Raw genomic sequence first — 574,548 nt, 5'->3', positions numbered from 1 at the left:
GGTGAGACAGGTCAGCGCCCACAAGGGACCAATAGCCGGTTGCCTCGGGCTCCTCCTGGCTGTGTTGTCTGTGCTTTTTGTAGTCTCCAGCCACTCCCTGAAGCTGCTGTGGGCTACTGGCCATGGACCTGCCCAGGTGTGGGGCTGGCCAGGCAGGGTGGCCAAGGTGTCGGTCCAGGGACGAATACCCAGGCTGAAGCAGTGAGAATCGGAGCCCGGCCAAGGCGGTTCAGTCCTGTGTGTGCCCCTCACGAGCACGGGCAAGTGGCCAGCCCTCTCTGAGCCACCTCCAAAGAATGGAGACAGTGGTGCCTACTGCCCCACAGGCCTGCCAGGACAGTCCTAGGATCCAGTCCACAGACCCAGTTGCGGAGAAGGCACCTGCCATCATGTGCATGTGCCTTTCAAGAGGGTGCGCTCATGTGACTGGCAAGTTGGCGTTGGCTGTTGGTGGGGAGTTCAGAGGGGGCTGAGGGCCAGAGGGCTCAGTTTTCTCTCTGGGTGGTCTGGCTGTGTGGCCTGAGCTCCAAAGGCCATTGTACCACCTTGTATGACCCTAGCGTCAGAGGTCAGATGGCATCTGTTATAGACTGAATGGTGCCTCCTCCCGAGCACCTCAGAGCATGAGACTGTCTTTGGAGATGGCATCTTTAGAGACGTGGCTGAGCTGAGATCGTTAGGGTGGCCCTAGTGTAATGTGACTGGTGTCCTCTAGAAGGGGACACAGGTGTACACCGAGGGACAACCATGTGGGGACACGGGGAGAAGATGCCTCTACACGCGGAGGCGTCTTGATCTTCTGGCCTCTGTAACTCTCCATACTTGTCTGAGCCACCCGGTCCAGCAGTGTCTCTTCAGACGCACTCTATCCATCAGGGTGATGACAAAGGCCTGTCCAGGTTGAAGTAGGGGACACAGAGGACCCTGCCTTCCTGACGGGGAAGGTTCTGGAGGAATGTGTGGCATGGGGGGTATCGTTCATGGGAAGAAGATCTGCCCCATGGCAGCCCCCCAGCAAGTCTGAGAGGGAGTGAGCTCCCGAGAGGGGTTCAGGCAGGTGGCGCAAAGGGGTGGGCACAGGGTGGTGTCAGGGGAAGGCCAGCAGCCCAGACACAATACGAGGGGCGGCATGAGGCCAGAGTGGGAGCCCCGAGCCCGCTGGGCCAGGCCAAGGCACCCACCGAGCATGTCCTGCTGTGGTGATAGTCAACACGTGGACTTGGGCCTTGGGACCGTAGCTGGGGACATTTCAGAGCACAATTCCAAGCCTTCTAAATGAGATATGTACATCCTGGGAGAGCCAAGAGGCCACCCACCCTCTTGGAGCTGGAAGATGGCTCCCAAGTCACTGTGCACTGGGGTCCCCGGGGGGCCACTCTCAGAGCACCCCAACAGTGAAGGGGGGGACACTGCTCTCCTGGCTCCAACTTGTTCTCTGGCACTGGGGTTCCCCACAAAGCCCCTCTGGGCACCAGCACAGACAACTGTGGTCCTCATCACAGACAGCACTCGTGGGAGGCCCTGCTGGAAAGATGGGCAAGGGCTCTGGGCTTGAGTCCCCAGAGCAGAGCGAGGCTCCAACATGGGACAGGAGGTGGGTGTCCAGAGGCCAGTGGGAGCCGAGGGTCCCTGACTCCAAGTGGGTGAGTGGTATGGCCTGAGTTAGATCTCAATAAAGTGGCTAAGTCTACGGCCATACCACCCTGAACGCGGAGATCTCGTCAATAAAGTGGCTAATATATAACAGCGCACACCTTCATAGGCTTCTTAACGGTATTTGTTATTTCCCATTTATTTAATGTGGGAAATATTTAAATATTTAAAATGGTGCCTGGCACATGCTATATGCTCAATAAATGTTTGCTATTAAAAAATAATAAATCTCTTTTATGCCCCTACAGCTCTGCCTCCCCCAGGAAGCCTGCTGGGCTTGCAGAGAGATGGCCTCTTCCCTGCCTCCCCGTCCATGGCCACTACCCCTCTCATTTCTTCAGACATGGGTACCTTAGTCTGTGGTCTCAGCGGTGGCCTCTGGGGGAGGCCCCTTCCCATCTCACCCCTGACGCCCCCTGCCAGGGGAGGCCACGGATTTCTGACCTGGAGGACAGGCTGACAAATCCATGGGTGAACATTTGCAGATATCATTAAACTAGCAGAATGGCTAATAATTTAGGTGATATTAAAACTATCCAGCTTTGTCTGAATAAATTACAAGAATAAAATGAGATTTATTAAGGGCAAAGCCAGAGCAATCCAACAAAAGAGAAAGAATCAGAAAAAGAGAAAAGAAATTTGAAATGGTGGAAACACAGGAAAGGGGGTAGTCTCTGATGAGAAAATGTGCATTAATCATGGTAATGAGCCTCCAGGCCCACCAGGACCGTGCAGAGCACCCTACGGGCTTCGGCTGGGTCGCCCTGCCTGGGCACGCCGGCCTTGGGCTTCAAGCCCCAAGAGAGACCAGAGGCTCCACCCGAGAAGTAGGCCCTGTGGAGCGTATTCGCCGGCAGCATCCTCACATGTGTCAAGTACCTACTATGTGCCGGGCACAGGGCTGGAGCACTTCATCTTCCATCGTTGAGCGCGCATTATGGGCAGCATGCCTTGGAGGCAGCCTCTCTACAGAAGCTGCGAATGCTTCTGTGCCCCAGGTGTGTTCACTCCTAACTTCTGGATGAGTGGCCAGGCTCACAGAAACTTGGCCACTTGCCCAAGGTCACACAGCCAGGAAGTGGAAGAACCAAGGCTTAGGCCCAGAGTGGCTGAATTTTGGAGCCTGTAATTGTGACTGTTGGTTGGTTGTGTTGAGTGCATGCTGTGCATGGGGATGGAGGGTGCTGGGGAGAGCAGGGCCCCCACCCCAGGGTGGAGGGTGCTGGGGAGAGCAGCGCCCCCACCCTGGGGTGGATGGCACTGGGGGGGTGCTGGGGACAATGGCCACCAGAAGTTCCCACCCCCCCATCCTCCCAGGAATCATTATCTCTGGAAGAGAAGTCTTAGAAAAGATGGAGTCGCATGTCATCCCTAAACCTGTCACTGTGGCCAGGAGAGTGGATGCTTCAGGTGGTCAGGTTGGTCACCTGCTAGGGAGGGGTTGAGCGTGTGGCTGATGGCCCCACCCAGACTCCCTAGCCCTAGGGAGGGCTGGAGCCCCAAGGACTCAGCTCACCATGGTCAGGGTGGCAGGTGGGAGACGCTTGGGCTGAAACAGGGGAACAGAGCAATGAATGACTTCCAGGGACACATAGAAGGTCGGTTTGGTGGACTTGGTAGGCTTGGCAGGTGTGGGAAGAGGGTGGGATCTGGGAATGATTTCTAGGATTCTGGCTTGATCAGCTAATTAAGGGTGCTATCTACTGATGTGAGGAGACCAAATACAAGGGGGAGATTTCAGGCATGTTGAACTTGAGGTACCTGCAGGACATCTGGGGGGCTGGCATTCAAAGAGGGGTCTGGGGCAGAGAGCCACGTGGGCACCATCATGGGGGGGAGGGGTGGCACTGGAGCCAGGTCCAGTGGGGCGGGTCCTAGTGTGCAGGGAGGATGTCCTCAGGGGCCTGGTATCTGTAGGTCAGGTCCATGGGGGGTGGAAAGGAGGTGGGATGGGGCAGGAGGAAAAGTGGAGGTGGTAATGCTAATGTCCCAGAGACGAGAAAAGAGTTTCCAGGTGGAGAAGGTGGTCGACCAGCTGTCTCATTGCCACAGCAGCATCCACACCTGGGCTGGGGCCCTGTGCCCACTCACATCTTCGTGTTGGGACACCTTGGAGGGGCTTGTAAAGAAGCAGAGGATCATGGGCCCAGGGCAGGGTCAGCAGGCAGGCTCGGGGGCCCCAGGCTGGAGGCTGGTGGATGGTGTAGCCCGTTTATGGAGGACCTGATCCCGACACAGACAGCCCTGGGGTTCCTCATGAAGCCCGCGAGGTGGGCTGTCTCCAGGCTTGGGCTGTCCTGGGTAGCCCCCCAGGGCTCACTTGCGAGGCCAGCCTGGACACCCCGAGGAGGCAGGTGGGAGACCCCTTGCACACTCCTGTCTTCCTGAGGACCTGGCCCCACAAGGAGTGCTGCCAGCCAGAGAGGCTCTGGGAGGAAGGGCTGAGCCAGCAGTTTCATCCATGTTGTGCACTTGAGGCTGAGAAAGGTCAGCTTAGGGCCGGGAAGACGCCGGGTCTCAGCTAACGTCAGGTCTAATGCTCTGGTTGGCTCTTCCCCACACACCTAGTGCTGAAGATGGAGCCCGCGAGGCTGATGCTGGCGAAGAGGGAAGGGCGAGGCCCCACAGCACCCCGGAACTTGACATGCCCCAAGGGTGGGGATCTGTGTGGGGACAGGCCGGTCCCCCGAGCCACCTTGGGCCCAGCTAACCGGGGTCTGGGGCGAAGGCTCCTTGGGAGTGGGACTGGTCGCCGCGGCCTCAGAGTGCCACTAATGACGACCACACCTCAGAGCCACCTCACGCAGCCGTCTCAGGGGTGCCGTGCCAATTAACACTGAGCCAAGCGCATGGCCAGCTTCAGAGTCGTCAGGAACCCAATTAGGGGTGTCTTAGAACCAGTCAGGCAGCTCTGCCGGTTGTCCAAGCCGTGGGGGCTGGGCTGCACTGGGGCAGCTGCTACATACTGACCGGCTGTGATGGGGCTTTGCCAGGCAGGGGTGGATGTGGGTACAGCCAGTGCACCCGGGGGGCCTTGGTAGGGGACCGGCTGGTCTGCTGGGTGTCGGCATGAGTGTCCTTTCTGCCAGGAGCGGGGGAGGGGGTGATGGGCTGGGCTGCTTGGAGGTCCACCAGGAGCCAGTCCCAAAGGTTACATTTCCACCAGACATGGCCCTGAGGGGCTGTCTGGTCTACCCTGTAGTTTACAGGGGGAGACAGAGGTCCTCAAAGTGGGGGGAGGTGGAGAGGTAGGCCTGGTCTCTCTCTGTCATTTCAGCCAAGTAACCATGCAGCTCGGGCCCCTTTATGACAGAGCCCTCCACCCCTCCTAGCCAACTTGCTCTCCCATGTCCATGCTTTACCTGCAAACAAGAGACACCTGGCTTGAATTGACTGAAGCAAGAAAGGAATATACCGGAAGGCAGGGTTCTGGGGTCTTAAAGGAAGGCTCTGTCAGCACGCAGTCTCCTGTAGAGCAACCTCTTGGCCCAGCCTGGCCTGGCGGGCGGGAGGGAACACGGCCCGGCCCCATAGTGCCCAGAGCCTTACCCCCATGCCACCTGCCCCCAGACAGGGTCTGCTAACATGCCTCTCGCTGGCTTTCCCCTGGGAAGGACCAGATTACTCCAGCTTAGGTGCTCGCCCTGAGCCAGTGGACACTGGCCCGTGGTTAGGGGCTAACTCATGTCCCCTCCTAAATTCACATGTCACAGGCCTACTGCCCAGTACCTCACTGTGACCATATGTGGAGATAGCGCCCTTAATGTTGAAATAAGATTGTCTAGTGCAACTGGTGGGGTGACCCAAGCCTTCATTCTGGATGCCAGTAGCCCTTCTGCCCTGTCCTAACCCCTGGAGGGAGGTTTGTAGGAGGGCATCTTCCATTAGAACTGCACTATTGGAGATTATTCGTTCATTTATTGAACATTCTCAGAGTCTGTGCTGTGTACTCGGAATTATATACCTAGCAGGGACCGTCAGACGAGCAAGGAAAACCAATGAAGGAACCAAGGAAAACAAGGAAACCAATGAAGATAGTTCTGGACAGTGGGACATGCTCTGAAGATGACGCAAAAGAGAGCCATGATAGGAGGTGACTTTGATTAGGATGGTCAGGGCAGCTTCCTCTATGGCCAAATGCACATCTGCAGGAAGAGCATTCCAGGCAGAAGAAACAGCCAGTGCAAAGGGCCTGGGGTGGAAACAGATTTGGTGTAGGTCCCAGAGGTGGCCTGTGTGGTCACTGGAGCATGGCAAACACAGGGCAGGCAGGTGGAAAAAGGAAGTCAGACAAAGTCATTAGTGCCTTGTCCATAGGCAAGGGCAGGGAGCGACGTGAAAAGCCGCTGGGGGTTTGAGCTGGGGAGTGATGCACTCTGTGTTATGAAAGATCGAGCTGACATCTCTCTGGAGAGTGGAAAGTAGGAAGAGGGGTGGAGGGAGGGAGGGAAGGAGATCAGGAGAGGCCATCAGAGTGACCGGGGGGATCCAGGGTGCTGGCCACTAGCTGGAGGGCAGGGAGTCGGGGGCTGCTTTCGAGCTGGCGCCTATTGGGGGTTGCTTCTGGGGCCTGAGCTGCAGGGAAGCTGGTGCCCTTGCCCAAATGGAGAGAACATCCGGCTGCTTCAGGCACATTCAGTTTGAGCAGATCTAAGGTGCGGAAAGTTGAATCTGAGGCTGTGGCGTTCGGGAGGCAGCAGTGCCGAGCGGAGCTGAGCGGAGCAGTAACACAGCGCAGCCTGTGACCTGGGACAGGTTGGGGTTGCCGCTGCCCTGCAGCCTGCAGGGGTCAGAGCGCCCCGATAAAGCAGGGGTGCTGTCCCTGGGCTGCAGATGTCTTGGACAGGGCGGGAGGAAAGCACAGAACATGGAAAGTGAGTGTGATCTGAAGCCAGGTGCGATGTAGGCACCTCTGTGTCCTGAGCAGGTGGTCAGGGCAGGGCTGCCATGGGGAAACCCCCATCTCCCCATCCTGGGGGCTGGTGCAGGCAGGGCCTGAGGGTGTCCATGCTTCCCCAGGGCAGGGAGGAGGCCCTTCTTGGGGCAGAGGGTCAGCTACTGCCCTTGCAACAGTTAGGAGCAGCTGGGAAGTACAAGGAGGTGGCAAATACCTGTGATCCCACCGCCCAGACTAAACAGCTGGGGACACTGACAGCACTCCCCAAACCCCCACACACAGGGTTCACCATGGAACACATATGCTAATATCCACACGGCCCACAGAGCTTCGTGTAAATGGGTTTCCCAGGCCTGCCACTGGGCAGGAGCCTTTCTGCTATGTGTCCATGGGCCCACGGGCTTGTCCAGGGTCCACACACAAGTCACGACGGATGCAGCTGCGGCGGGCTGCTTGGTGCTCCTCCCGGACGAGTGTGCAGAGTTTTTGAGTGCAGAGTGGGGCCGCCAGGTCCCAGGGGACATGGGTGTACGACCGTACAGCAGACTGTGGAGTGGTCTCCCAGAATGAGGGCACTCCCGCCAACCCCTGGCCCCCGAGCCGGCCTGATTGTGCATCTGGTGGTTGTGAAGAGGCATCTCACTGAGGCTTTAATTTGCATCTCCCCATCCTGAGCTGAGCTCTGTAGAACCACTGGGACGGCCGACCAGGCACCTCCCCGGGGATGGTCCCCCCTCCCCCGGTTTTCTTTATTGATTTGGAGGAGTCCTTCGTACATGCTGGGCATGAATCCTCCGTTGCTGATGTGTGTTGCAAATATCTGTTCTGTATCCGCGGCTGTCTTATTGCCTTGTTTATGGTGTGCTTTGTCATACAGACTTTTCTAATTTTGCTCTCGTTGGATTTATCGATCTTTCCCTGCATGACTTGTGCGTTTTGTGTTTGTTTAAGAAACCTTGTCCCGCTCGGAGGTCGTAAACAGGTTTGCCTGCACATTAAATTCTCTGCCCACCTGGGACAAATTCTGTAACGGCATGAGGTAGGGATCTCATTTAGTATCTCCCAGCTAGTTAGCCAATTTCCCCAGATCCAGTTATTACATAATCCATCTTTCCCTTCCTGATAGTGTGGCCGCCTCCTCCCGGTCCCGGGTGCGCCTCTCGGTGCAGCCTTCCTTCTGGGTCTCGGTCTGCTTGGCACCTCGTCCTGATAAATGGGGTGATCAGAATTTCTGGCAACCCCAGGAGAGAAGCCCGGGAAGCTAGAAGCAGAGAGAGGTGAGGAAGCCACAGGGGCTGTAGGTGGCCGTGATGGTGGGATGAAGCTGCCAGGGGGTGAGACCAGGGGGAGATGCGTGTGTAGGATGCTAAATAGCATTAAATGGAAAAAGGAGACTGACTTTTGGAAGGGACGGTCAGCATTGTCTGTGTTCTTGGATACAAGCTTCCTTGGGCCCCCAAAAAGCTGTGATGAGTCTTGTTTGCACACAAAGTGGTGGGGCCTGGGCCCACTTGAGTGAGCAGGGTGAGGGGTCCCTCAGGAGCTGGGACCCCCGATGGGCACCCCACCCCACCCCATGCAGGACAGCTGCCCCTACTGCTGGGGAAGGGACACTGGAAGGCCCCTGGCAAGGCCCCCTCCTCACTCAGCACCCTGGCCTCCCACCGCAGGGGCCCAGGGTGCTGGCCCAGCCCTAGCTCCTACTAGGACAGGAGCCCTGAGCCCTGGGATGGGGGTGTCAGCCCTGGGGTTGCAGAAAGAGAACACTGAAGTCAGGGTGGCTTAAAATATAGAAATTTATTTTCTCACATCCTGGAGTTTGGAGGCTAGAGGCATGAGATCCAGGCATGGGATGGGCTGGTTTCTCCTGAGGCCTCTCTCCATGTGTGTAGACGCCATCATCTCTCCATGTCTTCATGTCCTCCTCTTATAGGAGGACCCCAGTCCCATTGGATGGGCATCCACCCTCGTGACCTGTTTTGCCTTAGTCGCCTCTGCATGGTGCTAGGGGCCAGGACTGCAATGTGTGACTTTGGGGAAGACACAGTTCAGCCATAAAGGGGGGAGCACGGGGAGGGACAGTGTGAGGGGCGGAGTGTGTGGGCGGTGGGATCTGGAGCAGAGAGGACCTGGCCCCTGTTACCTGCTCTGAACCCTGGTGGGGGCACTGGGGCTGGCAGATGCATGTGCAGGTGTGGCACACTGTGTGGGGTGTGACGGGGGTGTCAGCAGCTGTCTACTGGGGCTTTGGGCACTGCCCCGGGGGTCCCTCCTGCTAGAGGGGTGGGAGCTGGCCTGCCATCCCCAGGCTGGAGAGTGGAGCAGAAAGAACAGAGAGAGCCCTGGAGGCCACGCCAGGATGCCTTGGGGGCCTTTGAGCACCAGGGACCGCACCCAAGGGCCATCAGCGCAACGATCCAGCGGCAGGTGGCTACTCACACACACACACACACACACACACACACACACACACACACACACACACACACTTAAGAACTTAGACCCAAGTTTGTAAAGAGAAGGGAGGGGGCCCAGATGGCAAGCATGTGGCCTCAAGGCTGCCCTTCGGCAGAGTCACATAGAGTCATAAATCGTCTTCAGCTTGGGGATGGAGGCGGCCCTGTACAATGTCTGTCTTATTACTTCTCCCAGGTCTTCAAGTTTGGCCTAGAGCTTGGGCTCAAGTCACCAACAAGGACCAGTCAGCTCCAAGCCAGGAAAGGAATGGTCTAGCACTTGGTGCCCAGGAAGGCGAGGGGTCCCTGGGGTCCCATCTCCCCCCCTGCTCTCTCCTGGGCCTGTAAGGGGATCTGGAACCTCAGCTTTGGCCTGGGGCTGGGGGCGGGGAAGGCAGAGGGTTAAAGGGATCCCAGAACAGCTTGGTGGGTCAAACCTAGGATGGGGAGAAGCAACCAGCAGCCCCTCCCCAAGGGCCGGGAGGGCACAGAGCCCAGAAGGGACCCTGCGTGGTCTGCACCGAGGTTCTCACCGGCCTCTGGGGGCTCCTCAAGCTCCGTGTGGGCCTGGCGCCGCCCTCCCAACCTCTGTGGAGATTAGAGTGAGAAGCCAGCATGCTGAGCCCCTGGGCATTAGGCGTCTCCTTCTGACCTTGAGGGGATTTGAAGTAGGCACCTGGATAGGGGGAGGCTGGAGAGTTCACCAGAGATCCCAAACGGTGGCCCAGACATGCCTCTTGTTTGAAAAGCACAATATTTTTTTAAAAATTGGGATCAGCTGCCAAGATTAAAAATGGAGATTCCTAGCTTTTTTTAGGAAATAGAAGGGGTGAGGTCGGTGAAGCGTCTGTCTTCAGCTCAGGTCATGATGGGGGTCCTGGGATCCAGCCACGCATCATGCAGCAGGCTCCCTGCTCAGCGGGGAGTCTGCTTCTTCCTCTTCCTCTGCTCCTCCCCCTGCTCTCTCTCTCTCTCTCTCTCTCAAATGAATAAATGGAATTTTTTTTAAAAAGGAAACAAAGAAACCCAAGCCCCAGGGATCCGGGCTCCTGCTCAGGTTCTGCTCAGACTCTACAGCTGTTTGCCTGAGAAGAGCCCTCGGAGCACCCCCCCCCCCCCCCCCCCCCCCCCCCCCCCCCCCCCCCCGCCCCGCCGACATCCCCCCTCCAGCCTGAGCCTGCCCCTTGCTTCCTGCACCCGGGGCCCTGCTGCAGGCGGTCCCCAGCCTCATATCTGGTCCCCTTCCCTGAGAGGCTGTCTCTGGATAGCCTGGATCCTACTTTCCATGCCTCTCTTCTCTGCTCCAGCCCTTTCCTAGGCTTGCCTGCCCTCCGGGAAGTCGGGAAGTCGGGAAGTTGAGGGGCTGTGTCCCTGCACGGCTGGCTGGAGGAGACGCTGGAGACCCCACCAGATTCAACGGAGGCAGCAGAGACACCCCTGTCTGAAGGAGGAGTGCTCATCCTGAAGACCATGTGGGACCAGAAACACTGCCAGAGCACCTCCTTCCTGTGACCTGCCAGGTGTCTGAGCTCTGGTGCCCACTGTTAGAGACCCTTTGTCCTGTTCTCGATCCTTGGGGCTCACTGTGTGCCAGGTCCTGGGATTCAGACCTCACTGTCATGACCTTGACCTCAAAAGGCTTTTTTAAAGACCGTAGAATTCACCCTTAAGTGTCCAGTCCTATGAGTTCAACAAACGCAGCCATGTCGTGTGGACCATTTGCAAAGCACCGAAGAGTCGCCTCTGCCTCCTGGGGCTCTCCTTTCTCCTGAGCTCCAGTCCCTCTAATCACCCTTCTGTTCCTGGATTAATAGTTTTGGTTTTTCTAGGATGTCATATAAGTGGAATCATATACGATGTAGCCTTTGGAGTCTGTAGGATTTTAGGCAGATTTATATTTCATATAAATGGAGTCATATACTGTGTGGCTTCTGTGTGCTGCTTCTTGCACTCAGCATCATGCTGTCAAGGGCATGTTGGAGTAGCTGCATGAGCTTGATCCCTTTGCACCACTGAATAGAATTCATTTCATCCCCTCATTGCCTGACAGTTGGGTTATCTCCACACTTTTAACTAGTGAATATGCTGCTATGGATGTTTGCACACAAGTTTTTGTTCCAAGAATGAATTTCAGTTCCTTTATTCCCCTAGGAGTGGACTTGCTGGATTGTGTGGTGAGTCTACGTTGGACATTCTGGAACTGCCACAATGTTTTCTGCAGCGGCTGCACCATTTTTTATCCCCATCAGCATGTACAAAGGGTCCAGTTCTCAACATCCTTGCCAACACTTGTCACTTTCTTCCTTCTTCTTCGTTTATTATAGCCAAATTAGTGGATGTGACAGGGTATTTCATTGCAGTTTTGATTTGCATTTTCCTAATGACGAATGATGTCGAGCATCTTGTCGTGTCTTGTCGGCCATCTGCATGTCCTCTGGTGAAATGAATGTTTAATCAGATCATTTGTTTCTTTAAAAAATCAGGTTGTTTGTCTTTTTGTTCTTGAGTTATAAGAGTTCTTTATATGTTATGGATACTAGACCCTTACTAGATACACGTTTTGCAAATATTTTCTTCCATTCTGTGGGTTGTCCTTTCACTTTTTTGGTGGTGTCCTTTGACGCAAAAAAGTTTTAAAGTGTGATGAAATCCAGTGTATCTCTTTTTCCTTGGGCTCAGGGAGTGATCCTGGAGTTCTGGGATTGAGTGTCACATTGGGCTCCCTGTGAGGAGCCTGCTTCTCCTTCTGCCTATGTCTCTGCCTTCTCTCTGTGTCTCCCATGAATAAATTAATATAAATCTTAAAAAAAAAACTTGCCTGTGCTTTCTTCTAAGAGTTTTATAGTTTTAGCTATTATATTTAGGTTTTAAAATTTTATTTTGAATTAATTTTCTTATATGATGTGAGGTAGGGGTTCAGCTTCATTTTTGTGTGTTGTCCTCACACTTTGTTTTTTTTTTTTTTAATTTTTATTTATTTTATGATAGTCACACAGAGAGAGAGAGAGGCAGAGACACAGGCAGAGGGAGAAGCAGGCTCCATGCACCAGGAGCCCGATGTGGGATTCGATCCCGGGTCTCCAGGATCGCGCCCTGGGCCAAAGGCAGGTGCCAAACCGCTGCGCCACCCAGGGATCCCTCCTCACACTTTGTTAAAGAGAATATTTATCTCCCATGAATAGTCCTGGCTTGCTTCTTGGAAATCAGTTGGCCATAGACATATGGATGTTTTTCTGGACTCTCGCTGATCATTACGTCTCTCTTTATATCAGTGCCATGCTGTTTGATGACTATAGCTTTGTAGTAAGTTTTGAAACTAAAAAATGTGAGTTGAGTCCTTCACTTTTGCTCCTTTTAAAGATTATTTTGGCTATTTAGGGTCCCTTCACAATTCCATATAAACCTAAGGATTCACTGGTCCATTTCTGCAAAAAAGATAGTTGGAATTTTGTTAGGAATTGTGTTGAATCTGCAGCTCAATTTGGAGATTATTATCATCTTAATATTAGTGAGTACTCCAATCCATGAACATGGGATGTATTTCCATCTAGTTAGGTCTTCTTTTATTCCTTTCAGTAATGTTGTAGATTTCACTGTATCTGTTTGTACCACGTTGGTTAAATTTATTCTTATGTATTTTATTCTTTTTTTTTCCTTTGAAGGTTTTATTTATTTATTCATGAGAGATACAGAGAGGCAGAGACACAGGCAGAGAGAGAAGCAGGATCCCTGTGGGGAGCTCAATGCGGGACTTGATCCCAGGACCCCAGAATCATTCCCTGAGCTGAAGGCAGACGCCACCCAGGCACCTTATGTATTTTATTTTTGATTCTTTATTCAGAGTTGTTTTCTTAATTTACTTTTTGGATTGCTCATGGTTAGCTGATTTTTGCGTGTTGATTCTGTATCCTGCAACCTTGCTGAATTTGTTTATTGGATTTTATATGCTTTTTGAGTGTATGGATTCTTTAGGATTTTCTATATATAAGATCATGTCATTTGTGAATAGAGATAGTTTTACTTAGCTTCTTTGAATCTTGAGATTCACTCATGATGTTGGGTGTATTGATAGTTCCTTTTTGTTGCTGAGCAGCATTCCACTGAATGGGTACGTCACTTGTTTTCCATTCATCTGTTAGTGGACCTTGGATTGCTTCCCATTTAGGTTATTGCAAATAACGCTGCTATAGAGATCACTACACAAGTCTTTGTATGGACGTATGCTCGTATTCCTCTTGGGTAAATACCTAGAATAGGAACGTCTGGGTCATGTGGCAGTGTATATTCAACTTCCAACTTTTAAGAAACACTTTTTAACAAATTGTTTTCTGAAGTGGTTATAAAATTTTGTATTCCCAGCAGAAGTGTATAAAGGTTCTGGTTGCTCTAAATCTTCACCAATGCTTGATATGGTCAGTCTTTTAAATTTTAGCCATTTGAATAAGTGCTTAGAGATATCTCATTGTGGTTTTAATTTGTATTTCCCTAATAACCATTGACCTTAAGCACCTTTTTAGATCCTTATTTGCCATTCGTATACCTTCTTTTTTGAAGTATATGTTCCTATCTTTTGTCCATTTTTAAATTGAGTTGCTTGTTTTCTCACTGTTGCATATTGAGCATTCTTTATATGAATGTATATGAATCCTTTATCAGCTGTGTGGTTTGGGAATATTTTCTCCCTGTTTGTGAGTTATCCTTTTCTTCTCTTTACAGTGACTTTTACGGAGAGGGAGGTTTTTTAATTTTCATGGTGTCCAGCTTATTAATTTTTATCTTATGGATTATGCTTTTGATGTCATAGCTAAACAGTTCTTATCTAGGCAAAGACAAAGATTTTCTCCTATGTTCTCTGCTACAACTTTTATAATTCTAGATTCTACATTTAGATCTATGAACCAGTTTGAATTAAATTTTGTATATAGAACAAGGTATGGATCAAAGTTCAGTTTTCTTACATATGGATATCCAAATGTTCCAACACCATTTGATGAAGAGACCATCTTTTCTCCACTAAATTGCCTTTGCATCTTGTCAAAAAATTGCTGTCCACTTATACGTGCATTTATTTCTGGACTATATTCTGTCCCATTGATCTATTTGTCCATATTGACACAATACCATACTGTCTTGATTCTTACAGTTTTATATCTGTTGAAATCAGATACCGTTAGTGCTCCACCTCTGTTATTTTTCAACCATTTTGGCTTTTCTAGGTCTGTTGCAGCCCACATGAATTTTGCAAATGATTGTCAATTTCCAAAAACAAAACAAAACAAAATAAAACCTGGCACAGGCTTGCACTGATCTGCAATAATTGGCAGTTGATTCTTTTCTCTCCGGCAGACTGACTTTTCCAGGAGCTTTTCCTGCTTTTCCCTGATGTGATCCCTCCACCACCATGTCTACTCTCTGGTCCTATTCACTATTCCTATTCACTAAATTCAGGTTGTTAGTGGGGATGTCTAATGCTACAAGCTCCCACCTACCCGTCCATCTATCTACCCTCATCCTTCCACCTCCTGCCCATCTTCCCATCTACCCACCCATCCATCCACCCATCCATCCGCTCCTGACCACAAACCATACTGGACACTGAGGTACAGAGTGATTCCCGGGACCTACATTTCCCTGTCTTTAATTGAGACGTTTGAATGACTTGCTCTCCTAGGGCCCTTTGCACTCTGGTTCTTTTTGGCTTTTTTGCAAGGACAACCAAAACCTCAGGCTGACAGGGTTACATTATTTTCAGAAGGACAAGGAACTGGGCCAAGTCAGAGATACGGTCTTATGCCCATTGATTCTGGGACAGACATAGATTGCTACTTGCCCCTAGTTGAGCCAAGATCCCAGGAACTGAGATCCCCTATCACAGGGCAAGTACAGTGAACATTCCAGAGATGGCTTCTATTGGCTATAGGCAGCATTAACTGGGCACCCAGAGGGTGTCTCTTACTGTTCATGTGGTGGGAGCCTCCTACTGACCTCTGTAGTGACAGGACCCTGAGGAACCAGTGACCAGCACAGAGGAATGCAGGACCAGCAGGGCCACTCAGGTCCTGGGGGCAGGGCAGGGGCCTCAGGAAGCCTCAAGCTATGTTTTCCCTGGGCAGGGCACAGGCCTACGGTATGCGAAGCCTCTGAAGCCCTGCTCTGGACACTGCTTCTGGAGCTCTGCGTGTACCTCCTGCCTCACCTGTGCATACCTAGGGCTGTTTGCAGTCCACACCTGTGTCCCCAGCCGGGCTGAGCGCAGTGTGTGGATGGGCAGGGCTGACATCCCAGGGGGTGGCCTCCACGTTGGAGGGTAAGCAGGGGCAGAAGGGTATGTGGAGGCAGCAAACCCCCTTCTCATCCACCCTGGCTCCACCACCACCAGGATTCCTGGGGTTTGCCCTGACCTCCCGAGCAGCCTGGGCAAAGTGGCAGCACCGTACAGTTTGGAGTTAATAACAGACGTTTTTATCTGTTCACAGTTTTCTTGTTGCTCTGTGGCCTCTGCCCATTGAATCTGGGCCCCAGCTGCCTCGCGGGGGAGGCAGACACAGCTAGAACAAAGAAATCAATTGACTTTCTGGATGAATTTTTAAAAACTCACAGCAGAGGCAATATTCTGAAAGCGCAGAGGATTTCTTTTGCAAGAGTAGGGCTTTTTGAGAAAGAAAGGGTTTTTGAGTGAGAACACAGACTTTATTGGGATAAGCCACAGAGTGGGGAAAACCAGTGAGGGACCTTTTCCTGCCCAGAGGCAATCACTGGACTGGGGGGAGGCAGGGAAGGAGCTTCCAAGCCCTTCATCTGGTCCCTGCCCTGGCGAAGCTGCATGGGGGCAGCTGATGGGGAATCCACGAATGTTTGAGGGCTACCAACACATGAGACCCCTGCTGGCGCCAAGCATTCAAGGGGCAGCCTGCACCTGACGCCATCATGGTGACCCCCAGGGGAGGAGCCTCCAACCATGGCTCCTAAAAGGAGGCTTTACCATTGCTGTTGTAATTATTTTTGGTTTACAGAGCAAGTGGTTTGTGCACTAGTTATCTACGGCTGTGTAACAAATCAGCCCACAGTTCAGTGAAGTAAAGGAGCATGTATTACCTCACGTAATTTCCGGGGCGAGTGATTTGGGTGTAGCTTAGCTGGGAGGTTCCGGCTCAGGGTCCCTCAGGAGGCTACATCATCTGAAGGCTCGCCTGGGGCAGAGGACCACCCACACCCCGCCCCATCCTCCAAGGTGGCCCAGGTGTCAACACCCACTACTGTTGACTGGCCCTTGGCTGCTGCCAGGCTGGCTCTCCCAGGATGAGTGGCCCATGGGAGCAAGGAGGAAGCCCCCCATTTCTTGTGGCCTAGCTGGAAGGTCACAGCAAGGCCAGCCCACTCAGATTCGGGAGAGGCTGTACAAGGCCATAAATACCGGCAGGGAGGGTCATGGAGGTGGTCTTAGACGGTAGCTCCCAGAGTGAATGATATGCTTCCAGGATCTCAGAGCACTTTGCAGTTTTCAAAGAACTACCATATACAGCAGAGTTCTGCACACATTCACTCATCAACCCCTAAGAGGTTTCCGTTTTACCTGTGAAGGGGCTGAGGTGAGGGCTTTGGGAGTCACGGTGGTCACTGTTATGCCCTGAGCTGGGCCTCCAAGGTTGGTGGGACCCAGAAAGGCATCCTGGAGGAGAGGTCCAGCTCCTGCCCCAAGGGGTAAAGCAAGAGCCAAGAATGAAAGGGGTCAGTTCTGGGTCAGCCAGGAGCAGAGCTTGCAGACGACTTGAAAATGCAGCAAAGCCCATTACAGAGGGTCTGGGAAGCCTGGCCGAGACATCTGCCCACTGATGCCATGTTCCCACGTGTCCCCTCCTCTGCATACCAGCACCCAGCCCAAGACTCAGGCCCCAGGGTGTCTGTGCAATTCGGGGCTATGCCTGGTTGGGGAGTAGGCGACAGAGGCGGGCTGTGTCTACCTACCTCTTGTGCTGCTGTATGGCCAGCCTCTGTGGGGGAGAGAGGCTGGCCTGGTGGAAGCCTAGGTCCTGAGAGCCAGGTGGAGGCCAAGCTGAGAAGCCCCCTGGGGTGGTAGGCCCAGTGTCCAAGCTGGACCTAGCAGCCAGACCTCTTGCTGCCCCCGCCCAGTGCATCAGTATCAAGTCTTGTTGTCCTCCCTCTTGGAGAAGCCCACATCCTACTGCTGAACTTCCTTCTCAGGGGCAGGAGGGGAGTTTCCAAGCTCCCCCTTGGCTGGATTAGGGTAGCATTAACTGGACAGACTGGGAGCATATACCCCTCCTTGAACCACCTGGCTAATAAGTTCATCATTACAACATAAGTAGGAGCTCCCTCCTGAGAGCTCTTGCTGGTTTGGGCTAAATTAATCCAAAAAGAGAGTCATCTGATGCTGAGGTCCATCTCTTTGGGCAGCCCTGACAGGGGACAAAAGATGGAGGAAGGGAGGGCAGGCAGGCTCTGAGCATCCTCTTTGAAAACTAGAGCCTTCAGTCCTCAGTGAAGACAGAAGTCTCTCTGCTGTGGGCAAGAGGCAGAGGCAATCCCGGCCTGGCCTCCTCCCAGAGCCGCTCAGGCCAGGGCTGGAGGGGAGGGGTGGGGAAGGAAGCGGGCGGGGATGGGGGGGAGCTGTGAGCACAGCCTGCCCTGCTCCCCAGTGCCCCCATGTTCTGATTGCCCATTGCTGTGTAACAAAGTGCCCCAGACTCTGTGGCTGGAGAAACGACAATCATGCTTTTGGCTCCGAATGAGCCACGTGGGCAGGGCCGTGCAGGAGCCTGAAGGCATCGGATGGGGCGGCGTGACCGGGTTGTACTCAAGCTGGTGCCCCCGGCAGGCCTCTCCAGGAGGGCAGGTGTACCCACAGACAGCGGCGATTGTACGGGCCGTCGTGACCCAGCCTGGGAAGTCAGGGCATCCTGTGGCCGAGCTAGGTCTCGGACACCCTGAGACGCGGGCTGACAGAGACACCACGTCTCTCAGGGGAGTGGGTTGGCTCCGGAAGGGCTGGTGGGACGAGAACACAGTGTTGCGGCCATTCTAGGACCTCAGTGTGCACCTGCGCGGTCCCCAGGCTCTGCAGCAGAGACGTCCCAGAGTCACTCGCTCCGAGCTCCCCCAGGAGGCCGCCCTGCCCGACTGAAACCACAATGCCTCTGCAGGCAAACGGGGCCAACAAACCCCGAGTTAGCTTTCCAGGTGCTGCAGGTCCAGCGGCGGCGATCAGACTCTGCTGAGGCTGCCAGCAGGTGGACTCAGAGGAGCTGAGCCTGTGAGCAGGCGAGGGGGGCATGGCCTGTGGTCCCCCGGATTCGTTCTCCTCCCTCGGAGGCTGAAGAGTGTTTCTGACAGTAAAAAACCTCCCTCGGTGTTGGGATCCCCCTCTCTGTAACAGACTCCCCCCTCTGTCCTGCACCTCTTCCAGGACTGTCCTCGGGAGGCCCAGCCTGGGTGACCAGTAACCACGTCGTCGTCGTTACTCTCAGCTCAGGGTCACTGAATATGTTGCTGTGAGCGGGTGAGCTGGATCCCATGGCAAAGGGTGTCCCTGAACTGGCCCTGGGTCTTCCCAAAACATTGGGGTCTTCCAGGGCCACCCTGCCGGGGAGGAGGCTCCAGGCTCAGAGCGGGAGGTGAGCCCCTAACCTGTGCTTCTGGGTCGAGCAGGGCCTCGGCCACAGTGGCCTCACCTCTTGCCCAGCACCAGGGCCCAAGAGGCCACAGGTAGGGCCCTCCTTGACCATCCAGGGGACACGGAGCCTGGGCACAGCCCGGATGGCAGGTCCGCACATGTGCCAGGCACCTGGATCTGGTGGCCGTGACCTGGCTTGAGTAAGATGATGACAACACACCCTGCAAGCTCCCCGGAGTGGGTTGGAGGGGGCCCCAGGCCTCCTTTGGGGATGACAGGGACCCCCATGTCCCTCGGCCCAGCGCAGGCCCCGCCAAGTCTCCAAGTTAACAAGTTCAGGCCTGGTGATTAAGTAGATTCACAAAGTTGATGAAAAAAAAATTCCCGATATAAATAAATATTCCTGGAGACATTCCACCCCCTGCAGGCATGAACTTTGAATAATTGCAGAGAATTATGCTGAGGACTAATCAAAACTTTTTTTTCTTTTGCTAATTACCTCTGGGCTTCATCAGCGTCAGAATCTAATCAACTCCAGACATCTTAATCGACCCTCGGGAAACGCTAGGGCTGGGGAGGGCTTGGTGTCACACTGAAGCAGGTCCGGGGCTGGCGTGGGGGGGCGCGGGGGTCCTGGGGTCACAGCCGTCCTGGTCTGGCGGGGGCACCGAGCCCACGGAGGGCGGCCCTGCCTCTGCTCAGAATGAAGGAAGCCTTCCTTCCTCACCGTCCCCTTCTGCGGAGTTTGTCCGCTTAGACGGAGGGGGGTGGGGGCGGGCACTGGGGTGGCCCCCGGTCTCAGGCTGACTCCGGGAGAGGCCCCGGCCGTCGGGATCCTGGGCCAGGGAGTCTCAGCGGTGTCTCCAGGTGGAAGGAGCTTTGCTCCCGCTCTGAAGGAGCTCATTTGCATCTGATGAAATATTCCTCTGCGGAGCAGAGCTCGCTCTGGAGCCTGGGATCCGAGGCCCTCGGAGAGCTGCGGGCTTGATCGCGGTTCTTTCCTGGGTCCTGGGTGTAGGAGGCGCTCCTGGAGCCCCTCTGGGCCAGACGCCCACCCCTCCGCCTCCCTTGCTGGCTGGTGGGGCTACCATCCCCCCCCCTCCTGTCCTGACCCAGAAAGCCTCTGACCAATTTAAGAGAAAAAACTCACCAGTGTGGAAATCCGCTTTTGAGAAACCCAAGCCTCCACCCCAAATCCCTCAGCCCCCTCCTTCTGCTTCCTGCCCCCCACCCCGCAAAGCTCCTAGGAGAGGCCGAGGAGGCCTGCTGTGGCCTCTGGGCAGGACAAATGGGCCCTTCCCCGTTCTTTGCACCCAGCAACCTGCGGATACCACGGAGCCACAGGCTGTCTATCATGAGCACCCCTGGGAACCCCCCCAAGTCCCCAAAGGAGCCTAAGTTTGAGGTCCCACAGGCTGGCTGGCAAGTTGGGGTGCTGTCGGGGGTCCACATACGTCCAGGCTGGCTGAAGTGGGGTGTCAAGGACACATCTTCTCTCCCTGGGATCCCAGATGGACATAACCCCTGAGAGGCCGGTTGTTCTCCCCATCTGCAGGTGGAGTCCTCCTGCACCCGCTTCTCCAGCACAGCCAGCGCTGGGACCCTGACCCCAGATCTTTCTCCTGCTGCAGAGTGAGGCCATGCCTGGTTCTCAGAGCCCGAAAGCTGCTGCAAGTTGTTCTCCACCATTTCGCTGCTCTGGTCAAAGTGACATGAAGGCCAGTTGGGGATTGCTCCCAGATTTTCCTGGAAGAGGTTGGATCACCTTTAATTTCAGAGGCAGAGGGAGGTGGGAGGCATAGGGGTTTGCAGGGAAGGGGCACTCCCCAGGTTCAGTCCTTGTGGCTAGGGGTGGGGGCAGGGAGACGTGGGAGACAATACTGAGTACGGGGGCCCACGGGGGTGGGGAGCCCCAGGTGGGAGCACAGTGGTACATGGAGGAGTCCTGGGGAGGTAGGGGGACAGGAGTCCTGACAAGGCAAAGGTCCCAGGGAGGTAGAGTCCTGGTAGAGGAGAATTCTTGGTGACTTTGGTGATGGAGACCCCAAAATACAGTGATCCTAGGGAGGCAGGGCATGGGTTTCCGAGGGGATAGGGGTGAAAAATCTTGGGATGTGGGGCTCCCACGTACATGTGTGGCCCCAAGAGGACAAAGGGAAGGAGTCCCAGGAAGGGGGCTCTCGGGAGTCTCTCTGTCTCATTTCCTCTCATCTGTTTCTCTGACTTCTTGCGTCTCTCTCGGTGCTTATCTGGCTCTCTAGCTGCCCCTTCCTGTCTTCTGCCTCCCTCCGCCTGCTGCCCACGGGGCTGGATGCTGAGCAGGGCAGCCCAGGGCCCTGTGGGCAGAGGATGGGTTGCAGGGAGCTCTTGGGACTTCAGGGGCTGTGGGGGCCCCAGCCACCTGCCCTCCTGTTGCTGGCTCACCAGGTGCTGCCCACAGTGGCCTTCAGGGAGGGAGGGGATGTTGTAGCCACAGCCGCCTGTCTCCCGAGGTCATGGGCGGGTGAGGAGAGGCCCGGAGCCCTGAGCCCTGAGCCCTGGCCACCCTGGCCCTTCCTGCCACCTCTGTGAGCTCAGCTCCACTCTGGACGCTTCTTTCCTGGCCAGAGACAGGGCAGGTAGCCGCTGCTGCTGGGGTTGCAAGGGCCTCGGGTCCTCTTTCCGTCTCTCTAGAGGTCAGGGCACAGTGGGGAGCCCTGTCAGAGCCCCCTAGTTGACTCGGTGCCTGAAGCTCCGAGGTCGGCGGTGGGCACATGGGGCCCCCCTGCTCTGGGCTGGGCACTCCACACACACCACCCCTTCCCTTTCCAGGTGGGGAGTTTCTGGGGTCACACAGCTGCCAAGAGGCAGCCCGGGGACCAAACCAGCCTGGCCCACAGCCCCTGCCCCCTGTGGGGTGGGGTGTTCCTGCCTCACGTGGATGCTAGCTTCCTGTGTGACTTCAGGCCCTTCTGGCCCGACACGATCTGTCCCGCTGGGCAGTCCCCTCTGCCAGGGCCATCCGAGGCAGCCCTGCCCCCGGGCGGAGAGCCCGTCCCCCCTCATGGACCCCACCCGGCCGGCCCCTTGGGTGGCAGCAGGAGCATCCATCACCGCTCCATGATAGATTCTCCGTCCCTTCTTCTGCCGCGGCTCTTGCTATTTTGGTTGCAGAATAATGTTTATCACTTCACACAACAGTGGTACCCTCTTGCCTCCTCCCTCTGTGCTTACCCTGCTCCTCCTCCTCCCTCTGTCCTTACCCTGCTCCTGCCTCCTCCCTCTGTCCTTACCCCACTCCTGCCTCCTCCCTCTATCTGTCCTTACCCTGCTCCTCCTCCTCCCTCTGTCTGTCCTTACCCTGCTCCTCCTCCTCCCTGTCTGTCCTTACCCCACTCCTGCCTCCTCCCTCTGTCTGTCCTTACCCTGCTCCTCCTCCTCCCTCTGTCTGTCCTTACTCCACTCCTCCTCCTCCCTCTGTGCTTACCCTGCTCCTCCTCCTCCCTCTGTCTGTCCTTACCCTGCTCCTCCTCCTCCCTCTGTCCTTACCCTGCTCCTCCTCCTCCCTCTGTCCTTACCCTGCTCCTGCCTCCTCCCTCTGTGCTTACCCTGCTCCTGCCTCCTCCATCTGTTTACCCTGCTCCTGCCTCCTCTCTCTGTGCTGTGTACCCCCAGCAGAAGGCAGGAGATTTTCTCAGGCCACTTGCAAGATTTTAATTTTCTGTTCCCCTTCTTCTCTCTTCCCCCTTATTACATTTTGGGCTCTTTCTGGGCTTCTGGAATGAGCATTCATTTTCCTGGTGATATTTTTTTAATAAAACCCATCATTTATGATTTTTTTTCCCCACTGACTGTCAGCCTTCTCATTTTATTTCTTATCAGCGTAGCTTCCCGCCTGCCTTGTCACCCACACGGACTGGGGTGTGCACCTGGGCTAGGGGCTAATTGCCCCAGAGCTGCACAGCGCCCCGTCCCTCCCCGGCCCCTCCGCCCCCAGGCCCAGGCTCCTCAGCATCACCCTTCTCTCCTTCAGGTGAGTGTCACCTGCCTGCCTTCTCAATTCCACTTCCTGGAGGGGCTGAGATCACAGATGAGGCGGGCTGCCCTGTGGAGGCTGCCGGGATCCTCGAGAACCCTCAGGATGGTCAGGGACTGCACAGAGACCCCATCCACCCTACAGACATTGTCCAGTAGAGCAGAAGCTGCTGGCCCAGCACACCCTACCAGCGGTAACCGAGGAGGGTCTCTTCATTTCTGAGACTCAGTTGCCCCGTCTTTATTTTTATTTTTTATTTTTTAAAGATTTTATTTATTTATTCATAGAGACAGAGGCATAGGGAGAAGCAAGCATCATGCAGAGAGCCTGATGTGGGACTCGATCCAGGGTCTCCAGGATCATGCCCTGGGCTGCAGGCGGTGCTAAACCGCTGCGCCACTGGGGCTGCCCAGTTGCCCTGTCTTTAAATAGAGGCAAACATAGGGTTGTAGATTATTCATTCATTCAACAGACACCAGTTGAGGATCTACTGTGTGCTGAGATGAGCTACATGTGTGTCCTAGAGTAGGAGCCAGGCCAGATGTCAAGATGTCACCTCCCTGGATACCAGAGGCTACCCTCCACCCCATGCACTCACAGAGTAGAGCCCTGGGCTTCCCTCTGGTTTTGCTGTGTGGCTTGGGCAAGTCATTGACCCTCTCTGGGCCTTCCCACATTTCCTTCTCTAGGCTTCCTCCATCGAGGGCCAGACATGATCCCTTCCTCACTGGTCCCCAGGGGGTCCCATTTCAGGCAGCTGCAGCCTCTCCCCAGCTGGCTGCCTGCCAATCACCCGGAGAACTCAGAACCCTCTTGAGGTGTCCATGACCAGCTAGGCTCTCGAGCCTGTCTGTGTTCATGGCAGGGAGAGGTGACACGTCTCTTCCATGCTGGCCCCTGCTCCCTGGCAATCCCTGGAGAGAGGACCCAGCTGGGTCCCCTGGTGGATGGGCTCCAAAGCCCAGGACCACTGTCCTGAATTCTGAGATTGGCCTGAGGGATGAGAGATGGGCTCTGCCTCACAGCTCAGCTCCTTGCAAACCAGTGGGAGAAGAGGTTATCATGAATATGCATGCGCTCACATGAATATTCACAGTGATAATGATGCACCTCCTCTCTATCCCCTTGACCTTGGGCACCTCTGTTGCTTTCCCGGACTTCTCACACCCTCTTCTCTCCACTGACTCCTGCCTGCAAGCAGCTTTACCTCCATTCGCAGGGATTGCCTGGCCTCCTTGAGGCACCATTGGTCCAAGGTGACCCCCAGGTGGAAAGGATCCCTGGCCTGTTGCTCAGGAGGGCCAGACTCCCTCCTGCATTCTGGCCCTACTACCTGGGCCTCAGTTTTTCTTCTGACCTCCAGGGCCTTCTGGCCCGGAGAGGGTTCAGCCAGGCTCATGGCCCCAGGAATAAGCAAGCCTTCTCTGTTCTGAATGCTCTATTGTGCTGAGACAAAGCTGGAGGCTCAGGTTCCCTGAGGATGCACCAGGCCAGGCTTGAGTTACCTGTAACCTGAGAGGCCTGGGGTCAGGTGTCCCTGCTGCCCTGCACACCTGAAGCCAGGCCGTGCTCAGCTGGCTGTCCCTTGGGACAAGAAAGAATGGGGTAGGGAGAGGTGGGGGGATGGGAGGTGGGGGGTGGGGGTGGGCCAAGGGCACTCCTCAGGAGCCTGCAAGTGCGGCAGGTGCAGCAGGAGGAATGCTTGGATCTGGGGAGCTTGGGGGAGATGGGGTCAGGGTGAGCTGGGATCTTCTCTGGGGCCGGGACTGCTTGGAGGGAACCAGGCTCTACTGCTCACCCATGACCTTAGCCAGGTGACTCAGCTCTGTGTCTCTCAGCTACACTCGCTGGTTTCAAGGCTGAGCCACCCCTGCCCTGAGCAAGGGAGTGCCACTCCCCAGGCACTTGGCCATTGATCCAGGGAGGACCCAGCTTCGAGACCGGGCAGACCACTCCCTTTGGCTGGCTGTCCCCTCAGTCCCCCAGGCCATGCCCCCCAAGTGCTCAAGAGCAAGCCCACACCCCTGTGGTTCTCCTCTGCCCGGGCTGAACCCCTTTTCCCTGTGGCTCCTTCTTTGCTTCTCTGCCTCTCACTGGGCAGTCAGCAGTGGGCACGTGGGGTCCCCCACCTTTCTGGGGGTGCAGTCCTGTCTCCCAGTGAGTGGATCTTCCTCTGGGGCCAGGGGCAGTTCTGGGCCTGTAGGCCTTGTCTAAAGGGAGCTCTGGCAGGAGCCAAGAGGTTGGCTGGAAATGTCCAGGAGGGTGAACACTGTCCTACCCAGCACTTTCTGGAAAGTTCTCAGAACTGGGGCTCCCTTGGCATGATCATCCGGCTGAGTGCTGACTTTGTCCCGGGAGCTTCCCTGATTCTCTGCCTGTGGTGGCTCCACGAGCAGCGGCTTCTGTGCTGGGCCTGGGTCCTTGCACATGAACAAGTTAAAGGCCCCAGGGGACCTGAACCCTCATTCTTACACTTCCCAGGTGCACGCTCTGATCTCTGACCCCACCGCAGTGTGCAAGTGGAGACTTGGCATGCAAGTGGAGGCTCAGAACATTTCCATGCTTGTCCAAGGTCACACAGTGGGCAGGCGGGGACCAGGCCAGCCTCACTGCCGTCTGCGCTTTGTGCCACCTTCCCGGGTGGAGGGCAGCTGGACGTCCCTTGCCTCTGGGTCTTGCTCAGGCTGACCCTGCATGAGCTCTGTAGCTGAGGCCCAGCCTATTCCACGCTGTTTGCCTAAATTTGTCAACCTTGTCTTCCCACGGGACCCGCACGGCCACCGCCGACATCTGTGGGGACACGGCAGAGGAATGCCTAATGAGGACTCGGCGTGGCCCCACCACGGAGCACAGCCTGGGACAGATGGTCTATCATTACCCATTTTTATTAATTACTGGCTCCGCGTGCCTCAACTGGCTCCCGAGCCCCAGGCTCGTCGGCCACGCTGGCCCTAGCTATTCTGGAAGAAGAAACGGCCCTTCATTTAGCTCAATGTGCGTTTCGTCCTGGCTTCCTTTGAGACCAGACGTTTCTGGCTCAGAGTGGTCCCTAGGGTACCAGGCCAGCAAAGGAGAGGCGAGCGTGCAGCTGCCACCTGCCAGACCAAGCCAGAGGGGACCCCGCGCAAGGACAGGCACAGAGGGATGCTGGGCGCCCCAGCCCCAGGTGTGGGCAGGCAGTGAAGCGTTGGGGCGCCTGGAAGCCCCTCCTGACACCCCCTCCCTGTTGGCCTCTGGGGATGGGAGTGTCTTCCTTCTCTGTCTGCCATGGGGCCACTGAGCTGTGGCAAACTTGTGCTCCTGGGCATTTGCTAGGGTCGAGGTCCGCAGCCTCCCTCACACTGGGAGAACCTGGTCTGCTCTGGCTCGGTGCTCCGGTGCCTAATTTGGCTTTTGGCAAGTCCCTCTGCCTGCGGCCTCTGTGAGGAGTCATCGCATCTTGCTGGACCCTCAGGAGAAGGGATTAGAAAGTGCATCCACAGGTTGGAGACAGGGACCACCCTTCCTCAGGAGGAACCTAGTGGCCACTGGTGCTGGGGAGGACCAGGACCCCCAAGGCCACGTCAGGGCCAGAGGCCTAGGGCTTGCTGGGCCTCCTGAGAGCCTGTGTCTCCCTGCCAGCGAGGACACCGAGTTCCCTCCAGCTCCGTGTATGGCCTGTTAGGCCGGGAGATAATGGGACATGAAGCACAAGATTTCTAGTCAATAAAAGGGCGCCTTGGAGGCTTTTTATATCTTGCGTGTGTCACACTGGGTAGGCGTTTTATCTGCTGCCCACTTGATGGTCTGTCATAAAGCTGGGTCCTTGCCCTGCTGGAGTCCGCCACTGCCTGTCCATCCCAGGCTTTTGCCTGCAGAGCCCGAGGAGCCAAGACATCCAAGAGATGAGCTCCAGGAGCAATGCTGGTGGCCACATGACCAGAAGAGTGGGGGTGACCTTTGCAGAGATGCAGGGGAGGCCACGAGGGTGGGGTGGGGGGCCCATGGGACATGCCTTCAGAGGCCTCCAAGGTGGATGCACCACAGGCTGGCTGAGATAGGCTGAGGGCCAGGAGGAGCTGGGGTCTATGGGGCAAGACGGAATGTTCAACCCTTCACAAGGCAGAGCCTGGTGGGACATGGTAGGTGCATAAACCCAGCAGCCTCCAGCGTGTAGCAGTGGTAAGCTCCCTGACACTGGAGGAAATCAAGGATGCCCTGATGCCCCCTGAATGGGGAGGCTTGAGTGGGAGAACTAGAAAGACCAGCATCACAATGATGGTATGTTTACCAGAATTAATTACTGGGGGGGAGGTAAAAATGTCCTGGAAGGCGACAGTGGAGGAGACGGACTTTGGGGTCCTGGGATGGACCCCTTAATAGTCTAACCCACCTCTCATACTAATTAGTACTTTACTTGAGGCCCAGGGGTTGGACAGCACTGTCAGCCAGGCTATGGGCTTGGGTCCAGGGCAGGAAGTGATCTCCCTAGAGTGGTTCCAGGTGGAATCAGAGGCTTGCAGCTGTAGCTCAAGCTTCAGAGCCTACAGGAGCCTGCCTGCCCCGAGACCTGGAGGTGGCCCCCAGCCCAGCCCAGGCGGAGGGGGCTGGCTGTGAATGGGGGCCACTGCCTGGACTCTTGTTCTTATGCCTCTAACCTGCAGATCAGGCCAGGGGAGGGGCTCAGCCAGGGAGGAGGGAGGCTCTGGCCTCCTTCCCAGGAGGAAACTCGATCGCTTGCTCACTGTAGCAGAGGCCTGGCCTGACCAGGATTTCCTGCTTGTGCCTTTCTTCCCCATCACATGGGGGGTCCAAGTAAGTGGCCTTTCCACGCTGGGCTGGGGGGAAGGGGGCATTCCAGGAAAGGACAGCTGACCTAGGAGCAGGACGTGGGGCCATCTGCTCCTGAGTGGTAGGAGGTTGGCTCCTCCTCTGCAAAAGACCCCTGCTCTCAGTACCCACCTGCCCACCTCTGCCCTGGGCTCCCAGCCCATTCTTGCCCAGATTGGGGCTGCGGAGTGGGAACTGAGGAGCCCCTCCCTGCAAGACACACCCTGACCCCACGATCACAGCCCAGGTGACTGGCCATGCATGGGCACCTGGCCCAGCCCAGGACACCTAAGCTTGTCCTGAGGACAAAGGGGTGGGACGAGCCAGCCGAGGGTCCGCTAGGAGGACACACTAGATGGAGGCATCAGCGGGAGCAAAGGGTGGAGGTACAGGAGGATTGTATCTACATGAGGACGCTCCCCATGGACCGAGCCCTTCTGGGGACTTGGGCTGCATCTGAGGGTCGTGAGGGATTTGGGGCAGGCTTGCTCTGGCTGAGGGATTTGGGGCAGGCTTGCTCTGGCTGCAGCAGGAGGGAGGGCCCATCAGCACCCAGGAGTGCAGGCCCAGAGTCTCTCCCCTGGGTCCAGGCAGGTGATATCCTGGGCCTCTACTCGTTTCCCGTGGTTCTCTAGAACCTGCCTCAAGCACGGCTGGATCTATGTGTCTTGTGTCTCCAGGCTGCACAGGGCCAGCACACAGATTCATAGACCCCTCTTAGGAGCTGCTGTTGTTTTGGGTGGTGACCAGTCTCTGGAGGAGGGACCACAGGTTAGGGGCCGGAATGGTATTCCAGGGGGTGTGGCGGGGCACAGCTCTGTAGGCTAAAGTATCAGATGCATCCTAAACATTGAAGGGAGTTTGAGTTTTGTCTCTGGATCAGGCAAGTGTGAGGATGAGGGAGACGTTCAGGGGTGAGGTGGACAGAACTGAGAGGCCAGTTCATTATCCAGGTCAAGCAGGGGTGCTGGAGGAGAGGGGAACCTGCAGGGGGCAGGGGAGCCCACCTTGTAGGCTCAGACCTGAGAAGGGGAGGGGGGGAGCCCAGGCTCTGCTGAGAGGGGGAGCCCAATGGCACTGCCTGGCCCCAGGATAGTGGGAGGCCCTGCTCTAGGGAGGGTGGAGGAAGGCCCAGGGGGGCACCCCAAGGTCAGGGGCAGGGCTTTTCCCTGTAACTTGACTCTTAGAGCTTTTGCCCCGGTCAACTGTCGCCTCCTCCTGGAGGCCACCCCAGGTTTCTGGGACAGAATTAATCTCCTGACATTCAGAGCACCTGCTATGGGAGGGAATATGAATGCCCAGGCTGTGTGACCCTGGGCAAAGGGCTTGACATCTCTGGGCTTCCTTTATGAAATGGGATTAACAGGTTGAGCTTCAGGGCTGCTGAACTGACCCAGATGGGGACTTTAAGGTTGAATTGTGTCCCATCCCAAAAGATATCCTGGAGCACTAATCCCCAGTGTCTCTGAGGGTGGCCTGATTTGGAAACAGGGTGTTTGTAGCCAATCGAGTGAAGATGGGGTTGTGAGGGTGGGCCCTCATCAATATGACCCGTGTCCTTAAAGGGGAAGGGGCACAATTTGGCTACGGAGACAGGCATGCACAGAGAGGGGGCAATGTGGGGGCCCAGAGGAGAGGCCATGGGGCTGCAGTGGAAGCGCCCACAGGCCACAGCACGTGAGGCACTGCCTGCCGTCACTGGGAGTGCGGACACTGAGGAGCCCCCGTGAGAGCTTAGGGAAAGGACACCACCTGCTGCAGGCCACATGTGGCCTCTGGTAGCTGCCTCCACCCCGGAGTCCCTGGAAGGCCCAGGGCACACTCGCAGGGCCAGAAGGTGGAGGACCCTCTACCTATTCCCTATCACCCCTGACATCTGTGATGGATGGATGGAAGGAAATCCTGGTGGTTGAAACTATTTTTAAGAAATAAAGTACCCCTCGGTCCACTTAAAAGCTTGTAGCTGCCAGTTCTATGACTTTCTGATGAAGGCCCATGTCAGTGGGATGAATTGCAGAGGGTGGAGGGTGGGTGATGGGGCCTGGAGCCAGGCCCTCCACACTGCAGGAGGGGCTTGAGGCCCTTTGCGACAGAGGGGAGGTGGCCTTTCCAGCCCACCCAGCCCACCCCAGCCCACCTCTGCAGCTCCTGGACACCAGGGGCCAGGCCCTGTCCATCCGCCCATCCATCTGTCCCTCCTGCTGCCATCTATCTGCGAATGTTGGCTGGTCATTGATGGTGGCCCTGTGCTAGGCCCCAGGGGCCTGTGAGAGCCGCAGACCTGACTGCTCTCCTTGTGGCCTCAGTGTGCCACAACACCCTGCCCATGTGATGAGCATTCCCGATAGCAAAGATGGACAATTCAGAGAAATAATGAGTGGGGTGGGGAGGGGAGAGAGCGAGAGCTGAAAGTGCCCATCTTTCTGGCAAGTCGTCCCCTATGCACGTATATACTTTTTTTTTTTTTTTTTACAAAATCGGAATTAGACTTGCTATATGATTTATGATCTGCTGCGTTCTCCCCCCTACCACTACGTCACGTGGCTTATCCCAGATACAAGATGCTGACAAGAGGAGGGTGTTCCTTCCACCTCTGGCTTCCAAGGAGGTGACATCACCTCTAGTTCCCTCTGATCATAGTGCAGCCCTGAGGCAGGTGGGCAAGGCAGGTGTAAACAGAGGTGTAGCTCCTTTCATGGGCTCCCCCAGGTGAGCAGGTGCAGAGGCCAGGGGAAAAATGTGGGTGTGCAAAGGCTTACAAAAGTCTCTCTTTGGGATCCCTGGGTGGCTCGGCAGTTTAGCACCTGCCTTCGGCCCAGGGCGTGATCCTGGAGTCCCGGGATCAAGTCCCACGTCGGGGTCCCTGCATGGAGCCTGCCTCTCCCTCCGCCTGTGTCTCTGCCTCTCTCTCTCTCTCTCCCTCTGTCTCTCATTAATAAATAAATAAATAAATAAATAAATAAATAAATAAATAAATAAAATCTTTAAAAAAAAAGTCTCTCTTTGCCTCTCCTCAGACCAAGAAACAATATGGTGGGAGGTGGATAAGCAGGCCGTGATGCCTCCAGAGGACACAGGACCACGCAGCCAAGCAAAATGGCAAATGGACACACAGCCTTATGCCCAAAGCTCAGATGCAGAGAAGACCCTCTGGCTGATCCTGTAGTTATGAATTCTAGAACAGAGTAATCCAGCCTATTGGAGCATGTGAGAAATTTTAGAGGTGATGAATGGGGTTGGGCTGCAGAGAAGCACATGTTACTGAGAACGTTGGACTCCCCCCATCCCCTCTCCGAAGCTTGTACTTCTCATCATGTGTAAATGTCACTCAAAATAATTTAAAATTCCATGACAAATATTGAACTCCAGTTCATACCATGCAGGCTGCCTATTTAGGGGTCAGGTGTCCTGATGTCTGCTAGTCACCTGGAAAGTGATTGATTTATTAAGGGAGGGAGAGAAACAGGGTAAAGCAAGTGTGCAGCCTAGGTGGTGGATGTTTGGGTGTTCACCATGACATTATTTCAAGTTTTCTTTATACTGGACACATTTCAGCACTAGATGCAAAGAGCAAATAAGAAGAGCCCGGGCACCATGGATAAGCTGCTGGGACCTGACCACAGTGCACTGACTGTGGGGCTGTGGGCAAGCTTCTCAGCCTCCTTGTACCTCAGTGTCCTCACTGTAAAGCAGGCAGGATGATGGTTAACTGGCATTAACTGGTGTTAATTGAAAGAATTAACACACAGGAGGTACTGGCATACAGTAGGTGCTTAGTAGGTGTGCACTTTGTTGGTAGTATTCCTGAGCCCTTCCTTGAATTATCAGAGCTGCCGCACGTGCTGTAGCTGCTCAGGGAGGCAAAGGCACAAGCTGGGCTTTGCATAGGGTTCAAGAGCAAAGGACCTTAAGAAGCCAAAGTAACTTTGAAAAAGAAAAAGCCAGGGGATTCATGTCCTGGTAATCAGGACAGAGTGGTACTGGATGGATGGAGTGGCAGAAGGATAGACATATATGCCAGTGGATTCAGACTGAGGGTGTAGGGCAAACTCCATTTATTTATGATCACTTTCTTTTCACCAAAGACGCCAACACCATTCCGTGGGGGAGAAAAGTTTTCAGCAGATGGTGCTGGGACAACTGGACATCCATATGCAGAAGAGTGAAACTGGGCCCCTACCTCACACCATATAAAAAAAATTAATTCAGTGGATCAAAGACCCAAACATAAGAGCTAAAGCCATAAAACTCTTAGAAGAAAACATAGGAGTAAATCTCAGTCTTAGGAAAAGTCTTTTTGGATGTGACACCGAAAGCAAAAGCAACAAGAGAAAAAATTGGTCTCCATCAAAATTAAAAACTTTTGTCTGCAAACAATTCCACCCAGAAAGTGAAAAAACAACTTGTATGACGAGAGACAATATTTGCAAATTATATGTCTAATGAGGGATTTGTGTCTAGAGTATATAAAGAACTCGTATAAGTCAACAATAAGAAGATGAATAACCCAATTTCTAAAATGGGCAAAGGACCTGAATAGGCATTTCTCCAAAGAAGCCCATGAAAAGTGCTCAGCATTATTAGCCATTGAGGAACTTGAAATCAAAACCAGGGAGAGACACCACTTGCCACCCACCAGGACAACTAGAACTGAAAAGGCAGACAACAGCAAGTGTTGGTGGGGACGCAGAGGAACGGAAACTCTCATACGGCACTGGTGGGAATGTGCAATGTTGCCCCAGCTTTGGGAAACAGTTTGGGAGCTCTGCAAGGTGCAAAGCAAAGAGATGCCGTGTGACCCAATGAGGGCACTCGTAGGTGTGTTTCCAAGAGAAATGAAAATGTAAGCTCACACAAAAACCTGTTTATTCAAAATGTCACAAAAGCAGAGACAACCCCAATGTGTGTTCACGGACAAATGGGCCACGTGGTACATCCATGCAATGGGATATTATTAGGCTGCTACAAGGTGCGAAATCGCAGTATGTACCACGACATGTATGAATCATGAAAACTATAGCATTAAGTGAAATAAGCCAGTCACAAAAAGCCACAGATTGCATGATTCCATTGATGTGAAATATCTGGAGTCGCCAAGTCTGCAGAGACAGGAAGTACATTAGTGGTTGCCTAGGGATGGGGAATGGGGAGTCACTGTTCATGGGTATCAGGGTTCCTTTTGGGATGAGATGTTCTTTTTTTTTTTAAGATTTTATTTATTTATTCATGAGAGACACACACAGAGAGGCAGAGACATAGGCAGAGGGAGAAGCAGGCTCCGTGCAGGGAGCCCAGTGCAGGACTTGATCCCAGGACCCCAGGATCACAACCTGAGCTGAAGGCAGATACTCAACCACTGAGCCACCCAGGCACCCCACGGGGTGAGGTGTTCTAAAGCCAGATGGTAGTGATGGTTTTACCACTCTGTCATATACTAAACCCCCTGAATTGTACACTCTACACAGGTAAACTGTAAGGTGTTAGGACAAAAGAACCTGGCCTGCCGCTCCAGGGTCTCCTTTATCAAGTCTTGACCACTTCCTAATGCTTGGTCTTATCTGCAAAATGGGGCAGGAAGATGTGCCTGCCTTTGTGACAGTGGGGACCCGATGAGGTGACAGGCAGGAAATCATTCCTCATTTTAAAGTTTCATTTAAAGTTTCATCTTCAAATCTCATTTTGTATTTACATTTATTACAGAAGGAAATGTATGCACACTGTGCGAAATTCAAATGGGTACACCCTGAAAAGCCAGTCCCGTTTTTCTGGGGTGATGGGAATGTTGAATATCTCGGTAGGGGTGGTGATTGCACAGATGTGTACATTTGCCAAGACTCGTAAAACCCGACCCATAAGAACTGTGAATTTCACTGTCAACAAGTAATACATTAAAAAATATTTTATTATTATTTTTTAATTTATTCATTTAAGAGAGAGAGAGAGAGAGTGAGCACAAGAAGAGGGAGGGGCAGAGGGAGAGGAAGACTCCCTGCTGAGCAGGGAGCCCAACACCAGGCTCCATCCCAGGACCCTGAGATTATAACCCGAGCTGAAGGCAGATGCTTTACCATCTGAGCCACCCAGGTGCCCCCTAAAATATTTTAAAGTAAACCCCTTCTGTCTTTCTTCTCCACCTTCCCTACAGGAGGTATGCTTATTGTTTCTTGCTCAGTTTGGTCTTTGCACACACCAGCAAAGAAAATATTTTATCTCTTTTGTACACAAATGTAAAAAAAAAAAAAAGGTACTTTGTACACTGATCTGTCCCTTCTTTCTTCCCCCTAAAAACATACCGGGAGGTGGCATCAGGCAGCGGGGCCTCCAAGGGCTGCGCACTCATCTGTATGGATGTGCTGTGATGCAGCTAAGTGCTTCCACCGTCAGCGGGCGTTTGGGATCTTTCCGATCCGCTGCTATTACAAAGAGTGCTTCGGTGAATAACCTTGTGCACAAAATTATATCATTTTTCACAATTGTTAGCAGTATCTGGAGGACAGATTCCTGGAAGTAAGTGCTGGGCCAGAGGGTATGTGTATTTGGAATTTTGACATTGCTTCAGAGGTTCCAAGAGTGTCTGTTTCCCCACACTGTTGCAACAGGGTGAGTTATTTAAACTAATTTTTGCTCTGGCCATGTGATGAGTGAAAAATCTCTCAGAGTAGTTTTAATTTGCATTTCTGCCACTTAGTGTGAGACTGGGCCTTTTTTTTTCTTGTATGTTTGAGCATTCTTTTAATTTCCTTTTCTGTTCATAACCTCTGACCAGTTTTTCCCCTCTGGGGTGTTTTTCTTATTGATTTGTTTTTTTTTTTCTTTTTCTTATTGATTTGTAAGAGCTCTTTATATATGGGGACATTGGCTCTTTGCTTGGGATATGAGTGGGACATCTTGTTTCTTTTATAAGTTCTATGGATGTTTGTTGTTACTGTGAAACTCTGGGCACAGGAAGAGATTGTCACTATTTTTCTCTGAGTATCATTTCTCAGGATAGGTGTGGGGAGAATTCTTGTCCATATGAATCCCAAACATTTGTGTCTCTGCCCCGCTTTCACACTCACGGTTGGGTAACTGATTGGCCACCTGGGTCATTTGCTTCCAGCCAGGCCATCCAGAGGACAGAAGATCCAATCGCCGGGGTGCACAGACCGTGGCAAGTCCTCTTTTATTCTGAAAACATGCTTGGTCACCCTCTCTGTGCTGGTCCAGTGTGTGGCACAGGGACTCATAGGTGAGTCCGGCTGTCCTGCTCCCTGAGCTAGCAGCTCACAGTCTGGTGGAAGATCCAGCACAGCGACTGCTTGGCAGGGGAACCCCTGGGGCGGCCAGGGGCATAGGCACCAATGGAGGCCCTAAGAACTGGGGGAGGTGGCAGCCCCAGAGCTCCAGGGGCCTCCTTGCTCAGCTTGCCTCTCCCCAAAGGGCACAGAGGTGGGTCCTCAGAGGGTAGTTGGTTGGTTTTTAACAAAAGCAAGAATCTTGTTGACCCAGTTCCCCCTGAGTCCTGGTCTCCCTGGCAAATGGGAGTGGTTAACCATATTCACTTGTAGGGTGGCTTAGGGGCCAATTGAATTGAAGCAAGCAGCAAGCACATGCTTGGCACACGGGGGTGAATTTTACATTTCATACGGGTGTGCCAGCTTGTGTGAGGGTGGGGGGTTTGGTTTGGGGGACACGGAGCAGGATGCCCTTGCTCCGGGCTGCAGCAGCAGCAGCAGCAGCAGCAGCAGCAGCAGCAGCAGCAGAAGCCGGGGTGCTCCCAATCCAGCTGTCCTCCTAGCTCTGGGATGGGGGTGGGGGCACTGGCAGAGTGAGATTAAGGCTGTGCATAGATGTGTGGTGTGTGGGTGTGCTGTGTGTGTCTACAACAGAGGCCGTGGGGGGGGGGGGGGCTTCCAGGAGCAGAGGAGTGTCTGAGAGAGAAGACAGACGCCAAGGGAGGGCGGGCTCCAGCTTTATTTAGCCCAAAGAGATGCCACTCTCTCAGATCTCCTCCCCTGGGTCTGCCCTGGAGTCCCCCATTTCCAGCTCAAGGGGTCTCTGGCCTTTGGATAGGGGTGGGGGGCAGCAGCCCAACTCTGCCTTCTCAGACAAGAGAGGGCATCTTTCAATATCTCAGGGAGCTGGAGAGGGAGTCAGGGGGTGAAGCAGGAGAGCTTCCCTCCAGTAGGAGGGCAGCTCCTGGGGAATGGGGTCAGGGACATTCAAGGCCCTACGTCCTGGGGAGAGAGGTCCTGGGAAAGGGGCTACAAGGGGGCAATGCACCCCCATTAGGGACCTAGGCGAGAGAGACCCCAAGGGCAGCCCCCGCCCCCACCTCCCGTTCCCAGGAGGTCTGGGTGCCCTGTGCATGGACTCAAGGACAGCCCCAGAGAGCGGTTCCGTCCTTGACCGTCATTCTCTGGTCCAAGAGTCCAGGGGAAAGGTGGTGGTAACTCGACCACCATCCCCCTTTGGGGTATCGGTCCTTGGGTCGCCATCAGGAATATCGAATTTGGTGGAGGCCCCGGGGGTGGGGCGGGAGGGGCGTGGAGGTGGAGTTCATGGGCCGCGGAGAGGCCGCGGGACCGGACCCCGGACCGAGCCCCGTGCCCATCCCCCGCCGGCACATCCTTCGGCCCCGCTGCTGGGAGCCTCACGCGCCACTCGCCCCCGGCCGCGGGCCTCCCCGGGGAGGGAAGGGCACCCGGGGAAACCCCCTCGCCCTCCAGCAGCCCCCTCCCCTTGGCTGCGCGCGCTCTCCCGGGCGTGCAGTCGGGCCCGGCCGCCCCCGCCTCCCTTCGCGGGCCAGGACAGGACCGCGAGCCCGGGCGCGGCGCAGGGGGCGGGGTCCGGGGTGGTCCCCGCGCCCGCCGGGACCCACTCCGCAGCCCCAACGCGGCGGCCCGGGAACCGCGCGCAGGCCGTGCCGGGCGGGGGCGCTCTTGAGCCTGGTTTGGGATTTTTACCCACCGCGCCAGCCGCAAGCTGGGGCAGGGGCAGGGGCAGGGGCGGAGGCAGGGGCGGGGGCGGGGGGCGGGGGCACCGCCGGCGGCCGCTGGGTGAGGCTCAGGGTCTGGGGGCTGCGGATGTAGAACCCGGTTTAGAGGCCAGCCGAGTGACCAGGTCCCCGGGTATTCCGGAGGCGAATGGAGGGGAAGGGGGATCGGTGGGGCGGGCGGGCGGGGGGGGGAGGTCCGCCAAACCAAAGCTTCCGGGAATCCGGAGCGGCTGTCCCGCGCGCCCGCCCTCTCCGCCGCCGAAGGGGCGGGCGTGGGGGAGGGCGGCGACCGCGGGGGGACAGGTTCCCGACGGCCCGACCACCCTCCCGCCCGCCGCCCACGTGCCCGGCCCTCCTCGTCCCCGGGTACGCGCCCCTGCGGGCTGTGCATTTGCACTCGCGGACGCGCGCGCCCACACGGGGTCTGACTTCAGGTCAACTTCCACGCGGCTCCCGGGTGTGTGCGCACGGCCGTGTCCGCACGCGCGTGCACACCGCCGCCCCCGGTGCCCACCTCCCTTCGCCTCGCAAAGTCTCCACTTCTAGACCTGAGGGGCGTCTGCTCCCAACGGCGGCCTGGGCCGGGGCCGGGGCCGGGGCCGGGGGCGGGGGCGCGCGGGCGGGCCGGGAGAGGGGGCGCGCGGCCTCCGGGCTCCACTCGCCGCCCCCACGGCGCGGACCCACGCCCCCTCCCGAGGCCCCTTCTCACACCCGCGGCCCGCCGACCGGCCGGAGCCACACCGCCGCCCGCGCTCCGGCCGCCCCCGCCCGCCCGCGTCCCCCGCCCCTCCTCCCGCCCTCCCCGCTCCGGCTCCTACAGGAAACCTTCGATCACGCTCAGAAAGAATGTGCTACAATCTCGGCGCTGCCGCGGCCGCCGACACCGCGCCCGAGCCCGAGCCCGAGCCCGAGCGGGAGCCGGAGCCGGAGCCCGAGCCCCAGCCCGAGCCGGAGCCCCAGCCCCAGCCCCAGCCCGAGCCGCCGCTGCCCCGCCGGCCCCGGGCTCGCAGCGCGCGGTCCCCGCCGCCGCCCCGCGCTCGCCCCGCGCTTGACGCAGTGAGCGCCGCAGCCCGGCTCCCGTCGGCTCCGCTCCGCTCCCGGTCGCAGGCCGAGCCCAGCCCGGCGGGCTCCGGGAGGGGAGGGCAGGGCGCGAGGGGGAGGAGATCTGTCTGGAGCCAGCGAGCCCGGCGGAGGAAGAGGAGGAGGAAGGAGGGGAAGCCGCCGCCGCCGCCGCCGCCGCTCCGGGGATCTGGGCGCGCGCGCTCCGCCCGCGGGTGACGGTGGCGCCAGCCCCCGGCCCTCACCGGGCCCAGGTAGGAGGGGGACGGCGGGGGAGGGGGCCGCCGGGGCTGCAGGGCGGGGGGCCGCTGTGCCGCAGCAGGGGGCTGGCGGGTCCCCGCCCCTGGGGGAGGCGGGGAAGATGCTCTGGGGCGGCGGTGGGGGCGGGCGCGGGGTCCCCGCTGGCGCTTGCGGCCCGAGCCGCCCCAGCCCCCGCGCCCTGTCCTGGGCGTCCGCGCGGGGCCGAGTCCCCCCGCCCGCGTGGCTTCGCTTGCGGCGCGTTGGGTCCGCGGTTTCGGGGAATCCCCCGCACACGCCCCGGGTTCCGAGGCGGGCGCACCCGAAGTTAGCGGTCGCCGAGCGCCGGCCGGACAAACTTCCCTCCCCGACGCCGCGGCCCGAAGGCCCGGCACTCCGGACCCCTCGGGCAAGGAGGCGCCTCGGGGACCCCGAAACTTTCCTGAGCGCCGTGAGAGCGGAGGGTGGCTGGACAGGGAGGGGAGACGCGGTGGTCTTGCCTGCGAGGGCATGGTGGTAGCCGCGGCGCCGGGAGTTGGCCCCGGGACTGCCCCCCAACCTGGAACCCCATCTCTTAGCAGGGCGGGCATGGAGTGGACTAGAGGCATCTCGCTTTCGGGCAGCCAGGATGGGGAAGCAGCGCTGCGCCCCGCGCCCCCGGAGCCCTTGGAGGGGGTCTTGTAGGACACCCCCCTACTCCCTTCGCGGGGCTCTGCCCGCAGCTCCTGAGCCCGCGGGAAGGACCCGGTTCCTGGCTATTAATAGGCGCCCGTGACCCGAACCTTTCCAGGCCCGAGAAGCTGCGAAGCTGGGCTTGGCTGCGGGATGGGGCGGGACCCCAGGCCCAGCACTGGCTCCCTTCCTGGCTCTCATCGTTCCTATCCTGCCGCTCTTCCCTCCAACCCCCCCTCCCCACTCTCCCAGTCTTTCCATCCCGGCCTGGGGGCGTCGCCCCCCCCCAACTTTTTCTCTTCCTCAACTGCACAGTGTTGCCTGTGGCCGCCCCGTCAGTCGGGGACCTGGGCCAGATTGGAGCACAGTCCCCAACAGAGTCCTCCTGGGCTGGATGGGTGTGGGGTTCCTGGGGCCAGACTGCCAGGGATGAGCGGGGATTTCCTCCCCTCAGCGCCTTTCTCCCAACCTACACAGCGACGCACTATACCTTCGTGCCTCCACCCCCCCTCCCCCGCAGGCCTGTCACTGCCCCATCTCGGGGGCAGTGGGGAGTGGGGTGGTCACAACGGGCAGCCTCGGGGAGGCGTGGAGGGCAGAAGGGACTCCGGAAGCTCCGGAAAGGATTTTGGGGTGTAGCTGCAACTGCATGTGCAGGGAGAAGGTGATGTCCTAGTAGCCTCCCTTCTAGCGGCGCCTTCGCACACCCCGAAGGCCCAGGAGGATTCCACTTCCGCCCCCCACCCCATCCCAACACTCAGATCTGAGCTGGAGTGGACTTGGGGGGCGGGGAATAGGGAACGCTGCTTCCCATCTGCCCATCTGCAACGCTCGGCTCCCGAGCAGCTTGGGGGTCCTCTGTCCCCCAGGGCTGGCCGCCGGCCCCGCCCCCTCCGTTAATTCGGGGACCCCAACGCCTTCCAGGGCCCGCGCGCGCCGTGCTCAGCAGTCTCAGAGCTTTGGTGAGCGAGGTGTCGCATCCTTTCCCCCATCCAGGTCTGGGGGTGGGGTAGGGGGCGTGGATCGCAGTCCTGGGTCCCTGACAGATGTCCTCGCGGCGGCGCCGGCGTCTCTGTAACAGATTTAATGACTTACACGCAGACCGCCGATCGGCGCGGCCACGGGGGAGGGGCGACCCAGCCGAGACTCAGGGGAGGAGGTCGCAGCCTGAGGGTCGGCGCAGCTCTTCTGGGGGTGGGGGGCGCAGTGGCGAGGACCCTGACGTTGGCTGTTGGGCCCCGCCCCCAATCTTCTGTGCCCCTAACTGTGGGCTTCACTCTCTGCCCGCCTGCCCCGTGGATCCTCGGATTGCTGGGGACCTTCCCGCGAGGACCTCTACCCTGCTCCGCACCCCCCCCCCCCATTGACCTCTGAGTCCCTCAGCGGAGCCCCGACCCTGGGCAGACACATGCTTGCCTCAGGGTCGGCCAGTGTGGGTCCAGTGTGGATCAAGGCGTGCTGAGGCCTCTGGCCTCTGCTTGCACACTGCAGAAATGGGCTCATAGTCCTGGCTACACGGGGGTATTGAGAAGGTTGTGATGTAACTCTGGGCAGGCACCTGGCACAGTCCCCGGCACACTGGAGATGTGCATCAAAAGCCTAACCTACCCGATCCTTCCAGAGCTGGAACTCCTTGGCCAGCATGGGTCTGGGGGAACCAGTCAGAGAGGAAGGGGGTGGGTCCCCACTAGCAGGGGAGGAAGGGCTGGGAAGGGCTTCCCAGGGGTCTCCCATCACTGCTGTGCGGTTTCAGTGCAGAATGAGGCCAGAGGCTGGAAGATTGCTTTCTGGGACCTACTAAGAGTGACCGGTTTTGCCCCCTTTCCAAGCTGCAGCTGGAAGGCCTCGTGAACAGCAGGGAGGAATGGGGAGACTTGACACCAGCCTCTCTGTCCCCTGTGCCCAGGCCTGGCATATGTGAGGCTTGCAGTACCTATTTGGTAGTACACAGGGGCCTGCCCTTGGGCTGCACCTGCTGAGACAGGGGTGTGGGTAGGGGGCAGCCCAAGGAGAAAGGCTACATACAGCTCAGATGCCCTAAATGGCCCAACAGCCTCCTTGCCGAGCCTCAGCCCTGACTCTGGAGCCATATGTGTCTGGGCCATACTGCCCCCCCACCCAAGCTCTTGAAATAGCCATGGGGGCACACTGGCTCTTGTCCTAGTACCCCCTTTAGGGCTCTGCATCCACCCTCAACGGAGCTAGGGCAGGCAGGCAGGAGGTGCCACAAAGCACCAAATCCTTAAATTCTGGCCTGGCAGGGGGAGGGCAGCTCTGAACCCACTCCCCCCTTCCTGGTCAGCCTTCTGTGCCCAGGCAGGGCTGGGGTGGGGGGTGCTTGCCAGTCCATATAGGACTTGTGCTGTGGACGTTCATTCACATTCCCTCTCCGGTCCCCACACACTATAGGATTTATCTTGATTTGCTGCCTTTGAATTGAGTCAACTCTTTTGTATGCTCGGTGAATTGCCCAGCTGCTGGCGGGGAGCGGAGAGCGTGCCGGGGGTACTGAGGCCGGGAATCTTAGGCGGGCGGGGGACAGGAAGCCGGGAGGGGGTGTGGGCAGCGGCAGGGAACCGAGTGAGCGGCCGGAGCTGGGAGCCTGGCTGGCCGAGGGGCATGCCCAGGCCTGCTGGCTGGAGAGAAGACTCCGGAGGGGTCGGGAGGCTCCGTCCTGGGGGTCGAGGCTGCCCCTCGGCCTCTGGTTTGGATGGGCTGTGCAGTGTGGGGCGAACGTCAGGGCCTCTCCTGACTCAGTTTCCTCTCCTGTAATATGCGGGAAGAGGGGCTTCCACACGCAGGTTGTGAGGGTCCAACTAAACGGGAAGAGTGTGCGAGAACCCCCGATGTCATCCCAGAGGTGGGGGTGAGTGACGGAAGGAAGGGGAGCCAGGGCTGGGGAGAGAGGGGCGGCCCTACCTGTCCTCTGTCCCCCCTCGTTCGGTCCTTGCCCCCGGGTCGTCCTCTCCGACGAGGGCCGGACCGACGGGCCCACCCAGGGCCCAGAACGCCCTGGCTTGGCCTCAGGTGGTGGGGGTCGTGCGTGGCTCAGGCCCGCCTAGCCGGCTCGCGCTCCCCCTCCCGGAGCGCACCCCCCCGCCCCCCCCCCTTGGATGCGGGAGGAAAGGCTGGAGCCGACGGCCAGGACACTAGCCCTCCTGCGCTCTCTAGCCCCCCCCCGCCCTGCCCCCTTCCCCCGCACCCCTTCTCCCCCCCGCCCCGCGGCCGGGAGGGAGGGAGAGGAGCGCGGCGGGCGCGGGCTCGGAGCCGGACTCGCGCGGGGAGCGGGCGGGCGGGCGCGGGCGGGGCGGGGGGAGGCGCGGGGCGGGGCGGCGCGCGGATCGATGGGCGAAGCTGGGGAGGCATCTCAATCCCCCGAGCGAAGTTAGAGCCAGGAGGACCGCGGCGGCGGCGGCGGCGGGCGCAGCCCGGGAGCGCGGCTCGGCGGCAGGTAAGCGCGGCGCCCGGGAGCCCGAGGCCGAGCGCGGCTGGCGCCCAGCCTGGGGACGCGGGACCCGGGGGGCCTCGCGCGCTCCCCCTGCGCCCCCGGCCCCGTGCGCCCCGGGGCGCGGCGGGCAAAGTTGGAGGAACTTGGCGCCGGCGCGCGGCTCAGCGGGCGGAGCAGGGGTCCGGGCCGGGGTCCTGCAGCCCCCGGGTCGCTGCTGCCCGTCGCAGCACCGCTCGCTCGCGTGGCCCTGCTCCTTCCCCAGTCGTCTGTCCCCTCGGCAGCCCCCTGCGCCAGGTCGTGCGTCCCGGAGCTGCGGCCGACTCTCCGCGGCCTTGGGTCGGCGACCCCCGGCGGTGTCCGCGGCACGGCCCCCGCCCCGTCTGCCCTCCCGGCGTCGCGCATCCCCACTCGTACCGGGACGCTCCGGCGACACTCGGGGGAGGGGCCGCATTCCGCGGTAGCTGGCGGGGAGTTGAAGCCCTGGCGTGGGGGTGGGGGCCTTTGCTCGGAACTTGGTGGCTATCTCAACCCCTCCCCCGATCTTGGACCGCTCTCCTCCTCACGGCTTTTTGGGGAGTGCTGCTGAGCCTCCTTGCCCCGATCTGCCTCAAAAGACAGGAGCCCGCTTTCCATCCTTTAAAATTCTCACCATTTGCTTGCAGCCAGGGTGGGGTCCCCTGCAGGTGTTCCCCCCTCCGACGCAGACCGACAGCCTCTGGCATCAAAATCAGACTCTTCCAAGCATCAGCTGCGTGACCTTGGGGCAGGTAACCTCCCTGAGCCTCACTTTTCACATCTGTAAAATGGGGGCGTGACAATAATGTCTACTTTATGGGGGAAACACCACCGGGAAGGCTTAGCCCTGGGAGGGCTCCTCGAGGCCTTTCCTGTGAGTTTAGGAGACCAAGCCAGGTTTGCACCCCAGCAAAACCTCGGGTGTGAGCTGCTTCTCTTTGGGCAGCTCATGGAGCCCTTGCTTGGATGCAGCTGTAACTGCCTTTTATTTGCTTTTTGGGGCTCGGGGCCGTGCAGAAAGCATTCCCCGGGTCTCAGATCCCATGAGCCTTGGGAACAGGAGCTTTTGGAGTGTGCAGAGCTCAGGGAGTTATAACAGGCAAACCTCTCCACAAGGAGACCCTCAGCCTCTGCCCAGCCCCAAGAGGGAATGACGAAATGGGGCTATGTTGTTTTAAGCCTAATCAGCCCCCTGACCTCCTCTGCCCTGGGGCCTTACAGTTTTCAGCTTTTAACTTTTAGTTTTGGGGGGACAGAATCATAGCCACAGGCCAGGTTTGTGTCCCACTTTGTCAGAAGAGGAGATATACCCAGAGCTAGAAGGACAGACTCCGGATGATGGGGGCTTGTCAGACGGGAATGCCCACCTTTACTCTGGGTTGAGGGGTTTGGAAACAGGCCAAGGTCCCAGTTAGGACTTTGGTCCCTCAGATTCCTGGGCACGTGTGTGTGTGTGTGTGTGTGTGTGTGTGTGTGTGTGTGTCTGTCTGTCTGAACACCTTCCAGTGGGCAGACGACTTCCAAATCAGAAAGGTTGGGAGCCATGCCCTCCCCGCATCAGCTGGACCCTCTCCTAGGAACAGCTGTGCAGCCCTCCTGGAGTGGTAATAGGCCTGTTGCCCTTGTCGAATTGAATTGCCGAGAGCAAGCAGTTCCTGACCCTGGGAAAAGCCAGGATAGGCACCTCATCCTGAGGCCTGACCAACAGGGGTGGGGGTGGGGGTAGGGAATGTGGTGGGTGCCTGTACCTGTGACCAGAGGAAGGGAGGAAGATCAGTGTCTCTTTCCTCATTACCCCCCACAGAACTCTCTCTGGGAAACTCAGAAATTCTGCGAAATGCCTTTGGAAACAGGTGCCCCACACCTGGTCTGGGGAGAGGCTGCTGCTCCCTCACATCCCTCCCTACCCCTTCCCCCTCAAGAAACAGGTGGTCAGGGTCCCCAGAAGAGCCTAGGGCGAGAGCTTGGACCTAGCAGCCCTTCTCTGGATTCCTAGAGTCTTCTGGGATTTGAATCTTCAGACCCTATATGTCTCCTCGTCAGCATCACCTGCTTCAGGGGAGAAACATGAGTGAGGCCAAAATTGTGGCAGTGACTCAGATCAATGGAGTAAAATGGGAGCATCTGCCTGGGTCCCGTATCTGTGTGTCTGTGGCACACACATGTGTGCACACATGCACACACCTTTCTAGATTTCAGAGGGATTTTCTAAACACTGAGAAAGCCTTCCTCCTCAGATCTCCCTGGGCCATCGCTTCCCCCTTAGGGGCCCAATGCCGGGTAGCGGAGGACCCTATTCCCGAGGATGCCGTAGCAGCAGAGAAATTTATGAGCAGAGGTGCATGGATGTGGGGTGTTTGTCTATCTTTGCAGGAAACAGGCAGACCCTGTAGATTCCCCGGGTGGGTGGCGGATAATACATATGGAGGGCAGATGCAGGATGAAAAATGCTCGTGAGTGACAGGCAGGAGATAGATCTCCAGGGCCAGGTGATGGGACCATAAATTTCCGGGCGTGAACCTGGAGCGGCTGGTGGCGTTGCCACGGACATTGGATACATTTGTCATTTCTGCGGTCCCCGCATGCCCCCCACAGCGCCCTTCCCTTTCTGTTTGTCGTGGGTTCCTATTTCTTCCAGCAGAGGCTCGGGTGTTGACTGGCCTTGGGTGCCGCCCGTGCAGGGGACTGGAGGCCCTGATGGGGAAGGGCTTTGGCTGTTATCCATCCCAGCACCTGCTGTATATCTGGGGAGATTGAGGGTGGGCTGTAGTCTGAGGTCACACAGTGAGTGGGGGTGGAGGGGGGTTACAGGGCTTCTGTACCTGTGTGGTGGTTCCAGGCTTACCAGGCAGGCAGGCAGGCAGGCACAGCCTCCACTGCTAGGGACACCTAATCCCTGCGCACCCCCCACCCCTGTGCACCCCATGCCAGTCTGTGGCCCTGGAGGGGAGCAGGAAGTGGGGTGGAGCTATGGACACTCAGCTGTCCTGCCTGTCCCTCACCCTCCACCCCACCGGTCCAGGTCTGGCTGGCTGAGACCTGGCTTTGCCAAGCTCTCCTGGGGGAGGGGGCTGGTAAGAGGGACCATCCTGGGACCCAGTGGCCTTATGGGGGCAGGAACCAAGACTCCTGTCCATTCAAGCTGGAAGAGTCCCTGAAGGTTTATTCGGCAAACATATTGAGGACCTACTGTGTGCTCTACCTGGAGCCTTGAGACAAGACCGTGACAAGGCTGTGGCATTGGCGGAATTGGAGTCTGGGGTGGGGGGACACAGATAATAAATGGGACCATACAGATATATACATACAGGCCCATCTTCCAGAAGGGTCTAGCATCAGCTCAAGGTCACACAGCAACAAGGTGATGGTGGAGCATGACTAGAATCCTCCTGGGAGGGAGCCAGGACCCGGTGCTCGCTTCCTCCAGGCTGGCCTCAGGCTTGGAGACAAAGCAAGAACTGAGGCCCAGGGCAGCAGGGGCCTAGTAGGGTTGACAGCTTTTTCAGGGTCAAAAATGAGCACAGCTTGGCTCCCTGCTCTGGGGGACAAGAAGCAGTGGGGAGACTGAGTCACAGAGGCTGGCCCAGCATCTGAGCACTGGGGCCAAGGCCACAGGAAGGCCTTTCATGGGCAGCCCCCACTCCACCCCGCTGCCCCTGGGGCTGTTCGCGTGGTGCTATGTCTGACTCAGTCCCCTCCGGACGCCTCCCTTCCTGTCCGACAATGAGCCTTAGTTCCTCAGGGTTTCCCTCCTCCATAAGCTGGTGGCCAGCTCCTCCTGGGAGGTGGGGGGGACTGCTCTGCCCCAGGCTTGGGGGCTCCCCAGGATGGGTTGTGGCAGCCCCTAGAGGGCGGGCAGCATTTGGATGACCCAGAAGGACAGGGCAGGTGTCTAGGCTCAGAGGCCTCCCGGGGAGCGGTGAGTGGTGCTGGGAGCTGGGCCTCACCCACTGGGCAGAGACCCTGCAAACCCGCTCGAGGCCCCTCCCTCCACTGGCTCTGGGGATGGGCTCCCCATCCGTAATGCCTCCGCATCCCCAAACAAGGCTGAGCAGTAGAGAGAGACCACTCTGAGCACCCATGTGAAGGGTGAAGGAGGTGAGGGGCAGAGCCTGGGACCGGCCATCAGAGTGGACCCGTGGCATTCCACAGTGCTCTGAACCCTTCTGTTTAACAGATGGGGAGACCGAGGGCCAGACAGAGCAGCAGGCCGGCGTCAGCATCGCCTGCACCATGCCTCCTGCTCCACCTTGGGGAGAGCAGAGGGTCTTTCCACAGCTTGCCTGCCTCACAGACGGGGCCACCGAGGCCCTGCCCACAGCTCTATACACAGTAGACTGGCCTGTGGGCCGCATACCCACCCCCCTTAGGATCCCCCCAGATGCTAACCTCTCTGCTGTCTGTCCCTCCGGTGGCTTCTTCTGTAAAATGGCATTTGGGAAGCCCTGGGCCTTGAGAGCTATCCATGGCACTGCAGTTGGGCACAGTGTGACAGGAGGCCCAGGCCGGCCCCAGGCACGTGCAAGGAGGCCAGCCAGGTCCTGTGGGAGCCCTCCCGGGAGGCGGGAGCCCTAGAAGACTAGTGGCAGCCCAGAGGCTCCCTCCTGCTTACCGACAGATTCTGGCTTTATTTCCAACAGGATCCAACTGAGGCACCTCTTTGTCATTAGCTCCCTTTGGTTTAGAAAACACCAAGATAGAAAGGGCCACGTGGTGCTCCACGCTCAAGCCTGAGGACAGCTCAGTGGCTCTGGGGGTAGAGCCTCGTCTAGGCGGGGGGTTCCTGGGACCCTGACGGCACACGGTCTGCGCTGTGGGGAGAAGGCTGTGCTCCACGGCCTGGGGGCAGCAGGCAGGCCATGCTATACCTGTCTTGTGCTGTGAAGACAGAGCCCCAAGGAGCGACTGGGCAGGTGTTGGCCCAGCACCCTGGACACCCAGCTCTCTGCTCCTCCCTGAAGGCCACGTCTACCATCCCATTCCTCCACAACCGACCTGGAAGCCTGAAGGGCCGTGGACCCCCTGGATATGTCTCCTGAGCCTGCTCTGGGTTTCTGTTTATCCCTCCTGTGTGTGTGAGGGGGTATCCCTGCCTCTTATAGCCCTATGGAAGCTTCTGGAAGGGTCTGGCTGCAGATCAGCGGGTGGCTAAGCCTTGGTGCTTTCATCTGTCCAATGAAGCCTAAAGCACAACTGTGTCCTCGGATGTGGTGGCTGGGCATGGAGTTGGGGGCTGGGGTGCCATGGGCCCTGGTCAGGAGGCCTGGGTTATGGGTGTATTTCTTTCCCTCCCTGAGTCTCATGTCTCTCTGTAGTGGGAGGGAAGACTAGGGTAGGTGGCCTGCTGTGGTTGAGTCTGAATGGACACAAGTTCTGTAGAAGACAGAGCTGCTGCTCGTGGTGTCACCAGGGCTTCCATTTTGTCGAGTGAGGCTCAGCTCTGCAATCCTGGCTTCCCTCGGGATGCCCCACTTGGCCCTTGTGTCCCTCTCTCCACTGCCATGCAGAGGTGGGATGGAGGGTGCTGGGGAAATGCCAGCAAATGCCAAAGCCCTGGGTATCAGTGAGCCTGGTGCGTTGGAGGAAGTGTGGCCGACCACCAGGAGCAAGAGGCCAGTAGGACAGGTCACGGTGCCCAGTCTGGAAGGGTGGCAGAGGTCTTGGGAAGAGCTGGGTCTCATTCTTTTTGCCTTGGGGAGCTTTCTGGGGAGTCTGAGCAGTAAGCCACGAGGATGGCTTGTATGTGTAAAGGATCCCTCTGTCTGGGGGCAAAGGCAGGACTCTTAGGGCTATGAGTGGGAATGAGCCACGCAGCTGGGAGCCTCTGCCGATATCTGGGGGAGCTGGGGTAGCCCAAATCAGGCTGATGATGCTGGCGGTGGAGCAACACAGGGGCAGGATGCTTCTGTTTTGACATTGCCTAAAAAATCAGAGCTGAGTTCCTATAGAGAAAAATATTCTGTAAAGCGAACTGTTGTTCTCCCATTTATATCCGTTATGAAATGAGGCACGCGTTGTGCAGAGAACAGGATCGTATAAAGCAACTCCTGTGGCCCCTTTGACATCCATTAGCATTTCAGAGATGTCTTTCTGGGGGAGATGAACCCCCCCCTCCCCGACATGGATGAGTATGAAGTCCAGATCAGTATGTGGTGCCGGGTGGAGGTGGTGCCCCGGGAATCTTCTTGGCAGCCAGGGCGAGCTTCCTTTTGGAGACGCGCTCCTCAGATCTGAGTTTGCGAGTGATGGTGTGTGTGTGTGTGTGTGTGTGTGTGTGTGTGTTGGGGCGTGCGCTCTGTGTGCACGTGTGCACGCACTCATACACGTTTGTGCATCCACACCCTCCTGGGAGAGCTTCCCTCTCCCCCTCCCCCTCCTGGAGACAGGAGTATGCAGGGGCCGTGGCCCAACGAAGGGCACCTTCCCATCTGAGTCCCCAGTCTGACGGCTGAGATTCTGTGAAATGAATTTGTTGTCTGCTTTTTTTGTTTTTTTCTGCAAATTCAGTAGAGCAGACTGAGGGTATAACATGAAGGGTGCATGTGGGGCTCCTGGGGCTCCCAAAGACCCCCACCCCCTTGGACTGCCCGTGCCCCTGGGCCTGGGCGAGGAGGGCAGGCCAGACACAGGCCTCGGAGGCGTCTGCCGTCTGACAGACGCAGGCTTATTTTGGTGTCCTCATTATGCTGTCCCCACAGAGCAAGAACATGCTAGGACTGAAAGAATGTGATTCGCCAGAGACAGCTTTTTAGAAAAACAACTCACCAGAAACCCAGTGTTGCCACCGGCCTTAATCCACACGAGTCAGGGCTGAAGCGGGCAGCTGTGCCTGGATCGCAAAGACACCCACGCTCCAACAGGCACAAATGCACACACAGACACTCACTGCCACAGGGTCACATTCACACACAGCCTCGCGCTGGGACACACCCATGCGGCCTCTCCCACACGCCCCTGTGCACACGCTTGTGTGCATGCGCCTTGCATGCTCCCGTCTTTCACTCGGGCACAGGTGTGCCCAGGCACTCTAAAGTGACATGTAGACCTCACGCCCAAACACCTGGACGACCCTGCAGGTATCAGCACATGCTTGGATGTTCCTGAGGACACGTCCTGCCATATGGACTTGTGCAGTGGAATGTGCTGCTTGTGTGTGCCCCGGGAGGGCTCTCACAGGACACGTGCCCAGGTGTGGACACGCTGTGTATACCGACACGCAGGGATGTGCTTCTCTCTGGTGGGATTGGGAGAAGGGCTCCTGTGGGTGGGAGCTTCTCTCCGGCTTGGGTGGGGGCTCAATTGTGGGTTCACCTTCACTGTGCCAGGTGTTGCACAGAGCCTGGGACCAAGGCTCACATATCATACCGTGCCCTTGTGGGGTCCTTGGGATGCCAAGGGGAGGAGGGCCTCTCGGGCTGAGAGGTGGTAGGTATACAGGCAGGGGGCCTGGCTGTCCTGGCGGGGAGCATAGCATCCACAGAGGGCCCCAGGGCCTCTTGTGTTTACCGTGGTAGAAGGTGGTGGGTTGGGGATGGGGTGGGGGTGGGGGAAAGCCCCGATCCTCGGGGGCACCTGTCACCCTGGTCACACAGCCACAGGGTGGCAGGATCCAATTCAGGCCATTTCCAGCTCCCACCCTCCTCTGAAATGTCTGGAAATTCTGAATTCAGGAAGAAAACCCCCTTTGGGGGATAGGAGATGGGGGGTGTGGGTACTTGGTGGATAGGATGAAGATGGGCAGTGCTTCAAAATCAGAGCCTTAGGGCTGCTCCAGCTGTGTTCTTCCAAAAGAGGGGGCAGGCTGGGAGGGGCAGGGACCCAACCCCAGGTGCTCTGCCCCAGCTGTCTGGCTTCCTCAGCTCCCCGCCTGGCACCGCTCAGCACCTATGGCCTCTGTCCCACCCGCTGGCCCCAACCTCCACCTCAGAGGAGCTCTCGGAACCACAGGACCTCAAGTCCCCTGGGCTGGGAGGATTCCCATGCCATGCTGTCTTGTATCCTGGGGGGCTGCCCCAGCACCCCTGGGGTCCTAACACAGTCAGGGAGGGAGGTGCTGTGTGCCCATTCCATAGATGAACATATCAAGGCACAAGCAGATGACTTGGTCCAGGCTCACCAGAGCCCAGATCTGCCCATCACAGACACCCCTACAAGCCAGCCCTCTGCCCATTTTACAGATGGGTGAGGGGGGAGAATGACTCACTGGCCACGGACAACCCGGAGCTGGCTCTGGCCTCCGATGTAGAGGAACTGGGGCCTGCCCTGGTCCAGGGGCCAAGGGCCAAGGGAGGGGCTTGTGGGGCCCAGGCCGCTCCATCTCTATTCCTGCTTCCCTGGGGTTCTTTGTCTGACAGGGTCAGCAGGAGTCAGGGAGCGAGGTAGCCATGGAGTGGAGCTGTGGCCAAGGTCATAGGGAAATGACCCATAGGTCGTGTTTGGAGTGAAATCTTAATGACAGGGTGGCAGAGGCTGATGGCCTTGGGGGCTTGTATGTTATTCTGGTGGTCACGAAGGCAGTGGCAAGCAGAGGCCATGAGGCGTGCATGCAAAGTGCACTGGCACGCGTATCCTTCCTTCTTCGGCAGCTTGATTCCGAGGGAGCGAGCGTTCACACACCGTGACATTGCAGCGTGCCTGCCTGTGACATCGGCACGCACCTGCCGGAGGGTGCTCTTCCGTGGTTCCCATGTACTGATGGTGTCACACGACATGGCGACAAGCTAGTCTGAGAGCGTGCCCATCCCCCCAGAGGTCCCCGTCTGGCCCCCAGCACTGATCTGTGGCTCTCTGTCGAGATGCAGCTTTTCTGGACGTTTCCCATCAGTAGCATCCTACAGCATGTGGTCTTTTGCACGTGGCTCCTTTCACTCAGCATGTTTTCCAGGTTTGCGCATCCCATAGCACGATAGTACCTTGTAGGCTTTCGTTGCTTAATAGGATTCCATTTTTCTATATACCGAGTTTTATTTATCTGTGCACCTATTACGGGCATTTGGATGGGGTGCAGTTTGGGGCTCGTATGGATAACACTGCTTTCTTTGACGGAGAGTCTTTTGTAGATGGGTGTTTTTATTTCTTGGGTGGATCCCTGCATTAGAACTGCCCCGTCGTATGGTAAGTTTATATTTAAATTGTTAACAAACCACCAACTGATTTTCCAAAGTGGCTGGACCACCTTCCATTCCCACAGTGGGGTACGCGAGGCTCCGGGGGGCTGCTCGGCACTCCTGAGACACTCGCCCTAGTCTTGCCGTTGTAGAGACTCAGGTGGAGCGTGTCCAGCTATGCTTTCAGGTCCTGTCTCGTCTCCCTAATGATCAATAAAGTTGAACGTTTTTTTCATGCCCTCTTTAGGCATTCATATTACTTTTCGGATAAAATTTCTCTTGAAATGTTTTCCCCATCCTAATGGGTTTATGTGTCTTATTGAGTTTCAAAACTGTTCAAAATTATTGAGAGGATTCTTTATACATTTGGGATACAAGCCCTTTGTTGGGAATACGACTTGCGAATACCTTATTCCCAGTCTGTAGCTCATCTTTCAGTATTTTAAATGTGGCTTTTAGGGCACAGAAGTTTTTATTTATAGTAGAGTCTGGTTTTGTCTGTTTTTTTCCTTTATTGTGTTTCTTCTATATTTTTGGTGTTTAAGAATTCTTTGCTTAATCCAAGGTCACAAAGCTTTTCCTCTATTTTTTTTTTCTACGAGTTTTAGTCTTAGTTCTTGCGTTTGTGAATGCTTAGTTCTTTATTTTTAAGTGAATATTTGGGCACAGTGTGTAAAGATCTAAGTTTAGTTTTTGGAGTCCGGACCTAACTGTCCTTCTACAATTTTTTTGAGAACTTACCTTCTCTGCCTGAAGTTTTCTGGGGACCATACGGGTAAGGGTTTGTTTGTGGGCTGTCACTTCTACTCCACTGATGGACATGTCTGTTCTTATACCTGAACCCTACTATCTTGTTGAAATTTATAACATGTGAGTGTAAGTCTTCCAAATTTGTTTTTCTTGAAAATTTGTTTTGGCTATTCTAAGCCCTTTGCATGTCTCTCTCTCTCTCTCTCTTTTTTTTTTTTTTTGAGAGAGAGAGAACATGTGTGCACTGGTGCATGCGTGAGCGGGAGCAGGGAGGGAAGGGGCAGAGGGAGAGAAATTCTTAAGCAGACTGCCCAGTGGGGAGCCCAGCACGGAGCTCCATCTCAAGACCTTGAGATCACGACCTGAGCTGTAACCAAGAGTTGGATGCTTGGAACCGACTGTGCCATCCAGGTGCCTCAGCTGGTGAATTTCCTAGACAATTTAGAAATTTAGAAAAATTTAGAAAAAAAAAAAGCCTGCTGGGATTTTGATGGACTTGTATTTAATTTATAGATCATTGTGGGACTATTAAGTATTCCAATCCATGAACATGGAATGTCTCCATGAATTTAGATCTTTATTTTCTCTTAGCAATTTTTCATTTTCTGGTGCAAGTCTTGCTAATTAAATTTCTATTGTTAAATTCATTTGTAAATATCTTTTGATGCTATTGTGAATGGAATAATTTTCTTAATTTCATTTTCAGATTGTTTGTTGCTAGTACTTAGGAATAAAATTGAGTTTGGTATATTGATCTTTTATCTGATGATCTTGCTAAATTTAATTATTAACTAGTTCCAGAAGACTTTTTGTGGACTCCTTAGATTTTCTACATACAGGATCATGTCATCTGCAAATAGAGTTTTACATCTTCCCTTTCAAACTAGATTCCTTTCATTGTGTTTTTGTTGTTGTTGTTGTTGTTGTTGTTGTTGTTTTGTCTTTCTACACTTAGTGAAGCCTCCAGAATAATGCTGAAAGGTTGAAAGGCAGAGGAGCTTTGTTGCTGGCCCTACAGGGAAAGCGTTCAGTCTTTTAATGTCAAGTATGATGTTAGCCATGGTTTTCATAGATGGTCTTTTGGTTTGAGGAGGTCCCCTGGGCTCCTGGTTTGTTATGCATTTTTATCATGATTGGGTGTTGGGTTTGGTCAGATGGTTTGGTTTTATTCTGCATCTACGACATGATCCTGTGGCTCTTGTCTTTTTGTCTATTACTGTGGTATACGACTAGTTGATTTTCAGATGCCAACCCCGAACCCAGCCTTGCATTCCTGGGATAAGTGCCACCTATATAATCCTCTTTATGTGTTGCTGGATTTGGTTTCCTAGTAGTTTGTGGAGGATTTTTGTACCTGTGTTCCTCAGGGATGTTGATCTTTTATTTTCTTATGATGTTTTTGACTGGTTTTGCTATCAGGGGAAAAAATACTGATCTCATAGAATGAGTATGGGAGATATTCTCCTTTTTCTTTTCTGAAAGAGTTTGTGAAGTTTCTGTATTATTTCTTTAAATATTTGACAGAATTTACCACTAAAGCCATCTGGGCCTGAGCTTTTCTCTGTGGGGTATTTTAAATTCTTCATTTAAAATATGGCATAAATCTATTCAGATTTTCTTGCAACAGTTTTGATAATTTGTATCTTTCTAGGAATATGTATACTTCATCTAAATTGTCTAATTCATTGGCATCAAGTTGTTCATAGTATTTCCTTATATTCCTTTTAATTTCTGTAGGATTGGTAATGATGTTTCCTCTTTAATAACTGATTTTGGTAACTTGTGTCTTCTTTTTTTCTTGGTCAGTCTAGCTAAAGGTTTGTCATTTTTATGGATCTTCTAAAATAACCGAATTTTAGTTTCATTGATTTCATTGATTTCGTCTATTTTCTTCTGTTTTTTATTCCTTCAATCTCCGCTCTGATCTTTATTATTTTATTTGTTTAATTTGTTTTGGGTCCAGTTTGCTTTTCTAATTTCTTAAGGTTAGGACTCAGGTTATTGAGATTTTTCTTCTTTTCCAATATACATTGAAAGCTATGAATTTCAAATGAAGCCTTACTTTTAACTGCATCTCATGGATTGATATATTCTGGTTTATTTTCATTTAATTAAAGATATTTTCTTATTTCCTTTGTGATTTCTTTGGACTCGGGGATTATTTAAAATTCTGTTGTTTACTTTCCAAATATTTGAGGGATTTCTCACAATTTATTTCCTTTGTTGATTTCTTTTCAATTCCATAGTGATTGGAGACTATACTTTCTACAATTTTATTCATTTTAAATTTATTCAGGTTCATCTTATAACCTGGCACATGTCTGCCCCAGAGAATATATCATGAGTGTTTGAAAGGAATATGTGTTCTGCTGGATGGAATTATTCTATAAATGTCAGTTTGGTCAAGTTGGTGATAGTGTTGTTCTTCTACATCTTTACATGATTTTTGTCTAGTTCTGTCAGTTATTGAGAATGGAGTATTGAAATCTCCAACTATTGTTGAATTGCCTGTTTCTTTTAATTCTGTTGATTTTTGCTTACTGTATTTTGAGGCTCTTTTGTTGCTGGCATATTCACATTTAATGGTTATGCCCTCCTGAGATATGGACCTGTTTATCATCATGAATGTCACTTTTTGCCTTTGGTAATCTTTCTTTTCTTTTCTTTTGATAGAAAGGGTAGGGAGGGCAGAGAGAGAGAGAGATAGATAGAGAGAATCTTAAGCAGACTCCAATCCCAGTATACATCCCGACACAGGGCTCGATCTAACAACCCTGAGATCATGACCTGAGCTGAAATCAAGATTTGGATGCTTGATCAACTGAGCCACCCAGGTGCCCCAGGCTTTGGTAATGATTCTTAAAGTTTATTTTGTCTGATATTAAGGTTCCCACTCCAGCTCTGTCATGGTTACTGTTTGCATATATTTTCCCATCCTTTTGCTTTCAATATGGTTGAACCTAAAGCATAACACTTTTAGATAATCTGTATTTGGATCTTGTTGTTTTAACCCAGTCCAACAATCTCTGACTCTTGATTGGGCTGTTTCATCCATACACATTTAAAGTATTTTGTATTTGATGTAGTTACATTTTTCATACTGATTTTCTACATATTTCTTCTTTTCCCCCTTCTCTGTCTCCTTTGCTGCCTTCTTTTTGTGTTAAATATTTTTAGTGTACTATATTAATTCCTCTGTTAATTTTTTTATATTATATTGCTTTAAGTTATTTTCTTAGTGGCTGCCCTGGGGATTACAATATGCATCTTAACTCATTGCAAATGATTTCAGTTTAACACTAATTTAGTTATGATGAAACATGGAAACTGTTCCAATACAGTCCCATTGTCTCTTTGTCCTTATGCTATTATCATATATATTCCATTAATATATGCTAAGAGCCCAACAACATACTGTTATGATTATTGCTTACTGTAATCATGTTTTTATTTTTATATTTTATTTCTTAATTTTAAAAAAGATTTATTTTAGAGAGAGAGAGAGAGAGAGAGAAGAGCTAGAGGAGAGGGAGAATTTCAAGCAGACTCCATGCTGAGTGTGAAGCCCAACACAGGGCTCGATCCCAGGAGCCTAAGATCACCACCTGAGCCAAAATCAAGAGTCAGAAGCTGAGCCAACTGAGCCACCCAGGTGCCACTAATCTTGTATTTTTAAAAGAAGTTAAGGAAAGGAAAAAAATACCTTTATGTACTCTTTTTTTTTTTTAATTTTGTTTAAGTAATTTCTATGTCCAATGTGAGACTTGAGCTCACAACCCCAAGATCAAGAGCCACATGCTCTTCCAACTGAACCAGCCAGGCACCCCTTATAGACTCTTATGTCTGCCCATGCATTTACTGTTTCTGGTGGTCTTCCTTTCTCTCTGTGGATTTGAATTACATCAGGCATTATTTTGTTTTAGCCTACAGACTTCCTTTGTTATTTCTTGTGAAGCAGGTCTGCCAGCACCACCTTCCCTCAGTCTTTGTCTATCCATATCTTTAGTTTCCCTTCCTGTTTCTTTCACGGGATGTGGAGTTCTTGACTGACATTTCTTCTTTCGGCACTTGGAAAATGCTGTTCCACTGCTTTCTCCCCTCCATAACTTCAAATGAGAAGTCAGCCATCAATCATACTGTCTTCACCCTGCACAGGATGGACCACTTTCCCCCATTTTCTCTTTCTCTTTCAGCTGTTTGATGAACCATCTAAATGTGGAGGTTTTGTTTTCATCCTCCTTGAGGTTGATCTTGTATTTGTTAGGTTAATGTTTTTCATCAAATTTGGGAAGTTTTCAGCCATTATTTCTTCAGATATTTTTCCTGCCTCTCTCTCTCTCCTCTTCTGGGATTTCTACCACATGGATGTTGGTATCCCTGGTGTCCTACATGTATACAAGGCTTGGTTTGTTTTTCTTCCCTATTTTTTCTCTCTGTCTTTAGATCGAGTAATTCCATTTGATCTGCTTCAGATTCACTGTCATTCTTCTACCATCTCTCACAAAGTTCCCACTTCAGCTATCATACTATGGAATTCCAGAAGTTCCATTGTTTGAATCATCTCTCTCTTCGAGGTTCTCTATTTTTGAGTCATTGTCATCATACTTTCTTTCCTTAAACACAATTCTAAGAGGTCTTTTTTAAAAACAGATTTATGATCACTGCCTTGAAGTCTTTATCTGCTATGTACAACATCTTGTGATATTCATGGGCAATTTGTATTGACTTTTTAAATTCTGAATAGGAGTTACCCTTTCCTATTTCTCTGCATGTCTTGCAATTTGGGGTTGAAAATGGACATTGTGGATAATATTTTATAGCAGCTCTAGGTTCTGATCTCCCCCTTCCCTGACTCAAAAGTTGGTATTTTGCTGGGTTTTCTTTCAAAATGTTGAAATCTATTTTCCATTAATGTTTCTGTTTTGTCCCCCTCTCCTTTTTAAATCCCTGCTTTTATATTTAATTCTGGCTTCCTGAGGATCGTCTCTGTGTCTGCTTAGCTTAGTGGTCAGTCAATGATTGGTCAGAGGTGTGCACAAACACCCGCCACCTATCAGGATTCCACTATGTGCTGATGAATCTGCATGTGGGTTTAAGAGCACATTTAAGAACCAAGCAGTTTTCAAGCCTGCCTGATATTTACTTTCTACAAGAACCTCTTGTGCCTCCTCTGTGTGTGTCTGTAGGCTCTCAGCAAGCCAAGGAAATGTGAATTTCTTGGACTGTCTCTGCTCTCTCCTCTGCATGTGTGCTGCCCATCGGCTGGGTGCACTTGGAGAGCTTATAGAGCATTGCTACGACTGTCACATTTCATGTCTTTCTCTGTCAGATTTCCAGCTAATCCACTGGTCTATTGCTGCCCGAGCCAGGATCACAGCCTCTGCCTGGTAGAGTCTCTGGCTTTTCCCATTCACTCGCACTGAGATTGCCACTTATTACGGACACCACTGCTGCTGACCGTGAGTTTGTGTCTTCTGCTCTGAATCAAATCAGCCTCTGGCAGTGAAGCTTCTAGTTTTCATGGCCTGCCCTGCCCTATGCCACCCTGTTATGATGATGCACCAGCTGAGCTGGGAGTGGGGAGATGGGAGCAGTTTCAGGCAAGAACACCATCTTTACTCTGTCTTATTCAAAGTTCAGTAGTTTTTCATGCGTAAATGCCTTTGGTCGGTTTCTTAGATGTTGAAAATGTTATTTTAAATCATTTTGACTAGTTTTATGGTTTTGGTGACCTTTTTACTATAGCATGCCACAAGTCCTACCCCATGGTATTATCTTCTGAAAACAAAACTCTAGAAAACTGAGCATATACAGCTCCATAAATTATCACAAAATGAAATCTAAGGACCATCTAGGTCAAGAAATGAGACATTGCCTGTATCTCACAAGCCCCTCAGCTACCTTTGTTATTACCACTCCTCTTTCCTCTTCAAAGGGAAACACTTTCCTGATTTTTAATTCTACAAATTAGTTTTTCCTGTTTCTATGCTTTTTATGAATGGAACCACACCATATGTGTTCTTTTGAAGCTGGCTCCTTTTGTTCAACAAAATATATATGAGGTCCCTAAATGTTGGTGCTTTAGACATAATTCATGTTCAGTGTTCTATAGTATCCCACCCATTTTTTTTTTTTACCATTTATGGACATTTGGGTTGTTTCCAGTCTTCAGTACTTGTGGATAGGACTGTTGTATACATTCTTGTACTTGTCTTTTGTGGAACAGATACCTAGCGGTGGTGTTTTAGGTTTGTTCCTATGTTGGATTTTAGTAGTTGCTGCCAAACAGTTTTCAAAAGTGTGCCTCACCTTTTAGTGGCAGTTCAGCACTGGTTGTCCCACATCCTTGCCAACACTTGATATTTGTCTGTCCTTTTAATTTTAGCCCTACTGGTGAGCACCTTTTCATAAGTAGATTAGCCAACTGAATATTCTCTTTTATAATGTATCTGTTCAAAACCTTTACCCATTTTTTTCCTAAGAGGTCTTGATCTTATATGTTTATAGAAAGTCTTAATATATCTCTAAACACTTCTACTCTTGATTGTGTAGATTGTAAATATCTTCTCCTATTCTGTGTCTTGGCTTTTTTACTTTTCTGGCTATATCTTTAAAAGAGAAGATCTTGATTTTATTGGAGTCCAAGTCATCCTTCATGATTAGTGCTTTTTTGTTGGCTTATAACAAAATGTTTTCTCATCTCAGGTTCTTGAAGATGCTTTTCTGTGCCATCTTCTAAAAGCTCTATTGTTTTACATTTGATAGACTTGTGGTCCAACTGGCATTAATTTTTTACCTATGGTGTGAGGTAGGGATCAAGTTTCGGTTCTTTCCATATATTAATCCAGTTGATCTTACATCTTTTATTAAAAATGCCATCAATTTTTTATGGCATTATTTATTTAAACCTAATCTTGTTTTATTTTTAGGTTAGTGTGCAGTCAGATCCCACGTGCTCTTTACCCAGTTCCCCACAGTGATACCATCTTGCAAAAGTGTCATGCAGTGTGACAACTAGGATAAGGACAGGGAGACAGTCCAGACCCAGCATTTCCATTGGCAGAAGTTCCCTTTTGTTGCCCTTTATGGCCACACTCATCTCCTTCCCCTCAGCCCTATCTCTGAGCCTCATAACCACTACCTTGTTCTCCATTTCTGAAATTCTGTCTTTTCAAATATGTTATATGTGGAATCATACCATATATAAATTGGGGATTGGATCTTTTTTCAGCACAATTCCCTGGAAATTTATCCAGCTGTTGTTTTTATCAGTAGTCCATTCCTTTTCTGATTGAGTAATAATATATTTTTTTTTACCTTAGCCTCTCTACATGGCACACTGTATATAGTATGTATGCATGTGAGTGATTTCAGGGCTCCACAGCATCCGATTCCAGTCATATAATGCATCGGGGGGCGAGAGTACAGATGGACAAGTGTAGGGGGGCCACGTAGGGAAAAACACAGATTCCCAGCTCAGTCCCTACAGCTATGGTTGCTAAGGAACCATGCATATATTTCTGGGTGTCTGGTGCAATTGATATAGCCAGTTGTGCCTCTTGCCCTGGGATCTGCTGTGGTCTAGTCTCTGCAGGCCCTAGTCCCACCTTTGCTGGTGGTGGAACCCAGTGTGCCATAGACCCTTGAGGAGCCATGGGATTAGTGGCCAGGGAAAAATGTACCTTGTTCCTCTATTTTAGTCATTTTGTTGGATCCCCTAGCCATATCGTCCATTTGCCAGTTTTCCTGGTGGGGCCCAATCCAAAGCCTCTGTTCATATGCCTGTTACAGGGAGAGAGTCTGAGGCTCCTAACCAGGTTCATGTGGTCATGAAGGAGGGTCAACAGGGGCTGCAGGCTTTGATGGTGCCTTCATGCCTTTAGTGTCTCCAAGAGATCTAGAGTTGGCGGGGGGAGGGGGGGGAAGAGCTCTTCCTAAGCAAACAGGGATCGGAGTCATATCCAGTAATGGAACAGGTACTCCCAGAGCTCTTTAAGTACCTGGCATACTGGGAAAGTCATGGGTCAGGATTTGGGGACCTGGGTTCTAGCCCTGGCCCAGAACTGGCACATTGTATGCTTGCTGCATTCTTCATATACCCATAAATGGCCAGGTGGATGGGTGAGGTGGTGAGTGTGTAGATGGGTGGATAAAATGGATGATGAGTGGGTGGATGGACAGATGGATGGTAGAAGGGTGAATGGGTGGATGGATGAATAGATACGTGAATGACTGAAAGCTGGATGCTCAGATGATGTTGGCAAAGATGGTGGACAGATGTGCCTACAGGGATTGGAATGTGTCAGTGTAGATAGAGACTTGGAAGAAATGGGAGCAAGAAGACCCAGCTCAAGAGATTAATGTTATCAAATGGCAGATAGAGACACTAAGACCCAGAGAAGTGGCTTGCCCAAGCTTGTGGAGCCTAGTTGGAGATCTGAGGCTCAAACCCCTCTCTGCTAGAGGACAAATTCACATTTCCTTCCTCCAGTCACCCCCAAAGAGGCAGGATGGAGACCAGGGGCCAGGTCACCTCATTTGGAAGCTGACAGTGGTCCTGGCAGACAGGTTACATCCAGTCCTCCCAGGCCAATGCAGAGGAGCAAGGTTCTGGGGTCCAGGGTCTCATCCATGGCTGCCGCTAACTGCTCTGTACCTCAGGTGAGCTACTCCTAGAAGCAAACATTTATTCAGCCCTTGCCCTGTGCCTGGCTCTGTGGGTAAGACTCCATGGTCCCCAACACCAGAGGATTTATAGCTCCCTTCCTCGGGTTTCTCCTCTGTAAAGGGAGAAGTTTGGGATTCATACATCTGCAGGTTGCACTGGGCTGGGATTCCCAGCTCCCCAGGCCTTGTCCACCCTGGCTCTGTGTCCATAAGTTGGCTGCTGGTGCAGGTTTTCCATGGGCCTTGGTGGGCAGTGAGAGCTGAGAGTGTTATGGGAATCCATGTGGACAACAGCCTCCCCGGGTGGCTTCTTGGTCCCGCACCCAGGCTGCATCTGAAGGCTGGGCCAGGGAGCCCGGCAAATGTTTAACTTTGAAAAATGGACCTTCACAGCTCATTAGGCCTCAGGGGCGCGGCCCGGCGCCTCGGGCGGCTGGGGAAGAGGGAGATGCCACGGCATGAAATCACTGAAGTATTTAAAGGCCAATTCTGCATTCCTGACCAGTAACGTCCGCTTGCTGAGCCCAGAAACACTGGGCCTCAGGATGGGCTGGTGCATGGGTGCCGAGGGCAGCCAGGACGGCCGGGTGGCTGGTGGGGATGGTGCTGGCACCAGTGGCTCCTGTCGTCCCCCACTGCATGGGTGACCCAGTCCCAGGTCAGACCCTCCTGGTGTCTCCCATTTCCCGGCTCTGTGACCTTGGATAAGCCTTGGCTGATGCTAGGCCTCAGTTTCCCCACCTGCACTGGAAGATAGGGTAGAAGTGGAAGCTGCCCGTGAGGGGCAGGCAGAGGTACTGTAGCCTCCTGAGGGCGTGGGAGCCTTTCTCATGGAGGCAGAGGGGCTCCCCTTCCCCCATGCTGCAGTCGTCTGATTCCCAGAGCCTGTCACTGGGGCCTGGAGAGCTCTGTCCAGCCCACTCGGCTAAGACTGGGCTCTCAGAAGCCCCTGATAGCACCATCTGTGGCTGCTGTGCTGATCCGGGCTGAGGTCCTTCCCTCTGCCTCACGTCCACTCACTGTCCATCCTGGAGTGGTGCTTCCCTCTCCTCAGGTGGGCCGGAGGGCCCAGTGGCATGGAGGCAGGGGAGGGGATGGCACTGGGGAGGGTTGTGGGTTGGGGTGTGTCTGAGTGCAGCTGAGGAGGAGGCAGCCCAGAAACACTGGAGCCGATCAGCGGTGGCCACGGCCATCATGGTCCAGATGGGGGAGGTTGCATTGCATGAGCTTCTCCTCATTGTGTGCTGGATGCAGAGCACATGCCAGCCTGCAGCTAGCTGGAGGGCAGGGCTCCACGGGCAGAGGAGTTTTCCGGACTCTTGAGACCCTCCTCCCCCACCTCCACCCCTCACCCTCCCCAGCTCTGGAACTTTCTGAGGGCTCAGCGACCTTGCACCAGTTAACTCCTTTGTCTGAGCTTCTGTCTCTTTAATTGGACATGAGAGAAGCTTCTTGAATCCCTATTCTGGAGTAGTGGGATTGAAGGAGAGTAAAAGTAGGCATCCTTCCTTCTCAGGCTCTGGAGGGGACGGCGGTCAAGCCTGTGTGTGTGAGTGTGTGTGTGTGTGTGTGTGTGTGCGCGCGCACAGCCCATGCGCACCCATGTGGACATCTCAGCAGTGGCCCTGGCTCCATAGGAGTGCAGATAGGTGTGCCCACATGCACCCCCCCACCCGTCCCCATGGCAACCCCAGGCGCAGAGCAGGTGTCTGGGAGACCCGAATCAGTGCTGACAGGTGGGGCCCACGTGACAAGCTCCCCAGAGGCAGCCGAGCCAATCAGGGCCCCTGGGCTGAGGCTTCAGGAAGAAGTGAAGGGGCTTCCCGATTCCCAGCCAGGAGCCCTGTTGGCAGTTTTGTCCCGCTTTGGGGAAAGGGAAACTGAGGCCAGCTTTGGCGGTGAGGACCTGGCTGGCCCAGGCAGTCGTGGGCACCCCCCTTCCCCTCTGGAGGGAGCGGGATCGCCCACACCCACCTCCGGCTCCCACCCTTGGAACTCCCTCATCTTAAGGCCGAGTTCTGCCTCTGCCAAGCGGCTTCCCTGCTTCCTTTGCCATTTGGCTAATTGTCCAAGACCTTTGCTGCAGGAGCAAGGCGGCGGGCTCCACTCCTCCCCTTCTGCCCTGAAGTCATCGGCTCAGCTGGCAGGGTTCCCATGGCAACAGTGGTGCCGTCACAAAGGGCCTGGAGGATGGAGGGGGGTGGGCCAGGCTTGTGGAGGGGATTCCTGGCTTCTTCGTCACCCATAGGCATGAGCTCTGCCCCTGGAAGTGGGTCCCAAGCTTTGTCCTGCTGCCTGGAGGTGGGAAACCACCCCCCCCACCCCCCTTCCTCCTGCACAGGTGCACCTGCCTGCCTGGAGGCAGGGACTCTTGCAGGAATGATGCCTCGTCACCGCCCCTGGCCATCCCAGCTGCTCTTGGCAAGCTTAGACCGGCTTTGAGGGCAGCTGGCCACACACCTGACCCACTGGGGTCCCTTGATGCCACGCTGGTGGCTGACCCTGCAGGGCTGGAGGCGTTGGAAACTGCTCTTGAGTTTCTTGGGTTCATTGGACCTGGCCTAAGAATCATTCCTGGAAAAAAACAAACCCTTTCTGCCAGACTCTTGTCTCCCTGACCCCAGCCATCAACGAGCCAGGGTGTGGCTGCTACCCGAGGCGTGACCACGCAGTGCTTCGGCCGCCTGCTCCCCATGGGAAAGTACAGCACTGTAGAAGCCCTTGTGGGTCTGTGTCCCTTCCTTCTCAATCTGTGCCATGACACGTTATAGATCCTCGTTGTCATGAAGGCCATCAGAGTCCTGTACACCCACTTGGTCTGCACAGGGAGGGACTGGCCCCCTGACTTTAGAACCCACTGCCCAGCCAGGCCAGGCCTGTGATGAGTCTGCTCTTGCTCAGTGGATCCAGATTCTTCTGCTGACTCCAGTGCCCAAAACCTTTGCTGCCTCCAGGCCTGTGAACCCTGGGAGGCTCTGGTCCAAAGGGAGGGGGACCCACCGGCTCTGTCCAGACCCCTCCCAAAGCCAGCCCACATCCTCTCCCCTGGGTCATGGACTGAGGTGTAGGGGCAGGAGCAAGCTCATTGACTGGGGCCTAGGCCAGACCTTGACTGGGGGCAGAGGAGCACATGCAGCCCCCTGTCCATGGCCCCTGCTTTTAAATCCTGGCTGCTGTTGGCTTAGCTGATCCCCACTCATTCATCCACAAATATTCCCTCAGCAAAACTTGTGGCCTACTTCATGCCAGGCCTGCAGGTTGCATGACAAAATCCATGCTCTCATGAGGTGTACATCTGTTGAGCACCTACTGTGTACAAAGCCCTGTGCTAGTGTGGACCCTCAGACACAGTCACGGAGGAGAGGGGTGTGGTTCCTGCCCTTACGGAGTTGATAGTCAGTGGGTGTGACATGAGTGAGCAAAGAAATGCTGGAGTGACCAGGCTCTGCAAAGTGGCCTGGGCAGGAGATCTACTGGCATCCATCGGGTTCCTCCTTTAGGTGAGGTAGCCTGGAAAGGCTTCTTGGAGGAGGTGGCATTGAGGTGACTGGTCTAGACCGGTCTCTGAGGCCAAGCCCCCTGCCAGTCAGTTTGAGATCCTGGAGAAGCCACTTCTCTCCGTGACCTGGACTTGCTGGCAGTGTGGGGAGAATGTGCTTTAAGCTAGGGAGAAGGGATGGGTGGCCCTCTTCCTGGGGCAGAGAGGAGAGATGCTGAGTCAGGCTCCAGAGGGGGTGGGGGCAGGGTCTGAGGCCCACATTGCCACCCCTGGAACACAGGTGAGGTTGCAGACAATCCTAGGATGGCTGCTGCTCGTGGCCCCTCCTCCCCTGCTGGGGGCTGTCGGGGCTGTTAGGGGAGCATGCAGGACAGAGACCAGCCCCAGCCTCTCCAAGCTCCCACTACCCTTCCACAAGCTGGAACAAAGGATGGAGATGAGCCTGGGGGTGTGGGGTGTGTGGGGTTTGAGTGCCTGTCCTGGCTGCCTTCCCCCTGGCCTTGGGGTCTACGGGGCTGTTTTCTCATCTATCAGAAGGGTTCACAGTATGAGGACAGTTGGCTCTGGAACACATGTGTGAAAATCAGTATCTGCTGAATTTTTTTTTTTTTTTTTTTTTTTTAGATTTTATTTATTCATTCATGAGAGACACAGAGGGAAAGGCAGAGACACAGGCAGAGGGAGAAGCAGGCTCCCTGCAGGGAGCCTGATGGGAGACTCCATCCCAGGATGCCAAGATCCTGCCCTGAGCCCAAGGTGGACACTCAACCACTGAGCCAGCCAGGTGTCCTAGTATCTGCCAAATTTGAAATATTTCCCATGTGACTTCAGGCCTTTCAGGGGTGTCCTCCAGCCATACCCATTCTTCTGGGAATATGTAAGACATGTGCCACCTTCAGCATACTCACTTGTGGATCTGGGAACAGCGGCGCCAGGGGCAACCCATGGGCCTCCCCTGCCAGGCACCACATCCCATGGGGAGGCAGCCTGCCTAACACGGGCTGGTGAGCAGGGTGAGAAGTGGGGAGCACAGCAAATTATTCCCCGCACCTCAGTTCTGCCCCCTATAGAATGAGTCTAAAGACAGGCCTCCCCTCCTAGGTCAGGGTGGTGGTAAGTGAGAAATAAGGCGTGGGGGGTAGTCAGGGCCTCCTAAGCAGTCATCACCCTCAGTGCTAGCCTGGAGGTCAGCTTGGAGGTGGAGGGAAGAGAGGCACCCAGGCTGGGTGGACGTGGGTTGGGGTCTAGGCTTCCTGCAAGCACCTGCTCCGGGCTTTCCTTGAGGTTTTGTATCCATCTCCGTACCTCCTTCTGTTGTGCCTGCAATGCAATATCTCACCAAAGTTTTAGCCAATTAGAGTCTGAGGGGACCTCAACCTCATTTCAGCAAACAAGCAAATTCCAAACCTCATTTTCCTGTTTCTAATAAGCACGTATCAAATTTACGGTGCTTACATCCCCCTCGTGAGGCGAATGCCTTCTGGGGATTCCCGCCTCTGTTTGCCGCAATTTCTCTTCCCTGCTTGCCCCCCGGGCTCCCTCTGGCTTTGCTCCGCAGATCTGCGTGCACGTTGGTTGTCAGTCCTCGGGAGGAAGGCTGGAGCCTGGGGCGAGGGTCCGGTGGCCATCCTGAGCTGCAGTGGCTGGTCAGCATAAACACAGACTTTTTATTGGCCAGCATTTAAATATATATAATAGTCTATTATTTTTTTTTTTATTTTGAAAACTGTCTCTGTATTTCTTCCCCGAAGGGGGTATGGAGATGCTGCTAGGTGCAGAAAGAAGCCGTGGGTCTGCCACAGTGTGGAGCACATTGCCACTTTAGAGAATTTCCTTCTGGTCTTTTTTTCTTTTGAGACGAATGTTTGTTATGGAGTTGGTGTCCATCACCCCTTAAAAAAAAAAAAACAGGGACGCCTGGGGGGCTCAGTGGTTGAGTGTCTGCCTCTGGCTCAGGGTGTGATCCCGGGGTCCTGGGATCGAGTCCTGCATTGGGCTCCCCACAGGGAGCCTGCTTCTCCCTCTGCCTGTGTCTCTGCCTCTCTCTGTGTGTCTCTCATAAGTAAATAAATAAAATCTTTAAAAAACAAAACAAAACAAAAAACCCCCAAATGTGTAAGAAATTGAAACGTAGGCTACATACAGAAAAGTTGCCAAACTGCAGGTTACCACCGAGCCGAGCGCATTTCCCACAAGGTCTAACCGGCACCCAAGTCCAGAGCGGAACAGCTGGCGCCCCCTCCTCATGCCTCTCGGGGCCAGCGCCCTCCCGGGCTTCACAGCGTTGTTCTGTCCATGTCTGCACACCTGCGTACACAGAGCCGTGTGTTACATGGTCTGTCTGGCTTCTCGTGCTGAGCGGTTTGCTGGTGAGGCTCCCTCTCCCGGTGGTTGGATGTGGCGTGCTGCGTCTTCACCACTGTGTAGTATTCCTGGGCACAGAGACCCCCCCTCTGGGAAGAAGCAGCTTTTCTCCTGCTGCTGCTGCTGGACACCTGGGCAGCAGGTGACTGGTGACTTTGGGCTGCCCTGAATGGTGCTGCTACAAGAACCTCCCTGACCGTGTGAGAGGAGTCGATATGTGTTTGGATCTCTGTCTGGGAACACACTTGTCAGATCCGATTGTTTACTGATCCTGAGCGACTTCCAAGTTGCAAAATATTCATCAGCATTACCAAAATGACGGTGCAGTATTCGGTAAGGGTGTGCAACAATAGATGTAGTCATTCTCCTGCTATTGAGCACGTCGACTGCTTCCCCCTCCACTTTTTTTTTTTTTCTTTTCTACATTAAGTGACTATGGAAATCTTTGGCTAGACATTTTTCCCCCCTCTTTGGGGTTATTTTCTTACAATCGTTTCTTAGGAGGAAGCCTATTGGCTCAAGGGCATGGGCTTGGCTTTCCTCCCACGGCCCGGTTGATTGTTTTTACAATTGTGAGATGTAACTCACAGTAAGTACAGGAGAATACAGAAACACTATATATGAGGAATAGATGGGATCATCATTGAGTGGATGCCGTGTGACCACGGTCAGCCCCCCGGAGCCCCCGCCCCCAGAGCTCCTCCCTGATCACAGCCCTGTTTATTCCCGAGCAAGGCAGCCAGCATCCCCAGACGATTTATGCTGGGTCGGCATGTTTTTGACATTTATATACATAGAACCATTGCAAACATCGTATTTTCTACGACGATAGTCGACAGTATTTGGGGAGGATTTATCCAGCATCAGGAGGTGGGGCTCCTTCATCTTCGTTGCCGTAGAGTGTTCTGCTCCACACCTGGATCGGGGCCGTTCCCTGGTTGGGGCTGTGATGAACCTCTCCGGGTCTCTTCTGCTGCGCGTGTGCCTGCGTGGAAGGTTTACACCCGGGGAAGGGATCACCACTGTCGGGGTGTGCGGCTTCCTACCACCCAGTGCGGCGGTGAAACGTTGTGCCCCAGTGCAGAGGACGAGAGTCACACCTTCGCTAACACAAGGTGTCGCCAGGCTTTCGAAGCTTCTCCACCTTCATGAATGTGGTTTGGTTTTTTTTGGCTGTTTGGATGTCCTCATTTGTGAAAATGCCATTTCAAGACCTCCCCCCATTTTGTTTTTGGGGTGTCTGTATTTTCTTCATTAATTTGTAGGCATTCATAGATTCCGAGTGAGATAGCTTTCTCTCCAAGTAGAAGGAAGATATCCACCTTGTAACATTTGTGGCTTGTGGTTTTATTCTTTGTAGAGTATATTTTTAAGAGCAGAAACTCTTCATTTGTATGTTGTAGTATTTATCAGTACATTCTGTGTGGGTAAATAGGAAGAAGTCCTTGCCTGCCTCCAGGTCATCAATAAATGTTTCTGTGTCTTCTGAAATATATAGTTCTTCTTTTCCTTTTAGGTCTGTGATCAACCTGGGATTGAGTTTGTGTGTGGTGTGAGGTTGGGGTTCAAGTTCACTTTTCTCCCACACACAATTTAATTTATTGGCATCTCCTCCTTTCCATACTCTGCCTCCTTTGTCATATCAAGGGCTAATTCCTAGGTCATTTTCTGAGTTTTCTGCTTTGATCCTTGGGTTCATTTGTCCAATCTTGTACCAAGATCACACTATCTCAATCACTGCAGCTGCATAATAAATTATAATTATCTGATAGAGTGAAACCCCGACTCAACAGAGTTATTTACGGCTATAACTCCAAGAATCAGCTTGTGAAGTTCCATGCAAAGAAAAAAATCTTCTGGGATTTTGATTGCAATTGCAGTGAATCTATAGATCAATTTGCAGTGTTGACTTTTTAATAAATGTTTATTTTCTACTTACTGCAGATGTATACAAATCCAGTCCATGTTTGTGTATGGATTTTATCTCCAGCGCTCTAAGCAAGCTCTCTTATCCATTACTGTATTTATACATTCTTTGGGATTTTTTTTATGTACACAATTATAGCACCTGTGAATAGCTACAGTGTTGTTTCTTTGTTTTGTTTCTAAACTGTATCATTTTAATTTCTTTTTCCTGTCTTACTATAATGGACAAGACCACTAGTAGCCTGTTGAACAGAAGTGTTGGTAGCAGTGTTGGTCGCAGGCATCCTTGTGGTGGTCTTGATCCCGAAGGAAAAGTTCTAGTTTTCCATTTGGCAAGTTGTCTGCTGCAAGCTGTGCTCATTTTAAAAGCTTCCGATCTGTTTTGCCAGGTGACTCCAAAAGATTTGTTTCACCATAACCTTACCAGCACTGGGTATTATCTTTAGAGATTTTTTTTTTTTTGGGAGGGGGTGGATATTGCGTTTAGATCATTATTTCTTTGATGAGCCTAAATGGTATCTCACTGTATCTTTTTTAAATGTGGATTTTCCTGATTATGCAAGAGGTAGAACATTGTCCCACATACTCATCAACCACCTGTGTTTTGTCCTATGTGTCTGTTCCTCTCTCCATTTGTTGATACATTGTTGGTGTCTCCCTAACGAATTTGAATGAGTCCTTTACATAATGAAGATAGGTGTCATTTCCCTGTCACATTTGCTACAAATGAGTTCCCCTGTATATTATATATCTTTTAATTTTTGTTATTTTTTTTTATGTTCCTCTTCCTTATTTTTATATGGTCAAATCGGCCTCTTTTCTTTTACAATTTATTCTATTCCTCCCGAGCTTGGAAAGCTTGTCTCCCTCCTGAGGACTGATAAGTATTGAATTCTGTTTTCATCTAGCTTTTTTTATGGCTTAATATTTCATATTTAACTGTTTACTCCATCTGGAATTTGTGAGGCTGTGGGGTGTGAAGCTAGGAGTTAATTGCTCCTCACAGCTTACCAGGGGAAGGGGCCTCATTTGCACTTCCAAGTCTCAGGGCTCCGGCTTCCCCACATCTAGGCTGAGTGGGAAGAGATTAAAGGGAGGAGGGAAGTAGCATTGTGTGCAGCCAGCACTGGGACTGTGGAGCTGTAATTACCATCGGACGGTCCTGTTAGCTGCCTCTGCCTGACTTTAAGTCCAACACAGAGCTGTTAGCCCAGCTGAGGAATATCCTAGGGCAAATCTCTTAATGTAATTGGGACTCAGTTTCCTCATCTGCAAAGTAGGAGTCAGACTGGGAGTATATGTGTCAGGGTGCATCCTGCACAAAGCAAGAGTTCGGGCAGACCCGGCACGGATCCTGGCTCATCTGTGTGACCTTGGGCAAGTGACGTCACTTCTAACTCTGAGTCTCAGTTTCTCCATCTGGAAACCAAGAATGATAACACTGTAGTTCCTCCCTGGTGGGGCTTTGGGAACATGTGCATGGTCCTTAGTCCTCCAGCAGCCAGGCCCTGCACGGTTATTGTCTTTGCTGGTGTGATCATTATTCAGAAGAAGGTGGCGAGGAGGTTTCCCGTGTGGTCTCTGGCTAGGACCCTGGCCTGGCCGTGATGGCATGTAGGGCCCCCTCTTCTCCCAGCTCTGAGGGCGTGGGGGGCATGCAGCTGTGGGGGGATGGGCACATGGAGCCCAGGCCCTCGCTTCCTGACCAAGACAGAAGGACTGGCATTGGCCTGCAGACCTCAGTCGCACTCACACACCGTGCCCGCCATACACACTGTGTCACGCATACACATAGCCACATGCACGTATCACAGACACACTCAGATATACAAACGCCTACACAGAAACACACAACTAGACGCACCACCGCAGTCACGTATAGACTCAAGGATCAGGAACACATACACTCTCATGCACAGTCAGCACCGAGGAGCAGAGACTGCACACACGGGCACATGCACATACACACATGCATGTGCACACACACACATGTGCGCGTGTGCACACACACACTAATACACAGCACTGAGGAGCAGAGACACTACGCCCAGCACATGTAAGCACACACACACGTGTGCACATGTGCATATGCACGTACACATATGCGTGCACACACACACACACACTCATCTGACTGGCAGAGCTGCGTGCCAGGCCACATGGTTTTCAGCTCTCCCGCCTGCCCCCACCATGCCTGAGCCTCGTCCCTGCAGACCAGGGCCCCTCCCCAGGCAGCACCCCCAGCCTGTCTGAGTTGCTTCCACACCTGCTGCACTGCACGGTCATGGCCAGGCTCCTAGTCTCTGGAGCATCAGTGTTTGAGGTGCTCCTGCTGGCCCCCACCCCCCTGGCCCCTCCTCACCTCTGGGCAGTCACTTTGACAGGGGTGGGAACCTGGGGCAGAGCAAGGACACAGAGCCTGTGGGGAGAGGCCTGTGAGCCTTATCCACCCCGAGGGTAGTGAAAGCCTATCTAGCTCCCTCCAAGTGGGTCAGCACACGCTTGGTGGTGTCACCCAGGCCTGGGACCCACATGGGACCTACTCCATGTGCCTGACCTACCACCCAGAGCCTTGCAAGGGCAGGCAGAGGAGGGGTCCATTAGCTTCCATCAAGACCCTTGGCACATAGCTAACCCTGACCACCCCCGCAACCCCCACCCTCAGTGGGAAGAGGGGGGAGGCAGAGATTGGGAGGAGTGGAGCAAGGTCACTGGGGGGGGGGGGCAGAAGTAAGCTCAGAACCTGATGTGGGGCACCCATGTCCCCCGACTGTCCCGGGAAGGCAGCTGGGAAGGGGTCTGCTTGGGATTCTGAGCAAGATCCCGGTAGACCTGGGGGCACCCTTTGGCCTGCCTGCCTAGCCTTCGCCGCTTGCTCCGTGGTTCTCCCCTGAGTTGGGGGACTCTCCCCCCTCCCTGCCCCCTGCCCCAATTCTACCTCCATGGGTCCACTGAGACCTGCTGGAGTTCCTGGCCCCAGTACGAGCAGCCCTGCCTAGCTCATCAGGTTGTTTGGGAGGTAACATTGGATTTGAATCACCAATGGTAAGGATCCAGCCGTGGGTAGATCTGGGAGGAAGCCTAAACAAGAGGATACCTGTGCAAAGGTCCTGAGTTGGCCACACGATGCGGGAGGAGGAGGGATGTGTTGGAGAATGGAAAGGCAGAGGAGTGGTCAAAGGACAGAGCCTGGAGGAGTGAATGGTACAGCCTGAGGTTGGCAGGTGGTGTGGGGGCCCCCAGCAGAGCCCCAGAGCACCCAGCAGCACTCCCATTTCCCAGGTGGGGTCCTGGCTCCTTAGTCAAGAGGCCAGGCCAGGTAGTCAGGAAAGTCACCCTGAGGTCAGGAGTCCTCCTGCTCCCTGGGGTCTCCCCTACCCAGGCTTGGTGGGTAGTGGGTGACGGATGGGATGGAGACTCAGGATGCCCCGCGGGTGGGGCAGGCACAGCTGTGGGGAGGCCGAGCTGCTGGCATCAGCAGGAGCCCCTCCTCCTTACCTCGCTAAACAATCATTGCACAAAATATGCAAATGGTATAATTACTGTTATTTGTTTTGCTGATATAAGTGTTTGAAATGCAAATGTCAAGTTTGGGCGCATTCACTTTCCCCACCCTCACCCTGACGTTTGCAAGTCTACGTTGAGCCCTGGAAGGAGGAGGAGGATTTGGGGCACCCCTCCCATCTCCTCCTCTAGGGCCACTGCTTCCCCACAGCTGCTGCCTCTGCAGCCTGAGGGGCACCCGGAATGGTGTGGGGGCCGGGCCCCCTCCCCAGCCATGCATGGGGACACCTGACAAGGGAGACCTCACATCCTCCTCCCCTCCTCGCTGTGTGATCTGGGGCCAGGTATACTTGGCCTCTGGGAACCTCAGTTTACCTGTCTGTGTAATGGGATCTACCAGCCTCAGGCTGTGGCATGTCTGATCCCAGAGGCAATTCTATCCATGGGTTTGGGCCTCAGTTTCCTATCTGTAAAAATCCTGCATGGGTGTACTCCCATCCATCACATGGGGACTTAGGGTTCCTGGATGATTTTTGGGGTCCTAGTGCACGCCCAGATGTCATAGACAAGAGGTGTGTCTGCATTTTCCAGGGTGAGTCTTCACCTTCGACCCTTCCAGCATAGGTGGTCTCTGAGGTTTTGGGTCTCCCTGGCCTGTGGGTTCAGACAAGCCTGGGCTGTGACCCAGGGGAATGCTCACCATCATCCCCATTCTACAGAAGGGAAACTGAGGCACGGCCTGCTGGGGCTTGTCGAAGTCTCACCCATGAGCGTGTTGCTCAGAGGCCAGCTCTGTCTGCTGCCTGGTTCCTTCCTGGCTGCTCCCTGCGCTACGAGACCAGAGCAGGCCAGCTCCTCCTTTCTGGCCTTGTGCATGCTGTTCCCCTGGAACTTCTGATCCTCCTGCACCTCACAGCTCCCCAGGGCAGAGAGGCCTTGTGTGTCAGATCACCAGCTTCACCCGAACCCCGCCTGCCACAGAGCCTGCACTGTGGATGAGGAGCTTGAACCCATGCATTTCCAGCATTGCAGGTGCCATCTCAAAGCTCTCAAGCCAACTCGGTTCCAGTAAGAGCTCAGCCCCAGAGAGGAGAGGCTTCCTGCCAGGCCCTGCAGGTCAACAGGAGCTGGGGGCTTGTGTGGGGGATGGCACCAGAGAGCTGCTCTGGGTTGGGCCGATAAGGGCAAGAGAGGTGTGATCCAGAGGCAGGTGAGTTGGAGCGGCCCACGGGCTACATGCCAGCCTGGCAGTCCCCTCTGGGGTCAGCCCCTCCGGGCCGTGTGCTGGCGGCTGCAGGGCAGCACGCAGAGTGCTGGATTCAAGCTCAGGTCCGACCAGAGCAGGCGTGTGAGGAGAGTGGAGAGTGTGTATGCATGCATATGTGTGCATGCACGTGTACACATGTGTGAGCATGCACGTGTGGTCAGTGGGTCTGCGGATGGTGCTCACGGACAGTGGAAGCACCAGGCCGGACACCGAGCCCTCAGTTCCTAGAACACAGCCCACCAGCAGGCCCAGAGGGACCTCAGTGCTCCCCTGGTTTCTGCTCACACACACGGTGGCCTGGGCTCACGTCCCACCTTTGGACAGCTTTGCTGTGAAGTCTGAGAGTGGCTGGAAACCCGAGTCCTGGCCCTGCCTGTGGCCAACTGAGACTGCAGCCACACCCTGTGGTTCTGGGGTGGTTTCCTCGTGTATGATTTGGGATTCTTTGTAAAGCTGCATATTCCTGTTCCTCTGGGGCTTCGCTAGGTGAGGCTTGGATCCTTGTAGCAGCTGGGGAGGCAGTTTTCAGGGCTCCCAGGACCCCGGCGAGGAGAGCAGGCACTGGCCGGGTGGGCAGCTGGGAGAGGGCACTCCAGGCGGGTGAGCAGTGTGGGCAAAGGCCCAGGGGCGGGAGGGAAGAGGCGTCCTGATGCCTGGGCTGCGTCTCAGCCTGGAAGCCTCCTCCAGGGTCGGTGGCGGGTGCAGAGATTCTGAGCGCTCTCTTTTTTTTCCAATTACCTTTTCTAAGGCAGGTTTGGCCTTATTAGCATATTCAAATGCAGCCCATTATTATTTCAATTAGCTGTTAGGTAATTAGCTCTAATTGATGAGCATTCCCCCCACCTCCCCACATATTTTTTGGTTATTTACATCCGCCTCTAAGCCACAATTTCAGGTAATTACGTGCCACTCACACAGCCATTAGCGTGTGTGCGCACACGCGTGCGCATGCCCGCACACACACACACACACACACTCTCCCTCACATGGCGGGTTCATTCTCACCTTTTAATTCCCTCTCCCCACTCAGGAGCCTGGGGGGTTCTGGGGGGGCATGTGTGCAGCTGGAGCAAGGGGACCCCGCTGGCTCCTGCCCAGGTCCTCCCAAGGGTACCGCTTGGCCTGCAGGGCCACCAGAGCCCCCTTGTCCTGAAGATGCCACCTCCTCTGGGCAGCTCTCCTCCCCCCTCCCAGTGGTGGCATCATGGCACCAGGCGTCTGAACATTGTGTCTTTGCTGTGTGGCCTGGGAAGCAGATACCCTTCTCTGCCTCCACTTCCCTGTCTGTGAAATGGGGACCAGTGGGTGGGAGTGAGGGAGAGTAAGGTGGTGCATCCAGGTCCTCGGCAGGCATCCTGCTCGTGGCTGCTGGAATGGCTCCAGGGACGGAAGGGAGGAGTGAGTGATCCAACCTATGGGCTGGTGGGGGACCCAATTGTGGGCTGGCGTGCAGGCTGCAGAGCGGGCTTCCTGGCTGATGCCCTCTGGCGTCGGTGGTCTGGTCTGGAATCCTCACCCTCTGCTCCCCAGCAAAGATGCTCTTGGGGTGGAGGTGGCGGCCTGCAGGGAGAGACCTTGCCTTTGCTTAGCCCACCTCAATGGGGGGGGGGGTCAAGGGAAGCAGAGCCAATCCCCCCCAACACCTGGGTCACAGCAGGGGCGGGAGGTGAGCTGGCACCGTCTGTCCTGCTGAAATCACTGACATGTGCGTCCTTGTGTGTCAGGGAGCGCAGCCTCCCCACTGTGCTTGTGGAGGTTAGCTCTTGAGCAGCGGTGCACGCAGGATGGATGTCCCCCTGGCTCTGGCACGTGGGATCTCCCCAAAGCCATGATGGCTACAGGCCCATTCCCTTCTTACCAGCTTCTCCTTCTGTCCCGATGCAGTGGCAGCTGCCTGGGTGACCGTGTGTCCTCCATTCCGTCTGGACCTGTATTATTCCTCTGGGCCCTGGAATGTGGAGAAGATGTGCATGACCCCTGCAGGCAGGAATCCAGCAGCCAGTGCTTCTCTGACGTACCAGCTCACTGGCAGGCCCTGACCCAAAGGTAAGGGGTGCTCTGGCCATCGGATGCTGTCAGCATGAGGGGAGAGCCAGTCCTGACAACCGTGACACAGGTGTGCTGGGGTCACCTCACAGGCCTGGAAGGAGAGGGGGGCTGCGGAACGGCTCCCCATCCCCTAATCCCCCACATGTCCCTGTGGGGAGGGACTGCCTGTCTGATGCGGTATGTGGGCTGAGGAATGGGTTGCTGCGGTGTGTAACCAGAGGGGTCAGGGGATTGGGGCTCAGGGCCAATCCGCCAACCTCCCCTGATGAGTAGGGGTTCTGAGTGGGTTTCATCTTCCACCACCTTACAGAGGTAGGTGCTTGCACTGTGTGTTGTATACCATGTGTACCACGTAAGTTACGTTAAATGGACTTACGCTATACGTTTGAAAAACAGGGTCTAATATGAAAAAGAATGATCCAGAATACTGAATAGAGTACGTCGGTGGGGAAAGGGTCTCGAGGCAGCCGTCGTGGCCCAGCCGTGCTGTGCCTGCTGGCGTGGTATTTTCCGCAGTACTGTTGGGAGTCCCAGATCCTCTCCTCCCCCCATGCCTTGGAATCTGCCAGGCCACAGGTCCTTCACGCAGGTCTGGGACTGACTTTCAGTTTGCAAACCTGTCTCCAGTACAGGTGCATAACTGTGGAGGTGGCTTGTGTGGTGAAGCACGGTTGTCCTATGGCGCGCGACCAGCAGGAGGTGCTGTCAATGACGCAGCGCATTGAAATGGGGGTGGGCGGTGGGGCGGGGGTTAGGGTTTGCATTTTTGCAATACATTGGTTGCCTGCTGCGTTCAGGCATCATGACTGTGATGCCGAGGCTCTTCCAATTCTGACCGTGAGAGGAGGATGCATCTGGGAATCACGGGGCTGTCCTTCATTACATGGAGGAGCGGAGACTACTTCTAGAACTTCCAAAGGCATCCTGCTGGGGGTCAGATGGCTCCCCAGGCTTCTCCGTGGCTTTAGCGGGAGGCGTCCAGGAGGAGACCATGAAGGGCTGTCCCGAGGATGGAGGAGAGCCCACCACAAGATGGGCAGGGTGTTCCAGGCAGAGATCCAGCCGGGGAGGGAGATCTGAGATGGGACAAGCTCTGTGCGTGTGAGGTTCAGAGGGACACCCGTGTGGCTGGAACTTGTGGGCGTGGAGGGGTGGGGCAGGCGGGGTTGGAGGGCTGAGTGGGGCCAGGTCACAGGGCCGGTTACTGTTGCTGTTCCTCCAGGTGTCCATGGGGTGCCTGCCATTTGCCAGACCCTGGACAGTGTGGTGCTAGAGACTCTCATCTCTCTAGGAGCACCAAGTCTAGAAAGGGGAGAGTGTGAGGATGCCTGGCTCATTCTGTACGATGGCCCTGTCCCTTCAGCTGACATCAAGAAAGTCTGGGGTGAGGCGCTAGTTCTGACCCATCACTACCAGTCATACCATGGGACAGTGAACAGCACCTGCCCCTCTGTAGGTCTCAGTTTCCCTGTCTGAAACATGAGTGAGGGTGTCCCCAAGGACAGTCCTGAAGAATGTCCCCTGAGGCTAAGAGTCACTGAGAGGGCAGGGTGGATGGTCTGGGGTCAGGACTGGCTCTGACTGTGGCGGTACCCAGAGACCCACACAGCAGTGTGGTGGGCCACCACCGGCCGACAGGACCCCTCAGAGGCCCAGGGCTGCAGCAGAGCACCGGTGGCCAGGGCTGGGCTGGGCGGACTTGGTGGTGCTGACCCCGGGTCATGGGCTCGGGAGTGAGGGTGCAGGATGGCACCGGCCAGCCAGAACAAGGGCTTTGGCTGAGACTCCTGGCAACAGCCCCTCTGTGTGTTTGCCTAGGACACTGTCTCGGAGGGGACAGGTCCACCTGTCCTTGGGGTGATGTTGGTGTCAGGCAGACCCCATTCTGCTGATTTTTGGTGTAGTGCTGCAGGTCACGTAGCACCTCTGATCTGTTTCTTATCTGTAAAGTGGAGGTAGTAATCTCTCCCAGAAGGCAGGCAGTCAGTGGGACGTGCACGTTGCTTGGCGTACAGTAGGCACCAAGGAATGGTGGTGGTGTTTCCCCCCTCTGAGCAGGAGACGGCAGTCTCTGGCCTGTCATCTCAGAGAAGCACTAGTTCTTTCCCTCCTGGAGGCACCCGTCCTCCGTAGCCCAGGCTCAGGCTTACCGTCACCTCGTCACCCCAGACCCAAACGTCTCCATCCCCGCCCTCCCTTCCTCCCTCCCTCGGGGCTGCGTGTTCCGCCCATCAGCCTGCGGAGCCTGGCAGGTGGCAGACACTGAATGAGTGTTTGCTGAATGGATGGATGGATGTTTCCCGGCCTGGCCCACCTAGGTGGCAGGTGGCAGAGCAGATGGCCCGAGGCTCCTGCAGGGTCTGGCAGAGGAGTGTGGACACCACAGCAGCTCTCCAGGAACGTGGGTGCTGGGCGCAGTGTTTCCGAGATCCCCTACAGACAGAATGTTTTGTCATGTGGTGACTTGAACTTTCTCGGTTCTATTCCTGCCTGCCTCCTCCTCTGTTTCCTGGTCCTGAGGCCTCGTCCCTGGAAGTTGCTTTTGCTGAAGCAGTGACTAAGAGGCCAGAAGGAACCTTCTGTGTGTTCTGATGACCCCAGGTGACCTGCTGGCCCTGGCCCAGCCCTTGGCCAGCCCCGTGTTCAGCACCAGGGCCAGAGCCACAGCCTGGCCCTTCCTGGGCCTGTGGGTGCAGAGGGAGGCCTGCTGGGGAGACGGGGGTCTGGGGGTCTGGGCAGAGCTGGAGTCCAGCCTCCTCTGTAAGACTCCCACCCCCACTCAGGTCTGTTTTCTTCTCTGGGAAGTGGGGGGTGAAGCTTCCCCAGCAGGGCTGACATGGCTTATGGGGCACTGGCCCAAGGCCACCCACCTTCCCCTCCTGCACGTCCCGCCCCTCCCCCAGCCTTCCAGCAGACACCCCACCCCTCCCCCACCTCTCCAAGAGCAGAGTTATTTATCTGCCGGATGGTGACAGGCGGCAGTGACTGGAGTTAGAGCTGCTGTCCAGAGATCAGCTGGCGGCTGCAGAGCAAACAGCCCGAGCTAATTAGCAAAAGGTCACTCCAGCTGCTGGAGCCCCCCGCTTTTGAAGTCAGGCCTCACGAGGCGGGCTGGAAGGAACCCGGGACTTTGAGTTAGTGGCTTGGTTACCAGGACAGCTTCAAACCCCTGCCCACAGCTCATTGCCTGACTGCCCAACCCACGCGTCCAAGGCTTTGCCTAGAGACTCCTGGCGCCCGGGATCCAGCCATCCGCCCCGGCCCCAGGCCGGACGGATGACTGGAGACACTCAGCCCCCAGCCTTAACCTTGCCGGCCTCCCCCATGGTGCCCGGGGGGGCAGACTGTCCCCCATACAACAGCAGAAGTATGGGGCTGGGCAGGAGCCACCCACGTGCCCCCATGTTCCCTCTGACTGTTCTTACCGTTTTTCTTTAAGTAAATTCACTTTTAAAAAACTTAAATAAATACATTTATTTAAAAGGGAAGCTTTATAGCACTACTACAAATGGAAAACAAGCCTCCTTTGCCATAAATAGAATTCATAATCATAAAAATAAATTCAGTGGAAACAAAACAACGTTATTAAATTCTGGTTGGATGCCGTAGCCCAGGGGAGGCTCGGAGCCCAAGGCCTGCTGTTGCTTTATTAAAACGAGAGAACAGTGAGTGTGCAGAGGTGTTCAACACTTAGCAGCCCCAATCTGAGACTTTCTTTTTGATGTAGTCAGAAGCACTGAAAAGAATTAAAGTGAAGGTAACTTTCTAATAGGAGTCTTCAGCATTATTTTATGCTGCATCAGCTAGGGATTCAGTTTGGCTCCATGAGACAGAGACGGAGTGTCCTGTGATTGGGCCCCACTAGGGGGTTCATTTCTTTCATGTAAATAGGGTGGCAGTGGTGCACAGCCCAAGGAAGTTGTCAACCATCTGAACTCCATGTAGACTGCGTCCCTGACATGCTTAGCATCTGTCCTCATGGTCTCGAGATGGCAGCGGCACCTCCAGCCGTTGTATCTGCATCCCGGTCAGGAAAAGTGGTGGTGACGAAGAGAAAGGAATATGCTGGCTAAGTCAGCTCCTTGTTATCAGGAAGATCACAGTGGGCACTTGAGCCTGTGTTCTTGCCCGCTATGGTCCACTGCTGCCTCATGGATGGTTCTCATTAACAGGATGGTTCACCTGTTTGCTGCATGTTTACTTGGTGTCCACTGTTTTCCAGGCCATAGAGCCTGGCCGTGAGGTCACAGGCTGGCATCTGTGGGAAGAGTCACCACCCATCCCAGGACACCCTCCTGGGCCTCCTTCCTGCCCCCCACACCTAGTTCCTGCTGCTCACAGTGGGTCCAGCTCAGGGTGGACCCTGCCTTGGCTCCACTTCCCCTCTCCGAAGACCGAGGCTACCCTCACCACCTGTGTATGTAGGGGAGAGGCGGGAGGGAGCCAGGGTCAAGCTGCCTACCTCTGGGCTGCCCTGGAATGGGGGTAGCCCCTCCCTCCCCATCCTGCGTCCCTGAAGCCCCTCCTTGGCATTTTTGTCTCTCCAGTGGGCAAGCAGGCTGTAGGCCTGCATTTCTACTGCCCTTAATTTGTCTTCTCGTTTCCCCATGGACTGCATATCCCACGGCTCCTGGCCCTAATTAGCAGGAGGAGGGGGCCTCCTGCCCCACTCGGTCCCTCCTGGCCACTGGCTTCGCCTTCCAGCCTTCACTGCTTCTGACCTCCTCTCGTCATGGACCTTACTCCTGCCTCTGACCCCTGATCCCTCTGCTGGCCACCGCGGACGCCGGGTTTGAATCTGGGTTCCATTGCTAAGCAGCTGTGCAGTCCGGGGCATGGCACTTCGCCTCTCTGTGTTTGTGCAATGGGGACAACAGCAGCTACTCGGGGGGTATCTCTGGTCATTGAATAAGAGGCACCCCACCTGGAGCTCTCCATCCTCCCCTCTCCTCCCTCTGGCTTCATCCCTGCACGTGTGTCCCCATGACCTGGGGGCCAACTGCCTTCCACACGCCCAACCCCAGTGACTCACTGCCTGGCTCCCCAGCCCCACCCTGAGAACCCTGAATCCAGCAGTGGAAGTGGGTCAGGGGGCATGTGGGGAGGGGGAGGGTGGGCAAGGAGGCCGGGTGACTGCTGTTGAAGCAATAGGAGAGGGGGAGTGGCTTGGAGCAGGCCTGGGAGGAACGGAGCAGACAGGGCTGTTTTTCATGGTAATGATGTGATGTGGAGGGACGTGGCCCAGAGCCCTGGAGAGTCGTCTCTGCCAGGACAGGCGGGAGGAGGGTGCAGTGGGGTGGGGGGAGGACTCATTTCCTGGGCACCTACTCTGCACGAGAGGCCTGCCCTGGTCCACAGGGACCTATAGTACTTCTAGTACTGGACCTCCTGGTACAGGGACCCTGAGTGACCACCCCAGGGTCTGCAGGTGGAGAGAGGTCACAAGTCTTGCCCAAGGGGGTCCGGGTAACCCATGCCCATCTTGCGGAAGTGTCCCTGCTCTCTGATGGAGGGGGTGGTACGTGGAGCCGCCTGCAGGGACTCCGTCTGGCTCGGCCCAAGCTGCTCCAGGCTTGCTCTCTCCCTGGACACATGGACGTCCCCAGCCCGACCACTTGGCCCTGAAATGCCTTGTGCACATCGGCAGGTGGCTCTTGCAGGCTTGCCAGCTGATGCCCTGAGACTCTTGGGGAGGGCAGGTGAGGCAGAGCCTGTGCTGCAGTCCTACTGTGCGCTCCTCACAGAGGGGGTGTCCGGGGAGCTGGGGCGCCCCCCACAAGGCCTGGCTGGGGACATGGCTTACGTAGGTGCTGACCATCCTAGACGGGACCACGAGGGCATGCAGAGCTCAAAGGAGGAGCCAACAGGCTTCCTGCAGGTGCAGAGAGGACCATCCCCTGGTCCTTGGTTGGGGACCCAGAAGACCAGGGACATGGCCACACTCTTGACAGCAGGGCCCTGGCCATGTTTTCATTCCTCCTCCTGAGCATTTCAGCCTTTCTGAGCCTGGGTGTGAGCGCTTCTGACAGTGGGGTGCCCCAGAGGCCGGTGGGGGTTGGCCTCCCCCATTTTCGCCTCCAGGAGCATCCAGAGCTGCCCCAGAGCCTTCCAGGGTCCTGAGCACCTGCACGGCGTCAGCGTGCTGAATGCTGCCCATCCCTCCTCCCCACACTGCAGGGGCTGTGCTCCCCACCAGCAGGGCCGGCTCTAGGTCTGGCAGCCCTGACCCCCTCAAGTGCCTCCTTTCATACCCAGGGTCCAGTTCGGACAAATACATGTGGGAAGATGCCCATCGTGCAGTGATGGCTCCCTTCCCAAGCCCTGCCAGCCCTCGCTCTGTCCGCTGTCCATCCTCGGCATGTGGCACCTGGCCCCCTGCCCTCAGGCTGTGTTAGCGCTTTTGGAGCCCTCCGCAGCTGGGCTCTGTGTGTGGTTGGCACCAGCACCACGGACACCCACCTGCTACACATGAGAAAGCATCGTGATCCTAGCCCGTGTGTAAGACGAGGGCCACAGCCCTGATGGCTCCCAGTTATTTCAGAGGGTACCCACAGACGCAAGGGTCAGGGTTACAGACCACACCTTCCTTGAAACAGCCCCTTCTCTGCCCCTGGCATCCGCACTCCTCCTCTGGACACTCCTTCTCTTAGGTGTCCCCAACATTCCCACCCCCTTCTCACTCTGCATCCATTCCCCTGCGCTAGGGTTAGCTACATCCCCACGCAGGCAGGCCTTGGGGACACAGACCCCCAAACCTGGCATGGCTCTGACCACACTGGCCCATCGTGCCCCCACCCTTGCTTTTGCCAAACTGCCTCTCCACTGCTCCTGACTCCCATTGAGGGCAGAGCCAGCCTGCCTGCTGCCCCACTGATGTACGTGGCCTTCCTGTCACCGCTGTGCGGGAATGCACCAGCTCCGCTGGTCTGGCCTCCTGTGTGCCTCTCTCTCTGTCTCTCACTCTCACTGGGGACAGATGCACAGACATCAGAAGTGCCTGTAGCTCAGTGAAGTTCTTGTGACCTGGACACACCCATGTCCCCAGCACCCAAACTGGCCATCAGGGCATCACCAGCCTCCCTGGAGGCCCCCTTGTACCTCCTTCCCAGTTGCGACCCCCACGGACAACCAATGACCACATGGTGTTGCCCATTTTGGAACATGGAGTGAACGGTCTGTGCACGTTGGCGGCGTCCATCCATGTTGCCGCGTCAGTAGAGTTTGTGCGTCTTTCCTGCTGTGTGATGGTTTTCCATTGTGGCTGCACCGCTGGCTGTTACGTGTTGATTGTTGATGGGCATGTGGATGACGTCCAGTGAGGCCATCTCGGGTGCTGCTGTGAACACTAGATTTCCCATGCACGTTCGCATGTGCTTCGTCAGGTTCCTCTGTGTCTCTGGCTCCACCACGTTCCTCCTTTTCCCCTCACTGTGGGGTACAGACCACTGCCACCCCTTCCGCAGGCTGTGGAGGCTTCCTCCCAATTCCCCATATACCTGCAACAGTCCCTTCTCCATCAACAGCCAGAGTGATCATACCTCCTCTGTACTAAACCTTCAGTGGCTCCCTATTGCCCTTGAGATGAGATCCTGTCTTCAGCGGAGACTCTGCAGTGGGATCAAGGCTCCCAGCAGCCCTGTGGGTCTTCTCACCAACCCCTCCAGGTCCCAGCTCTCCCGGTCTCTCTGGTCCCTCACATGCCCTGTCTCCTCTGCTATTCATCAGGTGCTTTTGTATGGTTGTTCTCTCTTCGTTCAAGCCTCTGCAGAAACATTACCTCCCTGGGGCAGTTCTCCTGGACCCACTAGACCAGGCTGAGTCCCCGACTGACCCACGGCCACATCACACTCTTATAGGTTGAAATTCAGTCTTCCCCTCCAGACGGGGCTTCCCCTCGCAGCCCACCAGCCCTGCATCTGGCATGGGACAGGGACCTGCTCACCGTGTGTGGCTAGGCAGGACAAAGCTGCAGTCCCCCTAGTGTAGGTGTGTGATCAGGAGCTGGAGGGGCACGCTCAGAGTCGCCCAGTGGGTCAGCAGAACAAGGGGCCACTGACACGGAGCCCGTGAGGACCTGGCTCTTCCCAGAGCAGTTGGCACATCTGCAGAGTCGTCTAGAGAACCAAGGACACAGCAGGGCCCAGAGGATGCAGCTCAGATGCGCAGCGACAGGCACTGTGGTCGGTGTGGCTCCTGCAGCCTGGCCCCATAGGCCCAGGGCACCCCCACCCCTGCCCCGGCCCCTCCCTGCATGCCCTGGGCACCCCCTTCCCTGCCCAGCACGCTTTCCCCTGTCACCCCGTCTGGGGCGGACACCTCTCCTTTTCAACCCCACGCCACACCTGCTCTCATCAGCAGGAGGAAGGCTGCCCCCTCAAACCCTGGCCCAGCCTGGACAGAGCCTCCACCCATCACCTCTGCTGGGAAGCAGGCAGTGGGACCAAGGGGGCTGAATTCTCCAATGTGATCTGTGGGCTTCCTCCTCTTGCCTTTCATCCCCCCAGAGGCCTTGCAGATTTCGTGTAGCCCTTGGTCCATGCCACGGGGAGGCCTGTCCAGCCCCCAGAAGGGGCAGTGGGCCCAGACCCCAGCCTGCTTTGGCCCCCTGGCAGGCATGCTGAGAGCTCCCTGGGCACCCAGCACTCAGGTTTGTGGCAAGAGGGAGCAGGAAGCTGTCTTCAGCCGCTCAGCCCTCCCTGGGGTGGGGCACCTGGTAGACCAGACGGCCCTTAGCCCCAGCCCTGTGTGCAAGGATTGTGTCAGCATGGGGCTGGGGCCCCGAGGTCCTCAGGGCCCCTCCCTGCTCCAGTTCCTCATGGGGACCACCCATCCCCTCCTGGGGCTGGATCCCCTCCTCCCCTGAGCCTCCCTCCCTGTCTCTGTACTTGGGTCTCTCCTTCACAGAATCGCTGGTATCGTTACTTTGATTATATAACGTGGACATTGTCTCGTTATGGGAATCAGCCGCCGCTAAATCCCGAGTTAGCTGAGCTGCACCTCCTCGGGCCCAGGAGCTGCCTCCGGCCTCTCTCCTGGCCCCCAATCCCAACCTGACCACGCATTCGAGCCTATTTTCTCGCCAACAGAGCGAGGACCAGCGTATGATCATCTGCTCCTTCGTGTCGCTGTGTCATGTGTGATAGTGTTTAGTTAAACGTCCATCGGCACCTGTAACATCAGACGTTTGATGGCAGGTGGCTGGCGCTATTGTAACTGACTCCCCGCCCTGCGGGGCCGCTGCTGGCTTCCCACGAGGAAGTGGAGACACAGATTTAGTGACTTGCCCAAGGCCGCCACTGGGCAGGTGGCAACTCTGTCTGCAAGCCCAAGCTCTCAGCCGCTCTGCTCCAGCGCCCCGGTGGGTAGTGGAGAGGCAGGCAGAAGGGAAGCAGCCACAGGGGCAGCTGCTCAGCCTCCTCCTGCCCCTCACCCCAGTCACAGTGCCACCCCCAGGGTCCTTGGGACGGGGTACAGGCAGCCCTCTGGAGAGTGGGCAAGAGAACAGGCCCTCGTCCAGGTTGTGCTGCAACCCTGCTGTGTGACCCGGGGACACTCCCTTTCCTTCTCTGGGCCTGAGTGCAAGCCCTTATAAGGCAGAGGCCAAAGTTGGGGAGTTCTCTTGATGTGGTTCCTCAGGCACCTTGCTGTGTAGGCAACCTGTCTGTCCCCGCTTGCCCTGGCACATAGGTGCTTGAAACACTGTCCACCAGATGAAGATGCTAGAGCATCATGGCCACGGGTCAGCTTGCCCATTTGCAGGAAGCCCAGTTTGGTCCATCAGACCTTTCCTCGGTGCATGGCCAAAGCCAGGTGGGGCTCAGGGTGGAGGAGGGCACTCTGAGGGAGGGACTCTGTGCTCAGTGGCCGTGACAAGAACAGCCTTTGGCCCCTCCGCCCCGGGCATCAGGCATCAGCTGAGCTGGTCCTCAGGGCCACAGAAAACAAAGCACGAACCAGAACCAGGGTTCCAACAAGCTCAGAGGGCGTGTGGCACAAACGCAGACCCCTGGGCCCTACCCTTAGCCTATTGAATCAGGAGTGGAGGTGGGTCCTGGAGGTCTCTGGTTTGTAGAAGCTCACAACAATAGTGTTTCTGACAGTTTTCCTGGTTTGAGGACCCCCTGCCGGGGGCAGTGCCCTCTCTGACATCCCGCCTCTCCTTGCATACTGCTGGCGACGGCAAGCTCAGTTGTACACAGCAGCCCCTTCCCTCCCAAAACATTTAAAAATGTATTATAAAATATTCAAGATACCTCAAATATTTAAGGAATCTCTAATAAATATTTCACTAAATATGAAATATTTAATACAGCTAAAGGTATGAAGAATAATACCATGAATACCTGAATGCTGTCCCCTCCAGCTTAACATTAATCCCCATACGCTGCCTGTGACACAGGGGAGCCCCGGGAGGGCACGAGAAGGCCCGCGTCCAAGTGTCCACTGGCCCCCGAAGCTCCTGCGTGCCCCCATCAGCCTGGCTCCCCCTCACTTTCTTTCTAAACTTGTCATCATGGTAAAATACATACCACGTGAGATTCACCGCCCTCCCATGATTAAGTGTGTGATTCAGGAGCACCGGGCGCACCGTGTCTCCAGGCCGCTCCGGCGGGCCCCCCCCCCCCCCCGTCCCTGTTGGGCAGTAAGGTCTTTGCTGAAGTTTGCAATGGTGCTTCTCACCCTTTCTTTTATGCTTTGCCCTCATGTGCACAGATATTTGCAAAGACACCGTCTGGCGTGGTTTAGAGCTTTCCACCCGCGGCAGGTGCAGCGGCGGGTACTTTGGACGGCTCGCACCAGGAGAGGCATCATGCCAAGTGCACGGCTCGCGGCTCGCCCCCTCTCACTGCCCTGTAGTGCTCTGCTGTGCATGGCTGCGCCACGCTCCAATCCCTTCTCTTGGTGGACGCCTCGGGTCCAGTGCGTGTCCTTGGACACTTCTCACTGCTGCGCCAGGACACACCAGGCCCAGCCACTTGGCTCACGGGCTCCGTGCACCTCTCCCTTTGCATAATGCCACCTAGGTGATTCCCTGCAAGCCCGCATTGCTCACACTGTCATGAGCAGGCTCAAAGAACTCTCTGGGAAGGTGAAAGGTCCACCGGCAGGGCCTGGAGGAGCCTGCTCGGCAGCTGGGGGTGCGCTGAGGCCCCACCTCCAGGCCAGACACCCCCACCCGCCTTTCCTCAGACCACCTGGCTTTGCATCCGTGCTCCACCAGCTCACTAGCTCACCTTCAGGTGTGCCTGCCTGGGCCTGGTGGCCACAGGACATTAGCCTATGCACAGGGGCTCCAGGGCCAAGCTGCTGAGGTTTGAATCCTACCCCACGATTCAGCAGTTGTGCAAACTCAGCCAAGTTCATTGACAACTCTGTGCCTCTCCTGTAAAATGCATAACAACAGTACTTCATGGGATTTAACTTCATGGGATTAATCCAAGTACTAAAGAAGTTAAGAGAAGAAAAGCACCTAGTATGTGCTGTAAGAGTGTGGGCTCTGGTTATCTTAAAGTCTGGAGCCAGACCCTCTGAACACAGGCTGGGCGGTGCTGCACAGAGCCAGATTATCACTTCCTCTATTCTTTTTTTAAAATTTTATTTATTTATTCATGAGAGAGAGAGACAGAGAGAGAGAGGTTGGCAGAGACAGAAGCAGGCTCCATGCAGGGAGCCCGATGTGGGACTCAATCCCGGGACCCCAGGATCATGCCCTGGGCTGAAGGCGGCACTAAACTGCTGAGCCACCCGGGCTGCCCTCACCTCCTCTATTCTACCTGCTGTATCTCTGTTAAGTCAGCCAGAGTTCCCTTCTCAGGGGACCCCATTGACTGGCTCAACTGGCTCTTGCCTCATTCTTTTCCTTGTGGGTGACATAGCACCATGGTTCTCTGCTGACCCCTTCCTGGCATGGTTTTCACCCTGTGTAGTTCGTTGAGGTGGATGTGACCCATTAGCTAGCTGGAGGGAATGTCGGCTCCTGGTCCTGGCCTCCAGCAGCACCTGTCTCCTGCGGGCTCTCAGAGTTCATCCAGGCTGCTGCTCACGCTGGTGAGGACAGAGCCTGTAGACCACCCCAGACAGCCCGTGGGTGCCCCGGCCCTTGGGCGTGTTCTGCATCTCCCTCCATGCCCGCTGTCACTCTGCCACCCAGGCGCTGCCCTGTCTTGTGCACCCCTGATAACTGGCTCTAGTCCCTGCAGGAGGCCCTGGCCCCACGAATGTCAGACTCCTCCAGGAGCCCTTGGGGGTGAGGGAGTGAGGGGCAGTTGCCCCCTAACCTCCCAGCACCCCCCGGGCAGCCCAGGGAATGGGGTGGTGACCACTGGGGTCGAGGTGCTCTGTCCCAGAGGGAGGCTGCCTTGCCTGGAGTCCCACCCACAGCTGACCCTGGGCTGGCACTGGGGGGCCTGGAGGTAAGGGGTCCCGGCGTCTAGGCGGCGGGGAGATGGAGCCAGGAGGGATGCAGCTCCCTCTATGCACAGCAGCGAGGCGGGTGGCCGGTGCATTCCCAGGCGACAGACGGACAGAGGGACAGCCGACAGACGGAGGCCCAGAGTGAGGCAGGCAGGCGGAGTGGGGGAGGAGGCCGTGTGAACCACAGCAGGACCGCTCCCTCTGTAATGTGTGGGGCGATGAAGGATAGACTCGCGGAGGGGAGCGCGTCCTCACACCCCACTTGGGTGGTTTCCAGCGTTGTCAATTATGCTGAGAATTGAATGTCCTCCAGCTGCTCCGGCGGTCGGACTCCTGCCCGCCGTGAAACAATAATTAGACACTCGTGTGTGCGGTGTGGGTGTGTGCATGCGAAGCGCGGTGTGGGGAGGCGGCAGGTCCACGGCCATGGGGTCACACTCTGGGGACGCACACGCAGTCACACACGGCCACACCCTCTGCGGGTCTCAGGCTGTACACCCTGGCTTCCCAGCCCCCCACCCCGGGGGGGGCACCCAGCCGGTGGTCTCGCCAGAGGGTGCCCAGCCCCCTGCCCATAATGCTTCCCCGCTTCCAGGTTTTACTCACCTTGGCCCTTTGAAGCCTCCACGAGAGGCTCTATTTATAACAGCCGGCATATGGACCACGCCGGATTTCTTGCTCAGACATATGCTGGGAGGCTCGGGGCAGCTAGACGCAGCTCCAGCCCCCCGCCCCCAGTCACACACACAGGGAAAGCCTGCCCAGAGCTGTCTCTCGGCCCCTCCAGCACCCCTGGATCTCAGGGACGTGGTGTGGGTAGAAGGGGCCCCAGCACTCAAGGGGATCTGGAGTCCTTTCTAGCCCAGAGAGGGTCCCTCAACGCCTCCTCTCCCACCCCCTGAAGAATACAGACCAGTGTGCGGGTGGCGACCCCTGGGTACTGACAATAGTGCCGAAGAGAAGAGCCTGTGTCCCCACCAAGAGGAGGCACCGGCAGCCAGGGCAGGGTCAGCTGGACCACAGGCCCGGCCACACCTGTGAATGGCCAGGATGCCCCCTCCTCAGGGGACATGGGACCAGTCCACGTCCCCTTGTGGGTCTTGGCTGCCTGGGCTCCTGCAGGGACTTTCTTCTGCTTCCACATTCAGCTTGCTGACCCTATCCCTTCCCTGATGCCATCTGGCGGGGGCTCCGCTGGGTCCTCCCCATCCTTCGCTGTCAGGAGGGAGCCCCTTTGCAGTATCCATCTGGGGCCCCGAAAACCAGGGGGAGGCAGGGCCAGACTCAGATCCCTCCACTTCCCAGCCCCCCGGCCCCATCTTGGGCAACAGGCTGTGGTTGGCTCCATGGCCCCATCCCTGAGCCCTGGCCACCACACAGCACCCCCACCTCCCAGCCCCCAGAGTGTCTCGGTGACTAACAGCAGAGCAGCCCCTTTCAGATCAATTCTGTTCCTGGTCTTGCAGCTATAATTAATGTCTGCTGTGTCATTAGATTGATTTTTTATGGACTCTGAGAGCTGGCGGGGAGAGCAGAGGGGCATCTCCCCGGGAAAAGACGCCAACCCAGCTCTCAGGCTCCCCAGGACTGGCTGCACCTCCCAGACTTCGCTTCCACTCTTCTCCACCCCTCCGTCCCCAAATCCTGGGGATAGCCAGAGGCTCACATGGCCCTGTGGGGCCCAGCATGGTGCCAAAGGGACACATGTCTCCTGCCCAGGCCCTCGGTGAGCCCACGGGGTCTGCTGATTGTTCCCATTTCCCAGAGAGAAGTCTAAGTGACTTGGTGGCGGATGGTTCACACCCCACGAGCCCTGCCTCTGGGAACTCCTGCCACATGGGGTCCTGGCTGGTCATTCACAGACCCCACTGCTTTTACTGTCGTGATGGCCCTGTGAGCGGTGTCTGTGGCTCCATTTGTCAGCAAAGTCAACCGAGCCTCAGAAGTTAAGGCAGCTGCACAAACCGCTGACCTGGAGTGCAACAAGTCCCGAGTCACATGCGGGTCAGAGCCTGTGTGTCCAGGACAGCGGGTGTGGACTGGCCTTCCCTGACCCCCACGCCACAGGCACCCCCTTTCTGGACTGGCAGTCTCACGATCTTGGCACCCCTGGAGTCTGAGGGCAAGGAGTTCCCTGTGACAGACAGGGAAGGCAAGGCGCGGGGATGCAGGGCTCACCCCTTCGTGGTCCTGCTCACGTAACAGACCACCCGAGCCTCATAGCTTCATGGAGCGGGCATCCAGGGTGGGCTCAGCTGGGCGGCTCGCCTTCTCGTTGCAGCCAGGCACTCTCTCTAGCAAACCCCCAGATCCTCCCACACGCCTCTGGCTTCTCCAGCACGTAGTGTCCAGAAAGTGGTTTTTGTCGGTGGTGGCTACGTGCAAGAGATGGAAACGGAGCTGCCCAGGTGGCCGAGGACTGTGCCCAGGACAGACAGGGCTTCTCTTTGGCCAGCGCTTGCTAGCCAGCGTGGTGTTAGGGCCACCCAGATTTGAGGGATGCAGAGACAGACACACATCCCGTGCAGGGGGAAGTCAGGGTTCCCACACAGAGAGCAGAAGGTGAAACTGTGCCATCCTTTAGGGACGTCCTTCCTGCCACGGCCACCACCCCGAGCCCCTCATGTCTGCAGGAATTTGGCTTTTCTCCTCAGAGTGGACATTCTGAGAGGGTCCAGGCCTTTGCCCATTTTGTGTTCCTCATGCCCCCGGCACCTGATGTGATGTCCACCTGACCACATGTGAGTGACTAGGAACGGGACCCTAGGGGACCCTGCAGGGGTCTCACAATCCTAACCTCATCCGAGGGGGCTGGGGCCTCCCAGAGGCCAACTGTAATCCACCAAACAAGATGCCTACCAGGCTGGCGTAAGCTTTCCCAGCAGATTTCTCTGCCATTTACTCTGCCTTGAGCCAACTCTGAATCATGAAAATCTAGAAGCACGAAAGACAGATCAGGGGTGACATTCACTTGATAAAGTGGCTCATGGTATTTGTCCATGCGGCTTCCGGGAGCATGTTCACCGTGGAGGGGCCCTGAGCTCTCAGACCCGGGAGTCTCGCCTGAGTTGGCAGCTGCTGCCGTCAGCAGGAAATCACCCAGAGGGGAAAGTGAGAATGGCCCAAACCCCAGACTGCAAACACGATTCCGAAATGAGACCCCACACGACAGTTCTCACCTGTGAGTAGATCAAAAATCCTTGGTGAGACACAGGCAGATCTGATTCCACAGAATATTAGAGATATAATCTGCCCCTATTATGTAGGATTTATCAAAAGAATTCAGAGATGGCTTAATATTGGGGAAATCTGTTAATATAATACACAGCATCAACTGGTTGGCCACAGTGCCATGTGGATAAATGACAAGAGGCATCTGATAAAATCTAGGGTTAGTTTCCAATCTTAAAGTAACAAACAGAACTAGGGATAACTTCTCATCATGGTAAAGAAATAGGGTCTCAGCTCCACAGCCAGGATCATGCTAAATGATGAAATTTTTCATGATTCCTGTTCAAAAACTTTTATTAAAAAAAAGCAACAGTGCCCTTTATCATTGTCCAGAAATTCTGGACATAGCAATAAGACATGAAACGGAATTAAACAGGATGTCTATAGGAAAGAATTGTAGTCATTTGCTGGCAATCTGATTTGAGACCTAAGGAAATCGAAAGAACAACTGAAGGGGACCATTTGCGACCTCGGCAAAGGTACTGGGCTGGATATAAAACACACGCGCACAAATCAATTATTCTCATCTGTGCTAGCAACAACAGCTAGTCGGAAAACATAATGAAATAAATGGTCCCCACTCGCAGTGGCAACAACAGAAAAACCCCACGGGATTCCCAGGAATACATTTACAAGAAAAATTTCAGATCATTATGAAGAACTCTGTGGAGTTTCCTGGGAGACCAGAGAAAGCGGGCATCGTGGGACAGGCCGTGCCAGGATATTACAATCCCGAAGGTTCTTCCAAAATTAATTTGTAGGCTCCATGCAGGCCCTTCCGTGCCTCAGCAGCGCATTTTGAAGAGCTGAATCAAATCGTTGTAGAAGTTCACCTGGAGGAATATGCAAACGGAGCAAAGGTTCTGGAAAAGGAGGAGGGATGTCTTTGGTCCTCAATACAGGAGCTAGTTACAGAGTTACGGGGATGCAAACGGGACTGTCTAGGTGTCACGTGAGGGGTGAGGGGCCTTCGATGCAACAGAGCTGTCCCCTCACAGGCTCAACCCCCATTCACGCCCTGCTCTGGACCTGAGAAGGCCACAGAAGATGCAGTCCTTGGAGCCAGGCACCTCCAGCCTAGGGACAGATGGGGAGGGTCAGACAGGCAGCTCTGCAGCACAGCTGTGGACTTGCAGGGGCAGACCCCAGCCCCACTCAGGAGTCCAAATAGAGAGCATCTGGTGGGGCAGCTTGGAGAAAATGCAAGAGAAGCAGGTTGACCATCACATTAACAGGAAAGGTGGGGGTGGTGAGAGGCAGGCAAGGACTGTGGGAGACACCGACTGTCTTGAGGGCACTGGGGAGCCACGTGGGGTTGCAGGGGGAGGACAGGCTTGACCAGGCTTGCCCTGTGGGAAGCACACTCCGGTCAGGGTGAGGGATGGTGCGTCACAAATCAACCGAGGGAATGGATTATTCACTATATGGTGTCAGGACAATTTGTTGCCTGTTGGTGGGGGGGAATCGATTTTACTCCTTCTTTATACCAGCGAAATACCTTCCAGGTGGGTTGAAAGTTAAATGTAAAATTCAAACCATAAAGATGTAAACAGACAGAGGTGATATCTGCTTTTAGGATGGCTCGGGGTTCCTCAAGCTACCCAGCACTGGACACCGTGTGTGTGTGTGTGTGTGTGTGTGTGTATTTTGACTTGATGACACACAAATTAAAAATGAGAGTCTGTGGCCCAGGCCGGCCCCTGGTGCTGGCTTCCCTTCCAGAAGCCTCTTTCTTGGGATGCCGGCTTGAGGCCCAGTAGGGATAAGGGCTGCAAGGAAAGGGGGTCTTGTTCTCAGAGCTCACGTGGAGCCCCAGGGCCATCAGCGGCCTCCTGACAGGTGCCCAGGAGGAGGGGGTGCCTTCCAGAGAGACAGGGCCTCTCAGGCTCTGGCAGTACCGACCATGGCAGTGGGAGTAACAGATCCCCTAGGAGGTCTAGAAGCCCTGGGGAATGCCAGGGGGGCAGGGTTCATCATGACCCCTGGTATAGCTCCAGTAACAGGGGAGAGAGCCCCATTTCTGATGCGGAGACACCTTGGTTGCTGTGGGGCGGTGCTGGCTGTTCTGCACCTAACCTTGGACTCTCGCCAGCCCCCCTCGCCAGAGCAGCCGATTCCCCCACCAGCCCAGGAACCGCTGAGACACAGCCGGCGGCACGGTCAGCCCAGGTACCCAGGACGGGTCCTGGCTCCATCCCAGCCCACGGGGCATCACTGACACCTCTTCGACTGGACTTTGCTTCGTACCTGGTTTCCCTCATTAGCGTAACATTTGAGGACTAACTGCTCAACCTCTACTCGAAAACCATGCCCAGAATCTTTGGTACGATTCATAGTGGCCAGGAGTAAAAAATCCTAGCAATGGGGACTCGAGGCAGGCCTGACGGGCATGGTCACCACATCTGGGTGCCTGGCCCCAGCTGGCGGGGTGTGGGGAGAGGGAGCTGTGTGCCCCAAGGCCCTTCCAGCCTTCTGCGTGGAGGTCCTGCCCTCCACCGGAGCTGGGAGCCAGGACGGGATCCCCAGGCTCAGAATGGGCTCCTGGAGCTCAGGACTCTCTGTCTAGGTTCCACTGGTGAGAGCACAACCGGCAAATCTCCACGTTGAGTCTCCGTCCGGCCATCCCTCAACACAACTGGAGAGATTCGGGTCAGCCTAAAGATAGAACTTCCTCGCTGCCAGGGTTATGAGGGTGTGATGGGGAACGGTGCCAGGTGTCCTTTGGACACCCAGACCCTTGCCTGGAGTCGGTGACATGCTTCCCGACGGCAGGGGGGTGGACCGGCATTCCTGGAGAGGGTCACGCGTCGTCATCCGGCCTCCCTGGAGGCCAGCCAGCCACCTTCTCCCGGTCCCTGCCAGCGCCGGAGCAGGAAACCATCGCAAAGTGATTTCTCCCTCCAACAGTGCTGTACATCATGTTTTTTAATTTAAAAAGATGCCCAGTGGAAGCATAACAGACCATTAAATGTTTGGATCCCTAATTAACTCCAGAGCAGCCGGAGCTGCGGGGCCTGCGGGAGGAGGGAGGGAGCAAGCCCGGCATCGTTACAGGGGTGGGGGGGCAGGACTCCGGCCCCCAGCCCTGCTCGTGGTGTCTGCTGCCCTGGGCACCCGAGCCCACCTTCCTGGGCCAGGTGGGAGCTGGAGCTTGTGCACACACAGCCCTGGGCCGCAGCTCAGGTTCCAGCTCCAGGGTTTCCTCTGGAGACTGAGGGGTGAGGCCGGATTCTGCATTTTTGACAAGCAGTGTGGTGGACGTGGATGCTATGTTCCCCTGCCTTACTCTGGGGAAACCTTGGCTTGCTGGCTGTCCAGGCTTCTGGAGCCTGTTTCTCTACCTGTCTTACTGGGGGGGATACCCCCCTGGACGTCGGGGAAGGGGCTCCCATGCCAGAGACACTCGCTGCATATGGGGTCCTGGAGGAAATGTGAGGGTACCGCCGTTTTGCACACTCGCCGCTCATCCCACGCTCGCTAGGTGGACTGAGGCCCCTGAGGCCTGGGCTCCTGTGGACCACCCAGGGGCACCTGGCGGGTGGGTTGGGTGGGCGCTCCACACTCTTCCCAGGCCCTATCCCTTCCCCAGCAGCCTCTGCATCCTGGCGGGGTGGAGGGCACAGTGTGGGTGACAGACTCTCTACCTTATGCCTCCCAGAGGACTAGGCCCAGGCCAGCTGAGGTCGGGGGCTTGCCAGACCGACCCTGTAGCCAAGTCCTGAGACTCCAGCCCTGCTGAGTCAGCACGGCTGGACCGCCGACTGTGGCAGCTCGTGCCAGCCTCCGAGGATAAATAGGGAACAGGAACAGAGAGGCAGGTTCAAGGTGGGCGATGAGCCCGGGGACAGCACTCACGGGGCCCTGGTGGGGCGGCACCAGGGCAAGTGGCTCACTGAAGTAGAAAACCCCACAAGGCCTGTCTAGCTGGCCTGCTCGGTCCACCCACATGGCCTTGAATGGTGCATTCCCTCTTCCATCCATCTGAGGCCAGGGGGCTGCTGGAGAAGGGAATGTAGTCATAGAGCATCCCTGTACCAGGCAACACGCTGGAAGCTTCAAATGATACGGTCATGTAATCCTCGCCATAGGGCTGCCAGGGAGCTGCCCGGGGGATCTCCGTTGGCCAGAGGATGGAGCAGGCCCAGAGAGGTTAAGTGACTCATCCAAGGTCACACAGCCAGAGTGTGGCAGAGCCAACATTCGTGTCCTGGCATTAGGGTGGGCAGGCCTGGCCCCACATGGGCTCGGCTGGCCCTAGGCCGCGCCGTCCGCCTTGTGGTCACACCTCCCAGCCGTGCCTGTCGCGACCCTGAAGGCTCTGCCGCAGAGCCAAGCTGCAGCCGCAGACAAACATTAGCAGTAAACATGATCTATCGGCCAAACATTGGGGCGGTAAAAAGTTACCGATCTATCACTTTCCACCCATCTCCCCCCCCCCCCCCCATGCGCCTGGCCCTCGGCCCGTTTCCCTCTGGACGCGCAGAGTCTGGCCTTCAGCAGAATCCCTGGCTGGGCGCTGGCCGCCCGTCTGGGTGCAGTGACGAGCAGAGGGACGGTATTTTTAGGCAGATGCCTCCCGTCCGGCATGGCTGTGGTGATTATGCAAATCCGGCCATAAGAAGTTTAAGAGCCTGGAACCACCATATTTCTTTATTTCATTAGTGGCAGCACAGCTGCAGGGTTGAGGTGACGGAACAGACGTGGTGCCAGCCTCACGGGCACCGAGCCGTCGTCCCCTGGGCGGCAGAGGGGCTCCCCACCGTGGGCAGCGTGCGTGAGCGCACTCGTGGGGGCGTCAGGAGGGTCGGGCGGGCGTGCGGTCAACAGACCCCACACGGGGCACACGAGGCCCTGGACACCTCTGTGCAGAAGAACCCTTGGAGGCACCCGGCCCAGACCCGGCCCAGCCCTTTGCTTAACGTTACAGGGAGGGAAACTGAGTCCGGGAGCAGTCCAGGCTCGGGCAGGTCCTCCCTGCTGCTGCCGATTCTCTGCACAACCCCAGGACTGAGAAGAAGGAGGGGTCCCTCCCGCAGCCCAGTTCCACCATCGCAACTGGAGCCCTCAGGAGCGGGGAGCCCAGGCTCCTGTCCTGTCCTGTCCTGCCACCACGCCCCTCCACGCCGGTCCCGGGGCTCCCGCCACGGCATCGCCTATCACTGCCCACTTCCTGGACGCCCCACACTCCCCGGACTAGGGCTGTTCCCGGATCACACGTGCCTTCTGCCTCCGCCTTCTCTGCCTGTGGTGCTCCTCCGGATGCTCATGCTCCTCAACCCCTCTTCACTGCCTAACAAATTCCTTCAAATGGCACCTCCTAGTGGAAGCCTTCCCTGATTGCCCTCAATTTTGCCACACCTTCCTGGCACCACGCAGGCCTCTGTCTCGTTCCCGCCGGTCTGTGCGTGCCTCAGGGACACCCGATGTCTGGTGTAAAAAACAAGGCAGGTGTTGGACCAGATGTGTGTGTGACAACCCCATGCTTGTGTCTAAGTATTTTCTGCCACCTGGGGTGGGTGTGCTGGGGCCCCCCTCTGAGCTGTTGACAGCCGCCCCCCCAATCCAGGCAGGATGCTGCTTTAGGAGCCAGATTTCTTTCCTTCCTAGGGTCCTCTTCGTGCTCGTTCTCTCCCACCTCCCTATAATAAGGTGCTTTTGAATGGCCACCTGATGCGTCGCCACCTGGGATGGGCCCCCTGGCCGCAGCCTGCCCACTGGCTCCCGTGTGAATGCACCTGCTGGGCAGGCTTACCCCTCCCATGGCTTGCCAGACAGGGCTCTTCACCAGAAGTCGCCGTGGGGTCCCCCAGTGTTCCCTCTCCAGAGCAGCTCAGCACCTAGCCCATTTTCAGTAGAATCCGGCCTCCCCATCTCTGCTCGAGGTTCCATCTGTGCCCCCAGATCTGCACACCCAGGGACCAAGGAGTGCTGGCCACCCCGGCCGGCTGTATCCACCCCCAGACCCTTGCCTGGGGACCCACTGTGAGCACCTACCCCTCCCCGCAGGCCGGGATAGGGCTAGATGCCACCGCGGCAGCCAGGTGGACCCTCGACAGGGAGCTGTGGGGTCGGTGGCTGAGTGACCTCAGGCCAGCTGACCTCAGTGACCCCTGTCAGACCCCCACAGACACACATGAATACGCATGTGGGGGCACGTGAGGGCAAACACAGGATATGTGTGGGGCGCTCAGCTTGCTGTTCTGCAAAGTGAGGACGTCAAACAGACCTGTGTTCCTAGTCCTGCTGGATGTGTCACAATCCGCAGGTCAGAGGAGGCCAGGGCTGGAGTGTCCACGGGGACGTGTGGCTGCGTGGGCAGTGTGTATCCTTGCAGCTCTCTCTCACCGGCCTGAAGAAAGCCAAGGGGGTGGTGATCTGGGAAAGGAGCAAGCGCCTTGGGGGCGGGGGGTGGTGGTGGCGGGAGGCAGGTTTTATTCCCATTTCAGAGCTGAAGTGTCCCAGGCTCCCTTCTCTGTTGAACTGCGGGGAGCCACTTGGGGCCGGAGACGTCCAGCAGCTGGCAGGACGCAGGGCCCCTGCTCTGGAGCCTGTGTCCCGGCGAGGGGAGACCAGCAGTGAATAGGGAAGTAAATAAGCAAGTCCCAGGCAGGGGTGCTGTTTGGATCAGGGGGGAGGGTGGCACTGTGGGGTGAGCTGTAGGGTCAGAAGCCAGAGCGCCGTGGGGAGGGAACGGGGCACAGTGGCCCTGCAGCTAGAGGGACGGGGGTGGTGTGGGCGGGTGGATGGGGCCCCATCAGGCAAGGCCTGGCAGGTCCTGGGGGAGCCTGGGTTTTCCTCCACTTGTTGAAGAACGGATGTCATCCAGGGTCGTGGGCGGGGATGCTGGACTGGCAGGATCCCTTGACAGTGCTCCACGGCCCCTGTGGCTGTGCAGGGGAGAGAGGATGCTGGGCAGCAGGAGACGAGGCGGGAGCCATGGGCATCAGCCCAACAAGAGGTGGTGTGGCTTGGACCAGTGTGGCTGCAGTAGCAGGGGCCCCAACAAGATTCCAGAAACCCTGTGAGGTGCAGTGGACACTTTTGCTTCTGGGCTGGGCATCAGGAGCAAGGGAGTGGGGGGAAAGCAGAGCACGTTCGAGGGCGGCGCATCGATTTTGGGTTTGAGGAATGTGGTGCAGGTGGGCTCGAGCTCTGAGGGAGGCATCTGTGCGTCAGGGGGCTGGACACACTGGGGGGCTTGAGACCCCCCACACCCCACTGGGAAAGTGAGCAGAGAAGTGCAGGCTGAGGTCAGAGCCTAGTGCCCGGGACTGTGGAGGGAACTGACGGGAGAGGCAGCAGCTTGGACCAGGAGTGGGAGGAGCTCCAGGAAGGGGCTGCTGGTTACCTGGGCCAGGTATGCTGTGGGGCCAGGAGAAATAACACACACTATGCCCCTCGAGCTGGCAAGACAGGTTGCCGGTGACTGCTCGGAGGGCGCAGGGTGGTGCTGTGCTGGAGCGGCTGGAGCTGGAAAACTGCTGGCAGCCCTTTCAAGAAAATCAGCCACAATGGGGGGAAGGAGATAGGGCAGTGGCTGGAGGGTATTCTGGCCGAGCGGTTCCTGTGGAAGGTTCTAGAACTATGCTGTCCAGTAGGACAGCCACTAGGCACAGTCCTAATGCCCAGTAGCCACACGGGGCCAGGGCTCATCCTGTTGGACAGCCCTGCAAGCTGGCAGGGATGGTGTGGATGGAGAGACACTGATGCTGTGGGAGGAGGAGCTGGTGAAAGGATCCCAGGCCTGTAGGGGAGCGGGCAGCAGGTACGGGTGGGATGAGGGGCAGGTGAGGGTGGAGGCTGCTGGGACACAGGCCTGTGTACCCCACTGGCCCAGCGCACATTCTGCAGGTGTCCTGGGTACAGTTGTGTAATGAGTGACCAGGTGCAGAGGACAGGTGTGTGTATGTGGAGAAATTAGCGGTAAAGGGGGCAGGGGCTGGTGTTGGAGCCACTTATAGATGACTAATCGATGAACAAGTTGGGGGGGCGGTCCTGGGGATGGCGTGTGATCCAAGCAGAACCCTTCTAGGGGACTCGGCCACTTCCCCGGGCAGGTGTTTCTTAAGACCCGTTGGACGGCATCCTGTCCCCCATACCCTGGGGTGTTAGCTCCTATGCTCAGGGAGCCTCCTGGAAGGTTGAGGCACCTGCTGGTGCTGACACCCAGCCGCCCCCCCCAACAGGAGGAGGATGGAGCCACTCACAGTGTGACCTTGGACAAAGCCTCAGTTTCTCATCTATAGAGTGCGTTGTGGAAGGAGAACCCTGGGGTCCCTCTGACGCCAGGTCCTGGGAGCTATCAAAGGGGCAGCGGGGACCAGCCAGCAGGGTCACACCCGACTCCTAGCATATCCCTCCACCTGAGGCCAGGTGAGGTGAGAGAAGACTCCCATCCCCCATAGGCCTGGCTCCCCCGCAGCCCAGAAGTGAGAGCAAGACACCCGCCAGGCCAGAGGGAGCAGCGGGGTGGAGACATGCCCCGTCCTCAGGGCCAGGGTCCAGCGCTGCCCCGCTCAGTACACACAGGCCACTCTGGTGGAGTCGAGACCTGTCCCTAGAACCACGTGCCACTCACAGGTGCCACATTCCCGGACCATCACACTGGGATGGGCGGTGCCCGCGGGAGCAGTGGTGAGGGCTGGGCTGGCGGGTCTCACAGATGCTGGCACACCACGTGTGCATGCTTCGACAGAGCCGTGTTCACTAGAGGTACATGTGTCCACATGCACTAACATGGTTCCCAACACGTGTCGATACATATTCACCCTCGCACATGCAGACCTGTGTGTGCACCCAGGACAGAGCCCAGCACACGTGTGCAAGCCCACACGCCCACAAACCCGCATGTACTTGCAGCTCTCTGGAGCCCCCAGGTCAGCCCAGCAGCGGCACAGCCGCCACCACGGTGCCGAGTGGCCCTGGGAGGGGGGCAGGGAGAGGCTGGTAGCCAGGGGGCCCCTATCCCTCCTCCGCAGGCGCCTGCCTGTGATAAGGCTTCTTCAGGCCCTGTAATCCTCCTTAACTTGACTTTGGGTTATTTTGAGCAAGAGATTAAAGGTGATTACAATCAGCATTGCTGAGGCGCCACACTTCCTAGACAGGCCTGCTCCACGCACCTGCTTCCGGAGGCAGGAGCCAGACTGACCCACACTTCCCTCACCTGCCACCCTTTGCCTTAGAGGCACTTGCTCGTTGGGGGGAACGGGTCCCCTGGTGGAGGCGCCGGCCGTGCGGGCACGTGGTGCAGGCGGGCAGGTGTGGCATGACGGTGATGCGCTCTGTGCTCCCCACAGGACAGTGGATGGGCAGTCAGAAGCCAGGCCGTGCAGGGACCCCAGCATCCCCCGAACAGGCTTCCTCCCTTGGGCGGGGAGGCGACCCAGACCTGCCCCATCCTACCCTTGGAGCCACTTGCGAGTGGGCCCAGAGAGACCCAGTGCTTTGCGGGGCATCGCACAGCATCGGGGCCCACCCCGTCTGATCTCTATCTGTCCCCTCTCTGCAAATCAGAAATAGACTCTTCCCCAGGAGCCAGATCAAAATGGTGCTCTATGAAGTTTCCAAAGGGGAAGAAAATCCATTTCACATCATTATATTTTGTTCCCTAATTTAAGCTGCCTCAGTACAGACTAGTTGCGAACGTCAATATCCGTGAAATACACTCAGCTGGCTGCCGGCCAGGCCACAGAGCAGTTGCAGAGGCCGCTATAAATCCAAATATTAACAAGGAAACACACGCCGGTTCGTCTGTCCTGCGGGAGATCTACGAGGGGCAGAGGGTGGGTCCCGCAGACTGGAGGTCCTCCTGCAGCTGGGGCAGGCATCCTCGGGGAGCTGCGTCCAGCCACATCTCCCTGCCCACGGCGCTCCCTGGCTGGACACGGGCGGGGGAGAGGGCCCAGCCTGGGGATGCCCAGGGGCCAGCGGGGCTGGGGGCGCCAGCACCTCACATCGTGTACTTGGGAGCTGGCTGGCAGGGCTGGGAGGGCTCGGTCCTCGCCTGAGCCTGGGCAGGGGTTTGGGGGGTGCCTGGAGGATTCCTGGCAGAGGTGCTCCTTCCTTCCAGGCCTTTCTGCCAAGATCTAGGCACTGGAGGGGTGGTGACAGCCTCCAGTCCTCAGGGACCATCCAGCTGGCTAATTTGGGGACATGAGGACCAGAGAGGAGTGATGTGCCCCTGGTGAGAGGGCTCAGGCCCAGAACCTAGCCGTCCTCGGTGCCCAGCTGCCTCCCTGCACCTCCCTGCAGAGGAGCCTGAGGCGACCGGACCTGAGGGCTCTGGAAGGATTTGCATCCTGCCAGCTGAGGACCCTTGAGCCGGGGCTCAAAGCACCCTCTGCAGGCGGCCGTGAGTGCTCCCGGGAGAGGATGTCCTCTCTTCCATCACCTGAGGGGCCCTGAGCCAGGCACACGGTTCTTGGTTCCCGGAGCCACCATCACTTTGAGCTGGGCCAAGCGGTGAGGTTTTGTCCACTCCGAGAGGAACGGAGGTAGGGCCCAGGGAGGGCTTAGGACTGGGGCTTCTCTCCACTGTCCTTCCTCAAGCACAACCCCTACTGAGCACCTCAGTCACCCTGCTTCATCCCAGCATCCCACGGGCTCCCCGAATGCGCCTCCTTGTTTGACCGGGAAGCTCGGCTGGGCCTGGCGCGGGGCCACAGCATCTCCTGACTGCTTTCCTTTTCTGTCTTGCCACAGGACCACGGAGCTGGAGGCGCAAGGTGAAGCTTTCGGGACGCTCAGGCCGATGGGGGAGGAAGCCAGGGCCTCGACAGGACGCGGGCAGATGATCAGGGGCGTCTGGCAGTGAGGGAGGCGGCCCGCTCCCAGCACCCGCGCCACGCCACCATGCGGTCTGGGACAGGACGCCCCTGAGAGCGCACGCACCCTCCCCTCCCACCCCTCGGTCCCTCTGGGGGCTGCCGCCCAGCCTCCCACCCAGTCCCCCTGGGCAGGCAAAGCGGGGTCTCCCGCGAAGGCGGTCCCCATGGCCGGGTGCCGGTGGGGCGTGCTGTGGGTGTGCATGGCGGCGGCCACCCTGCTGCACGCGGGCGGGCTGGCCCACGGCGACTGCTGGCTGATTGAGGGCGACAAGGGCTTCGTGTGGCTGGCCATCTGCAGCCAGAACCAGCCGCCGTATGAGGCCATCCCGCAGCAGATCAACAACACCATTGTGGACCTGCGGCTCAACGAGAACCGCATCCGCAGCGTGCAGTACGCCTCACTGAGCCGCTTCGGCAACCTCACGTACCTCAACCTCACCAAGAACGAGATCGCCTACATCGAGGACGGAGCCTTCTCGGGTCAGTTCAACCTGCAGGTGCTACAGCTGGGTTACAACCGGCTGCGCAACCTGACGGAGGGCGTGCTGCGTGGGCTGAGCAAGCTGGAGTACCTGTACCTGCAGGCCAACCTCATCGAGGTGGTCACGCCCAGCGCCTTCTGGGAGTGCCCCAACATCATCAACATCGACCTGTCCATGAACCGCATCCAGCGGCTGCACAGCGCCACCTTCGCCGGCCTGGCCAAGCTGTCCGTGTGCGAGCTCTACAGCAACCCGTTCTACTGCTCGTGCGAGCTCCTGGGCTTCCTGCGCTGGCTGGCGGCCTTCACCAACGCCACGCAGACCTATGACCGCATGCAGTGCGAGTCGCCGCCGCTCTACTCCGGCTACTTCCTCCTGGGCCAGGGCCGCCACGGCCAGCGCAGCATCCTCAGCAAGCTGCAGTCCGTGTGCACCGACGGATCCTACGTGGCCGAGCCGCACCCGGTGCCTGGACGTCTGCCCCCTGGCCGCTCGCCACCCCCGCCGCCACCGCCACCACCGCCAGAGCCCAGTGAGGCCCCGTGTGCCGATGACGAATGCTTCTCCGGCGACGGCACCACGCCGCTGGTGGCACTGCCCACACTGGCCCCCCAGGCCGAGGCGCGGCCACTCATGAAGGTGAAGCAGCTGACCCAGAACTCCGCCACCATCATGGTGCAGCTGCCCAGCCCGTTCACCCGCATGTACACTCTGGAGCACTTCAACAACAGCCGCTCATCCACCGTGTCCAGGCTGACCAAGCCGCAGGAGGAGATCCGCCTCACCAACCTGTACACGCTCACCAACTACACCTACTGTGTGGTGTCCACCAGCTCCGGGCTGCACCACAACCACACCTGCCTTACCATCGGCCTGCCCAAGCCGCCCAGCCCGCCGGGCCCCGTGCCTAGCCCGTCCACGGCCACCCACTACATCATGACCATCCTGGGGTGTCTCTTCGGCATGGTGCTGGTGCTCGGTGCCGTCTACTACTGCCTGCGCCGGCGGAGGCGCCAGGAGGAGAAGCACAAGAAGGCGGCTGCGGCCGGCAGCCTGAAGAAAACCATCATCGAGCTCAAGTACGGGCCCGAGATGGAGGCACCCGGCCTGGCCCCACTGTCCCAGGGCCCGCTGCTGGGCCCCGAGGCGGTGACCCGCATCCCATACTTGCCAGCGACCGCCAGCGAGGTGGAGCAGTACAAGCTGGTGGAGAGTGGCGAGACGCCCAAGGCCAGCAAGGGCAACTACATGGAGGTACGCACGGGTGACCAGGCGGAGCGCAGGGACTGCGAGCTGGGCCGGCCCGGCCCCGACAGCCAGAGCTCGGTGGCCGAAATCTCCACCATCGCCAAGGAGGTGGACAAGGTCAACCAGATCATCAACAACTGCATCGATGCGCTCAAGTCTGAGGCCACCTCCTTCCAGGGCGGCAAGTCCGGGGCCGTGTCCGCGGCCGAGCCGCAGCTGGTGCTGCTGTCGGAGCCGCTGGCCGGCAAGCACGGCTTCCTGTCCCCGGTCTACAAGGACGCCTTCGGCCACGGCCTGCAGCGGCACCATAGCGTGGAGGCGGCCACCGGCCCACCGCGCGCCAGCACCTCGTCCAGCGGCTCCGTGCGCAGCCCGCGAGCCTTCCGCGCCGAGGCCACCGGCACGCACAAGGCCGCCGCCACTGAGGCCAAGTACATCGAGAAGAGCTCACCCGCGACCGACGCCATCCTCACTGTGACGCCCGCGGCCGCTGTGCTGCGGGCTGAGGCCGAGAAGGGCCGCCACTACGGCGAGCACCGGCACTCGTACCCCGGCTCCCACCCCGCCGAGCCGCCCGCGCCCCCCGCCCCCCCGCCCCATGATAGCCTGGGTGGCCGCAAGGCCTCCATCCTGGAGCCGCTGACCCGGCCGCGCCCCCGTGACCTGGCCTACTCACAGCTGTCCCCGCAGTACCACAACCTGAGCTACTCTTCCAGCCCCGAGTACACCTGCAGGGCCTCCCAGAGCATCTGGGAGCGCTTCAGACTGAGCCGCCGGCGGCACAAGGACGACGAGGAGTTCATGGCGGCCGGCCACGCCCTGCGCAAGAAGGTTCAGTTCGCCAAAGACGAGGACCTACACGACATCCTGGACTACTGGAAGGGCGTGTCGGCGCAGCACAAGTCCTGAGCCCGCGGCCGGCGCCCGCCCCGCACCTTCCCCGGAACTCGTGACGCCCACGGGACCAAAAAGGACACAAGACCCACTGCAGCTATTCGTAACCCAGAGACTCCCACGCAATGCCACACACACACACACACACACACACGTGCACACATGCACAGAGACGCACGCACACGTGCATACACATGTGCCCACATACACATGTGTGCACCCGTGCAGACGCACAGACATGCGCACATGCACATACACGTGCACACACAGACACAAACACGCTTATAGACATGCGTGTGCACACAGACATGCACACAGCCAGTGTGGAAGCCTGGGACCCGCAGAGAGAGTGGGGAGGGGGCGACGCTGCCAGTCACAACACAAGATGAGCTGCGGCCTCCACACACACACTGGGTGCGCGCACGCACACACACACACACACACACACACACACACACACCAGGGACTTGAGAAAACTGTGTTTGGGGTTGGGGGTGGGGGAGGGGACTTTTTTTTCATTATCTTTCCTCTATGATTCTTCTCTGCCTTCTTTATCTTCCTCTCTGTCTTTATTTTCTTCCTTTTTTAAAAGAAAAAAAATAATAAAAGTAAAGTTCTCTTAAAGACATAAAATACCAGATGTGGGAGGTGTGGCCACGTGGCCGCCGGGCTCCCCTCCACGATTGCCTCGTCCTGGTTTGCTGTGGATTTTCTCCTCAGTCCATCATTTTGCTGCCAGCTCCGGAGGCCACCAGAGGGGCAGAGCGAATGCAGGCAGTCCGGTGGCCCCCGGGACCTGCCTGGAGCCCTGCAGGGCGTGAGGGGCATGGGGAGGGCTGTGGCTGGAAGGGGCGTGGGCTGGGAGCATGTGCTCCATCCCCGTCCCCGCTGTACACTGTCGTCGTCTCATTGTACAGAAAAATATTTCTATATTTGCAATGTTTGCTGTAAAACGAGAAAGAGACTATGTCTACTAAAAAAAAAAAAAATCTGCAAAGGGAAAAACCCAAATGCTTGTACTGGGTTTTTACTATGGGATTTAGAGAAAGATTTGGGGTGCTTTTATATGCTGTTTAGTGGTAGTTTTATTGATTTTGGCCTTGGGTCGGGGCTGGGGTTACAAGTAGGGTCACCACTGAGCCCTCCTCCCAGGAGAATAGGAGTGACCCCTGGAGACCACGAGCAGGGCCGTGATGGGAGGGGGACCTGAGATTCCGCATCGGGCTGGAGCACGTGTGGAGGCTGTGCAGACGGGGCAGGAGGGAGCTAGGGCCATGTGTCTGAGGTGCGTGTGCCCAGGCTGGAAGCCGCGTGGGCGTGAGTGGACAGCCAGAGGTGACCGGTGACCGGGGTGGCTTTGCAGGTGAGTGGGAGCGAGCGGAAGAGGGTGGGAGGGTGAGTCAGCGTCGGGGTGAGCCAGCCTCTGAGCCCCATAGCTGGACCCATGGACTGCTGCACACGCACCCCACCCTCCCTGGTGTGAGTGGGCGAGCGAGTCAAGTGCATGTATGAGCCCCATCAGACTATTCACGTGCCAAAGAAAAGTCCCTCTCCATGGCTGGCGCCAGTGCTGCTTGCCACCGAGGCCACGGGCTCCCTCCTGCCTGACCCTCAGGAGCTAGAGCAGGGCCCTCGTGCCCAGCCCCAGCCCTGGGTCCCACAGAGCCACCTTCTCGCAGGGGGGAGAGAGGGGAGGCTCCCTCTCCCAGCCCTGGGGCTGCCCTACCCCCATCTCCCCACCACCACTGGCCTGGCGACCCAGGCCTTCCCTGCTCCTTCTTAAGGCCCCTGCCCCACCCTCTCTGCCAAGCGCAAACCCAGACTAAACTAACAAAGACCCAAGAAGGCATGAAGGGGTGATGCTGGAACTAGACCCCAGAGGCAATGGGGGCCCCGGGAGACATCGGGGCAGGGAGCAGAGATAGAAGCAGGTTTTCAGGGTCCGGCAGGTCAGCAGGAAAGGACGCAGGGCTGGGAACAGCCATGAGACCAGCAGCCTCTGCTTGTATACCTCCAGTGATAGGGAGGTCACCCCTCTCTAAATAGCTGTTTCTAGGTCCCTCCCTGAGATGGAGGGGAAACCAGTGGCTTCCCACAGGGCCTGGCTCCGATTCCCCTGCCTCAGGGGCCATATAGCACTCTGGACAGGGCCAGTCTGCCTCCCACCTGGTCCTGACCTCTGTGCTCAACGACCCCATTAGTGTTCTGCAAACGAGGCTCACGTGGGTGGGCCCTGAGTGGCCCTGCTCCAACTGGGCCCCTCCAAAGTGGGTTATCTCTGGGGACTCTGTAGGCCTCCTCCTTACTGCCTGCCCCCATAGGCCCCAGGCTGCCCCAGCCCTGGGTAGCTCCTCACTCTCTGCCAGGAGTCCTGGGAGGACAGCCCAGGGAAGCCTGGTGACTGGAGTGTGGGACCAGGGTAGTGGGGGCAGGAATGGACAAAGAGTGGGGAGATCCACAGAGGGGCCTGCCTGGCCCAAGATCACGGAGTAACGTGGGACAGTCCTGGCCGGGGGACAGAGTGGAGCCAGGCCTCAGCCAGCTGCTCGCTGTCACTGAGAAGATAAAATTGGCTATTTATAGGGAATTAGAAAACAACTGGCACAAAATGGAGGTGCGTGCCCTGGGCAGGTAGGGCAGCTGGCCAGACAGGCCAGGTGTGAGAGGGACACGTCACCACCAAGAGCACTGCCACTGAGCAGGAGCCCAAGGGGAGGGGGCAGCCAAGAAGCCCATTCCAGAAGCTCAGACCTCCCCAGGAACACCCAGGGCCAGACAGAGGTGGCCATATGTCCACTGCCAGGCCGATGCCAGGCCGATCCCCAGATGCATGTGTCACCATGCCCTTGTTTGAAAGAGGTCATAGTGGAGTCGACAAGATTAGACAGCATGAGAGGAGACACCTAATGTGTGCAGAGCTCAGTGCCAAGCACTGTTGGAGCCCAGAGAGAGATCCAACCGTGCCCCCGGCCTTGAGGAGCTCATGGCCATCAAGGCACCCAACGCAGAGGCAGGTAACCCAACTCAGGGTGGCGCGAGACCCAGGAAGCCCAATGAAGCATGGGAACCCCTGCATGGGAAGAACCTGGAAGGCTTCCTGAAAGGGGTAAGAGAACCACAGTGAGGAAAGGGTGGAGGCTACCAAATCAAGAGAGCTCAGCGTCCTCGTGGGCTCAGGACTGAGCTCTGAGTGCAGAATAAAGACCTGCAAGCTGAGCTCTGCCCTGTGTCTGGGATCAGGGCTTGGTGTCCCCGAGGCAGCCTCAAAGGGCAGCGCTTGGTTGGTCGGGTGATGGAGTTCAGAGGCCAAAACCGGAGGCTCAAGCCCAGGTTCTTTTTTTTTTTTTTTTTTTTTTTTAAGATTTTATTTATTCATTCATGAGAGACACAGAGAGCAAGAGAGGCAGAGACACAGGCAGAGGGAGAAGCAGGGTCCATGCAGGGAGCCCGTCGCAGGACTCAATTCCTGGACTCCAGGATCATGACCTGAGCCAAAGGGAGGCGCTTAACCGCCGAGCCACCCAGGTGTCTCACAAACCCAGGTTCTGCCTCTCATGACCGTGTGACCACACCAAGTCATCTGTGCATCTAGCAGGAATGCTGACACCTGCCCCTCCTCTACCATGCTGGGTCCCTGCAAAGGGCAAATGGCACATGGGGCCCTACTAGTCGCATACCAGTTCTCCCCAGGCACAACAGCGCCGCATTGCAAAGCAGCATTATTGCATCATACACCTGGGTGGTTGGCTAGGTGGTTCTGCTGACCGCGGTCAGCTCACCTGTGGACCTGGGGGTGGCTGGTGGGGACAGGGTGGCAAATGACATGGACACGGCAGGGAGAGCTGAAGAATTAGCTTCATCTGAGAACAGTGGCCAAGTGTGTGGCCAGGCACCATTGTTCTCCCTCACCAGGGCAGACCTCAGAGCAGAGACAGCAGCATGTCCAAGGCAGGTATTCCTGAGGTTCCATTCATTCTTTCGTTCAACATACAATTACAGGGCGCCTACTGTGTACGACGTGCTAGATATGGCAATGAGACCTGTCCCCTCCTTTGAGAGTGAATCAGTCACAGTCCTAACAGGAAAGAGGTGACACTCCACAATAGAATAAATCAGGGGGTGTCTACGAAGGGACAATTTCTGGGGAGAGGGTGGAGGGGACCTGCACAAGATACCAGTAGCCACTATGGAAGCACAGGGTGGCCCATGGGGATGAAGGAGAAGCCAAGGGATGAAGACTTGTGCAGAGACCCGCCAGGGACCTGGGGAGGGGCCTCCAGTGGAGGACCACCAGCCTGAGGTGACACCGTGGGAGGGAACACGGGCATGTGTCCACCTCACCTTTCTCTCTCCTGTGCGGCTCCCCCTTGGCCAAGTGGCCAGGAAACCAGGATGAAGAGAGCCCAGGGATGGAGTCCATGCAGGTCTGCCATGGAGGGAGCAGGGAAGGATGCAGGGGAAGGAGGGGGTGAATGAGAGAGGTGACCACTGACCTGCCAGCCCAGCAGCAGTGACGAGGTGCCAGGGAGGACAGAGGAGACTGTCACTGCTCTCACGGTTGAGGGAGACTTCTCAGGGAAGCCAAGACTTCAAAGGACAAACAGGAGGTAGGCTCCGGACCTCATGCGTCCCTGAGGGACAGGAAGGTGCCGCTGGGGCTCAGCAGCTGGGGCTGGGGCCGCTGGGACCAGGCAGGTTGGCTGAGCCAGGATGGGATGGCATAAAGCAATGAGAGTCAGGCTGTGGGCAGTGGGGGGCCATTGATGGCATTTTCTAGAATAACAACCTCTACTGATTTTTTTTCTTATCTCAAAAGTAATCCTTTTATTACATAAACTTTAGAAAACAACCATAAAGAAGCAAAGAACAATCACCATCTCGCCACCCCAAGATAAGCCACGGGTCACGGTTTGGTATGTGTCTTTCTAGTTCCTCTTCTCTACAAATGCAGCAGGCCCGGGGTTTGCACACCATCACCAATTGTGCTGAGAAGCATTCCCTTGCTTTCTGTAAAGCGTGCCTCCCTCTGGAGCCTCTGTCCTCCTCGAGAGTGTAAAGGGCGTGGCTCAGAGAGATGGGAGCCATGCCAGGATGTTTGCAGGGTCTAGTAGAGACGATGATATGTGCAGGAGAGAGGGATTGCCGATCGTGGTTCAGTAAGAAGGAATGAGGCTTATTGCTTAATGGGGTGGATGGTCTTCACTAGCACCATGGACAGTTCACCCATCTGCCAGGGGTGAATATGGGGTGGGGGCTTGAGGGAGGTCTCCTTTGCTCACACCACACATCCATAGCACCTCTCCTCACTCCACTGCATGGCCTTCTTGTTTTACTTTTTGGGAGTTTTGTGGGGGTTTTTTTTGTATTTCAATTTTTCAATATGAAACGATTATAGGGCGATCGGAAGTAGTACATCGTCTCCCAGCTCCCCCACTCCCCAGTGCTAATCTCTAACTGTAGTACAGCATCAAAACCAGGAAGGTGTTTTGTCCATGGGTACGATTATGTCCACCAGGCTACAGATCCGGTTCTGTATTAATTCAGCATTAACCAGCTTTCTCATGCACTCATGTGCGTGTGTGGTCTGCAAATTTCTCCCGTTGTATATGGATTTGTGTAATCACCACCACGGTCAAGATACAGAACTACTCCTATAGTTCTCTCCCACAGGTGGCCTCCAACTCCATCCCTGTCCCCTGGCACCACTAATCTGTTCATTTCTGTCATTTTTAGAATGTTATATAAATGGGATCATACACTATGTAACCGTTGGATATTGGTTCTTTCACTGAGCATAAGGCCTTTGAGATCCATCCGGTTCACGCATGTATTTGGTATGTTCCTTCTTATTGCTGAGTAGTATTCCATTGTATAGATGATATGCAAAGTTTGTTTGACCGTTCACCTACTGGAGGATACTTGGGTTGTTTCCAATTTGGGGCTATTACAAATAAAGCTGCTATGAAAATCTGTGTATGGGTTTTGGTGTGAACTGAAATTTTCATTTCTCTGGGATAAATGTTCAGGAGTGCAATTGCCTGGCTGACTGGGAAGTGCCTGGTTCCCGTGAGGAACTGGTCACCTGTTTTCCAGAGTGGCTGTGTCACTTTATGCTTTCATTTCGATTCCCGAGATATAATTTCTCCACACCCTCGCCAACAGTTGGTATTATTGTTATTTTAAAATTTTTTATTTTGGTTGTTCTAATAATAGATAGTAACATCTCATTGTGGTTTTATTATTTTTAAAAATATATATTTTTTTATTTATTTGAGAGAGAGCGCACAGGAGAGCATAAATGGGAGTGGGGGCAGGGGCAAAGGGAGAGGGATAAGCAGACTCCTCGCTAAACAGGGAGCCCAATATGGGGCTCGATCCCAGGACCCCGGGATCACTACCCTGGGATCACGACCCGAGTAGGAGGCAGATGCTTAACCAACTGAGCCACACAGGCACCCCTCATTGTGGTTTTAATTCACATGTCCCTGATGTCATGTTGTTGAACATCTTCTTATGTGTTTAGTTGCCATTAGTATCTCTTCCTTGAAGAAATACTTCCTGATCTTTGACCCATCTTATGAATTTTCTGTTTGTTTTCACTGCTGAGTTTTGAGAGTTCTTTGTACTTTCTTGAAGATTTCTGTCAAATATGTGGTTTGCAACTATTTTTTTTCCCATCTGTAACTTGTCTTTTCCTCCTCTTCACAGGGTCACCCATCACACAAAAGTTTTAAATTTTTTGAAATTATTTATTGATTCTTAAAAATTTTTATGCTTTTGGTGTCCTACTTAAGAACTCTTGCCTGAATATGTTCTCTGGGTCCTGAATATGTTCTCTGTTTTTTTTTTAGAGTATTCATAGTTTTATTTTTTTTACTGTAAACCCATAGCCTATTTTCAACTAACATTTATATAAGATATGAAGTTTAAGCCAAAGTTCCTTTGGTGGGTTTGTTTGTTTGTTTTTTGTTTTTTGTTTTTTTTGCCTATGAATGTCCAATTGCTATCATGCTATTTGTTGAAAAGACTATCACGCCTCCATCAAATGGCTTTTGCTCCTTCCTAAAAATTCAACAGGTGTACTGTGTGGGTCTCTTTCTGGGTTCTCCATTCTGTGTTTATCCCTCTACCAGCATCACCCTGTCTCAACTGCTGCAGCTATATAGTAAACATAACACTGAATATAGTGACTCTTCTCACTTCATTCTTTTTCAAAACTGTTTTAGCTATTCTAGTACCTTTGCTTTTCCACATAAATTTTAGAATAAGCTTGTTTATCTCTATAAAAACTCTTACTTGGATTTTAACAGAAATTGTGAAAAACCTATAGATAAATTCAGGGAGAACAGCCATCATTCTTATGTTGATTCTTCCAATTCATAAACATGGTATGCTGTTCCAGTTCTTTGAATATCTTACTATTTTCGATCACTATTTTGTAATTTTCAGCATACAGATTTTGCACTTGTTTTGTTAGATTTATACCTATTTTTTCTTTTTAGAAATTATGAATGTTGCTGTTTTAAATTTCAGTTTCCACATGTTTGTTGCTAGTATTTAGTAACATGATTGATTTTTGTGTTGATCTTGTTCACTGCAACCTTGCCGACCTCACTTTTAGGAATGTCTCTTTATGAGTCTGATTTTTTTTCCTCTGAACTCTACATTATATGGCAGTAATATATCCAATCCATGCATTTTAAGTTAAGAGTTGCATTCATTATCTTTTATCATTCTTTTACTTTCAACTTATCTATATAGTTACATTTGAAGTGGACCTGGAGGCAGCATATAGCTGGGTAGCAGGTGTGTGTGTGTGTGTGTGGGTGTGTGTGTGTTAATCCACTCTTTCAATCTCAGTCTTTTAATTAATGTATTTAGACCATTTACATTTAAAGTAACTATTGATGTGTTAAGGTTAAGGCTGACATTTTAATATTTGTCTTCTGTTTGTTCCTTCTGTTTCTTGTTTTTCTGTTCCTGTTTCTTGCCTACCTATGGGTTACTTTAACCTTTATAATTTTTTTTCAATATGTAGTATTTTTAATATATTTCACTACATAGGTTTTTAATGCTGTATTATAAATATATCTATGTAACTTGACACAATCTACTGGTATCAAAATTTTTTTAAAAGATTTTATTTATTTATTCATGAGAAATACAGAATGAGAGAGAGAGAGAGAGAGAGAGGCAGAGACACAGGCAGAGGGAGAAGCAGGCTCCATGCAGGGAGACCAACACAGGGAGCCAAGGAAAATGAAGATACAGAGGAACATGTTCCAAATTAAAGTACAAGATAATACTTACAGAAAAGACCATAATGAAGTGGAGATTAGTGATTTAACTGCTAAGAAGTTCAAAATGATGGTCATAAAGATGCTCACCAAGATTAGGAGAAGAAAGGGGGATCCCTGGGTGGCTCAGTGGTTTAGCACCTGCCTTTGGCCCAGGGCGTGGTCCTGGAGTCCCGGGATCGAGTCCCACGTCGGGCTCCCTGCATGGAGCCTGCTTCTCCCTCTGCCTGTGTCTCTGCCTCTCTCTCTCTCTATCTCTCTCTCTCTATCATGAATAAATAAATAAAATCTTTAAAAAAAAAGATTAGGAGAAGAATGGATGAACAAAGTCATAACTTCAATGAAGGGATAGAAAATATAAGAAAATACCAAATAGAAGACATAGAACCCTGGAGTCCAAGAACTGAAATGAAAAATATAGTAAAGGGACCCAATAGCAGATGAGGCGAAGTGGAGGAAACTATCAGAAAACTCAAGGACAGAGCAGTGGAACTCACCAGATCAGAACAGATTGAAGAACAGATTGAACAACATTCCCATTAGGGGGCTTGCAGAAGGAAAAGAGAGAGAGAAAGGGGCAGAAAAGATATTTGAAGAAATAATGACTGAAAATGTCTCTAAGTTGGGTAAGGAAACAGACATCCAGACAGAAGAAGCTGAAAAAGTTTGAAATAAGATGAGCCCAAAGAGACCCACACTAAGATTATAATCAAAGTGTCAAAAGTTTTTTTTTTTTTTAAAGAGAGAATCTTAAAATCAGCAAGAAAAAACAACTTCTATGTACAAGGGAGCCCTTGTAAAACATTCACCAGATTTTTCAGCAGGAACTTTGCAGGCCAGAAGGCAGTGGCATCATATATTCAAGGTACTGAAAGAAAAAATGCTTCTAACCAAGAATATGCTATTCAGCAAAGTTGTTATTCAGAATTGAAGGAGGGATAGGCAAGCAAAAGCTAAAAGAATTAATCACTACTAGACCAGTCTTACAAGAAATGTTAAAGGAATTTTTTAAAGCTGAAACAAAGGGGTGCTAATTACTAACAGAAAAACATGTGAAAGCATAAGTTTCAAAATTCAGAATTAATGTGATGTTGCAAAGGTGGTGGGTTAATCACATATAAAGCTGGTATGAAGGTGAAAAGACAAAAGTTGTAAAGGATTAGCTACAATAATTTATTAAGAACACAAGATAGAAAGATGTAAATTGTGATATCAAAGACATAAAATGTGTGGGGGGGGGGAGCAAAAATGTAGAGCTTTAGAATGCATTCAAACTTACACTATTATCAATTTAAAACAATTATAAGCATAAATTGTTTTACATACGTCTCATGGTATATCACAGCAAAAATCTATAGTAGATAAACAAAAAGAAAATGGTCTCTAAGCCTATTACAACAGGAAACAATCAAATCACAAAGAAAAAGAACAAGAGAAGAACAAAGGAACTATAAAACAGCCAGAAAGCAATGAACCAAATGACAATAAGTACCACCTATCAATACTTACTTTAAGTGTAAATTGATTAAATTCTCCACTAAAAAGACCTGAGTACCTGAATGGATAAAAAACAAAGAGAAGACCCCCCCCCCAAGAACCATCTATACACTGCCTACAGGAGACTCATTTCAGATCTAAGGACACCCAGAGACTGAAAGTGAAGGGATAGAAAAAGATATTCCATATAAATGGAAACTGAAAGAAAGCTGGGGTATCTATACACAAAATAGACTTTAAAACAATGACTGTAATAAAAGCCAAAGAAGGGCACTATGTGATGATAAAGGGGTCAATCCAATAGGAGAATATAACATTTGTAAATATTCATTCACCCAACATAGGAGGAGCACATAAATATATAAAATAAATACTAAAAGACCTAAAGAGAGAAATAGACCTCTACCCAATAATAGTAGGGGACTTTGAATACGCTTACATCAAAGGATAGATCATTCAGACAGAAAGTCAATAAGGAAACATTGACTGGGAAATGTTGGCTAACATGTTAGACCAGACGGACTTGATAGGTATATATGGAACATTCTATGCAAAAACTATAGAACACACATTCTTTTCAAGTACACGTGGAACATTTTCCAAGACAGATCACATGTCGGCCAAGAAAAAGTCAATAAATTTAAAAAAATTTTTAAATCATTTCAAGAATCTTCTGACCAGGGGCACCTGGGTGGCTCAGTAGTTGACTGTCTGCTTTTGGCTCAGGGCGTAATCCTAGGGTACTGGGATCCAGTCCACATCAGACTCCCTGCAGGGAGCCTGCTTCTCCCTCTGCCTATGTCTCTGCCTCTGTCTCTCATGAATAAATAAAATCTTAAAAATAAAAAGAATCTTCTGACCATAAGGGAATGAAACTAGAAATTACAAGAAAACTGGAAAAATTGCAAATATGTAGAGATTAAACAACATGCTACTGAACAACTAATGAGTCAAAGAAGAAACCAAAAAGACACCAAAGAAGACACTGAAAAATTCCTTGGTTGAATGAAAATGGAAACACAATATACCAGAAGTTACAGAATGCAACAAAAGCAGCTCTAAGAAGGACGTTCCAGGGATCCCTGGGTGGCGCAGCGGTTTGGCGCCTGCCTTTGGCCCAGGGCGTGATCCTGGAGACCCGGGATCGAATCCCACGTCGGGCTCCCGGGGCATGGAGCCTGCTTCTCCCTCTGCCTGTGTATCTGCCTCTCTCTCTCTCTCTCTCTGTGTGACTATCATAAATAAAAAATTAAAAAATTTTAAAAAAGAAGGACGTCCCAGTGCTAAGTGCCTACCTCAAGAAACAAGGAAAAAAATTAAACAGCCAAACTCCACATCTCAAGGAACTAGAAAAAAGAACAAATAAAGCCCAAAGTAAGTAGAAGGAAGGAAATAATAAAGACCAGAGGGGGAAGAAATGAAATAGAAACTGAAAAGACAATGGAAAAGATCGATGTAACTAACAGCTAGTTTTTTTGAAAAGATAAAACTGACAAACCCTTAGCTAGACTCACCAAGAAAAAAAGAGAAGCCTCAAATAAATAAAATCAGAAATGAAATAAGATGTTATAACCAATAAGAAATACAAAGAGATGCCTGGGTGGTTCAGTGGTTGAGCATCTACCTTTGGCTCAGGGCGTGATCCCAGGGTCCCAGGATAGAGTCCCACATTGGGCTCCCTGCAAGGAGTCTGTTTCTCCCTCTGCCTGTGTCTGTCTGTCTCTCTGTCTCTCATGAATAAATAAAATATTTTAAAAAAATACAAAATGTCATAAGAGACTGCTATGGAAAATTATATGCCAACAAATTGGACAAACTAGAAGGAATGGGTAAGTTCCTAGAAACATATAGCCTATCAAGACTGGGTCATGAGGAAATACAAAATCTGAACAGACTGAGATTGTAAGGAGTAAGGAGATTGAATTTGTAATAAAATCTTCCTATTGGAAAACAAAAGTCCAAGACCATATGGCTTCACTGGTAAATTCTACCAAACATTTTTTTTTAATTAATACAAATCCTTCTCACATTCTTCAAAAAAAAATATATATATATATAGGGAGAACACTCCTGAACTCACTGGATGAGGGCAGCATTATTTTGATCAAAACCAGAGAAGGATGCCACAAGAAAAGACAATTACAAGCCAATATCCCTGGTGAACATAGATGCAAAAATCCTCAAAAAATATTGGCAAACTGAATTTGATACATTTAAAGGCTCATATACTATGAGCAAGGGGGATTTATTCCAGGGGTGCAAGGATGGTTCAACCTCCACAAATAAAGCAATGTGATACACCACATTAACAGAAAGAAAGAGAAAAATATTTTTATTATCTCAATATATACAGAAAAAGCATTTGACAAAATTCAACATTAATTTATGATTAAAAAAAAAAAACTCTCAACAAACCAGGTACAGAGGGAACACACCTTGACATAATAAAGTCTATATAGGACAAGTCCACAGCTAACATCACACTTACTGGTTAAAAGTTGAGAGCTTTTCCTCTAAGAATAGAACAATACAAAGATGTCCACTCTCATCACTTTCATTCAACACAGTATTGGAAGTCCTAGGGAGAAGCAATTAGGCAAGACAGAAATATGTCCAAATCAGAAAGGAAGAAGTAAAAGTGTCACTATTTATTTTTAAAATTTTGCTTACTTATGAGGGGAGGGAGCAGAGGGAAAGGGAAAAGTAGACTCTGTGCTGAGCCCAACATGGGACTCAATCTCAGGACCCTACGATCATGACCTGTACCAAAACCAAGAGTCAGACACTTAATCAACTGAGCCACCCATGTGCCCCAAAAGTGTCACTATTTGCAGATGACATGGTATTGTGTATGGAAAATCCTGAAGATACCACCCAAAACAGAATTAATTAATTCAGTAAAGTCATGGCATACAAAATAAAAGTACAAAAATTGGTTGCATTTCTATATACTAGTAATAAACTATTAGACAAGTTAAGAGGGACACCTGGGTGGCTCAGTGGTTGAGCATCTGCCTTTGGCTCAGGTTGTGTTCCTAGGGTCCTGGGATCAGGTCCTGCATCAGGCTCATTACAGGGAACCTGCTTCTCCCTCTGCCCATGTCTCTGCCTCTCTCTCTCTTTATGTGTTCTCATAAAATAAATAAATAAATAAATAAATAAATAAATAAATAAATAAATAAATCCTTTAAAAAATTAAGAAAATAATTCCATTTACAATTGCACCAAAAAGGAATAACATACCTAGGAATAAATTTAATCAAGTTGATAAAAGACCTGTACAATGAAAATTATGACACTGAGGGAAGACATTGAACAAGACACAAGTAAATGGAAAGATATCCCATGCTCACAGATTGGAAGAATCAATATTGTTGAAATATCCATACTACCCAAAGCAATCTACAGATTCAATGCAATCCCTATAAAAATTTCGCAGAATTCCATTTTTTTTCACAGAAATAGAACAAACATTCTTAAAATTTATATGGAACCACAAAAGATCCCAAATAGCCAAATAAATCAATACTCAGAAAGAACAAACCCAGAAGCATCATGGCCTCTGATTTCAAACTCTATTGTAAAATTAGAGGAATCAAAACAATATGGTGTTTGCATAAAATCAGACACATAGATCAATGAAGCAGAATAGAAAACCCAGAAATAAACCCATGCATACATGGTCAATTCATTTACCATAAAGAAACCAAGAATACACGATGGGAACAGGACAGTCAATTCAATAAATGGTGCTGGGAAAACAGGACAGCCTCGTGCAAAGGAACGAAACTGGACTACTATCTCACACCACACACAAAAATTAACTCAAAATGGGTTAAAGACTTAAATGTATGACCTGAAACCATAAAACTCTTAGAAAAAAACACAGGCAGTAAACTTCTTGACTTAGTCTTGGTGATGATTTTGGATTTAATGTCAAAAGCGAAGGCAACAAAAGCAAAAATAAACCAATGGGGGACTGCATCCAACTGGAAAGCTTCTGCACCAGGACATCATCAAGAAAAAGAAAAGGCAGCCTGTGGAATGGGAGAAGATATTTACAATTCATATCTCTGAGAGGGGGCTAATATGCAAAATATATAAAAAACGTACACAACTCAGTAGCAACACAAAACAATCTGATTTAAAAATGGGGAGAGGGCAGCCCAGGTGGCTCAGCAGTTTAGTGCCACAGTCAGCCCAGGGTGTGGCCCTGGAGACCCGGGATCAAGTCCCACATCGGGCCCCCTGCATGGAGCCTGCTTCTCCCTCTGCCTGTGTCTCTGCCTCTCTCTCTCTCTGTGTGTATTCTCATGAATAAATAAATAAAATCTTTTTTTAAAAATGAGGAGAGGATCAAAATAGGCATTTTTCAAAGAAGACATCCAGATGGCCAACAGGTACGTGAAAAGATGCTCAACATCACTCATCATCAGGGAAGTGCAAATCAAAATCACCATCAATACCAACTCACACCTGTAAAAACGGCTATTATCAGAAAGACAAGAGGTAACGAGTGTTGGCGAGGATGGGCAGAAATGGAGCCCTGTGCAACGTTGGTGAGAATGCAAACTGGCACAGCCACTCTAAAACAGAATGGAGGTGCCTTACAAAATTAAAAATAGAATTACCATATGATCCAGCAATTCCACTCCTGGTATTTATCCTAAGAAAGACACTAACTTGAAAAGATGTCTGCACGCCCATGTTCACTGTGGCATTATTCACCACGGACAAGATACGAAGCAGCCTGGTGTCCACAGATGGAAGAGCAGATTTTAAAAATGTGGCATCTATACACACTGAAATATTAGCCATGACAAAAAGAAGTCTTGTCATTGGCAACGACATAGATGGGACTTGAGGGCATTATGCTAAGTGAAGTAAGGTCAGAGAAAGACAAATACTGTGTGATCTCACTTCTGTGTGGAATCAAGAACTAAACCAAACCAAGCTCACAGATATGGAGAACAGGTTGTCGGGAGCGAGCAAAGTGGGTGGAGGGAGTCCTGGGGATGGAATGTGCACATGGGATGTGTGGTGACTGTAATTAACATATTGTGTTGCATGTTTGAAAGTTGCTGGGACAGTTGATCTTTAAAGTCCTCATCACAAGAAAAAAATGTAACCTTGTGCTGCAATGGATGTTAATGAGACTCCTGGTGGTGATCATTTCACAATATATACAAATACTGAACCACCATGTTCCACACCTGGAACTAGTAAAATGCTACATCTCAATTAAAAAAAAAAAAAGAAAAATGTTTTCAGTCCACATTCTTTCATCTTTTCTTCTGGGACTCTGCTGGCACTCATGTTAGGTTTTTTATTGTTGCTCATGGATTCCTAATGATCTATTCATTTATTTCCAGTCTGTTTTCTCTCTGTTGCTCACATTGGGTTATTTCTGTAATAGGTCTTCAAGTTTACAGGTTCTTTTTTCTGTTGTCTCCAGTATCCAGTTTGTCCAATAAATCTTTAGTTTGGGTTCTTAAATTTTTCAGTTCTATAATTTCCATTTGATTTTTTAAATATCTTCTATTTATCAGCTAAGATTTTATTTTATTTTTTTAAAAGATTTTATTTTATTTATTCATAGAAACAGAGAGAGAGAGAGAGAGGCAGAGACACAGGCAGAGGGAGAAGCAGGCTCCATGCAGGGGGCCCGACGTGGGACTCAATCCCGGGTCTCCAGGATCACGCCCTGGGCTGCAGGCGGCGCTAAACCGCTGTGCCACCGGGGCTGCCCAAGATTTTCTTTTTCATACATTTCAAGAGTGTTTGTAATTGTTGAAACATTTTTTTTTTTAAAGATTTTTAAATTTTATTCACGAGACACACACACACACACACACAGAGGCAGAGACATAGGCAGAGGGAAAAGCAGGCTCCCTGCAGGGAACCTGATGTGGGACTCGATCCCAGGACCCCGGCATCATGCCCTGAGCCAAAAGCAGACGCTCAACGCTTCAACTGCTGGGCCCTTTGTTGAAACATTCTTTACGATTGCTGCTTTAAAATAGTTGTCAGGTAATTCCAACGTCGTAGTCACGTTGGTGTTGTTATTTGTTGGTTGTCTTTTCTCATCCAAGCTGTGATTGTTCTGATTCTGGGGATGATGAGTGGTTTTATTGTGTGCATCATTGTTGTTCTTTAAAAGTTTCTCTCTCTCTCTCTCTCTAGCATACAGAGTAGTGATATTCAGAATTCTTAATGCCTAGAATAAATATGGAACCAGCCAATAGAAAATAAAAAAAAGTCAGCCTAGATGCAGACTATAAACAACCAAGATGTCCCTGAAAGGTCATATAGCCTAATGAGCAACAGTGGAAATACATCTTCCTTCAGATATTTTCTTCCTCTGAAAATAACTATAATTAGAAGTATAGAAGGGTCATTTCTCCTGTTTGCTTTATTCTTTGCCATAGGTACATTGCTCAGATGTCCAGTGGGTGTCAGCTCCGTTTACAGTCAAGAGTGATGCTGTGATGAGCTCACGGCAGTCTTTCACGCCTAGACAGGGTTTGCCGATTTAGGTGGAGGGAGGGTGAGCCGGAAGGGCATTTTGTTGGGAGACACCAAAAAATGGTTTGTAAGTCTTTGATCTTGGACCAGTGTCTCCAAAAGTTATCCTCCACCTTCCCAAGTGCCCACATCTGAGAGATGAGAGGGATGATGGACCAGCAGTGTGACGGCTCCTCGGGGGCCCCTGTGTGCCATGTGTGCTCGGCAGAGAGCCCCCACTGTCCACTGTCCCTGGCGTCCCTGCGTCCAAGGTTTGTGTGGCTCTTTGTCCCCTGGGACTAAATTTCTGAACCAGAAAGTCACCCGGTGGCTTTCCTTCTTCAACAACCCAGTGGGTGAATCTTCGGATCATTAGCCCTAGGTTTGTGCCGTGTGTCACATCTCTCCTCTCCCGGGCATCTGGAAGGGAGCGCCATCTGTGAACCGTCCGCAAGGGACCTAAGAAAGCAGCCCTTGAAGTCACCTTCTGTAGGATTGAGTCCTTTCCTGCACGTTTGCTAGAAAAAGGCTGTCGGAGCATCTGTCCTGCCTCCTGGCAAGGGAGGGGGCCCTGGTGACCCCATGTCAGCTGGCCTTGGTGCCCACGAGCTGTCCTGTGGTGGTGGGGTGTGATCTCAAAGCACCCAGGGCCTGAGGGCGGTCCTGCAGGAGGGTGGCCGGTGGGCGGCAGCGTGGGACAGCAGATGGGTGAGAGAGCCCGCAGCCCTGGGCAAGGCACCGCAGCATCTGGAGTTGGCCTCGCTCTCAGCCACATGCACAGGTGTCAGCTTCTCACGGCAGATCCCTCCCGCCCATCGCCGCCTCTCCCAGATGCCAGTGGGTTGCAATTCCCGGTGCACCTTCAAGAGCAGGGTCACCGGGATGAGCTCGGGTCCCCACTGGTGCAGTGGCCCCAGCCCACCCCTGGAGCCCATCATTCTGCCTTCCCCGCAGCCTCCTCCATGCTCCCCCTGTGGGTAACCCTGCAGGGTGCGCTTCCAGCTTACTCATCTACGTAGGCAGTGGACATGGCACTGCGGAGAGATGGCCCGGGGTCGCCTGAGCGTCAGATACATTTCTCCCTGTTTTCTCCACGTATAACAGCCTTACGGTCCCACGGCCTTGACGGCCAGTGGCTCCCACCAGTATGCGCTGTGCCTGCTTCTGTGTCACTGAAAGGAGTCCCAGGTGAACAGGCAGTGGCCACAGTTTTAATGTCAGTGGGACTCTTGTGTCCCCGGGGAGGGGAAGAGCCTGGCCTGGATCTCCTGGCCTCCAGAGCTGATGGCAGTGGGCGCAGGAAGCAAGAATTCCCCACGTGGGGCAGGACCACCCCTGCCGGCTCCACCCTGGCTCTCAGACCCACATCCTCTGCTTACTGGAAATCCAGCAGCAGGGAGTGGACACCAAGTGTAGTTACCACGTGCTGAGGGAGCATCACTGTCCTCTCTGGCTGTCCCCTCTGCTCCATTGTCACAGAGTTCCCCACCTCTCTCTTGGGCTGGCCGCTCAGGATGGTGTGGCACGTGCCGTAAAGCAGATCCCTTGGCCCAGAGTGATGTTTGGGGCTCCCGTGTCAGGGAATCAGACACTCCGCCTCCTTTGATTTGGTGAATCTGGTGACTTGGCGAATCACAGAGGCCCAAGGCCAACCCGGACCTGGAATGTGGACAGATCCCCATCAGACAAGTCCAAGGTGGGTGCCTGACATAGTCAACCTGCCGCTGACTGGTGGGGGGGGGGCATCGCCTCAAGAGATGGAGGCATAAGGGCAGCCCAGGTGGCTCAGCGGTTTAGCACCACCTTCAGCCCAGGGCGTGATCCTGGAGACCCGGGATCGAGTCGCACATCGGGCTCCCTGCAGTGAGCCTGCTTCTCCCTCTGCCTGTGTCTCTGCCTCTCTCTCTGTCTCTCATGAATAAATAAGTAAAATCTTCAAAAAAAAGAGAGAGAGAGAGAGAGATGGGGGCACAGCAGTGGTCCGGGTGTTCACCAGGGCCACAAGGAAGAAGCAGCACCTCCAGATCCCAGTGAGCATGGCCCCTGGTGGGATTCCTGCCATGGTCCAGGGGGCGGGGTATGGGTGCCCTCCTCCCTTCCAGGACTTGCACCCACCCTGTGGCCTCTGCTGCTTGAGAACACCACCATCTGGCCTGATACAGGGGAGCCAGTTCCATAATTCCACCGCGTACGCCGGACCCTGGCCAGGACAGCTGCTGCTTCTCCGGGGGGCACCCTCCTCCAGCCCTCCGTGCGGACTGGCCACTGCTTCGTTCCCAGGCTGCAGACAGTATGTCCACCACGGCACGTCCCCGTCTAGAAAACCACACCCCACATCCACTGATATACCGATTCCGGCGGCTCCTCGAGTGGACCATTAGTTTCTCTAGGCCTCCAGGAGACAGGCCTGCTCCCGAGGTCCCTGCCTGGGCGGTAAAGCAGTAAAGCCCGACACCTGCCAGCAGGCTGCATCTGCAAATACTCTTTATTTTATTTTGTTTATTTATTTGTGAGAGACATGGGGAGAGAGAGAGAGAGAGAGAGAGAGAGAGAGGCAGAGGGAGAAGCAGGCTCCATACAGGGAGCCCAACGTGGGACTCGATCCCGGGACTCCAGGATCAGGCCCTAGGCAGAAGGCGGCGCTAAACCGCTGAGCCACCCGGGCTGCCCTGCAAATGCTCTTCTTCTCTGACTTCATATTCCTTGCCGCCAGCCCAGCATCCTCCAGACCCCCCCCAGGCAGATCCTGCGGCTCCTTTGCTGTGGGGGGTCCCTCCCTCACGGTGACAGAGCCAGCACGGCTCCAGACAGGCCAGGCCCGGCCCGGGAAGCAGGGTGAGTTCTGGGGTGGGCGTGTGGCCGGGGCAGAGCTGGGGGCTTCACTTGAGACAGACAAGGGGTTGCTCCCCTGGCAGCAAGAGGTCGCCTCTGTTGGCCCGGAGGGGCCCAGGGGATCTGAGGGTGCAAGGTCCTCAAGTCCATCCACCCAAGGGCCCCCCCCAGGCCTCCGGGTCTGGCACCCTCCTGGCCGGAGCCCTGACTCCTGAGGAGGAGGCCGGAGAGGGCTGCAGACGAAGTCCTCTGCCCACTGCTCACACAGCCGGCCCCCCGCTCCGCCCACAGGCCTCGTGAGTCTGCCAGCTGTGCTTCTCCGACACCAGAGGTGCTGCCCAGCCTGGCCACCTGTCCCCCTGCACCCCAACCCCCCACCGCATTCACATGCTCCACCTGGGCCCGGGAGCAGCTCCTCCTGGTCACCTGCCAGGGCTAAATTCAGCGTCCCGTCCGTAGAGTCAGCGGGGCCACCTGTCCCCCTGAACGTGTTCGTCCAGGTTCTCTGGAAGCAGAGCCTGCAGCAGGAACTCCCGGCAGCATCCAGGGAGCTCCCCGGGCAGGTGGAGGACAGCAGGAGAGCAAGTGCAGCGAGGGCGCGGTTGTCCCCGGGGCCAGCTTCGGCTGCGGCTGCGGAGCTGTGTCAGGGAGCCGTCCCGCCCGGCGGCAAGGGCGCAGGGAGTCTGAGCCTGAATGTGTCGGGAGCCGGCTCCTCCAGGGGGTACCTGGAGAGAGAGCCCCCCCAGCAGCCCCCGTGCCCGGGGCGCCGCTCCAGAGGTGGGTGGGGGCTGTGGGGCAGCCGGGCCCCAGGGATCTGGGCGGCCCCCACCCGCCCCGCCGGCCCACCCACACACCAGAACGCTGCACCAGCGTCCGTGCCCCGGGTTTGCCTTTTGGAAGTTTTGAATGCTTTTGTAGCAAAATAGAGCAATGGTTTTTCTTTCTAGATTCCACTATGAATATTCCCAACAACCCGAGGCAGAAACAACCCAGGTGACCATCCTGTGAATTTACCGTAACACAAAGCTCTGCCCTGCTGCGAAGGGGGGACAGCTTGCTGGCCCCCAGGATACCAGGAGGGCGCCCCTGCCCCACCCCGTCCCCAGCGGCCACCAGAGCCACACGGGAGCCCCAGCACAGGACCCCCTCAGACCCCGTGCGCCGGCCGCTCCCGCCCCAGCCCGGCCCGGATAGAACACAACACGACATTTTCTTTGAGATTTTAATCACTTTTACGCTGAATATCCGATACTCTGGAACGTATGTTGGCCTGGCAGGTGACGTCGGGGTCCTGGAAGATGCCTCCCGAGCCCTGGACCAGGTGTTCAGCAGCGTCCCTGAGCCACCTGCCCCGCATCCAGGGCTCAGAACACCGCCCGCCACCGAGGACTGAGGCTGGGCCCCGCGGTCGCTGCCCACCGGCCCGGCCGCCCCGTCCACACCCGCGCCGCCTTGCTTACTTGAGCTGGCAACGCGTTCAGCATCGCCTGGGTAAGCCCCCTCCATCACTCTTTCATATTTTCCGTTTTTCTTGGCTGCTCTCATGTCTATTCTTCCAGACGAACGTTAGAATCACTGCCTCGCGCTCCAGAAATCTTGCTGGGCTTTTGTGTGAACTGCTTTACGCGCACAGAGTAGCTTGGAGGAAAATCCGGTCTTTATAGCGCGAGGCCTCCCGATGTGGTGACATCACAGCCTCTCCTCCTGCTCCAAGCCGCGGTCTCTGCCCTGGTGTCAAGGACACGTGTGTGTGCCCGCGCTTCCTGTGTCCTCCTGCTTCCTGGGAGCCCCTAGTCCCAGGGGAAGAGGCATTCCCCGTGGCTACGGTCCCCACCGGCCCCAGGGATTGCCTCTCGCCTCAGACAAGACCTGCCCGTCCCTCGGGAGCTTGCTTGTATAGCTTCCAGGAAGGAAAGGGCTTCCTTTTCTCTGGGGCTACCCCCTCCCCAGAAAGAGGTTGAGTCTGGGGTCCGTCTGAGAAACACAATGGCAAATGAACGTGGTTACTAGCACTTTCTACCCGTTGGGCACTGTTCCCTCCAAATCACACAAGAACAGGCTCGGACGACCCTCACAATTACCCGATGTGCTAGATGGGGGTGATGCTCACGGCACGTAGCATCTGCTTGAACCCCCACCCCCACCCCCTGCTGCTTATTTCAAGATTGTTCACCGTAGACACGCCTGGGTGGCTCAGTGGTTGGGCACCTGCCTTCAGCTCAGGATGTGATCCCAGGTCCTGGGATCGAGTCCCACATTGGGCATCCTGTGTAGAGCCTGCTTCTCCCTCTGCCTATGTCTCTGTCTCTCATGAATAAATGAATAAAATGTTTTTTTAAGAAAACTGTTCACCGTAAGCTCAAGACGTATAGTCTGAGAAGCTGCTTTACAGTCTTTATCTGACAATCAGAGTGGTTGGGTGGTCTTGGGATGGGCATCCACCAGCTGTTGCCTCTCCTGCATATTGGCTAGATTTTCCTGTTTCTTTTCTGAGTCGGAGAATTCTGGATCACGTCCTGCACATCTTGGGTGTCATACTGCGAGACTCTAAGCCCTGTTTAATACCCCAGAGAACGTTGCTTTAGCAGGTGGCCACCCCGGGTATGTCCCGACCTCAAGTTCTGGCTCCTTCCATCAGCGGTGGTTCCAATATTCACTGTTTCCAAAGTCTTTCCCCTACTGGTTGACTGGGTCTATCTGGCATGTGGGCCACTGTGGGGTTGGGCTGGGATGTGGGTGGTGGTTCAGTTCCTGGGCTCTCAGACATGCTTCTGCGGGAATATGTGGAGCAGCTCGGGCCTGAGCCAGGACTTCCGTTGCTTATGCACAGAATCAGGACAATGCCCCAGAAGCCATCGCCTCAATGATTTATAGAGCCACCTTTGCCACATATTTTGTCTCCACGGGTGCATCTCTGCTCAGCTCACGGCCCTGTCCTGTCATCCAGGACGGTATCCGTCCCATCCTGGTACTTCACCAGCGTCCACCCCATGTCCTGTTAACAGGAAGGTCAGGTCCCCCCACCCAGTTCTTCAGGACTGCTTTGGCTGTTCTGGACTCTTCGGCTTTTTATGCAAGTTCTACAGTCAGTTTTTCAAGTCCCTGAAAATCTCGCCTGCGCTTCTGATGAGTCACCGCCATATAGTGTTGCTGAGGCTTGAGGACATTTATGTTTCTCTGTTCTGGCCGTTTTTATTATGGACGGATGCTCCTTTTTCTTCTAAATGCTTTTCTTTCACCTGTTGAGATGATTAAAGATTTTCATCCTTTCTTCTGTTACCGTGGAGAAGTGCATAGTAAAGCACTCTGTCATGGTAAAGCGCTCTATCAGCCCGGGGATGAAGCAAATGGGGTGATAACGTGTTATATAGATGTTTCATGCTAGTAAGATGGTTTGCAAAAAAACATTTTCAGGATTTTGCATATGTATTTATTGAAGACTGCCACTATGTATCCTTTCTCTTGCCGTCGTCATCGAGTTGGGCATAAAGATTTTCTAATCCTCACAGAAATAGCTCGGGAATGTTCTCTTTTCCGGAAGACTCTGAATAAGATTGGAATCACCTGTGCCTTGAATAAGCCTTGCTAGAACTTGCCCGGCCTAGTTTTCCTATTATGGGAAGATTTCTAAAACACCGATGAAGTTTTTGCTGCTGTTATCGTACCACTCGGGTTGCAGCTTTGTATTTTCCTGGGAACCTGTGTATTTCATGTATATGTTCAAATTTATAGCAAAAAGATGTTGGTGATACTCCTTCATTGACTTTCAAATCTGTCCTGTCATCTGCAGCCGCGTCCACTTTTCCAATCCTAATACTTTTATTTGTTTCCTATTAGAAAATTGATCGGTGTTACTAGAGGTGCCAGCTCTTAGACTTCTCAAAAATCCAGCTTTATTTTTGCCCCCCTCCCCCCTATATACCTTCACTGTCCAGTTCATCCATTTCTGGTTTTATCTTTCTGTTTTTCCCTCTGTGTTCTTTGGATTCACTGTGTTGTTCTTATTCTAACTTTTTAAGTTAGGTTACTCATAGCTTCTGGTTTTGATTTTTCTCCTAACATATGCATTCGTGATTATAAATCGCCCTCCAACTACCCAATGGTATTTCATTATCTTTTTTTTTTGTATTTTCATTATTATTTGGTCTTCAGTATTTTTTTTTAAAGATTTTTATTTATTTAGAGAGAACGTGAGCAAGGGGAGGGGCAGAGGGAGGGAACTTCATGCAGATTCCTTCCTGAGCTTGACTCCACGACCCCGAGATCACGCTCTGAGTGGAAATCAAGAGTCAGACACCCACCTGACTGTGCCACCCAAACGGCCCTAGTATTTTTTAAATTTCCTTGGTGAGACATTTTACTCATGAGTAATTACAAGTATGTGTTTAGGGGCACCTGGGTGGCTCAGTGGTTGAGCGTCTGCCTTCAGCTCAGGTTGTGATCCTGAGGTCCTGGGATCAAGTCCCACATCAAGCTCCCCGCAGGGAGTCTGCTTCTCCCCCTGCCCATGTTTCTGCCTTTCTCTCTGTGTCTCTCATGAATAAATAAATAAAATCTTTTAAAAAATCAAAGAAGTATGTGTTTAAATGTCCAGATTAAGATTTTGGGGTTGTAGGGTGTCTTTCATGGTTATTAATCCCAAATCTGTTTGTCTGCTCTTCAGAGAGCGCTTTCTCCATGCCGCAGGTCCTTCTGTCTGTTGAGAGCTGATTCATGGCAAACACGCAGTCACGCTCATAAGGTGCCCTGTGCGTGCAAGAAGAAAGCGCCTTCTCTGGGTATTGCCCGCAGAGCGCTATAAATATCTCCCAGGTCAGATTTGTTACTTCTGTTGCTCAAATCTTTGTCATCCTCCCCGAGGTTTACCTGCCGGTTCTGTTACTGAGGGAGTGTACGTGCATGGCGCAGCGGGCTGGGGCTGGTGCCACCTGTTTCCTGCAGTTCTGTGCCTTGTTTTCTCTACAGTTTCAAGTTACCCGTGCTCAAAGGCACACACAAGGTCAGGATTATTATATATTGTATTAAATTGAAACCGTATCATGCAATCGTGACTCTTCTTGTTCCTGCCAAAGCTTTCTGAACTTTGATGAGAATATTCGTTACCTTCCCTTTATTTCCAGCCTCCCTCCGTAGTAAAGTTTCAGGTGGGTCTCTCCTGAGCATCCTTGACCAGAGTATGTGCAGCTGAGTCACATGTCTTCTGATTGGAAGACTACACTGATTGTGGATATTCTTTTTATTTTATTTTATTTTATTTTATTTTATTTTATTTTATTTTATTTTATTTATTTATTCATGAGACACACAGAGAGAGGCAGAGACACAGGCCAAGGCAGAAGCAGGCTCCATGTGGGGAGCCCGACGTGGGACTCGATCCTGGGACCCCAGGATCACACCCTGAGCCAAAGGCTCAACTACTGAGCCACCAAGGCATCCCATTGTCGTGGATATTCTGATGGACTTCTTCCATTTTATTTCATTTAATGCTTTGTCCTTGTCACTTTTCCACAGATTCTATCTTTTCATTGTCTGGTTGAGAGGTTTTCCCCCTCTCCCTCCTCTCCTTCCTCTCCGTCCCTCCCTCCCTCCTTCCTTCCTCCCCTCTATTGGCTTGTCCATCAAACATGTATCCTTTCTGTGGTTATTCTTAGAAACGCACACGGATTTAACAGAACATAAAATTAACCAGTGTTGTCCCCCTCCCCAAACACCATATTTGGGAACTTGGTGATGCTTCAATGGGCACTTCGGCCCCGCTGGCCCACGCGGCCTTGCTGTGGCTGAGTCCAGTCAGTGCTTTGGGGGGTCTTCCAACCCCATGAAGTCAGCGTAGCCACCATGGCTTGTGCGGCTGCATCTGTGCAGCTCACGCTGAGGTGGCTCCATCCTAGTTGATCCCGGCATCTGTCCATTCACCATGTTCCGTAGCTGCCGGTCCTCCAGCATCCCAGACCTCTTGGAGTCATGCTGCTTCTTCACTTTTGAACGACGGTTTTGTTGGGAATTTAATTCCACAGTTTTCGGCAACAGTTACATTCCCCCTGAACTTGGAGAGCAGTTTCCTTTAGCTTCTCCGCATCCCTTCTCAGCTCTTAGAAGTCTGTTCCCCAGAGCATGTGGGTGGCCTGGCCCGCCTCTGGCGACACCTTCCCTGTGTCCTGCGGTCTCCCCAGGACTAGGGTCTGGACCGATTCCTGTTGGTCCTGCATCATCATTTGGAAACAGGGTCTATCCTCAGCTCTGGGAAACTCTCAGCCACGACCCCTTCCAGAGGTTTCTAAATCCATATCAGGACAGACCAGCATTCCCCACTCGCACCGCACCCCCTGCGTGCCCGGCCCCCCGCTCTGCTCCAGGGCTCCTTCTTCAGGCTGCTTTCCCCTCCACCACTTTCTCATCCCTGCCGCCCCCAGCCGTGTTTATCTGCGGTGCACTCTTTCTAAGGATTTAAAATTTTGCTCACGTGCATATTTGTCCTATTTTGTTCCTTTCTTACTCAGTTTTTATATCCTCTCACCCTTTTGCGTTCACTTCCTTATTTTGCGTCTTTAAACATGTTTGTTTTACCCCCTGCTTTTGCTAAGTCCAATATCCAGAGTCTTTACCGACTTAGTTCGGTTCGTTATCTGGGGAGGTCGTTTGCACGTTGCCTTCCTTTCTTGTAGGTTTTGTGATTTAAGAAAACATTTCCTGCGTATGTGTGTTTTACATAAATCTATAAATAAATATGTTTGACCTTGACCCTGGGAATTCTCTGAGGTCTGGGATGAGAAATGTGTGTTTGCTTCGGGCAGACACCTGGGGCAGTACAGTTCGCTTCGAATGATAATTCCTGCCTAGGCATTCTCTGGATCGTGCAGAGTGTAAAATTCAGTTTCCAAACCCGTATCAGGACTAATCAGAGCCACACATTCCCCAGGGAGTTTTAAAAAAGCCAAACTTGGGGCACGTGGGTGGCTCAGTGGTTGAGTGTCTGCCTTCAGCTCAGGGTGTGATCCCAGGGTCCTGGGATCAAATCCTGCATCAGGTTCCCCTCAGGGAGCCTGCTTCTCCCTCTGCCTATGTCTCTGTCTCTGTCTCTCTCTCTCTCTGTGTCTCTCATGAACAAATAAATACAATCTTAAAAAAAAAAAAAAAAAACTTTCCGTAGGACTAGAGCTGAGACAATTTCCTCGCCAAGGGTGGAAATATTCTCTACTTCACTGTCTATGAGAGTATGGCCTGTCCTGAGTCCCGGGATGAAGCTGGGGGGGGTCTCTGACCCCACTCACTTGTGTCCCCAGGCCGGGCACAGAAGAATGGTACAGCTGCCTTTGCCCTGGGGCCCCTGCAGCTTCAGCACCTGCCCTAACACCCCGACTCAGCTTCCTCTCTTCATTCACACTTGCCTGCTCCCAGGCAGGATCTACCTGAGACGGCTCTGTGGGGAGCAACCCCAGGACCTCAGGTCCTCCACTTCTCAAACCTTGGCTCACATCAGAATCTCCTGGAGCACTTGTGACACCAGATTGCTGGGTCCCCCCAGCAGTTTCTGATTCCAGCCATCGGGGTGTCGCCCAAGGTTTGCAGGTGGCACCAAGCGGTGCAGGGGTCATGCGGGGCGCACGTCCACCCTGGTACCTGGAGCACTGCAGGACGGCGCTCCCTCACGCACACCGGGGTTGCCACACTGTGGGTTTCAATGAAGCGGCCTCGCTGCCTCCGACGTGGTGCTCCCGGGGAGCAGCGCGAGAACCACGGGGGGCGGGGGGGGGGGGGTGCTTCCCTGAGACGCATGCCCTGCTCGCCATCAGCGTCGATGTGGCTTCAGGAGCCTTAGAGTTTACACACCTGACAACGTGGCTTTTACCTAAGTTCTATCTTCATTTCTTCCTGTTTTCCTTTCAGGTGTGTTTGATGTCTAAATTCTTGGCTTTTATTATTTCTCATTAAATAATGGGAATGTTTGATGCTGTTTTCCTTCTGGCGGTCTCGCTGAATCTCCTGCTTAAATACCAACCATTCCCTCCGTTCTGACAGAGTTAAGTGTTTGATTTCCTCCTTGACTGGACTTGTTTAGGAGAATATTTTACAAGCTTTGTCATAAAATGCTTATTAATTACAAGTCACGCTGCATTGCAGTTGGAGGGTGTGGTATCATAAATATTGATTTTTTTTTAGTTGTGTTTCAATATAGTATCAATCTTTCTAAAGGTTGTGTGGGACCTAAAAGGCGTGTTCTCGTTTGAATGAAAAACAATTTGGAACGTATTTGTGTCTTAAGTAAATCCTGTTAACAATGTGCTCAGATTTCCTCTAACTTTTCTTATGTTTGCCTCCTTGAGCTTGATGCCTGGAAATTTCCAGACCTTGGTGAAGGCGAGGGCAGGTGAAGGGGCCTGGCGGTGCTGGTGGTGGTGGAGGGGGTTCAGAGAGGAAGCCATGGGGCGTGGGGGGATGGTGGAGGTGTGTGAGGCTGCTGCCCATGGAGCCTCTCCAGCTGCACTCCGACCACATTCACAGCCTCCCTGGCTGGCCTTCCCCCACCCCCACCCACCCCACCCCTCTGCTGCTGGACCCCCCCACCCCTCCAGGCCTGTCTATGCTCTCTGAGCCCCGGGGCACCCTCCCAGTCCTCCCACCTCTCTGCATGCTTCCTGCCCACTCTGCTTAAACTCTGTGTGGTCTCTCCAATGGGATCCAGATCAGAACTCAAGAAATGAGGCCAAATGAACCTAAAGTGCAGGATGGAGAATGGATAACGGACAAAGGGCAGGGCCACACCGGGTAGAAAAGAACAGCAACAGGAAAATCAGCGAAACCAAAACCCAGTTCTTTCATTTTATTGAAAAGATCAATGAAATGAATGCATCTTTAGCCTGCAGAGGTGGGGAAATCATCCAAGACCAAGATCACCAGCCTGAGGCCCGGGTCCAGGACTGTTTCTCACAAGCCTGCGCTCACGCATCCTGCCACCGGAGGCCCAGGGCCGTGGTCCCACGTCCAGCGAGGAGCAAGCCTCCAGGTCCAGCGGCCTCCCTGGCACGTCCCACCACGGCGGCGCCCAGCACGCACGGCACCTGCAGGAGCAGAGGAGTGGCCGCACTTGGCTCGCGAGGCCAGCCTGACAGACGCCAACATCAGGTAAAAAAGCCACAAGAAGTGGACGTTTCATGCCTCATTTACACAGGCCCAAAACACTTCTTAAAGAGTAGCAAATTGAACCCAGAAATGCCTAGAACGGATGGTACGTCGTGAGCAGTAGGGTTATTCCAGGAATGAAAGGTTGGTTCAACATTAACACAACAACAAAGGGGGCTGAGGGCGGAGGCAGTGTGAGGCCAGGGGTGGGGGTCCTGTCCTGGGCGCCTCGATCCCTGACAGTCTCAGCTCCATGCGTCTACCCGGTTCTCGGAGCGAGCGTGGGAGAAAGGCCCCCTCTGGCCTCCCGCCCGCAGAGGGCAGAGCTGCTGTGCAATCCCGCCAGGCCCCCCAGGAGCAGCCAGTAGCCGAGCCCACCCGGCCTGGAGGCGGGACGTGGGGAGGGGCGTGCTGCCCCCCAGGCCAGAGTGGCCACGAGAGTGGCCAGGACAGCTGCACGGCGTCAGCCTCCTTTCTTGCCGGGAAAACACAAATTATAGCTGCAGTGAGATACCACCCGTGAGCGTGGCTGGAAAGGTGAGCAGGTGCCGCACGTCACTGGGGATGTGGAGCCACCAGGACGCTTGCTGTCCGTGGAGTGCAGGTGGCTGCACCCTGTGGGCGCTGCTCGGCGGCATCCCCCGTACCTTGACTTGGCCGTTCTGCTGCTGGCGTGCGCCCTCGGAAATGCCCCATCCGCTCTCCCAACGGCACGGGCCAGAGGTCTACACGGCGTCCTCACCTCGGAGCCCGGCACCGGAAACAACCCCACCTCCTGCCACCGAGGCATGGAGGAGCCGCCGCCCACCCACACCGCGGGGCCGTCTGTGGTAATGACGGAGGGCGACGGGACCCAGGCGCACCGCGGGGTCGCCGCAGAGCCCACGCGCCACAAAGGGAGCCCCGGCAGCGCTCTGGTTTCTGGGGCGTGGCGGAGCTGTGTCTACGTGACACGGTGTCTAGCAGGTGTGCGGTGGCATTAGGTCTAAAAGCACTATGTACGTATTTTAATTAAAAAATCCTTTCTGCTAGAAAATGTGAACCATCGTCTGAGCCGTCAGTGAGTCAGTCACTGGCCACCGGCCACTGTGACAAATGCGTGAGTAATGAAGTCGTTGGAAACGCTGTGAGAGTCACCGAGTGTGACTCAGAGACACCAAGGGAACAGGTGCCGTTGGGAAAGCGGTGCCGGCAGGCGGGCTCAGCGCAGGGTCGCCGCACACCCTCCGTCTGAAAACCACAACATCGGCACAGTCCCGGGTCGGGGGAGCCTGGCCGGGATCTCCCTGCTGTCACCAGGTGAGGGACGTGTTAACCGCCGCGTGTCCGCGGGTGGAGTCACCACAGCGCACACCGTGAGCTCCCGCGACCATGGCACATCCTGACGAAGCCAGAGGAAACAGAAGAGCCATGGATGGCCTCTTGCGGGAAGACGTGAGCACTCATTTAGAAGGGGACCAGGGAGGACGTCCCGGGGGCTCAGCGGCTGAGCATCTGCCTTCGGCTCAGAGCATGATCCCAGGATCCAGGATCGAGTCCTGCATCGGGCTCCCTGCGAGGAGCCCGCTTCTCCCTCTGCCTGTGTCTCTGACTCTCTCACGAATAAGTAAATCTTTTTAAAAAAGGAGATGAGGGAATGTTCTGGAATGTTCTGCACGTTGTTGGGGGTTTGGGTTACACATGTGTCATTTGTCACCGAAGGTTTTTACATCTCATTTGTTCCTTTTACGTCAAAGGAAAACCAACCTCAGCATAGGGTGCAGCTGATCTTACAGATGCTGAAGCATCGATGCCGGTGACTCCCTCCGAGATGCGTTAAGAAGATGGATGGATGGATGGACAGTACGTGACAAAGCAGATGTGCCGAAACATTGATTCAACGGGATGAGTGTGTGTGTTTCCTGTACAATTCTTTCATCTCTGCTAAATGTTTTCCTGTAATAAGAAGCTTGGGGGAAGGAAAGCGCTCGCAGCATCGTGGTTGGATGTGTCATGGGCATGACGCTGAGTGGAAGGAGCCAGGCTCCGAGAAACACGCACTGTCTGGTTTTGTTTATATAAAGTTCGGAAGTGGGCCTGCTTCTCGGGGGGAGAGGCGCCCTGAGGCAGGTGTCAGGGTCAGAGGATGCCTCGGAGGATGTTTCATGCTGGGTGCTGAGGGCCTGGAAAATCCAGCAAGTTGCACCTTATGCTTCGTGCATGTTTATTCATATTTTTATGCTTTAGTAAAAATTTACATTAGGAAAACGCTTAGGAAAACGGGGATGGACCCAGAGGTCCTCACCCCAGAGAAAGCTTCCACCTGTCAGCTGCCCATACCCCATCTCCCTCAGGCCCTACAAATGTTGTCTTTAAAATATAACAACAGGGCAGCCCGGGTGGCTCAGCGGTTTAGTGCTGCCTTCAGCCCTGGGCCTGATCCTGGAGACCCGGGATCGAGTCCCACGTCGGGCTCCCCGCATGGAGCCTGCTTCTCCCTCTGCCTGTGTCTCTGCCTCTCTCTCTCTGTGTCTCTCATGAATAAATAAATAAAATACAACCAACAAGTTATTGCAATAAACCAGAAGCCCCTGCCCCCACACCCGACATCTTGTGGCCACTGTTGTCACAGTGCAGGTCGCCCGGTAATTAAGACGGCTCTGCTGGGGCACCTCTACGGCCGGGGGAGGAGCGAGCCCCAGGCGCACCTGCCTGTTCACGGGAACCTGATTTATGATGGTGTGGGCGGAGGAGGACCGCTCGGGGAAGAGGAGGCCCCGTAACAAATGCTGCCGAGACAATTAGTTATTCGTGTGGAAAAAATGAAATTGGATTTCTGTCTCACACCATAAATAAAAGTCACTTGTAGGAGACAGTGTGGGGCTCGTGCTCGTGGTCTCCCCGGGGTCGGGGCGGGCCGAGCGCAGAAGGAGAGACACATACATTGAACTGCAAGAGCATCAAGAACTTTATCGGAAAATAAGATAAAGAGAAGAACGAGTCAAAGTGGGAGGAGCCATTTCCACGAATAAACCGGTGAGGGGTCAGTTTGGAGCGTGTTCAGAAACGGCTGGGTGAAGGCCGCAGCCCGTCGGCACGGCGAGTCGGCGGGAAGGCGCATGTCCCGGGGTGCGAGGGGGCCCATGAGCCGCCCTCCCGGGCTGCCGCGTGGGGGGCGGCGTGGCTGGCGGGGCGCGGAAGGCGCGCGGGGGAATAGCGGGGCGGCCTTCTGCTCCTCGTTAGACCCTGAGGGAACGCGTGGTCCCGAGCGCAAGGAGACACGCTCTGGGGCATCCCGGGCACGGGAACTGACAGGTGAACGGACACACGTGTGCTTGGAGCGTCTGCACCAGGGAGTTCGGCCCAGACGTGGACCACAGGGCACGGAGGGTCCGGGCAGACCTTAGCGACGCCACCTGGGTGGGCCACACGCCGTGAGCGCTGTTTCGAGGTGCGTGACCCCAGAGGAGCATGGTGGGACCCGGCTAGGGGCCCTGGGGAGCTGGGGGCGGAGGTGGTGGATGCTGACCCGGAGGCGCTCCAGCTCCATGCGGCGGCATTGGGAGGGTCCCACTGTGCCCGCGGCACACACCAGATGACCCCACGGTCATATTACATGAATGAATTAATGAGATCCAGAAATGGAAGGTTTCCCGTGCCCGCGTGTCACAGACCCGTCTGGGCCCGACCGACAGCGATGATCGATGCCGCCCTCCGCTAACCAGGCGCACTGGCCACGACATCCACGCCGGCTCTACTTAGGCGGCCTTCAGCGCTTTCCAGCAGAGCTTGCCCATCCGTGAGCTCCGGCCGTCGCTGCGCCCTCAGCCCGCTGGACCATGCCTTTGGGGTAGAGCCTGGGGTGGGTGCGCCGTCTGGATGCCCACATGCCCGGGCTCTTCGCCCCTTCACTGCCAACTGCACCTGCTCCGAATACAGGACCGCAGCTCCCATTCGTCTGCATCTGGCCGCGCTGTCATTTGGCGTCCGGTCTTGAAGTGCAGAGACGTGCCACGTGCTTGTTTCCTCTGTCGAGAGTCTACCTTCTGGCTTGGACACCCCAGAGACTCCTCTGAAGCTCCCCCGCGGGTTCCTCCAGCTGGAAGCAGTGCCAGGGCTCCCTCCACCTGCCCGCTTCTCCCTCGGGAGACCCTGCCCAGCGCGCCTTCCCTGGCCACCCATCCCTAGGGTTGGTCCTGGGTCATGTGTCATAGGTTATAAACGCGGCTCTGGGAGCCCCATACTGGACCCAGGTCGGTCAGAGGCTATGCTGGGGTGGAGGGGGGCAGCCCGTCACATGCAGGGACCTGTGTGTGACCTCGTATCCCCTCTTGAACCGGGGCTGGGGATAAAGACACAGGTGATGGGCACCATTGCAGAGAAGCGAGCTCCGTCCTGTGTCTCCGCCACCCTGCAGGGCTGTGTGCTTGGATGGTTGTTGCCGCCCCGGATGAGCTGTCATGTAAGCCCGCTCCCCTCCGAGCGGGATCTTTGTCTCCAGGGGAGAGGCGTCTCACTGCTCTCTGCGTGGCGTCTAATATTGCATTTCTGACAAATCTATTAAGCATATTTCCCTAAATATTTAAGCACTTGCACAATTAATGAATCCCAACTAGAAAAATTAACCAATAAAATTTCCCAGATATTTAGATATTGATTATAAACTTTAATCAAATGCTTCTAAATGTTTAATTAAGATCACAAGCTAAATATGTCAGATTTGCTTAAATTGCTTTAAGCACCTTTACAACCAGGTACAACCTACATGTTATGGGCCAAGTGTTTGTGTCTCCCCCAAATTCTCGTGCTGAGGGCCTGACCCCCAACGTGACTGGAGAAGGACCTCCAGGAGGTGGGGCCTGACCCCATGACCCTGGTCCCAGAGATCCCGCGTGTCTGTCGCTGAGGCAGCCCCGTCCATGCTGGCTGGTGGAGCAGCCCCAAAAGATGGAGACGTAGGTACCCAATCGTGTGCTTCTGTCAGAGGCATGTTGTCCTGTCTGCAGGGTGACCCCCAGTGAGAGAAAAGCCTTACGTTTCTCACTCTGAACCCTGCTGCCCGCGGTGCCTCTGCTCTGCTGCTCTCATGCTGCCTAGAGCTGTCTTTCCATGGTTGCTGGGACTTTCCAGAAACACGGGGAAGACATAGGGCTCCCCATCAGCCTCGCCTGCAGGATCTGGGTTCTTCTTGAGCCCACTTCTTTCCCGTGTCCATCCCATGAAGCACCACCAGAAGCTGTTTTGTCCACATCAAGGGCCACTGTCTGCTGCCCGGGGACCAGAAACGCCTCTTCATCCGTCTTTAGTAAGCAGCATCCCCAGGAGGGAGGGGACCCTCTTCCTCCTCAGGGTGGCCGTGTGTCCTGGGCTTTGCAGACTGACGCCCCCAGTCATCCACTCAGGTGTGGCCTGTGTGTGTCTTGTGCTGAGGTCCACCTGGTGGATCCGGTGGACCAGGTGGCACCCGGTGCGGTGAGCCTGTCCTGCTGGCACATGCCCAACACCCCTGCAAACACCCGGCCTCCAGGGACACGAGGGTCAGCGTCCTGGGGCAAGCACCAAGGAGTAGAGCACCTGCTGCTCCAGGGCCTCAGGCGGTGGCACCCGTGACTCCCTGCCTGATGGCAGCGTTGCTAAGCCTGCGGTGTTTGGCACCGGTGTGAAAACACAGCTCCTCCGCTAATGGTTGTTCTGTCGACGGCAGGTTCTACCTTCTTCTCAGTGCCCCACGCCTGGCTGCCCCTCGAGGGCATGGTTGGCGTCGCAGCCTCAGTTTCTTCTCTGCCACATGGGATGACGCCTTGGGTGGGTAAACCAGGAGCCGGTCACTTGGCTGCACCTGCCCCAAACGTCTTTGCCCTCTGAGCCCCAGGCTCCTGCAGGAGATGCGAGTCACCGTGGGGCCGGGAAGCCTCAGCAGCATTCTTGGGCATCGCTGAGAAATAATCACGACGAGAGGGGAACCACAATGTCTCGACCAAAGAGACCCGATAAACACAACACCCCGTGGTGCTCTGCAGCCGTCGGGGTGACCGGGGGCCTCTGCCAAGGAGGGGGATGGCACAGGGCAGCATGTGCGTCGTTGTCGTGCGGGGGCGAGGAGGTGGTTGTACGCACGCGCACAAAGGTGCACAGAAGCATCACATGTGCAAGTGTGCACACACATGCCACATGCGGGTGCACCCATGCACACGCACGCTCAAGGGGAAAGGTCCGCAGACACGCCACCCAGAGGGCACAGCCACTATTTCTGGGTGGCGGAGCAAGAAGTATGTTCTTTTCTTGAGACTTTGCTACATTTTCCAAATTGTAAAACATTTGGAAAATGGTATGAAGAAGACAAAACGAAAACAAAACAACAAAACAAAACAAACAAACAAAAAAGAAGACAAAACATTCCCCAGATGTGTTTGTTTCTTGAGCAGGAGACACTGGCACTGCCTCCTGCCAGGGTTCTGGGTGCGAGGGTCATGTTCCCAGAGCCTGGCTCCGGCGCGGTGGCTGTCGGGCCCCGGGCTTCCTGGATGCGGCCGCAGGAAGGGTGCAGGGCTGGCGTCTCTGGCCACTTGGCCCCCTCCCCCCCCACCCCCTCCCCCACCGACCAGCTCCGAAGGGGTTAAGATGCGCCACCAATGCAAATCAGGTTTAATTAATCCTTTTCATCAGTTGCAAATATACCTTCTGAACCCTATTAAAAACATGAATATGCAAATGCAGACCTTTTTAAATTCTCATTTTCAAGGACTTGGTGTTGGGGTTTGATTAGTGAATTCCGTTAACAGCCTGTAAACCTGGTGCAAAATTTAATTTCCATTTTAAGTTAAAAAAAAAAAGAAAAAAGTCATGAAGGCTGTTGGTAATTGAGCTAATTATGGTGTTATACTAACGAGACCACACAGGGAACCCTGGCAGATAGAAGGGGCAGTGGCCGGGCAGGCACAGAGGCTCCCGGTGCCCTCTGGGCCATCCCCTTTGGCCGTAAGTCCATTTTCTGGATGTGGAGGCTGAGGCTCACGGTGGGGAGGAAGCTGGAAGTCCTGCAGGCTGGGGCAGAGACAGTGTCAGGGGGGCCACTTGGTGTCCAGGCCACCGCGCGGCGGCTGGGCTCTGGGGGAGGAGTGTCCTGGAGGGAGTGGACCTACCTTGAATCCCCGCCAGGCACCCTGGGCCCCTGTGCATGGGGGACATGGCTCATGGCTTCCTGGCTCTGCTGAGTCCCTACGGACTCCCAGGTGACCTGCTGGGGCAGCCACTTGTCTTATTAATTAAATACACAGACAATTTGACAGCCCCTGTCACAAGGACAGTGAGTGTGGAGTGACCTGTGGTGGACAAGACAAGGTCCTGTCCCAACGGAGGCAGGCGGTGTGCACAAGAGAAGACGCCGGCTTTCCCAGATGCCGTGGACAGCCAAGTGAATGTCTCGCTATTTACATTGATGACACATTGAAGTGACATTTTGGAGTCGTTGGTTTAAATATAATATATTAAACTCAATCTCGCTTGTTTCTTCTTACTTTTTAAATGTGGCTCCTGGACAATTTCAAAGCACATGCGTGTGGTTTTTGTGTTATTTCTGCTGGCCTGTTCTGTGGGTTCCCGAGAAGGCAGTAGCCTGATGTAAAATGTGTGTGCTGTGGGTTCTATAACATACATGCTACCGTTCTGTTGTCCGTAAAATACGCAGGAAGAAGATGCCACCAGGAGCCCTAACGCAGGTCCGGGAGATGCATCCGTCAGCTCGGCCGCTGTAACAAATATCTCGTGGGGGGTGGGGCTTAAACAGGGTGTCTCTCACATCCTGCAGCCTGCAGGTCTAAGGTCCAGGTGTGTGCGGGGCTGGGTCCTCCATGGCATGTAGACGCCAAGTTCTCCCCGTGTCCTCGCATGGTCATCCCCCGTGTGTGTCTCCTCCTCCTGGGACTTGAACCTGTGGATTTGGGGAACACAAAAGGTGTTCACGGAGGTGGGTCAGGTGAGACGTGGGGACAGCAAGGGCGATCAGACTGGCGGGTCCGAGGCACCCGAGGAGTCTGAGTCTCAGAAACAGTCACCAAGTAGAGACCCCCCCAAAAAAACTGCCATGAATTCTTGGAAAGGTACATTTGGGAGATCTGGAGCCAAACATAAGGTGGGGACCAGAACCACAAGAAGACGGTTTACAGGCAGGACGTGCATGTTACTCTGCACCCGGGACTTAGTGTCGCTTCTGGTTTGATTTGTTTTGGCTTATGTTTGTGTTTGAAAACAATGACCAAAATGGTTCAGAACTATGACAGTTCTGAGGAATGCTGTCAGTTTTACTTTAAGATGAGACTCTGGTGTTTCTGTCCATTATCGTTTTCAGTAAAACCTCAAGTGTGTTAGGAACAACCACAACACAGCCCCGGTGAAATCCATCAGTAGATGCTTTCATGGAAAATCTCCAAGACGATTAGGTGAGAACGACAAGGCTGCAGAATAATCCACCGTGATTGTGCAAACCACACACGCCACCCAAATCCGAACCGTGTACTTCTGTGTCTGTGTGTCCACGTGTCTGTGTGGGAGTCCATCCATGATGGAAGGTGGGGGGACGGGCCATAGGGGGGCTTTTCTTTACGTTGAAAATACGTTCAGCAAGACGGGTTGCGGCTCGGGCCAGATGGCGCCTGCACGCGGGCCCGCTCGCCCTCAGCGGCCCTCGTGCTGTGTGACTTCGGGCGATGCCCTGTCCCTCTCTGGCCTGGAGCAGGAATTCCTGCGGTTTGGCAGCCACCTGTCCTCACCCAGAGCACATGCATGTACACAGCACACACGGCACACGTACACATGTGCACATAGCCATGTGGGTGCACACACACGCCCAAGCACTCACGCACACGCGCATGGCACAGAGCGCCGCGCGTACGCACGCCTGGACCTTGCTTGGCTCTGGTGTCTTGGCGACAGTCAACCGCGAGGGAAACGGGCCAGGTCAGATGCAGGGGCGGGAGTCTTGCAGAACTTGGCCCAGGAGGGGGCGGGGCATGTGGCCCGAGGCAAGTACCTGCGCCTTCCGGACCCCGCCTCCTCCGGGACAAGACCCCCGGTCACTTTGGGATGGGGAGGAACTCAGGGGCACCCGGAGCCCCCAGCAGCCCAGGTAAAGGCAGATTCCGACTGGGTCTGGCGGCCGCAGGGGGCAAGCGGTGGGTGGAGACACTGAACAGCCCTGCGGCAGCCTGCGGCGGGTGCGGAGGGTGGGGTCCCGGGGAGGCCCCAGCAGGCGGCGCTGTCCTCCCTGGAGCCTCGGGGAAGCTGGAAGGAGCCCGGTCGCACTCAAATCCTGTTACATCCTGGCAATTAGAGTTTATCGCTGTGGCACTAATCCCTTAAAATTAGTCATTAGCGGCTTAAGAACCATTTAGTGTCGGGTGCCCACTAATGAGCCCGCGGCAGCGGGGATGTGCCAGAACCAGAACTCTCGTGTCCGTGCGGCTGGGACCTGGGTGGGACCCCACGGGGTGCGGGTGGCCCCAAGGGTCCTGCTCCACGTCCAGCGCAGGTGCCGAGTCATCCCGGGGGTGGGGGTGTCGTGGGAACTGCCTCACCTGCACCTGCCTGCTTCTTCCTGGAAAGCTCTGAGCACAGCCACGTCCACCGCCCGCTGGCGGCGTCGGGGCTGGGGGGGCGCTGGAAGGGGCCGTGGGGACCCTCTCTGCGGAGGGAGGAGGCTGGGCGCTGTGGCAGGGGTGAGGGCCGTGTCTGGGCATCTGGACCCGAGGGGGGGCCTTGGCTGGATTTTAGCTGCCGGGCGCCCACCCCATCCTCCTACAGGAGCAGGGACAGCAGGTGCCCCGGCTCTGCCAATCAGAGACCCAGCCAGGCCCCCTAACTCCAGATGTGATGAAAGCCTCAGGACCGGGCTAGGAGCCATTCTGGATGGATGTGGTAGTGGAATCCTGCAGCCGGGGGGCCCCACGGTGTGTGTCGGGCGCAGGTAGGCAGTGGCCACGGGGTCATATGACCACCGGTTGGAGTAGGGGCTGTGGCAAGATGCAGCCCAATTCCTCAGGGCTGACTCAGATCCTTCCAGAACATTCCTCTTTTGCCCAGATTGGAGTTGTAACCAACAACATCTCCTGGTGAGCACCCCGCTGGGGGCCCCTGCACCCTGGTGCCCATGATCCAGGACACCCCTGGCCTTCCCGCCTGCCTCTCTAGGTCCTACCTGCCCTGGAGGGTGGCTGCCTGCATGCAGGGATGGTGCTGGTGAGTGGACACCACCCGCCCACAAGGGCCTCAGCCCCCACCCCACCCACGCTGCCCTGGTTTCTGATGGCGCAGGACAAGAGGTCAGGGACCCAGAACAGAGCCCGGCACACAACGGCTGCTCGCGATGATCTGAGCGGGTGAATCCACCCTGATGTCTGTCCACAGCCCAACTGGCTGGGGAGGTCTTTGCTGCAAAAGGCTGGACGTCCAGGAGCTTCCTCCCAATTCTTCGAGGAGCTGCTCTGTGGGGCTCCACCAGCCTCCAGGATAGGGAGCGGCGTTTTAAACTTAGTGCTGTCCGTGAGACAGGACCTGGGGGGGGGGGACCTGGAGCTCCCCTCGGGCTGTGGAAAGCCCTTGCGCTGGGCCAGCGTCCCTCTTCTCACTGGCTTGTGGCTCTGGAAGCCATGTCACCACACCAAGCCCGCTTTCTCATCTGCAAAGTGGGAACAGCACTTATGCCCTCCCTGGCCATACTGTGATCGAAGGAGCTAGGGGGCTCTGGTTTCTAGCACAGAGCCTGGTGGACCTGTGGCTGACCCAAGGGCCTGGCTGGTCCGTGTCTCTGTCTGAGGTACACGTCTGTAGTCCAAGCTCCAGAGCTGAATGGCCACAACCTGAGTGCACAGCGAGTCTCCTTCAGCTTTGCTGGGTGTGGGTGCCCAAGGGATGCAGGGGCCAGGGGGCTAGGGTTGGGGTTCAGGGTGCGTGCCTAGAGGTGACTGATACACAAGGCACTCTCCCCTGGGCACCAGGGAGCTGGTGTCCTGGCTCCCACCCCCACTGCCAACAGCCTTGGGACCCACCACTTGGCAGAGCCGGCTTGGTGAGGCTGCGCCCCGTTGGCTGCTCCTCCAGCCTCTGCTGGGCTCAGATAGCGGGCTCACTGCACGATGTGATCACCGCGGGCGTGGTGAGGCTGCCGGGCCATGGGCTGGCACCACCGATGCAGACGCACGGGGTGACTGACGTCAGGACTCATTTTCTCCATGACTGGGGACAGGCCTGCAGTGCTGAGCTGTGCATGTCAATGAGGTGGCGCTCCGGCTTCCAACGCCAGGGACTCCATCTTCTGTCCTGCCAGCCTCTTGTGCTGGGGGGCTGGACCACCACCCCAGGCCCCCCGAGCCCCCTCTCAGGCCCAAGCTACAAGCACAGAGGCCAGAGGTCCTCCAGCACTTGCAATGTGGGTCCTTCCCATGCAGGCAGCCCCTGTGCCCGTGCCCCCAACCTGGTGTGCAAGAACCTCAGCCCTGGGTGCCCCGGTATGTACACGCTGCCAGTCCCGACAGTACCAAATGTAGGAGCTCGTGACTGTGGACACACCGGCCTCTCCTGCAGGGGCCTGCGATTTTGGGAGAACCCCACTCCCACGAAAGGCCCAGCCAGCCCTTGATGCCAGCACCTATGCAGGAGGCTTGGAGCTGTCTTGCTGGCTACAGAGTGCAAGTCATCGGTCCATTTGGCAGGGAAGTGACCTGAGTCTGGAGTTGGGGAGGTGCCTTGGCCACTCTGTTCCACCTGAGCACCTGCTCCCTTTCCTCTGCTGGCAATGGCTCCTGGGCTGCCATCCACTGTCCCCTGGTGTCCAGGGGCTGCCCTGGGGCCAAACTGAGGGTCAGCAGAGTGAGCCCGTCAGCTCAGAACACACAGGGAGCCGGGTAGGGTGGCCAAGGAGTAAAATTTATTTCTTGAGGAGCAGGGACTTCGGAGAGCAGTCCCCTGAGACAGTCGGGTTTGAGCGGCATGGGGGTGGAGGTGCACATTGTGGAGGGTACTGGAAGCAGGCCCTGACAGCACAGCCCCCAAGGCCTTGGCCGGCCCGGAGTGGCAGCAGGTCCTGGGGGAGGGGAAGGGCAGCAGGTCCTGGGGGAGGGGAAGGGCGGAGCAAGTGGTTCCTGAACAGCTCTGTCCCTGCTGGCAACAGGTGCTCTCACAGGCATCCTGGGTGCAGGGTGCAGGTCGCAGGTCACCGGGGAGGAGGGGGGCAGCATATGGTCTGAGGAGGCTGGGTTGTGTGTGTGGGGTAGCCGGCCCTGGGGCTGGCCCCTGCCGGGTGCCCACTGCCACCATGGAGGCAGAGGCGATGGCCGCCGCTGGGGCGCACAGCTGCGGCTAGGCCACGGTCTGCCGGCTGAAGAGGTCGAGCGTGAGGGCGCTGAGGAAGGCTGGGATGCTGTCCTGGTGCAGCAGGTGCAGCTCGATGAGCTCCTGTATCGTGCGTGAGAATGCCGTCTCCAGCAGCTGCATCTTGGTGCCCGAGGTTCCTGTGGCCTGCAGGGTGGGCGGGAGACAGGGAGAATGGCAGTGAGCATGATGGTGGCCTAGGGGCTCGCCCCTCCCCTCCCCCGGGCCCCCAGTGGCAGGACAGGTAACAGTGGAGACCCTGTTGGAGGAACACTGGGCCAAGGTGCCCCCATGCCCAGCAAGGCCAGGTGTCTCCCTGGGTGCTAGCCCTTCCCAGTGGGCAGGGGTCCCACCCACATTTCTTAAATCTAGAGGACAGGACGTGGGGTGTGCACTCAGTCCTCAGCTCCTCCCGGTTGGCCTGTCCAGCCCTCCTCATCCTCAGACCTTGGCAGCCACAAGGACAGCGGCCCACATGCTTCCCACCCGTGCTGCGAGGTCGCGAGGTACTCTGGGGCAGGGTCCAACACCCCCTCCTGTGGCACAGGGAACAGCAAGGGGCCGGAGTCGTCCCAGGGAGCTGACCTACGCCCAGGCGGATGGCCGCACCAGAACCTCATGCCCGCTGCGCAGTCCTGCACAGACACATCCTGGGGGAGGCACAGAGCCATTTCCAGAGTTCACATCCCACGTCTTCCCCATCACATGGCATTGGCCACAGTTGGAAGGGGTTCCCATTAAAGGCACTGCTGGGAAGCTAACCCCACTGAATAGGGCTCAGTTTCCTGGTCTGTGCAGAGAGGAAGCAAGAGTCCGAAGTTCTCTGGCCTGCAGGTTCTGGGACCCCGGGAGGGGCCAAGCACAGTAAGGGCTGCAGGAAATGGCTGTGGGGTGCTGGGGGGCCAGGCAGTCCTGTAGTACCCAAGGGGGAGGTGTGGTCCCGGCTTCAGGCACTGGGGAGGATGACAAGTCTATCCCACAGTGACTGGCACCAGCCTCCAAATGCCTCAGCTCCAAGCACAGTGTGACACAGGGCAGAGCTCCCCAAAACCAGCTGGCCATTCCCCTGGTTCACATGGCAGGTCTGGGCAGAGCCGAGCCTGGGCCACAGGGACCACAGGGGTCACAGGAGCGACAGGGGCCAGGACCCCAGGCCGGGTACTCCCGGGAGGGGGTTGGAGGACAGCCAGAGGTTCTGGGCTAGGGGCATGGATGGAGGCCGGAAGGTGCCTGAGCACTTAGTGGGGGGCTCACGGTGCTCCCTCCTGCCCCCGAAGATGTGAGAGGGTGCCTGGGAGACCCCAGAGGCCGGGGGAGGCTGCCCGACCCTGGATGGCACCCTGCCTACCCGGACGTGGGCCTCACCTGCCAGTGAGCTCAAGGCAGGAAAGCCTGGAATCCATGCTAGTTGGCCTGCCCCCTCCAGCAGTCTAGGACGAGGCCCTGTAAGTGCCCCCTGCGGCAGCAGGGCATGGGAAGGTGCTCAGGGCTCTTGGCTGTGGGGATATGGGGTGAGCTGCGGGTACAGGCCACAGAAGACGGAGGTGTTTGCCAGACAGGCTGTGGCCCCTGCAACCCTGGTCAGCAAGGTGGGCAGCACTGGTGGGGCAGCTTCATGCCAGGAGCTGAGTGGGGTCCCTGAGGGTTGGCATCCCCAAAAGAACAATTTCCCTCTCACTCTGCATATGCAACCTGGTCAGCTCAGGGTGGGGAGGGCTGGGGATGCAGGCTGGAGGGGACATGCCTACAGGGACGTCCCTAGTGGCACACGCACACTCCTGATGGCGAGAAGAGCCCTCCTTCCTGGACAGCTCTCACCAGACCCACCTGTTCCCAGGTGCTGGCTTAGGGGGTGTCTGTTGAACCAAGATTTCTTGCAACAAGGACCAGAAAGCTGAGAACCACTGTCCAGGGGGCTGGGACGTGTCCTGTGCACCTGGCACTGTGGCCCCAGGGCCAGGCAGGAGGTGGCACGCTGCTTTGGGCCACAGAAGCCCCACAGAACACTCACTCTCGGCACACACCGCTGATGGCAGGTCCATTTCCACAACCCTCGCATCTCCTACAATCTGGCGACAACAGGACGAACGCCCCAGTTACAATGTGGGCAAATGATCTGAAAGAGTGTTTCTCCAGAGGAGACACTTAAATGAGCACGTGAAACCACACACAGCATCATCGGTGTTTAGGGATGGGCAAGTGGAAGTCACAGGAGACGCTTCTTCACACCCACAAGGACGGCCGGTGTCCAAGACAGGTGGCAGCAAGTGCCGGCGAGGGTGCAGAGCAGCAAGCAGGACCCACGCTCAGCTGCTGGGAATGGAAGTGGCGCACCTGCTGGAGAGAACGTTCTGGAGGTTCTCTGAGAAGTTAAACATAAGACCTGGTAGTTGCACTCCTGGGTGTAGACCCCAGAGGAATGAGAGCCTCGGTCCACACAGACCCCCAGATGCAAGTGTCCCCATTTCTATAGCAAAAAAGTGGGAACACGGTCACCGGAGGAGCGGGTAAATGAACTGTGGGGTGCCCACCGATGGAATACCGCTCACCCACTAAAAGAACGAGGCTCTGACACCTGTTACACCACAGATGACCCTTGAACATGTGCTAACCAGACTCGGGACACCACACGTACACGCAGTCACTTATTCGGAGCGTGCAGAATGGTAAGTGTCCAGGATGGAAAGTGGGTCCGTGGCTGTAGGGCCTGCGCTGGTGGCAGGGTGCCAGGGTCCTTTGTGCGGTGATGAAAAGTTCTAGTATTAGGTCATGGTGGTAGTGGCACAGCTCGGAATACACCAGATACACGGAAGAGAACTCCCTGGATGAACTGTGCAGTGTGGGAATTACATCCCACGGAGTGTGCCCACTGAAATGAACCCCCTCTGCCCGCAGCCCAGTGGCTGCCACCTCTTTCCTGGAGCTGTAGGAGGCTGCCTGGCAGCACTCAGGCCTGGGTCCTGGCAGCCTGCTCTGTCCTCACACAGGGCTCACCCCTGCACACAGTGGGCCTCAGGCCCAGCCCAGCCTGGCGGGCGTAGACCACACATCTGCCTGCAGGTACCCCTCGCGCAGCTCCCTACCCGGACAGGAGGCCCTATGTGCCTGTGAAGGGGAGGTGGGCTCCCTCGGAGGCCCCAGGAAGAAAGTAGTTCACCCCACAAGCCCTCTAAGTGGCCTTTAGAGCTCGCAGTGTCCACGTCTGACTGGCTCCCGTCTGGTGTGCTGCACAGACATTCCTCTGCTGCCTCCCTAGGGTGCCCACCCCTCCCTGGGCAGCCGACCTTGTTCCCTTGCCCGTTCCTACATTCAGCCTTGTCATAGTTCAACACAAACCATTTTTAAACAAAAGGAAGAGAAACCACTCTGACCTTTTACCAAGAAAATCCTCTCATTTCTGCCTTCTGCTCAATTCTGAATTTCTTCCCCTAAATGTCAGAGGGGCTGATTCTCCTGCAGCTATGGGGGGGGGGGGGGGGGAGGGAGCAGACTCAGGGCACAGGCTGGGGGTGGGGTGGTAGTGAGGGAGGCCATGGCGCTCTCCCAGCTCAGCGGCTGAGGGGCCACTAACCTCTAAACTAGGGACCTTTCACGCTGCACTGTGGTCCTGGCTGGGACCCCTGCCCATCTGGGAGGTGGTCTTCAGCCAGCTTGGACTTCAGAACCGTGTTGTCTGCATGCCTCCCAGACCCCTGGGGGCTGTGGGATCCTCACCACACTGTATGCATCAGACGCCCCTCCCCTCACACGTTCCCACATCAAAGCCACTTCTCCAGGCACAACTTAACACCAGCCAGCATGAGGCCCATCTGGGACAGCTCGGTCCACACATCCAGCATTCAGAAGGCATCTACTCTGTGCTGGGCCCTGTGTAGTTCCAGGAGGACAAGGCCACAGGGACATTGCTGTGCCCTAGGGCTGTGGGCAAGCTGGAAGGAGGCATGACCAGGGCCACTCTTTCATCTTAACCCAAATCAAGGAAAAGCCGAGGATTCGTGACCCTCCAGCCTCCGCTGGCTGCTGTGCCTGCCCATTCCATCGGAAGGGCCGTGTCCTCACACGGGGGCCGTGTCCTCACTCAGAGGCAGTGTAGCTGCCAGAATGTGCCCCTGGATTACACTGTGCTGATCAATCTCTGCTAGGCTCCACCGTGTTCAAATACCACCCAGTCCCCAGGTACCTTGTAAATCACTCTAATTAGGGGCTGTTCACTTAAAATTAGAGAGCAATTTTTTAAAAAGCAAATTGCCCAGTAAGACGTGTTGGCTGTGGCTGGAAATATTTATGGGCTGATGGCTGTGACTCTGCCTTCTCTGCCCCCAGCGTCTGGGAGTGACAGGCTGTGGTGTGGCTGGCAGGCACCCTGTGGCGAGTGAGGCACTGTGCCATAAGACCTGCGCTGCCCACTGGTTGGCCATCAGGTGCTCTAGCGGCCCAAACCTCAGTCTGGCCTCGCCCCAGGGCCGCCTCCTCCCTCTAGACGGCAGAACTGGGCCTGCCTTGAACGGTTCGGCCCGGACCCAGATGACCAGGTCCATCTGCCGCAGTGCGTGTCTGTGGAGAAGGGCTAGTGCAGGGGAGCTCTGCGGCTGTGGGTCGGCATGAGATGAAGTGTGCGGTGCCTACAGGATGCCTGCTCCAAAGGGGCTTATTAATGTAGTCTAGCCATCCCTCCAGCCTGGCCTCCCAGCTGGCAGGTGCATCCTGTGAGATGCTCCCAAGAGCAGAGATAAGAACTCCCGGTTGGTAGTCCCCTCCTGAGCCCAACTGCAGGGGGTGGTGAGGCTTGCAGGAAGGGCACAAGGGGATGCCCTTCCAGGGCAATATCACCTTTTGCAGAGGGCACCGAAGACAATCCCATAAATGGAGAAAGAAGAGGAACCCAGAGATGAACCCATGGCAAGGTGTGGATCCTCAAATCTGATCTGAACAGACGAGACTTTAATAGCAAAATGACATTATAAGACAGAGTGCGAATGCTACTCTCTCAAGACACGGGGAGCTGAGTATCGTTTCTATGAGACCGTGGCATTGCGGCTTGTCAGGACAAGGCCCCACCGCCTCCTGTGGAAGTGGCTGATGCCAGCTGGAGGGAAATGCAAGATGACCTGGAGCATCCTGGGATCTGAAAACAGGGTGGTACAGGTCCCAGTGTCTTGGGATCCCTGGCTCAATGTGTGAGAGACACGTGAGATCACGTGACATGCTTCTGTGATCCATGGGTCGAGTGAGACGAAACACACCATGACGGCTGGCAGGGTGCTCAGGGCAGAACCGTGGGGGACAGGAACACTGGGTGCCCTGCTGGAGACGAGGGGGGGCCTGCCAGGCATTGACGCTCTACCTCAAGAGACCAGAGGAAGAAAGGAAGGGTCGACATGGAGGGGGATAAATGAAAGTGAAAACAGGAGAGTTACTGAAATGAGATGCTGGTCCTTTGAAAAGCAGCAAAAAAATAAAAATAAAAAATAAAAAAAAATCAACAGAGATAGGAAGAGAAAAGACAGAAATTGTCAATATCAGAAATAAGATCCTGGAGCTATTACGAGAATAGTAAGAAAACACTACAAAAAACCATTCATGCCCATAAATTTGACAGCTGGGAACAGAGGAATCCTTCGAAGACCATGGGGCACCAAAGCTCAGTCAAGATGAAGTAGATAACCTGGTAGTCCTATAGCTATTAAAGAAATCGAATTTGTAATTTAAAAAGCTCCTCAAAAAGAAATCTCTGGTCCCAGATGGTTTCACTGGAGAATTTTATCAGATGTTTAAACAAGAATTAACACCCATTTTACTCAATCTCTTCCAGAAAACAGAGCAGACGAGTATTTCCTTGCACAGAAGTATATTCACTCAATACCAAAACCAACAAAGATGCCCACATGCACAGCAGAAAAGTCCAAACAGGTAGTTCCCATGAACTTGGGTGCAAAAACCCTCAACAAATTTCAGCTAATTTAATCCAGCAATGTATAAGATAGATAGCTACACCAAGACCAAGTACAACTCATTTCTATGTAGGGCTAGTGCATGTTTGACAGGCTGGAGAGGGGGCCACGGAAAAGCCTCTGAGAGAATTCACGTCCATTCCTGATTAAAACCCCCAGCAGACTGGGAGCGGCACCTGCAGCCACCTCACGGAACGGACAGCGTGGTCTGGGTTCTGGGGATGGCACAGTTATGCCAGTGATGCAACAGAGCTCCTCGAAGGAGCCACACAAACAGCCCCAATCGATCTTTCAATACAAGTGCAACAGCTGACCCACGGAAGGAGGGTGGTGGCCTCTTCCACAGACGGTTCTGGGGCAGCTGGACATCTCCAGGTAAAAATAACAAAGAATTTTGACTTAAACCTCACACCTCATATAAAATTTAACTCAGAATCTATCATGGACTTAAATGTAAGACATTTAAAAAAAAACTTAAAACACACTGAAGGAACATTTCAGGATCTAAGAGCAGGCAAGGAATTCTCAGACTTGACACCAAAGCACAATTCATAAAATAGAACAAAATGGACAAACTGGACAGACCTCATGAAAACTGCCAGTTTGCTTCAGACAGACCCTGAGAACAGGAGAGGACAAGACCGCCTGGGAGATGTTCGTGAGTTGCACAAGTGACCCAGGGCTGGCGTTCACGTGTCCTGGCCCTTCCTGCGAGGTCAGTACACAGGTGTGATTTGCTCATGGCTGTCCCGACACTGGAACAGGGCCCAGGAACACCAGGCTCAGTGAGGGGCCAATGAGGTTGAGCCAGGCCACCTCTTCTGCATAGCACCGGCCACAGATGTAACAGCTCATTTATCTCAGCGACTCTCTGATACCATCTCTGTTCTATTCCCAGGACATGCGGGCAAGAGGTGGCTGTAGTCAGGACAGCAGCCCCATGTGGCCCTGGGGCTTCACCTCGCCCACGCATGCTCAGATGCCCAGAGGCCGGCCCTCCGCTCCCTACTGGCTCCCCAGCTCCAGGTGGGAAGCTGGTGGCTATAAGGCCGGGGGGAGGCAGGCTGATTGGTGGCTGTCTTCCATGGCATGAAGACTCAGGTTCAGATCTGTGGGCAGCAGGTACCTAATTGGACACAGCTCGAGGCAACCCTGCTTGCTGTGAAGCCCAGCTGTTCCCATCTCAGCCTTGTCCTCGGCGCTGCCCCCGGGCCTTCGTGTAGGAGGGAGAGGTGGGAAGAGATGGGAGCTGGGGACGGCTGTGCAGTGTCGTTAGTGGGGGCAGAGCAGATCGGGCTAGTTCAGGCAGATCCAAACTGCAGCCGAGTCCTGGCCAGGGTGGCAAGGGGGTGGCTCTGTGGGGACAACATAGGGCAGTCCTCACAGGCAAGTGTGCAATGATGCCTGTGGTGTGCCAGGCACTGAGATTTGCTCAGAACTCTCGCCCACACCCCCTTCCCGCCACCACTCAGGTGTACCCTAGGCCCTCAGGGGTAAACAGTGCCCCCACACTCAGATGCTACCTGCCTGAGGCCTCTCCACTGACCCCTCCACTGGGGCAGCCTCCTCCCACAGGTCTGACATCCGGGCCCCACAGCTGGCTAGACCTAGCTTCTGACCTCGGCTTGACACAAGGAAACTGCAATCCTGGGTGCTCTGGCAAACCTTGAGTCCTGTGTGTACACCAGGCTGAGGACACAAAGAGGTCCCTGGCTCAAGGGAATGCATGCAGTGGTGACCAGCTGTAGCCCAGTCTACAGGGGACAGGGGCTGCACCCCCGGCATGGGGGAAGGGTCTTCCACCATGAGAGTGGGGCCTTCTCCCTCTGGGGGACGAGACCTGTGCACCAGGGCTGCACACACACACCTGCTCTCAGAGCCGCTGAGGGTGATTCTCTATGGGATCAGGCTGTGAGGATACCAGAGCACTCCTGGCTTCAGGGGAGGATCTGGCTTCTGAAGCTGAGGATCTGCGGTGCACTCACACGTGACATGGGGTGAGTGGCATAGCCACGCTCGTCAGGAAAGCACCTTAAATGTCCGTGCTGGAGAAAGCCCCATGAGCTTGCACCGTGGTCACTCGTGCTCGTTCTTGTTCACTCTCACACACAGAAAAAAGGTGACTGCAAACAATGGACCCTAACAGTGGTCAGCTCAGAGAACAGAGATGAAACGTGGTTCCTATGGTTTTCTGCACTTCCCAGATTTTTCTGTGACTGCACATTATATCTGTAATCAGAAAAAAATTCCCATCTGAATCTCATCTAGGGGAGCTGCAGACTTCTGAGAACAGGTGAATAAGCTATCCTGGCCACAGACCTGTGCACACGTGTAGACCTCGCCTGCTGACCGAGGCCCATGCAACACCCATCTGTGGTGGGGACGCCCTGTTTCTGGTACTGGGGCCCATGGCATACCAGCCACCGTGCCTGTCACTACCTGTTGGTCTGTAGGGCTAACGTCAGCTCGGCTCCCCCTCCTAGCACCACCCCACCTGGGCACACTCCAAGGTGCCCTGGGCCGTGGGGACACACCCAGCGTGGCAGTGGGTTGTGGTGGGTTGTGGCCCACCTGTGCTCTGCATGGGGCGATGGGGTTCTTCCTCCACTGGCCACTAGAATGGGTTTCCAGCCCACACCCGGCTGTTCCTACTGCCTAGAAGATGCTGTCCCAGCCCCTGACCTCGAGTCTGCCAGCTGGTCCAGGCCACCACCATCCTCTGTGTTCAGTCTCTCTCCCCGTCCACAGTGAGTGCCTCCTTACCCACTGCTGCCCCCCAAGGACGCCCCTGAACGCCCTGCATGTCCATGGGTCCAGTGTACTGTGTCCCGCAGGGAGGGCGGGCAGGTGGCGGGTGGGATGAGGCCATCCTTCTTGGGGCTGCTGACGTGGAGCAGGCCCGGGCAGATGCTGCTGTGCGAGCCAATAGGCAGAGGAATGCGGTGGCAAGTGGGTCAGGGTGAGGTGGGCAGAATGCTGAGAAGGCGGTCCTGGCATGAAGTTCCAGAGAACTAGCTGGCAAAGAGCATGTCCAGCACGGGGCGGGGGTGGGGGGATAGCTCACCCAATTATCCCTGCTTAATTGTGCTGAGAAAACGTCTAAATGCTGCCTGTTCTAATTATACTGGCGTTGCTGGAATCACTGTCCCGGCGAGGGCGACCTCTCCCAATCGTGATTTGCAGGGAGGGCGAGGCCAGGCACCCCAACAGTTGCAGATCGATCTCAAGCCCACAGTTATTATTATTACTCTATTTATATAGCTCTGCAGCTTTCCTATGGCGCTCTAGTTTACGCAGCTGTTCCCGCAGCCTCACGAGGGAGGAGCAGGAGGGCGCACGTGGCTGACGAGGACCCAGGGTCACTTCCAGCAGGCCTCATCCACCACAGGTGGGTGCCAGGAGCCCACAGGTCATGGGCGCAGGACCAAGCTCCACCTAGCTTCTCCCCTCCTGGCCCAGGCCTCCTTCCAGGCCCTGTGGACAGAGTGGGCCCGGGGGTGGGGCAGAGGCCACTGCCAGGGCGGTAATGTGCAGGGGGCAGGGGGTGTCCTGGGAGAGACTGGGTCGGCCGGCCCTCCTCCACCAGATGGGCCGGATCACATGTCCCATGGCAGCCCTCAAGTGCAATGATGCAGACGGTACAAGAACCTGTAGGAAGCCGCCCATCTGCCCCATTCAGACAGGCTGGGCCATGCGGAGGAATCTGGTGTGGAGCTCACCGTGTAAGAGGATCGTCTGAAGAATGACTGAGCCAGAAACTGCTGTGTGACTGTGGTACTTCACCTCATGGCTCTGAACTGACTTCTCTCAGCATAATGGGGCCCGTGGTGTCTGTGTTCCCACCTCGGGCAGTGACATGCTCACATTACAACAGTCTGATGAAGAAAGCTGCCACATCATGAGCCATCCAAGTGAAAGGGAACTGAAGGCACCCTCTGGTCAATGGCTTGCGAGGAACTGAGCTTCACCTGTACCCACAAGAGTGAGCTTGGGAGCTGGTCCCTCCCCAAGAGACTTTACATGGCCGCAGTCTGAAGGAGGGCCCAGCTGAGCGCAGCCCAACCTCTGACCTTTGAGAGCCACCTGCCACCAGGCATGAGGTGACTGCTTACTCTGTGACAGATTGCCAACACAGGAGGACAGAAAAAAAATCTCTGAAAAATAGTGGGCCCAAACACCTGAAATGTGATGAAAACTATAAACCGGCAGGTCCAAGAAGTCTAATGAGCCCCGAGCACAAGAGGGACACGTAGGAAACAACACCAAAGTACATCATAATCTAACTGCTCAAAACTGATAAATCTTGAAAGCATCCAGAGGAAACTAGACACATGACCACAAAGTACGCCTCTGTGGATGGTAGGGATGGGGGGACCGTGGAGGCTGTGTGCTGGCCCAGCAACACCTGTGAGGTACAGAAAGAACAACAAAATCCAAACCAGTGAACCTGGAATTCCACCCAGTGAAAATGTCATTCAGAATGTGAAAACTGTCTTGGGCACAAGAAGTGGCAGGATGACGAAGCTGGGAATACAGGCTAACGTGGAAAGGAGGGAGAGGGCCTTGTGCCTTCAGCGAATAACGCCATCACTCAAATCTCTGAAGGGTGATTGAGTGCTTGCACAATTATAACTGTGTTGTGAGGCTCGTCTACATGCATAGCTTGTGCTTCACAGGGAGGACTCGGCAGGACGCCAAGAGCCAGGACAGTGGGGTGTACGCAGACAGGACAGGAATGATGGGGCTCTCACGCCCCATGTCCCATGAAGGCTGAGATAAGACACACACGGTAAATCCTGCAGCAACCACAAAATAACACAAAGAATTATAGCTAATCAGTCAATGAAAGAGATACACAAATTTGTACAACATGTTCAGCTAATCCAGAAGAAGGTAGAGAGAGAGATGCACAAAGGACAAGACACAGAGAAGAAACCGTGGGCTGACAGGCTCGAATCTGTGTAGATGTGAGTGGTCCAAAGGCCCCAGTGGACAGGCAGGACTGCAGACTGCACACAGATGCAAGATTCAGCCACATGTGGCTCGTCAGGAACACGGCAAACACGAGGACACGAGTGGTTCAACAGTGAAAGGATGAGATCTGCCATACACACAGAAGCCAGAAACCGGAGCGGCTGTGTGGACATTAGACGGTAGATTTCAGAGCAAAGAGGATCAGGAGAGATAAAGGTCATTTTGAAATGATAAAGGGACTAATTTATACATGGAATGAGAAATGAGAGAAATACAAGAAGGAACAGACAAATCCAGAATTACAGTCGGAGACGTCAACACCTGTCATTCTTTAAATGATAGAAAAGATAGAAAATCAGCAAGATTTTGATAGATGCAAGATACAAGATTTGATAGTATTATCAAAGAATCTGACGTAACTGACGTTTAAAGCACACACTCCAGCAGGATACACATGATTTTTCAAGTACTGGACCTTAAAACAAATTTCAGTGACTTTAAAAAGGATTCATATCATGCAAAGTGTGATGACATCAATGAAATTAAGTCAGAAACGAATAGCAGAAAGGTATCTGGAAATTTTCACAATATTTAGGAAATTAGTAATCTACTTCTAAGAAACCTCAGAGAAAAAAACCAAAGGGGAAATGAAATCACTAAGCATCTGAACTGAATGAAAATGAAAATTCTTGTGGAATGACCAAAGCAGACTTGGGGAAAATTTTTAGCATTGAATGTCTACATGAGAAAAGAAGAATGTGCTCCACTCAACAACTCCAGCTTCCACCTTAAGAAACTAAAATATAGGGCGGCCCCGGTGGCGCAGGGCGTGATCCTGGAGACCCTGGATCGAGTCCCACATCAGGCTCTCTGTATGGTGCCTGCTTCTCCCTCTGCCTATGTCTCTGCCTCTCTCTCTCTCTCTGTCTCTATGAATAAATAAATAAAATCTTAAAAAAAAAAAGCTAAAATATAAAGGGCAAATTAGCCCAAACAGGAGCAGAAGTCAGGAAACAAAGATCAAAGCAGAAATCCATGATACAGAAAGCAGAAAAACAACAGAAAAAAATACAACCCAAAGTGGTGTGAGAAGATTCACGAAGCTGACACACTCTGGCCACGCTAATTAAGAATAAAAGGGAGAAGACACTTGGTGGTGTCATAGAACAGAGGAGTTACAGCTGGGTCCCACAGATATCGAAGAGACGACAGGAAACATGGTGAGCAGCCGCACACTGATAGGTCTGAGGACTCAGCTGACACGGATCAATTCTCCACAAGACACAAATACCAAAGCTCACCACAAAGGAGATGGATAATCTGAACAGTCCTGCATCTTCTTTTTTTTTTTTTTTAAGATTTTATTTATTTATTCATTCATGAGAGACACAGGGAGAGATAGGCAGAGACACAGGCAGAAGGAGAAGCAGGCTCCATGCAGGGAGCCTGATGCGGGACTCGATCCCGGGTCTCGAGGATCACGCCCTGGGCTGAAGGCGGCGCTAAACCGCTGAGCCACCCAGGCTTCCCAGTCCTGCATCTTCTATGGAAAACATTCTTGAAGAACTCTCCAAGGCTGGAGGTATCCTGGTGAATCCTATGAAACACTCAAGGAAGAAATATCAATTCAACATAAACTCAAAGAAAACAGAAGAGGATGGATGCTTTCCAACACCCGCTGTGCACCTGGCATCACGATGATACCAAAGTCAGACAGTGGCGTTACAAGGAAAAAGCCAAACTACAGACCAGTAATCCTCAGGAATACAGATGTAAAAATCCCAAACAAACAGTAAGTAATGTGTGTCCAATAACAGACACAGAGGATGACCCATCATGACCAAGTGGGGTCTTGACCCCAGAAACACAAGGCTGGTTTTCCATTAGAAAAGCAATCACAGTAATTCCTTGTATTAACAAAGTGAAGAAGAAAAGACAAATGATTCTCTCAATAGATGCAAAAAAGCAAGGACCAAAGCCACCATGCATTCCTCAAAACAATTCCCAGCAAACCGAGGATTGGAAGAGAGCTTCCTCAGCCTGACAGATGGCGTCCGGGGATAACCCATAGCTCACACCATACTCTATGGCCCGAGATCGAACGCTTGCCCCTCTGACTGCAAACAAGGATGTTCACTCTCCCCACTTCTGCTCAGCATCATTCTGGAAGCTCTAGCCAGTGACATAAAGTGAGAGAAAGGAACAAAACCATCCAGTTTGGACAGGTAGCAGTGCAACTGTCTTTACTCACAGACAACATCGTGGTCTGTGTCGAAAATCCAATCCAATGTATTAAAAAGCTACTAGAGCTAATATGTGAGGTTAGCAAGGTTGCAAAATAAAAGATTGATACACAAAAACAGACTGCTTTTACATACTAGTGACAAGTTCTTTACAATAGTGTCAAAATATGAAATACTTAGGATAAATATAACAAACCTAAAAGTGCAGAGAGAAATTGTTCTCGACCTCGTGTTGTTAGGATTTCTAGTCTCCCCTGAATGATTGAGGAGCTCAGTGTGATCCTGAAGGGAACCCTATCTGACCTGTATTGTACACGCTTATCAGAGAAGCCTAAAATCAATACGGAAATGCGCAGAATCAAGAATACCCCAAAAAACTCTAAAGATCAAAGCTCGAGGAGGACACTAACCTGATCTGAGAGAAGTCGTGGTGGGGGCGTGGTCCTGGCACACAGATCTCCACCTGCATGCCTCCCAGCATACCCAGTGTGCAACGTTCTGCTGTGGAAGCCACCCTCCCCTCTCCCAGAAGGACAATTGTGTGCCCACCCTGCAAGCCTGGCCCTCCTCTGCGTGCCCGTGACATTTGGGAGAAACTGCCACGGGGTCTCCACAGCAGGTGGCACAGCATCTGTTTCCATCAGCAGCAGGGGCATGGTAAATCTACAGTAACCCAGTAGCTGAGGGCTCTGCAGCAGTAAGGGGCCTCCACTCATGGTCTTGTGCCGCTGACAGAGCAACCTGTGCAGGCCGGGGGGCTTCTTTCCTGCTGGGCCTGAGCTGCCTCCCTCTGCCATCGCCACTGGACACCAACTCCAGGTCCCACAGTTGGCCAGGGGCACAAAGAGGGCGAACCCTGGGCCTGACTGTAGGGAGAGGATGGTCCCAAGGTCAGCAAAGCCAGATAAGGGGGAGCCATTTGGCTGGGGGAGTCTGGCGTGTGTGCAGGACGGTCTGCATCGTGCATGTCAACACTGGCCCAAGCTGCAGGCTCTGGCCTCCACTGGCTAGACTGGACTGCTCTTGTAAGCCCTTGCATCCCAGGTGGCCATGGGCGTGACTGCTGGCCACTGGCACTGTCACGGTGCTGCGCACCAGGCATGTCTTGCTCTGGGTTAAAAATATCTCTGTGACTTCCAGAAAGTTCCATCTTCACAGTCACGCTGACGTGAAGAGCAGCCAGATGAGCTCTTAGCTGGGCTTCGTGGCTCCTCTGGCTGGCGTGTGGCAGACACAGGCCCTGATGGGTGGAAGCTGCTACGGCCACCCCCGCCAGCAAACCGGATGGAAGTGGTTTGCAGCCTGGCAGTTGTGGGAACAGGAATCCGCTGTTTGTCCGTGTAGCCCCTGAGCAGCTCTGCCAGGCCCTAGCCCTCCTGTGGTTGTGAGTGTCTGAGATGAAAGCAGTCTCCATCCTGATGGCTGGAGGCCATTTTTCTCCTGAGCTTCCAGGCCAACTGCTTTGACAGCAGACTGATTTCTGTCTGGGTGGGGAGAGCACATGGGGTGGCTCAGCCCAGGGCGGGCCTCACACGGCCCCTGGCCCCCCAACCTCCCAGCCCCCAGCAAGGTGCCCCTCCCCCGAGGGGGTCCAGAGAAGAGAGGCTGGCAGGAGATTTGGAGGGGCTGGGTGACTGGAAGGCAGGCAGATCCCATCAGGCCTCCTTCCTGCTTAAGGAGGGACCAATGCTTATGGGCAGGGTCCCGCTGAGGGAGGGGACCCCACCTCTCCCATGTGTGCCTGAGTGGGGGTTCTCTGTCCCTGCTGGGGACTGCAGATACTCCTGGCTGAGGCCTCGGGTGCCCCATGGTGCCCAGCCTTCACATTCCTGCCACCGTCCTATGCCGACTACCCCCCTCACCCCTTTGGCATTGGTATCATCTGCAAATTGCCTTGTTTTTCATCTTTGGCAAGGCTGAAAATCTGATCATGAAAGGAGATTTTCTTTTTTCTTTTTTAATTAGTACTTGGTAATATCACCAAGCTGTGAGTTTATGGCTTTGTAGATCTTGTGTTTTTGACACTAATTACTCACAAAGGCTTTTTAAGCTGCATTTCAACTCTGCAACTGCCATGGCGGTAATTAAGCAAAAGAGGAAGAGGCAACAGATTCCACATGTCACACCCAGCCCTTCAGACCTGTGGTCCGGAGCGTCCATGGCCCCTGCAGAAACCTGGCCCTTCCTGAGGTGATCTGTCTTCAGGCCTCCAGCCCCTGGCAATCCTGGCAAGGTACCTGGGCTCTGCTCCATACTCAGGGCCATGTTCCAGATTCCCAGTCGTGAGAAAGGACCTGGAAGCACATGAGTTCAGGGATCCCATATGGGAAGGGTGCCTGTTCCATAGCCGATTGTCTCCTGGAGCCTCCTGGGAGGGCCTGGCCCCAATGAGGACACATTGCCCAGCTCCTTGGTCTTCCTTTCCCATGACCCTGAAGCCACTCACTCTTCAGTGCTTGTAGAGCACCTATTACGTGCCCCCTGCCCTTCTCTGCCCAGGGCTTCTGCTCACCTCCTATCTCCTGCCAAGGTGCTGGGATAGGAGGCTGTGCACACCCCCACCCTGCCTCTGGCTCAGTGGAAAAGCCCACCTGGGAGAGGCTTGAACCTCTCAAGTGAAGGTGAGGCCCCCCAGCAAGCCTGCTAGTAAGTATGTGGCAGGGGCTCAAAAATCACACAGTGCCCAGGCATCCCATCCTCATGCTCCAGAGCAGTACACTGAGCCCCCCAGGAACCTCCTGGCAGGCAGGGCGGCTGGAAAAGCAGGAGCTAGTCACCTTGTGCCAGGACCTGCTGCCGCGGACTGGTGCCTCCCTCTTTCCTCTGTAATCCCTGTAGAACCCACAGCTTCTGGGATGATGATAAATCAACTGAACAGAGCAGCAACCTTCCCTGTTCCTAAGACCAGGGCAGAGCCTGCCCTGTGTGGCAGGGCTGCACCTGGGAAAGGCTCCTGGGTGGGCTCGCTGAGCAGACAGACTTTATGGGTCTGCCCAGCTGATTGCGCTGGGCCCTCCTTAAATACAATTGGTTAGTCACACTTCACTGTTCTTTATTGCAATCCTATTTTTTTTTTTTTTTTTGCAATCCTATTTTGAGATACAATTAAAACATCTCATTGCCGAAGTGCATGGTCCTACCAGGTTTTTCCCCCTCTTTCGAAGGAGTCAAAAACAAAGATGGGGGTAGTGATTCAGGCACCATTCTTGTTCCCAGGATGGCGGGTCTGGTCAGGACTGGTACCCGAGGAGACCCTGCTTTCAGAAGATGCTGCCCCAATGGCATATTGTGCAGGTTGTGAGGCTGCATCCCCCAGACCAGGCCGGGGCCATGTCTCAGGGATGTAAGAACCTCCCCTTCGCTCCGCACTTTTGCCTATTAATGCCATTGCCATCCCGCTGTCACTGCAGAGGGACACTTTGGGTTTGGTTTCTGCAAACACACACACCCGATGGGAAACTGGGTCTGAGACATCAGTGAGCCGAAGCCACCACTAGAATATTCATGCAAATCACCACAGCTCACTTTGGTCGAAAGGAAAACTAAAAAAAGAGCTAGCAATTTTGGATGCACCTGGGCTGGTGTCCCTGTGCCTGGCCCATGCTGGCCGCACTCAGGTCATATCCTGTTATGAGGCTGCGTGTCTCCTGCTGTGGGCCATGTTGTCACAAACTCTGGGAGGCGGTGCTTGTATACACTTCTGCAGGACCCCTGTGACCTACAGGGTGACCCTGTGACAAGACAGGCCTGAGCCTGCAATCAGCCTGCCAGCTGGCGGGATGCTGGGAGGAATCCAGCAAGAGGCGCATGGGCGCACAACAGGCAGACCGTGAGAGGAGCCTGCTCTCACGGGGCAGGGGGGTGGTGTGAGGGGCTCATGGAGCCCGTGGAGTGCTGGGGACCACAGGGGCAGGTGGGAGCTAAGCTTGGAGCTGTCACATGTGGGACCTTCTCATTAGGTTAGGGGCCGCAGTCTGGCTGGGGGGCAACCCGTCTCCCAACATTTCCCTTTGGCCTGATGCAAGAGGGGCTGGGGTGACATGGGAGCCCAGGGCTACCCCCAAGATGACCTGATGTGACTTAGCATGTGCTAGGCACTGTGCAGAGTCCTCATGACTCACCCCATCTTGCTTTCCAGGCTTTGGAGAGGGCATGCACTGGAGGTGAGAGGCTCTGCTAGAACCACCTCCCTGGGCTGTGCCTCCCACCCCACTTTGAAAAGGGGCAGGGCAGTCACCCTGCATGCTACCGTCAGGATGCATGGCCAGTGAACTGAGAGTGGGCAGGGCGTCACAGTCACTGTCACCTCCATTGAGAGTCTGTGTGCAGGACAGGGGAGTGGGTCACAGTGATACTCAGGGCTCGCCTTGTTCATACTGGGCTCAGGCTGCTGCCACCGTTACAGGTGCTGCACAGGTGGGTTGCAGGGGCTGACCAAAATTGGGGTGGGGGGCCTTGGACAGGGGTCTCCTGCTTTCCACCATCCCTCCTTGGAGACTCGCTGGCTGCTGGGCAGTGTGCTGGGTGAGGGTTGGGAGGCTCACTGCTTAGTCCCAGCCCATGGGAGGCAGGGACTTGCAATCCAGAGTGAAACATGATCCAGCACAGCTGTGCCCAGAATACTGATGCAGGGGAGGCCATGGCTCTGACCTTGGCCAATTAGGGAGCCCTCCTGGCTCCTCCACTGCCTGAGGCTGAGAAGTCAGCAACCCAGGAACAATGGTGAGAACCCAACTGACTGGCCCCTCTTCCTCTGGTTCATAGAAGGGAGCACACTGACTAGCACAACAGCTTCTCCGTCCCTGCATGAGTGCCAGCCAGCAAGTGAGCCGGGTGGGGTGGGGGGTTCGAATGCCTCGGGCCAGGTGCACAAAGCCCTGCTGGCCACCCACCCTGGCTCTCTCCACAGGGCCTGCGGAGAGTGCGGTTGGTGCTGGGCAATGGCTCTGACCACAGAGTCATGCACACATGCTCAGCCCTGCCGTGAAAGGGCAGGCAGGGGCCTCTCCCTGTGGCTCAACTCTGGGGGACCTATTCTAAGGCATCACCACCTAGAACTGTTGGAGGAGCTAAGTGGCAGCTGTGCCATGACAGACCAGGGAAAGGGCGGGGAACGGCTGGTCTTCAGGCTCTCTCCTGCCACAGGGGCCCCATCTGCCCTCCAGGGAGCACATCCAGGGCGAGAGGTGATTTGCCCTCACTGGGCAGTGTCTTATCACCAGGGTGGAGACTACCCAGGGAGTGCCAAGACCCAAGGACACCCAGCAAACAAATCATTCGCACCAAGGTGTTCCCAAACCAAAGGGTAATAGGGGACCAACAGAGCATCCAGCCCAGAAAGAGGACAGAAGTGGCCACCAGGATAGTGGGGTCATTGGAACCAAGGTCTCTCCCTTCCCCACCCCTCCCCTCCAGATAAAGAGCCAGCTGAGTGCACAGGGTCCTGGGCTCCCTCACTGCCTGTCCAGCCCTGGGGAAGGAGATGCTGTGTGTGCACCTGCATTATTCAACACCTGAGCAGGCCAGCCCCTCACTCTGCAGCCAAGTGCAAGGCACGCATGCTGCTTCCTGCTCCCAGACAATAAAAGCCAAAGGGAGGAAGTCCTTTTCTTTGCAAAAAATGCTCGGACTGATGCAATTTGCGTGTGCAAAATGTGTGACGTGCATTTTCCAGCTCATCAGCACCTTAGCCTGCACGAAGCTGCTATTTGCTTTCAGACTCGTTTCACGAGGCTTGAGTTATATTATGGGATTTTCTTCATCCTGCAATAGGAGATTTCATGTCCTGCTGATAACTCTGCATTTTCATTGACCACATTCATTGCAAAAAGAAATTTCAAAACATATTCTGCAGCCATTTGCTCTTTGGCCCTAAGAATGGAATACAAGTAATCTGCTCACATCCGGCAGGTATCTTCCGGTGATTTAATTTCAGAAATGACTTTCTAAAGGGCTCAAAAAATCCTGCCTGTTCTGGGAAAGGGAAATAGCTCTTCTCTTCTTCCACTGAGCAAGCACCCAATTTTTCTCAGGACACACCCAAATATGCTAGAGCTGTGGGACCATGGGAGCCATGGGGCAGCAAACCAGGTGTGCAGGGATGGGGCACAGCCCAGGAGGGACTGGGGAGCCCAGTGCCCCTGCCAACAGAGGGACAGTGTCCCAGTGGCTGTCATCCAGCAGCCCCACGCCCAAGGCAGGAAGGCATTGCTTTATAGCCACTTCCCAAGGGAGACCTTGTTCCATGGTTTTTTTTTTTTTTTTTAAAGATTTTATTTATTTATTCATGATAGTCACACACAGAGAGAGAGAGAGAGGCAGAGACACAGGCAGAGGGAGAAGCAGGCTCCATGCAGGGAGCCCGATGTGGGATTCGATCCTGGGTCTCCAGGATCGCGCCCTGGGCCAAAGGCAGGCGCCAAACCGCTGCGCCACCCAGGGATCCCTGTTCCATGGGTTTTGATCCAGAATGTTGTTTATAAATGTGAGGAAATGTTTTAAAATTTACCTAACATAAAAATTGGGAGTTTCCAGCTACTCTGTACCCTGGAAACTTACCCTGCCTGATGCTCCTCAGAGGCTGGGGCTGGTTACTGTCATGACTATGCTTTCATGGAGACATCTCTTATAGGCAGGCCATCAGGGTGGGGAGATGAAGGGAGGTATCACAGATGTTCGAGCCTGAGACTCTGGCCTGGCCTTGACAGGGGCTGTGCACCCTGGGGACCAGAGCAGAGCACAGAGGCCGGGCCCAGCCTGGAACATGGTCAGGTCAGGGAAGGAGGAAGATTTCACTAAATTCTGGGTCCAGCAAGGACAAGGCCAGGGCTTGCAGTGACCTTATGCCCACAGTATCCTGGGTGGTATGTCGCCGCAGCAGAAACCCAAGCCACCCATGGGGCACTGGCCTAGGTCTCCATGGGACACACTTCATCAGTAATACAAAATAATGTTTACTGTTTACAGCCAGGTACTCTAGAAAAACATGAAGCTACAAGCCACTTATCCATCACCGTCCCTGGGAACTATACCGCAAAAGCAGTGATACTGCTGTGTGTGCCAAGCATGAATGCACACAGTGTACATATGTGCAGCATATCCACAGCCACACCTATATTACACACTGGTGCCAATGCGATGCAATGCTGCATTTCCCCAGTAGTGCTGGGTGTTGCTCACATACAGAAGTCACTGAAAGTGCGACCACACACGTGAGGATGTTCCTCTGTGGGACTCATCTGCACTTTTTCCTGTTCCTCATTGAGATGTAGTCACAGTTGTGCAGAGTTGTCCTGAGAGCCCTGCAGAAGCTGGATGTCCTCCCCTGCTACATTATCAGCACAATGTATGTCCAGGCAGCCAAGGAAGGTCATGGAGGCTCCGGGCTGCCAGGTGGGGGGTCTGGGACCTCATGGGGTCCACACCCCTCTTTGCCCCTCGATGCTGCACTGACAAGAGCCAGACAGCCACCAGGGCAGTGCTGTGAAGACTTGGGTGGGTTTGCACAACACCAAGAACACTGCTGACCTGGGCCAGATGGCAGGCAGGCATAAACTCGATGTGTGTGTGGGGGGGTCCTGCATCCTGCCAGGCAAGCACCCTGAGAGGTCCTGATGGGGAAAGGGAGATGGGCCCTGACTTGGGACGATATGGCTTTGGGGGCCTGGTTTGTGTGAACAGCATAAGCCTGTGCCACGCTGGCCACTGAGGCTGCTGTCCGTGGACACAGAGTGTGAGAGTGGTGCTTATAAAAACAAAGGCTCATGCGGGGCTGGGCCTTCAAGGCAAACAATGACCCTCCAAGCAGAAACAGCCATGCTTTGATTTGGAAAACACTGGTTAATTTTCCAGCAGAGTGTGTGACCTTAAGGGGATCTAATTTCCTGAACAACCTAGCAAGGCACTGGTTCTCTCACACTCCCGCTCGCCTTTACCTGAATGCTGCCCACGCAGTGGCTGGGCTGATGTGTCCCTGGAGTCTCATATCTAGTCCCAAATGCATTGGGCAGGCCTCCCTCCCAGGGAGAGCCGCTCCTGGATGAGAGCCCTCAGGATTTCCAAGCTACTGTCCTTGGTGCTGGGTGTTAGGGTGGGGGGTCGCCACCAGGGGAGAGCTCAGGCCTCAGGCCACTCAGAGGAGGCTGCTCTGGAAGCCTGTGTCCTGAGTGAAACATAGTGGCAGGCATAGGCTGGCCCAAGGCAGACCCTGCTGGCAGCGGGGTCATGGGCTGTCCACTTCTGCTGGGGCTAAGGGGCCTAAGGGACACAGGGGGAGGACCACCTGTCACAAGCATCCTGGTCAACATCGGGCACCAGCTCTGGGACATCTATGGACAGTGACTGCCCCCTCCCACCCTGCCTTTCCGGGAGGAGGACAGGCCCCTGGCAGCTCTGGTAAACTGTCCCCTGAATCCCAGGCTTCTCGGGCTGGCAGGACCAGAGGCAGGCCAGCACTGGATGGCCTCTATAGGCACCCAATGCACAGAAGGGTGCAGCCTGTAGGTGGGGAGCATGTGGGCTGGTGCCTACCTAGTTGGTGTCAGACACCCGGCATGTGCAAGTGCCCACCAGGTGCCACTGTCGCCACTGCCACACCAAATAACTTGTGTGAGGGGAATATGCTCAAAGTGCTCCAGGATAAGATCACTAATTTGAAAGCTTGAAGGAAAAGAATGATTTCCTGGCAAGTCACAAATTAGCAAAGGCAGCTAGCTGGACCAGCGAGCAGAGCCCTGCATGAAGAAAGGTGCCTTGATGCCACCCTGTACTCACAGGTATCCCCAGTGCTTTCAGCCCATCTACACCCTAGGAAATGGAGGGAACCTACCCATTTTATAAGGCCTGAATGCCTCCTGGCAACAGACAGGGTCAGGTCAAGTGGGTGCAGCTGGGCCCCGTGTAGGGGTGCTGCATGGGGATCCGGGTGGGATGTGGCCGAGGCATGGCTGGGATGGGACCTGGAGAGGCATTCCTGAAACCTCTGGGCAGTGGGTGGGCACCCCTAGTCCTGCAGCGAGACCTTATGTCCACTGGCCTGGGAGGGTCCACCAGGGCCAACTAAGATACCCTGAGGTGCCACAGTCCTAGGTGCCCCCAGCCCGGGACCTCCAGTAGAGAAGGGCTGAGGGCCACAGACTGGGCTCCAGGGGTAGATGTGGGGGCAGCTTAGCGGGCCACCCTAGCCAGCTGGGAGCCGACATTTGAGAGCAGTCCAGGTGACACTATGTGATTTAAAAGTTAATTAAACTGAGTGGTACAAAGTCTAACAGCCCCAGGTGTTTATTTCCAAAGAGCATTTGGAAGGAAAAGGGGAAATCTAATAAAAAGCTTTGTGAGGTATTGCATTAGAAAGTAATCATGTCGCTAAATCACCCTCGTCTGCAGCGGGCCTCCTGACAACTGGGCCCTGTCCTTGTCATCCCCCACGTGACCCTTCCCAGCCCAGGTGGCCAGGCCCTGAGCTATAGGGTGGTGGCTGCCAGGCCTGCCCCAGCAGTGCCCTCCAAAGGTGGCTGTATGTGTGAGCTCGCTCACCTGTGCATGCATTCTTTCATTCACCCACACACTCACCTGTGCACACATTCACCCACTCGCTCATCTGTGCACAAATTCATTCACCTACTTGCTCATCTCTGCATATATTCACTCATTCACCCACTCGCTCACCTATGCACACACTCATTCACCCACTCACTCACCTATGCACACATTCACCCACTTGCTCACCTGTGTACTCACCCATTTACTCATCTCTGTACGCATTTACTCATTCACCCACTCACTCTTCATTCACCAACTTGATTACCTGTGCACACACTCATTCACCCACTCGCTCATCTCTGCATTCACTCATTCACTCACTCACTTATCCATGCATGCATTCACTCATTTGCTCACTTGCTCACTGGTTCCTCTGTGCATGCACCTGTTCACACACTCATTTGCTCACTCTCACATCTGTGTCCTGAGTACCGGCCAGATCACAGCAGGAGGTGGAAGGGAACATGAGACCCTACTGTGGCAGCCCAGGGCAGGATCTGTCAATGATGTACAAGAAAGCCCATTCCTGGGGAAGCTGCATTTGGGCTGAGACTCCAAGGATGTGCAGGGTCAGAGGGGTAAGTAGGTGGGGGGATTCCAGGCTCACAGGGGCCCTGTGATACAAGGGACCTCACGTGCTGTTGGGTCCTGCTGATGGTGGTGACCCTGTGTAGGCATCACCATCTCACAGGGCCATTGTCATGTTGTCACTGGGCTGAAACATGCCTCCCTGGACATACGGTCTGTCCACAGACAGTACAGAAACAACAGGAAGACTAGACTTCCTGAAGTCCAGCCTGGGGCTAAGTGCAGGTGCCATTTGGGGTACTGGCCAGTTGTGGGAAGCCCCAGGATTCTAGGGAAGGAGAGCAAGATGCAATATATGGCCGGAATTCATCCAACAAATGCTGAAGCATCCCATTCCAGGCACCCTTGGTGCAGGTCCTTCTCTGGTCTACAGAATCACCCTCCTTCTCAAGCTGGGCACAGGAGGGGTCCCTCCCCTGTGGTCCCTGGGCACCCCATCCTGGCTGCCCTCCCATCTATGGCATGGCTGAGCAGGTGGGGAAAGCACCTAGTTTGGCCTCCTCTGCTGGAGCTGGCCCAAAGTCCCTGTTTCCACAATTTGTTAGGGAAAAGAACATCTTTCCCCCCTGGCTCCTGTTTGCTCTGCGGAAACCTGGTCCACAATTAATAGTGTTTACACGAAGCACCAAGAACATTCACCCACTCCCTCCACATCGCTCAGCAGTGGGCTACCTCATAGCACCTCTGTGCTTACTCAACTCCCATGTCCTCTGGGTCCCAACACTTCTGAGCCCCCCCCCCCCCGCCCCGAAGGATGGGTAGTGCCAACCATGACCCTTGTGTCAGGCTCTGAACCCACTGGGCCAGGACTGCTCAGGATCAGAGTGCCACCCACCACCTTACTTGTGGTGGCATCTGCTGGTATATGGAGGCCCCATCGTCTACCATCCCTTCAGCCCTCCACTTGGGCAAGTGGCTCCTGCCCTTTTCTCAACAGAAACCAAAAGAACAGAGACACAAGCCTATGGCATTCCAGACAGACTCCTACCTGATGGGATGTGGGGTGGCACTACAGGAACACCATGGACTCCTTCAGGTCTGGGTGTACAATAGGATCTGGAAACTCTCAGTATTGGACAGCCCCCACCCAGGAAGGAGGCCGACCACCTCTTCCTGCAGCCCAGCCCGTGCTGGAGACTCCCAGAACAGGTGCAGAGAGGGCCCTCTACCAGAAGACAGTCAGCACCCACCAGGAAGGAAACTACTCTGCTAAAAGCATCACTGACCCACGCTCAGAGAGGGCCCACTGTACCCTTGATGGTTGGGGACTCAGAAGCAGATGTGAACAGTGGGGCCTTGGCTGGGCCCACTGAGGGCTGCCTCCTCCCCTTCGGGGCCTCTCACCACATTGTGCTTGAGACCCGAGCTCTGGGAAGATGAGGGTCTCAGGAGAGATGGGGGCAGGAGCATGGGCTCCCTGACTCCGAGGACCCCTTCTGTCCACTGGTCCCCGCAGCACTGGTTTCTCCAGTATCGCTCCCTAGGGTAACTCATCCATAAGCCGTCTTCTTTCCCACGTGACACATGGGAGGTACGAAAGTTAACTTACAAGTTTCCCAGCTGAGTGCTCCAGCTCCTCCTGACACTCCCTCTTGGTGGGGGGCAGCCCAGCATGGGTGGGTCCCACACCCTCAGTGTCCTGGCAGTGCCTTGCGAGGAAGCCAAGCTGATGTTGTTCCCCATTGCCCCCTAATCACCGGGCAGATCTCTGTCCTGTGCAAACATGGGCTCCCCTTAGGGGTTTTGTGTGCTGATTTTTTAAAGCAAAGAACAGGCCATGCTTCTGGGTGCCACCCTGAGTCTCTGCTTCACGGTGGGCAGGGAAACATACAGGCTCAGCTGTTACTGCTGGCCCAAGACCCTGCAGGGAAAGAGAGAGGAACCAGAAGTCCCAGCTGGCCAGGAAGAAGGTGAGGGAAGCCCCAGAGAGGATGCATTGATGGGCTGACGGCCATGCCAGAGGCCAGGCCTTACCCTGGAGCCAGGCTGGGATTGTCCCATGACACTGGAGGCCTGGTTGGAGTTGCCACCAGAGGTGCCACCCTGCCACCCCTCCACGGGCTCTCAGACGCCCAGCTGCACCTCCCCTGCACTGAGCCCAGAAACATGGTTGGTGTTGGGGACCCACAGTTTTGGGGTTCGAGGAAGGCCCTAGGTTCGGGCTCCCAGTCCACCAACACAGACCCGCAGAGGCAGCACCTCCTTTTGCTCGGCACCTGCCCAGGGCCAGGGCGTGTCAGAGGGCCTGCTGGGGCTGGATGCCCTACACACGTTAATTATGGTAAACAACAATGTTTTGAAAAATGTATGTTTCTATGTGATTGCTTTTTTTAATTGGTTGGTTTAACATCTGAAATTTGATTTAATTTCAACTTGATTTTCCTCACCATGGGGTCAGGCTTAGAGCTGGGGAAGTCATTACTGGAGGGCCTGTCTTTATCAGCGGGGATTCCGGAGAACGTACACCCGTTCTCTGGGCACCGCAGTCAGTGTGCTGGCACCAATGGGGGCAGGAGGAGGGATCTGCCCCCACAGTTTTCCCCTCCTCCATAGCCTGGGCTCCTGGGACAGTGGGAGGCTGGGCAGCTACAGCCCCAGGCCAGACCCACACACCCTTCCCACCTGCTCTCGAGCTGACCAGGGATGCTGGCTTCAAGAGGACTGGGGTTCAGCCACTGGCTGGCCTGAAGCAGCTCTGGACAGGCGCAGGTGCTGACCACCTCATAGACAGCCTGTCCTGTGCAAGAGCAGCCTGCCAGCCCAGGGGTCTGGGAGGCTGGGGTGGCTGTGGTGGTCTAGGGCAGGAATGGAAGGTGAAGTGTGCAGCTGGCCTGGTGCTGAGGGTGACGCATTCCCTGTGGCAGGCAGCCTGGCCCCAGACCCTCTAGGGCCAGTGACCCCTCTCTGAGCCTATGTCCCTTCCTAACACAACAGAGACAGTGTCCACCTCAGAGCCCGCTGGGAGCTCAGAATGAGGCATGCATCCAAAGAGCCTAGGAGCACTGCTGGTCAGGTATGTGTGTTCAGTGGTGGCTCCATCACTCCACTGGCACTACCCCAAGGCCACCAGAGGGCAACCTTTAGCTCCACTGCCCTTGACACAGCCCAACACCATGGACAGAAATGCCATGCCCTACATTCTCCAGCCACCTGTTCCCAACACATGTTCCATGCTTCCCTGTCTCAAGTCTTTCTGTGTGCTGGGTCCTCTGCCTATGTAACCTGCTCCTAGCAAGGCCCTTCTCATCCTTCAAGGGTCACCTCACAATCTGCTGGTCCTGTGAAACCTCCCAGGGCCTTTAGATGGAATGAGCCATCTCCTCATCCATTCATTCTTTATCCACCCACCCACCCACCCACCCACGTACCATCTGTCCATCCACTCACCCACCCATCCACCATCCATCCACCTACCATCTGTCCATCCATCCATCCATCCATCCACCCATCCACCCACCATCTGTCCATCCAACAATCCACCCATCTGTCCATCCATCCATTTACCCACCATCTGTCTACCCACTCACCATCCATCCACTCATTTGTCCATCCACCCATCTACCCACCATCTATTCATCTGTCCATCCACTTACCCATTCATCCATCATCCATCCATCCATCCATCCATCCATCATTTGTCCATCCATCCATCCACCATCTGATCATCCATCCATCTACTCATCCACCCACCCACCACCCACCCATCTTTTTTTTTCCACCCATCTTTTGATCCACCATTTGTCCATCCATCCATCCATCCATCCATCTATCCATCCATCCATCCACACACCATCTGTTCATCCATCTACTCACCTACTCATCAGTCCACCATTTGTCCGTCCGTCCATCCATCCATCCATCCATGCACCCATCTGTCCATCTACTCACTCACTGTCTGCCCATACATCCATCCACTCACCCATTCATCCACCATCCGTCCGTCCGTCCATCCATCCATCCATCCATCCATCCATCTACCCATGATCTGCTGGCTGTTCATCCATCCACTAATCTACTGCCATCTGTCCATCTACTCACCCATCCACCTATCGTCTGGCCATCTGTTCATTTACCCACCTGCCTGCCCATCCATCTACCCACTCACCTATTGACCTATCTACCCAACTTATTGTCTATTACCGGGCAAGCACCATTCTAGATGCTAAAGATACAACTGGAAATAAATTAAACAAAGTTACTGTTCTTGCAGAGCTTATGCATTCTAAATAAAAATACAATGTCAAAAAAGAAAGTGGGGGGCCTAGACAGAGACAGTGGTTGCTCTTCCAGACAGGATGGTCATATAAGGTCTGTTCACAAGGTGACCTTTGAGCAGAGCCCTGAATGAGGCAAGAGAATGAGCCACATGGCTCTGAGGGACCTCAGGAAGTAGGAGAGGCAGATGCAAGGGTTCTGAGGCAGCACACATATGGTGCATCCAGGGGGAACCTAGTGGCCAGCAGCCCTTGATGGTAGTGGGGGAAGATATTGAGAAGAGCTAGGGCTGGAGGGGCAGGCACACAGAGGTGCCCCTTCTTCCTCCCTAGGTTTGCTCCTGCCCTACTGGGCCAGCGCTGAGACTGAGGGCAGGCTCAGCCACACTCACTGTGCCTCCAGAGGAGCGGCATGCACAGCACGCATGTAGTGGAAGGTGGGCTCAGAAACCAAATGATAAAGACATGTGATGGTGGGGCTGCCTCTCTGCGGTCCCCAGCAGCCCAGAGCAGAATCTGACTGACCAGTGGCTCTCCCACTGAGCTCCAGCTGCTGCCTGGCCAGTGCTCTTCCCAAGGGCTTTGCCTATACTTGGCTCCTACGTGGACCCCGCCCTCCATCTCTGACCTCTGTGTCCCCCACTGGTGAGATGCACAGGTGAGATGTGCAGTGGCTGGGCTTTGTGCAGCAGGGGAAACACTCTCAGATGATCCAAATGGGCCTATTAACGGCTCTTGAGACTTGGGGGCACCAGAAAGGCTGTCTTTGGTGGTGCCACATGCCCACCGCTCACCAAACCCATGTCTCCCTGGTCCCCACTCCATGCCCACTATGGAAGCTGGCCTGGACACTCTACAGATTCCTGCCTGGGCCCCTGGCCCCAATGGCACCTGGCCGCTGGCTCCCACTGTGGCTCTGGCACCCAGAGGCTGCCCTCTTCCCTGCCCAGTGGGCCCTGAGTTGCTGTAAATGGTGCATCTTGCAGAGGCCAGCTCTAGTAGCATGTGTCCCATCCCATCACTAAGGACTCAGGCTAGCCCCTGCTCCTCTCACTGGTTTTGTTTCCTGGAGGCCATCTGGTTGCCTGTCTGGTTCTCAGCCATGTAGCCACTGCCCAGTGGGCCTGGCAAAGACACACAGCTGCCTAAGTGTCTGTAGCCTCTGGCCCTGTGTTCCCCTGGAGCCTTTGAGCCTGATGGAAAAGAGGAGCTCCCCTAACCTCCAGAGGCCTTGTGGGGACACCCCTCACACTACACTCTCTTGGTGATGAACCGTCCACAGAACACCCAAGTGGACAGCAGGGTCACCCGTTTGCCCATGCGCATCTGGCCCCCATCCTCATTTCAGGCCCACCCCTAAGGCTCCTGGTTCCCCGTTGTGCTTGCCTCTGAGGCCGGCCTCCTGCCTTCCATCTTAGCTGGCCCAGCCCATCCTGATGGCACTCACCACCCTCTGCCCAGCTTGGGTGCTGCCTGGCTGCCCCCTGCCCTCAGCAGCCCCGTCAGCCTGCCTCCCTGACCCTGCCACCCCCATCGCCCTGCGCTGTCCACTTGATCTCCTTGGAGCTGAGGCACTGCCTGGGAGCCAATCGTCCAGTGGCCTCACATATGCTCCCCACAGCCCATCTCGACATAGGACTGTGATGCCCCTGCTATGGCAGGCGCTCAAAATGTTTAAGGGAGTAAGTCATCACTAAGGAAAGGGGAAGGGTTCCCATGGCTCAGAAAACCCAACACGCACCTGCTAACGTCCTTACGTCCCTCGGCCCCATCCTGAGCCAGTCCAGCAAGAACTCACTACCCCTATAGCTGCTGTTTGGGAGCAGAGCTCAGAGAAGGAAGAGCCCAGCTCAGCACCTGTGAGCTGTGCCCATAGCCACTACCCAGAGCCAGCAAGCCCTGCCCATGCGAATGGCACACATGCCATGGTAGCCACAGAGTGCACACAACCAGAATGTCCAACAACAGATGATGGATAAAGAAGACGTGGTCACACTTGCTGCCATGTCACTCATCCATAAAAAAGCACGGTGCTCATACTTGTGACATGCAGACCAACCCTGACAACATGGCGTGAGTGAGAGAAGCCAGACACACAGGAGCACATGTTGTGGGCTTCCACCGACATAAAATGTCCAGAAGAAGCAGAGAGGTTGGTGGGCGCCGGGGGGGCTGGGGGAAGGGGATAGGGAGGGTCACGAATGGACACTCCCCATGGGCAATGGCTGCACACCACTGCAAATACTCTAACGACAGTCCCCGGGTCGTAGACTTTAAGAAAGTCTTGTAAGTAAAGTTTTATTGGCACACAACTGTGGTCAATTACACATTCATCCACAGCTGCCTTACCTGAAACCAGCACAGCCTTACCAGTCACGACAGAGACCCTGTGGCCCCCAAAGCCCCAAATATCCACTAGCTGGTCCTTCACCAGCTAGTGGATATTTTGTCAACCCCCACCTACCTCACTCTCCAAGGGAAGAGCCCTTCCTTCCCTGAGATGCCTCCTACAGGAAGACCCCTAAGGCGGGTGAACGTTCCTTAAATCCCCAATGTAAACAGACTCCGAGCCCCAGCACAGCAATCAGTTTGGGAAGATGGGGCATGTCAGGTGTGCATCAGGGTATACCCTGTCATGAGACCTCAGGCTGGCTCAAGAACCTCCCCATACCCCTAGGTTCCAGTTCCCAGGAGAACTGCCAGCTGTCACTAAGCACACATGGTTGGGACGGGCAAAGAAGAGTAAATGTGCCACAGAAACAGCTCAGAAGCACTTTAGGTGGACCCTGAGCAGGAGGGACACAGCCTTTGCACCCTGGCACCAGCAGCCTCACCATGACTACAAGGAGCACCCTGGCAGGCAGTTTGCATGCACTTGTGGCATATTCTCTGTTCCCCCATAAGGCATGTTCACCTACCGTCTACAGAAGGGGTGCAGGGCAGGGAGGCAGGATAGGGTGTCTAGGGCCATATAAGAACTCCATGGAAGACAGAAGCCAGACCTTCCAGGATCTTCTCTCCTGCAGGTGACAGCAGGCCTGCTTCTCTTCCACCACTCCAGTGCCGAGGCTGAGGCTCCATGCAGTAAACTGAGGCAGTTGCCTGGATTGGAGGCAGGACTGGGACTTGGGGCATCTCCCCACCTCTCTGTGCCACCTGGGTTAACATGACATGGGCCACCATGGCCAACTTCCTGGGGAGACCTGCCCTGTGTTGCCATGTCCCAGAGGCCACACCAGAGGGACAAGGTGGGTGAGTGAGGGGCCAAGGGCATAAGATGTCACTCATGTGAGATGGAGCCCCAGGTTGGCATCAGAATGTTCCAGACCAGCATGGGCCAGGGCCACAGAACAAGCGACTGGGGTGCCTGGTGGCCAAAGCTGTCAGGGGACATGCCCATGGTCGGGGGACAGAGCCTTCTAAGCACCTGTCAGCAAAGAGTGGTGACAGGGAGGGCTGGCCTTGGGCACCAGATGTGACAGTGAGAAGGGGAGAGGCCCCCACGGCGAGACAGCTTGCTCCAGGCCACCGTGGGGCCTCCAAGTGGCAGGTGCCCCACTCTGTGGCTGGGCCGTGGAAGTCTCAGGACACCCTGGCCCCATGCCCTCTCTGTTCTCATGAAAAACTGCTCTCATACTGATTGGTGTGGTGTGGGCAAGGAGGGGCCTGGCAGGAAGCCACATCTCCTAACTGCTCAGCGAGGAGTGGAGACCTTCCCTGAGCCAGGCATTCGGTGTTCACATCAGTGAGGAAGCCGGTCCTTCACGAGGAAGCCGGTCCCCCTGGCAACCAGAGACTGTTCACACAGGCTCCCTGAGGATGGCCCTCCACAAACTTTGATGTGAACTAATTAAGTTTGCACAGTTAATCAGAACTGGCGGCCTCGGAGACTTGGCTTCCACAAACGCAGAGACGGAGACACTCCATAGGGAGACGGGGCCATGGCTCAATACCACGTCAGTCCTCCTGCCTGCATGGCCCTTCAGACACAGAGGCCCAGGCACACGCGCAACATATGCTCTCATGGCTCCTTGAGCTGGACACTGGCTTCTAACGACCCATGAGTGCCCCGGGACCGGGGATCCAGGTAAACAGCACAATAGTGCCTCCTTCAGGGACCCCTGTGGTGGGGTCAGGAGCACCCACCTGGTCTCAGGGGACTTGCTCAGTCACCTACACCAAAGCAGGATCCTGGTGTATGGCCTCCACCCTATGACTCCCAGGTACCCAGTGCGCCTCCAGAAGGGGCCCTGAAGGTGGTTCTTCCTGCCATCCCAGCTGAACCTTGTCCCCGGCACCACGGTAGAGAACAGAAGTAAAGGATGGTCGTGGGAAAGAGTCCCTCTTTGAGGGCCAAGGGACAGGTTTTGAGCACAGGCCAGCTGTCCGCTCCAGATGTGAACTGGTGCAGAGGAGCCCCAGTCACTGAGTGAAGATGGATTTCCATGTATGTAGAAAGGCGATGCCCAGATAAGAATCTCATGATTAGGACACCATCTTTTGTAATAAGGAGCGACCCTTGCTGGAAGAACTCCTCTGGGTCTACATCCTTGGTGTGCTGTCCTGTTCTGCAGCTCTGCATCTCTGCTTGAAGACGCAGGGGTGGGCCGAAGTGTCTTTCCTGGTTCTCCTAAGTCAGGGTCACAACCACTTTGTGGCCCGAGGGGGTGGGCAGTGCCAGAACTGGAATCAAAGCCCACCCCTTGCAGGCCTGAATTAGCCAGAACCTTCCAGATCTGCATGGTTCCTCGCTCAGGCTCCCTTCCCTCCCTCATGCTTGGCAGCTCTGAAGGCAGTCTGGGCTTTCCTGGCCTCTGACCCTGTGCCATGACCTCCCACATTTGTCCTTCAACAGCCAAAGCCGAAGGTAACTTGTTGGCAAGGCCTCCCTGTGTCACTGGCACCTCCCAGGCGACTGCTCCATATGATACACTCAGGACCCATCTCCACCCTGGTGCACCCCTGTGCTTGCACAAATAGCCTGCAGAAGTGCTGACGGCCATGCTGGTGGAGCAGACAGCTGAACCAGCATTCTGTGCAGGGATCGCGCGGAGGAGAGAGGAGTTGGGGTTTGCCGTACAGATGGCTCGCGGTGCCTGTGATGAAGGAGTAGCTCGCATGGCAGTGTGTTGGGGACGCCTCATGTGCACACGGGACTCCGGGGTGACAAGGCCTGGACCAAAAGGTCTTGAAAACAGTGACTGGCAACAGTGGCCTGACATCTATCTCATGTGGCAATGAGGGCCTCAGGGAAAAAAAACATGTCAAACTGGTTTGGCGGTGGCTGCTATGGGCTGATATGTACCCTCCCAGATTCACATGCTAAAACCTAACCCCAGTGCAGAGGTGCCAGGAGGCCATGAAGTGGGTCAGTGCCCCTCCAGAGACCCCGGCGGAGCCTCCTCACCCCTCCTATCATCAAGGGCCCTTCCCCAGCCTCAGTGGTTTCTGCATGCCACCACCTAGCTATGCAGACAAGGGACCTCAGGGTGTCCTCTGCCTTCTAGCAGCAGTGATTTCCCTCTGCTAGCTGCAGCCCTGCCCTCAGGCTTGGGGGCACAGCTGGTGCCTCTCCCTGACAGTCTGCAAGTCCCAGCCTTGCTCTGGAGGCCAGGAGCCCTGGCAGGACTGGCACGTGCTGGTGCCAGGCAGCCGGAGACCAGGCAGCAGGGGTGTGTGGTTGATGGAGACCTTGCTCTGCGTGCTGCTCCAACGTCCCTTCCTAGTCCACCCTTCGTCACTGGGGCTTAAACACCATACTGAAAAAGGTGACCAAACGTAACTCTGTCCTGACCTGGGCTGCGTCCTTTACCTCCTGGCAGCAGAGGGGGGCTCAGTGAAGGAATCCCAGTAAGTCAGTCACCAGGGTAGGAACCTGCATGGCCCATGCCTGCGGCTGCTGTGCTGGACTCTTGCTCATTGACTGCCATGTCCTGCAGACGCATACTGGGCACCATCAGGCCACCCCTTTGCGGGTCGCAGAAGCCAAGGGTGAGTGGCTGACTTGGGAGGTGAAGCGGCCACCTGGCTGACTGGCCAACAGGTAGCTGGCTTGAGGGCTGGCAGCAAATTATTAGAGTGGCACCCTACACACCCTGGCAGTGCCCATGTGCAGCCCACTGTGGGTTAACTGTCAGAGGCCCTGCTGATCTTCCACCAGCAGAGTGATACCAGTGGGCCCGGATACCACACTGCCATGCAGGACAAGCACCCTCCTGTCCCGTGCACGGTCAGCCCAAGCAGGCATGGCCGTGCCACCTCACTCCTGATCATGATGCATGTGTGCCCACGGTTCCATAGCACAGACCTCCGAAATCCAGGGTCCTGGAGTTCCAGCCACCAGAGCCTCGGCCTTGCCTGGACACATGTCCTGGGATACTGCTGGGAAGGCCAGGGAATGCACGGCCACATGGCTGAGGGCTTGGTATCACCATGGGCAGCACTCACTGCCCTGGGTGTCCATCCCCTGAAATCCCAGCCATGAGGAGCTGCACGTGAGCACTGTTAGCTTACGACCAGGTTTCCACGCTGTTGGGTTCTGTGGCAGTTGCTCCTCGCTGCTGGGAAGGGCAGCTGCACCTGAGGTCCGGGTAGCACACCCCACCCCCATTCCTGGAGGGCTATCTTCCCCCCTCTTCCAACCTGAACGGCCCTAGTCAGGCTCCATGCCCTACCATGGGATGGGGGAGCCCTGGGGTGCCTGCATCCAGCTGCACACTCGGGGTCCCCACCCTGAGGAGCTCATGTTCCTGGTGTCCCTGCAAGGCCCACTCCAATGTCCCATCTCCCCAGAGCTCCAGGGCACCTTGTGTGGGATCCCATGAAGGCTGGAATTTGGAGGGAGGCACATGCAGACCCAGAAGATCACCAGCTGTTCACCTGCCCCTGCCTCCTGCCAGACTGACAGCTGCTGAGTCCCTAGCACCAGGTGTGAAGGCTGGGAGCATGAGATACGTGGGGACTTGCCCGGGTAGAGGAAGCACGCTGGCAGGAACAGATGGTACAGGCGACGCTCACCTGGAAAGGCGTCAGGTGCTGGAGAAGTGCTGTGAGCCAGTGGGGATGTGGTGGGGGGATGGGGGGAGAGGCAAGGGCATGTGGCAGGCCCTGAAGGGCAGAACCCGACAGACATGAGTGGAGAGTCTATGTGTCGCTTAGGTGTCTGCTTTCCAGGGAATGCTGGTAGCTGTGAAGGGGGAGGTCGTGGGTTGGCCAGTCTGGACTGTTGGAGGTGACCATGAGGTGGGAGTGCCAGTGTGTGGAGAGACTGGGGCGGACAGGGAAGCCACTCCTGTGGAGACACGGGGGCGGCCACACCTGCAACCTGCAAAGTCACAAGGAGAAGGCAGTGTTCTATCTCCAACACGTGTCCTCCAAGTGCTCCCCGCAAGGCCCCAAACAGTGCATTTTTCCACTCTAGGCTGCCCCGGGAGTGACTTGCTCATGGCAGAGAAGGGTGGCTGTGTTCATTCAGGGTCTGATGGCAGAGAAGGGTGGCTGTGTTCATTCAGGGTCTGATGTGCCTCTGTGCCATTTGACACTGGTGGCCATGGCACTGGGTACATTCCATAGGGTTCCGCTGACGTGATAGACAGACTGCGCAGAGGCAGGATGTCACAACACCCCTAGGGACAGGTGGTGCCCGGCAGGCTCTGCTCTCCTCTCCTCTGCATGTGCTGACCAGTCTCTCCTCCCAGAACAAGGCTTATGCTCATCTCTGGCGTCCTCCTGGGGGCAGGGTCCTCCCTTTCTCCTCTGTCTCCAGTAAGTCAAGCAGGAACAGCAGACAGACAGTGGCAGCGATGACAACCAGTGCCAGGCCTTATGTGTGCCCAGGTGTGGCCCAGGTTGGAGGGCGCTGTGATGAAGTGGTGAATGAACAAAACGTCAAAGCCTATGGTGAATCCCGCCAGCCACAGGTGGGGACTGTGTCCCAGGAAAGAAAGCCATCATCTATCCTGGCGGGAATGGCCCTGGCCTCCAATCCACAATTCTGCTCATCCCCAGGTCAGAGGTCAGGAGAGGAAGGACCCCACCCAGTCACCTCACGGATATAGAGGCCCAAAGGGATATGGAGCCAGGATGAGTGCCTTGGGTAGGGGGACTGTGCCAATCCTGGCTCAGTGCCTTCTGCTTCCCTGCTCCTCCTTTGTGGCTTTAAGGACTAAGGAGAAACAGCATGCAGGGAACAGAAGTCGCAGCCCAACACGGGCCAGGGCACCCCTTGGGCTCTCTGGGGCCGGGGGCCTCCTGCAGCAGAGAGAGCCAACCACAACTGCAGTCACTCAGAAGCGGGAAGCTGCGACTCCAGAGGGGTCAGCAGGGTGTCCAAACACCTTAGGAAGCCCGTCAGGAGTACATGTGGGGGGGAGAATAGGGAGGCACCTGTGGCAGATGCTCGAAGTTCAGGGATGGATGAGGTCTGGGGGGCACACGGGACTGAGTTTGGGGCCAGTTCACTCCTCTCTGAACACCCATAGGTGGGGGCACATAAGGGGCAGTGGGGACGGAGCTGGGACCTGGAAGGGCTCCCATGTCACTCCAGCCATTAGTGGGTGGAGGACAGCAGCTGGCATTGACCGTACCCATGGGAGGCACTCTCAGTGTGGGGGTTCAGGTGACTGCCCTGTCACATAGCAAGGGCCCCTGTGTCCAGTGGGCCAGGATGCAGTGTTGGGGGGCTGACCTGACTGGGGAGGGCAGGCTCTGAGGGAGAGAAGCTCCCCAACCACATGGCCAGGGCACATCTCTGGGGGTAGGGAGTGGGAGACAGAGGAGGCAGGAGGGCCAGCCCTTTGATCCTGATGACCCAACAGTGTCCACATAGCGTGGGGGCCATATGTGGTTCCCTTAAAACTAAGAGGGGTATTGAACTGCTTCACAAATCAACATCACCCAGGGATGGTGGCACTTATCGACTGCCTGGTGGGCTTGGGCATCGAGCTGGGAGGGAAGATATCTCAGGACACCACCTGCTACCTGCTCCGGCAGAGGGGGAGGCCCAGGCAAGACGAGGCGCAGAGCACTCCGGACCCTGCAGCCCCTAGGAACATGTAACCTGTACCAGGGCTGCTGCATGGCTCCAGGCACCTGCACCCAGCGGGCTCCAGCAGGGCCACCCCAAGGGAGACCACACCCCGTTCTCCTTGGCTACATGCTGTGCTCTTGTGTCTGCGCATGTGCAGGAAGCTGTGGGGCAGGCATGGCTGCAGTCAGCAGCGAGCCCGGGGATGAGTGGTGTGGCCTTTATGCTGACCTGGATGCTCAGGCTACTGTAAACCAGCACTGCAGTGCCCTCCCCAGAGGTAGAGCCCCCTCGGTTAGCCGCTCTCCTCCCCAAGTGCTCTGGGGGACACCGTGTGCCGGCCCAATACTTTGTCCTCACCCATCACCATGGCACCATGCCCTGCTGCCCCTCTTCACCTCTTTGACCCCGCCTGCTGTCACACACTGGGTACTGAACCCAGGAGCAAACACCAAAATCTGCAGACGCTCACAGCAGTTGATGGTATGGAACCTGCAAACTGCTTCAGAATAATTAAGGGAGGGACTTAGTTGGGCACAAGGGGATTCTCAATGTTGTTTTACCTTCTTAAAGATATTTAAAATTGTCCCCAGCAAAAAGTGAAAACAGCAACATAGGAAACCAAAGGCCACTACTCCCCTTACCCGTCAATCACACAGGGGACCAGGGGATGACATGCTGATGCTCCCAGGAGGTGAGGCCCTTGGCTCATAGCCCTGGCCTCACACACAGGGACCCTCATGGCACCTGCGCAGGGGAAGAAAGCACATGTGAGGGGAGTCTGGCCCCACGGCGTCCTGCTCTGGGGCTTTAGCACACCCGGGCCCATGTTGCTTCTGGGAAGGGAAGGAGACCTGTGGCCTGTGCCTAGGGATCCATGTGGAAACAGACCACCTCTGCTGTACAGTTTCAGGGATTACTGGAGTCCCCAGAGCCCATCCTGCTGTGGGCTACGTGCTCTTATTGAAACATAACTGGGGACTTCTACTGGGACACCGGGACTAGACTTGCCTTCATGCTGGAGGCATGGCAACACACACAAAATACACACAGTGACTGTTCGTGGATGCCGGGTAAGCGGCCCAGCAGTGTCTGAGAAAGGAAACCTGTGAGGGGAGCCCCCAAGGCTCAAGGAAGTGCAGGGCCCCTCACTGGGTGGGTGGCGGCTCAGCAGAGCTAAGGGGGTCTGGGCTCAGAGCGGAGGGGCCGGGCCCGCGCGGGATGAAGTCCATGGAGCAGCAGGCTCCAGGTGCACAGGGGACCCCACCGGCCAGAGACAAGGTTCTAGCAGGCGCCCAGGCATTCACCAGAGACTCCGGGATGGTGAGGTCTCAGCAGCAGAGTCCAACCAGCCCGAGAATAAAGCAAACTAGACGAGCCCTGACCAAGCCTAAAAACAAGGCTCTGAAGAACCAGCTGACTTAGTTGGCCACAGGAAATGGCCAACGTTGCTCAAAGGAAGACACTCAACAATGTCATCTTCAGGACTCTCATCGGGGTGGGAAGTTCTGAAGCACACACAAAAGGCAACCGTGTCCTCAACCAACAGAAACACCAGCCAACAGAACAGGTCCAGAGATGGAGGAATGGGCACCCGAGGACCCGAACACTGCAGTGATGAGGATGCGCAAGGATTTACAGGAAAACGTGAACACACTGAAGGAGTCGGTGCCTATGCTGTCCTGCAGTTGCCGTATGGGACCACAGAGATGGCAACAGTGACGGGTCCCTTCCAAGATGGGGCTTCCCCATGGCGAGCTGGTGGAGCTTCCTGCCCAGGACTGTGCACACCCGCAGGGCAGACCCTGAGCCAGTGGGCCCAGCTGCGGTGCTCTCAGGTTCTGGGCCCTCAGATGCCCTGACGTAACAGGGGCCTGTGGCTCTAAGGTGCTACCTCAGGAGTGATCTGTTACAGACCAACAGCTCACTAAAATGAGGAGTACAGGAAGGTATAAAGAGCAGGAGCCAGGGGCTCACCTGGCTGTGAGCGCAGACTGCACATTCCACTTGCCACCCCTCCCACTCAAACCCCTGCTCACCCTGTACTCCCAAATGTCGGCTTAAGGTCTCAGCCTCCTGTCTTAAAAATTCTTGAATGAGTACCTGCCGCTCAGAATAAAAGGCCAATACTCTGCCCTAGCTGTCAGGGTGCTGTGTGCTCCAGGCCCTGCTCCTCACCAGCCTCTCCTTAGACCACAGTCCTCCAAAATCCCTGGTGTCTAGCCCCACAGCCTTGTTTCAGTTCTGAGGAAACCTGGGCCTCCTTGACCACTGGGCCTTTGCATAAGTTGCTGGAATTGAGACCATCTCTTCCCTGTGCACTGTGCTGCCTCACACTGTCAGAGCCTACTGATTGCTAGGAGATGGCCCATTTCCTTGGGGAGAAGTTGTTGTCCCAATAAGTCATGAGGCTTTCTTGTAACCAAGAATGCAGTACTGACTGTACGCTAAGCCAGCCAGCTCTTTACTCATGTTTGTGAATTTTCTTCCCGATGTTGGGAAGTCTTTCCTTATCCTGAGCTGAAGGCTGTGTCCTGGCATCCCTGCCCCCATCTGATCCTCCCTCCAGATCCCCCAAACAAGCCAGCCGCCCCCACCCCCAGGAGAACCCAGCAAACACCAGAAAGCTGGCTCTGGCTTGGGTGCCATCCAGATAAGTACAGGTCTGGATTCTCCCCCCAGGCCCCAGGGGGCAGGTGTGTCTGGGCAGAGAGGGTCCGGGGCCACAGTGCCCTCCACGCAATTGCATGGACACTGTGGGTCACCCTGATTCCCGCGTCTGCTCAGCTGAAGAAATGAGAGAGGTTTTGAAGTTAGTATGTATTCAAACCAACCCCATTTGAAATCCCCATTTGAAAAAAGGCAAATTCAAATTAAAGTGTCTATCTAGACTTCATTGTTACAGCAGGAGATTGGAATGCTCTGTGAGTAGGCTTCTTCCGACAGGAGCCTGTGCGTGGTCTCAACTGCCTGTCAGGGGAGGAAGTGAAGGAGAAACAGTGCAGCTTCCCCTCCCTCCCTCAGGCCTCCCACGTGGGAGCCCTGCTAGTTCTCCACTTCCTGGCAGGGCTACACAGATGCCTGGCTTGCCCTCCATCCTCCCTGAGCCAGGCCTTAAGCCGGAGACCACAGTCCACACAGAGCAGGGGTGAGGCCAGGAGGGAGGACAGGTTCCCCCAGTGACCTTGGTGGCCCGAGGAGTGGTGGGGGACCACTGTGGCTCCATGCAGGGCAGTCTGGTGTGGCCTTAGGTTACTGGTACTCCTTCCCGGGTGGCCACATTCTGAGTGCCAGGGCTCTGTCCCAGCCCGCAGAAGCCCCCACCCCAGAGTGGCCAGCAGCTCACTGGCTGGCAGCCTGGTGGCCGGCGTACACACACCACACCTCAGCCTTTGCAACGTAAAGGGCAGCTCCTGGGCCTGGCACCTCAGCTGGCAAGGCTCCCCCACCAGGAGGCAGAGACAGAAGGCCAGACACACCCAGCGAAGTCCAAGTGCCCATGAGGACCTTTTTCTCCTCTGCTTTAAAAATCAGAGAAAACAGAGCAAACCCCTTTCTTTCCCTATTACTCAGCTCAGAAAAGGACTCCAACTCTGAGTTCTAGGATCTGACTTGAAAGTCACTACCCGTCCCGGGACCCCTGCCTCCTCATGCATCTATGAGGGGTAAGACCAGGCAAAGTCCTAGCACCCCAGAGTCTTGAGCGTTTTGTAAGTTGACGTGGAGTCACAGTGGCAGGAAGGGTGTAGAGGTCTTGACTCTCGGACCGGGCTGGGTGCTTCCTGGATAGTTAGGCCCGGAGGCCATGCTGGAGGAGAGTCCACCTGCACCTGTGCTGTACGCCAGCAGCCAGCCATGCACTGTGGTCAATCACCTGCTCTACAAGGTCAACCTTGGGGAGACTATCAACGGGACAGGACTAAGTGGCTTGGCCACCAAGAGGCAGGGCTGGCTGGCCTGATCCTCCATCGATCTCCATGGGCAGCCAGGGAACCAAGGGACACAGCATCCCTTGGCCATCCAGACTTAGCAGCAGCTACTTGGGAGGGCAGGAGCGTCTGCCCATCTGCCTGGCAGGGGCGGATCTCAGACTTCACTAGACTTCAGCCATTGTGCTTTCAAGCCTGAACCCCATGCTTGGGTGCCACGGTTCTGCCAGCACTCCAGCCCACAGGGAGGCCCGCACATTGCTTCAGGGGATGTGCCTTGGGTCCTCCCTCACACCTGCCTGCGTGTCACATCACTCACAATGGAGCTTATTTCAATCCCAACGCACATCAGAGAAAGACCTGGTCAAGTCAAGGGGCACCGCAGGGGCAGGCTGGCAGGGCAGGGAGTTAGGGGTGGGTGTGGGAGGGCAGGTGTGGAGCATGGGTGGTGACAGGACAGCAGCCAGAGCAGGACATTCTTGTGTTCAGGTGAGAGCACCGGTGACGCTGGTGCCTGCAAGCCTATCCCTCACCCAGCTCTCTCCTATTTCAGGGCACCTCTGCCTCAGGATCAGAGACCCCTGCACAGGAAGACAACAGAGTGAATAGCAGCTTGCCTTAGCCAGAAGCCACACGGGGTGGCAGGCCCCCTCCTCCCACCACCGAAACACCATCAAACTGTCAGCCCCACCATAAGGGTTTGGAACACATGGCAGGGTAGGGGTTCATAGCAGGACAGAGGCAAGGAGGGATCTTCCTATGCAGCCTCAGAGAGACATGGGCCCAGTTTCCAACCAGCCCGGTTTCTCCTAACACGAGGCCCCAGTGTGTGCACAAAGCCCCCTGCCAAGGAGTGGGTCCTAGGATGGGATCCTGTTCAGGGTGCCACGGGCAGTGTGCCTACCTGTCCAATGTCTGGACCTGGCCCTTGGCCCTCAGTCACCATCTAAGGGCCTCTACTCTTGGTTTACCCCCAAGCACTCACCCTCTGTCCCGACTGCTGAGTGGAGAGGAAAGGCACTTCTCATGGGCCTGGGAGCTCATACCCACAGCTGCGAGTGCCAGGCAGGCCAGGTATGCTCAGACGAGAAAACCCCCAGGAATCCACACCATTGGCATCCCAGGATCCGTGAGGGGGTATATTCTCGGTCACACCTCATAAGTAGAACGGTCCCCAGGGCACGGGGCAGCTCCTGCTCCCGAAGCCCCTCTTCTTCCTCCTCCAGCCAAGAGCTGTTGCTGTGGCAACCAGAAGGCCCGCCAACCCTGTGCCAGCAAGATGATGCCAAGTGGACATCACCCCATGGCGTAAGCTTCTCTCCTCACCCTGGCCTTGTTTAAACCCTTTCTCTTGCTCGGCCCAACCACCCACCTCTGGAGGAAGCAGTTCTAGCTCTCTCCAACCTGGCCTCTGACCTCTGTCCCACCATTGCTGACCCACAGCAACTGCTCCCACGTGAGACCACCTCTGTGGTGGGCAGCCCTGCCCTCTGTGCGACAGTGTCCACAGTGTGCACAGTGATGTCTGTGCCCATCAGATACGGGTCCCCAGGGACTGGTGCTCACAGGGCCCAATGAGGAAGGTGTACATGAGGGCAGCAGAAGGAGCCTGTGCTCTGTGGGTGATGGCCAGTTGGCAGACCCTCCCCACTTATTTACAAGGCTGCCCTATAAGCAGGCAAGGTGGCAGGCATAGGCAGCAAAGCAGAAAGCTCCCTTCAGTCGGTGGCATGGCCTGTGTCAACAAGCCCCAGTCGGCTGCCAGGTCTGCAGGGGTCACGCCATGCAAGGGGCATGGGGATAGAATGGCCACAAGGGCAGGGGTGGGGGCTGACGGCAGCCAGGGGTGCAGGGCAAGCCAGGGGGACCCAGTGAGTTTGGCCTGAACCTCTCTCCGCTGAAGAACTGATGAGCTGGGGCAGGACCCTGTTCTGCTCATCCCCGGGGCCCAACAAGTCGGCATCTGCTGGAAGATGACCCGAGGGGCAGGACCTGGGTCTGTGGGGGGGTGCGGGGAGGCTGACTGGGCCAGGCCCCTCCTGTATGCAGGCCAGTACGTCCCCAGCAGGCAGGTTCCAGGGGAAGTACCAGGAGGGGTCCTGCCCCATACGCTCACCGAGGGAGAGAGCTCCAGGTGTCATGACTATGTGTCAGGAACATGGTACAAGAGTCCTCTGAAATACCCTTGGGCCACTCTTCCCTGGGAAAGGAAGGGAGCTGCTTGCAGGTACCCACCACACCTCAGCCCTCGGCCCCTCCCTGCTTTCCCATGCTCTGATTTCTCATGAGAGAGCACCCCTTGTGAGGCCCTGGGAGATGCACTGGCCCTTGTGTGCACATGCTTGCGTGGGACTGTGTGTGGTGGCATGAGATCTTGGGGCCAGGCACCAGGTACCACACCGCCCACAGTGCCAGGTTCCTCCATACATACAGTCCAAGTCCCCTGTCGTGATGACACAGGAGGCTGACTTGGTCATTGGGTACACACAGAGGGAGGTGGGCTCACAGAGGCAAAGGCACATGAATGTCCCACACAGCTCGGGGAGGCACGGTGACAGTCACACTCAGTGCCTCTGACCCCAAGCCCCGCACCTTTCCACAACATCCCTGCAGCCCCAGGAGTCACCTCCATCTAGCAGATGCTCACCCACCGCTGGCTCTGGGCCCACACCAGATACTAAGGGGGGTGATTGATGGCCAGTTCCCCCAGGACAGATGCACCCCGTAGGAGCAGATGTACCTCCCAGGATGACCTACAGCAAAATGTGAGCCTGGGCCATCATGGACAGGCTTGCTGGCCTGCACACACCCTGCCACCTGACCTCAGTCTCTGCTGCTCCAGGGACCCTTCTGAGCCTGCTTCCTTTTCCAGGTGCGCGGGTGGTGTGGCTGTCAGTAGAGACGCTCATCAGGGTCAGGCTGGGAGGCACATCCTAGAGGAGCCCAGACAGGTCCTGCTTCTCAGGGAGGGCATGCCTGAGCAGGACTGTGAAGGCTGGTTGATCTGGACACATGAAAGGGAAGGAGCGAGCCTCATCCCTGAGCGCTGGTCAGTGCCAGACAGGGGCAAAGTGACCCTCGGAAAGCACCGGGGCAAGGCTTGGGGAGGGGCTCGGCACCAACGTGCCTGTAAGCCCCAATGGCAGAGCCCAGAAGGGAGTGGTGGCCCCACATGAGTCAGACTTCTCCCGGGGCCACCTGAATCCACACAAGCAATTATGGGGTTTACAGGTGCTGCTCACCCCCCTCAAGGAGCACCATGAAACAGAGAGCACCTGATGGTCCCCGGAGCCCTCACTACAGTAAGAGGAGTAACTCTAGAACTTTCTGAGAACACGTGAGAGTCAGGTAGGTGACTGCACAGGGTATGCTCACAGGCTTTCAGTTTATACACACCCCTCTGCCCTGCTCCACATAGCAGCCCCCACCAGTGGATGCTATCATGTGCCCCTGTACATACCGAGACCCAGGTCCAACAGGTGAGACCCAAGCATGGCTCCGCTGCACCCGAGCCGCTCTGTGATGCTAGAAGCTGGTCCTGCCTTGCCAGCTGGCCCCAGTGGGATTCCCAGGGCTGGGTAAGGAGGATACCCATGGCGTCCTGCAGCAACCCTGTCCACAGCTGTGTCCCAAGGGGCGCTGACAAGAGACATAGCCACCATCCTTACCATCCTCGTCCCCTTTGTACAACAGGGGCCTCGCCCCGCTGGTTTTCAGGAGGGGGAGCAGGAGAACTCATAAACCACAGCCAGGAAACTAGGGCTCTGGGCAGTCCTGGAAACTCACACGCACCTGCACTGCCACCAGCACATGGGAGACCCAGTTCTCCCCAAGGGCGGGGGTGGGGGGACGTGAGGGTGGTTAGGTCCCTGCTGGGCCAGGCCCAGCCAGAGTTCCTCCCGTCCTCTTCTTCAGAGTGGCGGCCCCCAGAGCACACAGCTCCCACCCACGCGGCCAGGCTGCTGGGCGCCATGTCTTTTCCTTGTGCAGAGAGCGTGGGGCGAGCCCAAACCCTCAATTATGCTGGCGCACATCTGCAGAGCCCGCTCAACTGGAACAGTGCTCAGCTATTTCTAACTCTGCCTTCGGCCCCCTTCCTGCCTGAAAAATCATCTTTGGGAAAATAAAATAAACCAAAAAGGCCAAGAGGGTACAGTTCACCATGATCCCCTTCAGCCTGATTTCACTGCCACTGTGTGAGTCTGCCATCAGCCGCCAGGTGGCAGGGCCCCAGTGCGGTGTGGGGGCCGGCAGTCATCCCATCTCTCAAGCAGGTCTCTGTCCTGTGGCATCTCCTATTTAGGACAGCTAGCCCGCAGGGGAGCCTCCCTTGCTGCCCCAATGAAGGCTTGACTCACTGGCTCTCCTGACCCCAGGGTGAATTCAGACCAAGTTCGCCACTGAGTCCTACAAGGTACAGTGACCCAGCCAAGGGTGGGAGGGCTCTAGGATAGCTCATGTCCCCTCTCAGGTGCCTGGGCTGGGCCAGGGGGTGCCTCTGCCTGAGTCCCCAGAAGAATATCTGCAGAGGGTTGGTCTGCTTTCTATTTCACTTCTTGCACTTTCTCCCCATCTGTCCTCATCAAGCACTCTGCACATGCCAGGCCCTGAGCAGGTAGATGGAGAGCAGACAGGGTGGGACGGTGCCTCCTGTCACTAACCAATAAGCAGGCTAAGGGGACAGGTGACTCACCAGCAGTCACCAGCAGTCCCTAGTTAGAGATGTCCTGATAGGTCTGGCAGCTCCAGACGTGCCTGCTTTGGGGCTCCCGATGGCCTGGCAGGACTTATCCCAGGAGCAGCTCAGAGGCTGGGTGCTGGCTGTGTCTGGGAAGCCTCTGGCTGAGCAGGTGAACTGAATGCATGCACACCTCCAGAAAGTCAGCAGAGACTGCCATGCTTCAGGGCCAGCTGCTCCCCATAGCCCAGCACTTTCTGTGGGTGGAGGCGCAGAGGCAGCAAGGGGCTCCGCAGCACACAAGCACCAACCACCTCTTCAGGGCCCTGCCCAGGAAGGGCAGCTGATGCTGTTGGAGTGGCAATGGAAGGTTCTGACTGCAACTTGGGAGGGTGGGGTGTGCCTGTGGATGGACCCATCACCAGACCCCTCCCATTGGGTTGCCTATGAGCTCTGACGAAGGGCCCATGCAGATGTGCACAGTCCCTAAGCAGGTGCCTGAGTGTGTGCAAGCAGCGGGTTGGGGAGGCTTCCATGGGCGAGTGAAGGAGCCGAGGGGTGGCCCTGGGGGTGAGGGCAGGGGGACTGGGGCTGGCAGGTCCTTACTGCCGTGTCAGGGAGCCCAGGAGGCAGGTTTGTGTCCCCTGGAGGGATGGGGACCATAGCTTGGCAGGGCATGGTAGGCTTCACCTGCAGACCTGAGGGGAAGCCCCTTAGGGAGACCCACAAAGGGGTACAGTGTTGGGTGTGGGGTGGAGGTGGCAGGAACAGAGCCCATGCCGGGATGCTGGGGACATACAGCCTTGCCCTGAAGGAAGAGACACAAGCTGAGGGTGGCAAGGGTGGCCCCTAGCTGGCATCAGATCCCCATCTCTTTGCTCTACCCCACACAGCTTCCAGTCCTTTCTCAAGAGGTAGGATAAGAAGGGCAAAAATCTCACCCACCTGTTCATGCCCACGGGGGACCAGGCACCAAGGGGGTGATGAGACTACAGACAACAGAGCCACCAGTGTCCTCGGCAAAGCTAGGTTCCAAGGCAGGCTGGCTGGTTCGTGTGTACTGGGACCAAGGGACAGGGAAGCAGGCAGCCATCTGTCCAGAGCCATGCCTGCTGGTCAGCAAGGCACTGGGTGGGCTCCCGACTGGCAGGCACCCATGGGAGGCACCAGGAGAGAAGATCCTGTCCCACGTGCCCTGCTAGGGGGGCACAGGCACACTCCTAAGCTGGGGACAGGGTGCATGTCCCTGGGGATTCCTGGCTCCTGGGCAGGGGCCTGAGGGAGGTGGGCTGTCTGGGTACCCAGACATATGGTAGTTCCTGTCCCTGAAAAAAACTCATGTAAAGGAATAAAAGTCCCATACATAACAACCAAGCAACAGAAAACAACATGTGTCCTGAGAGATGTTCACTGAAAATGGGTCCCGCTTGTGAGGAACATGGAAAGCCTTACTGGAGGAGGTGTCTATGAGCAGATCTGGGCCTTGTTGCTGGGGTGTGACAATCTGCAGGTGGACGAGCAGGGGCAGGGCCCAAGTGCCAGTGTGCAGGGTGAGGCAACCCATAGGCAAAGGCAGAGATGGGGATCCTGTGGGGGCCCTGATGAGCAGCTTCTGTCTACTAATGGTTCACTGCTCCAAAATGAAATTCTGACAAACCCTGAAATCTGGGGGCCTCAGGGATGCTGCTGGAGCCCCTGGGTCAGGTGCTCCGGTGGCATCAGGATCCTGGGCTCCCTTAGGCCTGACACTCAACTCAAATGACAAGACCAAAGCTCAGAGTAGCCTCCAGCTGGGGAAGGGCAGTGTGAGGCTCCGAGTTGAGCACCCTGGCTGAGGGATGCCTTGCCTGTCTATGCGGTACCTCTGCTTTTCTAGACAGCTCTCTGCACGGCCTCCGAGGACAAGTGAGCACTATGCTTTGCATTTTACAATCATGGAGGTCCCTCCATGCTTCCTATGACAACCTGACCACAGAGCCTACCCCATTCAGCGGCACGCATCCAAAAGGTGGTGGGGCCGCAAGCACATTTGTCTCCTGACACTGCGCACAAACCATCCCCCCCCCCCCCGCCCGACACACACACCTAGGCAGGGGGTGGAGGCCCAGCCATGACGGCAAGGGCCAGGGTGCCTGCTGGATGGAGTGGAAGGCTGAGCCATTAGCCCTCCCATCATCCTTTGTGGCTGTGTTGCTCCTAGCATATCTGTCCCTCATGCCTAGAGCCAGGCCCATAGCTGGGAAGCAGAGGGTCACAAGACACGCAGTTGAAGGAGAAGCTGGGGTGTGGGGTACACACCACAGGGCAAGGGTGGGGAGACAAAGCAGGGTACCAGTCCAGGACCCCACAGGGGACTCTCCAGACGGGAAGGTGTACCAATATCCAGGAATGGTGCTGGGGTGAGCTGAGGACATTGAGCATAGGGGAGAGCTGAAGGTAAGGGGGAAGAACAGAGCCCTGGGGGTTGGGGGGGATGGCAGAGGGTCTGGGGAGGGAGGATGGCAGAGGGCCCAGTGCGGGGGACAGCAGAAGGTTGGAGGGGACAGCAGAGGCTCTGGTGAAGAGATGGCAGAGAGTTGGGGGGGAAGGGAGAGAGTTGGGGAGGACGGGAGAGAGCGAGGGGGGCAGCAGAGGGTCTGGGGGTCTGATGGTGCCTTCGGCCTGTCTCCACTCTGCGGTGGCTGTCCAGAGTAAACACGGTATGTAGGAATTGTATGTCTTCGTTAATTAAAGTTTTTTTTTTTTTTTTTTTTTTTTTTAATATGTGGTATCTCTACAAGGTATGGAATAGTGACCAGCAATCCTGAGTTCTCCCAAAGCCCAGGCAATCACACAGGAGTGCAGAAGTACATTTCTGACATTTTTTTTTTGTTGTTCATTTCTGACAGTTTATGTAGAGACTTTACAGGTTTTAATGTTTCACTTCTACGAGGTTTAAAGAGTTTCAAGACACACATGTAAAAATGGACACACATGATCCAAGAAGGCTGGAAGTTGGGAGGAAATGCTGGGAGACACTGGGGGGCAGATGCCAGGCTGAGGTGCCACTCTGAACTCAGGAGGGAAGGAGGATGGGAGGGAGGTGGGGGCCCAGTGCAGGCCTCCTTGCTCCCTGCGGCCTGGCGCATCCAGGCTTGGCCAGTGTTCCATGAGCAAGTGGCCAGGCGGTCACAGGTTCGCCTGAAGTTTACAATGAAATGAGGCAGAAAACATTTTGTGTCCTATTGTATTCTATTTGATGCATATGCAGACCACACGGGCTAAAGCCTTTTTATAGAAAAAGAAAAGTGGTTGCTTTGTTTTTACACATGTGGGCAGCAACAGGTGGTTACCCCACTCCACACCATGGCAACAAGAAGTGGTGGCCTGTCTGCCCACCCCGGCCACCCGCAGCCGTGCCACCACACCCTTCCTGAAGCAGCGGAGTGCCACACCGGGCCACGGCGCCGTCTTCATGAGAGGTCAGACTAGTGGGGCAGTGGCGGGGCCAGCCCTCTTCACGCAGATTCTGGCTCAGGCTGCCAGTCTCCTCTAGGCCTCCCAGCAGACACAGTCAACCCCCAGCCTGGCCACTGGGACCCACTGGACCCACCCCCTCACAGGCAGGTACTTCATTTCCAGTGACCGTCCTAGCCCTGAAACCTGGAGGGCACCCTGGCCTCGACACTGGTACAACTCCACAGGCCACATGCTGCCTCCAACTCCAGGGGGCCTCCTCCATGAAAGCCCCCATCCTGCCTGGCACCACGCAGTGGCAGCATCTCCAGAGGGAGTCTGAAGCCAACCCTGGCCGTGATTCCCGCACTCCTGTGTGCCTGGGGTCCCGGCCCCAGCCTCGCCGGCAAGCCTTACTACCCTCTCCACAGAGGAGCAGCGCTCCTCTCCCGTCTTTCTGCTGCACGGCACACTGAGGCTGCCTCACAGGCCCAACACAGACCCTCACCCCGTTACTTCAGCCGTCCCCTGGGCACGGCTGCTGCTGGATGCCCCAGGGCTTCACTGCCCTGTGCCCTGCAGCAATGGGGCTGAAGTAGCAACAGGGGGATGGCAGACACCCAGAGGCAGCCAGATCAAGGCTGAGTGCTTCTTGCAAGAGGCCGCCAGGCTGTGGGCAAAGCTGGGGTGGCTGAGGGCCACCCAGCGGGCCACACATACCTGAGGTGGGGCTGCTCCCGCACCCACACCATCGTCCACCAGCGCGAAGGGAGGTGCGGTGTGTCTCAGCAAAGGGTGGTGCGGTGTGTCTCAGTAGGTCCTACCTTGAAGATGAGGCAGTCGGCCTTGTGTTCCGCATACATGGACGTCAGCCGGTACTGGTTCTCTGTGGTGATGTCGATCTGGTAGCCCGTGAGTGCATAGCAGACTTTCCGGAACTCCTGGATCTTCGTTTGAAAGACCTCCTTGAGCCGCTGGTTCTTAAGCTCGGCGCTCTCCACCTGCTTCCTCAGCTCTGATGGGGGAGAAGGGAGAGAGTGAGCCCCATAGAGGGATGGGACTCGGGGTGGCAGCAAGGCCCAGGGTCAGAATCACTGGCAGAAGGCTGAGGAGGAGACAGGTTCCTACCCGGGATGGACATGCCCCTGTGTCAGCAAGCCCTGATGTATGCACGTGGGCAAAAAAGAGAACAGGCCAAGGAACAGCTTGCATGTCTGTGGACGAAGTGATTCATTTAATAAAAACAGTAACTCCACGGAGAGCAGGGACCCAGCAAACCAGACCTCTTCCTAGCCCTGAGTCTTGGATTTGATCCTCGGCCTGGTCCTTTTCTGAAGGACAACAAGGGGCAACATGGAAGCTGGCCCAGGTCTGGGCAGGGGGTACGGGGATCAGGTCTGCATGCACCAACCAACTGCCCAAGCTGCAGCCAGGTTCTCGCTGGTGGTTGGATGCCCACCCGCATGGGCCAGCAGCACCAAGTGGGCCAAAGGCCTGGAGAGGAAATGCTGTAGAGATTGCTGATCCTGTTCCCCGGGGGTTCCCCGCCACCCAGAGACAAGGCCCCTAGTTAAAGATAGGCCTCTGGGTACTGCTCTGGCAGGACCGTTCAGGGCAGAGGCCCCTCTGGCCTGCCCATCACTACCATCTCGGTTTATGGCTTATAGGAGAAACCCGCTGTGCCAAGTGCAAAGCCATTGGGAGGCTTCACAGCAATTACCACAGATCCTTTACCCAAGGTGACTTCCTAGTAATTAAACCTCGGTCATCCCCCCATTAATTAGCGAGGCTGGCTCTGCTCAAGCACAAGTGCAGCTTCTGAAGCCAGGAGCTTCTTGGTGGTCCCATCTGGAGCTGATGATGGGGAGCCCTCCAGGGCCTGCGGATGGCCTGGGCAGCACAGGATCCCCGGTGGCCGAGGGCATGGTGAGAAAACCCCAGGCCTCAGAGCGGGTTGACCCAGCTTGGAGCCCTGCCCACCGCGACAGGGGCAGGAGCTCCTCGTCCTCAGGCTGAAGTGCAGGCCCTGTGGCACATCCTGGGCTGGTAACCAGGACAGGCCCAGGCCAGCAACCACCAGGTTCCTAGCAGGGCTTAGAGCAGGCAGGGTCATGTCGGCTAGCTTAAGATGAGCAGATGCAGTCAGGGTGACTTCCTGGAGGAGGTGAAGGGGACAGGGAGCCTGCCTTCCAGGGAAACCCACTGGAGACCTTCCGCCAGCTCTGCCCTTTCTGACCTACGGCCTTGAGCCCATCACCCTCCAGCTCCTGGGGGTCTCAGGCACATAGCAGCATCCAGAGGCGTCACAAGGATCAAGCTGGATCCTGTGGGGCCACAGCGAAGTGCTGTGTGGGTTCAAGGCCATATCACCAATGGTGGGGGCTCTACTAGCTGCGCATCAACACACTCCACAGCTGCCACAGGGCTACACAGAGGGCGCAGGTTCTGTGCATACAAGGGCTATGGGACTGACTATGTGGCTGAGGGCAGCTGGCACAGGGAGGACAGCCCCACAGCCCCTCATAGGCATCTGAATACGGATCCTAGGTCTTGTCTGCACTGCCTGCATCTCTGCGGGCAGCCTGGGGCCGGCCGCGTTCTCGCGCTTGGTGCCAGAGCAGAGCTCCTTCTGGCCTCTCTGCCAGCACGTCCATCCTCCTGGCCACCTGCCCTGCCCTCACCTGCCCCTTATCCATCACACAGTCTGATGGTCCTGGCTGGGCCCTGGCGGACGTTGTTATTCTGGAGCAGAGAGCCTCTCCATCAGAACACAGGCACAGAGCCCTTGATGAATCGAGTCATCAGACTATGAAATCAAAGGGGTAATTGGCGGCTCTGACCCTATGCTCCTCCCTGTGTCTCTCAGCCAGCCCACTGAGGATGGATCCGCCAGCAGGAGGAAAACCCGTTCCAGGAGGCAAAATTCACTGACCAAGGATCTGAGGTGATATTTCACCCCTGTCAGAGACTGCACTGCCTTTAATGGATCTCAGATGTCCACTGGGAAAAATTAAATTTTGGTAATAATGCAGCTCGACCTTGGAGAAGGTAACAGCCCCTTTGCCCACAGATATCAAAATGCTGCCCTTTCCACAGTCCGTAGACTCTGACAAGTAGACGGGGCTCAGGTAATGAGGAAGTGAGCCCAGACACCTGCCATCCTCCAGAAGGGGAAAGTTCTATGTACCTGCTGTGAGCTTGGTGCCAGGACCCCACACCAGGTGCCACATATACCTTACCCAGCATAGTATAGTCTGAGCAGCACCACAAGGCAAGTCTTACATCACCCTTCAGTGGGCAGGAGCAGGGGATCTTGGGTGGGGGCAGCTTCTTCAAGGCCACATGGCCCATCATGGGTATCAAGAGAGCTCTGACCTCAGGCTGTCTGGTGAAGTAGGGCAAGAGGCTACAGCTTTCAGGTGAAGTCACCTTAACACAGCGTGTTCAGGAGGGACAGCATGAGTCCTGGTTGTGATTCAGGGCATCACAAAGTCGGTGCTCTGACCTCCCCCTTATTCCACCATTCAATTGCTTATATAAACGTGAATGAATAATTCACATGATGGTTTGGATTAAATAAATAAAAGATGTGCCTTTTGCCTTGGAAATGCCACTGCTCTGATGCAGCCTCTTCTCAGAGTGAGCTGAAGCTTCCTCTGGGCAGGGTTGGGTGGCCTGTGCATGTGGCGCTCACAAGATGCTCCCTTGGGCCCCACTGACCAAGGGCCAGAGACCCCCTTGGGTCTTTGGTGACTACAATCCTGCATGTACCTGCAGGTACCCCATCAGTTGCCCCCAAGGCCGGGCCTGCTGGTGGGGACCACACGTGGGCAGGACCAGCAGAGCAGACAAGTGGCCTCATTGGGTCTGGGGAGAGATCCCAGACTGCTCACCCCAGACCTCACTTGCTGTGTGCCAGCATCCCAGGCATCACCAGACACTTGGGATGAAGACCTCGTGCCCAGCCTCCTCCACCTCAGGCCCACACTCTGGTGGAGGATACATCCAGCCCTGATTCAACCGCAGCCTTCTCCTGTTCCCCAGTGCCCTCAACCCTGTCCTCCAGCTGCACACACCAGGGGAATATGCCCTCCCACCACTGTCTTTCCTCTCTGGGCCGCCCTTGCTCCTCCTCTCCTCGGCAGCCCCTTGCAAAGCTTTGTAGGAGTCCTTGGTGAGGGACAAGGAAGGCCGATGAACAAGTGGGCACCCAAGACAGAACATGGTCACCCAGAGCCCAGACGTGGAGGGTGGGCAGGGATGCTGGGGGCCAGGGATGGATGCCAAGGTCAAGGGGCCAGGCCACCTGCTCTCTTACATGGTGTGCAGCCCCAGTCAGGCCCGTTGGTGGCCTCTAGCCATGTCCACAGGGGCCACTGGATGGCTCTGACCTCCATCCCCTCCTAATCTATACCCAATACCAGGCTCCTCCCAGAGTCACAGAAGGCAGCCGAGAAAGCCTGTGGGTACAGATCAAAAATAAAACACTTTCCATCTCTCCCTTATATAAAGGCTTGAAGAAGAGTGCGTGTTACCCCTGAGAGCAGAGATGTCAGGATAAAGGAGTGGGCACAGAGCTCTGGAGAGCCAGTTCAGTCTGAAATTCAGGGGTTTGATCCTAGAGGGATGGGGAGAGCAGGTGAGAAGCAGACAGGTGGAAGGCTGGACTCTCCCTACAGAAAGCCTCTCCAGGGTCTCAGCTTGCGGCCGCATGGCCAGCAGAACCTGACTGGGTCTCTACTAAAAGTGCATGCAATCCTGTGCTTCAATTCCCTTCTTATCAGTTTGCTGGGTAGAGTGCAGGGCACTGGGTGGGCAGGGCTGTGCCCCACGGGACTGCTGACCCAGGCTCGGGATGGAGGCTGGGCCCCCAGACCTCGCAGACAACTGGTGCATAGCCCTTTGCTTGAAGCAAACGTCCCTCATGTGCCGGGGCCTGAGTGTGCCAGCGAGGTGGCTGGGTCTGACCCTGCACTGTTGCCCAATCCAAGCTGGCCAGCCCAGCCTTGAGACTATTCTGTGGGACAGACACACCTCCACCCCAGCACCTTTCAAGGCAACGGCTCCCTGTTAATGTGCTTCCCTGACCCGCATCTCAGAGGATTCTCACAGCAGAACAGGTGCTGTCTGCTGGTCAGCATCCTGGCCACTCCAGTGGGAAGTCAGCCCCTTCACAGCAGAAGCAGCTGGTGGGGGAAGGGTGGAGCCCCACATGGGGCAAAGCGGGAACTTTGATGTGAGGTTGCTAGGGTCCCAGGCCTTTCACCTTGGTTATTAGCAAGCTCAGCCTGGCCATGGTGGCCCAGTCAGGCCCTCTGTTCCTTGGATTCCAGTCCTGTGTGAGATGGCCCAAGTCCTCTGGACAGAATTCTGAGCTCTGAAGCTCCGTGGTGAGAATTAAAACCCTCTTTGAGGCGCTTGGGTGGCTCAGTGGGTTAAGTGTCCAACTCTTGATTTGGGCTCAGGTCATGATCTCAGGGTTGCAGTCTTGAGCCTGCGTTGGGCTCCATGCTATCCACAGAGTCTACTCAAGATTTTCCCTCTTTCTGCCTCTTCCCCCACCTCATGCATGCTCTCTCTCTAAAATAGTAAGGAACATCTAAAAAAAAAACCCATGAAACCCTCTCCTGTGGCTATTGGGCCTTTGCCTAGTGGCCAGCCCCAGTCTTTCCAGTTGCACCTGACTGGCTTTATTTCATGCCCCAAAGCACTACTCTCCTCCTCACCTCAGGGCCTTTGCACACCCCTGGGGCAGCTCCTCCTGTTTCCTAGCTGACTTCCACACATCTCAGCTTCAAAACCACAGCTCTGGAGTAGATCTAGTCTCCTGCCATGTCTTCAGTGTACACGACAGCATCCACTGTAACACGACAGAGCATTTTAAAAAGCTCCTTTGTGTCACAGTTATCACACCAGCAGACTCTTAAGCTCAGCATAGGTGAGGACTAAGTCTTTTTGTCGCATGGCGTCCCTAGTGCACCTCAAGAAGCCTAGAGCACAGGAAATGCCATTCCTCCATAAATCCTAAATCATAACACCTAGAAAGTCAGTGTGAACAAAAGTAATCCCATGTACGGGGCTTCCCTGCGGACGCAGTGGATGGAACACATGCGCCTGCCCTTGTACGAACATGTTCACCTGAGCTCCCTGCTGCCACAACTGTGGGATGGAGGGGAGGCAGCAGCAAACCAGAGGGGTAGGCACAGTCTCAGAAGACGAGAAGCAGATGCAGAGAGGGACACGGCTCGGCAGACCTGGGGGCATGGGGAGACCAGCTGGAACTGGGGCTGAGGGACCGTCCAGAGGCGCATGTCTTTTTCCTGGCCCCTCAAGGGGTGACTGGGCCTCAGCACTGCTGCAGCAAATGCTGGCACCCGGCCCCACAATGCCTGTGCTGGATGCCCCAGGGCTTCACTGCCCTGCGCCCTGCAGCAATGGGGCTGAGGTAGCAACAGGGGGATGGCAGACGCCCAGAGGCGGCCAGATCAAGGCCCGTGGCCAGGCTCACACCCAGGGGAAGGGCTGGAGGGCCCCCTGGCCCACATCAGCACCCAACTTCCTGAGAAGCTAAGGGGTGGGGTGTTAACTAGCACCCATGCCTGTGGTGCACATGCACCTGCACAGGGAGGCGGAAGCAGGGAAAGAAGATCCTACTCCACATGCCTTAGGAGTGTGCCTGTGCACCCTTAGCAGGGCTCAGCAGGAATAAGTCACAGTGTGCTGGTGGACATAGTGGGGTCTGAAGCAGCCTTTCTTCCCCGCCCTGGGCTCAAGCTCCCCTGTGTCCAGCACACCAGCCCCAGGGGGGATGCCCTGTGGCCCCCTGCCTACTGCACACCCACAAGAAGCTCCTGAGAGGCTGGCTCAGCACAACAGCCTGGAGGGGAGGAGGCGTCCAGAGCAGCAGCAACAGTGGGCAACCCCTGGAGGTGATGCCATCACAGATGCACAGGGAAGTGTTCGAAGAGAAAGCTAAAGTCAAGAAGGGGCTCCCCAGTGGGGCCAGGTTCCAAACAACCCAAGATGGGGGATAGCAGAGAAGAGATAACAGCAGAGTTTCTGGGAGCCTGGAATCCAGCTCAGCAATTTGACAGCTCTTCAATTTGAATAGAAGGGGGAAGGGAAATAACTGAGGAGACCCCCCCCCCCTTCCCCGGAGGAGATCCCGGAGGGAAGGACTGTCTCCAGGCTGGGCAGGCATAGCAGGACTGCACGTGGAGCACTGCAGGGAGAAGATGAGCACTCAATAATCCCCTGCCCTGCGAATGGCCCTGTGACCCTCCCTCCCTTGGACAGAGGCCTGGGGGAAGGCAGAGGAGAGGAGGGCGCACAGGGCAGGGGAGCCAGGCACCTGGGCTCAGGTCGCTGTTGGCTGAGCCGTCAAAGGTAGGCAGCCCTGCTCCTGCAGTAGTATTTTGTTTAGGAGCTGGAAGTGGCTTTAGAAATTTTCCTTCAGGGACTCAGGACAGAGCCATTTTTCTTGCTGAAAAGTGAATAAAAAACACTTAGCCAATGCTAAGAATTTCAGGCTTAACCAACAACAAACAGCATTAATATCTCCCCATTAGAAACAGCAGCCCTCGGAGCCCAGGCTGCATCAGGCAGCTGTTTCTAATGCTGGTGCATGCCAGGGCTGCTCCAAGGGCACTGTGGGAAAGGTAGCGGGGGAGGCCAAGACCAGCCTGAGTGGAAGGAGGTGGTAGGGTGAGGCCCAGGGGCAGTGTAGTGTGTCCTCCACTTTTCTGAGAGGCTGGACAGCTGGCTTCCAGCTCTGCTCCAGGCCATGAGGCTGGTACATGTGCCCTGGACCTTGGACCCAGTGCCCTCATCCCTGGGTGTCCCCGGCACCACACCTCTACAGCCTGGAGGGGTCTATGGGGCAGAGATGGCAGCTGGCACGCCCTTGGGCATCACACAGGTGCATGGCAGTGGACAGCAAAGGCAGGGCTGCCAATCACCCACCTCCCAAAGCTCACTGACCTCGGATCCACAGCCTACTCTCTCAGCATGTCCCTGTGGAGGCCGAATGGCGGCCCTGGCTCCCAGGTGGGGAGGATGAAGCCCAGAAAAGGGGTAGGACCACTGTGCAGTGCTGGCCCCCACTGACCGGGACTGGTCTGTCTCTGGGATGATGCTCCCTGCTGGCTGCCCCTGGCCAACTTAAATGGCCAGGGGCCTGGGCAAGGCCCTGTGGAGCATGAGGGGCAGGGAAAACAGTGTGTAGCAGCCCCTTTGGCCCCCATAAGACACCAGCAGCGAGGCCAGACATTCCAGAGCCAGGCCACCTGGCTCCCAGGTTTTGAGTCCTCCCAAGGTCTGGGAGGCATATCCGGCTCCAGTCTTGGCAGTGGATGTGAGGATGGGTGAGAGGCAAGGGCAGTGTCATCCTCTGCTATGAACAGACTCTGGGTCTGGGGGTCAAGCTACTGAGTTTGGTTTCTGCTTCCATGGATTCAAGAAGCTGGTGGCAGAGCTGAGGGAGATGCCTACTCGGTGTCCAGAGACAAACACATGGTGGGGACAGCGGTCCCACAGGTGGGAATCAAGCTGTGGGATGGCACCGGGAGGCCACACAGGAACAGCTATTTGATGTGGACGCACAGGGTTTGGAAAAACTAGGGTGTAACATATGTCTTTACATATCTGAAGGGCACACAGGATGCAAGCAAACATGTTCTGGGTAGGTCCCTGCAGCTGAACAAAGACCAGGGAGGGGACACCAGGGTGACGCCAAGGGCCCTGGTGCTGAGCCCACGCCTGACCTCAGATGGACAAGTGCCCTGCACCCATGCATGTTGAGATGTTAGCGGCCTGAGGGTGGTGCTGCAGGTGCCCTATCCATGCTCCTCACCACACAAGACCAGCTTGGGGGCTGAGGAACCTGGCTAGACCTGAGGTGTCCCTGTGGGAAGTGCCCCCAGGCCTCCCCAGCAGGTGCACAGGGCGGTGCAGGCTCAGCTCCGGCCCAAAGCTGGGCCACACTTCCGGGGCTAAATTATTCATGTCTTGTGACTTCTAACTATTTGTTTTACATTTTAAAATATTTCAATAATTAAGCATCAGATATTGATGCGATTTTATTAGTGACTGTGGGAGCCAACACTACAGGGCTGTGACCGTGGGTCTGGGTCTGGGTCCTGGCTGACCATATGGAATAGGGAGGAAACACGTCTGCTGGCTGGACCGCTGTCCCAGGCAGGCCTTCTGTGGGTGCCAAGCTTTGGGGATGTGTGCAGAACAGGGCCGCCACTCTGACGCGGTATAGCATCCCAACAGGCTCCTTCTCAAGGCTGCCTTCCCATCCCAAATCCAAATTGCAGGAGAGGGGCCTGGGAGCCTGGCAGGCATGAGGGGCATGCAGGCAGTGTGGAGATGCCAGCCAGGGGGCTCCAGGTGCCCACTCTGACTCCCTGCACAGCACTCAGGGAGGTCTTTCCACAGAAGGACAAGGCAGACAGCACTGTTCCCAGCTGTGGGCTCCAGCGACCAGTGGATGGGCCCCTTCCACCCACTACACGCAGCCTTTAGCCTTCCTAAGGAATGAATGGTTTGCTTAAGCTGCCTTGTAGCCAGAGGGCCCCTGGGACAAGGTCTCTCCATTATGAGCCCATGTTCCCCTGCTGGGCCGGAAATTGCACGTTTTACACAAGAGAGAAGACATTCGCCCTGGAATTATATGCAGATGAGCAGTGTGTGTGCCTACTGCCGGCTGCCTGGCAGACGCCCGCCCTGGGTAAGCTTGGTGCCAGCTTTCAAACAGGGGCATCTCTGTGTGATTAACGGCTCACTTCACAAGCAGCTTGTCACCTTGCACAAAAATGATCTGAAAAGACACCAGCAATTACAGCCCACCAGATTATGGGGTGGGAGAGTCCCGGGGTGACAGGCGGGAGCTCATGTGATATCATATTCCCGGGAAGGCTCCCTCCCCCACCACTGAGAACAGAGAGCAGTCGAAGCCCCAGAGGATGCCCACCCCCCTCACCAGGAGCCTGGCTCCCCACCCTGCTGCCTCTTTTGGGAATGGAGGACCAGCTGAGCCTTGGTGGAAGGCCATGGCCGGCCCCTTGTCTGGGCAGCTGACAGATGTGGGGTCAGACCCAGAGAAGGTCAGTGCCTTGTTCACTGTCACTCAGCCAGGGTGTGGAGAAGCCAGATGTTCATGCCAACACTTTAGGGTGGGATGGGTCCCCCAAAGGCCACCAGGCAGCACCAGCACTGCTGTGAGGTGCCACCTTGGGTGCAAAGTCTGCCTCAGTTGCTTAAGCCTTCCAGCCAGGCCACCAGCATGCCCCCCCCCCCCCCCCCCCCCCAGGATCCCAGTGTCCCAGTATCCCTGCTTAAACTCACAATCCTCTGACTTTATTTCACTTGTTTGATTGTTTAGGGTACATTTCTTCCAACTCAAGCACACACCCCATAAAGGCAGGGTCCTGGGCTCCAGAAGGACCAGCTGGCCTGCATGCTGAGGTCTGTGAAATGTGCACCCTCTGGAGACTTATTGCCCTCCACGTGCACTGGCTTATCTTAAGCTTTGTGAATACCCAAGAAGCATCACCCTATCTCCCTTTAATGGGCAGGGAACCAGGGATCAGTTAGAAACAAACTGCCTGAGGCATGTACTCACATACTCGCATGTGCACACAGGCATATGTGCACACACACATGCTCGCACATGCACACACTCATGCATGCACATACATGTACTCACACACACCTGCCAGAGGCAGAAACCATCCAGAGAAGAAAAATACACAACAGCTACATCACATCACAACCCCCCCGAGATGCAAACCAGAGAACACCATTGCTGAACAAAAGTTTCCGGCAACTTCTTGCCACATGCGTCCCAGTAGGTGGCCTGCTGGGCTCAAGGGGCAGTAGCAGCCTAGGCCACCAGGTGGGACGGCCTGCGGGTGAAGGCAGCAAGATGCCAGCAGCCGCAGCAGGCTCGCTCCCACTCCATTCTGCACATTGTGTGCCTAATTTCCAACAGTGGGCTCACAGAAGCCAAGTCCCTGGAAGGCGAGCTTCCTCTCGGAAGAGGGAAGAGCCTCTCAGAGCTCATCTTTTATTGACGGAGTCATTTTCAAGTCAATCTGTCTGCTTTGGGCAAGACAAGACTTTAAATCTTTCTTTCTCTCCCTGCTTTTGAGATGTGGCAGTCTATTAAAACCTGCTAATGTATGCGGCCAGGCTGACAAGGGAAGAGGATCGAGCACTGGCTCAGCAGCTGGAGCCACCCAGAGACACAAGGGTCTATCTGCAGGAGGAAAGGCTAGGGGAGGCAGAGGGCAGGTAGGGGGCATCGAGTTAGCTCTCTGGGGACACAAGAGGGTGAGGATACAGGCTGCCCTCAGGGCCAGGCTCCCTGGAAGGTGGGGTGTGGGGTGAGGAGCATGCCAGAGGCACAAATGCACATTCCTAAGAGGGAAGGAGTGCTCTGGGGCGGCAAGCACCTCACTGTCAGGGGGAGAAGCAGCAGGTGGAGAAGCAGCCAGGACTATAGTCCAGTCCATCTCAACTCTGCTAGGCACAGCAGGGGCAGGGTTCTCCCTGACAACAGGTGCCTCATAGAGCACCTTCCCACTGTCAGAACCCAGAATGAAGTGCTCGCCCTTTCCTGGGTCCAGCCACGGGAGCCTGGAGGTGTAAGGGACTGGCCACAGCAACCGCAAGTGCTTGGGAGTGCAGGGAACTGGTCACAGCTGCCACAGGTACCTGGGGGTACAGGGGACTGGCCAGAGTAGCTGCAGGTGCTTGGGGGTACAGGGGACTAGCCACAGCCGCCACAGGTACCTGGGGATGCAGGGGACTGGCCACAGCAGCCACATGTGCTTGGGGGTACAGGGGACTGATCACAGTGGCTGCAGGTGCTTAGATGTACAGGTGACCACCACAGCAGCCTGAGTACAACCTTCCTGTACCACAACAGCAGCAGTAGGATGTGAGCTCTCACAGTCAGTGGCCTCAGGGACAGGGACTTCAGAAAGGCTGGTGAGTTATTTACTCAGTTAACAAATATGTGTGAAAAATGAACTGTGCCTGGTATCATTCTAGGCTTAGGACACATGGTGTGGACAACATAAAAGCCCCAGGTCTAAGAGAGTTGTTTCCATAGAGGGCACAGATAAAAATATATACAAGAAGGGCAGGGTGGTCTCCAGAGGTAGTAGACACTATGGAAAACCAGAAAGCAGGGTTGAAAAGGGGCTGCAGTGTGGTGGCTGGTCACAGTATACCTCCGGGAAGCAGGGAACAAGTTGAGCACAAGGCAGGCAGGAGACAGCCAGTGGTAGGAGGCACCTTGGACCTTTTAAAAAAAGTGACATTTTGCTCTACATCAGATACTAAAACATACCTTAAAGTTACAATTATTAAAAAAAAAATACAGTAGAGGTAAATGAAATAAACAAAAAACACAAATATAGATCCTGTTATGTATCAGAACCTCACAATGACAGAGGCATGTCATAAACCTGTGGAGCAAGGAGTGATTATGTGATAAATGGGAGTTGGGCAACTGCTCAGTGATTTGGGAGGAGGTTGATTTAGACCCTGACCCTCACTCGATACACCAAGATAAGTTCCAAGTAGATCTTTAAATGTGAAAAATAAGCAAAAAAAATTCCCAGAAGAAAACAGAATTATTTATCAAATCACAAAAGGACTTTCTAAGCTTAAAAGCAATGGAATTAATAGAAGAGATTCCAAAAACAGTTAAAACTTTCAATATAAAATAATCAAATAAGAAACTAGAAGCTTCTACACAAATTGAGTAAGAAGACAATCAAGCAGCATGGATTTGGGGAGACCACTGTGGAAGGAGCAGATAAGACATTCTTCCTTGTTAGTGAGCAAAGGAATGCGCATTAAAACGAGGTACCATTTTTATCTAACATTTTAAAAAATTGTGCAGTAAAACTGACATTTTTTGGTGTACAGATCTGCAAGGCCGCCATATCCAATATTCAGGACAGCTCTGTCACCCAACAACTATCTGCCACATCTGCGACGCCTGCAACCTCGCCTGTTTCTTGCCCTCTGGGGTGTCCCACTTCAGGAAGCCTGCAGTGCAGAGCCCATGGAGTGGTTCCTTCCCCAGCCCCAAATCCCTGAGGCCCCTCCACACACCCAGCTGGTCAACAGGTGGTCACTCTGACGCGGAACAGAGTTCCACCAGCAGACATACCACTTGTTCTCCACTCACCCGTTAAAGGACATTGGGGCTGTTAATGGTTTTTGGTGACTATGTGTGACGCTGCTAGAAACACTTGCGAGTTCCAGTTCCAGGAAAGATGAAGGTGCTCAGGCTGGAGGGAGTGTCCAGAGAGGCTGCAGGGGGCTGAGGACGGCACCAGAGTGCCAGTGGCACCAACCCCAGTACCCTCAGTGCAGAAGTCCCCGCGCCAGCCTGGGGCAGGGGGTGTCTTCTCATCCAGAGTGCGGTGCATCTCCCCCTCTGGTTGGAGCTCCTCTGACTTCTTGCCTCAATGCTCTGTAGTGCTCAGCGTTAAGGATCCTTTACAGTTTGCTGGACTCACACTTGGGAATTTCATTTGCTCAGAGTGATAGAAATGGCATTCTATTTCTGATTTCAGTGTCATGCATCTGCTGCTTGTATGTAACATACAACATACGTGCTTATTACACACATATACATCTCATATCGCATAAAGTGTGTTCAGCAAGGCTGCAGGACACAAGATCAACGGGACCACAGAAAATCCATGCTGAACTCATTCACCAGTTTTCATGTTTGTTTTTGCGTGTGGGGATTTTATACACAGCAGTCACCTGCAGGGGACTCTGCTGCCCCCTCCCTCCCTGTCCCTGTGCCTACTCTTCCCTGGTTGCCCAGACTGGGGCTTCTGGCCACGTCCACTCAGGGGGCCAGACCACCTCTGCCTTATTTCTGGTGCTGGGGAAGCAGGGCCTGTGGCCACTGGATCTGGTGTTTGGTGGGGGAGTGCTTGTGGACACTGTCAGGTTGATGCAGCCCCTCTCTATTTACTTTGCTCAGTTTTCCTGAGTGTTGAATTTCATCCATTGGTTGGATCACACTGATGCGGTGGGTGACATCAACTGACATTTGAGTCCTGGAATAAATACAGCCCGGGTGGCTCAGCGGTTTAGCCCCGCCTTCAGCCCAGGGTGTGGTCCTGGAGACCGGGTATCCAGTCCCATGTCAGGCTCCTACATGGAGCCTGCTTCTCCCTCTGCCTGTGTCTCTGCCTCTCTCTGTGTCTCTCATGAATAAATAAAATCTTTTCTTTAAAAAAGAATAAATACAAAAATAAGTTCCTATAGGTCTTGTTTTCTGTCTTGTCACTGGTTTTCAAATTAGGGTCATAACTGCTTCATAAAAGAAGTTAAAAAGTGCTCCGTCTTCACTTTTCTTGAAGAGATTGTACAGAATTGGTGTTAATTGTTCTCTGCTTGGCGAAGTTTACGAGTGAAAGCTCCCAGGCCTGCAGATTTCTTTTTTGGGAGCTTCCTGAACTGGACTGTTGGGGCTCCCTGCTTCAAAGTGGGTGAGCTTTACAGTCCGCAGTCTGAGTTTACCAAAGTTGGTTGCTGCTGTTTCTTCGGATCCCAGTGCCTCTGCCACCCATGGGGGGCGAGAGGCATGGAAGCCTGGGCTGGATGCAGTGAGCACTGGTTGCAGACAGAGGGAGAGAAGTCCTCTGTGTGCTAGCCCAAGAAGGAGATGGGAGGAAAACTTTTCCTACTCTTATCCCCTTGTCGTCTGGGTCCTTGGCAATGAATCCCGTAGCCGCACCCCACGGCACTGGCCTTCACACTGATGCAGTTGTGAGGAGTGCACAGCAGAGGAGGGAAAGCAGAGCCCTGGGTTTCTGGCCAGGGGATTCAGAGAACCAGGAAATGAGGGGGATCCGGAGAGAGGACCTCAGGGCATGCCTGGCACCCACACAAAGCACCACACAAAGCTGAGCAAGTGTGGAAGCACAGCTCTCAGAGGGCATGGGGACTGCCCACTTGATCCACCTGTGTGGACCACCTGCTGAAACCAACTGACTGGGATTAACATTCCCCACAGGACCTGCAGAAAACATCCAGAATTAAGCAGCATCTGAAGAACCAAGAAAATACTAACCTGCTGGGAAACACATGGCCAAGAAGTGCCACCCCAGGATGCCAGAGATGGTAAAATCCAAGCAAGACTCTACAGATGCCCAATGCGGACTTTGCATGTCATCATCCACTCAGAAAAAGTATCTACCACTGCAACTGGCTGGAGAGAGCATGCCAGTGTATAGGTCCCCTGTCCCCAGACACTGATGCTCTCTTGTCCCTTGATTTTAACTTACAAACACCACTATCTGCGATCTGAGTTTCTGACGCTCTCTCACACTGAGGACAGGTTATCTGAATAACTGCAGATGGCTCATCAGAAGTGTGGAGGCCAGAGGTAGAGAGGCAATGTTGATTGACAGAGCCCCCGACCCAGAATTAGCAAGACTGAGAGCAAGACAGGGGTTACATGGAGGGAACCCCAGGAACCTGGCACCAGCACATTTACTCTGAAAGAAATGCCCCAGGAATGGACAGCAGGGGGGAATCTCGGAATTTCAGGAATGAAGAGAAAGCAACAGGAATTCTAAATGTCTAGGTCAAAATTCTGAACCGTTTTTTCCCTTTTATGCTCTTTAAAATATGTGTGACAGCGCAAAGCAAAAATTCTAACATTTCAGGGCAGAAGCGCTCTCAGTGTTTGTGGAGGAAATGACCCATGACCGCTACTACCCTGGAGGAAGGTGGGTGGGGAAGCTTGTCACGGGAAGATCTTGACATTTCAAGAGGTAAAATAGCAGGTACAAGTGCACTGTGAGAAGTGAAGTGTATGTATTGTAATCCCTAGAGAAGTTACTTTAAAAAAGTATTCAAAGAGATACAATGAATTTAAAAAACCCTGAGATATATCAAAATGGGACACTAAAAAATGTTCAAATAATCTGTAAATAGGTAGAAACGGGGAACCAGGAATAAAACGCAGAGAGGGCAAGCAAAACTAATCATAAATGGCAGGCTTAACTCCAAATGCATTAAAACATTACATTAAATATAAATGGTCTAAACATACTGATTAAAAGAGAGAATAAACCTCCCTATCAGGTGCACACAGAACATTTACTAAGATAGCTCAGGTACTGGCCATCAGACAAATCTTGAATTAAAAAACAAATTATATAAAGTGTGTTCCCTAAATTTAATGGAATTAAATCAGTAACAGAAAGCCATCTGGAAAATCCCCAGACATTTTGAAATTAAAAACACACTTTTAAATAACATGTGAATCACAGAGGAAATTTAATTTAATTCAATTTAATTTCCTCTTAAAGGAAATTTGAAAAAATTTTGAACTAAACAAAAATGAAACTACAACATACTTAAATTTGTGGATGCAGCTAAAGTAGTACTCAGATGGAAACTTATAGCATTAAATGTTCATTTTAAAAAACAAAACAAAACAAAAGATCTCAAATAAGCAATCTCACTTTCCAGCTTAAGAAACCAAACAAAGGGGATCCCTGGGTGGCGCAGCGGTTTGGCGCCTGCCTTTGGCCCAGGGCGCGATCCTGGAGACCCGGGATCGAATCCCACATCAGGCTCCCGGTGCATGGAGCCTGCTTCTCCCTCTGCCTGTGTCTCTGCCTCTCTCTCTCTCTCTCTGTGACTATCATAAATAAATGAAAATTAAAAAAAAAAAAAAAGAAACCAAACAAAGGGCAAGACAAAGCTAGAACAAGCAGAACAAAGGAAGTAACAAGGCGATGAGCAAAAACCAATAAAATTGAAAACAGAGGAACCATACTCAAAAATCAATGAAACCAAAAGGTAGGTCTTTGAAAGACTAATTAATGGATAAATCTCTATTAAAGCTGACAAAGAAAAAAAAATTACCAAAATTGGGAAGGAAAGAGAGGGTAATTGCTACAAACTTAATAGAGATCATAACATTAGTAAAAGAGGGGCGCCTGGGTGGCTCATTTGGTCAAGTGTCTGCCCTTGGCTCAGGTCATGATCTCAGGGTCCTGGAACTGAGCCCCACGTGTGTGTGTGTGTGTGTGGGGGGGGGGTCTTGCTCAGCAGAGAGTCTGCTTCTCCCTTTGCCCATCCTCCCCTCTCCCTCTGCTCATGTTTTCTCTCCCACTTTCTCTCTTAAATAAAAAAAATCTTAAAAAAATAATAAAAATAAAATTAGTGAAAGAATAGTACAAATAATTCCTGTGATAAATTTTACAACTTAGACATAAAGGACCAATTCCTACAAAAACTCACAAACTACCACAATTCACCGGAGAAAAACCAGATAATGTGACATTCCTATGGTCTTAGTCCACAGAGGCTACTGTTAGAGAACGCCAAAGACTGGGTGGCTTATCAGCATGAGCTAGTTGAGATGAAGGTGCCAGCAGATGCGGGGGTCTGGTGAGGGTCCAGTTACTGGCTCACGACAGTGTCTTCTCACTGTATCCTTACATGGTGGAAGAGGTGAGGGAGTGCTCTGGGTCTCTTCTGATGGCAGTGGTCCTATCCACGGGGGCCCCACATGTATGACCTTGTCACCTCCCCAAAACCCATCTCCTAACACCATTGCACTGGGGATGAGGGTCTCAATATATAAATTGTGTGTGTTGGGGGGAACACTACACATAAAATGGAAGAATATACCATAGCCTAGGGGAATTTATTCCAGGAATACAAGGCTGGTTTGAAATCAAAGCAATCAAATTGCTTTCATAAGCAATCCTCCATGCTGACAGTCTAAGGAATTAAGTACATATCTCATCCAGAGAAGGATGTATGAAATTCAATATCCAACATGGTAAGCACTCTCAGCATATGTAGAGGGGACTTCTTCAACTTGACAAAAGGCATCTACACATAGCTTGCAGCTCCGGCAGTGGGGACAGACTGAATGCCCCCCAGAGAGGAGGAACAAGCCTGGCATGCCATCACTCACCAGCATTCAGCACTGCGCTGAAGTGCCAGCCAGGGAGGATGGCAAGAACACGAGGCACCCAAGTTTTACAGGAAAATATAAAACAGCCCCTACTCACAAATGCCACAACTGCAAAGAACAAAATGAACAAAATTAAAACAAGACCCTCCTGAAATCGATAGGTGAGTTTTGTGAGGTTACACAAGACCAACCATACTTTTAAAAAAAGCAAGATCAAGGGCAGCCCCGGTGGCTCAGCGGTTTACCGCCGCCTTGGGTCCAGGGCCTGATCCTGGAGACCCGGGATCGAGTCCCACGTCAGGCTCCCTGCACGGAGCCTGCTTCTCCCTCTGCCTGTGTCTGTGCCTTCTCTCTCTCATAAATAAAAAAAATCCTAAAAAAAAAAAAAAAAGATCAATCAGAAACAGTAATCACTCACTCACACACACACACACACACACACACACCCCTCCAAGAATTAAAAAAACAAGGAAACACTTTAACACTTAAACACTTTTCTAACAAAGCACGTCATGGGTGTCTTCTGTGCAGGGAATAAGGAACCAACTGCTGATGAAAGAAACCCAAGGAAGCCTGAGTCAGGGGAGACCCATCGTGTTCTGGGTAGAAACACTCACCACCTACAGGTACCGTTCACCCCAAACTGATCTGCAGATGTAATAGAATGCCCATAAAAGTGTTGGCAGGATTTCTATAGATAAAGACAAGCTGAATGAGATATTTATATGGAAGGGCAATGGGACGGGAACTGGCAAGGTGCTCATGAAGAGGAGGTGCAAGTTTCAGGATTTATGGCACGGATGATGTGTGACAGCAATGAAGGAACAGATGAGTAGGGCAGAGAGACGGAAGACAGGGTGCAGGAGGTTGTCCACATAACTCAGCCGGCAGGTGTGACCCCAGGCGAGGGTCACTCCATGGAGACACAATATGCTTTTCCCAGCTAACCCTGGAACATCAGATGTTCACATGGACCCCCCTCGAAAATCACCTCAACTTAAACCTCACATCATATGCAAAACTCAACTCTAAACTGGTCCCAGATTTAACTGTGTCAATAGAAAACTCTTGGTAGGAAACATGAGAAAAAGTGTCTTGACCTTGGGTCAGCAGGGTGCTCCAGTCATATGCCCGTGAAAGGAAAATACACCATCCAAGCGCAAATGAAAAATGTTTGTTCGGAGAAGGACACTGCTAGGAAATGAAACCCCCTGAACTCAATACAAAGAAAACAATCCAATAAAGGGAGAAACTGGAACAGAGACCTACCCCAGAGGATGCAGGGACAGCCAGGATGCCGCAGGCACTCTTCTTCTAACAGTGGGGAAGTGTCAGGTAGGGCAGGAGACACTGCACTGCACACACAGGAGAATCACCCCTGTAGCAGTGGTGCCTGAGGGGACACACGGCCAGGGGCCACATGCCGACACTGTGGGACAGTGGCCAGTTTTTAGGAAACCCAGGGACCCAGCAGTTCCTGCCAGGAACGTGCCCCAAGAGAATGGGCTAATGCTCCCACAGGCCCCTGCGTGGTGGTTTCCTGTCTCCAGCAGTTCAGTATCCACAGTATCCAGGGTATCTGGGTGCATCTGACCCCGTTCTGTAAGCTCAGGTTCGATGTCTGCTATTTAAAGGCCTCTGTGGTGTTTTTCAGATCCATCCTGAGTATGTGCTACTCAGGCACTGGCCAGCAGCTTCAGACCCAGGCCCTCCCTCTCTTCTTGCCTGCCACCAGGCCTGGTGGGTGAAGGCTGTTCTGCAGGGTGGGTGGGTCAGGAAAGCTCCCAGTGCCCACCTTGGGGGACAATGGGAGAGCTCATTTGGGGTGGGGGGTCAGAGGTGGCTGGAGAGACCCCATGTTGCTCCCTGGATTCTCTGAGCATGTTGGGTCTTCTTTCTCTACCCAGATTGCTCCTTGCCAGCATCATGCAAGGCAGCGCTTGCTGCGGCCCCACACAGGGTTGGGCCCACGTGGTGTGGGCAGGGGGCAGCTCAGGTGACCCCCACCTGGAACACTGGCCCTTCTCCCCTCCTACTTGGCCCACAAAGCTCAGCTGAGGCCCTCTGCCCTGGCCTGGGGAAGCTGCCCAGCTGCCACAGTCTGCGCTTCCCTCGGCCCTCTGCACCAAGAATCTCCTCTGAGCCCCCTGATTCCCCGGTTCTTCTCTCCCTCTGTCCTAAGGGCAGGGACAGGCCCTGCTGACACCTGTAGGTCCAGCAGGCACCCAGCATTGCCAGCTAATGGGAGGTGTGCCCCAGCCTGGGGAGCCACGGCGAGCCCACCCTGTCCCCTCTGTGCTGGCACCATACCTTCACATATGTATGAGCCAGTGGACGTGTGGGGTGGCTGGCTACCTTGCCCGAGGGCACGGGCGTGGCAGAAATTCAGACAGCCTGTGCCTCCTGGAGCCACCCACTGCTCCCAGTACCTACATAGTCCATCTTTGGCCCACGACCCGTGGCCTTCCCACACCCTGCCAGCTGAGCCAGCACTGGCTGAAGCAGGGAGGAGGCTCTTTACGATTCCACAGAGAGGATGTAGTGGCTAAGGGAAAAAGAAAGCTGCTTTTTGTGCTCCAGTCCACTCCCCCAGGCAGAGCGGGTGGGTTCCAAGGAGGAGCGCTAGACACCCCCTACCCTGCCCCACCCAGGGACACATTGGGATCGGCTGCACCCACACAGCCAGGCAGTGATAAACTCCATCACTTTGACTGTGGTGCTGTCAAGATTTAGTTATCTCAATATTAACGAATCACCTAATTAAGCTGTAATTAATAATCTCCCTGGCCCAGCCCGGGTTGGCAGGGGGCCTCGCAAGGAGCCAAGAGTCGGGGTGGGGGATTTATGGTTCCGCCCACCCAAGGGGCTGGGCCCTTGCTGTGGGGCCTTCAGCAATTCTTTTGTCAAAGATGCACAAGAACCTCAGCGCAGCTCTCCCCTCAGAAGCCCAAGAGCAGCTGGCGAGGGTGGGTGGCTGCTCCCCTTCCCTGTCCTGGCTAGCCGGAGGGGACCTCCTCTTCCTGTTCTGCAAAGCAGCTCTCCTTAGGAGGCCCAGCCCCCGCTGCCTGCCATGGGGTACCTGATCTACCTGTGAGCTGTGTGCAGCAGACGAGGACCCGTCTGGACCGTCAGCACCCTCTCTGTCACCTGCAAAGGAACTGGCCACATTCCTACAAGGTCTGTCGGCCTGTGCCAACCCTGGGGTACCTGAGGGCGGGGTGCCCCTGTCTGTCTTCTGCTTCATCTCTGGCCTTCCGTTGGAGGCCAGACCAGGGCAAGCTTGGCTGCTCACTCAGAGGTGGCAGGGCAGGCTGGCCTACAAGACCCGGGGGCATTTGTTGGTGGCTGGAAGGCCCTTGGGGCCTCACTCTCTGGGGCATGTCTTTGGGGTACCCAGACACTCTGGTCAGGGGCCCACAAGTGCTGAGGCTTCTGCAACGGGTGAGGGGTGAGAGGTCACAGGTCACAGCCCAGCAGCCTAGCCCCATGCTGCTGCAGCCACGTGCACCAGAGATGACTCAGGAGGCCCGGGGAGGGCATGTGTGCTGACAGCCCTGAGCCTTGCAGGCATAAAGAAATGACCTTGGCCTCTGGAGAGGCCAGCATCTGATCCCCATGCTCCATCTGTGTGCCCATCATCCATTCAGCAATGCTGTTGCCAGCTGTCTACCTGGGCACTTAAGTGCCATCCATGAGGCACCTGGCTATTCTAACATGCCCCCTTAGGGCTGAGGCTACTGACTGGGGCTGGGATCCCACGACGACACTTGCCACATGGCCTCACCTGTTTCTTTTGCAAACACAAGACAAACATCTGGTGAGAGGCCGTGAGCAACCACACGTTGCAAACCCAGTGGAGGTTCTCATCTCCCACTGAGCTTCCTGGACCTCCTCCTGCTCTGGCAACGGTATGGTCACCTCGTGCCCTGAGGAGGGATGTGGTGACCCCCTGCTTCCCACGCACACTCCCAGTCAGCTAGCCAGCCACTGGGTCCAGCACAGGACCTCTTGGCACTGGGCAGCCCCCCACCCCAGGTCCATGAGCTTCCCAAGTGAGGCTCTGGCCTCCATCTCCGAGGACCAGCCCCAGTGCCTCGGTGGAGCTGGCACTCACTCATCTTCACAAGCCTGACTTGCACACATTTGGGTTTTGTTTTTTTGCCAACTCTACATGCACAGGACTTAGAGAATCCAGTGGCAGAGACAAGGGTGTCTCCTATTCCCTTGGGGCATCGACTCCACCAACAGGCTGGTTACTTCAGTACGAAGCCAGCTTGTGGAGGAACCACAACAGTGTCGGGGCTCCTGGGTCAGACAGCTTAGTCAGCACCTACTGCCCTCTGCCTTCTCCCAGGATGTGATGCCGGGAGACCCCACACTGTCCTGACTGCAGCCACTCGGGCCAGACCAGGCAGGACACCAGGATTTTCTCCCCCACACGTTCTACTTCCCTTGCTTTCCTCTTTTCCCAGTGGCTTTGCTTTCTGGGTACTCATGACCAATATGGCAAAGCTCCCTGCAGGGTGCCCACGTTGGAGTACCCTGACCGTTCAGTGAGAGTCATAAGCTGCAAGTCAGGCACACAGGTGAGGAAAGCTCTGGTCTACACCATCTCTCAAGACACTGGACACTACATTCTGCAACCTCATCTATCTGAAGCAGTTCCAGAACCTTCTGACCAGTCTCAACCTGCTCTGGCTGCTCCCGGACAGACTGTCCTGGGTCCTCCTTATCCTCCGGAGCTGGCGCTTGGGCTCCCGCATACACATCTTCCTCCCTGGTTCCTGCCCTCGTTCATAGGAGCATATCCTCCACTGGCTTTGTGAGAGAAGAGATATGGAGGCAGGATTTTCTGGATGTTACACATCAGAAACGGAACAGAACTCCTCCCTCAGATGAGCCTGGGTGTGGGGCTCGCAGTGAGCGGCCATCAGGTCCTTCAGGCCCCAGGAGCCTGGCCCTTGGCAGTGGCTTTCTCGCTCCCCAGCTGTGGCTGAGAACAGTGTAGCCTATTTTCTCCCTCTCCGGGAGCTACAGGTCCCCTTTTCCCTGCGTTCGGAAGTCTCAGGATGACACGTCCCAGCATGCCCTCCCCCACCAGCCACGAGTGCTCTGGGCCCCCACCGTCTCCTGAAGCCACCAGACCAACCACAGATGCCCCACACCCCTCCTGCCTTCATTTGGCCTTCTGCTCTCCTGCTCACATATAGCCTCCCAATGTTCTAAGTTTTCTGTTGAGAGCTTCACTTTACTTTTGGTGTTTTTAACTTCCAAAAGGTCATGTGTTTCCTCTTTGAAGCATTTTTTAAAGTAACACATCCTCCTTTGTCTCTGAAGACATTCGTGTACAATCCCTCAAAGGTTTCTGCCAACTTGTGCTGTTGTCGCCCTTGGGGCCTGATAGTCCTGGGGCTCTGCTTCAAGGTGGAGAGGGCTCTCTGGGTCCCACTGGGGACATGCCTGGCAGTCTGGGAGGCCTCCTGTGTCAGATTCCTTGACGGGACAACACCCAGAGGGTGTTGTGGTGGGTGAGGGGAGGGAAGGGTGGGCTGGGGGTGTGGGCAGGTCTTAGGCATCCCTGGCTACTGCCTCTGTGTTGGTTCCAGTGTTTCTGTCCGGGGACCCCCTGTGGGCCTGACATGGAGCCCAACATCCTGGGTCCCTAACAAGTTCCTGGGGAGGCACTGCTAGCATGGGGCCTGCTCTTTGGGACTCAGGCTCTAAGAGAATGACCTTGGTTTTGTTCCCTCTTTCCATCGTTGATGGGGAAGAGGCCTCTGCCTCCTGCATGGTGCTAGGTGGAAGATCCGGGAGTCAAGACCTCTTACTATACCCTCCGCAGGGCCCTCACCCTCCCACCCCCGGGGTTTAGGGGGCTCCTGGCTCCACCGATGCCCATCCTCCAGCCACCCACCCACCACCTTTCCCGATTCCCAGTTTGCTGCAGGAGCCTCCGTTGGTTTATGTCTCCCTTAAAAATGAAGAAACAAAACCCTCCAACCTCCTATAGTGTGCCCGCTGGCCTCAGGCGCTTTGAGAAAGACTTACCCCAGGTCAGGCCGAAGGGAAAAGCAAACAGGACAGGGAGGGGGCTGCATCTAAGATCCCCTACATGTGGAGGACAAGTTCCAGGCAGGACTTGGCATAGCGAAGGGAGACGAGGTGGCTAGCACCCTGTCCCCCCATGGGAATAAGAGGACCCACGTGAAAAGGACGTCGGGAGGGTCTTCACTCAGAAGAGCAACTCAGGAATGCAGGAGGGAAATGTCAAGGAAACAGCCACCTTGCCCTCCAACTCGGATGGCCCAGTGACCTTGCCAGAACTAGGCCAGGAAGGGACAGGCAGGAGCACCTCTCCAGAGCACCCCACCCCCACCGCCCCAGCTTGGCTTCTTCACGGCCCTCCCCCTGCACAGTGACCCCGGGCAAGCTGGCCCAGCCTGCCCAGACACTCCCACCTTTGCTGGGGCCACTTTTCCCTGGGCTGGCAGGGCAGTTCCAGCACAGGGCTGGTGGGAACAGCAGTGCTCAGGGACTGTTACCCTGGTTTACAGGGCTGCAGGGTATGGGGGAAGCCTGTATTGGAAAAGGCAGCTTCCCCATCTGCACTCACCCTATGCCGCAGCTGGCCTCTGCGCGCAGGCTCTGGGTTCTGTGAAAGGTACTTAGACCTGTGAAAGATGGTCCCCATTTCCACGGACTGCTGGATCGCTTCATGATTAATGGGACCCGTATAAACCGAAAAATGGCATTAATCTGTGTGAGGGGGGCTGGAAAGAGTTCAGCTACTCGCTTCCGTGCTGCTGGAGTCACTTCCTGCCATGACCTGTAGCCCACAGGGTGCTCAGTCCCGGGCCCTCCTGGGGGCCCCTGCCCATGAGATGGCAGACAGATGCAGGGGTGAGGGGCCTACCTGCCACCTCCTTGGATGAAGGCAGACCTGCAGCAGCCTCCAGGTTGGCAGGGATCGGGCCGCCACGCTCCAGGGCGCGCACAAGCTCCCGTAGCTGCTCGCACTCCTCCTGCAGCCGGGCCTGGTCTTCGCGGAGCCGCTGCTTTGCCACGCTGGCCGGGTTCATGCTCATGTGCAGCACTTTGGTTCTGCTCTGGTCGTAGTTGCCCTGCAGGACCACAGGGCAGGTCAGCAGGGCCTGGACCGAAGCTGTGAGGCTTTTGTGACGGACGAGGGTGCCTTAACACCTGAGCATGAGGCCAGGGACTGTTGCCCCCTCCCCAGGTCTCTGTGCCCTGATCAATAAGGAGATGGTGCCATCACTCTCCTCAAGGAGTGGTAAGGAATGGCTGGGGGAGAAAACCTGGAAAAACCCACTAGAAGGCCCTTCAGAATGCTGCAGGTGCTTGGGACACACGAGTCCCTCTGTCATCTTACACAACAATTGTAGAAGTAAACCATGTGGGACATCTTCAAAGCACTATACTTTCAAACACTACTGTCCAATATTCTCATGGCTGGGGGCCCTTGCTCCCAACGCTCTGCTGCTCAAGGTCCACAGATTTAAGATACAACACAAAACTTAGAGAAAGATTGTTTAGAGAGTTCAGAGTCCCCCCAGGGCAATGCCCCATGTCCCCATAAGGACCACTGCAAGGGCCCTGGCTGCCAATGACTTACCAATGTGGACACTGACCTTGCTCACCTAGTGAACCTACCTGCAAATGCAACCACTTGTATCTATTTTAAACTAAACACATGTTCACGTGGATGCCCACCTCCATACCTGGTTATTGGTCTAGCATCCACATGCAGCAGGTAAGTACAGGCCCTTGTGCCTCTGGTTTCAGCTCTCGACCTCCTGCTACTGAGGTCAGCCCCAGTCCCACTTTGAGGCATTGTTCCAAGCATGTGAAGGTGATTCTCTCACACTAGGGAGTCCACCGTAGGCCCTGACCTGGTTGGTGAATGATGTTGAAATTATGTACACTATCAATGTTCACCGTGCACTGTTAGATGCAGTGGGTTTTGACAAAGGTACAGTCATGTGTCCTGGCCCTGGCTCCATTCTCACCACCTCCATAGTTTTGGTTTTTCCAGAATATCATTAGCTGGAGTCTTCTCAAATGGGCTTCTTTCACTTAGCACTATCCACTAAAGGCTCCAACATATCCAACACATGGCTCGCTAGCTCATTTCTTTTTAGTGCTAACATTCCCTCATACAGACGCACCAGTTTGTGAATCTGTTTACTTCTGAGGGACACCTTGGCTGCTTCCAGTTTGGGCAATTATGGATAAAACTGGGGAAAAGGCCCGTCTGTCCCAGGGAAACAAGGTCAGCTCTGCAGTGCTGCCAGAGACCAAGTGAGGCCCAACATCTATGCCGTGCTCAGCAGGTGTGTGGGGAATGAACCAAAATGTCAGACTGACCCGGGGCCCTGACAAGTCATGTAGCCTGTGGCAGGCGAGCACGGAGGCGGGACCACCTGGCAGATGCCACGATGCAGCAGTGATGACCAGTAAATGGTGTGGGGTCAACGGGATGCCCAGATCACCAAGACCTCACACACACACACACACACACACACACACACACACCCATGCCTAAAGGATGGCAAATTTATAAGCAAAGGTAAAACCACAAACAGTGTTAGAAGAAAATATAAGAGAACTTCTTGGGGCAGACAGAAGTTCCTGAAGCAGGTTCCAAGGTGTTGGCCAAATGTGAACACATCAGCACGCTGGACTCAGAGAAAATAAGACCTTCCATTCGTGGAGAGTGAAAAGGCACCTGGCAGAGGGGGACATTTAAAATATGAAACCTGACATGGGACTCATGCCCTGAATACATAAAGAACTCACACAAACAAACAAGACAAAATCAGGATAATTCAATTTTTAAAATGGGCAAAAAATGTGAACACTTCATAGAAGTGTCTAAAAAGCCAACAAAGCAGGAAACAAAGCTCAAATTAATCGTCAGAGGGATGCCAATATAAACAGCAGTGAGATACTCGTGTTCTTCCCGAAACGCCCTGCCAACACCCAACAGATAGAAGACACCGGGCATCAAGGGTAGAGCGTGGCCAGAGCTCGTACTGCTGAGAGCAGGAACTGGCATGGCTGCCCTGAGAAACCCACTCGGCAGTGTGTCTTCTTGGGGAGAGTGTGTGCATCCTATGGCCAGTGACCTGGAGTCTTATACAAACGTCCACCGGGAATCAGCACTGTCCATGGCCCACAGCACACCCCACAGTTCAGGCCCATCGAACACTGTGTGTGGTCCCCACGTGGAAGACCACACGTCCATGGGAATGCACATCTGCAGGCACAAAACACATGACAAGTTTGACACAATGGAGCACACGCTGTAGTAGCACATCCCACAGAAGCAGGCCACACTGCTCTTTGCCTCGGAGGTCACGGGGTCCACTTAGGGCTGGGGCCAAACGAGGACTCTGAGGTGTTCGTGATGCTGTTCCCTGCTCTGGATGCTGGTTACTAGCATGGCCCGTTAAGGAAAACTCACTTCTGGTGTCCTGCCCTCTGGCTGTGATGGAAAGGTGCACCTGGACATAGGACTCTCCAGACACTCACAGGGAAGTAATACTCAATTCTACTGAGATTCATTCATGCTCAGGAGAGAGGACAGGTACCCGTGCACACCCAAGAACACATACGCATGTATGTGCAGACAGGTGTGCACTCATATGAACACACATGTGTGCACTAGATACATGTAAAACCCACGTCTGCGTACACGAATGCAGACACGTGTATACACACATGCTCACAGTACACAGGCACACCCAGTGCATTGCATACACATATACACACATGTACACACATGTATGTCGACGGACACACATACACACACGTACACACACAGATGGGCACATAATGTACAGACTTAGATACACACGTATGAAGGTCAGAGAACCCCAAGGGGAAGGGGGGCTGGAGACCCTTGCCCTGGTGTTGCTGGGCCTCCCTCACCTGTGGGGTCTGACTGAGACCTCAATGACCCCGTGCCAGTCTCAGGGGGTGGGGTCCTACCTCTTGTCCCTCGTGTTCTCAGATCTGCTGAGAGCAGCCCCAGTTTGTGGACAAGCATGGAGGCTGTCTGAACAACTTGCTCCTCCTCAAGCAAGTAGAGGCAGGGTAGGAGCAGGTCAGAGCTCCTCACTCCCCCCAACCCCACCCCCCACCCCCCTGCTCAGGAAGCTTTCCTGACACCCTGTGCCCTGCATGGAGAAGATGGCTACTGAGGACTCAGGCATCAGGAGACGTCCCACCTGGAAGACACTGCTGCCTCTGTGATTGGGAGGCATGTTTGCGGGGTCATAGCAAGGACCACACATCTCTGGCTGTCACTCTGTGGCCTCCCTGACAAGGATGGGGCCACCACAGGGCAAGGGAGAGAGTGGGCCGTCTCAAAGGCCTCAGGGTCTGCCAGTGCAGAGAACAGCCACTATGTTGAGGAAGGCCCAGGATCCACTGGGGCAGGCCTGGGGTCTCCCTCCCGCCAGGTGCCTTGGGAGGCCAGTGTCCCCTGCGCAGACGAGCAGGAGGCTCCTGGCCTGAGACTCCAGCCCATCTCTGTAAGGGGGAACCCCAGGCCAGTGGAACAACCACAGCCTATCTTCCTTTCCACTCGATAGGCAGTGATGTGCCCTCTTCTCTCCAACAATCCCATCTCCCACTGCCTTTGTGACTCCTGCCCACATGTTTCTCTTCTCACTTCCAGGGAGAATGGATTGGGGGGGGGGGCAGCCCTTACTCAGGTCATCCCACTCCCTCAGGAAGGAGGCTGGCTGTGGATACATTAAGTGTGACAGGACCAGCATGGGAGCTTGGGCTGCCAGGTGAGATCCTGCCGTGTTACTGAAGCATACCACAGCCTGGGGAGGGGCCAGCTGCCAGCTCAGAACCCTTGAGTGTGTCTTGAAAGGGGAGGAAAAAGGGGATGGGGGAAGGAGCAGTAGGAAAGTAAAATACCTTCCAGGTAATGGGCACAGGGGAAGGTGGCCCACAAGGGGACAGGGGAGAGAGCAGGGAGCAGAGATGCCGGCTTCAGCCAGAGCTGCAGGTCAGCAGCCATGACCCCGCTGGCCCCTGTCCTCTGGCGTCACCTCGAAGAGAGGGCAGGAGCAAGAGAGACAGAAAGAAGAGAGAGAAAGGAAGAGAGAGACAGAGAAGCCACCTGCAGTCAGTGGAAGGCGGGGGTGGCTGCCCTGAGGAGCCTGCTGGGGAAGGCTCGGGGCTCCTTACTGGTTTCTGAGGACCCTGTAAAAACCTCAAGGGATAAAGAGACATCCTATAGCTCCAGCTGAATCACAGACTCTGGGGCTGGATTACTCCCTCCAATTTTAACAGTCTAAGAAAGATAACCGAGTGTGTGAAATCCATCTGCCCCATGCAGCCGGGCAGAGGCCCGGTGGCAGCAGACAGGCTGGCAGCTTGCTTCGTGGGCCTCTGTGGGCTGGGGGCAAGGGGCACACATGGAGGGAGTGCAAGGGCCAGGGAGCAGATGCGGCAGGATTCACGGTCACATGCCTCCACCCACCAGCCTGCTTCGCATCTGTGCTGGGCACCCAGGAATGAGCTGTGAGCCACACCATAACACAGACCCGACTCTCACCACTCACGTGTCCCCAAATGCCACTCTTCCTTCAACCATTCAAAAATATAAGCACAAAGACAGGTCAGGCCTGGGCCCCCTGCTTCCCTTGGCCAGAGCAGACACTCTCCTGGGCCCCAGACAGGATGCTATCACCGACACACTGGGGGGCCACGCAGGGAGGCAGGTGCAGGGTGAGTCAGGAGACCTGTGCCTGGACAGCAAGGATCCTGTCATGGAGATGCCAAATCCACATGGGCAGGATGGAGAACCGCTGTTCCCTCCTAGGATCACAGGTTAACGAGTGGCCTGTTTTCTAGGGGGAGGTCTTCCCCTTGATGGGAACTGAAGGTACAGAAAATGTGTGCAAGGGGGTTTCAGGGGCCCAGCAGGGCTTAGCCAGATGAGAGCAGATAGGGAGGAACCCAAGCGGGGAAATTCTTACAGGCTGGATGAGGGTTTGATGAGTCTGATAAATGACTGCGATCCACAGGGTCAACTTGAGCAGTCTAGGGGTAGCGAGGCCTCCACCCCTGGTGTTTACCATGAGGATGGCTCTGTGGGGTGGGTGCCCAAGCCCATTAGGCTATAGCAAGTTATCTCCCCAGTTTGGGGATGAGCTACAAAAGCTCCTGCTCCACACAAGTCTGACCACAGAGAGCAGGATCATTACCTGCCCTGGACGGTGATCACTGGCCAGCCACTGTGTCCTAGCTGGGATGACCTCTGACCTGGCCCTCCCTGAGAAGCCCGGAAAGGCTGACTGAAGAGCGCAGTGACTAAGGCCATTGCCATGTGGGAACACAGATTCCCCCGTGGCCTGGACTTCACCTCAAGTGGGGCATCTGTGTCACAGGGAGGGCACCCGCAGGTACCTGCGGCCAGCGCCAGGGTGAATTTTGCTGCTGGCCATACCACTCACCACAGTCTTGAGGTGCCTCACCTGGGAAATATGGGTAACGCACCCCTCACAAACGTCGAGGACCGACAGAGTGACATATGTTGAAGTCCCCTGTAGACTTAAGTTCTGTGCTGACGTGAACTATTTCTTCAGTGTGGGGGGCAGTGGCTGAAGCACATAAACACTGGGCAAAGGAGAGAGTAGGTCTCTGGGGCATCTCAGGAGAGAGGCCACCTGTGAGCTGATGTGGGGGCTGCAGCTGGACTCCCAGGGCGTAGGTGGGACTGGCCTCTGCCCATTCCCTCCATCCTGTGTGGAGCTGTGAAGACCTGGTGGGACAGATTGGGCCACATCCCTGACTCTGCTAGAGAATGACAGCCCAGGGAGCTGGGAGGCCTTGCTGAGAGGGCCTGGGGCATGGATGGGGGCTACTGCCCACACCCCCAGGTTTGTCCCTGCACTGTGACGGGTCTACAGAGGCTGGGGACGGCCCAGCACAGCCAGCCATCCACTGTCCAGCCTGCCCCCAGTACTGCTTGGCTGGGGAGGGGGGCAGGCAGCATGGAGCCTGCCAGCCCTGGGTCTTAGGGAACAAGCACCCCAACCAGGCAGAAATCAGGCTGTGAGGATGTCACGTGCCCTGTGAGTGCAGCCTGTGGCAAATCAATCCTGGGCATCTGAGCCCACCTGGCTTCTTTCCTCTTCATGGTCAAACTGACAAGCGAGCCTGAAGGCATAGTCTGCTGGCGCCATTCTGACTATGCTCTGTTTCTGCCTGAGGATTAGCATCCAACGCTGGTGCTCCATTTCTGGGACCAATGCGAGGACATGACAGAAACGCACCCACGGGCATAACCGGCTCCTTCTTCCCACAGTTGGGGGCAGGTTGCTCCTCGGGAGGTGTTCCCAAGTGTGAAGATCCACTGTGGGCCTGGTCCCCTCTCCAGACAAGCAGCTGCAGCAGGAAGGTTCTGGATTGTGTCTGGGGCCCATTGCTCCCTGAATCCTCCCTGTGCAGCCCCCTCAGCCTGTAGGTGTGCACATCCAGCCTGCCGTCTTCTGACATACCAGAGACTGCATGCAGACACCGACAGAGCCTCCCTGGCTCTTCCAGCCTCCTGGTGGGTCCACCTGGTGATAGCTGGAGATAGTGTCCAGAGAAGAGTAGCACAGACTCACTCAGATGCCACAAGAACAAGGTGGCTGCTGTTTTAAGCCGCTAAGCTTTGGGGGTGTTTGTAACAAAGCAACAGGGAACTGATGCTGCCTCTAGAGGAGGCTACGAGGGGAACAAGATGGGCAGCCTGGCCCCCATCAGGTGGGTGGCAGTCTCCTCGGAAGGCCCCGGGGCCATGTCTCTGGGATTCTGCCAAGGGGTTACGTTCCCACCTGGTCACCACAGTGACAGTGGGAGGACCCACAGCCAGTTGGGGCAAAGGCAGGTGCCAGCCCTAGGCGGGTAGCCCCAGGCCCTCCCACTGTTGTGGGGGTCAGGACCCACATCCTAGCACAAGGGACAAGGTGCTGCCCCACGCAGAAGCCCTAGGTAAAGGTGCAGGCCCTGCTCTGCCCGACTTGTGATCATGCTCCATCCCTTACAAAACCCTCATTTTGGGGAAAGAGGTAGACAGCGGGTCAGGGGACAGAGGCCTGGGGCCCTGAGGCCTGAGGCAGGCGAGGCTCCTTCCCTTGGGCCAACTGGTCCCAGGAGAGGACTGGTGGGTCACTGTTATGTTTTCTGGAGATGGTTACTGTGTGGGCCAGCAATCCTTTTCTGCAAATGGGCAGAAAGCAAATACTTAGGTTTGTGGGCCACCCAGCCTCTGTTGCCACCATTGAACGGGGTCAAATACAGATATACGTAAACAGATGGGCATCACTAGGTTTGCCAAAACCAGCAGCCAGCTGAACCTAGCTCTGGTTTGCTGACCTTGGGTGGGAAGAATCTGAGGGGGAAAGTAGGAGGAGGAGAAGGAAGAGGAGGAGGAGGAGGAAGGTCCTCCCATGGGGATGAGCTGTGTGATGTGTGGCAGGCGGCACCAAGGCCAGTCTGGAAGCCAGCTTCCAGGGTGCCAGGTGCCAGGATGGAGGAGAAGTAGCCTAAGCCCCTTCCTGTCCCCAGCCCACTGAGCCAAGCCGAAGCACACGGAAAACAATGGTGAGCAGACAGCGCTGGCAGGGATGGAAGTTGGAAATAAGCATCCACGGACTGGAGGACAGCATGTGACAATGACCGTGCCCCAGCTGGAGTACACGTGCCCTTCGTCTCCATCACCCCAATCCCAGCTGCTTCTAACATTCACATGGCATTGCAAGGGACTCTGAATAATCCTGAAAAGCCAGCAGTCCTGCAGAGGAGGATGGCAGGAAGACCCACCCACTCATACTACAAGGTGCTGGCGACCAAGGCAGAGTGGTCCTGGTCCTTGGACAGATGGTGAAGTCACCCAAGGAGACCCTTGCGTTGTGTCTACAGCCAAAGATTTTCTGCCAGGTGCCAAGACCACTCAGTAGGGAAGAGTCCTTTGGTATGCAGGGCTGGCATCATTGGACATCCACAGCAGAAGTGTGCAGCTGGACCCCTATCTCACACCATATGTAAAAATGGACTCAACCATGTAAGAGTATGAGCTAAAACTACAAGTCTCAGAAGAAAATGTGAGTGCAGGCCTCCAAGACACTGGATTCGGCCACACATTCTTGGATAGGATGCTAAAAACAAAGAAAAAAAGAAAATGTATAAAGCAAATGTCATCACAGTGAAAACCTTTGTGCTTCAAAGGATACCATCAAGAAGAGGGAAAGACAACAGGAGAATGGGAGAAAACATCTGTGAGTTGCACATCTAGTATACACTAGTACCCAGAACGGTGACTCGATAGTGACAAGACCCAGATAACAGATTCAAAGATAGGCAGGGATCTGGCTACACACTCCACCAAGGAAGAGACAAAAACTAGTAAGTCTGATAAGATGCCCAAAGCTGATGTCCTCACTCATCAGGGAAATGGAAACCAAAGTCCCCACCAGGTAACGAATGTTGGCATGGGCGGAGAGGACGAAGAGCCCCCGTGGACGGCTGGTGTGGACATAAAATGGTGCAGCCACCATGGTAAAGGCCTCCACCTCCATGAGAAATAAAATCTGTGCCCACGAAGAAACGTTCACAGCAGCATTATTCCTAACAGAGCAAAGGCGGAAAAAACTCAGACATCCATTGGCTGGTAAGTGAGTGAACAAATGTGAGGAGTCCACACAGTGGCACCCACAACAACACACATGGTCCCTGGACACATGACGCTCAGTAAGAGAAGCCCCCCACAGAGGAACACATACAACAGGAACCCCCAGACAGATGGCATGTTGACCGGTGGCTGCCACAGGGCAGGAGACAGAGGAGTGGCAGTGGAGGGCCTGGGACGGGTTTCTGAGCTGCTGAAAGTGGTATGCTATCAGTGAGTACAGCAAAACCACCAAATTGCTCTTCATTTTGAACAGCTTAAGTATGTAGTTTGTAAATTGTATTCCCATAAAGCTGTTTCAAAAAAGAAGAAAGGAAAGCGCTGGGATGGAGAGCTGGAACCCAGAAGGGAGAGCAGGTCTGGGCTGGGTAAGGGAACGTGTGCTGGGTGCGGTGCAGGCCCCATGGTGTGCCTGTTTCCTGTTGAGCCTGCCAGGAGGCCGCCCAACTTCCACGCCAGCCTGCAGCCAGCCGGAGGAGTGGGGGGAGCACCCCTCTCTGGCCGGGCATCCCTCAGCTGTCCAGCCAAGTCCGGACTCTGATGGCAGCAACCACAGGCTATCCATCCCCAGGGCCTCAGGATGCACCCCTGCCTGGCTGCCAGGCCGCAACACCTCAGCCTCCAGGGCACCTCCATGCCTCCGTGGCTGGTCAGACACCCTTGAGTGATGCTCCCAGACCTCATGTTCTCATACCAGTTCCTGTGTACAGCCCCCCCCCCGCCCAAGAGCTATGCTCTCAGGGCTCCTGCAGTCTCCACAGCTGCCTGGACGTGCTACCCCGAGACCCTACACACTGCCAGGCCCCCATCCTGAGGGCATAGCTTGCTTTCTGGTTCTGCTGACTGCCCTCCCTAAAGAGATATCCAGCAGGAGCCAGGCCACTCTGCTCAGGCCTGTTTCATCTGGGTCTTTGGCACACATCTGCTTGGGGTACCTGGCACATGCAGAACAGGGCTGAGACCGCATGGTGGGGCACAGGGCAGCCTGGGTCCTAGCAGAATTTTAGGAGTTGCTTCTTAGCCGCACTCCCCTGCTGCTCAACTGGCCAGGTGCTGGAGCATTCACAGTGAGACCTGGTCAGTCAGGAGGAAGCTGGGATGGGGGTGCACAGGCTGAGTACCTGAGATAAAGTGTCAATGCCTTGAGGCCTAGGCTTGCTGTAAGTGCCTACTACTTGGAACCTTCCACACTGGGCTCAGAAAGCCAAAGGCTGGAAGAGGTGAGGGGAAATGAAGCTGGCTGGTACAGGTGGGATCCCCCACTGGGAGTCTGTGTGGAATTGGGGAGCACAGAGACCAGGTGGCCAGGTGCTGTCTTCCCAGGGGCCAGAGTGGACTGGCTCCCATGGCAGCCACCCATAGGCCCAGCCAAACTAGACACGGGTACCGTGGTCATCGTAGGATATTATGCAGCCCCCATCCTTCTCTGCATCCCCCCACACCCTAACAGAGCACCCACTGGGCAGGTAGAGGCAGACCCACGTGTCAGGACCATGTGGCTGGGCAGCGTGCCCATAGGGCTCTGCCTGCTACACCGCCCCCTCTTGGTACAAGGAGGTCATCCTTCTGCTTCTATGTGGGCAGTGTGGTTTGTTGGACACCAGGGAGGCCCGGAGTGAGTTCCACAGATGCTCCCAGCAGGCGGGGGCCCCCTGAGGAAGGACAAGGCTTCATTGCGTCCCCCAGACCAGTGAAGGGAAGCCGGTGCCTCACCCACAGTGCCTGCTCCATAAGGACCCACTGAGAGGAGTCAGTGACCCCGCAGTGCCAAGAGCTGCTCCTGAGCTCCCTCCCCTCTTAGGGCTGCATGTATAGCATAACACGCCACGCCTTGTGTAACCACTTTGTTGCTGGCCTCTTGCCCAGGGGTGAGGGCAGGCTCCTGGGCGTGGCAGAGGAGTGCCTGTTGAATGGTCTTAATCACTAATATCTAAGCCAGGAGCTGTCCCCATGAGCAGGAACACCGTGCCATCGGGGGCTGGCACGTCTGATGTGCAGACAGAGCGGACAACTCTGCTGAAACCTGCTGCGAGGTGGTGGCTGAGGAATAAAGGGTTAATGGCTGTAATCTACTAACAATTTGTCGCCTTGTTTGATTCACAGCTGAGACACTGGCGGTACTGACAAGAATCTCAAAAGGAAAAGTTTTGGGCTTCCTTAGACGTGATGCTGCAATTCCTAACCACACGTGCCTGTGTCACTCACAGCGGGAGCTGGTGCTTCTGCTGAAGAATGACCTAGTCGAGGCAAAAGATCAGGGCCAGGCATGGGGTGGCCAGAGCCACGGTGGGCATCTGCCCCCCATTTCTCGGAAGACCAGCAGTGCGTCAGATGAGGCTGGGCCACAGTGTGTGCCCCACTCGCCCCCCAGAGCCTGGAGACTCACGCCTCGGCTCCACAGCATGGATTCTCTTCTTTTGCCCTGACTCCATGCCAGCTTGGAAGAATGGCCGCTTCCCTCTGCGTCCAGGCCCACTGCACCAGCGTCCTAATCCCACAGGGAGGGGGGTGGCAGGCAGCAGCTGTGGCCCATCTACCCTCAACCTGAGCTAGCCCTTTCCCATCTGCAGAAGAAAGAGGGGCAGGAGCCGCCATCCCTGAGGACTTTCTGGGCCAAGTGCTCACAAGCCTGCACAGGGAGCAAAACCCTGGAGCCGCTGCACGTGCTGCGGATGGCCAGGCGAGGAACCGGCTGCCCCTCGGCCCATGGCCGAGAGGAAGGGAGCCTGTCACCCGGGCCTGACGTGCATACCGAGAGGCCCTGCTGGAAGAAGTGGAGATGCAGGGAGAATTAAACAGCACAAATAGGTGCTGGTCCTCATGCATATTTATAAATCATTTGGCCTCAAAGCTCAATCAATATCTCTCCCAACTGAAGGAAGCACAGCTTGGGTAGGAGAGTGGAGGGCCGCAGGGGTACCCGCTGGGTCCCAGGTCAGGGCCAGGGCCAGACTTCCTAGATGGGGAACACAGCTCCCTTCCCTGGCTTCCCTGTCTTCTGCTGTTTGCTGAGCCTCAGCCTGTAGGATGTGTTCTGAGCAGGCCCAGGGCTGGTGCTCCCTTTGCTCAGGAGCTATGTGACCTTGGGCAGGTCCTTCAGGTGCTGGTCTTTCGTCCCTCTGCCTCATGGGCAGTGGGAGCAAGCCAGGTTCTCAATGAGTGCTTAGTGAGCTCCCAGGGATGCTCCCTGGCTCTGAGGCCTTGGGCAGGCCTTGTCCTCCAGAGTAGGACCTCATGGGATGCTGTACTAGCCACAGGTGAACAGTGTGGGAGCAGTAGCTGGGCTCACACAGAGCAGCACAGTCTGCCTGCCCCTGGCCCAACACGGCCAAGGCCTGGTCCCCATCTCCATTCCCCTTGTCCCCCAGGACAGAAGCTAGGCACTCAGCATTCCCTGTGGCCAAGGCTCCCTTGGAAAGCAAACACATGTATGTGACCTGCCACCTCTCAGCAGGCTGTCCTGATTGATGACAGGTGTTTGTGTGCACACTGTGTCCAGTGCCATGTGGCCAGCTCTGAAGGGACAACCCACTGCAGCCATGGAAGGGCCTGGGCCACCGGTCTAAGGCCTTGTGGCTCCAGGAACACAGCAGAGGGAAGACAAAGCCTGGGGGAATAGGACCTGCCCGGGCCAGCGCACACCAGAAAGGCCCTTCTCACACCACTCTCTAGGCGACCACAATGCCCGCCTCCAACCCAGTGCCAAGAGAATGCAATAGGACAGGTTTATCCATCTACAAGCAAGTGACAAAGGTGAATAAGGCAGGCTATGGATGTGGCTGGCCAGGGGAAGACCATGAGGGACAGTGGGGCTCAGAGGGAACCCTTGTCCAGCCAGACTGGATGCTGGTCTTCCTTGGATGTCACACCCAGAGGGAGGTCACCGTGCTAAATCTCGTGCCAGCCCCAGCTCAGAGACCACCCCATGGTGCTGGTCTGGAGCTCTGGCAGGGGGGTGTGAAGTTTCCAAGAAGTGGCAGGCAGGACTGGCAAGGAGGGCTCTGGTGGCCTTGGGCACTGGAGCAAGCTGCTACCTGAGGCTCCTAGCATCCGGGAGGTGGGCCAAGACTGGGGTGGCTCCAGGGTTGCTCCAGGGGGAAGGGTAACATTGAGGGCATCACCACCGGCACATGAACACTTCCTTCCTCCTAGAGATGAGTGGCCAGATGAGGGGCCGAGTCACAGTGCCCAGTAGGGGTGTCCATCCCTCCCTCGTGCCCACACAACCAACAGCTTGGTCACAGGATTTAGAGGAAAGATGCTGCCATCCCAGGATGCAGGGATGGAGCTCCCGCAGCCCTGACCACAGAGGCCTGGCCTGGCTTGTTGGCTGGCCTCTCCTCTGGGTTCTAGGAGAAGCCCCAGGAGGTGGCACTTCCCTGTACTGGATCTGAGACGAAACCAAGTCATGCTCTCTCTGAGCCTCAGTTTGCTGGTCTACCAAATGGGGATGCTACTACTGCTCACTGACCCAAGTGTGCAGGGAGACATGTAAGCAGTCTTAAACCAAACCAGTTTTGCTGAGTACACAATTAGAGTCCACCAGGACTGCCGGCGTGAAAACCAGAGTCAATTCTGACAGGTATCACTCATGTTTGCCAGATGCAGCCCAGACCACCACTTCTCCAGAAGAGCCCTTGGGCTGTCAAAATGCCACGTGTCCAAGGGCCCAAAGCCTTCCCAGAGCCATTGGCAAACTGGGCAGGGGCAGAGGAGCAGTGGCACAGGACAGGGTCTCCCTGGTGGCCATCAGCACTGGCCTCATCCACTTTCCCTGTAAGGAGGCTCAGATGCCACAAGAATGTCAGAGCTGGAGGTCACATACTGGAATCCCTTCACACTTGGGACACCCATCTTGTACTACACATCCACACACTGTAGAGTGCTATGGGGTGTCCTCATGTTCTAGAGGGACTGCCCTTGTGGCCCTGCTCTTGTGCCTTCCCTGCCACGGTTGTTTGTGTAGAAACAAATGCTGACAAAACCGCTCCCCTTCTGAATTTGGGTTTCTACCATGGGTACCCGCGACTCCTGTCAACTCAACAAAAGATGGAGAGGTTTAGTGGCTGGACCTTGGGAGGGGAGAGAAGAGAGTGCTGGTGAGTTCTGCACAAATATGACAGGGTCCCCACCAGACAGACCTGTGTCTGAGCTGGGCACCAGGCAGCAGACCTTCGTGTCCCGCTGGCCTGAAGCTCTGCCAGCTACCAGGCAAACGCCCTGGACATTCCGAGGCTGTGCTGTGTGGAGCTGAGGACTACAACTCAGGTCAGGAGGGGGAACAGGGCCAGGAGAATGCAGACGGCAGAGGCCAGTCAGTGTGTCAACCCGTCTGTCTGCCATCCTCACCCTGCCACACAGGCCTCTGTGGCCTGCATGCTGTCCCTGACTTGAGGCTCTATTCAGCAAACAGAGGACAGTAAGCATGGCAATTACAGCACATGGCATCACCCTGACTTCCAGAGTCCTCCCAAGGGGGACTGGTCCTGAGAGGTTCGTGAGCAGTCTACAGGGAGGTAGGAAAGACACAGTCTGTGTCAGGAGGGCTGGATGACGGCCATGCAGGCCCCCAGCCCGGTGCCCTCTGCCAGCACCCTTCTCCAGACCCTGGGCCCCTGCAGTCAGCTGCTGCCAAAAGGGGGCTGCCCTACAGGCCCCCCTCTTTGGGGGTAGTGGCATTGGCAAAATTCTGGGTGGAGAGCAGCAGATGTGGGTGAGTGGTCACTGACTATGATGGACCCTAGCTCAGCTGCCCAGTAGACAAGCCCACCTCATGCTCTGGTCCACAGGCTGGGCCCTCCCAAAGCTTCATCACATGAGGGCAGGGACATCGAAGAGGCCACGAGATGCCAGCCAGCCACCACCTGGGCACCCAGGCCTGTTTCCTGGGAGGACAGGGATGGACAGGCTTCCTTCTGTAGGCGCTCGTCCTGCAGGTCCAAAGGCTGCTGTTTCAGACACCCGTCCCCTTGCCATTCCACAACAATGTCACTGTGTAGGCGAGCCAGGTTCCCACGTAGCTGGGCTGACGAACAGAAGCTCTTGAAGTCAGGCAGTGCTGGCTGCCCCGATCTTCCTATCACAGACAGCAAGCAGCAGCCACAGCTAAAATCCTGCCGCCTGAGCTGGTAAGAGCAGCAGAGGCAGGACAAGCGGGCAGGAGGCACGCTGGGCCTCTGAGGGCAAAGCAGCCCCAGCGCTCGCTGCCCTGGGCACTAAGCAGAGATGTCAGGCGTTCTGCTTCTCTGCTCAAGGGCCCTGAATCACACGTATTGGGAAATGCTAAACAAAGGCATTTGGGTTTTTTTCATTGTGGTAAAACATGCATAAAATAAAATTAGCCATCTTAACCATTCCTGTGTCCAGTTGAGGGCACCAAGTGCATTCCTGCTGCTGGGCTGCCGTCCCCCGATCTGGCTCCAGAACGTTCCGTCCCAGTAACACACTAACCCCACCTACTCCCCCAGCCCTGGCCCCACCATCTACTCTCTGTGTCTGTGGATCTGAGACCTCGTATGCGTGGGGTCCCCATGTGGGTCCTTCTGCATCTGGTTTGGTGTCTACAAGGCCCACCCGTGTTGGAGCAGGTGCCAGAACTCCCTTTCTTTCTCACACTGAGTGATGCCCCGCTGTATGGACAGACCGCATGCTGTTGGCACTCACCCGTGATGGACCCCACTATGCTGCTGTGAACACGGGGTGTACGTGTCTGTTAGAGTCCCAGGAGCAGGACCGTGGGATCATGTGGTTAAACAAAGCAGCTTTTTAAAATCAGCTACAGCATCTGTTGTGGGGCATCAACAAGTCCCCTCATGGGGTAGCTCTTCTAGAATTCAGCACGTTGTCTGTAAGCCACCTCCACAAGACTCCCTTCCTAGAAGAGGAATTATGTAACTTCTTTGTTGGGCTGCTGAGAGGCTCAACTTCAACATGCCTCCAATGCCATGCCATTTGTGGTCTGTTTCATCCTGGCATCGTGTTATTAGCAGCCAGGAATTCTTTGTACGGTCCTGGGATCTTATCTAAAGGAAACATATGTGATGGCACCTGGGTAGCTTGGTCGGTTGAGTGTCTGCCTTAGGCTCAGGTCATGATCTCAGGGTCCTGGGATAGGGTCCCATGTCAGGCTCCCTGCTCAGTGGGGAGCCTGCTTTTCCTCTCCTCCCTGCTCCTGCTCTCCCTCACTATCTCTGTCACTACCTCCATTTTCCTCTCTCAAATAAATAAATAAATATTTTTAAAAAATAAAAAAGGGAATAAATGTGACTACAGAAAATAGTCAAGGTGATCCTCATGAACCAAAGAAGTTAAATTCTCCAAGCAACCTTGGAGAATTCTTCAAACTCTTCCAGAACCTTCCGTGGAGAGTCCCAAGTACCCTGGGTCACTGGCATTCTTCCCTTAACTATTTCAGAACTTTCTGTGGAGAGTCCCAAAAATCCTGGAGGGCTGATGTTCCTTGTCCTCTGTGCCACAGGAGGAAACCACAAGCATGTGGTCCTGCCAGGTCCTTGAGTGGCTATTCCCCAAGTCCCTCCCAATGGTCTGCTCCCTTTTCTGCATGTCACCATCTGAATGCTTTCCTCAGGTATACACATGAGGAAAGTGTCTCCTCATGTCAGTGTCTCCCCTGGCTGCCTCAGCCTCTACTGTCCCCCACGTTAGAGCAGCTGAGCAAGGTGGGCAGGCTCACAGAGGGGCTGCCACCCCACACCCAGCAACCAGGCTGGCCAAATGACCTCCGCTCAGCCCACAGAGTCCACCCTTCCTTATGGCCAAGGTGGTTGTACTAGGAAGGTATGGGGCCTGGCCACACGTTCAGAAGGAATGAGAAGGAATAGGAAACACCAGCCCGATTCCAGCAGAGCCCCTGAGTCACAGGGAGGCCAGCCAGCGGATGGGGCTGACGAGGTGGAGGACCAAGTGGAGACACAGCAAGGAAACTAGCAAGGGGCTGGAACAGGCCGTATCTGAAGCCCCTTTGCACTGGGATTTCTGATAACTGCAACCCCAAACACCCTCACTCATAAAACGGGATTCTTGAAAGCATAACCCACTGGGCTGCCATCCTCCTCCCAAGCAGCCACATCTTCTATCACCACAAATGTTCCCAAAGAAAGCCTGTGGGGCAGGACACCTGAGTGGCTCAGCAGTTGGGCACCTGCCTTTGGCCCAGGGCGTGATCCTGGATTCCCGGTTCGAGTCCTACATCGGGCTCCTTGCATGGAGCCTGCTTCTCCCTCTGCCTGTCTCTCCCCGCCAACCCCCCCCTTCTCTCTGTGTCTCTCATGAATAAATAAATAAAATCTTAAAAAAACAAAACAAAAAGAAAGCCTGTGAGGCCAGAGATGCCCCAACACAGCAGGGGAGAGCCACGCACTCCCTGCTCCGCAGATAAGACCCTTGCTCCCTAAGTGCAGGTGCAAGCTGGCTGTGAACAGGCAAGAATGACAGCCGCCAAAGGAGAAAGGGTTTCTGTCACCAGGAGACACCCCCAAAGGCCCTCTCTGCAGTACTTCTCTCTCTGGTGGAGCAGAGGGAGGGCAGACACGCATATGGAAAGCCCCTGTGCCACCCCCTCCCCCTGCCTCTGGAGCACCTGACTCCTGCCAGAGGGTGGGGCAGGCTGGCCCCAGGGCCCACAGTGCACCTTCCCTCCGTGGCAGGTGCCCAATCTCCCACCACAGGGACAGTGAGGGGTTTTTCTGAAGGTGGCCCCATTCCTGTGGGCTGGCCAGAAGGTGCTGTAAATAAGGGAGGAGGAGAGTCTGCACAGGGCTCCACAGGGGCAGAGGCACTGAGGGTCCTCCTCCCAGCCACCTGGCCTGGCTCCAGGGCACAGGGGATGGCCTACCACCCAGGCCAACACCCAGCATGCCTATGCGAAGGACAGGGGCACGATCCCTACAGGGGCAGGAGCAGGAGAGCAGGCTCACCCATGGCACCAACCTCAGAGCCCCCATCTGGTGGGGGCCCAGACCTCCACCAGCATCGAAGGAACAGGAACAAGTTGGGACACAAACCCAGGGTGCTGGCAGGATCGAACTGGGTACTGGCCTCATGGGGAAGAAGGTGACAGCCTATTAAAAGGGCCTGTGGTGGCCACCACCCACCGGGATGGAACTCTGGTGTGTGGGGTGGGGCCAGGTGTCCTGCTAGTCCTGGGACACTCACAAAGGACAGGAAGCTCAGGTCCTGCTTCTGGCTGTCCCACCTCTCTGGTCTTGGATATACCTGTATCCGGCATCAGGGCAACAGGTGTCTCCTGGCTCTGCCCCCGGGGCTCGGGGCTGCACGTGGCTGAGCAGGGCTCGGGACCCCTGGGCAGTGCTGAGACAAGGGTTCTACCTCCATCTGCCTACCTCACACTGCGGCTGCGAGACTCCAGGCCCACTCCAGGAAAAATTCAACTTGCCTACAGATGACACACATTATGTTTCATCACCCCCAACCTCTAGGCTTGTAGAGGGCTGGGTACCTGGCATGCTGGTCTACAAGCGTGGTGAGGAATGGGTGGAGGGGAAGAGAGGTCAGCATGCGGTTTGAGTGGTGAGGCTCCTGGGGCCACAGACGGCACTTATGCCCCTGCTCCCAGTCCAGCCAGCCCGGCACCGCAAGAGTCACAAGGTGGAAAGGCCCCGAGGAGTGGCTCCAGGGGCCCTTGGGGACACCGTGAAGCCCTGTGTGCACCCAGGGTGGGGTGGGGGTGTCTGAGGCCCTGCGGAGACGTCTGCTGGCACCGGCTCATGGGATGAGAAGGGGCTTATTATTCAAGACACATCATTCTCCTCATAAAAAAATCAAAAGAAATCAGTGCCTGTGGAAATGTCTCCACACAAGTGCACATCAGCAAGCTGGCTTTTTTTAGTCCTCGGCGTTAATAAACATGAGCAGCCAGGCGCCACATTGGGGAAAAGAGGCTTGGGCTCTTTCCTGAAGCGTCTTGTTTTACACGTCCGTCCAGGAGCGCGGGCCCAGGGCACATGCCTGCTTGCTCCCTCAGAGTGTGAAGGGGCACACGCAGCCGCCAGGAGGCAGGTCACAAACCTCCCAAGCAGAGCCCAGAGTCCGCATGTGCATACGCACCACAGTGACACTGAAGGACAGACCCCTAACCTGGAGAGAAATTTGACAAGAATGTACAAGATGACCACATATGTGTAAGGCATTCGAGTGGAGCAGAGAGAGGACCCCACAGATGCAGGCACAGCAGCTCCTGATGGCTCGCCTCTAGAGGTTTTCCCCATCTTCCATGAAACCTGCCAATTTCTACACTGGTTGGAAAAGCTAGATAAATTCGTTCCAGAGAGCACACATAGACAGGAGGTGCCAGGAAAATCCTACTGGAGAAGCTGGAAAAGTCACGGCGGTGGGAGGCCAGGACACATCAGCACAGGAAACCACCCAGACACAGCAACACGTGGGCATCATGGGCAGACAGGGAGGCGGCTCACACCAGTGAGGACAGGCTTTGCTGTAAGTGTCCAGGGGCTACCGGTGGGAGCCCATTAGGGAACAGGCTGATGACAAGCTTCATACCTTGTAAAACACCAGACCAAATCCAAATGTATCAGCCACAGATTTACATGTAAGAAACAAAACCAACCAGCACAGAGGAACTCCTGTACAATCTGAGCCAAAGAAATATGGATAAAGGCACCTATGTAAGAATGCAAAAAAGGCCTCAAGCAAAGTCAAAAGACAGACAATCTCCAGTGGAAAATATATTCACAACTTCAAACAAAAACACAACTCCTTGATATACAATCTCCAAGAAATCAACAGGACCAATAACCCATTTGAAAAAAAGGCCAAGGACATGAATGCATATGAACATACAAGGCCCCTTATATTCTCCTCACCCACGTGGAGAATAAAGGACAGACTCCCAGGTTGCGGGCGACGCCGTCCCACGCTGGGGGCAGCAGTTACAGACTGACCGCCATGAGGCTCCATCTGACAGCATCCACCAAAATAAGCGCAGGTACCCTTTGAGCCCATCATCTCCCTTCCAGAAGTGTATCCTACACACACTTGCACACACAGGACACACGCCAGAGCCATGTTTCTGGGCATAAAAGGGGAAGCCAATGACTGCGCGGCCATCAACAGGCAACCAGTTCATTAAGGTACGGCATATCACAGGGACGCAGCACGTGGCCATAAGAAAACCAATGCGATGTCCCAGATGTTACATGATAAAACAAGGTGCAGAATGACTCGAAAACAGATCATCTTTTCAGTTAAAAGGCGGGGGGGAGCCACTAAGAATTTGTTAGAAAACCATCAGTCAAAGAAGTTACTATAGGAGAGGAACCCCATCAAATGCTGTAGGTACCAATCCTCCCAACCACGGCAGGGCTCAGGGGCCAAGCCACTCACCCCTAGCTTCCTCCAGAGCCCACCCACGCTGCCTGCTGCTGCACCTGCCCGAGTGTGCCGCACTTGTTTATGCCCTGAGAGTGTGGGTTGGGAGCCAGGCCCGAGGTTGGCGTGTGCAGGTGACCCAGGCAAGGCCGCGGCCCACAGAACTTGTGGTCCAGACCACTGACCCACAAACAAGTCGTGGATGTGGCATGAAGGCACTGCCTGAGCTGGCCCTGAGGGATGAACAGGGATGGTGGGCAGAGGTGGGGGTCTCCAGATAGCAAGTCATAGGAACGGGGGTTTAGGCCATGGCCAGGGGTGCTGAGGGGAAAGCCAGCTGAGTGGTGGTGGGGCCCTGTGTTCATCACATGGGACCCCAAGCTGTCAGGGCAGGAACGGGAGCCAGTGGGGCAGAAAGCCTGGACCTCTGCTGGGGGGATAGAGGTGGCAGCATGTGAGGATCCTGGGACTCAGGGGACCTGAGACAGGTCACCAGCTTCTGTGACCTCAGGCTCCCTCATTGGCTTGGGGGGAAGGATGACCCCCTCTCCTCAGTGACTGTGAGGCCCTCGGTGTGTACAGTTGATGAGGAGTCTAACTGGGTGTTAGGGGAAGGGATAAGGTGTGTTTCTAGGGCAGCAGAGACCAATGCCCACCTGCCTCGGATCAGCTGTGGCCATTCCTGGCCATTGTTAGTCTACACCCTGCATTCCAGTCACCCTCTCTGGGGCTCACCCTACACCCAGGCATCTCCAGCATATGGCCTGTGGGGTCTGGCCCCTCCAGGAAGCAACGCCCAGATAGCACTGCTAAAATGTGACTGCCAGTCAGGGGCATGACATGCCTGAGGGCGTGGTCAGTAGCCAGAGGGCCTACATGGGGACAGTCAGGGGCAAGAGGGTCCTGAGAAGCAGAGGTCAGGCCTGCCCTGGGCTATGGGCTCCCTGGCAGGTGAGGGCAGATCGGAGCAGGTGGGGGTAGGGAGGCAGAGGAGGTCTGTCCCCAGGGCCCAGGCCAGGCCAGGGGAACCTGCAGGTCAGTGGGGAGAGGGCAGTGTGGTGTGAAGACTGCAGGTCCCTCCCCGCTGCCCATACTCAGGAAGAGGGAAGGAGGTAGAGGCCGAGAGGGTCTGAGTAGACAGTGCTACTTGCCTGCTGACGCAAGGACGTCTCCACGGGCACTGTGAGCTTTCAGCTCACAGGCAACCCAGCAATTTTCTACCCACTCCATTTCCAAAAAAGATACTTATCGTAAATGTCACTGGGCTGCAGTCTGGTCCCTTTTCTGAGCGGCACTGCCGGCTGGCTCTGGGCAGCCCCCCACAGCCCGGGAAGCAGGCGCGCAGGAGGGCTGGGGGTGAGTGGGCCCTCCACCCACTGCTGACAGTCACCTGCCTGAATGAGCAGCGTGATCATGCACCACCGAGGGGCAGTGGGACGTGGGCTCAACTCCCAGAGATGAATTCTACTTGATTACATGCATGCTGAAGCATTTACAGAGAAGGGTGCAGATGTTTGCAATTTGCTTTAAAATGCATCAAAAAAACGTAAAAGCACTGATGGATGGCAGAGGGGTGGGCATCGTAGGGCCCCCCCAGTACAACGCTCATGCCAGGATGTGGGTGGTGGGCGAGTGGGTCTTCACTGTGGAATTCGTCTGGCTTTGCTGTACGTGTGAGAATGCTCACAAAGTGCTGGGGCAAGTCCAGTGGACCTGAGAGGGCACCAGAGCGCAAGCCAGCGGCCAGGCTATGCTCTGCATGCTCAAGTGTCCAGCCCAGGCCGGGGCTGCCATGCATCCGATCCCCTCTTGACTGCACCTCCGGAGCTTCGTGTGGCCCACTTGCTGTCACAGTCTCCAAATGTGGCCCATCAGAAACACAAATGTGGAAAAGCATGTTTGTTGTCATCAAGGTAAAGCACAGGACAGTGGTGTCACTACTGATAGTACTGGCTAGTGTGTGAGGCACCCGGCTAAGAGCTGTCACCACAGTTGCTAAAATGGCCTGACACTAGGGCCACAGGCATGAAGGCCACAGCAACCAGCCACGCTAGTGCCACCCACCAGGAAGAGGGACAAATCAGAGGTCAGGGCAAATGAGACAAGTCCTGCTGCCACTCGGCAATCATTCTTTTGGCTCTGGAAAACTGAGGCCAGTGGAGAGGTGTGAAGGGCAGAGGTGGGGTGGGGTGGGCGGGATCTAAGGCAGGAAGGAGCATGGGGCTCCAGCAGGGAGGGCCAGGCCATGGGTGCAGGCCTGGGTCCAGGGAGCACACCTTTTGCCACACAGCCACCAGCCTCTGGCTCCTGCAGCTACATGGGGAGCACAGAGCTCCCCCTGCCTCTGGGCCCAGACATCCCCGCAATTTGTTCTCCCAGTGCTGGAAAACTCTGAATGTGTCCAACCCCTTCTGCCTCTACAAAAGATGTCTGTGAACTACCACTCATGTGCTGGCTAACTGTGGGCCTCAGTTTCCCCATCTCTAAAGAGAGGCATGCAGGAGACCGCAGCAGCCCCCCTCCTGAGCTGGGGCACCGGGGGCCAGCCCCCCTCCCTACCTGGCAGGCCTACACCCCACCCCGTTGAGGCACCCAGAGAGTGTGGAGCAGCAGGCACACACCGGGCTCGGGGCGGTAACTGGAGCTGTTTCCTCACCAACCAGCTGTGAACTAATTACAAGAAGTTCTAACTAGTGGCGCTCCCTCTCCAAGCATATGTTCCCAATTAAGTCAAACTGCAGCTGATTTTAATCAATCTTCCTTGAAGCGGCCCAACTTGAAGCTTCTCCTCAGAGGGAAGAGGGGAGAGAGGAGGATGTCTGCACAGGAATGCCCTGGAAGCACCGTGCTGGCACCAAGGCCCTGCCTGGCCGGCTGCGGCTGGATGGTGCTCCTCAGCTCAGCCCAGAGGAAGAGTGGGGCTCACCGGGCAGCAGGAGGGCATCACGTGTGCTCCTGTTGCTCCCTAGGCCCTGGCACAGCGGTGAAGAGGGGAGGTCTTTGCCCTCACAATGGAGAAGTCAGGAGGTGTCAAGAGATGGATGAGAGCCAAGTGTGCGCAGACGTGGCATTTCCACTCCCCAGGTGCCCCCCCACATGGGTGTTGTTATCCTTAAGTTAGAAAGGACCCACCGGGGAGTCAGACAGCAAAGCTCAACACACCTAAGGGACCAGACAGGGTTCCAGCTGAAGACCCCACACTGCCTTCCTGTTTCCATGCCTCCAAGCCACCTTCAGACCCATCTCGCTGCTGCCTGGACCTCAGCCAGACACAAGTTCTTCCTGTCCATGCTGTGTAACTGTCACGACCACTTATCTTGACCTGACTTGCCCCCTTCATTCCTGTCTGCCCTTGGGGGTCAGGGTTCCAGGGCAGAGCCCTTGCATTCCTGTGTCCTTAGCAGGGCCTGGCTCACAGGCGCTTTTCATGAGCTGGATGAGTGGATGGCGTTTGGGTCAGAAAGAACTGTTGCTGCCACAGCAAATGTCCAAACACCTTGGAACAGTCTGCTCAGCCCTGGGGTGCCACCCTCTGCTTGCCCACAGCACCACATAACAGGCCCGGGTTGGAGGGGAGCTGAGGCTGGGCACCTGGGAATGGCTGTTGGGCTATCAGCAACGCAGCCCCACGACCATGAGGACAATAGGCACAGCTCAGGAAACAGGAAACTGGACTCAAAGCCCAGCTCTGCCCCTCTTGCTGCGTGCTCTCAGCCAAACAACTGCCCCTCCCTGAGTGGACATTTCCTCATCAGGGAAACAGAGTAGCAGGACCTCCCGGAGAGGTCTGCAGAGCACAGCGACAACAGCGGCCAAGGCCGGTGCTAAACAGGACCTCTACGATGAACAGTCAGGAAGTGGGGATCTCTGGCACCCCAGCATCGCACCGACCCTTCTGAGACAAGCCCCACTCTAGGTGCAGAGAAGGCCCTCTTGGATTTGGGTGGGAAGCAAGAACATGGGGAGATGCTGTCATGGACCCCCCCTCAAGGCCAGGGATGGCACTGCTGCAGGATCAGCAAACGTCCCCAGGTCTGGCTGTAGGACACTCACTGGAGCAGAGGAGGCCATGGTGTGGCTAGCTAGAAGCCTCCACTGCCCACTCCTCTGTGCTTCAGCCCTACTACTCCCACCCCAAGACTGCAGCCAAGACTCAGGAGTATGATCATCATGCATACACCTCAGCCCCTAGCATGATGGACCCCTGGGCCCACACGCCCCACCCCCCTCAGCTGGGCTGTGGCACTCTGACCAGCTCTCCACCCCTCCCTCAGGTAAGGACATGGGCAACCACCTCGCCCATGGGCAGGAGCCCAGCCCCTTGGCCATGAGCAGCTCCAGAACTTGCTGCAAGGCCTCTGCCCCACCCGAGGGGCAGCATGGAACTCAAAGTATCTCCACACAGGAACACTTGAGATGGGAAGAGCACCAGACGTCATATCTCCCAGGATGCTGGTGGTCAACATCCATTAGCAACAGTGCTCACCCGCACCTCACCTAAGTGACCCCTCTAAGAGCCACAGCAGGCTCCCTGGGAAAGGCCTGGAGGCCCAGAGGCAGGAAGAAAGGCAATGAAATATTTTAGCAGGACTCCCTGCACCCCAATCATCCACAGGGGGCCTGGGCAGCCATCAGCTCCAATGGCAGGCTGTGCCCTACTGAACACGAAGGAGACACCCGCCAACCCTGCTTTGACAGGGCCCCACTGATGGGCCGCGGGGGTCGATCTGCCAACAGCTCAGCTTTCCCTTCTGAGGACTGCGGCCCAATTAAACCAGTACAGGTCCTAGAGCTGAACACTGCCAGCCGCAGCTCACGGCACCTCACTTCATCAGAGTTGTCACTTCTCCCGTCTCCAAGAATCCATAATAAAAAAGAGATTTGATTTGCCTCTAATAGGTGTCAAGATAAAATCAATGGCCTGTCCAAAATCTGGGTAATCACAAACCTGCAGGTTTCTTGCCATGGAACAATTTAGACAGGAGGATAAAAATGAAAAACAAAGTAAAAGTAAAACAGTGTGAGTAGCAGTATGACTTCATGACTGCAGGCAGGTGGGGATGGGCCTGGAGACAAACCAAAACCAAGCAGAGAAGATCTGGTGAGGCTGCTCACCTACACCACTCATGGGCTATGGCCGGTGCAGGGACAGGGGAGACAAACTGACAGAACATGGGACTAGGGCCTTGGGCTGGTGATGTGCAGCCCAAAGGCAGGACATGCTCCCTACTGGGTAAAGATGGGACATCTGTAGGTGCAGAGAGAAGCCAGGAGGATAGGATGCGCCTGCAAGAAGAATGCAGAGTTCTGGGAGAAGCCTCCACCAATGGCCACCTGTGAGCACGTACCTGTAGGGTGAACCGTTCAAGCTGCATTTCCAGCGTCTTCTTGTCTTCTTCCAGACGACTGCGCTCCCCTTCCAGCTCCTCGATCTTCAACCTGCAGGAAGAGCCAGACCATCAGGACATACACCACAGATTACCCATCCATTTCAACAGGGAGGGCTTGGCAGGGGGTCTTCAATGGCCACAACTCGAGGCGGGCAGGGGAAACACTAGCCAGAGGCAGGACGGGGGGAGCCAGCACATGTCCTGTGCCTGTTGGTCCCAGGAGGTGTGACCACATGTTGTAGAGGACACAGAAGCACAGCCCAAAGAAATGTGGGCTGGGGAGGGAAGCAGGCTCTGGGGGACCCTGCAGAGTCCCTCCTCCCTCACAGGCCCAGAGGTCATGCAAAGGCCAGTAGCTGACACAAGCGTGGGGCAGGCTTCAGCTTGCTGTAAGAAAGGGCCTATTTTTGTCTTCATTTCATTAATTTTTTGAAAGGCACTATACTCACGTGATTTAAAAACTAAAAAGGTGTCCAGGAAGCTGTGCTGGGCACGCACACAGGCTGAGGAGCAGGGCCTTTCTCACCAGCAGCCAGAATGGAAAACTCACATCTCATAGATTATTCAGGAAGGGCTGGGCTCAGGAGCATGAGATCATTATCTCTAGACTAGGCCTAGCAAATCACATAAGATCTAAAAGGACCAAACTCTTTCTAAGAAACCTAATTGCATCTCTGAAAAGGCTCAAGAAGATTTATATGAATACAAAAATATTCAGAATCCAACAAGCCAAAATTCAGTGTCTGCCAACTAATCAAGGCCTAGCAGAGGCATTAAAAGAAGTAGGAAAATATGACCCATAATGAGGAGAATACTCAATCAATTGAAACCTACCAAGAACAGCAGACAGTAAGCAGCATCCAAGGACATTAAAGCAGTTACTGAAAGTGTTGGGCCATGGAGCTATGATCCACTGTTAGGCAGCTCAGCACAGGGAAGTAGAGTGTGAGACACCCCCATTCCTGGAGAGGAAGCCCCAGCACCTAAGGTGACATTGGTCACCATTGGACGGGCTAATGATGGAGTGGACTCTGTAGGAGAAAAATTTACACACCTGAAGACTACAGGAAAAAAAAAAATCCAACACACAAAACCATCCAAAATAAAAGAGAGAAGAGAAGGAATATTTAAGACTGAAAGATCGTCCCTGAGCTGTGGGTGACTTCACGGAGCATAACGTCCACATGAGCAGAGCACCCGAAGGAAAGGACAGGTGGGGACAGGAAGACAAAACACCATAGGAAAGTGCCAAATTTGATGAAAAGTATACACAGACCCAAGAAGCTTGACCCCAAGCACAAGATCCATAAAGACAAACAGCCACAGTGCTAGTGAGAAAGAGAAATCTTTGAAATACTGAAATAAAAAAAATACCAAGGTAGAATTCTATTCCCAGTGAAAATATTCACAAACAAAAGCAAAATAAAGGTGTTCTCAGGCAAACGAAACCTACAAGAACTCATCCCCAGCAGATCTGCTTCATGAAGAAGGTCAAGGGAAGCCCTTCCAGCAGCAGGACAGGGATACCACATGGAGACTTGGATCCACGCAAAGGAGTGAGGAGTAGTGGAGAGCATGGCTACGTGGGCAAACAGACAGTTTTCAATTTCATCTACATCTTCTAGGGATACTTAAATTACTAGCTTCTTTTTTTTTTTTTTTAAGATTTATTTATTTATTTATTCAGAGAGAGCGAGAGAGAGGCAGAGACACAGGCAGAGGGAGAAGCAGGCTCCATGAAGCCACGAAGCCCGACGTGGGACTCGATCCCGGGTCTCCAGGGTCACACCCCAGGCTGCACTAAACTGCTGCACCACCGGGGCTGCCCAAATTACTAGCTTCTATTTGCAGTTGACATACAGTTGACAAACACTATCACACGAGTTTCTTGTGTACAACACCATGATTCCATAGATGTCACGAAATGCTCACCATGGTGTATTGTCACCACGTGTCACCACACAAAGTTACTACAGTGTCGCAGGCTCCACTCCCTGTGCTATATGTTAACCCCTGAGACCTACCTGTTTTATAAGGGCTGCTCTGTACCTCTTAACCCCTCCACCCTGCCTTCTGGTAGCCAGCACTTTGTTCTCTCATCTGTCTGTGTCTGTTTTGTTTCATTTGTTCACTCATTTTGTCTTTAAGACTCCATATTAGTAAAAGGATAAAGTATTTTTCTTTTTCTGACTTAGTTAACTGAGCATAATAGCCTCTAGGTCCATCCATGTTGTCATAAATGGTAAGATCTCATTTTTTATGGCTAAATAATATTCCATAGTGCATATGTGTGTGTGTGTGTATCTACAGATAGATAGATAGATACACACTGCATCTTCTAGACAAGATACAAAAGCAAATTACTATTTTTTTTGAAGAGACTGAATGTTTCAACAGAACTAACACAAGTGTACTGGGGTAGACCCAGGTAGAGGTATAAGTAAAATGTGTGACACACACAGCAGAAGCTTGAGGGGAAAATCAGATACACGGTGATGAGGCTGCATATGTGGGACGGTATAGCATCTCTTGGAGGAAGATTGAGATAAGTGAAAGATGTATACCATAACCCCCAAAACAACTCCTAAAATAACAAAGAGTGACAACTAATAAGTGAAGAAAGGAAACGAAATGATGAAACACACTCAGTGAATTAGAAGCCAGAAAAACAGGAGAATAGGGAATGCAGAGGAAGAGATGGGACGAGGAGAAGAGAGTGAGACCCAGTTGTACCAGCCGCCACATGACACGGCCTACACACCCGCCTGAACACAGGCTATCAAAGTGGATAGAACAGAGACCCCCAACTATGCACTTACAAAACAGCTCTCTTGATATAAAGAGGCAAACCTACCTCAGACACTAACACGGGGAAGACCAACAGAGAAAGCTGGAGACATTGTTATTATCAAAGTGAATTTCAGAGCTAAGAATGGCATCCACAAGGCAAATTCATGATGACAAAGAAGGTCAACTATCCTCAACACTTATTTGCTAACGATAGAGCTTCAACAGAGATGCAGCAAAACCTGAAATGTGAGTTAGAAATGTTGAGTTTAAGCAACAAAGTCCACAATTACAGCCAGAGATTTCAATAGCACTGTCTCCATAACTCATAGGACAAGGAGCAAAAAACCTAGAAGGATAAAGTAGACATGAACAACATGATCAGGCATCTTGACTCCAGTGTCCTGTGGGAACACTGACCACAACAGCAGAGGGCACAGTCTTCCATAGGCATATGCACATATTTACCAACACAGACAGAGACTGGTCCATAAAGGAGGCTCAACATGTTGAAAAGGATTTTAGAGTTCAAAATACCTTCTGTGACCCTAAGGGAATGAGTTAGAAATTAGTAACTGGAAATCCTAATTTACAGTAGCGTCCAAGAACATAGAGCTTGTGGAGATCGGTCTGGAAAAGCCACCAGAGGCCTGCCCTCTGAAAATTACATGCGGGTCCACTGAGAGAAAGGGAATTAATGTCAGCCCAAACACATGGAGATACACGTGGTCGTGACTGCAAGGCTCGCCTGCTGAGATTTCACCTCTCCCCACACTGTTTGAAAGAATCCAAGCCATCCAGTCAAATCCCACACACTTCACTGTGCATACAGATTTTAAAAGTCATGTGGAAATGTAATGGGCCCAGAATGCTTAAAACAACATTGGGGAAAAAGTTGGAGAGCTAACTACCTAGTCTCTAGGGCTGTCATAAAGCCTTAGTGACCAAAACAGCCCTGGCCTGTAGTCACACTGAGGAAACACAACAGCACCCAGAAATAAACACCTATACAGGGACAGCATAGCATGTTCTGATTAATATTCCAAGGCAATTCAGTGTAGAAAGGAAATCTTTTTTTTTTTTTTTAAGATTTATTTATTTGAGTGAGAGAGAGAGAGAGAGAGAGCGAGCTTGCACATGAGTGGTCAGAGGGGCAGGGGAAGAGTGAGAAGCAGACTTTCCGCTGAGCACAGAGCCAGTTGCAGAGTTCAATTCCAGGACCCTGGGATCATGACCTGGGCCAAAAATCAAGAGTCAGACCTTAATCAACTGACTCACCCCCCCATGTGCCTAGAAAACATGTCTTTTTATTTATTTATTTTTATTTTTATTTTTTTTAAATTTTAATTTATTTATGATAGTCACACACACACACAGAGAGAGAGAGAGAGAGAGGCAGAGACATAGGCAGAGGGAGAAGCAGGCTCCATGCACCAGGAGCCCGATGTGGGATTCGATCCCGGGTCTCCAGGATCGCGCCCTGGGCCAAAGGCAGGCGCTAAACCGCTGCACCACCCAGGGATCCCGAAAGGATGTCTTTTTAACAAATGGTGCTGGAACAGCTGAGTATTCATAAAAAAAAAACAAAAACAACAACAACAAAAAAAACTTCAAATTCTGTTATGTGTAGAATATAAAAAAATAGCTCAAAATAGAAATATAAACCTCCATGTAAGTTGGAAAATTATAAAACTGACAAAGAATGTAGAGGAAAACCTGTGAATCCGGGATAGGCAAAAGTTTCACAGCTACAATATCCAAATACTAACAAATAAAAGAAAAAACATTGATACAGATTTCTCTTTAAAAGCCTCACAAAGGCAGTGAAATAAGCCACAGAACAGGAGATGCCTGCAAAGCAAGTATCTGACAGAGGACCTGCACCCAGAATCGATAAAGAAAGCTCCAGACTTAGCAAGGAGCAAACCATCAAATAAAAACTGGACGCAAGCTGGAACACTTTGCCAAACAAGATACTAGATGATGACAAGCAGAGACGCTCAACGAACGTCATCACTCGTTAAGGAAACAAAGTCCAAACCACAAGCAGACGTCACCACACACCAATTATGATTACAATGTAAAGGCTGTGGGGATGCTGGGAGGTGCAGCCACTTTGCAGAGAGCCGGATTCCAAAATAACTGAAACATACAACTACCAGCCATTCCCCAAGTCAGTGGTTACTGGAGGGAAAACAAAGTACATCTCTACACAAGGACTTTATCTGTAGCATAAAGCAGCTTTGTCTATGACAGCCTAACGCTGGGGAAAGCGAACGCCAGTCACCAAGTGTGCACAGAGACAAACAGCAGTGTGTCTACACCAGGAAACAGGACCCGGCAATACAAAGGAGTACACAGTGATCTCTCAAAACAGTAGGCCAGACACAGAAGAGTGGACACTGCAGGAGTCCATTCCTCTCCAACTTTATCAAATGCCAACCAATCTACTTGAGTGAAGCAGGTCAGAGGCTGCCTGAGGTGTGGAAGCAAGGGAGGGTTCCAGTCACTCGGGAGAGAATGTCGGGGGTAAGGGACAGGTCTGCCACCTGGAGCGTGCTGACCGTTGGGACACTGGCATGTGTGCGCACACATCTGTGAGAACATCAAACTGTATACTCTGAATTACATGCAACTTGTCACAGCTCAGTTACACCTCAATAAAGCTGTAAAAACACCTGCCAAGGTCCACTGGCTCATAGCTCGGTGAGTGCTGCCACAACCCCCCCCCCCCCCCCCCCCCCCCGTGGTGGGCCAGACATGCACCATCCTCGCACATGGGACTTGGGCCCTGTGGTCAGGCTCCAGTGTCCATGCCTTTCCTGCTGGGTCAGGGCTTCTAGAGGGATGGACATGGAGGCGTCCCCAGGAGTGTGGGGCAGGTCCAGCACCTGAGGCTGCCTCAGGGAAGACACCTTCTGTGGGAAAGACTCCCACATCTTGGGAGCAGGCTGAGTGAGAAGGCCTGCTGGGCCCCTGTTAAAATAGGATGTTATAGATTCTGAAGGTTGGTGAGCAAATGTTCTCGAGGGCTAAATTCAAATAAGCACAGGCATGCGGCTGCAGGCATTATCAATAAAATGGCTTGCTGTAATCCATGCCACTGTCAAGAGAACAAATCCACATAAATAACAGTCGTTCACGCATCTGAAAACAGAGCACCTTCCTTCCCCAGTTGCCCTCTTCAGGGAAACTTGTTCCCTTGTGGAGGGAGAATGAACCCGTGTGAGTTCAAAGGCTCACAAGGCTGCTCTGCCTTCAAGCAGTTCAAAGAAAGCATCTGTGGTGTGAGTTCTTGAAACTGAGTGATTCCAAGCTTTTTAGACACAGAGGGTGCTATACAAACCAGATGACATCCCGGATCACCTCCTGAGAAGACTATGCCAGTCAAAGCAGGTGTGTGCATGCAGGAATCAGCTAGAAGGCAGGTGCTGGCTGTTTTCACTACACTACAAGCAATGGTGATGGAGGCGGGTGCCAATAGTGAGACCCCAGGATGGCCTGGAGGGGGGACCACTAACAGTGCTGGAGGATAGTCAGAAAAGCATATGGACCATAATGCACTTGTCCAGGCTGAGCACCTGCTGATCCCATACCATGTGCACTGCCTGCTGCCTCCTCCTCCACTATAGGCCCTGACCACTGGCTCATGGACTCACTGGACTATGCTGCTACTCCATCACCACTGACTTCTCTGTCCCGTGCATCAGACGTCTGCCCGCATTTCCAGCACAGAACAAAGTGCTGGGCTCACACAGGCAAAGATGACCATGTCTGTACATGACCAATGCAGGAATCCTGCAGTATAGGCCAGAGCAGAGAGGCTGATGGCCCAGCTTTGGGGTCTTTCATACCAGAAGGGGATGTCCTACTGTGTACTGAATGTCTCCCCAAACCCTTACACTGAAGCCCTAACTGCCGTGTAATGGAGTGTGGAGGTAACCAGAGTTCAACGAGATCATGAGCATGGGACCCTGTGATGGGGTAAGTGTCCTGGTAAGGGAGATGCCCGAGAGCTTATACACACTGTCTCCTGCCGTAAGGACTTGGTAGGACAGCACAGTCTGCAGCCAGGAAGAGTCCTCACCAGAAACAGCCTCGTGGCACCCTGGCCTCAAGCTTACAGCCTCCAAGGGAGAGAAAATAAACGTCCATTGCTCAAGCCACCTGGGCTGTGGCAACTGCTATGGCAGCCCGAGCATGGAAGCAGTTCCTGAGGAGTAAAGGCCACTGTTACCCCCTGTGGGCCCCTGCCCATGTGGACGCGGCTTCAGAGCTGGTGATAGGCACAGGCTGCAGCCAAGAATCTGGGCACTCAGGATGACTCTGGTGAGGACTCCTGTGGAAACAAAGAGCATGTTCTGGAAAGTGGAGAAAAGGTGAGCCTCACCACAGAGTGTGGGGAGTTTGGCTGAACCTTGTTTTTCTGTCCTGTGGAAGGCAGCACTGGCACGCGGCTGTTCTATTGAGGGGATTTCTATGCAGAGTTTGGAAAGAATGGCTTGCAATAAGTGTGAATGAGGGATGTGCGTCCAGAAGGAAACATCAGGGGATCCCTGGGTGGCTCAGCGGCTTAGCGCCTGCCTTTGTCCCAGGGCGCGATCCTGGAGTACCGGGATTGAGTCCCACATCGGGCTCCCGGCATGGAGCCTGCTTCTCCCTCCTCCTGTGTCTCTGCCTCTCTCTCTCTCTCTCTCTATGTCTGTCATAAATAAATAAATAAATCTTAAAAAAAAAAAAAGAAGGAAACATCAGTGTTAGGAACCTCAGGTCTCGTGTGATGAGGAGGCCTCACCTCTGTGGTTTTCCTCCCAAGAGCCCAGAACCTAGGTCTCCTCATGAGGCACGTCAGACAAGCCCAGCCCAGGGATGGCCAAGGCCACCTGGCCAGTGCTGTCAAGGCTACAAGAAACAGAGAGACCAGGACACTGCCCAGAGCAGAGGAGGCAGGGGCAACCAAAACCAAGGTGGGGCCTGGACTGGACATCGGCAGGCAGATGAAGTGTGCAAAGAAGGGGCACCGAGAGCAGACAGCACATGCCCATGCAAGCATATCCAGCAGCGGGAAATGTCCAAGAGAAGGGGACAAATGGGCGCTCTCTGTACTGTTTCTGCAAGCCTCCTGTGAATCAAAATCGAATCCAAAATGAACAGCTAGCAGGAAAGAAGGTTATGGTATCACCCTACACAAGATACTTAACATTTCTTATTTCCTTCATCCACAAAATTGGGATAGTAATAGTCCCTACTGTTTTTTTACAGCTTGTTTTAAGAATTAAATGTGCCAGTGCTTGTTACGTACTAAGTGCTCACGCAAGAAAGAAAATGAAAGAAGGATGGCAGGAGGAAGGCAACAAGTGGAAGGGGCTATGTCGACATCGGGTGCAGGCGAGTCAGGGCAGGTTACCATCCAGAAAGGGGCCACACAGACATAGACGTGCGGGCACACCCCAGAGACCCACAGGAAAGCGAATCGAGTGTGTACTTTGGTTCCCAAGCACGTAAAAGCCAGGTTTACCATCCACTGCGGTCTGAGTCTGCAGTAGCATCAGGTTCTATGGAAGTGCGCTTGCCTTAATGAAACTAACAGTGCTCACCATCTGAGCTGCAGTAGTCATGATCGCTTATGGCCAATTATAGTAAAAGTAATAATCACAAAGTCTGAACTCTTGCAAGAATTACCAAAATGTGACACAGGCATGAAGCAAACACAGACTGCTGGAAATGTGCCTGTAGAGGGGTTAACTCACCAGGACACAATAATCCTAAGTATACTTGCTGCTAAAAGCAGAATGTCAAAATATGCAACACAACAATGGGTGGAGTTGGAGGGAGGTAAAGGAGTGAGAGTGCAACTGGAGCCTTCACACTTCCTCTCAGCAGCAAGCAGACACTGCAAGCAGAAAGGGCCACCCAGGGACACCTGGGTGGCTCAGCGGTTGAGCATCTGCCTTTGGCTCAGGGTGTGATCCTGGAGTCCTGGGATGTAGTCCCACATTGGGCTCCCTGCATGGAGCCTGCATCTCCCTCTGCCTGTGTCTCTGCCTCTCTCTGTGTGTATCTCTCATGAATAAATAAATAAAATCTAAAAAAAAAAAAAAAAGGAAGGAAGGAAGGAAGGAAGGAAGGAAGGAAGGAAGGAAGGAAGGAAGGGTGGGCCACCCAAAACGTCCACCAGGCAGGCCTAATGGAAATGGGTACAACGCAGTACCCCATGATGACAGAGTCCTTCTCAAGGACAGGTAAACATTCTCCAAGATAGATCATATTCCTGTGGCATTTAACAAACCTAAACACATTTTTAAAAATTGAAATTATACAAACTATATTCAGAGACTATAATGGGTTAAACCAGGTGTCAGTAACAGACAGGTAGCAGGAAAATCTCCAAACACCTGAAAATCTAACATTGCACATCTAAATAACACATTGTTTAGAGAAACAACTGATGAGATTATAAAGTAGCATTACCTGAATGAAACGAGAACATGACATACAAAACTGTGTGATGTAGCTAAAGCAATGCTTGGGGAAAAATTTGTAGCTGTGAATGTTTATAATTAGAAAACAAGATTTCGAATCAATAGTCTAAGGCTCCACCTTAAGAAACTAGAAAGAAAAGGAAAAAAATATATCCAGAGCTAGCAGAAGGAAGGATATATAAAGAGCAGGAATCAGTGAAACTCAAAACAGAAAAATGAAAAAAACCAAACACTAGTTCTGTGAAGAGGCCAATTAAACTGTGAACCACCACAAGACTGGCAAAAAAAAAAAAAAAAAAAAAAGAAGAAGAAAAAGAAAAGAAAAAACAGGACAGGAGCGAGAGGCTTCACTGCAGATCCTACAGATAAACAAGAAAGGCGCTGTGTGCACTACTGCACACACACAACCTTGACAATTTACGTAGATGCACCGATTCTACAATCTACCCAAATTCTCCCCAGATAAAGTACATAGCCTGTGAATTTCTAGGGCTAGTAAAGACATCACACTGTCAAAAACCTCACACAACAGAAATATCCAAGCTTAGATGGTTTACTAGGTGCAAATGTTTAAAGAAGTGATGCCAATTTGACACCATCTCTTCCAGAAAACAAAGAAGGGGATGCTTCCCAACTCATTTCAGGGGGTCAGCATTATGCTATACAAAACAGACAAGAACAGTACCAGAGAGCTACAGGCCAGCATCCCTCACGAATATGGACACAAACTCATCAACAAGACATTAGCGAGCTTGAATCCAGCAATATGTAAAAAGGGTAGTACATTACAACAAAGGAGGGCTCATCTCAGGGTGTCAGATTGGTTCAATATTGAAAAATAAATCAATATCATCCTTCATACCAACCATCTAAAGAAGGAACACCACATGATAATATCAATCAATTCAAGGAAAAAGAAAGGACCTGAAAAAATTTAGTATCCCTTCATGATAAATCAAGAATAGAAGAGAACTTCTTCATCCTGATAAGACACTTAACAAAAACCCTATGGTTCATATCATTGCCAGTGGCTTATGACTGAATACTCCCCCAGCCCCAAGACCAAGAATAAGGCAAAGGTGTCTGCCTTTATCACCCCATTGTCAATATTGTACTGAAGTCCCAAACAGCACAAAGCAAAGACCACAGGCATACCAGTGAAGATGTAAAACTGACCAAATTTATAGACAACAGAATATCTATGTTAGAAAGTCCCAAGGAATTGAACAAAAGAACCCTCATAGAACTGATAAGAAAATGAAATAAGGTGCAGGACACGAAGTGAGTAACTGAAAAAAAAAAAAAAAATCAATCATGTCTGAATAAAAGCAACACACAATACTAAACCAAAATAAAGCAAAATTTAGAACTGACATAAAAAGACATACTTAGGTCCAAATCTACTAAAAACTGTAAAGATAGGATGTTACTTCTAATTTTTTTTTGGAAATAAAAAGGACTGCCAGACAAGACTGTGGGTGACTATACAGATTGGATAAGCTAGACTAATTCCTAGCAATTCACAAACTACCAAAATGACACAAGAAGAAACAGAAATCTGAGAGGACCAGTAACTAACAAGGAAATAGAAGCAGCGATAGAACAGCAGCAAAGAAAAGTGCAGGATCAGATGGCTTCACAGTAAATTCTACCAACATTCATAAGTGAATTAACACCAATCCTTCTCAAATTCTTCCAAAAAGTTAAAGAAGAGGTCCCCCTTCCAAATTCACTCTATAAGACCAGCATTATGGTGGTACTGTAGCCAGAGAAAGACACTGAGAGAAAACTACAAGCCAATAACCCTTGTTGAATAGGGTAAGAATCCTCAATGAGACACTAGCAGACAAAATCCAGCACCATATTGGAAAGATCATACACCATGACCAAGTGGGATTTGTACTAGGAATGCAAGATTGTCTCAACATATGAACATCAATCAATGAAATATACCACTTTGGTGGATGAAGAAAAACCCCAGATGCAGGGAAGGCATCTGACAATCATCAATACTCAGCCAGCTAAGACCAGACAGGAATCTCAACATGGCAAAGGGCACTTTTCAAAAAACCCACAGCTATTACCAATCTCAAGGGTACAAGATTGAAACGTTTTTCCTTAAGATCAGAACTAAGATGAGGATCCCTGCTCTTACCACTTCCATTCGATATACTACTGGAAATTCTAGCCATAGCAGTTAGGAAATAAAAAGAAATATAAGGTTTCCATATTAGAAAGGAAGAAAGAAAATTATATTTGCAACTGCCACAATCTAGAAACCCTAAAAAATCTGCAAAACAAGCACATATTCATTAGAGTTAATAAATGAATTCAGGAAGCTGCAAGCTTCAGTATGTAAAACTCAGTTTTATTTCTGTCTACTAGTAATGAACAATCTGAAAAGGAAATTAAGAAAACAATTTCACTTACAACAACATCAGAAAGAACAAAACACTTAGTAATTAATTTTACTCAGGGACATAAAGGGGCATGTACTGAAAATTGCTAAACATTGCTAAAAGAAATGAAAGAAGAGGTACCTGGCTGGCTCAGCCAGAAGAGCATGTGACTCTGATCTTGGGGTTGTAAGTTCGAGCCCCACACTGTGGTAGAAATTACTTAAAAATAAAATTTTACAAAAAAATAAAAGAAAATCAAAATAAATGGAAGGCATCCCATGTTCACGGATAGGAAGACTTTAATGTGGTTAAGATGTAGGAAGAGTTCAAATAATCCTGAAAAAGAAGAATGAAGCTGGAATATTCATACTTCTTGATCTCAAAACTTAGAAAGCAATAGTCATCAGAAAGGGAGTGGGTTGCCTCCCTCTTTTTGTAACTCCCGGATATGCTCCCCAACTGACCATATGGACCCATAGGTATGGACATCTCTACGCCCCTACTCAGCAGGAAGAAGTTACGGAGGATAAGACCTTCCATCTTCAACAACCTTAAAGATTTAAGGGTCAAAACTGCTTAGGGGGGAAAAGATGGGGAACCTCTTAGAGGGCTAGCTGAGGACAAAGCAGAAACTGATATTCCACAAACAATCCCCATCCAGGGTGGGATAATGTGTGACATTCCTCAGGAAGTTTCCATTGTCTTAAGGTTAATGCCTTGCTAGAGGGAAAAACAACCTTTACCTTGACATTGGCAAGGCAAAACCAATCTCAGAAGGTTACATATTATGGGATTCCATTCATCAGACATTCCTGACAAAAATAGACAAGGCATCCATGGTTGCCAAGGAGTCCACCATGTGGAGGTGGGTGGTTACAACAAGAGGGCACAAGGGGGATTTTGAGGTGATGAAATTACTTTGTACTCCAACTAGGGGGCAATTAAAATTCATAGAATGGCACCCCTCATGAAATAAGGCAATTTTACTATATAATAATTTTTAAAGTAAAATATTAAAAAACCTCCCAGTAACGTTTTGTACCTTATCTGTACCTTACTGTGATGGTGAATGTACGTGTGCACATCTATCAAATGTTCTACACCACTGGGCGTGTGGGGGGGTAATTTTATTGCTCACCTTCTTTAGAATTGAAGGTACATGCTAATAATAAAAGTAGACTGGCTTTTATTTAGTTTCATTATTGTTTAAACCTTTTCCAAAAAGAAAGCAAAGTCTTAGTCCCATGCTTGGGTAGACAACTGTATGACCCTGCCCCTGGTATTCCACCAGTCGTAACACGGTATTTTTTATTTTACTTTTTTAAAAGATTTTATTTATTTATTTATTCATGAGAGACAGACAGAGAGAGAGAGGCAGGGACAGAGGCAGAGGGAGAAGCAGGCTCCCTACAGGGAACCCAATGCGGGACTGGATCCCAGGACCCGGGGATCAAGACCCGAGCCAAAGGCAGATGCTGAACCACTGAGCCACCCAGGTGTCTAACACTGTATTTTTTAAAGGGATGCTTTCTACTGTAGGTGAACTATCCTCAGTAGAACACTAGTTTCTAAATCCCTCTTTGCAGGGGCCTAGGTGGCTGTCAGGCATCTACCTTCAGCTCAGGTCATGATCCTGGAGTCCTGGGACTGAGCCTCACATCTGGCTCCCTGCTCATCAGAGAGGCTGCTTTTCCCTCTCCTTCTCCCTCTGCCCCCACCCCCCTCCACCTTCTCTCTCTTTCTCTTTCTCAAATAAATAAAAACTTTTTAATAAAATAAAATAAATCCCTCTTTGGACTGTTTGTTTGTAGAATTCTGTAGACTAGTGCAGAGAAGGCACAGGTATAGAGCCTGGCCCATGGAAAGTACTGAATCAAGGCTAGCTGCTTTGACGACAACGATTACCACCACTATTAGAGCAAGGAGCTGTCATCACTTTCAAAAGCACGATGCATCAGAATCCTAGACACAGCCAGATTTCCATGGTCTAAATATTGCCAGGCTTTTGAGACCCATCACGGACAACAGTTAATGCAGAGTGTTCATTGTAGTTTGTTCTGAATGGCTGAAAACTTGAAACAACTCAAGCTCCAAAAGTAGATTAATTAACTATATTTTGGAATAGACTATCCATTAACATTTACAAAGAGCTTGCAAAAATATAGGAAAGTGTTAGGTTATAAAGTGGAGAAACAGGGTTTGAATGATGTGCTTCACTGTTTATAAAACATACACAAATGGAAAAAACACCAAGATTCCAGTGAGAGATTGTGGCTTCTATACATACATGTAAGTGCAATTTCTCTGAAAATCTCACTAACACAAGAGTAAAAGCTTTCCTTACTCTTTTTCCTGTACTTTGTACTCCCAAGAGGACAAAGAAAATAAAAGAAGGGACAACATCAAAAGACCATTAGAAGCTGGACAGCAGATGGAAGAGTAGTAAATAACTCAAAAATCTAAATCCTAGAGCGGCAATGGAAAAGCCAAGAAATTTCCACAGTCTCAGGAATGGGTAACCAGCAGTCACTTCTGGAAATGGTGAAGGTAGGGCTCAAACTGGAAGATTGTTTGGAGGTGTGGTGGGTTTTTTTTGTTTGTTTCGTTTTTTCTTTTTCTTTTCTTTTTCTTTTTTTTACTTTTCAGGAAATAATTACAGGAACTTGCAAAAAAAGTACAAGGAGGACCACCTGTTCTTCACCTCATCTGCAACAACCTGAAACAAGTATAGTTCAGTATCAAACCCAAGAAGGCTGAGATGGTGTGGCCTCCAGAGTTCCCTACTCGCTAGCCTGCATAAGATCCCAGCATACATGCAGATCTACGTAACCACCAAGGACAAGATGCAGAACTGGATCAACACAGAAGGCTGCTCATGCCATCCTCTATCCTCTTCGAGACACACACACCCCTTTCCCAAACCCTGACAACCTCCTCTTTTTTCCAGAAGAGATCGAATAAAATTGATGCAAATTACTCTTTTAAGTGTTTAGAATTTTCCAGGGATACACGTGGGCCAGGAAATAACTTTTTGGGAAGCATTTTAGTTATGAACTCAATTTGTTAATGCTTGTAAGACTATGCAGATAATATATTTCATGTTGGTTGAGTTTCATGAGTCTGTGGTTTTTAAGGAACTGGTCCGTTGCTCTTAAGGTAATGATCCCAAGGGATCATCACATCTTCCTGCTATACTGGTCCTCACCCTATAGCCCTTTTTGTCCACAGCTACTTTCTTTGCTCTCATGTATATTTTATCTGATATTAGTTAATGCAGCCACATTTGAAAAAATGAACATGTGAGTGATACCCCATCTTTCACCTTTCCCCTGTCAACCCACATAGGTGGCTGTGGCTGCTCGGAGCCTCTTGTTGCCAGAATAGGATAGGCCCTGTGTTTTTATCCACCTGTCAGTCTCTATCTTTGAACTGGTGCATTTAGATCATTTCCATTAAAAGTATTACTGATTTGCTAATGCTTAAAGCCGCCATCATATTATTTGTTTCCTGATTATGCCTCTGTTTCTTATGTTTTGCCTTCCAATGGGCTCCCTGGACCGTTTTAAGACTCTTTTGTATTTTACTGACAGTGGTTTTGAGTGCAGCACACTGTACAGCTGTCCTTGGGGTTACCTCAGACACTCAAACATACATCTGCCCCCCAGTCAGCAGTGTGACTGTATGCCGTGTTGAGGAGCAGAGGCAGGGCTCCCCCCACCTCTGCACCCTGGCCTGTCATCCCCCACACAAAGCGCCACCACTGCATAAGGTCATGGGCCTCCAACCCCCAAGGGGGGGGGTTAGCAAACGTGTGGAGGTCAGCAAACATGCCACTGCCCTCCTCCCATGTGGGAAATCCTGAGCTTTCCTCTGCTAACCTGACCTATCCAGGATGCTCCCCTGGCCACTCAGCAAGGGCAGGTCTCTTACTTGCACTCTGAGAAAGGCTTGGTTTCCCACCCGCCCCTGGAGCACACTTTCCCTGGCAAGACAGTCTGCTTCTCGCAGGGCAGGAACGATGCTATGCACTTCACCAGCCCCAGAGGACAGGTCCACGGTGCTCTAAGCAGCATCCACACACACACAGGACAGCTGTGCAGCTTCTTTCAAGGCCCTGTCTCTAATTTTCACATTAATTAGCATGTATCATGTATGAATCTCTGTGTTTTATATGATATGGGGTTTGCCCAGCTTCTTCTTCTTTTTTTTTTTTTTTTTAAAGATTTTATTTATTCATGAGAGACAGAGAAAGAGAGACAGAGAGAGGGTGGGGGCAGGCAGAGACACAGGCAGAGGGAGAAGCAGGCTCCATGCAGAGAGCCTGATGCATGCTCCATGCAGAGACACGATCCCAGGACTCCAGGATCATGCACTCAACCGCTGGGCCACCCAGGGATCCCTCACCCAGCTTCTTAAATCTGTTATGTTTATGCCCTACACCAAATCTGAGGAACTATCATTATTTCTTCAGATGTTTTTCCAGCTCGTCTTTCTGTGGCCTCTGGGGCTCCCATCAATGTATATTTATCTCCGGGGCCGGATCCCAGTAGCTCTGCTCCCATTTGTCAGCCATCAGCCTGTTTTCTGTCCTTCTGACTGGTGCCGTCTGTCCGTCCATCCACCTCTGCCCCATTGCTGAGGCTGCTCTAGGAACTTTGCATTTTGGTCAATGGATTTTCGAGGTCTACAGACATTTCTGTTGGGCTTTTGTCTGTTTTCAACACATTTCTCCTTCTGTGTTGAGGTTTACCATTTCTTCGCTTGTTTAAAGAAGATTCTTGTCTGCTGCAGCATTTTTATGACTGCTGCTCTATGATCCTTGTCAGATAATTCTACCACCGACGTCATTGCTCTGCTGCTGTCTGCTGATTGTCTCCTCTTGTTCAAGCTGATAGCCTGGCTCTGGGTACGACTTGAGACTTTCTACCATATCCTGCAACCGAGTGAATCTGCTCTAGGCAGTAGCCCCTGTGTAGCGGCAGTGCCAGGTCCAGGAGGCAGGTGCAAGTCCCACCACCTGTGGGCCCCGTTCACGCCATGCGGGCAGGGGGGTAGCCTGCACACAGTGGGCTGTAAGCTGGGCTCCCCATTGGGTCCCACAGACACCAGGGCCAGGAAAACAAGGGCCACTTCGCTGCTCCAGGTTGGAGCACGGGCTTCCTGGCAAGCCTGTGGAGCCTGCGGCAGTGGGAGAAGGTAAGCAGGCTGCTGCCATCTAGCCTCAGCTCTTAGATGCCAAGGAGGTGGGGAAATCTGGGTGCTGGTGGCTTCTGCTCAGCGGGGCACAGAAGGCCGGCTTCCTTTGCCCTACTGACACCCCTGGCACTGCTGCTCTAGGGACTGGAGGGGAAGGTGGGTTACTGCTGGCCCAGCTGACATGGCCTGTGGGGCCTGAGTGCTCCTGCTGGTCATCATGGGGCAGGTGTTGTCAGGAGAGTTTTCTCTGGAGCGTCCTGGGTATGTCTGCAGCTGGCAGCCTAGGCAGCTCCTCAGCCAGGGACTCAGGGGGTTCATCACCACGTCGCTCAAGTCCCAGAGTCTCACGTGGGCCACCTCTTCTCCTATTCCAGGTCTTCCCTGCTTGTGTGCCACGACAGGTTTTGAGTTATACAGTGAGGACATAGGTGGAAGGGGCTGACTGACCAGAATGGGACTTGGAGATCCTTGGAAAAGCCATCATCTCTGTGACCTCCTTGGTGTCCTCCATCACCTTTTTCTCTCCCCATCTTAGAGGAATATCAGAGGTTTATTTTCTTCATAGAGAAAACAGCAGTTCTCCAGGCCGAGGAATACCAAAGTGCAAAGTCACCGCGGTGACCAGGGGACCATGGGAAGGTTTCCATAGTGATGCTGAGCTTGCCATTCTGTTCCCTCAGTTCCCAGGCAATGGCAGCACTTCCACTTCACAGACAGGATCTTCCCCAAAGACACACCACTTGTGAGGTCCTGGGAGGTGGCCCAGCAGAGCCCTCCAGGCCACCACACTCCTGAGGACAGCATCTAGCACGAAAGACCAAGGTCTGGTTTATACCCGCCACGCTGTCCATGAAGGGCGGACAGGTGCAAGCATGGTTTACTCATAAAGCTACAACGAGTCCTACATATAGAAAGATATTCAAAGGACAACCACCATACAACAAGAAATTTTAAGAAACATCACAGCAGAAATACAATAAGACTAATAAATCTAAGAAAATTTATAGAAAATAGAAAAAAAAGATGAAAAATATGATCAAAAATGTTTTTAAAACAGAGCACTAATTCAGAAAGTTTAATACCCAAGTGATACTAGTCTCAAAGAGGTACTAGAGAAATGGAAGTGAGGAATGGAATGGGCCGCTGAGCGCCCCATGTAGCTCATGAACACAGGGCCACGGCAGAGTGGGTCTCTGGGTGCCAGGAGAAGACTCAGGCCTTAAGAGAGACAGACACAGGCACATGCCTCATCCACAGCCCACCGCACAAGTCAGCGCAGGGTGGAGAGAAGCAGATGACACCGCGGGCTGGCACATGGCCTCCGGGCGAGGCCACCATCTTCAGACCGTGGAGCAGGGGGTTGACGGAGGGGCCCACATGTGGTCGTCAGGACATCGCTCACAGAGGTGCCCATGGCTCAGTGCTGACCACAGGCTTCCCTATCTAACCTCCCAACAGAGCTGCCCCATCGGCAGGGAGCATGAGGCCACAGAGATGCCTGCAGGCTCCCTGCTTGACTCTGACAAACCCGGTGCTGGAGGACAAGCTCATGGCCTGTGAGCACCAGGGCTGGAGGGCTGCCTCCTCCTGGCCACACCACCTCCCCAGCAGGACCACTCACTGAGGCCCACAGCCCCAGGTCTGAAAGGAGTTGGCATCAGCAGGTCTGAAATGCAGGGAAGCTGGTTTTGCCTTCAAGGCCTGAGTTGTGGGTGGGGACTGGGCTGCCAGGGCCTCTCCAGCGCTGCCCTCATCTCTGAGATCAGCCACTGGCCCTGGGAGCTCAGGGGGCAGGCTCTATGTCTTTCTGATCGTGGACTTGCAGGTGCACAGAACACAGGATATTCTACAAGGACTATCTATATAAGATTTTTTTTAAAAAACTGAGTAAGAGCCTAGTACTTTGCCTTCTGAAAATGGTGTGAGTGGAACCACAGGGCACAGGGCCTGTCATCCTCTGAGGGGGGCTGAGGTCTCGGGTGGCAGAGAGGGTCTAGGGCTAAGCCAGGAGTGGTGGGAGGGCCCAGCAGGTGCGGCAGAGTTGGGCGTGAATCCACAAATGACTCAGATCTGCTAGAGCTGCCATGTGACACCAGAAAGGAACCAGGATTTATTTCAGCTGAAAGGGCCTCGCAGCCTCCACTTAAATCTCTTGAGGAGAGTCCCCTCATTTGCTCGTTAAAGAGCAATGTTCCGTGTGTGTGTTTGTGTGACATGTGCAGTTAACACATCACCAGCCCCTCATGTCCTTGACCACACACCGAATGCACATGCACTTCACATGTAACACACCCATCTGCCTGTGCCCATCCCCGTCCCCTAGGGCCAGCAGCCCATGAGCAACCCATTCGGCCTCCTCTGCATCTAGGCAACAAGAAATTACAAAGATAGTGGGGAGGGGCACTAGGGCTCCCCCACTCTCTTATGCGAGGAGTTGGAGCAAAGGGGCCAGGGCATCCTCCTGGGGTGGGGGGTTGCTGCCTGTCGGCATCCCCACCCCCAGCTGAAGGGCCACTTTGAATGGCTCCTTGCAGCTTCCCAGAAAAGCAAAGTATGGCATGTGACATAGGGAAAACTGAGGCATGGCACCACTTTGGAACATTTACTATAAAGGGGATGCCAAGAGGAGCAGAGGCACCAGGTGCATGGGGTGAATGGCGGGGTGCTCCATGGGATCTGCCCACAACCCAGTGCTGAGGGGCTGGCAGGGGCTCACAGACCTTGTTTCCCAGCTACTGGTCCAGGGAAAGGGCAGGGGTCAGGGGCTCCCTATGGCTGTGCTTGGTGGACCCCAGAGCCTGCCCAGCAGGTGCCCTCACCACAGGGCCAAGGGGGAAGTGCACGAAGTCCTGTGCTGTCAAATGTGGCTCCAGCTCCCCGTCCAGCGGCCAGAAACTCAGAGGGCAATGTGCACGTGTCCTGGCAAGCAGTCCACACAATTGCCGACCCAATTTCTATTAATTGGCCACAAAGGCTTGTCTCCCACAGTTGCTTTCACCAAACAAGACGGTGGGGACAGGCAGCTTTGATCTTGATGTACAGCATATCATTGATAAAGCCTTTTATTTAGATTTTAAAAATAAATAAAAATGAATCTACCAGAGGTGTGCCAGACTACACAAATGAGAGCACAGCCGGCCCTGCTCTGTTGACAGCAGACAAGGTCCTGGAAGTCCCACTCATATCTCTAGGGGGTCCTGCTAACCACTGCACCTGGAGGCTCAAGTCCATAAGAGAAGGGTCCCAACTACCTGCCATATGGCCAGAGAGGCGCTAAGGCAGAGCCTGGAGGCCGCCTCTCATCTGCATTCCCACACTTGGCACGAGACTCCCAGGGCAGCACTCAAGGCCCCTCAGGATCATATCCAGCATGCCGCCCCTGGAAGCCACCTATCTGTGTCCCGGGAGCCCCTGTGCCACTCCTCCTCACCTACTTACCATCAGGACCCAAATAAACCCCACCTGCTCTCCAGGGCCCTGAGCCCACCCTCAGATTCCAACTGCACTCATCGCTGGGCTGGGGCTGCTCCTAGAGGTCAGGTGTTGGAGAGTGTTTTCCGCATCTCTTCACGGGGACGTTACCATAGCAGATCCTCAGCTGACTCTTGGCTGGGAGACAGCTGTCCCCTTGCCAAGCCCCTCTTCCAGACCCCAACTCAGGACAGCCCAGGAAGCTTTTACACGACAGATATGATTGCTTCTGTGCCCTGAAATCTTTGCCAGCTCCTGGGAATAAGGCCACATCCTTACCAGGCCCTCATCTGGCCTGGCCTGGTCCCCATGCCCTGCTGGTCTCTGTCCAGTATGGAGTCCTTCCTTCCACACCACGTCCTCACATACTGCCGCCTCCCTACTCCCCTGGGGTCCCCGCCCCTGCCTGGCCCACCCACAGAGCTCATCACACCGCAGACCCCATGGACACCTGTTCTCATAGCACCTCTGCCATGCTTCCTGCAGCCCGATGCTGCAGACCGGATTTTATGTAACATCCTCCCAATCCCTGTTAAACTGTAAAATTCAGGAAGAGAGAAGATGTACCCTTGCTCACCACTGCTTGGTCCTCATGCTCAGCCTAAAGGACGCCCATCCCACATGCTCCTTTCTGAACAAGTCAGAGAATAACAAATTGGCGACTTTGGAATTGGGGAGCAGGAGGCATCTCTAGTGACAGCTATCTATGAGGCTGAGGTCCTGACATGAAAGAAGTGCTGAAAACAATGGAAGAAACCTGGAATCCAGAGGACGCCATCACTGGCACCCACACACTTCCCATGGAGACATCCATGGCCCACATGCAGTCTCGCATCCAGTTCTTACAACCTGCAAAGGAGGGCTGTCTGCCCAGTCAGAGGAGGACACTGGCCCAAGGAGGGGCACAGGGCCTGGCCAGCTCACACCCCAGCCCCAGGCAACGTCACCAAGCAGCAGGGTCCTTGCCCACATCTCCCCGGCCACCAAAAGCACCTGAGGATGGGAACCCGTGCACCCTGGGCCTGTCCCGTGGAGGCACTCAGAGCACCCCAGAACCAAGGCTGCTTGGCCTGCACTCGCTTTGCACCCAGAACTTCTGGGGAGATGGCATCTACTTGCCCATCAGCCACTTTCCAGTAACAGACTGAAACAGCAGGGCCAGCTCAGTGACCCAAGGGGAGCTCTGCCTCAGTCTCCCTGAAAACCTCCTCCTTTAGAACTTGCTACCTCTCCCGGACCAGGGAGTGAAGAGGAGCCCAGCTGAGCTACTCCTCACCAGGCATGGTGCTGTGTCAGGATGGGGTCAGGAGGCATCAGGAAAACCTCTGGGGGAAACAGGAGGTGCTCTGAGCTGGTTCGATACATAGGCTGAGGGTGGCCCAGCAGGCACATGGGAAGCACCCTGTGAGCAGCTCCCTTCTGAGATAGGGCTGTCTGTGCCTAGCTCCAGACAAGCCCTTGCTCACAGGCCCTGTTGCCATGGCACAGACAGCAGGACCCTGCCTGGCCCTCAGCTCTGGGGGAAGAGCCAAGTCTGTGCAGAGGATTCTGTGATTCAGAAAGGCAGGCCCAGAGGCCAGAGGTGCTGACATACCTGAGCGAGCTCACCTCCTCCCTGGACAGTGGGAAGCTCTGCTCGGCGGTGCTGGATTGAGACTGTAGCATCTTCACCTCCATCTCCAGCTAGAAGAGAGCATAGGCAGGTCAGCAGGAGATGCTGCTGCAGCCCCTTATCCCAACAGGCCCTAAGTACCCAAGATCCTGCAACTGACTTCTGTGGGGAGAGGGTGGTGCTGGGGGCAGAGCCGTCATCTCCTGGGCTACCCCGTGTCCTGAGGACCCAGGCAGCTGCACCTCACAGCCTGCCAGCTACGCAGAAGCAACCTCTCTCTCTGTGTCCACCTCCAGGACAACAAGACATTCTGGAGCATGCTAACGGGAAACATCAAAATCTGGGGAAAGGAGGTTACAGAAACTGGAAAGAACACAGTCTGAGTTTACCAAAGCTTTGATCTGTTTTAATAGTCATGGTATTTTATTTATTTGCTGCTTCAAATTCCCTTGCAGAATGACAGACGATGGATAGATTGCTTGGAAGGGAATAGGGACTTCATGGTAACTGGGGGGGTGCTGGTTGGGGCCAGAGAAGGAGCAGGGAGGGGGGTTCCTGCCTGTTGGTCCAGGTGCAGGCACAGGGCAGTGCAAGGGCCTTCACGAAAGCGAGCCTGCATACAGCCCCCAGAACTTCCACTCCCAGAGTCCAGGGCTATTCCGGACGGCACCGTCTGCCAGATGTGGTTCTGTCCTTTTGATCTGACTGTGGTCAGTCTGGTAGCTGTACGCCCGGTTCTTGGATCAGAACACTCAGTAACCAATTACACAACAAGAGAGGAGAGCAGGGGCGTGGTGGACTGGGGACACAGACCCCAGAATTGACTCCCAGTCGCACTCAGACTGCCCGACATGCACCGAGGCTGGTCTACTGTGGCACAGACATGGGTTTTGAGGCTCCTTTATGGGACTCTTGCGCTCGGCTGTTTTTCTGGCCATCTCAGCCCATGGGGTGCTCTGAATGCCCCCGATCTCTCAGCATTCAGCTTGTCTGTGAATGAATGGGAGACTGGGAGAGGGGGCAGGTGGGCCTTCATCTCTCAAAGGGCTTTCGCGGAAGGCGCAGTCCTGTGGGTGGCGGGCACAGCACCAGGACCATGGACCTGCAGTTTTTGCCACTCTGAGAGCTCGCTGCATTGTGTTTCTCACACAAGAGCTGTCCTTAGGGCAGACATCCTCTATGGCCTCTGATAAGTCGTTACTTGTTAGAAATGACCTCAGTCAGCTACAGGAACCAGCACAGGTGTGAGCTGACAGGTGTGTCAAGCTCCAGAGCCCCACAGAAGTCCCTGAATGGAACAACGACTGTGACAGTCTGGTGAGCGCTTAGGGGGAGCTGGCAGGGTGGGAGCGCAAGGCAGACACAAGTCTCTCCCACCACACAGCTCCTACACGGCCACTCCCCACAGTGGCCCGTCCTGATGCCCCAAAGGGAGGCCACTCGGTCTTCCCACCCGACTCCACAAAGGCTCAAGGGACAGGTGATTTCAGGCACGCCCACCCACAGGCACAGGCTAGGAATGACAGGGCCAGTCCAGGTCTGCAGACCCACCTCACCACCCTCCAGGCCCCTTAACTGGGGTGGCTGAGAGCTCCCAGGACATGGATGATGCCGCTGTCCTGAACTGGAAACAAACAGTGTCTCCGGGAAGGGTGTCAGCCATCAGCATGGTCCAGGGGTGAGGGAATAGTGTCTCCATGTCTCCTGAGGCAGCTTATTTAGGAATTCTTGGGCCCGAGGCATCCAGCCTATGAGGCCCGAGGCGTCCAGCCTGTGAGGCCTCAATACTAATCATCGAGGTCCCAAGTGGGCCCCTTGTGCAAGTGGGCTCCCCCATCCTGCTGGTCATGGAGAGCAAGCACGAGCTGGAGTGGCCTTGGCAATGTCTCCAGAGGAAGAGAGTGAGTTAGTCTCCACACACTCAGCTGCTCCACGCATGCCTGCCAGTGCCCACTGGCATGAGGTCCCCTGCACAGAACAGGCATTACACGATCACATAGTGGCACCATGACGTGATGACATGGACCAAGGCCTGCCCACGCTCACGGTGAAGCGGCATCCACTGTGTCTGGGGCCTCTCCTGCCCCTCCCACATGCACACCTCCCTGAACTGGCCAGGCTCACCGCTCCTTTCGTATGCCACCCAGACATGCACGCAGGAGGTGGGTCCTATGCCCTCTTCACGGCCATGGCCAAACAGGCCAGTGGACACACTGGCCTCACTAGAACAGGATGACTCTCCTGGAAGGACACAGAACCAGCTGAGTCCTGTCTGGGAAGATCCCCCTCAGTCTTTTCTCGGTGGGAGGGCTGAGCAGAAGAGGTGCTGAGCAGAGGAGGGAGACACACCTCACGGCTGCAAGTGTCCATGCAGCAGACAAAGCTGGTCTGCAGAGCTGCAAGGCAGGACATTTCCCAGGGATGCCACAGTCCTGGCCCCTCGTTGTGGGAGCTGTAAACCTTATGCAGCCTTAGGACCTGAGGTTCTGATGTGGCACACAACACGTATACTCCCCAGAAACCTGCACAAAGCACCCTAGTCATCTAGGCACTACCCACAGCCCACTGGAGCCGTTAGGCTGTGGGGTTCCAGAATCAGCTTGTGCTCCCACCAGCAAATATGAATAGGTTCTTCCGTTTATTTCTCTGTTAGAAAAACGGTGACAGCCTGCACACAGTTTTGTACTCTCATTTTCTCCCTTCATCTATTTTGGAGAGATTTCCCAACCAGCACAAGAAGAGCCTCCCTGGTTCACATGTGTGGCTCCGTGAACTCCACCCCATCAATGTCCCACCTCTTGCTGACCCATCGCTCATGGGCGAAGGTTTCTGCAGCTTCCCATCTGATCCCATGAGGTCAATGCTGGGGCAAGGCGGCTCTGGGGTGTGCTGGTCCCCCCACGTGTAAGCAGCTCCCCACAGCGAGTATCCTCCTGTGACCGACCTCCCTTCCCCAGATGGACCCGGATGTCCCTGTATGAGTATCCTGAAGCATGATGGCCCTCACAGATGTATGATTCCACATTGTCACTCACCACATTCTACCCCTGCTTCTGACTTCCTTTTCCATCCACTGTTCCATCCACAACGTCAGGGCGCTTTCTCTCTCCCACCCCATCACTCCCCTCAAACACCCCAACAAAATTGCTTTAGAGAACACTGGGACTGTATCAATGCCCACTCTGGGGAGTCAGTGTGTGAGGACACAGCTGCCTGTCCTATTCACGGGGGTGCTGTCAGCCTCACACACACACCCCAACAGGCAGCAGGCCTGGGGCTTCTTCCTGTCTGTGCCCGCTGTTGTACATGGGAGGCATTTTCTTGTATTGTCTAACTTGTGTCTCCACGTGCAGGCCTGAAAATCCCTGGGCATTCATTTTGTTCCCCACCCTTGCCCGCTGTTCCAGCTGCTGCAGCAGCTCTCAGCAGGCGGTCTCGGTTCATGATCATGTCAGCCGGAGAGATTGGTGGCCTCCCTCCTTCCCAGCCTGGGGGCTGCACCTCCACACCAGGAACCCAGGACGTCCTGAACCTGTTTTGTGGCTCCTGGGAGCTGAAGCTCTAACTTACAGCATGTCAGTTTGGGGCTGAAATAAATATACTTTATTATGTTGAGAAATTATCCATGTGTTCATATTTCATAAAGACTGAACACGGATTTCTGTAAAATGCCTTTTCAGCAAATATGGAGCACATACCCAAAAATCAAGCCAGCAGTCCAATGTGGGGGAAACCGTGGGGCGCGTCCCAGGTGCTTGGGGTGGCATCCGCAGCCTGAATCCCGTGCATGCACGACACCCACACCGCACAGTTGTCACTCACCTCCCAAAAGTCTCCCCCTCAGAGCCTCCAGTCAGCATGTGTGGGGCACACACCTGATGCTCTCACAGAATCTCCCTCAAAACTGCCTCAATCTGATACAATTTCTTTTCTTTGGGGAAGGACAGGAGCAGCCATTTTGCAACAAATGTATAACTGGTCTCTTTAACATTTCTATCACTTCCAGAGTCAATAGGTTTCACATTCCTAGAAAGTATTCATTTTATTCAGATTTGTTTTTTTCTCTTAAGATTTTATTTATTCATGAGAGACACAGAGAGACTGAGGCAGAGGAAGAAGCAGGCTTCCCATGGGGAGCCTGATGTGAGACTCGATCCCAGGACCCTGGGATCATGCCTTGAGCCAAAGGCAGACACTTAACCACTGAGCCACCCAGGAGTCCCTACTCAGATTTGTATTTAAGTCGATCTGTGATATAACTTACATCTATTCTTTTTAGATTTACTTCCAAGTTTTCTTCCTTTGCCATTGAGGTATAGCTCACACATGATCCAGTGCAGAAGCCCTGGGCTGGCTCCGGACCATGCACATCCACACCTGTGGGGCACCACGAGTAGGACCTGAGGGCTGAGCACCAGGGGGGCTCCCACATTCCTCCCTGCCGGAAACTCTGATGATTCTCAGTTCTTGTGTGGAGGAGGGCACATCTACTTATTTTTCACTGGGACTGTGAGTGATTCATACATTTTACTGGCTTTATTTTGGGGCACAGGCACTTGGATTTATTTATTATTTCCACTATTTTTCACTTTTTTATTAACTTCTGCTTTGATCTTTGCAGATTCCTAGTTTTTGCTTTACTAGGGCTTATTTTGTTTTCCTTTCCTGAGTTCTTGAGTGGGGTCTAATCTATCTCTATTCACAGTTTCCTGCTCAATAATATAAATATTTAATCTGTAAATTTTCTTCTCAACTCTGTTCTGCCTCCCAAAGGCTCTGAGACATGTTTTCTAGATTCCGTGCATTTCCAGATGCCCTTTCCTCTTGGACCCAAGAAATGCTAAAGATGGAGGTTAGGGTTTTCTTTTTCTGTTTTGTTTCGTTCATAACCTGGAATTCATCACATTGTGATCAGGTGTGCATGTCTCCATCAGTTCTACCTGTTTGAGCTTATGAAGATTTTCTGTATTGTCAACATATGGTGAATTCTGGTAAACATCTCCTATGAGCACTTTACAAAAAGAGTATCCTTTAGTTTTGGGGTTGAGGGTTTCATGTAAAACAGACTGTATTTCTTCCATCACTGATTCTTGGCCCACTTGAAATATCACGGGTCACGAAGTAAAACAAATTCTCCTCATGGTGGCATCCTTGATGATTCCCCCAAATCTCTCCCCATTTCTGCTCTTTCTGAACATTGATGATATATGTGTGCCCTGTTCATCTTGTTTACTTTTTTGTGTGAAATTCTCTTGATCTTTATAAGAGTCTGTATCTTTTTGTTGTAGTGGTTACTTTCATAACTCTTTACTTGATACAATATCTGCACTTTTCTGCTTTCGACAGTTCCTGTTCACCTCCTACAACGGATGTATGTGAGAGTCGGACATATCTCACCTCTTGCTGTCCACTGCCCACAGTTAAATGTGTGCTTGCTACACAATGTTAACTTACGTTGTTTTAACCTTCAGCTACCGTGGCTGAACACTGCTGCTGCCATGTCTGCTCCTGTCTTCTCCCTTCCTGAGAACTTCCACAGAACAGGTCAACTCCACGTTTGCAGAATCCATGGCACCCACCTGGTCCTGCTTCCTGAGCTCCATGCTGGTTGCTCAGCTCCAGCCACTGCTCCCTGTAGACATGCACCTCAGCCCTCAGGGCCACCAGCTCCAGCTCAGCCTCTGTTCCGGCTCCACGGATATCCCCAGATTTGCAGCAAAACTCTCTTAATTTTCATCTGCTCAAGGTCAGGTTGTTAATTTTTTCTGTGAAAATTTTTTGTTATCTGCTTTTCTCCAAAACTTCTGGGTTTTACAAAATTGTGTGATGTTGCCTTTATAACTCATCAGTGAAGGTGACTTTCATTCAATGTAGCTTTGTGCAAAAGTCCAGACTGCAGAAAGGATGAGCTGCCTTCTCTTCTTCCCAATCTGACCAGGTGGCTCTGAGTCCTGTGTACCTACCCAACCTCTCTCTGCATGAAGGGGAAGCCACAAGCTCCCTGTACATCCAAGAGCCACTCAGACCTGTCTGAACTGACTGGCCTCTGCCTCCCTGCCTGTGGCCACCACGCCTACCCCACTGCAGGGCAAACAGGGGTGCCCCTTGAACCCCAGCAGAGTCAGTCACAGAGCACTGTTCTTTCTCAGTAGCTTCACTTCTGGGCACCATCTTGCGCGCCTCCAGTACTGCCACTGCTGAGGGCCAGCTCCCTCCGGTGTAAGGGGCCAGGGATTCAGCTGTAGTTCTGTTGGGCCCAAATTTAGGTTTGCCTTGTTTGGCTTTTATTCTTTTTGGTACGTTTGGACAATTTCCAGGAAAGAAGGAAAAAATGCTGACTTATTCCACAGAGTTCAAAGCAAAACAGGCCCTTTTAACTTGTAAGCTTGACTCATAACTAACAGGCTTTCTACTTGACTCCCTCCTATACTGCTAGTGCCTGGTAGGTACCCTGACCCTCCAACAACTATAGCCCACTCATGCCAAGGCCCTCGGGGTGCCTGCACTCTCCAGCTCCCCAAACTGGGGTGGTAGCCAGCACACAGGACACAAGATGCCTGTCTGCAGGTCAGATCCCTAGCCACCGTTCAGATCCATCTCTAAGGCCACCTTCTTCACCAAACCAGAAATGCCAGCCCCCGTGCACTGTTTGTGTGACTTTGTTTCCCACTGGCCCAGGTAGATACACTCCATTCACCTCTTAAGCCCAGGCAGGGCACAAAAAGGGTGGTCCAGGCCCGCAGGCAAGGGCACCAGAGCAAATGGATGACCCACACAAGCCCATACCTGGCGCTTCCCTTGCACCAGGCTATGTGCCAGGCAGCCTTGGCACATATAAGTGTATAAGCCAGTGTATAAGCCAGGCCTCTGCCAGGACTTCTCTGGGCAGGTGAGTAGAGCCAGGGTAAATATGCAAGGAAACACGCCATCCAGGAAGGAAAAAGACCTGGAGATTGTTCACCTACCAGACACCTCATTTCAGAAACTACTTCAACAGGTCAATATTTAAAAGGAGGGAAACCAGTCAGGCTTTGATAGGGCCCACTGGAGGAGGGGCTTCGGGGAACAGCTGGGCATGGGGTTCAGGGCTGTCTGCAGCCATGGCCTATTTTCCAGGGCCCCTCACCACACTGCCCAGGAGCCTCTGTGCTCATTCACACACACGCTGAACTCAATTTCCGCATCTGTAAAGTGAGGTCTGAGCAGGAAGGGAGAAAACTGAGAGGCAAATGCTCATTGTAGGGCCTGACACACACCAGAGTGGAAGCACCCTCCCTGCAGAGCCCCTCAGTCACCCCCTCTGGAGGGTGCACAGGCTGGCCCATGGCCCCTCCCTCCTCCACCCTCAGGCCTGGGCCCTGCTTGCCCCAGGGCGGGGGAGGGGGGTGTGCACAAGAGCTCAGGTTGCCTTTTAAGCCAGGCAAAGCCACACTGCTATGACCTGGCACTGGAAGAAGTGAAAATTGGAAATGCATTAATATTGCAGTCTGCAACTACCTATTTCATACTTGACTGAGAAAAATCTGTATTTGGAGGTGGTTTTAAAAAAAAGAACATGGGACTAATTGGATTGCATCTTCTGAGAGACTTGCTAAATGACAAAACCACGAGGGCCATTCTGTGAGCCATTCTAAAACCACTTCCAGCCCACAAGTAGGGCTCGGAAGGGAGGCACCCTCACAGGGGCCGTGTGTAGTTGTAGCACGTGGCCCAAGGCAGAGCTCGCAACTAGGACCAAGATCACGGGCCACATATACCCCGGACGAGATCCTGGGCCTGCCACCGCCCCTGGGAACCACTCCGCAAAGCTCCCTGCTTCATCTCTACACGTATCTCCCAGAGAGAGGCTGTTCTGCCTTTCCAGCCTCTGAAGTTAATACACAAATTTATATTCCTTTCTTGGGCTTGCTCTCCAAATTAACAGGCATAATTACCAGCAATGCCTGCTCTAAACGAATCTAACGCCTAGGGAGCCCGGCTGCTGGCAGACTGTGGTCACACACTGGACAGTGGGCATCCCTGGGGATGCCCTGACCCCTGAAGCCAGACATGACGGCCCTGTCCATCGCTCCCTCTGAGGCTGCTGCTTTTTGTTCTGTAGGCTAGCAAGCCAAGGCCAAAGAGGTAAATGTTCCTCCAAAGCCATGTGCCAGCTGACACTCTGCTGCCATTTTTAGGCCTGAACATGGAGCCAAACACACATGGGGCCCGGGAAGCAGACCTGCCAAGTGTCAGAAGCCAATGGCTTCGGACCTGGTCGAAGGTCCGGCCATCCCCATAACATGAAATGCCCAAGCCTCTGACTTTTCCACTTTGAAAGAGAAGTGGTAGCATCTGCATCACAGGCTGCATGACCAGGTCAGGGACTACAGAGCCCACCCACACACCAGATGCTGGGGACACTCCCAGCCTTCCGAGAAAGGGCTGCCAAGTGGGAAGATGGCTTCACTCTACCATCTTGCCTGTGTTTCACGATCTTCACTTCATACAGCGTACAGGCATTGCTAATTCAAATAGTCAGAAAACACTAAAAATATCCATTTACTGGCTTAGAGCCCAGGCTAGCATCCACCCAAGAGCAGGCCACCAGTCGAGCCTTTGCTTTTGATAGCCAACCATGGCTAGTTGCCCACATGGCGGCTCATGTCCTGACTGCAGGTCTTTACCAATCCCTCTGGCTTTCTGCCCCAGGAACCGTACGTTCCAGAGAAGCGGCATCCACTGAGCCCAGCACTGGCCTCCAGGCCCCCATGAGTGCCAGGAGCACTAAATGGCGTTCGCCAAATTGCTGAATAAACGTAGGTATCACCACTGCCCTGCTCTGGGGTTTTGGCTCCGTTCATGCGGGGCAGGCCCTAACCCCAAACCGCAGAGAGGGGCCTGCTCCAGGGGCCACCAGCAGAGTCCTGCACTCTGGCAGCCACATGCAGACAGCAGAGAATGGTGGGAGACAAGCCACTGCCGTGTCAGGGTGCCTTTGCAAGGGCCAACAGAGCTCGAGGTCTAATTCTAGAAACCTGGAAACCAGGCCCTCACGTCAGCATGGATCAAGCACAGGAACTGGGGTAACACCTCTGGGAGAACAGAAGGCTGGAAGGTATGAGGCAGGCCCAACGGTCATCCCAGCTTGCCATCTTAGGTGAGTCCAGAACATAGCCCAGCTCAGGCTGAGAAGGCAGAGTCAGGAGTGTGGGGAGGCCTTGGTGGCCAGAACTTATGGTGAAGGGGGTATGCAGGGCCTACCACAAGTGCACAGCAGAACCTGACTGGCATATGCAGGACAGGAAAGACCCCCAGACCAAACAGTGAAGAATGAGAAGAGCCAGGAGGGAAAAGCACCAGCTCTGTCAAGCTGGACTCCAAAGCCCCAGCTCTTGGGGCACCAGGCAGAGCACCCAGGCAGGCTAAGGCCCAGAGCTGGGGATAATTAGCCCTGGGTCCGCCCAGAATGTCATAAAATGCCACCCGACCAGATTAGATTATGTCTAAGGAGTTTCACCAGATCCCTGAACGAACCTCAGGGATCTTCACAGGAATACACACATCTGCGTCCCCCCAACACAGATGTGCACAGAATGACTGAAAACAGTCAATATCACTAAATTCCATACTTCACATATTAAGTATAGACATGAGGAGAAACGGAAGACCAATATAAACTTTGTAGCAACATAAACAGCAACACCTGAAATAAAAAGATACAGGTCGTCCTGCTGGAAGATGAGGTCAGGGAGCTTGGAGACACAGCCACAGGAATGATTCACAGTGAAAAAAGAATTTTCAGAAATGAGAAGAGCACACATGGGTGGGGGACAAGTCGCAGTACCCCAACTGTGGGTGAGCGGACACTCACCAGAGGAGGAGGACAGCAAGTCCCCAGAGGTAAGAAACACAGAATCCCCATAGAAGAGTGCAACAAGGTACATCATCATAAAAGAGCCCTCTCTAGAAAGCATCATCAGAGAACACAGACAAGATACAGAGAAGCCTGATGGAGATGACAGGCTTTTGATGGACACAGAGTAAGTCAGAAGTCAGAAGACAATCCCCTTCAAGTCCTCAAAGAAAAAAGCATGGCCTTGAGAGTGAAGGTGAGTAAAACCATCACACGTTTAGCTAGCCTGGTGAAAGGAAAGAAAGAAGGGTCCACATGCTGATGCAAAGGGAGAGCAGAGTCACTGTGGCTGACCTTAAGAAGTCAGAAGGACGGCAAGAGGATCCTGGAACATCTGTCCACCTACAGGCCACCTAGACGATTCAGACAAACTCAAGAAGAAATGTAAGAGCTAAGCAGACCTGTGACAAGTCAGGAGGCTCCGTCAGCAAGAAGATCTCCCACCAAAGGAATGTTCAGGATCAGAGGGCTTCACCAGTGAACACTCATCAGTCATGTAAAAGAACTAACAGAGAATTCCCAAATTCTTCCAAGAAGTTAAAGAGGAGGGAACGTTTCTTAGCTTATTCGACAAGACCAGCATCACCCTGAAACCACAGCCAGAGAGAGCATCACGTGAAAAGAAAACTAAGACCAAGAACCCTTAACAGGAACACAAAACCTCAACAAGGTAGTAGCTGGCCACACTGGAGGCATCTGAAAGGGTCATACGCCAGGAATTCAAGAGTGGCTTGACATAAAAAAATCAATTAATGCAAAGCACCACAGTAACAGAATGAGGGGGAAAAAAACACACGATCATCTCAACTGAGTCAGAAAAAGCACTTGGCAAAAGTCCAACACCCATTCATGATAAAAATGTTCAACAAACCAGGAGTCAAAGGGAATCTCTCCGACCTGATAGAGGGCATTCTCTGACACCCACAGAGAACATCATGCTCTGCGGTAAGGGACTGAGAGCTTCCCCCTCAGATCAAGAAGGAAACACAGATGTCTACTTTCTCCCCTGCCACTGGACATGGAACGGAGTTCCAGTAGCAGCAGTCATGCAAGAGCAAGAAACAAAAGCCATCATATTGGAAAGGAAGAAATAAAGCATCTCTGCTCACAGATGACATGATCTCATAAATGGAAAAATCTACAGAATTCACAAAAGTATTGGAGTTAAAAAGAATTTGGCAAAGTGGCAGGAAACAAGATCAACACACAAACACTGGTGGCATGTCTGCATATTAGCAGTAACAATCAACAAACAATCCAATTCCATTCTCAAGAGCATCAGAGACAGTAAGAAACTCATGAGTAAGCATAACCAAGGAGGAAATACATACACATTGACAACTATAAACATTGCTAAAACAGATGAAAGTAAACCTCAATAAATGGAGATATTCCATGTTCATAGGCTGAATGGAAGACCTACCACTGTTAAGATGGCAATCTTCCTCATAGTGATCTGCAGATTCAATGCAATTCCTATTAAAATCCTCAGTCTTTTTTGCAGAAATGGGAAAGCTGATCCTAAAATTCATATGAAATTACAAAAGACCCCAATAGCAAGATAATTCTGAAAAAGAAGAAAGTTGGAGGACTCGCATTTACTATTTTCAAAACTTACACAAAGTGACAGTAACCAAAACAGTGTGGTGCTGACAAAGGATAGATGAACAGATCAAGGGACCCAAACTGAAATCCAGAAATAAATCCAAGCATCTATGGTCAAGTGATTATCAATAAATGTGCCGGGACCACTAGATGTCCACGGGCAGAAGTAGTAAGGGAGATCCCTACCTCACATCATCTTCAAAAATCAACTCAAAATTATTAAAACCTAAGTGTCAGAGCTAAAACTATAAAACTCTTAGAAGGAAACACAGGAGTAAATCTTTATGACCTCAGATGTAGCAAGTTTCAGATACTGATAGGACACCAAGAATACCAATGACAAAATGGATAAAAGCCAAAACCTTGTGCACACCAAAGGACATCCTCGAGAGACTGAGAAGACACTCAGCAAATTAGCTATCTGATGAAGATCCAGTATCTATAATTTATGAAGAACCCCTACAGAAGTCCTATAACTCAACAATAAAGAGACAGAAAACCCAATTTAAAAATGGGTGAAGGATCCAGAAGGACATTTTTCCAAAGAAACCATGTAAGTGGCCAGCAAGCACATGAGGAAACACTCCATCCACATCACCAGCACTTAGGGAAATGCTTACCAAAACTACAACATGTACCTTATACCCACCAGGAAAATAACATGCGCTCCTGTCCCCTCTCATTCTGACGTTGGTAATCTGTGTTTTCTTTCCCTTTCGTCTGAGGAGTCTGGCTGGAGAGTCCGCAGAGTGCAACCTCGTGTACAGAACTCACCCCTGAGTGAGACCCAGAGAGTGGGAGACAGATGAACACTTGCAGGGGGAGCTTTCTAGGGGTCTATGCCTTGAACAGAAGCAGATGAGAGCAGGGGCAGGAGACGAGGCTCCTTGGCGGAGCTGCCCAAGCGTCAGGCATAGACTGGCAGCAGGGTCAGTGTGGACCAGTCTCTGACCTGCCTGTCTCCTCTGGTGACAATCAAGTCCCTCCTTCCTTGCAAGGAGGCCTGGCCTGCCAAACTCACTCACAGCTCCAAAGCATAATGAAACTTTAATGCTAATGGTTCTGGAGGCTGGCTCACTACCACAGCATAACCTTTAAATAGAGATTGTGTATTTCAGTTTAATTTGGGAGGATACACAGTTCGATCCCAAGGGCCTTACCCAATTCCATGAATCCATAACCAGCAGGAGGAGCAGAGGAATGTGCCTCAACCTCAAAACAATCCTAATGAACTCAGTGCTGCTGAGCGCCAGAGGGAGGATGCTCAAGCCTCTAGTCTGTTTGATCACATGCTCTGGGGATGCACGAGGGTCTGCCTGGGCCAAGGACCACAGGTGGTACTGATGGAGTCAGGGTGCACTGCATCCTAGGATTCAGGCTGCTGCCTTCTCCCCAGAGCCCAATCAGGGCAGGCAACTCAAGTGTCCTAGAGGAGACAACGCTGAGGTCAGAATGGGAATCCTGGTTAAAGGCTGCCTTTCTGGGTCAGCTCTGGACCCATCATGCATCCAAGAAGGTCCCTGTAGTGGCTGTTGCTTCCTGGGGAGGATGAGAGGGGCTGAAACACACTATCCTCATCACGTTTCACTTCTGGAGGGGCACACCCAACGCAACAGGCCAGACAGGCCACAGGGAGCCAGTGGTGGCTCTCCCAAGCATCTCCTAGTGAATATAGCTGGGACATGCCTGCCAGCACCTCAGAGAAAGAAGCCCAGCTACAGAGCTTGTGCAAGCAGAATTTTTACCCTACAGAGACATTCCCTACGTTGTTGGTAAGAAAGAGGACTCTAGTGACTCCCCAGCCTGCCCACCCAGTGAACAGGCTGAGACAGTGCTCCAGAGACGCTGGCAGGGCAGCCCAGCAGTAGGTGACAGGTACATGGTAAACAGAAGACAGAAAGGCCCAAGACACAGACTTGGAGAAATCCAGTATTTCAGCTGAAAAAACAAACAAACAAACAAATAAACAAACAAACCAGAAACAAAGCCCAAAGCTGCCCAGATCTGGAGGCAGTCTGGGCAGCTCACATTTATTCTGGGTATCAACAGGAACACTCAGCATCCCAGTCATGGTTTCTGCTGCCTCAGACCCAGCTCCACAGAGTGGGAAGCCCATCCCCAGGAACTCATGGAAGGAGACATGTCTGTGCCCTGGTGTGACCCGCTTCCAGCGGGGTCCAAAGGGTTGGCTGAGGCAGTGAGGCTCCCTCCTCCAGAACAACAGTTGTTGACATGGGGTGATATTGCCAGAAATTCCAAAAATATCCCACAAGAACTGAAAAAGCCTCTCCAGACAAGTGGATGTAGCAGAAACGTGTCCACAGTTCTAAGGGCTCTGGACCCTCTATGTTTTTACAGATGACATCAAGGAGGCTACAGAGAGGAAAAACCCTCACAACAGAACACCTGAGGTCAGCTCTGTCAAGTGGAGCTTATCCATGGGTCCCAGGACACCCACGTGTCTACACTTCCCAGTTAGGAAGGCACAAGACAAGTCCGACTCCAGAGGAATAGCACAGTCAGGGCCACTGTGCAAGCTTTCCCATAGGCTATGCCCGGGGGCCCTTCCATGGCAAAGGAAGCAGCAGTGAGACCCTGGCTGGCAGAGAGCCCAGGACAGTGAGCCCCCGCAAAAGACCGTGGGAGCCAAGGCCAGGACCATGTGTCACCCAGCTCCCCCTGAACATACTTACAAGGTGTGGCCAACATGTGCGAGAGAAATTGCAGCAGTTGGCGAAGATGTGGCAGATTTAATAATACAGTAGGGAGCAAACTCACTTAATGCGGACACAATAAGAACTGGTAGTTGAGAAGGAGCCAAGCTAGAGAGGGTCAGTGCAGAGGTGCGAGACATTTGAACAATACAAAAACACCGGGCAGCCCGGGTGGCTCAGTGGTTTAGTGAAGCCGGCAGCCCAGGGTGTGATCCTGAGACCCGGGATAGAGTCCCACATCAGGCTCTCTGCATGGAGCCTGCTTCTCCCTCTGCCTCTCTCTCTCTGTGTGTCTCTCATGAATAAATAAATTTTTTTAAAAATACAAAAACAGCATACTTAGAACCAAGGTGAGCCCGAAAAGGTCTGTTGTGGAGGATTCCTCCCCAACTGGAAGGAGACCCATGGTTTTTAAAGATAATTTAGCCAATTTCTATCTGTGGCTATAACAGATTCTCACCGGGCCTTGGCTTTGTGGGCTGGGGTGTGCAGGGGGCTCTTTTTCCTCATCTGGAGTGCCTGCCTTCTCTCAGCCCCTTTACCCCAAGAGGCACCCCAGCAGGCTTGTGGTGAATGTGGTGATGCCAGCTAGGGCAAAGAGCAATGTGCAAGTAATGGAAATGATCAAACACCCAGGCACAGACCTAACAGGAAGCGTGCAAGACTTACTGGAACAGAGGACCAAACTCCAGTGAAGTCTGTGAAGACTGAGAGGCCAGAGACATACCAGATGTCACGAACAGGAAGCTAGGGCTGCAGAGAGCCTACAAGCACAGGGCAACAGGATTCTTCCATGAGAGTTGACAAGCTAACTCCAAGCTTTGCCCAGGACAGAAAACACGGGGATATCTAAGAAAACACTGAGAAGGTCAGGCCTTGTCAGATACGCAACATGCTAAGGCTCTGGGGCTCTGCTTCAGACAGGAACAAAGTGAAGTGTTCCTCCCACATCAGGGGAGTTCTTCTTTTGTGTGAGGATCCAATTAGGAGCAAGAAATTACACCATTAGACGTTCATTTCCTAGGCTAAGAATCATCTTCTCAGAATAGAGTCTCTAAGATGCAGATGGATCCTTGTAAGGTAATAAATCACTAATCTCTTGTTAGGTCTTTGCAAACCCAGCAAAACCAACAAGACCAGCCCCCACACTGGGAGAGAGGACCAGAGACGCAAGCTGCTTCCCTATGTCCACATCTGGTCACTCAGCAAGTACTTTAAACCAGGGTCCGGGGCCCAGTCCCATGGGACTGTGCTATCTGCACAGGACCACTGGCATGAGCAGGCCCCACAGTACCCATCAGCCTGCCACCTGCCCAACTCACCACACCTCTCCCTTCATCTGGGCCATGGCGACAGCACCGGCACCCAGAGTCTGCAATGAGGACTTGGTGACATGGTCTGGGTACAGCACATGGGAGCACTCAGCACTCAGTAGCTGTGGCACTATCTGAAGCAAGTTCATAGTAAGGACAAGGGCTATGGTGATGACCACATGCCCACAAGTGAATGTGGAGCGGGAAGGCAACATGTCATTACGAAGGGACAGCAAGTGGGAAGGAGAGGCAGAGGACGTTTAGCTTGATTCTGAGGGAGAACTCAGCCACGCGAGATGGAAACACATTCCTAGGGGCAGAAACAGCACGGAGGCAACACGCAAGGGTGAAGGAAGCCGTGTACAGAGAATGGCAGGGCCTTGTGAACACATGCATGAGGAAAGGCATGGCGAGGCGGAACGACTGCCTGGAAGTGGCTCAGGAGACACTCGTTGAATCCGGCCGATTTACCATGGGGGTGCCAGGCACTAAAACTGTCCAGCTCAAGGTGCATGACCCCTTCCCCCCTTAGGAGCTACATCCTAAGATGTGGGACCATCTCTGCCAGGGCCCCACCTGGACACCCTAAGGAGGAGGGGACCCAGGGCTGAACTCAGGGCATGGACAAGCCTGTGCAGTATGCACCATCCCAGGGCAGCCGGCAAGAGATAGCAGCTAGAAGCCAGCTCCACATCCCTCAGTCACCCCGACCTCTCCAGCCCTGAGGCACCTGCTGGGGACTCTGCTCTCAGGGAAGCCCTGTGCACCCCAGGGCAGCTCAATGCTAACTTCTAAATACACCTCATTGGGATGCCTCAGTGGCTCAGCAGTTAAGAGTCGGCTTCAGCTCAGGTTGTGACCCCGGGGTCCTGGGATCGAGTCCTGAATCAAGCTCCCTGCAGGGAGCCTGCTTCTCCCATTGCCTATGTCTCTGCCTCTCTCTGTGTCTCTCATGAATAGATAAAATCTTTAAAAATAAATAAATAAACAGCATCCCAGGCACCCATCCTCAGAAGCCAGCACTCAACAGTGGATAGGACGGCTGAGAACAGTGTGCGGTGACCAGGACTGTGGGGCCATGGCGTTGGGACACAGGTGGGAGTCCTAACAGAGCCACCCCGGGGGCATGCACAGCTCTGGGCATCAGACACCCCTCAGTGCACTGTCCCCATCTGTGAAGTAGAGACAGTGACAATGCTGCCTGCGCTAACATGGGTTAGTGCAGTCTGGAACACAAAAGATACTTCCATAGTCAGGAATCCTGAAGGCCCAGGTAGAGGTGTGAGCTGGCAGCAAAGCCACTGGAACTGGAAGCCACTAGAAGCCGTGCCTCTGCATCCTGATGAGTAAAAGGCAGGGGGCGGGGTGGGTGACAACGGCCATCTTGCAGGGCTCTGAGAGCTGACGTTTGCAGAACTCTTGGAATAGTGCCCAGCTCGCTGTCAGGTGGGTGAGTGTGCATTAATAAACTACTATCACCACCAGTATTTGGGGCACTCAAGAATGAGCCTAGTCTGCAGATGCCCACCCAGAATCAATCCCACTCCCCAATCACACTCTTCAAGTGCTCACTCCGTGCCAGGCACTAGCCACCTGAAGATGACCAGGATGTCGCTTTGATGTGGAGGAGCCAGCACTGCTCCTAAGCCAGCAGACTGCTCTCCTGCAGCAAAGGTCTGTCTCTCCCACTGGCTACCCTGAGGACATAGGATGGCCAGGCATATGGCCAGCAGTGGGCACAAAAGTGCAGAAGCAGCGACCCCCAGGAAATGCTGGGAGCGAGTGGATGCGGCAGAGGGGCCGGCCTGGGGAAGGTAAGCAGGACCAGGTCCTGGGACACCCACAGACTGCACAGATCATCCAGATCAGCCTTAGAGCCGAGCCAGCCAAGTGCGGCAGGTGAAGCCCAGGTAAGGCTGGGGACACAGCCGCCCACAGGGCCACGTTTGCCCACCTCTCCTGCACTTCAGAGGCAGCTCCTGGGGCTCAGTCTCTGAGGTACCCTGGCCCCGGCCTGCCACCTGCAGCCCCGAACATCTCACTGAATCATGCGGGGTTCCAGAGTCAGACACTGCTCTTGGGGAGTAAACAGGCTGGCCAAAATCTGAGGCTGCCGCCAGCCTTGGAGACCCAACTCCCCTGGCCATTGCAGTGACATTCCCCATAAGCCTTCCTGACTCCCCAACCACAGATGAAGTTCCTCCGTCAAAGCAGGGGGTCTTCCATCCTGGGCTTGGTCCTGTGGCAGGATGGATGCAGGACGTGAAATGAGTCACTATCAGTCACAGAACCAGGAGGTTCTTGTAATAATTTTCCGGAAGGCAGCTGGCAATGCTGGCAGACTGCGATAAGGCCAGGTTCTTGGGCAGGAGGCACGTACAGATGCTGGCTGCCAGCACTGAACAATGAGAGCTCACACAACTCCTCCTGACAATTTCCTGACCCTCGATGCTGGTTTCACAATGACAGAGGCATCAGCAAGCTGCATGCAGGTGTGCGTGGCCCCTCGTAGAGCTTAAAGTCGGCTCTCACTGGCATCTCTTGTCATCTGCGTGTCAGCCCCTCGGAGCTGCAGCTAGTGAGGTTGACACTCGAGGATGAAAGCCCCAGGTTGGGAGAGGCCACATGTAGGCTGAAGGCTGCAGGTTTGAGGATGCTTCTCTCCCTAGGACAGTGGGCCTGCCCTGCTGGGTGCTGCCACCCCACAGATACCCTGTAGAGCGCCTGTCATGGCCAGCGTGGGGCAGCTCACACATGGACGGAGCTTCTCCCTTTCTGAATGACCGGCCACAGGCCCAGAGGCTGGCAGCGCAAGCCCACAGGAGCTGTTAGCAGACAGTCTCAAGGCGGACAACTGCTTCATCAGCCAGTCGGGAGGGGTGTCATTCCCCTTAAATCGGAAAATAAATCTTCACTTCTTGCTCCCTGGAGTACATAAAATATTAGAGGGATTTTTATAGTTATAATAAAAAAACTCATTTCTCCAGCCACTGCTGGCCGTATCTAATTAGGGTGAGGGATGTTAATGATACAACTATGGCCCAGGACATTTTTCCTTGTGATATTAATTGCATTTAAAGGGAAAAGCCTGAATTGTGCCATGCTTCCTAATTAGCATGAGTTTGCTAATTAATAACAGAAAGGCAAACCATCTTTGTCTTATCATCTGCAATTAGCTACAGATATTTAAATTCTCTTTTTTCTCCCCTTTCCTAAAGAGTGAATCAATTTAGGGCTCAGAAACAACAGGCTGGGCAAGGTGGCACAGGAATCAGGCCGTCCCCAACCTACCTGGACAGAGGATGGGGAGGCGCCCTCCTGCAACCAGAGGTGCCCCCTGCTGCACCTTTTGCCATGACTGCCCTTAAACAGGGTGAGGGTCACAGAGCCAGACCCAGGGTGGCTTCGGTTCCCATGTCAGAGAGAGCTCTTGCCACCATCCCCACCTTCAACCTCTTACTCCCACGTCAACGAGGGCTTACAGCAGGGACTGGGACGCCCTCCTAACCCTCATCTCCTCAGGCTGAAGAAGGTAATGCCCGCAGAGGATGGAAGAAGAGAGGCTCGTGAGCCTCTGAGTGAGCGCCTGCTTCACTCCGCCTCGAGCCATGTGTTCTCCCACTAAGCGGGAAGGAGAGAGAGGAGAAACAAATGGGAACAAGCTCAACATGTGACAATCAGAAGGCAGAGATTAAACCTGTGTGAGGTGACAGCTACAGCCTGGATCCAAGGAAGCAAGGCAACCACAATGTCCCGCTTGTGTGCACCAGAGAGCCTGCAACTCTGCGCATAGCTGGGAAGAGCCAGGTCCTCACTCGCCTGCCAGGCTCTGCACGGCTGGTGCCATGGGGACATTTCAGCCAAAGCTCCCCAAGGAGCATCTTCCCCAAAGGCCTCACAGTGCCTGAGGTATGGCCCCTGCACAGAGGTGGGGGCGCCAGGTCTGCACTGGCTGACATCAGCACCACCTGGGGAGAAGAGGGCCCTCCCACTTACCAGAGTTCTAGTTTAATTAGTCTAGAGGTGGAACCAGTATTCAGGATATTAAGGCTCAAGGGAGCTTTACACAATGGAAAGAAAGTATGGGCTGAAAACAAGGCGAGAAAGCCACCCTCCAGCCCCATGTCCCTTGGGCATCCCCACAATGAGATGCAGCAGCCCCAGTGGCCCCATGGCAGAAGCCTGGGAAAGGCAGGACCCGGGCCGAGATGCCAGCTCTGATAGGTGGTTGTCTCAGCCTCCATGCCGAGGGCTGGGCCTGTGCTCAGCACAACTGCATCCTCCTTCTCCCCACCCGTGTGTGCACGGCAGGACACACAGCCCTCAGCCACATGTCTGTTCAGGTCAAAGATGAGGGAGCGATGCATGTGGACCCGCATATCAGGGTCTCCCCCAGGGTTCTTCATATGGATATGTCTGACTTCAAGGAGCATCCCAACCCCACACCCAAGGTCTAGAAACCAGGCAGGCTGAGCTGCACCCCAGGCATGTCGCACCCCACACCACCCCCCCGCAGTCCCATTAGTCACGCACATACACATGAGCTGGGCCACACTATTGACAAAGCTCCCCACTCCAGGCTCACTGGAGGCAGTTGTCCCCCACTCCCATCAGGCCCCACCTGGGTCCCAAGCTCTGTTCCCCGCCAGATAAGGGTGAAGGATCTACACAGAAGCACAGCGGTTCCCTTCAGATTAGTCCACAATGAATGCATGCTGCAGAGAACTCACTCAGGAACAAGATGTGCCCACAGGGCCCCCCGCAGCAGAAACATTGGCGGGCTGCTGTACATTTTGAAGATCCTGTGTGTGACAACAGGACTGTGCTGTGGGGCCTCTTCCCCAGGTCCTAGGTGCCCCTCCTGGGTTGCATGTCCAGGTGCTGGAGAGCCTGACAGGTCTTGATCCACAAGGTCTACCTTCTTGGTTACGTTCACTGGCTCCGGAAGATGTATACATACCCAGGAGCTTCGAGGGTCTTGATGTAGGAACTCACACCCCCAGGCCTGGGCACCCAACAGCGAGCGGCAGCTCAGACCCCTACGTTTTTCTCTTGCCTTGCCGTCCCCAATCCTCCCATCCCACCTGCAACTCCCCCACCCACTGCCCAGGCCATCCCGCCATCCTTAACCTCTGGACTCATGCTCTACCTAACCCATGTCTATCTTTGGCTCGTCCTACCAATGCCCACCACATAACCCTGCAACCCTCCCTCACCTCTGTGGGTCAGGGGCTCTGAGCACAGCTGGCCTCAGGCTCCCAGGTATTGGCACCTGGGCTTCATCCCATCCGAGCCTCAGGCCCCTGCCTCACGAGTGGGCCGGTTTGGGATCTCCTCAGTACTGGCCTCCACTACGGTCACAGCAGCAGTAAGACATAACAAGACAGCCTGAGGCTGAAAGGATGGCTGCAGGATGATGAAACAAATCCAGGGACATGGCACGCCAACCTGTGGGCCACTCCTATTTTGCAGGTGAAGGCCAGATGATCTGCTCAAAGCTGGGGGCAGACAAACAATGACAGTGCACAAGGAACCCTGAGCTGTGATGTCAGCCTCTGAGCCCACCCCCAACCCCAAGTGGCTGGCATGTGGCCTGGGGCAGAGCAGCTCCACAACACACGCAAACCCTGTGGCCCTCCTATGACCCTGACGGTTAGGTCCACACAGAGACTAAACCACACTGTCTATCCCCCAGATGGTGGTAAGGAAGCCTCTCGACGCTGGGTGCCCAGGCCAGGGTCAGCAGTGCCTGCCTATGCCTGCACCTATCCCCGTGGGCAGCGCACCTGGGGTGGGGGGTGGGGGGTAAGCAGAGGCAATCCAAGAGGGCGGCACATGGAGAGGAAACCTATCAAAGGGCAGCAGAGGGGGATCCCTGGGTGGCTCAGCGGTTTGGCGCCTGCCTTTGCCTCAGGGCGTGATCCTGGAGACCCCACATCGGGCTCCCTGCATGGAGCCTGCTTCTCCCTCTGCCTGTGTCTCTGCCTCTCTCTCTGTGTCTGTCATGAATAAATAAATAAAATCCTTTAAAAAAAAAAAAAAAAAGGCAGCAGAGCACATCTGGTGCTCAGTAGGGAAACGTGGGCTGCAGAGTCAGGTGGGTGTCTCAGTCTGCACACCGTGAGGTGGGGCCACCACAGGCCAAGAGCCCAGGGATGACCTCATGAGGACATGGCCAGGGTGGTTCAGTAGGGACTGCCGGGCCGAAGGCTCTTTGCTGCTCACATCTGCTCTATGCTGGGCAGGTCATGATGTGGGGCAAAATGCACTGGGGCACCCACATCAGAGTAATCCAGGGGCAGTCCCCAACTCCCAAGCCCCATTCCCTTCTCATCCCCCCTGTGTTTCTGATGAAGGGAAGCGCTGGGAATGTTACAGACCTGCAGGCTTGTGCCTACATGACAAGGACATGATTCCCTCCCTGCCCAGGGTCCAGGGCACCTACCCCCTGGGTTCCCTGTGGCCATGAGACCACCACCAAGTCACTCACCATGTCCGCTCTCTGCTTCTGGCCCCCCAGCTCCTCCAGGGCCTGTGACAGCTGAGCCTTTGAGATAAGAGAGAGAGCAGGGTCAGTGGGCCTCCTGCTGTCCCTCTCCATGCCCTCCCTGCCTGCTGAGCCCAGGGGCCTCAGGGACTGAGAGGCAGCCCTGCATACCCACTGTTAGGAGCAGGTGATGGGAAGAGCACTGGCAAACACAGTGCCAAATCCACTTCTGAATCTGTTCGGCCACCTCATTGGCCCCCCAGTGAGTGCCAGCAGCCATCTCTGCGCAGAAGCACCAGAGGCAATGTTGCCCAGGTGGTAGCCACAGGGTCTGTGCCACCACAAGAGATGGCCCGACCTTGAGTGGAACCAAACCAGCTCATAGACTGGAAACCCTGTCTTTCCTGGAGCAATAGGCGATGGACATGCAGCTGTCATGCACCACCTCCACTTGCAGTGCACCCTGTGGGGTCCCCGCACCTGGCATTTAGGGGTGTGTGGGGAGGAGGCTAGAAGGTGGCCACCTATGAGACCAGTGGTGCTGGATCCTCAGGCTGCAGGAGGCCAGCACCTTGTCTTGACAATGTCTGCGTGCATCCATCAACCCTCCCAGTGTACCTGCTTCCTACATGCCAACCCTGCCAATGAGGCCAGGGCTCCTGCTAAAAGCTCATCAATACTTTGCAAGCTCACCTGAGCAGTACTGCCAGGAGCAGAACTGAAAATAGGGTGAGCACAGGAAGGACAGGACAATGCAATGCACTAAAATCCCAGCTACAAAACCAAGCCAAGATCCCAAAACCAAACACCACCCCTTAGGACCCAGGGCTAAACTTCATTCATGTCCAGTCCTGTGAGCCAGTGAGGTGGCTCCTTACCGCCCACCTGCCTCAGCCTCACCTCAGGCACAGAGGGATGGGCACAGCCATCAGGTGGGCTGGAAGAGGGCTGGAGGGGGGCAGGTGCGCACATAGGGGCAGGGAGAGGTGGCATGGATGCAGGCAGGAAGCTGACGGGGGCTGTGAGTGGGCACATGGGAGGCTGGCGAGCACACCGACTTCCCAGGCACTGCAGAGACCACCTCTCATGGACAGAACATGATGTTCAGAGGAAGGCAGAGAGGAAGCAAAAGGAACATCCATGCCTTGGTGGTCTATTTGTAAACTCATGGCCCCCCGAGAGAGACCATTCACACACTCCATGGACAAAATGAGATCCACTGTGCGGAGCCAGGAAGCAGCCCAGACAGGAGCTCTTCTAGGCTGGTAGTTTGCAGGTGGCTAGTCAGGGAGAGGGGAGCCGATACATGCCACCCACCAGGAGGAAGGACCCGGGCAGGGTGGACCCTTGCCCCTCATGCCCCATGTGGGTCAGCAATGGGGCTCATGCTGGGGACAAAGTCCTGCCCTCTCCCAGGGCACCTCGCCCACCTAATTGGTGCTGGCAGTCGACAGAGAACACCTATGGAGTAGTAATGAGAAACAACGTGAAAGAAAAGTTGGCACAAGACAGAAGCCTCACAGAGGATGAAGCACCTATTCCAAGAAGCACACGGAGAGGCTGTCAACTCTGCTAGAAACCCGCTGTGTACCATTCTGCATCCATTCAGCTGGCAGAAACAAAGAACTGGCATTCCTAGGGGTCAAGAAGGGTGGTGGGGATAAAGACTAGTAAACCACTATGGAAAATGATTGGGGTTTTGCCTCAAGTCTAACACTCATCACCTCCCACTCAGTGATCCCGCCTCACGAATGTGCTGACAGGAAACCACAAAATATGTGCTTAGCAGCGGCTCTGCACAAAACCACTCCTAGCTGTACTATGGTGGGAAGCGTCTGAAAGTGCCCAGAGTGTGTCTGTATGCAATGGCACCAGCAGTCTCCACAACACAGCCCTGGGGCACAGACCCCCTGCGAAGTTGGCCAGGAATGGAGGTAAGTGCAGGGCTGAGTCTACCCGTGGGCACGCCAGGTGTGGGCCATGCCTCTGCACGCAGACTCGGCAAGCTAGCCACAGAAACCAAACCATGACCCCTGGGGCAGTCTGGGTGGCAGAGAGGACCCCGCGGCCAGGGGCTCAGGCCAGGACACTGCAGATTGGGCATAGACGCTTCACCACGGTATCCACAAGGACACAGGTGAGCAGAGGTGCAGAGACTGTGATGAACAGGTAGAGGCTAATCCCAGAGGCTCGGTGCCCCACTCAACATCCCAGTCACTGTGTGAGCGAGATGCATGTAGTGTGCCTCTCAAATCTTTGCACAGTGCGGGGCTCGGAAATGACACAACAGTGACGGATACCTGTTAGGGCTACGTAGACCCTGGGAACCAGAGTAACTGGCAAAAACCTAACTTGGAGGAAAGTCAACACTGTTGGGAACCAAGCGTTCGTTTGCATCTCCCTGAGGGAGTCTTGCCTTAGGGCAGCCGTCAGGAGAACACATCCCGAGTAGTGAGGCTGTGGGGCTCGGCCACCCTCCCTCTAGTCAGGCCCAGGAGCCCACGCTGTGTGAGGGGACCCCTCATACTCAGACAGATGCTGACCAACTAACGTGTCCCACAGAGGTGATGGGCCAGTGATGGGCACCCTCACCCTAAGCTGCTGAACCAGGAAGAAGGGAGGCTTCCAGAGACACATGGGCTGTCTCCATCCAGAGGATGGGGTTACAGAGAAGTGTGCCCACAGGTAGGGAGGGATTGCTGGGTCAGACAGCATGTGCATCACACTCCGAAAGAAGGGGACCTGGAGGGGATCCCTAGGTGGCTCAGCGGTTTAGCACCTGTCTTTGGCCCAGGGCGTGATCCTGGAGTCCTGGGATCGAGTCCCACATCGGGCTCCCTGCATGGAGCCTGCTTCTCCCTTTGCCTGTGTCTCTCTCTCTCTCTCTTTCTCCTCTGTGTCTCTCATGAATAAATAAATAAAATCTAAAAAAAGGGGGGGGGGCGGACCTGAACACATGTCCCCTACAACCTGGAGGACTATTTTGGGGTTGGGGTGAGAGGGACAGGGAGAGGGTCCATTCTGCTAAATGAAAAAAGAAGTTTCTAAGAATAGGAAGCTCAACATCACCAAACACCATCCCACAACCTGTCACATGTCCCCCATGGGAAGCCCTGTGTGTCCAGAATCTCAAGGAGCCTCATGACCAGGGGATGGGACAGGTATAGGCAGGCAGCACAGAGCCTCTTGCTGGGTAAGCCGACTCTCCTCAAAGCTAGGCCCATGGGTGGCAAGGGGTGTGCGCCCTCTGGCTCACATGCACAGGAGGGCTGGCACCACTGAGGGAGCTGAGGACAGGGCAGCAGAGACACACCCTCCAACCCCGTATAGGACTGGAGACTGATCACACTCATCCAGACTCCACCAGCCTTGAATGGCTGCATCTACACAGTCTGAAACACAGAGGTCAAAGGGGACCAGGGGAGGAGACATGAGGAGCAAGCAGGGACCGTGGCCCTCATGCTGACAAGGGAGGGGAGGCTCCCATCACACAGCAGCTAGACTGCCCGCACGGACAACGGGCAGGTGCACAAACAGGAGTAGGAGAGCAGGGCAGAGGGCAGCTCCCCATCATGTGGAGAGCATAGCTAGCACTCCGGGTCACACCCAGCCATACCAGGACTGAACGGGCACCAGCAGTGGTCCCGGAGGTTCTCCCAGTCGAGCAGGAAACAGATGATATCCCTGGAGGGGCACTGGTCAGAAAGACAATGTCCAGGGCCCCCAAGTGCTTCCCCCAGTGCTGGGCACCTCGTCAACTGCCCCAACCCCCAGAGCATCCAGCTGGCGTCCAGGCTGAGTCAAGGCAGCCCACACAGACAAAGAGGCCCATGTGGCATGCCGGCCTCATCAGCCCAACCCCAAAGGTGGCCCAGACACCACGTCCCCCTGTACCTCCCAGCCCACACCTGACACTAGACAGCTAAAGCCCCACCAGCTCTAACAAGCTTGTCTGTCTAGAATACTGGGAAGCAGACATGACGCCTGCCAAATCCTGATGGAGAGGCAGATCCTGCAGAGCCCTGGCCTTTCTGCAGAGGTCAGGCACTTGCCACCCAATGGGTCAGAGTCCATCCACTGGGCCTTAACTCGTCACTCCTTCCTGTGGTACTGTCCCTCCAAGTGTCACCCCACCCACACAGGCATGTCCAGGGCAGCTGGGGAACAGCTGGGAGCAGGGAGCAGCACCCAGCCAAAGCGGTAGGTGGGCATGGGTCTGCCTTCGCAGTGTCCTGTGTCTGCACATGAAGTCACTCATCTGTAAGAGCAGCTGCTGGCTGGGCTGCTGTCTGTCCGGTACATCCCACCTTGCCCTGCAGTGCTTTACTCCTGCCTTTCTCTTCAGATTTCTGCTATGGCCAGGCTGCCGCCTGAGCAATAGAGTGCCATCAGCCACCCACACTCTTCCTCGGCCACAGGTGATCTGGCACAGGTTGCATCATCTGCAGCATCAGATCCACTCACAGGATGCAGCTCAGGACTCCGCCAGAGATTCTGAGGCCTCAAGGAAAGCCAGGCTAACACCCAGGAGAAGAGGAGGACCTTGCACCTGAGCCCTCGGACAGGCACATAGGTCTGGGCACCGGGTGGAAGTGGTCACCTCCCAGGGTTTGGGATGGGGTCCGAGCAGGCCCCAAAGACTGCAACTTCAGGCTCCCAGGAAGGGCGGTTTCCTCCTGCAGCCAGCATTCATGCCAGGTAGAGGCCTACAGGAACCCACGTGTGTCCAGGACCAGGACTGCGATGTCACTCCTGTAACCCTGTGGGACGTCCCCCCTGGTGTGCCGCACGCAAGTCTCCCCACCGGAAAAGGAGGAAAGGATGTATGTGACCCATGTGCTGGTGCTCGTCCTGCACATCAGGGGGTCTGGAGGTAATGGGGGATTGCTCAGGCTCTAGGCTTATGAGGGGCTCAGGAGGAAGCCGGGGGGTCCAGGGAATGACAGGCTGGCTGGAAATTCTCCAACCCCTGGGCCAGTCACAGCAACCAGGATGGAGCATCTCCTGAGGGGAAGAGACACCTACGACAGCCTCAGGAGGCCTCGGCCCCAGCTGACCTCGGGGTAGCAAGTCAGTGGAGGTGGCTGGGAGCGCAGATGCATGGAGGCAGCACAGGAAGAGGAGAACCGGCCCCTCCTCAGGGCATGGGACGCAGGGCCCAGGCGCCCCAGAGAAGGCAGCACACCCAGGGCCTGTATCAGGAAGACGAAGCATGCAGAGAAGTTGGGGAGACCACAGAGCCACGTCAGGCCCGGCAACTCACACAGCCCTTCCTGGTCGAAGGACATGTCCTCCAGACAGGCCCCCAGGTGACCACTGCACTCAGACACATGTCCCAGGCCCACGCGCCACTTGTGACAGGTGGAGGCTGCACTCAGATCTCATGTGGCTATTTTTATCTAGAGGTGAGAAGCTGCTCCTGAAGATGTAGCACCCTGCCAGCACAGGAGCCCAGGCACCACAGACAGGCAGTCCCTGCAGGCCAGGACAGGCTGCCAAAAAGCTATCTGGCTGGGCCGAGGAGGATGCAAGGGCACCAAGCATAGTCCCCACATGCCTTATAGAGAGGAGTGGAGAGGTAAGAGCCCAGGGAGGCCAGGGCACGCCCAAAGTCACAGGACACATGGAGAGAACAAGACTGAAACCTCGGGCCTCCTGCCTTTCTGTTCTACTTCATTCATCACTTTGTGACCAAGCAGAAGGAAAAAGGAGACACTATCCAGTTATCAGGGGCCCTACCAGGTGGCAGCACCCAGACCCACTCATGGTGTTTGTCTGGCAGAGGTTCCGAGGGGCAGAACAAAGCTCTCCCAGCGTGGATGACAGCCACCAGACAAATCTGCTGATGTACAAGCTGGCGGGCTGCTCAGGGGTCAGGTGGAGGCCCAGAGCCTGGGTTCTGACAGGTGACCCTGGCTGCAGTGTAGCCTGTCAGATGGAGGCATCTGTACAATGAAGGCCACTGCTATGACCCAAGCAGTCCAGGCCTCTCCCACACCCAGAACATGCCCAGCCCCGTGAGATGCTCAGTGGTGGAGCCCCAGACCCAGGGTATGGCTGGGTCCCTCCATGCCAGGAGCTCACACTGGGGCAGGGATCTCAGAGTGCGGGTAGGGACCCAAGCTTCCATGCTGATACCTGGGAACTCGCCACAGGTACCACATTCCAGTCCCAAAGTCACTGCATCCCTGCACCCAGATAGGAAATAAAGGACTGGCCTGGGATGTCAGCAAGGTGGTGGGATAGGAGTCTCTGCTGTAACCCTGCAGAGCGTGGGTTGAGACAACTATACACGGGTGAGGATGGAAAAGATAACAGAACCTAAGAGTTGCTGTGAAAAGATAAACAAAATTGATAAGCCTTTTGCTGAACTCAGTAAAAAAATACATCTGACATAAAATCAGAAACGAAAGAGAAGACATTGCAACAGCACAGACACACGAAGGTGCATAAGAAACTACTAGTGACCGAAATCAATGAACCGAATCACCTGAAAGAAATGGACAAAGTCCCAGAAACACATGAACTCTTGAGAATAAACCCTGAAAAAACAGGAGATCTAAACAGACAAGTAACAAGTAAGGAGGCTGAACTGGTAATAAAAATCTCCCAACAAAGAAAGGCCCAGGACCAGTCAGCTTCATCAGTAAATTCTACCAAACATTTACAGAATTACTACCAATTCTTCTCAAACTCCTCCAAGAAAATCAGAGAGGAAGATTACTTCCAAACTCATCTTACGAGGCCAACATTAGCCTGATGCCAAAGCCAGACAAGGACGCTACAAGAAAGGCCAATATCCCACTAAACACGACACCGAAATCTTCAACAAAGTACTAAAAAACCACATTCCACAGCACATTCGGAGGGTCATACATTTAGGCACCCAGGTGGCTCTATCAGTTGAACGTCCAACTCTTGATTTTGGCTCAGGTCATGATCTCAGAGTCATGAGATCGAACCCCACATCAGTCTCCATGCTTAGCACAGACTCTACTTGGGATTGTCTCTCTCTCTCCCCTTCTGCCTTTCTCATCCACATATGCATGCTTACTATCTCGATAAATAAATCTTTAAATAAAAAAAATTTTTTTAAAGAGGGTCACATACCACTACCAAGTGGATTTAGCCCTGGGATGCAAAGATGGTTTGACATGCGCAAATCAAGCAACGGGATGCTCCACGTTAACGGAATGTAGGATAAAAATCATATGATCATCTTGATAGCACACAAACAGTGCTTAATAAAACTCAACATGCTTTCAGGATAAAAATTAACTGGTACTAAAGGAACGTCTTCAGGATAATGAATGTCCTGCCACACAGGACAAGCCCACAGCTCACATCATGCTCCACCGTGAGAAGCTGGGAGCCTTTTCCCTGCCCTCTCTCTATTCCTACTCAACATGGTACTGGAAGTCCTGGCCAGAACAGCCAGACAAGAAAAAGAAATAAGAGGCATCCAAATCTGTAGGGAACAAGTAAAACTGTCCCTGCAGATGACATGATCCTACATACAGGAAATACGACTGCACCAGAAAACTGTTAGAACTAACCAATGAATTCAGTTTTAGGATACGGAATTGACATGCAAAAGTCGGGCAGCCCTGGTGGTGCAGAGGTTTAGTGCCGCCTGCAGGCCGGGTTGTGATCCTGGAGACCCGGGATCGAGTCCCACATCAGGCTCCCTGCATGAGGCCTGCTTCTCCCTCTGCCTGTGTCTCTGCCTCTCTCTCTCTCTCTCTCTCTCTCTCTCTGTGTGTCTCTCATGAATAAATAAAAAATAAAATCTTAAAAAAAAAACTTAAAAAAAATGACATGCAAAAGTCACTAACAATGAACAATCAAAAAAGAGAATAATTCTAATTAAAAAAAAAAGTTAGAAATAAATCCAAGCAAGGAGGTGAAAGACCTGTAGATGGAAAATGTAAGACACTGCTGTAAGAAACATGAAAAGACACACAAAAAAAGACATTCCGTGCTCATGGATTGGAAGATATAATACTGTTAAAATGTCTGTATTACCCAAAGCAAACTACAGATTCAATGCAGCCCCTACCAAAATTCCAAAGGCATTTTTCACAGAAACAAAAAATTAATCCTAAAAAGTGTACAGAACCACAAAAGACTCAGAGTAGCTAAAGAAATCTTGAGTAAGGAGAACAAAGCTGCAGGCATCACACTTCCTGACTTCAAACTATCACAAAGCTGTAGTAATCAAACAGCATAATACTGGCAGGACAACAGACACACAGACCAAGGGGACAGAATATGGAGCCCAGAAGTAAACCCACACACGTGTCCAACAAATACTTGACAAAGGTGCCAAGGATTCACACTGGGGAAACGATAGACTCTTCAAGAACAGTGTTGAAACACCCACATGGAAAACAATAGTTGCAGATCCTAATTTTACACCACATACACAAAATCAACTCAAAATAAAGACCTGAAACCATAAAAGTCCTAGAAGAAAAAAGAAAAGCTCGCTGATGTTCATCTTAGTGATGATTTTTTTTTTTTTTGACACCAAAAGTACAGGCAACAAAAGTGAAAATAAACCAGTGGGCCTGCATCCAACTAAAAAGCTTGTGCCCAACACAAGAAACCATCCACACAAGGGGTAAGGAGAGAGAATATGGAATGGGAGAAAATATTTGCACTCTATCTATCATCTATCTAGTAAAGGTTTAATATCCAATACATGAAAGGAGCTAGGGCAGCCCCAGTGGCGCAGCGGTTTAGTGCCGCCTGCAGCCTAGGGCGTGATCCTGGAGACGTGGGATCGAGTCCCACGTCGGGCTCCTGCATGGAGCCTGTTTCTCACTCTGCCTGTGTCTCTGCCTCTCTCTCTCTCTCTCTCTCTCTCTCTGAATAAATAAATAAATATTAAAAAAAAAAAAAAAGAAAGGAGCTCATGCAACTCAATAGCAAAAAAAAAAAAAAAAAAAAACCCACTCAATTAAAAGTGGGCAAAAGATCTACTTAGAAATTTTCCCCAAGAAAACAGATGGCCAACAGGCACATAAGGAGGTGCTTGTGGCATTGCTCATCAGGGCCACAGGGAGATCTCACTTCATATTTGTTAGGGTGGGTATTCTCAACTAGACAACGGACCGTGAGAGCGCTGGTGAAGGATGCGCCGGGCACCACTAGTGGGAATGCAAACTGGCACAGCCACCACGGGAAACAGCATGGAGCTTCCTCAAAAAATTAAAAATAGAAGTATGATCCATATAATCCAGTACTCCCACTTCTGGGAATATGTCAAAAGGAAATAAAATCACTCCTTCAAAGAAGTGCCTGCAGCCCCGGGTTCGTCACAGGACTATTCACAACAGCCAAGATGGGGAAGCAACCAAAACGCCTGCCAGTGGACGATGGACAGAGGAAACGTGCTCTGAGTACACAATGGAAGATTATTGAGCTTTAAAAAAGAATTAGCCTCTGTCATTTGTGACAAGACAAATGAACCTGGAGGACATTATGCTAAGTGAAAAATACTTAAGACAGACAGACATAGAAAGAAAATGATTACGAAACTGCACTTACATGCAGGATCTGAAATTGCTGAACTCACAGAAACAGAGAGCAGAAACATGGTTGCCAGAGGCCGGGGTAGGAGGGACAGGTAGGTGTACGCATGCTACACAAGAATGCACCCCTGGTCGTACAGTGAATGAGACCTGGAGACTCATACACAGCACGATGACAGGATCATAGCTAATTAGACTGTATCCTCAGTACAGCAGGGGTGCTGGCTCTGCAAGCCTAGTGACTGCCTTTCTCAGAGTGACAATGAGGCCCAAGCCCAGAGGCCATTGCTCCACTGAGGTGTCTACACAGAGCCTGCCACCAGCTTTGAGCCCCAACCTCCTGTCTCTGTCCTGAGCAGGGGAGCCAGAGCCTCCACCAATATCTGTCTCCCGTGGGTCTGCCCGCCTGCAGGCTCCAAAAGTGCTCCCTGCAGAGACTTCCCTGAGCCCAGCTCATCTCACTTACCCCTTCTTGTCCCCCTGTCTGTTACACACTGCCCATCTTTTAACACTGTCCCAAGGTTTTTCACTGTCTTATGTGTGCTTGTCCACAGGATAGTCACCCAGAGTTCTTTGTGAAAGGAAAGTGAGAAGTACTTTCCTAAGAAAAGAGGATCTCAGACCTGCTGAACTACCCAGGGCTCCTCCAGAGGCCAAATTATGCCCCTCCTGAGCAGGAGGGTGGGAACACTGTCATCGGGCCCTCACAGAAGTAACACAAGGACGGGGAGATGGAAGCAATGGGACAGCCATTCTCCTGACACTGGAAATTGGAAATCTGCTGCCGCAATCTGAAATTGGGATTTTCCACATACCTTCATGAAGCCAGCAGCACCATAATCTGTTTTAATTAAATAAATTAGAAAAACAAATCAGGCTGATATGTGGAATCAAGGTGGCACGAGCTGCATATTTATAGCTCTGTTGACAGAGGAAGGTTCATGACATATGCTACCAACTTATGCAGATGCTTTATTAAGTGGAATAAATAAAATCCATGCAAAACAGCACAAACTTCACCAGAGACGGGCTACTGGGATTCTCCCAATCTCAACACTTCCAGTTTGTTTCCCTGAAACGTGTCTGCCAGACTCAAAACGTGCTCCACATCAGAACTACCTGATTAAGCTAAAGGAGTGAAATGCAGTGGCTCAGAAGGAGCAGGGGAGGTTGTCAAACTCCCAGAATCCCTGTCCCTCCCCGTTAGTGAACAGTTAGGTGCACTGGAGCAGCTCTCTCCCTGCTCCCGTCCATCCACCAACCTGGCCCAGGGGCCCCACACTGTCGTGGTGGCTTCACACTAGCAGCAGCATGCTGGGAGTCCCAGGAAGAGTGGCGCTAGATGACAGTAGGACACCTATAGCCAGCACCCAAATCCAGGCCCCCCACCTGTTCTGTCAGTAGTTTTACTGGCACACGGCAATGCCCACCATTCACAAGTGGCCCAAAGCTGCTTTCCAGTGGCCATAATCACAGAGCTGAGCATGTGGCCGCACAGCCCACAGAGTGTATAGTGTGGCCCTTTGTGGGCTGGGCCAATCTGCTGACCCAAGTGAGAAGACACAGAAGCTCAGGGTGTGGGATGGGGCAGAGAAGGAGGTCATGGCAGAGAGAGGCAAGAGGGAGGGAAAAGACAAGGTAGGCCTGAAGGCAGAACACAAAACAAGGAAGGCAACACAAGGAAGCAGAAGTAGGGGGAGGGGGAGAGGCAGAAAGACATGCACACCCCACACCCATTAGACCTACCCTGAGTTCCATCACGGTAATGTTCTCTCCTTCTGTCCCCCCGGACTCTGCCTTTCTAGACAGGCAATCCATCAGGCGGGTTGGGGAGCTGGGGAGAGTTAATCCGCCTCCATAATCAGACCCTGAGGGCTGTGGGGGTGTTCTCCCTGCATGCACCTCGTGGCTCTCCACAGCTCCTTAAGGCACTTGAACAAAATAGGAGACTTTGGGGGCTCACCAGCAAGCACTCAGCACACAGCTGCTCTTCCAGGGCCTGCATGCATCCCCAGAGCAGTGCATGCCTCATCACAGTGACAGATGTCTTGTCCGGGAGGCACTAAGGAACCTTCACAACCAGGTTCTACGAAGTGATAGAACTTTTTCCTGTGCATCAATGTGTGGTGCTCAGCTAATAAACTTCTGACAGGCCCCTCGGAGCAATGTTTAAAGCTCTCGAGTTCCTAATACACAAAACATTACTGTTTAATAAGAACAGGAAAACCCACCCCGTGCCCTGGGGAGCAGCACCCCGTGGCCAGCATGTAGCCTCTGTGACCTGAGGGTGGAGTTCAAGCTGGGGTGCCTGCACCTGCTCCCTGGACCAATGAGCTGCCCCTGCCCAAGCCTGACGGGCCAGCTCCACTCACTGAGCCACAGGTCTCTCCCAGAGCTGCCTGCCTGCCCATTGAGTATCAGGAGGCAGGCAGGTAGAGCTGAGGCCACAACCCAGGGCCTTGGCAGGGAGGGGCTCGGGCCTTCTGTCTGGAATGCAACCCCACAGCTGAGAGAAAGGGTAAAATGGGCTTCAGAGACCCCAGCTTCACAGATGCCCTTATGTAAAAAGTCTGGATCCCTGGAGGCCCATCCCCTAGAAAGGGCAGGCTGCAGATGGGGGGTGGGTATGGCTGGGCCCCCCGGGCTGCCGCAGAGCCCAGTGCTCTGTGAGTCTGTATGAATACAGTGAACCCACTGCACCCTCAGATGCCTGCCTGCCCTACTGCGGGGCTCTTGGCTCTGCCAGGAGCATGCTGGGGCCAAATGCAAGTTAGGCCCATGTCTGGGGTTTGGTGCTCCACCTAAAAGGAGCTCTACCACTACCTCCTGGACATGCATGCGGCTCCCAGATCTAGGAGACCCCCAACTCACAGCCTGTGGCCCCCACGTGGGCCCAGCAGGGTGAAACCTTATCCTTCTCTCCCAGCTCCACTAGCTCCTGAGGAACCTGTACACCAAAAACCCTATTTGAAAGAAAAAAAACAGGGACGCCTGGGTGGCTCAATGGTTAAGCGACTGCCTTCAGCTCAGGGTGTGATCCTTGGGTCCTGGGATGGAGTCCCACATTGGGTTCCCTGCATAGTGTCTGCTTCTCCCTCTGCCTGTGTCTCTCTGCCTCTCTCTCTGTGTGTTTCTCATGAATAAATAGATCTTAAAAAAAAAAAAAAAAAAAAAAAAAAGGAAAAAGGAAAAAAAAAAACAAAAACCAAGAAACTCGTTTGTTGACTCAGGGAAGAGTTGGGGGAGGACCATGTCTCCAGCCTGAGCCTGGTCCCCCACCCAGCGTGAACAGAGCACATGGGAATGCCTACAGAGGCTGGGGGGCATGCCCACCCTCAGGGTGGCGGGGGGGGGGCAGGGAGGGGACATGACAGGACACTCACCTGTCAAGAGACTCAGGCCCATCACAGGAGGGGACAGTGGAGGGGCAGAGCTGTTCAGCTCCAGCTGCCACAGCGCCCACTCCCCCTACTGCTGGCATCACTGGGTGGGCTGGATCCTGGTGCTGCTGCTCTGGGCACAGCTACCCTCACATCCACTTCACCTGGGAGCTCGCCTCAACTCTTTCCTGAACCTGAGACCCACCCCTGACCCCCTCTGAATCCCTTCCTTTCATTGCTATAGACTCAGTTCCTAAAGCTGGGGCCACCTTCTCCCTGGCTCAGACCTTCTCGTGGATGGCAAGTAGCTCCAGGGGCGCCCACCAGCAGTGACCTCACGTCAGGGACACCAGGTGGCCCCAGTGCCACAGGAGAGGCTGCGTGGTACTGAGAAAGAGAGAAAGTCTTGACAGAAAGTCGGCCCTTCGCTTTAGGGGCTACACACTCTCCAACATGCCTACAGAGCCACCCTAGAGCCCACATGAGAATGGCCACTTGTGGGGCAGCTAATGACTTCATGGGGCCCACAAAGGGAGACTGGTTTCCACACTGTTGACGGGGCCACTGGCTATAATGCATGGGAACCAGGTGAGTATTTCATGCATCTCCACTTTTTATACCCTTCTACATCATACTGCCATCAAAATACCTATTACCCTCCATGGACCACAGAAAATGCTACTTGCTATGTTTGTGCCTCTTGGTGCACTTCTGTGACATCACTGAGTGATCAGAAGAAACCCCTTAGGATTATCCCCGTTCTGGCTGCTGAAGGACCAGACTAGACTATAAGACATGGGATAGCATGACCAATGTGGCCTCTGTGAGGATGAAGGATGTCCCTGAAGGTGGACCAGGCAGGGCTCCCCATTTATTTCCTCACACCACACCTGCATCCTGATCCCGTGGCCAGCCCTGAGGGCAGAGGTGCCTAAGCTCCAGTAGCAGCTAGCACAGAACTGAGCTCGCCAGGCACCAGTCCTCTGGCAGAAGGAGCTCTGTGGATCTTGCACGTGGCAGGCATCGCCATGCCACCTCACCCAGGGCCCCTCATCCTCGCCGCATCCTGCATGGCCCCAACGACATGTGCTAGAGAGCTAGCATCAGCCTTCCGGGAAGGACACCCTTCCCCCAGCACAGGTTCCAAGAAAGGGCTGGAGGGAGGCCAGAGGGGGGTCTCAGTTACGAGAGGAGAAGGAACAGAGGCCAAGGAGACCCCCCCCCATCCCCACCCAAGGCCTGTACACAGAGCAGGACCCATGGCTTCATCTGCTGCCACCTGGTGGGGGCCAGAGGTTCACAGCTCTTGATGGGGTGGACCCAGGCCTCTGAGCAGGAAGGGACAGGGTCCAGATCTGACCTCCACAGTGCACTGACCTACATGCTGCCTCCACTTGTTGCAGGTTGGGGGGAATGGGCTGCTGATCACTAACACCTGAGGTCAGTAAGCTTCTCTTCACCTGCTCCCTGATGTTCCAGAAAGGCTAGGGGACAGTGACCAGTAGGCCTGACCTAGGAATGCCTGGATGTCAGTCTCCCTATGCTTGGTCCTTCCTGCAGATAGCAGCATGGGCTCAGGTGGGTTCTTGTAAAGCTAAGAGAGCCTGTTGTGTAGGACAGGGTGTGAAGGGCATGTGGGGATGAACTGGACTGCCAGGATGGCTTTCCTGGAGGACCAGGGCCTCTGCTCCAGCAGGCAGGATGGCAAGCAGGGCCAGCACCCAGGGCTCTAAAGCTGTGTCTCAGGATTAGCGCCCAGCCTAAGATGGGATTCCAGGGAGCAGGAGCTCTGGGCTGGACCGGGTGTGTGGGGGGGGTGTCTCCATCCCAATCTGGGTCAGTCTGACCTGGGAGGAGGGCAGACAAGCAGCAAGAGACTGACCTGTTCCTGGAAGGGCCGATCTGTGCCCCCATGCAGGAGGAAAGAGGACAGTGACCAGGACAAAAAGGAAAAGACAGTTGTGTTGGTGAAGCTAGCTGAGCCTGGCTATCTTCCACCTGTGAGCACTCGCCCAGGACTCCAGAGGGGTGAACACGAAGGCTGGGGTGATTCCCCACTACATTGCTGACCACAGAAAGGGAAACAAGGGAGTTGGGAACTTTCTCTCCTGAGCAAGCAGGCAGGACTCCGGGAGGTGAAGACAGGAAGAGAATGGGAGCCACTGGCAAAGAGGTGAAACAAAGCCAGTGCCCATCTGTCTGCTGGAAGCGTCTGCATTTCGTGTTGCCTAAAACCCTTCACGAGGAGGGTTGAGCCTGTGCTGGGAGCCTCAGGGCTAAGGGCCAAATGTGCAGGACCAGGAGGCAAGACAGGGTAGCCATGCTAGTCAACAACAGCCCCTCATTACCCTGACATAAAAAAACCCCACACCGATGGCACTGGAGGTGCTAAACTATCAGCCTTGCAATTAACTGATTAGGGCACACAGGGCCTGCACAGACAGGAGGGATCTCCCAATGTAAAAAATGCTGGGGATGACTGAAGGTGTCAGGGAGTCCTCCCTGCAAAACTCTCTTCATTAATGTTTCATGTGGAGTCAAATGTGTTGTAATAAAATGGCTATTAATGCACTTATATTTATGATGACTCACTAGTACAGCTGGGGCTGACATTCCCCATGCAGCTGAATGTCTGCATTTTAACAACAGTACCACCAGCAGCCCCTCTGTGGGCCCTCCTCTCCCGGGGCAATGGGTCAGAGCTCAGAGCCAACACACAGAAGACAGGTGGATGGATGGCCCTCGCCCGCCTGCACACTCACCTCTATCTCTGAGCTGTGGGCGTGTACTTTCTGCACCATGTCCTCGGCCTCACGCATGCGACGAGTCAGCTGGGGTGAGTACTCGGCCGAGGTCAGCTCACTGTCATAGGAACCCAGGATGGCACGCATTCCGTCCCGTTCCTGTGGGCACAGAGGGCAGGTCATCAGGACAGAGTGGCCTCACATGGCCCCTCAAAGAGCTCAGTATCATTTGGACTCACAATGGCTTGACAGAGCCCAGCTAGGCCACAACAGGGCCCCCATAGCAGCTCTGAACCAGTAGCCTGAGCACAACCAGGATCCAGCATGGTCCTACGACTGCCTGGGTGGCCTTGAGCCACAGGGTTTGTGGAGACCTACAGTGGCCAGAGATCCCTCCCTGTGCCTGCTGACTCCCCCAGCTATGCAGGAGCTCTCTGCCCCATGCCAGGCAATGGGTTTGAATATCCTACCTCCTATGACTTCTGACCTGGCCTCTGAGCCAGGAACATTCTGGGTGATGTTCCACGCAGCAGGAGAGAGGAGAGATCCATCCTCCTCTCAGAGGCGTCCAGATCAGAGTGAGAAGCCAAGCAAGACCCGTCCAGACTCTGAACCACCCCAAACCCCCTACTAAACAGTTCTGGCCTGGGCGAGCTCCCTGTCTGTCTCCCCACAGAGCTCATGGGATGCCTGGGCCCACACCCCCAGAGCACAGAGACACTTGCCCTGCTCAGCACCCTTTCTCCATTTCTTGGGCAATGTGGGTGCTGTGCAAAGATGCACCCAGGTTTTGTGGAAGACGTCAGGACTAAACCACAGAGAAGCTACTGCTCAGTAGTGCTCTGCTAGAAATGCCTATTAAGGCTGAGCATGAGCCAGAGTCAGGGGCCCTGGGAGAGGTGGACAGCTTCTCCTGCCCAGAACTGGAAGATCCCATCCTCAGAGTTTGTGGAGGGAGACAACCCTCTGGAGGCCAGCCAGGAAAGGCTGCAGAGACCCGAGGTGTCCCTGGGTCCAGCAGACTCTGGAGGGGCTGTACAAAGGGTAGCCATGCCAGGAAAGGAGCTGCTGTCTCTCCAGTGGGTCGCTCACCACCCTTCCTCACTCCCTGACTGTGGGCCTGGATTCTTCCCCAGCCTAAACAGATCCCCAGCCTGAGCTGGGAGCTGGCACCTACCCTCCTGCCATCGCCTGGGAAGCCTACACAGAGACAATCAAGTAATCGTGCAGGAAGCCCAGGCACTCTAAGCACATTCTTCATACCCTCATGCTTGAAAACATCTTGGGGTGTTTGTGGGATGTCAGCTCAGTCTGAGATCTGCTGAGATCTGGTGGGGCCTGAGAGTCTTTTTCACAAACGTGAGTCCAGAGAGATTGGTGCTGGTGTGTTGGACACAGAGCTCCACGCCTCTGCTTAGGGCAGCACAGGCCCAAAAGAAAGGGCAGGTTTTACAAGGGCCAGGTTGATCTCAACTCTGCCCCAGGCTAGCTGGGCATCCGAGGCCAGAGCATTCATCCCCATCCTCAATTCCCAGATTAGTGGGGTAATCTGCTAGTCTCAAAGGATGGATGTGAAGATCAATGCCGTCACGGATGCTGCATACACGCACTGCCCAATAAGCAAGGCCCAACGATCTTACCCATGTCAGCAAACAGATCTCCACAGGTTCACAGGTGCATCCTGCACCAGCCCTGACACGGCCTCACTACCTCTCGGCCCCTGACTCTCCAGAGCAGGGCGTCCAGACACGCCATAGGGACGGCCCATAGCGCACAGGCTCAAAGGCACATTTATGGACCCGAAATGGCCTCCAGCTTAGTGTTCTCTCGGTGGGAGAGGCCCTCCTTCTCAGGTGAGACAGGAGGAAGGTGCAGGGCTCATGGGCCTCAGACCCGGTCATCACTCTGGTGTGGACTCCACAATTAGAGGCTGACAAGAAATTCAATAAGTGAGAAATTAAAGTTACAAATCCACCTGAAACTGGTCACACATCCGTGGGAAATCTGTTTCCACAGGAAGGTTTATCGAGTGTCCTTATTTTATTGGAATCCTCTATCTTCATATTGACTTTTACGGTTCGAGCTGGTTACCAGAGTTGTGGCTACCAGAGTGCCGGCGCCCCGGAGGGCTGGGGGCATCTTCCTTGCATAAACAAGCTGCAATTGTCCCCTTCAACTGACCCATAAATCCCCACAACGCTGCCTTTCAGTGCAAGGCCCCTCCATCACATCTCCCAGCGCGCCGAGGCAGGTGAAGAGAAGTACACAAACTAGCAAGTTTGTTGTTCTACCTGTTAAAGAAATTGTTTTGTCATTACCAGTAAAAGACCAAGAAATGTGCCGGTTTGATTTGATAATGAGTTTTTAATGACCAATTCTGCTTGTGGTAAAGTTTGCTTCATTTCCACTTGAGCAAATGTCGGCAATTAATCCCTGAACAAACAGGCACTTGGTCTGTGCAGAAGCCTCTGAGTCGCACCCAAAGCACAAACAAGAGGCTGCTTCCCACCAAGCGCCTCTCCTTGGGCCTGGAGCAGTCCTGTGTGAAAGCCAGCACAACTGCTCATCACAGAACTCGGGGCAGCTCCACACGGATGCAGGCAGGATCACCCACACAGAGGTGAAGCAGGCACTGCAGGCATAGTGGCAGTGGAGGCCCCGACCCCTGAGGTGTCGCCACCCAGGGGAGCCACCAATCCCACCAATCGACAGCAGTGCCTGAGACTCTGCTCTGTTCTCATCAGCCCCAGTCGTCTGAGAATGAGCACGCTGGCCCCAGCCACCTCACATCTGGGGGTCACACTCACTGGCCCGCCTGCCCCCAGGCCTCAAAGAGCCGGACTGCTGGGAGACTGTGCCCCTCCACCCTGTAGATGGAGCCTCTCAGTGAGGACTGACAGGCCAGTGCCTGACTCCAGGACAGACAGCTCATGACCCTGCCCACCTCTTTGACCAGTGCTGAGCTGTCCAGGTAGGTATGTACCAGGGATAGGAGGGGTCCTCTGGAATACGCCCCCCAGAGGGCCCAGAACCTGAGGAGGGCAGAGATGAGGGGTTCTGGACAAATCAATGCTTCTTTCTGTGGGAACGATGGGATGGAGCACCTGAGCAATGCTCAGTGGTGGTGGGGAGCCAATCCTGACACTGGGAAAGAATGACCATCAAGTCCAGGCCACGGTCTTCTGGGAAGGAAGTGGAAGCACAGAGGTGCTGAACTGCTCATCAAAGCTGCACAGAGAGGATGGGCACTGGCCCAATTCAGGGAGCTGGCAGGTGCTGGGAGCCCCGGCAAGAGCACCCTGGCAGGACGGAGTCAGAGGGAGACAAAGGGTGGAACACAAAGTCTGAGCAAGGACCCTCCCCATCTAATCCATCAGCAGATGCTGTCAGGTCATCCACAGGAAGCATGTCCTTGCCCTACCTCCCCACATGGTGCATGACCTGGGACCCACGGGGATCAATGCAAGAAGCCCTGCCCTCGACGATGGCAAAGGCCACCTGCCTCCCACCTGTCCCCCACCTGTCCCTCAAGATTTCTCAGCCATACTGACCCCTGGGTCACACAGGACATGTCCAGTCCAGGCTGTCGGCTACACGGCTACCCAGCACAGCTCTCACCACACTCTGCTCACTGCTGGCATCTCTCTTTCCTTCTGCTCGAGCCCCAGGAGGGAGGAGCCTTACGCCCTGCCTGTCCCTCATGCCAGCACTGCTCCAGGTTTGCAGGGTTCCATGATGGCAGGAATGTTTTCATATGTCAGCCTATGAGCTCCCAAAAGACTGTGGCTTACAGCAGGGAAGGGAGACTTCTGCACACGTGGTCTGAGGTCAGCCTGTCTGCAGGCAAAGGAAAAGGCTCCCATGAGTCTGGGCCAATGAACAGAGCCATGGGCAGGAGAACAAAGGCCTAGAACCACGGGGAAGGTGAGAGAACCCAAGACAAGCGACAGATTCAGCCAGAGACATGGAAAGGGGAGGGCTTCTGAGAGCATGTGTATGTGCGTGCATGTGTATGAGCTGCATACACACATGCAATAAATCTTCACCAGATCAAGCCCTTAATACGCCCTTGTACTCGAAAGGTGACAGGCTGAGAGCAGGAACATCTCTAGAGGCTTCTGATCCTAACAGGCCCTAATGCCCCCAGCAGAAGGCTCCCTGCTGCTGGGAGGGGTCTCTCAGGGAGCTTCGGGCAACATAGCCAGGGGCCTCCAGCTACTGGACAATGACAAGCACTGGGGAGGTTCACCTCTGGGGTCACACAAACCTGGGATCAAATCCTAACTTCACCACTAGCCAGCTGTGAAACCCTGGGCAAGTGACTTAATCTCTCTCAACTCACCCTTTTTGTGCAAAAACAGAGGCATGACAACCCACAGGGGGTCTAAAAGATGAGCCAAGATCATTAAGGAACATAACGCAGAAGGGCTGGGGTAACGATCACATCTAGTCACGAGGGACATGGAAGGAGGGGGCCAGGGCCAGCCCACAGCACCAACGAGCTCTGCCTGTCCTGGGCTCGCTGGCCCAATGGAAGGGGGCAGTGCCCTGGGCTGTTCTGTTTCTCTTCTTTCTGACACCAGACTGTCTCCATTACAACTCACCAGTGCAGAGCTGGAAAAGATGCTCACAGAGGTGTGGCCTGGCTTATCCACTCCTCAACCCTGTGCTGGGCAGGTCCAGAGCTGAGGAAGGTGGCTCAGAGAGCCTGGAGGGGTAGGGTTCCCAGCCAGCAGCCCACAGTCCCCATGTTCCCACCATGAGAGAAGGGGCCAGGCCAAGGGACCCAGGATGAAATGGCCCATGTGGGCGAGGTTCCCTCTCCATTGGGTGTGGATCCCAGCACCCCCTCTTAGCGGCTGGAAGATGAACCCAGGTGAGCACTGAGCCCCTCATGGTGGACCAGGGAGCAGTTCTGAGCTCATGAGCAAGTCCTCCTCCTACCTGCCAAGAGCTGCCCAGGCACCAGGGGTCTGGGGGTCTCCCACAGGAAGGGGGCCAACCCGAGGGGCTGTGGGCACAGAGGTCTCTGTGGTGACATCAGCCCCACCTAAAAACAGCAGGAGTTGGGGAGATGACCACCTCTAAGGGTACAGAGACCAAAGAAAAGGAACAGCCTGACCACCTGACATGCTCTGGAAAGCCAAGAGCATTTGACAAAAATGAAATTTACTCTCTTGTGCTTATATTTATTGGTGTGGAAGCAATTTTAGAATGGTGCAGGAAAGCAGGAGAGAGAGAAGCCTCGGCCCCTGTGCGGGCAGCCTGGAACAGAACAACCAGTGCTGGGCCAGCCTGGACACAGGCTCTGCCCCAGCACCCAGTGGGCTGCATCTCAGCTGCCACCCACGCCCCATGGCCCAAAGTGGCCCCCACCAGAAGCACTCTTCTCCACAGGGCCAGGCTGACAGGTCTGGCTGTGAAAAGGATGTCTACCCTCCTCTCTGCCCTCCAGGCTCCTCCCTTACCCTCCTCTGCCCCCCAGGCTCCTCCCATAGCCTCCCCTGTGAGTTTACCAATTCGGCCACCATCTCAAGGACAGCTCTGCCAGGTTCCACTTCCCCTCATTCATCCTGGGCCAGTCCCGGGGACTCAAGACTCAGGCCCCCAGGCACACCGCCCCCCTGCAGCCCATCATGCCCAGGAACACTAGCATCCAGCCCCCAAGAGCTGGGTCAGGCTGTGGCCTTCTGTAATCTCCCTGATGGGTATTCTGAGCATCAGATATCAGGAAAAAGAGGCTGCAGAAAGGAGGGAGGACACGGGTAAAGGTGCATGCTAAGTCCAAAAACCTGGTGAGCCCCAAGCAACAGGCACAGTTCGTAGCACCTGGACTGGCACGCAAGGGCTCTCTATTCTGTTTCCTCCCCTCCAGCCTGAACCCTTTCTGCTCTGATGCTGGGAGGCACACCCTACCGACCAACCGACCAACCGTAAGCCCCCACATCACAGACAAAGCACTCAACAGGAGACCTGAACAGAGTGCAAACCCTGGGGGACCAGTATTCCCTGGGGCACCTCTCTTTGGGCCTTCTCTGTTGTGTGCTGGGGGTTGTCAGCAAACCAGCCAGCAGCTGCAGGCATGACAAAGCCTGGCTCACAGGGTTCCAGACTCTGCCTCCTCAGGTGCTGCCAAGCCCCGGCAGGGACAGAGGCCAAAGGTGACATGCCACTTTCCCACCTGACAAGACCACCCTGACTAGTGCCTGGATGAGCCATGCACTCCCCAGTTCCCAAAGAACAGGGGCGCCCTACTCTGTGGGCTCTGCCACACAAAAGTGCATGGCACATGATCCAAACACATGCCGTCCCTCACATGTGCGCTCTTATATCAACAGACTCTAAACCTCCTGGGCTCCTCCTGAGTCCACAGAGAGTGGCCAGCCCTGGAGCCAGAGCCAGAGCCTCCCTGGGGTGGAATGGAATCAGCCCTTCATGCAGGGGAGAAGGAAAAACATGGTCCCTGAACAGAGTGGAAGATCAGAGCAGAGAACCAGGACTAAAAAGATCGGTATCCACAGCAGACAATCTTTAGAACGAAACAGACCATACACGCTCACACATCAGCAATGACTTCAGGCTGACGATGACACAACAGCCCAAACCGCAGGTGCATGGGGCGGGAGCATGGGGCATGGGGCAGGAGCATGGGGAGGGAGCAAGCAGAGACCCTGGCTGCAAAAGAAGAACCTCACTCCAGGCATCAAGTAAGTTCCAAAGAGAAAGTTCTAAGGATCATAAGGTCATAGTAAATAAATAAATAAATAAAAATCCCCAGAATACAAATAAAAACAGACCTGCAAACACAATAATTAGGAGAATTAAACCAACAGTACTCAGGTAATATAATAAAAAGCAAAAGAAGTATGCATGGTATGTTTAAAACAATAAAGAAAAGGACTTAAATTATCAGTGAGAAACAATACATCAAAGAAACCAGCAAATTTTAAACAAAAAACAAGACTAAATGAAGCTTAACAAGGTAAAAGAACAATCTAAAAATTTAAATCAGTAAAAATGGCCTTCAGGTGTGGCTGAAGGCAAACTCCATACTCCATGCTTGGGAAGAGAAATGTTAAGAAGAAACTGGAAAGGAGAACAAAGGACAAAGAGAAAACAGGAGCCAGCAGGACAGCTGAGGGCAGAACAGGGACAATGAGGGTTTCTATCAGAATGAGAGAGAAAGAACAGAAAGCACAGGAAGGCAACGATCAAGGACACAGTAGCTAAGAAACTTCCAGAAGTGATTAAAATCACCCACCCTCAGGTGCCAAACGCCACAGGCCTCCCAGAGCATGTGGAGGGTGGGTGGGAGGCCCCCCCCCCCCACAGGCTGGCAGAGGAAGGGCGGCAACAGTGAGTGGGGGGTGGGGGTGGGGGTGGGAGGTGGAGAAGCGCTCACCAGTAATGACTCCCTGATTGGAGGGCACACAGGACATATTCCAGGACAAAGGTAGGGGATCCCAGAAGCAAGACTGAGAAACAAGAAAGGAAAACCAGCTATGAACTCACACCGTGTCCTAACCTAGGCAACATGACTGTGAGAAATCACAAGACACCTAACTCACCGGGCGGGACAAGGTGGACAAATGCAGCTCCTGGCCCACCAACAAGGAATACATGGTGACAGACACTAGATACTTAAATAGCTATGAGACACTAAAGGCTGTGGAGTGGGTGAGGAAGGAGATGCACGCGCACACCACACACCCACACACACCTGTGCACACATACCCTCTGGAAGCTCAACCAAACCCCTGGCTACTGCCAGGTGGGTGAGCAGGACAGGTAGAGTGTGCTTCTCACTGTGCACCTGTTCATAACTTCTCCACTTTGGGATGGGGAGGTACCACCCACCAAAGTATTCGTCTACTAAAAAAAATACAATTTAAAAATAATAGAAATTCAGAAAAAAAGAAGTAATATAAAATATAATAAAGGCTTTTAAGGAAGGCCTGGGGCCTTAAATTGTTCCAGAAGGGATAAAGATATCATTAAGCACCTACTACATTAAATATGCACAGGAACCTCTAAAAGAGGAGAAATAGAAAAAAATATAAAAGAGAGGAAAATGATGCAAGAAAAAAGAAAATGGCAGGAAGTCTGTAATTTTTGTGGCTATATTAGAAACCCTGAAAAATAAAAAGTAATGAGCCACCCAATCAATGCAAAAATAAGAAAAATAAAGCAACCCAAGCACAGTGTGTAAGGATGAAAACAACAGAGGAGTGAAAGAGCCAGAGGAAATAAAGACAGAGCAATGTGGTAAGAGAAATGTTCTAAACTGAAATGCAGAGAAATTAGGAGAAAAGCAGAGTATCTCAGAATGAAGGGCAGCTATGAAAGGGATTGGAGCTGTACCATGACCCCAGGGGCAGAGCAAACTTTGCTATCAGGGGAGATTTTTCCAAACCCCAGGTCCAGGGAGCTCAGAGAACCTCATGCAAGATCAATACCAAAGAATCTATACCCTGGCATCTCCTGTTCAAATATCTGGAAACCAAACAGAGAAATCCCACAGAAGCATGGGAGAGGCAAGAGGAAACAAAATGTCTAAGTACTGAGAGGACAACTGCCAGCCTGGAACTCTGTGTTCAGTGAAACCACCCTTCACAAGTGAAGGGGAAATAGAGACATCCTCAGACAAAAACAGCACGTGGGATCTCTGGGAGGAGACCTGCCCACCAGATATATTACAAGACCTTCTCCAGAGAGAAGCAATTGGTAGCAGTCAGAAGTTGGATCTACATAAAGAAAGCATGAGCTTCAGAGAAGGGCCCAGCGCAATCTCTCTTCCTCAGTGTGCACTAATGGAACTGATAATGCTCGCAGGAACGGGGCAGCCATGCCTCAGGAAGGAAGTGCAACAACTGGTAGTGCTGACCTGTGAAAGTGGACTCAGACTAGTGCACAACTGCAAACTCTAGGGTGATCGTGATGATGCATTACTTAAGAAGTATTAATTCATGAGTTAACAGAAAAAAGAAAGAAGTGGAGTCCTATAAAATGCTCAGTTAAAACCAAATAAAGCAGATCAATAGGGAAGAGTAAAAAAGAGCCAAAGTACAAGTGCCCACACAAAAAAATGCTAACAAACATTCACAGCTGCCAAACAGACTAGATCGGTATCATTGTGAATGATCTAAACATGCCAAGTGAAAGATACTGTCAACATGGATTTAAAAAAAATCCAATTATATGTCTTTTTATAGACAATACCAAAACACTTTACAAACACCACACTGCTTTACAAATACCAACACACACAGACTACAAGTTAAGAGGTAGAGAAAGATACATTGTGCTATCCTCAATCAAAAGACAGTGAGGCCAATGGGGGTAGCTTTATTAATCTTAGGCAAAGCAGACCTCAGGAAAAGAAACACCTATCAGAGATTAGAGAGGTATGACATGATGATAAAGGGGTCAATATTCCCAAAAAGACATACCAATCCTAAACACGTATACACTTCACAAGCGAGGGTCAAAATACAGGAGGCAGAAGTGATAAAGCTGCAAGAAGAAACAGACCTATCTCCTAGTATAGCTGGAGACTTCCACACCCTCTATCAGTAATTGACAGATCCAGCAGGCAGAAAATCAGTAAGGATATAGTTGCACCAAATAGCACCATCAATCAACTGGATCTAATTGACATTGATAAAATACTTCATCCGCCAACAGCAGGACACACATTCTTCTCCAGCTCTCATGGAACATTCACCAAGTCAGACCACATTCTGAGTCATAAAACACACCTGAACATACTTAAAAGGACACCTATCATATCGAGTAAGCTTTCAGAGCACTCTGGAATTAAAATGGAAGTCAATAACAGAAAGATAGCTGGAAAATCTCAAACTATTTAGAGATTAAACAACACTTCTAAATAACACGGGGGTCACAGAAGTCTTAAGAGAAATAAAAGAGTATTTTTAACTAAATGAAATGAAACATAACTTAACACAATGTGCAGCAAGACCTGGAAGGAACATGTAGCAATGAATGAATATTTTAGGAAAGAAATCTAAAATCAATCATCTAAGCTCCCATCTTAGAAAACTAAAGAAAGAAGAGCAATGTAAGCCTAAAGCAAACAAAAGAAAAAAAGTAATAAAAATTAGAACAGAAGCCAATGAAATTGGAAACAGGAAATCACCTGAGAAAAAAACAACAAAACCGAAAGCTGGTTCAAAAAAGGATCAAGGACATTGATGAACATCTAGCAAGCTGACCAAGACTAAACAATGAAGACACAAATCGCTAATATCATATGTGAGAGAAGGGTCATCACTACCAATCCCTGGGACAAGGAAAAATTGTGAAATATTATGAACAGATCCATACCCAGAAATATGATAACTTATATGAAATGGACCAATTCCTCAAAAGGCACAAACTATCACAATTTGCAAGAAGAGAAAGAGAAAATCTGTTGCCTCGTATCTATTGCAGGAAGTTGAATTAAACGTAACCTTCCTAAAAATAAGGTACCAGACTCAGATGCTTTCATCACTGGGGAATTACACCAAATATTTAAGCAAAAACTCATACCAATTCCCTGAAATCTCTTGCAGAAAACAGAAGCAGTTATATATACATGTTTGCACATGATACTGTAATGGTACACACATAATATGTATTTGTCAAAACCCACAGACTCACACAGGAGAAGACCTTAAAGCGTGGACATTAATTAGTGATAATGTGCCTATACCAGTGTACTTATCATGGCAGACATGCTCATTGACAATGTAGGATGTTAGTGTTAGGTGAAACTGTGGGCTGAGGAGAAATAAAACAGGGGCTGTGCTCTGTACCATCTTCTCCATTTTTCTGTAAACCTGAAACTGTTCCAAAAGCAAAATATAATCATTAAAATATAATTCTAGAAATAGTAGAATATTTCTATCCCTTCTCAAAACAAAAAACAAAAAAACACGCTAAGAGCTAGAGAGGAGACAGTAGACAAGGGACTGGCCCCAGGAAGGAGGCGGCTTGCTCCTGAGCTCACTCAGTGCAAGTCAAAAGACAGCACGAGTACAGCCTCAATGGACACAGGAGCAAGGCAACCGAGGATTCCATACTCAGCAAAAATATTCTTCAAAAGTAAAAGTGTAAGGAATACATTTTCACACTGGGAAAAACTGGATTAATTCCTTAGCATCAGATCCACACCAAAGGGCATTCTTCAAGCAGAGGAAAAATGATCCCAGGTGGATGCTTAAAGATGCAGGTAGTAATGAAGAAGAATAAAAAGGGTGACAATTAAGTATAAATATAAATGAACATACAAAAACAACAGTAACAAACTGAACAGCCACATACAAAACAACAGCACATGACCACTTTTTTTTTTTTTTGACCACTTTCTTATAGCATAAACAAAACTACACTCAAAATGGATGAAAGATCTAAATGCAAGACCTGAAACCACTAAAATCCTGGAAGAGAACACAGGTAGTAACTTCTTTGACATCAGCCATAGCAACTTCTTACTAGAAAAGTCTCCTCAGGGAAGGGAAACAAAAGCAAAAATAAACTACTGGGACTGCATAAAAATAAAAAGCTTCGGCACAGCCAAGGAAACAGTCAATAAACTAAAAGGCAACTTATGGAACGGGAGAAGAAATTTTCAAATCTCAAATCAGCTAAAGAGTTAATATCCAAAATATAAAGAACTTAATCAAACTCAACATCCAAAACACAAATAATCCAGTTGAAAAGGGGGCAGAAGACACAAACAGACATTTTTCCAAAGACAACCAGATGGCCAATATACAAATGGAAAGATGCTTCAACATCACTCATCATCAGGGAAATGCAATCAAAACCATGATGAGATACCACCTCACACCTGTCAGATGGCTAAAATGAACAACTCAGGAAACAAAAGGTGTTGGTGAGGATGTGAAGAAAGGGGAAACCTCTTATACTATTGGTGGGAATGCAAACTGGTGCAGGCACTCTGGAAACAGTATGGAGGGTCCTCAAACAGTTAAAAATAGAACTACCCTATGATCTAGAAATTGCACTAGATATTTACCAAAAAAAACCCCAAAAACACTAATTAGAAAAGATACAGGCACCTCTATGTTTATTGCAGCATTATGTACAATAGCCAAACTACGGAAGCAGCCCAAGTGTCCAGTTATTGATAAATGGATAAAGAAGATGTGGTACACACAAACACACACACACACACACACAATGGAATATTACTTAGCCATGGGAAGAATGAAATCTTGCCAGTGCAATGACATGCATGGAGCTAGAGAGTATAATGCTAGGTGAAATAAGTCAGAGAAAGACAAATATATGATTTCACTCACATGTGGAATCTAAAAAATGAAGAAGCAAAGGAAAAAAAGCAGACTCTTAACTACAGAGAACAAGCACAGTGATGGTCACCAGAGGCAGGGGAGTGGGGGCTGGGGAAATAGGTGATGGGGGTTAAGGAGTGCACTTGTGATGAGCACCAGGGGTTGTCTGGAAGTAATAAATCACTCTGAAACTAATATAACACTACTATAACTACACTGGAATTAAAATTCTTTTAAAAAGTAACAATGATACCTTTTCAACTACAAAAGTGTGTGTGTATAAAGAACTCAACAATAACAGTCTATAAATGGAGCAAAAGGTCAACACAGACTGTGTTTTAAAGTCCCTTGAGGGACACCGGGGTGGCTCAGTGGTTGAGTGTCAGACGCCTTTGGCTCAGGTCAGGTCATGATCCTAGCATCCTGGGATGGAGTCTTGCATAGGGTTCCCCACAGTGAGCCTGCTTTTCCCTCTGCTTGTGTCTCTGCCTCTTTCTTTGTGTCTCTCATGAATAAATAAATAAAACCTTTTAAAAATTTAAAAATTAAAAATTAAAAAATAATAAAGTCCCTTGAATCATCTAAAGAGAGAAATATTTATTTTTATGAGACTTTGATAAAGAGTCTATGCTATAATCACCCTAACAGATACTAAAAAAAAAAAAATGCACTAATGCATACATAACTACAAGATAATGAGGGGGAAATGGTTTAGTCTACAACAAAGTACTAAAGACAAGTAAAAAAGAACACAAGCAAAAGGCAAGCAGTGCAATGATTAATCGAAAAGCAAATTTATTGGTGCACCTGAGTGGCTTGGTCAGTTGACTGACTCTTGATTTTGGCTCAGGTCATGATCTCAGGGTTGGGAGATGGATCCCTGTGTCAGGCTCTGCATTCAGCAGGGCACTTACTTGGGATTCTCTCTCTTTCCCTGTGCCCCTCCCTACTTCCCACTCCCCCACATGCCCTTTCTCTCTAAAATAAATAAATCTTTTAAAAATTTATCATTAATTACAACTAAATTCAATATTTCAACTAAAAAAGACTTTCGGATGGAATAAAAATACAAAATCTCTCTCTAACCTGTGTAGGAGGGCCATCACAATAAAATAATGAAGAAGATTTCAAAATAAAACTTGAGAAACTAAAAGGCACAAAGGCTATATAAAAAGGAAGCTGATACATCTGTATTAAGATCACACAAAGGAGATTCAAGGATCAAAAGAAACTATGAAACCTATTTCATAATAATAAAGGGCTAAATGGACCAGAAAGATAATTATTTTCAGTCTATATGGGCCTAATAAAGATATGCTACCATAACTGACAAAATTAAAAGGAGAAATAGGCAAACTAACAGCAAAGCTGGGAAATTCCAACACTGGTCTCTCACGATTGGAGAAAATGGGAGAAACATCACTGAGGACATGGAAAACCTGGACAGTATGATTAACAACTGATATATAGATATTTATAAGATACCACATCCAACAATACAGAACATAGGTGATTTTGAAGTGTTCGCGGGGCACTTACAAACACCAACTCCCTATGGGGCCATACAGCACATCCCCGATTATGGACTTTGAACACAACAAAACTAAGCTATAAATAAATAATTCAGTGATCACAAAATGTTGGAAATTAAAGTTATTTCTAAATAACCTGGTGGTCAAAATAAAAATCACAACTGACATTGATAAATATTTTGAATTGAATGGTAAGAAAAATAGAATGTATCAGAACTACAGTATCCATCTATGTTTATAGCCTGACAGGCATAGAAGGAAAAAAAGCAATCATCAAATAGCTCAAAATTTAGAACAAATAAAAAGGAAAAGGAAAAAGGTATAAAAATAAAAATTAATGAAACAATACATATGGTACAGAATCAAGAATGCTAGAAGTCGGTTCATTCAAGTGACTAATAAGATCGATAAACTCTTCATGAGACAGCTCAAGAGACAGAACACACACATAACCAAACAACCAGATTGAAAAAGAAGACACAATTGCAAATCATGAAGATAAATGACCATCCATAAAGAAAATCAGAATGACTTTGAAGCTATTAAAAGAAATCAAAGCCTCAATCTAAAATCTTCCCAACATGAAAACCCTGCAGGCCCAGATATCTTCAATGGTGAAATCTACCCAACCCTTAAGGAAGAAATACCCCAATCTCATACAAGCTATTACAGAAAAGAAAAAAAAGAATCCCTGACTCATTTTATAAAACCAATATCAAAACCTGATAAGGACATTAGAAGAAATGAAAATTAGTTGTCAAAATCTCTTATAAACACAGAGGCAAAAATCCTTATCCAACTTATTAACAAACCAAACTAGGCATTACTTGGGAAGGAAAACCATACATAGGTCTGCTTATTCCTGAAATCAAAGTTTGGTTTAACATTTGAAAATCAATTAATTTGATTTTCCACATTAACAGAGTAAAGAAAAACCATATGATTATCTTAGTATATGCAGAAAAAGCATTTGACTAATATTCAACATCTATTCGTGGTGAAGACAATAAACAAAACCCTCTTAGAAAATGAGGACTGGAAGACTTCATCATGGTCTGCAACAGGGAAGTGTGAACATTTTCCTTTTGACACACCAGCTACCAAAGCACTTCTGTTCAGAACAGTGCTCCCCTGCTAGGCTAGCATGACCCTGGTGAGCACAGGGTTCCTGGGCCAGCCCATGCAGGCATGTGTGTGGCCAAGCTTCCACAACAGGCAGAGGAATGCTCATAAAAGCAGCAGAAACTTAAGTTTGTGGTTGGTGAGATGCTTCCAAACATACCAGTGTTGTCATGGTCAGCCAGCTGGAAGAGCTGGCCCCATGGTACCATGACCTGTTGTCACTGTCTGAACACAGAGGAGCAGTCAGGCCCTGGGCTCCACTCCTAGCAGTTCTGTGGGGGCCTTAAGGCCTCCCATGTCCATGGTCACGGCAGCGCCATCCTGGGGCTGACCAACAGGCAAACACCTGACCACACCCCATTCCTGCCTGTGTCCTATGGCCTCCTCTGCTGCCTTCATTCCTCACAGCCTCCTGAGCAGCTGATCTTACTGATAGCAAGGCTATGCTGACCAGGCACTCCTTCCTCTAGGTTGGCAGATGCAGAGCAGGAGCCAGACTCGGTGGGGGTGGGGGTGCAGGGTCCTGCCCTGGGCATCATCAGGTATCCCTTCAACAGCAGCAGGAGGCCAGGGGCCAGCCCCCAGCACAGAGAACAGCCCTCCCCAGCCCATTCTTGGCCAGTGCCTGTGGGCAGGCAGGGAAAAGAAACCTGCTGCTCGTGTCCTCACCAGCCAGCTGTGTTCTTGAAATTTCAACCTCCCGATAAAAAGCTCTACAACACCTCTTGTGGGAAGGAGCAGGAATCAATTGAGATTTCCCAAAGCAATTTTACTGAGATTTCACACTCTATATTACAAATTCCATTTCATTTCTGGTAGGTGTAGGATGCATCCTCAGCATCCGCCCTGAATCGGCAGTAAGCTCTCTGATAGCAGTGCAGCACACTCGTACGGGCAATCCACACAGCGAGCCATGTGTCCACAACACACATGTGGGGACCACACAGGGAGAGCAAGAGCTGCTGGGGCCTGGCTGTGGGTCAAGCACCATTTACTGGATAGGAGACAGATGAGCAAGAGCCGAGTGACGGAGGGGGCCAGGCTGCCGACTGGGGTCCTGGCCAACTTGCCATAGTCAGAGGAGCCCATTCCCTCTCTAAGCCTGTTCCCCCAACTTCAAAGCAGAAGCTGAATCAGATGGGTCCAGCTTTCTTCACTGAATGGTAATGACACAGGCAGCCGAGCTCAGGTATACTTACCATGTGCGAGGGGCCCAGCAAGGCAAACTCCACACCACAGTTCACTGGGCCTTTCCTTCACTTTGGGGTACCCAGCGCCCGGGACAGTGCCCAGAACCTAACAGACGTTCAGTAAACAACCACTAAGTGGAGCACAAATGAACTAAACATTCAATTGATCCATCTTCAGAACAACCACGGGAGGCAGGTGCACACTGTCTCAGAGGAGGAAAACAGGCTTACTGAGTTCCGTAAGTTGCTCAGGGTCCTCAGATGCTTGTTATTGAGCAGAGATCTGAACCCAGGTCTGCAGGAAGCAGGAGCCAGAGGCTCAGTCATTGTGCTGACAGTGGTGTGGACACCAGCATGGAGACACACATTATTAACCAAGGCTCCAGGCCAGCTCCTAGCCCAAGTTCCTGTGATTGCAGAGCACAATATCATGGGCAACAGTGACCCCAAAGTCTTCACTACTCACTAAAGCACCCAAACCCCAAGTCTCCAAGACACAGGATAGGACCCAAGAGTCCCTCCTCAAATTAACAGGTCAGGCACTGGATGGGCTACGTCCTTCTACCCAGGCCCTCGCCAGGGAGCTAATCAGAGAGCTCTGCCAGACCCTCCTTCCAAGCACTGCTCTGCTCACTGAACAAAAATCCAGATGACAAGGGCTCCAAGCACGATAACCAACCAACTGGAAAGCGTCCCCACCAAGGCCAAGGAAAGCCTTGGTGCTTCGCGTCCTCAATTGAAAGTTCATGTCCAGTGGTATGGGTGCCCAACTGGGGTCAGGCCAGCTCCACAGGAAGCCCTGCTCTCCCACACCTCAGCCCAGGAGGGAGCTGGAAAATGAACGTCAAAAAAAGCAAAAAGGGGATGCGGTTGAGCACCTGCCTTCAGCTCAGGGCATGATCCTTGAGTCCCAGGATTGAGTCCCACGTCGGGCTCCCTGCATGGAGCCTGCTTCTCCCCCTGCCTGTGTCTCTGCCTCTCTCTCTCTCTATGTCTCCCATGAATAAATAAGTAAAATCTTTAATAAAAAAAAAAAAAAAGCAAAAAGGATACAGAAGGAGAAAAGGGGGAGGGGGAGATAGGCAGGGCTAGGGCGTCTGCGGGGGACCTCCCAGGTAGGAGCCCATGGCGCCAGACAGGAGAAGGAGCAGCACAGATAGTGAGGCATGTAAAGGTACCTCTCCAGAAGGACAGAGAATGGGCATCGGCTCAGAGGGCTTTCCAAGTCTGACCTGCTACCCTGTATCACCATTTGCATGTGTGGGTGCGCTCCCACACCTGAGCCCTCGGGGATCACAGGTCCACTGCTGTCTCAGCTCAGCCCTGTGGCCTCACATACATTAGGGTCTTAGCATATGCTTGCTGACACCCCCGCAGGGCCCAGGAACCAGGGAGCTCACACCTAGATCTACCACTTTCACTCACTCATTCAATATTTATCACCTGCTACCAACCACTGGGACTCCGGGACAGAATAGACACGAAGGCATGCCACCACATCTACATGAGACTCCACATGGCACCAGCGCAGGAGTAAGCAAGTGACTGTGTCAGAGCCTCAGCTCTGTCAACCACGAAAGATAAGATTTCTTCTCACAGGGTAATGTTTAGGACTAAATTAGATTATTTAGGTAAAACCCATACTATCAATTTTTAAATTTCAGCTCTTGTTGATTATTACTACTACCCTACTTTCTTGGAATGTCCTCCCCTATTAAACAGCAGAACACAAACCTGGTTATTCCCACTGGATGGGGGCCCTCTTCGGGTGGGGGGGGGCCCTCAACATACTCTGTGGCCCACCCTTCGGCCATCATCATGACTTCCTATTGAGGTCAGGACTCTTCCAGCCTCCCTGACCACTCAGCTTCATAGGGGAGGTGAGACAGTCTTTGTCTCTCACTGCTGAATTTTCAACACCTAATACTTAGCAAGGAAAAGATGTTACAAATACATCTGCTGAACTACTAGCAGTACTTAGCAGAACGGTTCTATGGGCTCCTGGTCCCCAGCACATAACCCTCTGGCTGGGCCCCCTGCCTCAGTGTCCCTGCAGCAGCTCTATGAGTGCTGCTCATAGGCTGGGAGAACCAGGAAGCCACTCCCCCCAGCCTGGAGTCTTCAGGCCCCTCCTAGCCTCTGGGGGAAGTAGGGAACGGCATCTTCTCTGGCTATGTCCCTTCTGGCTGTGCCACAGTTCCAGGCTCCCTTCCAGTGTCCCCAGGGGACCCTGCCAGCACTCGGGATGCAGGGAGCAGGCACCCTGGCACCTGACTTTCTAAGTCACACATGTTGGCTTCTTGCCTTCGGCCTCAAGCAGAGCCGGGACAAGGGGCTCCAAGTCCACACTGAGAACCCCCTGTTCCGCACTCACTGCCAGTCGTAGGCCCACCCTTCCAGTGGCCAAACAAGCACAAAGCAGTGCTGTTTCCTGAGGGATGGCTGTGCCGAGGTCCCTGTGCACGACTGTCCTCGGCACCTGCCTCTCCCCCTACAAGTCCACTGAACAGTGAACACGGCAGCAGGGCTAGAGGATCTGGACAAAGTCGCTCCCATCCCAAATTGGTGGAGACTTGAAGAACAGATGTGTCACAGAACAGAGAAGCCCTGCAAGGGGGAGGAAAGTGGACTCCCACTTCCCTCAGTGAGGAAAGCAGGGGCGCCCTGTGGGACTGCAGACACAGGCACAGGGGAGTCACCATGCTGGTGTCAGAAGGAGAAGGGAGGCAGAGGCTGTCTGCCTTGTATGTAAAACAGGCTCAGGCACCGCTGTAGCCCCCAGACCTCCTTGCCTGCTCTCCTCTTGCTGGAGAAAGCAGTGGGACAGGTAGGAGGGTTCCCTGTATGGCCACATCACAGGCAACCTCCCAGGTGCTTGCAGGATCGTGCAGGGCTCCATAACCTCCATAACCTATGTCCTGCAGCATTCAGCTCAGGCTCCTCCAGCAGCAGAGGCCACACAGTTCAAACAGCTATCAATGGTCAACGGCACTGACATTTAAAGGGGCAAGCTGACTCTCTTCAGAGGGCAACTACTGTGCAAATCTGACTTCAAAAACCCTTAATTTGCTTAACCTTGCCTGCTTCTCAGCTGCCCTTCCTTTGCAGAGGGACTGGACTCAGCTCTCCCACTTCCTGGCAAGCTACTGAATCCCCAGAAACCTCCTCCCTCCTCTGGAAAACAGTGTAGTCTGAGATAGGAGTAAACTGAATGCTGAGTCTTGGGCAAGTGCCACATCAATCCATTAAGATCCATTTCTCATCCAAAGTGGTATGAACTGGAATGCTGAGGATACCCAGGGCAAACAGGGCACACCTGCTGGAGGGTACATGTACTGAGGCAGCCTCACTGATCGAGTGTCAGCACAGTGCTCCTACCCTGTAACCAGGAATTCCAGGCTCTGACACGCATCTTAAGAAAGGTGGCAGAGATAGGGATGGCCAAGAGCTGCATCCAAGAATGCTCTGCCCACTCACAAAACTAATGAAAAGTTTTTTTAAGATCTAAATTTCCAATAAAGAGTTTAATTCTGATACAAACATATAAAGGAGCATTATACAGCTACTGAGAGTTTTATTTTCAAAAACTGCTTAATGACCCAAGCATTTATCACAATAAATGTTAAGTGACAAACACAGGACATAAACAGATCGTGTCTGTCCTGTTCATGTACATTCTTATAATACCTGGAATAGCTACAGGAACACAGTTGATCCCACAGCACCTGGCACTATGGTCCTCAGCCAGTGATGGATGGATGGATGGATGGATGGATGGATGGATGGATGGATGGATGGACGGATGGATGGACGAATGGATGGATAGACAGACAGATGCATGGATAGATACATGAATAGATGAGTAGATAGATGGATGGGTGGGTAGATGGATGGATGAACAGATGGACAGATGGATGGATGAATGGATAGATGGGTGGGTGGGTGATTAGATAGATGGGTGGGTGCGTGGGTGGATAGATGGATGGATGGATGGCCAGAAGGATGGACGGATGGATGGACGAACGGGTGGATGGATGATGGATGGGTTGGTAAACAAACATATGGATGGAAGGATGGATGGATAAGGGGAAAAGGAGGAATGAAGGAAGAAATGAAGGAAACATACAATTTCACTGCCACTCTGGGTAAAGGAATTAAAGTCTTTTAAAATGACTTCTTTATACTTTTTAGCAGTCCCCAGATGCTCTACAATGTATAATATTATAATCAAGGAAAGAAAGAGGTGCTCTAGGTTTTAAAGGGGTTGGGGGTTCCAAGACACTTCCAGACACATCAGCCTAAAGCCCAGGAAGCTAAGATGGCACTTCTTTGATGGCACTTCACTCTCAACAATGACTATGGCGATTCCACAGGAGTCAGAGCCCTGGGAGGGGAAAGGCCACAGGAAAGCAACAACCCATGCCAGCATCCAAGAGTGGAAATGCCCAGAGGCAAAGTAGGAGAGAAGGAAACACAGTCTCTTGTAGGAGCTGGAGGGGAGGTCAGCTGGGTCCAACCAACTCCAAACCAATGGCTGTGCTGCCATGTTTCACCATCCACCTGTGGAGGACACTGGCATTCTCTCTACTTTGGGCTATTACACATAAAGCTGTAGGAGCAGTCCTGTACATAAGTTTTATTTCTTCAGGATAAATGCCCAGGGTACAATTGCTGGGCTATCTGGTCACCGCAGTTCAGCTTTTAACAAATGGAAACATTATAAGCCAGAGTGCTGTACCAGTTTACATTCCCACCAGGACGGGTAAGAGATGCAGTTTCTCTGCATCCTTGCTAGCACTTGGTGTTATCACCATTTTTTATTTTAACCATTCTGAGGTATGCAGTGTTCTCTCACTGTGGTTTTACTTGCATTTCCCTGCTGGCTAATGATGCTAAGCATCTTTTCCTGCATTCATCTGCCATCTGTACGTGCCGGTTTTCTAATTAGATTTTCTCTGCTGTTGAGTGTTCGGGGTTCTTTATACATTCCGGCTAACAGTCTTTGTCAGACACGCAGTGTGCAAACGTGCTCTCTCTCTCTGTACCTATCTTTGCAGTTCAGACAAGGGTATCTCACAGGGCACAGTACTCAGTTGTTACAAAGTCCAATTTATCATTTTTCCTTTTACAGATCATGTTTTTGGTATCAAGTGTAAGAATTCTTTGCCTAGGCCCTGAAGATTCTCTCTCTTTTTTTTTAAATGAAACTTTTGTACTTTTATGTTCTGCATTTAATTTTGTGGTTATATTTTGTATAAAGTGTGAGGTTTTCTTTTTTGCTTATGGGCCCCTGAATGCTCCAGTGTGACCTGCTGAAAGGCCATCTTTCTTTCACCAAACTGCTTCTGCGTCTTCCTCAAATATCAGATGACGCAAAGCAAACTGAAGAAAGGAAATAATAAAGATGAGAGCAGAAATAAACAAAAAAGACAGAAAACAATAAGGAAATCAGCTGAGCTAAAAGTTGGCTCTTTGAAAAGATCAATATAATCAATAAACCTTTAGCTAGGCTGAGCCAGGAAAAAACAGAAAAGATTCAGACAACTGAAGCCAGAAACAACAGAGGCAGTGCCACTGACCTTATGGAAATAAAAGGAATTATAAAGGAATCCTATCAACAACTAGATGCCAAAACTCAAACCACCTCGTGAAATGGACAAACTACCAAAACTGACTCAAGAAGAAATAAAAAACCTGAACAGACCTGTCATACATAAAGAGATGAACCAGCTACCAGAACCTCCCTGTTATCCCTAGGACAACCATCAGCCCTGCCTCTGCTCTCATGGGATGCCTAAGACATGAATGTGAGCACAAGCTCCTGCTCAGATCCCACTGGTCCCTCTGTCCCACCACTGAGCTCAGCCGTTATGTATTCATTTATGTTACTGCACTTCCAGCTACGGTCTAACACGTCTGGCCTCATTGGTGCTTGGGCCCCCATAGGAAGTGGACTTTCCTCGAGGCCTCTGGCACTTCTGGGCTGTTGACTTCTCCAGCTCCAACTGTGGGATAAGTGGAAAAAGCAAACCTCAGGAAACTCACCACATGTTTCCTGGGTCCTGCAGTCCCTAGTTACCACCTTTCTGTGTCTTTCATGTTTGTTGTACACATAATGTAATGTCCAGGGTTGTTGTACTCAGCCAAAGGAGAAGAAAATACGCCTACCCCACCCTCCTAGAAATAGAAGTATTAGCTGCTCTTTAAAAGTGTTCAGCAAGCCTAAGTGCTGGGCACTGCAGCTGAGGCTGCCCTCAGAAGCTCGCCATAGTAACCTGACAGGTGTCTAGCCCTGTTCCAGGTTCGTAGGTGACATTCCAAACATGTAAATTAAACCAGATGAGGAAGGGCTTTGAATGCACCTAATTCAGTGACAGGGCACTAAACTCTCTCTGCCCGAGGAAGCTAGAACTCTATTAAGATGGTATTACTTCCAAATTGGCCAAGGGGGAGGAGACAGTGGGAGAAGAAAGTCACTCTGGTGCCTGCTCTCCCCTGACCAACCTGCCAGCAGAGCTCTCATGTCCACTCAGTTCTGTTCCAGTGAGGCAAAAGTGAGTCTGCCTCTCTACACTGACAAAGGTCAGGGAGAATGATCCCCTGTAAACACTGCCACCTTGCCATTACGAAGAAAGAGAAACACACACACACACAAACACACACACTCCCAACACCTAAGATCCATCCATAAGTGCAAACCCAAGGCCTCAGGACCACTGCAGTCCAAGCACACCCCATGATGGCATCAACATTCCTCATTTACCCAAACACAGGTCCCACCACACACACTACGCTGTAAGAGCCAGAGGACACAGCAACCAGCTTAGCCCAGGGGTTAACCCCTGGGTGGAAAGCCTTCTCAACAAGGTAGCCAACCTACCAGCAAGGATAGCCCTGCAATTGGAAAGTTTACTCCCCACTTTCTACATCCTCTTTCTTTATAAAATTGCTTATGCAAAGAGATTACCATGCATAATGCATTCAATTATGCGGCGTAAGATGCGGCTTTAATGGAGAAAATTCAAGTCAGCCTCATAGACACTTCAGGAAATATTTAAAAAAAAAAAAAAAAAAAAAAAAAAAAAAGACCATGCCACTGACTTTCAAATGTGTTTGAATCCGCACACCTCTCACTACCCACAGGGACACAATATAAATATATAAACGAGTGCTCATCTCATTTCCCACTGTTTTCCTGCACGATGAGGTGCCTGGAGCTGACACCTTCCTCATTCAGGGTGGCGGGCCTGCATTAGCATGTAAATAGCTGGCAGATACAAGGAAATGAAAGCAAGGAAGAGCTCTTTAATTAACTTTAATCCTCTGAAAAGCCAAGCAGCAACCTGCTCTGACAGGAGGCCCTGGCTGGCCTGGGGAGCCCTGCCAGGCCAGCACTGGGTGTCTAGAAGGACTAGCCTGTGTAAGTGACACTTGGCTCTGTGGCCCACAAAATGCCATACCACAACCGTCCCCTGGAATTCGGGTTGCTCCACGGAGCATAGCTGCAAAGACGCAGGGTTCTGGGCACTGAGCTCTGCTCCCACCACAGCTCATGGGCACAGTCTGCAGGGAGGTCCCAAGGTAAGGAATTAAGCCCTGTGCCAGGCCTCTTGCCAGGCCCCAGGGAGCTCCAGGGCCAGGACATCTGGCCTCACCCACACAGAAACAGTGCCGAGTCCACAACTGTGGAAGCACAGAGTCAACAGGCCTTGGAGGACCTGCCACTGGACAGCTCCACACACCTCATTCTCTAGGCAACAGGGAGGGGACGGTAGTTTTGGGACTGTGAATTGTAAGGCCCATTGAGAGCATGGCTAGCCCAACCACAGCACAATTGGGGAGCTGGATTTAAACATGCAGACTCACACTGAGGGGTGGGGGAGGTAATGCCACCATGATAGGACTTCAGGTTTGGCCACAGGGCACCAGAGAGAAGCCATATGCCTTGAAATGGTTCCTTAAAATGCAAGCACCAGGTCCCAAAAGAGACTGGTATACAAGCTGGATTTAACTCACAAGGATTTATAAATACAGTTGAGCAGCCTGGAGATGAGGGCCAACATGGGCAATCTGTCCCTGCCCCAGCCACCACCAGCCTTACTATCTTGCAGCCTACGTGGTGCCCACTTTTCCTGCTCAGCTTCACCAGGCTCCATCAGGAAGAAAGGGTGGTGTATGCATGAAAGCCACCTGCTTGAGTGACAAGCACACCAGGGCGGGAGGCTGACAAGCATCTCCCCCGCATGTCAAAGGCACACAAGTTACTCCCATGTCCCCAGGACAGATGAGGAGGGAAGGGAAGAGAAGGAGCAGCACCATGTTAGGTCCATGTCCCAAACCCCTGCATCCCACAGAGGAAGCAGAAGCTCAGGTGGGAGGTTAGCCACACAAAACCTGAGCCTAGACCTCTGAGCCTACCCTGTGGCACTGTGACCTCCATGGGAGGGCCACCAGGAGCTAGTGATGACAGGAAAGGTCACCAACCCCCTGACCTAAGCACCTTGCAGTCTGTACTGCTCTCCACACCTGGAACTTGGTCCCCTTATGGGGGGCCTGGCATCTATGCCAGAGGCCAACGCATTGGGGTGGCAGGAACCATTGGAAGAGCTTGGCGCTCCACCTGCAGTGCAGCGAGCCAGCTCTCCCAGTTACTCTCCCTGGTTACTTCATGCGAAAGGGAAAAGTCCCTTCAAAAGACAGATTCACAGCCCCTCCAGCCACCAAGCCCTCCCCTTATATATGCTTCTCATTACTGCCCAGCACTTCGCATTTATACGGTGCCATTCCTCCCAGGGGCTTACAGGTGCCTAAATGAGGCTGGCTTATACAGAAATAAATCACACTTCGGTAACTAGCAATATTTCTTTAAGCAGAGGTTAATAAAAATCACTGGGAAAGGCTAACCAATAGATCTAATTTATTCAGAGACTTTTATAAAGCTGGGGATAAAGCCCTTTGTTAAAGCTTAATGGAGAGCCCCAAGGAAGCCCCAGAAAGGAGGATGTCCCTGACTGGGATTTGCAGGCCCCAGCACAAGGGAAAAGGCTAAGTGAATCCCTCAACGGGATTCAAAGAACGAGAACAAAGTGGGAGCCAAGGTGTTGCCCCAAGGGCTCAGTCCTTGGCCAGAAAATAGGAGACTGAACTCTGGGAAATGAACTAGAGGTGGTAAAAGGGAGGAGGGCGGGGGTGGGGGTGACTGGTTGGCGGGCACTGAGGGGGGCACTTGACGGGATGAGCACTGGGTGTTATTCTAAATTGAACACCAATAAATAAATTTATTAAAAAAAAAAAAATAGAAGACTGCTCCAGGGAGTTGCATACAGCTCCCTGGGCCAGTCCATGCTGACAAGCACTCTGGGGGGCACATGATGCACACAATAGGAATAAAGTCCACAATACTTCTCCTGGGGGACCCAAAGGAGGCCAAAACACTCCCTAGGAGAGCACTCCCTAAAGCATGCAGCCCACCCAGCTCACACTGGGTAGGTGGTCCTGCATGGCAGAGGGAAGCTGCAGGGCCAGCTGGCAGTGGGCAGGCTCAGTGCTAGACCTGTTAACCTCTGGCAGGCAGCTCCCACCTGGCTACTGCACAACTCTCAGCCAGAGAACCACATATCTGAATACCCCCAGGGAACGTGGATGTGGGTGGTCCACCGGTGGGCATGGTTGTGTTGCAATTTCCCCTCACCCACCTGCCAACGCCTTCAGAGTGGGGTCCACTCCCGTTTGAGGACGGCCCTCTGCAATGACATGTATTCACCAGCTGATCAGAACCAGAAGATTCCTGGGCCAGAAAGCTGGTGTTCTACTGCGCAGAGAGCTGGATGGCCTCTCCCAGCCCCGATCTGGATTCTGCAAGCCCAGGACCAGCGGGCTTGCCAGGAAGCCCCGAGAATGATCCTAGTCTCTTTCCTCAGGGCACCTGGCACACCTTCTACCCTCTGCTAGGGCCCCGCTCCTTGGCTGGATGCTTGAGGGGGACAAGGAAAGAAACATTTAAACACAGTAAAATGTACTCAAAACTTCTAGTCTAGAGAAAATAAGAACTTTAGAAGGGGCAAATTCAGGAACTGTCCAAGTGCTCTCACATTTTTCCAGAAAGCAGGCCTTGTACCTATATAAGCTGCGTGAACACCTTCCAGGGCTAACGTACCCTTATAAGGACTGTCGCACAGCAGACAGAACACCAACTCCTGCTTATACACTGGCCTCACACTAGACTCGGGCTTCCTCTGAAGCGTACTTACAGCACTGGGTCAGGCAAGGGGCAGACCACTGGCCCTCAGCCCAGGAGCCAACACTGAACCCCAGACCAAAGAAGAGTGAGAGGCTTATGGAGCCCACCGTGGCTCCCTCTCCAAGTCCATATTGGCCTAGTTTCACCTGAATTCCCTGGGGATGAAGCTATTACTGGGCACATCCCCTGATCACTCGTGTGAACATTACCCTCACACACACCCATCCTGCACATAGAGAGGACACACAGAGACTCAGTAAAGGACTGGACAGCCAGTGAGAAGGTCCGCAATCCACTGCACACCCCTCCAGGGCACCCACCAAGCTTCTCCTTACTGAGCACCACCCTCCTGGGCAGATGGCCAGCAGCCTGCACTCCCCCTCCCCAAGCCCTAGGCATGCAGGCAAACCTGACTGCCACTGCCTCCCTGTTCTCCAGACATCATGCAAAGGAAATGATCTATGGTGAAAGCAAGCAAGCAGACTTGTGTAAAGGGACCGAGAGACACTTCTGTCCTGGCCCACAGCCACAGCATGACACCCAATCACCACATAGAGATGCTACAAACCCAGAGATGTGGCATACCACAGGCCTGATGCCAGGGTGGTGCTAGGCGTGCTGTGGTCTGGAAAAACTCCCTCCCTCCCTCCTTGGAGGTTATGAGGGGCAGTGTAGATCTTTACAGGCAAAGTTAACCAAAAGATTATTGACTCTGAACCACTCTCCCTGCATTTGACTGTTTTCCATTTGATGATGGATGATATTTAATACCTTCCAGTCTGAGTACACTCTGGGTCTGTAAATACAGATCCCACTTTATTGCTCCTTAATAACTATTACGAAGGCTAAAGCCTGTCCTCATCTTCAGGGCCTGATGTTCCATGCAGATCTCCTGGGAAAGGTAGCCAACTACATCCAACAACTGGCTTTCTAGAATGAAAACACACACACACGCACATGCATCCGTATGCACCCATGCACACACAGTGTACACAGGCAGAAATGCACACTCACATAGGCACTACATGGATGCTCACATACATACAAAAGTCACACAGCCATATGCATGTGCACAGTAACATGCATGCTTGTATGCACACATGTATGTATGCATACTCACACACACACTCTCTGATGCCCCACTCCCTGACATGAGGAGGCAGAGACAGACGGGAAGGAGGTCAGGTCAGAGTCAGGCACACCTGAGCCAGACACAGGCAGAGCTGCCTCCTACCTTTTCCCCTGGGTGCACTCAACTTCCCCAGCCATAGAACCCTTACCCATAAAATGGGATTCTGCAAATCCTAGCTCACAGAATCTTAAAAACAACCATATTTGGGGATCCCTGGGTGGCTCAGTGGTTTAGCACCTGCCTTGGGCCCAGGGTGTGATCCTGGAGTCCCTGAATCGAGTCCCACATTGGGCTCCCTGCATGGAGCCTGCTTCTCCCTCTGCCTGTGTCTCTGCCTCTCTCTCTCTCTCTCTCTCTCTTTCATGAATAAATAAATAAAATATTTAAAACAAAACAAAAAACAACCATGTTCATGAAAATAAGTTAGTTTGATGGATGTTAGCAGTCACTACCATTCATAAATGCTGACTTGTTCAGGTGCCCTACCAGGAGTCTGACATATGTTCACTACAACACAGGTCCTATGCACAAGTGTACATAAGCCCAGGGCCCAGCACAGATGAGCCGCCACCAGCAGCGCTACCATATCGCACATTTGGAAGCAGCAGTCTCAGTTCTGAAACCATTGATAAACCATGAGTGGCTGACCTGAGGGATGCTGAATGACAGCAACACCGCCCCAGGCGGAGAACCACTACACCAGGCACTACACCCTGGGCACAGCCATGCCTGCTACTACACCTCCGCCCACCCAGCCTCTGCTCTGCTCCAGGGGAGGAGTTGTGTGCATTACAGCATTTGTGTGTTTCTCAACCACTGAGCACGAGTATCACTGTGCCACCATTTGTGGGATTCCTTTATCGCTAACGTGTCACCTAGGAAGGTTTCAAGTGATTCTGCGTAGCAGGGAGATTTTTAGGAACACACGTGTTACATCAGAACAGAAGTGACTATAATTGTGTGCTGAACTATGTACTACACTTATGAGAGTCCTGGCTCACGATCACAAACACTTGCTCAGTGCTTGGATAGGTCCTGCCTGGTGCTAGGGTAGGGTACATATACATCCCCATCCAGGAGAGGAAGTGAGGGTTCAGAGGCAGGGTATCCTAAGGCAGAAGCACCAGCCACAAAGTGACAGTTTAGTTCCATCTTGGGTTTTCAGACCCTCCATCCCAGGCTCTTCCCCTAGAATGAAGAAATCAAAACAGAACGGCCAGCCCCCAGCCCAGGTGTTGACTCACTTCCTGACACAGCCAGGGATGCGACCTCTGGGCACCCACCCACCCCAGGCAGCCAATGGCCAAGGTCGCACACAGACCCAGAGGGGCTCAGAGAGAGGAGGAAGAGAAAGGAGTGGCCCAGCTGGCCATCAGGGCTTCCTCCTTCAGGAGGAGGACGGTGACTCCACACCCTCAGTGAGGAAGTCTTAGTGCAGCGTCAGGGACACAGGCAAATGCCTCTCCTTCGGGACAAATGGCTGCTGCAAGTCCCACCCGCCCCACTGAACACCCAGAAGGCTGCTACAGTTTTTGATTTTGCTACAGCTTGTGGTAAATTCATTCAGTAAGCTAGGAACTACCCCCACGGTATCAAGGAATGCTGAGTACCTGGCTTCCTTGGGGCTCCTGGAGGCAGCCTGCAGTGGGAAGGGGGCCACTGGAGCTGAGGGTGGGCAAGGCCCAGCTCCCAGAGAGCACGGGGTCCCTCTCACAAAGTGAGGGCATGGGGAGCCCCCAGACAGAAGGCGTGGGTCCTACCCCACACTAGGACACTGGGTCCCCACCCTGGAGTGAGGGACTGAGGACTTCCTCTCAGATGGAAGAACACTAGGTCCCTCCCCTAAAGGGTGTGGGCCACCCCCCCAGATGGAGGGCACATGGTCCCTCCCACACACAGAGAGTATAAGGACCCCCAGATGAAGGGTGTGGGGACCCTTCCTGAGATGGAAGGCACATGGTCCCTCACACTGAGTATGAGGACCCCCAGAAGGAGGCACAGAGACTCCTCCCCAGAGTGAGGGCATGGGGTCCCTCCTGTACCTGAGGGCACAAGCACCTTCCAGGACTCCCTCTCTGGGCAGTGACAGGGAGGACAAGTCAGGGGGAAAAGGCCAGGAACAGGGAGCTGCCTAGGGGCAAAGGCCAGGAACAGGGAGCTGCCTAGGAGCAGCCAGATGGGGGGGACCCAGCCTCAGTAGGCCTAGTGCCAAGCAGCCTCAGGCCAAGCGTAGCAGGGTTCCGGGTGCAGCCAGCAGAGGTCAAGGGCATCTGGGTGCCCCTGAACCCCCTCACAGGAGTGGCCTGAGGGCAGGTCCAGCAGCAGCAGGACCTGAGAGGCACCTGGCAAGGAGCCATGCTCTAAGCCATCACCAATGTCTACCTGCAGTTTCGTCTCCACCCAGGGGACAGGTTGTTCGGAGATGGAGATCTCTTCAAAACCGAGTTAAAAGGAGAGCAGGTCTTCACATGAGAGGGGATTCTAAAGTATGAGCAAGGACACAGGAGTCCTCCCACATCGGCCAGTAGCACTCCCAGCCCCTCTTGCCACCAGGGCTCGGTGGGCAGACCCAGGCCCCCCGCACCCCCCATACCCCACTCAGCCTTGGTCTCCCAGCACCAGTTAGGCCTGAGCTTAGAGACAGCAGCCCATGTCCCAGTGAGGACGCTCAGGTTTCTCCACCAGGAGCCATGCTGGGCTGCAGGTGTCTCAGGCTCTAGAGGCCTGGGGTAGCAGGAAGCCTCGGCCTAGCTGCTGGTGAGGAGAGGGAGGCACTCACCCCAGGACCTCAGGAAGCAAGAGAGAAAATACTTTAATGCCGTTACTTTAGAAACTCAATATTCACACAAAAATGCCACACAAGCAAAATATACAATGTACAAATGAAGACAGCACCGGCCCCCTGATCCCTGTCCCATGGGATTGCTCAGAGCCTGAACAAGTGGACAGGCATGTCAATGTGGCCAGCTAGAGTGCACAGGGCTCAAAAGCATTGCGGAAGAAACCCTCCAGTGGGAGGGTCCAGAAGAACCTGGGAGCTGAGGTTTCATCTGCTGCATAAAGGCATCTAAGAAATCAAGCCAAGGCTGGTGAACACAGCATCCCTGCCCCGCCAGCACCGGGCACTTGCCTGAGTAGGCGGCCAGACTCAGAGGAGGAAGCATCAAAATGAGGATACAAAGAGATGGACAGCATGCAGGGGACATCTGAGAGGAAGCTGTCTGTGTCCCCTTAGAGAACAGTGTAAGCGATGGCAGCAACCAGGCGGCCACCAGGCCTGTCTGATGGCCAAGGCCTGGCTCCTCCACCATGGTTGGGTACCCTTCAGGCAGGATGACCCCATGTTCACCTCCATGCAGGGAGCCTGCAACCCAGGGTGTGCACAAGACAATCCAGAGAGATACTACACATACTAATTTTTATCAATTTTATTTTTAAAAACTTTCTAAGTAATTATACACAGATTCAATTACTTAACACTTCATCATTAACCATAGATCACATACATGCTTTTCAAGTGGATATGCACAGGTAGGCCTGCACATAGCAAACCTCTTGCACATGTGCAGTCAATAAGTCAAGAAAACAGTGAAGCAGAGCCCTAGGTGGCCCCAGGAGGGCCCCAAGATGATTGCGCTAGAGGGAGGCAATGGACAGGACAGAGAGCAGCCTGCAGGTGTGCTCCAGAGAACAGGTGGGGGAACCAGGCTGAAACCAAGGCACCCAGCTCTGCTGTACCACACAGGCCACTCCCAGGACTGGGAGGAAGAAGGTACATGTCCAAGCCCTGCACTCCTGGGGCAAAGCCCTGTCCCTGCCCTGGGCATCAACTCCCTTTAACAATCATCCCCCCTCTGCCACTGGGAGCTGCCATCCTTTTAACCTTCACTGTTGGGGGGAAAAGACATCATTTTCCAAGTTGCTAGTTTTAAGTCACAGCATCCAATACAGACATGTATGTATCCAAGATCTTGCTGCAAGCACTTTTGATGGCCCCAAACACCCATCTGGTGGCAGGCAGGAAGGGGTAGCATCAGGAATGCCTGTCTCAGGAGCCCGATGGCAGAGGCAGAGAGCGCTTGTACACATAGGGCACAGCACAAGTGCCCAAATGGAGGCGGGAGGGGGCCACTCGTAGGCAAAGGCAGTGAGTAGAGACAGGAGACAGGGAGCAGAGGTGGGATGCTTCCTCTCACCTATCACGGGCTCTGAGCAAGTCACCCTCTCTGGAGCAATGAACATTTAACAGATATTTCCTGAGTGCCTACTATACATGAAGAGCCTCCTACAGCTAAATGCTGATGAACCAAACAGAAAAGGCCCATCTCTCTCAGGAGAGACAAAGAGGACAAGTGAGCCAAGCAGCTGGGGAAGCTAAGAGCCAGAGAACCAGGGAGAAGCACCAGCAAAGGCCCCGAGGCCTGCAGAAGTGGAAAGTCCAGGAAGCACAAAGGATGGGAGGCAAGATGTCCACCTGCCCCATCCCACAAAGCACATTCCAGGTGGGGCACAAGGAGGATGTACCAGGAGGAGAAGGTGCAGGGCCCAGGCAGCTAGGGAGCCAGTGATCAGGGACCAATGGTCCTGTGCAATGGGCATAAATTAGATCCTAAAAGACCGACTCGTGCCCTCCCAAGGGGCAGGAGTTACCAGCGATGTCCTTTTTAGACTGTTCAGATTTAATCTGTTATCATGAAATGGTGCCACAGGCAATCAGCCCTAGCCAAAGGAAAGCAAAGGGCTTCTGATCAAACATATGTCATGGAGACTGACACGAAGGAACTAGCTACATGGGCCTGGTGGCCAGGCTGCCCTGGGACTGTGAGCACCTCCCACCCTGCCTCCCCAAACTCATAGTTCTTGGTGAAGGCACTACCAGGCCACACAGCCCACACCCACCCAGGCTCACCCCTAAGGCAGAGGGTTCTGAAGCCCAGGATACCAGCACGGGCTGGGACTTCAGGGTTGCAGTCTCTCCTAAGGATGTGTGGAAGGTGGGGAGGAAGGTAGGTGAGCTTCTCTGAATCCAAATCCTAGGGCTGAGAGGGGAAGGTCCCTTGGGGGTTGGAGCCCCTATAGCAGGGCCTTGAGGCCTTGGGTGCCAGGCTGGCGCTGTTCCCACAAGTGAGAAGAAGGCTCAGCTGTCCTCTCCTCTCGACCCCTCCAGTCAATCCTTTCCAGCCCACCCACAGCAGTGGCTGGGGGAAGTTACATGTGCCACCCCTCCACATCCTCCCAAACTCTATCTTAATAAACATCTTCAAATTGGAGAGGAAACAGGCATTTTGTTTTAATTTCATTACATTTCCTAAAGTTGCTTTTCTCTCTAGGATGGTTTCTTCTGCCTCAACCTGGTTCCAGCTGCCCCCTTGGTAGGTGACTCAGTGACAGTGATGACAAGACGGGCCTTCTAACAACTGTACAAATGGCGTGCTCCCATAATAAAACAGGTGCACTATTTTACCTCGATGGATGTAAGAGAAATATCAGCCTAAAAAGGTAACCTGAAAGGACAATATATTAACACCTCAAAATTAAATTTTAAAGCAAAGAGGATCTCACCTCTCTGTGGGAAGAGGAAGGCTGCCATGCTAAGCAAAACAAATGTTAAAATAGAAACCACGGGCTGGGTGACATGCACTGCCCAACTCCAGGTATTTTTTTTTTTTTTTTTTTTTTTTGAGGATCAGGCAAAAGTTAAAGAAGGAGAGGAGAGGGGAGGGGAGGGGAGGGGAGGAGAGGGGAGGGGAGGAGAGGGGAGGGGAGGGGAGGAGAGGGGGGAGGGGAGGGGGGGAGGGGAGGAGGGGGGAGGGGAGGAGGGGGGGAGGGGAGGGGAGGGGAGGAGGGGGGAGGGGAGGGGAGGGGAGGAGGGGGGAGGGGAGGAGGGGGGAGGGGAGGGGAGGGGAGGGGAGGGGAGGGGAGGGGAGGGGAGGGGAGGAAGGTCGAAATCTGAACCTGAATTTAAAGGGTGTGAATCACCACCCAGGCCCTCTCCATGGCAGTGGGGGGCTGAGACCCCCGACTCACAAAAGAGCCACCAATTCCATTCTGCAGACTGCTGCTGAGTTCTGAGATCATTGGGGCAGCAGAGCCAACCTCCTGCCATTCCCCAGTTAGTGGGTGTGAGGCTCCATGACAAAGGCAGGGAGGAAGTACAGCACAGATCCTGCCCCTCAAGAGCTACCAGCCTCAGCAGGACAGCAGGTGCAGGTGTGGGGATAGCAGGACAGGGACTCAATGGGCAAACAGATAAACAAACAAACTCAGTAGGAGGGTGCGCCTCTGGGAGGTGGAGGGGATGCAGGGGGGACAGCACTACACTCACTAGAGGAGAGCAGCGTGTGACAAGGACCAGGACCGGATGTGTACAGTGGGGGGGCCTGAGACATCTGCAGAGACCTAATCAGCAATGCCAAGGACCAGCCATCTGTCTGGGCACTGTGCATAAAAACAGGTGTCACCACGGTGCACAATGCCTCTGCACAATGTCTCTGCGGCACAACCCCGGGCCTGGTCAACCAGGTCCCATTACACTAGCTCTGAAATGGACTGGACTTGCTGCTATTCAACAATGTCCACTGACCCACAGCCCAGGGACCATTTGGGAGCTGAACAGACAGGCAGGATCTTAGGTCCTTCCCAGGGCCACTTGCTCAAACTCTGTATTTTTCACAAGATCCAACCTGATCTGGAGGCACACAGAGGAACTCCACCCTAAAGGACCGAATTGTGCCCTCCCAAGGGGCAGTGCAGAGTCACTGGGATGACTTAACCTCTCTGGTCCACAGTGCCCTCATCTCTAACACGGAGGAGGTGGGAGTGATGAGGGGCATACCCAGCACACTGCCTGGCTACACTATGTGTCTAATGTCACCCCCCGTGTTGTCAGCACTCCTCTCAGCCCACCCAGGAGCCAACCACAGCCCTGTAAAATCCACCTACACCAAAGATCCAGAGCTCCCGCAGACCTAGTGAGAGCTCCTGAAGTCTTGCCTGGGGAGGACAGGCTGGGCATCAGGACAGAGAGAAGGGGGACAGCAGAGAAGGCCAGGGTACAGCCCCACCTGGTCACCATTCAGCTCCTCAGCCTCCTCATCTCGTCACAGAGACAGGGGCTTGGCAAGGCCCCCAAAACCATGTACCAGGTCAGTAGACCCAGGACATCAGTAAGGGCACATGTGTGGATGGGAAACCCTAACGATGCAGGTCCCAGAGTAGGACAGCATGGACATGCTGTGGCTTAGTGACCCTTACTACTCAGAAATGACCATGACTCCAACAGCAGCTTCGGTCCAATGATAACAGCTGGAACTGCGTCCTCCCCACCATCACCGACAGAAGGCTGAAAACAGATGGTACCTAACAGCACCAACCAGCTGCACAAACCAGGTGCGTCCCTGCCTATCTCTAAGGCCCCCCGGACCGTTTCAGACTTACACACATGTCAAGAGAAAATGTGCTCTGCATCCCCACACGGAGCACAGATCACTGTGCAGAATGAAGCTTGTGTGGGGGCTGGCTTCGGGCGGAGGGTGAGGACAGGTGCAGAGTGAGCACACCCAAGAGCACTCACTCTGAGACAGACACAAGCCAGGCACTTCCATGGCATGCTGGTTCTCAGGAGACAGAGCAGGGGCTGGGCGCTCTCAGCCTTACCTTCTATGCTACCAAAGCCCAGGAATTTTCAGCATTAAAAAGGAAGGTGTACAAGAGAAATCCTTTTAATAAGATTAGGAAACTTGTGGGCTCTGAAGGACAAAGGATGAAGATGAAGACATGGATCAAAAGCAGCTGCCATTAAAGTTCTTTTGGGAGAGAAACAGACATAATCTGCTTTTCACTGAGGTAAGAGGTCATGCTGTCCAGCTGTCAGCAATCCACCTGAGCTCAGGCGTGGGACAGCTGCTATTGCAAAGGGACCCTGCAGTGACAGCCAGTGGAGTACAATCAGAGTCTGCTTTCTGCCCTGGGCTCCTCCCCATCCAGGGCTCCTCTCCACCCAAGGCTCCTCCCCTCACACTATGCTCCTCCCCCACACTGTATTCCTCTCTACCCAGGGCTCCTCCCCTCACACTATACTCCTCCTCCCACTGCACTCCTCCCCACCATGTTCCTCTCCCTACTATTTTCCCCCCATTGTGCTCCTCCTTCATACTGTGCTCCCCTCCACTGCACTCCTCCCTGCCTAGGACTTCTCCCCCCACTGCTCTCTCTCACATACACTGTGCTCCTCCCACACTGAGATCCCCCCGCCACCCCCCACACTGAGCTCCTTCCCACCCAGGGATCCTCCCACACTGAGCTTCCCCCCCTCCCCCCCACACACACGGAGCTCCTCCCTGCCCAGGGCTCCTCCCTCAACTGTGCTCCTCCCCCACTGTGCTTCTCCCTGCTCAGGGGTCCTCCTCTCAGGACCCTAGTCCCCTTTGGTGTCACCTCAGTTAACCCACACAGTTGCCCATGAAAAGCAGACAAGTGCCCTGGGCTTATACGCATCCAATTACAAGCTCAGAGGTAAAATGGCCCAAGACCTGTTCAAGGAGGGGGGCCGGGAGGCAGAGGTCACCAGCAAGGAGCCAGACCCACCCACACAGCTCCAGTCTCAAGGTCATTCCCTCCTGCACCTTCAGGAACATGGCAACACTCCCACCTCATAGGACTTTGACACAGCTTTCTGGAGGAAGCACTGGTGTTAAAAGCATTTAAAGCAAAACATACTCTTTGTGATCCAGATATTGAAGTTGAAATTATGCATCAACACAAAAACCTGCACACAAGTATGTACAGCCACTTCCTTCAAAACTGCCAAGACCTGGAAGCATCAAGATGCCCCTCGTTAAGGGAGCATGCAGGTAAACTGTTATGTCCAGTGCTAAAGAGAAATGAGCCATCAAGCCATGACAGACATGGCGGAACCCTGAAAACATACTGCTGCTAAAAGAAGCTAGTCCAGAAAGGCTGCACACCTGATGACCCCAACTGTAGGACATTCTGGAAAAGGCACAACTACGGAGATGGGGAAAGGTCAGTGGCTACCCGGGCTTCAGGAGGATAGAAGGGTGGGCATGTAGGGCACAGTGGTTTTAGGGCAGGGACAGCATTCTGTGAGGTGACACCACAGGGGTGCATACATGACATCTTACATTTGTAAAATCACAGAATGCACAACACTGAGAGCCAGCCCTAACATGAGCCACAGACTTTAGTTAGAAATAATGGAACAGCAATGGTTCTTGGATCGTACCAAATGTACCTAACTGATGCAGGGTGTGAACAGCATAAGAGCCTGTTTTGAGGCAGGAGAAGAAGCACAAGGCAAGTCTATACTTTCCCCTTAATTTTTTTTATAAACATAAAACAGCTTTAAAAAAACAGCTTTAAAAAAACAGCTTTAAAAAAAGTCTATTAATTCATTCTTATTAACATAAATTTATTTATTTTTATTAACATAAAAATGTTAATATGTCATATACTGTATCATTTTATTTACATAATATCATTGAAATATCAAAATTAGCAGAGATGGAAAACAGAATATAGGAGATAGTGGAGTGGCTGTGCTTGCTTTTGTGGCACCATGCAGAAGGTCTCTGTGGCAGTGGTGGTTCCCTGAATCTACACATGTGCTAATGTGACACAGAACCCACCTCCCCACCCCCAAACATACACAGACACACACAAACACATATGCGTCAAATGCCTGATACTGCACTATAAGCATGGGAGAGGTTTCCAGGGCAGAAGCTGGGGGAAAGACACACAGAACCTGGTCCCACTGGCTTCACAACTTCCTACAGATCTATAGTTATTCAACAAATGAAAACAAAAACCCAAACCCACTGACCAGGCTCCAGCACAGGAGGTTCACCCAGGGCTCCTTCCCTAGTGGCCTCCAGAGCTCAGCAAAGTCACCACAGCAGTGGTCCCAGGCTCTCACTAATCTGCTCTGGCCCCTAGAGGGAGATACCCTTGGGTTTGGAGCACGGACCCAGTAGTTGTTCGGCCCCAGAAGTGCCCAGCACAGAGCCCAGCATGCAGGACTCACTCCGCCAGGATCTATGGGACAAGACAGCAAAGGAACAGGTGAGTAGGTATGGGTTCTTTCCATTCCTTCCCAGCATTCCATCTGCCTGCACTGTGACTCTGAGCATGGGACACTTTGCTTGAAGGTCAGCTTTTACAAATCCACAGAGACTATGAGAAAATACTTGGAACAGAACAGTAATAAAAATAACCCACATCAAAATTGATGGGGTAGGCATTTTTTGTAAAAATTCTTAGAAAACAATAAATAGGGGTGCCCAGGTGGCTCAGTTGCTGGAATATGCAGCCCTTGATCTCTGGGTCATGAGTTAAAGCCCCATATTAGGCACAGAGATCACTTAAAAATTTTAAAAAACACACACAAATAAGGGATTGCATTAATTCAATAAACAGTACCTACAAGAAACAAACAGCACATGTCATCCTCAGTGGCAAATTACCGAAGCTTCCTGACCTGCGTGAGAGAAGGACACTGCCAGCATCACTTCCGAGTGACAAGTCGACTGATGGTCCCGGAAAGAAGACAGGAAAGAAAAAAAGGAAAGGCATGAGGGCCAGAAAGGAAGAGGTCAGCTGTGTTATTCACAGAGGCCGGGCTCCCGTCTGCTGGAGCTGCTTTCCAAGAAGTGAGTTTAGCAAGACTACCGTGTGCAGGGGCAGCAGCCAAAACCTGACTGCATTTCCACACACCAGTAACATACATGGGATACAAGTCCTCAGAGATGCCATTAAAGCTGCACTGAAAACAGAAAATACTTGGGAAAATGTCTAATAACATGCATCTAACATGGGATGTTCTCCTTCAGAAGATAATGTGTGATGTCACATCTTCCCAAACTGATTTACAAATTCATTGTAATCCTTATCATGTTCCAGCAGTTTTTCATGTAAATGGACAGATCCTGAAATGTAGGAGGATACGCAAAAGACCAAAATTAGCCAAAGAATCTTAACAAATTTGAAGGTTCACAGATACTGACACATAAAGCTGTAATAATGAAGACAAGGTGGTAGGGTGAACAGAGACAAGAAGAGGCAATGGAAGAGAAGAGAGAACTCAGAGCTGGCCTGTCCATGAACAGCCTGCGATAGGTAGCAAAGGCCTTGTGACAGTCCACGGGAAAGGGCTGGTCTCTCAAAAAATGTTGCTGGGTCTACTGCATAGTCAAAGGAAAGAGGAAAAAATAATCTAAGAATTTTAAGTGAGGGGTAACTGATACACAGTGTAGGTGTAGGCATACAACCCAACAACCAGGTGTTTGTATATGTGGCAAGATGATCACCAGTGTAAATCCAATTAACATTTGGGGGAATATGATCCTGACACCTACTTCCTGTCACACCCAAACACCAATCTATAGAAGATGAGACAATAAAGCAGTTAGAAGAGAATAGCTATTTCCATGACTTTGGTAGCAAAGATCACATCCATCGAGTTCACCAAGGCTCAGAAGGCACTAACCTAACATAACAGAATCAGTAAGCTGGTCTGCACTAACATTAAAAGTTGCTACTTGTCAATGGACACAATTAAGAGAAAGGCAGCATGGTGTAGACGAGAGACGTGGTCGTACAGGTCTCCAATAAGAAATTCATGATCAGAATATGAAGAGAACTCCAGGAGAGAAGGAGAAACAGCCCCTAAATGCAGGGCCAACCTCGCTGAGCACCAGTGGGCCCAAATAATAGTGTGGCACCCTTAGAGCCCACCAGAGAAGGACTGAAGCCAGAGACACAGGTTCTGGTGCAGACCCAGGGGCATCCATGGGGGCTGGTGTCTGCCAAACAGCTGCAGCCCCACTGACACTGAGCGTGGTGGACATCCTCTTGTCAGCCAGCACTCCACACCCTGCCATGCCCAACACAGAGGAAGCCACCACCCACTCGCCCCCAGGAGTACTTCAAGCCCCATATTGGGCACAGCCACCTGCGTGCCCCCCAGCCAGGACTCCCACCACTCCCACCACCAGGACCTACACCCCACCAGGACCACCACCCATCCACCCCTAGGACCTGTACCCCACCAGGGCCACCACTCACCTAGCCCCCCCCCATGAGGACCACCACCCTACTCAGGGATCTTTCAAGGGTGAGACATCATCACTACCAAACCATGCACTCTGATCCCCAAGGTAGTAAGTAAGACACCAGTGATCTGCGTCCTCCTCTCCAAAACACCTCCACTATAGAATACAGAATAGGGGAACAGTTAAGATATAGAAAAAGAGTTAAGGGAAGCTTCTACTTCCATTTGTTTTTTTTTAATTTCTTACTAAAAAGTTAGCTTTTACTGCTGAGGTTCTATAAATAACAAAATTCTATAACCATATTGTGGAATATTAGGGGCACCCTGGAAATAGCTCATTTCAAATAGGAAAATGGTTTGTGTTCACCCAGTTCTGGAAGCCAATTTTCAATTGCTTAAAATAGTCATGGTATTTTACCAAGGTGATTACACTCTCAGCTATCAGTAACAATTAAACCCTTAGACTGGAGCCGCTTAATAAGGTCTCAAAATAAAACCACACACTCCAAGCGCTGTATGCTGAAATGTCAAGCACACAAATAGGACCCTTGATGGGACACAGGTGCCCAGAGCCCCACCAGCAGGCCTGTAGCAGGCCTGGCACAGAGCCGCGGCCGGCGGCAGGAGCACTGCACACACAGCTCTGCTCCAGGTAGGTAGTGGCCAGGGGGGTTTCTCCTCTGCAAGGACAGGGAAAGACCAGCAAACACCTGCTAGCCGGAGAACCGCCACCTTGGAGGCACCCTGAGGAGGAAGCACACCTGGCTGGTGTCTGACATGCTGCAGAGCTCACAGGGTTATTATTCCAAAGTGGACACATAGTGGCCACGTACCTGGCACTGAGTACCAAGCGGCAGACTAGCCACACCCCCATGCCAACAGCTGATGAACGGCTTCATAACCACGCTGGTGGGAGAGACAGGTCCCTGTGAGCCGGACCTAGGGCTGCGCGGGAGATTGCTATCGACCCATCAGGAACGTGCCTTTGAGCAACAGTCAGTCTAAGGCATCAGTCAGCACCAGGCAATCAATACCCACTCTTTCCCGGACTCAGCAAGGCCCATGAGTGCAGCGGGTTGGGGTGCAGACGGAATTAGGCCAGGAAGGGCCATCGGCTTCCAACCTGCTGAGCCAGGGAGAATGGAAATTTCCTGCCTTGGGACGGAGCAGTAACCTTGCAGGACAGCAAATACCCGAGAAGAAAGCCAGGCCAAAACCTCACGAAGGAAGGGTGCAGTCTGAGCATGGCCTCCATGGGTGGGGGTTATACCCACAGCTCCTGCCAGGAGGTGCGGGCTTTGACAGGGATCTGCAACCGGGACTCTAACCTGGGGGAAGGTACATATTAGAACCCCAGGGTCTCAGCAAACAGAGGGCTCGCAGCGATCAGCAGCACTCCTACTAAAATGGAGAAGAGAGAAGAGCAGCGTGGCTTCTGTGCTAGGTGACAGGAAGGCTCTTCTCATACCTGCTGATAGCCAATGGGCAGGTCTTTCCAGAGGGACCAACTGGTCCTGTGCACAGCAACAGCTTCTCTGAGCACTGCACCTGTCCCCTGACCTCCCAACACACAGAATAAGCGCACCTGCTCAACTCACATGAGATCTGTGAATGGGAGCACTCTGAGTAAAGGGTGCTGACTGCTCTTGGACTCATAGTTCCTGTGGCACACAGAGGCTAGAGGGGGGCCAGACTACCCCTTCTGGGTAGCACATGTCCCCCGCCCCCACACCCTCGTCCACCCTATCCCAGCATGCAGGACCACTCCCTACATTGTGATGCCTGCCTATAGGTGTCTGAGTTTCCAGGTCTTGGTGTCAATAGCACCCTCTCCTTGACAGCGCATATGGTAGGCCATGATGGAACATGGTCACCCGGTAAGACAAGGAGATTTCTGCAGACACAAAGACAGGGACCCTAAAGCCGGAGAATTAGGCTGCCTGGGTTGACCAAGTCACAAGAGCTTGGAGAAGCAGCGAACTTCACCAGTGCAGGCAGAAAAGGAAGCCACAGAGATGTGCAGTTTGGCAAGGCCTCAACCCTCCACCCCCTCCCAGGGCCGGCGGGACCACAGGAAAAACCTGTGAAAGAATATGAGCAGGTGCTTAGCAAGGACAGCTGGCACAAATAGGATCCCTGTTCTACAACCACAGAACTGAACTCCACAACAGGCCCAATGACCCTGGGCACAGACTCTCCCTGACAGCCTTAGGACCACTGCACCACAAGGGCGGAGCTGACACCTTGATGCATTCTGCTAGGGCCTGGGGATCAGGAAGCAGCTGGGCCTGCCCAGAACTCTGAGATGACACACTCATGCCATGTCCACTGCCACGGCTGTGGTGCCATGACCGAAGCAACAAAAAAACGGCAAACACAGACTTCACATAAGGAAGAGCTGTGCTGGCCTGGGTCCCAAGCCCTATGCCTGGAGACCCAGCTCAGAGCCTCAGCCCCAGACATACCATCCGACCACCACCCCCGGTCCAGCAAGGAGCAGCCTGTCCCCAGCTCTCAGGGGTCACTGATGCAGGGTTCCACAATCACACTCCTGGGCATCCACTCAGAGGAATGAAAATTCACAGCCATCCAAAATCCTGGGCACCATCGTTAGCAAGGGTATTTGTAACAGCAAAACCTGTAAACGCCCTCCGAGTTGTGCAGTCCTGCTCATTCGCAAAGAGGAACTACCTACTGACATTCGCACAATCCAGGCAAATTGAGGCAATCCACTGAGTGGAAAAGCCAGTCTCAAAAGGCCACACACTGTACAATTCCATCTTTACCATGCTCTTGAAAGGACAAAATTTTATTAACAGAGAAGAGATGGGTGGCTGCCACGTCAAGGCCGTGGTGTGGCAGGTGAGGTGGGCATGACTGAGCATGTGTGAGGCCGTGTGGCACCCTGCAGGCGGTAGTGGGGACACAAATCTATGTGTGAAAACAAGACAGAAATACACACGCATGTGCCAGTATCAGATCGCGGTACCATAATTACATAAAATACAAGCACTGGGGAAACGGTGAAGGATATAAGGAACCCTTCTGTGCTATCCTTGCAACTTTCTATGATCTATAATTATTTCAAAACAAAAAGCTAAAAATATAAAAAGTCATCACCTGGGGCTAACAGCATGGAACAACTGGGTGAGGGGTATCGGAGTGTCAGGGATGCCGGGAGTTGGAGTTGGGGGTGCTGGGATGACCCACACGGTGTGGGTTGGAAGGGGACCCGTCCATATGAACACGTCTGGTTTATGGGAGCTTGGGAAAAGACACAGGGAAATGTTTATGGATGTGCTTGTACAGAGAAGCCAGGACACACACACACATACACACACACACACATTTCCTGGCTGTGAGCTGACAGGGCCACAAAGACCTAGCACACCCACACCATTCTGCAGAGAAGCGAGCAGAGTCCTGGAGCAGCAGCTGGCACAGGGCTGGGCAGGAGATGCTCAGGATGAGCCCAAGGACCTGCAGCAGCAGCAGATGATGAGGAAGGATGAAGGGCTCAGCCCTCACACTGAGCTCAACTGAAAGAACTCCCATTGGCCAAAGCAATAAAATCAAGTAGCTGGATTAAAACCAAATTCTAAAGTCAATATCTACAAGTCCATTTGCTATAAATAAATGGCTGAATTAAAGAATAAATAGGGAGGAGAGCTGAATCTCATGCAGAAAAATTCGGAACAGGAACTGCTCTGCCCTCATGGAGGGGTATAACCCCCACACTCACGGTGTAGCTGTGCACGGTGACTTTCTCCCAAGTCCACCATGTGGATGGATAGATCTGGCAGACATAGCTAAGCCGCACAAGCGAGATCCGTATCCACACAGGTAAGTCATGTTGACGGCCAGAGCCTTTCCCTCCAGGGTCTCCTCTGAGCCCGTCCCCCAGGTGACCAGGAGGAAAGCCTCACAGCACGCCCACTGCTAGAGGGCACCGAGCTCGGGCCACCAGTGGCCCATCATTCACTAAGACCTTCAGGAGGGTCAAGTGAGCCACACACACCCCTGCCACCAGCAAAGCCTTCTACCAGTGTGACCGCCAACCTGTCCAACCAGCTTCATCCCACACTCCCTCCACAGACCTCCTGAAGCCTCCCTTCCCTGAGAGGGCCACATACCCACTGTCCACATGCCACAACCGCCGAACCCACCAGCCCCCACTTCCAAGCAGACTTGCAGCTCTGACACAAGCTCACACGGGGTGGAGAGGCCGGGTGGAGGCAACTGGTTGGGGATGGGGAGCTGCATCCCCACAGCATGGGGTGACCCAGAGCCTCCCATGACAAGGGGACACATCTGTGGCTGCTATTTTTTCTTTTATAACTTATCTTACAACTAGAAGTTTGTCCCTTTTGACTAGCACCACTCATTTCTCCTAGCCATAGCCCCTGCCTCTAGTAACCACCAACTTGTTTCCGGTATCCATGAAGTTCAGTGTTTTAAGATTCTGCATGTGAAACCATAGTGTATTTATGCTTCTCTGACATTTCACTTATTAGGACAATGCCCTCCAGGTCCAACCACATTGTCACAAATGGCAGGATTTCCTTTTTTCATGGCTGAACGATATTCCATTGTGCCCCTATGCCATCTCTTCTTGGCACACTTACCCACTGGCAGGCACCCAGGCTGTCGTGAAGGATGCCACATGACGGTGGGGATACACACACCTGTTCCACACAGATTCCACTTCCTTCAAGTCAATGCTCAAAGTGGGCTTGCTGGATGGTGCGGTGGTCCCAGGCTTTGATTCTTCAGGGACCTCTGTCCCATTTCCTCCTTTCGTGGCTTTCCCAGGCCTCGCCAGCACCATCCACACGGGAGCCAGTTGGGCTGGCACACAATACCCCTGCTTCTTCCGAGGACAGCAAAATGGGGATCCAGAGGGACTGAGCACCTTCTCTGAGGTCACCGAGGAAGGTCCCCCCACTTGTCACCCCGGGAAAGGCCATGATGTCAGGGACTGCAGCCTGGCCTCGCCTGTACTGACAGAATATCAGGTCCAAATATCCCCCGGCCACATGCAGCCCCTTGTCCAAGCCAAGGACATGCCCTCTGGGCAGCTGTGCTGTCCACCTCTTGCTCGCTCTGTCCCCACGCGTCTGGACCGACACGAGTAGCACCTTCGTGCCCATTCCCCCAAATCCTGCAAGGCGACATTCAGACTGAGCCCTCAGGCCTCAGCTCAGCTATGGCTTCCGCTCCAACAAGAATTCCGTCACACGGGACATCTAGGTCAGCTGGGCAGCCAGCTCCTCATTTCGGTTCAGCTCATGACCTCAAGGCTGTGAGATCAAACCCTGCATCAGGTTCTGTGTTCAGCAGGGAGCAGTCAGCTTGAGATTCCTCCCTCTCCCTCTCCCTCTGCCCCTCCTTCTGTATATCCTTTCTCTAAAATAAAATATAAATCTTAAAAAAAAAATTCCAGCACAAATGGCATGTGTGTGTGTCGCTGCTATCTGTCCCACTAGACTGTAAGCACTAAAGGGCTGCCATGACCCCACATCTGTGCAGAGAGGACCTGCTGGCACGCTGTGCATGCTGGGGAAGGAAGGGAGGAAGAAGTGGGAGCACAGGAAAGCAGCTCCATACCCTAGGCTGTAACCAACCACAAGCACCCAGGCAAAAGGACCATGTCCTCCTCTCTCTCAGAAGGCAGCCCAGGTTCCAAAAGTGGCTCATAAGGGCATTCTGCACAACTCCCCCACAAGTGCCACCTGCAGAGCCAGGACGTCAGGGGCAGCTGGGGCCGGTGTGCGGAGGTCAGCTGAGCCTGACCTGGGAAGCCCCTGAACGCAGGGTGATGTGATGCCAAGGCTCTTCAGGGATAACATGGCATGGTAAGAAATGTGCTGCAGAAGCCATAAAATGGCAGACTTTTAGTAGTTGAAATATGACTTGTCCTCTCAAGGCTCTATAAGCAGGAGGTCCGAGAAGCAAAGAGCATGAGGCACAACTCCTGGAATCCCCCAGGTGGACTGCCATTCCCTGGGGTAGCCCACTCGGCCCACACAGTGTCGGGTTCAGGGCAGACAGGAAGTTTCTTTGCCCAGCAAGCTGGACACCTGACATCCGTGCCTGGAGAACGTCTAGGGATGGATTCAGGCTCTCTCCTTCCTGTCTTCTGAAACTTCAGCACTCAAGCTCCCACAGACAACCTCAAATCGTGCTCCAGCAGACTGTTGAGCCAGACAGCGGAAGCTCTTCAGGACAAGGACAATTAGAGAGATCCCAGCCCCACATATGAGGCTGAGAACAAGAACATTCTGCCCAGTGCATCTGGATCTGGAAGACAGTTTTCATTCCAGACCACAGGCCACGGACCCACTGCCATTTACCCTGGGCTCATGGGTCGCTGAAGGAAGGGAAGACTGCCCCTGCCCACAGCCTAGAGCAGGGTGGACCCTGCCTGCGAGCCAGAGCCCCATGGGTCGGCATAGCCCCAGCCCTACCCCTCACCAGGAGCACTGGGTCTCTGGACAGCCATCCAGAAAGGGGCCCACACCTGGGCCCTCGGAGTCTCAAAGAGACCACCCCGGGTTTAAGGAAGTCTTTGCTGTTAGAACCCTGCTAACATGACAGGATAAAAGCACAGCCTGAGAAAGTCGCCACAACTACCTACTTTAGGTGCAGGGAAGCTGATGGTCCTCTGAGGGGGATGCGCAGCAGCTCCACACAAGCCTGACTGATCAAGAAGGACATAAACCACTGTGGTTAAAAGTGCCCTTAGTTTGGTTGTGATCTCAAGAGCCATGGGTGCCTGGGAACCAGACACTATGTCTGGACATGGAAGGGATGGGCTGGCAGCTGCTGGCCAGGATGGCAGGCCTCTTGAGCAGGGCCAGCCTGGGCACCCCCACCATGCCCTGTACCTTTGTCAGCAACAGAACTCGCTTCTGGAGTCTCCGTGCCAGGGCCTCCTGCGTCTCCCGCTTCTTCCTCTCCTCCAACAGCTGGCTGCTGACCTGGCGGACCTCCTCCTGGAGCTGCTGCCGGACTTTCTCCAGCCCACGGGCACTGCACAAGAAAGGCAAAAGGGCAGAGCAGTGAGGCCCGGCCTGCAGAACACGACCCCAGCCACGGGTCCCCCAAGACCAGGACATGCTCGTCACGCAGGTCCCAAAATAGAGCCACACGTGCAACCGGCACGCTGCCATTTCCTCGCTGGTGAATAGCTACTTAGAGCTTTTCAGGAGTTTCTGGATTTCAAAGAGACACCCAGGGTGATCCCAGAACACGGCAGGCGGCGGGGGGAGGGGGGAGCTCAACCCCACACACAATGGGAAAAATTGTCAGCAACACAGAGCTTTGGGAGAAAGCACTTCTGAATGAGCTAAATTACCAGCAAGCATTTCCATCCGGATCACAGCAGCCAGATGTGCAGTTGGTGTTGGGGAGCCCCCACCATCCCAAGTTAGGGTCCACTCCCCCCAGAGCTGCCCTGCCGGCTGCCAGCCAGGGGCTCTGACACTGGGGCAGGGGCATCCTGTGGTGGCTCCTCACAACCGGCCAGACCCCCAGCAGGCCAACCGTCCCTGCAGGTCCTGCTTGGGCCAGTGGCCTCCGAGTCATCCCTTCAGGGACCTGCTCTCCTGCCCACCTGCATGCTAACATGCAACTCCCAGGTATAGCCTCTCTTTCCCACAAAATGCCCCCAGTCCCTCAGTCCTGCCCAGGGGCTGCTCTCTGCTTCTAACATGTTTCTGAGCAGCCAACGGCAGCCAGTGCCTGACACCAGCAGGAAAAATCCCTGACTCCCAAGACTATGCAGTCTCAGGATTCTGCACCCAGGGTGACTGATGAAGGGGATGAGGCTCTGGGGAGCCCCCCCCCCAGGAAGGGGGTTCTGTGGAGAGGGGCTGTGAGGAGAGGCATCCTGGGAAAGGCCCCTGAGCGAGGAGCTATATCCCCTCAGGGCACAGAAGGCACCTTTTTCCAAGGGAAATTCTTAAAATCTGCAAAAACCCCCAGAAGCAGAGCACCAATAGGACTGCACTGTCAGAAAAAAAAAAAGAAAAAAAAAAAGGACTGCACTGTCAGGTGACATGTGCAGCGCTCAAAGAGGCGGTACGGGTGAGACAGGACTGAGTTGGGGCTCGGCCGGAGGGCCAGGGAGGGGACCTGTAGGCTCAGCCACACCTGGCCTCCAATCATGTCCTCTTAGCTTTGCGCAACTTGAAGAAAACCTTCATCAGTGAGGATGGCAGACAGTGCTCTCTCTGGAGGTGGCCTCCACCATGCTAATTTCCTCTCCCAGATGTAAGCACAGGGTTTTGTTATTAGGTTTAATTTGGAAATGAAAGTGGATCACACATGGAGAAAGCGAGGACACGCTGGGTAAAGAGCCCTGTCTGGGTGCCCGAGGTTGGCCGAGCACAGGGACCATTGCTCGCTCGCACTTCATTTTGGCCATCCTGGAGTCTTACACTGAGGTGTGACCCACTGTACCTGCCACCTCCAGGTGTTCCATGACCAAACACATAAAAACAGGCATAAATGTTCACTTGAAACAGAGGCTATTAAGAGGCTATTTTGGGGCACCTGGGTGGCTCAGTGGTTGAGCATCTGCCTTTGGCTCAGGTTGTGATCCTGGAGTCCTGGGATCCAGTCCCACATCGGGCTCCCTGTATGGAGCCTGCTTCTCCCTCTGCTTGTGTCTCTGCCTCTCTCTGTGTCTCTCATGAATAAATAAATAAAATCTTAAAAAAAAAAAAAAAGGATGCTATTTTGAGTTCTAACTCAATCTAAAACTCTGCATAGGTCAACCTAACAATCAAGCACTGTGGCATCGACCCCAGAATCACTGAACTCAGGTGGGCAGCTCATGAAGGCTTGGAATCAGTGCTCCCGCGCTGGCTGGTGCACACAAAGGCACAACCACAGCCAACCGTCCAACCAAGCTGCTCAGAAGCTCCCCAGAGTACAGGTTCGGTGGGGACAGCCCTGGGGGAATCTGCCAAGCCCCAAACCCTGCCAGGTGGGAGCACAATGCCCTCATAGCCACGTGGGGGTCAGACTGGAGACCACACCCCGAGAGCTGCTGGCAGCCAGGAGGGAAGCCGGGGCACAGGACACCCACATCTTAATCTGGGGCTGCCAGCTCACTGGGCAGACCCTTAAAGAACCAGTGGGCCTCTGCCCCCAGTGCCTGGCCATAGCCCACAGCCTTGCCCTGAGATGTCACAGAAACAAGTGTATCAACTGAGAGGCAGCACCACCATGTGTCTGATGGAACCTGCAGAAAGGTGACTGGGCCTAGGCCCAGGTAGGTGAAGCCCTCGTGCATAGTTAGAAAGAATGCCTACCCCTCCTGGTGGTAAAATGCTTTCCATGAAACTTGGATAGGAAGGAAGAAAGCCAGAGGACACATGACCCTGCAAGGTTGGCACTAGGCAGGCAGCCCTGGCCTGAGTGTGTTCTCTGCCCTGCCCATAGCCGCAGGATAAGCACCATCCTCAAAGTTGTCGGCCTGTGTCCCCAAGGCCTGCCCCGAGGCCTGACACTCGGTCTGCACTCAACTGCTCAAGAGACAGAACTATAGGTAAAATCCACCTTCAGGACACCTCAGGGGAGCCACCAGATGCTCTGTAGAGGCTTGCCCAGCCCAGCACCATCAGCACCAAGAGGCACTCAGCAGCCTGCCCGGTGGTGACCAGCCCTACATGAACACAGAGATGAGAAGCGCAGGTGTGACCTCGTGGGGCTGCACGCCGATGGGGCTCAGAAACCGCACAGCTTCCATGAACCAAGAGTAGGAGACAAAAAGGGTCACTGTTGCTGTCAAGCCATAACAGAGACACAAAGAGAGAGAGCCCTGACATCATGGAGCAGCCACCACAGAAAGCAGGGCTGCAGGCACTGAAGGAAAGGGGGGGGACACCATTGAACCTAGTAAGTCAGATGTCTGCGGGGGCCCCACAGGGCAAAGCCGAGTGTGGGGAAGGGGATCCATGCACACAACTCAGTCACTGTGACCAGCACAGGACAGTCGATAAGTAAACATACCAGGTATGCCCAGCACATGAAGAGACATCCAGGAGGTGGCACGCAAGGCAGGACTCAGGGGTCGAGGGCATGGCTCCATTACACAGGAAAGAAGCAGGGGAGAGGGACCCCAGTGTGGACAAGGAGGGAGCTTGATGCAAAGGGCATTAGAGCAGATGAGGAAATGGGAGACGGGGTGTGCAGACCACCCTCCCCATGGAGACACTCCTTCAGCTGCAAAGGCATATAGAGCACAGGCTGCAGGCAAGGAGTTGGAAAGGGCTTCACTTCTGTATATAAACTCCCTGGAGACAGAGTAACAGCACACAGCACACACAGCCCCATGGCGGGGATCCTGGCCTCACAGAACACAGGATGAGAAACAGCAAGGCCCTCAGGACAAGGACGAGAAACAGCAAGGCCCTCAGAGACAAGAAGCCCAGCCTCCCACAGGAGCAGTTTTCTGACGTTTCCACAAATCCAGGCCAAACTCTGAAAGAGCTGTTCAAACCACTAGCCCTCGGGCGGCCCTGCCTCCTCCCCCACATGCCGAGGGGCGGAAAGGGACCCCACGTATGTGCCGAGCCCAGGGCCCTGACCCATGACACTAGTGCCCAGATGGCCAACTCTTCCCATCGGGATATTCTCTCTGGTGAAACTCAGCCTTTCTTGGGAAGCAAAGAAGAGAACACTCATAAAACATTAAACCGCTAGTTCCAAGAGTAAGCTGAACTCTTGGGGTCACTGGCATTTCTGCAAGCCTTTGGGAGTTCAAAACAAAGTGCTTAGTGCTTGAAGGAGAAGTCGGCATGCCTATCGACCAATGCCTTTTTGAGCTGGCATCTGTTCAGACAAGGTCTGAGCTTCTGAGAACCATCTTTGTACTATGGCCCCTTCACGTCATCCTCATCAGAAAAGTCCCCACCTGAGAACACCTACCTTCAAGGAACAGAGGACACAGCTCGCTCTGAAGCAGCAGGAGACATTTTAATGACCTTCTTGGAGACATGGAGGATGCAGGCTCTGGCCCTGATCCCGCATGACCTCTGCAGCCCCCACCCCCGGCTATCTGTGTTCTAGTTCCGCCCACCACTGCAGGCAGCCCAGGTGCCCAGGGAAGAGCATCAGCCACCTTCCCCTGTGCTGAAGAAGGCCCATGGACTGGCCACCATCCCTGGGAAGGACCTGGACAGGGTGGTGCTGTCCATCCAGGAAGGAGTCATCCCTAGTACAGCTCCACGCCTGCTGTGGTACCAGGGCTTCATGCCAAGTCTTGCCCGGCTTGTAAATACGAAGGGTGCAAACGCTGACAGCCATTGCCAGACTTGAACTCAAAACAACTCTGAGCCAAGTAAATCTTCAACCAGGACTCAGACAAGAAGGTGCTCGCACATAAGCACAGTTCATGCTGACCACTGCTGACCACTTCCCGAGAGCACTAACTGCATGGCACAAGCTAACCCATGGGGTCTCCAACAGGTGAAAGGGTAAATATGACATGTGCATGCATGCTGGTTTCTAGCAAATACACTTTCGTGCGAAACCAAGAAAACATTAACAAGGTTTTATTCACACTTTTGAAAAATCCCTAAAGCATCTCCTTAGGATCCTAGGAAATGCAGATTAAACCATAATGCATCTGGTCCTTAAGTTTTCCTCAACTGACAGGTAAATTATGGCCCCAAATGGCTCACTCCCTCACACGAGGTCCTCTGCGCCCCATAGGGCCACTGCCCAGGCTAAGCCACCATCAAGAGCAGGTGACCCTGTTTTCTGTCCAGGGTATTTGGGCTCCCAGGGTGAGTCAGGATGGATGGACAAGCACAGGTCCAGCCCCAGACAGCACAGGGCCTATCCCAACCACAAAAAGGCAGCCAAAATGTTGGCCCCATTGAGGCTCAGCAGGGAATGTTGAGAGGCTGAACATTCTAGAAATCTGTCCAGCAGAAGGAAGGGGCAGGTCACAGAAAGGACAGGAGAAAGCTAAGGTCCAAGAGTGGACAGCAGGTCAGAACAAGCTGGTTCAACACATGTTACTGGCAGACACAGGACACACACCTAGTTGGGGTATCAGGCCAGGCTCGCAGCTCATACTGTTTCACCATTAGCTGGATGGCTCAGGGTGCCAGGATGACACCCAGCCAGAGGGAACCCAAGGAACAGGGCAGGTGCACAGAGTCCTGTAGGGGCCAAACTCCAGCCAACTGAGAGCATAGTGAGGGGGCAAAGGCCAAGGGGAACCCCCTGACCTGGGTGAGGAGTGACAAGGGCCCAGGCACAGGGAAGAGGGCAGGGCAGCTAGTCTCCAGGACCAAGGGGGCCATGTAGGCTCTGGGTGATCTCAGAGCCATCCCAAGCTCAGGGCTGCTTGCTGACAGTCAACCTCCAGCCAGAGGGGTGCATGCAACATGGATTCCCTTATGGACTTTGGGTTTTCTTCTAGAAAGTGTAGCAGGGAGGATACAGTGGATAAGCACATGTTCCACAGAGCACAGAGAAACCACAGGTCACATGCTAAGCAAGCTGACAGGGGCACAAGGGCCACACAACTCAGCTCCTTCCCAACCATACCAGCCCCCTTGCCTCTGCCCCCTGGGTGGCGGTGCACAGTGGGCGCACGCTAGGCACACAACCTGGAACACTCTCCCACCTCCCAGCCTCTGTGATACCCATCAGACCACCTTCCCTCCTGCCATCTTACTTCAGATCTTTATTATTTGTGCTCATGGCACAATTTCTATGTTCACATCTGTTTATCTGCTTCAAGCCTCTGTCTCTGACTGTGTTCCATGAGGCACGGGTGGTATTTACTCACCACCCACACCTGAGTGCACGCAAGAGGTCTTCAAATGCTTGCCTTACACTTTTGGAGGATGGCCAGCCTCCATCCCCAGTCTGGTCCCTGGAGTTCACAGACAGCTCGGGGCTCCTGGACCAGCCTCTGATTAGAGGACAGAGAAAGAGGGGGATCGGTCCAGTGAGGGGTGGCTTGGGCAAGGATGCAGTAAAGACTCCCAGGAGTGGAAGGCAGAGGGACACACATGGGTTTTGGGAGACTTGACCAACAGGAGGGGAAGGTGGGAGTCTTGGAAGGACCCCGCTCACCAGCAGACACGCTCAAGGCCAGGTTGAGGAGAGTGTGCCCTGCCCAGCTCTTGGAGGAATCTACCAGTGACACACACTGCACACATTCTGAAATGGAATGCCTTCATGAGTGACCCTGGCAGAAATGTCCAACAGGACACCACGCCAAACACTGCACATACATTCTGCAGCCACAAGAAACATGCACCCAGCCATGTTTATGGGGACGTGGCAGGGAGCCACATGATAGCTCAGGAAGGCGGGGATGAGTCCACAGGTGGTACATGGATACTGACTGCAGAAACACTCTCCCAAAAGCAACCCTGTGCCAGGGGCAGGCGTCTACTCCCAATTCCCTGCCAAGTGAGATTCTTGCCACCACAGTGCCTGGAAGCCATTACAGTGCACACAGCCCACAGCCCAGGGCACTCAACAAGAGTGGGACACTAGCAGTGGCTTCCAGAGAGCCCTAGATTCCTCCGGCTAGAGATTTCCAATAACCCTGGTGTGAGCCCACTCAGCATCTGACTGGTTGGATGCTCCCAGGAAGCCTGACCTTCCATTTCTTCCCTGGCAGAAAGGAAGCCACTGATCTCTGCCCTGCTTTGCCTAACGGGCAACAGGGAACCTAATGAGACACATATCAAAGTGCAAAGCAAGTGTGAATCCCTCTGCCATGCCCCTGCCTACACGGGGGGCAGGAGAGGGGTGCACAAGCAGATCTCCCACCTGCATTCAGATGGGGTGGAGAAGCCATGAAGTGGCCTTCTCCAGTGCCTGGAAAGGCCTTGACAGACCCCCAGCTGAGATTTGCACCATGATTTACTTTCTGAAGCTGTACGTGGACCAGAAGGTGAAAACAGAAGAGGTCAGCAGCCAGGATCTCCACAGAAGTCAGAACTCAGAAATCGGTCTCCTGAGCAGACAGGCTGCCCAGCAGGTGACAAACCTTCTGAGCAAAGGACACCCCTGCACACCTAGTCCTGCTGACCCACAGGAAGAGAAGGAGGGCCCTGCCAGAGTCGCACGGCTGGAGTGTGTGCACAGGGGCACCCTCCCACCACAAGGTCAGTTCTGAGCAGCACAGGGAGGGCACGTGTTGGGGCCAGCAGTGCAACCACAGGCTCGTCAGTCTGGCTATGTGCTAGCTGTGGCACGACGTGTACCACATGCAGGGGAAGGAAGGGACAGGAGGGCAGAGGTGGGCTGTGCCTCCTCTGTGGGTCCTGCTCAGACTCCCCAGAGGGCCTGCCTTGGCAAGGGAGCAGTGACCCTCACCCCAGCGCCCTCGACATCAGGGCCAGACAGCACGCAGCTATCTTTGTGCATGCCATCTGATTCCCATCCTAAATGCCTCCAAATGTCATTACATATCTCTCTGAAAAATAAAGAAACGAACCTAAACAACAGAAACAAAATCAGAGAAAAGGAACGTTGAAGAATTTGCTCAGAGGCAGGGCAGGCAGAACAGGCCAGGCGGCGGCCATGGGCCCTGGCGCCAACCCGCAGGTCAGATAGGTCCATGCTACACACCCTCCTGAATGACCTTGAGATGTGAGAAGGAGAATTGGCCTTGCGGTTTCAATTCAATCCCACCATGATGAATAATCTGATTTAGCTGATCAGTGCCCAGCCTTCAAACCCACAAGTGGGGCTGGCCCCAAATCACAGCCATGGGGAGTCCACGTGAGGCGAGCTCTGTGTCCCCCAGTGCTGGCGTGCCAGGCATGTGGCAGAATGAGCTCACCACCCACCCCAGGCCCCTGAGACCCGACACACGAGGACACAGCAGAGGGCATTCAGGGCCTCAAGTCCTACGGGGCAGCTGCCACACACCCTGGAGCTCCAGACTGCAGGTGTTGGCAGGTTCAAGGGAAACAACAGCCGTCACATAATTAAAGCAACCCTACTGTCCAGCAACACAGGGCTTTATCCCAAGTGCCATGGACATGTCCAGCTTTGACCTCTCAGGACCAGGGAAAGGCTTCCACGTGTATCACGTCACTCCAGCCCCCAGCATCCCTGAGGATGAGCATCTGTGCACAGCCCCTGGTCATAACACACAGTCACACCACAAGCAGGCAATAGAGCCAGGTGGGGAGTCTACCAAAGGTGCCATGTTCCTGCTCTTACACCCATGCTCAGGTTTTTGCCTGCTTTTAGAAAGGCAAAAACCATTGACTACCTGGCCCCACGCAGACACTGGTTGCCAGTCACTGCCCTCTACCACAAGTCCCAGGTTTCAGGTTTGGAAAGGCACGAGGAGGTGAGACAGATGACCACCCCCCACCAAGGTGCTCTCCACCAGCATGCTGATGGTCATGGGCACATGAGGCTCGCCTGAGGTCATGTGAGTGCTGCGTTCCTTTCCAAAGAGATGACCTCTGAAGACACCATCCCCTCATCACTGGCACCCACTCGCTCACTTCCACACTTTCCTGTAAGACGCCCCCGCAGATTCTCTCATCTGCAAAGGACCTGAGCAGCTCCAGTCTGAAGCCACAGCCACCACACCCCACATGATGGCGACTGCTAGAGATCACTCCAGGGTCAGCTCTGAAGTCAGGGTGCATGGGCAAGAGGGCTCTGTGGAGGAGTGGGCTTGGGTGTCCCCCCACCTTCTCAGTGACCCTGTCTGCCCACCACTGAAGCTGGGGGGTCAGGGTCGGGCTGTGTAGCCACCCTATAAGGGGCTTCTCAGTCTACAAGTGAGGGCAGGAGGCCAACAGAGGCCCAGCTGAGGCGGTAGGTAGAATCTCCCCCACATCTCTCTCTGGCGTCAACCAATGGCCCGTTAGCAGCTCCGTGGCCGAGGCACCCAATGTGCCGACCGTCGATGGACAGCTGCGTGTCCACGAGCAAAGCTGCAGCCTCACACGGCACAGCCTGCAACCAGCACTTGTGCTCCAGCGGCGTCCTTCCAGCTGTCCGGCAGTGCCTGATTAATAGACCCCATCCTGCCTGTTTACTCTCCCATTGATTTTGCCGTCCTCAACCCAAAGCACCAGTCAATACCCAGTTAGGTGTGGCCCCTTCGTGGGGATGCTGATGTTGACCACCTCCTAGAGAGCTGCAGTCCCCCCTCCCCCAGGTAGGAGCCCTCGTCAGGGATGTAGGAGATGGGGGCCATGTGGGGGCATGCCTGAGGAGGAGCGCTCCCTCCACGGGGACGACATTCACGTGGCCGTGGCAGACAAGCTCTCTAAGAGCTGGCACCCCACTAATAAACATCTCTAAAGCATTTCCCATGACGAACAACAGAAATGAAAGGAGAAAATGAGATTTTAAAAAATCATTAGTTTCTCTTTTACGATTTTTCTTAGTGAAGCTGAGATGGGAGAAGCATCTGCTCACCCATCACCGTGTCAACACAGCAGCTCACTTATTAACCCCACTTCCTGCTCAGCCCAGGCTCAGGGGCCTGGAAAGCTGACACTTGAGAAATGCCAGCTCCAAGCAGTTTATTTCCTCTTGAACTTTAACAACTGACTAAGACAGAAATGACCTTTAGATGGGAGGGCTAGTGCTTGTTGGGACCGCGGGAGCATGGCTGTGCTCCGCCGCAGGGAGGGTGCTGGGCAGGCTTGATGTTGGGAGGCCGCCACCTGACCACACCCTTGCAGGTGACCAGGTGTCAGGGCACAAGGGCTCTCAGCTTTCCAGTGAGGCAGTAGAAGCTGGCTTGAGGGCTCTAGACACACCCAGATGACTGCCTGAATCATATTCCCTGGGGCCCAGAGGCACCCAAGACACAGCCAGCCTCAGACACGGCCTGAAGCACATGTCAGCAGAGGACTGTGGGCCGAGGGCGCAAAGACTCCCTGACACACTGCAGACACTGCCTCTCTCATCTTCCATGTGAGCTCTGCAGATCACTTCTCAACCTGTTCATGGAAGGGTGGCTTCAAAGAGCAGTGCCGGCAGGTGGGGGTAATAGGGAGGTGACGGACACTCACCAGTATTCCCCAGATCTGACAAGACAATTCAGAGAAGTTTGGAAGTATCTAAATAGATAGTGTATAAAAATAAAATTCTGGTGTAATTACAAATACTGTTATAATTTTCTGAAATCCCTGGAGGAGAAAAGGGCCAACCATAAAGATAGTCATAGCAGCTCATGGCAGTGTCAGGCATGCCACGTGGCCCCACTGCCAGCCTCAGGAGAGAAGCCAGTGACCTGCAGGGAGTAGAAGTGGCTGCAGGGTGAGCACACACAACACCCACAGGGAAGGGGCAACATAGGGAGCACATTAGAGAGGTGAACACCAAACACAGCCAGCCTCTGGGCCATGGTGAGGGACACCGACAACTGGGGACGCCACTGCTCACCCCTGCCATTCAGCAGACACTCCACCTCACATCCCTGAATCTCCCGGGGGGATTCTGCAGCCACGGTCCAGGGAGCACCGTCAGGGCAGGAAAGAAGGAAGGAGGCAGCAGACATGACAGAGGCAAAGGCATGATCTCAACAAGGGGACCTCTGCTGGGGCCCATCTTTCTTCCCACTGGAGACAAGGATGCAGCCCCAAGCCTGCACGAGGCACAACTGCCGGTTCAGAGGCAGGCATGGACTCACTGTTCATGCAACCAACAAATCAATGCAAACAGTGTCAGGCCCCAACCTGAGAGCAGACATAGGGTGACAGCCTTATTTAAGGAGCTCAGAGAGAGAGTGAGGCATGCCAGGTCCAAGGAAAGACATCTTACCAGGAGAGGCCAAGAGGACAAAGGACATAAAATCCCATAAAATGCTCCAAGGCCCAGCCTTGCTTTGCCCACAGCCACTAAGATTCCAGCAAACACCTACATACAGAGACCAATGACCAGACAATTCCCACACCATTTCCCGTGGCCCCAAGCTCATCATAGCCATGACCCCATGCATCAGACACAAAGAATTGGTGACCGGAAGACTATGTCCTTTGAAAGGACCCCTTCGTGGCCAATCACACTATCAGGAAACCCCAGGGAGCAATGATGAGTGGGTGCACCCACTGCAGCGCCATGTTCTGACAGAGGGGGACGCACCCCTAGGAGCCTGAGCCACGCTCTGTCCCCAACTTCACAGCACCAAGTTCAGACTGCTCCAAGGTCCCAGAGCATGCTCATCTACTCCAGCACCCTGCCCACTCCAGGAGTGCCCTCCACACGCCTCCTCATTGTCCCCAAACCACTAGGGGCCAAGGACCCGCCATTCACTATGCAGCCCCCTGCCAGCCCCACTTACACAGGGAGAGGGCATCTGCTCAATGAGCCTCTTGGTCATTAACATTATGAAACCATTTGTTGAATAAGTTGTTCTTTGAGTAAAATCTACACAAAATAAAACTCATCATTTTAAACCACATTAAAGTGAACAATTTCGTGGTTTTTAGTATATTCACAATACTATCCAAACATAATATAAATTCAAGAAGACTTTCTTCACCCCAAAAAGAAACCCCACACCCACTGGCAGCCCCTCCCCAGGTCCCAGCACCCACGTCCCACTCTGTGTCTGTGGATTCACCTAGTGTGGACAGTCCATCTTTCTGGAATCGTGCACCACAGGACCCTCTCTGACTGGCACCTCTCACCGAGTACCATGGTTTCGAGGTCTACCTTTACTATACCAGGTGTGTCCACATGGCACTCCGTTTAAAGATAAACAATGCTCCACTGGATGGACAGCCACCCCTGGTTCATCTGTGTATCACCCAGTAGACGTGTGTGTTCTGTCCAACTCTGGCTCCTCTGAGTGGCACGGTGCTGAGCACTCAAGTGCAGGTTCTGTGTGAACATACGTTTTCAATCCCCTCAGGAACATCCCTACAAGCGGACATGCCAGGCCAGATGGCAACTCTATGTTGACCTTCTCAGGACCTGTCAGACCATTTCCCACAGTGGCCACACACCTCGTATCCTGCCCATGGCCTTAACCCACAGTGGTTACTTCCTGTTTTCTTACATTAATGTTATAGCAGCATTACACATCATGACACACAATTACAGAGGTTTACTGCTACAAAGGCCACGCCATCCTCCCCCAGCTCCTGGCCATCCCAACATGTGTGAGGTGGGTCTCACGGTAATTTCAATGCTCTTCACGTGATTGTTGAGCATTTGTAGAAAAGTAGACTTAAGTCCTTTGCCCTTTGTGTTTGCGGTAAAACATATACAACATACAGTTTAACCATTTCTAAGTGGACACCAGGGGCATTGAGCACATCCACAGTTATTCAGCCACCACTACCCATTTCCAGAACAGTCCATCTTCCCACACTGAGACTCTGTCCCCATTAAACACCAACCCCAGCCCCTGGCCCCACCCTCTACTTCCTGTCTCTCTGAGTTTGACTCCAGGGACCTTGTACGCATGCACTCCTACAGTATTTGTCTGATGTCTGGCTCCTTTCACTGAGCATCATGTCCTCAAGGTTCATCCATACTGGAGCAGGTACCAGAATCCCCTTCCTTCTAAAGGCTGAGTGATAACCACATCGTTTGGATACATCCCTGTTTTATTATTTATTTAATTAATTCACCTGCTGATAGGCCCGTAGGCTGCTTCTCACTGTGGACTACTGTGAACACAGCTGCTACAGGATGGGCATGCAAGCATCTGCTCCAGCCACCCCATCCTTCCACAGCGCCTGCACCATGTTACACGGAACAGTTGTGATTTCTCTACTTCCTCGCCAACCCTTGCAGCAGCTTTCTGGTTTTTTGATGGCTGCCATCCTAACCCCATTGCATATGGGCCATCTGTGTCCTCTGTGGAGGGATGTCTGTTCAGGCCCCTTGTCCATTTTTAAATTCAGTTGTTAGTCTTTTTGACGTTGAGCTGTGAGAATTCTTTATGCATTCCGGATGCTAGATCCTCATCAAATACATGATTTGCAAGTCTCTTCTCCCATTCTGTGGGCTGACTTTTCACTTCCTTAACAGCGTCCTTTGACGCATTTAAGTGTTTGATTTCAATAAAGCTCTGTGTGCTTCTGGAAACATATTTGAGAAGACACTCCCCAGTCCAAGGTCACAAAGACTTATTAGGACACCAATGTTTCTTCCACGAGTTGGCAGCATTAGCTCCTGTGTTCAGGTCTATGACCCACCTGAGTCACCTTGGAGGATGTGCTAAGGCAAGCACCCAATGCGTGCTTCTGAAATTGCAGACCAGAAGATGAGGTAGGAAGCGATTCCTCCCCTTCCATGTATTGGAATAGTTTGAGAAAGATCAGTGTGAGCGACTTCTTTAAACATAAGGTAGAATTCACCAGTGAGGCCATCTGGTCCTGGGACTTTCTTTGCTGGAAATATTCTGGCTGCTGATGACTAACCACGTAAGGTCTATTTGTAGTTCCCACGACTTCGATCCGTTCTGGCGCTCCATGTGTCTCGCCAAGACGGTCGAGCATGTTAATGCACGATACTCCATGATGCTCTCATAGCCCTTTCTCCCTCCATGGGGCCTGTAACAATGTCCCCACTCCCACTCCTGCTTCACTGACCCTTCTGTCATACTTGCTCAGTCACTCTACATAATGGTTTGTCCATTTTATCCATCTTCTCAAATAAATAACTTTTTATCTATTGTTTTCTTCTGTCCTCTCTTTCATTTATCTCTAGTTTTTATTATTTCTCTCCTTCTCCTTGCTGTGGATTTACTTTACTCTTCTTCTTCCAGTTTGCTAAGGTAGAAGGCTATTGATCTGAGATCTTTCTTCTTTTTAACCCAGGCCTTTAGAGCTGTAAGTTGCCTGTGAGCGCCACGTATGCTCCCTCCGCCAGTTTTGTGTACTCTGTGTACATCACTCACACCACACAGTCGTTTCTAATTCCCTGTGTTTCTCCTTCAACTCACTGATATTAGGGAGCATATGGTATGATGTCCGCCTGTCTGTGGATTTTCCAAATTTCCCTCTGCCGCTGACTTCTAATATTCATCTCGTTGTGGTAGGAAAATATACTTGGTGTGACTTTCAACTTTTTAAATGAGGCGAGGCTCATGTGGTGGCAGAAACTGTGGTCTACCCTGCATAATGCCCACAGACACGGGACAGGAATGTGGATTCTGCTGTCAGAGGGTGGGCCACAGATGCCTCCATGCCTCAACCTCCTCACCCACAAATGGGGATAAAAATCCCTACCTCACGAACTTCTAACACAAACTCAAGGAGAGTAGGTGTACCAGGTGAATGTGAATACCAGCTGTGGGCATAGAAGAAGCAAGCAACATTCAGGAAAAGCTTACAGACGCCAGTGACAAGTCCTTCCTTGTGGACACACTGGCCCATCGCTGATAAACACTCACCACGCTGCTGCCTGGTTTACCAGGTCTAACACAGAGCCTCAGCGGCAGGTAGGGAACACAGACCTGAGAGCACAGGCACAGGCAGGGGCTCAGGTACTCGCGGATACAGCCCAGAGGCCACGGGGGCAGGGCTGCCAGTGCTTCTGGGAGGACACTGCAGGTGCCACACGGTGGCTCTCCCAGGCGGCCCGCGAACACTGACCAGGAGCCATGTACTGAAGGGCATGGGCTTGTCCCAGTGAGTCACCCTGTCTCCAAAGAGCCCCCTTCCTGCGTGCACAGCACCAGTGCCTTTCAGGGTAAGATCCCGCTCAGCAATCCCATAGGCACGCGGCACCCAGCAAGAGGAGGAAGCAGGTTGGTGACAAAGAAAAGTGCTTCCCTTCACATAATTTCTTCACAGGAAATGGATTTCAAAGTGGCCATCTGTCTACCAGATTAGCATCCCAAAGCTACACAACTACACAAGCAAGGAGCCGGCTCTGGCTGAGCCCAGACTTCATCACTGTAGTAGAAAAAGTCCCATTTAAATGATAATAGTGCGAGGTGCTTATGAAGCATTTTATGGGAAGAAGATCCCAACTGCACCTCAATGCTTCCCAGCTACCAGGTGGGCCCTGGCAACTGGACACACCTCCCCTCTCTCTGCAGGTCCTCCCCCTGTACCTGGCAGGCTGAGTCACTGAGAAGAGGACAAGTGGGGGCACCCTAATCAGGGGACCACTTGCTCAGGCAAAGCCCCAGTTCCACTTCGGGCATGCCTATCTGAGGGAGCTCTCACCTGCCCACAGCCTCTCTTCCACAGCCTCTCTCTCCCTCGGCCACCGTCTCAGCCACCCACTCCTTCAAGTGCCCCTTCCTTTCCCTACTGGTCTCCCCCTGGCACCACCCACTGCCTCTGCAGAGGGCAACACCATGCACAGCACCCACCACCTAGGAGGTGGTCAACAAAACATTCTAAACAAATGAAAGGCAGACTTGGAGGCCAGGCACCCCAGGGCTGGGGGGGACAGGCAGGGGGTGTGCAGCAGGGTAGTGCCACATGCCTGCCTGCCATCTGCCAGCACAGGAGCCAACCCAGCTACAGAGGAGCCGCTAGACTCAGACTCCCAGACATGTGCACAGTGAGCAGGCCCCTTAGCACTGCAGTGAGGACGGAGTCTGGAAAGGAAGGGCACCCCCTAGAACACAGGCCAGAGGCACTGGCTGGCATCAACAATTCAGGGCTTGGGGTGAGCGATCCTCAGCCACGTGTATGTGCCCAGGCGATCCAGCACCTCTGTTGTGGCCAACATGCTGTTCATGCACCACCCCCCTATCCATCAGGAACATCCCCAGGAGAAGGGAGTCACCCTGTAGGGATGCCCGCAGCAGCTTTTCCTTCCTGCCACATCAGCATCAGCAGCTTGTGCTTCTGCGTGCTCAGCTGTAGCCGAGGGTGTAGTGGGCCAAGCAGCCCCAGAGACACAGAGGGAGAGGATAAGGACCCCACCCTGGGTTTCTCCTCAGCAGGCAGGGGTGAGGAAGGGTGGGGCCCTGCAAGCAGACCAAGGGGCAGGAGCCAGGTACGAGAGTGTGAGAGCACCTTGCACATGAGGATGAAGTCATGCAGCTAGAGGGGCGCACTTGCGGACCCACAGCCATGGTGCAGGGGTTATTCCCTTCCAAAGCCGCTACAGTGAGGACGGTGATCACAGTGGTGATGAAGGCAGGGGCTACCATGGGTGCCAGCCCTGTGCTCCGCACTGAGTACCCTCAGGCTCCGCTGGCCTCACGACAGTCCCAACAGGGAGGTGCTAATAGCCTTCCCATCAAGAAGTAAAGAAAACAGGGTGTGGGAAGGCTAAGACTCAGACTCAGGATGGAGCCCAGTCAAGACCAGACACCAGGTCTGTGTGACTGATGTCACACTCTCGAGCACAGTCTGGACCAGGCAGTGGGGTTCCTGGGGCACAGATCTGAGGACTGTCACCATGTTGCACCAAACGGGAAACGTCAGACAACATCACAGAAGACCCCAACACAAGCAACAAAAAAGACTTAAAAAACAGTGTAAAATCCACTCGAAGATAATTTTCAATACTAGAGAATCCAGAAGATGACAAAGCAATGGGGACATCCTGGGACAGTATTCAAGAGTCAACATCACTGAGACACCAGCTCCCCTAAATTAGCCCATGTGGTTAAGGCAAAGCCAATGAGAACTCCCCTTATTTGAAACAAGGTACTCAAACTTGGAGTTCATGTGGAGAAAAAAACAAGTGGGCCATGAGGGACTCTGCGGAAGAGAGAGGTGAAGAGGCCCTGGCTCCCAGCCAGGCAGCATCCTCACATGCGAAATACAAAAACGGGACTGAAACTCCTAAATCCAAGGAGCCCGGTGTCAGGAAAAGACTAGCAGTCTGCAAAATCTTGTTAAGACGACTGGGAAGTCTCTGGAACACACAGGGAGAGATCACTGCTCCAATCACACGATGACTCAGTGGTCAGGGGTTTGAGACACAAGACAGAGCCATGAAAGACCAAACCGCAGGAGAAGGTTAGGAACTCAGGAAAGACAACATACTCTCCATGCTCATCCAGAAACAAAAACAAAATAGAAGCATCGAAAGAAAAGGCTCATGTACTCAACTAGATCACAATTAAAAATTAATGTCTGTAGGAAAATTTCATGAGCAAATAGAGGGAAATGTCAAACTGGGAAACCATATTTCCAGACAAAGGGCTAATTTTCTCAAGCTATTAAAAGCTCCTCTAAAGATTAATTTTTAAGAAGACAGAAGAACAGATAAAGGTTGTGAGCAAATAAGGAGAAAAACACATAAGTCACATCTATGCTGAGAGCACTTCACGGAGGAAGACACCCAATGGGTCAGCTTGGAAGGTGCAGGGCATGCGTGTGGGGTGATGAGGAAGACGTGCATGAGCAGCATGAGCAGCCACCCGACAGCCTCCACAGCGCCTACGAGACCTGTCACGGCTGCGAGGTGCTGCGAGGGGTGCACGAAGCAAGCCGGTGACTTCTCCTGAGCGGAGCACATGCTGGCACATGCCACATTCTGTGAAGACGTGCTCAAGCAGACTGGCACCGAAATACTGCCCACATCCCAAGTGGAAGAGGGACCAACCAGTCGAGGTGGACCCCGCCAGAATGTGTCTGGGCAGCAAGGAGGACCTTCCAGGAGGGCAGGCAATGGGAGGTAGGGTGCACCAGGAACCCATAGCCTGGGATGGCCCTTCCCTGCAGCCCAACTTGATACATGCACAGCTTGAGTTCCATGGGAGTCAGATGCCTGCTCTGGAGGGTGCAGCCCATGGCCTGCTTCCTCGAGACCCCACCAGGGGTTAGGCAAGTAAACTAACAAGGCCTGCCCCAGGACACCTGATGGGGAGAAAAGGAGGCTCCCCAAACATACCAAACCCAAAGGGCAGGAGGAAGAGGACAAAGCCGGCCCTCAGGAAAGGACCGGAAGCAATACTGACACAGCTTCACGTGGGTCTCAGCCCTCAGAACTAAAGAAGTCCTGGTCACATGGGGATTAAAGAGCAGAGCCACCAGAAGCCCTCCAATCGGAAACTCCAGACAAACGGCTCCATCAGTGACAAGGGGCAGACAAAGACAGATCGGGAGATGGCATGAGACAAATGCACACAGCCGCTAGCACCACCCACCCCTCCTCCTGTGGAGCCTGGAAGATGCTGCCAACAGGACAGAGGCACAAAGCGAAGGTGGCAGAGGAATGAGGTGCCTTAAGTCAGGGCAAAGAGCAGCTGGGAATGCTGAGGCCACACATGAGCTTAAAGCACAGAGCTTTAGAGAGAACAAGACGACCGGGAGTTTGAGACAAGGGGAGCTAAGACAGCAACCATGCATCTGGAAATAGGACTTCCAAGTTCACCCTAGCTCCTCCCTCCCCAAATCTACACACAGGGCTGGGGCAGCATGAGGTGTCTTCAGAAGCCAGGACCATTCTGTGCTGGGGCTGCGAGGGTGGGTGCACCATGGGCTGTCTCGGCCCACGGCACCTGAACCTGCCGGGTACAGGGGCCCAAGTAAAGGACAAGCTACTGAAAGCCACCCACACACGGAGTCTGGCCTGCACTGACTGAAGGGTGCCGGCCCACAGGCCCGGAGCAGGGCTGAAACAGTCAGGATGAAGCACAGGGTTGGTGTGAGTGTGCCCCTAAAAGACATAGGTCTGATGACAACAGTTTAAGCATGGCTTAGCATCCAGCCAGTGCAGCACAAACATGCCAATCCGGGTCAGAAACCTGGCTGCTGTGGGAGGGGCTTGCTCACAGAGACCAGCCTGCAGCGGGCAGAGAGCACACCATGTGAGCGCCAGTAGTTCCTATTCCTGTTTCACAAGAGAACCTCTGAGAACAAGAATTCCTGGCCAAGGTCACACGGCGAGTGAGGGACGGAGCAGACCTGTGCCCACCCAGGTCTGCAGGTTCCCGTCAGCCACCGAATAAGCCACCCCTATTCCTGTGCGCCAAAACCGCACAAACACATCATCTTACAGGAAAATGTGCAGACTTTCCAAACAGCAATTCCCCTTCTAAGGACTCCTCCCTAAGGAAATGGTTAGTGATGCGAACAAAGATTTTGGGACAACCACAATGGGAAAAATGGAAAAAATGAAAAAACTAACAGGTTTGGGTAAAAAAAACGTATTCATAAATAAAGTAGTTTAGAGATAAAAGTAAGGTTTTTTTTTTAAGATTTTATTTATTTATTCATGAGAGACAGAGAGAGAGAGAGAGAGAGAGGGAGAGGCAGAGACACAGGCAGAGGGAAAAGCAGGCCCCATGCAGGGAGCCCGACATGGGACTCAATCCCAGGACTCCAGGATCACACCCTGGGCCAAAGGCAGGCACTAAACCGCTGAGCCACCCAGGCTGCCCTAAAAGTTAGATTTTAAAGGAATATTTAACATGGAAAATGCTCATATAAGATTAAACAAAATAAGACCCAAACCACACAGCACACACGGTGTTATGTTGTCCTAAAAACATCAGGAAAAAACTATTCTGTACACATGTCAGGAACAGTCTCAGCCAACACGTTCACAGTGGTTTTTCACTGGACAGAAGGACTGTGGGAAACCTTATTCTCAGCTGTCCTGATTCCGTTTTGCCTTGTTTTCGTCAAATGCTATAAATGAAAATGTATTCCTTTTATAATCACAATCCAAAAAGCGTTACCCAAATGAAGTACTGATGTGGGTCTGGCCTGCCTTCCTCCCTCCCTCCAGGTGTGTAAACCTACCTCCCAGCACATGGGGGATGAACCATCACGGGGGCAATCCCACTGCCTCCTGCACCTCCACAACCAACGAGATGTGGACCAGAGCCCGCCAATGCAGGGCACTGGCCAAAGGAACCAGGATGAGGTGGCAGGAGGAAGCTCAGGAGTGCTGACTGGGTCCAGACTCCCCCAAAAGGTGCACAGCTGGCTGAGAAGACATGGGATGGAAAGTTCAGGCCGCCATATGAATGTGCAGAAACTGATCTCAAGGACATGAAAACAAATGGAGATACAAATGGCACAAGGAAAACCATCACAAAAGGGAAAGAGCCACCCCAGAAAGGAGGAACCCTAATGTGGGGGCTCAGGTGGTGGCACCTAGCAGCGCCCTGCCCAGTCACTCAGGGGAGGCAAAGGCCATCCTGGAGGGCCCAGGCCCCTATGCTGACCCTCGGCCTGTAGCTCCCACTTATGCGGCTGAACCATACCATCCACGCTTGGCAGCTGACTGCTCCTGGCGTGGCACAGCTGTGCACAGTATTGCTCCCATGCCCCTCCACTCAAGTGAGTGGAGGAGAGAACGACACACAGCAGAACCTACAATGAGCTCACCAGGGATGAGTGATTCAGAGACTCACAGGGCAGAGGGTGGGGTCAGAAACGTTCTGGAGACAGCATCATCCTCTTACACAGATTGGCTGGGAAGCCACATTTGTGAAGACATAAAGAAACATGGAAATGCTGCTGAGTTATCTGGGCAAAAGCACTCCATAAAGGGGAACCATAAGTGCAAGGGCCCCAGGGTAGGAGGAGCATGATGAGCAGCAAGGGCCAGTGGGAGCAAGAGGCCTAGAGAAGACTGCAAAGACAGGAAAGAAGTCACAGGCAGGGGCAGGAAAACCCCAGCAGGCTTGGGAGGCCCCTGGGGAGACTGTTCAGTTTCCCCTCAGACAGGACACCATTCAAAGGTTTCAGCAAAGAATGAACAACATGACCAACATTTTTACTGCCGTGTGAATGCTGCTGGGGTGAGGATGAGGCATCACGAGGTGGCCAGTGGTCAGCAGCTGGCCCCAGTGTAACCATGATAGAAGCAGAGCAGTTCAGTCCCAGACATACTTTGAGACCCAGCAGGCTCTGACCTCGCTGCCACTCCCCATAGCACACCAACCTCACAGGTAGCCCAAGGCTGGTCCCACTATGTGCCTTCTTGTCTCCTGCCCTGCCAGTGCCTGGCCCACTGACCTCTGCAGCCCCCACTGCAGGGCCTGACTGTCCTTCCAGGACCCATGACCCAGCTCAGTCCCTGCGGCCCACAGACCAGACTCCACTCCCCTCGCCCCTTCCTCATCCCCATGGAGAAGCCCACAGTCCCCACCGAGGCAGATTCTGATGCCACCTCCTCTCATCAGTGACCTACTTGCCTCTGGCAAGGCCCCCTGGCCAGGTCATCCCTGTGAACACACATCCTCAAACAAAGACTGTCTTGTCTGCACGTGTGCCCTGATATCAACCAAGCTACCTTGCTCTGACTCTGCCCACACTTGCTTATATGGACTTCCCTTGTACCCCCACAGAACCCACTACTGTCAAGATTACCACGAACTCTGTACAGCAAACTTCCAAATGGTCATCTTACCTGGTCAATCTGAGGCAGCCACATATTGGTCACCCCTGCTCTGTGACACGTGCTTGTCCATAGCTCCCAGAAACACCCCACCACCCCCCAGCCCTGCCTCCTCCAGAGCTCAGCCTCCAGGCCTCTTCCTCCTAGGTCTATGCTCACCAGAAGGAAATGGGTAGACAGACAGACTAAAATGCTAAGGGAACAGCCCCAAACATACAGCCAACATGTCTAGTGATCACCACAGTCCAGCAGAGAAAGGTGGTCTTTTCCAAGAGTGACCAGGTCAACTGCCTATCCACCTGAAGAAGTATGATTCTGAAACCCTACACCTCACACCATGCCACACACCCATCACGGTGGGTCTAGAAGTGAAAGGCAAGACAATAAAGCTTTTGAAACAAATGCAAAATGGTTTTCTAAGTAACCAAAGATTTCTTTAAAGAAAACATAAAAAGAGGTCACCATATAGGAAAAATTGATGAGTTTGGCTCGATGAGAGCAAGTCTGCTACAGATATAAACACACATAGGCTATCTGAGGAACTGCTACAGATCAGAGCGTATAGAACAGATAACATGATGGAAAAACAGGCACAAGGCCCCACTGTGCATATCACAAAACAAGATGCCCAAGTGGCCACAGGACATACTGGTTGGTGCCTGCTGCCAGAATGGTGGAGAGAGAGGATGTGAGCAGGGCTCCCCAGCAAAACACAGGGATCAGAGGCTGCCATCAGTGGCACCAGTGGAGGCCCCAGAGACCCCACCTACCACCAGCACAGCACACATTCACCAGCAGCCCCAAGCTGAGAACCTCCCAAACAAACGCCAACAGCAGAGCAGTTTAAAAACCAGGGAATATTCACACAAAGGACCATCATGGAGCAGTGACAACGGGCGGACACCAACATACACAAGACACACATGACTCTCATACTGCATGTGAGTACAGGACTACACACAAGCCTGTCCTGTTCTGCATGCATGATATCACATAACTCTGCCTCAGTAAAGCTCAGAACAGGCCAGACCCGTCTCCGACAAGTCGGCTGGCGATCTCCAGGAAAAGATGAAGTGACAGGAAAGGGCAAGAGGTGGCTTCAGGGGCTGGTGACCTTCTGTTTCTTTATCTGGAAATTTGTTACACTATTTACTGGTAATTTGTGCTTTTCTTATATACACTACAGTTTTTAAAAGGACAACAGTCAATGTCTCAAACTGAAAAATCATTAAAAAGCAAAAATTATTATGAAACAAAATGTCTTTCAAAAGATTAAAAAAAAAAAGATTTTATTTATTTATTCATGAGAGACACATTAAGAGGCAGAGACATAGGCAGAGGGAGAAGTAAGCTTCTGATGGGGGACTTGATCCCAGGACCCCAGGATCAAGACCTGAGCCAAAGGCAGACACTCAACCAAACCACTGAGCCACACAGGTGTCCCGAGATTTTTTTTTTTAAAGGAAAAGTTTTTCTACCTTTTCCTATCTCTACCCTTCCTGTAACTATAGACCACGTGAGTTAATGCATGGAGATAGACAGATTTGCCACCCCACCAGACCCTTACCATTGACACATGCTCTCCCCTCCTCAGGGATGCACAGCTTGCACCCACCACCATATGAGGGGTGCCCTGAATGTGCCGTCCATGCCGCCTGTCCACCACCACTATGTGTGTTCACAGCACTGTGGTTTCTGCACGTGCCCTCCTTGTTTCCCTTCTGGGAGTGCTTCCTGGCATGTCGGCCACGTGGCCCAGCCTGTGTGAGTGCATGGACCTCACTTAGGCAGGCTTGAAGGAGGCACCCTGGAATCTGTGTCCTTACTCTGTCAGGATTCCCTGCTTTTGTCTGTGTTGTCTTTTTTTTTTTTTTTTTTTAAGATACAAGCGGTGCCATTCACCTCTTTGCACTCAGTTCTCATCCACTGCCATTGCTTTTATGATGACGGTGGTCTTACACTGCAGCTGATCCATGCATCTGAGGGCACATTCAGGGCACCCCTCATATGGTGGCGGGTGCAGGCTGTGCATCCCTGAAGAGGGGAGAGCATGTGTCAATGGTAAGGGTCTGGTGGGGTGGCAAATCACAGGGCCACCTATACTAACTCCCCCCCCCCCCCAAGAGAGTAGGGGGTGTGACTGTGACATCACCTTGGAGGGCACAGAAATGATGAAGCAGGCACTTCTCATGACAAGCATGCAGTGACCACCTAGACAGGAGGATGATCTCCAAGAGACTGGCCCATTGGCGGGATTTCTAGTCAGCCACAACCAGGGATTCCAGGAGAAAAAGGAAGCCTCTTTCCAGAAAAAGGTTGGGTGCAAACCCAGGCCCTCCTGAGTAATAAGCTGTGGCCGTCCACCCCACAGGGTCCCCATCTGTGGCTAATGTATGCTATCTGGTTCTCAGGCACATGTAAGCCCACAGCTGAACAAAAATTTGACTCCTCATTTCCACTCCCCAAAGCCTGTGTCTTTTCCTGTACTGCTCTGCACCAGGTTTTCCATTTTTCTGTTTCCCTCCTGGGATGTCAATGGCACTCATCACCACAGCCCACTTCTGCTTCGTTCACCATTTGCTGGAGGTGTGGGGGGAGACAAAGGCCGCAGCAAATCATGGAGTTCCTCAGCAGATGATAGAAGGTCCAAGGCCTGGGTCACCAAGATGTAGCCTCTATAACAAAGGACCATGGCGCTGGAGGAACCTTCTCATGCCTATTTCAGGCAAACTAGTCAACTCAAGTCTCTCCAAGGAACCCAACAATGGACACCAGGGCACAGACTAGCTCAGGCTGCACCAGCCCAGCACCACTGAGCCGAGGGCACAGAGCCATGGCAATGCTTATGGCTCAGAACATGGGTTCCAGTCCCACCCAACTCCCACCCACCACTGCCCCTGACTGGCTGTGAGACCCTGGGCAAGGCTCTTTACTTCTAATTCTAAACCTCAGTCTCGGGATCCCTGGGTGGCGCAGCGGTTTAGCGCCTGCCTTTGGCCCAGGGCGCGATCCTGGAGACCCGGGATCGGATCCCACGTCGGGCTCCCGGTGCCTGGAGCCTGCTTCTCCCTCTGCCTATGTCTCTGCCTCTCTCTCTCTCTCTCTGTGACTATCATAAATAAATAAAAATTTAAAAATAAATAAATAAATAAATAAACCTCAGTCTCTTCAACCCCCATATGGGGCTCCTCTGTTAGGCTGGAAGTTAAGACCAGCAATGCAGAAGAGGGCTGGGCACAAAGGAATGATGAGCCACAGAAGTTATCACTGGTGTGAGAAACTCACTCTCAAACCCCCACTGTGGGCCAGCTGCCCCCCTCTGTGCCGCAGTTCCCCCTTCCTACACATGGGGCACCCAGTGACCTCTAACATCATCAGCTGCCACCAAAACAACAGAAGGCCACGCCAGGCATGCAGCACCTCTGGGGATGAAATGAGGTGAGAATGACGAGGACCCAGTCGAGTCCCTGGTAGGGCAGGCCCTGGACTGCACAGCTCTCCCTTCTCGGGGTCACCCTTAGTCCAAAGACACACCTCACACCGCTTCAACTCAGAAGACTCCTGATTGACCTCAGTGTCTGGGTGACATATGCAGCTGGCCTCTGCAAGAAGCCCCACGGTGTGGCCCCATCGGTCAGGCTCCACCCACAGAAGGTGCTTGGTAAATACTGGTCTATTCCTTGCAGAAGGCAGGGATGGTACACGAGTCTGCCTGGTAAGGACACACCAGCTTGGAGCAAGCTGAAGACGGGGCTGCAGGAAGGAAGACCAAGACCACGGCATGGTGGTCACCACGGACCACCCAATGGAAGCCAGCTGCATACAGCGGCCGTGACCCCAGCACAGGAGGAGGACTGGCACATGGCAGCATGCCATCGTATGTGCACGCAGTCCTGTCTGTGGGTGAGGGGGTAAGCTACACTGACACGGATTTGTGTGTGTCCCACAGGGCTCCAGGCCATAGGAATGAAGATGGGAAGATACGTGGGCCAAGGGAGCCATGCAAGCAGCTCCACAGACCATGAAGGTGGAACAAAGGGAGACGGCAGGCCCAGAGGCAAAAGGAGAAGATGGAGGCAGGGGGATGACACGGTCTGGTGCTGGGGAGGACTACAGACACAAGGCACCTGGAGTTCAGCCAATCCCAGCCAAAGCCAGGGTGACTTGCCCACCCAGGCCTGAGACACTCGCCCACCCGCAGCACAGCTGGGAACATCGGCCATGTCCCCACGGAGCTCGTCAGCAAGGGCAGCCTTCCTCACGGTGGCTGGCGCTGCTTCCACTTCATCAGTATTCAGCAGCACTCCACTTCCCTCGCTCCCCTTCTTTTGTGCTGCAGAGATAAGTAGCATTTCTAATCTCTGCCATCTCCCAGCTGCAAATATTCAAGCATTCCTTTCTTTTTATTTAAAAAGTAAAATCTCATTTTAGATTTGCAAGACAGACAGCTACCCATCTCCACTGTACTAACAACCTGCCACCCAGAGACCAGGCAGGAGTAGAGAGTGCAGAGCGTGCATCAGGATAGGAGATAGCAGAGGCCCAGGAAGCTGAACCAGAAGATCCACGTCTTCAAAATCCACCAAACATGTTCAGGGCCTTCCCACCTCAAGATGGGAACCAGCTCCATCATCACTTCCTGTTGACAGTGCAGAGGCACAGACTCCATGAGCAACTCCCCAGAGAGCCCACATTACTGTGAGACGAAGACACACAGGTGGTCCTGGTGGCCTTGGAGCTCGGGAGGAGGTGAGGGTTGAGCCCTCACAGGCTCACAGTCCACAGGTGTTACTTCCGCTGGCTGGGGGCACCGGCACAGAGGGCCCACTGGCCTCCCCTCTCACCACACACAGCCTAGAACCCTTGGTGGTGGTGGGGGGTGCGGCACGAGTGTTCAATAACCACCTCTCGAGAGCCTGGAATGAAGAGAAAACAAATGCCAGGCACCAGCTGGGTTCCAAACCTATAGCCAGCACGCCCCTGACCAAGGCTGGCCAGGAAACAGAGTAAAGACCAACAAATCCCAAGTGAGTAACGCACGAGTTCTTGTTTACTCCCAAAACCCTGCAGAAAAAGCAGTAGCTTCGTGGATTCTGGCACTTTTGGCAAGAATGATCGAGTGAAAAGAATTTCAGTCAGGCACTTCTGAGAATGAAGAGCCTGCTTCCCAAGGGTGATAAATACCGCCCAGCCTTGCCAGTGCTGGGGGTCCTGTTCTGAGCCCCACCCACCTGGGACTGCCAGCTCCCGAGACCCCTATTCATGCGCCTGCACCACGGCCCATCCTGACCCACACCCACACGCAGGGAGCAGGGGAGAGGTGTGGCAAGGCAAGCCTGAGCCCTGGCCAATGGCTGTAGCCCCTAACTTGATCCTGGCAACTGGTCTTGCTCCCACCATCTTAAGTAGCTATTGTGGCCTGGACTGGTTGGAGGATGGGAAGAGAGTATCCCCTACCCCACCCCAGCAAGCCCCCAGGGTTTACGGAGAGCCAGAAAAGGAAGAGCTCCTGCCGTCAAGTGAAGGGCAAAAGCCTTCGAGCATCTCCCTCAAGCTTACCTTCACTCTGCAGACATGCCTGACAAGTTGACACTAGTGTTAAAATTTTACCATTTACGTAACAGCTTGGTTATTAACAGAGTCTCATTTGCACGTGTCAGAGGAAGAGAAAAATCACCTAATTAACCACTTTCCCCATCAGCAAAAGGAAGGGAGTCGCACTGCCAATTTGTTTCCAACTCCTCTCTCCCACCCTCTGAATCCGCTCCCTTTAATCAGGAAAGATTTACAATCCTCTGCCATGTGGGATAGGGAAGGCTCCCCTTCCAATTACAGGCATCTTAAGTAGCCAACTTGAACGGTGTCCTTCTAAGCATGGAGCCCGCCACCAAGAGGAGACCCACGTCTGCTGTGTCCGGTAGCAGCAGAGGGCCTGGCTCCTGAATGACACTCTGCCCTGGAGCCCATTCAGAGGCAGAGAGCATCCGGCCGGAGCAAGACCAGCAACAACAAAGACATCCTTTCCCATCAGCTGACCTGAGTGAGCAGCGGCTGCTGTGCTGGTCTGTTGGGCTGTGCACTCCATACAGACGGGCTCCATGCAACCCTGAACCAACACAGGGCCTGACACACGCTCCATTAAGACTTAGATGGCAGAAGGAAAGGCAGCACGTTCCATGGCAGGGTGCAGGCAGTAGAGGGAGCTGCAAAGGCCTTGCTCACCCAAAGCCTAGTGTCTGTGGTGTGGGCCTCTCAGAGCCTCTGAGCCCTCTTCTATAGCACCTGAGGAAGAGTCCACCACCACAAACAGGCTTCAGTGAGGGCACAGAAGAGGACGAAGCTCTGCAGCTTCACCAGCCACCAGCAGCAAGTGTACTGTGCATCTAGATCAAACCCCACAGTCTACCAAAGACGGTGTGGCACTCTCTCTTCCTCCCTTGAGAACGTGCACCACAGAACAGGTTGTGCAGGTGGAATGCTGCCCCTACTCAGGACATCAGCCCTACATCCTAAGGAGAGTAAGGACAATACTTGGGTTCACACTCTAGTCCCCATGTGCACAGCCATCCAGAACCCCATCGTTCAGGCCTTGGCCAACGCCTCCTTCTCTCCAGCCATGTGGACCCTCGGCCAGAGAACCCCCTCAACAGACGGATTACTCTTACTCATGCACCAAGCCTCAAGGTCAAGGTCACCCCCTTCTGCAGGAGGCCATCCCTGACAAGCCCCAGGCAGCCCTGGCAGGTTCCCCTTCTCTCCAGCATTCCAGGCTAGCCCCCCACAGCCATGCTGGTATGTGTGGCTCCTGGCCAGATTCCCAAGCACGTGGGTCCTGCTCCTTGGATGGCACACGGCAATGCTCAATGACAGTATTTTGGTCTGAGGGAATAAATGCAGGAGCAAGTGAGGTTAGGGAGAAGAGAGAGATAAAGCTCCCTGAATGCCTCTGACAAAGGCAGGGCTCTCAGTAATGAGAAAACAGATGCTGGGAGGAGCACCAGGCACAGCCCACCACCCAGCACATGTGGAAGGTGCACACTGATCTCAGTGGCCCCAGGATTCTCCCAGGAATGGTAGACCACAGGCAGCAGAAAACTCACCCTAGGTCCAGGAAAAGTGCTGCAGCGGGAGAAGGAGGGAGGGGATCAGCAGGTGGAATGAGGGCCCATGAGTCCCCCGGCAGCACCCCCAGGCAGACCTACAGCCCCAGATGATGCCCTGGACCTGCCCTGGACTCTTGGTACATGGTGGGGACAAGGGAGCCACAGCACTCGAGTCCTAATTACAAGCTGCAAAACAGCCCCCCGGGTAGAAGAGAGAAGCCCCCCTCACCAAGAACCCAGCATAAAACGAAATATTTAGCCAGTGTCTGAAAACCACCTGTGAAGAGATGTGCATGCTTTGGCTGCCTCGAGCAGAAGCATCTCCAGGCAGATGAGTAATGACCCCCAGCCCAAGCACTCAACAAGCAACCTTTGTCACTAACACTGTGCTCTCATCACTGACCCACCACAAGCCCGTGCAGGTCAGGCCCAAGACAGAGCAGGTGACAGCAAGCCCTGCCTGTCCCTCTCAGAGGGGAGCCATTACTGACAACTGGAGGACAGACCAGGGACGCGCTGTGGCCCTCAGAGGCTGCTGCTTTGGATTCTGGATCCACACGTCAAACACACCACCGCCTGCAGGAGGCGGCTGTCCCAGGAGACGGGCTGGAGCGTGCATGAGGAAGGATGAAATGTCAGCAGCAAGGAGAGCCACACAACATGCTTTTATAGAGAACATTCCCCTAAAGCCAGCTCTTTGGTTTAAATGAATTTACTCCTCATTAAATTCTTAACCTGAAAACATAACTGTTTGATACCTACATGCTTCATTCTGACACCCCAAATGCCTTTTCTGTGGATGACAGCACTGCCAAATCCCACTGCAATTATCCCAACACAGGTGAACCTGCTTTGCACAGCACATAAATCACCCAGCTCCACTCTGGTGCCTTGCATGGCCTGGGGCTGGGGCTGGCCTGCCTCCACTGCCCACATGTGGTACAAATGTCCAGATCAGATGCCCCAAGGCCCTGGTGGCTGGGGAGTCATAAAACCTAGCCCGAGGATTCTTCTTGGAACACAGGTAAGGGACACTCCCCTCCCAAATACTGAAACACGATCAGTGTTTCACAGCCACAGACTTCTACAGTGTGTTTTGAGCCCAAGATGGGGCCCCTGCCCCAGCCACCCAAAAAGAGTCCTGCCTGTCCAGTGCCACACTGGAGCAAGGAAGGGACTTGCAGTTTTCCACAGCCGTCTGGTGGTGAGACAGTCCAGGAAAGCCTCATGTCCCTTGGGGTATGTCACAAGCAAACAAGGAGGGCTGGTCCCTGATGCCAGGCAGTAAGTGCTGTGAAGAAGATAAAAGCACAAGGGCCAACCTAACCAAGTGGTCGTGGAAGGCAGTGTCAAAGGGCTAACTCAGCACAGGGAGAGCACAGGGTATCATGAAGGGCAGAGGATCTTGGTGACCTCAGGGAGCAGCCTGAGAGGACAGTAGCCCAGCACACAAGGGCCAGCAGACCAGAGTGGGGTTCAGATGTCACAGAGAGTTCACAGGGCTCCCTCTGGAGAAAGAGTGTGGGGACACGAGCAACAGCAGGATGTTGGTCCAGGCGACAGGACGAGCTATAGGCCAAGCTGAAGGGGGTGGTCAGGGTAGAGGATGGAGGGAAGCCTCCACTGCCCTCAGGCCCACGCATCTGCAGAGCAGACAGGCTTTGGGAGCCACAGACCACAAGGGGCCAGCTCCTGGTCACAAGCCAGGAGGAAGGGATAGAGAAACTGCAGGTGTGACTGTCCACCCTAACCAGGAGGACTTAGGACAAGTGGAAGTCCTTCCTCTGCCCATGACTGTTTGGCTCCCCCACAGCAGTGGCCTGCCCCCCGTGCAAAGGAAGGACTTGGACCTCCCAGTCTTGCTCCAGAAAGGAACCACCCTCTGGACCGGGTCTCAAGAACAGCCTCATCCCAGCAAGTGAAGGTGTCCGGCCCGCATCACTACCCAAATCCCACACTCCTGCCCCTGCACAGCCCACCTTGGGGTCAGAGGCCAGCCACAGAGTGGGCAGTGGCTAGCTGGCTGGCCCTTCCCTTTTTCTCACCTGCACACCTTCCCTGGCTCCCTCCCAGTGCTCTGGAACACAAGAGAGGGCAGAGAGCCCAGGAAAGGCTCTCCCTTACTAATATGAACATTCTAGTGTTGTGGCCTCACCTCCCAGGGACTGTGGACCCCGGAGCAGACCCTCACCTGCACAGTAGGGCCACCCACCGGTAGCTCTGCCAACATGCCAACCACTCCCCCTTTGCCTGGCAGTGGTTAACTCCACACTTCGCTCTTCAGCAGCTGGCAGTTCACTCTTCTGCTCGATGAGTACCCTTAGGTGAGATGCAAGATAAGCTCAGACATCTCCCTCTATGGGGCCGATGACAGGTTCCCAGGAAAAACATGTGACTTTGCCCCCAGCCACCTGTCCATCTGTCTATCCATTTGTCTTCCCATTCCCAGGGCTCCTGGTTCACTTAGCCTCCACCCCCCACCACACCTCCAGGCGCTGTCCACAAAGCCTCACACACGTCACACCCCACCTAGTTTAAGCACTGGGGATGAAATATTCTGTTCCTCTGTCAGGGAGAGGGACAAGCAGATGCATGGTCCCACAAGCCCAACCCTAAGGACCCTGAGGACGGCAAGGCTAGGGCACAAGGCAGCAGAGCAGGTCTGCCACATTGTCTGGGACGTGGAAGTCTTTGCATCCTATAAGGCCTCAGCCTAAAAGAGAAAACCTGGATTTAACCTCCCTTTGGAATTAACAAAGCACTAGGGTGACCCCGCGCTGCCAGATGGGTGTGGACCACGAGTCTCCTAAGCCAAGGCCTGGCTCTGATCCCCACTAGCAAGTGAGCCGCCCACCCCCAGACCCCGGCAGGGTGGTGCTGTGGCACAGGTTCTCAGTGGAAACCCTCAGGCCTGACCCGCATCAGCTGTGCGTCAGACCCAGGGGTGCATGGGGGTGCCAGGAGCAATCTGCCCCATCTGTGGACTGAAGCGAGCTAGCTGAGGGCTGCCGCAGTAAGTTCTCAAAGTGTCTGCACAGAGATCCCACACCGGGAAGACACTCCGTGTCCTTCATCAATGCTCAGCACCCAGCAGCCCCGGAGGCCCCACCTGATGGCCAGGAAGAAGGTATGGTGAAGGAGGGCACCGGGAGCCCCGCACTGAACCCAAGCTGCAGGCTTATCCCCAGGGCAGCTCCAACAGGCCCTGGGCAGTTAGGGTTGGTCAGAATCCACCGTGGGCTGTGTGTGGAAGCGGGAAGGCCAGGTCAGAGGCAGCCAGGAGTTCTAGGACAGACAGAAGGCCTGGGGGCAGTGCGGGTGACTCCCGAGGCCTCCCTGCTCACCACAGGGGCCTTTACTATTCCATATCCTGAGAAACTGTGCCTCCCCAGATTGATCTTCACACAGAAACTACTCAAGGCATTCTGCACTTCTGACCTTTAGACAGCTGCTCTTTGTTCTGGCCAACAACGTGGTGGGGCACAGGTGACACCACCCCACACCTGTCACTTCCTCCTCCTGTGGCCGGCTACCCTGTCCTTTCTACCCTCCAAGCTCTGCCCGCCCTGCTGGGGACCCTCAATTGAACAGTGCTGAAGGAAGGAAGCAGAGGACCTGGCACTCCAGACCCACTCTGCTCACTGGCCAACACACACTCGCTAGTGACGGGCCCTGCCCAAGACAAGCCAAACCACTTTCTCGGTCGGCACCAAATTCAGCAGCATTTCGGGATGAGCCTCAGACAGGCCACTTCAGGAGGTGCAGATGCCAGCATCAGCAAATACACCAGTCCCGAGTCTTGCCGGCTCGGCTGTCAAGGACAGGGAAACCATGGTGCAGAATGGCAGGTGGCTGGCTCCTCATGGACACCAACATCCCGGGACCTGAGAGTCTGCTGGGCCACCCCAGCACTCGGCTCTCCAGGGCTCTCAACCCAGACACCTGTGTGCCTATCACTGGGCACTGCTGTCCTTGGGCTGTGTTTGCAGAACCCTGCACCACAGAGCACCCAGGCACCCCCCTCCAGGTGTTTGGAATATACCTATTTTAAAATCTGCTGACCAAAAACCCCAAAATGGATCACTTTTAAATAAAAGCAAACAGAGGGTTTCATCACACATGGTAACATTTCCATTAAAACGGAACAAACTCAGGGGTCCTATCAAACTCGTTCCGGTGGGATTCGTGTCCGCTGTAATCTGGCATTCAGGCTCCGTCTCATTAACATAGCAGGCTTAATTGGCATTTCATGCGGGCATTGTGCCTCTGAAATGAGCAAGGTGTAATTATGGTAAAAAGAGCTCTCCGCCGGTTAGCTGTGCATTCATGTCTTTCCCAGCCTCGAAAGAAGCACAGATGTTCCATTGGAGGACAGAGAGGAAGATGAGCGGCTTTCAAATGACTCCTTTTTAGTTTAAAACTTTATTTAAAATAAAAAGTTATTTAAGTGAAATTTACAACACAGTGTCTCCTCCCTTTGTCTCACTTGCTATAGGGCATTAACTTTCAAAAGCTGGTTCCGCATAATTTGATTTTTCATTTTCAAATGAACATCTGTGTTTAGGTCCAAAAAGCTCTTTGTTTAAACATACAGAGCCCTAGGAAGGGTCTGAACAAAGCCTTCCTCTGTAAACACTTGATTACCAGGAAGGCCTGCTTTTCAGAGAGATCCAGGGGTTGGTAGGTGGGGAGGAGGCTCGGGCTGGCTCACATTCTTTTGAGTTGGTAAGAAACTTTCCTCTTTTCAGAGCAGAAACAACAAAGGCACTCCAGTCAATTGCCTGGTCTCAGTGCTTCCTCCCCACAGCAGAGTCAGAGCAGGAGGACTAGGGCTGCCAAAAGGAGACCCTCGGCCTCCAGACAGAAGCAGTCTCTGGGAAGGTGGCCCAGTCAAATCCCAGTCCTCCTTCAGTGGCTTGTGTCCCTCCCAAGAGGAGGCCTCAGCACGTCCATCCCTGGGCTTCCTGCACCCATAGCCCCACCATGCCCACCTCTCAGCTCAAAGCCCCCATGCATGGCTGGACCACAGTGAGTGCCACAAATGACAGGCCTGCCTCTGGAGACTCCAGATGGAGCCCTTGAAGGAGGGACCCTAGCTCGGTTAACTGGAGCAGGCCCTCAAATGTTTCCTGCTCTGTCACCATGGATGGTACCTGAGCTACGCTGCCATAACACCACTGGAGGCACCCCCCCGCCCAGGCTCAGGGACAGGAAACATATTTTACAAGCACGCAATTTGTGAACTGAGCCCCACCTTGAGCCCCATGTGAGTCAAGCCCCACCAAGACACTCAGTAATTGGGGCGGGGGGGGGCGGTCAGTCCCAGCAGCAGTGTGGGAACTCATGAGCCTGGGTGGCACAGGGGCGAAGGACACCAGCGCCAGCCCTACAGCATCCGCAGTGCTGTTCCTTGCTATCCATGCACAGGAGTAAACCGTGTCCTTCTGGACGCCGACACTCTGTGTCCTGGTGAACGTGGGAAGTTTAGCACAGAGCTCAGTGCCGCAGTGTGGGTGTAAATAGTTTGCAACACTTCTGTGTTTTTATAGCGCTATATTTAGAAACCTCTAAATAAAACCCACCGAGAGTGTTGCAATAATATACATTTTTTAAACTCACTAATTGAATGTTGCCATTACAAGTGCTATTTTGGACCATCTGCTAAATATGTAATTTAGGAATTAAGATTCATATCTTACAGGATACGCTAATTATTCCTCTGCATGCATCCGGGTACTTTTGGAACACATACGAGAAGTCCTGGGTGAGCAACAACGGCACCCTGCCCTGTGCTCCACAGCATGGGGTCAGAGCCACAACGGCGGGCACACCAGGGACTCAGCACAGCCACAGAGCCATCACAGCCCAGAGACAGAAGGGCAGTGAGCACCATGGGGCACCTTCCAGTCCCAGAAGTGCTCTGTTCCGGGCAGAAAGCAACAGGAACTTCCTTGTGTTGAACCAAAGACTTTCTTGTAAGGCTTCCTGGCAATGCACAGTGTCCTGATGCCCACCCTTATCCCCAGAAAATAGAGCCTCAAAATAACCTAAATCCTCCTCTAGCTGCCAGACTACAAGTTAGTGGCCATGCCACACCCCAGGCTCCAGCACACAGCAGGCGTACCAATGGCAAATGACAGATGCTGTCCCCACCCTGGAGTGCAGTCTCCCAATGTCCCCTCCTCAGAGTCATGCCAAGCATCAGGCAGACCACAGGGGGCTTTGTGAGGCCAGGAGCAGCAGAACTGTCACCTCCTCTCGTGCAATCCTCTACTTCTAGTAACATAGTCCAAGAAGGAGTTTGCTTCCGACATCACAACACTGCAGTGAATCACTCTGCAGACTGTCACAGCAGATGACGCCCCCTCCCCTGTTCTCACTGTAGACAGCAGTTTGATCTTAAAGGTTGCTCTTTTGTCCAAAATAAAATTCACCATGCTGAAGGAAGTTCTGTTTCAGATTATTCCAATGCTTCAAGGCTCCACCACTGCTTTCACTGACCAATAAATACTGTGTATCAAGACCTCCACATCGCTAACCAGGGCAAAAAACGTCCAGGACAAGCCCTCAAGAGAAAGGTTCCATGCACTTCACACAGTCCCCAGAAGCTTAGCAAGTCCCTGAGATCCTCCTCTCTCCCACTCCCTGGCACCTTGCATGCAACTGAGGGGGAAAAAAAAAACCATCAGGAAACAGGAAAATATAAAAAGCTGAGAGAAAACTTTCATATGAGGTCCCTATGGCATAAGGAGGCTAAGTCCTTGGAGAGGAGATAAAAACAAGAAAGGAAGAGAAGAAACACCAGGGAGGGATCTCACCCAGAGTGTCCACTACATGTACCACATCCCTGCGGCAAGGGTGGACTGGCCATCCTCAAGAGGAAGATCCAGTGGTTGCTCACAGGCAAGCCAGCCAGCCAGAAGGAGAGCCAGCAGGCACTGGTAGGTGCACCCAAACCAAACAACACGTTCTTCAGACTGTGATACTTGACACCTTGGTGGTGGCTCAAGGATCCATGCCCCAGAAGGGGCATAGTATCCCCTCCAATCCTAAGAGAAATGGAATAAATGACACTGTAGGTAGAAGAAGGGGGGAAAATGAATGACCATTGGGCCTTCGAGTGATTACAAGAAGAGGAAACAAAATCAAACAGATGTGAGAAGTCCAAAAGGAGAAAACAGGCTCTATTTAATGCACTCAGGAATGCCATACAAGTCCACCAACTCTAGAACAGAAATCTGGATGAGAAGCATGTGTCAGTCAGCAGGGCTGGGAGGGGAGGTGCCAGGAGACCCAGGAGCAAATGTCTGAGCCAGCTGGGGTGGGGTCGCACACTGTAACACCACCTCCCCATGCACCACCCACACCCCAATGAGAGTGGCTGGAATCGAAGAAGTGCCAAGACAAAGGATAGGCAGGACATGAGTGGCTGGCACGCTCACCCACAGCCGCCTAATACAGAAGAGTGTGATGGTTTCTTAAGCGAAACACACAGTATGAGCCAGCCATCCTACTTCCAGGTATCTAGTCCTGAGAAATGAAAACTCATGTTCACACACAGCCAGTGCTTATTAGCCACTTCACTCAATATCACTAAAAACCAAGGCAATGAAGGCATCCTCCAAACTGACAAATGACAAACCAGCTATGGTCCAAGCACACAACAGACCACCACTCAGCCACAAGGAACAGCAACAGCACCACCCATTCTTATAGGCATTCTGATAAGTGAAAGAAGCCAGACTCAGATGACCACATAGAGTTTGATTCCATTCACATGGCACTCAGGAACCGGCAAAGCTAGAGGGACAGAACACCCACAGTGGGTGTGCAGAGAGAGAGGTGCAGGGAGGGTTAGTCTACAAGGGAGGTCAGGGCATTAGACACATTGCACATCACCACTGTGGAGGCAGGCAGACACACAGCTAGGCACATGTCGACCTGACCACATGAGGAGTGGAAGCTCTGGCATGCAGGTTATGGGGAAGCCATCAGAGGCTAGGGGCTGAAATGAAATAAATCGTAACTGGTTGTGCTCCAGATAAGTAGGAAATACCAAGGGGACGCAGGGACCCGGGATGCAGGAAGCAGCGTTCAATGCAGGGCTTGATGGCCTGGTCTTTCCTTCTGTGATGGCCACATCACAGGGTGTATACACAGGGTGTATAGAGGAAAGACCTCTATACAGAGCGATCCTCAGAGCCACAGGCCCGGATCTGGGCACTTGATATCTCCACCAGGATTGAACCAGGAAGGAAGCAGGCAGCATGCCAGGACAGCCAGGTGTGTCAACACAGAATGAGATGCTGAAATGCAGGAGGTGAGAATTATCCTAGAGCCACTGGGCTGGAAATGGAGGGGGCAGGAGGGCCTCCAGGTGGCCCCACACACAAGGCTGCAAACATGGAAATGGCCACAATGTGTGCATGCCCAGGTCAGCACGCATGCCCGTCCTGGGCTCAGAAGCTCTGGGCACTGATTCAGTGAGGAGATGAGTGTGCCTTGGCCTTGGGCATTCATTCTGCATCAAAAGGAGCCAGAGCCCCTTGGAAAAGTGGCTGATTCCCCAAAAAGGCAGAGCAAAGTTGGAGCATCTTATCCATCCTGCTTAGGCTCCCAGTACACATGCATGCCAGGGAGCCTGCTGCAACTCAGCAGCCAGCCTCAGGACACCCTATCCCTGTCCCAGGATGACTTGAACCCTGGTCCAAAGGACAGAGCCAGCCTCCATGCTGCCCTGACCTGCACGTGGTGGAAGCTGGGCTTCCTAAGAAAGGCCTTCACAAGCGTGGCTTTCACCATGTACAAGTATATTGTCAGCCCCAAATAAACGTGTATACGACAGCCACAGGAGCCTGAGGCATGCACACACATGAAAAGGCACCACACGAGCATGAATACTGCTGGATTAACTGGGGTCAGAGACTGTAGGCCCAGCTCACTGCTCTGTTATGTTGCTTCTTCCAAGCTAGCACTGCAGAAATTGTCCCTGCTAACACCCTCCATATCCAAGCTTCCTAGAACACATCACGGGACATCTCCCTCTCAGCCCTGCTCAGATTCTCCCTTCCCTCCCACAGAGTCTGTGCTGGGTGGTTCTGGAAGGTGCACCCGGCCACCTCGCCACTCTCCAGCCTCTCGCTTTTACGTCCTCAATGGGCCTCGAGGATGTAGGCTCTACCCAGAACCGTCCTCCTGGAGGCAGCACTGTCCCAGACTGGGCATACTTCCCTTCCAAAATCATTTCAGACCCAACGGGTTAAACAAAGCCTCACAGACATGCCGTCTGGCATTCCGCTGCCGTGTGCATCGCAGCTCATTTCTAGAAAAGGAAGTTTCCTTTTCACGCATGCTCCTGGTCTCCCCTCCACACTCTGTGCAGGCCAGGGCTGACAGGTCCCAGGTCAAAACTCCAGACTCCACAGAGGTCAGCATGGAAGAACCCTTGCCTGTGGGGCTGCACGATGCATTGAGTTCCAGGACCCCCGCCAGGTGCTGCACCCAAAGGGCAGGGGGTGCCTGTTGGTGGTGCACATGGCTTTTGCTGGGCTTCACATGTCTGATGTTTCTCCCGCCCACCTCGCCCTCCTTCCCCTCCCATTCTCCATTTGATAGTCAGAACAAGTGGACCAGACAAGTGGCCCCTCTCCCCAGTTTTTTGAGCTGAGAAGCTCCCAGCCCAGAAGCTATGTGCCCCTTGCATCATCTCCCACCCCTCCCAACAGAAGTTCTCCTGGCACCTGGGCATAAGGCCAGGGCCTTCTTCCCCCCTCTGGGACACTGTAGGCAGGGTGGCCACAGAGCACATGCTCATTTTTTAATCAGGGCAGAACTAGAAGATGCCACCCAGAGGGGTCTCTGAATCACAACCCTGGGCTGTGTCACAACTGGTCCCAGCCAACTGCTCCCTTGGGCACTCTGACTTTGTGGGAAGGGCACAAACCCAAACTCCAGCCCACACACAGAGATCAGCCATAGGTGGCCAACAGAAGGACAAAGGGTTGAAGGTTTGGGAAGTACTTTGAGGTGAGAGACAATGTACCCCAAAACTCAGGGTGCTGCATGGGGAGGAGAGCCCTGTGCCAGCTGCTAGAGACAATAGCCTCTCCCCAGCAGCATCCACAGCTGTGCCTTGCTCTCCTGCCAAGTACCCTATCTCTCTGCAAGAGGGCCGACCCCCAGGGTGGCACTCAGTGTGCCTCTCCTCACTCTACCTCCTTTACCGATGATCCTGGAGTGTCCCCATCAATGTCCTGGGCAGATGAGCCCCACAAATCACTATTCATCCCAAGGTCTAATGCTAATTCAGCCTCTCCCATTCCCACTGGGCCTTGCTTCTGAAAGACCACAGGAACACCTCCAATCTGCACACACCTAAATTAAGCCCAAAGTCTCTGGACTCCTGTTCCTCCTCCCAACTTCTCCAGATTAGTGCCTCTAACCACATGAGCTCAAAGCCAGATGCCCAAGAGCCTCCCCTGACCTCTTTGCCCTCTCCCCCCAGCACCATGTTCCCAGCCTGGCCCTGGCCATCACCGAACCTCTGGGACTACTACCTTACATCTTGCCTGCTCCCTGAAACAGCCACCTCTCTCCTACTGATTTCCTGCTGGCTACTCTCACCCCAACAACCCATCCTGTGCGTTACACCAAATAACACCTTGTAATAAGGTAGAGTTTGGATCACATCACCAGCCTCTAAACCAAAACCCTCCATAACTTCCTCCTAGGCTGAAAATAAGGTCAGCACTCCCAGAGGCAGCCTTCCCCATGCCAGCCACACAAATTAGCTCCACAAATCACATCTGAAAGAGAACAATGGTCCACCAGTGTTGTGCACTGATGTTACTCACAAAACGCCAGGAGAACTTGAGGGAGCACCACCAGGTGTCTGCATCATCCTTGAGATGCAGACAGGCTGCCCACAGGGCCCTCATGCCCAAGACTGGGGAGATGCCTGCAGTACAGGCAGAGCTTCTGGACCCCTCCTTCGTGTGGCAGGAGCCCACGGCCTCCCCTGTACACACCTTGGCTCGGCTTTCTGCACCCGATTAGACTGGCTCTCAGAAGCTACCACAAGCACCAAGAGCTGTGTCTGCCCTCCCTTTGTTTCTCCAACAACACAAAGCCAAGGCTTTTTTAAAAACATAAAACATTGTAATTATCTTGGCACATGGTTCCAGGAGATTTGTAAACAGGAACATGTGCTGCAGGCAGAGAAAGGAGGGGGAGACAAAGGTGGAGCAGAATGGCACCTCAATATCACATAGCATGGAAGTGGTGGGTGTTCATCCGGAGAAGCCATGGGTCACAGAGAAGCTGCCTTCAGACTTCTCCTGGGCAAGACTGTGGACGGCATGGCCCTGGTCTATGTGGCCCCTGAGGACAGAGCAAGGACAGGGTGTTCCTTCATTCACCCAACACCACCCACACTGACTGAGCAGAGGGGTGATGCAGCCCAGCAAAGGAGCACAGAGCGGCCTCCGGTGCAGAGTGCGCCATCTAACGAGGGGATGGCCCGGAGTGCAGGACCCCACTGGGCCGCATTCACAGAAGCGTGCAGCCATACAATGCAGGCTGAGACGGGCATGAACATTCAATCCCCAGGGCTTCACGGGGTGACTAGACAAGTGGTGACCACAGGGTTTCCACACAGAGCATCCATACCACAGCCAAGTGTGACGTCCAGACTGCAGGCTCCCTGAGGGCAGGGACTAGATGGCGCTGAAAGTCCTCCCCTGTGACTTGACTGGCTACCTGTGTTTTCACATCAAGTGCAGGCACTGGGAACAGCTGAGGATGGGCCCCAGGGGCCTAAGAGAACTGCATTTGTTCCTGGCCAGCCAGAGTGAAGGGGCCCCACAGGTGGCTGTGAGGTCTGAGAACAACCACATGCTGGCATGGAGTCTGGCACAGCTAAGGAGCACTTACCCTCCTGCCTGGCGCTCCTGATGTGCACACTAGCACAGGCTCACAGCACCATGCGGGAAGCCCGTTAGCAGATTCATTTATCTTCTTGCTTTTCAGGGCAAGCCCTCTGAATGCAGCATAGAAGGGCTGGGCAGAGGACAACACTGCAGTCAGGGCAGCCCTAGAACCACGCCTGGGGGAGGCCAGGGGGCCACCAGCAGAGGCTGCCATGCCATACCCGCCAGAGGCCCAGCACACAACTCGACCCACCTCCCGTGATGCCCGATGCCCGTGAGCTCCGTGAAGCTCTACTTCCATCATAAGTCAAATGCCTGGCACTGGCCCATAACACAAGGACACACAGACCCGTGCAAACACATAGACAAAGCAGATGGGGCAGAGAGGATCAAAGATACACACACAGATAAAAACTGAGGGAAAATTCTGGAAGAATATCTCGAGTTGCTAACAGTGACTGCCCTAGTGCATGAGCCTGGCGGGCAAATAGCTAGAGGCTTATGGGAGATGATGAGGAGTAATTTCTTTTTTTTTTTTTTTATAAATTTATTTTTTATTGGTGTTCAATTTGCCAACATACAGAATAACACCCAGTGCTCATGAGGAGTAATTTCTATAGTTTCAGTTTCTCATTAAATAACTAACGAGAAACAGGCAACATATAAATATCTCACTGAAGCAGACTAGCCCTGGTGGAGGCAGACGGAGCTGGAGGGTTTCCAGGGCCCCGGTTTCCTGTGATCGTTGGCAGATTGCTTTGCTTCCCGGGCCCCAGGACACTGGTCTCTCCCGCAGCCCCGAGCCATCAGGATGCGGTCAGAGTTCCAGCACAAACACGGATCCTTTTCTGTGCTCCTTGCTCACAAGGCCGAGATCACTGAGAGAAGGCAGACCAGTGGCTCTCGTGGCGCGAGCAAAGCTGCAGGGCTGGATCTCAACCTTGATGGGGTGCAGAGCACATCGTGTAAAGCTATATACAAATTCAGAGCTGCCCACAGTCGACCTGTCCACTGTCCAGTTCTCATTCCATCTGATGTAAGCAGTATTCTCTGTTTGATAACTGTCACCTAAAAATCCAACCACCAAATCCTGACCCACAAACCAGGCACCGACTCACACCTGCTCCAGTCAGCTGACATCTGGCAGCAATACAGACCAGGTGTGCAGAGGAGGGGGCATATCCCTGGGCCCTGACAGCAGCACCCCATCGGCAAGCCTCTGGGGGCAGCCTGGCCGGGCAGGGTGGGCAGTGGGAGTCCTACTTGCACAGATTTGAAAAGAAAAGCCACCAGCAGTCATAGCCAGTAAAGGACAGATGGAACTTACATGCAGAGACTTAGACTTCAGAGCCTCGCATCTGTCCACCAGGGGGCTGCTACAGCGGACAGCTACTATTCTGTCCTCAGCACTCCCTGATCCCTCCTGTCCCCATGGGACTGTCTGTCCATTTCGCCTGGCCTCAGGGGCAAACTATCAAACCAGATGGACACACTGACACCCCATCCTGATGTGTTGAAGCTGAAGAGGTGGAGAAGCTGAAGCCGCAGAGCTCAGGGGTGAAATGAAGTCCAGTAATAAACCCCAGGACAGTGGCTCCAGGCCACCAGCAGTCAACTGGCCAGTGCAGGGAAAGCCTGACAGCAGGCGAAACCAGGTGGCGGGCAGGGTGGAGAAGCAAAAGGGTCCTGGTTTCACCACTGGTTCTGTGACTGAGGCTAACACGGATTCCCCGGCCGCTTTTGGAGGTGACATGCTCTGTGTTTGCCTAGGTTGGTCACAGGTAGGCCTCCTCTTATGGCTAACTGGCCCATCTAGCAGCCCTGGGACTCTGGACCCAAGAAGGAGGTGCAGCCAGCAGAGCCTGGCTCCTACAAGGACACAAACTGAGGAGAGACACTCGACCCGGGGGAGGCAGCAGCCTGAGCAGGGAGATAAATCCACGCAAAGATTTATGGGGACACTTGGTGCTAGGAAGCCGGTCTTGTGGTAATTAAGCCTGTTTCAGAGTGGGTTTGGCAGGAGGTGCCAAATCAATAGATCCCCTCCAGCTGCGTGTCCCTGCAGGTAAGGAATCAATCAGGCAAACGCTCCCAATCTGTTCCTGCTGAGCCAAGAAGCAAAGCTGTTTACCATTCATGCCCAGAAATGAATAAATAAAGCCACCAACTAGTCAGCACCCTCCATTTCTCTGGCAATAGCTTTTTAGTTGCTTAAAAAAACCAGTGCCCCTGCGTAGTCCTCCAGTAAAGCATAGACAGACGCAGAAAGCCATGCGCATGACATCGGCAGAGAAGCAGCCCAGTCCCCAAGTGAAGACCACGGGACTCTGTTCCTACAACTTCTCTGCCAGGAAAGACAGGAGTCTGTGGGAAGCTGCATGGCTTGAGCACCATCAGCGGCCCTGCCCCAACCCTGTACTCACGCCCCAGTCACCTCCTCACTAGCTGCCAGGTGGGACCCTGTTGCACACATGCAAGGATGAAGGACACTGTCTCTTGAGTCCAGGAACCCCAGGCCGGAGGGAAGGCAACCTTCTGTTGCTCAATACAGTGACGCTGAAGAGCAGAGGTGCCCCCTCACAAGGAGCGATGGCAGGACTGTGCCTGGGGCTGGACTGTGTCTGAGGGGAGCAGGGGCTTCGCCTGCCCGGATGTTGGGGGGTGGGGGCGTTCAGCTGGGACTCAGGACGCAGGAGGAGCTGCAGCAGGGGAGGGAGGAGCTGGGGGAAGTGCCAGCAGCGTTGCGGGGAGTGAGCAGGAGTGCAGCCCACCCCAGACCACACAAGGCAGGGCAAGGCTGGCAGCAATGTGGGCCGCGGCAGTAGAGGCCCCAGCACAGGACTGTGACCGGGACGTGAAGCCGACACTGACCATAAAATGAAGCAAGCCAGGCACCCTGCTCAACACCTTATATGAATTTGCATTCCAATCGTCCAATGGCCCCAAGAGGTACCAGAGGTGCCTTCTTCTCCCAGGTAAGGGATCCACATGTCAAGCCTGGAGCCAGGCACTCTCGAGTGGTACACCGTGGGGTTGGTCTCTAGACCCAAGTCTCAGACCACAGAAGGCACTCTAACTCCAAGGGGTGAGCCCGAGAGCAGGAGCAGGAGCAACTGCACCTTCAGAACCCACGCCCCAGCCCCAGGGAGCTGTTGGGAGAGCCAGGGGATGCCAGGCCCCCTGAGCAAGGTCTAAAGGCAGGGCCATGCGAGGGGAAGGGAGAGGCGGGCTGCTGAGAGGAGATCAACTGCGGCCTCAAAGACAGGCCCTGGACACACAGTGCATGGGAGGCCGGGACAGGCGGGGATGGGCAGGGACAGGCAGAGATGAGTATAGACCTGAAGTAGTGGAAGTGGGCTTGGCGCCCCTCATGAGGACTCACAGAGAACAGGACAGAGACCAGCCTGGGAGAGGGCAGCACGCAGCCACAGCCCATCCACGTCCGTGCCACACTGTGCAAGTCCTCCTCTCTGTCCCCTGCCCCAGGTATCCACCCAGTGGTACCTAAGCAAAGCAGGTGATGATGCCTTCCTCAGGTCAGTTAAACAAGATGCCCTGTATTTTCAGGACTATATTACTGACATGAAGTGGAAACCATCCTACACTCATCTATCCCGATGAGCTGGAGGCACCCATCTAGCTCCCTCAGCTCCTGACTGGCAAGGGGCAGGTGAGAGGTTCCTCCATCCCTCCACATGGAAGAGGACAATGTGCCCCCAGCCCTCTGGCCCAGACTTCAGAAGCCCAGATGCCAAGAGACAAAGTCCTCCAGATGTGGTTTCAAGGCTGGGCGTGGTTCCTGCCTCAGTTTCCATCCACCAGCTTCCTGAGGTCTTTGACTGGCAGCTCTTACAATAAACTAAAGAGATAATGTCAAGAAAGAGTCCTGATATTTGTCCAGCCTGAAAATCTCGGGAAAACAGACTCCCCGACAAGTCAGTTCAAAGCATCTATTTGAAAGTGAGCCAGCCTTCAGCTTCTAGGAGGCAGCCAATTAGTACCCAGCCCATTGTCCCTTCACCTGCTGACATTTGTGATTCTGTAGATGAGAAAGACCAGTGGCAGCCAGCCAAGCCCTTCAAGGGGACAATGCTCCTGAGCTGCTCCTGCCTGGGTGGGATAAGCAGTGACCGCAGCTGGGTCACTGCACTTAGGCTGCTCAGTCATGGAGGGGCACGGCCTCCCTTTGCCCTAGCCCAGAGGGCATGGCAGTAAGGGCTTCAAGTATGGCCCACTGACCAAAAACTCCCACAAAGCAAACAGCAGAGGATCCCAGTTTACAGAACTAAAATAGAAAGGACTGGGCCTACAAGCAACCACGACATTGGCAGCTTCAAATTTCATTTTCGAGTAAATGAAAACCCAGGCCTCCCCAGACACACACACAGAGGGAAAGCAGAGTCCCGTCCCACTGAGCACACACATGAGGACTACCCCTTCCAAAGGCAGGACTACCCCTTCCAAAGGCAGGGCGGGGGCAGACACAGGAGCTCTGAGACAGCACCCCAATAAACATGCACTGAACAGCATGAGGACAGAGAGCCACCACGGGCTACTCCCCTATGCAGGGACCCTTAGCAGCTCTGTCATGTGAGGCCCACAGCCACACAGCTCTACTGTGAAAAGCCAAGTGGGAGAAGAACCGACTGCTCTCATCACTCCTAGGGTTTGTAAACTGCATGCTTAGTAAAGTTACTTGGGCAGAGAAGTCATGACACACTCACTCATTGGCCCCACATTGAGCACCGGGCCTCAGCAAGGCACGGGTCCAGCAACCGCACTGCCTGCCTGCCTTTGGTTCAGGCTTCATTAGAAACCACAGACCTCACAATAAATAACCCGACTTCACACTGCCAGGCAACCTGGCTGATCAATCGTGTTCCTGTGCATCTACCAAGACATTTCAAACAAATGGCGAATTAAAGCTGGGGTGTGTAATAAAGCAGTCCATCTGAGTAATGATGCATGTGCTACAAAGGCAAGCCTGGGGAAAGAATAAACACATGTGGGACCAGGGTGTCTGCAACCCACTCAAGGGTCTCCTGTTGACGCCTCCGTGGAGACTGCCACTCTTCGTACTGTCTGCACTGCCAACCACACATGGGTCCTACCCTCCAGCAGGTATCTGCTCAGGGCTGACATGAGTGGGTGCCTGGCCCCAGAGCCTGTGCGGGAATACTAGAAGACGTGTCCATAACACAGTGTCACAGGACATGTAGATGGGCTCCAGGAGTGCAAGGGGGTTCCCCAGTCCAGCTACAAGTGGAGGCAGAGAGTCACATGGAGGACAGCAGGAAGACAAGATCAGAGACAGGAAAGAAGGACCCAGAACAGACCAGCAGGATATAGCTGGGCTCTGGCTGACAGCAGTACACAGGGGACAACAAGCTGCTGGTCAGGCACTGATCCAGGACTCCTTCTAGGTAGGCAGGCCCCACAGGTTGTGACATGAGGGGAAACAAGGGGGCTGAGCAAGGGCGGTTCCTGGGCAGGAAGCATGGGCCCAGGACAGTGTGCAGAACCAACACCAATGGACAGCATCCAGCTGAGGAGATGTGACAGCACCGCTGCCCCAGAGAGGAGCTGGGGAAGGAGAAGGGATCCACAGCCCTCCATGAGAGGCCAGAGGTCCCTGAGGGACACGACCTGTTTGCAGCAGCACATTTATCGAGCCCACTGCATCCTGGGGAGATACCTGGACAACAGGCTGGCAACCAAGGGTTTAGCGCCAAATTCCTAAGGCGCTGGGCCAGAGAAAAGGGCAAGAGGGTAAGGCAAAGTCACAGAGTGCTGGGTCACCACAAACCCTACTACCCTCAGGCACACTGCTGGCACTGGCAACGGTGGTCCTGAGAACAGGATACAGCAAGAGTGGGCAGCCTGGGACCCGGTCTGGATTGCTTGAGCTCTTAGCTCTGTGGTTCATGCCACCCCCAGCACTGTGAGGATGATTCTGACCAATGCCTGCCAAGCTCCTGACACACAGTGGGCACTCAATAAATAGAATGCGCTTTAATCACAGTCATTGGTTACAAGAACGCACTGAGGCCACTTTAATTCACAGGATTCAGTAGCTGGTCTGGGCCACAGAGCAGCGGCTGAAGCATTCCCCAGATTGTTTCCAAATCAATTTGGTCTTCGTGAAGCCAGATGATTATTCTGTTCTGCACATATTCTTTATACATCTCTGGTCCCAGACTAATTATCTTGCATTTCTGTCACTGAACTGCATTTGTCAGCAGCTAGCTCAACCACGTCCTGCAGCCGAGGGCCTTGCTCATCGCACCAAATGGCTCTGCTTAAAAACTGGCAGCATGGTCAGCTGTGCAGTCCCAGGGCCAGGCTGCCATCTGAAACATGACACTGGTCACTCTCAGAGCCAGTGGCTGGGAGGCAGAGAAGGGTGCCCCATCATCAAGGACCGAGATGGTTCAACTCCTATAAAATAATCCGCTCATCAAGAAAGGATTCACAGAAAGCAAAAGCTATGAAGGCTGTTTCGAGGAAATGACTGTTGAGAGCTGCTCAGGATGACCTGCTCCAGTGGTTGCAGAAAGCTCCCTGATAGGAGCCATCAGATCAAGAGTCCTTAACAGAGAGGACCCCATGGGCTGTGCCCAGTGCATGGCCGAGCTGGAAACAATGAAGAGCAATTAACCTCTGTCCGAGGGAGTGCTGGGGGTCTGGCCTGCAGCCTGGGCCCCCACAGGTGTCCCAGCATGGCCACTCCAGCTAGCTCCCTATGCCTCCAGCTGCCCTGGCACTAAAGCCCCTCTGTCCCCCAAATTCTACAGCACAGGCAGCTACTGGGACCAACCCCCAGCAGGAGGAGCCAGTTCCTCCTGGACCTCCCCAGGCCCTGCTGCCCCTGTCTGGCCACACCCCACTCTCCAGGCCAGAGGAGGAGGACCATCCACTGATGTCCCAGGAAGCAGCAACCATTCCACCCTCATGCATGCTGGAACCCACTCTCCCTTCTCTACCTGCACCCTCCTCAAATGACCAGTCTGGGATATATTTGTGGGGAGCAAGGGCTGAAACCAGAAGGTGCCAGTGGGAGGAGGACAAGCAGTCTCTCACAGCCTCAGCTCCAAAGGTGTGTCATTCAGAGGTGTCTCAGGTCATAAGGAGGGCATCAACTGCTGCCAGAATGGCCGGGCCAGAGCAGAGGCGACATATTACCCCCACAGGGCAGCATTCGGGGGAGGCTGACATGAGAGGCCCCTGCAGAGGGTGAAATTGGATTTGTGGGCAGGCAGCATTCTGATCTTCTTTCTAGGCCAAGAGCCAGTGGGAATTGGGCTTGACAGCTGCCAAGAGCAGGGAGTGAGTGGCATCAGCTCTGTGACAGGCCTGGCAGGACCCCTTGCAGAAGCAGCAGACGGAGAAGGAATGAGCTTCTAGGCCAGGGCCTGCTCAGACTCTGTAGAAGCCAGGGTATGTTGGAATGACTACAGAAAAATGGAAGATTAATCTCTGCGGGACATTTATGTGTTTGGTCTCCAAAGGGTCTGTGAAGCTACAGTCCACAACACCCCTTCTGTGGCCACTTGACTGGCAACCCGTCAATGACAAGGATACTGAGGAAAACCAGTTTCCCAAGGCCCAATAGTAAACAAGACTCCAGAACCTGAAGCCCTAGAGACTTCCTCTCACACAGAGAGGAAAGCATCCATGGCAATCCCTGCCTCCAGAAGCTACTGGTCTGCAGAGACAGGCTGACACACTGGTCTCCCTGACAGAGGAAGACAAGCAAAGCAGACACACCACGTGGTCTGTGGTTCACTCTGCCCACAATCAGAAACATAAATGGAGTTATCACTGCACACATAAATGAGGTGTCCACAGAAAGGCTGCAGGGATGATGGGGAGTCTCATGCTGCAGCACACTGACCAGCTGACAGCCACCCCCAGGGCCCTGTCCACAGCACCACCAAAACAGGGGCAGACAGGCAGGTGGAGGGGGAGGTTGGCAGTCACAGGGGGCTCACAGTGCTTTCCTCTCAGAGAAGGAGGGCTTGACAGAGGAGTGAGTGAGCCCAGGGCCATGAGACAGAAGAGCAGGTACCCCAAGGCAAAGGACACTGCCACTTCAGTGACCCCACTGTATCAAAGCAGCCCATTATGTCAACAGGTGGGCCTCAGTGGACATGACACTCTCTGCTCAAGGCCCCAGAACAGTGTGTCAGTTCTGTGACCCTCTCTCAGAACTGGATGGTCTCCAAGGCCCAGCACTTCCAGCCATCACTGAACCCCAAGAGCGTGCCCCCAGTCCACCCAATCAGACACAATGGCATTCTCCTGACTCCCACCATTGCTGGGAGCTCTGATGTGCTTCTGAGAGCAGGCACCAGGCTACATCAGAATAAACTACAAGCTCCACAGGGCTAGCCCCAACAGCCTACTGGTGTCCACATGGCCAGCAGATGCTGGCACAAGAGAAGATGCAGTGGACAGTGACGGATCAAGAAGCATTGGGGATCACCAGCCATGGCTGCTTCTCTCTGTAGGCTCTGCCTACAGAGCCTAGGACCTTCACAGAGGGCACTGACACAGAGCTGTGGCTTCAGGGTGCCCCAGGGGACTACAGGCTAACCACAGCACAATCCTGGAGGGCCATATCTTTTCACTGGAAACTAATTTTTGCAGATGCTTTATAATTAATACTAAGACATATTATGGAGTAAATTACAAAGAAGTCACGGACATATAAACTGAATCACGAAACTGCCAGGAAACATCCCACTGGGGCAGCTCTCCCAGATGGCGTGCACAGCCCTCTGGGATGGACAACAGCTGGTACAACCAGGATCTTCCCTGTGGAGGGGTCCAGGCAGCCCTGAACTGGCCATGCAGGCAGCATCTAGGTGCTTCCTCACACTGCAGCCAGCATGTTCTGGGCCCAAGGGCACTCAGGCCTCACGGGGGGGGGGGGGGGGACCCAGCCAAAGCAACCTGATCTCTCCTAACCCCCTAAGCACAGTCCATCCACAGGCAACCGTGCAAACAGAGCTGACAGGTATGCGCATCTGACCAAGGAACATCTGGAGCTAAGAAGCATGGTGAGAACCATCCTCTCCCTGTTTTCCCAAACATAAACTTGTACATATCTTTTCTCTCACACTGCACAGGGAGCTTCTCAAAGGGAAGACAGGCTATCTGCTTCTGCTGGGACCCCAGAGCCAGCCAGGTGCACACAGCAGAGCCCGGGCTGGGGCCAGCACATGACAGCATTTCAGGAGGGCTCCACGGCAGTCCTGGCCCAAATGCTTAAAAATGGAAGGGACCAGTGTTCTGAGGGCTGGCAACATGTAATCCCCCACATTCCTCTGGCTTTTTATGAGAGGCTATATTAAAAATGGCTTAAACATAATAAAATCTGTTACATTTATGGCAAGAAAATATGGAAAGATAATAAAATTAGCAGAGCATAGAAATGAGAGAATACTAAACATCCTTGGCTCTCCAACAGAAACAGACAAGGAACAGTGGAGATTGTTCAACTGAAAGGAATTTAAACCAATTTAAAATTCAAAGTTCCATTTCTCCTTCCCCGCTAAGCCCTGCCCCTGGGGATGCCAAGCACAGCATCCAGGTCTCTCAGCTTATCCTCCTAAACAGTGGCCTGGAATGTTCTGACTGCTCTGGCTAGGACCCCTATTTTGATCTGAGGTGACTGCAGAGTAACCTGGTGCTTCTCCTCCCACACACCACACTCCAGGGGCTCCCTGTACCCAACCCCCCACTTCCCACCTTCACCCACCACCCACCCTGGTTCCTAGAGCTGAGGCCACATTGGGGCCAGGAAACACAGCTTCCCTGACAGTTGTTCTCACCAGTCAAGATCTGCTCCCACCAAAGAGTAACTGGCAGTCACAAAAGTCCTACAATCCCCACCTGAACCCCCATTTGGAATAAGGGCCCATGACACCAGAAGTGTCAGGTGTTTTTAAGAGGCTGGTGAAGGGATGCACCTCCATTATCCTAGAACTAGGACTCACACCTCCTGACACAGCACAGCCCTCTTGGCTCCATGCTGCCAGAAAATTAAGACTCGGCAGAGACACGTCCATTTCCATGTGTTCTAAGATTCTGACCACTGGGACAGCTCTTTCTCTAGGCCGATCTTACTTGGTCTCTGTTTTGTTTTAGATTCACAGACATTATTTTTTAGGGCAGTTTTAGAGTTAATGAAAGATGAGCAGAGGTTACAGAGTTCCCATGCATCGCCCACCTGGTTCCCCCATTAACACCTTACAGCAGTCTGCCACATTTGTTCCAACTGATGAAACAGTATTGACATGTTATTAAGTTCATAGTACATCAGAGTTCTTTTCTACAGATTTTGACAAATATAAAACGTTTGTAACGTGTATGTTACATATACACCCATGTGTAAAGAACAATTTCACTGCCCAAAAAATCCAGCGTCCTGCCTCTTCACCCCTCCCCCAACCCCCAGCACCCACCCATCTGTCCCGGTCCCTGTGGTTCTATCTTTTCTGGAACGTCCTATGACTGGAACCTCACTGTGCAGAGCCAGCGCAGACAGCCTTCTGTCACATAGGAACACGTGTATCAATTTCCTCCTTGTCTTCCGTGGCTTCAGAGCTCACCTGTTTTTAGCACTTGAGTAACAGTCCACTGTCTGGACTGACCACAGTGTGGACACCCAGCACCTACTCATGGGCATCCTGGTCGCTTCCCAGTTTGGGCAGCTGTGGATAAAGCTGCCGTAAACATCCGTGTGCATGTTTTATGTGGACCCGAGTTTTCATCTCCTGGGGGCCCATTTGGGGAGCGCATCTGCTGGATCTCATGGCAGGAGCATGGCTGGTTCTGTAAGAAGCCCCAAGCCTCTTCCGAGGTGGCCGTGCCATTCTGTGTTCCCAGCAACCATGGGAGAGGTTCCCCACTCCTGTCTCCCACCAGCATCTGGCATGTTCTGGCCTGTGGTCGTTCTTTTTTTTTTTTTTTTTTAATTTATTTTTTATTGGTGTTCAATTTACTAACATACAGAATAACCCCCAGTGCCCGTCACCCAATCACTCCCACCCCCCGCCCCCCTCCCCTTCTACCACCCCTAGTTCGTTTCCCAGAGTTAGCAGTCTTTACGTTCTGTCTCCCTTTCTGTGGTCGTTCTAATGCGGGTGAGGTGGCCTCCTCGCTGTTTTCCTCCACGTTTTCCTGAGGCCACATGATGTGGAACAGCTTCCCATGTGCGTGTTTGCTCTGCACACATGCCCTCTGTTGGGGGTGTCTGTTTAGGTGTCTGCCTATTTCGTAATTGGGTTTTCTTATTGTTGAGTTTAAGAATTTTTTATGTTCTGGATCACAGTCCTTTATCAGATCCATGTTCTCCCAGACTGTGGTTATCTTTTCTTTCCATTAACAGTACCTTCCATGGAACAGAGGTCTCTAATTTTAATCAAGTTCAGCTTATGAAGCTTTTATTTCATAGATTATGCTTTTGATCTCGTATCTAAAAAGTCATCGCCGAATCAAAGGTCGCCAATCTGCTCCTGCTACCTTCAAGGACTTCTGTAAAAGTTCTGCATTTTCCTCTTGGGTCTATGATCCATTTTGAGTTGATGTTTGACAAGGTCTGTGTCGAGATGCATTTTTCTGCACGGGGATGCCCAGTTGCTCCAGCACCATGTGTTAAAGAGACTGTGCTCCACTGTGCTGCCTTTGCCCCTTCAACAGTCATATTCACGGGATCTATTTCTGGGCTCTCGGTTCCGTTCCACTGACCCACTTCTTTCACCAATACTGCACTGCCGCCATCATTGTAGGTTTGTGGTATTTTTTTTTTTAAGATTTTATTTATTTATTCATGAGAAACACAGAGAGGAGAAAGAGAGAGGCAGAGACACAGGCAGAAGGAAAAGCAGGCTCCATGCAGGGAGCCCGACATGGGACTCAATCCCAGGTCTCCAGGATCACGCCCTGGGCTGAAGGCAGCACTAAACCACTAAGCTACATGGGCTGCCCTGTAGGTTTGTGGTATTAAAGAGGAGTGGTTCACTATGTCTTACACACATTTGTCAGACTCATACCTAAGTCAGCGGCCTATCTATCTTCTTCGGTGTTCATGTAAATGGTAGGTTTTCTACTTCACACTCCAGTCACTCCTTGCTGGCATACAGAAGTGCATGTCCTTGTACATGTTATTCTTCATCCTATAGCCCTAATGGCTAGGAGTTCTAAGAGTCCTGCAGCTGATTCTCTGCAATTTTTCATGTAGAAAATCATGCCATGTTCTTTCTTCTTCCCACTGTATACATTTCTTTCCCTTGTCCTATTATTGCATTGGCTAGGACCTCTAGCATGAAGTTAAACTGGACATCCCTGACTTGTTCCCAATCTCGCTGAGAAAGCAACTAGCTTCTTATTTTGAAGAAAGATAGGATTATCTGACCACAGTCAGATAAGTCAGCTCTCTAGCACAAGAAAAGAAAAACCTGCCTGTTTAAATGACATCAGTCACCAAAGAGCTAAAGTGAGTTCAGGAGCTATAACTGTGTCTAGGGAGGCCCCATCCTCTTGCTGAGGACTGTTCTTGGATCCCAGAGACCTTAGCCCCTTCAGACACACAGCAGTCCCACTGTATTCCACAGAGCATCTTAAGGCAGCCAAGGTCATAACTTCACCAGAAACCCAGTGGGAATCATCTCAAGCCCAGCCAGCCCCCAACATGAGTCCTCTAGACAAAGACACCTGCAAGGAAAATCCACTCTGCTACAAAAAAACAGAGCCCTCTTCCTCCAAACACCCCAACATGTGGCCAAACAGGCTTCTTCAGGGTATGTATGAGTGACACCTTCCCGAGAAAAACCAAGGAGGGAATGTCTTCCCAGATGTTCAATGACCAATGCTCCTGAATTTCAGATGGAGAAACATCACAAAATGCCCTCTAAACTCACAGAAACACCGCACAGTAAGGCAGGACCAGCCACTGAAGGTGTCAGGTGACAGTCTGCACCCCTTCCTCCAGCCCTCCTCCCGACCTCAAAGAGTTCTGGGCACCAAGGTGCCATGGGAACCTGCCAGGTGGTTCTCCTCCCTCCAACTACAGATCTGTATGAGGCCCGATTCCTTTCATGTAGTCCAGCTAGAACAGTAAGCACAACAGACTAAGCATAGAAACAGATATGAGAAGCCAGCAATCTTCCATTTAACAGATATTAAAAAGATGTGCAAAAATGTAAAACAATGCTATTCTTCTCATTAACTCTCATTATTTCAGAAAATACAATTTTTGTTAAGAGGAGATGAATTTCTTTTAATGAGATTATAAACATACTGTCAATAATTTTTAAACCTTAATTTCTTAAAACACTGACTGTTGAAAGAATCCCTACAAACAAAAGCTCTTTGCTCTCAGTAACTTTTCAGCCTAAAGGAGTCCTAAGATGACAAAGTGAGCACAGCGCTGGTGTGAGAGCAAGGATTTCTGATATGTGCAGGTAGGCTGGAGTCCAGCCTCTGGCAGACAACATGCTGGACTCTCACCCACCAATGCACAATTACAATGTGCACACACACTTATTGTGAACACAAGGAAACGGTGTGCTAATTCAGACAAAACATGTAGTTAGCAAAGAGTCCTAAATGTGAGCCTCTGGAGGAAGGTCTCAAGAATCCACATCTTCGGAATATTTTCCTGCACATAGTTCCTAAGCAGCCAACTGGGAATCTGTGTGATTCTGGCATTTGGGAAGCGTGGCCAAGATAGGAGCCACCTTAGGAGCTATCTCATGGATTCACTGTTGTCTTACCTTCCCAGGCAGGAGGAAAGCTCCTCCTAGGCAGGAGTTTGTGTCTCATTTCATCCAGAAGGTCTGTGGCACCAGCAGCAACAATCAGGTATCAACAGGTGTCTGGTGCCTCACCACAGACTGCCCTACTGCCCAGGTGTAATGAAATCGCTACTGTTCTTCCTACTGAGTCGCTAAACTGCATTTCTTTCCCTCAGGATCAGACAAGGGTCAGGAAGGAGGGTCTCATGACCCTCAGGAACAACCCACAGTTAACCCAGAGTGAAAGATCACTGCCCCACAAGAGACAAAATGATGAGAGCGTGCACAGGTTCTGGAGAAAGACACACCTGAGCTCACACCCAAACTCCAACCTGAAGCCAGCAGGGGATGATGAGATCTGAACAAAGGAGGGGTAGAGTGTCCAGGGTGCAGGTAGGTGTAAAGAGCAAAGACAATGCTGTACATGAGGTGCCCTTAAGGAGCTTCCTCAGTATATGCTTCCAAGTTCCCACTGTTTTATCCAGTCTCTAACAGAACCTAGAGACATCGCTCAGAGGCACAAACAAATATGCATGCCCAACGATGCCTTCTACAGGCCACTGTTCCCCAACAAGCTAAGTGTCCTCAGCAGGCTCTGAGCCTCCCAGGCGTGTCCTCTGCTATACCACCTCATCTCTGTCCCATCTCCCTATGCCTCCTCTGGGCAAAGCTGTCAGGCTGAGCGGGTATGAATACTTTACCAAACAAAGTACAATAGTGCACTGAGATTGCCTAACATTAGAAAACTGCTTTCCTGTACTTGTACATGAGAATCAATATGTGTGTTCCCAGGCTTGCTCCTTAAAACAAGCCAGAGGCTGCTGGAGCTCATCAAGTTGGCACAAAGTCATCAGGGAACTTGAGGGACATGTCAACCAGAAGCCCTGACTCTTCCTCCCAAACAGAGGACTGGGCTCAGGAAATGAGAGCCCTCAGATGTGTGGGACCCCCTTCAGTCCCACCAGACAGCAGGTCAGGGAGGCCTGACTACCTGCTCTGGCTCTTATTGTGGAGGAGCAGACACAGGCAGAGACACAAGCAGGCTCCATGCAGGGAGCCTGACATGGGACTCGATCCCGGGTCTCCGGGATCACACCCTGGGCTGAAGGCGGCGCTAAACCGCTGAGCCACCCGGGATGCCCTTCTCTATCAAACTCAATAAACAACATTCAGGAATCATTGGCTTCTGATTTTGTCCAATGTGTGGAGAAATCTACATTCTAATACCACCTTGGGGTGGGGAGGTAATAAAAAAAGATTTGTCACTTTTAGGGCAGCCCGGGTGGCTCGGGTTTAGCGCCGCCTTCAGTCCAGGGTGTGATCCCGGAGACCCGGGATCGAGTCCCACATCAGGCTCCCTGCGTGGAGTCTGCTTCTCCCTCTGCCTGTGTCTCTGCTTCTCTCTCTCTGTGTGTCTCTCATGAATAAATAAATAAAAATCTTTAAAAAAAAATTTGTCACTTTTATTTTTTTTAATAAATTTATTTTTATTGGTGTTCAATTTACCAACATACAGAATAACACCCAGTGCTCATCCCGTCAAGTGCCCCCGTCAGTGCCCGTCACACATTCACCCCCACCCCCCGCCCTCCTCCCCTTCCACCACCCCTAGTTCGTTTCCCAGAGTTAGGAGTCTTTATGTTCTGTCTCCCTTTCTGATATTTCCCATACATTTCTTCTCCCTTCCCTTATAATCCCTTTCACTATTATTTATATTCCCCAAATGAATGAGAACATATAATGTTTGTCCTTCTCCGATTGACTTACTTCACTCAGCATAATACCCTCCAGTTCCATCCACGTTGAAGCAAATGGTGGGTATTTGTCGTTTCTAATGGCTGAGTAATATTCCATTGTATACATAAACCACATCTTTATCCATTCATCTTTCGATGGACACCGAGGCTCCTTCCACAGTTTGGCTATTGTGAACATTGCTGCTATAAACATCGGGGTGCAGGTGTCCCAGCGTTTCATTGCATCTGTATCTTTGGGGTAAATCCCCAGCAACGCAATTGCTGGGTCATTGGGCAGGTCTATTTTTAACTCTTTGAGGAACCTCCACACAGTTTTCCAGAGTGGCTGCACCAGTTCACATTCCCACCAACAGTGTAAGAGGGTTCCCTTTTCTCCGCATCCTCTCCAACATTTGTGGCTTCCTGCCTTGTTAACTATTTGTCACTTTTAAAAGATGATGGTCACCTAGGCATGCCCTTTGACCTAAATGGCCTGGCATATGGTGTTTTTTTATTGGGAGTGCTGAGACTGGGCATTCCCTGTTTTCTAACAGAAATACCATGAGGAACCCTCTTACACTGTTGGTGGGAATGTGAACTGGTGCAGCCACTCTGGAAAACTGTGTGGAGGTTCCTCCAAGAGTTAAAAATAGACCTGCCCTATGACCCAGCAATTGCACTGTTGGGGATTTACCCCAAAGATACAGATGCAATGAAACGCCGGGACACCTGCACCCCGATGTTTCTAGCAGCAATGTTCACAATAGCTAAACTGTGGAAGGAGCCTCGGTGTCCATCGAAAGATGAATGGATAAAGAAGATGTGGTTTATGTATACAATGGAATATTCCTCAGCCATTAGAAACGACAAATACCCATCATTTGCTTCAACGTGGATGGAACTGGAGGGTATTATGCTGAGTGAAGTAAGTCCATCGGAGAAGGACAAACATTATATGTTCTCATTCATTTAGGGAATATAAATAATAGTGAAAGGGATTATAAGGGAAGGGAGAAGAAATGTATGGGAAATATCAGAAAGGGAGACAGAACATAAAGACTCCTAACTCTGGGAAACGAACTAGGGATGGTGGAAGGGGAGGAAGGTAGGGGGTGGGGGGTGGGGGTGAATGTGTGACGGGCACTGACAGGGGCACTTGACGGGATGAGCACTGGGTGTTATTCTGTATGTTGGTAAATTGAACACCAATAAAAAATAAATTTATTAAAAAAAAAAGAACTACCATGAGGCAGAACTGAGGACTTATAGAACCCTATATATTTCCTTCTCCTTCCCTTCTTGCAACTTGTAAAGCATCTTTTGCCCCACCCAACCTCACAAACCAGAGTGCCAGTACTTTACCCACACCACCTCTTCCTGGGTGAGTGAGGGATTTGAGAACATCTACGAACCTTCTCCAGGGAGAGACCAGCCTTCTTGGGGTCCGACACACAAGGCTGACTCCTGGCTCTGAACCTGAAATGGGGAGCTTGCTCCAGGACCATTCTGGGGTTTCCCAAGCACACCCCAGAGGCCTGGTAGGAACATCAGCAGGCCTGGTGCTGGGTAGCTTGGGGCCCCAGGGCCACCCCAGCCCTGGCAGCCACTGTCAATGCTGCGACTGGCATGTGTGCTCTTGTCCAGGGCCAGGACTGGACTGGGTCTGTGCCCTCTCTGCTGCGGCCATGTGCCACACTGCCTCACAAGGCAGCTCCAAGGGACCAACATCACCTAAGAGTTTCTGGGGTGGGGTGAGAGGGAAATATAAATGATCTAGAAAGCCCCCGCAGCCAAGGGCTGAGAGGGTGTGGGCAGCTGACCCTGGCTTCTGGAAGAAGGAAGGGGTGGGACAGGCTGCCCCCATGGAGGGAAGCTCCCCAAACACACTTGCCACAAGTGGTCCTGCAGGCTGTCTCTGTATGCTGGCCTCATGGCTTGCAGCACTCCCAGGGGACTCGAGGTGGAGATGGTCCCCCCCGCGGGCACATGTGTGTCCCAGGCCCCCGCAGTTGTCACCAAGAGGCCATGGAGAGAAGCACTGCAGCAGGCAGAGGTTAAAAATAAAGATTGACAAAATGGAAGAAAAACTTCACTGAGAAGTGAGGGCCCGGGCCATGAATGGCAAAGTCGCATTTCCCACGTCTTAAGATAAAGTCAAATCCTAGACAAGGAAGCCACTGGGGGTCGGCCCACTGGGCCTCACTCTGTCTCCACCCTCCACCCCAACATTGCCAAGCCCTAGGGCTGAGTCAGGGCTGCAAAGACCACAACAGGCCAATGCTTATTCAGCACTGGCCCTCAGAGATACCTCAGGAGAGCTGAAACTGAGCCTCTGTCATAGTTGGGGCAGAGCCAGCATAAGGCCCAGAGACCACAAACCCCGCTCCAGACAGCCACGGCTGCCACCCACTGAGCACCTACACAGTGTCAACGATTCCTATTTTCAATTCTCCAATGAACTTGCAAAGCAGGGAGCATCAGCCTGACTGTCCAGATGAAGAAATTGATGGAACGGAAGCACCTAGAATGTTGGGTTCAGTGTTCAGTAAGAGGCCCCAGAGCCTGGACCCAGGCCAGACAGCCAGCCTCTCTCATCAGGCCCAGATCCCCATACGTACAGTCAGACCCTCATGGACAAGGGGAGGACTGGAGGTGAAGATGACACAGCTCAGTGCCCCACCAATACCCCACACAGTGGTTGTGAGCCTGAGCCCTGGTCATGGGGAGGGCAACATCATGAGTTGGTTCCACCACTGAGCAGCATGACTTTTAACGGTCTCCAAGTGTGAGCTGAGGGCTGTCACCCACTCCCTCCACCCAATGGTGCATAACCCGTCAGCTCTTCCCCCACAAGGTCACAGGTATGTAGTTGAGGCTTGCCAACAAAGGTGTCCTCAACTAATGCAGACGTTGGCCTTAATCACAGGGTTTGTGGCCCTGAAACTCTAACCTGGCCCCAACTCTGTGCCTCCCCCTGGTCTCCAGAGGAACCAGCCACCAGCAAGAAACCAAGTCCTGAGCACAAAGAAACCACAACAAAAGCACAAGGAGAAACTGTCATTGAAACAATACCAGAAGCCAGTAGGACAAAGGACACACAGTGTGAACCATCACCAGGCACAAGAAGAAACCGGATGAAGCCTTCAAGGCTATGATGGGAAGAGCCTCCAGAGACCCCAGCTCAAGGTTGTTCCAATATGGACCAGTGTTAGGGTCTCCGTGTGGGGAGATCAAACACCCCCACCTGAGGGGCCACACGCTTTTGTCGCTGTGTCTGTGAATCCTGGAGGGGGACAGCCACCCTGATGGCAGCTGCTGGCACTCACTGCGCTCCCAATACCAGGACATGCCACTCAGTCTGAGGTTACTGCCATCCTCAGCAGCCCTGAGACTCACTCAAGCAGAGGAGTGCAGGTGATGCCCGGTCTCAGAGTCACACTCAGAAACGCTTACAGACAATTCAAACAATAGACTGTTAATACCTCATTTCTGGTTTTGCTGAGAGTTGAGAGTTTCTGCCCTGTGCGTCTGATTACACAAAAACTTTGAAAGTTTATCATCGTGTTCTAGGCCTTTATGCACAACTTATAAAAGCCTGTCTGAGATGAAAAAGAAATGTCATGTTTAAAAAAAAAAAATCAAGAGCCCAATGACCAGGAAGCTCTGCGTTCCAGCCTGGTTCCGTCAGCAACCCAGGCCAGAGTTGAACAAAGCCTCTCTGCTCGGTTTCCGTCTCCTCAGGCGCTCCAAGGAGCTTCCAGATTGGAGTTCTAGCACTTTAACTCAAAAGAGCCCTTGTTTGGCTCTTCTGCAACATACCAAACTGCGGAGGAGGCTGCAGCCACATCTCTGTGGGCTCTGAAGCCCTCAAGGGCCCCGAGGCACCCACTCAACTCTAGATGTCTTCCACACAAGACCCTGAAGCCACAGGGCATCCCAGGTACCCGGCTCCTTACCAGTGCTCAGAGTGTCTACTCGGCTCCCCCTGACCCAAATGTCCTAGAAGCTGGGCCCAAATACAAAGAAATGAACATATCAGCAGGTCTTCCACCAGTACGTGACACATCCCTGAAACAGTGACCCCCAAGGGAGAAGAGGGCAGGTGCCTGTCCCTCTTCACAAGGAGGACGATGGCATGGAGAGGATGAGCAGCTCTGCCCAAGTCCCAGGCTGGCAGCAGTGGAGCAGGGAACGTCACTACGGCCTCACCATGGCCTGGGCCCTTCTCTCACACAAGCGCGTGGAGTGGGAGTCCAAAGCTGGTGCATGTACCACAGTGACAGGCTGCCCAGTCCACAGGGAAGGGCTCAGCCCCTTCCCAAACCAGCCTTGGTGATCTTATGTTCTGCCTCCGAAGGGACACGAGTGACCTTGTCCCCGGCCCCCAGAGGAAGGCAAGGTCCCAGTTGGGAGAGACAGGAGGCAGAGAGCAGGTGCCTGTCTCCCCACACACACACACACAGAGGGGACAACGCCTGGGCCTGGCTGCACGCTGGGGAACAGGCCATGGGAGGGCACAGCCACCTGAATTCCGGGACACCCTGGCTTCCAGGCTAATTTTCCTACAGCAACCGCTATGCAACTAAACCGCCCAGAAACAGATTTCATTTGGGGATGAAAATTCCTTCCAGTGCCTGAATAAAAGGAGGAGTTTCACATTTTATCCACTTCCACATCCCTGAACAATAAAAACTTATTTAAAAGACCATGAATATGCAAATTATGTTTTAAATATGGAAATGCAAAACACGTAAGAAAACAGTCTGGGCGTGAAGTATTAATGGCATCTTCTCTGCTGACAAGAGACAACGAGAGCCGGCTGCCACGGCACGCTGAGGAGCGAGGACCAAGACGTTGGGGTGGCTCAGCCCTGAGGGGCAGTGGGAGCCCTGCCCCACCCTCACCCTGCCCTCACCGGCTGGCCTCCACTACAGAGTTCTGCTCTTCCTGACCTGCTGCTTCCCCACCCTCTGCCGCACTCACCACGCTGCCGCTCCCTCCCCTGCAGCATCATGGGGCCTCACCCTGTGTCCTTGCCAGCAGAGCCTCCAGGGGCAGGGGACACTAAAGGGCCCTGGAGACCTGGAGATCCCCCTCAGCCAGGACAGACTACGCAAGGACGGAGCAGGTACACTCAGACTCCAGAGCACCAAGCGCAGGGTCACCTCTTGGGTCAGAGGCAGAGGGTTGCAAATACAGGCCAACTGGGCAGGCACTTGCCCAGCACAGCCTACCCACAGGCTCAGAGCCATCAGGTCTGCATGTGGAGCAAAGGGCCTGCAGATTGGCTGCAGACCTGAGTGGGCAGGACCTGCAGTGACATGCACACACACCCACCCCTCTAGGTATCAGCACACCAATGTGTATCCACAAGTGAGGGCCCCAGAAGCACAAGGCTGATGACTCCCAACACGACAAAGCCAGTCTTCCTACGGAAACTTCTGCCAGCCTCTGTCTAGGGAGCTCCCAGGACTTCTGGGACCTTCTTAGGAGGTCCTGAGAGGAAATAAGTGACCAGGCCTCCTTCTGTTGACAGAATGAGGAACTGGGGCAGAGTGGGAGTTCTTGCAACTCAAACTGTGGTCCTGGCAGCTGGATGAAGATGTGGCACCTGCTAGCCCAGAACCTGCATTTATATGTCACGGGTGATTCTTTACATGAGCTGAGCTGGGTGACTACTCGGAGGTCACACCACGGAGGCCACACGGCAGAGGAGCCAGCGAGGTCTTCACCCCACAGATGGCGCCTACCACAGCAACACATCTCCACGCCCACATCCTAACCTACTCTCTGCGCAGCCCATGAGAACTACCATTCTCTCACAACGAAGTGCAGTCCGGCCATCCAGCTTGTCAGAAACCATAGTCTTTAAATGGCACGTCCCAAGACTCAGGCCCTAGACTCGGCCCCCAACACCACCCCCAGCCCCACCCCTGTGCCTGAACTCACCCTGCGCCAGACTGGCGTGGCCAGGAAACCCAGCAATGTCAGCCAACAAGCCCAGACTTCCCTTGGGACCCTGGATGGAGAGAGGGGCTTGGTCTCAGGGACAGAAGCCAGATGGTTACAGTCCAGACAATGAGGGCGACCCCTACATATCCCAGGCTGAGCTAGAGAGGCATCAGAAGGTCTGTGCCCACCCATAAGGCCTCCAGGTGCCCACCCTGTGGCTTTCAACAACACCAGTCAGGAGACGATGGGAAGACCACAAACTTGCTGCTCAAGGAGAGGCAGGCAGATGCCAGTGCCCAGGGAGGCAACCATGAAGAGGCCCATCGCCTCCAGCACCGAGCCCTCCAGCTCCCCTCCTCCTTCCCTCACCCTCTCTAATTGGCCACAGAATTTATAGGCTTGGTAGCAGCACTCTTGCTGGAGAGGCCATGGAGGAGACTCTGAGGGCTGAGCAGGAGGAAGGCTTCCAGTGCTGCAGGCACCACCTCACGTCTGAACACAGGCACTGCAGGTAGGTGCCAACACCCTGCAGGCCCAGATGGCGGGAAGGCCTGGGGTCCCTCTGTTCAACCTCAACCATCACAGGAGTTCCCAGGTTCTCTTTTTCCTGCTAGAAGTCCCAAGCAAGAGGGAGGAAGTTTGAGGACCAAAGTGAGGGGTGGCCAAGCAGATGGCCAGGAGACACCAGTCAGACCCTGCATAGTAGAAGGGCAGCAATCCCAGTGGACATACCTACTCTATCCCAACTGCCTCGAAGGCCCCATCCTAATGTCAGCTCAGGTGACAGAGCATTGGGAGTGGCCACAGCTCTGCCCACATGTCATGGCTGAAGGAAGAAGAAGCCCAGACTTCTAGGCAGGCCCATGTCAGCATGCGTGTGCCAGACATGAGGCTGTCCTAGAGGGGCTGTCTGCTGGGACAAGGGAGAAAGGATGCCTATGTTGAGCTCTGACAGCTGGCTGTGCGGTGCTCACTGTGCACAGGATCACCACCACCCTAGAAAACAGGTACTGTCATGACCCCCATTTTGGATAAAAAGGAAATGAAGTCCATGCAGAAAGCTTTGACCCACTTGGGCCAAGACTCAGATCCTGCCTCCCGGGTCATCAATCTACTTGGGCAGCAAAGCACTCCTGCACCCTAGCAGACACATGTCCGATGGTCCAGCCTGCTGGGAGCCAGCCCACGGGTGACTGCAGGGGTGATCAGAGACAGAAGCAGGACCCAGAAACCATGGGCAGCTTCCCCACAGCCAGAAGCCCCTCGGCTGCCCACACTGGGTTTGGTGCCTGAATACAGTCTGCAGGCCAGATGCCAGAGGGGACCCCAGCCAAGGTCTTCCCAGGACAGACATGAGGGTCCTGTGTAGCAGGCCAGGCAGGCAGTCACCCTGTAGATGCCCCAGCCCTCAGCCCTCATACATGCTGTTCTCAGGATTTGTCTTTGTTGTGTTTCACCATTCTGGCCAGATTTGACTGAAAAGCTCCTTGCCCTTAGAAACATTCCCAATCCACCCTGTAGCCAGAAAGCAACCTCGTGTCTCTCTGAACGAACACTTCTTTACTTCTCAGAGCCTCTCCATCAGCCTGAGAACACATGTATGTGGATACACCCCCAGCCCCTCCACCCACATCCTATTATCCTGGGTTCTCTGCCCCAAACTGCCTTGCCCTGCCCAATCCAGAACTCCGTCAAGGCTTATAAAGCCCACAGTAAAGCATTTGATGCTCTTCAGAGCCACAATCTCAGTGATGATGCCCACTGGCACAGGCGTACATTGTGGGTCACAGCAGCACTGAGGGCATCAGGCTGTCTCCATTGGAGCACCAGCCATAAACCTGGAGCAGAAGAGCCTTCCCAGGTGCCATGAAAGAGAATTACAAGACTCACTACTTACCATAAGGCAAAGCAGCAATGAAGATCCTCCAGCAGACTTTGCATGAATGGTTCTAAGCCATTAATCTGCCATAGCAGAGCAGACCACGGCAAGACCTGACAACACCACGGCCAAGATCGGGTGCCAGGACCCAGGCAACCAGTGTCAGCCCCGCTGCAGGTAAGCCAGGTGCCCATTCATTCAACTCATCCACTGCTGCTGCCTCTGTCTCCATCCATGTACTGCCTCCAACAGTATGCGGATTCAGAGGGAAGGGTCGATGAAGGAATTGCAAGGAGGAGGAGAAGGAGAAGTGGAGGCACCCAGTCCGTGCTCCCCTGTCACCAGCGAGAGATTCCCCATCTGTCTGCTAATTCTGGCAGGGACAAGGACACAGACACTACCGAGGGCCTCTCCCACAGAACACACACAGATGCCCTCATGAAAACCAGTAGCAGAAGTCCATCAGGGAGCACAGCTGGAATGTTCCAGAATATAGCTGAGCCATGTGACTTCCTGACACATGAGGTGAGAAATGTGAGGAAGGTGAGGGCCTGGGCACTGGGAGGGGTGACACCATGATAACAAGGATGAGTGAGTGAGGCAAGGCCCCAAGGACAGCAACAGACCATGGCCCTTCTGGCAAGTGACATGAAATGCCCCAGAAGGTTCTCTATGCCCACGCCCACCCTAGGGACATGATCTGACAGGCATCTCCAGAGGCCTCTCCTGCAGACAGATCCCACAGGGCAGGGAGTGCTGCTAGGACTAACCTCACGGTGAGGCAGTGATGCAGCCAGCGCCCACAGGGTCACCACTTGGATTCTGGGTGCACTGTGCAGGCAGAGCCGAAATAATCATCTGTCATTTCAGCAGATGGAGAAAGGCAAGAGAGCCATGCACAGGCCAAGATGTGAGGCCTGCACATCTGCAGCACCGGAGACATGCACTTCCAGGGGCGCACACACTCACTGGACACTTCAGGTCATTCTGGCCGGAACCACAGCAATGACCCCAACAACTGAGACACAGTCCCTGCACCAGGGACAAGTTCAACAAGCAAGTGTAGGATGAAGACTCACTTAATTACATGACATGCAATCTAACGGGAAGCCTCCCTAAGGTGGGAGTCAGCCAAAGCCAAGGGAAATTCAAATTCAGCCAAGGCCTGAGCAAAGTATCAGGGCCAGCAGGGACACAGGCAGGGGCGGTGTATCCCGTGGCTGAAGGAGACCCACATAGCAGAGACAGGGAGGAATGGGTGGAACCAGACGCCAAGGGACAGCTCTGCGGGTGGCAGAGACAGTGAGAATGGGAAATGCTACCACGAATCCTTGTCACCTGAAGCAAACAGCGGCCACTGGTGGGAGAGTCTTGGACTCACAAACGTGGGGTGTAAGGAACTATGTGGAGTCGAGGAGAGAAGCACACTCTGCCAGGTAGGCAGCTGACAGAGGGGTCCCCACCCCAGGCCGCACACACAGACCTGAGGCGCAGCAATGGAATAGCCAGGCAGCACCCGAGAGCACAGCACCCAGTATGACTCCCCATCCAAGCAACGCTCATCAAGTGGGGGCCAGCCTGTGCTGGACACAAAATACAAGCCTGAGTGCACAGGGTCTGGACCTCAAGCAGCTCCCGGTGCAGCAGGAGATCAGATGTGGGTGCTACAGCAGAAGAGCAGCCAGAGTCAGAGGGGGCCGGGGACTTCACACAGAATGGTGTCCTTCCAACTCCAGCCAGGGCTGCCCCAGAGCGTCCTCTTTCTCTCAAAGAGGTGGAAGTGGGAGCAGAAGCAGAGCCCCTGCCACAGACACCTGGGGGTACTGCCTAGTGAAAAGGGAGCCAGGCCACACTGAGAAGGATTGCTATCCACAGCACAGACCACACAGGCAAGTGACAGAGGAGACCCAGCAGAGGAAGCACATTAAGGATCAGAGCCAGGGAGCCACCCAGAAGGTCGCTGAGTTCTTATGTGCCAGGACTGTCATCATCACAACAGGATGAAAAGAGCACATGGTAACATCACCTGTCATGTACTGACAGCTGCATCAGTGAGGAACTGAAATAGGGACTTAGGTATAATATCTCAGCTAACTCTTGTACCAACCCCACAAGTGGCCAAACTATCTACTACGGCTATGACAGTTCCACGTATAGACAAAGAAGATAGAGTGGAGAAGAGACACCCTCCCACCTCAAGAACTGGTCACCATGGTAGTAGGTAGCAGAGCTGAACTGTGGGCACTGGCCTAGGGCCATACAGCCACACATGGAAGCCAGTAACCAACCACATGCAACTACTTAACGTCACATGACAGGTGTGGTTCTTTTTTTTTTTTTTTCCCCAAGCCAAACTGTATCCAGCTTTATTAAAGATACTTTTCATAAACAATCATGGTATTTCAGGCAGGACATGGGCAGACGATCATTAACAGTATACAACAACTTTCAAACTCCCTTCTTCAATGGACTACCAAAATCAGAAAGCCACTATAAAACCCAATGAAGTCTTCATGTGATGCTCTGAACAGGGAAAGTTTAGAGTGAGGGTTGACAGTTCACATGTAGCATGTTATTTAACAACTTTTCACAAGCCGACCCTGACTTTCAGGAAATGAAGTGAAAATGGCAGAATTATCAATCTGAAGATCCACAAGCTAAAAAAAGGAACTCTTTTGAGGGACGCCATCTCAGTGGTGACACTGTAAAGTCCAGATTGCCTGACATACTGGGAACCATTTCATGAGGTCAGGTTCCAATAGGTCTCTGGGTTTAAGGGAGTCAAGTCTATGTTGAAGGCAGAGAGGGAGAAGAGGACATAAAAAAATGAATTTTAGTTTTTCCACACCACCAAGGTGGCTCATGTGTGTCAACATCAAGGAATCCCTCCTCCTGGGAGCCAAGAGGAAGTTTCTCAAAACTAGAAGGCGAAGGTGTTTTTCCCTCTTGTTATCAATCTAGCTTTGGAGATATTCTATTAGTGACATATGCCCTTCCCCCAAGACAATGAAGTGTTCCATGTGCTAACAACACAGCTTAAAAAAAAAAAGTAAAACAAAATTCTGCATTTTTATAAAACTTGATAAAAGATAGTATTTCAAACTGTACAGTCACCAGAAGTACACAGTTATCAAAAATGCACACTTCACTTGGCATCTCCAGCACCTTCAGCTTTCTGTGCCTGGTCTGTTTTGGCATCTCCATTTTCTGCAAGGTTATTTCCATCCTTGCCAGCATCAGCTTTCCCCTTTTTCCCTTTGGGTACCTTCTCTCCCTTCTTTGCAGGGGCCTTTTTAGGCTTGGGCTCTGGCTTTGGAGGAGCAGGTTTAGCAGATAACCTTGCAGATCTTCTCTGTGGCTCATCCTTCACCTTGGCTTTATCTCCTTTAGCATCCTCTTCAGTCTTTCTCTTGGGCATGGTGGCGACGGTGGCAGGACGTAAGCGCTGGATGCGGGGATGCGGCAGCATGTGGGCTTTGGCCGGTCTGGGGGTCGTTCTCGCCTCTTCTTCTTCACACTGCTCCAACAGGTGTGGTTCTTCACCCACACTGGCCACGGTTCAAGTGCCCAATGGCTACATGTGGCCAGTGGCTTTCGGACTCAACAGCACAGATGGGAGAACACCATTGTAGGAAGTCCTGTCAGATAGCCGGCCAGCCGCAGCCAGAGAGATTGCCCATCTACCCTAGATGGTGCGGTCTATGCCAGTCAGATGGCCTGTCTACTCTAGACTGATGGTTGTCTACTCCAGACAGACTGTGTGGCCCACCTGAGACAGATAGCTGATCCAAGCCAGACAGACGCCCTATCTACCCTACATGGTGTGGTCTACATCAGACAGCCAGTCTACACCAGACAGTGCAATCTGCCCTAGTCAGATGGCCGGCCTAAACTAGATGGATGGTGCAGTTTATGCCAGACATATGGCCCATCTACCCCAGACAGGTGCACAGCCTACAGCAGGAGACTGGGCTTGGACTCTGACCTCTGCATGAAAGCAACTAGCTGAGGAAGATGGCCACAAGTACAAACTGTCTCATGGATTCCTCAGGGTCCTGGGAGACACAGGCAGCACAAGGATGAATGTCATTGTGATCATTTCCCAGGCTCTGTAGAGGTTGGAGCTTCCTCAAAGTCTCATTACTTCCTCCAACAAATGGAGGAAGGTGCAAGAACAAAGCTACAAATGTGAGACCCTGATACTACATGCTATGTGTGTGTCTGCTGGGGGTCATCTCATCCCCCATCCCAGAGAAACGACGACACAGGTGTCACTGCCTCCATGGCCAGGATAGCATGCTCAAAGCACGACTCTAGGCCTCATGCCATGAGAGCAGTGTGACTAGCACCAGCTGATGGAGCCCAGCCTGAGGAAGGGGTCCTGGTCCTGTGGAGTCACCAAGCTCACAGCCATGTGCCTATGTCTTTGGAACATATGGACTGTCACCAAGAAATGTATGAAGACAAAGCTCTCAGACACAGGCTAGCTCAACATTTCCCGCCAAAGCCCATTTACACTGAGTAGCACCAGGAGCTGGCCGGACCAGAAGGTGCCTGGTCCACATCCCTGAAAACCATGGCACCCACTCCTGCAGAGACAGTAACGGCTACGACCAGTATGAGACCTGGGGAGGGGGCCATGGGTATGAGGATGGTCTCAATTAAGGCCAGCGAGGTGATCACTGAGTCCCTGGGAGCCGATGGGAGTGGAGTTATGGCACACAGTGGACCGAGCACCGATGGACAAGAGGAAGCCAGGCCCTCCCCATGGGTGGACATGCTCCAGCCAGCCCAGCAGGTAGCACCCAGAACCACACTGGTGGCCCTGTAACTGGCTCGGGACAGACGCCCACCCTATAGGGCTCACCTGGTCAGGAGTCTGTCACTATGCCTCTCTAGTTGGGTCATTCATCATTCCTTCATCCAACACACACTCCCTGAGCAGCACCTCACCCAGGTCCTCTGCTAGGCCCAGGGACACGGCCACACACAACACACTGTCCCTGCCCCAAGAAGCCTATGGAACAGCATGAGAGAGGGAGCAGGCCAGGCCATTCTCAACAAAGTGGGGCAGAGCAGCCTCGCTGACCTGGATGTATTAGAGCAGAAGCCCCAAGCAAGGAGCTCAGGCCTCGCAGGTACAGATGCTGCAGTTCCAAGTGGGAGCACCAGTGGAATTGGGTTGGCTCCAGGCCACTCAGGACCCCAGCACTGCTGCACTGCACACATCCTGCCCTGTCACCCACAGGCTAGAGGCAGAGTCTGCAGGAGACACTGTGCGCTCTCACATCTCCAACACTCTACAGCCTCTCCAACCTCTCTCTGATCTCACGTCCAAAGCTGTGTCCTAGTCACCCTCCGACAACACACAGAGATGGTCGCCATTCTTCATGCTCTCACCAAACTGCCACGGGCTTGTCTTCTCACCTGACATCACTGCCCTGCACACCAACCCCAAGTCCAGCCCTTTCTGGGCTTCTCTGGCCACATACAGGAGACAACTCACACCACCGCACCCTTAGCTACCCCCAACGCCTCTCCTGTCCCGTTCCCTCACCAGGCATGGGTCTCTCACCACTGACAGAGCCTTCTTCCTTAGCGTTTGGTGGTCCTCTGATGGTTATCACCATCCTTGCCCTGACAGGTGCGGCAGAAGCTCATTCTACTGTCCAAGGACACACAACGACTCCGTGGCAGGCCTGCCTGAGTTGAAGCCAGAGAGCTGCCTGTGCTCCAAGCACAGTGTGAACTATACTCTGACACGCAGAGAACAGGTCCTTGGTTATCATGAATCTTCTGTGGCCATCACCGGCCTTGCTAGCCTTGGGACAACTTGAGAGCACCATAACTAACACAGACACAGGGTGACAAAGGTGACAAGGCCTAATCATACTCCAGACAGTCTGTGAGGACAGCCTAAATGCTGCAGACAAACAGCGGGAAAAGAGTCACATGAAGAATTATGCCCATGATGTTGATCTTAACTCCCCCTCGGGGATGACAGAGAACCTATCAACCTGCTAGCTGCCTGGAAGATGCACAGCCAAGGGTACCACCTCTCAGAGACAGAGACGGGCTGTGGGGGCAAGGACTCCCCTCCCACCATTCATTCACGTCCCCTTCACCAAGTAATGGCCTCCTCTGAAGGCTGCCAGGGGGCGTCAAGGCCCAGGACGCTCACAGTGGTGGCAAGGGAAGACCTCCAGGCAGTCCACAACAAGACTGTGACCCCAGGCATGTCAGGGCTTGTGATCCCCAACAACTGGAGACCAAGTTCTCGCCCAGAGGGGGCAAATGTGATGCTTCCAACTGACTGCAGTGATGGGGCAACCGGAACTAGGACGTGCTTCTGGGTGCAGCCCAGTGACCTGGGGACTCAGCTGCCTGAAGCCCCAGGCCCAGCAGCAGGAGCGTGCATAGCAGGTGCTGCAGGGCTAGTTCTCGAGGGCTGGGGAGGTGCAGACAGAGATGTAAAGAGCTCCCCCATATCTGCATCAGTCACTGGCTTTTTCCCAATCACCTGTACAGCGGGTTCTGCCTTAAGTACTTCCCAAGGATGGCAGGCCAGACCTACGTCCCACAGATGGCCCATGAGCTGCATCTCCACTGCAGCAGAGAAATGAGTGACAAGAGTCTCCTCTGCAGCCACATCAAGCACTTGGCAGAGGTATGGGCTCCACTCTCAGGTAAGCCACACAACGCCCTGAGATGGACAGGCCAGGATCCAAATCCATTCTGACGACTCCACAGCTGTCTAACCAGGGGCTCTGCCACACAGGAGAGATGATAGCACCCACCACAGATTTTCAGGTGAGACGCTGTGTGCGAGGCACTGAGCATGGAGATGCTCCCACCATCACCACTACTGTCGCCATGCATACGGGTGAGGGACCCAAACCCCAGGGCCCTGTTCCACTGTCACCCACTCCCTAATGTGAGCCCTCATTTCCAGCAAAGCACAGCCACCCCAGATAGTACAGCCTCACAAAGCCCTGCCCTCATCTCCTGCTTCTCGTTCAAGATGCCCTCAGAACTCGTCGGAGCCTGACAGGTGCCAGTGTGGCCAGGGTTCAGGTCACAAAGGAATGCAGCCTCCCATCCACGGCCTGGCTCTAGAACACAGCTGCAAGTGGTACAAAGGATACATACTGAGTACTGGGCCCTGGAGACCATGGGACACTCATTGAGGCCCAGTGAGGGCCAAGGTGGCTCACGGTGGAGTCAGGGGAATTCTATGCAGAGCACAGGCACAGAGGACACAGCCAGATCCTCACAGTCCCCGTGTCCTCAGCACACACACATCTGGGGGGAGTAAGTGTATCAGCCTCCAGCGTCCAAGAATGAAACAGAATCAGTGGCGACAATGACAAAAGGCAAGGGTCCCTGTGCTATAATCAAGCTCCTGCCTGAAAGCACTGCCAACCCCCCCACAACAGTGGATGATGATGCCCTGGAGTTGTCCAACAATGGCCACGAAAGGGGACCAGGACAGGGAGCCTGGCCTGAGGCCTCACAAAACCTCGTGAGCAAAAGGATACCCTACTGCTGCTGCCACACTGCCAAGCAGAACTCCTCCCGCCTCCCAGCACAGAGAGTTCTCAGAAAGACACTTCCCGCCACCGAGGTCTCCAGGGCACTACTGAACATTCAGCATGGAATTGCATCTCACTTCACCCTTAGAATAGCTCTGGTGAAGGACACAAGCTCCACTCTGATCTAAGGAAATCCGAGCTCAGAACTCAAGTAGACGTGCACAAAGCTAGCAAGGAAGTTCATCCCCACCCTCTAGAAGAACACACCTCCACCCCCCTGCAGCCTGGAAGGTTCCTGCCTCAGGCAGCTCCAGCCACCACTGGCCTTGCAGCTTCCAGGCTGCGGGCACAAACATCATGGCTGACAGCAGTGCAAAATCAAGGGCTCCAGTATGGGGACCCTCAACTCCACTCCAGGGGGTGGCCATCCTGCAGCTCAGAGGTCTGCTCTCCCCTCACTTTCCCCAAGCAAGGCGAGACACAGAGCCATCTAGAGCACAAATCCTTCCCTGAATGAGCCGGAGCACCTGAGTGGAAGGCCACCACAGAAGGACCCAACGAGGGACAGACCGGAAGAAATTCCTGGAGACTAAATCTCAGGGCCTACTCCCTGGCCTGGGTGTCACAGCTTCGGGGAGTTTACTCACATGCTCTGTGTGAGCAGAAATGCCTCTTGAACCCTCAGGCCTGCCCAGGTGTGCCTGGGCCAGCCACCTGTTGCTCTCGCCCTCTAGCCACAGTGCCTCTTCCCATCTGCCCTCAATTTGTGCTCAGCTGCCTGTTTAGATGTGCAGGAATGAAGCTGGCTGTCCTGACCTTACCAGGGCCCCCAGTCCTCCATATAGAAGGCCACAACTAATGGCCAAGTCACATTCCTGCCCACAGGACCAGTGGCTGTCTGGCAGCTGGCCAGCATGATAGATGCCAGGCACACAAGTCCCCCCCGTGCTAGTCAGGAAGGGCCTCGCATTACAGGATCCCTGCCACCTCCTCAGGGGCCTGGACACCACCACCCATCGCAAATGAGCATGGTAGGAGCTGCCTGGCCTCCCTTCTCACCTAAGTGTCCCAGCCTCTCTGAGCTTGAGCTCTCATCTGGAAGGGGGATGACAGCTATGGCTCCCCTCAAGGGCCACGCCACACTATAAAGGCCAGTCTGCCCTGGTGGAGATGTGTGGGCCAAGCGGGACATATACGGCACCCACTTCACCTCCTGCACAAGGGTGCAGCATAGAGCTCGCTCTCATGGAACGCCGGAAATGCACCCTTGCTCTCAGAAGGGACTCAAGAGTCCCAAGAGGTAGACAAGGTACTTGTGGTGGATCCCCCATGGGGGATAGCTGCTCCCAGAACAGAGCTGGGAAGGTCTGCGCTCACAGCTACGAGTGAGCATGCTGCTGGGGCCCTACAGATGGAGCTGCTCTTGCCCCGCTTCCCCACGCATGGAAGCCAGCCTTCCTACCACCTCGCGGTGGGGCCTGACAAAAATGAAGACAAGTTTCCTTCCCTCAAACGGTTCATTCTGTTTCAAATGCAAAGTAAAGTGAAGAAGATCATCTGGAAAAATGTAAAAGCTTTAATTTCAAATCACTTTTAATGCCCGTTTCATCTGACAGTAGCTTTGAAAGCAAAAGGCAATCTTTATCGTCTGAGGTTTTTAAGCTAAATTGATGTGATTATGTCCAACATAACCAGATGCTTCTAAAAGCCAATTTCCAAAGTGACATCAACCCCCAAAATAAGAAAACCTTCCCTCTGGCTACTAATGAATCCTTAAGACACTCTGTCCACAGAAAGCTGAGGTTGGCTCCTCACAGACCTGCTTACTTGGGGAGGAGTCCCACCCCACTCAGCTGTCCACCCCTTGAGAGCCCAGCAGGAAGTGGGCCAGCCCCAGCCTTGGGGCACTCCCATCCTTCCAGGAGCTGCTCAGCGGCAGGCATGCAACCCTGCCTGGGCCAACAAAGCTTGAGGGCTGTCTGCTGGCAGTGGGGTCCCAGGAAAGGCTTCCTTGCTCCAAAAAGAACACTCAAGAAAGAGGCTCGTCCTTTGTGCCTGCGGATATGTTGACCAGAGCCCGGGCAGCTGCCCACTCACGCAGTAGGGACAGGAGGCAGACAACCCATGAGCCCAGGTACAGCCTGAAGGAGAAGCATTTGGTCTCTGTCCCCTTTCCTGGCACTGAGCTCCTAAGACTCCTGGGCTTCTGGGGTGAGAGGGGTACCTCATCACTCATAACAGGCCCCTTTCATTCACAGCCCCCACTGAGCTAACAAGGGGACCGCAGGAGAGGCCAGAGCAACCAATCACGTGCCTGGGGGGCTGGGACCTCCAGGTCCATCACTGCCTGTGGAGGTAGGGGACCACGAGGTGGGGGCTCAGCTCATCACCAACAGCCAATGACTTAAACAAGCATGGAAACTCCATAAAACCCCCCAAAGCGGGGGGGGGGGGGTGTGCCCAGAAAGGACATGGAAGCTCTGCGCCCCCACTCCTCACCCCAGGCATCTCCTCCATCTGGCTGTTCTCACTGCAGCCTTTGTAAAACCGGTAATTGTACATAAAGCATTTGCCTGAATTCTGAGTCACTCTAGCAAATCCTCAAATGGGTGGGGATGTTGAGGGAAGTCCTGAATTTGTAGTCAACCAGGGAAGAAGCACAGGAAGCCTGGGGACTGGGACTTGTAAATGATGTCTGGAGTGGGATACACTCGTGGGAGCAAGCCCTCCTCCTGTGGGGTCATGTCAGAACAGAGTGTCACGACAGAGCATCCACTGGCCTTATGGGGTTGGGGAGGTAGCATTTAGTGCCGGTCTCTGGGCCTTCTGCCAGGGAAGGAGACTCCTTCCTCCCTGTGCAGCCCTGGGGGAAGGCTTTCCTGTTACTTGCTGCCAAGGGCAAGCCGACTTCTGTTTCTCTCTGGGGGCCTTCCTGAGCACACAGGTCTACATGCACACAGACACGCAGACGCTTCCCTGTGGGGTCTGGGTCCGACACCATTAAGGGGTCATTCGGAGCCCGGGCCATGGAAAAAACAGTTTCCTGATCTAGAGACACATCCTCCTCATGGACCCCAACTGTTTAAATAAGGCAGTGGTGGCCTGGCACATGGCTGGGATGACAGCAACATGCTGCCTCAGCAGAGTCTCTGCCATGGGGCAGAAACATGGGGCACCTGCACCCTCCAGATCAACCCAGCTCCCGCTCACTCAGGCCAAGGCCAAGGAAACAGTGAAGTGTCATCACCCCCAAGCCAAGCCCGGGGGACACACATGCATTGGGCTCCACCTTTCCAAAGCAGACCTACCCCATGCACTCTAGGGCCACTGAGCCTACCTGCTGGTGATGGCGTTGTTCCTGTCCTGCAAGGCAAGCTCTCGCTGCTGCAGGTCAACAACAAATCTGGAAAGGTCTTCTGGGGTCCTAGGGGATCAAGAACATGTGTCAGCATAGGCCACTCCCTGGAGGGGACCCCATTCTGCACACCAATAGCCACTGAGACCACGCTGGCAGCTGATGAGTCACCAACCTGGGATAAGTCATATTCCTTACACCAATTCCCCAGCCCACGTGGCATGGCAATGTGCACACACCACAATCTGGGTTCAAACTGCAGCCCAGGCCTGGCTACATATCATCACATAGATTGTTTTTATTTGGCACAATTTCATTTCACCTGTAGAAATGGGTCAACAGCTAGCCAGCAGTGTCACTATGCAAAGGAGGTAAAGTGTAGGGGTGCTCAGCATAGGTCAGTGTGCCCACCTCCCTCCAACCAGCAGGAGAAAGAGAAGTAACAGCAGGTGCCCACATGGTCGATGCTTTATCATGTTCACATTACTCCAGACTGGTCACCTCGATTCACGTCCAGAACAGCCCCGCTGTCACTGTTGCCACCTTATAGAAGACAAAACAAAGGCTCCAGGGCGTCCAAAGCAGCTCACACTGTACTCTTCTCTGAGTGTGCTCTGGGCCTCCACCTGACACCTGTCTAACTCAGCAGAACACTGACAACACCCCGGAGAGACTGAAACAGCAGCTGGCACAGTCAAGAATGGTCCCAACACAACATGCGGCACGTAAGCTCAGGGGTTCCCTTGAGCTCAAGGCCTAAGGACCAAGCACAGGGCCATGCGGGGCAGTGTGTGTGAGGCGCCACAGCCTCTTCTGTCACTGAAGGAGTCATGGCGGACATGACCAAAGCTATACCCACAAGATATGCCTTCTGTGGAATGAGAGTCTGTCACAAAGCTATGGGTGTGGCTACCAGGCACTACACGGTCAGAAGGCCCTCTTCCTGGCCTCCAACGGCACCGCAAGGCCCAGCTCCCGGGAGCACTCCACCATAGGACCAAGCCCCAGGGGCTCTGCCTCCTGCAGCCTTGCCTCTGGACACGAACATATCACCCACTGCCCCCTGAGCTCTGTGTTAGTTCACCCTGTGTTTGCAATGCTCTTCATCAAGAGGGCTGGAGACAATCATCACTTCCTGGAGGAGGCCCCTTCCATCATGTGCCCCATCCTCTTCACCCCACTCCTCAAGCAGCACGGGGTCTCTCGACACCTGTGACTCATCAGTAATCCTACCGGAACCCCACATAGGCTGACTCCTCACACACCTGGGCCTTTGAGGCATGTGCCCTTCCCACAGGTACTCCCAGACTCTCCCCCTCATACATGATGCTCCTCCCAGCCACGTGAAGAACAGCCCCTCCCTGGGCCCATAGGGACCACTGGGCACAGGAGAGATTTCTCCCCAGGCTCCTGCCCAGACCAGATGATCATTTGTAAGGACCCTGGGCAAAACCGAAATCCTGCAGGGGGAGGGGTTGAGCCAGCCTTGAATGCCAGGTCCCATGTTCTTGAAGTTTCCTAAAGGTTTCCAACCTCTGAGTTAAAAATACAGGCATAGGGGCACCTGGGTGGCTCAGTGGTTGAACATCTGCCTTTGGCTCAGAGAGTGATCCCAGGTCCTGGGATCGAGTTCTGCATCGGGCTCCCTTGCGGGGACCCTGCTTTTCCCTCTACCTGTCTCTGCCTCCTCTGTGTCTCTCCTGAATAAATTTTTTTTTAAAACTTTAAAAAAGGCATAAAAATTAAGTAATCTTTTCAAATCAAGAGGTATTTTTTCTCTGAAATGTTCTACAGAGATAATCAAGTTTCTGTTGTTTCTCTGGGTTAGTCAGATATGTATGCAAACTGTTACTAGATCCATGGAACAAGTTTATTGAAAACAAATCCACAAAGACAGCATGCACATCCACATCTGCACAGCCCCCAGCCCCAGGCCTGGTACCAGCCCTCACTTCATGGCAGGGGCAAGTGGTGCCACATCTTCCAGCCTGGCCACATCTGCTCAGGCAGATGGCCACTAAGTCTCTAGGCATTTTCGATGACCAAGGTGGCAGCTCTCACCGAGGGCAGGTTCCCTCCAAGTAGAAGCCTTCCAGAAATCTGGAGGCCAATCTGCAGAGTCAGGAGCATGTGACACCAATTCAGAAACAAGGTTCGTGCCCTGAGGTCCAAATTAGCCCCTGAAAGCTAGAAGTTAGAGACAGTAGACAGCCAGACTCACTTTCACCCAGACTCTCCAATCTCCTTTAAAGTGAAGATAATTTGAAGTGAAACAATTTAATAATGAGGGAAAATTGGAATGGTTCAAATCAGGAGAAAAGTGAACTTAACATGCACTCAAACACTCCATCCTACTGAGACAACAGGGCATCCACATCCCCTGGGACCCCGGCCCAGCAGGCCAGTGCACACGAGGCCACCTCCACACATGCACATACACACATACAGCCATGCCCAAGATGCTAGGGTCTCTGCTCCTTCAGCTCACTGCTCACACAGAGGCCATCACATACCCAAGTACCACGGGACTTCTGGGTGGCCATCAAGGGGCCTGGCTCCACACTCAAATGAACTGAGCAGCAAGCTGACTTTCCCACCTCTCCCCCAGAAAGAACATCAGCCCAGCAAACATGGCCCACTTGCCTGAAGAGTGGGCCATCCACAGCCCAGGTCACCTGAGGCAAAGCTGCCCCTCCCAGAGTGGGCTGAGAGAGCAGGCTGTCCCCACACAGACCACAGCACACAGCCGCGCAGATCTGGCTCACATGCCTGTGGCAGACCCTCCAGGGGGCTGGTCCTTGGCCACAGTCCCAGCCCCCAAATCCCAGGTGCCACCATTCAGATGAGCCACCCCCTCCTCACAGAGCAGCGATGTGGGCCGCAGGGCCTGCCTCCCCCACGTGCCCAATTCCAGAAGATAAGACCACATGGCACAACGCCCATACCCACCCATGCTCCAGGCCAGCCTGCAGCTGCCGAAGGGCACACCTCCACCAGACAGCCTTTCCCTCAGTGGCCTGCAGGGCCCAGTGCCTGCAGCTCCAACTCTGGCTGCATCAAGACTCGAGGGCCCGGTCCAGTCACTCCTGCCAACACTAGGGCTCACCTTTCCCCTAACAACGCAAAGCATAGAAAAACTAGCTGACAATACTCAAGAATCTCCCATCCTCCAGCTTATTCTACCCTCAGAGAAGGAGAAAAGGCGGGACATGTTTCAAGGAAAGAGTTGGAGCAGGTTTAGTCACCATCCAGACAACTGTAGGCTGACTCGCTGGCTCGACAGGGCTCCTCAAGGCTTATTGCCAAAACCCAAAGATCCAGGCATACTGCAGCATGGGCACCTGACAACCCTTTCGAACTCACTAACGGCAGGGGAGCAGAAAGAGACAGGGGCCTTTACAACTATCTGTAAGGTATACAAGCAGAGCAGACCCCTTAATGCTATGGGGGAAATAAGGACAAGGCGCAGGTAACAGTGACAGGTGTGACATCTCACTATATAAAGGAGGACTACAAGGTCCAATTCAAAGTAAGTAATCAATACATTAAACTATGCGGGATTCTGCACACCCTCAGTCCTGTAGTGCTGATCAAAGAGAAAACACATTCTGTTGGAAGACTGACGTGTATGAGGCTTTAGTTAGAAACAGTGCATTTAAGGGACTGGTTCCAGAATGTTCCATGTGAGAAAAAGGAGAGACAAAGAAGTGGATGGTGCAACATGTGGTCAATCTAAAGCCAAAAGAAGGGTGGCTCAGTCAGTTTAAGCATCCAACTCTTGATTTCGGCTCAGGTCATGAAATCAAGCCCCATATCAGGCTCACACTCAGAGGGAAGTCTGCTTCAGATTCTCTCTCCCCCTCTGCCCTTCCTCCTGCTCTCTCAAATAAGTACATCTTAAAAAAATAAAGACAGAAAAGGGGGAGAGCCATGGACAAGGGGCCTGGCTATGGGTGAGCTCTCACGAAGCAGCCCCAGCACACTCAGTTTACTGTGAAAACATGTCCTAAGGACAGGACGTGGCAGGTAATCAGCAATGAAAGACTCAACCCTCAAACGTTAACCAGGTCCCTTGGGGTGTGGCTAAGGGGTGTTAGGGAGGCATTGGGGGACAGCAGAGACAACAGCATGGTGCACTCGCGCTTTCCCAGCCTCAGCTCCTCAAGGTGTGGTAGCTCTCGTGGCCTGGCTGTCCTGCCCCCATCCCCACCCACCCCAGGAGACCCAGGACATCAGACAACCTAAGAAACAAAACCAAAAGGGGAGTCCACATCTGCCAACCAGCAACTGCTCTTTCAGGAATGCATCTCAGGGAAGCAACAATGTGTGGCTAATACATGGTTCAAGTGTTCTGTGTTCAAGTCTCTGCTTTCAACTCTTAGATATATACCCACAAGTGGAATTGCTGGATCATTCCATCCTCAATGTTCTAAGGAATGGCTATACTGGTCTCCACAGCGGTTGTACCAGTTTACATTCCTCACGTCACTATTTTTAATGTTTAAAAAGGGCTGGGGGGCTCAATAATAGAAAATAAGTAGGTTCTCACAGCCCAACATGGGTACTATCTATCCATGAGACTTGAGGCTGGGGAAAGGGGGTGGGTAGGTGGTTGCCACCACAGCAAAAGGCACAGGGGAACAGAGAGGGCACACTCACTGGACAGGAAAATGGGACATGCATGGTTCCAGAGGTGGTGGCACCGCCATGGGGTGGGGTCATCTGGAATGAGAAGAGTGGCCCATGTCACCTTCAGCAACATGGGCCACAGGGCCTGCCTTCCCCAGTCATTCCAGTCCACCCCTCTTCAGCTCTCAACCCGTAAAACTGAAACCCCTGGGGGTGGGCCCAGGATCCACAAACAGATCCCCCAGTGTTTCTTAGGCACAAGTCAGAACCACTGGCCATTTGCAGAAAAAGCAGGGCAATCTAAGCAATAAAATAATCCTAGAGATGCTGCAAGGCAAATCACCAAAAAGTGGTGGCCATCAAGAAAACCACCCACTGTACATTTGACAAAGAAAACATTCTCTAAGGTTCTGTCAATTTGGTAAGCAAATATCAGATTCCAGAATTTGGTCCAAATCTAAAAGAATCCCAAAAGATAAGACCAAGAACTACCACGACCCTTGCTTTGTGACAGGGGTGCAGAAGCACAGGGCCCACAGGATGCATGACCACATCATACACCGGTGACCAGACTCCTGTGCCACCATCCACATTCAGGCTGCTTTTGTACAACAGGGCACACATGTGATGCCACGAGAACAGTCAGGAGAGGTGACGGGAGCAGTATTTTGAGATACTAACACATGTAGGTCTTCTAACAACAAAAAATATGCACACTGAGGAAAGCAAAAGCAGAAAGCTGGATGGACTGGACTAACAATGCACCCATGTGGACAGCAGGGAGAACGAGCCAGACCCCTATCATAGCGGCAGAGTCCTATTCTTGTTCACCTTCCGAAGCTTCTATAATTTTTTTGGGAGAACATCTATCAACAAGTGTTTCTTAAACTGTACTTTCAAGCTGTAGAACCTAGGGCCACAGGGACCATTGCTGACCAGGTGTGACTACACATCTGAGGAGGTGGCTCACAGAGTGGCTTGTGGGCCAAACCAAAAGAGACCCTCCATCCTACCAGCCCGGGGGCCACAAGGTACCCCCATGGGTCCCTAGGACCCGTGCTCTCATTATGCTGTCCTGGCTGCTCAAGAAAGGGGGGCATGGGAAGCCACTCAGGCCTCCTCAGCTTCCTAATGCAGGCCAGGGGCACCAGGCTGGCTCTGCCCAGCTCATGGGGGCCCAAGAGACAACCGGCCATACCAGAGGCCCAGCCCCTCTCCCCTGTGGCCAGAAAGATGGCAGCAAAGGAGATTTGATGCATGAATGTGTGCACAGGGTCGGACGTCATGTCTGCGTGCATTTCTCCACCCACATTCTGAGTTACACAGGCCTGGGGACTAAGCGCAGAGGACTGAAGACAAGAGCCTCAATGGCAGCACCAAGACGCCAGGTGTGTCCTAAGGAAAGGTGGGTGCAGGCAGCACTGCGAAGGGCACAGGTGATACCCAGCAGGTGAGAAGGAGGTCCGCAGGATGGGGACGCAGACTTCAGGGTCATGAGCAGGACAACTGTGTAGAGCTCCCTGGCCTGCAGGCAGTGTCCCAGTCCTTCCTCCAGAAGCACCCCTCCTCTGCCCAAAGAGCCAGCAGGTGCTCAAGTAAAAGTTCGAGGGCAGAGTCCCCAAAACATCACCAACAAATTCAAAAGTCCAGGCTCAAAGTAAAAATGTCAATGACGCATGCTCTGAAAAGATTCACTCCAAATGGATGCCGGGGCACTCCTGCAGGTCAGGGCCCAGACCAGTGGGGGCAGTCAAAGGATCTTTAACTTCCCGTACATTATTTGAATTTATGATAAGAATCTGTGTTACCTGTAGGTGTACAACTAAAAACACCCCCACGTGTTGTGCTAATAACTATGTGCAAAGTGGCGCTGGAAAGGCCCAGCTGGAGAAGCAGGGGGCTGACAGAAGATGTGGCTTGCCGGCAGGTGCCCCACACAACGTGACCAGGGCAGGGGAAACACAGGGAGAAGGCACCTGCAAGAGCAGAGGGGGACACAGCGGGAGAAGCGCTGGGACCCAAATATCCGAGAGCCAGGCCTGCGGCACCTGCAGTAAGTACCCAGCGTGAACACAGGCAGCTCCTGAGGAGCCGTGAAATCAGGGAGGGTCACTAATCAACAGTAGGGCATCACCAGCATCAAAGCACCTCCACCTGGCTGGACAAGCATTTACTTTCCAAAAACCTCCTGGCCTGCTGTGTACTCAGAGCTACACAAGATGTTTACCAAGGATACTCTGGGGCCCAGTTCAACACTCTCAGTGAGCAGGACTTGGGCCAGGTATCAACACTGCCCAGAAACAGCATGGGAGCACTCAGACAGGAAGATCAAGGCTTCCCCAAACTTACACTTCATACACTGGAAGGTGGAAGGCCATCAGAGGGCCTCAGGAGCCTCGACACTGAGACGACAGGAGAGTGACAGTTCCCACTGCAGCCCAAGCTGTGATAGCTGCTACTGAAAACTCTGGCTTCAGCTGAGAAGCCTTTTAACTCTGACTGGTGGGCTTTCAAGGGGGAAAACGTCTTTTTGTTCGATCTGCAGCTGAATTTTGACTCAAACTCAGCTGTGCACGGCACAGCAGGGGCTTGGGGGGAGGGGCTCACCCCATGGGGTGACACTCAAGAAAAGGCAGTCCAGCCAGCAGCAGCTATTCTGAGGCTCATACTAGCAGGTGCCAGGGCTCCTACGGAAGCCCAAAGTGCCAGTTTCCACGGGTCTAACAGACATGAGACTGGAGGACTCCAATTTCTCAAATAAAGCCTCAAGCTCTCTTGCAGGGATCTATTCTCCCCAAGAACAAAGCCCGCAAAGCCCAGGCCCTCAGTGGTGGCTTCCGCCGGGGAAGGGAGGCCCTACAGCAAGAGGATGAACCCGGCAGACAGTATGCAGAACCAAGACCAGAAACAACAGACATCTCAGGGGCAAAGGGATGTCCTGCTCCATCAGGTTTCCTGGATAACACAGCACAGCTACAGGGGGAGGTGGGGCTGGGGTCAGGAGGGATCACGTCAGCAAGCACTGAGTTAGGACAAAACCTGACATTTGTCCCAGGATGGGGAAAGCAGCTCCTATTTACCTGAAGAAAAAGATCACATCCCTATGACCTAGACATGGCCCAGGATGTGATGCAGTCACCATCAGGGGCGGTTTCTGCTGCTCCCAGCCCTGTGGCTACTGAACTGGCCAATCAGACACTCCAGAGAAAGTGACCACTTATGGTCCTGAGGCCATAGGCACCACAAAGGTCACCTGTTCCTCTCCCCACTCTGTGACATGCTGGCCATGTGGCAGACAGCGGCCATGTGTCCATCTTCTAAAGCGGTCCATCTTCCCAGATCAACAGAAAACAAGTTGCTCCTTCACTGTGGAGAGTAACAGGCCAGTAAGAGACGTAGTCTGTGCACACACCCAGAGAGGCACAGGGTCCCACTGCAGCATCCCCCACAGTCCATCAACAATGGTCTCATGCTGAAGCAAATGCCTCTCTCCCCATGTCATTCTGCCCATCAAACTACTGCCCATCAGCCCCCTCTGCCCCAGGGGAAGGCCTTGGAGGGATCTGCAGGTGGCTGCCACAGCACATGTCCCATCCCAGTGTTCCATCCCCACGCCCAATGGAGCCTCCAGCAGCCTCACCCTGCCCTCCTACCCCTCCAGGCAGGAGATGGCTGCAAACCTCTGTACCAACACCCCTCCCAGGAGAGCCCGCTGCTTCTCCAGCTCCAGCTCCCTCGCTAGCCTCTTCCTGCTGGATGCCTCTCACCCAGCCCTCCACCCACCTCTTGCATTTTCTGCCCCCTTGCCCTGGGCCAGACCCCCAAAAAGAGACTCTAGGTCCTGAATTCCAGGGTTGCTCGCCTGCTTCCTGAATAGCTCCTGGCCCGAGAGCACCCTCCTGCTCCTCCAACCCCATTCCTCTCAGTCTTCTCCATCTGTGGACATGGAACGAGCCCTGCCAGCCGCCATAAGCTGTGTCATTGCTCTGGTCTTCTCCAAGCCACTTCCACCCAGCCGGTGCAGCTTCAGCACAGACCCAGATGCGGCTGGCTCCTACCCACTCTACCACGACCATCCCAGTGGCCTCTTGACCAGTCCCCTGGCATTTCACACTTGCCTCCAAGCACCACGTTGAAAGACAACAACCACAGCAAGTACTTTAAACCATAAGTGGGGTCCCATGCCTCATGTCCAATCATGCAGCACATTCCTTCCACAGTGCCAGGGAGATGCCAAAGTTGCCGCCACAGTTTATGAAGCCAGCACAGCCTGGCCTCACACGTGTCCACCCCAGGACCTTTGCACATCCCACTCCTGGAAGCCTCCTCCCCCAGGTGTCTGCACAGTATGCCCCTCATCAGCTCTCTCAGGCCCCTACTCAAATCCCCAGGGTCTCCTTTGAGCCCACCCTACCACCCCGTTCAAACCTGTAACCCTGGCCCACGGAAACTTCTGTCCCCCTACCCCACACCCACTCCTTCACAAAGCATATCACCACCTGAGATGCCAGAGGTTCTACCCACTTATTTTCCTGTTGTTCTGCTGCAACTAGAGTGCAAGCTCCAGACAAGCAAGATACTGTCTGCTATTTTGTTTTGTTTCTTCCACTGGCCATGAACCTAGAACAGCTCCGGGTATACGGCAGTAGGCTTACAATAAATATTAGATGAATGAATGAAAAATCACATTATCTCTGCAGAACAATAACTAATAAAATCGTACCCAACCAGAGTTGGAACTCAGACCACTGGATCAGAAGGTTAGAATTACTGGTTATATAAATCACAGCCCAGGGACGCCTGGGTGGCTCAGTGGTTAAGCTTTGGCTCAGGGAGTGATCCTGGAGTCCCAGGATCAAGTCCCACATCAGGCTTCCTGCATGGAGCCTGCTTCTCTCTCTGCCTATGTCTCTGTATCTCTCATGAAAAAATAAATAAAATCTTTTAAATAAATGAATAAATAATCATAGCCCCTCCCCTTAATGGAACCTGCTTAAAAGAGAAAAAAATAATCTTTTTTATATGTTAATGTGAGAAGGTCTGGATAATGCTTGGCTAGAAAAAAATACAAGGAGCAGAATGTGAGCACCAGACCACCTTTTGTATGAAAGAAATAGGACATAAGCCAGCATAGCTAAATTGGTGTATACGTGCATAAGAAATGTTTACATAAAAAATGTCTAAAGGACAAATAAGACAAAAACAATGGCTTCCTGTAGGATGGGATGAAAATCGGGAAATATTAAATCTATTCAGAAAACTGTAAAGCTCAGCACTGTAAACTTAAGCTGTAGAATGAGATCTATCCCATAGTAAGTTAATGCACAAAAGTCTAATTATGGCCAATTTTAAGCAAACAATTACAAACCGTCCATCAACAGGGTTCAGCTACACATGCCAGAAGCATGGCAGACGTATACCAGCAGGAGGCTTCCCACCTAAAACCACCAGGACTGCTCGCTGACCAACCCCATGGTAGCTCAAACAAGGAGTCCATACCCCACACCCAGGTGCCACAAACACGATAACTATCACAAATGCACAGCCCCCCCACCAAGCTGAAGAACTTTTTCAAAGGTGTGTCCCCTTGAGTTCCACCTTACATTTTTACAGACATCACAAACCATAATCCACGATTTCGGCTTGGTTTCCTAAACAGGGGTACCTGCAACTCCACCTGTGACCTCTCAGTGGCTCACTGCATCCAGCAGCCACGTGCCACAGTTGTGACACGTGTGCCACAGCCACAGTTCTGTGAGGCTTTCCAGAGTGTTCAACTTTATTTTCACAAAAACACGCTTTCCCTCACACACTTACATATCATCAGCCCCTACGACACTAAATGAAAGAATCACAGTAGCGTGTACACTGGTGGAGACAGATGCTTCTCAGGCCAAGCACAGCACCCCATGTAGGCCAGGCTCACAGCGGCCAGCAAGTTCCAGAAGGACAGCCATGAAGCACAGGGGCAGCAGTGCCAATACTGACGGAGCTCCCTCCAGGCTTTGGAGGAACCGCTCTTCTTCATGACTCGAGGGCAGAGACACAGGGAACCATACGTGTTCCCTAAAGACATGCTTTTCCGTGTATAATATATTCCAAATGTTTACAAAATCAAAAGCCAGTGTCCCAAGTACCCGCCATGTTGCAGGCACATTTCAAAGACAGAAGACAATGAGACAAGTCCGTCAAGTGACAGAATCAGAGTCCATACAGCCACCCCAAGAGTGGTGGAAGGAAAGGAAGGGACGTGGGGTCAGGGGGAACCAGGTGCCCTGCCGGGTAGGACCATGCCCCCGAGGGAGGCCAGGACCCGCTGTGACAGGCCGTGGCTGGCCAGCAGCACGTGTGCCCGTGGGTCCCTCCATGAGAACAAGCCCGTGACTGGAATTCCAGCAACTGCAGCTCCATCTGTCCTCAGTGAGGCCTGTGGCAGGAGACCTCTAGTGGCTTGGGGTCAAGTGGACCCTCCTTAAGTGACTTGGGCACAACTACAGACTCCACCATGTGGGGACGGTTCAAAGGGACAGCCACAAGGCAGGCGAGCTCCCAGCCACAGTCAGGGCCGGCTGGCTGCACCAGGCAAGGCACCAGATGCTGCTGCCCACTGGCCAGCATCCCGGCTTAACCGCTTCAGGGAAATGAGGCATACAAGTCCCCAGACACATGTAAATAAAATGAAGAAATTTCAAACTTACAGTCGCTGCCTTCAAATTCCTTCCCCCAGCTCAGGCAGGATTAAAAGGACTTCAAAGCAACCCAGGTCCCAATTAAGCCAGTGTGACCACCCCAGGGATGCTGGAATATTCCTCTGACTAACAAGAGGCGCTCTTTGAACTGTCTGAGCTAAAAAAAGCTCTCAGAACCTTTCAAACAAATGCCACTATTTTCTCTCCCTGTTCCCTCAGTCTTTGGAAAAGTTGATCTTTTGAACACTTTAAACATTCAAAAAGGCAGCTACCTAATGGCCCCAAAAACCACTTTAGCCAGGAGCTTGAACAGGGGTAGCAAAGGGGGACTCAGGCATAGCTGGACACAGGAGGGTACATCCATCCCATAAGCAAGCACCATGGGAAGTTTCGCAGGCCAGGAGGATGGCCGTCATCTTGCATACCTGAGCAGTGCGCTTTGTGGAGCAATCCTCCAGATACCAGGAAGGCCAGGGGTGGTGAGAGGTTGGGCTGGAGTCAGGGGAGGAATCCCAGCTCACACAATCAGGTGTGCTGCCACAGGCAGAGCACCCCAGCCCCATAAGAGGGTAGATGAAGGAGGTACAGTGGACGTGTGAGCCAAGGGGACATCATGCCCATCTCCCCCTAGTCCATACATGCCATGACTCAGACATACGAGACCACTGCTTCTGACTATCTACTCCTGGCTGTGACCCCTCCTGTTTAAGAATTAGAAAAACCCAGGGCAGCCCCCGTAGCTTAGCGGTTTAGCACCGCCTTCGGCCCAAGGTGTGATCCTGGAGACCCAGGATCGAGTCCCATGTCAGGCTCTCTACATGGAGCCTGCTTCTCCCTCTGCCTATGTCTCTGCCTCTCTCTCTAACTGTATCTTTCATGAATAAATAAATAAAATCTAAAAAAAAAAAAAAAGAATTAGAAAACCCCAAAAGATAAATACAGAACCCCAGCCCCATCCTGGCCCACCCAGCCTGCATGCAAAGATTTCTTTCAGCAGAGAGGGGGTGGATAGCAGAGCAAAGAACAGAAAGTTAAAGATGAAGTCAACTGCTTTCTAGGAGACACCCAAAGGCAAGCAGGAACAAAGGATGCTCCAAATCGAGAGCCAACACCGGGAAGATGCTCTCCAAACCTGCTGAGCAACACAGGAGGAAAGGTCTCCTAACCGTGAAGGAGCAGCAGCCATGCTGGAGGCCCAAGTGGTGGCCCCAAGAGGGATCCCTGCTGGCTGTGTGACCCCGGGCAGATTACTTTACCTTTCTGAACATAGGTCTATCCACCTTCAGGTAAGGAAGGGACCAAGGGCACAGGACCTCTCGTCCTGATCTAGGATTCTGTTTCCAAAAATAAAAGTGGCCTAAAGATCTACCTGCTATGATGAGAGGAACAATGCGGAGAATAAGCCCAGTGAGGCCAGGCCCCCAGACTGAGGATACATGTGAGTCCAGGGTCGAGTCCAGGGTCCCTGAGACAGAAGCACAGGGGAGCTCCAGGAGAGTCAGGACAGATGTGTCCTAAGGGCCCAGGGGCCAGGCGTGTGGTTCCAAGGCCATGCTTGAGACTGGGTTTTATTCCCAGTATGATCATAAGCCATGGGAGGACCAGAGCAGAAGCAGCACAGGGTCCTATGTGTCAATTTGTCTTAAAGAGAGATGGGTACCAAATGTCTATCCTGGTGTTTATAACAAGAATCAAAAATGACCCAAATCTCCCAACAGTAGGGAAATGATGCCAGTGCCACACAGGACAGTACCAGGCAGTCATCACTCCAGCGCCACAGAGGGAGTGCTTTCAAGAAGGTGCACAAGGACACAAGGCATCAGATGAAGGCTGCAACCCACACATGTGCGCCCACCATAAGTCTGTATAACGACATTGAAAACCTAAGAAAGTGAACAGAAAGGACCCCCTGAGAGCAGTTACCACCCAGTGCTGGGACCGTGACAGAACTGGTTTCTATTTATACTGCTTTGTAAAGGACGGTCCTCCTTACAATTAAGAACAAAGTTCTACAGCCACCTCGTTCTACTCTATTGTCAAGAAAAACAAATATTTATGAACATGAATTGTTATTTATCTGGGACAATGTCTTCTCCCTACTGATAATGCCAGGAGCACGTAGGCATTATCGCCTGCAGGAGATATGCACATGGATGTCCCCACTGCAGGAAAGCACCTGCACTCACAGCAGCCCACCTTGGGCTCGGCACTATGACCCACAACAGGACCAACCATCACAGCACAAGAACATGGAGCAATAAGCAGCTGGTGTGGGAGCCATATTGGAGAGCAGGTAAGAGTTTGGGGTGCAGAGGGGCTCCTGGAAGGCTCTGTGGGAAGACAGGTCTCAGAGAAAGCCTAAATGATAATGCGTCCTCCAAGAGAAGAGGGCATGTGGCGCTGGCACTCAGGTCACATTGACACTGAGCGTAGGCTGGGGAGCTCTGGCCATGACTCCCTGACCTCATGGGATCCAGCTGCCACCAGAAGCAGCTCACTCCAGCCACATGGAGAAGCCACATAGGGAAACCCATGCCAGCCTCCTGGATGTCAAAAAGGTATCTCTGGGTGAACAAAGTCAGCCTGGATGTCCCATCCCCAAGTAGCATCTGGGGGACTGCAGCCACCAGTTGCCCTGACCACCTACAGAATCATGCAGAGGCTACTGCTGGTGCCTAGGACAACATGGAAAGGGCTACAGAGGCAGAGTCCATGGCTAAGGGGCACCTGTCAGCCCCACAAAGAAACATGTGGGGATCCCTGGGTGGCGCAGCGGTCTGGCGCCTGCCTTTGGCCCAGGGCGCGATCCTGGAGACCCAGGATCGAATCCCACGTCGGGCTCCCTGCATGGAGCCTGCTTCTCCCTCTGCCTGTGTCTCTGCCTCTCTCTCTATCTGTGTGTGACTATCATAAATAAAAATTAAAAAAAAAAAAAAAGAAAGAAACATGTGGTCACAACACCAACGCTTGGTCACAAGACCAACAGGCAGAGTTAGTGCTCAGAGACTCCATGAGAGTGAGCCCTTGGGAGGCTGCAGCAAAGAAGGTTCTAGAAGAGACAAGAATGGAGACAAGAGCTGCTGATGAGGATTTTAAACATGTGACTGCAGGGGAGCATGGGACATGGGACAGGACTGGTGAGACCAGGGAAGTGCTCTGGAGACAGATGGGGAGCAGGGAGACGCGGATGACAAGAACTGGGGTCCAGGTTAGATGCAGAGTAGACAGGGTGTCATTCGCAAATGAATGGGAATAGGGAACAGGGCCAGGCACTCAGTATAGACAGGCAGGCTGGCTGCCCCAGGGTAGTCCCCTCGCAACAATCCCAAGGCCTCAGCTGGAACAGGTACCTTGCCGACCCAGGCCAAGACTAAGCACCGGCTCTGAAGGGCGGCTACAGTCAGAGGCTGCATCTGAGGGCTGGGCCAGAAAAGAAGGGGAGAATTCTGACAATAAGCTTGACAACCCAACAGTAAACTGAGGGGCGGCAGTGGCACACAGCACCAAGCAGACCAACCCTCCTAGATCACTACCCCACCATATAGGTCCCAGCAGAGTGACAGGGGCCAACGGTCACCTGAGGTCATAGCCCCAGGACTGGCACCAGGCTGGAAGGACAGTCTGTGTGCAGTCGAACCAGAACTAGAGTGCGTGCAAAGGCACCATGTGCGCACACACGTACCTGCACAGATACTACAATGTCGCACCCAGAGCACCTGGTGACAGGTTTAATCCACTCTGGGCCACAGAAACCACCTGAGGAGAACAGCAGAGGATTCACTGCTGGGTCACCTCTCTGGGTCTCTAGGAAGAGTCCCTCCCATAGCCCAGGCACCCCCGCCAACAGCCAGCCCATGGAAGAGGCTACTAGGAGGCAGAGACACTAGGAGAGACCACGTGTGTGATGAACAGGATGTGTGACCATGAACCTTCAGCAGGCAGGTTCCTGTGGCAGCACCCTTTACAAACCAGTCTTTTTCCAACCAACACCACCACAAGAAGCAAACTAAAATCACACTGACTGACTTGGGCAGGTGCTGGGCCGGGCAGGTCTATGGCCAAGCAGCCATGTTTGGATCTGGCTATAGCCGCTTACCGGCCCTGTGTCCTCAAGAACATCAACCCCTCCTCACCTTCATGCCCTCGTCCATAAAAGGGGCTTGGCAACAGCCATCACCTCAAAGGTAGACAGGGTCCCATGGGCAGACACACGTGAAGCGCCTGAACCAGCAACAGTGCCCAGCTCCCCATTGTCAGAGCTCTGCAGGCCTTCCTCCCTCCCAGACCTCTGCCAGACAGCATGAGGGGCACAGGGGACAAACATGACTTGCCACTGCAGAACAACGTCTGAACTGCAGAAATGGGCCCTGAGTCTGCAAAGGGTGGGGCCTGTCAGTGGGAAGATCCCACCTCAGGCCTGAGGCCCTGGGTCCCCTGAGAATACCCATGCTTCTGCAGGGAAAGTATTTCACTGGGAAAAGGGATAAGCACAACATGCATCGTGCTTCCCCAAGGAGAAAGTGAGACCACACAGACCCTCATGGGCAGGGGGTTGCAGCTCCCTTGTCAGGGGTGGGCAGCTCCACAGAACAAATGAAGGAGTGAGCAGGACTGACAACCCAGGGACAGAAGGCCCACTGGCGGGCCCACATTCCTCTCAGCCCTGCTGTCCCCTGGGCAGACTATGGATGAGGCCAACCTGTATATGCTAGTCTGCATGCATGGAGGGCCTTGGGCCACAGACACAGCACCCACCAGCGTGCCAGGTCATTTTCAGAGGAACCTCTTCTCTCGTTTATTAAGTACGTTTACAGAATACAAAGTGTGAATAGTCAAACTGGAGGATTTGCTATGAAAATCAGCAAGCCTTTGCCCCTTCCATTGGTCTCCTGCAGCAAACACTCTGAATTATATGAGCCAGTATATTCTCCAGACAACATGCTTATATCACTACCTTGCTGGATTTCGTTTGGGGCATTACCCACGGTTTCCCATGATGGAGCATGACAATCCAGCTTCCACATGTATGTGCACACACAAACACAAACACACACATGCACATGCATCAGGCATGCACTCCCTCTCTCCCTCCCCAGATACCAGCAATGACTCCCAGGCCCTGCCTCATCAACAGGCAGTAGTGACACCAAACCACAGGTAGACGCTCATTCATACCACTATCTTCCCCCTTCTCACGCTGCTTTGTGTTTCCCCTCACTCACTCAGTTTTCAGGGTACTTATTTCTAATCCCATCCTGAGTTCTCTGAACCCACACACCCTCCCCAGGCATCCAGATGCAGGCAGCTGCCCATCAACCACTCGAGAACCTTCCCTTCCCTGTGCAGGCTCCCATACCTCTGGCTCCAACCACCAGCGTCCCTGGGCCCCATGCCCAAATCCTCACTTTCTCCTTGTTTTCTCAAGAACGCATCCTCCAGCAGCTTTCTGGAAAGGGATGTGACAGGATACGGATTTTGAAAGTCTGCAAATCCCAAAATACCTTCAGTCTGCCCCCGCACTGGACTCAGTTTGACTGGGAATAGAATTCCAGGAGGAAAACTATTTTCCTGCCAAGTCCAGAACACACGCGCTCTGCTAGGCTCCAATGTCGCTGTTAGTTAGGAGCCTGAAGCCATTCCCATCCCTGATTTGTAGGTAACGTACTTCCATCCTATGGAACACTGTGGCGATGGCCCCTTGGTCCAAGCACCCCTTGCCTCTGAATATCGTCCACACACATGGCCCTCTGCGTGCTTTTCTCGCCTGCTCCTATCGTTCCTTTCCAATCGTTAGAGTGATTTTTTTCGCACCCACTCTCACAGCTGCCATTCCCCAGAACTGCTCTTGTTCACTGCATGTTCTTTCGACAGAGTCTTTCCTCCTTCCGGGTTAAAGTTTCCACGCTCCTCAGAGAATATTTGTGAGGAGCCTTCTCCTGTGGTCTGCGTTTCCTCCCAGTTGCTTCAAACCACATGCTGTCCTAGTCTCCATCTTTCAGGCTGGAGCCTCTACTCAGATGCCATGCACTCTGGGGGAGGAGCTGGGGTGCATGGGCTCAGGGGCCCTCCTGCCTCGGGGACCAGGGGGCACCAAGGCCAGCTGCATTGGCCCCAATTCTGCCCAAGTGCACTGGGTCCTGCTCACTAGGAGGCACCCCACCCTTGAAAATAGGCCTGGTTGAACATCCACCACATAAACACACTTCATGTGCTGCGCTGAGGGTGGGCAGCCAACCCCACTGCCTTGATGAAGAGGATGGAGGCTCTGCCGGCCTCAAAAGACCCATCCAAGGCCCCTCCTTCTCTGCCTCCACCACTGCCACTCCAGATGTACAGATGCCGTGCTTTCTGGAAAGGCAAGAGGCATACATCCAGATGGCTTGGCCTTTATTGCTGCCTGCTGGCATTCTGTTCTCAGGTAGGCTGTGTCCACCAACAACTCTGCCAACACCTCGTCCAGCCTCCCAACAATGCTGTCACTTCCTTTTACCTTGTCCCTATTCTTGGGGACTCTGCCTTTCACAGTCTTTGCTGCTATTGTGTTGGGCCTCAGAAGCAAACAAGCAGATATGTCAATCTACCTTCTCTTGCACTGTTGTGCTCTCCACACTCCAGAATGTGCAGCTGCCACTCGGCCGTGCTCCCAGGCTGGTATAATGGCAGCTCAGGTAAGATGCATAGGGAGCCCACAGAGCTCAGGGGTGCTGCCCACAAAGAGCGGTCAGCCCTGGCTGTGCCCATGGTCACCTGAAAGCATGCAAAAACCAAACAAAAGCACGCAAAAACCAAACCAAAAACAAAACCCAAACAAGGAAAAATAGAGGATATAAAGGGGGAAATAGATGAAATAGAAAAAAATACCATACAATCAACAGAATCAAAACTAGTCATTTAAAAAGGCTGATAAAGTTGATAGACATCTAGAGATGCTGAGGAAGAAAAAAAAAGAGAAGGGACAAACACCAACATCGAGAAGGAAGAACAAATCTCATCACTACAGATCCCACATATACCATGAAAATCAAACCACAATTATACTCTCTAACTCCATCTGTGCTGTCACAACACACAAGCTTTCCTCCTTCCTTGTGGCTGAAGAACATGCCATTGTACATACCCCACACCTTCTGCCCGCATTCAGTGTCAGCGGGAACTGGGGCAGCTTCCACAATCTGGCTGCAACAAACACAGGTAGCATGTACACTTTCCAGTCAGTGCTTTACTTTTCCTTGGGTAAACACCCAGGACTGGAGTAAAAGACTCTTACATACAGAGAACTGGCAGCGGCCACAGAGGAGGGGGTGGAGAGGTGGGGGGAACAGGTCACGGGGACTGAGAGCGCACAGGTCATGATGAACACATGGATGTATGCAAGCCCTGAATCACTACTGACACATCAAAATCACCTAACTCTATGTCCGCTACACTGGGATACTGAGAAGTAAATACGTGCACACATACCTCTAAGAAGCCACAAGTCTGAGGACAGAAATGACACTCCTGAGACGGCTGCCTCTGGTTGGAAGGACTGGACGTCTGGCTACTTCCTAGGCAGCAGCTCCTCACTCCTTACTCCAGATGTGAAGGGGCCCCCTCATGGTCTTTGGTATCCCAGGAAATCCTTTCTCTCCTTTAAACTTTCTATATTTAGAAAATTAGCATCTATTTAAAAAATACACAAATCTATAACTAAAGTCATACTTAACAGTGAAATATTGAATGTTTTCCCCGAAGACTGTAAACAAAAGTGAGTTATCACCACTACTGTTCAGAAGGTACTGGAGGCCCTCGCCAGTTAACAATCCAAGGGAAGAAATAAAAGGAAAGAGATCAAAAGGAAGAAATGAACTGTGTGTTTATTTGTACACAGCACTATTATTCACATAGGAAATCCTATAGAATCTAAAAAAAAATTCACCAGGACTAAGAGGAGATTTAGCTGAGTGCAAGATACAAAGTCAATGTACAAAAAAAGTATATTATGTCTCTTACATACTAACTAGCAGCAAATACTAGAAAGTGAAATCTTTAAAAGTTTTACTCAAAATAGCACCAAACTATAAAAATATTGAGGATTCCATTTGTCCAAAGGTATGTAAGGCCTCCTCACAGAAAGAAACACCCTGGAAATAACTGTTCGGTGAGTTTTCTGGCAAGAATTGTCAAACCAGAAGAGAAGAGCTGCCCAGAATTCTTCATTGTGAATCTGTATTAAGTCCAATGTTATGGAGAAGGACTCTGGAAACCATGTGCTTCCATGGAAGCCTGAGGAGATCTGTCAGTGCCCCCGTGTCCCATAAAGTTCTCCCCTCAGGAGAAACACTCATCACAAATCCCCTTTGAAGTATGCCGAGTCCTCGGTGTCAGAGTCCCACAGACACTGTGCCTCGTGCTGGGCAGTGACGAGGCAGCGCTAAGTGCCCCACAGTCAGCTGTGATGGGAGCTGCTCAGGAGCCACAGCAGTGCCTCTTCTCCACAAGTCCAGCACCTTCCAGGCCCATGGCTCCCAGGCTTGCCCATGGAGTTTCACAAAAATAAAGACAGCAGAGCTCCATTCCAGGCTTACAAAATCTCTTCACTGTGTGGTCTTTGGTACATTCCCAGAATATTCTGTCTCAGAATTATTATTTGTTACACCTCAAGGGGGTTTTCTCTCTGTAACAATCATGTTCACTCATTTTGATGAGTCAGCTGTTAATACCCACTGACTTCTCTGCAAATAGGATTAATCGTTATCCTTACAGAGATCTCGTCTCATTTTTTAACACTGCCTTTCCATCTCTGCCACAGAAACAATCCAATGTCCTCCTCTGCTACATTATTCTTACTTATAATAACTGCATCAGATGTTTCACATTTGAGAATTACCAGCAGTAAGTAAGACAGAGCCATGAAACCTGTCCTCCGCGGGCAGTCTGTCTCCCTCTGAGACATGCCTGGAAGCTGTCTGCGCACCCCAGGTCAGAGCTCGTGTCTCCCCCAGAGAAGGACAGTCTCCAGCTCACGGAGAAGTACTGAGCCAATTCTTGGCTCCTGAGGGCACAGACAAAGGGTACAGGCCTCTGAAGTGACACCTTCAGATACATCAGTAAACTGAGTCAGGATTTCCTCATTTTCAGTCAAGAGCAAATGATTTCAGACTTCAGCTAGCCCCAAATGTCACAGGGTAAGAATTAATTACACAGAACTAATGAACTAAAGAGGGACATTTAATCGAGATTATTTGCAGATGTTGGTTCAAAGTTCTACTTTCTCAGTACTTAAGGATGATACTCCCTTCATAACCTCTCTAACCTACAGCAATTTAGTGAACATGGCTTTGATCAGAAATGAAATTTGCAAATGGTATCTGACCCTCCTGACCTCCCAGAATTCAGAAATTCTTACTGAGTCTTCTTACTTTTCATGGCAATAGGGATATTTGTGTAGGTTCTACAAGAACCTCTCTGCTTTTTTAAGAGCCCAGAACTGGACCACCAAACCACCAATGCCCTGCCTACAGCATCTCTATCTTAGAACAAAGCTCAGACGACAAGGGTGGTAAACCACTCGTAAGGGTCAAAGGACGACTGTACCTTGACAGGCAATGCCAACAAGCACCGGGAACACACCTCAGTCCCTGGCTTACAGGTTGTAATGCCACTCTCAAGAATGCCAGGAGATGAAGGATATCTGGGGGACCTTGAGAAGAGAGGAGTCCACTCAAATTAATAGGTAGGGCAGGTGAAACCTAGTGGAGGAATATACTAGGCTCGGGTTCCCAACCTACAGAGAGCAAATAGCCTGTAAACGTCCAATCTGATATTTCTTATCTAAGTTTCTGCAGAACTTAACTTTGTGCCTGGTTATAAGCACATGGCCCTAGGGCTTCACAAAGCCAGAGAGAAGGGCCTCTGTGTTATACTAATACTCTGAGTATAACCCACATCAACTATCAGGTTGAACGTAGCTACTGACACCAGCCTAAAATAATCAGCTTTCTTTGAGACTGCTATCATTGCAAAGAAGGAGGCAAAGTGAAAATCTTCAATGAGAAAAGGGAAAAAGGGAACTTGGTACGCGGTCTCCCTATCCCTCAAGGCTCATTCTCACTCCTGTCATCTTTGAGCTACGGTACACACTGCTATGTGGAAGAAAACAATAACGCAAATACCACCCACAGAAATATGCCTTCTATCCTGTGAACACACGGCTTACTACCCTGTGGACACTAACAGTTTCCTAGGGCTGCCTTCCTTGTGCAAAGTAATCCCTGTTTACCATCACTGCAGCTTCAAAACACAAAAACAGCAACAGGAACTGTGTGCACCTTGAGAGCAGGGGACACAGACCAGCATGCTCACAGCACTGTTAACCTCCACCGCCCAGCTCCCAGCACCTATCTGCTCCTCTTGAATAAGCACTGGGACAAGATGAACTCAAATTTGTTTTCCAAATTTGCTGTAATGAGATCCCCCATTGAAAATAAATAGATGGTACTTGAAATTCTCCTTTGGACCAGTTTTGAGACCTTACTGGTTCCTCCATTAATTAATACTTGACACCTCCAGATGAATAAATACAACCTACAAGATCCCTCTGTTTAAAATTACAAAACACTGCTACAAAAAATGAAATGAATGGAGAGATACACCATGAACCGGAAGGATCAATGTTGTTAGATGTCAATTCTTTTCAAATGATCCATAAACTCACATAAACTCAATTTAAAAAAAAAGTCACAACAGGGTTTTGAGCAGATGCTGATGATCTACTTCTAAAATGTACACTGAAAAGCAAGAAAAACTTTAACAGCCAACAATCTTAAGAAAGGAAACAAGGTCGCCTGGGTGGCACAGTTGAATGAGCCTCCAACTCTTGATCTCAGCTCAGATCCTGATCTCAGGGGTCATGAGTTCAGGCACGACAATGGGCTCCACACTGGGCATGGGAGTGCACTAGAATGAATGAATAAATGAATGAGAGAGAGAGAGAGAGAGAAAGAGAGAAAATAAAGACAAACAGACAGACAAATGTGGGAGATCTGCACTACTCCCCTTCCAGACTTACACAGACCCCCAGTGATCAAGAACGGGTCCTGGACACAGACTAACGCATGCACACCACCTTTATCTATTCACAGTAACAGTGCGGGGAAAGAATGACTTGTTCAAACCCAGTGTTCAACTTGGTCAAAGTCTGGGTTAAAACACAGAACCTTGGCTCTAGCCTCAGGCCACACACAAGACAGATCACACAGCCACACATAAATGATTAAACAGAAAGCTTCTAGAAGAAAACACAGGAAAATTAATTTTCAGGCACAAAGCGGCAGGACACTCTTTAAAGCACAAAATCACTCACCATAAAGGAAAAAAAAGAAAACAATAAATTAGATTTCATCAAAATCAAAAAGCACCCCCAAGTGTACACTAAGACATCAGAGACATCACAGCTGTGACCAACTGCTACTATTTCCAAATAAGAAAGGCCTGACGAGGCTGTCAAGAGAGTGAGTGACAAGGACAGGAGCTTGTCCATGCAGTACCAACAATGGGAAGGTGATGAGAGAGCAGACAAGACTACACCTCAGGATGACCATCTCCAGAAGACTGTTCAGAGCCAGCATGAGGGGACACCCCAATGTCTGGGACACCACCCCTGGGTCTGCACCTGCCCAATTCAACCCTGGGCCTGAGAGCCACACTTGTGTCTGCCTGTCTGTTAGCATTTCCTGTATACAAACCACACCTCCTGCACAGTTAGGTCCACATCCCCTCCCATGCATGTGCCTTCTGTGCCCAATCCTTGCAGCATTGAGAGGGCCACTATGCAGCAGAGGTGCAAGCTGTCCTCTCTCTGCTCTCCTTCCTCTCTCTGCTCTCCTTCCTCTGGGCAGGTGGCCACAAAGGACCTGTCTTCCCGCACAGACCCTCCCTTCCAACTGCTCTGATCCATGGCCGGGCTCATCTAAGGCATTTTCCCTTCAGCTACGGTACTTTCCAACTACAGAATTTCTATTTGGTCCTTTTCTATCATTTCTGGTATGTTAATATTCTCTAGTTTTATTGCTGGTTTTCCCTGTGTTTGAGTTACGATTTCTTTGCGTGTCTTATAATTGTGAGAATGGGACATTTCTTTCTTTCTTTTCTCTTTTTCTTTTTTTTACAGATTTGATTTATTTATTTGAGAGAGAAAGAAAGTGTGAGAGCACAAGCAAGGGAAGCAGAGCATGAGCAGGAGGAGAAGCAGAGGCAGAGGGAGCAGAAGACTCCCCGCTGAGCAGGGAGCAGACGTGGGACTCCATTCCAGGACCCTGAGATCATGACCTGAGCTAAAGGCAGACGCTTCACTGACTGAGCCCCTCAGGTGCCCCAGAACAGGACACTTCAAATGCTATCATGCAGCAATTCGAAGCACCTCAGTCCCTATACCACCGAGAGGTTGCTGCTGGCTACTGTGTATTTTGCTGTTTATGTCTTCCGTGACTCTTCTGAACTACTCCTGCCACATATGCACCTTTGTTATGCGCAACACTGAAGTGTGCTCAGCTTAGCCACAGGAGATACAAATGGACATCAGTAAGCTCACGCTCCACACCCCCAAAGACAGCTACAGTCACAAAGAGGCAGGTACAATGCTGGGTAGGAATTGAAGAAGCTGAAACCCCCACGCACAACCAGTGGGAATGGGAAATGCTATAGCCACTGTGCACGACAATCTGGCAGTTCCAAACAAAGTGAAATAAAGAAATGCCCTATGACCCAGCAACTCCATCCTAGGTATTTACCAAAGATGACTAAAGACACACATCCACATAAAAATCTGTACAAGAGGGATCCCTGGGTGGCACAGCGGTTTGGCGCCTGCCTTTGGCCCAGGGCGCGATCCTGGAGACCCGGGATCGAATCCCACATCGGACTCCTGGTGCATGGAGCCTGCTTCTCCCTCTGCCTGTGTCTCTGCCTCTCTCTCTCTCTATCTCTGTGACTATCATAAATAAATAAATTTTTAAAAAATCTGTACAAGAATGCTCAGAACACTGCTATTCACAACAGCCCAAACTGGCAACCACCCAAACATCTATCAACTGATGAATGGACAAACAAAATGTGGTACATCCATCCAACAGGGTACCATTTACTCATAAAAAGTCATCAAGAACAGAGTCGTGCTCCAACACAGACAAACTTCACAAAGATGATGCCAAGTGGAAGAAACCAGACACAAACGCACCATGTGGTCTGACTCCATTCACATGAACTATCTGGAGCAGGCAAATCCATACTGAGAGAAAGCAGACTTGTGGGTGCAGAGGCCAGGGAAAAGAGAATGGGATGCGGCTACGAAGAGATACAGGATTCCTTCTGAGTGTCATGAAAATGTTCTGCAATCAGGGGCTACAGTTGCACGATCTTGATAATATCCTGCACAGCACTGAATTAAACTCCTTAATCTAGTCAATTTTATGGAACATGAATTATATTCTAACAATTAAATGAAAACCAAGCCATGGACTAGGCAAAAATATTGGCAAGACGTATACAGTCGCCCCATGAGCAGCACAGGATGAGCTGCTTGGGTCCCCTCAAATGCACATTATTTTCAATACCTACAGTAAAATGCTATATGTGAACTTCCTCCTCTTTATGATTTTCTTAATAACATTTTCTTTTTTCCAGCTCACTTTATCGCAAGAATACAGCATACAATATATTTAACATATAAAACATGGTCATCAACTATGTTATCAGTAAGGCAGTCAACAGTTAAGTTTTTGAAGAGTCAAAATTACGTGCGGATTTTTTACTGGGGGGGGGGGGACATCAGCACCCCTAGCCCCTGTAATGTTTTGAGGGTCAACCCCCACAGACTGTGCTAGGGTGGCTGTCGTGAAAAGGGCACTTTGGTGGAGATGACTTTACCAGAGACAACAGATGACAGCAGCCACTCACGCCAGGTGTCCGGCACAGGTCTCACCAGTGGGTAAAACACACTTCTCACCTCATAGAAAACCGCCCAGAGCGCTTGCTGCCAGTGATAATCTAAAGCTTCCAGGGGCAAATTGGGACTTTTAAAAATTTATTATCTGCCACTATAAGCTTTATAAATCCCTTTTTTAAAAGACTTTTCAGCATCTGTTGGTGATTTTTTTTTATAACACATAATAACCATGGTAAGGTTTAAAAGATCTGCATGACTCTGTGAACCAATATTTTTCAAATGACCAAAATGTATGGTGTTCCATAACCATGTGTGGATAACATGTCCACTCAAAGAACAAGACAAATCAATGAGTTTTAGTGCAGAAGTTTGCACAGAACAACAGGTTGAAAAGTCACTGATGGGGCTTCAGGTTCCACAATATGGCAGGCCACTGACATAGCATCACTGCAGAAGAACTCACATTGCTAAGATGACAATACGAACCAAAGTAATCTATAAATTCAGTGTAGTCCCTGTCAAAATTCCCATAATGTTTTTTGCAAAAACAGAAGTCAATCCTAAAACTCTTATGAAATCTCAAGGGACCCAGAATAGCCAAAACAATATTGGGGTGTGGGGGAGATCACAGTGGGAAGGTCCACACTTTCCCATTTGACAGCTTATTACAAAGCCACAAAAATCAAAACAAAGTGGCACTGGCATAAAAAACAGACACACACACTGTGCACCTTTGTGGAATAGAACAGGGAGCCCAGAAATAAACCCTTGCACGTATGGGTCAAATGATTCTCAGCACAACTCCCAAGACCATTCAGTGGGGAAAGACAGTCTTTCCAAGAAATGGTGTGGGGACACTGGACATCTACATGAAAGGAAGGATTCTGGACCCTTACTTAAGATCATATACAAAAATAAATCAAAATGGATCAAAGGCCTACATGTAGAAGCTAAAACTATAAGACTTAGAGGGAAACACAGGAGGGATAGCTTGTAGACCCTGGCCTTGGTGATGACGTCTTGGGGATGACATCAAAGCACAGGCAACAAAGGGAAACAGAGAAGTTGGACTCAGCTAAAATTCAACACTTCTGTACGTAGGACTCTAGCAGGAGAGCAGATGGGAGAAAGTACCTGCAGATCACATTACCTGATAAGGTCTAGCACCTAGATACATAAAGAATCCTCACAACTCAACATCAAGAAAACAAATCTGGGCAGCCCGGGTGGCTCAGCGGTTTACCGCCGCCTTCAGCCCAGGGTGTGATCCTGGAGACCCAGGATTGAGTCCCATGTCGGGCTCCCTGCATGGAGCCTGCTTGTCTCTCTGCCTGTGTCTCTGTCCCTCTCTCTCTGTGTGTGTCTTTCATGAATAAATAAAATATTAAAAAAAGAAAACAAATAACCTAAGAAATGACAAAGGACTGAACAAATATGTCCTCAGAGACACTCAAACAGCCAAGAAGTACATGAAAAGACACTCACCATCACTGAGCAGTAGGAACTTGGAGATCAAAACCACAATGAGATGCCACTTCACCACCATTAGGGTGCTTACTATCAAAACAAACAAACAAAAAAACTAACAAAAAAGTGAAATAAGTAAAAACAAACAAATACTAGGTGTTAGCAAGAAAGTAGAAAATTGGAACTCTGTGCTCTGCTGGTGGGAATATAAAATGGGGCAGAAACTGAGGGACACACTATGGTGATCTGTCAAAAAAAAAGTAAACAGAGAATTACCATGGGATCCAGCAATCCCACTGCTGCGTATAGACCCAAAGAACTGACAGTGGAGTCTGCAAGAGGCATGTATACGCCCATGTTCAAAGCAGCATTATTCACAACAGCCAAAAGGTAGAAGGAGAACCCAAGTGTCCATTGTCAGAGGAACAAACAAGTTGCGGTCTACAAACAATGCATTCTTCTTTAGCCTTAAAAAGGAAGGAGATTCTGGCACCTGCTACCACAGGGGTGAATCACAAAGACAGTAGGCTCAGTAAAATAAGCCAGTGCCAGTGTCCAAAGGACAAACACTATATGATTATTTCACTTGTCCAAGGTCCCCAGAGTTGTCCAAGCCATGGGGACAGAGAGGAGACGGTGGTGCCATGAACTGGGGGAGGGAAAGAAGGGTAAGGGTTTGATGGGGACAGAGTTCTGGGTTTGGGAAGTTGAGGAAGTCCTGGAGACAGTGGTGATGGCTGCACAACAATGTGAATGCCAGAGAACTGTAGGCTTTAAAATGGTTAAAACGGTACATTTTATGTTATGTGTATTTTACCACAATAAAAAAAAAAAAGATGAAAAACTATAACTTGTCTGGGAATTGTACCAAAGAATACCCACAACTCTCTGAAAACACTGTTAAATTATGTTCCCCCTGGCTGTAGGGAAACAGGTGCTTGCACACCCAGGTGGCAGGATGTACACTCCTGCGGCCCCAGCTGAGGCCTGCACAATAGCTAACAGAAGCATACGTACACATAACAAACGTATAATGATTACATTAATTGTAAAGTATATAGAATCTTAATCACAAAATCCTACAAATTTAGAATATAAAAAAATCAAGAATGCAACTGTATACCACATATATGATATACACATTCTTTCCCCCAGCAATCCCAATCTAATAGTTTACCCCAAAGAAATACCACCAACAATATAGAAGTGCACATACACAAAGCTACTCACTACAGCATAGAAATTTATCAGAAACTACCTAAATATCTAAGAACAGAAGACTCACTGGATGATGCCCAGAGACAAAGGAGTATTAGGTCACTACAAATAGAAGGATGAATACTGATATAAATTGATCACACAGTGACCTTCAAGAGATATCATTACGTAAAACAAAGTGTCAAAGAGTATATACAGCACCCTATCTTTTATGTGATAGAAGAAAAGAAGATATACATATTCCTATTCATTACGAACAGTAACACAGGAAGGATACACCAGGAAAACTAAATAAAACACGTTACCTCTAAGGGAAGGGAAGATTCAAACAGAATGGGGACAGGATGGAAAACATTTGTTTGGATTTGCCTCTGTGTAGTTTTAAAAGTCTAAAACATACTTGTGTTCCATACATTCAAAAAAATCAAATTAAACAAGAATGGGGATGAAAAAAACAGCTATAGATAAAAAGTAAATTGAGAAAGTGGCCCTTACTGTGACTTCAAGTGAATATAATAACCACTTGAGAGTAAAAAGGAGGGAAGAGAAGGAAGGAAAAGAAGGGAGGGAGGAGCAGAGGAGCAGGAGAAGAAGGGGGAAGAAGGGGGAGGAGAGAGAGGGAAGAGGAGGGGAAGGGGATGGGGAGAAGAGGGGCAGAGGGAGAGAAGGGGGAAGGACAGGGAGGGGAGAAGAGTGAGAGGTAAAAGGAAGGATAGGGGAGAGGAAAAGGAAGGAGGAGAGAAGAGGAGCAGAGGGGGAGAGAAGGGACAAGGGGGACAGAGGAGAGGAGAGAGGAAAGGAGGGATGAAGGGAGAGAGGAGGGGGACGAGGGGCATGGGGGCAGAGGAGCGGGGAGAGGAAAGGAGGTGTGGAGGAGGGGAAGGAGGAGGGACAAGGGGGACAGAGGAGAGGGCAGAAGAAAGAAGGGGTAAAAGGGAGAGAAGAGGGGATGGGGAGGAAGGGGAGGAAAGATATGCAGGCAGAGGGAGGAGAGGAAAGGAGGGGTGGAAGGGAGAGAGGAGGGGAGAGGGAGAGGAGGGACATGGGGACAGAGGAGGGGGAGGAGGGGGCATGGAGGCAGAGGGGAGGGGAGAGAAGGAGGAGAATGGGGGCAGAGAAGAGGAGAAGATGGGGAGAATATGGGGGGAGAGTAGGGAGGGCATAGGGCAGAGGAGGGGGGAAAGGAAGGAGAGGAAGGGCAGGAGGAGGAGGAGGGAAGAGAAGGGCAGCTTGTTCAGGAACAGACTCATGGGAACAGCCCCGTATCTACTGGAGAAACTGTGTGTGTAGTCCCCACGGTCCTGTAAGAATAAGCACAGTGACAACACCAGAGCCCCAGGGCCGTCTGTCTCTGCTGACATGTCATTCCAGAGGAGGCAGCACTGCTCACGGAGACCAGGGCTAGAGGAGAGGTACGGAACCCACAGCCTTGTCCATCAGGGAACGTCAGGGCAGGGAGACATCTGCACTCTGACTCTGGGGCGCTGGAAGGACTGTTACACATTTGTCAAATGTCACACGATCATACACGGCTTTTTACGCAAATCCTACTTCAATGAACTCACTTTTTAAAAAATGGCAATTGTGTTAAAATTTCTGTAAAAGCATTTTTGTCTGCAAAGGCAGGTGTATATATGGCTGTGTACCCTGCGGTTGGCAGTGATGGTTTCTGGAAGGAAGGGCAAAGGGCCAGGGGCAGGGGAAGGAGTTTGTGTTACACCAACGTTGCTCCAGATGCTATGGCGTCTGTAGAACTTTCTTTGGGGAATACAGCACAAAAAAGTGAGTCACAAATCACAAAAAAACTCATTTTCCAAACTTCAGAATTAACACATTGAACACTGTAATTCAGAATTTTGGGTTAAAAGATTTGCAAAATTTATCTCTATAAACATGTTAATTTTTCTGTGCTGTCACAACTAAAGTTCTTAAAGATGTTATTTCTTTATTTCAGAGAGAGTAAGAGAGAGCAGGAGTAGTGGGGAGGAGCAGAGGGAGAGAGAGAAGCAGACTCCCCACTGAGCTTGGAGTCCAACACAGGTGTGATCCCAGGACCCTGGGATCAAGACCTGAGCCAAAGGCAGATGCTTCACTGACTGAGCCACCCAACTGCCCCTAAAGTTGTTCTTTTTAACCCCTGGAATAATTCCTTTTTGTTTCTAATTTTGCGTATCACATAAACAGATGGTGTTCAGAGATGCCACCTTGGCTCCCCATGAAGCCACATCCCAGAATCCATGCTCTGCATACCTCCCTCCTCCAGGATAGACTCAATTCACAGGAAGAAACAGAGCAAAGTGATGGACGGCCCCTCTGTGACCAGGTCACAGAGAATGGCTTCCATCTTGCTAGTGCTGCCACCCTTGCCCTCTGGCTGGTTCTACCAGAGAGGCCAGAGAGGCCAGCTGCCCTGCCATACTATGCTTTGCGGAGAGGCCCGGGTGGCAGGAAAGTGAGCACTGCCTGCACACATGAGAGCAAGGAAGCCAAGCGGCCTCAGTGCAGCCTTGAGATAACCACCACCTTAGGAGAGGCCGGAAACCACAGCACCCCACAAAGCCAGTCCAGATTCGTGATCCACAGGGACTTGAGGTGAGAAATGCTCTTGTTCAAGCTGCTAAGTTCCAGGGCAATCAGTGACCAGTATGCATCTGTCATCTCTAATCTCCTCCAGAACCCAGGCAGGAGGTGCTCTGAGCTCCATCTCACAGGTGGGGACCTCAGTGCAGCAAAGGTGGCAGCTTCATCATGGGCAGGCTGCAATCCACCAATAGGCCTAGAGGTCCAGCTCCCCACGGTCTCTCTCTCCAGGATGGCCTGAAGTGGTTTCCAAGAGGTCAAGTTCAAAAGAGCCCAACAAACTGATCCTCACTGGTACTTATCAGGCTGCACTGCAGTCCCCTACAGAAACCCTTGAACTGCTATCCCCCACCAAGACCCACCCCAAAGCCCCTGGGCTCTACTCCTCCTACAGCTATCTATAAAATGCATACAAGTTCTCCCTCTAGGAGCTAAAGCCAAAAAAGACAAAGAGGAAAAAAAAAAGCTTGGACCGGGGAGTTAGGTCCAGCATGGGCCCTCCTCTAAGCTCTGCCAACAATCAGGATGTCCTGCTGTTTCACCGGCCCTCAGATGAACAGGTCAAACTCATGGGCACTCCCAAGAGAAAAGTACACATACGAGGCCCAGAGGTGATCATGGCCACAACATGGCTTCAAGGGAGGGAGGCATGTGGCACCCAGGCTACTGACCCAGCTAACGAATCCCAAGCAGCACTTTGAAAATCTGGCAATTTTACAGAAAGACTCCTATTCCTAGCTTCTTGTGAACATGTGGAGTGCCTCCCAACACAGGCCATAGACCTTCACAGAGCAACCATGAGCAGAGCCGATTCCTGCCAGGCAGCATGGGCACACTGCCTCACCCTGGCTAAGGGCAGAGGGCTGCTCCAAGGCCAGGTGCCCACTGTGGCATCAGCTCCCTGGAGTGCTGTGCACATATACAGAACACAGAGCAAAGGGCCATCCTGTGGGGAGAGTCGGGGACACTGGCCCTTACACGCAGAGCCCCTGAAGGCAGGTTGGGGATCTGCTATCTATGCTATCACATGGAAGTCAGAGCAGGTGCTACTGATCCAGGTCCCTCACAGGAAACAATCCTTTCTGAAACAGCGGTGTTTCTCAAAGAATGAGGAGGTAGCCTCTGAAAATCCCTTGTTTTTTTTTTTTCTCCCTGGTGGTTATGAAGTATGTTTGGTTTGTTTTCTCATAGTATGCATGTAAACCAGAGTTAGGACGGGGGTAGCCCATCAACTGTAAATCTGTATTTGGGGCTGTGAAGGGGAGGCAGCCAGAGGCTGCAGTCCCTCCCACCCCATCCTCTTCCACTCTTGGTAAGAGCTCTGAGGTCTGGGAGGCAATGCAGGGGTGCGCATGCACCCGACAGGCCATCAACCACCCACACAGGCAGAGTAGCATAGGGCAGAGCGGAAAGCAGATGATGCTCAGATTCCTTGGGAACAGGTTCTCTGAGGAAGAAAGTTTACAACAGATTCTGAGAAAGAGTGGAGAGAAGGGGAGATTTTCTCCCTCACCTACCTCACTCCTGCACGAGCGTCATGCCCCAAGGAAATGACAGAAAAGATGTCATTAATAAATGATTCCAACTTTCTTTTCAATGGTGCTGAAAAGTATATGCAAATCCATCCGTAATTACGTTTAAAAATTCCATTTCATGGGATAATCAGACTTCAAAAAACTCAATTTTAGTTTTAATCAGATTTTAACAAGGATATTAAGTCCATTTCGTTTAGAAAAGGGGAAAAAATGTGAATTTAACACAAAATGTATTCAAGCTTAGCCCCGGGAGATAATTAAATAAAATTAATTTGGCAAGGGTTGTCAGTAAATGGAAGCACTCCAAACCGAGGTTCATGTTTCTGATGGAAACAAAAGCAACTCCTTGCTGTACAGATACATGGCTCATGTTTCCTGAGGAGGGGGCAGCAGCCTATCCCAGAGCAGGAGGATGGGGCAGCCAGGGAGACGAGGTGCTGGGAAAGAGAGCCCTGGAGACTCCAGGGGTTCAGGCGGAGACTAACAGCACCCAAGGGGAGGCTGAGACACAGCATCCAGCCCAGCTCTGGTGGTCTACGACCTTCCCTGCAGGAGGGCTTCCCCTCCCTGATCAGATGAAGCCTCCTGCCCTGGCCCTCAAACCCTTCTCTCTCAGCACCCTGTAACGTGACAGTGCTCTGCTCGGTGGTGGAGCAGGGACCTCGCATACCTCAATCTCTGTACGCCGTGATCACTCGGCAAATATCTGTTGAATGGAACAGGTATGGCCACAATGCCTATTCCTGACCACTTTAAGTCACCAGAGAAAAAGCAAGACAGACACAAGCACTGCTCGGCCCAGGCCCTCCAACACCTGATATGGCCTCCCTACAACATGTGTACTCCAGAGCAGTACCTAACCTCGATGGCAGCACCTCAATCCCGTGCTTGGTTGACTCCCACTACCTCCCTCCAAACAAACTCACATCCCGAGACCAGATTCTCCCAGAGCAGAAAATTAGAGGAAAGAAATTACCCTGATCCACTGTGAGTAGAGGTCTTAGGGGAAGGAGGGAGAAAGGCTGAGTTGGCTGGCCAGCCCTACAGCCTGAAGCAGGGGTGGGCACATTACTACAGCCTCCAGGCGGTATCAGCCCACCATCTATTTTAATAAAACAAAGTTTTCCTGGAACACAGCCATACCCCTCATTTACATCCTGTCCCAGGCAGCTTTCTCACAGGATAGCCCACAGTTCTGCTATTGTCCTGGATCATCCTAGCATTAGCACAAAAATCCCACGTCCCAAGCCACATTGCCCTATGCTGGTCACCCCGTGCTATGCTGCAGAGGTAAGGACTTGTAGCTCAGGCTCGATGGGCCATAAAGCCCCAAATAATTACTAACTAGCCCTTTACTACAAAAACTCACAGCCTCTGTCCTAATCCATCCCTTCACGGGCACCGACTGTTCAGTCAAGAAAAACTCAGAAAACTAAACTGGCAAATGAGCCAAACAGGAGAAAGTTTTGTTTGGGTTTTTTTTTTTTTTTTTAGATTGATTGATTGACTGATTGATTGGGGGGTGGGGGAGGGATTGCATGCATGAGCTGGGTGGAGGGGCAGAGTGAGAGGGAGGAGCAGACTCCCGGCTGAACAGGGGGCCTCAAACGGGGCTCCATCCCAGGACCTCGAGATCATGACCTGAGCTGAAGCCAGATGCTTCACTGACTAAGCCACCCAGGCACCCCAGAAAGTACATTTTCTATCATGGAAAGTCTCTGTCTCAGTTGGGAGATGGGCAAAGTGGGTGGAGGGGAGCCGGAGGCAGCGGCTTCCAGTGATGGAGTGAATGAGGTGCAGGGATGACGGGCACAGCACTGGGAACACAGTCAGTGGGGCCATCACGGCACTGCACGAGGTCAGAGGGTAGCTAGGTTGTGGCAAACAGGGCATGATACAGTCGTGTGCAGTCACTATGCTGCACGCCAGAAACTAGTGTCATGTTGTGTCAACTAAACTTCAAGAAAAGAAGGCTTTGTCCCCAGAGAATCAAGCTGAGCAATGGCCCCTTCTGGGACACTCGGGACACTGCAGCTGAGCTCTAATAAACAATGAAAGATGCCCCAACTAACAGAAACATCAGAAATAGCTCCTAGTGATTCCTCTCAACTCACTAAACCCAAACCTTTCTGTAAGGGCCCAGAAAGAATGAGTTTTGGGTCAAAGGTGCCAACTCTGAGACCCAGATGCTACACCAGACCGGCTCCAAGCCAGAGTGTGACAGCAATTCTAGGAAAAGGCAATGAGCTCCTGAGACCTAAGGGCGGCAAACTCAGGCCCCATAGGAAAGGCAGAGCCAGAGAACAAAAGGCAGAGCTCTTCCGGGAAAACAGAGCTGTGTGTGTCTGACTGTCCTCCCCACAGACTCACGAACGACTCCTGCCAGTTCATGAGCTGACAGACAGCAGTGCTCTGAAAAATCCAACCGAGAAGCAACCCTGCCACCGCCCCCCTCCTTTGCTGTGGGAGGATGGTTTGGTTCTACCGAGCCGAGGGCAGTTTGCACGTAAAATTAATTGCTAATCTTCTAACTGAGCCACCTCTGAGAACAAGAGAGTGTCCTATTGCTGCCCCAAAAGTTAAATCTTCCTTTCCCAAGTAATTACTGTCTTCCTCTACCTCACAGAGCCTCCCCCATCTGAAAAGCAAATCCCAGCACCTGCCAGAAGGTGCTTGGTCCTGAGCAAAGGCAGGGAGGTCAGCCTTTCAGCAGGCGGGCAGACCTTCCTTGCCAAAGTTCGGCTGGGAGCCTTCAGGCCTCAAACAGCTGCTATCAGCTGACAGGCTGCATGCCTGCATATGTGCCGAGTGCTCCTCGGGCTAAGAGGATGGGCAGCGCCCCAACAGAAGCCTGAAATGCCAGCAGCAGGCTGCTCAACTCACAAAGACGCAGGATCCAGCTGCATGGCACCATGCGGCCAGCCAGATGGATGGAGGTGATGGAGGGCACTGCCCACCAAGCACTGCAACTAGCCAAGCAATCCAACGAGGGTGGCACAAATTTGCTCTGTGACCTTGCCAGTGAGCCCCCCAGAAGCTCTGGTGCTTCCTCTGCCCAGTTGGCCTGCCTCATCCAGAGCTGGGAGGAAAGTGAGTGAGACGCAAGCATGAGCTGGCCTGAGCAGCACCCCCAGGGCGGCCCCAGCTCAAACAGCCATCCTGTCAGCAAGGTAAGCCCCTCTTCAGAACAGGGACTGTCTTAACATAAACAAGCTCTGCAACCGCTTGTCAGCCCTCAATTCCAGACCACAGAGAACATCTGGCCTTCTGCCCACCAACATTATTCAAATCCAGCAAAGAGACAACCAAGGTTTGACCCCCAACTAAGTCACATACTCCTGCAAAATGCTGCTGCGGCAAGTTTTCCTTCCTGAGCCTAAGAGGCTCTCCTTTCATTCTGTTTAAAACTCTCTGTCCTCGTACCATGAGGGCAAGAGGCCAGCTTGTGTGACTCTATCCCCAAAGCCAGCTGATGTCTGCCAAACAACAGAGCCTCCAACAAATGTGCAAAGAATGAACATGTGATTGACTTTTCCCAAAATCTCAGTTCTATCAACAGATCATCACCTGGGGTCAGCAGGAGTGAGCAGGGAATAGGCACTCACCCACAGAGGAAACAGCGGCCAGATTAGAAGGGACCCGGCCTGGAACTCAAGACACAGGCAGAGGACCTGCTGACACCTCAACTCTCGAAATGCTTGCACAACTCGACCACCACTGCTTGACCCCCTGCTCACAGGCGACTGTCCCCCTGCACTTGAAGGGGCACCTTGCCCCATGCCACAGAGCTTGGACACCTGTAGTGGGCTACCCTGCCACATGGAGGCCTACCAGGCACGGTCTAGCCAAGTACCAAGGCCATGTCTCAGAATTCAGGTGAGGAGAGGCCGTGGAGTGGCCATGGAAAAGAAGTGCTTCCTCCCACACAGAGGATATTCCCCTTACCACTGCAGGCCTAAGTCCAACCTCCATGGCATGACCAGAAACACCTCCAAGAACTGATCCCTGCCACCTCATGGGCCTCTGCCACACCCCACACGCTGGCCAGAAGTACTGGGAATGAGGGACATCTGAGTTCACCAGATCCCTGTGGCTGGGGTGAGTTTGTACAAGCTGCTTCCCCTGCCCTCTGCCCCCTCCCCTTGCCCCCCTGCCCAGAACAAGTTCCAGCCTCTCCCAGGAGCCATGCCTGATGCACCAGCGCACCAGCTTGCCCATACCTAGGAGGACTCAAGATACCTACCACTCTAGCACCAGACATACCATAACTGCTCAGGAAATGTCCACGTGTAGGCAATGGAAAGGAGGGAAAATCTCTAAGAAGCAGCATGAGACCTTGCTGTCGGACTCCCATCCTGAGACCCGGCAGGGGTCTGCCCACTCCTCCTCCCCCATCTCTGCCTAATGGGATGGCTCGGGTCCCCAGTTAAACCAGTACATCAATCCCTGTCTTACCAGATGCCAGGGAAGACAGTAAACATTTAGGAAGGACTGGCTCCCTGACCCCCTCAGAGCCAGCAGCAAACACTAACCTCTACTATCACCTAGCTCTGATTAAACCAGGAACTACCCAAGCCACTCAGACACTCTGCTAAGCACAGCTCCCAGATTATTAAGGACAAAGCCTAAAGAGCAATGAATTTGTTTTGTCTGTTATTCAGTTAGGTCAGGCCCCCAGAGCCTCACAGAAAAGGCAAGTCTGCAAACCTGTTGGCTTCAGGGCCCTGAAGGTCAGCAGCAGGCTTTCCACTCACAGGGTGGGTCTACTTGGCCCAGCTCGTATTCCACAGGCTTCCAGCCATGTCTTCTTGGGCCCAGAGGTCCTCCACTCTCTCATGGAGGAAGGGGAGAGGCAAAGAGAAGATCCTCATCAGATAATCCTACACATCCTTAAGGGATAGATGTGTCCCTCAGAAGCCCCTGCCACCCATCCTGCTGCCAAAGCTGGCCAGGCTGCCTCAGGGCTCAAAGACAAGCACAAGCATGTACACACCAATCCCCAGGACATCCCCCTCACCTAAGACAGAGCCGTGGGAGCTGCATGCCAAGAGTCAAGGTCAGTGCTTGCAATGTGACCACAGGACAGCAGTGAATCCCAGGTATTTGCTAGAAGCACACAACCCCACCAGGGTCCCATCACCTCCTCTCCCATGTTTGCAGTCCAAGGCTTTACCAATATCACCGCCATAGCCATATTCCCATACGTGGGCCCACTAACTCAGTATGACCCACCTCAACCCTTCTGGCATCGTTAACTTGCAAAGACATAGGTTGGTGGCAGAACAGGCAAAGTTCCCATCCAGATTGAACACAAGCAGACCTAAAGAAAGTTGATGTCCCATCTCCCGGGATGTTCAGGGTCCAGTGTATGCCAAGGTATGCCAACTCCACAGACACGGTCCCCCCAGCAGGATACAGAGGGACAAGCACTGCCAGGTACCACAAGCCAATCACTTTGCCAGTCAATGCCTGGGTGCCATCCCTGTAGACAGGAAGCTGAGACCCAGACAAGCCTATAAGCAGCCTCTGCTGTGCAGCTTTCCCACCAGGGAGATGCCCTGGTCCCCATGCCTGGAGGCTGCATTCCCAGGCATCTGCTGCCTCAGCGGGCTTGTCTAGGTCTAGTAATGGTCATAGAAAAGGGACCCAGAGTAAGCCCTCAAATTCAGACCTGTGCACAAGTGACAATTCTCTCTGGCTATTTCTGTGATATTTCTGCTTCAAAAGCACATACCCAAACCAGAGTCCACAGCTCTCCCTTCCTAAGAGCCAAAACCTATCCCCGCCTCTGCCCCATCTGCCTGCACCCTCCCAGCTCCCCTACCTAGACCAGGTAACCTCCTATTTTGTATGCCTAGGATGTCTCCCAGCCTTTGCTCTGTCCCTGTGGCACTCTTGCTCCAAATTGGAGCCACATGCAAAGCCGACCTGTCATGGCAGGCTGTCCTCCCCATCACTCGGCCGGCTCAGCAGCCCTCAGCCTCTGTCTTGTGCCCCACACTCACCGTCCCCTTCAGATTTCACCCCAAGCCTGGCCTGCCACCTCCCACAGCACTCCTCCCTTGGGCCAGGGCCTCCTGAAGACTCCCCAAGTTCAGGAACCACTGTCCCAGGGTCAGTTGCCCCTTCGTGCTATCTGTGTGATGTTTTGAAGAACGTATACCTCCCACAAGGCGAGGAGCATGTGCTAGGGTATCTATACCTGGTACACAAACAAACCCACCATTCATTCTGTCCCTGCGCTCCCCAAGACGAGTGTAATGGGAGGGACACTGGAGATCCTTGGCAAAGACAACCAGTGGCCTCAGAGCCCCACCACCAACTAACACAGAGTGACACAACCCAGGAGAACAGTTTCCAACAAAAGCTTCGGTGGTCCTTCCCTAGGTTGAGATTGATAAAGCAGATGGGATTATTGGCCAATAAAAACAGACTTCCTGAGTATAGGCCTCATTACATCGAGTTAATGAAAGTCATTAAAGCAAGCAGTCTGGAACCAGTTCATTTCCTCCAGGGTGGAAGGACTCAAGGATTATGGGTGGAGATAAGGCACCTGGCCCAGTGACCCATCTGCTTGCTGCTCTCAATCCTACAAGATGGCATGCTTCTGTCATGAACCCCAACTGTGAGGCACAGCTTCCCAGAGTCCCGCAGCCCTTCCAGCCATCACTGAACCTGACTGAGGGAGGCCTTGGGGAACCTCCAACTCTGTCAAGAGGTCGGACTCCTGCACTGTCCCAACTGTGCAACCTCCGTACAAGGAATCATCAGGCAAGACACTGGGCTCTTAGAGAGCTGCACACCAAGGCGTCCAACGTAGTGTAGCTGGGGTTCAAGGACACAGGCACTAGCAGGCACAGGAGCTACACCTGTATCGAGCACTTGTGAGAAAATGTACCAAAGCCAGCAGTGCCAGCAGCCTATACAAAGAGAAGTCAATGGCTGGCAGAGCAAGAGGAGAATTCTCCCCATTGACCTCTCATGTCTTCTGAACACTGAGCTATGAACACACTGCTTGTTCATACAAGGGTCTCCAGTCCCTTGTGATCTGAAATGACACCAGTTGTTCCTCAACGGTTTCCCAAAGGCCACAGAAAACACCAAGTCCACTCTTCCCAATTCCTTGAGGCACCGGCACTTGTGCCCAGAGCTGCTTGGCATCCCCACCAGGTTGTTGCCCACTACCATGAACAGATGTGCCCCCAAGTAAAGACCCGACTCATGGCAGCAGAGGAAGCTCAAAACAATGACCTTCAGAAATGAAAAGGAAGAGCAGTGTGTAAATACATGTGAGAAATTAGCCACTGTCAAGTGGCATTAACCTGACGCCCCCTCCTCTCCAGGTATGACACCTGTTACACAGCAGACCAGAGGGTGTGGGAAGGACACAGCCAGCTCTCCTGCCCCAAAGCAGCATGGGCTTCTCTGCCAGTGCGACCTGAACGCATCTGCTGGAGCAAAGCCAGCAGCACCCCACTCCACCTCCCCAACGTGGTCTTGGTTCCAGTTCCCAACTTGAACACAGCAGCCTTTCACATGTCCACCTCCTGGAAGGCAGCTGGCCGCTTCCAGGACGGAGGCAGTCACTTGCACCACGCCATGTGCTGGGCCCTCTCTTGGTGGGCTGGAGACCTAGAGCCTGGACCCCTGGCATCCAGAGGAGACTGAGGAGAAACAGGAGAACAAAAGGAAGATGGTAACTTCTCAAAACTTTCATTAGAGAACATTCCAGACGTGTGCAGAGTAACTGCTATAACACAACCAGCTCCCAAGCACACCAAGGTCCAGCCACCCTTGTTTCTTCTCATCTGCCATCTGCTGTCCATCCCTGACTCAATTCGTTTTACACCTATCTCATACCATAAATTTTACCTCAAAACAACTGTACCTAAGACTTGGGTCCCAGGACACTGACTTGAGGATGGGTACAAGACCACAGCTCCCTGGAGGGAGTGTCCAGTCCCTCCCCAACCAAGCCCTCAACACCAACTTCAGGCAACCCTGTGCTGGGGGCTTGGGGACTTAGGTTCGTCTGCTCTTAAACAATTTTTTAAAACTTTAATCGCTTTCTCTCTTCCATTCCAACTTGATTTGCATACCTCTCCAGCAAAACACTATTCATAGAAGGTTGGCTGGCAGCCAATCTTGCCACTGACTTAAGTCAGACCACCATCTTGGACCCCAAGCCCATTTACAGGCTTGCACTGTCACTCCAGTCACCAGGCTGGGAGGAGAAACGAGTGCTGTGAGCAGCACTCAGCCACTGGGTGGTTCCTATCCTGTAGACACCTAATTCCCCCTTTCCATGGACTTCCGGGGGCCTCCATAGCCATAGGACAAGGGAGGCAGGGCCTAGGGCGGCAATTCCGTGCACATCTCACCCTTGGCTTCATTGCACAGGTGTCTTTCCACTCTTTACCCTCTGCACTCGCTCCCTCCACACACTTGGGTAGATGTTCATTTCCACACAGGGACCCCTTCCTACTCAGACTGACCCACATTCGTGTTCAAATGACAGAGGAATGACATCTCTCCAGGCAGTTTCTACAAAGGAGAGCCAGTGGGTAGAGGTGTTGACCTGGCACCTACCACACATCCCACTCTGAGCCCAGTGGAAGAAAAGCAGGAAGAGGAGCAGGGAGTCAGCCAGGATCTTCTGCACATGCACCCCATGGGCACCTGGTCAGCCCCAGAGCAGCAGGGCCCGGAGACCCATCGAGGCAGCCCTTCTAACATGTACCTTGCCGTCTCCTACTCTACCCTTCTGCCGGCCAGCCTGGCTCCCTGCAGGTAAGGGCCACGACTGCCCCAAATCAAATCGCTGCTTGAGCAACTGGCCTTCTCTCAAGCCAGAGACCTATACTAGCAAGACCTGGCCATCCAAAAGCCAGACATGCCAGAGGATCCAAAAGCACAACATGTGAAGCACAACATGTGAAGGCCCTCCTGGGCCAGCAGAGCAGCCACGGTCTGGAGCAAGTGGTCTTCAACAGAATGTCAGGAACACTAGACACAAACTACGGGTACATCTCCCAGGCCGCAAGCCATTGGTGTTCCACAAGAGAGATATCTCTCTGCCACATAGGTTCCTCCTCCTGCCATCGTGTGATGCTTTGATTAGTGCAGACACTTGCTATCCCACCTGCCCACTGGGCCCACACACAGCCAATGAGCAACAGGCCACCTGGCAGGGCAAGAAAACCAGGCTCCTGCCCTTAAACAGCCTCTAATTCCAAGACACAGAACAGGTATTCCAAGGTGCCACCCACACGGAGGATGCCACACTCAGTCTGCAAGCAGACAGCCCCTACTGCCCCTCTTACAGTCCTCCAAGCCGTGCAGGGCAGTGGGGGCGGGGGGCACCCATCCTTCCTGCCTGGGACTGTTTCACTTGTGAATGTCTCAGCAGCCAAGAAGAGAGGGATGAACACAGCCTTCTTGGCTGCCACTGACATGGTACCCTGAAAAGCAATCCTTTGTCTCCCCTCTACAGACTAAGGCCTGGTGAATCAGAATAAGCACGACCCAAGAGGGTGGACCCAGGCCACTCTTCCACCCACCACCACCACCACCCCACTCCCCAGCCACCAGCACCCCCAGTTCCTGTGATGACACATTCTGTATGAAGACACGCCTGGGCCTCAAGAGGGACCTGGCACAGACATACCTGGGCCATGAGAGGAACCCAATACAGGATACATATGACACACTCACAAGTACAAAAGTACTTTAATACAGAGTTCCAAGTCTCTTTAGGCCACATACTGGATACTACAATGAGGACACAGAAGACACTCCTAGGCCACCAGACACAAATCCACCATGGCCTCCATGAAACTAAATCCTCATGAAGATATAAGGACAAGAGGAATGCTGACCAGGGCCTAGCTCCAGGCCAAGGGTCTCCACGCCTGCTCACCGCCACCCACCAGCTTAGGGCATACCCAAGGCAAGTCAAGTGAGGGAAGATCAAGGGATCCAGAGCAATGCCCCAGTCTACCTCTGCCACATGCAGACACAGATACAGCAACACCAAATCCTAGGAGGTGGCCAGCGATGCCCACCTCCAGTCAACACCCCAGCACCTACCCACACTAGTGCTCATCTCTCCCTATACCTGGGGTACCTTTCTCCCCCCTCCCCTGCTTCCTCCCTATCCTCAGGACTCCCACCTGCTAGGGCACAGCTTCTATTAGACAAGAGCCCATCTGGCAACAGCCAAAGCCCGTGTATTGCTGGGGCCCAGCACACAGTAGGTCTGAGAAAGTGTCTGCCGAACTGGCCCAGACACCATCCCCAAGACCCCCAGGGCCTAAAGCCCACACACCACACCAGAGCCACAGTGTGTATGGTGCAGAGGCGCCAGGGCATGCCTCAGCACTCTGTCCCTGAGACGATCAAAGGCAAACAGCACCACCGATGACAGAGAGGTCTGGGCTTTGCACCGGATGACAGTGTGAACATCACAGAAGAAACCCTGGAGCAAAACAAGATCACCTGGACCACCGGCAGCCACACAAACAGCCCTGTACTGACTGGCATCTGTTATTTAAAGGATAATTCCACTTGGCCTCTAAGACTGTGGACCTCTCCTCTTACTGTGGCTCTGCTTCATGGGCACATGTGCTTGCACTCAGTACTCATCAAGGCCAGCCACCCTCCAAACCTCAGCCCCCGGCTTGTGTTGGCAAAATCAGAGCCTGTGTTCCCAGTCACCCATGAGTGAGCACTAGGGTGTGGCCACCGCCGGACCCTGGACACAGGCAATTCAAACTGAGAGACACTCATTCTGCCCTCAAGAGGACAGGAGCCCTCTAGCTTTGGACACAAATGACACTACCCATAAGGAAGGACATCAGAGCTCAAAGCTTTGTGCACTTAACCCGGGTAATCACTCCTCATGGCCACAAAGCTGACATCTGAGGCTATTGGGTGAGGAAGCACAGACCTAATGCTGCCCAAATACCTCCCCACCACTTCCAACAGCCTGCCCAACACACTGGGCCCCTGAAGGCCATGGGGGTTGATGGGGAAACATTCCAGGCTACCCTAGAGGAGGTCTCCAGCTCTGCTGCTTCTGCTGCAGTCCCTCCCCAACATCCTCTCCACACAACCTCTGCAGTGCGGCCCCTACCCCCTTGCCTGGGGATGGGGGGCCTAGGCACAGACAAGGGAGGGCAGGTCTTCCCACACACCCAGGAGGACTTCAGTAAAGCCTCTCCAAGTCTGCAGTAACTGGACACGGAGATGCCTCCTCTCGCTCCAACATAATCCCCTGGGAACCCAGCATAGCCTAATTTGTCTAAATCCTTTTGCTATCTGGCTTTAGACTTTTTAAAATCAATTTTAAAAAAGGTACAAAAGTAGAAAAGCCATATCTACAAAGCTGGAGAAAAGCCCTCCAAAGCACTCTGAGTGCCAAGCAAGAAGTACAGAACCACAGGCATGCTGCCAGGGGCGAGTACGCACAGGGGACAGCCCCTGAGGAGTCAGGCTAAGCTCCTTGGGGAAAGCACTTCTCCTTCTCCATTTCCCACAGTGCTGCAAGCACAGCCTGATGTGAGCACGCAGAGACGAAGGGAACAGGACTGTGTGCAGACTGGGGTCCCCAGCAGTACCCCCCCACCCATCTACATCTACCTGGAGCTGCAGCAGCGGGGCCTGGTGGAGGGAGCCAGCCTGTCAGGGATGCTACTCTGTCCACACCTCGCTGCACACACCCACTTCCACCAGCAGGCAAGGCCAATCAAACTCCCATTTGAAACCTCACCAGGGAGCCAGGGACAGGCAGGAGCTGTTCCCCTGGGCGAGGATGGGGCTGGAGCTAAAGAATGGCAGTTGTCAGGAAGTCTGCTACACTTGTCTTCTGATTCCCCCTGGACCATGACAGCATGAATAACACAGGGGCCTCGTCAGCCATCCAAGCAAGCCAGAAGAGGCCCCATCCTAAGTCACAACCACCATAGACACAAAGGCACAAAAACAAAGCAGTCCCAACACCCTCATGACTCACTCACCATTTATTAAACGCCACTGACTGCCAGTCACTCAGGGCTCACCAAGGTCGGCCCCCCTCTAAGCCTTCAGAAATTCTGAAGACAAGCCTACGCTCTTACTTCACAAGCCTGAAGACAGATAACCAGTAAAGAAACCAAACATGCCCAGGCAGAAAGAAGCTGAGGGCTCAGCCACCAGAAGAATGAGCTGCTACTCCCGGTCAAGAGTAAACCCCGGGAGCGCCTGCTTCCACTGTTGGCCTCTACAGGAAAGCTCAGGGCTGTGATGGGCTCTGAGGTCTCCAGACACTGCCCATACACCTCTGCGGGCCACCAGACTGACCTGGAACCCAGTACAGCATGGGGGCACAAGCGCCTCTCCAGGGCGGAGGCTCCAAGAAATGGCTCTCAGTAGACAGATGAATGAGTGAAAGCACAATGTAAAGGTTCATGGCTGAGGCCACTGAGGCACTAGCACATGAGATGCCCAGAAGGGCCATACCTACAAGCACCCAGAAGGGGAAGGCTCTGCCTTCCCTCCCGCTCCGGAACCCCAGAGGAAGCCAAACCAAAACTAAATGAAATAGACCCCACCAAGATGCCTGATAGCTCGGCCACCCTCCCAAGCATCAGCAGCGCCTCGTATATGGATAGTCCCAACACCCAGGTGATCAGAGGTGGTGGACAGAGTAGGTACGGCCATAAAAGTGTCTGGGCTGGTTAATGAGATCCTCTCGCAGAAGGAATCATGCACTCAGCCTCACTATCATCCTAAGTGGCTTCACACATCAGGGGACACTGGTCCCCAAGACCTGTCACCTGTCCAGCCGACAAATGCTGCTGAGAAGCATCCTGGTCAGCACCTGGTTCCCATGCTCACTGCAGGTGACAGGTCAGCAGTTTTGGGGGCACAGCCACCAGGCTTCAGAGCCAGCAAGACCTCTCAGTCTTTCCCCTGGCACTGTCAAACCTGCACACTTCCTGACAAACACTAAGCCCTCCCAGCAGGACCAAAACCAGACCAGGTTCAGGCACAAAGGGATGGGGAAGGAGCCAAAGCCCAGGGACGCACCTGCCATTGGCAAACTATTTCCTCCAGAGAATGAGGGCCTTGGGCTTCCTCAGTGGGAACTGCTAATCACGCTTTTCTTTTTTTTTTTACTTATTTATTCATGAGAGACACGGAAAGAAAGAGGCAGAGACAGAAGCAGAAAGAGAAGCAGGCTCCATGCAGGGAGCCCGATGTGGGACTCAATCCCGGAACCCCAGGATCACGCCCTGGGCCAAAGGCAGACGCTCTACCGCTGAGCCACCCAGGCACCCCATGCTAACCACACTTTTTAAAAGCCAACCTACTAGGGGTTCCTGCCCTCCTCACTGCGCTGCAGCTCCACTGTGACTCTCTGCTGACACTTGGAAAGCATTCTGCCCAAACTAAGTGACGCCACTTGTATGCCAGAATGGAAATATAAAGAACCTTTCTGGAGGGCAATTTATCACCATCTCTCGATTTCAAAATGTCTGTCATTTGAGACAAAAAACCACCTTCTAAAAATTTGTCCAATTAGTAAGGCACTGCTTACACTGGAAGCAACCCAAGTGTGCATCAACAGGGACCTGAGGTCACTCAGAGCTCATCCACTTTACAGGCTACTGTGCAGCCCTTCAATTTGGTTGAGTGCTCTGTGCTGGTGCAGAAGGACCAGTAGAACTCATGCAACGAGATGCAAAGAACATGGATGAGCGCCGAGTCAGGAAGGGCACATACAGAGCCTGCCACTTGAGAATGTACCAGGCAGTACCCAGATGGGGGAGGAGGGCCAGGTGCCCACCCTTGGGGTAGCCCTGAGCCCCCTTCTCTGAGAATAGCACCCTAGTTACAACAAGAGTACCATGTGAGGTGGACCAGGCAGTGCAAGGGCAATGAGGGCAGGGCAAGGGCGATGGGGGGGCCTGAGGAGCTCAGGGGATGGTGCCATCCCAAACCACAGCTTTCTAAAGCACGCCTCTGCACCTGCTCCGCAGCCTCCCATCATCCCCGGATCAGCTTCACACAGGTGGGATACACATCTATGCACATCTGACCATGTGCACACCAGAGTGGCTGCCATAACGGCCAAGCACAGGAGACCTCGGGCACACCATCATGGCCCATCTCGCTTCAGTCAGGTCCCAGGCCAAGATGTAAGGAGCCACTCTTCTGTGGGCCACTACAATCAGTTTTGCCTCTGTTAAAATTCCAAATAAAGAACATCACACAGCATGGCCTCCAAGCATCTGGCATCAGCAGGACTCACGTGTGCACATAGCAGTCTGGCCTGCCCCATGGACACACCACACTCCATGAATCCGCACCCCCGAGGGTGGACATGCCCATTGTCTCCACATTTCAGCTGATAGGAATCAGGCCGCTGGGAATACTTAGAGATAGGTCTTTGTAAGGTCACATTTTCATTTCTCTTGGGTAAGAACCCAGGATGCAACTGCTGGGTCCCATCTTGAACACACGGGAAGCTGCCCTACCCCCAGCCCTGCAGCCAACACGTGCAGCTCCCACTGCCATGACACCTGGTGCAGACGGCCTCCGGTCCCAGCTGCAGCATCTCAGCATGACCTTCCCCTACACCCTGAAGGATACTGATGCCGAGTGCTGCCACATCCCTATTCCCATCTGAGGACCCTCTTCTGTAAAGTCTTCTGTTCAACGTCTTCTGCTCAGGTTTTAAATTCCGGTCGTCATCTTATTCACTTAGAAGAATTCTTTAAAAATCCTGGATACGAATCTTCCATCGGGCCTATGTATGCGTTGCAAATATTTTCTCCTAGCCCAGGATTTGCCTCTTCTTTGTCTAAATTGTGTCTTTTCAAGAGCAAAGGTATTTTTTCATTTTGGGAAACTCTAAGTTACCGATTGATTTTTTTCATCTTTGGTTCACGCTTTTGTGTACTAAGCTTCCAGAAGTCTTGGTTTTCACCCCAGGCAGGTGCATGCCCCCACTGGTTTAATGCTGGGACAGTAAAAGACGAGAATCTGCACCAGACCGTACAGACATCCCACTGCATCAGCACCAGTAGTGGAAGACTGACTCTCTCCCACTGAATTATCTTGTCACCCTCAATGGAAACCAACAGACTCTATACACTCTTGGATTATTCCTGACTTTCTAGCCTTTTCCGTTGATGCACAAGTCTATCCTTGTGCCAACTACCATACTGCCTTGATGATACAGTTTATAGTGCATCTTGAAATCAAGCACTATAAGCCCCAGGTTTTTTTTCAAGAACAAGTCTATAGAAATTTTAGAATCAGTCTATTGGGTTCTACCAAAAAAGCCTGCTGGGACTTTGCCTAAGATTGCACTAGATATATGGAGCAATTTTAGCAAACTGGCCCTTCAACAACACAAACTCCACTAATCCACAAGCACAGTATTGCTCTCAGAAAGAACTTAAACTCTACAGCAAACAGATTTTTGTTTAATTTATCTTCAAGTATTTCAAGTTGATGATGCTCCTCTCAGTGGCATGTACTTCCAATTGTTGGCTGCCAGTGCACAGAAATTCAGTCCACCTTTGTGTGTTGTCCTTGTAACTGTGAGCCTGTTAGACTTCCCAATTCCAATGGTTCTTTACAGGTTCCTTGAGATTTCCTATATGGATGATTGGTTGTCTCCAAGCAGAGGCAGCTTTACTTCATCCCATCCAGCTGCGTGCCTTTCTTCCTCTTTCCCACCTCTGCTCTGGCCCACACAGACACAGAGCGGGGAGAGGGCACATGAGCTGCATGATAGGCAGGTGCTGCCTGGGAGACCCCTTCCACTCCTACTTTGCTCAGAGGTTTTAAACATGCATGGGTGTGGAGCTTTCACAAATGCTTCTGCATCTATTGAGATGATCACATGTTTTCCCCTATAATCTATTAAAACAGTGAGTCACACTAATCAGTGCTCTGAAGGGAAGTGTTATGTTGATGCAGGGGCTCCCTTCTGCTACATCTTCCCTACTGCCTGTTTGTCCTTCTCCAATGCCCCAGACGTCTCATCCAGGCAGACACAGACACAGAGAGTGTCTCCTGGTGTCCACTTTCAGCACCTTCAGATCCTGCCCCACCAGGCCCCACTCCCAGGACAAGGCTCTCTGCACACAGGCACTTTCTGTGCTACTGCTGAATCCCTCCCTTGGCTTTCAAAGCCCTGGGATGAGGACATGCAAGCATCACACCCACCCACCCTCCTCCCCACTGCTGCATCCCCTGGGTGCACAGCGCCCCACCCAACACAGCACAGCACTCCTTCCCACCCAGTCCCTAGGCCCACCTGCCTCCAACCCACATGACTGCATGCTGGAGACAGGTGTCCAGCAACATCCGGGTGGACAAGCCTCCCTGGCAGGTGAGGACACGGGCAGGGGCTTCCGTACTGGTTTATACTGCTTGACTCGCCCTGGCCAACTCACCTACCCAACTTTCCAGATACCTCTGGGCTCCTCTGGGCATGAGAAATCTCAAACTGGGAGAAGGGTGACAACAGTCATGCCACATGAACTCCAGGGGGTTTTGATTTTTCTAGGTGTTAGACCTGATCTCTGTTCCCAAACTCTGCAAGGCTACAGGGCCCTCTGAGAATCTGCAAAAAGTCACAGTCCTGCACAAAGAAGACAGCCTATGCAGAGAACTTCTGGTCTAAAACACTAGAAGCTCACAGACATCAAGCACTTAAGGATCATCAAGAGGTTGGTCAAGAACAGAATAGATGTGAGATAGTCAACAGGGTCTGGCCAGCCACCCACAGGTGCACAGGACTATAAGGACACAGACCCCTCACAGCCCTGCCCCTCTGGGTCCTGGCCATAGCATGCGAGTCCCAGCAGAGTGGCAGAGGACCAGGAAGAGCTGCAGGGAGCAGGTCTGGGACCACAAATCCAAAAAGACCCAGAAGCTCTCCAGGTGCAGGGATCAGGATCATGGGGGAGGGAGTGCCACCTAGCGGCGGCAGCCCTCAAAGCCCAGGAGACACGAGACAAGGGTCAGGGCTGGGGGTCAGGATACATGCCAAGTGAGTGCCTTCTGTCCCAAAGTGACAACAATGCCTTGGCTTAAAGGCCAATATACTCAAGTCCACCAGGTCAAAAGGCCCTCTCTGCCCCTCCAGCCCCTACACTTCCAGGGCAAGTGCTGGACTCCAACCCATCTCCCAGGGCTGGCCGACTATGCTTTGAGGGAACAGGCCCCTGAACTAGCAGACACCCCACACAAATATGTTTTCACAAGGAGAAACCAAAGTCCTTCCACAAAAAGAGATGGAAGATAAGGCACAAGATCCCCCCACCCCAACACGTTAGAACCAAGCAGGGGCCACACACAAACCTAACCATACCTAGCCACAGCTGGTTCAGCTCACTCTGAGCCAGTCCTCTGGTCCCCAGCTGCATTGAACATAGCAAAGGTGACGAAGGGCATTCATCCTAGACCCACTCTAGGCAGATCCCCCTCCAGCCACCCAGACAGCAGTCTCAGAGCTCCTGACCAGTGCTTACCCTTCCTTCCCACATCCCTCTTGCAGGGACCCCAACTTATCCCTGTGCCCTATTTCTCTCTGTCCATTTCCCACCCCATATTCAATTTCACCAAATGTGGACTCTGAAAAGTCACTATCCCTGCTCAGAAATCCCTAACTGCCCAAAACCTGGCAAAAAAGGGAGAACCAAACTCCTCCTCAGGGCATTCAGGGTCATGTAAGACTCAAGTCCAGTGCCCGGACAGGCTGACCCACTGGGCCTGGTGAGTCTGCATTATACCTAACTCTCCCCACAGCTCTGACAATGGGCAACACACAAGTCTGTGACCCAGCAACTGTTACACGACACACATACTCACTTCAGTGGGGCAGAGTCACCAGAGGTGAAGCCTTCCCATGCACCCCACCTGGATAGGGAGGGTAAAGAAGAGGAGCTGGGGTTTCCAAGGTGTCTCCAGAAAGGACCAGGGACAGGGTGACCACAAAGCACATGGAAGAAAATCTCCCCTACAGGAGCCCCTCACCGAGGGGTACCAGGAGACAAGGACACAAGGATGCTCCACCTGCTTCCCTAGAAGCTTCCAGAAGGGACACAAGCACCACTCCGCACTGTGTGAGGCAACCTCTGCAGCGTGTGACTGTGTTAATCTCCACACAAATAGTGAGGCACGCACTGCATTCCCAGCAATGAGAAAACTGGCCCAGACCCAGGCACAGACTTGAGGAGGGGCACACTTGCCAGCAGCCAGCAGAGACACCAGCGACAGTCCACTACCCAACCACAGACCCATGCCCTTCTCTCCTGCCTGACCCCAAGCTGCTGGTGGGCACTAGCAGCCCTCAATCAACAGCCCTCCCACCACCCCTTCCTCTCCCTCATCAGGGCCTGGCCACCACGTGAACATACAGCACACACAAGTAGCTAAGTAGGCAGATGCCCCACCCCAACTGGCAGCTGGCCCATACAGCTCTCTGCTCCTCGCACACCAGCCTATACTCAGGAAGGTCCCTGGTTTGGAAGGGAGACCAAAGGGCTGGAGTAGCCGCTGCACTTTCAATCCAGCCCAGAGATGGCTGCCAGCTGTGCAGCAGCCCTGGGGTTGACTGATGTTGAGTGCTCTGTGGCACACGCTGGGCATTCAGACACGCCGGCAGCCGGTCTGACTGAGCATGAGTTGGCCTCTGATCTCCAGCACAAGAAAGAAGTCACGAAGGTTTCTCTTCCGACGAGCCTCCTTGGGAGCAGGAGGGAGGCTTTCCAGTGAGTTAATAAGCCCAGAGAGCAGGAAGAAGCACAAACCATTCAGGCCCTGCTGGGCCAGCCCTACACGAGTTTGGGTCCCGCAGGTGCAGTTCAAGAGCAAACAGTAGCCTCGTCTGTCCTGTGACTCAGCCAGGCAAAGAGACGATGAGGGGGCATTTTCAAGGGATGGACAGTGGAGTCAATAATGCTGATCGGAACTGCTGCAGCTTCCAGAACCAGCAGTTGGGCAGTGTAATTACAGGGCAGCTCTTTAAGGAAGGTTCTCAATCTTGGCCCAGTTTCCAAGAGCAGCAGGAAAGACAACCAAGGAGCTACAGTCTCAAAGTCACACATACAGACAACACAAAAAGCTCTTAGACACTGCAATTCCAAAGACTAATCCAGAATGATGGATCTCATAGCACCCCTCACCCAGACTGGAACAACCAGATGATGAAAAAGCTGTGGGGCAGTCAGCCTGCAGTGGGGCCCAGAGCCCTGGGGACCAAGGGACAGGCAGCAGCGGTCCTCCGAAGGACAGGCGGCAGAAGGTGTGGGGCTGGGGGCAGGGAGCAGTGGACAGAGGCCTGCCCTGCCCATCCTATCCCTCAGAGAACTGAGGCTGCTGTCGGTTCCTAACAGCCACCATAGTCCTGCACTATGGCATTTTCCCTTTCTCCCTGAAAACCCAGCTCATCTCCACTGTCTGTATTTGCCTAGGGCTGCCCCAAAGGCATTGTCTCCCTCAGTATACAAAAAGAAGTCCTTTCCCAAAGCCGCAGGACGCAGGGCAAGCAAATCCCTGCCAGCACGCTGCTAGCTGACCTTAAATGAAGGACTTGTTAAGACTTCGGCAGGGACAGTCACTTAGGTCCCTTCCCTCCCGCGGTCAAAGTGCCTCCTCTGACCTGAGAGGCAGCAGTAGGAGCTCCCCCCCACCCCCGGCCGCCCCCAGGCACCCCAAGGCACTGGCACCCTCTGCCTACCTGATGCTCAAGCCCGTGCTCTGCTCCAGTTGCTCCCAGCTCTGCAGCTTTGCCAACAGCCTCTGCAAAGACAAGGAGGTGAACACTAAGAGCACCGCAACCGCAGCATCTCCCTTCCAAGGCCTCTACGACCACTGGCTGCCCTCTGCACACCACCACCTCCATTCCCATACCAGAGAGGCTCACACAAAGCTGAAGCAATGAGGAGGATGTTAAGTCTCCCTGATCCCTCAGAAAAGCCTGCTCTTATCTCTGAGCTAAACACCGAAATGCTCCAAGTCTGCTCCGGAGCAGATAGCTTACTCCCACTACAAACATGTTCACTGCCTCATTTCTTCCTGGTCCCACGGAGTCAGGTAAGAGTCTCAACAGTTAAAACATCGTGAAGTGGAGACAGAGTGGCAAACAGCCTCACGCATGGTCCCATTAAAATAGCCTCTGCCCCAGGGCAGACCTTGGTATTGAAACCATAAGAACCCCCTGCCTCTCTCACATTCCAGGAGCTCCAAAGGATGCCAGGCCCCAGGGAAGAGCCCTACAGCCCAACTGACCCCAGCTGCTGTGGCCAACTAGGGCCCAGGGCCCCACAGGTACAAAAAGAAAAGGTGGGGACATCCCCCACCTGGCAGGTGAGGACATCCCTCACCTGGCACTATGTACGGAGCTGCCTGACCTTGCATTTAACATGCTCTCCCACGCTGACCCACATCCCATGTTAGAGTCCCCACCAATCTTCTAGAATGTAAGCAATGTGAGGGCAAGGATCATGTGCCTCTGTTTGGCCTTCCCTTACCTCCACCCAGGCCAAGCACCATGCTGGCATCCCTGCATTCACTCAGTTACTCAAGTGGCCCTATCATGTGCCAGGGCCAAGCTCATTAGCAACTGTCAATACAGCCAATGCTTAGTGACCATCTACCAAGTGCCAGGCACCGTTTAAGCACTTGACATAAATTCGTTGAGCCCTCACCATCCTGCAAGGCACACACCGTTATACAGCCAGACAGAGAGGTTAAATAACTTGCCCTGGGTCACAAAGCCAGCAAGCAACCATGGCAGGATTTCACATGAGGCCGTGTGACTCTGGAGACAGAATCCTAACCAATTTCAGAACTGTACAGAAGAAAAGCTGCTCAGTCTGGAGCTGTGTCCTTGGAGTAAGTTCAGATGTAAGCCAGTATCCTAGAGCTCAGCTCCCACCCCATGAGGTCACAAGCCACCAGCATGGCCAAGTGCGGGGCAGCTAGCAGCACACTCCCACCACCTAGGAAACAACAGAGGGCCACATGGCTTATAGGTAAGGCAGCAGGACAACCCAGGAGGCAGCACAGAAAGACGGCAAGACGCAGGCCCAAAGGCCAGGAAGCTAAGTGCTGGTATAACCCGTGTGCACTGAGCAAGACAGAGCTTCTGCACCCTCTTGTGTGCCCCAGGGAGAAGCGGGATGCTTTCAGCACAACATACTATGGCCAGCTCTACAACATCAGCCCACAAAATGCCACTGTGAGTCCCAACAACAGACACAAGCAGAGGAAACAGAGCCCAGACATCTGCTCACGTCTGCGGGAGGGAAAAAGGTTTGTGTCAGGTGTCCAACACCGCCTCCTCTCTGACTCACTATCTGTATCAGTTTCCCCGTTTTCCGCCACCCGACGGAAACAATACAACACGCACTCTTACAGCTCCTCCTGGAGGCTCTTGGGAAGAACCCAGTTCCAGCCCTCTCCAGCTTCTAGAGGCCCTCACTCCCTAGCTGGCAACCCTCCTTCGTCTCCCACACCCCAGCAACAGGGGGTTGGGTCCTCCCCAACATGACATCTCTTTGACTCTCTCCACATCCCCCACCCCATGAGAGGATTCATGACCACTGGCCCACTGAGCTCACCCAGCAGTCTCCCAGCCACAGGCCAGCTCATGAACACCTACACAGGAGGCCAGGCAGTTCTGAGACCACCATTCAGCCCACCACACCAGCCCAGTCCTTCCACATTTCAGGAGGGCAACTGGAATATCAAACACCCAGGGTCCCACCCCCAGGGAACACCCCACTGCCCCGGGCCCCACCTCCTTCTCCAGCTCCAAGACGACCAGACTCTCCTGCATCTTCTCCTGGCGCCCCAGCCGCCGTCGCAGCCCCTCCAGCTCCTCCCTGAGCAGCCCATTGGTCTCTCGCATCTCCCTGGTGGGACCAGAAACAAAGTCCCTCAAACAGCCAAGTGCCCCAGACCTAGGAGCACAGCCTAGTGCCACCCCGCACCCGCCAGCCCTGTCTCTGGCCCACCAGCCCACCCTGCCCTGCGCCAACTCACCGCAGGTAGGCGCTCTCCTCCCGCAGCTGCTTCAGCTCCCTCTCCATCTTGGGCAGCCGCATCAGCTCAGATTTCATATTCTTAACGACCGAAGCATCCTGTTCCTGCAGGGACAGCTTCTGCTCCAAATCCTAAGTGAGGCCAGGGACAGAGAAAACAAAGTCAACCGCTGTGGTCAAGTCCCCCTCCAAAACACCTGCCCTGGCTGCACCAGGTGTGCTTCTGTCCCACACCCTCATGTTCACTTCCAGGGGGACCCCAATGTGGCACTACAGGCTGGAGTCACACCTCCATGCTGCACTGCCCTCGGGGGCAGGGCCCTAACACATGCCTGTCCAGGGACAGGCAGCCAAGGCTCCCTGAATAAACATAATAAAACACACCACTCCTCCCCTGCTAGACCCACTCTTGCCACACTAGCCCCCGTTTAACAAGTGAGCCTTTCCCATGTTGACAACAGCCTTTTCTTTACGATCCGCAGTCTCCTTGAGACACAATGGGGACAGCTGGTATCCATCAGTAACAAGTCACCAAACACGCTCAATGCATGGTGCTGGGGACACCGCACGGACGAGAGCAGAAAGCAAACTCGTGATAGCTCTACATGCTCATGAGGCTGGTGAAGAGGATGAACTAGGCTTCTGGAGGTGGGGGTATTGCCTGTAGGGGGACTTCGGGCTCCATAACCCTGCCTGAGTGACCTGGGGCTGCTGCACACCCCCTGCCCCAGCTTTGCTTCCTTGAACGTCCTCCTGGCTCCCTCCTCTGCTCTTCAAAGTGCTATTCTTCAGCTGCGGTGCTGCCCGGCTCTGGCACCTCACTCCTGCTCAGCCTCCTGGCCCATCTCCCAGAGTTTGCTTGCCTACATGGCGTAGTGTCTGCTTTTTTTCCCCAGACTCGAAGTGCAATGATGTTATCTGTGTCCCATGTTGCCCTGTCCCTGCTGCTTACCCCTGTAGCTGGCACAGAGCTGGGCCATGTTAATGTTTGATGAGTGACTGATTGGTCTTGGTCTCACGCACTGAGCCTGTGTCGGAGATGGGAGTAACTCACCCTGATCCTCTGCTCCTGGTCAGCCCTTGCTTCTTGGATGGCCTGGAGCTCCTGAACCTTCTGATTAGCCTCCTGACATTTCCTATCAAGAAAAGCACATAATATGCACAAACAGGCAGGGGTAAAGCCAGCAGCTGCCTTCACCCTAGAGGCTCTCCAGCGTGGACCCCCAGGTCACAGGGCACTGTGGCCTCAGTCTCCTTGGGTCAAGGCAGGTGCCCAGCTCACACCATCTGCAAGGCCCTGTCTAGTCCCAGCACCCACAGCTGTCTTCCCTTTCCTCTACTGTGCACCCCTGGCACAGCCACAGGCAAGGACCCTCCCATGATTGGGCCCCCACACACTGCCAACCCTCTCCTAGGACAACATCTATGAAGGTAAAGGCCTAGACAACAGGGAGAGAATTCCGCCCTCTGACCTTTCGGAGTCCCATGCCTGCTCAGAACACAATCCCTGTCTGATCACGGCTCTGACCCACACCTCACTTGCCCCACGGGTGGCCCCACACAGCCTTTAAAGCCTGGCTTCTCGGAAAGCTCTTCGAGCAGGCAATCCCAGCCCCCCGGGAAGGGAAGAAATGACTGCTCCCCACTGTTGTTCTCAGAACACTTAAAACATTTATCAGCCTTGCTTCAGTGGCCCCTGTGTCTGCCACCAACTGGCTATGGACGGGGAGGACAGATCTAAAGGGCACTTGTAGGTCCTTGGGGCTCAGCACATATGGCACACATGGTCGCTGGGTGTTTAGACCACAGAGAGCACATGATGATGAGCCTGGGCCTTTCTGTTCACGGTCTTCCACACTAGTAACAGCTGGATGCGTGGTTCAACACGGGCCCCAGTAGGCTGGGCTGACCGGACCTGGGGCGACTGGTGGGCAGGCCATCTGGTGAAGGGCAGGGCCCCACCCCAGCACACCCACTCACTTGTGCTGCAAGGCCAGTTGCTCCTTGAGCTCCTGCTTCTCAGACTCCAGGCTCTTCACCTGCATCTCCTGGTTCATCACACTCCACTGCAGCTCCGAAACCCTCCCCTTCAGTGCATTGATGGTCTGAAAGCAGAGCGGAGTAGGCCACAGCTGCTTACAGTATGTGGCCCACCCACAGAGGGGGCGCTCCTGACCCAGAAATACACAGACAAATGCCCCTGAAAGAGGCTGTCCCTCCCACTTCCCTCCCATGGGCAGGGACCAAGCCATCTTCTCCTTTAGGACGCAGGACCTGGGAAGAAGAGATACCGCCCCCCAACCCAACCCCAGGGTACTCCAACCTGCGGCCTGCCTCACATTTTCCTCAAGAGACTAGGTCATGGTGACAAGCTGCCTACCAAGAGAGGCTGAGCCCCATGACATCTGTCACTTGGGATCCTTGCTTATGCCCAGTGTGCTTGTGTGGCTCTCTCTCCATGCCTGTCCTGGTCTCTCCACCTGAATGGGCCCCCACATGCCACTGTCCCAGCTAAAACACTCCCTGTGAACCACAGCCAGGTCCCTGTGACACAGTCAAATGGTGGACTGAAGCCATCTTCAGAATGATGCTACAGGAGCCCCCTAGAATAAAGGAGCCACAGGAATGCCATGCAGACCTAGTGCCCTCAGCCAGAAGCAGTGGGAGCAGAAAGCAGGAGCTGGGAAGGCTGGCCCGCGGCAGAGCCTCAGGACTTTCAGGGGCAAACCTGCTGCCTTTCCATCAGACTGCACCTTCACCAGGTGACTTCCTACTGACCATCTGGTGACTGCTCTCCCTCTGTGGCTTTCCCAGTCAACAGGGAAGCCCACTCATAAACATCACTGTCAATTAACCTCCTGGAACAGTGGACAGGGACCCAGTCCAGCAAACTCCCCACAGTGAGGGACACCAGCAGTGCCAGGGCACCCCCTGCCAACAAGGAGACCTGACACACTCTCACCTGGTCCAAAAGCCCACGCCAACCCAGGACCCACATCAATGGATCGATGCTGCTACCCGACATTCCCCAGGGGAGGCAGACACAGGCCATCTACAACCCATACTCCAACCATCTGCACAGTCTGCTCTGTTACTAGGGTGCCTATCAACCTGGGCATCACAGGAGAATGAAGGTACTAAAACACACATTAATTAGGAAGACAACCTTCAAAAAAAAAAGGAAGACAAGTCTTCCTGATTCCAGATTCTAATTAATGCACACTGGACACCAGGCTCTGTGCAGGACACAGGGTCACATGGCTGGCCGCACACAGGACACGGACACGGCTGTGGGGAAGCTGGGCAATCAACAGCAGGACTTCCCAGCACTGAGCACATGACCCAGGCATTGTGGTGAGAGCGAGCTCAGGGGCAGTGACACCTACTGATAGTCACAGAGAGAAGGCTTCTCCAAGGAAGTACAAAGTAACAAAAACAGAATTCAGGATCCTCCATCCCAGCTGGCCACCACCTTCCCACCCTTGGCCCCTTCCTTGTCCTCTTTGCAATGTGTGTGGCAAGGGTCTCCTACCACCTCATTCTTCACTGACCAGAGAACATAGGCCCTGCTCTCCCCCACAGGCCCCACACCAGCCTCCCAAACGCAAGCCACAGAACGTGGCCTAGGCAAGCCAATGGCGACACAGGGACTTGTCTTGAGGGCGATCACGGTTCCTCTCCTGCCAACATCCATATCAGAAGACAGATGTAGTAACAACCTTAACATGCTCTCCAGCATTGCCAAGGCAAAAATAACCTGCAGCCTGCTTCCCAAGATCTATCAAGTAGAGAAAAGCACGCAGAGACAGAATACCAATGATCCTGTGCCCTACTCCCTCCCTGGGCAGCGCTTCATCTTTTTCCTCAAGGCACCTGTGATCCACACCGCCACAGCAAAGGGACAGAGAAGGTCAGGAGAGTCCAGTTTCCACCAGCGTCAATGTTTGGGCTCTGTTTCTAAAATTTATACAACCTTTAACTGGTAGAGACAGTAAGGACTACAGTTCATCTATGCACTGGCTTCAAAGACATTCACAGATGCTAACAGACCCGCTAATAATCAAAGAAATGCAAATCCAGGGGTATCAATTACATCTTCAGAAAGGGAAGGAAAAAAACAAAAACCCACAAGTATTTCCAGAAGATATCACCATCCATTACAGGTAAGGTCTCAGGGAAACCAGAGCCCTCAACCTTGCTGCCAGGACAACACAGCACCTGGTAGCAAAAGTCTGATGGCTGTCCCCGCCGACCTCAAACCCCACTCCTATGGATGTGTCAGAATAAGGAACAGAAGCAACAAGCTACGTGCTACCTGCCACATTTGTGTGTATGCATGTATACAGACCAGGATGCACGCAGACATTTCTTTAAATGACAAAATGCAGACTAGTCAACCATTAAAAGTCTTAATTACAAAGACTAAGAAAGTGTTTGATTTATGAACTGAAGGCCACAGAGTGGAAAATGAGTATCTTTACTAGAATGACAACGATGCAAACACCATCAAGCGCATTCGTGGCCAGGAGGCAATGCAGTGGGGGTGCTCCAGTGCTCCCACGCCTCTCCCCCGAGAAACACCACTCCTGGGACAGTCCTCACCTCACCAGCTGCAGCCAGGCCCTCTTCCTTCTCCCGCAACTTCTGGCCAGCAGTATCCAGGCTCTGCTTACACATCCTGTGGCGCTCCAGTTGCTCCTTCATCTTCTCCTCTGCCTCAGCCTCCCGCTCCTGCAGCTGCCGAATGCGCGTCAGGAGCTCCTGGTTGCGGTCCACCTCGCGCTGCAGGAGTGGGGAAAGTGAGTGGGAGTCAGGAGGCCCACCCCACTCCTCCCTCAGGATGGGGACCCCTCCAACACAGGCGCTGCCCATGCAGCAGGCCCTGCTCACACTGCAAGAGGCCAGGCCCCTCCAGGCACATCCTTTCCCATAAGCCTTCAAAACCACCATGAGTCTTATGCCAGGAAGGCAGCCACCGGACTGAGACTCCTCACTCTGATGTAACTGGGGGCCTCAGGAGTTAGTAGCCACTTACGAGCTCACCCTCAGCCCCAGAAGAGTGACCTGTGCTGCCAACCTTTGACCTCCTCCCGGGAAGTGGAGCTGCAGAAGCTCCCTACGAGGCTCGCCAGCATTCCCAAGGCAAGTGCTTATACCAGGACTCTCCAGCCCAGCATCAAGGAGGAGCTGAATGAATGCAGAGAACACAGCCTGCTCAAGGGACTCACAGGGATAACAAGCTGCAAGTATGGCCTCCGAACAGCCAGGGGACCCTTCCACAACTCAGGGCCCCAGGCAGCCCACTACAGAGCGGGACATAGCATCTCTATTCAGGCTGCTGGTCCCAAGTAGACACGGGCCATCCGTGTAGGTTCCCAGATCTCAGACACCAACCAAAGTCTTACCATCTAAAAGGTTCTGAGATCCCCACCAACTGCCAAACTGGCAGTCCCTGAAAAACCGTGACAGATGTCCAAGACTCACAATTTGAAAGCCACTGGCTCAGATGGTTCCGGGTCACATTCAGCCACATCTGTGGGTGGGAAGGGAAAGGTCTCTCGGAGGAAAGCGAAGCTCAGTGAAGGCCCAGGATTAAACTCAGCCCTGCACGCTTCAATTTCCCCAAGAAAAGACTTCCACCATCCGTGCAATGATACCCCCCACTCACCCACCCACCCATTCCAATGTATTCTAACCACCTATAAGGTGGTATGGCCTGTGCTGGACCTTGGAGACCTACGGCAGCCAGGCCAGGTCCTGTCCTTAACAGACTATAGCCCAGAAAAATTCCAATAGCTCCACATGCCATGGGAGCTCCACATACCCAAGAGCCAGGGCAGTAGCACCACCAATATCACAACTCCGACCATCTGATGGTCCCTGGTGCCATCCCCACATCCCTAATAAGGCACTTTCAAGAGCAGCAAGATTCCCGCGGCCTCTCCCTGTCCCTTCCCACCAATTCCTCCAGGACTGTCCCTCTAGGATGACACAGAACATTAACTAAAGTCCCACCTTAAGAAGCCCTCAGAGCAGCACCAGAACCAATGCTGAAGCCATGGGACCCACTCACAGGCCATGTTCCTGGGCTACGAGGCCCACACAGCACACCATAGCCAGAAGCCTGCATACCAGGGTTGAATACATCCAATTAGCATAACACCCTTGAAGACATCCACTATTCTTACAAGACTAAGAAAGTGTGCAAATATGCCACGTAACTAAGAAAGTGTGCAAATATGCCACGTAAGGCAAGAATGGGGCCAGATATCCACCCTTGGGGAAAGCGTAGGCAGATAAGAGACTTTCTGGTCCAGTGCTTTGCCCGAGTCTTGGCAGCATTTCTGCAAATGATGAGCACTTATTGACAACCCCTGGCAAAGTGCTGTTGATAAAGCAGAAGAAGAGATTTACACCCTCAGTAAAAACCTAGTACCTTCTCTAGGTAATGGAGGGTTGCACTTTCACAGCCTGCCCTGGCTAAGCCAGGGACAACAGGAAGTACTCCCAAGACTAATCCTTGGTCTTAGGCCCTATAACCATGTGAACAAAACTGGTCTGGCCTGGATCTGAGACCTTTACACAACCGGTGACTTTCTAAATCTGTCACTCGGGGGCACCTGGGTGGCTGAGTGGTTAAGCATCTGCCTTTGGTTCAGGACATGATCCTGGGGTCCTGGGATTGAGTCCCACATCAGGCTCCCTGCAAGGAAGCCTGCTTCTCCCTCTGCCTGTGTCTCTGCCTCTCTCTGTGTATCTCTGATGAATAAATAAATAAAATATTTAAAAGAAAATGCTGGATTTATAACCCAGTTCTTCAGGGCAGGTGGTTTGGGGGTAGCAGGGAAAACAGGCAGCTCAGCAGAGGAAGGCCCACCAGAACCAGCACCTCCCTAGGCAGACATAGCAGACAGCTGTCCCCTGTACACTGCCCACCTCAAGGACATCATGCATAGTTGCTATCTGTGGCCTAAGAAGGCAGGCCCTAGCACCCCACAGGCTGAGCACCCAGGCTCCCAGCCAGGAGGCTCACATGCCGTATGGCCTGGCAGGCTGTGTGCACAATGCCATGATGCCAGAGCCAGCTGCCTGCACCCTCCTCAGAGCTCCTAATGGCCAGAGCCACCTCCTTGCACCCACCTCATAGCGCCTGGCACTGGTGCTGGCTGCCCGCTCCAGCTCCACTCGTGCTCTCTTGTGGCTCAGTTCCATCTGTATCTTCTCTCGCTCCACCTGGACAACCTGGGACTTGGAGCGGATCCACTCTGCTCGTTCTTCCAACTGATCAGGTCACACCCAAAGGAAAGAGAACCTTCAGCAGCTGTGCCAAACAGGTGAGTGGCTTGTCTAACACTCACTCACTGAACACCAACCCCCCAACGAGGCCCGAACTCAGCCCTGGGGACAAAGGCTGGATGCTGGGTCCTTCGTTGGAAATGAGGAGAGGCAATAAACAAAAACTAAACACTAACAAGAGAAAAGTATACTTTAAGATGACAGCATGTAGGTTTGTTTGAGAAAAAGGGGCATGTTAGCTTCCTATTGCTGTGTAGCAAATTACCACCAACTTAGCAGCTAAAATCCCATAGTAGTGGCCAGGTTCTGGGGGCAGAAGGCCAGGCACCCACAGGTTGTCTGATCAGGATCTTATAGGCTCAAATCAACACTGAGATCAAGCTCCAAACTCATCTGGGCCTTAGGATCCTCTTCCACACTCTCATGGCTGGAGGACATGCTGTCAGTCCTGCGCTGCTGTCACCTCCTAGAACCCGCCCACATGCCTTGCCATGTGGCCCTCTCCACCTCCAAAGCCAACAAGGGACAATCCCCCATATGCAGAATCCTTCTCCTGCTCTATGTGGCTGATTGTTCTATCTGACCTAGCCACCTAGGTTCAAAATGCTCATCTGAGAGGTCAGGCCCACCATCTTGAGGTCGACTGATTTCAGTTCTTAATTATGTTGGCAAAATCCTGCTACCACAAAACCTCGTTGGTATTTAAGTGGGAGAAAGTGTGGTCCACCAGGGGCCAGGGATTTGCAAGCCATCTCAGAAGTCTGCCTACCACAGAGGGTAGGTACATAAAGGTGGGGTCAAGCCTTGAAGGCCCTCAGAAGACCCACGAAACAGTTTCACAGAACCACTGACTGTGTCAGGGCCTCGTCCTCACCCGGACTGGAGCTTGACTATTCCAGGAATGGCTGGCAACACAGCAGCTTGCAAGCACTAAAAAGAAATGCAGAACCTCAGGCTGCACTCCAGAGACGCCCAATCAGAATCGCCCTTTTACACAGTCTCAGGGTTTCAGAGGCATAAAGTCTGAGAAGCACTGGGCTAGAACAAGTGGTTGTCAGTTCCACCAGGGACTTGGCGACATCCGGAGACACCGCTGTCAAAAGAGGGAGTGGTAGCATGTGTTTGCTACCGGCATCTAGTGGGCAGAAGCCAGGGATGTCCCTTAACATCCCACAAGGCTGTGGTCCTGCAAAACAAAGAATTATCCAGCCCAAAATGTCAGCAGAACCACAGATGAGAAATCCCAGACCAGAAGAAAGGCATCTTCTCTACCCCCCACCCCACCCACACACTCTTTGAGGGCCTAGATCCACCCTTTGTTTACTCCTCTGACATTTCCTCTCATTTCAGTTCACGTCGGTTAAAGTGTGGGGTTCCAAAACCACCCTCCATCAGACTCACTGGCCTTCCCAGTCTCTGCCTGCAGATAAGGCCCAGCCCCTCCAAAGGACGGCAACCCCCAGCTCCCATGGGCACTACCACACAGTGAGCAGGAGCCCAGAGAAACGTATCTATGGCCACATCTTCCTGGTACACCAACTGCATTTGAAGGAAAGTAACTGAAACATGTTTGTATCAAATCAACACTGACATGTAGCAGAACAGACTGCAAACAATTTCCCACAGAAACCAGAGCTTAAAAAAAGGGCAGGGGATGGGGATCCCTGGGTAGCTCAGCTATTTGGCACTTGCCTTCGGCCTAGGGCATGATCCCGGAGTCTCAAGATCGAGACCCACATCGGGCTCCCTGCATGGAGCCTGCTTCTCCCTCTGCCTGTGTCTCTGTCTCTCTCTCTCTCTGTCTCTCATGAATAAATAAATAAAATCTTTTTTAAAAGGGGGAGAGGGGGATCCCTGGGTGGCGCAGCGGTTTGGCGCCTGCCTTTGGCCCAGGGCGCGATCCTGGAGACCCGGGATCGAATCCCACATTGGGCTCCCAGTGCATGGAGCCTGCTTCTCCCTCTGCCTGTGTCTCTGCCTCTCTCTCTCTCTCTCTCTCTCTGTGACTATCATAAATAAATTAAAAAAAAAAAAAGGGGGGGGGGGAGGCAGAGGGGTGGGGGGAGGACTGCTAAGCAAAAATTTCCAGACTCTCCAGACCTCTAAGTTCTTAGTTCCCTCACCTGCCATTTGAGGGTAGCTTGGTAGGGCACAAAACCGCTAAGTCCTGGCACACCACAGGACCAGGTCAGGGCCCTCGCAGGTCCTCCAGCTACAAGACTCTAATCAGCTTAGTCTGACTATGGGATCCCCCAAACTGAGGAGGCCCTCAATATCACTAGCTTAGTGAGAACTTGGCTTCAGAAGTTCCATAGTTCTGACAAATTAGCCCAAAGTTCCTGGACATTTGCATCAACGAAATTGTAACACTTTTTTAGACCAAAGTTGCCAACTTATTTTACCAGTGAGCAAGAATCAAAAACAAAACAAAAACAAAAACAAACAAAAACCACCATCATTTCCAAAAAAGTGCTTTAGGCAAAACACAAACATTAAAAAAACAATTTCAGAATAAAAGTCTTTGCCAAAAAATGGTAGTGAGCAACTCAGCCCACTAAAAAAACAAAAAATATTTGAACATTCAGCAAATGAATGCATAAAAACACAGGAGCATTTCTCTTACCAAATGTTGCCTGGGGCTCCTCAGGGCTCCCAGGGCCACATGACACCACTGGCTCTGTCACAGGCCATTACCAAAGACTGGCTCCAGCTGCACAAGCAGGGGACTGCTGCCTGATGTGGCGGCAGTGCACAGTGGCAGGGGCCAGGCTGCAGACAGCACCTCCTCCTCACATGGACCCAGTGACCCCTGCCCCCATGAGACTGACCCTACAACTCTGTGGAACCTCAAGTCCTCCAGGAGACCTTCATGGTCAATAGTAAGCGTTTCTAAGAACGTGAAATGAGGGACTCCTGGGTGGCTCAGTGGTTGAGTGCCTGCCTTCAGCTCAGTTCGTGATCCCGGAGTCCTGAGATCGAGTCCCACATCTCCCTCTGCCTATGTCTCTGCCTCTCTCGTGAATAAATACTTAAAAGAAAAAAAAGTGAAATGAAGTAAGACTTCTTATAGGAAAACTGTAAAAGCCACATCATGGCAGACTGAGGCCAAAATCTGCAAATGGGTCCCCAAAATCAGAGACCATGACACACCCAATCTTTCTCTTTACCTGGAGAGCCCTCCGCACACAGAGCACTCACCTGGACTACTTGCAACTGGAAAAGGAACTGTCAAGGGCACACATGTTCCACCCGAGACCCCTTCACGCTACACGGCACTCACCTGCATGCTCTGTTGGTACTGCATCTGCAGAGAACCTTGGGCAGGGGTGGAAGCATCCAGTCCAGATCCTGCCTCCACCCGCTGGGAAATGAAGTTGTTCAGAGACCTCAGGGTGGACAGCACAGTGGTGTTTTCCATCAGGTCATCCATGGCCACTTTGCTTCTGGAGGAAAACAGGGAGGGGTGACGGTGAGCCTTTGCAGGCACCATTAGCTCTACCAGAGGTCTAGGCAGGGGCACTTCTGGGTGGCCCCACTCTCCCAATGCTCCCTCAGAATCCTGACAATACTCCAGTGTCACAGCCACATTTTTGAAGTTAATTGGCAGTGTGGACTCATCTGGAAAGTACGGTCACGAGGGTCACTTTGCACAGTTGTTGTGAGGATGACAGCATCCATCATAAGTTGGATGGGGGGGTGCCTGGTGCCATAGTTCATCACTCTGCCTATAACATCACACAGGACATCTCAGGCCACACAACAGGAGATGAGGTCTTTCTACACATATTTCACACACCATGAAAGCGAGGCTTCAGAAAGTTACAGAACAGGCCAGAAGCCAGATCTGTGTGGCTCTAAAGTCCGGTGTGCTCCATAAGCCAGGGCACAGAGGGCAGAGCACAAGCACCCCCCGGGCATTGGTTAGGCATCTGCCTTCTGCTCAGGTCTTGATCCCAGGGTTCTGGAATGGAGCCTTGCAGGGTGGGCTCCCTCCTCAGCGGGGAGTCTGCTTCTCCCTCTGCCCCTCCCTGCCTTGTCCTCTCTCTCTTGCTCTCTAATAAATAATTAAAATATTTTTAAAAAAAGAAAAGAAAAGAAAAGAAAACCAACTCCAAACCTGCATCCCCAAACCTGTGCTGACGGTGGCCTCACACCTGCCAACCAGTGTGTAGGAAGCATCTCAGGTGCAGTTAACAAGCAAAGGCACCTCTTAGGTAAAAGGCCAGCTCACCGGGACTTCTCTGAGCGTTAGATTGAAAACACCTCCCCACGTTCCCCCCAGAGGAGGAAAGAAAGTGAGGAATCTTAGTTTGACTCTGAATTTCCGTTTGGGGAGAACCTTGGCCCTATGCACACAGAGCCCTCCTCTGTAGGCCATGTTTTCACCCCAGACAACACAGCTGTCCTCTCGACCTCGCAATCACACTGCATGTGGAAACCTGGAGTAGAAGGCGGAACAGGACATGCAAGCACAGAGTGCTGAGGGCCGCGGCAGATGCAGGCCCGAGCTGCACTGGACAGCAGAGGTCCACTCTAGAAAGCAAACCCTTCCGAACGGGGCCATACTCTCCGACCGGTGATGGGAAGTCAAGCTGGGAAGTCCTGGTCCGGAGAGGCGCCCCTGTAAGAGCTGATGCGTGTAACTCCCCCCGGAACGAAGAGCGCACACGCTTTCAACCGCCTGGAACTAAGGCGCTGCACTGGGGATGCGCTTAGGCAGTCCTCAAACTCCGTCCTCTTTACCCGAGAGACTCCAATCCTCAACCCAACCGCGGAAACCCAAGCGCTGCAAATCACACCCCTGGGCTGCCCTTCCTGGCCTGGGCACTACTCGGGGCGGGGGGGCCCTGCCGCCCCGCTGCAAACCCCGGCTCCCAGGCGGCTCTGCCGGACCCCAGGCGCCCGGTGGGGTCTGCCCGGTCCCGCCCCACGGCCCCGCTCTGACCCCGCTCCGACCCGGGCCACGCTACGACCCCTGGCCCCCTATGACCCCGCTCGGACCTCGACCTCGACCTCGACCTCGACCCCGGCCCCGCCCTGACCCCGCTCCGACCCCCGCTCCGACCCCCGCTCCGACCCCGCTCCGCACCGCCGCCGCCGAAGCCGGCTCGAGCTCCGGTCTGGATCCGAGGGAACGAGCACGGCGGGGAGAGACCAGCGGGCAGGGGGCCGGGCCCGCCTCGGATATCCGCCCACCGGCGACCCCGGCGCCCGGCCACTCACCTCAGCCCCAGCCCCGGCAGCTCGCCGCCGCTGCCGCTCAGATCTCCCTCCTCGGCGTCCGAGCCCGCGTATCGCGAGACGTGCCGCCGCGCTCTCGCGAGACCTGGGCGGCCGACCGTGAAGCCCCGGGCCCGAGCGCCGCCCGGGTCCTGCAGCTCCGCGTGCGCCCCAGAGCCGCCCGCCCCGGGACACCGCACTCGGACTCTCACCAGAGGCCGGCCCGCGGGTCTGTGGGGGGGCCCGCCTCCCGCAACGGGACGGACCTCCACTGGGGCAGTCGCTCGCGCTGTATTGTGCGGAGTAGCACCGCCCAACGGTGGCCTCCTCGGGCCAAACTTTCCTGTTCTTGACAACTCCCAAAATTCTACTACAGCGTGTGTTAGCTTGAATTAGTACGTCTTTCCTTTCCTCGGGATCACTGGAAAAGCAAAATACTCGGCTATCCTCCCAGGGCCCCGTGAGCTCAGACGGCCTGAGACCCTCATCCAGTAACGGGGCTCTCACTCCCTTCCGAACCTCCTCCTCCCTGAACCCCCGCGCCCCGCCTGAGCAGTCGGTCTGGAGGGTCTGCACTGTGCCCCGAAGGTTTGCACACACTGCCCCCCACTCAGGGTCTGGAGGGCCTGCACACACCACCCACCCAGTCTGCAGGGTCTGCACATACACCCACACCCGGAGTCTGGAGGGCCTGCATATACGCACACCCAAGGGTCTACAGGGTCTGCACATAGGCCCACACCCAGAGTCTGGAGGGCCTGCATATATGCACACCCAAGGGTCTGGAGGGTCTGCACACACCACCCACCCACAGCCTAGAGGGTCTGTGCACAACACTCACCCACAGTCTGGAGGGTCTGCACATATCCCTCCTCCCAGGGTCTGAAGGCCCTTCCCCACGTCAACCACCCACCTCGGGTCTGGAGGGTCTGTGCGTGTGCACACACACACCCAGGGTCTAAAGGGCCTGCATCCCCCCCACACCCTCCCAGGGTTTGGAGGGTCTGCACACACCACCCACCCACAGTCTGAAGGATCTGCACATACCCACCCCCAGGATCTGGAGGGCCTGCACAACTCTCCCCACCAGGGTCCAGAGGGTCTGCACGCACACGCACCCGCGCATACACACACTCACACACACACCCAAGGTCTAGAGGGCCTGCACATCTCCACACACCCAGGGTCTGGAGGGTCTGCACAGCTCCACCCACCCAGGGTCTGGAGGGCCAGCACTGTCCCACAAGGCCTGAAATAGGATGGGGACGGGGGTGCACTGGGGATAGGACAGAGGAGTCTCCAACATAAATGACTACAACCAAAAGGAAAAGGAGAAAATGCTAAATCTGGCCTCCAGCCCACTTCAGAGCACTGGACTGAGCCCTCAGGCCCTGGTGGAGATTATGGGTATCTGTCTAGGCTCTCTCCCAGCCCTATCCTTGGAATTTAATCAGCAATACGATCAATACACTCTTCTTGAGGGATGAGCACACCTCCAGGAAATGGCTTTGAAGAAACCGGATTTTATGAAAACAAACTTAAAAGCATGGAAATCTCTTAAAATCATATACTCTACATTGTTTTGTAACACTGCATTGAGTTCCTGGAAGACAGTAAAAGGAAATAAATGGACACACTGTATGGCTGCTTGCTCTGGCCGCTGCCAGTCTTGGGAGCTCCAAAGATTACAGCAACGTGTTTCCAGCCACTATAGAAAGTACACCAACCCCCTGATAATTCATATCAAATTGCCTTCCCTAATTGAGAGGGACTCCTGCTGCTTGAAGAAAGAATTAATCCACATCATCCACCAGAGAGGTGGAAATGAATTCCAAGTTGAAAGTTCAGATTTTCATATGCTACACCATATGAGCAAAATGACGAGAAGCCTGGGTGTTGCGGTCCAGTCGGTGGCGGGGCGGCAAGGGTGGAGACCTGACAGTTGCAAGGTTATACCAAGGCCATGTGTGCCACAGGCTCCTTCCCACCACCTTCTCAGCTTTGCCTCTCCGCCTACCTCTCCTGAGGTCCTCTTCACTAATCATGTTCTAGAAACTGTTTCTGATCATACATCATGGCCAGCAAATATGGTTCTGTTGTATCTTTGTGCTTAAAACAAAGGCCCCCCACTTGTCCTGCCTGCTGCATCCTGGATCAAGACCACTCCACCCCACCCCTAGCCATACTTCAAGCAAGAGCTCAGACGACCCTGGAGTGAACAAGCCGGGAAATAGCAGAACATCTCAGGCCTCTGCACACCCCATCCCTCTTTGGTATTGTGTGGCCAAGAGGTACACCTCTGACGACTCCTTTCTGCTGGCTCTGGGTTTTATGGTCCTGGTACTCTGGAACTGCCCTGTCAGTCTCTTCTGTAATGCAAGGCTTTGACTTCCAGCCCATGTCTTGCAGAGGAACGTGCCACCGGGGTGCAGGACATCTGCAGCCAGGTCCAGAAGGAACAAGCACAGGCGAATGAGCCTGTCATGATCCAGGCTGTGGATCCCCGTGGCGTTGGGTGCCATGTCACTCAGAATCACGTCTGCTCTCCCACCAGGAAGCAGTTCCTGGATTCTCTGCAGAGTTCCCGGGTCAGTCACATCAGCAGGGCACAGGAAAGTTGCTCCTTCCAGGGGGAATATGTGAAGAAGATCCACCCCAAGCACAAAGCCAACAGGAGTGCCAGGATCTAAAAAAGACAGTTTGTATGTTATTTATTTACACCCTGAATCCCCTTAGAAATACAAATGGAAAAACAGAAATAAAAAGTCAGGACACAGGAAAAGAACAAACATGCAAATCTATGGATGAGAGGGCTCTCCCCAGCAATATCTGTCCTGTACAAACACATGGCAGGAGTGGCAGTCCTCATTCCTCGTGGGAGGAATCCCAGGCTCAGAGCTCAAGCAACACGGGGCAGGCTCAAGACTCCAACTCTGGCTTCATGTCACTTCCCGAGGCTTGCCCTTTGTGAGAGGGGGCTTATCTCTGACCTTCTTGATACACTAGCACGTAAAGTACCTCTGGATTAAATCAACACATCCATCCTGCAGCTTCATCCAATTTCTTTCAATACAGAAACTGCTAAAAACAAGTCAAGAAATGGGGAACATAGACAGGTGGAAGACAAGGTATAGAATCTGACCCCTTGGCTGGGTTTGAGTGGCACCAGCTGTGCAATAAAGAAGCCAGGGTTTCACCTGGCTCCCAAGAGGCCCTCCTGCCTGCAGGACAGCTTCCCCCAGATGTGCAGCTCCCCTCGTGGCCCTGGTGTCCCCATCTGCGTCCCTCCCCCACATGGAGGAGGGCCCCTGCTCTGCCAACACAGGAGGGAGGACAAGGCTGCAGAGACCTGCTAGTTCAGTCTGCTCAGCAAACAAACTGTTCCATGGTGGAATAACGCGTATTCTACTTCTAACAAATATCAGAAGTCCAGGCATTTTGCAGAGCATGTTTTTCAAAGGAGAAAACTGCATTTTCATCCTGGAAAGGAGAATATCCCACATCTCATTTTATACACTGGCTTTTTTTCCTTCAATATCCCAAATATTATAACCTCGGGCAGGGTCCGCTGGAGGCAAATGCCTTTGGGTACATTTTTGCCACTTCTGGGAGGAAAAAAAACTCAGTCATCTTATCCAAACTCTTTGCTTCTTCCACTTCCTCCTTCTGAAGAACAATTACAATGCCAGGAAGCATTAAAATCACTCATTAAGTCTGTAGACAGGCTCAGTGATAGGAAAAGGAGCTGAAGTCTCTGACACAAATTCCTTCACTTAGGCAGTATTTGTTGAGCTAAAAACATTTTTTCCGCCTGTTCTAGATAGAGCTCCTGGAGGTATTCCACCCATAATAATAAGGCTGATTCTTTGTCATGAACCCAGGGAGCAGCAGTCCCCAGTCTGCGCTTTCAGCAGGTCAGCAAGCTCCTTTGAACCTCATTTTTCACTAGGACTACTGCCACAGCATCCTCCCTCTAGGTGTCAGAGAGAGGTCCTCGTGAATCGGCATATTTCATATAGTGCCAGGGACTGTGGTACCCTCAGATTTTACGGCATCAGAGAAGGGGGAGAGATGCTCATCACAGCATGGCGGACCCTAGCAATAGACCTGAGAGCAACACTGGTGCCCATGAGAAGGAGACCAGCTGTACAGCACAGGACAGCTGCCATCTGGAGTTCTGCACAAGCATTTAAAAGGACAATATAGGTATCTAAATTGAGGGTACTGGTTACCCTGTTGATTAATTGGGGGAACCATCTTCATATAGAAAACCTTTGACAAGATCCTAAAATATAAGATGGCAAAAGCAGAGTCCCTCAGATTGAACAAGAGGGGAGAAGCCAGAGCCCCAGCACGGGTGCTCCGGGAAGCAGACCTAGTGGGGCCTTGGGAAGACCAGAGCTTCAAGGACCAGGAGCCAGAAACCTCGGATTGGTACAGATCTGCTGTCATGGACAGATGTCAATATATTAGTAAGTGAAAAAGAAAACACAGCTCTATGAAGGCTCCAAAGCAGCAGGAAGAACATAGATGTAGAATACTATCTTTAAAAAAAAAAAAAACAAAAAAAAAAAACACATATATACTTATGCAAGAATTCTCGAAGGGCACATGGCGACACATTGACGTACATATGGACATGGTACAATCTGAGGTACTCTAAATCTATGCCTTTCTACTGTGGCTGTCATTTTGAAAACATCAATGTCCTACTTTCAGCCTTCCTACCACTAAACAAGCAACTCAGAAGGAGGTGTCCTCACCAAGTGAATCTCCTGGTAGAGGGCAGCTGGCTTGCACCTCCAGACCCAAGGTGGTCAGAGGTCCTACCTGTGCCTGCAGCATTAACCCTCTGCACAGCCACCTGGCTCCACGCCCCAGGGGCCGCCCCGCAGTCTAACACTCGGAGACCGGGCCGCAGGATCCGGTGCCTCTCATCCATCTCCAGGAGTTTGAAGGCACTTCGGCACCGATAACTCTCCACTTTCGCTGCCTTCACATATGGGTCCTTCAAATGCCGCGTCAGCCACAGGTGTTCAGCACCGGTCCGACCCTTGTAGTAACTCCCAGCTGTGTGAAACCTCTGACACTGCAGGGACACATGAAGCAGCTTCAAAGACCTGAGGGAGCAAACAGGAGCATACAGGCGGGCATCACACACATAAGTAGGCTCCCTGGTCCAGCCCATGTATTTTCAGAGACAGCGCCCAGAGACTGGAGCGGGGAGGAGACTTGGCAAGGCTACCCAGACAGAAAGCAGGTGGAATGGGGTGAACCGAGTCCCTCCCCAAACTCGTGTGCTAATGTCCTAACCCCAGGTATCTCAAAATAGGACTGGTAATATTAGGTAATTCAGGGGCTCAGTTGGTAAAGCATCTGCCTTTAGCTCGGGGCATGATCTCAGGGTCTTGGGATCGAGCCCCCTGTCAAGCTCCCCGTTCAGCAGGGAGTCTGTTCCTCCCCCTTCTCGTGCTGGCTCAAGGTCTCACTCAAATGAATAAAAAAATTTTTTTTTAAATAAAATAAGATAGAGAAGTAATTCATTTAAAATGACGCTATATGGGTGGGCCCAAATCTAGTATGACTGGTATCTTCCTAAGAGAAAGTTAGGACACAGGGACACAGGACCAACCACAGGAGGGGTGGGGAGGGGAAGACACAGGGAGAAGCCAGCCATCTACAGGCCAAGGAGAGGGGCCTCAGGAGACACCAGTCCTGTCCACACGTTGGCCTGGGGCTGCAGCCCCCTGCTGTGTGAGGGCAGTGAGACAGAAGTTTGTGTTGTCTCAGCCGCCTGGCCTGGGGGCTTTCTCCTGGGGACTTTCAAGCACAGCAGGCATTGCTTCCACTCAGCTTATGAAAGTTTCCTTCAGAAGTAAGACTCAAACATCACTGATGGTCACTTTGCTTGTGTCAACCAAGGTCTTTCCAGTACCGGTTAATAGTACCATTGATATTCACAAAGGTAATATTCCTGCTCACCCACTAACTTCTCCTTGGGCTCTAGGGAACCGCGAGAGAACCCCCCCAGGGACAGACCCTTGCTGTACTTAGCTCCATGGCTGCACAGGCCAACACAGGGCCTTACCAGTCACATTGCCTCATACAACTGAACTCAACCTGTGTGAGCAGGTGAAGGACAATTTCCAAGTATCTTTGGCAAAGTTAGGTTTTTAACAACTTATCCAGTACCAGAAACCCACACCCCGTATATCCCCTAACTAACTCTCAGCACAACCCTACAAATAAGTTCTGTATCCATGTTTCTGATGGAAAGAACCTACCATTATCTCCACGGCTCCAAGCAAAAGCCCCTTCAACAACCAAAGCATGTTGGCAAGATCTGGGCAGGGTAATTGCAGTCACTGCCTTCAAAAAGCTGAAGGGAGGGATCCCTGGGTGGCGCAGCGGTTTGGCGCCTGCCTTTGGCCCAGGGCGCGATCCTGGAGACCCGGGATCGAATCCCACATCGGGCTCCCTACATGGAGCCTGCTTCTCCCTCTGCCTGTGTCTCTGCCTCTCTCTCTCTGTGTCTCTCGTGAATAAATAAATAAAATCTTAAAAAAAAAAAAAAAAAAAAAAAAAAAAGCTGAAGGGACCTCCTGGGAGGAGCACAGAACAATCCTGGGCACGAGAACCAACTCCCGAGGTTGGGGGAAGGCTGGAAAGCAGAGTCACACACACTGGAGACCTGCAAATTTGCACAGCTGACCTCCAGGACCCTCCCACAGCTGGGGTCCAGCCACATTGGCCAATTGTGCAAGCCCTGATGCCACAGCCTTCAGGCCTGCAGTGCCCTTTGCAAGCTTCACCTCCACCTGCAGCACCCCTTCATCTGCCCCCTCACCTGCAGTGCCCCCTCCACCTGCAGCACCTCTTCGCCTGCCCCCTCTGCTCTCCATACCTCCTCACCTGCAGGCCCCCTCACCTGCAGGCTCCCTCACCTGTCTGCTCCACTCTCCGCAGCCCTCCACCTCCAGGCCCCCTCACCTGTCTCCTCCACTCTCTGCACCCCCTCACCTACAGGCCCCCTCACCTGTCTCCTCCACTCTCTGCACCACCCCACCTGCAGGCCCCCTCACCTGTCCCCTCCGCTCACCACAGCCCCTCACCTGCAGGCCCCCTCACCTGTCCCCTCCGCTCTCCGCAGCCCCCCACCTGCAGGCCCCCTCACCTGCCCTCTCCGCTCTCCGCAGCCCCTCACCTGCAGACCCCCTCACCTGTCTCCTCCGCTCTCCGCAGCCCCCCACCTGCAGGCCCCCTCACCTGCCCCCTCCGCCCGCCCGCGCTCCTCGGAAGCGGCCCCGACTACCGGCTTCGTGTAGGAAGTCTTCCCCTAGGCACTGCGCCCGGGAAGCCCGCGTCCGCGCCCCTGTCACGCGGAGGGAAGCTGGGACGCCCCGGGCCGTCCTCCCCCCGCACGCTTGCAGGAGGCGCCCGGTAAGGCCGCACCAGCGCTCCCGCGCGTCCGCCTCTGGGCCCGCAGCCCCACTCACAGAGCCATGCAGGCCGACTCCCTCCGCTCGCTGCGCCGGAAGTGCCGGCCTCGCTTCCGGCCGAGGCCACGCCCCCGGAAGCGGCGCCCCAGATCCGAAAGCGCGCGCGGAGCCGAGTGGTGCGGAGCTGGGACGCGGGAGTCGGGCGCTGAGCCCCAGCCGGGTGAGGACGGGCCTGGGGACCTAGGGACCTGGGAGGGGGAGGGGGAAAGGGAGTTCCAAGGACAGGGGGACGGGGGGGAGGGGGAAAGGGAGTTCCAAGGAGAGAGGGACCTGGGGGGGAGGGGGAGAGAGGAGGGGAGCTGCGGGAGCAGGAAGAGAAGGGGACAGAGGTGCCAAGTGAACAGAGCTCAGAGGAGATGATGGATCCAGGACCACCGGGGTCTGGCGGCCTGGGCGCTTGATGTCCAAGCCCCTGCGGTGTGTAAGAGGCCTGGTGCTCTTCGGAGAGGGGGTATTGTCTCTTAGTACCCTGGTAAGGGACCTGAGTGTAGGGCCCTAACAGGTAGGGCTACCCAGCCCAAGGCCGCCTCCCAGCCCCTGACATTAGGCGGGCTCTCTGAGGACCCCAGCCACTTGCTCCAGCATCGGTCGGCCATCTGAACCAAACAGCCATTGGACCCAAACACCCATTGGCCGGTGTCTCTGCCATTTGATCTTGGGTCCGGTCCAACCCTGTTCCACCTCTCTGAGCTTCAGCCTTTTCATCTGAAAATGGAGGCAGCAAGTCTTTGCTCACAGAGTTGTTAGGTCTGTTCAATGGAATACTTTTTGAGGAGCATACAGTGAGTACTTCCTAAATGATAGCTGACGTTCCCAGTGACCTCCTTTGGCCTATACAGTTCACTCAGGAAGCCAGGGCTTCAGGCGGGAACCTGTCAGCATCATGACAAAGTAGGCAGCATCCAGGCTCAACTCCAGAGACCTACCCTCGATACCAGGTCCCTTTTCTCAGACTCCAGAACTTCCCAGAAGGATCTCTGCTCCTGCTTCTGCATCTCCTCCAGTGTGGTCCCAAGGATAGAAGACATGTGTTTAGTGAGCCCCAGGCTGTGATAGGGCTGAATGAACAGGGGAATTGGTCCTGGTCCTCCACGATGTCTCCAGCAGCAGCCCAGATATCACCCTTGGAATTTGTCTTTGTACCCTGAACACCCATTCGAGCAGAAGGGGCCCTTGTGGCTTCAGGGCCAGATTCTGGAGCAGCAATGGTAATGAACAGATTATGAACTGTCACAGGGAGGGAGCCAGCCATGCTGGGTGGGCTCTCTGCCATCAGGAGCTAAGCACTCCTCGGGACTCTAGGTCTGCTACTGCTGGGGTGCAGGAGGGGGAAGGGAGATCCCAATAAGCCAGAAGACCCCACTGATGAAAAGGCCACGGCCAGAAGCCTGACCCAAGAACCACTGGCTAAAATGCATGGTTATGTTGGTGCATGGGGTGGACTGCCCTCCTGCTTCTGGGTACAGGCTAGAAACTGGAGCAGGAACAGCCCTGTGCTGGAGGGGGGGGGGGGGGGGGGGCGGGGGGGCAAGGGTACTATGGCATCTCCTGCCAGGGGCCTGGGTACTGGCGCCACAGCATTTGGAGCACCAAGCCTCCTCCTAGCCCAGAAGCTCACTTGGTCAGTGAGGCAAGCCATGTGTGGCTGGGCTGGGAGATTGCCTTCCCTGCCTTTCCTGCCCCTTCCCATTCCACTAGGCCCCTGGCCTCCATCCACACCCCGTCTGCATGCAGGTCAAACTGACCGAGCCCTCTTGCCTTCTTCAAGGGGCTCCCGGGGACCATGGGCACCTCCAGGCTCTACACCTTGGTACTAGTGCTGCAGCCTGAGCGAGTTCTCCTGGGCATGAAGAAGCGAGGCTTTGGGGCTGGCCGGTGGAATGGCTTCGGGGGCAAAGTTCAAGAAGGAGAGACCATCGAGGACGGGGCCAAAAGGTAAGGGAAGGGTAGGCCCGACTGCACAACCAGCTCCCGAAAGGATACACTGGAACTCATGATGGAGCCCTGGGGCCTCAGTTCCTTCACCTGCAGGATGGAAATAACAGGCACAGCTCCTGCCGCTGGTCCAGGGTGTGGGAAGGCAGTGAGTGCCAAGTGTGTGCTAGCTGTGCTGGGGGCATGGGCAGTGTGTTAATATTTGGGAGGCTGTGCATGTGGCTTCTAGCTAAGGGGCTGGTCAGTCACTGGGTTTCTTGGTCTATTCAGGGGAGCCGATGACAAGCGTTTCTGTCTGAGCCTTTTCTCCCTTAATCCTCAACACTACTGGCTTCCCAGGGGCAGGACACCAAGCCCAGAGAGGTCGAGCAACTTGTCTGAAATCACACAGCTCTGATTTCAAGCCCTTTGCCCTTCTTTCCCCTCATAGGCGTGTTGGATAAAATGAAGATGTGTGTGTAAATGCCACAAGGCCCTACACAAACCTTTGCCACTATTGATGTTATTCTGAAGAAAGTTGGCAGGCCTAATTAAGGCTGCTTTCCCTGGGGAAGAGAACAGAGCTCCACACGCATATTAATGAGGCTTCTGGAAGGGAAGAAGGCTGCAGGCACTACAGTGGTTCTCAAGTTCGGGGTTTTTTTTTTAAATCACAACCCACATAAGAAATGTCTACTGTCTGAGGCAGCAATGCTCTCACTACATGAAAGCGTACACTAACATATTTTCTATTCTGTGTTCCTCCTTCTCTAATCGTTAGTCACAATCCACCAAGTTGAGTTCATGGTGCACAACTGGGCTGCAGTAGCCCCCCACCCCACCCAGTGTGAAAAGCCAAGGATGTGCCATCCTTGGTGTGCACCTCTCCCTCGTAGACCTGCGACCCTGGAGCTGCTGCCACACTGCCGCCTGTGATCACTGGTTTTGGCAAGTGGCAGACAGTGTGACTGGTCCTGCTCCAGGAGGGCACAGCCTGGGCAGAGCCCAGTCTGCTGAGACTCGAGCATCTGGCCCTATGAGCTGTGCCAGGAGTGGGACGGGGTGCAGAAGAAGAGGCATGGAATGTGGACACGAGCTGTGGGCGCCAGTGGTCTGCTCTGCCAGCTATCCGCAAGCCTTTGTCATCCTGAGACTGTTCATTAGGTCACTCATCTATGGAGCCCTGTTCAGTGTCAGACACGGGAACAGGTCCCCGACCCCACCCCTGCGGGGCTCCCATCTAGTCTGGCTGCCAGGTTCACGGGGACCGTGTGCAGAGAGCAGGTCTAGCAGTGATCTTACGCTCCTTGCTGTTCTGTCTCTAGGCGTTATGCCAAGATGTCCCCAGGCTCACAGATTCTTCCCCTCGGCCTCATCCAGTCTCCCGCAAGTATCCTCTCCATGGCCTGCCTCTTCATTAGTGATACTTCGAATATACAGCTTTTTATTTACAGGCACCATTTTTACACCCTTTTAAAGAAATCTTTGCTATTCTGAGCTTAAGAAGGCATCACCCTAAGTTTTCTTCTGGAATGTTCAGGAGCATTAAATCATCAGTCCATCTGGAATGGAGTTTGGAGTAAGATGCCAGGCACAGCATCAGGATTCATCTGTCCAGATGTCTGGCTGAATAACATTTATGGAACTGACTGTATTTCCCACCACCCTGCAGCCCCCTCTGTCATAATCACAGGCCCTTCAGAGGCATGCCACGTGCCTCTGAAGAAGCTCAGCACAGCCGCCAGATGCCCTCCTGGGCCCTGGGGTCTGCCCTCCAAACACTTGCTTGACCACAGAGGCCACTAGTGGGGTAGTCTCCTGGCCCACGACTCGTCTCTGTCCTGACCTCACCACAGATCCCAGAACACTCATAAAATCGGTGACCTTTTATTGTTGTCAGACTTCGAGCTATATTATAAATATGTTCATTATCCTCAGAGGCTCATGATTTTTCACAGTGTGAAGGCCTCATCCAGGGAGCAAGACCTTGGAGGGCACTTGCTCCTGGCAGCCCTGAGCTCCTTTTTAACGCCTGGGTGTCCACACAGACCTATCATGCCCCTACAGGCAGCATGCTTCCCCCAGAGGACACCCTCCTGTGGCCAGGGGACAATAATGTAATGGTTTCCACACTGGGAACAGAGGGCTGGGCCTTACCCTGGGGCCAAGGGTGGAAGTCCAGCCCCAGAGGCACACACCACCCGCCTGACTCAGTCCCATCACCTGGTGAGCCGCGCAGTAGCACACCGGCTCCTACGGTCTGGGGGTCAGCTCCGAGGAGCTCTCTGGGACTCCCATCTTCTCTTCCCATGGCCACTGGGATACTAGCGCAGTGTTGAAGATGGAGCCACAGGTCAGGACGCCCTCTGGCAGAAGAGTATTGTGTCCCTGTGGAGTGTAAGGGAGAGGCGAGATGGCACATTCTACTCCATCTTAGGAGCAAGCTGAGATGGGTCCCAGGGCCCCACAGACCACGATGGCTATCTAGGCTTCTGACATGCGTCAGGGTGGCCTCAGCAAGGAGCCTGGCACATGCTCTATCTACTGCACTCCCCTTGTGCCCTTACAGATCGCAAAGCAGGCCACAGGTCAAGAGCTAGATTAATATAGCCTCACCTGCAGGCTTGGGGTGGCCAAATATGCATGAGTGGTCTTCCCTGGGGGATCATGGGAAGCTTGTAGGGGGAGGTTACGGGCACTTGGGGCCCTGAAGTCTCCTCAGAGGTTGGAGCTGTAGGTGGGTGGACAGTCCCCATCTCTCTGGCCAGCATACCTGACACCTCCAGCAAGGCCTCAGAGAACCTCAGGAGGAATGGCTGAAGCAGAGCCCCAGGACTGCAGGGAGGCCCCCATACCCACCCAGGCACTTAGCCGCTGTCATTCTGTTTAATGCATGACTCATCCTGTTCTCTGCCATCTGGGGAGCTGAGCATCACACATACAACCCGACACTTTCTGTCATCCCTGCTAATTATCCCAGCCTGTGAAGTGAGATTAGTGAGATTTCGTGCACTGCTGTGTATTCGGGGAAGATTAACCAAAGCTAGTCAAAACATTAAATCACTAGGTAAGGTTTTTTAAAGTGAGCCCCGCCAGCCTGCTGCCAGAGTGGGGGGAGCCTCTGTAGAGTGCCAGGACACTTAATGGCGGAGCCATCTGCACCCCCCAAGTGAAAACACACATTCGTGTTTTTAGGTCAAGTCTAATTTTAATTACCCAGTCTATGAGGAAATCCTAGCTTTCCAAACCACTCAGGCCTGGTGTGCAGTGGTCGCCGGCTCACGGGACTCCTGTGGGCCATACAGGGAGCTCAGAGTGGGTTCTGAGCTAGGGAAGGCATCTGCTGGGATCAGGCCGCTTAGACTCAATGTGTGTGTGTGTGTGTGTGTGTTTTATGAGCAAAGTGGTTTCCCTGGCTTCTCATTCCAGGCACAGGAAGCAATTATGCATTGTGTTCCTAACATAACTTGGAGATCAAAGCTAAAAAGAAAAAAACAAAACCATTCTTCACATACAACTATAAACGGTCAGGCATAATTAGAACACTTCCAGAAACAAAAATATAGGGCAGTAGGGAAGTGAGACTCTCTCAGGGAGGGACAGATGGAGCTCCACAGCTGCCACGGCCTGGGGGATCCCCAGGGTCCCTAGAGTCGCCAGCACAGAGCCTCCAGGAAATTCTGGACCCGTGAAGGACAGTGAAGGAGCAAACTGAGTGGCAGACTAGAGGGGTCTGGGGTGCAAGTGCGAAGCTGCTCCTCACGGGGGCCTGGTGACCAGCAAGTTTGCCGCTTTCACCAACCCATGACCCACACCCGGTGGGAAACCAGCCCGAGCTCCTTGAGGTGGCAGCCATTGCACCAGCTCCCTGCTGTGTCTCCGGTCCTGTGAAGGGAGGCCCGAAGGAGATGGCCACGAGCGGAGGGGGAGGGGGGGGCCGTCACAGGGGCTCCATCCAGTGGTGCATCATACCTGTGCTCCGGTGGGGAGAGGGTCCCCAAGAAGAGATGATACGGCCAGATGCCCAAAGCGCCCACCCCCTGCCATCAGCAGCAGGGAAGCTGGCTGGAGGGCTGGGGTGGGGAGGGTGTCTCAGTGGAACAGACTGGAAAGCAAGCTTTCCCACTGGGGAAGAGACCATAGAAACCTGCAGTCTGGTTCTGTGCTCTTGGAGCTCAGGTGTGAGGAAGGGGGGAATTCTTCAGGTTGGGGCCCCTGCAGCCCGAGCTGCATTCATGGGACTGTGGCCACCCTGTGGGAAGAGCAGGTGCTGCTGCATAGAGTGGGAGGTTCTTCCCATGACCCCTGAGTAGCTGAACTGGGCCAGACCTGGGCTGCCCTGCGGCCCACAGGCTGTACAACTGGATTGGCCTGTGTGCCCTAAGCCAGAACCTCTGAGTGGAATCCGTTTTTAAATGGTCCCCAGATAACTGGCAGTTTTGTCCGAGTCGCTGGGGGGAGCAGGCAGGTGCTCCGCCACGCTCCCAGCACCACGCTGTAACTGTCACCCATTTGGCCCGCAGGGAGCTGCGAGAGGAGAGCGGTCTGACTGTGGACACACTTCACAAGGTGGGCCAGATCATGTTTGAGTTTGTGGGTGAGCCTGAGCTGATGGACGTACACATCTTCTGCACAGACAGCGTCCAGGGGACGCCTGTGGAAAGCGATGGTGAGTCTGGGGGGCTGTGCTTCCCACCCCAGTGGCCAGGTCCAGGAGGCAGGCACTGCGCCAGCACCTAGCTCTCAGCCTTGTTCTTCTGCATAGTGACAGTGACCTGGCCACAGGGACTGACCCCAAACATCTGTCCAGTTCCTCACACACCTGCCTTGTAATTCCTTAGGGATGGGTAGTCTAAACCCAGGTGGAACGTCAGTGCTCTCTCCTTTCCACCTGCTACAGAAATGCGCCCTCAGTGGTTTCAGCTGGACCAAATCCCCTTCACTGACATGTGGCCGGATGACAGCTACTGGTTTCCCCTTCTGCTCCAGAAGAAGAAATTCCATGGGTACTTCAGGTTTCAGGGTCCCAACACCATCCTGGACTATACGCTACGTGAGGTGGACAAACTATAGAGGCAGTACGGTGCAGGGGACTGGCTGCAGAACCACCGCACTGTCACTTCACGCACTCACTGAGCCCCAAGGCGGGACTGCAGTTGGGGGGTGGAGTGGAGGTGGACATGAAAATAAAGATCTTTTATCTCTTCCACACTCTTCATGGGGCCCCAGCACAGCCAGCCCACCCCTGTCCTCAGGAAGCCGCCAGGCCCACCTGGGGCATAGTGGGCCAGAGGGGACAGCTGGAAGGCCAGTTACTGCCCTATGCAGTGCCATGGGCTCTTGTGGGGACCAGCGTGGGCTCAAAGATGTGTCATCCTTGCTTGCCACCCCTCCACTGAGGGGAAACAGGAAAAGTCATGGCCCAGGTCTGAGACCCCAGTGTAATAGGTCAGAGGCTTACCCTGAGGGTCGGAGCAGTCTGTCCAGATCTCTGACCACCAGGAAGGGGAGAGGCAGAGAACACACAAGTTCCTCAATTTTCATAAACAGGTTTAATCGTTGTTCGTATTTATTGATAAAAAATACTTTGGAACGTAGGCCATTTGTGAACAATTCCAGTTTCCTGGTGTAGTAGTAACTGACCCCCACAACCTTATAAAGTGCTCCACATGTGAAACTGCGTCGGGAAGAGGGGAAGGGCCTCGAGGGCAGACAGCCTGACTTCAGTATGCTGACCCCCGCGCCTGGGTCCACACCACAGCCTGCGCCTTCTGCTGTGTGTGCAGGTGACTGTGGGTGAACCCGGGCCCAGTTCCACTCTAGCCTTCCTGCAGTTGGGGAGCAGGGCTCTGTCCCCATGGTGTGAGGACCAGGCAGGCGGCCGTGGCAGACAAGGCGAGGCCCTTCCACTCCCTGACCTGCAGCTGCGGGCAGCCTGGGCCTCCCTGGACACCACTGAGCAAAAGATCCCGGAGCCTAGGGATCCAGTGGCAGCCAGGTGCAGGGGCTAGATGGAGGCTTTGTGTGGAACCAAAGGTGGCCTCATCTCCAGCTAAGAACTTATGGTTCTCCACCCCCAGCAAGTCTCTCCCCGTCTGCTGACCTCCCTGCAGAGCCTAGAGGAGGGAGGGATGGACCAGAACGTGCTCCTCCAGGTAAGCCTCGGGAACATGGCAAGAGCTCCAGGCGAGAGCACTTCCTGGCTTTCTGCACAGGAACGTGGGGCCGTCAGAAAAGTTCTCTTCAGAAAGCACACGAAGTCTCTGCTGACAGGGTTTCCTCTGCCCTTGGAGACCCTCCCAGCACCAGCCCTCCCACCTTGGTGCTGCTGCCCAATGTGCGTGCCCCTAGCCTGGGTGAAGCTGGGCTTGCTCCAATGTCTCCCCAGCTCTCCACTGTCCTGGGGTTGCCTGTACCTTGACGGCCACAGGCAGACTGCAGGCAGGCGAGCAGCGGCTGACAAGGGGACATAACGGGAGGCTTGGAGGTCACGCTTTACAGCTCAAGTGTTCACAGTGCCCAAGAACCCACTTCTCCATCAGGGGGTCAGGAGGCAAGCACAGACAGCCCAAAAACAGGTCAGTGACCAAAATGGCCCCGACTTGCTGGGCTCTGCAAGCACGCTGCACCTTCTTGTCAGCCCAGGAAAGGCACAAGCTGCAGTCATGGGCCTCAGGCTGCATGGCACACAGCAGGCCTTCTCCCTGCACCCCCACGGCTGCTCTGCCAGCATAGAACCCACACGTGGGGTGGGCCCAAGTCCCAGCCTGACACGATTGGCTGGCCCGAAAGGACACTCCCCAGACTCCGGTGTGCACTGGCTCCTGGAGGAAGCCCATCGTCTGTGGGAGTTACCCTCGGTCCCTGTGCTATGTGCGGATACGCTGGTCTAAGTCCCCCCAACATGGCACCCAGGGAGAACCCCAGGAGTCTGCACACATCCCCAGAAGGCATGAATCTCAGGAATCCTGTAGTGCAGTCAGAGCATCCTCCAGCACCACTCCAGGCCTGGGACGAAACACCCACCCTGCCCATGTTCACACAGTAGTAGGGATTCAGAGCAGGAAGCACCCAGGCCCTAGGCCTACAGGGACCCCAGAGCATCTAGAACAGACGCCCTTGGGGCCTGCGGGTGCAGGAGGCAGGCTACGAGGAGGGATGTAAGGACCTTAACAGGTCATCTTAAAGCAGGTCAGCCACGGCAACTCAGACCGTCCCACAGAGCCCAGCTGGACCCCACCCCCCACACCCCTGCCCTCCTCCACCCTGCCCGCCTCCAGGCATGGTCTCTGAAGATAGCGGCCAAGCAGCTGAGAGGACAGCACTGTTCCTGCCCTCGGACAAACAGAAGTACCACTTCACCTTATGTCCTACACTGCAGACCACGGGGCATAGATGGGGTCAGAGCAGGAGTGGGCACACAGGGAGGGACACCAGACCCTTCACCCTAGAGACCAGGCCAGGGCCCCCACAGTGCTCCCTGGGGCTCGTCCCCTGGACATCAACACCATCTGTGTGCCTAGCAACCCCTGAGTCCCCACCTCATGCACACTCACCCTGCTGCACCTGCGCCCACCCAGAGCTGCCAGCTGGCCTGCAATTCTATCAGGTACAGCCACCTCCTGTCTGACCCTGGGACAGTCTTGCCCTCTGCAGGCTCAGTTGATCCAGACCCCCCCCCACCACACCGACCTAAGTCCCCAGGTACCCCCTACACGTGGCCCCCAGCACCTGCTGTGTGGAAACCATCCTGCTGCCCCAACCTCTGGAAGGGAGAAAACCATTCCAGGGACCCTCAACTTCTCTCTGCCAGACCAACAGGCACAGTGTGGTGGGTGGGTGAGGTCAAAGGCAGCAGAGCAGGTGCCTGTGGCCTCCAGCTTCCGAGGACACTCAGGCCTGGGGTCATAAGGGAGCACCCAGACCCTGGCCCCACTCAGCCTGGGTGTCAGCTGCTGTCTGAAGGGAATTAAACAGGGACACGCCATTTGCAAAGAGGTTTTAGTGAGGCCGCTGGGAGCTCCCGCCCAGGCCTCTGGCACTAGTGAGGAGACACGCCGTCCTGCGGGGACCTCGGCAGGGTTAGGGAGCTGTTGGGTCCAGCGAAGAGGCAGTTTAGCTTGGGCTTCAGGTCGTTCCACACTTTGCTCATCTGGAGGAGGAGAGGGAGCACAGCAGGATGAGAAAGGCCGTGAGCTGGCTCCATGCCCAGTGTCAGTTGTCCATAAACCCACAAGGAGCCCTGACACAGCCCTCTGGAGGCCCTGTGTCACCTCACCCAGCACCACTGGACCAGACTTGATGACAACAGGCCTTCCCCTCCCCTGCATCTCAGACCCTTCCTCCACAGATGATGCTGAAACTAGAGGCAACAACGTGCGCCTGCATGCAGACCACCACAGGTCTGCTTGGTACAACATATGCAGAAACACAGCCATCCGGTGGCGTCCGCCACTCTGACAGCTCTGCAAACACTGGCCTTCTGGGGGGACAGCTCACAGAGCAAGACACGCTCCACCTACAGGATACAAATGAATGAAGCGTGTGTGACTCTGCCAGCACTCACACACCCTCCGGTTTCCCAGTTCGGGAGTGGACACCACTGGCGTGGGGAGGAGGGAGCCCAGAGACGAGCAACAGTGGCAGAGTGAGTCCTGGGAACGTACAAAGCAGAGTCGAGATCCCATGTGACAAGACCGGGAAGCTTCCATCCCATGTGACAAGACCGGGAGTGACTTCCAACAGAGAAACAAGGCCCAGGGTCACAACACCCAACCTGTGTGTCCTGCCTGAGGCTCTCCCGGCCTGGAGCCACCTGGGTCCCAAAGCACAGGTCCTAAGTCTGAGCCTCCAGGAACTGTGAATGCATGGGTCTGAGGTGGAAGTCCACTTGCACCATCGCTCTATGCATTTCTGGCATGGTGTGTTCTAGACTGCGGCGGAGCTGAGCACAGAGCTCCGGTCACAACTATTCACCCCCCACCCCGGCTGGACAGACAACCTCCACCCAGCCCCCAAGCTGTCATCCACAAGTGTTCACCTGAGCTCCTGCAACATGCTGCACACCAACAGCTCCCCAGCCCGCCAAGCAGAACTGCCAGCACCCCAGGCTGTCCCCTAGTCCACGTGGGACTCTGCACAGGCCTCCATCAGAGCAGGAGAAGCCCATTCCTCTCTGGCTCCCTGACAAGTCAGGACACTCCTCAGTCTGTAGTCCCTGGGGATGGGGATGCTGCGGTCCCAGAAGCTGGCATAGAGTGGGAGCTTGTTGCCCATCATCCTCTGGATCCCAGGCCGCATCTTTCAGAAACGGAAACTTCCCCCAGAGGTTAAAGGACACAGCTGAGGCCGTAGCATTCTAACAGATGTGGAGCTGGGGCTGAGAAGGGCTTTAGAAAATCCAGCCTGAGTACCCAACCATACGGAGGAGCCGGAGGTGGCCACTGGCAGATGCACCCCTCTGAACAGGTGACTGGGCTTCCAGCACTGATGCAAGGCATTGAAGGGACCCAGGGAACACAACATCAGAAAGCAGCGGCCCGCAAAAGCAGAACCACATGGGGACTATTTACGAGTTTCTTCAACCCTGGCCAGATACACAGTCTTGTAGACTGTCAGGAGAGACACACCTGTCCCGGTTCAAGATGTGAGGAGTTCGAGATAAGCTAGTGCAACCGTGCAACCCGGCCCTGGATCCCTGCGGCCAGCAGGTGTTGGCAGAGCTTGCCGAGCCTCTGGACAAGCACAGTACTCATTCCCGGCAGCTTAGGAGCCGCTGTTCAGAGGATGCTGACCAGGGGTCTTGCACCAACCCATCTCCTCTGACCAACGCCCCACTGCCTCTTCTCTCAATTCTGGGGGACACCGTGCTTTACCCCAGACTCCGAAATACCAACAAGACAGAAGGAATGCTTCCCTCAAGGTCTCACACTACCCCTCACCCCTAGAATCACAAGGACATCACCACTGCCATTCAGGCTATGCATGAGACAGCAGATCTGAACAGGCTTATTTGAAGGTCCCCCACTCCCCCAGCTCATGACCCTTCCTGGCAATCCTGCAGGAGTGCCAGAGGCTGCCCGCCCAGTCTGGGGCAGGCACGAGGAGACCCACCTCCTTGTGCCCTTGGATCTGAGAGTTGACAAAGGCACCGAGAATGTGGGACGTGAGAGGCAAGTAGACGTGGACCAGCTGCATCTCCTGGTGCAGACAGTACAGGGAGAAGTAGCTCCGGAGCTCCATGGTCTGGATGGCATTCTCCTGCTGCAGAAAAAGGAGCCGCCCCTTGCACCTGGTGCAGTGGACACCACAGACACCACAGCAACACACGGTCTCTCCCTGAGCCCAGGGCCTCAAGCCCTTCCTGACAGCACCGCTGAGGAAAATCCCAAGCCACTTGCTCCAACCAGGGATCCTGAAGGCACTGCTCTGGGCACCACAGACAGTCTGCCCACCCTCCCACTGCTGGCTACATAGGCACAGGGCAGCAACGTTCTGGAAGCTCATGAGCCAGGCCCCAAGTACAGCTCCAGGGTCCAGCTAGGCCATCAGGGCAGAGCCTCCATCAGGCCTGCTCACAGGCAGCCCAGCCCACCCATGCCCCCTTCCCCCGACGCCAGAACCACCTCCACAATGCGGGACTCCAGCTGCTCCACAGAGTCAGGCTCCCGGCTCTGCACAGCAGCGCTCATCATCTGCCTCTTCATCAGGCTGTACTTGTGTAGGGCACGCTGGTGCTTATGTAGCACACCCTTCTCATGCCGCTCACAAAGGTCCTGTGCAAAGAGGTGCACTTGTGCTCGGCCACCAGCCAGAAGGGACCCAGAGGCACCCCCCACCCCACCCTGTAGGAGGCAGTGTGGAAATGGAAGCAGTGGGAGGAGGCTGGGAAACACACATGCTTCAAAGTCAGCACTGTTCACACAGAGCCCCTTCCTCTCTAGAAACCATTCACATGCACACTCAACTCACTCGGCACCTAGGAACTGTTGGGAACAGAGCATTTCAGGTGTCAGGCCCAGGGTCGAACTGTGAGGGGTCGCAGTGCACATCAGCACCACAAACCAATAACCTACATAAAACAGGTCCCGTGCACAAGGGAAGGTGGAAAGCCAGTGTGCTGGGACAGCAGTGGACCTCTGACTTTCCCACTACCCAGTTTCAGGAAGCCTTTGTCCCTCTAGTCTCTCAGGAATCTTGTGGGAAATACTGGCCACAGAATCAGTGCTGGGATCTCAAGGCTACCGAGCTACCATCCAACTTAACAGACAGACCCCTTCTAGAACATTTCTCAAAGTACTAGGCCCTCTCTCCTTGAGCTCAGCATGAACAATTCTCTGGCTTCACAGACATTCTGACCCATTACCGATGCCGCCATGGCTCAGGAGCCAGCCTTACAGAGAGCTGGAGGTGACCTTCCCAGAATCCCTGCCCATGGAAGACAGACTTCCTCAGCACCAGGCCAGCACCTCGCATATTTTTAGGGAGCTAGAATATTCTCACATTTGTCACACATACACACATGCCTATATGCACACGGCCACACATAGCACACACGTGTGTGAACGTAAATATACATATGTGCACGCATATATACACGTGCACATGTACATTCATACACATGCATGCATATATGTACACACAGCCACACGTGCACACATACACACATGTACATGAGCACATGTATACACACATGAATGCTCGTGTGTGTACATGTATGTGCATGGACGTGTACACGCATATACACCCATACACATACGTACACACTTCCATGAATATTTGTACATGTACACAGGGTCACATATATGTATATACACACCACACATACCCCTACACATATACACACAGATGTGTGCACATTTGCATATTATACACATACACAAACACGTATGTATACACGTGCACACAGCACACGTGTACACGTACATGCATACATGTGCATATACACATACATAAATGCACATGCACACATCCACATACACGCATGCTCATACACATACGTTAATATACACATACCCATACTCGCATATACACCCCAAATACGCATAAACACATGCATATACACATGCACTCACACATATATGCCCACATGTACACACATACATACACATGGGCACACATGTACACCCACACTGATATACAAATATATACATAGGCATACTCATACACTCACACACACCCTTCATCCTCAGACCAAGGGAAGCCAGAGGCCTGTCACCACACCTGCCAGGGCCGCAGCCCAAAGCACCAGCAGCACCCACCAAGGGGAAATAACACTGGCAAGATAGCCTATGGCCCATCTTCCCCCCACAGCCCTAGCTTCGCGGCTCTTCTGCTCCTGGAGTCACACCCCTGACAGATTATGCCAAAAGCTCTGTCCTTGGTCAAGGAGCACCAGACTCACTTTATAGGACTGGAGCAGATCCAAGAAGAGGTTTAGTTTCTCCACCACATCATTCTCCTCCTGTTTGCCCTAGAAGACAAGAGTGGGTGACCAACACCAAGCACCATGGCACCGACAGACCCAGCCAGGACCACCCATCTGCTGACCTGAGCCAGCTCGCCCCCTCCACAGCTACCAGCCAGCTCTGCAGAAGAGCCCTCTTCCCATACAACAGCCCTCAACACAAGGCAGGAAATCAGCAGGACTCAGCAGCTAGACAAAAAGCTATGGCCTCAGATCCCAAGGTCATCTGCCCAGGTGTGCTCACCGTTCAACAGCACTGGGCCTTCCAGTGTTCCAAAGCCAGGGTACAGCTGGGGCTAGGCTGGCTACCTGGGAACCCTCCATACTAACTCTGTGCCCACAGCCACATGTCCTAAAGGGCTCAAGCACAGCTCATATCCCTCAGCCACCAACACTTGCCGAGCACCTTGCTCAGGTGTTTGCTGGACACCTCCTAGGCATTCACCAAGTTACTTCTCTCAGATGTTTGGTAAGCACTTCACCTCTCCCAGGTGCAGTGTGAACTCAAGGAAATAAGCCCCTTTTATAACCTCTAGGGCTCCAGCTGTGGCACAGCATGAAAAGCTCATCTCAGAAATCACATATTGGACTCAGTGTGGACAGTGCAGCCAAAGGCAGATGATGAGAAGACAAGAGGAGGATGAGTCTGACCAGGTTACAAAGCACTGCCCTGGGAGCCAGGGGCTCCTGCCCAGGCTCTGCCACGAACTCAGGGTATCCAGGACTTACATGTGCCAAGCTCAGAGGTTCCAGGCCACTACAATCCCACACCCACAGCCAAAACTCTAACCAATAAGGTCATAGGAAAATAACAAGCATGTTTCACGTCTTTAAAACTCGGAAAGAAAAACATCAGAAGTCCACAGGTGGGGCAGCACGGGTGGCTCAGCGGTTTAGCGCCGCCTTCAGCCCAGGGCGTGATCCTGGAGACCCGGGATCGAGTCCCACATCAGGCTCCCTGCATGGAGCCGGCTCGTCCCTCTGCCTTGTCTCTACCTCTCTCTCTCTCTGCATGTGTGTGTCATAAATAAAATCTTTAAAATAAATAAATAAATAAATAAATACACAGGTGCCCTGCTCCCACCGGACTCGGCAGAGGGACACAGGAGGACGAAGGTTCCCCAGTCTAGTAGCAAGAGGGGCCATCCCTGCTCACATCACTATCTACCAGGTCCCAGTTCTCATCCAATGCCACCCAAGACCCCCAAACCACCATCCTGTCAGTGTGGAAAAAACAGCCCACTCAGTCTCCATTGTCCCACTGAGACACAGTAACCCAGGGCCCCTATGGGTCTGGGAAGAATAAAACCAGGGTATGTGAAAACAGAGGAAAACCGACCCTTGGATGTCTTTACTCTTGCCGCAAGAGTGAATAAAACCCCAGCTGTGCTGGATGAAAGTCCTGATGGTTGTTTGATCCAGTTTCACATTAAAACTATATTAATTTCACTTCGATGTGAAAACCACGAGAAACAGTCAGGAAGTGGCACTTCCTCAGACATCACATTTCAAAGCAGCACCCGTGAGATAGGAGAGAATCTTGGAGCTCTGTGGGGGAGCTTCAAACTCCGAACTTGCACCACATCAGAAGCCTGAACCCTCTCTCCAGCTTCAAAGGCAGAAACACAGCATCCAAATCTCAGTCGGACAACACTGGAGATGACAGAGTTAGGAGTTTCCGTCCTGTGTTCTGCGTGACCTACAGGGACTCATGGTACACCCCCACATGTACCCCAACCCTGCTCTCAGGCTACCTCTGTGGGCTCAGGACCTAGGTCCTGGCAACCAGGACAGATTCACTTTTATGTTTTAAAATGAGCTCTGACAGGGACATCTAGGTGGCTTAGTGGTTGAGCATCTGCCTTCGGCTCAGGTCGTGGTCCTGGGGTCCTAGGATCAAGTGCCGCATCGGGCTCCGCATGGAGCCTGCTTCTTTCTCTGCCTATGTCTCTCCCTCTCTCTGTGTGTCTCTCATGAATAAACAAAATCTTTAAAAAAAAAAAAAGAGTTCTGGATGAAAGTCCAATGGGTTACAAGAAAAGCGTCTGAATGATCTCATCCAGTACTTCTCACAGACAGGGAAACGGGCCCAGGGACCGCTGTCACCTGAGCATGGTCCCAGCACACAACACAGGCTGAGCACTGAGCAGGCTCTAGGCTGCCGCACCTCTAATACCACAGTGCCTGTCCTCCGCACAGTGGAGATGTGGGCACCTGGCAGACCTAGGGAGGAACCGGGCCCAACACCACTTCTGAGAAATGCTGACACCCTATGCTCAGTTTCTAACGGGAACACACCAGTACCAGGACCACAGAGGAAGAAAACCCAAGACTTTTCATACCAGCAACAAGATCAAATATCCTTTTTGGCACTTAGAAACATCCTGGGCCTCTGAGGGCCCTATTTCCAGCCCAGAAATCCCCCAGTTCCGTGACTAGAGGATCTGCCACCATCACAGTGTTCTCTAGCCTACTACTAAGGAGCTTTGAGTATCAGACAGCAAAGCCCTTCACAAGTACAGCATTTTAATTTATTTGAAACCATCTACTACCAGCCTACAGACCATTTCCTCAAGAACCAGGCAGCAAACGCTCATCCTCAAAGTCATGTAGCGATTTTATGGCATAAAAAGCACCCAAGTGAGCCTTTCCATCTGCCAGTAAACACTGTACCTTCAAATCAATTGCCAACAACAACACAGCACCTGCATGTGTGGCAGAGGCATCTTCATAGGCTACATGGGTATTTAGGCAGAACAGAGATAGGTGCTCTGGGGGTGCTAGAGCGTCTATACTGCCCTGATAAGTTATCGAGGAGCCAAATACTTGCTGAATAGGATGGCAAAATGGGAACTACCTGATCTACCCAGAATCATCCGGGGAAATCCGAGATTATATTTTCAAGGGCAAATTACTGCTTCCAATCCCAGCAACATCAACCTTCAAAGGACCAGACCCAGTCCATCTTTGTCCTGGGCAACCATCCTCAGAGCATAAAAGGTTCAGGGGAACCATTGGGAACAGAAGAGGACATGCAGTTCCAATCGAGACCGGTGTCCACTCGCTCCAGACTCAAAACCCCAAAGTCTGAGTAAGAAGACATCCTCGCGGCACAGGATATTCTTTGGAACAAGCAGTGAGGAGGCCAAGTTCACTCACCTGCTGGGCAGCCTTGTCGGCAAGCAGTGCAAATTCAACAGACAGGCCTTTCAGTGCCTGTTTAAGGGACCCCCACGTGCTGCTGTTCAGAGCGGCCCAGGACGGGAGTGGGGTTGTGTCAGACCCCAAAGCACTAAGGGGAAAAAAACACACAGAGGAGATAAGACACTCAAGGCCTTGGGAGCTGAGCTAGCCGTCCAGCAGGACACATCATCCTGGGCATCTGTTAGAAAGGCAGGACCTCAGCCCCGTCCCTAGGCCTCCTGAACTGAGTTTTGGTCAACCAGCTCCCCAGGGGGCATGTGCGCACACGTGGGCTTGTGGGGCAGGGTTCTGCAGACTATGGATGAGGGTGAGTCCTGACTGGTGGAGCAGGATGAACAGACTGTGCTGTCCTTTTCCAGGTCAAATCAATACCTTTTCGAGAATTACTGACAGTAGGGAATACACCGTATGACCTATCGGCACACGTTTGTAATGTTTAGGGATCCACACTTCCCTGCCTGAATTCCCTGAGTTTTCTTCTAAATTCCATCACCCATTTCCCCAACCCTCTCCTTTGCCTTCTAACAGTGAAACTGGTCAGAATGGGTGTCATTATGGTAGATCACCTTCTTTGAAGCCTGAAGATCCCTCCCCACCGACTGAGCCCCACAGAACTGGGCGGGGCACCTGCCTCAGCTCCTTCCCAAATACGAGAAGGTCAGCAGCATTGTCAATGGCCCTCGATGCAATCCGCTCGGCCCGATCTCGAAGCTTGTAGAAGCTGTTGTAGATGTTCCGGATGAGCTCCCGGCTGACGGCAAACTGAGTCTGGATGTCAGCCGGGAGGAAGTCCTGGCAGGAAGGACACAAAGGCCGTGGATTACTGGCCCTGAAAGGCCTTTCAGAGAAGATGCCCATCAGGACAGGGAAGGAGCCCACCAACTGAGCAGCTTGTGAGCCCAGACACCAGGCCATGAGGGGGCCTCACTGGGCCTCCCTTCTTATCCGGAAAAGAAACACAAACCAGCATCAGGCATATGCCACAAACACGAAGTTGAGTGACTCCAGGAGAGTGCAATTCTAGTATCCACGGGAAGTGGATCAAATTGGAGGTCCTGCCAGAACACACTCAGATAATAACCATCAAGCTCCAAGGGATGCATGTGAAGTCCTGACCCTCCACATGAGAGCAAGGCCTCTGGTAGGCCTCATTTTGTCCCTAAAAATCATTTGTTACTGGCTTTACTATTAACTACCCGTTAATATTAACTATTTAATATAATATTAGCTAACATTCCTACACAAGGCTTAGAAGACAAGCAGCTTAGGAAATAAAACAAGAGTCCATATTTCTGTACGGAGAAGCAGTCTAAGAAGAGAAAGGAAAAAGCTACCCAGTAGCTACCCTAATTCTTTTTGGAAAAAGAGGAGATTAGCTAAATTTTACCACAAACCAATGCAACAATCCCCCCTGAAGTCCAAGAGGCTAGTGATGGAGCATGAGTCCACCTGAATCACAAGAAGCCTCGGGATGTGGCAGGGTAGCTGGTGGGGTCTGTGGCCAGAGTGCATTCGGTCCTGTCCGGGCTGGCTGCTCAGCACCCTGGGACCTTGGCAGATGGCAGCCTCTGTGGGCCTGTCTCCCCATTTGGGAAATGGGCATGATACTCGCTTTGCCTCAGAGCAGCCAAAAGGAGAGTCAATGAGAAAACCGTGCAGCTGGCCTTAGTGGGGGCAGAAGAGCAGGAGCTGGTCAGGTGGTCACTGGCTGGACTGGAGGACAGAGAAGTACCTTGGCCCGAGGAGCCAGCTTACAGTTCATGAATTCATCTCCAACACACTGAGTGGATTCCTTTAACTTGTTCTGCACGTCCTACAAAAGGAAAACAGAAACACCAAGCCTCTAGCAGCCGCAGAAAAGTCTGTGAGACCAATGAAGTCAGCAAGAGGCAGAATACAGTTCAAGAGAAACACGTTCCTATATGTGGGCTTACATAAGCATCCCAGAGTATCTCGTCACGGTCTCTTCCCATCAACCTTAAACTTTAGGGTGGTTTTCCACAGACGGGAAAGCCTGACTTAACACCACCAGCACTGCAAAACCTACAGCTCCGGAGAGCAGAGCTCTCTCCAGAAAAACAGTAACTCCATCTACAGAGCAGGGATGACATCCATGCTTCAGACAACCAACCTGTCAGATCCTTCTAGGTCCCACTACATGGGGCACAGAGACGACAGTGGAAGTCTCTTCCTTCCTGCGGACAGACCCATGGGACCCAGGCCCACAGAGCTCTGGGAGGGCCCAGCCCTGCCCTGCCCTGCCCTGCCCTGCCCTCGGAAAGCAGGCCTCCCTGGCAAAGCCACATCCAAGACCAGGACCCACAAAGAGCCAGGGGAAATACAAGCAGAGCACCTAACCTAACCTGCAGCTCTCTATGGGTCAAGGAATTCTAGAATTTCCAAGATGCCTTGAGAATCATCTGTCCTGATTCTCTCATTTTACCAAAGGAAACAGAGTCAGGGAGGTCCTAGGGACACTCTATCTCTGTGAGGGCAAAGGGTCAGAGGAGCCTCACGCCTCCAAGACAGGGACACTGCCTGGCTCTGTGCCCAGCCTGTGTGGTTCCCATGTCCCACCGCATTCCTCTCTAGCAATAAAGATTCCTGCTCTAAAGGAACCTGTCCATCCAGGGTTCAAAGGCCCACACTCCCAGCTCATGAGCAGACGGTCACAGCAAGCTTCCACTGATAAAATGGACAGTGGTGACAAATACCCCTGGGCTAGCAGTGGGAAAGCCAGTGGCCTTCTCAGGGAGGTCACAAGCCCATCTGTCTCACCTGGCCTCTGCCTTTGCAGCTCCATGTCTGTGTCCTGAATCTTTCTGCACTGGAAGGGAGGGTGGGACTGAGCTCCTCCCAGATCCCTGCTCAGGAGGGGTTCCCTCAGGTAGAAGATGACACATCTTATTCCACCACCAAAGCATACTTGCTGGAGCCTCTCCCCCACCCCCACCCCTTTTCCTAGGCAAGAAGGCTGCCCTTGGGACAAGGCAGTGACTTCCAACCCAACTGGGAACAAGGGTTCTGCCTCACTTCCGGATGCTAACTGCACAACAGCTGACAGATACGGCTTGGTTTTGACAGAAACTAACGTCCAGGTGGCAATGGTCTCCCAGGATCTGGATCAATTCTGTGGCTCTGGTAAAAAGACTCAGCTCAGTCTTCCAATGGCACTTAATCAAAGATGCCTTATTTGCTTTCTAGGAAACACTCGTGTGGTGATCTGGGGCCTCCAGCACTTCTGTAACCCTCCCAAGTAGAGCCCTCAGTGAACAATCCTCGGTGTCCACTGCAACAGTGCAGAAAGCCTCCCCTGGACCCACAAAATCCTGCCAAGCCAGAGCCAAGGATGCTTTCTGACATCACAGCCCTGTCATCTGGGCAGAAAGTCAGTCTCACTTGTGCTGTCATGTGTGCAGGAGACTCCATCAGGCCACCCAAGTGAGGAGAGCAAGATAACGGGCACATTTAAGAGACCCTCAGGACCCTCCCATGACAGGGAAGTACTCACAGGGCCACTAAAGGACAGGAACAGCCTGAGAGCCACGTCCTCAGAAAATGGGGGGTGCCGGGCCACCAGGTTAATGAAGCGCCTCAACGCCCTTCGCCGGGACTCAATGAACTCCCGGTCGGCTGCAGAGGAGAGCACAGGGTCAGCAAACAGGCTATGCAGCCTCCCACCCCAGCCCCCCACAAACATGCTGCAGGGTGGAAATAAGCCAGGAAAAGCCCAGCCCGGCCTCCAGCACACCCGTGTTACCTCCCAGCACTGACTGGCCCAGCCCTCCCAGGCACCCTGGGGACAGCCAAGCCCAGCCTCCAGAGCACCCGGTGCTACCTCTCAGCACTGACCAGCCCAGCCCTCCTGGGCACCCCATGTTACCTCCCAGGACTCTCTTGGGCGGAAGGGCTGGCACCATGCGGTATGGGAACCTGTGCAGCAGCATCTCATGGAAAACCACAAAGTCGTTGTACCGTCTATACACGGAGGATTGGAAGCGCTGCAAAAGAAGGCTCTGTGCTCAGACCGGACACCAGAAACCTCCCCACGCCACCATTTCCCTTCCCTACTCTCCCCTCCACCAAGAAACAGAGCCCATGGGAGCAGTGTAGCTCAGGGCCTCATCCTCCCTCCTACACTCGACTGAGGAAAGACCCTGTCCTTCCCGGTGGCACTCACACAACTTCCCAACACTGCATAGCGCTTACATCCTGTCCCGCCCCCGTTACCGGGGCTCTCACAGGAGTCCACACCTACATGGGTGAACCTGTCCCCCCATTACAAGGTAGCGCATGGGAATGATGCCTTCTTCACTTCGTTCCCAGGGGCGCCTTCCCGTACATGGTCACATAGTGCCAGCGCCATGAGCACGACTGCCTCCTGGGAGAGAAGTAACCGTCGAGACAGAATAGACACTGCTCAGGAATGCCAGACAATCAGACGTCGGACTCAAATCCCACTCTATGCCCCATAATGAACAGCCCCACAGGCTCTACGAGAGCCATTCCCCACACGGAGGAACCTAACCTGGCTCTCCTGTATGAGTTCACACGATACATGTGCACGAGCAACGAAATTAAATATGCTGTACTGCTTGTAAAGAACACTGCTTGGTGAAAGAAGCCAGTCTGATCCCAAGAACCGGGCGCCCTGGGAAAGGCAGAGCTGTGGACACAGGAGAAGAGGGGTGGCTGCCAGGGGCTCGGGGCAGAGGAATGAACTGGTGGGGACACAGGAGACTTTCAGGGCAGGGAACACTCTGTGTGACACTGTAGCGGTGGATGCTGGTCATTACACATTTGTCCAGGCCCACAGAACGTGTGCCCACCCAGAGAGACCCTCGCACGAACCATGGACTCTGAGTGATGACGATGTGTCTGCTTGGGGTCATCAACTGTGACAAATGGGACAGTGGTCATGGGCAGCCCATTGGGAGGAGCACGGGTTTATGGGAAATCTTGGCTCTCTCCCTCAATCCTGCTGTGAACCTAAAACTTCCCCCAAAATATTACATCTATAAAATAAATATGTTATACAAAGAAAACCATGAAGCCAGGCATGTCCCTCTGCTGTGGAACCTCTGGTGAGCGGGGTCCAGGATAGAACGAGTGGCCCAGGCTGCGGCCCAGGCTTAAGCACCAGCAGGCAGAGCCCTTCACACCTTGGGCAGAGCGGCCTCCCTGAAAAATGTCCATTATGGGACAAAAAACACCATGAAACAAAAATTCTGTGATTCCTGATTCCCACAGCACAACCACACAGCCACTTGGTTTGGAAAACGTGCTTCCTCCCCGGGGTGACAGAGTCTTCCCACCAAAGCCACCACAGAAGCACACTTTCACTGCAGCAGGGCCCCACACCACCTGTCCTTGCATCCCCCACTAACACAGGATTCCACTAGCCCAAGGATGCCATCAGCTCACCAATGACTTAATTATCAGTTTCTGAATAAAAATTCCCCCCAGCATCTATTCTAACAGAACCAAGAGAGAGAAAGAAAATGGAGGAAGGGACAGAAGATAACCACTGCTAATGCCACCCCGTCTCCACACAGACACACAGCCTGGTGCCCAGCACCTCCTTAGCTCGGGTGTGGGGGCCCCTAACAATGCAGGCAGCAACCTTAGCAGAGATGAAATGGACACACACCAATCCTGCCCTCTAAACTTGACCCAAAGCCCATACTGTACCCTCAGGGATTTCCCACAACTGCAAAACTACTGCCAGCCTGGCCTTTGCCGTGGTATGTGCCCCACAGACCGAACAAGCTCTTCTGAGCAGCATCCCAGACACAGGGATAGGGAGGGCAGGCTGAGCTAGCTGGGAGTGTGGCTGAGCCAGAGCAAGACATGGGGACACGCAGGCTGTGGAAACATCTGTTGGGCGGCTTGGCTCTCAGCGTCTAGTTTTGGGTCTTACCTTTAGGGCCAGCCCACAGACTCTCTCTGTGGCCCTTTGCTGACACACACCACTCCCGCCCCAACATGTCCCTGTCCCACCCCCACCCTGCCTTCTCTCTCCAACACGCACACACCATTTGCTTCTTACCTGGCTGGAAACCTCATATTCCACATGCTTCAGGAAGAGGCCCTTCTTCTCAGGAATGAGCTCCACCTGCACGGTGTCCCTGGCCAGCAGCTCCTGCAGGGTATATGACAACAGCAGCGGGTTCCCCTGAGGCATCTGCATTCGATTGGGGTATGGGTCCCTCCGCTCGCTGATCTGGGGCGTTGGCAAGCCTAAAGAAGAGAAGGCGAATGGCCAATAAAAACAGCTACTCAGAAAGTGGAGACTGCCGCCAGCCAGCCCTCCCTCCACGGGGTGCTCACTCAGCAGTCAGACTGTGGCCACGTCACCCCCCCACCCCAATCCATTCATGCGGCGGAGCTGGTGCTCAGGGGCACTTTCTGCTAACTAATCACCATGCTGTGAGGTGTCCACCCACCTGTGAATCAGCAAAGACACCCACAGATCCAAAACCAGTCAATTTGGGGCAGAAAAAAGTGATTTACAAGTTTCATGTAAAAGACCCTCCTTTCCTCTAGAGTCAAAAAGGAGGTTAAAACTAAAGAGTCATATAATTTCTCGGCCCACTGTTTCTACAGTGAACACACATGACTTCGTGTGCCAAAACAATCATTCCAGTTCCATGTAGGTAAAAAACCCACTTGCTGGGATGTCTGGGTGGCTCAGCAATTGAGCATCTGCCTTCGGCTCAGGGCATGATCCCAGGGTCCTGGGATTGAGTCCCACATCCGGCTCCTTGCAGGGAGCCTGCTTCTCCTTCCACCTAGGTCTCTGCCTCTCTCTGTGTGTGTCATAAATAAATAGATAGATAGATAGATAGATAGATAGATAGATAGATAGATAGATAGATATAGATAGATAGATAGATAGATAAATTGCTTAGAGCTAGGATTCCCAACCACACAAGTCAGAGAATGACACCCTCAAACCTCAGCTTCCCCTGAACAAGGAGTTACCCATGCCTCACTCAGAGCAGCAGGAGACAGAGCAGAGAGATCATAGGCTAACAAACACGGAAGCCACGTTAAAAAGTCAGTTTGGTTCTTACTACAGAGAGTTCTAAAGAAATAGGTTCTTTTTGGTTAGAAAACACAGTAAAGGGGCAGCCCCGATGGCACAGTGGTTTAGCGCTGCCTGCAGCCCAGGGTGTGATCCTGGGGACCTGGGATCAAGTCCCACATCAGGCTCCTTGCGTGGAGCCTGCTTCTCCCTCTGCCTGTGTCTCTGCCTCTCTCTCTCTCTCTCTCTCTGTGTCTCTCTCATGAATAAATAAATAAAATCTTTAAAAAAAACACACACACAGTAAAGTTAAGGTATCCACAGAGGGGTGGGGGGTCTCACACTAATCAACACTGCTATAAATAACCACAACAAAATGTAGACTTCTCTTTTTTCCAAAATTTCTATGTCATTTTTCATGATTTACCTCTTAAAACAACACTTCAGAGTTAAGATTCTGGTTTACATTCTGAACAGAATTCATAACTAGATTGTTTTCATCTGTGAAATTACTCAGCATTTCAGAATTTTAAATGCAGTTGCCTTTAATTGACCTTAAAGCTTAAGAAACAAAATAAACTAAGGCTTTAATACTTACTTGGGAACTCCAAGGGCCTCATAAAAACTCCACACAAAAACTAAATATTATGTGCTCTGAAGCTGTAAGCTCCCAAGTAAAAGGGCACGTATCCCAGGGTCAATGCAATCCAGGTAGGCACAGGAAAAAAAGAGAAGCAATTCTAGCTGTATTTTCATCTCTCCTTTCAAAACTTATATTCCTGTGATATCTTTATAATATACATAATGTAGTAGTATAGTGCATGCATGTAACCTTCAAAATGTGTATGTGTATAGATGTATGTGAATACATGTGCATGAGTGTGTACACGACTATGATGTACATGTGTATATGTATATGTATATGTGTGCAAGTGTATATAATACAAGAGTATGTAAATGTGTACATAAGGGGTGTGCACACGTGTGTAAATGTATGCACATGTGTGTCTGTGTATATATGTGTATGTGGTTATATAGGGTGTGTGTGTGTATATATATATATCACGGTATGTGCAAGTGTCTATATACAAGTGTGTGTGTGAGCATATATGTAGGTAGGTGTGTACACAAGCGTGTATATAAGAGGTGTACATGTGTAAGTATATTGGAAGTGTGTGAGTATGCAAATGTGTGTATGAGTGTATATGTACATGGGTGTGTACATATGCATGTACATGAGTATGTGTGTATATGTGTATATAGGAGTGTGTTTAAGTGTATGTGCAAGTGTGTCTGTGTATGTAAACATGTGAGTACTGTGTATGAGTATATAGGTCATGGGTGTGTACACATATGAGTGTGTATACCTATGGGTACATGAGGGGTGAGTATTAAAGAGCCCCTAATATCTTAATGGCCAAAATGTGGAGACAACAGCTCCAGAAGGTTCTCCCATCCTAAGAACTCAGTCCCTTCCCATTTAAAAATATTTTGATGGCCTAAACTGTTTACTCAGTCTCTTCAGGGAGCACATGGACTCTCAGTCAATGAGCCAACAAGTGTTTCTTAAGTACCCACTCGAGTACAGTAATGAACAACGCGGGGTCACTGCACTCATTAATAGGCATTCAGCACGCAGCTACAGACTGTCCCCACAGCTAGGCACAATCCAAGAGGATCCAAACTCCATGGCAAATGGGAATCCCACCGTTACGTATCTTAACAGCACCCTGATAATGAGAGAGGGGGCCAGACACAGCACACAAACACAAACTCTGCGGGTGGGGACACACCCAGCTCTATTCTCGGATACATCCCAGCTGCTGGGGTGCCTGGCATGTAGAAGGGCCTTAAAGAAAGCTTGCCAAATGACTATTTGCTGATATTTATTCCATTTTCAGGAGTGAAAAGTAGCATGTCTGAGAAAACAAAGTCTTATGTAACTAGAGCACAGAATATATGGAAAACAGCAAATAATGAAGCCAAAAAGGTAATGGGGAAAGAACATTTTTTTTTTTTTTTTAAATTTTTTTTTTTTTATTATTTATTTATTTATGATAGGCACACAGTGAGAGAGAGAGGCAGAGACACAGGCAGAGGGAGAAGCAGGCTCCATGCACCGGGAGCCTGATGTGGGATTCGATCCTGGGTCTCCAGGATCGCGCCCTGGGCCAAAGGCAGGCGCTAAACCGCTGCGCCACCCAGGGATCCCGGAAAGAACATTTTTATCAAAGAAAAGATCTGCAAATACATATATCTGAAAAGGGACGTGTACCTAGAATAAAGAACTCCTACAACACATTAAAAATAACAGAGACAGACAAAAAAAACCAATTTAAAAATGGGCAAAGGATTTGCATAGACATTCCTCCAAAGATATATCAGTGGCCAGTAGCACATAAAAAGATGCTCAACATCACTGAACGTCATGGAAATGCAAATCACAGCCATAACAAGATACCACCCACTACAATAGCTCTAATTAAAAAAAAAAAAAAAAAAAAAAAAAACACGAACATTAGCCAGGATGTGGAAAAGCCCAGCACTTCCTCAGAATGTCAGTGGCAGAGCCACAATGTGACCCCACAGTTCCACTCCTAGAAATATATCTGAGATATGAACATGTATGTTCAGAGTCCTATAGACAAATGTCCACAGCAGCGTTATTCATAGGAGCCAAAGAGCAGAAAAATCCAAGCATCCATCAACTATCAAAGAGTAAATAAAAGTGGCTTATCTTGGGGCACCTGGGTGGCTCAGTGGCTAAGCATCTGCCTTCAGCTCAGGGTGTGATCCCAGATCCCAGGGTCCTGCGATCGAGTCCCCCATCAAGCTTTCCGCAGGGAGCCTGCTTCTCCCTCTGCCTGTGTCTCTGCCCCTCTCTGTCTCTCATGAATAAATCGATAAAAGCTTTTTTTTAATGGCTTATCTGTAAAAATGGACTACTATTCTTCCATAAAAAGGAATGAAGGACAGATTCATGCTACAAGATGGTAAGTCAAAGAAGCCAGACACAAGGACCACGTTAGGGATGAGTCTGTGCACAAGAAATCCCCAGAAGAGGCAAATATACAGAAACAAAGCAGACTGGTCCCTGATGAGGGCTGAAGCAGGAGGAGCCAACGACAAGAGAACTGGGGTGAGGATTGGAAGAGAAAGGGTTTCTCAGGAGGGTGATCATAGCAAGGGGTGCACCACCCTGTGAACACACCAGCATTACTGTGTTGTACACCTGATGTGACTGAAGCTTATAGTATACAAATGAGAACTATGAACACCTTACATATAAAAGGTGGGGGACACCAGTAAATGGCAAGAATAAGAACCTCCAAAAACCCTTTCTTCGACAGGAGCAAAAATGGTCAGAACCCACTTTTTCAGAACAGGAAATTGAAGGTGTATGACAAGCCAGCGTACTTTTATTGATGCAAAAACTGTTAAAACAAGGCCATCCTAAAAAAAAAACAAAACAAAACCAAACAAAAAAAAGGCCATCCTGGGTAGGCCCTTGATCCAGTACAACTGGAGTCCTCCTAAGGAGCAGGAGGACCACACCAAGACCCAGAGACATATGGCACACAGGGTGGGCACATGTCAGTGGAGTCAGAGATGGAAGCCACACATCTGCAAGTCAAGGAACCCGGAGGGTGACCTGTCACAGCCAGATGCTGGAAAGGGCAGGAAGGACCCTCCCCTACAGGGTTTGGAGGGAGTGTGGCTCTGCCCACATCTGGATTTCAGACTTCTGACCTCCAGGGCTGAGACATTCCTGCTGTTTCAAGCCATCCAATTTGTCTAACAAATTACAAATTACAGCAGCCACAGGACACACAAGAAACTTGACAAAATTCAGAGAGATCGTTAAAGTCAATGATAAGCAGCAACACCTTGGGAGGGAGGAAAATCTGATTTCTAGAGTTGCCACTTTGGTTTATATCATTTAAAATATCCAGTTTACAACTAAAGTTTATAAGACATGCAAAGAAACAAGAAAGTTGGCCAAACATGGAAAAAGCACCACCAGAAACTGTCCTCAAGGAAGGCCAGGCATTGAACTCATTTGACAAAGACCTTACATCAGCTATCTGAAATAGGTTCCAAGGGCATCTGGGTGGCTCAGGCAATTAAGCGTTTGCCTTCAAATCAGGTCAAGATCACAGGGTCCTGGGATAGAGCCCCACGTCGGGCTCCCTGCTCAGCGAGGAGCATGCCTCTCCCTCTCCCTCTGTCCCTCCATCTCCACTCACGCTTTCTCGGTCTCAAATAAATCAAATCTTTAAAAAGATTTTTTTAATTAAAAAATGAAATGAAGGGATCCCTGGGTGGCGCAGCGGTTTAGCGCCTGCCTTTGGCCCAGGGCGCGATCCTGGAGATCCGGGATCGAGTCCCACGTCGGGCTCCCGGTGCATGGAGCCTGCTTCTCCCTCTGCCTGTGTCTCTGCCTCTCTCTCTCTCACTGTGTGCCTATCATAAATAAATAAAAATTTAAAAAAAATAAAAAGTAAAAATAAAATAAAAAATGAAATAGGTTTCAAGAACTACCAGGAACCATCTCTAAGAGCCAAGGGAAAGTAGAGAACAGTGTTTCAGCAATAGAATATATTGGTAAACAGAAGTTGTACAAGAAAAATGGATAAAAATTCTGGAGTTGAGAAGCTCAATGAATGAAATGAAAAATTCATTACAGGGGCTCAACTGCAGATCTGAGTGGGCAGAGAGAAGAATCAGCAAACTTGAAGATAGGTCAACAGAGATTGGTCTGGAGGACAGAAAGAAGAGAGAATGAGAAGATGGACAGCCCCCCCACCCCCCACCCTTGGGACACCATCAAGCATACCAACATCATCAGCATGAGAGGTCCAAAAGGAGAAAGGCTCAGAACAAATACTTGAATAACCTGCTAAAATTTTCCCAAATTTGATTTTTAAAATCCCAGAACCAAAAAGGCACCTGGGTGGCTCAGTCAGTTAAATTTCTGACTCTTGGTTTCCACTCAGGGATAAGATCTATCTCCACCTCAGGCTCCACATTCAGCTCGGAGTCTGCTTAGGATTCTTTCCCTCTCCCTACCCCTCTGTCCCTCCCCCAGCTCCCTGGGCACATGTGCATGTGCATACTCTCTCTCAAATAAAATTAAAAAAAAAATCCTAAGAACCCAAAGAACTCCAACTAAGATAAACTGAGGAAGATTCACATCTAGACAGATCATAATTGCACTGTTCAAACCATCCAGAGAAAAGAGAAACTTTTGAAAGCACCAGATCAGCAACTGGGTAAGATGAACAGCTGACCTCTCAGAAGCCAGCCACAGAGGCCACAAGGCAGTGGGATGGTGCACTCACAATGGCAGGAGACAAAACGGTCAACCATATTCTATATCCAGAAAAAACATCCTTACTAATAAACAAAGGAAAAATTAAGACAGCCCCCAAAAAACAGAAACAGTGAATTCACTGTGGCACTAGCAGTCCTTCCTTAGGGGAAACAAATAGGTGGCATGAAGAAAGAACAAGCACCAGAACTACACTGGTAAATATAAAGGGCAAGATAAACTTACTCCTTACTTGTAACTTTTTTTTTTGGTTGACTTAAAAGACAACCATATTAGGCAATCACCAATCTGTCTTGATGGCATACAATTTACAGGGATATGGACGGAAGGGAGCTGTGAAGTAGCAAAGTTCCTACACACTACTAAAACTCAACTGCTACCATTGGTACCAAGATGGATTGGTACACAGTAAGATGTGAATTTTAACTCCCAGGGCAATCCCTGAGAAAATAACAGAACTCATACAGTGACCAAAACAAGGGAATTTAAATGGTACGCTAGAAAATACCGATTGGATGTAAAACAAGGCAATGTTGGAAGAAAAGATGAAAGATAAAAGTAATGAAAGAAAGATAATTCAGGGAACACCAAGAAATCTCTATTAAGATGAAGTTTTCTCTATTAAGCACATACTAGTTTTGTTCTTTTCCTGACAGTTAAAGTAAGATAATATCCCAAGACAGAATGTAACTCAGTAATGATTACCAAACAGTCACATGCTGCCAAAGAATCTGAACTCTGACCACAGGAGAATCTAAAAGTCAGAACCAAAAAAAAAAAAAAATTAAAGTCAGAATCCAAAAGGCACATTGTATTTTTTTTAAGATTTTATTTATTTACTCATAAGAGACACAGAAAGAGAGAGAGGCAGACACACAGGCAGAGGGAGAAGCAGGCTCCATGCAGGGAGCCCGACGTGGGACTTGATCCCAGGTCTCCAGGATCATGCCCTGGGCCGAAGGCAGGCGCTAAACTGCTGAGCCACCCAGGTGTCCCCAAAAGGCACATTTTAAATCAAAGACACAGCACACACTCTTGATGGATCTCCACCACCCTCAGAATAGCCCCTCTGTAGAAATTTCAATCTTAAGAAAACTACAATCCCAAGTATCACTTTCCTGAACTAGGACATCCATGGTTTTTCAAAAAATGTTTAAGAAGGAAGACAGATCATTTCAGATCAGCTACCCTGTCATGTAATGGCCCACTAGCCATGGAAAGAACGGGAACACACAGAGGAAGACTCTGGTTTTCTGTGGGAATAAATATCAAGTTCACGGACAGGACCCCAATGCACTCATGAAATGGAAGATGCACTGCACACCCACTCAGCCCCAACAGGTAACACAGAGAGGCAGCTAAGCCCCCATACTGAAGGGCTACAAAGGATAGGCTCTGACACAGGTGTGTGCAGACATCTGGGCTCATATCCTCATCATGTGGCCCAGCAGCAACTGACCACCTCCAGGCTTAGCATTTATCCTCAGTAAAACAGGGGTAAGGATGCATGCCCCAGGAACCAGCCCTCATCATCTGCACCTCGATAAGGGCAACAACTCCTCAGAGGCCTCTCTAGTGGTATTCCCTCCCTGCCCCAACCCTTGTGGCACAAAACCGCTCAATCACAGTGTTTGGACTCAACCCAGAACCTGCAGCTCAAAGCTTGGCCTTGAAATGCCACCCACTGCCCTAGAGATGCTGGGAAGGAAGCCGCTCTCAGACCCACAGGCACAGAACCTCATGCTAATTCCACTTTGCTCACATGGCCCTTGTGAGGCCAGTGCTGAAAATAGCTACTAGAAATCATTCAGTAATCTCCCCACCTCCCCTCCAGATTACAGTATTTGAACTCAAAAAGCCTTTGTACATCCATGGACTAAAATGTAGAACCAACTGCCCATAACAAGGTGTTTGGGGCCATGAGCCCCAGGCCAGCCTGCAGACCAAGGCCTCACATGGGGCAGGGCAGAGGCTCAGGACCTGCCCCTCTGGACACCGCACCACTCAAGAGACGTGCCTGCTCCAGGGTGACTATGAGACAGACAGCCTGGCGGGTGTCAGAGAAACAGGCACACTGAAGGGAACTGCATCTCTCAAGCCAGCCACCAATGCCCCGTGCCACCCCCAGCGCATGCCTCTGCCTCCCTGCAGCCCACACAGGCTAACTGTCCGTGAGCACTCTTCAGTATCTGTTCAGGTGTGAAATTTGGTGGCTCGCCAAGCCAGCTAGACACAGATGAAAAGCAACAAAACGTCACACAAAGATGGCTATCCTTCCCAACCTGTTTCCATCAGAGCCTGCAGAATGCAGTCCTGCTATGGGCAAGCACCTGGAGACATCTAGCCCCCGTGTTCTGACAGCAGCTATCAGCCCCACTCACCACAGCCCGAAGCCTTAGGAAACCAACAGGATGTGCCTGGTGAGCCATGCTGTCACACATGTCCCTGCTTTACCTAAGCAAGCCTTCACAAACGCTGACCGATGCAGAGGTCACGGGCTGGGAAGCTGCACAGTGGGCACAGGCCAGTCACTTACGGAGGCCACACCCAGCCTGCCTGGCCACCGCCCCCATGGCACGCTCCCTGACCCCTGAGGAGGGGCTGCACTGAGCACCGGAAAGTGTTCTTCAGCCTGCTCCGCCCAGACCTTCCCTGGCTTCTCACTGCTTGGAACAGCCCTTCCCGGCATAAAGGGTTTCTCAAACCACAATAGGTCATTTGTCCTCCAAAGGCAGCGAGGGAGGAGGGTTCCCACTGTCCAAGGTTCAGCAGGCCGGTGGATCAGAACAGGTCTTCTGATGGATTCCAGGTTCACTGTCATCCCCCTCCACTGCCATCCTCAGCTGTCCATTTGCCAGAGTGTGGGATGACAAGGGCCAGCGAGAAACAGCACAGTCTTGGGGTTAAAGCCTCCCAAATGAGCATGAATCACAATCGCCTGGTGGGCTCAACCAAATGCTGTCGGGTAACATAAGGGCTGGCAAGGATGTAGAGGGACTACAACCCCTGTGTGTGGCGGGTGGCAATGTAAAATGCCACGTGGGTAGCTCCTTACAATATAAACAGAATCACCACATGAGCCAGCAATCCCACTGCTAGGTCTATCCCCAGAAGAACTGGAAGCAGGGACTTAAGACACTTGCTCACCCACGTTCATGGCAGCATTATTCACAAAGCCCAAAGGTGGAAGTACCCAACATGTCCACAGACAGATGAACATAATGTGGTCCATCCACACCACAGAACATGATCTAGCCTGAAAGGAAGGAATCCTGGCACCTGCTCCAACATGGATGAACCCTGAGGAGACGTTGTGCTCAAGGAAAGAAGCCAGAGAGAAGAGGACGGACACTGTGTGATCCCACTTCTAGGAGGTCCCTGGACTCGTCAAATTCACAGACACAGAGAGTGGACAGTGGTGCCAGGGGCTGGGGGTCGGTTTTTAATGGGGACAGCATGTGGAGACAGTGACGTTTGCACAATGATGTGAATGTTAACACCACAGAACTACACACCTGAAGATGGTTAAAATCGTATGTCATGCAAAACATGAGAGACTCCTAACTCTGGGAAACGAACAAGGGGTAGTGGAAAGGGAGGTGGGCGGTGGGTTGGGGTGACTGGGTGATGGGCACTGAGGGGGGCACTTGGCAGGATGAGCACTGGGTGTTATGCTATATGTTGACAAATTGAACTCCAATAAAAAAAAATCGTATGCCATGTATGTTTCACAGTTGGAAACCCACACAGATTACTAGGCTCCATCCCAGAGTCTAGGGTGGATCTAAAGAATCTGAGTTTCTCTAACAAGCTCCCAGGTGAAGCTGCTGCTGGTCCAGGAGTCACAGCGAGAACCACTATTACAGGATGAGCAGAGGAAGGACCCACGGCCCAAATCTGACAAAAACCAGGTAGGTGTTCATAAATGCTGCCATCACGCTTCACTTACTTGGCAGAGAGGGCAGTGACCAATGGCATTCCAGATGACAACTTTTCCACCTAAATAACAGGAAATAAAACAAGCAGGGGTTCCCGATTTTCAATAGGAACATTCCTGGTCAGGCTCATGAAAGAGGTTTCTACCCATGATCAAGAACTGTTCTAGGCTCCTCGGTTATTCTGAAATTCAGCTGTTCTCAGGAAACAGAAGTGACAAAGTCCTGGTCCTTACAGTGACCATGGCCTTAGAACTGAGAATTCAGCAGGCGGGCAGCCAGGAAGCACTGTGAACAACCCCAGGGTGGGTGGCGGACCACTCACTTGGGAGTTCAGATACACAGAAACTGGGACGCCTGGGTGGCTCAGAGGTTGGCTTTCTGCTCAGGTCATGATTCCACAGTCCCAGGATCGAGTCCTGCACTGGGCTCCCTGCATGGAGTCTGCTTCTCCCTCTGCCTCTCTCTCTCCTCCCTCTCTCTTTGTCTCTCATGAATAAATAAAATCTTTTAAAAAAAATACACAGAAACTTTGACAGCCTCAGCTTTGTTACCCCTTGGATGCGGCTTTCTCTTACTGAGTGGCCCGTGACTTATTTTATCTACCATTACATTCTTTAAGTAAAGAAAACCACCCAGGGCCCCTGGCTGGCTGAGTCAGTTGAGCATCTCTTTATTTTGGTTCTGGTCATGATCTCAGGGTGGTGAGATCCGAGCCTTATAGATGGCTCCTTGTTGCGCTGGAGCCTGCTTGGGATTCTCTCTCTCTCCCCTCTGCCTCTCCCTCTCTCTAAAAAACAAAAAAAAAAAGGTAAAGAAAAAGAAAACCACTCCACCCTACAATGCATACATATCCTATTCGCCCTGCACATACTCCCCACATGTACAGGACTACAACAGACACACAGGTGATTTTTTTCAAACATGAAGCGTGTTTCAATGGTGTACATGACTACGTTTCTCCTTCAAATTCTCTGTAAAAGGAAAAACTTCCTAAGCTCTTTCCCATTCATGTAACACAATCATCATGAACACAGTTTTCCTTTCATTCAACCTTTGTTCTTACCTTTTTTTAAAAGATTTTATTTACTTATTCATGAGAGACACAGAGAGAGAGAGGGGAGCAGAGACACAGGCAGAGGGAGAAGCAGGCTCCATGCAGGGAGCCCGACATGGGACTCAATCCCGGGTCTCCAGGATCAGACCCTGGGCTGAAGGCGGCGCTAAACCGCTGAGCCACCCAGGCGTCCCTGTTCTTAAACACTTTTTAAATACATTTACATTTGTTTTCGTTGTGAAATATTTCAAACGTACATAAATGTACAGAAAATACCAGAATCTATCTACCACAGAGATTTCACTGAAGATAACATTGTGCCATATTTTTTCTGAAAAAAAAAAAGTCAAATACAGAAAAACATGTTACATATGCACAGCACCCTCTCCCCCTTTCCTATTCAAAAGTGGCCGCTACCCTGGAGCTAACAGAGCATTTGCAGGTAGGTAGGCCTCTGTGTTTTCTAAGTGTCTGTAAGCATCTAAAGTGCACGCAAATATATTTCACATATACAATAAACACAATTATTTCCTTTCAGTTTTACTTTCTCATACTAGAAGAGAGCATGGTACATAAAACTGCACACACTGACTCTGCTCGGCTCAATGAACGGATACAGCAGTGTGGCAGCATCCAGAGAGACACACAGGTTCCCCACATCCCCTTCTCCCTTTTGGCCACTGCCCCCCCGCCAAAGGTGACTGCCACCTTCGAGCCCCACACGTGATCTTCACCTGTTACATAGTGGAATCAAGCCATAAGTTCCCCTGACTCTACTTCTACTCAGCATGATGTGTGAGGCCCATCCGTGTCACCACATGCAGCTGTCACCACTACATGCCCCACTGTATGATCAGGCCACCGTTCACCTCATTCTGGACACCTGGATAGTTCCCAGGTTTTCCTATTACACACCATGCTGCCAGGAACACTTAGCACACATCATGTGGTGTGCACGTACACTCATTTTTTGCTGAGTTCATTCCTTACAGTGAAGTTCCTGGGCCCCTGGATTTCACGTGTCCGGCTTAGCAAATACTTCCAGTTTTCTTTTTCTTTTTTTTTTTTCTTTTTTTTTTTTTTTATGATAGTCAAACAGAGAGAAAGAGAGAGAGGCAGAGACACAGGCAGAGGGAGAAGCAGGCTCCATGCACCGGGAGCCTGACATGGGATTCGATCCCAGGTCTCCAGGATCGCGCCCTGGGCCAAAGGCAGGCGCCAAACCGCTGCGCCACCCAGGGATCCCTACTTCCAGTTTTCTAGAGTGACTGAGCCACATCGCACTCCCATCAGCAAGAGGTCCCAGTGGCCTCACACACGGACCACTCAGTATTTTACCTATTTCTCCCTCAACATTCTGGTAGGGTGTAAGCTTTTCTATCATGGTTGCCAGTAAATCACCACTTCATCTTGATTTTTTACATAACAACCATTGCTCCATCTTCCTAAGAACTATTACCTGTACAGATTGCACAATATCTCAGGTATGCAACTAAAAATCAGATAGCCTTTCTCCCGTTAACTGTTTCCTGCTATTGAAAATAGTGTGAAGAATAGCCTCATTCACAAAACATTTTCCTGAATTTTTTTATTCTACCTTTAGCATCAAATCCTAGAGAATGTCACTTTTTTTTTCCTGGTAATGGACACTCCCCTAGATGGCTTTTATACACACGTATGTTGAGCAAGATTTTCTTCAGAAACCCTCTTCAGAGCATTAGTGCAGTGACCTTGGTGATCTAATGGATGTACCACAGTGGCATTAGAAAGAGAAAACCAGCACACCTGGGTGGCTCAATCAGTTAAGCATCTGACTCTTGGCTTCAGCATAGGTCATGGTCTCGAGATCATGAAATCAAGCCCCACATCCAGCTCCACACTCAGACGAGTCTACTTAAGATTCTCTCCCCTTCAGCCCCCACTTACACATGCTCTCTCCTGGTCTCAGAGAGAGAGAGAGAGAGAGAGAGAGAGAGAACTAAACTTTTAGCTTCTGACCTGTGGATCAAAATGGCAATCACCGAGGGGAATAGATCATAATGCAAAGTTTCCTCAAATCCACCACCGCCCTCCAAAACTGTTCTTTTATCCTTTCTCAGCCAGTCAGCAGACACTCCTCTCCCACTGCCCCTCCACTCACCTCTTTAGCCCCAGCCAACTGCAGACCCACTCCTCCACTTCCTTCAAATCTTGGCACAAACAACATTTTCCCATGATATGTATTCAGGCACAACTGCAATTTGCACCCTTTCCTCCCCCCAAGTGCTAACATATGTCACTGGCTCGGTGCATCTAAAAATTGTCCACCTCCCACTACAAGACCATCAACTCCAGGAGAGCAGGCCTCTTTATTCTGTGACACTTACTTTCCTGATGATCAAGAACACCACCCAGCACATAATAAGTGCTTAATCATCGTTAGCTGACTCAATCAGAGGACTCAAAGTCATGTGTGCAAGAAAGCCACCTAGAGTAATCAAGGCCTGCTATGTTTTCTTAGGCAGGGCAACCACCTCCTGCCCACTCCGCACCAAATCTCATTACGGTCTGGCCAGTGACAGGAATCGTGCCTCAGTGAGCTGTGGCAGGAAGCAAAAGCTGGTAACACAGATGCCACTGTGGTGAGCAGGGACAGCCTCACACTGGAAGCATCTCCTCACCTCCACCACGGCCTCTCTGCCAATTTTTGGCTATATCTACTTTTTCCCCAAAATAACGTAAGGCAAAAACTCTGATTATATAAAGCCGTAATATGCCACATGGATAGTCAACCTGCACAGCAAGAGAAGAAAGGTTTTCATCTTCCTGCAATGGTGTTAGTGTTTTTATCTTGAAGCAAAGTAAAAAAACAATCTCTTCAGGTCCTTCCAAGTCCTCCAGTACTTCTTAGCTGAGTATTTCTGAACTGAATCCTCTCCAAAGTTCAAACAGTCCTTTAACAGTAAAGTGTTTCCAAAGCCCCATAAGAGTCTAGTGATCCTACTCTCTCGTTTGAATCTCCTTACTGAGCTTCCTCACTGTCTCATCCACTGGGTTCTCCCACACCCCAGCATTCACCAGCACCCCACCCCAGTTCAGGGAGTTCTGGCTCCCATGCTAGGCAGCATGGAGGTGGCACACAGCATGTGCACAACTGGGTCTCCATGTGCAAAGGAATGCCACCAGACCCCTCCTTCACACCATACATGATAGCCAAAACATTTAGGTCCAGGGTCCATTTTGAAAGCACTAAAACTACAAAACTCTAAGCAGAAAATACAGAACTAGATCTTCATGACTTAGGGTTAGGCAGAGACTTCTCAGTCATGACACCAAATGCACAAACAAAAGAACAAAAGGGATCAACTGGACTTCATCAAAGTTAAAGGCTGTCATGCTACAAGACACCATCAAGAAAGAAAAAAGACAACCCACAGAATGGGAGAAAAGACAATCCACAGACTGAGAGAAAACATGGATGAATCATGGATCTGATAAGGGACATGTGCCTAGAAGATATAAAGAAATTCTGAAAACTCAAGTTTTTTTAAAAAGACTACCTAACTTTAAAATAGACAAAGGATGGGCAGCCCCGGTGGCTCAGTGGTTTAGCGCTGCCTTCAACCCAGGGCGTGATCCTGGAGACCTGGGATCAAGTCCCACATCAGGTTCCCTGCATGGAGCCTGCTTCTCCCTCTGCCTGTGTCTCTGCCTCACTCTCTCTCTCTCTCTCTCTCTCTCTGTGTGTGTCTCTCATGAATAAATAAAATCTTAAAAAAAAAATAGGCTACAGATTTGAACAGATTTTTTTCCAAAACAGATACACAAAAGGCCAATATGCACATGAAAAGATATCCAATCACAATGAGGTTCCATTTCACATCCACTAGGATGGCAATAATCAAAGACAGTCACAAAAAATAAATAAAGGGCAATAACGAGCATTGGTGAGGGACATGGAGAAGTTGGAGCCCTCGTACTTGCTAGAAAACAGTCCTACAATCCCTCAAAGGGTTAAAGATAGGTAGTAACTGACCCAGTATCTGACCCAGTAATTCCACTGCTAGGAATGAAAAATATGTCCACACAAAAACTTGTGCATGAACATGCATAGCAGCATTATTTATAACAGTCAAAATGTGGAAACACCCCAAATGTCCATCAACTGATGAATGTGTAAGTAAAATACAGAGTCTCAATACAATGGAATACTGTTCCGCCATCAAAAGGAATGGCATGCTGGTCCACGCTACAACATGGCTCAACCTTGACACAATGATAAGTGAAAGAAGCCAGGTACGGAAGGACACGTAACACATGTTCTATTTACATGAAATTCCCAGAAGAGGCAATGCTGTAGGAACAGAAAGATTAACCTGGATCAGGAGGAGAGGGGCCTAGGGAATGAAAACTGACCATGATGGGTACAGGGTTTCTTCCACAGCAGATGAGAATGCTCTAAAATTGGTGATGTTGATGGCTGCACAATTCTGTGAACATACTAAAACTACTGAATTGCATACTTCCAATGGGAGAATTACATGGTATGAGAAAAAGATCTTCATAAAGCTGGTACAAATGTTTGATGAATTCCCTTCTTCTCTCCAGTCCTTGTGAATAAAAACCACTTCTCTATGCCAGTGCTGTGCCTAGAACACAGATGGCTTGCAATCTTGAATGAAGGTGTCTGCTAAAAAGGGGAAAGATCATTTACCTGTGAAATCCTCTGGTTGTTCCAGGCATAAGCAGAAAAGTCTAGCTGGCGATGGTATCACGGAAACTTCCAGCGGCGCAAGGGGTCCCTGTCGCTGCCGCCCCCCCCCCCCGCCCCACCCATGGCCATGAAGCTACAAGTCAGAACTGAAAGCAGCCATTGAATGCAGAGAAACAGAGCCACCCTTAATAGTTGTGTCTCCCACTCTCCTTACCTTTCCCATGAATTCAAAGGCAGGGATGAAACTGCCATCTGGACAGCTGTGTAGGGTACCAACCCCATTCAAATAAGGGCCATTCCCAACAAAACCTCTTTATGCCTGGAACCTTACTGAATGCTTTACGTCTCTTCAATAATAAGTAGGTACTTCGTCCCATTTTACAGATTTGAAAACAAGTTCAGCTAAGCAACAAAGCCTGCCCGAGGTCACAGAGCTGGCAAGCTGAGTTGCAGGGCCAGAACCTGTGTCAGGCTACCTGATGATGCCCAATCCTGTGTTCCCTCCTTGACTCACGGGGAGAGGGGCAGGGAAAGGTACACCCCATTCTCAGGGCCAGAGGTCAGATGGTCTCAGTGCAAATCCCTGACTCCTGTGTGACTGTGAACCAACCACTCGCCTTCCCCCACCTTGCTCCGTTTTCTCGTCCCTAATATGGAGACAATATCATTTAGGTCACTGTTCGGCTCCAAGAATTTTTTTTTTTTTTTTTTAAGAAAGTATGTGAAAGCATCTAGCACAGCGCCTGGTGCTCAAGCTTTTCTTTTCCAAAGACCTGCAGGCCAGACACGAAATCTCCAGATGAAACCACAGACCGAATGAACTGCAGGCCTGGTGTGTTCGCTGCCACAAGCACCGGGATCTGCACCATGACCACGGCATCTTGCTCTGGTCAAGACCTGAAAACAACTCCCAAAGTTCATACTAATCACAAACAGATCATGGGTGGTCCCTGGGATCTCAGGGACGTGTGTGAACCATTCGCACACAAATAGCACCTTCTCAGGCTATGAGTGGCTACTCCTTTCGGAGGGAGATGCAAGAGACCAAACCACAGAGGGGGAAAAAAATCACGGGTCTGTTTCCTGAAGACATCACAGAACTGAAGCTGAGCGCCAAAAACAGTCACCTCTCAGATGATTTCCTCTGACTGAAAGTGGAGCAGGAGGAACCAGCACAGGGGCCGTCAGATCTCTGCTTCACCACGAATCTCACCAAACCTGCTTCTCAAAAGGCCCCATTCAAGTTGGGTCTATTCCTCAAAAAACCTCTTTGGTCTCTCACTTTTGGAATGTTTACATGTGGGGAGGCCCAGTGACTTTTTCCAGAGTTTAAAAGGAATACTATTTTAGCTAATTTGGGGAATCTTGGGAGTAACTTACAAAACAGGAGTTCAAAATTCCTAAAAGATTCATGGTCTCTCTCTTAAACTAAATTCAATCTGGTTTTGGTTTTTGTTCTTTAAACCCTCACCCTGGGTCTGGTTGGTTCAGTCTGAAAGTGACTCAGGTTTTCTAGGATCTCTTGCCGTGAAAGTGAAAATGTTCTAAAATATCCAGCAGGACTAAGTGCGTCTCTATCCCAGTGAAGGCTAAAGAGAGCCCACATTCACAAACACATCAGGCCCCACTAATAAAATTCCAAGCAGTCACTCGTATTATAAGCCAAGTGAGATACAATTAAATCCATTTGAACAAACCTTGACTGGTCGATGGAAGGAATCACAAAAAGTAAGACAAGGTCCCTGCCATCCAGCTGCCTGCGGGGCAGACCATCAAGAATGCCGTTAAATCAGCCGGAGAAAGGAACGCCCCTGAAATTGGCGTGAACTAATTAGGAATGGTAAAGAATGTCACAGTAAGAAAAACATGTAGTTGGTCTAGCCCCCACAGTCAAACGGGCACTGAATGTGGAGACCTAGTTTCCCAGGCAGAGAAGGCTGGACTCTCCTCTGCAGTCTGCAGCCAAAATCAGTTCACTACGATAATCTGAATATCTTCATTAGAGGAGGGAACTCGACCCATGTTTTACAAAATTTGCTTTTGAGCGCTGTCATATTCCGCTCAATCGGAAACACACTCCGTTCGTCATCAACCCCCAGTTCCCCAGACAGACCAAACCGGTGGCCCCAGCAGCTGCACTCGGAGCTCAACATGTGGGTAACAGTTCTCCCAAGAAACCATCATCGCTTGTACACATGCCTCCTACGCTACTGAGCCCTCCCATCATCCCATCGCACCATCCAAAGTGCATCCCCTTCCTGAAAAAAGAAAGGCAACATCCTACAATGAATGGTCCTCCGTGGTATTTCAAGAATGGTCACACGGAACCAACTCGCTGTACATAAAACCTTTCAGAGAGGGAAAGTCATGGCCCTGAACCTCAAGGGAGGCACATGAAAGGCAGGCGCCATGATGCAGGCCTTTGGGGACCATAGCAAGGAGGTGGTATCTACTGATTCAGAACCAGAGCCACATACTCACCCGCGTGTGAATCCCGCTCTCCAGTCCTGGCCCAGTGATGGGACCGCTGGGCCTCGGCTTCCCTGTCTGTAAAGTGAGAGTAACAGGCTACTTACTTCGCAGGATGACTGTGAGGGGAAGAGCATCTCCTCCATGACGCCCCACCAAGGACATCTAGACACAGGAAGCACTCTGCAAGCCTTCACCATCAACACAACCCATACTCTGTTCCAAAAAGAATGCCCTATATGGAAATCCCTCCCAGGAGGAGGCAGAAGATGGGACACTTTGGACCTATGACCCAGTCCATATTGGGAAACAGGCCCCTTCCTGTTGCACCTAAGTTAGGATGCACCTAACCTCTCAACTTCTGCAGGGACTCCGAGAGGCTCCTGACTTCACTGTCCGTCCTGAGGAGCAATACCAGAGGCTCACAAGACACCTAACATAAAGAACTACACATATAGACCTCCCTCAGAAGAGCTGCAAATACGACCTTAAATCTCCCTTTGGCGCAAAAACCCAGCAGTGAGTAGCATTTCTCAGGAGCTGAGAGGTGAACTTACTGTCCCAAAGACAATTAACGGTGCTAAGTCATGACTATGACCTGACTCCTTGATAGTAGATGACCTTGGCCAAGGACATACCGTGAACAGCAGCTGAGGTCCCCCACACAGCTGTCCTGCTGTGACACAGTCCAGTGGCCCTCAGGTCTAGGTTCTGCTGGTCCCAGGGACCACCAAAGCAGCTGAACTCACCAGCGCCAATAATATTCAGACATAAACATCAGAAATGGCAGAAGCTGGGGGGAGGGGGGTCTCCTGCCTATTCAGTGCAGGATACTCCATTAGGAGTGGACACTGACACAACAAAACACGTATTCACTATAAATATATTTCCGGTATTAACTAGAAAGTAGAAACCAAGGGCATTCAAAATGCCTACAAAACTACTGTAAAACAAGACCCCTTGCACCCTCCTCTGCTGGGAAAACTGTATTGTTAGCAGGCGCACTTGACGCCTTAGGATCTCAGGTTTTCTGTGTTTTCCATTGTGAAATAGATCTCACTCACACACACACACACATACACGGGAAGGGGTGTAAAAGTTAAAAGACCACCAACATTCTGAAAGCCCCCCCCACCCAGCATCCCTTGTAGGTCAAACCCCCTTTTTCCTACCAGAGTGACCACTGTCGAAGTTTCATGGTATTTTGCTTGCTCTTCATTTATAGTTTTATCACCTAAGGAAGCATCCCTACACAACAGAATCTAATTCTGCATGTTTTTTAACTTAACAGAAACTGGAGTCAACCAATACATGTGTTTTCTCTGGCTTCTCTGGACACTTTCAGTGGAAGGTAGAGGGGCTCAGTTCTGACATTTGCAAAGGTCCCTGAACAAGTGACCTAAGGGCATCTCCCAGCTCTCAAAGCCAGATAACAGAAACTCTGATTCTACTGCACAGCTGATAACAGCGGTCACCTCTAAGGTGGAAGAAACTAGCTTAGCGGGAAACAAGCTTTTGTTAACCAAGTGCAAGCTGGAGGACAAGTTTTAACATTTGTTCAATTTAAAGGATCATTTTCTGAAAAACATGTGACAAGAGTATCTTTAGCACAAATGGCATGACATTACCACTTTAGAAGCACAAAGAGAGCTTGATGCATTATCATGCAGTCATTAAACAGATAATGATGAAAACTATTTTTAGCATGTAAAAAAATTTCAGGGACGCATGGGTGGCTCAGTGGTTGAGCGTCTGCCTTCAGCCCAGGACATGATCCTGGAGTCTCAGGATCGAGTCCCACATCGGGCTCCCTGTGAGGAGTCTGCTTCTCCCTCTGCCTATGTCCCTGCCTCTCTCTCTGTGTCTCCCATGAATAAATAAATAAAATCTAAATAAATAAATAAATAAATAAATAAATAAATAAATAAAGTTCACTGAAAAGACCAAGCTATAAAGTGTATATACACTATGAGGACAGCCAAGTAAAAAGCATATGCAAGGGAAAAAAGGAAAATTCAGTTGACCCTCAAGCAAAATAATGTTTAGGGGCACCAACCTCACCCCCTGCACAATCAAAAATCTACATATAACTTGACTCCCCAAAAACTTAACTACTAACAGTCTGCTGTTGACTGAAAGCCTTACCAATAATAAAAGGTCAATTAACACATATTTTGTGTATGTATCATATACTGTAACCATACTGTAAAATAGAGGAAAAAAACGTCAAGAAAATCATAAGGAGGGGAGCCCTGGGTGGCTCAGCGGTTTGGTGCCTGCCTTTGGCCCAGGGCGTGATCCTGGAGTCCTGGGATCAAGTCCCACATGGAGCCTGCTTCTCACTCTGCCTGTGTCTCTGTGTCTGCCTGCCTCTCTCGCTCGCTCGCTCTCTCATGAATAAAATCTTTAAAAAAAAAAAAAAGAAAATCATAAGGAAAATACATTTACAGCACTGTACTGTATTGACCGCATACAAGGGGTCCTGCACAATACACACCTGTGTTGCTCACAAGTCCAGTGCATGTTAAAATGCAGCAGTTGTGTTAAAGTGGTGGAATTATGGGTGAGTTCTGTTTATAAAATGTTTGTACTTGCAGTTATGTTCTTGTACAACTTTCCCCTCCAGTGCCAATTCCTGTACAACAATGCAATTTTACTGGTTTGATTACAACTCATTCATGAGACTCATAATGAAAAAAACTTGACCAGTGCAGATCAGTTCTGAAAGATCCTCGGGAGATCACGGAGATGGACTTCTCAGAAATAACACCTCACCACAAATCTCCCCAGTCTCCACTGAGATTCCCTGGAATCAATCAAACATCACACAATTCCCCTTCACCTCTGTTGAGCACATCAACTCCAAACTGACCAGGAGTCCTAGAAAACCCCACCGAACACCTGCTCCACAGACAGAAACAGCCAATGTGCCCTCCTCCAGAAGCCCAGTCAACAGAAAACATGAAGTGTAGCATCAGAGCCCCCTGTGAGTCAAACGACTAATAGAACATGCATCTCAGGACATCCTGAGCCCTCTGTGCTACAGGGTATTTCAAACCTGACTATTTTAACAAAGGACGTCTACCCTCCTGAAGTCTGGTCATGGTTTTTGAGTTATTCTATAATAAAAACACACAGAGAGCAAAAGCACTGAAGTTCTTCTGAGGGTAACATGATTGGGAGTCAGTATCCACCTACCCTAGGGTCCAGGTATCCTACCTGCACCCCCAGCCAACCCTGCTTCACAGGCCACCCTTCAAGTCTCTCCACAGCAACCAGTATGGGCAAACATCCCTTTTTGTGTTGTGTTTTTCTTAGGAAGGAAAAAATAATACCAAAACAGAATTCCCCCACCCGGAACACATCACTTTCTTACTAACCACAAATTCTGGCAAAATCTGTTCTACACAATAGTGATTCAGTTAGTTCCTCTTTCTTCAAATTGACACATTTTACCTTGCAAATTGTGTATGTCTGTATGAGAGTTTAAAGATCAACAAAGGAAACTTAAATAATATTTCCACAATGATTGTTATCAAATTAAAATGATACTATCCATAAGAAAACTTATGACAAAAATGTAATTCTACTGAAATGTTTAAGCTTTTTCTACGTAGCAGATCTTACTCTAATCCTGGGAGGTAAAGAAAAATAACAGTTTCTGCCTGTCGGGAGTTTACAATCAAAATGTGTGTAGTAATGGGGAGAAGAATGGACAGGAAAGAGTTTTTTCCTGAACGCAAACAGCACTTTGAGGTAGAATTTAACCCAAACACATATATCTTACGTGACAGTTCAGTGAATTCTGACGACTGTACACCCAGAAAAGCAGCAGGCGAGGAGTGGTGGCTGGAGCAGAGAAAGCAAGGAAATCGCCCAGGCATGCAGAGAAGGTGGGGGCCCGTGTGCAGGAGCCAGGATGATGAGCAGAGCTCAGACGTGACCCCAGAGAAAACCAGGAGACAAATGGCTGAGAGCTTCCTAACCAGATGGAATGTATGGAATGCCATCAAGTGAGCCACACCAACAGAAGTGAAGCTGATTCTCCCATGTTCTAAAGACCAAGTTTAGGTCCATCAGATTGCAGGAAAGCCGGGCTGTGATACACAGTGGTCATCTGTGTGTATTCTTATTCAGGATATGATGCAATCTCAAAAACTCAAATTATACAGTCAAGCATATATCACATTCAATCCTTGCCATTCTTATTCTAAGTCCCAACTGCTGAGCTTTATAACCTCAAAACAGGCCCTGAAATAAAATCTCATCCTGCACAGAGAACAAAATGTTCCCATCAGATACTGTGATAGTAATAATTTAAACATAAAATCTCCAAAGGGACTATGTTCAAAATGAAAAAAGAAATGTTTCAATATGGAAAAAGATCCACTCCTAAGAAAACAGGGAAAAGGTATGAATGGTGAGTTGAGAGGCCACACAAAATGAAACTATAACAAGGAACTAAACCCCACTAATACTGGTGGAAATGAAATCCAAACAAAAATGAAACACTTTCTGAATGTTTGTAGATCTGCAAGGAATTTATAGAAATGGTAGTTAGTGCCCAGGAGGTTATGAGGAAATGATGTTCTTAACAGGGCACGCTTCAGTTCCAGGAGTAAACTGGTGGTAGCCCCACAGAGGATAAGCCCTCAGTATCTGCTGAAACTCCCAGGGTAGCTACTTGTGGGAGGCATAATAACGCCCCTACCCACCCACAGCCCTCTACGACTAAGTCCTGGAAACTGCATCTGTTGTTTCCATGGTTAAGGGGAACAAAGGTAGCAAATGGAATTCAGGTGGCCAACCAGCTGACCTTGAAATAGGCCACAGGTTGTGGATTATCCAGGTGGTTGGTGGTCCCGGGGTCCTCAAAAGTAGAAGTAGTAAACAAGAAATGGGGAACCAGAGAAATGACAGCACGAAAAAGACATGGCTCATGGTTGCTGGAGAAAGGGGACCATCACCGAGGAATGTGGGAGGCATCTGCAAGCCAGAAAGGCCGGAAAACGGATTTTCCCCGAGGGCCTCCAGAAGGAAGGCAGCCCTGCCCACACCTGATAGTAGCCCAAGGAAACCTATTTTGGACTACTGACCACCATCCAGATCTGTGAGATGCTAAGTGTTGTTTAAGCCACCATATCTGTAGTAATTTGTTACAGCAACTGCAGAAAACTAATACACTACCCTAGGGAAACATAAACACATGTGCTCGAGAAGATATGGGGTTTCTAAGTATGTATCCTTTTAAAATATAAAAACAGGGTGGAGAGAATCCATCCCCAACCCATAACAAAGATCACCTCTGGCAAAGAGACGGTGGTGGGAATCGGTGTGAGATTCACTTAGTTAATAATGTTCTACATTTCTTTAAAGAAAACGTGTTTGTCCATGTATAGCTTAATTGAAAATTAAATTTTTAGGGAGTGGACAGCCCTGGTGGCTCAGCGGGTTTGGCGCCACCTCCAGCCCACGGCGTGATCCCGGAGACCCGGGATCGAGTCCCACATCGGGCTCCCTGCATGGAGCCTGCTTCTCCCTCTGCCTGTGTCTCTGCCTCTCTCTCTCTGTGTGTCTCTATGAATAAATAAATAAAATGTTTAAAAAAAATTTTAGGGAGTTACCATTCACAGATTAAGCTTCAAAGCATTAGAACATGACCCTTAATGTTGGAAACCAGGGAACGCGATTTTCTCTGACAATCCCAATGGCAGTACAAAGACCCAGACTTCACAGTCTCCACAAGTAATACCTCGAGTAGGCTCTGCCTGTGTAGACAAAACACCGAAAAGAGAAACCATTCTATATTCATAAGCACAAACCCATCAACGAACCAAAATCAGCCTTGACTAAAAGTGAGATATGCATTTACGGTCAACGGACAAGATTCGGTCTCAAAGCCTTAGGTTTTCTGCCTCTAGCCCACCCAACCACGACTCCCACCTGGACATGCCTCCTTAATACTTGCCCAGTTTGGGCAAGTCACTTACCTCTGGGTTTTATTTATCCCAGTGTAAAAAAGATTTGTTCTACCACTTTACCTGTGTCATCGGATGGTCAAAAGGTTTTAAGTGGGATGCAATGACAGGTTGCCTCCCACAGTCCATAAACCCCACTTTGAGTACTCCCCTGGCTATAGAACAGCACTCTGTAACCAGAGGTGCTACCGTGTCCTCACAGTGAGCAGGCCTAATAAAATCCCCACGGCCCCCAAGAAGGCCAACTAAGGCCAACTACCACGGTTATTCCAGGCAAAGTCAGAGGGAGGGTATGCTGGGAGGGCGGCTGTCCATAAGTGGAATCCAGTGGGTAAGTCCTGCCATGTGGGGGACGCCTGGGTGGGTCACTGGTTGAGCATCTGCTCAGGTCGTGGTCCTGGGATCAAGACCCACATCTGGCTCCCTGCATGGAGCCTGCTTCTCCCTCTGCTGTGTCTCTGCCCCTGTGTGTCTCTCATGAATAAATAAATAAAATCTTAAAAAAAAAAAAAATCGACTGCGGTACCCAAAGGTACAGACGGTGCAGAGACCCCTGAGCCACCACCATATGCAGTCAACTATGAACTGCTTTACAACCCGAGCCAAAAAGCCAATGACAGCCTCCCGTTTCCAAACGGGACCAACCAAGGGGTCCAGGCTGGGGCCCCGGAATCGGTGAGGCCCATTGCCCACGCCGGGCTCAAATGTGTGACCTCCAGAACAGCAAGTGCCATCACATGCTTCCCCTTACACAGCTACGAACGCAATGAAAAATTACTCAAAACCATTTCTGGGAGTGGGGGATTTCTTTCTAGATGCAGACACACCCAGGAGCCTTTATGTCAAGGAGTCCAGTGCAATGCCCACCTCCCAGCAGCTTCCCCGCCACTCCCTTCCCTGTTCTCCCCAATGAATAAACACTCTCGTGCCCTCCAGAAGCCACCGTAGCACAGCCCCCTGGGGACACCTGGCCACACCCCCAGCGGGGTCCCTCGCCCCTGTGCCCCCTCCCCGCCTCCGACCCGCGCCCAAAGGCCGCAGTAACGGCCAGCAACGCCGCCCCTACATCTGTTCTCCACCCGGAGGGGGCTAAAGGAGGGAACTTTCCAGGAGGGACCATCCTACAAAAGCCAAGCCCCGCGCACGCTTTTCCGTGCTGACGCCCATTCACGAGGGCACACGCACTCGGAGCCAAGTCTGTCCGGTCCGCGGCGGAGAGCTCGCGAGTCCGGGGCGGCACGGCGGGGAGCGGGAGCGGGGCCCCCGAACAGGGAGGCGCGGCCGGGCGACCCAGAGCAGGTGCGCAGGTGCGCAGGTGCTCGGGTCCCCGGGCCCGCGGCGCCCTTCTCAGCGTGGCGGGGGCGCGCGGGGCGCCAGCGGGCAGCCGGGGAGCCGGGGAGCCGGGGGCCGCGGGGCCACGGGGGCGAGGGCGGGCCGGGGGCTGCGCGCGGGAGCAGGGGGACCGCCAGCCGTACCTGCCGCCGGTGGGTCCGCCTCCTCGTCCGCCTCCGCCTCAGCTGCCGCCACGACTGGAGCCGCGCCTGCCTCCGCGGACAGCCGGTCCATCACGCCGCCAGTCATGTGAGCGCTAGCCACGTGACTTCCTCCGCGCCCGCCGGCCCGCCACGCCACGCCCACCCCGCCCGGCCACGCCCACACCACGCCCACTCCGGGCGGCCACGCCCCTTTTGTCTGGCCTGGCCACGCCCATCCTGGCCCGCCCCGCCCCGGCCACGCGGCCACCGGGAGGCCTGGCCCGCGCCGCTCGCCCCCTCGTTCATCCGCTAGCTCGGCCTCTGGTCGTCACACTCACCCCTCCTACGGTTACTCTGCACTTCCGCGTGGGCGGCCCCCGCGTCCCGGCGCGTCCTCCACTCACCCCTCGGTCCTCAGCGCCCCCGCCCCGCCCCGCCCCGCCCCTCACCGACGCACCCATCCCCCCTCTCTCATTCATCATTCATCCACGCTCCCACCCCCGCTCACTCACCCTCTCCCTGGCTCGCTCACTCACTCACCCGTCCACGCCTTGCTCACTCACCCACACACACTCATTCACCCGCTCCCTGGCTGCCTCACTCATTCATCCGTCCACCTCCTCTGCTCACCCGCCTTACCCGCCCCTTACCCGTTCACTCCCGCACTCCCACTGCCCCCGCCCTCGGTCCGGGGTGCATTAGGTGCCTCCAGATTTGGAGGGGGGCACACTAGAGCAAGTGTCCTGGCTGTTCCCAAATGAGGCTGTGGGAGCTCCGGGAACGAGGAAGGGACCCCCTGGGGGGCGGAGCCTGAACTGATGCTGCGGGTGAGGAGTTATGCAGGAGGAGGAGGCAATGGCCTCCAGCTGGCTCAAACTTTCTGAGGCATCAAGCAGCTGGAAACGCTACTGCCGTCCTCCTGGAGCTAAAGTGTGGGTGCAACATGGCAGAAGAGGAATCTGGAGCACAGGAAGGGCTCCATCAGGGAGGATCTCCTGATGTTGTGGCCTACTGACACCCCCTGGGAGCTGGCAACTCCATCAGTAGTCCAGGCCCCATGTCCAGGTCCTTCCCCACATTGTCCCTTCTTGCTACAGCCACTGGATCCTGCCCAGGTTACAGCACCCAGGAAGTCCCTGTGAGCTGGCACAGGCAGAGACGCTCTCCCCCACTATAATCTTGCAAGTGCTGGTCCCTTCCACACATGGACTTCCACAAGTCGCAGGGGGACACTGCAGGATCCTGTGATACACAGCCCCCATCTGATGCTGCTTCCTTCCGCATCCTGGCCTTCCTTTCAGCTGCTCTTGCATCCACTAATGTGCTCAGCACTTTCTATGTCTCCACCCCCCAAACACACACACACTCTTTAACATCCCATATTACTCGGTTATATATCTCTGACCCTTACTAGATGATTAAGGTCTTTATTAAATGTCTAAGAGTTCACTGCACTTTCCAAACTGTAAAGCACTGTACGAGTACACAGACATTATTTAAGAACAATTGCATAAATGTATTATTTAACACCCCTGACACAGGCCCACACAGCCCCTAGTTCAGAGTTCTGGATCTTTCCAACTTTCCAACCACCTGGGGAAAGTTCGAATACATTCAGCCTGGAGCCCACCCCCAAAAGTTCTGATTTAATTCGTATGGCGTGTGGCCAAGACTCGTGATTTTTTTTTTAAGCTCCCCAGATGACTCTAACATGCAGCCCAGGTGGAAGACCACTGTTCTATGTTGAAAGTTCATTTTATTCCTGCAAACATTGCCTACGCATTTCCTAAGTACTGAATTTTGTGTGGTGGTGGTGGTGATGGTGGGGAACACAAGGATACAACAGGATTCTCACAGCAGAGTGAAGCAGCTTCTAGGCCTGGAAACAGAGGTGTTGTGGGAGGAAAGGGGAACAAGCAGTGGGTTCCAATATTCAGTTCTGAATGCCCCCAGAAAAGGGAACTTGGTCCTTATAGGTTGTGGCTCCATCGCCAGATATTTCTAACGGTTAGGAAGTTCTTGGAAATGTGCACTGAAATGTGTCTGCCCGCAACTTCTTTAGATCCTCACTAAAGAAAACAAAACTTTACACTATTTCTGCTTCATTCAGGGAACAACAGCAAATAGAAAACTAGAATTTATGACTTGTAAAACCTTTCAATTAATGGCAAGAATCCAGTTATATTAAGTCTGTTCAGGGGCACCTGGGTGGTTCAGTCGGTAAAGCATCTGCTTTTAGCTCAGGTCATGATCTCAGGGTCTTGGGATGGAGCCCTGCATTGAACTCCCGCTTAGTGGGGAGCCTACTTCTCCCTCTCCTTCTCCCTGCCACTCCCCTTTCTTGTGCTTGGTTGCTCTCTCTCTGTCAAATAAATAAAACAGACTGTTCATCTGTTACTCGAGTCACATTGGTTGCTTTCCATTTAGGAAAATGAGAATGACATGGGCAAACTGACGATTTGGAACACACAGCAGAGTCAGGATTTCACGACGAAGATGGACATTCAGAAAGGGTCTATTAAAAAAAAAAAAGAAAGGGTCTATTATCAGCTGTCCTACCAAAATGCAAGATTTTCCACATCCTGCTTGGGACCTTTCAAAAGGGTTATTAAAATGCTCTAAGTACTGTACTTCGACCATTATTCTAGTTGATGTATTTTTCGGGATAAGCAATATGATGCTGCAATATCTCAGAGACCTGAAATAATGAGTGGATCATGCTCATGGTAGTCATTGGGAAACTCAGGACTATGGAGCGGCCACCATCTGGGATTTCGGCCATCATGACAAAGGGAAGGCACCCTGGAGGGTCCAGTGTGAGCACTGAAATGCTCTGGCCCAGAAGTGACACACAACTCTCCACTCACAACTCCTTGGCCAGAAGTAGTGACACGACTCCACCCAACCACGAGAGAACCATAGGGTCGACACCACCGTGTGCCTGGAGGACAGAAAGCCAGAAATATTTTGCAAACAGCAGTCAGTACTAGCCACACTGACCAAACTAGCATTTATTGAACGCCTACCTACCAGATACTGAGCACTCTTCTATGTGCTTTTTATTTGGATACTCGCCGACTCCCCACAATAAACCTACGAAATAGTAGTACAATTCTCTCCATTTTCCAGACAATTCAAGCAGAAAAGTCCAACATACTGAGATCAGAGAGCTAGTCAACAGAAGAGCTGAATTTGAATCCAGACTGTCTGGTACCGGAGACCACCATCAAAGCCCCCATGCCATTACCCGAAGCCATAAAGCGAGTAGTTGCTCCTTGACATCCTTATTGTGGAAATTCTGGTCCACCCTGAACCTCTTATTGAGGAGGCTTGGAGCACCAGCAGCCTATGGCTCTGTAAATCATACCGGGGGGGAAGGGGAGGGAATCTAAAGGCAGGGAATATGATAACAATGTCATGAATAGTATTAATAGTCCCCAAACATTTATTAACCCTAATATGTGATAGGCACTGTGCTAAGTGCTGAGCCAGTACCATCTCACTTAATACCATGAAGGTCATGAAATCAAATCCTCCTGGCACATGTGGCTGGCTTAGTCAGGTAAGCAGCCAATTCCTGATTTCAGCTCAGGTCATGATCTCAGGGTCGTGAGATTGAGCCCTGAATCGGGCTCTGTGCTCAGTGCAGAGTGTGCTTATCCCTCTCCCTCTGCTCCCCCCTCTCTCTCTCTCTCTCTCAAATAAATAAAAATTTTAAAAATATATCAAACCCTCCTGTGGCGCTACAGGATACCTTCTCAAGCACCCATCCTAAAATTCCCACCTGAAGTAAAGAAATTTGCTTACATCTTCCATGTGAGCCCTGGGAAGGTTTAAATACCTCCAAAATGTTGGGTTCTCCTCATTAGACTTCAGAAAATCCACTTAGCTCTCTTTAGCTTCAGTTTGCTCGTGTGTAAAATGGAAATATCATACTGCTTTATTTTAATGGTTTGTTCCTCGAAAGGTAAGGTTTAAATAAGAGAATTCTTATGTTAGTCTGAATGGATGAAGAAGTACATTTACCCTCTTTCCCCAAACAAACAGAAGTGCTGGCTAAAATCCACCCCCCCCCATATGTCGTTGGTGTCAAAAGCAAGGAAGCACACCTTGGGCACTTAACTTAGATATAGATATAGATGTAGACGTAGACATAGACATAGCATAGACATAGACACAGACATAGACATAGACATAGGGCAAACTTTAAGTTATAGAGATGAACTAAAGCTGAGGCCAAATAACCTACAGAGCTTTCAGAAATTATCACAATCTTGGGAGCCTGGGTTCAACAGCAGGAGAGCAACATTTGGGCCCCAGTAAGGATGAGGTATGGACCAAACTTCCCAAAGAAGATCAGGACTAACGAGAAGCTAACCTACCAGCCTTTAGAAGCAGGGTGAGAGCTGGCTGTCCACACCAGACCAGGAATGCCAAAAGAATAACCCTTGAGGCAACCTCACTCCTAAATATTTACCCAAGGGAAATAAAAACATATGCCCACCAAAAAAGACTCATTCCTAGAAGGCGCATCCAAATAGCTAAGAACTGGAAATACCTCCAAATGTCTGTTTATAACAGCCTGGATGAGCATATTGCTGTGGAGGCACACAACACTATGCCACACTGCCATGGAGAAGCACAAAATACTGCTGCTGGTACCCACAGAGTGGGGCATTGCTATCACACATACCTGTAAATGTGCAACAGGCTTTGGAGGTAGGGGACAGGTAGAGACTGGAAGACTTTTGAGAAGCACAATGGAAAATAAGCCTAGATTGCTTACAACAGATTGTCTGCAGACACGTGCCTGTTAACAACTCAGTTAAAGAAGACTGTGGTACAGAAAATCTACATCATCTTAGATGGCAACACCCAAACTGCTGTAAACAGACTGCTGGTGGAGATTCACACATGAAAGGTGCTTCCGAAGAGGCCTTGGAAGGAAATGAGGAACGTGTTTCTGGAAACCAGAGAAGAAGAGGTCCTGCCCTGTGGTGGCAGAAAGCATAGCTGGACTGTGTCCTCCATGTACATAGAGAAGAACGTATCCAGATGGCAAAGGATTGTAGAGTTAGGAGACTCCTGGTCAGGCAAGTGTGCTTTGGAGAGAAAGCCCAGGGTGTGTGGGGACCTGGAAAGGAACAAAAGGCCACAGTACTCATCACATGGAGAGCTCTTGGAGGAGATCAGGAGCGTGGCATTGCAGCAGGAGCAAAAAAAAAAAACAAAAAAAAACAAAAAAAACAAAAAACAAAACAAAACAAAACAAAAACAGAGACAGAATTGCTCCAGAAAGACCTGTGGCTGAGCCTCTTCTCTAAGGGCACGTTTGGAAGACCTACATCATTTCTGAACGTCTTTATATCAGGAGAAACACAACCAGCTTAGACCAAAAGGGACAGAGGAACATGAAATGAAAGAAGGCTGTCTGCCTCTCTAAACTTTACAGGCAGGAAATAGGCGGAAAATACTCCACAGCTGCAAACATGTGCTGCCCTTCACAAAAAAGGAAGGAAGACTCCGGGTGGAGCTGTGGGCCCCAGAGGGGACAACCTTGAGCCCAAGAGAACAATCCTAGGCCTTGAAAATTGAGTTTGCTTCGCTGGATTTCAAGATTGCTTGGGACGGCAAGCTCACCTCCTTTCATTGCCTTCCTGTTTAAAGGGGAAAGTTTGTGTCTGTCCTTCTATGCCTACCACACCCTTGTGCTTGGGGATTTGATTGTCCTCTAGGCGAACAGATGAAGAGGAATTTTGCTTCAGGATGAATCATACAGAGACTCCTCCATATCTGGTTTACCTTATTTAGATGAGGAGATTTTGAACGTTGAGTTGTGGGATCCCTGGGTGGCGCAGCGGTTTGGCGCCTGCCTTTGGCCCAGGGCGCGATCCTAGAGACTCGGGATCGAATCCCACGTCGGGCTCCTGGTGCTTGGAGCCTGCTTCTCCCTCTGCCTGTGTGTGTCTCTGCCTCTCTCTCTCTCTCTCTCTGTGTGTGTGACTATCATAAATAAAAAATTAAAAAAAAAGAAATATGAACTTTGAGTTGTGGTGTCAAGGGTTGGGACTTGGGGATGTTGGAATGGGATGGAGGTATTTTGCATATTGGATGGATATGAGTCCTTGGGAGCCAGAAGGTGGGCTGTGGTAGACACAATACCAGCCCCTCAAAGAGTGTTCAGTTCCCAGTAGCTGTGAAAAATTTCCTTGTATGGAAAAAGGGACTCAACTCTGCAGATGTGCCAAGTTAAGGCTCTTGAGATGGGGAGAGAGTCTCCTGAATTATCTGGGTGGGTCCAATGTCATTACAAGGAAGGCACCAGTACAGCATTAGGGAGAAAGCCATGTGAGCTGGAGGCAGAGAATGGGGTCATGTAGTCATGAATCGAGGAATGCCAGCAGCCTCTAGAAGCTGGTAGAGACAAAGAATGGATTCTCCACTAGAGCTTCTAGAAAGAACCATTCCTACCAACACCTGGATTTCAACTCCAGACCTCCAGAAATGTTAAGACAACACATTTTTATAGTGATAAGCCACTGAATTTGTGGTACTTAATGCTATTGAATTTTGTACTTAAAAAATGTTTGAGGTGATAAATTTTATGTGTATTTTACCACAATTAAAAAAATTATTTTTGGGATGGCTCAGTTGGTTAAGCATCTGACTCTTAATCTTAGCTCAGGTCTTGATCTCAGGGTCATGAGTTCAAGCTCTGTGTTGGGAGCCTACTTTAAAAAACATTATTTTGGGGGACAACTGGGTGGCTCAGCAATTGAGCACCTGCCTCAGCCCAGGGCGTGATCCTGGAGTCCCAGGATAGAGTCTCACATTGGGCTCCGTGCATGAAGCCTGCTTTTCTCTCTGCCTAGGTCTCTGCCTCTCTCTGTGTGTGTCTCTCATGAATAAATAAATAAAATCTTTAAAAAAAGATACTAGGGATCCCTGGGTGGCGCAGCGGTTTGGCGCCTGCCTTTGGCCCAGGGCGCGATCCTGGAGACTCGGGATCGAATCCCACATCGGGCTCCCGGTGCATGGAGCCTGCTTCTCCCTCTGCCTGTGTCTTTGCCTCATTCTCTCTCTCTCTCTCTGTGACTATCACAAATAAATAAAAATTTTTAAAAAATCAAAACAATAAAAAAAATAAAAATAAAAAAAATAAAAAAAGATACTAAAAAATTATTTCAATAAAAAGAACACACACTCAAAAGTTCCTCACAAAGAAAACTCGTGGTCCAGATGGCTTTCCTAGTGAGTTCTACTGAACTTCCAAGGGAAAAAAAAAATCATAGCAATGTTATATAAGCAGAGTGTTTGCCAGGAATGGAGTTGGTTTAATTAGTTGAAAAATCAGTGTAACTCACCATGTTAGCAGAAGAACCATATGATCATCTCATATGCAGAAAATATAAACTGAAGAAAAAATAAATCATGCAAAAAACGTCCCCCAAAATGCAGGGCGAAAATGGACAAAATTCAACACCCGGTTATAATTATAACTTCTCCAAGCTGATATGTAGTATCTTTAAAAATATAAAGCTGAATTCATACTTAACAGTGAATGATCAAACATTTTCCCTCTATGATTGGCAATAGAGCAAGACTTTTACTCTCACATCTACTCAACACTGACCGGGAGTCCTCACCCACAGATGGAGCAAAAAGAAAACAGCATGAAATTTGGAAAGGAGGGGCACCTGGGTAGCTCAGCAGTTGGGTGTCTGCCTTCAGATCCGGGGATGATCCTGGGGTCCTGGGATCGAGTCCCACATTGGGCTCCCTGCAAGGAGCCTGTTTCTCCCTCTGCCTATGTCTCTGCCTCTCTGTGTCTTTCATGAATAAATAAATAAAATATATATATATAAAAAAAAAAGAAGGGTGAGGGATCCCTGGGTGGCGCAGCAGTTTGGCGCCTGCCTTTGGCCCAGGGCGCGATCCTGGAGACCTGGGATCGAATCCCACGTCAGGCTCCCGGTGCATGGAGCCTGCTTCTCCCTCTGCTTGTGTCTCTGCCTCTCTCTCTCTCTCTGTGACTATCATAAATAAATAAAAATTTAAAAAAAAAGAAAAAACTGGAGAGGAACAAGTATGTGGAAGTATCTAGAAAGTGTTAAGGGGAATCTAAAACCACCACCATCTGGAGCTATACAAGGGAATTTACCAGGGTGGCAAAATACAACACAAATATACCTGGATCGGGATCCCTGGGTGGCGCAGCAGTTTAGCGCCTGTCTTTGGCCCAGGGCGCGATCCTGGAGACCCGGGATCGAATCCCACATCGGGCTCCCGGTGCATGGAGCCTGCTTCTCCCTCTGCCTGTGTCTCTGCCCCTCTCTCTCTCTCTCTGTGACTATCATAAATAAATAAAACATTTAAAAAAAATTAGAATCAAGAAGAAAACCATTGAATTTAAAAAAAAAAAAACAAATATACCTGGATCAATTGTATTTCTGTATACCAGCAACAAACAGATAGAACATGAAATTAAGAAACAAGCCATTTCCCCAATGCGTCTAAACCCATGCAATGAACAACAACCAGAGTGAACCCTAAGGTAAACTATGGACTTTGAGTGATTATAATGTGTTAGTGAAGGTTCACTCACCGTTCTGGGGAAGGCGAGAAAGCAGGAAGGCAATGCATGTGTGGGGGCAGGGGGCTAAGGGAAATCACTGTACTTCCTTCTCAGTTTTATTGTGAATCTTAAGCTGTGCTTAAAAATTGCCTTTAAAAAAACCTATTTCCTCAAACTTTTGCTGTAAAAGTCTGATCCCCAAATCAAAGATATTAGAAGAAAATTATCTTAATACCCAAACCAGACAAATACAGTGCAAGGAAACTATAGATAGTATTCTTTATGAACATAGATGCAAAAATCCTCAAAGGGGGGACACCTGGGTGGCTCAGCAATTGAGCATCTGCCCCTAGCTCAAGGCGTGATCCCCAGACCCAGGATCAAGTCCCGCATCGGGCTCCTTGCACAGAGCCTGCTTCTCCCTCTGCCTGTGTCTCTGCCTCTCTCTGTGTGTCTCTCATGAATAAATAAATAAAATATATTTTCAAAAAATCTCCGAAGGGGTGCCTGGCTGACTGACTCAGTTAATTAAACATTCACCTCTTGATTTCGGCTCTGGTGGTGATCTCAGGTCCCATGTAGGGCTCTGCAGTGGTCTGGAGGCTGCTTAAGATTCTCTGTGTCTCCCCCTTCCCACCACAAATGTGCATGTGTGCATTCTCTCTCTCTCTCTCTCTCTCTCTCTCTCTCAAAAAAAATTCTTTTTTTTTAAGATTTTATTTATTTATTCATAGGAGACACACACAGAGAGAGGCAGAGACCCAGGCAGAGGGAGAAGCAGGCTCCCCGTGGGGGGCCCGATGTGGGACTCGATCCCGGAACCCCGGGGTCACACCCTGAGCCGAAGGCAGACGCTCAACCACCAGGTGCCAGGGAAGTTTCCCGGCATGGCCCCCCCCTCACCCATCCCTGCTCCTTCTGGGGCCGTTTCCAGAGACAGGAATGAAGCCACAGGACCTTCCTACCGCAGCACGTGTTTCGGGATCCCTGACCCGAAGCATAACCCCAGGTTCACAGGCACCACTCCCGCCCCTGCAGAGCCCTGTGCCCGGCCCGCCCTTACCTGGCCCACCTGGGTGATGAGGTGCTGGGCAGCTGGTTGACAATGCCCCAGGACGCCATGCCCACGAGCCCCACAGCTCAGGACCTCAGCCGTGACCCCCTTCCCCCAGGAGGCCTGGACCCTCCCCAGGAGTCAGTCATCCAGACCCGGGCCACTGGCTGCAGAGCCGTTTGTCTCCTGAGGCCCTGGGGGGAAGCGCTGACTGCCAGTTGCTCCCCTGCAGCAGCCCATGCCACCCAGGGCTGGGCATCCCCCTCGACACCTGCCAGGGGGCAGGGGGCCTCAGGGGCTCAGGGCTGACCCTCTAGAATGGGAACCCACTCAGGAAACGGGAAGATGAGCCAGTGTGACCAGGTAGGTACAGAGGGCAACACCCCGAAGGTCACCCGGGGGGACCCCTGCCTAACCCCAGTCACCATGACCTCTGGTGGCCTCTGGCATCGTGCTGTGCAAGTCCCTGCTGTCCACGGGGACCCACGCAGACAGGACTACGCCACACCCAGAGTAAGGCTTCTGGTTGCAAGGCCCCACGTCACCACACCTGTCACCGGGCACACTGCCCACTCCAACCCCCAAAGCCACAAGGGACCCAGACCCTTACACATTTGCCAGTGCTGGGAGCTGCTGACACACCCAAACATGCTGCCTGGACTGGCTCGTGCATTCGGGCAACAGCTGCCCTCAGGCTTAGGTGCACACGGGGGACCTGGCCCAGAGGGTCTGCTGCCTCTGCTTGGGTGGGCAGGTCCCCCCGGCAAGCACCCCGCAAGGACCCAAGGGTACAGTGGGGTGCACACCGCCTGTGAGCACAGGTGTGCCCTTGTGCATGCATGCTACGCAGTGTCACAGGCCGGCTTCCTCTTCTGTCCTCTTAGTGATAGAGGACCGGCCTGGCACCTCCAGCCCCTGGGCCCCATGCATGGGCACCTGGGGGCCTCCCTATGCCCAGCACGCTCTCGTGTGCCTCGGCCTAGCTGGGCTCTGACCTTGGGCCCGTGGTCTCCATCCAGTCTCTCCCCCCCACACACGGCTCCTGCCCCCTGTCTGAGGCCCTGCCAGTGCCAGGAGCCGCTAACTCCTGCTTCGCTCAAGACAGGAGGGCCCTGAGGGGTTGAGGGCAGGCAGAGGACAGAGCACTGGGGGCAGGGTGCCCAGGACTGGCACCTCGGCCTCGCCTCCACCCTTTGGGCACTTGTGCCCCATGCCAAAGGCTCCCTAGTCAGAGCAGAGGCTGGCAAGACACCGAGGGAACCTACGGCCTGCTCCCCCACCCTGGAAGCCCGGGGTCCTGGAAGGTGCCCTGTGGGGGCCACGGGAGGGCGGTCCCTCTACCACCAGCTGGCATCCAAGGCCCCTCCTGGCCTCCCGTACCCACCCGTCGGCGGGGACCCACATGCCTACCCACCCGACTGCTCCATCAGTGGAGACACTGCTCCAAATGCGGTGCCCCCCAACAGCACCCCGGTTTCCTAACCAGACTCAGCACCCGAAATCCCCTCAGGAAGTGATACCCCCATTCCTCCAGGGACTCAGCTGAGGCCCAGCGACCCGGATGCCCTGCCTACCCACAACCGCCCTGACCACACTGAACCCATCCTGTCCTCCCCCTCCCTGTGCAGACACCACAGCCGCCCCCTGGCCCCACACTCCCGCCCCCACTATCCCGCCTGCCCGGGCCATGGCGCAGCCAGTGCAGTCCTGGCTCCCTGCTGTGCTCCCCGTCCGTGGGGCTCGCGCCCCGCCCCCCCGTCGCGGTCAGCGGCTCCCCTGCCGTCCGTCACCTTCGCGAGCCCACGCTCCAGGCCCCCCACTCCGGGCCACGACCCCCCCGCAGGCGCGCTGCCCCGGGCCGAGCGGGTCCCCACCTGCAGGGAGGCGCCCACGTCCACGAGGCGGGGACCCTCGCGCGGGCAGCGGTCCTGCCCGTGCTTCGCGCTCCCGCCCGAGGGCCGAGCCCCGCCCCGCCCCGCCCCACCCGCACCCCGGGGCGCCCCCGGACGCCCACCCAGCGGGGCCCACGACGCCTTGGCCGGGAAGGCGGGCAAAAAAAAAAATTCTTAACAAAGTATAAATGAGTCTAACCCAGAAACACATATAAAATTGATAAAATATTGTGACCAAATTAAATGCAAGTTTAGCGTAACATTTCAAAAATCCATTAAGGTAATTCAGCACGTGTATTTGTGTATTGTTTTTCTGGGGTTGGTAACACAGCACCACAATATGAGGGCTTGGAATAATAGAAATTTCCGATCTTGTAGCCCTGGAGGCTTGAAGTCTGAAACTGGCTAGGGAAGAAGACTCCCTTGCCTTCTCCTGCTTCTGGGGTTTGCTGCCAATCCTTGGTACTCCTTGGCTTGTAGACATGTCACTGGAATCCCTACCCCTGTTGTCAAATGGCTGTGTCTTCTCCACATAGGTCCCTGTCTTCCCAGGGCATTTCCTTCTTCTTATAGGGACATCAGTCACATTGGACTAGGGCCACCCTCACCACCTCAACTTGATCACATCTGCAAAGACCCTCTTTAAAAGAGGGTCATATTCTGAGATACTGAGGGTTAGGACTTCAGTACATCTTTCTGGGGGACACAGTTAAATCCATGATACCAAATTAATAGAATGAAGGAGAAAATCCAAAAGATGAACAGAGCATCTGAAAAAAACATTGACATCCATTCATGATAAAACTCTCAGCAAATTACCAAGAGAAGGGACCTTTCTCAATCTCATAAAGGCATCTTCAAAAACCAAGAGCTAGCCACCCAGGCCAGCATGATAAAATATTGAATGCTTTCAATATTTGAACTGAAATATTGAATGTCTGGGGATAAGGCCAACAACATGCACACTCTCGTTGTTCACAGCTGACATTGCACTGGAGGTCTAGCCACTGCATGGTGAAGCAAGAAACACAAAGAACTACACACAACTAGGATAGAAAATCTGGCCACAAAAAGATGATAGTTTATATAGTGAACTCTATAGAATCCACAAAGGTTGCTAGAATTTGTAATAAAATTTAGCAAGGTATGGGGGCGCCTGGGTGGCTCAGTGGTTTAGCGCCTGCCTTTGGCCCAAGGTGTGATCCTGGAATCCCAGGATCAAGTCCCACATCAGGCTCCCTGCATAGGCTTCTCCCTCTGCCTATGTCTCTGCCTCTCTCTCTCTCTCTCTCTGTCTCTCAAGAATAAATAAATAAAATATTTTTTAAAAAGTTAGCAAGGTACAACATCAAATATAAATACCTATTATAGTTCTATGTATTTAAAAATGCACAATTGGGCAATAAATAAACTTTTAAAAATACCAAAAGCATTTAAAAAAAGGAAACATTTGTGGATAAATGTTTAAAGATATGGGCAAAACTCCAATGAACATTATAAAACATTGCTGAGAGTAATTAAAGAAGACCTAAATATTTGTACTGACATATTGTTAGGATGTCGATTCTTCCCATATTGGCCTATAAATGTTCATTCAGGGCACCATGGTAAACACAGTATTGCATGGTCATATGACAGAACACTGTCCCGCAATAAAAAGGAACAGACTATGGACAGAGACAACAACCGGAATGAATCTCAAAAGCATTCTGCTGAGTGAACAAAGCCAGAGATAAACTAGATATATTTTTCCATTCGTCAAAAACTCTAGAAGAGGCAAAACTATATGACGATCCAGGAAAAGGAAATGTAATCTGTAGTGAAAGAACTTGAAGGGGTACTTGGGTGGCTCAGGGGTTAAGCGTCTACCTCTGACCCAGGACGTGATCCTGGAGACCCAGGATCAAGTCCCGCATCGGGCTCCCTGCATGGGGCCTGCTTCTCCCTCTGCCTGTGTCTGCCTCTCTCTCTCTTTGTGTGTCTCTCATGAATAAATAAATAAAGTCTTTTCTTTTTAAAGATTTATTTATTTATTTGTGATAGAGAGCGAGAGAGAGAGAGAGAGAGAGGCAGAGACATAGGAGGAGGGAGAAGCAGGCTCCATGCCGGGAGCCCGACATGGGACTCGATCCCGGGACTCCAGGATCGCGCCCTGGGCCAAAGGCAGGCGCCAAACCGCTGAGCCACCCAGGGATCCCCCTTTTTTTTCAATTAAAAAAAATTTTTTTTAATAAATAAAATCTTAAAAAAAAAAAGAAGTGTGCATTCCCTTTGTGTAAATTCCACCTCAATAAAAACCGGTAATGAACCACTAGCTAAGAATCTCCTATATGTGTGGAAGTGTAAAGTAATGCATAATGAAATACAGATTATTTGGAATTGATGATGCAAGTCCTACTTATCAGAACTCAAGAGAAGCAGACAAAGCCACGTTTAAAGGGAAACGTATAATCTTAAATGCACATGAGAAAACATGAAAGAGTGAACATTAATTAGCTCAAGGGTCACCTTTAGATGCTAGAAGAAGAGAGGAAACCCCTCTGTTAAAAAAAGAAAAAAAAAAGAGAGAAGAATTTACATTTGCTTCTATTGGGGACTGAGACAGATGAGTGGTCTCAGAAGACCAGACTGAAACCACGTTGCTTTTGAAACTCAAGGTTTTAAGACCCTGGGTTTGGACCACAGCTCCTTGTGAGGGCAGGGGTGTGGTTGAGCTTGGAAGTGAAGCCTCCTCCCCAGTGGGCCCAGGCCTGTCTCTGCTGTATCCATCAGCTTTCCTTAATTCCCTGCTATGCTGGCAAAGGGCAAGTTTAATTTTCCTTCCCCCTTGCCCTGTGTGCATATATATTTATATATAAATGGCCTTTGGGGTCCCAGTTCTAAGCAAAAGTGGCTTTCAATTATCTTTACAACAGTGTACAGACCTTGGTCTTCAACCTGCCATATGGCACAAGGCCATCAGCTGAAGCTCACAGTTGCCCAGGTCAGCAGATGACCTCATGCTCTTCCCTCACTCTGCATTATCTGCATTATCTCCCCACTCTCTTCAATGTTTTTCATGAGATGGTTTCTTACATTTTACCTAGAATTGACTTGTTTTCAGCAGAATTAATTCAAATACCTCATCTAGCCACATTCTCAAAACAGGAAGGCATACAGAACAGAGGACATAAAGACAACTATTGATGATCGTTAGGTGCCAGCATGACAATGTTGTTTGATGAGAGACACCGTGAACAAAGAGAAAAGATAAGACACGGGCCAGAAGAAAATACTGTAATGCACATAATGGGTTTAAGGATTATCAAGAGAGCTTATAAAGAGTTCATATACTCAAGAGGAGGCAAAATATGTATATAGGTAACTCACTCTGACGAGGAAATCTGGGAGGCCAACAAACAAACACATAAAAAGATGTGCAGCTTACTACTAATTAGGTGTATTGGACATTTGTCTTTTTTTTTTTTTCGGCCATTGGACACCTGAACCTTTCTTTCTGTGTTTGAGGAATTTTCTCATCTAAGAGTCTTTTCCCACAGCAGAAGTTACAACGTTAGGGCCACCTGGGGGCTCAGCATCTGATTCTTGATCTCAGCTCAGGTTTTGATCTCAGGGTTATGAGTTCAAGCCCTGCATTGGGCCCCACATTGGATGTGGAGCCTATTTTAAAAAAAGAAGGCAGAGGAGGAGAAGGAGGATGAGAAAGAGGAGAAGAAGATGCAATGTCAGACACACATTTCTCAGCTAAGCCCAGCCAGGCTTCCCTTGGAGGCTGTGGGGTTGCGAAGCAGAGCAGCCTCCCTGATGGTGACAGCTTATGGAGTCCACAGCACCTGTACCCCCACATCTAAGGGTAGGTGGGATTATCGGCTTCCCAACAGTGGTGCTAAGCTCTGACATCTGTGACTCAGCAACGGGACAGGGTTGTCCTCACCAGCTGGCTCTTGGCAGATCTGCACATCTCTGCCTGCCTATTGTCGAGTCCACTTTCCCAGCTCTCCTGAAGATTTCAGTTGCTTTTAATAATTTCCTTTTCTGCTTTAATCAGAAATTTACTTACATCAGGGAAATGCAAGTTCAAACAACAATGACATAGAGACCTTCTACACAGGAGATGAGGAGAAAACAGAAATATTTGCACACTGCTGGGAGGGAGTGTAAATTGGTATAGATGCTTTGGAGGACAATTTGTGAGTGTCTAACAAACTGGAATGCAGGTATCTTATGACCCGGAAATTCCACTGTTGGTCACATTCTCTCAACTATAGCTTGTGGCGACAAGTACAACACTCTTCACTGTAGCGCTATTTATAACACCAAAGGAAAAAAAAAAAACAACCAAAAACTACCCCAAACCCTACTTTGGTGTCAATGTGGAATGAATAATAAATTGCAGTATATTTATACACTGAATGAACTAGAACAGGAGGTACCAAGGAGAGATTCTGAAAAGGACACAACGTTGCAAAACTACATGTGTAGTATAGTGTTCCTGTTCATTCAAAGATGTAACAGGCAAACACAAGGGAGGACAGGTGACAGAGAGGGAATCTGAAGACAGGTGGATTTTGTCAATGTCAACATCCTGGTGAGGACAGGATGCTACCGTTTTGCCTTATCAGGGGAAACCGGGCAAACTGTATTTCCTACAGCTGCCTGTAAATCTGCAACTGAATTAATAAAAATTTAATTTAACACCAAACAATGTATATATTATTTATAGATACATGATGGCTTCTTTCCAGGAGAGGGGAGAAGATGGAATTTGGGAGACAGAGACAGGGAACCAATCAAATCTTTTATCCCCCCTCAGAAAGAACGTTTTTGAGAAAAATAGGAGAAAATATTAACACTTAAAATCTGCATGTGGGTGAATGAGTGTTTGTATACCTCTCTGTACTTTGTGTTAAAAAAAAATGCCAAGATTATGAGAGATGATGATCAGAAAGGATAGAAGGCAGTACCTGGTTGGCAGTAGGAGCTCAGTAAATCTTAGCATCCCCGACAATTACCGATCTATTAGCCAGTGAGGTGCTTGCTTGGCCCCGGAGAAGTATGTTTTCCTTCAATTCATCAATCTGTGCTCGAGTTGATGCCTCCTCACGAACTCAACTTTCCGTTATCACCAGCCCTCCTCAGGAAGGAGCAGAGAGAAGGCATGGTGTCCAGGAGAGGCAGGCTGACACGATGGAGGGGGGTGGTCCACATGTTGGGATTAGTTGTCCCCACCTCCACGGATGTCCTGAGGACCGTGTGAGCGTGAGCTAGCTCGTGGTAAGCACTCACAGCAGGGGCTGGCAGCTGGGTTCTGGTCAAGCCGAGCCAGCTGGACCCGAAATGCGCCCCCCCCCGCCGTCGCCCCACCGCCGGATCTCCCCTTGATCATGTTTCAAGGCCAGCTTCTCAACCTATGTCACTGTGAGGATCAGGGGTCAGGAGAGACAATGTGCCTGAGACCCCTGTTGTTGGACAGGGGCTGCTTGCTGACCATGCCCTGAGTTTGAACAGGTGCATATCTGAGGTCCAAGACAGAAGGGGAGCTTAGGCCAATGAGAAGGGGAAGGCATTTGGGGGGATGTGGGGCTGTATTTGACCTCTTGAGTCTTTATATCCCTCCTCACTCCCCTCTCACTGAGCTTAGGGTTAGCCCCCTTTAGATGAGACGTCCTGGACGTTAGGTCTTTGAAAAGGAAAGGAGTGGACCGACGTCCCATTCCTCTGCTGCAAAGGGAGGACCAAGGGCTCCCTCTGCAGGCGAGTGACTTCTTACTGCAATACCTCCGTCCTCTGTCCTGGACGCGCTGCAGAGATCCTTGCACACCGTGCCCCATGGAAGACCAAGGCATCAGCTCAGCATCCTGTTTAAGGGTACCCAGCCAGCAGGCAGGATAATTGTTCCAGAAAGGGTGGTTTTAATAGGAACGTTTTTTAAAAAGCATTTCATTGTGATAAAACACCTACACATCAATATAAAATGTACCACATTAACCACTTCCAAATGTCCAGTTCAGTGGCATTGAAGACATTTACACTGCTGAGCAGCCATCCCCACCGTCCATCTCCAGAATGTTCTATCTCCCTGCACTGAGGCCCTATCCTGTCCCTATTACACACTGATGACCCCCCACCCCTTCCCCCAGCCCCCTGCACCACCATCACTCTGTCTCTGTGATTTTGACAACTCCAGGGACCCCTTAAGAGTGAAATCCTACAGCGTCCATCCTTCTGTGCCTGGCTTATTTCACTTAGCATCAAGTCCTCAGGATTCATCCATTTTGGAGCAGGTGCCAGAATTTCATTCCTTTTTAAGGTGAGTAATATTCCATTGTATGGATATGCCACACATTGTTTATCCATCCATGCATCAGTGGACACTTGGGGTGCTTCCACCTTTTGGTTGTTGTGAATAGTGGTATGAATATGGGGGTGCAAATGTCTGTTTGGGTCTCAGTAATTTTTTAATGAACTTATTTTAGAATAACTTCAGATTTACAAAAGTGTTGCAAAGATAATCCACAGAGTTCTCAGAAACCATAATGTTAATTAACATCGCATGTGACGATGGCACATTTGTCACAACCAGGACACTAACATTAGTAAATTGTAATCACTAAACTCCAGACATCATTTAGATCTTTCCTATTTTTCCACTAATATCCTATTTCTGTTCCAGGATCCAAACCAATGTACCACATTGGATTTAGGCAATGATTTTCTCAAAATGGTAATTAGGAATACTACATAGTGATGTGGGGGAAAAATTGATACAGTTACGTAGAAAAAAGTAAATTAGAAAGACCGTATCTGAGCAAAGATGGCATTATTGAAATTTTGTACAGAACATGCCATAACAATCCTGGGAGACAGGGAACATGATCACCTACATTTTATAAGTGCAGAAAGTGAAGGTGATGTTTCCACAGCCAGATCCTCAGGTCCTCTGGTGCATCCCAGCTGCTGCAGCCGCTGGCAGCTCCCAGCTGTACTTTTCCCCGGAAAATTGTTCCTTGCCCGTGCCTGAGCTTCTGCTCCCCATCCTGGTCACCCTGACTGGCATGGGGTCCAGTCTGGCCCCTGGCCTCTAGGAGCCAGTCCTAACTGCAGAGCTCCCAGGGAGCCAGGTGAGGCTAGACCTTTGCTTGCCTCCATCTCTTGTTTTCCTCTGCACCCCTCACTCCTCCCCATGTCCCTTGAGATTTGCCATCTGCCCCAGGATCCCCACTGATGCCCTGCCTCTGGGGAAGCTCGCCTACAACATTCAGGGAGGGCCACTTCCCACAGGTGCTGAGTGAGAAACTAGCCCTGCCTTCAGATGTCTACTCCAGAAGCTGCACTCGGGCACTCTCTGCTCCTGCTCCTCACCAGTGAACTTGTTCCAGGGGCCAAGACATGAATCTAAGAACCGACCATATACAGGGGTTCCCTAATGTGGTACAGTCACCCCAGTGTGGCAGGACCCAAAGGTAAGGCAGCCTCAGGAGGACAGACCAAGCACGGGGAAGTCAGTTTTGAAGTTTTGACATTGATTCACTCCTTTCAACAGGTTACAGGAGTGGCCACTTCAGATGACATGGGACTGGCAGCCCTGATGACCCCTGGAATATTCTAGAAGGCTCTGAGGACCCATGACAGAGGTCAGAAAATGTAATAGTAATTCAAGCAGTGCAATAAACAAAACAGAAACAAAAAAACCCATGGCTTTTGACCGAATTTATTTTTTTTTTAAAGATTTTATTTATTTATTCATGAGAAACACACAGAGAGAGGCAGAGACACATAGGCAGAGGGAGAAGCAGGCTCCCTGTGGGGAGCCCATTTCGGGACTCAATCCTGGACCCCAGGATCACTCCCTGAGCCAAAGGCAGTTGTTCAACTGCTGAGCCACCCAGGTGTCCCCTGAATTTATTTTTCTTTTGTTTTTCTTCTTTCTTTTTAATTTATATATTCATGAGAGACAGAGAGAGAGAGAGAGAGAGAGAGAGAGAAGAGAGAGAGGCAGAGACACAGGCAGAGGGAGAAGCAGGCTCCATGCAGGGAGCCTGATGTGGGACCTGATCCCAGGTCTCCAGGACCACGTCCTGGGCTGAAGGCAGCGCTACCTGCTGAGTTACCTGGGAGGTCCCCGAATTTATTTTTCATTTTTAAATGTGCTTTTGCTGATTTTGAAAGTTTGGTTTTGATTTAACTATATATGTTAACATGATAATATTTGAATATGCTGGGTTGAATGAAATATTATTAAAATACTGTTTATCTTTGCTTTTTATAATTTTAGAGCAGGCAACTCCAAGCTACATATATGACACATTTTTTATTGGACAGCACTGACGTACTCTGTGTTCAGAGTGAGCTAGGCCATTACCTGATATCAAACTTCATAAAAAGTTCAATATTAACACATGGAGTTCTCCCCAACTGTGGTCCAGCCCAGATCTCACATCCTTCATGTAGTTACCAATTTATTCTTTCATTTATTTATTCAGTCGTGCACTCAGGTCAACAGACATCTCCAAACACCTGTTACCTTTTTGGCCCTTTGTCAAGCTCCAGAGCTCTCCAGAAAAGAAATCGCAGCTCTTGTTCTCGATCTTCCTGAGTGAATGAGTTATTCCACCACTTATGTTCCCTGGCGTTGCCATGGAACTTCATATGCTTCCTTTTGCAAACCGTATTTATACATTAAGTTGTGTATATAATGTCCCTCTCCCTCTAAATACTTCAAGACACATTCCCCTTAGAAGACTGATGTTCTCTTGCATCATCTAAGCACAGCTGTCAACTTTAGCAGTTTAACCTGGTTAATAAATTTTACTTAATCTTCCATTTGTATTCAAATTTTGTCCGTTTTGTCAATTCACTCAGTAACATGCTTCAAAGCATCTTTTTCCAGTACAGGATCCAGCCAAGATCAGGCATTGGAAGTAGTTGTCATGTCCCTTTGGTTCCCAAGGCCCTTAGAAGCAGAATTTTCTTCCCCATTTTACAGATGAGTAGACTGTAGTTCACAGAAGCATAGGGATCCATCCGAAGCCATTCATGGGATTAGTAGCAGAGCTGCTGCAACTTGTCCTGGTCAGCCCTGGGGCCAAGAACTCTTGTGACACCTAGTACTGAGCTGTAGCCTCTTTATCATTTTTCTTTAAGTTGATTTCACACCCAACATGGTGCTTGAACTCATGACCTTGAGATCAAGAGTTGCGTGCTTTACCAACTGAACCAGCCAGCCAGGTGTCCCCAAAGCTGCAGCCTCTCAAGGATATCATTATAAGAGTTTCAAATTTATGCACATGGATGGTGGAAGCTTTCTTCTGAGGTCTCCACAGAGATCAGCTGACCCTGTTACGAAATTACCTTAGAAAAATTTGACATCTTATCAAGTTGAAGATACCCTACCCTGGACCCATCCATTCCAGCCCTAGATGTCCACATTCTTCAGAATGTCAAACTCATGCACACATGTAAGAATGTTCCCACAACATTGTTTGCAGCACCAGAAAGTTGAAACAACCCAAATTTCCAAGGGCCAGAGGAGGCATAAAGAAGCTAGGATGCGGTCTACAGAGGAGTGCTCTTCAGCAGCACAATGAGGGAGCTGTAGCTTTGTACATGAAAATGAATGATCTCATACAGATAATGGGGGAAAAAAGTATAAATTCCAGGAAAAGACATATACATGAGGACCACAGATATGCAGTAGGTTCTCTAATATATGCGACACATATATATTACTAGACATGTCTGTATACTACATATGTATTTTTACATTACTGACATCCTTGCTTTCCTTTATAGACATAATTTTACTATATGTGGTATTTTACATTATGTGTGGAATGTATGTAATATATAATTTATATATTAGTTTGTATAGTGTATATATATACATACTTACCATATACTATATATTTCTCTATATATTTACTTCATATATTTACCATATATAGCACTTCCCATATTTTTATCTAATAAATAACTACTGTAAATGCTATAATATAGGGCAGCCCTGGTGGCCCAGCGGTTAGCGCCGCCTTCAGCCCAGGGCCTGATCCTGGAGACCTGGGATCGAGTCCCACATCAGGCTCTCTGCATGGAGCCTGCTTCTCCCTCTGCCTGTGTCTCTGCCTCTCTGTCATGAATAAATATATAGATAATCTTTAAAAAATGCTATAATATATAAAACATCATTTACATAATAATTTTACTAGCTATGCAATGAATATATATTTTTCAAAGATTTTACTTATTTATTCATGAGAGACACAGAGAGAGAGGCAGAGACAGAGGCAGACTACATGCAGGGAGCCCAGTGCGGGACTCGATCCCAGGACCCTGAAATCATGACCTGAGCTGGAGGCAGACGCTCAACCACTGAGCCACGCACATGCCTCATATACAATGAATATTATACAAAATATTACATGTAGCTAAAACATTACTTATAACATTATATGTATTTTGTCCGTATACATCAATGCTATATCATATATAAACCTGTGTTACAAATCTATAACGACAGACAAGCCATGATAAACTAACTTTATTGCCCTTTCGGGATGGTTTTAGATGTTTTATAAACTGGAGTCACATGTGTAGGGACTGGCCTGGCACTGGGCCGCCTGTGGATTTCCAGCACTCTGAGGATCACTGTTTGACAACCATGGGACTGGCAGCTATCTCAGATTCTACCCACTGAAGTTCTGTTTTTAAGTGAATAGATAAATCACAGAGAAAGTGCAAATCTGTTCTAAAGCCTGGCCTCTCTTCAAATGTACACACAAGGCAATTTTGCAAATAGGAACTCGGAGCACCCTGCTGTTTTGTTTTTGTGTTCATTTTCTTTTCCAACCACTTAGCTTGCTCCTCCCCAAGGCAGTGGCACCTGGGTTGGGCACAGGGAGGAGGAAGAACTGCACAGATGCGCGAGGAGCCTTTTGGGAGGAATGGGAGGCGAGGCTGGAATGATGGAAGATGGAGATGGTGGCCTCTAGGACATGTACATCTGTCTGAACTCACCTACTTGCTCATTCTAGAGAGAAGCTTGCAGCCGGAAAGGTCAGCGTCTGCATGCAGTGGGTCCTGGGTGATCTGGGGTGGCCCACTTCACAGCACTTCAAATCACATGATGGGGAGGCCCGTCCACAGAACACCGTCAAAGGAGGGAGACCAGAACCTCTGCCGGATGGCTCTCCTTCTTACCCCTCTGGCACAGATGTCTCCTTCCCATTGTGTATTAGAGGAACAAGGTCGCTTCCTGCAGACACAATTCTCACCCAAACCCCACAGCCACACAACAGCCGGGGGGGGGGGGGGGGGGGGGGAGTTGTGCAGGCAGGCCGGCTGGGTACGGAGCGCCCAAATCAGGCCATCAGAGTGCTAACCATGTGCCAGGCACTGTTCTCTTACGTACGGAGGACACGTACAGACATCTTGTTTCATTTTTCCGTATCAGAATAATCTGAGAACAGGCCTCCACTCACCTGGCTAACATGAAATTCAATTTCACTTTTTTTTTTTTTTTTTTTTTTTTAAGAGGAAGTCCTTCAGGCCACGATGCTGACAAAGCAGCCCAGGTTGGTCCACAGCTGGGAAGTGGGGTAAGACATCAGGCCCCTGTGGCACAACAGGTTCCTGAGACTCTGCCTCCACCCTTCAGAGCTTGCTCCATGGTCTTGAAAATACTTCTCACTCTTGTAAGATAAGAAACAAAGATGTAAATCATCCACGTTATCCTACAGGAAGCCCTCAGCAGCCTACCTACAGTTACCCGCCACTGTCACGCCAGTGTCAGGCAAGGAAGCAGGCTCAGTGACATCATCTCCCTGGCAAGGGAGGAACTGGGACCTCCACCCAGGCCTCTCCCACCCAAGCCCAGGCTCCTGCAGTGGGGATGTGGCCAAACATTCAGCCATTCAAACTTGTGATTTCATAGGAACTCTAAATTTCCCTTTTAAATGGATTTAAGTTTTAAAAGAGGGTTTTGATGTGTTGGGATAACTTTCTGGGCCCAAGATGCAACCTGCCGCTCCTGCCCAGTGCCATCACTTCTGCTCCATACAAGTGTTCTGAGGGTCCACAAACATGGTCTCTGCAGTCCCCACAGGCCACCCACCCCAGGCTCTGTCCTTACTTCCTGTTCCTTCTGACCCCAAACAAGGATGACTGTGTGGCCCCAGCTGATCTGAAATGTTCTGTTCTTCTCTTCCGTGTTCTTAATTCCTTATCCTCTAGAAGCTTCCTGCCTCATTCCCCATCTCCAGGTCCTCAGAACGGAGATGGTCCACCGTGTGAAGTGTTAAATTAGGTTTGCGTCACCTACGATGTCTTCTTTAATCCTTTAATGGATGGAAATGAGAAGTTAGCTCTGGAAGCACAGCTGTGGGTGCACTGCCTCTCAGCCAGTCAGCCAGGAGCTGAACCTTACCCCAGGCGTGAGCCTTACCCCGAGGGCTTCATGATCGTGGAGGTGTCCAAGTCCTGGTGATGGGTCTCACCGGGGAGCTGGGCATAGTTCAAGCACCAAGAGCAACTCTGTCAACTCATTTCACCCACAAAATTCTATTCCTGACACCCAGCAAGGCCAGGAGGGGCAGAGGCAGGCCGCCACCATGGGGAACTGTGGGCAGGTGGCTCCCCCCTCTGCCAGGGCAGGGAGCATCTTCTAAATGTTGTTGATGGAGCTTGCCTGTGACATGGCCACGGAACGCATGATGCAATGGAGTGAGGTGGGAATGGAGGCAAACCCTAACTAAAGTGTGTTCACACCGTGGGGAAGAACATCCGTAGAAGGACACGCATGTTGGTAAGAGACGGGCAAGAATCCAGATGTCAGCACGGGGACTAAGCAGCTGCAGTGCCTCCGGAGACACTGGGATTGGGAGACGGCGCACGCGTGCCAGGCCAGGGGCGCACCCTGGAGGATTCTATGGCTGAATTGGGGTGTTCCTGCATAACCTGCAAACAAGTGACTGTCTTCTCTGAATCTCCTGGTCACTCTGCTTAAGGACAGACACCTCATCGCTGTGAACCCTCACCGGGTAAGACACAGTATCTGTGAAGCGCAGCCAGCGAAGAGGAGGCATGATGTCCCCAAGGATGCCCGTCAGGACCAAGATTCCCTTGCCAGGCTGGGGGTCTCTGAGCAAAGACACTTTTGCTTGGGTTTGTTGGTCTCTCTCTGTGTCCCTCAAATGAATCCATTTAACCTGCATGTGGATAACACTCACACATCCCAGTCATCCTTTGATAATTCACATTGTTGCTGAAAAAGGAGGTGAATCTGTATACGGATGTGGACAGATCTTAGGATAGATTTGGGGAAGTAAGTCGTGTTACGGTGCATATAGCATGCTGCCACTTGTATGAGAATTGTCACTTAATTTTTTAAAAGGCCAGGAAAAGAAGAACAAATGGAAAACAAATAGTAAAAGGGTGGACATAATCCCAGACGGCATGACAATTACATCAGATGGAAATGAGATAAACATTCTTGTTAAAAGCCAAGATGAACATATGGGATTAAAAAAGTAAGATCCTACTACACGCTGTCTATAAAACCCTCTTTAAATATCAAGCTATAGATAGATGACAGTGAACACAAAGTGGGGAGTTAAAAATAACAAATTTATTCTCTCAGCTCTGGAGGCGGGACGTTGGAAACGAAGGTGTCAGCGGGCCTGTTCCTTGCGGATGCTCCGAGGGGAATCCATCGCCCCTGCCTCTCCCGGCATCCTGCCCGCAATCCCTGACTGTTCTTGGCCTGTGGACCAACCGCCTCCTCTCTCTCAATCCTCACATTGGTACTCTCTTGTGCTTCTGTCCAAATGTCCTGCTTCTCACAAGGACACCCGTCACTGGATTAGGGCCTGCTCTAATCCCCTGTGACTTCACCTAACTTGATGACATCTGCCAAGACCCTATGTCCAAATAAGGCCCCATTCACGAGGCTGGGGCTGGGGCTGGAACTCATTCTTTTAGGGGACACAACTGTCTGATTACACTATGCAGACACCAGGCAAAAGCAGCTGGAAGGTGGCTAGATTAGTATCAGACACAACAAACTCCAGAATAGGACACATTAGCAGGAATAAAAAGGAATATTCAAAACAGTAAAAGAGGCCAACTCATCAAAAAGGCAGAGTGGCCCTCACTGCTCCGGAACACGACAGCATAGGAAGAAAGGGACAAGATGGGAGGAAACACAAACCCATCACTAGAACTGGAGATTGTGACCCCCTGTCTCTGAGCAATGGTAGGACCACTGAAAACAGAAAATCAGGAAGGTTTTACATCTGAACTGTGCTGCCTACCCACTGGACCTGACACATACTGAACACTCCACCTGATTGTGGCAGTGCCTCTTGCAAGTGGTTGAGGAATGTTCACCAGGGTGGGACATGTTACGGTCACAAAACAAATCTCCCATTTCTTTTTTAAGATTTTATTTATTTGAGAGAGAGAGAGAGAGAGAGAGCGCACGCACACATGCCTGCATGAGGGAGTGATCATGGGGAGGGGGAGGGGCAGAGGGAGAAACAGGATGCTTCCTCAACTGAGCCACCCAGGCTCCCCCAAACCTAAAATTTCAAAAAGGATTGACATTGTACAAAGTATGGTGTCTGGTCACCATGTAATTACACGAGAAACTGATTCTGGAAACATACCTGGAAAATCCTCAAATACCTGGAAATCAGTGACACTTTTCCAAATAAACCGTGGGTCTGAGAAGAAATCATAATAGAAATTAGAAACCGTTTTCAACAGAAAACACAACGTAATAATGTGGGATATAACTAAAGCAGTGTGTGGAGGGAGAATTATAGCCTTCAGACCAGCTGTTGAAATTTGGACCCTGGTCCCTCCCAGGACAGACTC

The 574,548-nt window shown here is 52.8% G+C and overlaps 7 protein-coding genes across 17 annotated transcripts; 3 read left to right on the top strand and 4 right to left on the bottom strand.

Annotated features, from left to right (window-relative positions):
• Positions 1-37,674: 37,674 nt before the first annotated feature.
• On the top strand, positions 37,675-104,584 carry ELFN1 (extracellular leucine rich repeat and fibronectin type III domain containing 1). Of its 5 annotated transcripts, XM_038539661.1 has the most exons (4): positions 62,565-62,694; positions 74,838-74,999; positions 100,717-101,108; positions 101,349-104,584. In XM_038539661.1, exon 4 carries the CDS (start codon positions 101,638-101,640, stop codon positions 104,110-104,112), a length of 2,475 nt encoding a protein of 824 aa, XP_038395589.1. In that variant the 5' UTR covers positions 62,565-62,694; positions 74,838-74,999; positions 100,717-101,108; positions 101,349-101,637; the 3' UTR covers positions 104,113-104,584. The 5 variants fall into 5 exon arrangements, with proteins under 5 accessions (XP_038395586.1, XP_038395587.1, XP_038395588.1 ...); XM_038539658.1 differs by lacking the exons at positions 62,565-62,694; positions 100,717-101,108 and adding an exon at positions 37,675-37,751; XM_038539659.1 differs by lacking the exons at positions 62,565-62,694; positions 100,717-101,108 and adding an exon at positions 41,749-41,857.
• Positions 104,585-144,224: 39,640 nt separating this feature from the next.
• Positions 144,225-491,267, bottom strand: MAD1L1 (mitotic arrest deficient 1 like 1). Of its 6 annotated transcripts, XM_038539652.1 has the most exons (18): positions 491,111-491,267; positions 489,168-489,330; positions 485,732-485,872; positions 483,194-483,373; positions 480,572-480,696; positions 479,646-479,727; positions 478,593-478,723; positions 478,348-478,462; positions 476,284-476,345; positions 424,483-424,569; positions 349,848-349,992; positions 303,370-303,510; positions 287,695-287,751; positions 265,660-265,748; positions 243,689-243,779; positions 218,169-218,376; positions 194,091-194,281; positions 144,225-144,836 (listed from the first exon to the last, which is right to left on the bottom strand). In XM_038539652.1, exons 2-18 carry the CDS (start codon positions 489,315-489,317, stop codon positions 144,678-144,680), a joined length of 2,154 nt encoding a protein of 717 aa, XP_038395580.1. In that variant the 5' UTR covers positions 489,318-489,330; positions 491,111-491,267; the 3' UTR covers positions 144,225-144,677. The 6 variants fall into 6 exon arrangements, with proteins under 6 accessions (XP_038395580.1, XP_038395578.1, XP_038395579.1 ...); XM_038539650.1 differs by lacking the exons at positions 287,695-287,751; positions 491,111-491,267; XM_038539651.1 differs by lacking the exons at positions 424,483-424,569; positions 491,111-491,267.
• Positions 415,958-417,055, bottom strand: LOC100856313 (non-histone chromosomal protein HMG-17-like). Its single transcript, XM_038539656.1, has one exon. The coding sequence runs from the start codon at positions 417,029-417,031 to the stop codon at positions 416,759-416,761; it is 273 nt and encodes a 90-aa protein (XP_038395584.1). The 5' UTR covers positions 417,032-417,055; the 3' UTR covers positions 415,958-416,758.
• LOC119876399 (proline-rich protein 2-like) lies at positions 490,594-491,460 on the top strand. The gene has a single exon (XM_038541714.1). It carries the CDS (start codon positions 490,594-490,596, stop codon positions 491,458-491,460), a length of 867 nt encoding a protein of 288 aa, XP_038397642.1.
• Positions 491,461-492,610: 1,150 nt separating this feature from the next.
• Positions 492,611-498,663, bottom strand: MRM2 (mitochondrial rRNA methyltransferase 2). 2 transcript variants are annotated; one of them, XM_038539648.1, is made up of 3 exons: positions 498,604-498,663; positions 495,938-496,227; positions 492,611-493,793 (listed from the first exon to the last, which is right to left on the bottom strand). In XM_038539648.1, exons 1-3 carry the CDS (start codon positions 498,609-498,611, stop codon positions 493,351-493,353), a joined length of 741 nt encoding a protein of 246 aa, XP_038395576.1. In that variant the 5' UTR covers positions 498,612-498,663; the 3' UTR covers positions 492,611-493,350. The 2 variants fall into 2 exon arrangements, with proteins under 2 accessions (XP_038395576.1, XP_038395575.1); XM_038539647.1 differs by lacking the exon at positions 498,604-498,663 and adding an exon at positions 497,392-497,616 and having other exon boundaries at positions 495,938-496,196.
• On the top strand, positions 498,636-505,729 carry NUDT1 (nudix hydrolase 1). The gene is made up of 4 exons (XM_038539649.1): positions 498,636-498,766; positions 500,375-500,541; positions 505,044-505,189; positions 505,421-505,729. Exons 2-4 carry the CDS (start codon positions 500,390-500,392, stop codon positions 505,591-505,593), a joined length of 471 nt encoding a protein of 156 aa, XP_038395577.1. The 5' UTR covers positions 498,636-498,766; positions 500,375-500,389; the 3' UTR covers positions 505,594-505,729.
• A 324-nt stretch (positions 505,730-506,053) lies between these two features.
• SNX8 (sorting nexin 8) lies at positions 506,054-548,272 on the bottom strand. Its single transcript, XM_038539646.1, has 14 exons — positions 548,157-548,272; positions 540,716-540,781; positions 522,240-522,430; positions 521,228-521,371; positions 520,719-520,856; positions 520,074-520,191; positions 519,702-519,823; positions 517,923-518,003; positions 516,822-516,982; positions 516,146-516,278; positions 512,924-512,992; positions 511,146-511,295; positions 510,634-510,783; positions 506,054-508,672 (listed from the first exon to the last, which is right to left on the bottom strand). The coding sequence occupies exons 1-14, from the start codon at positions 548,260-548,262 to the stop codon at positions 508,562-508,564; spliced, it is 1,740 nt and encodes a 579-aa protein (XP_038395574.1). The 5' UTR covers positions 548,263-548,272; the 3' UTR covers positions 506,054-508,561.
• Positions 548,273-574,548: the final 26,276 nt, after the last annotated feature.

Source organism: Canis lupus, chromosome 6 (genome assembly GCF_011100685.1).
Source record: "Canis lupus familiaris isolate Mischka breed German Shepherd chromosome 6, alternate assembly UU_Cfam_GSD_1.0, whole genome shotgun sequence".
Classification (NCBI taxonomy): Eukaryota; Metazoa; Chordata; class Mammalia; order Carnivora; family Canidae; genus Canis; species Canis lupus.
Note: the sequence above shows the minus strand (reverse complement) of the source record. Positions and strands in the feature narration are given on the sequence as shown.

What these genes read in the sequence shown, in the direction of transcription:
- ELFN1 (XM_038539658.1), top strand. Translation starts at nt 101,638, where the DNA reads ATGGCCGGGTGCCGGTGGGGCGTGCTGTGGGTGTGCATGGCGGCGGCC.
- LOC100856313 (XM_038539656.1), bottom strand. Translation starts at nt 417,031, where the DNA reads ATGCCCAAGAGAAAGACTGAAGAGGATGCTAAAGGAGATAAAGCCAAG.
- MAD1L1 (XM_038539652.1), bottom strand. Translation starts at nt 489,317, where the DNA reads ATGGATGACCTGATGGAAAACACCACTGTGCTGTCCACCCTGAGGTCT. An exon ending in CCAGTGCCAGGCGCTATGAG is followed by an intron (nt 483,374 to 485,731) that starts GTGGGTGCAAGG and finishes CCACTCCTGCAG; the next exon opens with CGCGAGGTGGACCGCAACCA. An exon ending in AACAACGCCATCACCAGCAG is followed by an intron (nt 349,993 to 424,482) that starts GTAGGCTCAGTG and finishes TTTCTTGTGCAG; the next exon opens with TGCCCGTGGGCTGGAGAAAG.
- LOC119876399 (XM_038541714.1), top strand. Translation starts at nt 490,594, where the DNA reads ATGCGCTTAGGCAGTCCTCAAACTCCGTCCTCTTTACCCGAGAGACTC.
- MRM2 (XM_038539647.1), bottom strand. Translation starts at nt 497,439, where the DNA reads ATGCTTTGGTTGTTGAAGGGGCTTTTGCTTGGAGCCGTGGAGATAATG. An exon ending in TTGGAGCCGTGGAGATAATG is followed by an intron (nt 496,197 to 497,391) that starts GTAGGTTCTTTC and finishes GTGTCCCTGCAG; the next exon opens with TGTCAGAGGTTTCACACAGC. An exon ending in GGTTAATGCTGCAGGCACAG is followed by an intron (nt 493,794 to 495,937) that starts GTAGGACCTCTG and finishes TGTCTTTTTTAG; the next exon opens with ATCCTGGCACTCCTGTTGGC.
- NUDT1 (XM_038539649.1), top strand. Translation starts at nt 500,390, where the DNA reads ATGGGCACCTCCAGGCTCTACACCTTGGTACTAGTGCTGCAGCCTGAG. An exon ending in ATCGAGGACGGGGCCAAAAG is followed by an intron (nt 500,542 to 505,043) that starts GTAAGGGAAGGG and finishes TTTGGCCCGCAG; the next exon opens with GGAGCTGCGAGAGGAGAGCG. An exon ending in GACGCCTGTGGAAAGCGATG is followed by an intron (nt 505,190 to 505,420) that starts GTGAGTCTGGGG and finishes CACCTGCTACAG; the next exon opens with AAATGCGCCCTCAGTGGTTT.
- SNX8 (XM_038539646.1), bottom strand. Translation starts at nt 548,262, where the DNA reads ATGACTGGCGGCGTGATGGACCGGCTGTCCGCGGAGGCAGGCGCGGCT. An exon ending in AATATGAGGTTTCCAGCCAG is followed by an intron (nt 521,372 to 522,239) that starts GTAAGAAGCAAA and finishes GACATTTTTCAG; the next exon opens with GGAGGCCGCTCTGCCCAAGG. An exon ending in GTATTTGGGAAGGAGCTGAG is followed by an intron (nt 516,279 to 516,821) that starts GCAGGTGCCCCG and finishes TTTTCCCCTTAG; the next exon opens with TGCTTTGGGGTCTGACACAA.